Genomic DNA, 504,504 nt, shown 5'->3' on the forward strand with positions numbered 1-504,504 from the left:
AAAAGAATTAAGTTTAGTTACTTCATAAGAACTGTTCCAGTTGAGCATAATGATAATAACATTCGTCGTTTGGTAATAAAAATATAACAATTATCTATTAATATGAATTTATATTAAATAATATGAATAAAATTAACAAATATGTATACTGTATAATAAATATTATTTCTTATCAATGACTTGTGTTGTTCAAATCTTACACTTTCCCTGAAATTTTACTTAGCCTTTATCCCAAAATAAAATTAAAATGCAAAATTTTCTTTTTCGACCCTGGAAAAAAAGCAAATAATCATAATTATGCTCGGATCATAGAATCAAGGATGCCATTAGAAAGATCATGACGAGACGGTTTCAAAACACTGGCTGTCGACTGCATTTGGTAAGTAAAATCAAGAGATATTCCTGAAAAACTGCGATACATAGAAAATATGCATAACTTCTATGCTAATGATGCTACGGGGTTGATCGAGGGCTCATATGATAGATCTGGACCCAAGTAAAGAATTTGATCCCCCCTATAGGATATCCCCGTCAAAAATGCCGTATCTCGCTTAGTTTTCGAGTTATGAGCGTTTAAAGGTTTTTCTATGCTTTATTGTAGCATAGCTTTGTTTTCTGCAAATAACTCACGATCCACGAGGCTTATATAGGTTATGAGCATATCAATAGATTCCTGGAAGCAAGAGCTTTCCATCGATGAAGTTAAAATTATGATCCGAGCATAATTTATGCTAAAATTATAGCTATTTCTGGTTTCACCTTTATTTCCGTTTCTGCGGGCATTGGAATAAATTTTTATATAAGGTAATTGAATTTCAAATTTCTGTGCATTGAAACGTACAGAATATTCCTCGATTATCAAAATTGGAGCATTTTTACTTCTAACCTCAAAAATAGCAATAAATCGTAATTATGCCCAGATCATAAAATCAAGGATGCCATTAGAAAGATCATGACGAGACGGTTTCAAAAAACTGGCTATCGACTGTATTTGGTAAGTAAAATCAAGAGATATTCCTGAAAAACTGCGATACATAGAAAATATGCATAACTTCTATGCTAATGATGCTACGGGGTTGATCGAGGGCTCATATGATAGATCTGGACCCAAGTAAAGAATTTGATCCCCCCTATAGGATATCCCCGTCAAAAATGCCGTATCTCGCTTAGTTTTCGAGTTATGAGCGTTTAAAGGTTTTTCTATGCTTTATTGTAGCATAGCTTTGTTTTCTGCAAATAACTCACGATCCACGAGGCTTATATAGGTTATGAGCATATCAATAGATTCCTGGAAGCAAGAGCTTTCCATCGATGAAGTTAAAATTATGATCCGAGCATAATTTATGCTAAAATTATAGCTATTTCTGGTTTCACCTTTATTTCCGTTTCTGCGGGCATTGGAATAAATTTTTATATAAGGTAATTGAATTTCAAATTTCTGTGCATTGAAACGTACAGAATATTCCTCGATTATCAAAATTGGAGCATTTTTACTTCTAACCTCAAAAATAGCAATAAATCGTAATTATGCCCAGATCATAAAATCAAGGATGCCATTAGAAAGATCATGACGAGACGGTTTCAAAAAACTGGCTATCGACTGTATTTGGTAAGTAAAATCAAGAGATATTCCTGAAAAACTGCGATACATAGAAAATATGCATAACTTCTATGCTAATGATGCTACGGGGTTGATCGAGGGCTCATATGATAGATCTGGATCTAAGTAAGAAATTTGATCCCCCCTATAGGATATCCCCGTCAAAAATGCCGTATCTCGCTTAGTTTTCGAGTTATGAGCGTTTAAAGGTTTTTCTATGCTTCATTGTAGCATAGCTTTGTTTTCTGCAAATAACTCACGATCCACGAGGCTTATATAGGTTATGAGCATATCAACGGATTCCTGGAAGCAAGAGCTTTCCATAGATATAGTCAAAATTATGATCCAACCATAATTTATGCTAAAATTATAGCCATATCCGGTTTCACTTCCATTTCCAGTTCGAAGGTCGTTGAAATAAATTGTTATTTAAGTTCGAACTTCAGAGCACCGGAACGTTTAGAATAACCCCCAATCATTAAAATCAGGGAATTTCTCTTTCTAACCTCAGAAAATGCAAAAAACCGTATTTATGCTCAGATCATAGAATCAAGGATGCTATTAGAAAGATCATGACGAGACAGTCTCAAAACACTGGCTGTCGACTGCATTTGGTAAGTAAAATCAAGAGATATTCCTGAAAAACTGCGATACATAGAAAATATGCATAACTTCTATGCTAATGATGCTACGGGGTTGATCGAGGGCTCATATGATAGATCTGGACCCAAGTAAAGAATTTGATCCCCCCTATAGGATATCCCCGTCAAAAATGCCGTATCTCGCTTAGTTTTCGAGTTATGAGCGTTTAAAGGTTTTTCTATGCTTTATTGTAGCATAGCTTTGTTTTCTGCAAATAACTCACGATCCACGAGGCTTATATAGGTTATGAGCATATCAATAGATTCCTGGAAGCAAGAGCTTTCCATCGATGAAGTTAAAATTATGATCCGAGCATAATTTATGCTAAAATTATAGCTATTTCTGGTTTCACCTTTATTTCCGTTTCTGCGGGCATTGGAATAAATTTTTATATAAGGTAATTGAATTTCAAATTTCTGTGCATTGAAACGTACAGAATATTCCTCGATTATCAAAATTGGAGCATTTTTACTTCTAACCTCAAAAATAGCAATAAATCGTAATTATGCCCAGATCATAAAATCAAGGATGCCATTAGAAAGATCATGACGAGACGGTTTCAAAAAACTGGCTATCGACTGTATTTGGTAAGTAAAATCAAGAGATATTCCTGAAAAACTGCGATACATAGAAAATATGCATAACTTCTATGCTAATGATGCTACGGGGTTGATCGAGGGCTCATATGATAGATCTGGACCCAAGTAAAGAATTTGATCCCCCCTATAGGATATCCCCGTCAAAAATGCCGTATCTCGCTTAGTTTTCGAGTTATGAGCGTTTAAAGGTTTTTCTATGCTTCATTGTAGCATAGCTTTGTTTTCTGTAAATAACTCACGATCTACGAGGCTTATATAGGTTATGAGCATATCAATAGATTCCTGGAAGCAAGAGCTTTCCATAGATATAGTCAAAATTATGATCCAACCATAATTTATGCTAAAATTATAGCCATTTCCGGTTTCACCTTCGTTTCTCTGGGTTTTCAAATGGCACGACTACGGTTTTCGTGGCACTACCATTTGAGGATGTCTTCAGATAGATCGACCAAAAATAAGTTGTAAATGAGGTATAAAATTCTTCGATATCTCGCTTTGTTTTCGAGATATCGAGGTTCAAAGTTTTTAATTTCGAATCACGTATTTTATAAGATATCTTAATAATTATTTATTATTAATCATTTGTAGCAATGGAAATAAAAGAATTTTCCCGTACTTTCTTATAAATATGAATACATTAAGTGTTAAAAACAATTTTTTTGACAGTGTTTTTTTTTAATTTTCTCCATATTTTCATATTGTGCAACAGATATCATAATCATTGATTGGAATAAGATTCTTACGCCATCTAACAGGAAAAATTAATACTTTGGACGACGTCACGAAATCTTTTGGCGGAAAAATTAATTAAAGAGTAGATAAAATTAATTAATTAAAGTAGATCTACTAACAATCTCTATCGGCGAAATAATTGCTTGATTATTTATTTGTATCAGTTTCAATTGTTCTTCGTTATCGTTTGTTTTGTCGATTTTCTTTCTGCTGTTTTTCTTTTCTACAAGTTTTTAAAATTTCAGGTATGCATTCAGAATTACATAGTAAATTAGAAAATTTTTCATTCTCTCATTCTTTTGGAGATCTTGTTACAACAAATGAATTACCAATTTCTTTTCTCGAAGAAATTGGCTTAATTCCGTCGCGTCAATCGACACCACTGACATGTTGTAATCTCCCAATGCTCGTTGAGGATTTTGGAGACAAAAAACTTAAATGGGTATGGAGGTGTTCTTCAAAAAGATCAAAGAAAAGAGGAGATAAATCGTGCCGAAGGATTATAAACCCAGCGTCTGATACGTTTTTCAAAGGAAATGCGTGTCGCATCGAAGTGCGCGATGTACTTGCAATCGTCATTTGTTTCGCGATTCAGATGCAAGTCACTGATGTGTACAATCATCTCAATGCTTGGCGTAATCATCGAGATTGTCCCGAGCTTAGTTGGAATACTGTAATTGATTACTTCAGCTATTCCCGAGAAATAGCTGAAGTAATCGCATCACACAGTGATTTGGTACTTGGTGGCGAAGGTAAAACGGTCCAAATTGATGAAACATTGTTGACTAAAAGATAATACAATCGGGGCCGTGTTACTGAGTAAATGACTACAACCGTTCTTGGTTTATATTGCAAGGAAGACAAAGTTGGGTTATTTTTTAAAGTGAATGGAAAAAGGAAGAAGGAATTGTGGCCGTATATATAAAAGTATGTAGATTCACCAACATCCCGAATATGTACAGACAGCGCAAAACAGTATGAAGGAGTTGAACGAGTTCGCTCATAGTACTGTATTAAATAGCAGCATATAATAAACTCTCAAAATATACTGCGGTTAAATTATAAGCTACTCAATAAAATCCATCTCATTATTGTCCTAATATGCAAGCTATCAAAAATGGATATTGTTGCTTTATTTTGATTTAATTACATTAAATTAAAGTCCTTTTTTTCAAGTTAAGTATTATATATTTCTTACGTAATAAGTCTTAATTTATTTTATATCTACAATTTACGACTTACTTATGTCTATCAAATACCAAATTAATTAAGTTCGAAGAGAATTGAACCTCCAATGTTATTACTAGATAGCCGATAATGACACTACAAAAGTATCAATACGTGAGTAAAATTATTACACATATATAATTGTTCTTTTTGAAATTTGTCAGTACATTAAAAACAACATGGCCCAGTATTGCACTACACAATGATCTCTTGATTTAAAAATTATTTCTCTAAAAACAAATTCTTCTTATGAGCACAGTACTTAGTCATGTTATTTTCTATGCATTTTTTCTGTGCCTCTAAGTATCAATGACATTGATTTACACATTAAAAAATGGTTAATACAATATAAGATAGTTGTCTTCTAATATAACTAATTCAAAATATTATAGTAATCGTCTTTAAGAGAATCAAAGTATCAAATTTGAGCAACATTAGATTCACAAATTATTACATAAACTTTGACTCTTTCATCTTTCATGTCAAATAAAAAATTTTACATGTAATTCATCATAAAAATACAAATTGATTCTATTTTTCGATTAAATACACGTCTTTTTTTTTACATTCATTCCATCCATTCTTAACAATATTATTTATACTAAAATCTAAATAATCATTAATAACTATTCTAGTCGACAGTATTGCTTAAAAGTTTACACATTGGAATGGATAACAAAAAATTAATATAGAAAAGTTATTTTATTTCTTCATTAACTGTTTGATTGCGGTAGAATACTACGATGTATTTTATTATTTATTGCAAATAAAATGACATTCGCGTTCAAACAATTAATTTTATTAACTATTTTGAATGTTGATGTTGATTGAATATGATCAGTTTCTTGTCAATTAATTGATTATTAGTTTATTGTACAGTCTTCCTTCAATAGTTATACGGTCCATATTGAGAGCCATGATAATAAGGTCCTGGATAGGCTGCAGGAGCAGGATATCCGGCATAAGCGTACTGCTGTTTCTGAGGATACACTGTAATCATATTTTTATTTTATCTGTTAATCATATATCATTAAATATAAATTTTTTGCAATAATAAAAAATAAAATAAAAATTATATTATAGAAAATAAGATGTATCAAAACGGGATGGGCAATATTTATTCGTGTTCAACTATTTTATTCATCATAAATGATTAAGTATTTTTCAACGATTCAGAATCACGATAAATAAATCTATTTTTTTTTTTTTTTAGACGAGAAAATGGAATTTAGTACAAACTCAAATTATAAAGTAATACGTAAATTGTTCCGATTTTTTTAACAAGAGATTTTATTTTAATTGTTAAAAAAAAAATTCAATTAAAAATATAATATCAGTATTTTGAGCTAAATAATTTTTTAATGATAATTACTTATAGTTGAGTTATTTCAATGGTAAAAAATAATGTTTTATAAAATAATTTTCTGCTACAAGATGCATTTAATAACTATTATGCTACTTAGTAATTCAATTCCTCGTATGCATACTGTCGGAGAAAGAAAATAAGAAAAAATAATTCGCAAGTATACGAATATGCATTCCATTACTTATACATTTTATCATTCATATATATATATATATATATATATATATATATATATATAAGTATATATTTATTCTTATTTAGGCAAGTATGCCACTTTCCATTTGCCTCGCAGCAGTGTCTGATGTTATTTTATTGACTGAGAGAGTTGATTTCTGACTACTAGAAGGGGTGTTGTACTACAAGTTTTCCGCAACAAATTGATAAATCGATCGATTGCGCACAGAAAGATGACATAGAAAGTTTGGTGCAACCTTCTTCTTATACAGTTAGAGCGTGACAAAATTATACTAATCCACGAGGCAAACAGAGCGTGTGACTGTAGAAAAAAAAAAGTAAAAGTATCTGTAAGGAAGAATATTGAGCTCTCATATTTTTTATACCTTTTAAAATGATTAAGTTAATAATGATGATAATGATACGTTATATATTTATGTACACGATATTATTTTCTATTTTGTTAAAAAAAAAAATATTTGTTAATAGTACAATGAGATTAATTGCTAATTACGTTTTGATGTCTAAGTAAACTGTACAATGTGATTTTTTTAAAATAAAAACACTGCTTATTTAAGAACCGTAAATTGATGAGGTAAACTTGGCGGAAGTGTCGACACGGAACCGGAATGTTTCACTGCAAATTACATGCTATATAGAAGTAGTAATGCATTATATCCACTAATAAATTTATATTTCTATATTATTGCTTGATAAAATTACCAATTAAATATTTGGTTGATTGTTTTAAGGGATTGCCCATTCCTTTTTTCTTATCTACAATTATTAATCTTGTTTGATACATTGAGAAAGATTATTTTCAAATAAAATATATATTTTTGAAAAATAATTAATTTAAAATAAATTGTCATATCCTTGACGACAATATTTAAACAATAATAGCTGTTATAAAATGGAAAAATGGAAAAATGGATTGAAAAAAGTTGATATCCTCATTGTAAAAATTAGATTTGGTTCTCAATGTATTGATATTAAAGTTAGTAGAAGCAAAAGTGTTACGTATGTACCAGGCATGAGGTACTGCATGTTCATCGCCTCGTCGCGCATTCTCTCGCCCCTCAAGCAAATCGCAGCAGCGCTAAATAGTATAGCGCTGACGAGCGACCAACCGACGCCGACCCAAGCGACCACGTACGACCAGTCGTACGAGATTAGCGAGCTTTCCTTGAGGATCTACAGTCCCAGGTCGTGAGAGGACATCCCGAAAAAAAACAACAAAAAACGACATCGATTAGCCATCATTATATAAAATATTCTTCACCTGGCATGATATATTGAATATTTGCTGCTTGTTCACGTGCTCGTTCTTTTCTAAGGCATGATGCAGCTATTAGGAAAAGTGTCATCGTTGCGAGACAAGTTGCAACTCCAAGCCAAGCTAAATAAAATGACCAGTCGTACCACTGTGATACGTTATTCTTCAACACCTGTAGAATTAAAGTTTACAATAAAATATTAAATTATTATTCAGTCAACAGTAATTTGATGGTATAACTGTTGCTCAGATTCCACCTGAAAGTAGCACATGAAAAGTGCATCGAGTACGAAAGTTCGTTTGTATCAAGATGAAATCAGAGAAAATATCCGGGATGACGTGCAATGAATCGTGAGAAACTTCAATATTCATATTGTTTTTCATGCTGACTTGAATTAGAATTCACAAATGATGTGTTCACAAGTTTTTTCTTTTCACTATTTAACTTCCCGGATAATTTCTCTCTCAACTGTTACCTATTAGCAGATTATTCAAATAAATCACATATAGGTCATGGTGACTCACATTGCTCCATTGTTGATAATATTCTTCGCCTACGATTTTTTCCTTTTCATAATATTCGACTCCATGCCAAAGTCCCATTCCACCAGCACTCAACAGACCTATTAAAGAAAATTTCATTTTAATTATATACAATTGTTTCCTAACATGTAATAAAATCATTTCGAAAGATATATAGAATAATATTTACAGGCAAAAAGCATAAGAATGGCTGTAGCAGTGATATTGCCTGGTGATCTTCTCCAACATCCTACGACTCCTGTCCAAAATGCTGAGAAAATGGCTAAAAAACCAACCATGAAGAGTGCTATCATTGATCTTCCCATATCTATAAAAAAGATCAACATATTCAATTTTATTCATCAATCAAGTTACGTCATATAAAATAATTAAATAGTTTTCAATACTTACGAAGTCGTGCCATGGCGTCTTCAGAAAATCCTCTTGTTTCATTGTCCTCATCTGGGATGAAGTAATCGATGTTCATACAATGCGTTTCCACCGGACTGAGATAAGTCACAACTAAAAATAGTAAACAGTAATTGGTTATTTAAACGTTTTTTTTTTCTTTTTAAAAATTTTTAATATAAATTAAAACTACCTGAATTTATTTATAAACAAATTATTAAAAAAAAGTAAACAATTGATCAAGAATTTTTTATGCTGTTAAATTGAAATAAATTAAAGGGATTAAAAATTCTTGAAAGGAATTTAGTTTTTAAAATGATTTCTTCATTGAGTTCAAACCTAACAAATAAGGAAAGATAAAGAAAAGTTGTGGTTTATCATTACGTATAGGAAAACGCGAGTCTCACAACAGAGAACTTTATAAGGAGATGTTGGAAATCTCTCTCTTGTTTCAATGACAAGTAGGCTTGGCAATTGATCAAGTGTGAGCGGACTATCTGAAAGGCTAATTTCAATAAACAAAAAGTCTTACAGTAATAAATTTGACTATTTGTAAAATTGAAACAAAGGAAAAATCATAATGATATAACATACAGTTTACTGTTAGACTAATTATTTATTCCAAACTGTTTATGGATTGATTATTAATAATCTTACGTGATTGAAATAATAAAAAGTTTGAAGTTATTTAGTATTCTAGCTGGTATATTTATGATAAATGAATGAACTTAGGTATTGAGTTTCCATCCTAACAAAATGCCTTAAAAATTCTTCAAGATCATGTCTAGAAGGAGGATCGTTAAGGCTAGATGAACGAGCTTATACAGTTACATGTGTCTTGTTGAAGTAAAACTGGATTTTAGTTGGGTCAAATCATTTGTTTCCAATAATTCTGTAAACTTTTTACTAATTCTTGGAATTATTGAAATTCTTATCAATGATATTTTAATGGAAGGTAGCTGAGTAATATAAAAAATATGAACATTCAAAGTCTCTTCATCAGTAATCACGTTCTATGAATAAAAATTGTCGGTAAAAGAATCGGAAGGCCTGCGCCGGAAGTTATAAAGGAATGTCGAAACCCGATAAGGTACTCTCGGTCACAGAAAACGGTACATACATCGACGATGACCCAAGTGTTGAGGCCATCGTAGTCATACCTGACTCCAGTTATATGTCATGAGAATGATTTGTCTGTGCTTTCTTATCCCGATTACTAATAGCTATATGTATTATTTAAAAGCTAACTAAAATCATTTCTCAATTCAATGGCTACTGTTAATTTTAAAAAAAATGTTTTTCATAGAAATCCTTCAAAAAGACTTTCAAATCATTGGAGTATCAAAGTTTGAACCTTTTTTTTCTTTTTACCTCATGATTCCAAAGATTGAACTATCAATGTTGTTGAATCATGAGAACATGTTTTGGATATTAAACGTACCATTACAACTCATTTTTTTTCTAGTAAGAAGCTTATAAAAAAATGTATATATGATAATTAAAGTATTAGAAAGTACTAAAAGAAGTATTATATAATAATATAGAGAAAAGAAATACTGTTAATATTTTTTGATAGAAAAAAATTATTTTCTAAGCTAATTTAGATAAAAATCTGTATTGTCATAAATGAAATAATGATGAGAAAAAATAAAATTTCGTTAGTTAACGAAATAACAAAAAAAAAAAACAATAGAATTTAAAAAGATACAATTTTAACAACTCATTATTAGTTAGATGTTAATGTTAATTGTAGTAATTAATTACAATGTAAATTGTCTACATTAATTGTTAAATGTATAATTTAATGAAATTTTGAAAACTTTGATAATGAAATTCGTTATCAATAATACTTTTCATAATATATAATTATTTTCTTCCAAAAAATAATATTTCAAAGCACGTGCCATAACCATGAACTCAATTAAGTTATTAAGATTTGTGCTAACGGTAGCAATCTAGGTGCACATTTCGAGCGAAAAAAATTAACGGAATTCTCTTTTTCGCCTGACGAACATCCTACCGGAAATTATAGACTATTTGTTTCTATTTTATTTTATTTAGCATGTTATCATTGATACCGTTGGATTAATTATATTCAAAGCACAATTTTATTATTAATAAAAAAAATTATTGAAACAAAAGCAAAGCTTTATATTTAAAAAAAAAATGTTCATAAATTAATTGTTGAGATATTATTAAATGGATAAAACATTTCTAACATAGTTGAAATAAATATAATCATAGCAATTGAAGGTATTCTACTTAACAACAATAAAATTAGAATTGTCAAGTATACTATGTCTTTAATGTTGCCTACTTTCATCAGGGGTCTACACAATTTCACTCGATATCTCAACCAACAGTTCATTTAACTCTTCACCTATTACGTGGTCGAGATAAACCTGCATTTCATTATAAACATACCACAGTGGAAAGTAGTTAAAATGTCTTGATTAACATATTGACACATTAAAATAAGCTTACCAGTTGGTGGACGTTCTTTAGGGTAACATATCCTGAATAGTCCCTGAGTCCTTGTATAATAATAATATTTTGTGTTCATTTTCTCTATCAAGTCACTTTGTTCTGGATTCTTTGAAGTATATTGCTGCAAAAAAAAAACAACATTTAAATTAACTACCATTCTGTTGGATTATATTTTTATGCAGTAGATAAAAAATTGGATATTGAACAAGCAAATAATCACATAGAATATTCATCTAGCGGAAAAAGAATGTTACAAGTTGGATGTCCTTCAAAGCTGCAAATTAAATCTTGCATCATAACTTCATTCTTCCAGACTGTTGTCATTGTGAATCGATTGAATCAGTCAATAGATAGAAATGTATAGGTTTATATTTGACTTGTATATTCAAGGGAAATATTTATGAGTAGAAACTTCTTCCAAATTCATGCATACATTAACAAACACATCAAACATTACAGGAACTAGTAAGTTCGTCAGTAATCTTATCTACAAAGCGTAAATAATCTACTCGTTAACGAGCGTCCTGTATGTTATTTAGAACAGAGTTCCATCAGGTTAAAACCATTTCAACTGCTTTCACATTACCGTTCCGGCAGTGCAACGACGACGATTTCTTTAACTGCATGGAAAGGAAAATTCTGCCACATTTACCACGCCTGCATACATTAATTTAGGAGTCAATTTATTATTCAATACTATTTTTATGCCGATTTCTAAAATATTCTAATTTCCATTCTACTTATATATTATAGAAAAATGTCACAATTCATTGGAAGTACCTATTACTTTAAAGTCATTTGAATAGACTTCTTGATGAGATATTTATTTTTCATGGAATTACTCGAAATACCAAACATGAAACGAAATTCTTTGTACTTATGGTAAAATGAAAGTATATTCTGGTATATCTATGTTTAATGATTGCATTAAGACTGATTAATTAAAATAAAAAGAAAAAAAAAGACAGCAACTAAATTTGAATAAAGAATTGGAGCATTTATATTACTCATTCAAACATTAAGCAAAGTTTCATGTTTTTTATTCTGAATGTTTATATCTGAACATAAAGAAAAGGCAATTGACTTAAAATCGTTATAAATATTAATTTAAATTTTTAAGAAAAACATGCTAATAAAATCATTTTTGCTGTCATTTAAGACTGTAATTAATTGAACTTTGAGAAAATACTTATAGATAAGAGCATAAGTTTTGTCGTTGAAATAAAATACAAATTTTTTGTTGTTAAGTGACCAGATTTACATTAATAACTCACACACATGAATAATATAAAATAGTATAGTATGGAAATACATACTCTATATATCCTGACAGTTCAGGAATAAATTTACTTTATCAATTATCAACTGTCAGAGTTACATATCTCATATGTTTCGTATACCTCTAATGTGCTACAACCCGCAGGTGGACATACTTTTAGCATGATAATCAAATGGCAATTGAAGAACCTGAACTGATCAACTTTCTTTTATACAACCAGATCTAGTTTGTCTACCTAGAAGAGTTACTTATAAATTAAAAGAATCATTTTGAACGTTGAATAAAACAATTAGTTAGTTTTTAACACGTAATATAAATTACCTTAGGATAGGTAGTCATTAAAAAGGGCTGACAACTTTATACTACCATGCTACATTGTCATTATGAGGTTATTTTTTTCAAAAAGTGTATTCCATACAATTTAATCCTTATAACTTTCTCAGAAATACATATATCTCCAGTTTTAACGTGTTGGTAACATAACTGTACGATTTACGCATGCCACGCCGTCACTTGAGCCTTTCAACATCGACCAACATTTTTATTCAACTCTTGAAGTAACACAAGCATACCTTGGTTTAATCTTTAGCTCATATAGAGATGAACAAGTGTAATTCATAATATATGTGAGCATTTAGGTTGCATAAGTGTTTAACTTTTATAAGGAGTCATAAAATAAGGTTATGTTGATGACTCTGATAATTAGTTGAATGTTAAAAAATATGATTTTGTGATCAAGAGTATCAACTGTCATTAATGAAGCATTTCATTGTTGCATCAGAGTCTTTCATAGTATTAAACATACTCTAAACTCGAAACTTGTCGAGTCAACGCGCTAAAATGGGCGCGGCGAGGAATGCCGATCACTTGGAAAGGTTCTTAATCGTGGAACTAAATCTCATAAAATGTTTCAACACATTTTTAATAGCAATACTATGATTACATTAATGAGCATAATATATATATATATGCTGTTAACATTTTCCTGTGTTGTATGGCCGATGATGATCTGTTTTTATAGATCAATCAAGTTCATAGGGTTCAAGTTCATTGAATTGCTTGCATTTGAGTAAAAAAAAAAAGGAAAAAATGATGTGAAAATATTCATAACAAAGGTAGTAATTATAAAGGACTCATTGTTTGCAGATTGAAGAGTGAGGGATAAGAACAAGTGTAGACAAGAGAAGGAGCTTTAATATCGAGGGGAGCAGATTGTTAGCTCGTGAGCCCTGCGACCCAGGACGTTAACCCGTTGCAAGGACGCTTGTAGATCCCACCTTAATCCAGGAAGCCGGTAATTTTCTTTAAGATTCTTCAAGATTTTATTACTTGTTTCTTTTATTTTTCGAGCATGCTGAATATTATTTTTATAATAATAACAACAAAGTAACATACAATTCCAGGGAATTGTTTTTCTATTATCAACTAGATTGTTAAAAAGTATAAAAAATTCAACTAACTTGTATTTGGGCACGTTTGACCTCAGTGTAGAGCCAGTTATCCGTGGAAAAGGCAATTGAAAGAAGAGCTGTAGCAATGATGCCGGTTATAGTCGCCAGGGACAATGTCACCGCTGAGCAAGGCATTTTGAATTTTTTTTTCTATTTTTCAACTTAAACAATATAATCAAGAATAGCACCAAACTTTAGCACCTTCCACACTATTTCTTCCTGGCCCTGGTGACTCAACGATGTTGAAGAAATGAAATCGTAACGAGTGGAGCATCCGTAAACACTAGAACAGTTGCCAGATTGTGGCTACACGAGTTATATCACTAACGATTTATTTACCTTTGTTATGATTTATTTTTTGGTAAAATAAATTATAATTTAGGATAAATATAAATTAATTAAAGAGGTCGTCAATAAAATGGTATCTGACACAATTGTTGTAACACGCTGTAGCACATTATACCATTCTCTCAGCAACAACACTAACGGCACGACTAGTTAGAGAAAAGCAGAAACTCAACTTCGTCCATACGGGAGAAGCGAAGGAGAACTGAAGAAAGGCGAGGGAACTTGCAGGTGGGGATGAATAGTCCTCTGAAGCAGGTATATTGCCTGTGTTTTACCTATGCAGGTTCTCAACTTCTCTTGTTAACAATATTACTTTTAAATGCCACAATAAAATTATTATAAAACATTATTTCCATTAGAAATTCATCAAGTTGTAATTTTTCCAGCTCTCAGTTGTTTCAGCATTATTTCTTATAGTTTAACATATCAAAAAATGCTAATTAAACCTGTAACGGAGAAAGGAAAATATGATGAGATAATTAAAGAGCCTGAGAATGACAACAATCAAGATGAGTCTCAGTTACCTGCTCCATGAGACTTCACTCCCATGTCCCTCTTCAGCGAGTAACCATTACACTCAGATAAATTCATTGTACAAATGCTGAGGAAAAGCAGGGATTTCCATGTATTTGGAATGCCAATCTCTTACGTTCAACAGCTGCACTGACTGCATAGTAAGTGACAAAGAAGATGACAAGAACTTTTTAATTTCACTTTTTATCAAAAAAAACTAATAATTACAACAATATTGTACTTAAATCACAATAAATTTAAATTGATATCAATTTAATTCTGAAATACTACACCGTAACATGAATGAGAGAAATGCTTGAAGAGATTCAGAGTAGAGTTTCTGATGATTTCTCACGCATCTACTTCTGTTATATGTAGGCTGGTTCCTCCAAGTCATCAAGTGAATTATATCAGAATATTTTAACATTTTTATCTTTTGTTGAATATACATTCTATTCTTTTATGTTTTTTGAATTTTTTCTTTTCATAAAACAATAAAAAGTATTCAACTGAAACATAAGACTAATTTTGTAATTGAACATCACTGGCGATTCCTCAATCAACTGGACTTTCTTTCCTTTCTAATCGAGTATACTCAAGTATACCCAGAGTCTTTGTACGCATCAACTATCATTCTAGTTTATCATCAAGTTGATTGAAAAATGAAAAAGTGGAATGTCTAGATATTCTTAGATTAACGGTTTTAACTTTACGGATCAGATATTCACTTTTCTGTTGATTATAATACACACTTGATACATTTTTATCAAGGTATAACGTGTAATGAATTACCAAATGCCTGTATTTAGAATTCTTACGTAGGCAGTTTAATAAAATGAAATATAATCTTGCAGTTAATTGATAAAATCAATACCTAAGTAGTTGTTATTTTATAAATACACTGAGATAATTTATTTCATTCTTTCTTTTTAATAGCATTATTATAATTATTCAATTCAGAAAATTTTTTAACTTCTTTCCACATCATTTCTTGTAGTTTCATTTGTTCCTCTTCTCCAAGATCACTAAAATCTTTAGAACAATCCATTTTGTCTAATTGAATCTTTGGTTCACCTATAATTAAAGCTTCCCACCATCTCTCAGACACTTTCTCTAAATGAATCTATTTTTAAATGTACATAAAAAAATAAATAAATAATAAACACCTTGTAATTATAGAGAACATTGTAATTACATGTACAAATTTCCCAGGTAATAAACTCCAAAGAGACTCATGTAATTTGATAGGAAAGGTCAAATGACCTTCAAAGGTTACCGACCATTCGTCAGTATCAACATCTGCTTCAAGAAGATTTTTGCGAATCTCGACCTTGATTTTCTTTACTGATATTTGTACTTTGAGGTCACCAGGGCTCGTCAGACTGTCAGGAATGTTCACAAGCACGTCAAGGTCATTTATACTTTGGGACCAAGTGAAGTTATCATGGCTTGCACCGTTGTAGCTATCTGCCACTTGTAGAGGTGGTACATAGTCCATAGTAATTTTATTTACTCAATTCTAATTTCGGTTTTAACATGTCAAATATAACAGCCATATTAACGTCACTTATTTAACAAAAGAATGTTACAAAATAATATGACGAACACAATGGAATTTATAATATTTTCTTAAAAATAAAAACTCATTCTACCCAGTCAACATTTTTAATAATAAATATCGTTACATTTAACAATTACTTTCGACAAGATCTGCATTATTTGGATAATATAATAAATTTCATTATCGATAATATACAAGCGTTTAGTATATATATATATATATAAATATTTTGAGTAATCAAGTCAGAAAATGTTCTGTGCTAATTTATAGTAATATAAAGTTTGTATTGAGAGGAAAAATTGAGATTTTCATAACAAAGTACTTACATATAGGTTATAAGTAATAACTCGTTCTATTAAAGATAAGTAATTAGGTTATATTTCTTTTAATAAATTGTTTTATTAATTTGTGTTATTAATTTTTCCTCTCAGCATGATAAGACAAAGAATTATTTTTAAAATAATAAAATGACTAAATAAACTCATAATATAAAATGTATTTTACGTATTAACTAATTACTTATTTCCCAAAAAATGGTGGAAATTATTAACATACTGAGTGTAGAGGAGTGAAAAAAATATAAAAATTATTTTTCGAGCCATAGAGTTAAAACAGTTCTATTCATTATCAATGAACGAATGAATTTGCAAAATAACTTAATAAAAACATATCACATGTAAAGTTCGAAATTACATGAATTTTTTTCAATAGGACGCAAGTGATTTCTTAATTCTAATATTCATCATAGTGGCCTTGGGTTTTTGTTGTACTATAGGATTAAATTTATTACACTAGTTATTTGATCAATTAATTATACTCAGTAATGGAAGATTATTTTGTAATAAAATTCAATTATTCTTATTTCATTACATTTACTTTATCACGTAATTAATTTCTAAGTTTACGGAAAATACCCGAATTTTAGAGCGAGATCATTCAGTGACTTTTATTCATCTAATTCATGATAAATGACTTTACGAATAGTTATAACAATACAATTACAAATATTTGATTGATAAATACCGGAATAAATTGCATTAAATTTATCAGCTTGGACGTTTAATATAAGATATAAAAATGTTCATTCATACTACATTGGCGAGTTTGTTATTATCAACAAGAAAACAAAAATTTAGTCAGAGATTTTTTCATCATCAAAAATATTTTAAATGATAATTTTGATAATAGCTATTGTATTTAAATAACACATTGCAAAAAATATTTTTCTTTTCAAGAGATTAATTTTTATCATCATCATATTCGTGTTTTTAAACGTAATTGAAGTATTGTTTGTTTCTCTAAATGATAAAAACAAGTAGATAATTTTTGTTTTATTTTTAAAATAAAAATTTAATGTAATGTAGCGTTAATTGCACCTTAAAGCACTCCTGGTATAGATTCACAATCACTGATTAATATATTTTTGTTACCAATTATTAAATATCAATATAGATAAAATGATTTATCTATTGAAATTATGACTAAGAGTTTCATAAAGTGATTAAGCAGCTGACCAATGTTCCGATCGCCAAAGTAAAGTATACATATTATGTTTTAAATCCTCTGCCACTAAACAATCTAGTGGATAATCAGTATATCTTGAAATTAAGCTTCTATATCCTTGACCAACAGTTGCGAGTGCTAATTTCTTTTTGTCTGTCGATTTGAGAGCAATAATTTGGCACACTTTACCCTCAAATGGCCTAAAAACTGTAATTGGTCGTAATGAATTGCATTCTGCTACTGCTATACATCCCCATGTTGTTCCAATATATAGCTGATTCATGCACACTTCTAATGCAGTGACTTGGCATCTGTCTGTAGTCAAGTTTTCTTCAATAGAAATTGATTTAAGACTTTCTGAACATGGTACGAGCTTTGACATGTCTAGTTTATTTATTATTTGCCGAGTTTCTACATCCCATTGATAAACAATACAACCTGGATAAGTATATGAAAGTACTGAACTTTCAGCACTCAATAAATACGTTGCAAATAAATTTTTACTAGCTGTTTCATTTGTAAGATGAATTAACTCGCAAGTATCAACTAAATTACCATCTTTCAAAACATAAATTGTTACTTTTCCAAAACTTTGACCAGTCCATAATTCAATAATTCGTCTTCTTCGATAAACAACTGCCAAAGAATAAGTTCTAACATGATCTCGAATTTTAGTTTCTATTTCAGTTTTTTTCATTTGCGTAAAATTGTTTGATAAGAGATACAGTTTTCCACTATGTAAAGCAACAATAAATTGTTTTAGCTGTTCAAGATGCATCAAACTAACAACTTTAGACTCTCGATAATGGTCTGACTCTAGATTATAACTCCCCACACAACCAAAATTACTACCTAGATAAACATGTATTTGTCCTGCATTGTCTCCTATCCAGATATAGCCATCAACGCCACACATCGCGTAAGGAATAACGGGTGTCTCTATTCTTACATGTTGCAACCAGCCCTTTTCTGTTCCTAATAGCATGTCCACCTCGCCGTTATTATGTCCCAGCCATATCTCATCACCATTCACATTATCTTCTAAAGACCGTGATGTTGCAGTAATAGCTGTAACATGAGTTCTTTCAGTAAGAAGAGTAACATCAATCAAATGTGTGAATTCCGGAGCAGAAGCAATAGAAACTATTTGGCTAGCAGTTGGACGATCTTTTGGATTTTGTGCCCAACAAATCACCATTAAATCTAACAAATAACATGGATAAAGAGTTTCACGATAAGTCAGTGGTGGTCTGCCTCCTTCCAAAATACACTCTTTCACAGCTTCATGGCCTTCAAATGGCTGTCGCAAGGTAACAAGTTCATAGATAAACATTCCAAATGAAAAAGAATCAACCTTTTCAGTATATTCTTCTTCGCCGTTATATTTTATTATTTCTGGCGCCATAAATCCCTCAGTCCCTCCAAATCCTTTTGCTCCAGAAGGTAGAGTTAGCCTAGATATTCCATAGTCCGCTACTTTAACATGAACATTGTCAGGATAATCGCTGAAAGGCGCTGGCATTTGCCATACTAAAACATTTTCTGACTTTAAGTCTCTATAAATAACATGCTGTTGATGGAGATATTCTACTGCTTTTGCAACTTGAAGAATAATTGCTTGAAGAGTGTAAGGATCTAATTTAGCTCCAGAACGTCGATAATTCTTTAGAACATTATCTAATGCTCCTTCAGGTGCTAAATCTAATACAAGTGCTAATGGACTTATAACAATTCCAATTAGAGGTACAATATTGGCATGCCTCAAAGTTAATAAAATATTTAATTCCTGTCTTGCTGTGCAATACGCTTTGCAAGCATACTGAAGAGGATCACGATCCCATTTACTCTGAGCTGCTTTGTATGCTAAAACTGCTGATGGTTTCGAATTTGGTCCTGGTGGTACTGGTTGTAACATTTTCATTGCCACATCTATTTTAGTTGTATTTCCTGGTGCTTTACAAACTCCTTTGAAAACAAAACCAAAAGCTCCACGACCTAACATTCTGCCTCTTTTAATATCCTCTGACTTGATAAGATGTTTTGATCCTAAATCCATAAATATAATATCAGGTGCGACATGTGAGAGAGGAATATCCATATGTTTTGGACATGCAATTGTCTTGTTGCTATAAGCTGATAAAATACACTCTTCTACCATCCAAGAGTAAGCTAAAATTCCTTCAGGTTTCGAAAATTGTCGTATTACATCAGGATGACCTTCGAGAGATGGCATTCTGCTTGATGTTGAACTATCATACCCAACACCACTGTCACCATCAGATTTATAGCTATCTTGACTTTGTCTCTCATGATTCATATAATATTTAGGGTCATCTTCTGAATGATGCTCTTGATCACTTGTTTCACCTTCGAAATCTCCGTTATTTAAAAGACAACGTGGACATGGGATTAAACGAGTTACAAGTAATTTTCCTTCTGAAGTATGAACAAATCGAGTTCCTAATGTTGGATACCAATCCTCCAATAAAATATCAATATGATCGACAATAAGAGCTAATAGTTGAGGCATACTTTCTGGTCGAGGTTCGACGACTATTGCTTGATAACCAATTGGATCATCTGAAGTATCTGACATGATTGGCTGTTTAACAACTAATGTATCAATTGGAAACCATATTTCAAGTATTGCTGAATTTTTTAAATCAACTGTACACCATATTCCATCTTGTTTCAATTTGAATTTAAACTGTCTATAATCGTAAGGTGTATTTTTTAAATTATAATTGATTTCTTTTAATCTCAATAATGTTATTCCAGCATAACGAAGTTCAAGTCCTGTTTGCCATAGTACCCATTCAGCATTAGTTTCCATAAGATTAGCAAAAATATTATCATCAACAATATCTTTAAAGGGAGTTAAAAATGACATGACAATTTCAACAATTGTATCGTCTGCCAGAATCCTTGTTATTAATCGTGACCAAAATCCACTTGGAAAATAAGACATAAGTAATAATCTTGTTACTGAACAATCAGGTTGAGGTCTTGATGTTAAAGGATATTGTAGTTTTCCTTTATCACCTGCAACAGAAGGTGATTGAATAGGAGAAGTTATTTTTTTAGATCTAATATGCCACCCTCGATTTTTAACAGGAATTTTAACTAATAGATTATTACGTAAAATATCTTCTTCAGTTGGTAGCAAAGAAGGTATCAAAAGTGTTCGATAATCCCAAGTAAGAGCTACTTCAAATTTATTGAGTAAACTAACAATGTAACCTTGTGTATCAGTTGAAGAAATTGTAGATGATTTAAAAACATGTTGAATATCATCTAATTTCATAATTCCGCATCTTGCAAAAGGATTTATTTCTCGAATTGTCACTACATGAGCTAGCATATCACAAAGCCATTGAGGATCTAAAAAGTATAAATCCCGCAACGTTGCATCATCATAATGAAGGATTATTCCATTTTCATGAAGAAATAGGGTAGCTTGATGTAATTCTGCAGGATCACGGAATGATCTGTGAAGTTTTTGAAGCTCATTATTAACGGCTGCATAGTACTGATCAGCTTTAAGAACTGGATCAGCACCTGACAATTTTCTATCATGAGCTAATTGAACCACAACGTCCTCTAAAGCTAAATAACTAGCTGGTACACGTTGTTCTAATAATAACTCTTTACTTCCTGGTGACCTTAAACTAAATACTACGTCATAAATGAGATTACAAAGCATTTTAATATTATGTTTTGTTTTACAACTGATTTCTATAGTCTCCATTACTTTAGGAAGTCCACATTTTTCAGCATCAACGACATTAATGAATTTTTCACGAATGTATTGCTGAAGAGCTTCACTTTGTTCATAAGAAATGTCGTAATGAGTCCCAACAATAATTACTGGTGAATTGGGAGCTCGACTCTGAATGTTTACAAGCCATTGAAAAATTTCACTTACTCCTTTAAAGCCGTCAGTTATTCTCCATACAACAATATATAAACTTCGTTTAGAGAGAAAGTACTGGTGTGTTGCATAATATTCCTTTTGTCCACCAAAGTCCCATGTTCTAAAGTAAACAGGTCCATGCGATGATTGACCACGCACTTTTTTTTCATAAATCCAATCACCAATGTCTACTCCAACTGTTGAAATGGTCGTACCTCTAGCAGTCTTAGTATTAATATTTTTATTGCCCATTCGTTTGGCCCAATGTTCAGAGGCTTTCTTTTTATTTGGTACTTCACCCTCCTGTCGAAGTTGTTCAAGTAAACTCGTCTTTCCAATACCTTGAATGCCAACAATCATGAGTTTCATTCTTGCATAAGGTTTTGCATCTTCTAATACTGATTTTAAATAACCAACGACATCCATAGTTTTATATTTTTTTGATTCAATCATTGATTTAAGTGGTTCTTGTAGTTTACAACCTTGTGTGTTTAAATTCCATAATCGTGATAAAAGACCCATTTGTGGAGGTAGCTCGATAATCTCGCTATTTCCACTGATATTTAATACTGACAAATTACTTAACTCATAAATATTTTGTGGAATTTCTTTCAATTGGTTATTACTAACGTCTAACATACTGACATTAGGAAAAAGAAGATAAAGTTTGGAGCCAGAATAAGTAATTTTGGTATCTCTATCAATATTTTCTTCTTCAAAACTCGAAGATTCACCATCATCAACTGAAGTAAGTTGAATTCGAGTGAGTAAATTATTTGCTAATACTAAAGTTCGTAAATTTTCAAGCCTCAAATGTCTTCGATGAGTGCAGACCGACATAAGAACAACATCTCTCAATGAAGTAGCAGTCTGTCTATTGTTGGGTACCATAGAAGACTGAATATTAGTGGCAGGAGAATAACAAGCTGTTGTAGCTTGTTCCATTACATCGGCGCCGTCCACTTGTGGTAAACTAGGCCAGCAAGAAATTTGATTATTTGATAGATCAAGCTGTTTCAAACTAGTTGGGTATGAAGTTATATGACTCATTGAACGTAGAGAATTGTAAGCCATATTAAGTCGGACAAGATTTACAGCTAGGCAAGGTAAAGCTACAGGTATACTTGTGAATAAATTGTGTGCTAAGTTGAGTGAAGTCAATACAGAACGGGTTCCTGGTTCCGTATCATCGGATATTTTCTCAGTCACTTGAACAGATTCTGTCCAAACGTGCGGTCTTTCCAATTCAATGACCTGAGCATTGGCCAATTTTATGAAAGAATCAAATTCAACTGAATCATCATGAGGGATACCAATTTGTGAAGTTATACTTCGACTACTTGGACTACTACTGAGAACATCATCTCTTTGTAATTTTCTTGAAATGTTCTGTGATACTTGACTAGGCAAATCTTTTAAAAGATTAAATGAAGCATTCAATTCTTTTAATTTAGGAGCATGCCAAAGATTATCCGGTAGACATTGTAATTTGTTATTAGACACATCCATGATTTCCAATGCTGGTAGATTCATCAAAAAATTGGGCAGCTGTTCTAAACGATTGTCTTGTAAATAAATTTCTTCCAGAACAGGACATAATTTGTCTCGTGGACTGCTTGGTTCAGCTGTAAGAGTATCTATTTTATTCTGTGCCATATTAAGGTATTTTAAACTTTGAAGATAAAAAACCATTGAAGGAATAGTTGTTATTGAATTATGAGAAATATCTATCCTTGTAATAGCATAGAGTGCAAGATCATTATTTTTCACGCTAAGTTTTTTATTTACATGGAGTACAGCATCAATAAGCCATTGACCACGTATTTGAGACAATCGGCATTGTTGATTATGCCAATTGATCATCGTTGGAGTGTTAGGAAATAAAGAAGGATAAGTAACATTTCCAAAACTAGATAGTGCAGAAAAATGTGATGTTTGTGTACCTTCTGTCATTGCTTTTTTATTTATTTTATATTCAGGATCAGGATGAGCTTTGATTGAAAGCAATTTAGCTGTTAAAACTTCATCACGATTTTGAGCAGCAATTTTTAATGCCCTACATTCATTATCAATTGCACCATGTTTAAGTAATAAATCAGCTATCTTAATATCTCGATTATAAGAAGCTATTGTTAAAACGGTAGAAGTGCTTCCTTCACCATCAGAATTATCAATCACTTTGATAGGTAAATTAGGATTAGCTCCAGCTTGAAGTAATATAGCAACAACGTCAGTGTGGCCTGCTTTAACAGCAGCATGAAGTGCTGTCTCTGTATTATTATTACAATAAATATCTAAATTTAATGGACATATTGTATTTTCATCTTTTTTATCACCAGCTTTACTACGAAAATTGAGACTTGACATGAGTTTTTGAATCCCACTTGAAATTCTACGCTTGGACACGGCTACTGGTTGATTAGTTCCAACCTCTTCATTTTTTATTTTTCTTGATTTCACTCGATAATTCAACAAGGATTCTACTATTTTTATATTACCAAGCATACTCACAATGTATAAAACATTTTGGCCCGTTACATCCTGAGTATTAATGTCGAAAGGTAGTTCATATTCTAACTCACCGGACGGATCTTTGAAACGTTGATTAAGATGTGAAGGATATTCAAATTTGAGCAAGAAATCTACAATAGCAGAATGACCATTAATAGCCGCAGCATGTATTGGCAACCATCGTTCCACTGTTAATGATTGAACTTGTTTAGGAAAATGACGAAGTAATAGATCAACAATTTCTAGTTTTCCATTATAACAAGCAATGTATAAAGGACAGTATTTAGTAACAGGATGACTTCGACAATCAGCGCCATGATCTAATAGTAGCCTTACAATATCCTTATGGCCCATTTCACAAGCAATAAATAAAAGAGTATTAGCACCGTTTGGAGCCATATTAATAATATACTCTAAATGATCTAAAGTAGTTTGAATAATATTTCTAGCTGCCACAGTATCACCTTGCATGCAAGCAGCTCTTAAAGATGCATGAGTTGCTAGCTTTGCTAATTCATATTTTTCAGCTGCTTTTTGTAATAAATTTACACATTCACTATCATCATTTTTTTTGGCAATGTCTAACGGAGTTAATCCATTATCATCACTGATTTTTAAATCTACGTTAAATTCCAACATTTTTTGAATATTTCCACTATGTCCATGATCAGTACAAACGTGAAGAGGTGTTCTGTGTTGACCTCGAGGACCACATTGTATGTTAGCATTAGCTCCTGTTGCTAATAAGACTCCTAAGCACCTTGAATTCTCAGTTATTGCAGCTGCATGTAAAGGTGCTCGGCCCCAGGAATCTTGACTATTGATATATTGAGCATGCTCACCTCTTAAAAGATCTTCTAAAAGTTCTGCATTATCCCACAGTGCAGCTTGATGTAGTAAACGACCAGGAAAGTCTTCATCTACTGGAGTATAATCTTCCATAACGGTATTCTAAACAACCGACAATAACAATAAATACTGTCATTCTAAACCAGAACTATGATATAATAATTAACAATTGAAATTCATAAAACACTTACTGTTTAATTGTTTACTTGAAAATCAATGAAATTGTTGTTTATTTCATGATTTATTATTCAAAATTTCATGTAATATCTTGATAATTCGATTTATTTTTTATCAGTAATTCACAGAAGCAGTATAATCTCTTCTTATTATATTTATCAGTGAAAATCATTTCTATTTCAACACTCTCATTAGCTATTCAATGATTAAAATTTTTTTGAATACAATTATTTTACTGAAAGCTCCAATCTAACCTCAAATAATCCTAGAGAATGACTTGTCATTCATCCTTGGCTATAAAAATTAGTTAAAAAATTAAATAATTATTACATTTAATAAAAAAATTTAATTTATAATAAATCTATAATTACTTATGAATTGTTTTAATTATTTCGCGCGATATCAAGATTCCATTTTGTAAATGACACTTTTGACAGTAGTCCACAATTGTGCACAGAAGACTACAGTATCGACAATTCATGCGTACAGTAGCTATTACACTCCCATTACACATTGAGTAGTAAATAAAATCAATTCTATGAAAAATTGAAAACAGAATGAATGCACGTGATGATGTAATTTAATTTCCTCCCCATCATAGGGCACAGCTAGATCTAAATCATTAAATTACTGATATTTGTAGTGTTATCATTCCACTGAATCGTATTATAATTTTGTTAGTATATTAAAATATTATTCTATAAAACATTAATTATAAATATTTCTTATAGAAAAATTTCTGAATGTTTATTCATTAAATTAATCTCTTATACTAAACTCTATTTTGTTTTCAATGAATGATCACTCACTGAACTTGTCGATCAACCGGAAAATATATGGATTTGATTTCTCACATGTATCGTATTACGTTTTTCTATGATTACATAAAATTTTTATTCTTAGGTTTCAAGGAAAAGCTTTTTATATGAAATATGATGATTATTATTATCATTACAAAATTATTAATTTTATTATTAAAATGAAAAACGTAATTTTTAAATTACTTAATGATTTTACTTAATTGTACTTATTTTTCTGGTTGACCAGTTTCAATATTTAAAGCTCGTGCTAAATTACGTGCTGCTGATAGCCTGAATATTTCAGTTTTATCATGAAAAGCCGGATCATCACCGTGTTCTTCAACAGATCGCATCAACAAAAATGTATCTTTACTAGATAACAAAATATCTTCGGCTTCTAATAGAGGTATAGCGTCTGTCAATAAAATTGGCCAGAAACTAAAAAAAAAGTTCAACAGAAAATTGTATTCCATATGTATATAATCTTAAACTTTATAATTTTAATTTACTTACTATTTGGGAGTTAAATTAGATGTTATAAGAGATATTAATAACTGAGCAGCTTCACTGAATTCTTCCATAACATACATTTGATGAAATTCACAATATTTCCCCAAGAATGTAAGTCGATCACTAGTTAACATGTAAGCACCTAAATTCTCTAGAAGATCTTCGCATTGTAAAATACCTTCTTCTGCATATTGTTTGAGAAACTGATCGGCAATATAAGTTGCAAATGCACCATCTTGTGCTTTAATAGCCCAAGCTAATGCATTACCTAATCTACCTCTCCTTATACTCTTAATGCCTTGAATTTTACAAATGCTCGTTACTAAAAGAAAATATTTAATAAAAAATTATTATTATTATAACATAAATAAAATAATTGAAATATTTTTATGGTACCATCAACTCACCGACATTTGTTAAATTATTGTTACGAGCAATATCAATAATTTTATTAATTTTTGCTTCATTATTTAACGGTATCGATTGGAGTAAGATTTCTAATCGAGCTATACCTTGAGTAGGACATTGTTCCAAGTAGCTTGCACCACATTGCCAAAGAGATGAGTGTCCAAATAATGTACTTCCGTACTCTAAGAGAAGCGATTCATGAAGCTTATCAGTAACACTGAAATTAAAAAATATTCAGTAAATTTTTATCAAATAAAAAAATAATAAATTAATGAAATAAAATACTTTGTTTGATCTTCATCCATAATATTAAGTTTTTCACAATTATAAAGTAAGTCAGTAAGATGCGCAGCAAACCATCCACTATCATTCATGTGTTGTATTTGTTCAATAACTTTATACATTTCATTCTCCATTAAGGCAAGAATAATATGATCCAAGTGCCTTCCAGCTTGCCATCTTTCTGCGATATTATTTGCATGACGAGCAAGTTCTGCTTGTTTACAACACGGTGATGAATAAAGTAACTTAGCTGCTACAAGTTCATACCAAGCTTCAGTATATTTAGAAAAATCCCAGAGAATTCCTTCTTCACCAGCAAACAACTAAAATATCTTTTAATTTAATATGAGCTGAATAAAAAGTTATATTCTATTCAATTATAATTACCCGCATTAATTCCTCTAAATTATGATCAATCATAAATGTTTTATATTCCAAATTAGAAGCTAAATCCATTTGCCAATGTTTCCATCGCATTGTAAATTCATTAACGGAGTAACCACCATAAACATTATATACAGGCATTGTTTTAAGAATATTATCAGCAGTTACAAATGCTGGATGATCTGCTTTGGTATGATATGATAAAAGAGATCGAACTATTTCAAGTTTGCCATGTAATGCACATCCTATCACAGCTTCCCAATAATTCATATTTTCTAATTCCGCTCCAATTGACTTTTTTGCTAAAATTTTCATGGCCATTAATTCTCGTGATGGAAAATGAAATCGTACCCATTCTAATAATTGAGGAAGAACAACATCTCCTATAAAATTATCGTTTAAATAATTAATAAATTAATCATACATTTATTTAGTTCATAATGATAATCACTTATTTACCTGGAAGAGTATCAACATATAAAATTTCTGTTAAATGCCATATACACTCTATATTATAAAAAATAGTTAAAAAATTTTCCAAAGTTGTTTTTTCATCTTTTTCTGCTTTTTCTGCAGCATCTTGAATACTTTCAACACAAGCTCGTAAAATTGACCTGTATTGTTTACTATGCTTTATTAATTCAGGTCGTACTTCATCTGAATTGGATTTTTGAATTTTTCTAATCGAAAGAAAAACTCCATTGCTTTCATTTACTAATTTTCGAAGAATAGGAGAAAACAATATTATTTCTGGTCCAAGAAAATGTACTCGTGTATCACAAGGAAAGAAACTACTTTTTTTATCTACAAATAAAAAATTATATAAATACATCCTTAATAGATTGTAATAAATTTATACATCATCACAAACCTCCAGAATAGACATTAACATGTTTGTATGCAATTATTCCTAATTTATTGCCAGTTTTCCAAGTAGCAGAAATTCCTGCTCGCCTACAAAGATCATCAGGTATTCCCTATTGAAAAAATCAAGAAAATAATTTATAATTAACTTAATTAAAGAGTATACAATAAATAAATTATTATATCCATAAAATACCGGCTTAATTTAGAGGTTAAAAATAATAATTTACTAGAAAATTTTTTAAGACTTACGATTAACTGTGGATTATCTTCGTCACCCATTATTCTACAAAACAAAATTTCATAAATGTACGTAATTTATTCAATAAAGAATACTACTTATAATAAAAATCATAAAAAAAATCAACAAATACACAGTAAATCAATTTTCATTACCGCCAAAACGGTAAACTGTTTCTGATCTCAAACTTCAGATCTTCAATTTAGAACTCATGAAAACTCGCTCTTATACAGCTGGCTTGATCTTCCAAACAGAACAACAGCGTACGAAAAGTACGCAATTTCTTTAAAAATGCTGTCACCAGCTATCATTGCCCGTAAGGAATTAAACTATGTAGTATTTATTAATTAATAGTAAATGATCTTAATTACATATAAATATTTGAATATTAATTACGTGACATGTATCAAACATAATAATTAACCTCTTCCATGTCTTATGATACATATTTATTTTGATTGCAATTATATAACTGCTTAAAATATCAATTAATGCGCAAATTGGATTAAAAATTACACATAAAAATTTAATTTTTTTTTTCAGGTAATCTGGGGCATAGCTTCAAGAATGTTATTAAGAATGACACTTTGTTACCTGCATTAACACAGATTCGTGATGCATCCACTGAAACTTCTAAAGGACAAGCATCTAGTGTTGTAGCAAAAGAAAAACAACCTTACAGTCCTTTTACTCCAAGTAATAAAGCAGAATACGCACTAGCTCGTGTTGATGATTTGTTGAATTGGGGTCGAAAGGGGTCAATATGGCCTTTAACATTTGGATTAGCTTGTTGTGCTGTTGAGATGATGCACATTGCAGCACCTAGATATGATATGGATCGATATGGAGTAGTATTCAGAGCATCTCCACGACAAGCAGATGTAATTATTGTTGCTGGAACACTTACAAATAAAATGGCTCCTGCTTTAAGAAAAGTTTATGATCAAATGCCTGAACCTCGATGGGTGATTTCAATGGGAAGTTGCGCAAATGGTGGTGGATATTATCATTATAGTTACTCAGTAGTCAGAGGTTGTGATAGAGTAATACCCGTGGACATTTACGTACCTGGTAAATATTTCAAAAATAGTAGATTCTTAAAATAATTGATTAATTTTTGTTTATATAATAATAAAATAATTAAAAATGTACTTCACAGGTTGTCCTCCAACAGCAGAAGCTTTAATGTATGGAATTCTTCAGCTTCAGAAAAAAATAAAACGTATGCAAACAGCACAAGCATGGTATAGAACATAAAAAACTGTATGATAATAAATCTTATATTTGTAGTCAAAATATATGTGTAATTGCAACTTTAACATATTTTTTCCGATACGCAATTATAGATTTGTAATTATTTATTTCAATTTTTGAGAGACAAGTACTCAAAGATGTATAGAAGTTAATAAAAATACTTTAAGTTGATCATTGAAAACAATTTTCTATTCTAAGTTAAAGAATAAAAATTATATTCTCTTTCTTTTTTATTTTAAAAAATACATATATTTGTGATAAAACAGCCTGTACAAGATTAATAAATCAGGAACTACGAATTTCATAGAACATTCATACATTCAATTTAATTTTGAAATTAAAAAAAAATGAATTCCTTATATTAGACTAGCATTCATTAATCGCATTCTCACATCTAACTATTTTCACATTAAGGCCCCTTAGACGTAAAAATTGCGTCAGGCTATATAATTACGTTTTTACCCTCTTATTATATATTGTTATTAACTATTTTACTTCTATAACTTAAAATTATTATTTGCTTAAATTTGATTTACAGAGTATTCATTTCAGTATAGAGAGATCAGTACTAAAATTTAGTACTAAAATTATTCGTTCCGTCATTAGAATTTATTTTAAAAAATGACTTTACTGAAATGACTCATAATATACTCTGTTTATAATAAAAATTCATTTGAATCATATTCATCTTTCGATCGTCAGCACGTACATTCGACTATAATCAAATTTGTACCATTGAAATATAGTGAATCGTTTAATTTTATACATTTTGTACGTTCATTAAAATTTGAATTTTTTTTTTTAATAATAAATAATACAAAGAAACTGCCTGTTTACCTTTTTTCAACTAGAAAATTCAATACGAAATTTAAGTAGATCCACAGTTAAAGTATTTTTGCGAATTATAGAATAGCCCGCGAGGTAGAAGGCGGAGGATTGGCAGAAATCGGTGGTATAGGTCCTTGTATCCATTGTATTAAAGTATGTTCAGGCATTTGCGTGCTTTGAAAATGATCTTTCAAGAGTGTTTGAGAAAAGTTTAGATGCATTTGATAAAATTCCGTTTCATGATTATGATCACCATTTTTGCTGTACAAATCTATTAAAACAAAAATCAATTAATGTATCAATTATCAAATCTAATGGTTGTTTTTTTTTTAATATTGCAAATAAATAAAAAAAAGTACCTTTGAGTATCGCTGTAGCCCATAATTGCACATGAACGTCTGGAATCTTAGATGCTAATTGATTAGCTGGTGTGACCATATTCATAGACTCTCTTTCATTACCAAGAGATAGGAAAATATGACCTAAAAGAACTAAGCTACATGATGTGAGTCTGTTTAGATCTTCAGCATTTGCCATTTTCAACGTTTCTCTAAGATATCTTTTTGCCTCATTGTATCTTGCTCCAAAAAATGCTTGAAGTCCTTGTACATAATAAGCAGCTGCCTGTAATGAATGTGGTTGCAAGGAATCTGGATTAATTCGGTCCATAAGTTCACCAAGTTCTTTATCTCGTTTACTCCTTAAATACACTATCGCGAGATTAAGATTAGCGAAAGTACAAAGTTCCTTTTCTGACGAGGTTCGAAGTGTTGCGAGAAATTGAGCTTCAGCTGATTCCATACAATTCATAGACATTGCATAGAGTCCTAGTAGCGTATGAAGTTGTGCTTCATGACTTTTAAGAAGTTTTGGATATGGCCTACACAATTGGCACGCTTGTGCAATTTCTGCAAGAGCTGTAGTTTTATTTCCCATAACCAATCGACACATCACTATGTGTTCTAATAACATAAGTTGAAATATCGAAAGAATTGGTTTATTATCAGTACTTTTAAGCTTCTCAATTTGTGAGAGAGCTTTATCTGTATATTTTTGCGCTTTTTCCATATATCCAGCTTGCATTGAATGCATCACCGTAACAAGATAAACTAAAATATACAAATGTTCCTTTGGCATCCATATAAACATATCACCGCTATTTGATCCCGTAACTACTTCATCTGATGGCCAACTAGGTGACATTATCGTTTGTATACTTTGTTGTAATTGTTTTAAAACAGATTTTACGCTTTTTACTTGGCCCGCCATTAAAAAATAACACACTTGAAGAACCAATAAATATACTCTAAGATATTCCTTTTGAAAATGATTTCCTTCCCAGCTTTCAACATGACGGCTTGCTGTGTTAAACAGCGGATGTACTTCCGTGAATTTTTTTTCAATCAGCAACAACATACACCGACTTAATATAAATAATACTTTAGTATAGTTTGCATTGTTCACTTGTGCATAATCACTACCGATTTCTAATAAACTATTTGCAACACTAATATTTTTTTCCGATGCATGTATTTGCTGAAAATTAACACATTATTTATTTAGTTTGATTTTACGTCAAAAGTTTAATGCTCCATAATTTATATATATATATATTTTAAAACTTACTGCCAATTGAAAAATAAGTCTGCAATGCCAGTACACATGATGTTGAGATACTTCAATAGCTTTTATGAGTATTTTTTTACAAATGTTTGTATCATTTTGTTCATACAATTCAGCTACAACGCTAGCAGCCTCAAACTTAACATCATCAAAAGTTTGAATATTTTGACTTAACCCCCACTAAAAGAAAATGACAACATTAATTGACAGATAATAGTACTAAAAAGTTGATAAAATTAATTTGAAAATTTTTTGTAGGTTAGGATTATTTTGATTAATTAAAACAATAATATTATAAATAGGTTCAATAAAAATCAATAATAAGTCAATAATATGATAAGAAAAACATAAAAACTCACTGCTTGCTCCAGATGAGAACGTGCAAGATCAGTATTTTTTGTGTGCGTTAGAAGAATGTTACCAAGTTGAAGATGTGTTCTAGCTTCTACTTTTGGAGGCGGTTTAAAATGAAAAACTGCTTGGAGACATTGGATACAGGCTTTGATATTTGGTGGATTTGACGTTCGAAAATTTTCAGCTAATCCCAATAATGAAAGATACCAAGCGTCCTGTTGTGACGCCATTTTGACATTTCTCGTTTAGGTTCAGAACAAGACAATCACAGATATGCACTGTGTTGTAATACTCAAGAATTATCCAATTAAATTTAGTAAATCTAAAGACTTTCTTTGAAATATTATAACTTTGATTTATTATTTAAACAATTAACCACATTTGAAAATATTTTTTAACACTTATTTTTCCATGGAAACCGCGTTATTGCGTAATATTTACGATTTTATGAACAGATATTCAACAGGAATACCAATTCGATCAGAGTTTTGTTCAGCAGTTGGTATGCCTTACAGATTCGAATGCGCGGGAAATTCAAATCACTTTATCTAACTGCATCGAATTTTTCTTTTAGATTAAGTCATTCCCACTCTTTGGAAAAGTCACACTGATGGATCAGAAATTACTTCACCTACTAACCAGTAACTAGTTGCAATCACAAGTACTTCATAGACAGTTGAAGAAGTGATTTATCATGATTCTCTATGAGAACAAAATCATATTATTCTATTTATTAATCTCAGTGTTAAAATATTCTGTCAGTACAAATACTAGGGAAAAAGGAACAAATACTCTTGAAAAATTAGTTAAAATATTTTCTGAACCTGGAGCATTTAAACGTGTCAATGAAATTCTAGGAGAAAATACAATAGAAGGATCTTCATCATCATGTCCAACTGGAGAAGAGGGTCTTGATTGTAGAAGAAATGAAGCTCGGAGATCTGCTGATTGTCCTACTGGTAATACAATGCATAATATGTAAATATGATTTATTTCACAAGTGCAACATTGTATACTTCAATATAGCTATGGATACAAAAATGTTAGTGCTTCCTGTAATTAATAGAAGCGTGACTCTTCGTGTCATACAATGTTTTTTGTCCTTGACAGTAGCCACTCCCCCAGCAACTTTGTCAGTTAAATCCTGCTCTCATTAAAAATAAATAAATAAATAACAATGAATTATTATTCTCAATGTAATTCAATCTAGCTATTAATAAAGAATCTATGAAGGCGTACAGATGTAGTATTCTTTATATCAAATATTTATCTCCATTGCTAATTATGTCATTGATTTAACTTGCTATACTTAAATTTAAAATCATACTGTTCTACTGATGAATAATAATGATAACAATAAATTTTTTTCCAGGTGATTGCTATTGTTATAATTGTGCAGTAGCAGGTCCTGAATTATGGGCAGCTTGTTGTCGTGAAAGCTCCAAATGTTGCTCTCATCTAGCTGCTGCTTGTCGTAATTGTGATCATCCTACACTTTTCCCATTTTGTACAAAGCATTTTAAAAAATGCCTGAATGAGAATAATTAAAAAATATTATCTACAGAACGTATTCTATCTACAAAACTATGGACCAGTATTAAGAGAGAAATTTCATGAAAAAAAAAAGTCGTAAACTTCATGAAATAATGTCGAAAGCCCAATGTTGAATTAATGTCATTACGCAACAACGTATTCTGGATTTCTATATATGTTTGCACCATCTTGTTTGACTGGTACCCTGGAAATTTCACTTACTCGCATGACAACATATTTGCATTAATTAATATTTATGGAAAATGAAATTTTACATCTTAAGTACAATTATTGACAAGCTTTATTTTTTTTCCATGAATTTTTTCGTTTGTTTTGTAACATTCAATGATTCATCTGCTAATACTAGCAAATAAATAAATCAAGGGGGAGGCAAAAAAATTTTCACACTGATCATTCATGCTATTAAGATGTTTTTAAATAATGTAATTTTTAATTTATTCAAATGTAAATTAATTTTGTTTTTTGTTTTTGTCAGTGTTTACCAAAAATTATATGATAAAATATAATGTATATATTAAAGAATTAATAATTAAAATAATTATAATTTTGCTAAGTTTAATGCATTCGGATAAGTAATCTTATTCCGGTCGAGTTCTTCGTTAGGCTTAGCACCGTATAGATCCTATTTAATGTAAAGAGGAAATTTTTGAATACATAAATTACACTTAATTTAAGATCCATATAATTTTTAAATTGACAAACAAATGTTTAAAAATCATTTAAGAATATTTGTTTTTTTTAAGACGAATGTGTATGTGTATGCAAGGAGAATGAAAAATGTTTCTGCAATCCTGTATTTCTTATCTAAAATATTGAGAAAGTTATCTATTATTATTATTATCATTAATATTATGCGATTGCAGGACTTAATACAGCGTATTAAAATACGCGACACGTTTTTCGAGCTCAATTATCTATTGTGACGTACAAAGAGAGATGATATTATGCCTATGGTTTATTTTATTTATTTGTATTCTATATGAAATATCAAGATTATAATGTTATTAATATAATGATTATTGATTGATAGATTTATTCTTCGGTGATCAATAAATTAAAGACCTCCGGTTTCTTTTGTTATTAATTATTTCAATGAGGGTACATTCACAAATTTTACCTCCCCGCTATTTTGTAATGTTATAAAGAACAGAAATATAACGTTAACGTATTCTTCATATGAATACATATATTGGGGATTTATAAAACATGCCAAGCACCTTGCCTTTTAATATCATTCTTGGTCTTGTCCGTATAGTATCATGGAGACACTGAATGACTCCATTTGTGCGTGAATTAAGTCTTTGACCATGATAAAGCGTATTTACATACGCTATAACGCACATATGAAATGAAAAATGTGTTATCAAGAATCATTCACCTCTAAAATTAATGCATTCACACGTTAATTAATTGAAGGAAAAATCTTCACTGTAGGCAGTTGCCTGGACGTTAAAGGATTTTCCTTACCAATACTTACAGTTCAAAAAAGAGAAAATTTTAAGAAGAGAATATACACAAAATACAGGTACTACCATCGGACAAATAGACAATATAGACCGATAGCTATATATATAACTATATATATATATATATATATATATATATATATAAGGATCATCTTAAAGTGCCTCAAAAGATACTTTTAAAACGCCCATTGACTAATTCTCAACTACCAAGTTTGATAGGAGAATCATTTCGTATAAAAGTCAATGATATTTCTAAAGCTCGTTAAGGGCTTTAATTACTTAAAAACCAAATTTTAGTAACAGTAGATTTTCTTTAATGAAATTGTGAAGTCAGCATCAAATAAAACACTCACTGGCCTTCTTTTTTTTTAGTGCCATCTTCACCACATATGAAAACCAATACAAGTACACGAATCGTTCAATTATTGCGTGTCCTTTGGTTACACGATATTTTCTTGAGCAGAAGAGTACGACTTGGTGAGTTCTTTACAGTAATGTTTTCACTTATGCCTTCTAGCCCTTGAATCACGAGCCTCTTGCTATGCACTCGGTTACGTTTTCCAATTATGAGGATGTGCTCGAGATGGAGCTTGACTGCCTTGTCCCTGCGATGCTTGCGACGGAATCATGTCGAGCAGGTACTGACGTTGGAGATCAGCCGCCTGGCGTTGAAGCTCAACGAGGCCTTTGCCGCCGGCGGCCTGTGCCATCGCGAGTTGATAAGGATATAATATAGGATTAAATGGTGGCATCATATGTGCTGGAAGTGGCTGGTGTGGTGGTAATCCAGGCACTGGATTTTTTGCCAATTCTGCAGAATAATTTAATACTTAAAAATATAATTATTTCTTGAATCTTTATATTTATTCTAAGCTAGAAGCTTACCTCTTAATAATTGCTGTTGAATTGCAGCTGCAGCTGCTGCATGATGGGGAGAGAATTTTCCACTTTCAGCGAGTTTTACTAACGGATGCTCTTGAAGTTTAGGTGTTGGTGGTGTTGGAGCTGGTGGGGGAGCCTGTTGAACTGTTGGTGGAGGTGCTGGAGGTGTTGCTACTCTTCTGGTTGGCGTTACTGCTTTAGGTACGGGCTTTGGTGCCGGTGGATCTGGACTTGGACTTGCTGCCTGTGCCAATTTTTGTTCCATTTCATGTTCTTGTTGGAGGGCTTTTACAAAGGCAGTTTTTAATCTAAAATAATCAGAAAAAGTTTAGATAAATAGATAAATATCAATATTAATTTATTTTTTTTTTTTGTGTATAAAAAAATATTTACCGATTTGTGTGTTCAGCTTTAAGGGCCTTTTTAACATTCGTTGTAACACAGTGCTCACAAATGACCCGAGGATCACGACCAGCTGGTGGTCTAAGAAATGTAGCATGTTGTCCACGTGGTCCATCTTTTTTACCATTCGTTGCTGGTTTTTCCCATTTCCATACTGGAGTAAAGTCAGTCTTACACTGAGTACATTCAAAGGGTTCTGGTGGTGGCGGTACAGCCGGTTCTTTAGTAATGAAATCAACTACATGTTCAAGACCAACAAGATAAATGAATTCCGTATTTGATGGATTGGGAACAAAATGCATTTCTGGAGGTGGTGGTTTTGGTGGTGGTATTTGTAATAATGTTTTTTCCAGTTGATTTCTTAAAGCCAATTTAGCAGCTGCTTGACGTTGTGCCGGTCTTTGACTATCTTCTCTTGGCCGTTCCTTTGTAAAATAAGCATGAATGATAAATTAGTTTACATTTAAAAATAAACTTTTTCACGTAAGTTAATCGTGTTATAAATAAAATGAATTAAAGCTAGCTTCAGGTTATTGTTAATAATTAAATACCTGCTCGGGAATCACAGAAGTATTAATAACAGGAGTAGATTTACTTTCTTGAGGTCCGACAAGCTGCATTACAATTATATAATAATTTTGGCATAAATGTAATTTATAAATTTATCACTAAGACTGGTGTTAATATTTATTAAAAAATTATTGTAATGGCATATTTTATGTACCTGATGAGCAGGAACAGGTGTAGGATCTTTAGTTGATCGTTCAGTTCTATCAGCTGGAGCATGATAACCAGGTACGGTTGGTGTACTACTCGGGGGTCTACTACGTGGGTGTGGCGGTTGTGGTATTACCATATTAGGTGGTATTCCAGTACTTGATGTAGGACTTCTTCCTGCATTCGGTGGTAATAACATTCCTGGTGGTGGTGCATGAAGACTACTACTGCTACGACTTGGTGCAGGTTGACCTCGAAGTAACGGCGGTGGAGCTTTTGTCATTCTATGGCTGGAATTTTTTATTTAATAATTAATTATTTAAAAAAATTGATACCTTTTTTATACTATTATTGTTATCAATTGACAAAATAATTACCTGTGTGCTGTCTGTTGTACTGTTACCGGTGGTGGTAATTTATTAGAAATCTTCGGAACAGCAGCAATATTTTCTTTAAGTTGTTGTGACTGTCTTAATTTTTTTAACAATACTAATTTCATTTCTTCTGATCTCAATTCTTCACGCAACTTCCTTAATGTTCTTTCTCGCTCTGCTAATTCATCTGAAGATAATTCTTTAATTGGTAAAAGTGGTGGCATTTCACCTTCGTCACTATCTGAAGTATTTCCATTAACATAGCCATTGATTCTAGGTTCATCAGGACTTTCAGCATAACTTCGTTCTATCCTAGGTCTCAAATTTCGTCGTGGTCTTCTGTCATCACCACTCTTGGGAGCCAAAATTCCACGTGAAGAGTTTTGTATATTTCTCTGCTCGGGTAAATTATTCTCCACATTAGATACCGGATAATGTAGACCTAAATTTAATGGACCACCAGTATCTCCACTGAGGTTAGTTGGTAATGACGGAGACTCTCTTCTGACACTACTATAAATAAAAGTTAATTATTATAATTGGATATTTCGTGAGAGTGTTTGTGTTATTCGGATACAACTAGATAAAAAACTTGTTGTTTTATGTAACAACTTATCAGTTCTAACGGTCTTGTGTATACCGAAGTATGTAATGTTGTTACAAATGATAATTTCGAATATATACAAAGGAAATGAAAATAAGTAAAGTAGCTAATAAATATGTTTACCTGACGCTCAAATCAACCACTGAATCTCCGTCCAAATCCATGGCTTCCATTCTTCTAGATGTCACTGCCCTGTAATGAGAAAGAGAAATGTTGGTTATAATTAATTTAATATGTATGACTTGATATCCAATAATCCATAAATGTTCTTCAAATGTTTAGCGTTGATAAGAATAGAAATATTGAGTAATTTCCATTTCTGTTAAATATAACAAATCGAAAACTATCGTAAGTAGATTTGCTTCCACGTCTAGCATAGCCTGGAGGTCAATTGCATTAGGGATAACGTTCTAACCTCTTGAGTAAAGTTTCTCTAATTTATATCCCTTCGCGCCAATGTATTAGTTCACATTCCGAACGATTAAAAAAATACTTGGTAAAATGTTTAACTTTACTACAGACACATGTTGAATATTATCTAATGACAGTATGATGATGACGTACCTCTAGGATATTCGCGTCGAAGCCACTTCCAAACGGTATCGAGGAATTAAATTTGATGCTTCGGAAGTGGCGTCTCCGCACAATGGCAGCTAAGTGTAGAGAGCGGGACTGAAAAGCAAGGGGCGAAGAGGAGGGAGAGGGCTGCTCCAAAGCAACCAGAAGAAAGAAAAAGAACGAGAGACGAAGGGAGGGAGAGCGAGTGGAGCCGAGTCGAGGTAGAAGAGGGGACACTGTCGCACATTAATTACTTCTCCCCTCGTCCCTTGTCCTCGACTGCTTCAAACCATTGGGACCGCCATGCGTGCAGGCGGGGGCGCGTCAGAAAGTAATACCTCCATCTCTCGTCGTTGGTCTCTCCACCCCCAACTCGTTGATTTTCCCGAATTTCGCGTGTTTCCTCTCCCCTGCTGGACGTTTACATATATGCCTTGACTACATACGTGTATACATTGGAAAATCGATTTTTCGCTGGCGACCTCTCCAACCCATCCCGAACAGAATAAGTGAGATAGAAAAATAAATGAAAATTGGAAGATAGAAAAAGATAGTTAAGTTAGTAATAGATGTTTCACATCTCTACATGTCGATCTCGTATAATTACTGTCATTTCAGGCCGACAACCGTTCATGACCTCTCTCATTCCCTCCTTTTTCAGTTGCTTTGCCTACTACTGTCTCTCTTGTTACATACGTGGCTTTTCTTTATCTTTCGATCAGGGATTTACTATCATAGAGCCTTCATAAACTACGCTAGGTCAATCATTAGAATGATACCTTAAATGTTTTTCATTTATCATGGATATTAGTGATATTTTATGATATTAATAGAACAGTAATCATTAAGAGTATTAAATTAGATTATTGAAAAAATGCCAAACTTTTTATACCAACAAATATATATTCTTCTTAAGAAAAAAAAATATCATCATTATAAGAAAATATTTCCGGAAAATCAACTGACTTCATCAACAGACCTACGGATGAAGAATACGGTAAATAGGGGTTCATAAAAATCCTAAAACATACCTGGAAGATTTATTAGATCCGGAATATTGTCTTCAAAAACAATTGATTGGGCAAAACACCTTGGTATTTCTTGGAGAACTGATATTCAAAATTCATACAATGTAGATGCTTTTCATTGAAATATTATTCTATAGCTCATGCAGATTTGGAAGCACGTTGTCAATATGTACAATGTTGCTTTGCCGGATAAATTTTATTGTATTAGAATAATCACTATGTATTTTAGACAACTATTGAAACAGTTGAAGACGATGGCCAATAATTACAACGATATTAATTTTTTCATGGCTGATTACTTAATTATGCACAATTTTTATACACTCCCATTGAGTCTTTTTCTCTTTATACATGATGCTTGTCACCGCTATCAACCATAGAATCTTATTTTAAAGAAAGTTTGATTCACACCCACGCAAATAGTCGAATTTACTACTGTATAATGGGAGAGTAGAGATTGAAAATCAGTTAACACGAAAAAAAAACACGCGCCACCTTCGCGCAAAAATTAACGAGAGTAATTCAATATGGCGACGTACCGCAACACTTACTATCTTTTACTTTTAGGCCATGTAGCGTGTTTCTCTCCTTCCAATCAACTAAATTCATATGTTTACTCTCCTTGTCGAATCGTTGTCAAACATGTAGTATTTCGAGAGCCGGTAGTATACATTCGTCACCTTTTCGTGTGATACATACACGCGTGTATATTAATAACAAGACAATTGTCTTTATAAAAATTCTCTTTTCACTACACTTTCTGAGATTACTCTTTAAAAAGATTTTAAATGCTTACTCAGTTTATTTTAATCTAATAATAAATTCCATTTTACACAAACGTTTCAACTCGACCGAATGGTTACATCAACTGAAACCCAACTGCAATATTTTTTCATCTATTCGTTCCACTCAGCGCGGAAGATAATGTAGGAAGAATTATCGACCGAAACAATTAAATACATTTTAAAAGCTAACACGAGGTAGCAGTGAATGATAATAACCAGTAAGTTTTCAACTAGTTCGATAGATGTCACTTCAAGTAGAAAACCTAACCGTCAATAAAATTTTATAAACATTCCATAAGAAATAAGGATTTATCCATATTTATTAGTATTTTTCATGATATTTTAATTACTTCTTATTTTTTCTTTTTATTCAGACGTGTGAAGATGAATTACGAGATGAAAACCAAAATTACGGGCAAAGATTTATACGCTAAATTTCAAGAGTTGATGCCGGGTGGAGTACTAAAAAAAATTACTCCAGAAATTTTAAATGAAATATGTAATCATCCATCAACTCAGCCGTTTCTTAAATGGTTTTATGAATATGTAGGACCTGACAATATTTTAACTAGAGAAGAAATGCGATTGTAAGTGTAGTTTACAATTTTATTATTATTTCTAAAATAGTTGAGCATTATTTAATAAGAACACTTGACATATATTTAGACGTGAAAATCTCAAAACAAGTGGGCAATGGCACACTGGAAAAGAATTGGATGATGCTCTCGAAGAAGCTTTAAAAGATACTCCAGAACTAATGTCCTTAATTGAAGCCAATAAAAATTATGAAATGGAGCTTACCAAACAATATGAGCAAGAGAAAGAAGCTTATGAGGCAGATTTAAAAGATCTTAAAGCATTTGAAGAAGAATTAAGACGAATAAAGTTAGTATGTATCTTCAAATAAATTAATTACATAATTATAATGAAGTATTACATATTACGTTTTTTTTTTTTTTAGACAACTCAATACAAAATTATCCGAAGATTTAGAAAAAGAAGAAACTATGCTTCTGAAATTGCAAATTCAATCAGATGAAGCTTACGAAGATTGTTGCAAAGATGCTGAAAAGTTTGATACTGTACACCATGAGTTATACAATGCACTTCAAAGTTTACTAAAAGTTTACGGTGATGCTGCACAAATGGTAGGAATTTAGTTGTGAACAATCTAAATTTAAAATGTATTGATAATTATATTTATTATACTTCATAGTAATTGTATGATTAATTATTTTTAGAGAGGACCGCCTGTTACATGGACTCAAATGCCTCTAGAATCATTTGTTAATCAAATAGAAGCTCATTATAAATACATACAAATTCATATACAAAAAGAGCATAAAAATTTAATGATATCAGAAGAAACTTCAGTGATTCCGGAAAATGCTAGTGTAACAACAGATGAAAGTGAAAATGAGAGAACGGAAATGGAAAAAGCTCAAGAATTAATGAGATGTCAAAAAGAGTAAGCTAAAATTTAGTCAGTAATTTTTTATTGTCTCTATTTAATTAGTAGGCTTAAACAAATAAATATTTTTATCAATTTTTAGTTTAGAAGCTTCAACACTACATAAAATTGAAGCAGAAATGGACATGGCATCTAGTGAAGCAATACATTTAAAAGCAGCAGAAATATACAATGATGGAGACACGAAATTTCCAAAATCACAAGTTCAGAAAAAGTAATCTCTTCAGTTTTATTATATTATAATTAATGTTAGTGGACTGGAATAATGTATTTTTTTTTCATGTAAAAGCATGGAAATTGCACAGATGTTATCACAAAAAGATTTATTAGAAGAAGAAAATTTAATCTTAGAAAGCCAGTTAAAAGAAAGTGTAGAACGTTTTGCTAAGTTATCAATGACAAAGGTTTTAATTGAAGAAGCTGAAAATCGTCTTGAAAGAAAACAAAGGCGTTTGAAAAAATTTCAAAATTTTTTATATTTTGCAAGAGATTTGGGTCATTCATCTGCAGACTTGTTGATACTTTTAATGCAACTGGAGCTTCAAAAGTTTCAGAAAATAATTAATTTAACTACTTCAGCAAGATCATATTTACAAATGGAGTATACATGCTCTGCTAAAAGAACTGTAAGTAATTCAAGATTTAAGCTAAATAAGTTTCACTATAATATAGTATATTAATAAAAGATAATACCATTATCTAAAAGGAAATTATGAAAGAACTGCAAACTCAGTTTGATAAAATTACCTCATTGCCACTCAACGAGCAGAATATTTACAACAAAATTTGCACTGAAATTATAGTAAATAATGCAAATACTTCAGATGCTTTTAATTTAGCTGAAGAAAAATATAAAGATATTATAAAAGAAAATGACAAGTTGAAAAAAGAAATTGTCAAGACTGACTTGGATGATATTGTTCAAAAATTGAAATTACTGTAAGTAAATAATTATTATTATTAATGATTTATTGGTTATTAATTGCTTTATTTCTATAGAAAAGACAGTTTAATTATTGCTTATGACAAAGAAATGAGTGGAGCAACAAAAAGTTTTAGATATATGCCTGATGATTTAGCTCTTCAATTTGCAACAGTATTAAAGAAATCAGAAACTGTTCAGACCCTTTTTAATGAACAAAGAAAAAAATTTAAATACTTTACGGTAATTATTTTAAAAATTTATTTATGATCTTCTAATGCATTTGAATGTAAATTTAATGGTTATTTAATTATTCCAACCACTTAAGGATAAAATCAGTAAAGATCCAATTGAACGAGAAAAAGAAATTTTATGGCAGAAATTTTTAGCAAATCCAGATGGCTTAAAAGAAAGATATGAAAAATTACAAAGTATCGCAGAGCGATCACTTTTCGTTAATTCTCTTAATTGTGAGTAAATAAAATGTTCTTTTTTTTTTACTTTTCTATTATTCATATTTAATAAAAAAAATGATTTTCCTTGAATTATTGGACCACATTACTTAATCAGTGATGAAAATTTTTAAAAACACATTTACTTATTTCATGTAAATAAATTAAGGTATATAAATAATGATTTTGTCTGTATGTAAATAGAAAAAAAAAAAATATTCAATGTCATCAAAATAAAACACGTAACAAGAAAAATATCGGAATACCCAAGGAGGTTAACAGATTAGCAAAAATTGGCCTTCGCATTTAATAAAAAAAAAACCTCATATAGTCACATACAAATACAATGTATTTATAATCATTATTTTTTAATTTTACATACAATCATTAATCATATTACTCATTACTTCATGAGTGTAGTGTAGTATAATACTTAACACTAATACATACATAATATGAACCTATGCTAAATATGTTGTCCAGAAACAAAAAATTTTATTCATACAAAAACACACCAAGTAAGTTCTAGCATTCATCTCACTAATACTAGTCTTAGGCAGAATATACTTGTATATTTTAGAGTAATAACAAACACATGGAGAGTTGCACACGCGTACGATATACTTCCCGAACAATGACGTAGTGGCCATGCTCGAGAGTAACCTTGATCCAGGCATCCAGACTTTCCCCCACTTTCTTGCTATCCATCGGTGGATTCATCTGTCTTTGTTTTACTCATTGATCCCTTGGTCCCTGTTTTACTCTGGCAATACATCCACTACAATATTTGTCCATAATCTATGAAAAAAAAAGCAGTAATAAATAAACATAAAATTGCACTGTTACTTATTAGACCTATCAACTGGACGCCAAGTTATTTATTATGCACTGCGCTCAATTGTTTTATTTTATCATTGATTAGTTTGTTAGCGAGAAGAATCCTAGTATGTATCAGTTGTGGATTAGTTTCCGTGAGCGTAAAAAGTATTATCGATTCGTCAGGGTTGAGTTAACGGTTTGTTTACATGAACAGTGGCTTACTGCGCATGCGCTACACAACCAAAACAATAATATAACAACAGAGGAGTAAAAAAGTTCATGGCTGGCAGCAGCAGCAGCACTAGCAGAAGCAGAAGAGCAGACGGCCGATGGCTGGCTCCATTTTCGTAAGCTTCTCTCACCAAGTCGACCAAATTATAATCTAAAATATTACATGTTGTTCGGAGAATAGTTATTGTTAAAAATTATTTTTTTCAAAATCAATAACTACTGCAACGTAAACAATAATATTTACGAATTAAACGTAAAAGAAAACAAGTTGTAACCAGAAGTTAACGATTGTGTGTTTGGTGAAACGGAGCGTGAGAATCGACTCTCACGGAAATAACAAAAAAAAAAAGAAACCTCAAAATCTTCATTAAGGATATTTATAAACTAATCAAACAGTTGAAGTTGTGTAAACGTTATAAATAAAATATTGAAAGATTTGTTATTATTATGATTCAAGAAATTTTTATGCAAGTGAAGCCGGTGAATTTATACTGTGAAAGCTTTACTCAATATAATCGGCTTTAATTCATTGACACTAAAATTACGAAACAGTATCAATTACTGGTAAATAAATAAAGGAATTGTAAAATTCCTTGAAGTGTAATAATCAATAGAAAAATATTTTTAAAAAATTTACAATATCAATTGTTGTGAAGTGAGTTTTGAAATTGATACATGTTTGAGTACAAAAAATATTACAGTTTGTGATTAAAGTATCAAAGCTTACTTGGAATAAGAGAGTATCACGCGTTTTCGCCGGGTGAATCACGCGCACTTATAATTGATTACACATTCACAAGTGGAAATTATTTATTAGTATCATCATACATTGTTGACATATCAAGTCAGCGAGAAAACAGTATTGAGGTGAGTTCATCAGAGAAATTTCTATGTAATAAACGTGGATTAGTCATCATCTAGTGATTGTATATGTGTAGTTATTTTCGATGTGTAAGATACATCATATTTACTTTTCTCTCTCTGTTTTCATTCTCAGGGAACCCACTAGTCGGTCAGCGTCGTCTGTGTCGATATAATAACAATAACACAAGGAACTTGAGGCTACAAAATTACTGTTTACCTTGGATTCCTGGAATTGAGCTACAAAAATTTGTAGCTAAGACAGCAGGTATAATATTTTTATACCTGAGATATTAGTGAAAACGACTCAGGAGAAACGAAAGTTCTATTATTGAATACATAGTTCAAAATGCCTAGTGCTGGGGAGCAAAATTTCTTAACCCGAGACGTGGACGTCTTGGTTCATGGAATCAAACAAAGCCTAAAATTATCCAATTTTAAGGAGAAATCAAACCATAATCGTATCATCAGATCATCACCATATTATGACAGAAATTCAAAACCTTCGCGAAAAATTGCTCGTATTTACACAACAGATGTAAATAATAGCAAAAAATCGCCCAGTTATTTAGATCCATATTTGGAGTTAAAGCTGCTAATTCAACAAGGAAGATTAATTAGTGAAGCTGTAAGAAAATTGCAAACGATGAACTTGGTGGAACTATCGAATGAAGTAAAAGATGATGACCACGAAGAGGATGATGATGACGTGTAAAGAATGGCGTTACTGTGAAGAATGGCGTTATTTAAGCACGAAAATTGGCTCGGTTGCACGATAAGTTGCTGACGAAATCGTGTTTCTGTCGTTTACTCAGAGCGTTCTCTCTTTTACTCTGTCTCGCTCTTTCCTTTCTCCTCATCACTTCCACTCAGTCATTCTATCGCGCTCAGAGGATGTCTATTCACACACATTTGTCATCATCGTCGTGGTCGTGAATGCCTGGTACCATATGTATTCTGCAAACGCACACTTGTATATGTAATACGTTTACATACGCTCATACATTGATTTATTGGTACATATACGCTGGTAGAAGCATACAGTGTAGAGAATATATTGAGGCCATACAAAGGAACCCAAGTAGTCTTGGCAACACAATTAGCCACAAGAAACTTTCCTTAAATGGTCGTGTTTGTAAATATCTAATTGTTGTTATCCTCATATTACAATTTGTGAGATTCGTGAACTTTCATACGAGCTCAATTATTACATCGAATTCTAAAAAAATAATCACTTAAAAAAATATTCATTTTATTGATGTTGTCAAGAATTGTTCTTATTAATATAAACTGAAATCATACATATGTGTATTTTTTCTTCAAGTTAATAAGTTTTATACAAACAGAAAACAAATATGGTCCATGTTCTTTCTAGTTACAGAAAAATTAAATTTTGTTATAAAATGATAATTGTTGAATTATAAAAATACTCTATAACTGATAAAACACAAAAAAAAATTTCATTTTTTATATTTTTCAATATCAATTATTTCTTGTACTCCATAACAATTGTTTAAGTAAAAAGATTTACAACATCAAACTTAACTTTAACTTAATCTAATTCTATTTCACACGACACCATTTACGACATTCGTGTCACAGACGAATCTTTCTGGCAATCGTTTTGTCAACGCTTAATGTTACCGTCATCATTTTTATCTATAATCTAAACAAAATTTCTCTCGTAATTTTCTCCGATAATTTCTATCATGAAATCATGGAATTTAATGATGAGAATTATGAAGTTAAATATAGTTGTTCTATTCTTTGTATCATGCAATCAATATTTATTCCTAGCCAACTTCCTTATTCTTTCTCCGATCTGATAAACTATGCATGTATAGTTCTCAGAAATACTTTTGGCTTTGCAGTAATATAACTTTATTCCAGTTAAAGATATAGAGTTATAATCATAGGTACTTTGGCATATAGACGGCCACGAGATTGTTAAGCAATCGTTAATATACAAAACAAAAAAGAATGAGAATGTCAATCAATGATTGAGACAAGCGATATTTAAAGAGAGAATAAATAAACAGTAGCATCATATTTTGCTATGCATGTTTTAGTGCATAGGTTATTATGTATCATTTGTCGATCAGTTCAAAGGGCGTTGATGTAAAAAACATTATCACTATAAATGCTATTATTATCTGGCAAAAAGCGTATTCTAAAAAAAAATGAATATACTTATTATTCCAAATAATGATTTATTTGTGAAATTAAATGGCTGTTTAAATGATCTTACAGTAAAGATTATAATGATTATTAAAATTTTCTATCTAATTTCAAAATTAATAATATTCATAAAACATCAGCACCATAATAACTTGATCCAACATTTAATTCATTAATTGATGGATTAATGAATATGTAGTTTTCATTATTATTCAATAGCTCGGAAATTAAACGAATGAGCAAACGTGATTTTTGTAAGAGTGAAAAAACTGAAAAACCTTATTTTTTTTATGTATATAAGTTAAGTTAATAGTAAGTATGAGTGCTATGTTTGAATCAACTTTTTTTATGAGAAGAATGCTTTTTATTTTTTTTTTTCTAGTTTAAGTCGTTTTAGAATAATTATTACAATAACTTAGAAAAATAAAACAATGTCTCGTTGTGATCGTCAGACGTGTTCACGCCTGATATTTGTAATAATAGATGGAAAATACAATTCCATGTTCTAAACTGAATATAATGTATTTGTGTTTTATTTCTCTACATATTTTTTACCATTATTTTGTAACAATTCGTTCATTTTTAGAAATATTTATGCCCTTTATTATTAAATAATATTTCATCCTGGTTTATATACATATATATATATATATATCTTTGTAGACGTGTTTTGCGGCAGCTGGTTACCGATATCAAACAGTCGGTGGCTATCAGATATACCTTAAAGGCATTACTGGAACACAAAACCGTTGTATTGCGCCAGCAGACCTCATTTTACGAAGTAGAATTCGCATTACAGCAAGATACAATTTTATTGCATCAAACTAAACAACCTGTATAACTATGACTATACGATTCGACATTGTCTCAATGAAGATTGCAAAAATAGTCGAGTCATCTTGTAAGTGTTAAACGAGTATAGATCGTCATATATAATTCGAGGACATTTAAAGGTCTGAAAACAAAAATCAATTACTAGCTATTGCTATTCTTAAGGTTTAACTATTCAAACAAAAATCAATAAGATCAATTGAATTTTTTAAATACACTTTATACCATTAATTTTACATTTATTGACTTTTTTTTTTAACTACTTCATTGAAATAAAAATGTCAATGTTGATGTCTATCAATTGATAATTGATCTGTAAACAAATTAATTGTGATTTCCCCTTGATCCTACGCCCTTGCTCTAAAAGTACAGAACAAAGAAGGGAATCGTTTAATTTACCCAAGCTAGTATAGGGTTCCCAGATGATACTTGGTCCGTTAGCCATTGGGATCCTTGACTGTTAAAAATTCAAACATGTGTTCAGATTATGAATATTATTTACTCCAAAAATTATAAAAGTGAAAGAAAAAATATTTCATAAATAGAAATGAAGAAGAATGCTTTCATACTTTCTGAAAATAACTGTCAAATGTAAATAATACTATTTCCAATGCATGTATATAAACAAGTATAGAAGGACTTACGTAATCAAATGTATTCCATGATTCAGATGGTTACATTAATAAAACGTGACGTAGCATTGATATAGAAGATTCTAGAGTTATAATCGTTACTGAAAGTACCATATTGATAACTTTTATTCCATGTTCGTAAGTAAATATTCAATAGGATGAATCGTGAAAACTGGAACAGATATTAGTGTCTACAACGAACGATTAAGAGAATAAATTTATTTTCTTATATTTAAACATTGGAATCTATGCCTCTGGCAATAAGAAATTATGCATGAAGATTAATTATGTCGACCTGCACTTGCATGTCTGTCTCAACAGAAAGTCTACGGATAAACTGACCTTGTCTACCGTTAAATAAAATAAAAAAAAAACAACAACAATAGATCATTCAATTATCAAATAAACATAATTTATCTTTAGCTAATATAATAATGCAACACAGGTACATATTAAGAAATAATGAGTTCAAGTTCGAAAGAAATATTTATAATCAATGTACTTGGCATATTTTTTGAAATATGGTTTTTAAAGGATGGTTCAAATTATATATAGAATGAATAATCAGTAATTTGATGAGGTTATTGGTTTAATTAATATTAGATAAGAACGAGAAAAGAGTAACCATTATTGATAGAAGCCTGTTTTGGGTGTAATTGGATGACTAACAACATCAAGCTGCTTGTACATTTGTATATAAATTTTATCAGTATTTAACAGGAAACTGATAACTAAAATTGCAGACAAACACGTCGATCGCAATTTACTTTGTATTCATTTTTGTCTTAAGACGCTTAGTAATACGTTAGACCTGTGTGTCTCATTCTTTCACTGTGTGCTTCATTCTTTTCAGTACACATTACTTTATTTTTTTCTATATGTGAATGTAAACGTCTGACTACACAACAATCTACCGCCTGTTTCTACTTCCAATATGGCTACCGAGTCTACAAACAAGTAAGTGTATTTATGTGATATTTTCGTGTCGATGCCCCCAAAAAAGTAGGCCTCACCAACCGGACTGTCTTGTAAATTAAAACCGATGTCAATATAAAAATGTTTGTATAATTTTAAAATTATTCTAAACATTTAGTTTACATGAAATACTTTATTTACTATCAGTCATCTTACAGTTTACTTCTATCTTGACAGTGCAACTTTTATCATATTTTTTTCATATATTTACTCTTACAATACTACATTTTAACTTCTTAAAAACTGTAATTTCATGAAATATGAATATTTGAATATATAATAACTATTTTCTATAGTTAATTAGCACTCATTGACCAAATACTTTCTCTTGATTAACTTTTGAGGTTATGAAATTGACTGATGTTTTTTCATATTAAAAACAGTGCTTGTTTATGTATCTTTTTTTTTTTAGTCGAAGCTTTAAATAACATAGTTAATTTTATTATTAAAAAATATTTTATATCAATTTAATAATAGAATTGAATTTATATTTTATTTAAAAATGAATATACATACACTTGGTCTTTGAGAAGTAAATAAACATTAAAAATTGGAATTTTTTTATTTTAAAATTACATAGTTCTAAGCCTTTTTTTTTAAAAAAAGAAAATAGCCAATGATAATTTCGTAATGAATTTAGTAAAAATAGCAAAACTACAAAACTATTCATAGAATCAAGGGAATACTAGAGAATTGTGCTGGTTATACTTGAGAAGCGTGCAATGACACTACTTAAATATAACTCGAATACACCTGTCGAGTGAATCTAAGTGCTTCCGTTTTGAAAACATATGTATTTTGCACAATTTAACTATATACAATACAATTTACATAAACATCTTTCTTTTATAATGAAGTAACGGATCATAAATTCAACATTTTGACCAATAAATACAGCTTAACTGCTTGCATCAGTCAGATTTATTATTTATTATTCATGTTTTAATGATAATAATTATATCAATAATCGGTAATTACTTTAATTATCTTCAAGGTAACTAAATTTCTTCTGATAAACTTTCTTTATCACTTTTCGAACTGAAGTCATTATATAATTGATAAATATTCCGAATTAATCAAAAAATACAATTAGATTTTAGTGATAAATGAAAGAGATAACTTTCTTATTTCACAAATACTTTCAACTATTCTGTTATTATTTTTGGCATACATCAAGAATAATTCATTATTCAGAAAAAAAATATTTTTTTTTCATTACAGATTAGATGAAATAGTTATAAATAAATTTTAGTAATAAATCATTTATATTTTTGATCTCAATATTATATAAGTAAAAATGTAATAATAATATTTATTTAACTAAAAATTTAAAAACCTTAAGAAAATTATTGGAATTTAAATGATCTATTTTTATGAAAATATGATTAAAAAAAAGAGTTATAAACATATATAATAGTTATGGGAAGGAATTTTTCTAAATACAAATTACAAAATAATAAATGTCTTAGGTGTAAAATTTAAAGATACGTAAAATCAATCACCATATTTTATTTGAGTAATAATAATGGTATGATTCTTTATCAACTTTCTAAAACACTAAAACTGACGGATGTTGAATGAGAACCCACGCAATCTTTCTTGTGTCGTCGCATTCCTCAACAACTGTGAGTCTGCGGGAGCATTGTACGACGTATGACTGTATATTTATTACATAACACATTTTTTGTAAATAATATCTATATATATACTATTACACATTAACATATTAATACAGTAACATACTCCCAATGGCCTTCCATTTTCGTTCAAGTTTTTTTAAAAAATTAAAAAAATCATTACGATTAATTTCATCCTTCAAGTAAGATTATTAATCTTTTATCAAGAGTTTAAATACTTGAAACAATATTTGTTTTTAATTAATGAAAGATTGATATATCACTTTACCAGCTTCTTAATTTTTTGAACTGAAATGATTATTTTTGATTATATTTAACTTATTCCAGATGTCCAGAACAATCGTTTTTTGCAAGAGGGGAGCACACAATGTCTGTGCCAATGTCCCTCTTTGGTGACAATCGAGCACGTCTGGTAAATCGTTTGAAAATAACAACTGGAGTGCCAACTAAAGGAGCATTTGTTGTTCTTCAAGGTGGTGAAGATGTACCTTTTAATGATACTGATGTTAACTACGAGTTTAGGCAGGTGCGTAAGATTAAAATAACATCTTCACCTGTCTAATTTTACTTTACTCTTTCATCTCAACTCATCATCGGCGCTTTTGCATGAAATTCGACCTTTGATGTTGTACATTTGTTTTTGTTACTAAGAATATTCCTCCTAATTTCAAAACCATCGTAAAGTGAAATGGAAGTAAGATATGATGGACAGGTCGATTGTACAGGTTCTGGTTATATTAATGAAATCAGCTGCGTACTTCCGGCAAGCAACAACACAACTGATACATTACAGTACTTCGTCTATTATCAAGTATAAGTAAGTTTACTTGTGTGTAGGAAGAGCACGTTGACCTGATGGTTGATCGTTTATGTCAAGACAAAATCGCAGATTTAAACTCTGACCCCTCTAAAAACAGTTAAAGGAAATTGCTTTGAAAACTATCATTTAATCTGATTGATGTTATCAAATAATTACATTAAAATCTTTATTCTTGTGACAAGATCATTTGTTTTACATTTTCTGTTAGTAATGTTATTAATTTTAACGATTAAATCATTATTTTATTATATTATCATATAAATATTTTATTAGATAGATTTTAAACTAATGTATTGATAGATGACTTGATTAATTCATTGAATTTATTTCAGGAATCCTTTTTTCAATGGTGCTTTGGTGTTGAAGAGCCTGGATGTTTTGGAGCACTGGAGGTCGCATCAGGGATATCTATTTTATTTTTTCCAAGATTACCAGCAGAGTACGAAATTTGGTGTGGTAAATTGAGTACGTTAGCAGAATTTAAAAGTCGATATGGCGTAGATGAGGCTTATTATACTGATGAAATAGCTGATGTGTTGGAAAAAAAAAATGCTGAGCTTCTTTTAACTTTAGTAAGTTGATTAATTTAATAAATATCTACCTTGTAAGTTTGTTATAGTATTAATAGATTTTTTTATTAATATAATAATATTAATAAGAAACGGTGATATTTTCTGAAAATTATTTGTTGTTTAATGTAAATTTGTTCGATGTAGAAATTTTTCGGACAATGTCTCAAAAGGTTTATATTATAATCATGCGAAATGTAGGTCGCTCATTCCAAGGTTGTTAAGTCAAAAGAACAAGCCACCCGAATGAATACACAACAACCTATCGCTAGGTCGCCATTAGTAGCACCTTACTCTGCATGACCTCGATGATAATTACTACATTTATCTTATAACTTGTCAAAATAAAAACATAATTTTGCAAAGTATTATTATTGAAAACAAAAATTTGGTCATTCAAGATATGAAATGAATTTTTTGAATACATTGTTGATTTAAAAAATATTTTTGATTTAAGAATAGTTTTAGAAAAGAAATACTTGTATAATTAACGGAAATATCATACGTTTATTTAATTTTATTCCGATCAGATTGAGCAAATAATTTGTATTCATTTAATTCATATGAAAGTTATTTGTAGGCGATAGAAATGGATAAGGTCTTCCTAACATTGCATCAGCTATCAATGAAATTAATATTTAATTGATGAAAAAAAGAACGATCAGTTGATTGATAATTTTTTAAATTTATTTTTCATTAAAAGAATTGGAAATAAATCTCTTTGATATTATTTGCTATAATTTATTCGTAGACACAAATAAATATATGCGAGTATTTTAAATGTTGAATGACATTAGATTTTTAAAACACGTGGGTTTTTGAAGCTTAATTGATAATCTATACTTAATAATAAAAGTATTTTTGATTTTTATTATATGATTCGTATTTTAAAATAGATATATATTTAAAAATTTTTATAGTAACATAATAATGATAATCTTTTTTATTTATATCATACGTTTATTGGTTTATAGCATGGTCAAAATAGCGACAGTGGATTATTTTCAAGAGAAGCCAAGTTTGATGGAATTGAGAGGTAATAAACAAGTAATTTCTTTTCTAAATATATAAATCCTTTGATGGTTTCAGTCATTAATTAAGTTTTTTTCTGTTATCAGATTCAACGTCAATAACACAATCTTGTATCCGGAAATATGTGAATGGTAACAAAATTATGAGTAATTATTTTTTTATTATTATTTTACAGTATAAGTATAAAAAAACGATCAAGTTATGAGTGATTATTTCATTTTATAAAATATGAAAAAGAAACAAAAATGAATCGCAGATAATTTCATCATTTTACTATCGTAATAAAGTATATTTAATTATTTTGAATCAAACAGTTCAATGTGAATTACTCAAGAGATAAAATTATTTACCAAAAAAAAAAGTTAAAAATGATTTTATCAAACTTGAAATATTTATCATCATTGTTGAAATTAAATTTTCAATTTATCAACGGAAGATACTACAAAAGTCATGAACAAATTATCAATAATTCTGAACCATTCATAATGTCTACAGTGATTTATCATAAAAATAATATAATACAAGAATTACCTATCATCGTTCGTACAATTAAAAATATTGATGTTTTACTGGATAGGAATAAAGAAAAAAACTTCAAGCATATTTTTACCGACTATTTACGGGAAAAAATTAAAATTAAAAAAGGAAAAATTTTATGTACAACTATCAGTGATGAAAAATTAAATTCGATGAGTATTTTTCTACAAAAAAATTATAAAAAACGTCGTAGAAAGAATATCGATGAAGACATTGCTACAAATGATGATGAAGAAGAACAAGCAAAGATAGTTTCAATTTTTAATGAATTAGATTTCAATATATTTGAACTTTCATCAAATTCTCAAAAATTTCGAAACTATCTATCAAAATTCATTTTTAATAAAACTATTAAGCTTCTAGAAATCATAATTATTCAAGAAATAAATTCTCGTATTGCTTTGAAAGTTTTAAAACAGCTCGTTGATTATGAATATAATAATAGAAATAAAGATTTGAATTATTTATTCAATCAGTATTTTATATCAGATATAAATAGAAGAAATATTTTATTGAAAGAACTAATCGAAATGATAGTCAGCAGCAAAAGCAATGATTTAATAATAGAAGCTTTACATGTATTGATGAAAGATAAAAGAAGTTTACCAAAAAATTTTTACAAAGATCAACTGATTAATGAAATGTTGTTGAGAGCAAGTGACGGTGAATTATCTTTAAAATATTTAATCGATGTAATAAAATCACTATCATTTTCTGATGCAGCTTTTTATCAATCATCTTTGGATATTTTTTGGTTTGGAATACAAAATAATGAACACGAAATAAACGCTGAAAATTTGGTATTATTATTCCAACTGTTGCCATTGTTTGATAAAAGCAAGATCATTATTCAAAGTATATTAATACAAAAGTTATCAAATTACTGGAAAAAATTAAATGGATCACAGATAGCACAAATAATCATATCATTTAGAAGTAATTTAGATTTGAATAAAGAATGTCTTAATTATATAAGTAAATGGGCAATGGTGTACATAAAATCGGCTTCTGAAACGGAAATTTTAGACTTTGTAAAGAGTTTGAATACTTCTAATTTATTTAACTCTGAAATAGAAAAATCACTAGAGCAATTAATTCAAATTCAAAGCTATAATATCCAAAATCCTGAATTAATTTCAGATATAATGAATTACTGTAAAAAATTTCGAGTAAGAAATCTAATTATATGCGATCGATGTAGTGAATATTTACTTAAAAATGCTGATAAAATATCTGGCAAATTAATAGCATCAATATTCATCCCTTTTGGCTATTTAAATTATCAAATTCAGCACAAAAATTTTTGGCAAACATTTGAAGATATTCTCTGTACAAAGTTTTATCAATTAAATCTTAATGATTCACTTGATGTTGTACTTGCTTGTATTTATCTCGAAAACTATCCAACAAAACTTATTAACCACGTGTTTCAATTAATTTCAAAACATAAAATTAACCGTGAAAATAAAATACAAAACTTCAACGAAGAGATTACAAAGAAATTGTTGTTATTCAATAAAATAATGACTATTGAGTATGGTTATAAATATACCGGAAATATTTTCCCTGTTGATAAGATTAATAAAAATGTATCGACAAAACTTCGTCTGGGACAAATTGAAAAGCAAATTCATCAAGAATTGACGCAAGTTGCAGGTGGAGAAGATAAATTAAGCCGAGCCGTTATTCTCAGCCAGTTATCGGCACTTGATTTGTACGTCATTGATGCAGTTATACATCCGTTTCCAATGACCTCGTCTATTTTCTCTTTAAATTACAATACAAAAGAAGAAATAAAAACTGCAGTACTAATTCATTTACCTGAGCATTATTGTCAAAGTTCTATATCTTTAATTGGGCCACAAATTATGAAGTTACGACACTTGAAAAAATTAGGATTTCGTGTGATGACACTGAATTATATGACATTATTAAAACTCAAGAATGATAATAACAATTGGCTGCTAAAATATTTGAATGAAAGATTTCAAAATGCTGAAGAACCATTCAAAATCTTATAATACTCTCTAGTACATTAATATTATTCAAATATATCTTTTACATAGCTTTAAAATTTAATTCTTCAAAATCAATTTAAATTTATCAAATTTTCATTCAAGAATTATTGTTCAAAATAAGCATATTTATAAAAAATTTTTTTTTCTAGCCGTGTTATTAAATCACCATTGGAAATTCAAGTTCTTCGATATGTGATCAAACTCAGTTCAGATGCTCATAAAGTTGTAATGCAGAGTATTCGTCCAGGAATGACTGAATTTCAAGCTGAGTCAATTTTTAAACATCATATTTATTTTGTTGGTGGATGTAGACATGTTTCTTACACTTGCATTTGCGGAACTGGTCATAATGCATCAATTTTACATTATGGTCATGCTGGAGCACCAAATAATAGAGTTTTACAAGCTACTGATATGTGGTAAATATTTATTTTTTTAGTTTAAATAACTTTTTATCAAATTTAAAATAAATTAAAAAATTTTTTTTATTCATTTATGATATTTTTTTAGTCTCTTTGATATGGGAGGAAACTATTGCGGTTATGCTGCGGATATTACGTGTAGTTTTCCAGCCAATGGAAAATTTAGCAAAGCTCAAAAATTTATTTACAATGCTGTATTAAAAGCTCGCAATGCTGTAATTGAAGCTGCTAAACCAGGCATTAGTTGGACAGATATGCATCTTTTAGCCAATGAAGTAATGCTGACTTGTTTGAAAGAAGGTGGTCTATTGAAAGGAGATGTAAAAGAAATGATAGAAGTTGGTTTAAATGAAACATTTCAACCTCATGGTCTTGGACATTTACTTGGGTTAGATGTTCATGATGTTGGTGGTTATCTTGAAGGATGTCCAACTAGATCAAAGAAGCCAGGAATTAGAAAGTTACGAACTGCAAGAACTTTACAACCTGGAATGGTATTGACAGTAGAACCTGGATGTTATTTTATTGATTCAGTAAGTATTTGAAAAATTTATTACATTCTATCCATTCTTTTTATTTAACAATTATATTTAAATTTTATATGAATATTTGTATGTTATTGGTTTTTTTTAGAGTATTTTTTGAAATATAGATCAATTGAATTTGATAAGAGACATAATATATCAATTAATGACTGTTCCAGTTACTTGATTCAGCTTTAACTGATCCTGATAAAAGCAAATTCATCAATGCTGATGTATTATCATCATTTCGTGGATTTGGAGGCGTCAGAATTGAAGATGACGTTTTGATAACGGAAACAGGTGTTGAAAATTTGACTCAAGTACCACGCACGTAAGTTTACAATCAGAGGAATTGAATGATTATCTTTTCCTCGTACTTTTATTATCATTTTCCTTTTATTTCTATTCCAGTATTGAAGAAATTGAGACTTGGATGGCGGAAGGCAAAAAATAAGCTACACTATGATAAATAAAAAATTTATATTTACACTTTTATATATAATATTATATATTTTAGAGTTTTTACATTCATTACAATTGATATATTGTCTTTATGATCTATAAAATAAAGACAAAGAACTTCAAGCCGATAATTTATTAATGTTTATAATTAGAATTATTTCAATTACTATTAATGGTAATTAAGAGTTGATTTTATTAATAATACATAACTTTTAAAGGCATTAATATAGAGTTAAAAGTTATATTATTAGAATGCCTTCATTATTTTTTAATTAAGTTAATTTTTCTAATTATGATTATTTATTAACTGTTAGCAGTGGAATGAAACCTTCAATGCTATCTATAGACAGCTTAGTTAATATAAAATTAGAAATAGTTAATATACATTAGAAAATTAAATTTAACTATATCTATTAGAGTAAATTATCAGAGAAAAATGTTAAATTTAATTTTACAACAATTTATAATATATTAGTTAGGAATATTTTCCAGAAAATTTAAGTAATTGATTAATTTTCATCACTTAAAAATAATTTACTATTCATTTACAAATAAAAATGTAATTCTGATCATTTTTGGCTAACAGGAATGTCTTTGGTGCCAAATTTAGAATTATTTGTATTTCCGTATATTAAATATTTGTTGAAGTTGAATCAATCAGATAGATAAAATTAAATTTCAATGGATCAGGAATAGAGCATTTAGAATTATCGTGAAAGATATTAAACACATTAACGTTAATGGCACCAATGATATAGTTGTTATGCAAAATGTAGAGATATTAAAATTGACAATTGTAGTGGTAAATTACGTTAGTAAATTTTATCAACAATTGACGTCGGTTACAAGGGAAAGCTCCAATTGTCATGTGAGTATTTGAGTCATAATCATACCTTGGCATGGGTGTCTTAAGCAATATAGGTGCTATATTGCACCTCTGAATTCATTGGCTAAAAGTATATAGCACCCGTTATATTCGAACATTCACGAGTTTCATCGATCCACAGAGTAGAGAGACGCCGTGCGCCGCAACGCCAACTTTTTCAAGCCGCTTCTGCTTCACTGCTACTGCTCAGCTTCGAATTTGACGCCCGTCCTAATACAACTCGTCGACAGTAACACGAATTTAACTGATAAATTTTAAAGATTATAAATTTGTTAATTTAAAATAGTTTCAATAATTTTTTAACAATTTTTTAAAAATTCAAACAAGTATTTAGTTGATAAAATAGAACTAAAGACGGTCTTCGAAAACAAAAAATGATTTCCGAATAGTGTTGTAACAATTGTGATTGTGTTGTGAAAAGTTAATTTTTTATCAGAGAAAAAATAGTGACTAAAATAAGTATAAATCTATTCTGAAAGTAAGATTTTTTAAATGTGTCTAGTTTGAAATGTTATCATGAAATTGTCTGGGAAAAGTAGAGCTGACAACGAAAATGTGTAGACATTTTGCCCGGAGGGCTCGTAAAAAAATGAGACTCATTTGAGTTCGAAGATATTATAAATAGTTATATAAATATAATTAATAACTTGAAACGTAAAAAGAAAGAAAAAAAAAAATATTTGAGCTATTTTATTCTGCTGATTCTTCAAAAAAGTTTATCAACTCATCGCAATGACATTTAATAATTAACTCAAGTGCGTAAATTTCAAAGAACGCTCAGTGGTGTTAATGAGAAAGCTTAACAGGGCATTCCGGAAAGTCTATTCTTTGTCACCAGATTGTTTTTTCAGCATTTAACTTATCAGACGTTAAAAATTAAAATATTTATCATCAAACTACCATTCAAGGTTTATCCGATTTCGTGATCGTATTGAAGAGTCGCGATGTTTTGTTTCCAGAGTCCATTCACGCGCACGCCTCGCAGTTCGGTCACGACCCCAGCACTTCCCACGCAACAGACGACCAAGAGTGGTAACACACTGAAAACTAGAAGTGGATCAGAAACAAGACGGAGTTCAGAAGCTGTTAGTGAAGGATCAGGATCATCATCAATTCAATATATCGATAACGAAGTTTCAATATCTGCAAGTAGTAGTACTGATACACTTCCTGGAATTAAAGCAGATTATTTAGAAATTGATCCACTATCACCGGACTCAACACCACTGGATACTCTGGACATATCCGTAACAACGAATGATATAGAAGAAGCTTCTTTGCCAGAAGCTACCGGACGATGGAGAAGAAAATTACTGGGATCAGATTCATCAGCTTCTAATGAAGATGTCAACTCGTCTTCACCATTCTCCAACATCTCAACATCTTCTTCATCCTCGAAGAACTGCCAAAGGTCTTCGCGACTTTTATCAACTCCACTTATGACTAGAGAAGACGTTGACATCAAGAAGAAGATGGTGGGAGGCATCAAGGCTAGCTCCGCCAATGACATACCATCATTGGATGGATTCAGCGAAGAGGAGGTAGAGGAGGAGGAGGAAGAGGAAGACGAAAGTTGCTGTGAAGCTGAAACAGAAACTGAGGAAGGTTCTTCACTGCCGTCTAGTCCAGCCGCTGCGATTTCGGTCGGTCTTGCTCCCGTTCAAGTTCCATATTATTCTTTTCTATCTGTGAATGGCGGCGCGATGCGACAAGAAACCACGAGCACGAGTTCACCCCAATTGTCGTCTGGCGTCGCAACGAGGTCCAATGACTCTGAGCCCTCGGCGACGATCGAGACTAGTTCCGTGACTGGCAAGTGTACGCCTGTTGGTATGAGTCTTAAAAAAACTGATACCCTGGATCCACCAAGTTTACCAGCTGCACGCTCGTGTCCCAATCTTGAACAACAATCTGGATGTTTATCTACCAGTGGATCCTCTAGTCCAAGTCCAAGTCCTGGACCTGCTGGCCCAAGGTTCAAACCCGTTGAAGAAGGTGACATTCAGGTGTGCTATCTCAATCATACTAGAACACTAGTCAGCAAAATATTATCAAGTAAATTCCTTCGACGTTGGGAAACTCATCATCTGTACTTAAATGATGCTTGCTTATCATCTAAAACGGTAAGTCAAATCATCGTAAACTCTTTTGTTCCTCAATAATTGTATAACATTTCATTAATGAATTAATAATGGTTATAGTGATGATTAATATTTACATTTTATTTTTAAACTTGCTGCATGGTTGGCCAAGTATAGCCTGTCTCAATAAATATTGAAAATATTGTGTTAATTATTTCGTTCTTTAAATTGACGTAAAAGTATTTAAATTTCAATAGATTATAGAATAAATTTATCATGCTGATCATTAGAATATTATTATCACTGTTTACACTTGTTTTCTAATTGAATGGTTTATAGTTAATTTAGATCACCTAACCAGCTCATTGTTTTCTTGATACTAATGTAATTTATATTTAGCATCACTTGCTGTGTCTTAAAATAAATTTTGATCAGGCCAATGTGCTCAGTTAAAGTTTTTTAAAATTTCGTCTTTTGTTTCATTTTTTTTTTATTAAAGTTGTATTCTAGAATTTAAAATTACCATTATTTACTCATTAATTGATCAAAAAAATAAGAATACTTTTATTAATTTGATGACATTTTAATTCAGTGAAACTATTAAAAAATATTTATTGGAAAAGTATGAGGGAATAATGTTAATTAATCAGTTGGGTTAAATGACGTCTATGTACATTTTAAATTTGCCTTTCATTCGACAGTTCATAACGAATCAAGAAATACTACGTAAGAATATATACATACGTCGATGTAATAAATGATAAGAAAAAGAGAGAAAGAAGCAAAAAATAATTTAAGCATAATCAAATGGATAATAAATTATAGCAAAAATGTATTTAGATTATTTTGCATGATCATTTTGGCATTCCAACCTTATGGATCTATACTTGAACTGTATTATTAATCAATATGATCAATGATTTATCGGTGAATTGATTCATACCTCAATAAATAATCATTTCTCTATAATATTGAGTTTACTTTAATCATTAACGTCACTAATATAATTTTAAAAAAATATTACATTTAAAGTACACGTTCTAATATGTATTATTTTGTTTGATAAACATCTAATTTCTTCATTTATTTATCAATTAAAGACGTCAATGGCAGTTTTAATGACGTCATTATACTTATGATAAAACTATTTATTTTGATAACAATATATAATGTTAAAATTAATTTAAAAAAAAAAAGTATCAACTAATGCATTATTATGAGAAAATTCAATAAATTGGTAGAGTAGAAACATTTGTGTTATGAAACCAAACAGCTGTAGATGAAAAAATTGAATGTAATAAATATTGAAGATATGTGACGTCTTCGCATGTGTACAAGCATTTTTCTATGAAATAAAAAAGTCACTATGTACTTCAATGAAAGAAAAGAAAGATGATGATAATATCTTAGATCTATATATTATGTCTATGTCTAAGTGTACTAGAATTTAAAGAATTTAGAGTAAGATAATAAAATTGAAACTAAACCGTTGTATATCAATTTTTTTAATAAGTTTTATTTTATTTATTTATTATTGTTATTAATTAAATTTTTTTATCAATTGAAATAAATATGTTTGATAAGTGTCATTATGAAATGACAATTTTATGTTACTATTTATTCAAAGTAAAACTCATCTCAAGTTGACCACAAACTTCTTAATCAAATGAAATAAATTAGTCCTCTTTTACAGAGAAGCATACATATATTAGCATGAGTCTATCATAAAATTGAGTTCAAAAAGGGGCGTAAAAGTATCGTTGATAAAATTCTAACTTTTAATTTAATTTTAATTAAACATGAGTTTATAATGACATTTGTTACAATTCTCTCTAAGGGTGAAAAATTAAAGAAAATTAAAACAAATTAAAAAAAAAAACTTTTCTTAATTAATAAATGTAAGGTGTTATTTAATGAATTATAATATTATTTTTTTTTGGAATTTATCTATTTTCAATCACTACTTAAAAATAATTTACTTATTTAATTTCATTTAAAATAATATTTTTACAAACGTTATTAAGAAAACATTGTTATTAAAATATTTGTTGTTAAAATAAAATATTTAAATATTTATATAAAAACATTGTTGATAATACAAATATTTAATTTTTCAAAACAAATAATTAATTATAAATAATAATACAATTTTTTTTTTTTTTAAACAACAATATAGATTAATTTTTCTAAAAAGCACACTTTTTAAAATAAATCAGTGTAAACGAGTATATATTTAATGATTTATTTTTAGATAATATATATATATATAATAGTATAAATTGTTTACTATTTTTTTATTTAACTATATAGTGAGATAAAATTTTAGAAAATAATAAATCTTGTTAAAAAATAACATTTTTTTTTATTATTAAAGTAATAATAATAAATGTTCATCAATTCATTTATACGATGACTTTTATAAAAGATTTATTTTCGCACATAAATTGTGTAGAATAAATTTTTTGCTAGATCATTTGTCGTTTTCATCACAAAAACATTTAGATGCTAGTCATCTTAACTTTATGACTCTCTTAAATGTCAGTAAAGTTTCATGTACGTTCTTTTGAAAAGACAAAAGTAAATCTTTGATCTCATGAGACTGGATGAGTCAATGTGAGAGATAATATGATGCTGTACGTCAAGTTGACGTGTCGTATAGGGCGTATTAATGTATACATAGATGTAAGACGTAAGACCAGATAGAGCACGTGTATATGATGTCAAGTAGGGTTGAGATAAATGAATGTATATTATAAATATAAAATATCATATTTTTCGCGGTTATACCCTTGTCGAATATGTTCTTGGTTGAAAATAAGGAACCTACTTCCCGTGTAGTTTGTATCGAGGATATAACACTCATGAGTCTTGCGTGCTCAGGCTTGACGTCAAAGTTGACCCTGGATATGAGTTTCCGCAGACGAAGACCGCAGATTGTCTCTGATATAGTCTTAGTCTTCATATGGAAATTAAGTGGTTTATATGGTCACAAAATCAAACATTATCTTTATAGAATATATTGTATGGTTTATCATAAAACCAGTCTTTTATTTTAATCGATCAATTTAATGCTTCATTAGTTGATACTATTGCATTCGACTTACATCATTTATATCATTATGACAATACTTTTTGTCTTTTTATCATCATTACTTCACTTATCAATCTATGTCATAAGCAATAAATAACATTTTTATTGTAGATTAGAATAATGAAACCCTTGATAATTGATATTTTTTTTATCACTTACGTAAACGATAATCTATAATTTGATATATTTAATATTGAGTTTTATTTTTAGATATATTGTATATTTTCAAATAATTATCTTCATGCTATGTTTAAATGAACTTTAATCAATGATATTTCTAAGTATATTATAACTTAAAAAACTAACAAAAAAATTACAAATATTTTTTATTACTCTATACAGACGTATTTTGAATAATTATAAATATACTTATTTTTAGTTTATCGAATTTATCTAAATTTTATCGATTGTATTAAACGCTTTTTACAATGTTTTTTTTTTTTTTTTTCTTACCAATTTCCATTTTTTACTATCTATTATTACAATAATGGAGCATTGAAAAAAACAACTTTATCTTGAAACGTTCAAGTTTGACTAGTTAATAAAATTCAACTAAAAATCATCAGCTGATTAAACATATATTTTATATAGGCTTATATGAAAGAAATTTTTACTAACAATTACACAGACTTGCTTTTCTGCCTAGAATATATTTTACAATAATCTTAGCATGTTCTCTAATAGTTATGAATTAAACTGGATGAATAGAAATTTACTTATGATTTAGCATGAAAAAACGTTACAATTTTCTTTATACCATGATCTTTTTTTTGGATTTTCAAGTTCATTCATACTTTGAATAAAATTTAATTAAACAAAAATGACATTATATAATAAAATCCTATTTTACAAAGTTCATTAACAGTCAGTAAAAGGAAAAAGATGTTTATCAAATCGTCTATTTAGCAGAATTACTTTAGCATTCGTGTTATAAATTAAATGGTAGAGATCTGATAGATAAAAAATTTCTCTCATTATACATTTACCTAACACATAAACGGTATCATATTAATCATAAACATGCATTATTTGAAATAAGCTATCTCAGATGTCATTCAAGCAATTCTGACGGAAATTCCTGACAAGACGTAATAGCGTTGATGCGAACTTTATTCTAACAGATAATAAGCTAAGTTAATAACACACGTGATTGTGCTAATCATGACAGATTTTCTTTACACATCAATGACAGATATAAAAGAAAAATTACATTCATACAAGAGCACGTTTTTATATTGCTCAATTTTGTGACAAATAGCTTATTCAAGTAGTTGATAATTTATTCTTTATTGTAGGTGTGACTTGTGCGTTATTTAATAATTATTAATATTAATTATTCTTTTTATCAAAGAAGTGTTTTATAAATCATCTTTACAAGATAAATAATCTAAAGAAATTGAAAAAAAAAAAAAATTTACTCATAATTAATAAATCAGTTTAATACTATATTAATTGTGTTGATTGTATATCATTATTGTAATTAATTTGATGCAACTAAGTGGATAAAAGTCAATTCATTTTTTAATTTATGACAATAAGTTTTAAAAAATTTGAAAGAATTACAAAGTGTGAAAACAATGTCATAAATAAGAATGTTGTTTTTCTTAATAGAAATTTCTAAATTAAATTAAACCATTGTTATAATGATTATTATTCATTAACATAACTATAACAGTCATTAAAATTCTTGTAGCACTTCTATTCACGAAAATATCATGAATTATTAATTAAATCTGTTTTTCTTGGAGTATCATGCATAATACTCTGGGCTGAATCTATTCATACTCAAAAACTCTTTTGTGTTTCAATTAGATACTGAACATTTAACAATATATTTTTTTATATCTTATGTAAATGGTGATGATATTATCCATCCTATTACACGAGTAACATTTTAAATAATTTGAAATAAAATTTGTTAAATTTGAAAGTATACTTTTGTAATAAGTGTCATCACATATGGTTTGATATATTATAGAATTTTTTACCTCATTAAATTATGTATTAAAGATAATAGAAGTTCGTTCGTATGAGAGATTTGATAAAATTTGTTTATTTTATAATTGTTTTCAGAATAATTTACATTAAATCAATGTAAAAGCTTGAATATCGCAAATACGAAATAAATTATAATGAATTAAATTCAGCATTTGAATTAACATATTTTTTTTATCACTATAATATACACTTTAGATAAAAACGTAATTATTAATTAATTAAAAAAAAAAAAAAACAGAAAATGATTAATTCATTGACAAAAATTTTGTGATAATAAATTTTATATTCTAATAACTTAACATAACCTCATCAAACAATTGAGAGTGTACATGATGCGATAAAAAACTCATTATTTTTCTATGAATATTAAACTATGTAACATAAAATATAAATCAAATTATAACAAAAACTAACACTGATCAATATTATATCGACAGATTAAAAAAACATTTTGATGAATTTTTTGTTTTTTCCTAACCCCCTAATTTGTTTCACTAAACTCTTCAAAGTGGATACAAATAATGTATCAGACCTATCGATTAATCTTTTCATCGTTAAATTAGAGACAATCTATCAATAATTATGTGAATATTTATGTGTATTGACAATAAAAAAAAAAAAAAAGAAAGAAAAAATGAAGAAAAAGGGGGATAGAGAATTCCTGATGGTTAAACTAGAACTCAACTGTCTTTGCACCCTCATTACGCTAGTGATAGTGGTTGGCATTCATTGAGGGTGGATACAAGCCAACGGGAGATTAGGTTAAGCTCACTCGAACAGTCGTTCAACCCACGGCCTAGATTCATCTCTGACGTCATTCAATCTCTTCTCTATATGCAAACGTTTTCTATACTACCTTCCCTAGTGTTCTTTCATTTTTTTATGTAGTTGAGCTATGATAAAGTACTCGAAAAAGGGAGAAAAAAACTTAAAAGCACGCGAGCGTGTAATAATTCAAACATTTTTCATCTCTACATTCTTTATGTCTGATCATTGAGGTAGTTTCTACTTGAACGTTCCACTTTGCATTCGGGCATATGTGAGATAGGTATATTTCAAAACTTATTGAGTAAGTTTCAATAAAGCACATTACCCTCGTCACCTGTCCACCATTTATGCAACTAGGCCAATCAAATTCCGTTTTAATTTTTTTTTATTATTGCATATAGAACTAACGCTAAAGTTTATTCTTTCATCGTTTATGTACAACTATAATCACCAAGTAAATGTTTTCATTTTTTAATATCTCTCCAATAATTGTCAACTATATGTATTATTATTTAATATAAAATGTACTTTCAGGTGAAAAAAAATACTGTTGTGAATGCTTTTATATAAAACAAATAATTTAAACATACAACTTTGATGTTGTTACTTTCATTGTTCCACTTGAAAGCTTTTTCAGTAATCTAAATATAAAATTATTTTCAATTACTATTTTAAAAATTAAGTGAAATATATTTTTTTTATACTGACATTTATTAAATTCTTCTTTTTTTTTTATTTCAATAAAATAGATTTTATATCTGGACATTTTATTCTCTCGATAGACTACTTTAATTGGTCAGTTGAAAAAAATTTTAGTGCATTTTTAGAGGTTAGATTGTATTTGGTGCACTTTAGGAACATGAATGGAGTAGTCGATAAGACTTGGAATGTAAAAGGATGGAGAGAAAGGGGTTATTCATAATATACCGGACGTTGCCAGAAAATGCAACGACCTAGTGACATACTTGAGTCCATTTCATCTTTTGTGAATTGCTTTCAAAAAGTCTGTATGTAGGAAATAGAAAAAAATAGTATTTTGCTATTTTTAGAATAAGTTAATGTTGGATAAAATTCCTGATTTTCTTTTATTTCTTCATCAATAATTTCCAACGACTATTGTGTTTAACGATATCGATGTAATTTTGAAAAAGATTAGACCATGTAGATACTTTATGATTAATATAACTGAAAGAGAGAAACAGTTGATATGGTTTTAAACTAGTAATTCTCTTGATAAGAGAACCGTAATAATATTCAACACATTTTGCTGGAGTACTGTTTGCTAGTCACATGATCGTTTCAATATAATCACTTTTCAATGCAATTAAGTTTCACGATCTCTTCCAACCATATACTCGATTACATCGACACACTCAAGTTGTTCGGTAATAAACTATTTCAAATCTTCAAGATAGCAATTTAATGGTTCAATCATTAAAAGTGATTTTTTTTAAATGATAAAAACTTTTAAATTGAAAATATTTGAAGAAATAGATATTTTACCTTCTTTTTTTTTATTAATTTCAGCTCACAGGATTTCTTCAGCAGCCAGTTCCTTACAGTAATATGACAGAAGTATATGCTGTTGCTAGATGGGATCCAACATATAAATATTGTTTGCGAATTGTTTTACCAGATGGTTCACTGCTTCTTCAAGCAAGTAATGCTTATACTCGAAATCAATGGTACCATTCCATTCTTTGGAAGGTAAGAATAATTCTTTATTGATGCAAATAGTGATTATCTATTGTAGTGAAAATTGAAAAAAAAATTTTTCTATAGATTTAGAAATTATTATATCTGAAATCAATGCAAGGAAAAAATTCAATTTCATTTTTTCATTTTAGAATGGAAATAATAACGTTGGTCGATGGAATAAAATTTTTTTCACGCAAAGTGATTTTCAATTGATTCATTTTCTTGAATAAAAATCTCCGAACATTTTTATTCCATCAGGTGCACAAATTACTATTGAACAAATGTTCAACAATAATAAATAGTTTAAAATAAAATTTGTAAAAACTAAAACTAATAAATGAAAAGTAGAAATGTTTTTTTTTATTTATTTATTCGTTGAATAGAAAACAACTTTTTTTATTTGAGTTCGACATTTATTGTAAAATGAGCATAAAAGATATACTATGTACTAAAAATAGCATACGTAAATATTTATTTATTTATTCTTTCAATTTGCAGAAAAGTATTTTCAAGTATCAACATACAGTGTCTACGAAAACAAAAGAAGAAGTTATTCTGAAAGAATTAAAATCTATGGTAGACTTTGCTTTGTGGACTCCTTTACAAGATGAAAGAGTCAATGGTGCACCACTAGAAGCAGTAGCGAAGCTTTTAGAAGACCCAATTACACAAAAGATTCACGAGACTGATGAGAAAAAAATTTTAGAAGCTGAAGAAAATTTTGAATTAAGAAGAGATCAGAGAAGATGGGCAGAAACAGTTCTTTCAGTTGCTGCTCCGCTTTTAGAAAAAGCTGCTCCACCACCAATTCTCGCTCGTACTCTAGCCAATCTAACTCAAGAATATCCACGGTCATCTCTTGTTCCTGCTCTTGCACCAGCAATAACTCGATGTCTCAAGCATACTGTAGATTTTGGAAAATCTCCAGATATGAGAAAACTCATTCAAATGTTTATTGCAGCACTATATGAAAATGACGATGGAGGACAATCAATCAGAGAATATATCAGTTCAATTCATGGGCCTGGAAGTGATTGTCCTCATCCACGAATTTTGCCTAATTTAGTATCAATATGTGTTGCTGCAATATTTCATAGGTAATTAAAACATTTCAATAAATCAAGTTGAAAAAGCGAACAGTAATTTTAAAAATACTTGTCAATTAATTATTAGGTTTGAAATTCGCAATTGTGAATCTGGTGAAATCCCATCCTTACCACCTCTTCAGTGTTATCTTCTAGTATTAACAATAACGTAAGTTTTATTTGTATAATTAAAACAAGTACAAACTGAGAACAATATAGATTAACGAATCAATTAAATTAGATCTGAATATGGAGATTGGAGACCTGGTCTTAGTGCGTTATTACAACCGGTTCCATTCCCTGAAGGAGCATTAGCAAATAAAGAGGTTCAGGAAGCTGTTATGTTGGGTGTAATGCGAAGGCTTACTGCTGATTCTCGTTGTACGGTTCATAGAGTTCTTCTACCTGTTCGTGAACCAAGACCAGGTTGGATTCATATCACTGCTCCGTCTAGTCCAACTTGCCCTGATGACGGCACTTTATTTGGAGAAATGGTAAGTGTATTTCAATAAGTTGTTGATGCACACTTGTTTATTAATATCTCGTTCAAGTTTTAGAATACTTGCCAAAATACTCAAATATCTCAATAAGTATCAGATAAATATAAGGTTTCGAAACCCACGAATTATTATGTAATGTCGTCATCAATAATTCTTGAAAATTTTTAAACGATTACTAATATTTTATAAACTGTTTAACTCATTTAGTAAAAACAGATTACATTTGATAGAAAAGATCTATTTTTTCTTTTCTAATGAATAAATATAGTTTTTTAATAATATTCATATTTATGAATGGTAATAAAAATTAATTAACATCTTATTAAGCACTAGTGTGAGACTGATATATCTCGTAAATTATTTTTAATTCTTACCAAGTATATGATACAAATAAAGTTAATTTTTTTGTCCTAACAAAAAATATATTATTCATAATACGTAACAATAAAAAGTGGGGAAAGCCATTTTTTATAAAAGTTAAAGTACGTAATACAACAAAGAAATTATTCACTTATACATAAATATTCTTTGCTGATCAAGTATTTATAGTTTTTTATTGAAATAACAATTACCGTTTTTTTGTCTAATTAATGAAGTATTATTCATTTCAGTTAACAACTTCATTAGGATGTTGCTGTCGACGGAAAAAGTTCATCAGTTCATTACTAAAACAAACAGGAAGTGCGTGTATTCTTTTGGCCGTAAGAGGTTGTGCTGCAGCTCAAGAAGCTCTTTGCCTTATGCTTGAATGGCGTATTTTACCCAATGAGGAAGCTAGACTTCAAGTAGTATCTGCTCTTCAATCATCACCCTCTGGAAAAGAACGTTATGCTGCTTTGTGCCAACGACAAAGAAATTTACAAGAACTGGTAATATATTTTGTTCAATTATTTACAATAATTCAGGAATTTGAAAATTTTATTCTAAATAATAAGTAAAAAATTTTTTATATTATTATGATAGCAACAAAAAGGAGGTCCAAAAAAACTGACTCTTCCTGTTCGTGCTACGGATGCCGATGTTGCTCTCCTTCTCGGTGGTGGTGCATTAGGAAACTTGGAGTGTCTTAGCTTAGCATTCACTTCAGTAACATCTGCATGTGCTGAACAGCTTATTAAACTGCCTGCCTTACGATATCTAAACTTATGGGCGACCCAGTTTGGTGATGCTGGACTCCAAATGATAAGTGAGCATCTGCAGAAACTTCAGGTGCTAAATTTGTGTGAGACACCTGTATCTGATAAAGGAATCTCTACGTTAGCTTGTAAGTATACTATTTTATAAAATTTAATGAATGACTTTTAATATCTTTTATATCTTTATTGACTATTTCAATTCTGTTTTTTTCTTTATTTATTTGATATTAATTTATTTATTTTTATGTTAATAGCATTAACAAGTCTGAGGAAACTAAATTTAAATAGCACCAAATTATCAGCTCAAACGTTTGAATCACTTAAAAAGCGTTTGCCAGCTCTTCAAGAATTTGACGTACGTTATACAGAAGCTTGGTGACCCGAGCCAATACTCCGAGCAATTTCATCAAGTAAAAACAATAACAACAATAATAATTATTACAATAATAGCGTTAATGACATTTAAAAAAGACGAAATTTACTTGGTAAAATTTCAACTCTCAATAATCGTCTTTTAACTATCAAATTATACACAAAGCTCGGAGTATGTTAATAATTATAGTCTCTCATTAAATAATTTTATTATAAAATATTTATTATTTATTATATTATAAATTATTACATAGGGTCGATTGTTTTTTATCGTACGATTGTATTGTAGATGGGCCTTCTTGGACATATCACATATTATTACTATAAACTTTTATAGTTTTTAATCACATCATTATATTTAAATGAAATTAATAATATCATTATTCGTCTTTATATAAATGAAAAATTAGAAAGAATTCTTCATATAATGTCTAAGGGTGCCCAACTGCCTTAAAAATGTTTTTTGAATGACCACTGCCATATTAAAAATTAAATTGTATGTATGAAATATATTTAGTTAGAAAAAAAAGAAATTTTTTTAACAAATAATTAATTGGAAAAAAATTTTCAGACAAACGTTTACTGTTCGACCCTAGTATTTTGGATGTTTAGTACAAGAACTTCAAAGTATTCGGGTTAATTTTTGTTTGAATAGTGTATATAGATAAGCAGGATGTTACGATGATAATAATTTATTGTAGTTAAGGAATATTTATATGTTGAACAATTAAATTAATTAATAAATGAATTATTAATTAATGTAATTATAAATAACATGCAAGACGTATTTCAAGACAAAATGAGTTAGACAAGAAACTGAATTTTTTCGTGATACTATAATAATATCGTGCAATTTAAGTGAAATAATTGAATGGATTATACCAGTTTAGAAATTTAATCTGAATAATTCAGAAATTATTATCAATTATTATTATAATAATACCTAATTATAGGATGACTGATTCTGTATTTTATTTTAAATAATTGCAAGCTGCAAGGGAGCAAGCATTGTAAGAAGACTGCTTATGTCAATTTCATTGAGATCGTTACACACTTCATTAATTAATTAATTAATTATTATTATTATTATCATAATAAAAAATAAAATTATTATTAAATGGTCACAATAATAAAAATTGAATTTAATACTTTGTGTTATTGAATGAAATATTAAGAACCTCTTATTTTAGCCTTTTATACATAACTTAATTTTTAATTTATAAAACCTTTGGAAATTTATAATAATACAGTCATTTATGTTAAAAACAAATCTGATTAAAATTATTTAATTATAACAAAGGAAATTTTATATGTATATTTTCTTGAATTATTGCTATTAATTTTTAATAATTTTTTATTTAACCATAAGTAGGTCGCTCGAGTCTCATAACTCTTTGACTACTTGGGTCAACATTAATTTTAGTCTGCAAGTTTCCTGGCAGCTCACGCCAAACAGCTTCAGGTACGGATTCTGAAATTAAAAATTAAATTAAGACTTTAACAATTATTATGTCTAAAGTCACGTAAGTTAAAATTTTTATTTTAAAGTTGTAGAGATGAATTTTATACTTGATAGATCGAATGTTTTTTTTTATTTTAAAAAATATTTTCATACCAACCTTTACATTTGTAAAGTAAATCCGACCATATAATCATTTCTTGAGAGAAACAGAAAACTCCAAGCCGTCCACCTTTCAATACAGAGTTAAAAATATTTCCTGAGTCAGCTACTAAACGTGGCCCTTCATAAATCCACAATCTAATGAGCCCAATACGAGGACGGTGCATCAATTGCCATCTGTACGAAGTCTTCTCTTTCCATCCAACATTTCTTGGATCTTTCCATAATAATTTTACTTGATTTTCAGTGTCTCCAGTATGCCATAAACTATTTCTCATCATCTCTCCTGGACCCGTTTCAGAATCTATTAATTTCAGTTGAATTCCTGGTTCAGCAACTGCTCGGAAAGGTGTAGCACGCCAATAAGTTTGAGTGTCTTTTTTCCACATTACTGCATAAAATCTGTGGGTATTTTGATATGAAAAGACAAATCCAACATAGTCATCGTCTGTTTCTGTATTCACGTAAAAGGTTCCCTCGAAGTCTACTCCAGTGAAACTGTCAAATCCTTTGAACAAATTTTTTCAATTGAGGATTTTTAATTATTGCTATTATCATCTATGTATACAAAAATTGAAAAACGAATGATAATTATTATTAACTGATTATTATTAATTTAACTTACCAACGGCTATGCCCGGATCACTATTAATAGTTTGAACAATTTCTGCTCCACTGTGATGAATTTGCCAGTTAGGATCGATTTGAGCTTCACCCTCAGGATCTAATGCAATTATTTCATATTTCCTAAAGTCTGTCGTCCACACTTGACTATTATTGGGACAATTATCATGAGTATTCAATACTGTATCATTATCATAATCATTCCAACATGCATCTCCGAAAATTCCACCTGCAATGTTTTTTCCGTGAAATTTTATTATTTTTTATTTCTTATTAATTTAAAGCTTAAAACAACGTATTTACCTCTGGAATTTTCTTGAAGTGGATTATAAACATAAGGACAATTGTCAATACTATTCGGAACTCCGTCATTATCAGCATCATCATCACATTCATCACCAATATTATCATGATCTGAATCGGTTTGTTCAGAATTAGGAATGTCAGGACAATTATCTACATTATCCTGAATACCATCTTTATCTCTATCATGGCCATCATCACAAGCATCTCCTACTCTATCCCTATCCTCGTCTTCCTGGTTATGATTTGGAATCGATGGACAATTATCACAAGCATCCCCAATTCCATCACCGTCAGAGTCTCTTTGATCTTCATTTTGCTTTGAAGGACAGTTATCTAAGTGATTTAGTATTCCTGAAAATAAATGAGTTATCATCAATAATTATTTTGATAATAGTTAAAAATTCATTAAGCTCAAATAATAATTATACTCAAATAATTACCATCATTATCCATATCATTGTCACAAGCATCACCAATTCCATCACCGTCAATGTCTCTTTGATCTGGATTAAAAACATTAGGACAGTTGTCACAAGCATCTCCAAATCCATCACGACCATCACGATCTGTATCTTCTTGCTTAGGATTGTGATGAAGAGGACAATTATCAGAAGAGTTAAGCACATCATCATTGTCAGAATCATCATCACAAGAATCACCTAAACCATCATTGTCAGCATCCTCTTGACCACTATTAGGAACATATCGACAATTGTCTGCGGCAAATATCTCATGGCTTTCAAGTCTAATCTCTTCATCTGGATGTCCATCACTGTCAGAGTCTATTCCACATTTAATGCCATTTCCGGCCCATCCAATATGACACTGAAATGATCAATTCAATCAACTGTTTTATAAAAAAATAGACACGATTTGTCGATCAGAATGATGAATAATATTTGTTTTTTTTACCTGGCAAGTGTACTGGTTGACAGCTATACAAATGCAATCAGCATGTTTGTCACAAATAGTTACTCTATCAGGACAAATATTGTGCGCTGGATGACATCCTTGATTTTGATCACCAGTATAACCGAACTTGCAAGATCCACATTTAAAAGAGCCCTGAAGAAAGTATTGTTTTTGAATAAATGAATATACTATCAAATGTTGAAATAAAAAAAAATGTATTATAGATTTGTATTTACCTTTGTATTTATGCATTCAGAATTAGGTACACAGCCACCATTCCTTCCATCTTCGCATTCATTGATATCCTGACAGATCTGCTTGTTCCTGAGAGCGAATTCGACTCCAACACCTCCGGTCTCGTTCCCCGTAAATCCCACGGGGCATGGAAGACATCTATCGATGGGCAGTAGGCATTTACCGGATGGGAGGGTAAATATCTTCATCATTTACCCAATTTACTTATATTTTCCGTTTCACAACGTTTATTTATTTATCATATACTATTTATTTAATTGAATTTATGAATAATATTAAAAAATATTAATAAAATAAAGTGAAAAATTGAAAAAAAAGGGAAGAAAGGAACGTGAAAAGGAAGTTGAAGACGAATGTGATTAATGTAAATCTATTCGACCTTATTAAGTCTTTATATTATTATCGGTTTTTCCTTTTTTTTTGGCAATTAATCATTATTAATTATCATATCATACAGTATAATCAACATTTAAGTACAATAGAAAAAGATTCACGAGAACTAATTAATATAGTTTGTTGAGTAAATGAAAAAGAAATAGAAATTAAAATAAAAATAGCTTATAGATTATTGGATTAAAAATGACTAAAGCAAAAGTTGGTGAATGTGAAAAACAATCGCGATTTGGATAAAAAATTTATTATTTTCAATCCGTCCTACACGCGATTATTTTTTTTTAATTATTTTTTTTGTGTGTGTGTGTGATTAATCAGATAAATCCCAGTCAGTAGGCTCGCACCTGTATCCTGGCGAGGTGTTGATACATTGAGATCTTGGATCACAGGGTTGAGTTAGGTCACACTCATCAATGTCCTGGCAGTTGGTTCCATTTCCGGTGTATCCCTCAGGACAAGCGCCACATTTGTAGTAAGGATAATCTTGGGTTGGATGACAAGTAACACTCGAGTGACAAGGATTCAACTCACATCCTCGTACGCGTTGACATTGCTCTCCATTCCCCGTGTAACCCGAAGGACATGGACCACATCTGAATAATGTGAAAAAAATCGTTCGCGAATTCACGACGTTTGTTGAAAATTTGATTAGAATTTTTTCTTTAAATTAACAATTATTAAAAATAATTATAATCTTGAAGATAATATAAAATTAGATGAAGATGCTAAAAAATAATTAATTCTTCAAACTGATGTGCAATTTAATGATATTACTAAAACTCACCTGTATCCAGTCCTTGTGTTTTGACATCTTACCCCCTGGAAGCAAGGATTATCATTGCAAGTCTTGACTCTTTGACAGTGTCGTCCATCACCGATATGACCATAAGGACATCCTAAACACTCAGGACCTCCCTCAGTATCTCGACATGAAGCTCCAGGAAAACATGGACTTTGATGTCTACAAGAAGGTCTTGGAGGTGGTGCTGGTGTTGTAGCTAAACATCATTTATTATTACCAATCAATTATTTATATTCTGAGATCATTTTCTTATAATAGTTTTCAGTTATAATAAAAATAATTCAACTTGCCTACAACAAATCCTGGACGACATGCTGTACATTCTTCGACTAATTTTCTTATATATCGAGTCTCTTGAGTCTGTAAATTAATTATATAGTAATGATAGTATTTTATAGCAGTCTTAGGAATGAAAAAAACTTACATTTCGTTCTAATTCACTCCAAATTTTTCTTGTCACTTCTATAAGTTCATTCAAAGTTTTTATAAGTTGGCCTTCTCCAATGCAATCTAAAAACATTTAACTTGTTAATAATTAATTATTTAATTGATATTATATATTTTTTTATTCATTCAAAGTACTTAGATCATCAATAGTATGTATTCCAATGTCTCCTCGCCTTCGAACTCGTGACAAAGTAGTATTATGATTAAATTCATATTCAACATCATGGAGATTTGTGCGACAACCTTCTCTTTCCCATAACTCATCAATTTCAGAGCTCTTGTAGATTTTGGTTCGGTATCTTCTTTCTTTAAACTGTAAATGTCAATCAAACTTTTATTAATTATTTATAATTTTTTAGCAAATATTTAATATACTTTGATAATACGATAAATATATTCATGCAACCATATTCGGTGATACTTCAACCTACGGATTCATACTGGTACGAATAAACATGCGAATAAAATTGATATGCTTGAACGCATGTTTAAAACGATGGAAGTAACATGAAGAAGTAAATACTTGGAGAAATCTTCAAGTTGATTACGAAATTTATTTTTAAGTGAAATTATCGATTGTGTAGGTGGTAAAAAGCTAGTAAATATTCTCAATAAAGTATTTTATTCCATTTGAATATTCAGGAATATTTATAAAACACTTAAAAAGTTTTAAAAATTAATTACTTCAAGAATAGAATTTTTACTTTAATTATCGATTCATCAAAATTCTTTTTCAAGTGTTATAACATCATATCTAATAATAAAATTTCTTAGTCATCTCATTAGTAGTTAAACATCTCGATAGATCTACTTCATCACTCTCCAATTATATTAGCAATAACTACATCTTACCACTTGAAGTGTCGACTCATCTGATCCTCGTTCAACTACATTTTTGAACGTTTTCTTCATCGGAATAGTACCTTGCAGATTGCAGTCAACGTAAACATCAATTCTTGAATTAGGTTTATTTTGGTGTACCACAAAAATAATATTTTTCATTGGATGGGTAATATTTAGAGTACCAACTTCAAGATCTTCTCTTCCTTTTTTATGCTCTTCTACCGTTTCCAACATTACTGGGGAAAAAATCATTGAATGTTATTAAAAAAAGCAAAATTAATACCTCTATATGATGTATTGATAGAATAAATTATAACTTACCCCTATTGGATCGTCGGTCAATCATAAGTAATATTTTAGTCTTTGGATCTGGATACTTAGTAGCAAGAACTGTGTCTGTCCCAACATGATCTCCTTTTTTTAATTTAAAATGCTTTACACTGATAGCAAACTCATCATCATGCACTGCATTTTTTAATGACTTGCTTAGAGCTTGAAAAAAAAATTGTCAATTATCCAATAAAATATTAATTAAAGTTTATATATATGGAGGTAATAATTTAAGAAAAAACCTTAGTCATTTTGCTCTAGATTCTTGAAATAAATAAAAATTAAGAAGCAAAGAATCATAAAAGCGTAAAAACTATGCCGGTAGAGTAATTGAGAGTTGATAGAATGCATGAATTGCATCATGATGATTGAATTAAATCAGTAACGCTTGTTTGTCAACCCTACTATCATAGACTCTGACTATCCATGGTAATTAGAACGATGATAATGACAACGAATGTGTGTAGGTTGTCATGTTTCTTTAGCTCTTTGTTTTATTAATAACTCAACAACTTAACGAAAAAAATTCCTTATAATATACATGACGACCCCAATTCTCAAACTTTGACGCAATTACCTCACAAAAATTTTATGCCACTGAGAAACTGCTCTTTCCTTTTAGTGTTTGAATAAAAACTCTAGAGCTTACGGCTATTTTCCTATTGCGGATTGTCCGTTAGAATCTACCTAAGTATAAAGATATCAATGATTCAACTTGATTCAAATTTTATTTCCTTGGATAAATGAAACGTTCACTAACGTAGAAATAGATTAACTATTTTTATAATTATTTACTTATTGAAGTTATTTTTTATAAAGTTTTCATTCAACGAATATTAATTTCAATCCTTGACTTCAATTAATTGTTGACAATTAATTAATAAATACATTTTAGTAAAACAATTAAACAATATTTAAAAATTTCTAGCTTTTTTTCATTTTCAGATTAAATTTAGAAATATTTCCAATGATTCATTACACTCTCATGTCGTTATGAATTATTCTATAATTGATTGACATGTCAATGTAAATATTAATAGCAGGTAAAATAAGTGATTTTATGTAACGATAACTTTTTTTTTTAAGTATCGGAATAATAACAGGGTTGAGTGACCTTGCAACACCAGAAGTGGCTTTGGAAACTACCGGGTTTCTTGTTCACGTTCTTTCTGTTGAACTGGTTTGAAATGTTACAGCTAATGCTGTAATGTGTAAAAGGGTCGTCATCAATGCCACTAGATCACAAACTGTATGATGAATAAGACGTAAATAGTCTTTGATTTGTACATGAATACTCCATGGATAAATGAGGTATCGCCTTGTTGGTACATTGGGAAATTGTGAGCTTTTTTCAATTTTTTCATAACCTATATATTTAAAATAGCCTCTTGAACAGGAACTTTAGTAACTTGTGAACGTAATTTAATTTTTGTAAAATTATTTGTCTAGATGATGATGGGTTATCATTTTGACCCTGATAGATTATCATTATTTTTTTAAAAAATCATACATGTTTCATAAAACGCATCCTTGTTGATGATAGTAAACATCTGAATTAATAACTGGGTCAACGACTTGGATAATTTTTTGACAATTACTCCACAAATAATTGACTTCTTTTCTGACTAATTAACCAGTCATTAATTAGATTTTTCAATAATTTAAAAATATAACCTAAATAATATTTATTTTTCGTTAATTATACTCAATGAAGTTATTGAAACATAATTTAATAAAGTCAGTGAAGAGAAAAAATTGTTGATGGAAATTACCTTCATCGTAGGTGATAGCAACTGCAGAAAGCACTCCAAGTAAAACAAGTGTTAAAATTCCTCTAAATCCCGCCATCGGGTTGTCAATATTCCGAATGGGATTTGAGGGAGAAAAATTCAACAATGTTATTCACTATCTGAATGATGTAATAATGATTCACTGTCAATTATATAAAAAAAAATTATTTCACTTTATAAATTCAAAAAAAAAAAAAAAAATTATTGAAGAAAAAAAAATGTAACACACTGAAAATATAATCCTAAGTCTTTAAGAAAGAATTGTCACGTACGAAGAAATCGTGGTCCAGACTGAGCTGGGGAAACTCAACCAGCGGAGTTTTATAGAGCGCCCACGGACTCCTGCTTTTTTAAACCAACACCAGCGAGGGAGAGAGGCCTGACAAACATTCGATACGTTGAAAAGAGACGTTAACGCGGTCTTAATATATCCGTAATGGGGAAAAAAAATTAAATGAGTGCAATGGGATTCCGTGAGATGTTAAAAATGAATTTGAAAGAAAAAAAAATCATTTAGAAACACTTAAAATAATACAGTCCTATATTTAATAGATAAATAGTTCTTGAAAGTGGATAAAAATGAGTAGGAAGTAGTTCTTCCTACGAGATATCTGTCTGTTTAAATTTCACTTTAGATTAAAGCTTCATTATTATATTAACAATTATTTATTTCATTTATGAATCAATTTCTTCGCTCATCAATTTTTTTATTACTTCAATTATTTCAAAGAATAAATTTTTGAGCTTTTTTATTTATTCATACAAATTCTTCTTAATAACATCAATAGCTGCATCATTGTTTAATTGATTTCAAAATAATAAGATTTATTGATTAGATACATATGTTAATGTTCGATTCCAATTAATAGGAAAAATAAATCCATTAGGAAGTTTCTTCGGTCCAACTACTTCGAGTTGTTGACAAGTTGATTCCTGTGGACAGGATGGAGTACTTCCATTTCTATGTATTTTTGTATTAATCGATTTTATAATGTGCACATTGATTTTTTTATAATGCTAGAGGTGGAAAATATCACAATCAAAATTATAAATAAATAAATTTTAATATATTATTTAAATAAATATACAATAACAAAAATTGAAAATATTAAGTTCTTCTTAAGAATAAGAATTTTTGGTTTTGATTTTTCATAGATAATTATATATAAATTATATAAATAATAAAAATATATACTGATGCTGTGATGACTATTTATATTCGATGAGTTTCACTGATAAGGAGACCGGTGTAACTCGAGTTTCTAAAGTGGGTGCTCGTACGAATTTCTATAAAGAAATTGTACTATTGTAAAAAAAGAATTTAAAAATAAGTGCAAAAGTTTTATTAACGTGGCAAAGCGACTAAAAAAAAGAAAAAAAAATATACATAAATGAAAAAAAATTTTTTTGTGAATTTATAATAATTATAATATCAGTGATAATAATTAAATATCAAACTTACTCACTTTGTTGGTGCGTCTGATATTAAAGACTCCATAAACAATGGGATTCATGCAAGAATTTGTACAAGCGAAAAGGAAAAGAATCCTTTGAATTCTCAAATCAACTTTGCTTGCACTTTCTCTATCAACCCAATACCTACCAAATTGATTATGAAACATTATTGATTTATATTGAAAATATTTTGTATTATCAAATAATTACCAAACACTCATGATATGATAAGGAGTCCAACAAATAAAAAATACCAAGACAATAACAATCGTCATCTTCAAAGTTCTAATTCGTGCTCTACCAAGGAAGCCTAAAGATGATCTTCGTATCCTATCTGGACATTTGAATAAATATTTTTACTATAATTATATATATTTAAGGAATGTTATATAATTGAAAATCAATTCACCTGCAGCTGATTCTTTGGATTTTCTATAAATCTCTAGAAGTATACTGGAATAAGTGTAAATTATGACTATCAGTGGAAATAAATACATCATCGTCATGCAGAAAAATGAGTATGTCAATTCATGAGTGTCACTTGGAAATGCATTATAAGTGATACATTGTTTGTACCAAGTAAAATTTGGATGACTTTCTACATGAAAAATCAGCACCTGAAAATAGAAAACAATATTATTTCTACAATAAAATAATTAGATTAGAAAATTAGAAAAAATTACCTGTGGTGCTGAACAAAAAGCTGAACCTATCCATGCTGATAGAAGCATGATTTTTCCTCTTCTGTCAATATCTATTAACTGTAGAGGTTTTAGAACGGCGTAGTATCTTAATATAAACAAAAAATAAATTAGTGATAATTAATAAAAATCAGGAAAAATTGTAAATAAATATAGATTCTGTAGATTATTAATTACGTTTAATGAACTGAAAAGTAAAAATGTCAGTTTCAAGAATAAAAATATAGTTTATATATTATTCTCAAAATAAATTAATCTAATAAATTATGTTCACCCCATTATATGAAAAAAATAATGACGCCTAAAAATATTTGTTGTTAGAATTTTTTTCTTCCTTAAGTTATTTTAAGATATTTATTTGGTTTTTTAATACCATATGGATAATATTTCAAAAGATTATAGTTTATTTTTGGAAAAGAAAATATTTTTACTCTAAATGAAACATTTTTAGTAAATTTACCTGTCCATGCTGATACAGACTAAAATAAAAGATGATAAATAAATTCCAAAAACCCTAAAAAAAGCCATTATTCTGCACATACAATCTCCCGCCTTCCATTGAACGGTTATAGCCCAAGCAATTTCTAATGGCATCATTAATAGCGTAACCTATAAAATGAGTTTAAACATTAAATAATCATTATTTAAAATATTTAATGAGTTGACAAATTGTGTTACACAAAATATTTAAATAACTTACTAGTAAATCAGCCACAGCAAGATGTAATAACATGGTATTAATTCGAGATTGATTTATTCTTCGTCTTCGAAGTATTAATACAAAAACTGTAGTATTTCCAGTGATAGATATTGCCATTAAAACACTATAAGTTGCAATACTAATGATGTGTCCTTCATTAAATCTCATGTCAAGAGGAAGTTCTTCGGCAATTGAAGCATTTGTCTTCGTAATTATATTCATTGTTGAAGTCTCCATTACGTTTAGTTAAAATTAACTTATTGCACCTATTAGAAAAAGAATATTAACTCATGTGGTAATAAAATATTTATGATTCATAATAATAAATAAATTAATGAAAGAATGTAATATATGAGATATTTTATGATTTACGAAAGATCATTCGATAAATAGTAAAATTGAATTACCCTGTGATTGGTAATAGTAAATATTTATCACTAACTCGCAAGTTTATTCAAGAACTCACATGCCGATGTTCATCACTTCATGAGAATGTCTAACAAACTCACAAAATCCGGAAATATCAATTGAATTAAAGGGCTCGTTCATCAAAAATTCAAAACATTTTTTCAACAAATCTTGAAATGCATATTTTTAATTATGACAACATTATGAAACTTTATATTTTTCTAATTTCACGTTATTTTGAATATTTATTGTTCTTTCTAACATTTACAACCAATAACTTAATTAATAATTTCAATTTTTAACTAAATTCCTTTTTTACTATAACATAATAATTGTCAATAATTTCATTTATTTTAAATCTATTTTTCAATCCAATAAATATATAAAAATAAAGGTTAACTTTTTTTTTCATAATAAAAATTAAAAAAACAAAGTTGTTTATGTGAATGAGAAAGTTAAATTTTATAATTATAAAATTTTTATTAATTAATATTTATAAAGAAATTTAAATAATTTTTCATATTTATTAAATATCTCACCGGGGGTTGTTTTTGCAGATATCTTCGCCGATTGGTTTTTGCGTCAACACTGAAGAATAAAGTAAAGAGTCCCAGAGATGAATCAGTAACTGATGTTTCGCGCCCGCGCATATACTTTAATTTCTCTGAAACATACTTTTATTTCTTCTATTTTTCGTTACTGACAAAAAAATAATAGTATGAGACTAACTTCCATGACCATCTGATAACATTGTTCTCATAATAATATTTAACAATCCTACCTAACTAATGATAACTAAACTTTCACTTTGATATCTATGCTTCTGAAGTATTATGACCAACAAAAAAAGCAGTGCATCAAGCACAAAGCATAACATCGATTGTTTATTTTCTAACTGATTATCTGTTTAATCATGCGCTTGCATGTGATTACAACATGTTATGATGGAATTTAACTAAATTAGACTTTGATTTGATAATGATTGAAAACTGATATTTCATGTTAAAATTAAATACCTTGTTAATGTATTCTTCTTTTACTAAATGGTCATTATTTTTTTTTAATTTTATAATTTGCTACCCCTTTTATGTAGACGTCCGACAAACGCATCAGGGATCCAATAAGTCATCATTTATAGCCAAGGATGTCCATTCATGACATCACTCCTAGTATTACGATACTCTCGAATGATACGTAATTTTTTTATTAGAAATAATGATATATTTTAGCCAATTACTTCTCCTTTAACTGATAACAATTTTTTATGGTAAAATGATAATGTTAACTTTTATTCAGTTAAGATTAAATTAACAATAAATAAATGCTATTAGCATTGGATTTATATTATAAATTTAAAGACATAATAAGAAATAATGACGGTGAAGGATTATCATATCTTATGCTAATGTAATTTGTATAAAAGACAAAATACCTAGATAATATTTAGATTTTAGATTTCAAGCAACAATCATCAATGTCAGTTTAATGATAATGATAATGAGTGATAGTGTGTTATATTTTTTAGTTATTTTAATTGTTAAATAACCATAGCAAAAATCATCCTTTTCATTTTGACATAAAAAATAGCTCAAAAAAATGTTCACTTTGTCAAGATGAGATAATAATGTACGATTTGTAATGAGCTTGGGGACTGGGATTATTATACTCAGAGTCAATAACACATGGTTCTGTCTCACATTAATAATTCAAGGTGAAAGTTGACACTTTATTAGATTTGTTAACAAACGTATCTTTTTTTTTTGCTGTATGGCTATAAATCATGAATTATATTCCATAACAAGTGGTTTTGTATGCAATTTTTATAACAATATACATTGAAGAAAGCAATTCATTTAGAAAAAATTAATAATATAAATACGTACTATCTAGGTTCCATACCTAGGTTTGAAGATTAACATCAGAAACCCAGTTCCTGGCATATTATTTATTCAAACACACCAAAAGTGTATAATTCACCTTAAACAGATGACCGATTGGATGCTAGTAGAATTGAATAACAAGGACATGCGTTTGTCCTTCGATGATCCGTCAAGCCACCGATTATTGATATAATTTCAATTATTTTAATCTCCAACGTTACGATCTTGATTTTTATAGAATTTTCTTCGAAAATAATCACCATCAACTTTACTATGATTCAATACATAATAATAAAAGTGAAAGAAAGAATAACTAATGTGTCTAAAACTCAAAGCACAGTCAACACTTCTGAAGAGATCAATCAAAAGTCTGCGAACTTTTAGATCTGACATCGTAGGTCAAGTGTCGAACGACCACTGATAGCTTGAAACATCTTACATGAGTTTAAATACACCAGAGTATGCAATTGATGCTTAGAAAGTATAGAACAACAGGAAAGCATAAAAATTAAAAAAAAAAATGGATAAAAAGTAGATATTTATATTTTTGATATTAAATCAACATGTTAATTCACTTGGTCTAATATTCAAATCATTATATTAAATCGTTTTGATGTTTGAGACATTGATTGATGATACAAATGAAGATAATTATTCCTAAGATCCATGAGTAGGTACTGTCTGATCGCGATAACATCATCAATGTTTTTGTTTTTAGTCATAAATATAAATAAATGAAATGCTAGACAAAGAATTATACAATCATACTACGTATATATGATGTACTGATGTAGTAATTATTTTAATTATTGAAAAAAAAACTTAGCAGACATCGTTCTATTGTTCGGTTTTTTTTTTGTGAAATATTAGAACTTTGTCTCAGAATAATGTAGGTAGATGATACTTGGAAATATCATCTTCGTAATAAATCAATAACATGCTGTCAATCATCATGTTTGTTACTTTACTTATGAGGTCAATCATTTGACAAATCTTAGCTGAAAATTGAATATCATTATTTCATTTTAATGTAATTGTTATTGAAAATTATTTTTTCACTCCAAGAATTGACTAATGTATTGCGAAATTAATAAAATTATATAATTATTATACAAAGAGTTTAGTGGTGAGAAAAAATAATATTCATTTCAGGAAATCTTCCAACTAATAATTAAATATTTATTTACTGGTAATGCTTCTATGAAAAATAATTGACTTAGAAATAAAACATCTCTTGCTTCTTTCTTGTAATAATTCAACTTAAACCAATTTTAAGACTATTGACATCCTCTTGTGTATTGTCATCATACTTTGTATGCATTTTGTCAATGTATCTTGAGCTTGTATCTTAAGAATCTTCAGTTCTCTCAACTACACTATGTAAAGTAAATTCACCAGCTTATGCAGTCCAAACAAATATAAGAGAGCATGATTGCGCATTACTTTTATAACTAAACCAACTCTTTTACTTGAGATGCGAGAAAGAGAGTAAAAAAATTACAAGTGAATGTTCGTGGTATATAAAGAAGAGTTGCTCTCTAGGGATGCTGCAATACTCTTGAGTGTAATATAGAGGACAGAAGGTGTACTAATAAATTTTGTAAACGATCTTCCATTTATTTACTACTATGTTCAATTATCAGGTAAAAAAATCCAATTTCTATTCAATTATATATCTTTGTAAAACAAAATATGTTTAAACTAATAGTATATTTCACACCTAGGGAGGAAAAGTAGACTAGCTCAAACCACGTGTAAAATTACAACCCGAGCCGAAGACGAGGGGGGTAAACACGTGGTTTAAGCTTGTCTAATTGTCCTCCTTAGGGCTGAATATAATTTTTCGTCATACCTGAGTGGAAAGTTCAACCCCTCTCCAATGGAAAAGTGAACTTTCCGCGCAGGCATGACGAAAAAATATTTTTTATTATCATTTATTTATAAAAATTATTGTAATAATTACACCTTTAATTATATCAATTATTGCTAATATTACTATGCAATAATTATTTATTTACATTTAAGTGCATGTTAGTGTAATAACGTATAATCATGAAATGATATAACTTTACTATTAATTAATAATTGAAGTTGATTTTTTACGTGTTTCATGCTATTATTACTAAACTCAGTTTCAGATCATCACAATAATAGGATTTTTCTATTTTATTCAAGCTGATGTTCAACAAAGGTATAATTATTTCTGTTAAAAATGACAATTTAATATTTGATATCAGAAATAATATATCATATTGAAAAATTAAATAATATAATAATAATGAAATTAAAAAAATGATTGTAGTTATACAATATCACATGGGAATTATTTCCGTCCAAATATTCCATGTGAAGAATTACACTCTATGCGTTTAAATAATTTCGCTGCACCAATTGCATGTGGATTCAGACTTAAAATATCAAAAGCACTAGAAAATCAAGATCAAACAGCTCCAGTTTACGTCAGAGTATCAACACCAGCATCATATGTTCCACTACCAAAAACATCATCAATAGTTTATGTTGCACCGCCAATTATTAAATCTGCCGATCTTGTGAGAGATAATTTCAATGATAAAAATACTGAATATACAGTTAGTATAAAATAATATCATATATTACAGTAATAAATGATCCATTTTTAGTTCTATAAATACATTTTTTTGTTTACTGATGATTTAATTTATTATTAATGTAAAGCAATATCCCAAGTATTCATTCAATTATGGAGTAACTGATGGTTACACTGGAGACTCAAAATCTGCTTGGGAAGAACGTGACGGTGACACTGTTAAAGGAGAATATTCAGTAGTGGAGGCTGATGGATCTATCAGAACTGTAACTTATACTGCTGATGATCAAAATGGTTTTAATGCTGTTGTAACAAAAACACAACCTTCACTTTCACCCAGTTATGAAGGAGCAACATTTGTGCCTTCATTTATAAAAAATGGAATTCATAGATTACAAATTTAAACTAGTTCTGTAATCTACATAATTTTTTTATTTATTTATATTAAATATTTCCATTAAATATTTTTGTTTCTTTTTAATACACAAATCAAGAGTTAATTAGTCAGTCATACTGTAGATTAAATTGTTATAAAAAATATATAAAAAAAAAAATGAAAATTATTAAAGTATATTTATGTTAAATTAAACGAAAAAAAGTAAAATTAAATGATACGTATCCAATCAAAATAAATAGTAAATATAGTGATGTATTATAAAAGATATGATTATGATAAATGAACTAAGTTTCTAAGTATGAAATTTTTGACTTAATATTATTTTATCATTAATGATAAATATTTTTGTTATAAAATGATTTAAATATATATTCCGAAATTTAGTTATGTTTCATTGTCAATGTGTAATAGATGAAAGAATAAGAATGCAATTTATACATCAAAATTTGTACGTACGTATCAACTCTTGGAAAAAAGTAAGAAATAATATATAATGTTTCATGAATTTTTTTATCTATTTCTCGATCTTTTTGTGTTATTTTTTTTAGCACTATTAGATGACCTATTTTTATTAACTTCTTTACAATTATTGTTATGTCCATCTTTAGCGGGAGTAGATATGTGTTCTAAACTACCGTTTGACAAAGGACCGTTTGAAAACGATACATTGCTATCGGTGTTATTATTCAGAGTACCATTATTTTGTGAGTATCCAAATTGTACGGAAGTATGATTTTTTCCACTTGAATCTTTGCTACTACCTGATGTTACTGTACTAGAATTGTTATAGTTGCAATTATCTTCACTTCCACTGTTTCCAAGCTGCGACTCCGATTCACTGTATCGTTCAACTAAAATCAGGTAGCTCCAGTTAACCGTAAAAAAACGACAAGACAAATTTTTTTTGAAGATAATTTTGAGTATGTTTGATAACTATTATCTAAATAAAAAACTAGTGATAATGATTAATTGAAAAATCTAAAGATGAATGGTAAGTTTTTTGTGAATAATAAATCATGCAAAATAAATATAACAGATATTTAATTAAAAATATATTATTACCAAGCACTTTCTACCAGAGTAAAATAATGGAAGATATTACGTAGATAAAGTACTTCAGCAAGTAATAATTATAAAATACCATTCAATTGACTAGACTATACTTAAAAAATAATATGATCAAATACAATGATAAAAAGAAAAATCCATGAAAGATATATGAAAGCATCAGCTACAGTTTATATAAACAAAAATTAATTAATATCCATTCAAGTCCTTACTTTTTTCTTGCGTATTCTCCACCAAACCACTGACAGCCTAAAAAAATATCAATTATATTGATAATATATTACTTTTAGATTAGAGTAATCATCGAAAATTCTAAATAGAGAATATATTTTTTTATAAATAAAAAAAAAATATAATACATACAGCCATAGATGTAATAGATGATTTGGAGAATAATCTCTCAGCTTCTTTGAATTTCCTATTTCTTTTGTCCGCTTTACTATTTGTATTCTTATTACTTGCTAAATATCTATCCCATCCGCGAATTATATTACCATACAATTGGGTATCTTCAAGATAACTTCCTTCAAAAGCATAAATTTGCCGCTCCAAATTCGCTAGTGTATCCTGAAATATAAATAATATCAATATTAACTTAAGAATAGAATCCTCAATTAGTTATTGTTTGAATTTTTATATAATAATTGTTTTATTTATAAAATATAAACATCTTAAGAACTTTCAAAGTGTAAACCTAACCTTTAAAAATATAAAAACTAAAAGGTATTTTAATGGGATTTTAAAGTACAAATTATTTATAAAAAACTTGTTTATCATTATAGTATAATATTTAGAATATGTTCTTTTGTTTGTTTAACAATTAAACAATAGAATAATAGTAAGTTTATTTAACATGAAATGTCAAAGATTGATGAAAATTCTACTAACCGCAATTTCTGCTTTTCTTTTAACAAGCTCAGCTAGCTCAGCTCTTAAATCCAAGGACGATTTTGTTGTCATAATAATGAATTATTTTGTCAGCTAACAAAAAATATATTTTAAAAATATAAATGTTAAAATCTTCTCGATATTTTTAATAGTTATTTTTTCTTGTTTTTCACTCCAATTCCATCAGCTGTTTACTATTCCAACATTCATTCCTTTTCCGCCATTCTTACATTCAAAGTCTGTTCGCATGTATTTAAAAATTCAACAAATTCAAATGCTTAAATGAAAAAATTTAATTATTATTAAAATAAAATATTTAATCGAGAATATTAATGTTTAATTCGTAAAATACAGGTTTTTAGTCCATGGAAAATTTATTTGTTCTATGCAATATTCACTATCAGTCGAGATTCAGATAAATATTGTATCTTAAGAAATATCTAACACTGAATCAAGTATTATTTGTAAAATTAATTATTTTACGATATTTCAATAATATTAAGTTCGGTTTAATATATTTGGAAATGAATTAAAGAAAAATGGTTCAAAATATTAAAAGATTGCTTTCAAAATTTATTTAAATTTAAAATAAGAAACATCTGGAATTGGAACGTTATCTTTTGGCCTTCAGAAATTATCTGGAAAATTATTGAGATCTCACATGCTCTTTCAGCAGCAACTGAGCTTTAACGTAAAGGTTCGTTTGTAAGTTGGGTGGGAAAGTGAAGAAAGACTGAAGTTCAATAAATTTATTTATTACGACGTGACGGAGTGTTAAAAAAAATAAAATTATTTTAAATTACAAAATGCCGGTAGCAAATAGTGCAACGAGTTCAATAAGTGGTTCATTGCCAAAATGGCAACTTGCCTTGGCAGTTGGTGCACCAGTGGCACTTGGATTAGGATATATGTATTATAAAAATATAAATCAAGGAAAAAGTAAAGGATCAGATAAAACCAATGGTACAGCAACTGAAAAACAAATATCCATAGATGGAGATTCAGGAAAACATCTTACAAAACAACCTGAGGTTATATTTCAATGTCTAATTTATCGATAAATGTTTTACCACTTTTACACGTGGTATCTAATTCAATAATTTGTTTAGACTCTAGCTGCGAAGGCTGAAAGATACAAAAATTTAGGGAATCAAGCTTTTGGTGCTAAAAAATATGAAGAGGCTATTTCTTACTACAATAAAGCAATTGAAACTTGTCCTAGTGATCAAAATATAGAATTAGCTAAAAATTATCAAAATAGGGCTGCTGCTTATGAGGCTTTGGTTTGTATTCATTTAAAAATGGCTAACTGGAAGTTTTAAAAATTATGTTTATCTAATGATGTGCCCATCATTAATAGGAAAAATACGATGCTGTAATTGATGACTGTACAAAGGCATTGGAACTCAATCCAAAATATACAAAAGCATTGTTGAGAAGAGCACGAGTTTTGGAAAAAACTAATCAACTAGAATTAGCTTTAGAAGATGTTACTGCTGCTTGTATTTTAGAAAAATTTATGAGTCAATCAACACTTTCTATGGCTGATAGGGTCTTAAAGGAACTAGGTATTAATAAGAATTGAATTAGTTTATAGATTTAAAAATTAGAATATTTTAATCGTTAAAAAATGAATAATTTATAGGCAAACAACACGCTCAAGAACATATGAAGACTAGAAAGCTCATAATGCCTAGTAAATATTTTATTAAAGCATACTTTAGTTCCTTCAAAAGTGATCCTATATTTTCTGAGAATGTGGTGGACGATCAGAATGTCAATCAGTAAGTTTTTGATTATATTTACATCATTTATAACAATTTATATTTTTATATTAATTTTAAATTCATATCTTTAGAGGTTTACAAAAGGTTATTGAAGCCTTTAAAGAAGAGAAATATGATACTATGATGGATTTATGTACAGAGGAAATAGAAAAATGTACTGAAGAGCAAACTTCAGAGAAAATGAAATTAATGCTTCTTCGTGGTACGTTCTATCTTCTACTTGGAGAACATAATAAAGCTATCGAAGATATTGAAGCTATCATAAATAATGATAAAGCCAGCAATGGTGTAAAAGTAAATGCTCTTATAAAGAGAGCAACAATGAATATGCAATTAGAAAACCCTGACCAATGTTTTGCTGACTTTGATATGGCAACCAAAATTGATTCCGAGTGTGGAGATATTTATCATCATCGTGGACAAGTTAACTTACTTTTAGATAAAGTCGAAGAGGCTAAAAATGATTCTGAAAAAGCTTTAAAAATGAATCCAAACTCAGGAATCGCATTTGCTCAAAAATCTTACATGGATTATCGTTATGCTGCAATGACTAGGTCACTGTCAACGATAGATAATGTAATGAAAGAATTTGAAAAAGCGTTTGAATTGTTCCCTGACTGTTGCGAGTGTTATACATTATTTGCTCAGGTACATTTTTTAATTTATAATAAAATGTCGATATCAGTTTATGTAATTAAGTATTGACTAATTATTTATTTATTGTAGATGCTATGCGATTCACAATCTTACGATAAAGCTGACACATATTTTGCAAAAGCGATTGAAAAAGATCCAACAAATGCTAATATTCGTGTCCACCGAGGATTGCTACAACTTCAGTGGACTGGAAACGTAGAAAAAGCTGTCGAATATATTAATAAAGCACTTGAGTTAGATGATAAATGTGAATTTGGATATGAAACTCTTGGCACGATAGAAGTCCAAAGGTGAAAAAATTATATAGATATACAGAATACTTGATTTAGTTATTATAAAAATTTTTGCTCACATAAATTATTTAATTGTATAATTTATTGCAGAGGGAATCTTAAAAAAGCCATAGAACTTTTTGACACAGCATTAAAATTAGCTCGAACATCATTAGAATTTACTCACATATTCAGTTTACAAGATGCAGCAAAAGCTCAGTTGAAAGTCAGTGAAAGATTAGGATCCGAGTCACTTTTTGGTTTACCAGGAATGGCATAATGAATAATGAAAAATTACAAATGGAGCAGCTGTGAGTCTGGTCATGACTGATTTGAGAGCATGTAAAATAATTGCATTTATAATTGAAATTTTTGGATGACTTAAAATTCAACGTCTATAAGTGCCTATGCATTCTATTCTAGGCAACAAAAATTTCATGAAGGTAACGTTAAAATTGATTACATGTATTATAATCAATAAATTTTTTTTAGTAATTCACTATATCCTTTTGTGCTAAATGAAGTATGATATCTGTTAAATATCATAAATGTGAAATAATTTTTGTGAGATGTAAAGTCGAATAGTCTATGATAATTATAATGTTAAGTATTAATAATTAAATGCTTATATGATTATTGAGTTTTGTCGCCTTGTACAAATCGCGTTTGTATTTTTATTAATATATTGTTAGTTAAGTATTAATTATTGATTAATTAAATAAAAATATCATGAAATATTTTTCTATATTTTGTTTTTATTTCTATGATTTCATAAAAGAGCATTATTTGGTTTTTTTTTTTTTTTTTAATTATTTTAAAAAATCAACAGCCTTTAAGTATATAACTATTCTATCAAAACTATACATCGTAAAATAGTGAAGCAAAAGGATATCTTATTAAAAATGTTAAAATCGTACTGGCAACCTGAAAAAAAACAACTCCATTATATTGGAAAATTTGAATATTAAATTAAATTTTAAATTAAAAAAGCAAAAGATAAATTAGTGTGCTGACCTGAATCAATAATAACATTTTAGTTACTTTTACTTCCTTAGTAGGTCCAATAGAAATTAAAAGGAAATTAATTAACGTCAAATTATTACATGTTACAGTGCCATCTTTATCTTCTTCCCATTTGACTAGTTTTAGTGTCTTAAATAAATTCATAATCAGTCTTGCTGAAAAGTGAAATTAAAATTATTTGTGATTTGCATAAGTTACGTTATATTACATAAAAATAAATATATTAAATTAATACCTAGTTTATTGAGCTCGGATTTATTAAAAATTACAACACTCGGGTCTAATTTGCCGGTGTCTTTATTGAATCTAAAGGAAAGAAATTGCAATCAATAAACATTGAACACCAAATGAATGATTTATCCAAATTGATTATCTACCTTGGAAGTCGATGCCTTGGGCAAGGAATTAATCGGAATAGTTGAGGACCACTGTATAAAAAGTTGATAATTTGAGGAATAAAAAATAACAAAGTAGTTTTACTGAAGTGTCCAAAAATGCCTACGACCGCAAATGTCATTCCAGATAAATAACAAAAAGTATCTCCAACAAAAACCTGTGCAGGATACCTGTAATAGGAATAAAAATTTAATTAACTTGTCTTCAAATGTTATTTATTAAATTTTCAAATCCATTTGACAACAATATCTAATTGAATTCTATAAAATGTTATTCAGTAAATTTATTTAAAAATGTTCTAAAAGCACGCAAAAAATTATCCAATCTCCAGGTCAATACTTCTTTAACTACCACACCTGCTATCTTTTTGAATCATCTATTATATTAAGCTTATAGCAGATGGTTCCTTTTGAGATGAGATCAACAAAAAGAAGTCGAAGTAGAAGGGAAAAGGTTTCAATACTTCATATTGAAGGGGAATAGTCGTCATTCAGTGATCAAAATCTCAACATTAAAAACGTTACATCAAAAGCAGAAATTAAAAATTATTTTTATTTTAAAGATAAAAGAAAAGACAATTGCAAAATACGAATAGAAATAAAAAATATTCTTTAAATTGTTATGAGTCAGTTGAAATAATTGGATGAAATATTTAAAAAAGAGATCCATCCTTTCAACTTCAAGTTGACTGTCTGATTCATCAGTCTTCACCACGTGTCCGGTTAGATTATTTTATCCCATTTTTCAAGAGGATAGAGGAGTACACGATATTTTAAAGAAACGCATGCGCTTGATAAAAGGCTGTAAAAGCGCTAGTCGTCCTCGCGACATTCTGGTCGTGCTTCGACGCGACGAAAACACGCCAAGGCGGCTGCTCCGGGTGTGGTTTTAATTCTTCCATATCTGTTACTAGCCAAGAAGACGTGGAGCAGTGAAGACACAATCTCAAGTACATTGATTAGACAAATTAAAAGAATAAAAAAGGGAAATTATTTTTAAAAAAATTAATGAAGATTATTGTTACTATAGTGTTAATGTTGATTTTATGAGTAATCTACAAAATGAAATTAAAAGGGTTATATGAAACAGACACAACGATGTGTAGAAACTACAAATTCATGGGTGAGTAATAATATACAGTATTTATATACATGTCTATATAGCAGGGATTGAGGTCATTCGCACAGTCGGTGACTTGTGATCCGATGACGTCATAGGTTGCTTATAACAAATTTAGTTGATAATGAAATCTAACGACAGTGTCAAACTATGTATGAAAAATTTAAATTAATACTTAAATATATGTTAAAAAATTGGCTCATAAAATGAAGTATTTATAGATGAGATAATTTTTATCACTTCAACTTCAACTTCGGAGCATGGCAACTTCGTACTTTACTTCAAAATCGATAATTCTGTCTGTGAAGTCATTCACCTAAATACCTAAAAAAATTTTCTCAATATGAGGAAAAAAAAAATTAATAAATCAATTGATTAGAAATAGAAAATAATCTAATATAATTTTTCAATTGATATCATTTTGATAAATTAATTATTAAAATTTTAGGAAAATTCATCTGAATAATGGTGATGAAACTGAGAATCAGATAACATGTAAGAGAAAAAAATAATTATAAATAAAAAATAAAAAATTCAATGCCATGCAGAATCGTTTAGATGCAAAGCTTATTTTACTCTATACTCTTTTGGTTCTGCAAGTATTTATTGTAATGATCTATGTTGTCTCAACGCCACCGGCTGAATATGAAACATCAACTACAAAAAATCCGGTTAGTTTCGTTAACATGGAAACATCAAAAGTAAGTTATAATATGTTGTGATATTTATTTATAATTTAAATGGTTTAAAATGAATATTATTAAATGAATTGTAATTGTTTCAGGTTCATTCTCATGTTGAAGTAAATATTCAACCTACTTACAAAACAATTATAGAAGAATTTAGATTAAAAGATTTTAAAACACTGGATTTTTTTGTTCCTCAAAATAATACACTTTGTTGGAAAGAAGGAATGGACATGAAAAGTAAAGAAGCTTTTTCAGATTCTGATAAATGCATCTGTAAGCAAGGATGGCATGGATCAGATTGCGGTCAACCGGAAGTAGTTTGGCGAGCAATAATGGCATCTAAACAAAATATTAAATTGAAACGACGCAGGGCAACTCGAAGACTTATTTATATGTTCTCAGTACACGACTATAATTCAGCAATAGCTGAAGTGATAGTGGAGGAACTTTACCACGTGGTAGATCTTTTTGTAATATGTGATTTTAGCAACAGTGAAGATAATTTTAAACATAAATTAAGCAAAGGATTATTAAAATCACAGCAGAATAAAATTCTATACATTAATGCAGCTTTAAAAATAAAAAAACCTAAAAGAGTAATATCGAAATATATTTGGGATAAAATAGGTGAAACTGTTAAGAATATCAAAGAGGATGATATATATGTAACAACTAAAAGTGAACAGATTTTAAATTGGCGAGCTCTTATGTTTCTTAAAGTTTATGATGGATGGCCACAACCAATTGGATTTCGACTAAGGTGGTCAGTTTTTGGATTTTTTTGGCAACACCCTTCAAAAACAGCAATTAATATTGGTGCATGTACAGTAGGATTGATTTATAATGCATTTCGTACAAACTCTCAAATATTACAACAAGAATTGGATGGAGAATCAAGTGAAAGAGAAAATTTAGGCTTAGTTATTGGTGATTTGAATCATTACGGAGGATGGTATTGTCATTACTGTCAATCTCCTGCGCATGTTTTACATTTATTACAGCAGGAGAAAAAGACTGAAGTGCCCGGAAAAAATAAAATTATAGATGTTTTGTTCATAGAAGATCTTATTGGATCTGGAGTATGGATAGATGGCAAAACAAGTCTTCAAAGAGCTTATAAATCACGGGATACATATTTTGCACCAGAAACCGTATTTGCTAATGCATTTAAGTATGATTGGTTGGCAGAAAATTTTTATGCCAAACTTGATTACTATTAAAACATTAGCGATACCTTAAGATCTGTGATATTAATCTTCATACTCAAATTTTTCATGTAAATTGATTCTTATATATCAAATTTATATAACAGAATTCATATGTTTATTACGAAGTATCAATGTTGAATAATTTATACATATTTAGATTATAAAAGAAAGAAACATACAAACAGAAAAGACTAGTTATTATATAATCATTTAAAATTCTGATTTGAAGTAAGAGTCCGTTTAAAAAATCACTGATTATTTATAAATAATATCCTCAAGATATCATCAAACATAATTTAAATAATATTTATAATATTAAATAAATAAAATTTGAAACAGGTGCTGCAATATGAATGATTAATAGTTAGAAAGATAATTATTTTTGAATTTATACAGAAACTTTTTTTACTTCAATTCAGAATTTCTAATATTTTTATTGTGATTTCAATATTTTATTACTTACCAATTATATTTGATGAGTGCTAGCGATGTTGTTATGTATGGAAGTATGAAGTATAATGAAAACTGATGTGATTTCCACAAAGATCCGCTCAATTCAATGATATTAAATATCATTATACTAATGGCTATCACTAAACTTTGTCCAACTTCAAGGCCGTTAACGCCAGCTAGAATGTTAATCGCGTTTGTACAAAACACTGCCAACATTCCCATGTAAACGTAATAAAAAATTCCTAAATCGACTGATAATCCTAACCAGTCTCTTAACGGTCTTGGGACAATGATAATTGTTGAATTAAAATTAACGTAATAAACCATTAACAACGGTAATGAAGCTATTGTAGGCAACAAGAGTTTATGTCTCCATCGAAGATCAAGGACATCATCAGCAAAACCGAGTAGGAGCATACAACATATTGAAAGAAGAGCTGCCAGGTATTCGACAAACTATAAAAATTATATCACTTATTAATAAGTAGCAGATAAGTTAATATCGATAGTTAAAAATATCAAAAAGCAATAATTTCAAGTATTGCATTACCTCATGATGAGGAAAACTTGCATTATCGAAGATATAATTGGTAAATGGTATAGGAATAAAAAGAACGAGAGTAATAAGAAATATACACCCACTAACTACTCCAAGAGCTTCAGGTCTGAAAGAAAACAAACAATATTAACCATCAAACTTATTGATGCTATCAACAATTTTAATAAAGTAAAGGAATTACATAAATTAATTACAATAAAAATTAATACAGTGATATATTTTATTATTATTATTATTAATTTTTGAAGTTTTCTTTAAATTTAGTAACAAAAAAACAAAAGTAAAAATTTATAAATTTATTTATTTAAAATTTTTACGTACATTTTACCTCCATTTCTTTTGTTCATATCAATTCCGTATAGGTTAGCTTTTATAAAAGTTTCTTTGATATTTGGTATCAAATTAACAGTTAAAAAATATGATATTATAGATAGAATCATATTTACTATAATAGAAAAATTGAAATGTGATAAATTTATATCAATCATTTTAATGGAAAAATTTTTCGTATCAAAAAGCTCAGCTCGTTGCACACACAGGTATTTTATCGAGTAAGAAAAAAAATTGAAACTATTATTGATGTAAAAAACACACAGATAATAATGTCTGTTACTCCATTATTTATCGATAAATTATGTGAACAATTGTAAATAAAAGCCGAAACTGATCGACACGTTATTATGTTTGATTCGTCATTTTAAACCATATGATACTTGATGATAACAGAGTGAAAACTGAAAGCCGGCAGTACCGTACTCTTCAATAATATTCTATTCAGTGCTGTATCAATGTCGTACAGTTTCATAGCACTTACAAACAGCTGATGTACTCACATTTTTGTATTGACCTTGAAGTCAGATGTTTGAGATGTTTATAATTACTGTGCAATTAGTTATTCAACTTGATCGCATAAATTATTTTTATTAAACAAGATGTGTGACATAATAAAAATACTTTATAATTTAAAATGTGATAAGAAATTTATAAAAAAACGTTGAATTATTTTATAATAACAATAAATGAAATTTTTGAGGTTAAGTGAATTATATTTGATATAATGAATAATATTCTTTGTAAATAGAACAAAAAAGGCGATAAAAAATTATTTTAATGAAAAAGAGACGAAAACTATGGCTGAGAAACAAGCCAAAATAGAATTTGTGTCAGAACCATCGACAATAAAACCTCGCAAGTTTTCACCACAAAATATTGTGTTACGTTTGAGACGTCGAGAGCTTGTAGGTTGTCCATATCCAGGAACCCAAGTTTTAACAGTTCGACAATTTTATCAAAACGTTTTTCCTAATTTCACTGTAGTTAACGTTGAAAAACCACCATGTTTTCTTAGAAAATTTAGCCCTGATGGAAGATACTTGGTTGCATTCAGTGCTGATCAAACTTCCATCGAGGTTTATAAGTATGAAGGTGCATCTGCTGCAGCTAAATTATTGGCAGACTGTAAAGGTGAATATGTTGGGCACAGAAATGATGACAGAACATTTCATATAAGGAACAGAATTTTCGATCAATTCTTTAAGGTATTTCAAATTAAAAAATTATTTATTTATCATTTTTAGCAATTATAAAATTATTTATTCAAGAGAAATTATATTTTTTTTCAGCCGAAATGGATTATTAATGTGGTGGATAGCAATGAACAACTAAATAGAGAATGTAGTCTATTTACTGAGGATGGAAGATATGTTATAGTCGGTTCAGCTAGGCATATTCCTGATGACTTAAGGCCTCATTTTTATCAAGTAAGATTTTAATTGCTTAATTTATCAGTTTATAAGAGAATATGTTTGTTTAATATTTTTGTTTTAGATATATTCTAACAATGAAGCGCTTACACCAAATCCAAGATCTCCTCTTGAAGACTATTGTCTTCACTTGGTTGATTTAAAAGGTGGTAAACTCTGTGATACTAGACGATTTCATATTGATAAAATTTACTTATCTCACAACCAAGGTATGCATTTCATTAATAGTTTTAATAATTAACTCAAATGTTTTTCTTATTTTATCAGTGTTTTTGAAATTTTTCTTTAGGACTTTATTTATATAAAGATATTTTGGCAGTATTATCAGTGCAACATCAAACAATTCATATTTTTCAAATATTAGATGGAATGTTTATAAATATTAGAAATATTGGAAGGTAGGGAACGAAAATTCTTGTTCATTATTAAATATTTTATTCTCTAAATAATCGAAGAATATATATAGGTTTTGTTTAGAAGATGAGGCTTACTTGGTTTCTACACTTGGGTCTGGAGTAAATTCAAGACCTTTCAGGGATGTGATAATCAATACACTTAAACATAAATTATTAGTGCATTTGTACAAAAGAGCTGCATACATTAGTAAAACTACGAAAGATCCTTATGAATTAAGACGATTTTATCAGTATTTTGATCAAGTAATAAAAAAAATTTTATTCTATAGAAAAAGTTTATAAAACTAATTCATAAAAATTTTTATTTTATTTATATTTCAGTTGAACGCTTTAAGAATGTGGAAAATGCAATTGTTGGATACGAACCACATATTGGTGAGATATGCAAGTGAAGAAGTTGCAACGCTTCAAGCGAGTGATCCAAATGCTCATCCAGCTCTTTTAGTTGTTTATGACATGGTAGCAGCTAAAGTAATAGCTGTCTACGATAATGCATCTTCCCATTTATTGACACAGTTTGAAAACTTTAGTGATTTTTTTAGAAATGCAGACACTCAATATATTTGTTCTCCTTCAAATAATATTTATGCAAGACTAATGCAGCAGAGATTTAAACAGACAATAGTGAGTGCGAGATATGGTGGAGTTACTGAAGCAACTAAAAGATTGCTTTCACAATTGCCTATTTGTGCTCAATCTTACTCGAGTTCGCCTTATCTTGATCTTTCGTTATTTTGTTATGATGATAAATGGGTTTCGATGATGGAACGACCAAAGGCATGTGCCGAACATCCAATCCGGTTAGTATTTTTTAATTTTTTAAACTGTTATTACTTTTCAACTTTTGCAATATTTAATATTCGTATTTCAGATTTTATGCAAGAGATTCTGGATTATTGAAATTCAGAATGCATGCAGGCATGCTTGGTAGAACGACACCAGTTGTTGCAAGAAGACTAGTTGCTTTTACTTTTCATCCTACTGATCCTTTTGCAATTTCAGTTCAACGAACAAATGCAGAATATATTGTTAGTTTTCACGTTCGACATGTGTAAAATTATTAAAAATGCTTGATTTTTTAATTTTCTAAATAAAAAAACAAAAATAATCTAAAAAAAAATGAATTTTTGTTGTAATAAATAACAAAATCTGCACACACTGATTGAATATGCTGAAATCAACGCAATTATAAGTGAAGAAAAAATTTAATAAGTAAACCAGAAAATTTATGAATGTAAAAAATCGATATGATATGATTATTTTGGAATATGTTCTTTTTGACGTATCTGTAAAACAATGTAATTCTAGATCCATTTCTTCTATATTTTTTTCTTTAATTATTGTCTTTAACTCAAAAGCAGAATTTTGAAATTAAAACTGATCTTATTTCATTAAATTAGACCGCTATATCTTTCTATTTCTTAACATTGTTTTCAGATATTTTATCATTCTACTTTAATTTTTTATTCGAAAGATCTTGAAGGAATAATTTTGTTGCGAGTGTAATTGGAGCTACAAACCTTTCACAAAAATCATCGATAGACATGGCGACAATAATATATTCTGTAAGTATACAGGGATTATTTAACCTCTAAAGACGTAACTTTTTATAAAATACTGTTCTTACTGAAAATGTTTCTTCACTTTTATATTGAATAAAATTAAAAATTTTACAAAATAAATTACTTTTGTTATTGAATATGAGCTCTTTATAAACAAATTGTATTTTTTAGGTTATGAAATCATGTGTCATACACAAAACGATACCATAAAAACATGTAAGATCAGTCTATTTAGTTCAGAAATATTCTTTTCTTTTTATATCATCAATATTTAAATATATCAGTAATTATTCTATTATGGAAAGGTATAATACTCAGAATTCTAGATATTTATCTGCTATTACATCTCCAATAAATATTCTTTGTATGGTGGATAAAACATTCAAAGAGGATCCTGTACCGTTGCTCCATAAAATTGTCAGAAATTATAATGAAGAAATAATATCAAACTACAATGACTATGAAACGTTACATATATTCTACACGGTTTTATGTTATGAATATCAATTATTTATCAAATATCAACTCAGTAATTCATCACACGAAATTAATATTGGAGCACAGAATATTTCAGAAGCTATTTCTAATATCATAAAAATCTTAATAGAAAATAATGAAGATCTAAATGAAAAACATAAAAAACTTATTCTAGACATAATAGTTCTGCAGATAATTCTTTATGGGAATATTGAGAGTGTTAATATAATTTTGAAAGCTTTATTATCTTCTACAGAATCGATTAGCGACAAGAATCCCAATCATAATCTTTTTTCTGAACTTGTTGATTGTGTATTAGATTCACTATGTTTAAATCCGAATTTTAAAGATGAAGAAATAATGAAAAATACTTACACCTTACTTATAGAACAAATGAATATCTGGTTTTTTAAAACAGAATGTTTAAACTGGAAACATTTTGTTCAAATATTAAATAAATTAATGATTATATTTGATAGTGCATCAACATTAACACATATATGGGAAATGATTTTAGATTCCAAACATGATGATTGGGAAAAGCCATTAACACTTTTATGCACCATGATTGATAATATGCTATCTTTGCCATCTGATGCAATAATTCATTTAAATATTAGCTACTGTAATAACCAGAATAAACTTTGGCAGCTAATAAAATGGGGAATCACTTCTAAAAAAGAACAAAATTGTAAACAAGCATTATACATTTTTAAAATCATTCTTAATTTTATTGAGGAACATAGGATGATACCTTTTGAACCAAAAATTGTTCCTTTTGTTTACTGTCCTCAATATGACCAGCAATCATCACTCAAGAGATTGAGAGACAATTTTTTTTTAATACTAGAAAGTTTAGAAGAAAAGCAAGCTCATCTCATTACACCTATCTTGAAAAACCTTGAAGATCTTATTCAATTTAGCATTGATCATGTATCATGTAACAACTGTTTGGACAGTAAATGGATTGCTTGTATAATAAAACGACTTCTAGATCATAAAACAAGTTTAATAATCAAATCTGGAGTTTTGAGTTTGTTAAAAATAAACCCAAATTTTTTTACTGAAGAATTACTGATACTTCTCTTGAAAGGATTAAATAACACATTTTTATACAGTAATCCAACTCTGAACAGCCTACCAATTGTTGTAGAAGAATTATCTAAGTTATTTGTACTGTCAGAATATAATGGAATCGATCTAATTAATAGATTTATATTTACTGCATCAGAGATTTCGTGGACACCAATTCCTTTATACTACAATATTTTTTCATTGCAAAATGCAGCAAAACAAATAGAAGAAGTTAAATATAATATTTTTACTGATAAAGAATTGAATCTCTTCACTGATATAATCCAAAAATCCTTCAAAATTTTTAGTTATAACTTTAGACAATTACTGTTGGATAATGTTCTCACTATCTTTCTTACTTTTGCAAGGAAACCATTAAATTTAAAATCACTAGCTTCATTTTTTATGTTTTATACTGAAAATCCAAAGATTTATTCGAATGACGTTGTAAATTATTTCAGTAAAAACATAACGAAAGATCATGCTACCCAGTATTTATCTGAGCATTGTAAAAAAATATCATCAACTGAACTGGTAAATGAAGCAGACATTTGGCAAATTAGCACGATGTTGATTATTCTTCAAAATGCACAATTGATTTTCAATTCATACGAAACACGAAAAATGGTAAATGAAGTTTTTCAATTAATTATTGATGCTGATGTCAGACCATACATTGATAAAAATCAATGTTTAAACGTAACACAATTTATTAATGTTTTATTTAAAACAAACCAAAGAAATCTGGAAAATGATCCTCATAAGCTTTCTAGTTTGATAATACCATATTTTGAATTTATCAAAAAGTTAATTTCAAAAAATTTACGACATAGTGCTTATATACAATCTTTTACAGAAGTTAAAATATATGTTGAATGTTTCGACACCATATCAAAATTCTATAAATCAATGAAAACTGAATGTACTTTGTGTACAACAATTGGTCGTGAAGCTATTCAGTATCTTGATAGCTCGTATGACAAATTTGAAAATATGAAAAATATAAAATATTGGTTTCAATTAAAAATAGCAGTTCTCTATTTAGATATGAAAGAAAATATTGATTATGAATTTTCTTCAAAAAATTATCAAGAATTTTTAAAAAAGATGATCCATAGAAAACTAGACACTTCAGAGAAATCTAACAGTGATTGTGATAATGGTAAAATAATATCAGATTGTTACGAATTAACTGGTCAATTGTTTGAGCAACTTATGAATAAAATGATAGCATCCAATTATTTAGGGGTCGACAATGTATCAAGTTTACTAGAATGTGATCTAGAAAAATTCATCGAAATTGGTAAAGAATTCGTTATATCACCAATTATGAAAGCTTTACATCTTTTATTGAAAAAAAACTACTCCTTTATGTGTACGTTGATATTGAAATCAGATACGATAAATTCAATCATTGATACAGCTTTTAATTATTTATGGGATTTGAAACGAGATGAATTATACTGGTCAAGCCTTAACAGTCTTTTGCAATTAATTCTTGATGATAACTTCTTTAAAATTCCAGAATGTCAAATAATAACTCTGAAACACATGAAAATTGTCACATCGCAAAGTCAGAATGTTTTAAGAATAAAAGATTTATTGATAGAAAATTTAAAAAATAATCTAGACACATCAACTTATTTTCATGATATTTTAATTTCTAATTATCTTGATGCCAATTTAGGAGAGAATGACAATAAAATAAGAATGCAGATATACAATTATATTTTAAATCAACGTCAGTGTCTATTCCAGAATGATTATGTTGATTTACAATTCAGAGCAAAATCAATCACAATATATATGAAAATTTTACACAACATAACAAATTATAATGATATTAAGAACATTTTACTCTTTTTAATTTCAAAATTAAAAAAATATGAAAATAAAAGATATTTTGAAAATTCAAGTATTCATAAAATAAAACACAGAGTAATGCAATTATTATTATTATTACTTCGGTATCTACGACAAGAAGAAACTAAAATGTTGCACGATTTCATTGGCAATCTTATTATATCAGAAAGTAATCAACTAACTGTGCGAATGATGCAAGAGTGGTTACTTATTAAAATATATTTAAATAATTTTGAAATGCAACCATTAGTGTGGGAATTACTTGAAAGAAGTAAATGTGAAAGACCTGGAAGTATTGTTTCAATTGCTTCCATTATATATCACGTAAGTCGTGGCCTTTCTTTTGATAAACAAATTGTTTATATTGAAGTTGCAATTTCAACCCTCTTCTCCAGTTGTCTAAGCCAAAAGTTTGTCGTTCGATTGTACTGTCAGGTAATATATTCTCAAAAATATCATTTAGATTCATTTTAATTAATTATTTTCTTCTTTAGGTCATATTGGATAAAATTTTAGACATGATTCCTTCACATTTATTATCAAATGATTATAAACTTATCAAAAAAGGAATCAAAGATAGTATGCTTCATGGAAATTTAAAGAAAAATTCTTTAAAATTATCTGATGATTTCTATTTTACATCATTCGATCCAATAAAAAATTTTACGATCGAGGTAATCTACGATTATTATGAATTTATCAATTAATAAAACTTAATATTTGGTTATTTTACAGACAATCTTTTATGAAGTACCAAGATTACTACGTATGGCTACAGATGAATGCATTAAGCAAGAAATTTTGAGAAGCGTTGATTTAAAATATATTACAATACCCATGAGAAATGTTGATAATAAATTATCATCATTGGAACCTACAGTGTATTCATTGAAAAATCAAAATGAAGGATTCGAAGATTTAATCCAAAATGATACTATAGAGATTGATATTTGTGATACAACAACGATACAAAAGAAACCTATGCCGTGGAAATCAATAATTCCTATAGATGATGATTCATTTAGATTTTCAACCATGAGACAGGAAAAATTGGCAAATGACGATGGCATGATAGTAGTTGCCAGTTTAATTGATGGGATGCCCAATTTAGGAGGACTTGCAAGAACTGCAGAGATTTTTGGTATAAGAGAAATAATCATTGAAAGTCTCAACTATGTTGAAAATAAAGAATTTCAAACTTTAAGTGTATCCGCTGATAAATGGATTAAAATAACGGAGGTGAAAGTTCATAATTTAAAGAATTTTCTATCAGAAAAAAGCTCGATGGGCTGGGCCTTAGTTGGAGCTGAACAAACAAACAACAGTGTTAATCTTCATGAAATGGAATTCAAAAAAAAAACTATTCTTATCTTAGGGTGATTATTAAATTTTGATATTAATCAAATTTGAAAACAATGAAAGCTCAAATGTTTTTGTTTAATTTTAGCAATGAAAAAAAAGGGATACCTTCAGATCTGATTCCACTGTTAGACGTTTGTGTGGAAATTCCTCAAACTGGAGTCATTCGTTCTTTGAATGTACATATTACTGGAGCTATCTGCATGTGGCAATATGCTCAACAACATATATTTTGAATATTCTTTTAATATAAATACATTTGTTCTGTAACATTTTCCATACTAAAATAATTAAAATAACTATTTTTGGACGATTTGTATTTTTAATATAAGTCCTTGATTACTTTATCATTTTTTATTCCTTAGAATATTTTTACATTATTGAAGAATTATCTGATGAATTATGTATAATGTCTATTTAAATTCTAAATATTCTTAATATCCAATTATTTAAACTTTGTAACCAACAAGATGCCGTTTTCCAATGCACTCACCAATGAAGAACCAACACCAAATTTCAATACCAACAAGTGTATTAATCCAAGCTTCTCTAACAGTTAATTGTTTATAAGCTCCAGATTTGGCAGAATGAATGAGCTTGCCAAGTCCATGTCGGGCTGCTCCTATATCTCCTAGCGTAGGTGGTGTCAATTCGACTTTTGCATAACGTAATGCTGTAGTAACGTGTGGTTTGGAATAAACAACAAAACCTATGAATGTAAAAAAGCAAAAATTATATCATCAGTTATCTAATCCTATTTAACAATATCTAATAAACTATCAAAATGGTCATCATATTCAAGTATTATATTATAAGTATTATGTAAGAACTATCTAAATTATTTTACTAAAAACAATTTCCAATGAATAATTATAATTCTTTTTTAATTTTAATTTAATTTTAATAATTTATTTCACAAACCTTTGGCTAAGCCCATCATTTTGGGAACTAATTTAGACATTGTCGTTAATATTTTTATTCAAAAATTTTATCAATAATTCAAGACAATCAAAATTGAACCCCGATGTAAGAGGTTAAAGATTTAAGACAGTTCTCATGAAACCGGAGTAGTGACAAAAATACATAATCAATAATATCGTTTGTTGTAAAATTCGCCTAATTACACTATAGTTGTAACAATTGACTATACACAATTGAATTGCATCAACAGGCGTTGATTCGTTGAAATTAATTTAATTTTTTTTTGAAGCAATGCATTTGAGCACATAGGTTAGAGTAGTGTAAAGTGTATGATATTTTATTTGATGTGTTTAATGTAATTTAACGTGTAGTGTGATTAATTGTGCTATATTTTATCTTTTAAAATGGTAGATAAATTACGGAGATATGAAAAAATAGATTTTTTAGGAGAAGGACAGGTAATCATAGTATTATTTACTTTTTTAATCTTTGTTTACTACTTTACATCTTATTAATAATACTTTTTACATTTTTTAATTTAATATCATTAATTAAAAATATTTCAATATTTACAATGCAAATAACATTTATACTTATTTTACAGTTTGCAACGGTATATAAAGCCAGAGATACAGAATGTGATCAAATCGTTGCTGTTAAGAAGGTTTGTCATCTTATTATTCTGTACATCCCATGTTCAAAGACCTTACAAAAAATGCAGTGAAAAATTAATATAATTTTTTGATTTTTAGATCAAAGTTACAAGCAGAGATGAAGCAAAAGATGGCATCAATAGAACGGCACTTAGGGAAATAAAATTATTACAAGATTTGAAACATGAGAATATTATTGGCTTGCTCGGTATAATTAAATTATCCTTTTCGTATTATAATTATATATTAATTGTAAAATAATTATCTAATATTACTATGGTTTCTGTTATTAGATGTTTTTGGACACAAGTCGAATGTATCTTTAGTTTTTGACTTTATGGATACAGATTTAGAAGTCATCATAAAAGATAGTAATATTGTACTGACTTCTGCTAATATCAAAGCGTATATGATCCAGACTTTACAAGGATTGGACTATCTACATTATAATTGGATTCTACATCGAGATTTAAAGCCTAACAATTTGTTAGTTAATAATCAAGGAGTTTTAAAAATTGGTGATTTTGGTCTAGCTAAATTCTTTGGATCTCCCAATAGAATAAATACTCATCAAGTAGTCACTAGGTGGTATCGAGCTCCTGAATTGCTTTATGGAGCGAGATTATATGGAACTGGAATTGATATGTGGGCAATAGGCTGTATTTTAGCTGAATTACTACTTCGAGTTCCATTTTTACCAGGAGAATCAGATCTAGATCAATTAACTAAAATATTTCAGGTATTTTAAAATCAGCATCGATATTTTATCGAAATTATTCAGATAGCTAAAGTGATAATTAATTTTTATTACAGACATTAGGTACACCCACGGAAGAAACGTGGCCAGGAATGACTGAGTTGACGGATTTTATACAATTCAAACCTTTCCCTGGTACTCCTTTAAAACACATTTTCACGGCTGCTGGTGATGATCTGCTGGACTTGATAGCTTGTCTGTTGAATATTAATCCATTGGAAAGATGTACATGTAGTCAAGCTCTTCAAATGCCATATTTTAGTAATAAACCTCCGCCTACACCTGGATCCAAGCTGCCTCTTCCTTCATGTATTAAAAAGACTGCAGAACAAAGGCCGAGCCTTAAACGAAAATTATTAGAGTCTACAGATGGTGCATGTTTAGCTAAACGATTACAATTTTAAATAAATAAAGCTGAATATTTTTAGTTAAATTCCATAATTTTTTTTAGATTCTATGAACGATCATTAATAATTTAGTTCTAGCTCAATTTAAAGTTGAAGAAAAACATGACTGTATATTTTTTATACATAATGCTAACAATCAACGTTGTTATTCATAGTATACAAAATGAGTGTCAGGGAAATAAACAATTTATTTTGTTAATTATTATATTGATGTTTATATTAATATCCATCCCACAACTACCTTTGCTGTAATTATTACTTGAGAATTTTTTAGAATAAACTTTTTAAAAATACATCATTGTTGTACGTAAAATTAATCGATATCAACTTGTGTGAACGGAGCCTCATAATCTACATATATAACATAACCATGTTATGTGTGGGGGGATGACTTGATAGTAGAAATTGTTCCAGTTCATTTTATGTAAATAATATATAATTGTCTGTAATAAAAATTCTAACAGAATGAATGTCGTGACAGCTTTAAAGTTTTATATCACCCGGATGACTGAAGAAAGTGGTCCGGGTATGAAAGTGCTTTTGATGGACAAACAAACGGTAAGAAGAATATTTATAGGTTATATGTCAACTGTCAAAATATGTTTCATGTCAATTTAAAATCGCATATAATTTAATTTTTGTTTGTTTTAGACAAGTATTGTTAGTTTAATTTATAGTCATTCTGAAATTCTAATGAAAGAAGTTTATTTATTTGAAAAAATCGATACTCCAATACGAAGTGAAGCTCTGAAACATTTAAAATGCATTGTTTTTATAAGACCTACTAAAGAAAACGTTCATTTACTCTGTAATGAGTTAAGAAATCCCAAATATGGATCATATTATATTTGTGAGTTCATTTATTTATTCAATATTTATTCAATCATAAATATGGAATCAATATGATAACCATCTTTATTAGATTTTAGCAATATCATTGCCAAGGCTGAAATTAAATTATTAGCTGACAGTGATGAACAAGAAGTGGTCAAAGAAGTTCATGAATATTATGCTGATTATTTGGCAGTAAATCCACATTTATTTTCAGTAGGAATAAATGCATGTGCCGAAGGTATCTATTCTAATACTCGTAAACATCTGTTACATTTTTTGATCATAATCTTGGGTTCTAGGCTTAATGTGGAATCCTGAAGCTTTACATAGATCATGCGAAGCAATCATATCAGTTCTGCTTTCTCTGAAAAAATGCCCTTACATTCGATATCAAGGTAGTTCAGATATGGCAAAAAGGCTCGCAGAAAAAATTAGAGAAGTATTAATAAAGGAATCGAATTCATTTAAATTCAGACAAGAATCAGATCCGCTATTACTAATACTTGATCGGAGAGATGATCCCGTTACTCCGTTATTAAACCAATGGACTTATCAAGCTATGGTTCATGAACTGTTAACCATAAATAATAATCGTGTTGATTTATCTCATATAAAAGGCATTTCCAAAGAATTAAAAGAAGTAGTACTTAGTGCTGAACATGATGAATTTTATGCTGAAGTATGTTATGAAGATTTACTAATTTATTAATTAATTCTTTTATAAAATTTTGATCATTTTTTTTATTTGTTTCATACAGAATTTATATCTTAATTTTGGTGAAATCGGACAGACAATCAAAGAATTGATGGAGGAATTTCAAAAGAAAGCTAAAAAACACCAAAAAGTCGAGAGTATTGCTGATATGAAAAATTTTGTTGAAGCTTATCCGTTGTTTAAAAAAATGTCTGGAACTGTCTCTAAACATGTCACCGTTGTTGGTGAATTATCTAATTTAGTTGGGACCTATAATTTATTAGAAGTATCAGAAACAGAACAAGAATTGTGCTGTCAAAATGAACATTCCCATCAAGTAGAAATTATTTATTTATTTTATTAGTTAATATTTCGTAAAAGTGTAGTAGTTTCATTAAAAATTTGTTTCAGTTACAAAAAATAAAAAGACTCCTAAATAATCCAAAAGTTAGAGATGTTGATGCAACTCGCTTAGTGATGCTATATGCCTTACACTATGAAAAACATACGAATAATGAAATCAGTACTTTAGTGGAGATGCTGAAGAAACGAGATGTTCCTGAAAAATATACCAAAGTATAAAAAATTCATTTATTTAGTCTATTAATTTTTTTAACTATAATGATAATAATCTTATTAATAAATTTTAGCTTGTTCATAGCGTCCTAGCATATAGTGGAATAAATCAAAGGCAAAGTAATTTATTTGATAGAGAAGCTGTTGCCAAAATTACAAAAAAATTATTTAAAGGCTTAAGTGGTGTAGATAACATATATACTCAACATAATCCACTGTTATGTGAAACAATGGAGGATCTTCTTAAAGGAAAATTGAGCACTCAAAATTTTCCTTATTTAGGACAGATGGTTATGACAAAAAAGTAAGTACTGATTTTATATGAAATAATATTCTTTATTCTGTCTAACAATAATTATTTTTATAGAATTCAAGATGTTATAATATTTATTATCGGTGGTACAACCTACGAAGAAAGTTTAGCTGTTTATAATTTGAATAAACAAAACCCAAATGTAAAGATTATTTTGGGTGGAACAACAATACATAACTTTCAAAGTTTTTCCAAAGAAATAGAGTCCGCAACAAATGGAATTGTAACAAGTTATAAATCTAGAAATCATTAAAAACAAACCTATTTGTTGATAACTAAAATATTTATCATTATCAATTGGATACTTGAAATATTTATATGTTTGTATGTATATATAGTTATTAAATGCGGCACGAATAAAAAATATGATATATTAATATAATATCATCGAATATACTTTTGATATTTTATTTAATTAATCATCTAAATGAAACACATTTTTGGAAATCCGATTTTTAATCATCTTCTAATTCTGCTTCGGTATAATAGTCTTCTGGATCTTCAAAATCCTCATCCTCTCCGTCGCTGTTCACTGGGATCTTTAACAAATTATAAGTCCACATTAATTAACAAGTATTTTTATCATTAATGATAAGACGTATGGAGATTTATTAAATATCATCAAGAACAAAGAAGCAAAATTTTAGGGGTCTTCATTTTATTCTCCAGTATTTTAGTACTTACGTTTTTTTTTCTTTTTTTTAGAAACTCTAATAAACTTCTTTTGTCTTACAACATATATTAGAACCTATAAATAATATCTTTTGCTTCATTCAATTTATGTCACAAACTTGAACGAATTTGATAAGTTCCGCCTTTGTATTTATTTTACGTACAATTGATTTTAATATAGATGAATCATAGAAGCAGGTGGAACTATTCAAAAATATTATAAGCGATTGATAAAAATTACCTCTACAATCCCAGCGAGGAAGGCATATGAGATCATTGCTAACGTTGCAAAAATTCCTGCTAATATCTGATTTCTTCGTTTATTTGGAAATTCATTATCTTCTTTTTTCATTCGCTTTTCATTTTCTTTCGCTTGAATTTTTTCATATTCTTGATAATCATTTTCGAAATACCGTTGAGATATACGAGATACGAATTTAACTAAATTAGTACAGGCCTTCAGATGATTTTGTAATGCTGGATTTGGCAGTGGCGCCTTTAACAGAGGCGCAAGGTATGAATATATCATTGCATCCAATGACGTTGGATTTGCTCCAAAAAAGTAATCTGAATCTCCTAATCTTGTTGATAGCATTGTCATGCATTGTTGTGCTTCTGAATATATTTTGTTTTCTATCACAGTCATTGCTTCTTCATTAGGATAAAATGATTCCATCATTGATCTTGCTTGTTTTTCATATTTTGATGGATAATAAAAATTTAATGGAAAAGGAATTGCTTTAGCATACCATGGTCTTATTAAATTGGTAAAATTCCTTTGATCTAACCACCTGAAATAATTTATTTCTGAGTCATATGTTTATTTATAATGTGATTAAGAGAAATTTAATAATCATATACATTTACCATATAAATTGTAATGCTGGATAAAAACTCTCTTTCAGCATGTAGTTATATGATATGATTTCAGCAGATTGTCGGGGACTTAAATGACGATCTGGAGAATAATTCTCCTCTTGAAAAAAATTTAATATACCTTCAACTGAATTTAATATGTTTGTACCAGTGTGAAGAACTGGTAAAGAACCATTTGGTGTTCTGAAAGGATTGCATGTTGGGTTTATTCTCAATGGCACATTACAGAATCTTGCATAGGCCTGTACAAATAAGTAATAATTATTATCATGCAAAGTGTTAATTATAATTAATTAGAGATTTAATATGAGCTATAGATATGTATAATGATTTTATTAATTATTAAAGCAATTATAAGGAAAAATAATTTTTACCAAAATTTGTAAGCAGTGAATGTCAACTGACGGCAATCCCCAATCACCTTTCCACACATCTAATTGAAATCTTTTTTCAGTTGAATTCATACTAATTAACCATTTCAGGTGTATATTAAATGAATGTGTCAACTATTTTGATCACTTTTAATACAATTTTTTACGTATCCAAAAAGATAAAAATTATTATTATTGTGGAATAACCTAAAAGGAAACTTATATTTAGGTACATGTGCTGAGGTACTGACCAAGTGTATAGTAAAAAAGTTCAAAGTGAAAATCGGATAAAAAGCAGCATTAAATTGCGCTTGCGCGTAATTTTACTCATTCAAATGATCCTAGATGCACGTAAAAAAATTAATAAAAAGTCCAATAATTATTACATATATTACATAAAATACTATTTTTGCATTTCTTCAATTGGAACATTTGTTGCACTTATTTAATGTAAATGTTTTTGATGAATTTCCAAAGAAGAATGGTTTATAATATTGACGAAATTACTTTAGAAATTGCATTTTATATTTAGTAATGAACATTTTGTGTAAATTAAGAAGATCAAAGTATGTGAAATCTTCTGGTTTTTAAACTAATATTCATATTTTTCGTTCCATAATTTTAATCAGATACAGATTATTACAACATTTGCATACTTAGTGGTCATTATAATTCATTATTAAAGATCTGAGTGTGGTGAATTTTTTTTTATTTCTGAAGTTTCATGTTGCCTTTGCCATATTAAATGACATATGTTGTAATTTAACGCCTGAACTATTTTATGATGATAAAAATCTGAATCAAGAAGTGTGCCACTGGTAATGTTTACAAATATACTCAATTTTTTTTCAACTTTAATTCAACTGAAGATTCATTCAAAAATAAGGCTGCAAATATTTTTATATTATTTAAATATAACAGTTATTACCTTGAAAAAGAAAAAAAAGAAATAAGTTTTGTTGGCAAAAAGCTAAAAAATTAAAATAGCAGAAAAGTCAAGTGCTCTTTTAATGAAGGAAGGTTGTTCTTTAGATAGCTTTATCGTTCAAAAATAATCACTGAATATATTATTAGTATAATTCTCATATCAAATTAAAATTTATCTCGTGGTAATTAAAATAATTACTTATTTAATTTGTTTTGTATAAACGGTTTCAATGTGTACATGAAGGTTAGGTAGTTTTGAATGTGTATGTTGATTTTGAGTGACCATTGGTGCGACATCTTGAGTGATGCGCGCGATCCACGAGCCAACGGGACTTTACGGATTTACAATCAGAATTATTGAAAGAAGACGATTGGCGAAATTTCGGCGCAAACATTTGGCCCAAGCTTATCCACTTATTAACTTGTTATTTTTTATAATTTACTAGACTTAATGTACTTAATTAAATAATAAACCTTAAAGATGTCCGTATTCTTTGTTAATGCGTAAGTAACAATGTCAATTTAGCAAGCTTTTAGGTTATATTGTCAATTGATATTTTATTTCAGTTACTTTATTTTGCATCTGATCAAATGAAGAAGTGAAACTTGTATTATTCATTAGAATGTCTGAATATCAAGTTATTATGTACGTTCATTTGTTATGCTTTTCAGTTTTTTAATTGTCAGTGAAGATTATTTATTTTACACAACAAGTGAAAGAATCGTTTATATTGCAGAAATCAAGACAGTGAAGTTGAAGGTGATTCCAATGGAGATCTGCAAATCACATCACCAGGAAATTCTGAAGCTCAACAAGCTTTAACATCATTTTGGCCAAAAGTAACAGAAGAAATAAAAAAAATCACCAATGTAATATTTTTAAAATTTATTTAATTTAAAACAATTATTATAACAGTTGGGATTATTAAAAATAAAAAATTCTTATTATAGGTTGACTTGAAAACACAATCTTTGCCATTAGCAAGGATAAAAAAAATAATGAAATTAGATGGTGATGTAAAAATGATTAGTGCAGAAGCTCCGTTATTATTTTCAAAAGCTGCAGAAATTTTTATTCATGAGCTCACTTTGAGAGCTTGGATACACACGGAAGATAATAAAAGGCGAACGCTCCAAAGAAATGATATTGCAATGGCTATATCAAAATATGACCAATTTGATTTCCTTATAGATATAGTACCTAGAGATGAATTAAAACAAAGTAAAGCTCAAAGTGAAAATGTTGTCCGTACGTCGATGAATTCAGATCAAGTTCATTATTATTTCCAATTAGCACAACAACAAGCTTCTAATCAAACTGTTCAAAACAATGGAGCGACAGCACAACCAATACAAATAATTCAACCTTCTACGGGTCAAATACAAACAATTAATTTAGGAAGTCCTGTTGATCAAGTAATTATTCTTTATTTGTCACTATTTTTGTATTTATTTTTTATGTGTACTTTGTGGTATTTCTTATTTTAATTATTGAGTAGAATTCACCTAATTCTTCTACTGCTCAAACTGTAACTGTTCAGAATCCTCAACAATCGGCAGGACAACAAGTGATTCAACTACAGCAAACGCAATCACCTTCATCACAAAGTGGTGGAATTCAAATAGTACAACAAATTGTCACAGCTAATGGAGATATCCAACAAATACCTGTAAGTACATGAACTAATTAATAAATATAATTGGAATAATAAATAGAAAAGGTATTAAATGAATAGAAAATTTGATTTTTACAGATTCAACTAACTCCTCAACAACTGCAGATGATAAGGATGCAAGTGCAAGGTGGAAGTAATCAACCGATAATAATCCAAACGGCACCAATCGCTGCTCAACCACAGCTCATTCAAGTAACACCAAGCGGTCAAGCTCCTGTATACCTACAAACTAACGGTACTGAAAACGAATAACCTCTATTTTTAAAGCAATTATCTAATTATCAATTTTTAAATCTTAAAATATAATAATAAAAACTAACAAATAAATATAAACTTAATAAGGATTGTAAGAAATAAAAAGTTTTTTAAATTATTATCAAGACTGGAGAAGATAACTGGTAACTGTCCCAAGTTCTGAGAATTTGAAGAAATGTTGTCTTTTGAATGTCCAGAAATAATGGTTCTTCTCAAACTATTTTTCGATATTGTCGTACACATGAACATCATTCGAGCGAAATGAAGTGAATTGATGTGAGATGACGTAAAGAATAAAGATAAACAGGAGGCTCAAGATGTAATCTGATTCGTGCGTCACCTTCGCTGGTCGCTAGCTACTTCATATGGTTGATCGAACAAGGCCCTGAGACTGGTGCAACTTGTATTATGTTTCACGATGCTGCGGTCTTGTCTGGTTAGTCCCGTCCGGTCTATGGACTACCTTCGACCATTGCAAAACCACCAACATTCGTTTTAACAGTGTATGTATCGTATAAGTTTGTTGTTGAATCTTTGCAATGTTTTTGATGTTTATAACCAACATAAAAAAATTCCTCTAGACTGTTCTAAAGTCAGGAAGAAAAAAACACAATAACGCAGGTACTTACATGCGGTTTTTGAAAGCTTTTAAGAGTAACTTTATTATCAGAAGGGTAAAAAGTACACTCAACTCTACAACTAAAAGAGGGATGTTTTTAGTTGCTAGGGTAACGCTAGTACCTTCTGTTGTGTTTTTTGTATCATTGAAACATAGGGATGCAAGAGAATATTCCTGGAGAGCAGAGCTAAGTAGGGATGTACTTAACTGAGAGGGGTAAACTTCACATATTTGTTGAGATGTGTTTTCTTATATCCCTCATCCAACGTATCCTTATATTTTCTTCTCTTTTCTCTTACCACCCTACAGTCTACGCCACTGGCAAGGTACTCGGATTTCACGACATGTTTACAAAGATCCTAGAGATAAGTTGAGAATGGCCGCTCCAGCCCCATGCCTTCTCCATGGGTGTAAGGTGACAGCTGCCTGCGCCTGCGTGTGCATGTATAACATGATATAACGTAATGTATTCACAGATGTGTGAGTAACACACACCAAAATGTCAGCTTAGTATGGATATACACATACATTTCGTCAAAAATACATGTAAAAATTTAGTAGAAGTTGAAGAGGGTAGAGGTAGAGAAATACTTGTGTGAAACAGTACGAGGGAGCATGCCGCACACTAACACACACTTGATAAGCTTCCTAATAACTGTGTTGGCTCATATATTCTTCATTCTCTTTGCCCTTTGAGTAACTCACATACTTAGCACACAAGCTATAAAATTGTACGCGGGTGGGCGAAAATATATGTATACAGAGTCGTTCATCGTACTTGCACCCTTCTTAATTTTTGCGCTTAGCTACTCCACTCGGCAAAAAAGGATGCTGGTGAGCGTGAGTGAGTACATTATATGATCCTTGGTGGCATTATATCCTGAAACTACAACTTTTTTTTTGCTTATCCTCCCTCATCGTTTTTTTTAATGCTCTTTTCTTCTCACTGCTTTCGAAGTAGTGTGTCCACCTCGAGGTAGGTCTTCTGTTTGAGTAAATTAAGAGAGATCCTACGAGAAGGTTTGTTATTTGATTTTTTATTTATAGCCAGGTTGAAGGCTTTTTTGTATGCGTGGATGTATATATCCACATACACATCATCAAAATTTTCGTTAGTCTCATTCGATTTTACCGCATGAAATAATCCAAGTCCAATGTAGCGTAAAGGTGTATCCTGGATTAGTCCTACTTAGAAAAGATCCTTTTGTACTTATCCATCATTAGAGAATCGAAAGGGGCTACGTAATCCTGATATGAACAAGTCGAAAAATTCATTTTAATCTTCTAAAATCGACCAAAAAATTCAATCATTTATTCATCATCTCCATCAGCTGTCGTAGATCCTTTGTTGGAAAAATAATTGAGTTTTCATTTGAATTAAATTTTTATTTTAAAAATAAATGATAGAGTATACCTATATATATATATATATATATATATATATATATTGCTTTAAAAATCATCAAGATCTACAAGGATATTTAGTTGATTTTCCTTCGCTAATACATTACTGTTTTTTATTTCTTCTTTGAAAAACGAGTAATGGATGCATATCTTCCTGCTATCTATTTCTGTCTATGCTGTCTCTGCAAACCTTATCATTCGCAAAAATCTCACACTGTATTATCACAACCTAAGGCATACATGTACATTATTTGCTGTCATATTCGGCAATGTAACATTAGCATATTTGTTATTTATATATAAAACTTACCTTTATAAATATGAACAATTGATTAAGTAATTTTCAAAGAACTCCACACAGGGCCCACTTGAATTCTATAGCACATCATTTTTACGGTAATAAAAGAAAAAAAGGCACGCATTAGAATGACATAAGGGTAGTGAGCGGCATGTTATTCAACTAAATGAACGCTGACAGCTAGTGACAATTATTTCAACAAGGGGTTAATCCCCTCTTCGTTCTTCTCCAGTGTTCTCTTATGCATCATCCCTTTCATCTCTTGCTTTGCTTGTATTCCATCTCTATCAATTCTACTCCCACTCGGTTGCTTTTGTGAGTGTTCAACAGGCAAGAGGGAGAAAAAAAATAAAGAAGCACTGAAAACAGAGAGGGGAACCACGTGACTATTGGGCGGGGGTGGCTACCAACAATTCGCATGCTCAGAACTCCACAGGCTACAGCATCACACAACGAGCCGGGCTGATCAACGTTTCAGACCGATTTGTCGTTCCATCGTGTGCATGTATTTTCACTGGAAAAACATAGACAGTTGGTCAAAGTGATTATATGAATTAAAAGTACATGCTCTTGACATTATTTAGTGCACTACATATTTTGATATTGTTCATTGACAAAGCTAAAACATCATTCATAACTTATTATTCATTATTTTTTCATAAAACTTACATTTTTGAAGCAGATTGATTATTCCTGTCTTTCATCATCATCTTTTTTTATTGGGATTGTGGAATATTTTAGTGAATAAATCAATTAAAAAAACACTATTACATTGTTATTAAATATTTGTAAAATATTAACGTGGACTACATCATGTTTTACAAGCTGAGAAAAGTGAGAGAGAAGTGAAACAGAGACGAGTATCACACAAACTAAGTAAGTATTAAATAAATAAACAAACATGTAATTTAATGATTAAGATCAGTATGATAAACTTACATAAATTAGCATAACTCTATTGTTTTTTTAGAATTTAAGTCATAAAATCTATTTGCTTGTCTACAACTTTAAATTTACTTCGTAAATCCATAGTGTTTGCTTGTTTTTACTTTTTATTATTTTATTTCCTTCATTATTTCATGTGTTTTATTGTAATTACTTTAAACAAAGATCATTGCAATAATATAACAGTAATTTACAATAAAACTATTCACACTTTCTAACATAAACATTTTTTCAAAATATAACCTTACATCAACACTTCTTATTCCTTTTTATTTACTTTGATTTCAATTTTCAGAATTACGTATGCTCAGGTTAGATCATGTTGGAGATTTGTTATTATTTCTTGCCACTTCTTCTTTGTTTTCTTTTTAATAAAAGACATATTGACCATCAGTTGTAACTAAATGTCATCCACATCTGGTTCCCATGCACACACTTGGAAAGATATTTTGAATTTTCTTTTCTACTAAAATATTTATGAGTCAGTTTGTTTAGACAATGAATTATATTTATTAAATCTCAATTGATACGTAAGTATTCATTGATTAAAATTTATATAATTATTTAATTTAATACTTCATCACTTACATCGTAATTAATTATCGCTTTGTTTTTAGACAATTGACGTTTTACAATAGAGATAGTCGTTAATTATGATATTAATTATTATATATTTTCCGTACAACTGTCAACGCATTCCATTGTTCGCACAGGCGCGTCGACGCAAGATATTCGATGTCAAATACGACTGCAAACTTCTGAATCGATACTAACGTGTATATCTCCATATAGTTGATGATTATCGTTACTGATTAAACGCTAATAATCACAACCACCAACGTGTAATAAAAATTTTTCATACATTTATCAACATCAACTTTCTGCATCATATTACATAAATATTTTTGATTGATAGCATTTTTATTTTTCAGTTTGATTTGATGCCTGTAGGGTATGAATGTGAAGCAATACAAAGAAATACATTACATACTTGATATAATATTCGATTACGTTATGGCCAATTAGTAGATACGGAAGACTAGTAAATGGAATATTTTATGCAGAAATAATGCATCCGCTCTACCTTTTATTAGGCCATGCATCTAATTCGGCTCGTTAAAAGTCATGTGTTCTAATTGGCATTGGCGCGAGACTCGGGTCAAAGTGTAGGAGTTTACATTCTGAAGGTTTTTCTATATCTTTAACTAATTTGACGTATTTATATCTTTAATTGTAAATTTTTTTTTTGTTGTTTTTTATGTTTCTCAAGCCTTGAAAGTTTTTATTTCTCACACTCATTTTCTATCTTAAATATTCTTAAGTAGCCATACTCTCGTTGCTTTGCTAACGAAGCAACTTCCTTGCGATAACAAAAGCATCATAATTTTGATGAAGTTGATGAAAATAACATCCTTCGAAAAAATTTTTATGTTATTGCTGAGTTTTATACATTTTTTGAATAAGTTTGAAGAATAAGTATTAAAAAATATCAGCTATTTTTAAATAGAAAAAAATTAGGTTTATTAGAATTCAATCACTTCTCTGATATGACTTGGAAAGATATGATTTTTTTTCTTCAATTATTTATGACTGATAGACGAGTTTGTATAAAAATCTGATGCCAATTGAAGCTCTTACAATCACTATTATTCATTAATTTTAAATTCAACAAACTGAAATTTAGTTTTTGCTAAAAATCCTTTTTATTTACTCTAAATGACAAAGAAATTGTTTTATTAGCTCTAAAGAAATATGATTCAATTACTAAATTATTATATTATTTCACAATGTTTTAATTTCGTAAATATTTATTAACATATTCTTTTCATACAAAATTTTATTTCTCTGCAAATGTTAAACTACTTTTCGTTAATTTTATATCACTTTTACATCAAATTAACTTTTTTTATACATTTTAAACTATGCTCATCTAGAATGTAAAACCTCCATGTATTTAATCTCATTATAATTTAATTTGATTACTATTTATTCATGATTAATTTACCTATACAAATAGAGATGAAAATAATATTTCAAAATTAATTCAGCATATGACTTTTTGACGGATGATAAAATAATTTAATCAGCAAATTCAAATGGAAATTGAATTCAATAATTAGTACCAATGAAAATAACGTAGATTGCAATATAATCTAAATGTTGTTTAATTCAAAAGGATTGCTTTATAATTAAACTTGTTGATGCATGATATTTGCTAAAAAAAAAGTCTAGAACAAGCAACCGCGAAACTTGAGCTGTTGTTTTGATCAATCGATTTGCATTTGTAATTATAACGTATTTGTGAAAATTAAATAACCTTTTACTAGGAGTCATCAAAGATATCATTAACACCTTAAAGAGAGCATTATAGGTACGCTTTAAAAGGGCGGAGCGCGATGGTTACGATATGGACAGTGACTTGGTAACATAAAAAAGAATACTGTAGCGTGCGCTGTAGTTGGCAAGGGAGTCCGATTGGTTGCCGCCCCAAGAATCACGGTGCACGCCTACCCATCCTGAGACTTTGTACTCATTGTATCCATCCACATGTGGTCAAGAAATAATACAACCCTAATCAACACTTCATTTCCCTTCTGAACTATCTGATGTCATAACAATCCAACCAATTCTTAGACTGCTAATTCCTATCAACCTTCATAATCACTTGCAATTTCGCAGAATCATGCTTTCCAGTGAATTGATTAGTATTTATCAATTTTGCTTGATATCTAGAGACAAAGAATAAATACGTACATCATTCCTCTGGATTATTTCTAGGGATCTGCAACAATTTGTTGCTACGTCTCGGGTATCTCTAGAAGTTTCTACTTCGATGTAGACACCCATTCCAAGGACTGAGAATCCGGTTTTCAGTGACTCGAATTACCTTCTTACGTTGATGTACTTGCAGCAGAAAGAATTTAGAATACAATTTTTCTCTATGTTTTGCAACTGTACTTTGTATATTATAACTTAGGGTGATATATAATATCATGTGATGCTTGTTCTACAGGTTGAGTGATATGTTAACCGAGGATAATGACCCGACGAAACCAGGAGGGGTGTTAGATAATACTAGCAATGTTTCATCGTCGACGGAAACTTCAGTGCAACACCCTCAAAGTGTCAACACTGGTATACATTTTTTAACATCTTTATTAATAATAATTCATTGCTAGATCATTTTCACACTATTCTTATATATATACATATATATTTATATATTACTGGTTTCATGTAGAAACAGAGGTCAAGAACGAAGTGCAAGACTGCTCGGATACCGATAATGTGACCGGTGGTGAACTTTACGTTGATGAAAACATAAATGACAAAGGTCATGAATACCATGATTCAATGGAGAAAACGGATTACAGTACTTTTTATGGAGCCAATCAGTATTATAACAGGTAATAAATTTCGAAGATTTATGCATCGATTTCATCATCAAACTGTATTACATTCAAATAAAATCATAGACATTAAAACAAAATAGAATAAAAATGAATTAAATCGCATGGGATTCAACAAAAGTACGAATAGTTCTTTCAAAATGATGTTCCCTTGTCTTGCCCAGGTACTCCCTATTTTGCTTGATATTCTCTTCTGAATAGATGTAGTGATTTAGGGTCTAGTAAGAAATAGACATGATCAAAAAGAAAAATCAAATCAAGGCTGAAACTGGTACAATAGTTCAAATATCATCTAGAGTAGATTTGATAGAGCTCTTTGTTATATTATTATATTTATTCATATTTAGTTATATTCATTATTATTAGCTAAAAGATTATAGTTATTGCAGTCTTTACAATTCTCCCACATACGGATCAGTATCAAAAAATCCATCAAGTTTGCAAACATCCTACCTGAGTTCTTATACGACGCCAAGTCCCATGGCTCAATACGCTTCTTATCCTGCCTACAATACTGGTGGATCAACTTTTTCTCCTGTTAGCCAAAATATTACTTCAGCAACACAAAAACTAGATTATAGTGCATATGGTAGTACTTGTCTCTATGGCAATGATCGGATGCCTCTGCAATACTCTGGATACTACTCAATGCCAGGATATCATACCACTCCAACTTCATTTAACATTGGAAACCTCAATTTTACTGGTAAAGTAAAAAGTAATTTTAATTAAAGATAAATTCTATTCTTTATGAATGTTGTTTTTCATGGACTTTATTCTTTTATGATGTAGAAAGCACAAACAAAACCAGCCTTGCGTTAGATACGACGCCACGCGATGTGGCCAGTGATCTTTCAGCTCGAGAAACAGCAACAATAGAAGGTAAAAAGAGAAAGATATATAAAAAAAGTAAGTTTAAAGTTAAAAATAACAGGGATTGTTGATTGAACGAAACAAAAAAAAATTATTTTAGGTACGTCAGCGAAACCCTGCAGGCGCGGTAGACGTCAAAGCGGAAGTGGAAATAGTATTGGTTCAGCCGACACAACGGAAAGCGGTACAGATCGAATATTCATTTGGGATCTAGATGAAACCATAGTTGTGTTTCATTCCCTCATTACTGGACAGTTTGCAACGAAGCATGGCAAGGATCCTGCGCTGTTAGCACAGCTGGCCTACAGGATGGAAGAAATGATATTTAATTTAGCGGACACTCATTTCTTCTTCAATGACGTTGAGGTATATTCTATGTTTCATTGCATCACTTTCAACATTTCCTGATTCATAGTTTAACAAATTGGAATTCGGTTTTGATCAATTATAGGATTGTGATCAAGTACACATTGATGATGTATCGTCAGATGATAATGGTCAAGATTTATCATCTTACAATTTCGCAGCTGATGGATTTCAATGCGCTTCAGCTAATAATGGAATTTGTTTGGCTTCTGGTGTTCGTGGTGGTGTAGATTGGATGCGAAAGCTGGCCTTTCGCTACAGAAAAATCAAAGAAATTTACTGCAATTATAGGAACAATGTTGGTGGATTGTTGGGTGCCAAACGAGAGCAGTGGCTTCAATTGAGATCAGAAATTGAACTTTTAACTGATAATTGGCTTACATCTGCTGTTAAATGCCTAACTCTCATCAGTAATCGAACCCACTGTGTCAATATACTTGTTACGACTACTCAACTTGTGCCAGCACTTTCCAAAGTTTTACTCTTTGGTTTAGGAGGACTTTTTCCTATTGAAAATATTTATTCTGCAACTAAAATTGGTAAATAGACTACGTTTTTCAAATTATCATCTACGATGACTATTGAATTTATTCTTTTAAATTATTTTAGGCAAAGAAAGTTGCTTTGGACGTGTAGTAGCAAAATTTGGACGTCGTTGTACCTATGTCGTTATCGGCGACGGTTCTGATGAGGAAACAGCTGCACGGGCGCACAATTTTCCCTTTTGGAGAATAAATAGTCATTCAGATACTCAGGCTCTTTATAATGCCCTAGAAATGGGTTTTCTTTAACGTACAAATAACAATTATTGTACGTTAATAAAAATTCACCCCTTTATTCTTTTATCTTTCTTGCACTTCCTCTATTTTTCTTTTCTTGACAATTTGTTGATTGGAAAATTACAATAATGGAGAACTATCCAAACCTTTTTGCACTTGAATTAATCGTAATTATTATTTATTTACCTAGAAATTTTTATAAATTATTATATTGAAGAATGGAGTTGATGAAATTTTCTAGTGAATGATTGACTTATCCAGGGTCTATAAGTGATGAAAAGAGAATATTTGAAAGTAATTTAAAAATTTATCTACTGTGAAAAAAAGAAAAATCAAGTGAGATATAACGAGCTTTTATGTGTATAGAGAAATAATAAATTATATGACTTAAAAAATTATTTTCCGAATACTTAAAAAATTAAAACTTATCGAATTTTTTTATGACATTTTTATCATAACTTTTCATATATAAAAGATTTTTTTTAATTATATATATTTTTTTTAAACATCATAAAATTAGATTAAATAAATCGTACATTTAAATTGCAAAATTTAGAAAAAAATTATATTGTTAATTATGTTATAAGTATTTTATCAAGAAAGAATTTATCAATAAAATTTAAGTGCAAAATTAAATTTTAATTGTGGCTACAGTACAATTAAAAGAAGAAAATAATAATAAATCTTAAAAATTAATTTTATTCCAATTTTTATTATTATTCTTATACAGAGCTTGATTATTGACACTGTATCGTAAACAACGAGTTGTGTGTAGGCTAGAAAAGTATATTTAAATTAATCGTCGAATAAAAAAATTATTTTATAATTATTATCAACACTTATCTACATTTTTAAAAATATAGAGAGACGATTTATACTTTTTTATTCATCACAGTTTTTTAAGCAGCTATGACATATGTTGGTGTAGTCATAACACCACAATTATTGTTCTTCTGAGCCATTAGAATATAACCATCATTTCCCCAATAGTTTGACCATGAATTTTTAACTAGCCAGTAATCTTGACCATTTAATTTACCATATCCAACTGCTAAGACAGCATGATCTAGTTGATCTATCCTATTACCTGAAAATTGATACCATAAATTTAGTTGATCATCTGAAGATCTTTTTTACATTCTTTCTTGTTATATTTTTACTCTCGTAAAGACTTACCACATGAGGAATCATAATAAACGCCATTAGCGTAGAAGGAAAATGTTTTGTGGGACGCATCTATTGCGACAGAGACCGGTCCGTGTTTGGCAATAGCAACCTTCAGTGCATTGGGATCATTCGAAGTAACATTAACAAAGCCTGACATTTTTGCAGTTAGTGTCACATTGTCAGCATGACAATATCCATCTTGTCCAAGATAACCACCATAATCTTCTTCAGTGGGTAGTCCCCCATGTTTCATAATCCATTGATATGATCGGAAATCTTCTCCACCATCGCATCCGTTATTACCGTATCCCCAGGAGCAATCAATGAGCGCTTGCTGAGATAATCGAACCAGTGTATGATATTTCATAAAATAAGCACCCTCTACTGCTCCTGTTGTTCCAAAACTCCAACAAGATCCACAAACAGATTGATCTAAATAATTATATTTATTTTTTATTATTGTATTAGTGAATATTATTTATTGTATGAATTTTTTTTTGGAGCAGTAAATTACCTTTTACTGGAGTCACTGCTCCAAAAAGTCTCCAGTCCATACTATCTGGAACTTTTTTTACTTCTTCATCAGAATCATAAGGAAAAGCATCACCACCATTGTAAGATACATGCGAGTATTTTTTTCCACGGAGATATTGGAGTTCTTCGTCTTTACGATCAGCAAGGTGATTTACAGCTAGTGTATAACCACGATTTGCACGATTTGTCGAGTGAATGTACCTAACCATATCGTGAAAAATTGATTATTTGTAAAAACCATGAATAATCGTATTTCTCTCTTTGACTCTTACCTTAAATTCTGTCTAAATATTTCTTTTCGAGCATGTTCTTCTTTACCCACAGGATATTTTACATTGTGATTTTTTTTGAAGTGATCAAACTCTACTTCAACGTGTCTATCATCATTGTTGATAAATTCGCGCATTGGGTTAAAGGTGATAAGATGTTTAATACCAGGTCCAGGGAAACTAGTACATGTCATATCTGAAAAAATTTATTGTGTTAATATTTGTTAACATAATATTATTAATTCTTATACTTACTATCGACAACAGCGAAAACATCTGCACTTGGTTTTTCATCAGAATACCAGTCGTATTCTAGATAATAATGATCATAGTGAGATCCTAAAAGTGAGTTAAATCCTTTCATTTCATATCTTACTGGTATAGGCACTTTGGCATCTGAAACTGCAGATTTCTCATATCTAATCCATAAAGTGTATTTATTGGTTTTTTCTCCAATTTTATCAACAAGGCGCCATTTTTCACATAAGTTTCCATTTATCATTTCTTCTCCAATACACTATAAATATCATTAATGTCAATAAAAATTAAAAATATCATTTAAACTATAAAAAACAAAATATTGATCATAATAACAACCTCCATTTCATGTGTATCCGGGAGAATCGATTGAGGTTTTACTTGCATTTCCCCATCTCCATCAACTTTCAAACATGTGAGTTTATTTGTTTCAGATTCAGTTGTAATTGGAGCAATTTTTATACTAGAACCATATCTTCCATTAGAGCCAAGTTGAAAAGTCTTCACCATATCTAAAATAAATATTTTCCAATTATATTATCAATTTATCAGGTAAAATTCAATATAATAAATACCTCCGTAGTAATCAATTCGACTGGATCCAGCTTCTTCATCATAATAAACATAAAAAGGTTCTTTAATTTCAGCATAAGGAATAATCAAAGTTCCTTTGGCAACATAATGTTTACTGAATGTAGGAGCTTTAAGAGAAGGACCTCCAGAAATTCCTAAATAAAAATTCATAAAATTCACAGATATTGCATTTTTCCCATTGATCATAAAATTAAATATTAAAGAACTTTGAATACATACCCACGAATAAAACACTAAGTATTATTGCAGAGTAAAACATGATAGTTTTTTCTGTGGAAAATCACGTAGTATTATTAAATATTTATAGACTATCACAATGACAGATAATAATGTGCTTAACCGCGATATTCTGCATGCTTGACCGCTTGTTTATAGTTATAAGTTCTAGCCAGAAATGATTACACAGCTAAAAATATTTTAGATGTAAAATCTCAAATGTAAGACGTAGAATGTTTTATCTTCATTTTCTTTCTCAAGTTACTCACATGAATAATTACTTTTATTTATATTATATTATTTTTATACTCAACAAGTATCAACCAATAATAATAATTTTATATTGTTCATAAATTAATTATATTATTCAAAAATAACAAAAACAACATTTAAATACTTGAAACAAACATTATTAGACCATCATTGTATGATAAATTGTGGAGTATGTCAATAACTAAACTTATGTATACACTTCACAATTAAAAAAATTGCCAATTATTTATACTTTAAATGAAAAAATTCAATTTATTACGGCATTATTTAGTGTAATGTAATAAATATTAATGGGACTGTGAATGATGGACAACAACAAATAACTCACCTCACTGATCGTGAAGACTAACAAAGATCTTTAGGTACGTGCTATTTATTTAGAAATGTTGAATAGTGAATGTTTAACTTTCGTTGAAATACAAGCGATAATAATATTTACTGATAATGTACCAGCACTACATAATCACCGATTTTTTATTATCAATAATAACAACAATAAAAATTTATTGGTTTGGCAACATAAAAATTGATAATGATAACCCTGACAATGATCGATGAACAATGAACATCCACAAAACGCGTTTAGAACAGTGAACTATTCACTCGTGTTTGTCTATGATGATATTTCATGGTAGGGATATCCAGATGTCGCACCAAAACTATGTGCTTGGTGAACAAAGTAACTAAATGTATACATAGGTATGTATGTATGCGGGTGTATTGTTAGATAGATAAAGCATATCAGCTTATTCTAAGAAAAGAGAACGGAAATCTAATGACTAATTGAATTTAAAGTTTGATTTAAATGTTACATTAACAGGTAAAAAGGAATTCTAATGAATCGTTTTAATAAAAAATTATAAAGTAACAACATTTCGAATAATGATGATTTTATTCTAAAATCTTTAAAAAAAATTAGATTAAAACTTCAACTAATATAACTTTTCATGTTTATCAGCTGAATACACATATGAATATAAACATGTCAATTAATTCTCATTATTTTTTTTTAATAAACATTTCAAATAATGATAAAAAAAATATTTGGATTATACTAAAAAAAATTATACTTATTTTAAACATAAAGTTTACAACAATTCACACTAAAATATTCCCACATGCATCTTTCAAATTGTTATCGATATAATTATTGATAATCTTATTATTAAGGTATAAATTCTCTTATTAAAATACAATCTAATCAGAGTATGGTAAGCAAGATAATCCATGAAAATACAATTTACTTTGTTGAATTAATGTGACAAATGAATTAATATGACATTTGTTTAAATTTAATAAATAATTATAACAGATAAAAGTACTCTCAACGATCAAATGATTAAAATATATTTAATTAATCCTCCATCATGGAAAAACGTGGTGGAGTTTTCCATACAGCGCTTGATGTTCTTACTAGCCGTTTTTTTTCAATCCCAACAAATATTTCAGCTAAATTCGGTGTAGTTTTCTTGACACCGAAAAATTTCATTATAACATTGGATGGTATATAAGGTTGCATTTCCAATTGAGCTTTGCGACATTCCGCTATATCGAATAAATATTGAAACATTAATAATATCATAATAATGAAATAGAAACATTAATAAATAATGAACTTACCTTTTGCCCAAAATGGAATGGTATATTTCGGTCTACTTTCACTGTCTGATTCATCATCAGGTTCACTATCAATTTTATAAGATAATGGACCCTGCATTTCAGCCTCCTGTTGTTTCAATTGCATTTGTTTGACTTTAGCTTGGAATTGTAGTTTAAGCTTAGCTGCCTCAGCAGCAGCCAACTGTTGAGCTCGTGCTTCAGCTTGCCGACGCCGTTCCGTTTCTTGTTCTCGTCGTTTTTGTTCAGCCAATCTTCGTTCTAGCTCCTCTTGTTCTTGAATACGCTGTAATTTCAATTGTTCTTCTCGTTTCCTCCTTTCCTCTTTCTCCATAGCTCTTTGATTCTGAGCAATTTTCTTCTTTTCTACCTCCTCACGCATTTTCTCCTGCATAATCAGGGCCTGGCGAGCTTTCTCTTCCTTTTCTCTCTCTAGTTTGAGTCTTTTCTCTTGCTCCAATTTTTCTCTTGCCTCTCGAGCTAATTTTATTTTTTGTTCCTTTTCTTCTCGTTTTCGTCGTTTTTCTTCTGTTTGTGCTTTCAAGGCTTCTTCTTTTTTCCTTCGTGCATCTTCTTCCATTGAAACTTTATGGCGTTTTTCAACCAAAGAGTCCGTTGAACTTGATTTACTAATAGGTTTAGATGCACTCATCACTTCAGTGGATGAAATATTATTGTGAGTTCGGGATGTAGTAGCAGCTTTAGATGGTGGAAGTAAGTGATTGTTAGACGGCGTTTGAGGAATACGATTTACGGACATAGGTGTTTTAAGACGAGATTTACTTATTGGAGTAGTCCGCAGCTGTTGCTTTTGTGCTACTTTATCGTTCTTAAGAACTTTAAGTTTTTGTGCTGTATTCATTAAATTATTTTCTTTTTCGGCATCATGATCTCTTTGTTCCTTTTCTCTAATTATTTTTTTAGCTTTACTTAATGATTTTCTTGCTAATATGGTAGAAACACTAGGTGTTTTTGGTGCATCTGTATTATTTTTTGCCATTGCTCGAGTTTTGGTTCTTGTAAGTCGTACTGTTTCATTCTTATCATTTGGAGTATCAATTACAGCTTTCTCAAAAGCTTCAACTCGTTTTTTCACTGATTCTTTTGCATAAGGGCTAAATAATGCATTTTGTTTAGGCTTTAAATGTTTTGTGTATTTAAGTTGTAACTTCGAACGGGGTTCTTCAGGCGATGAAATTGCTTCATCATCTGTGTCACTAGTGAAGTTGTGTTTGGGTTTTTGATTTACTGGAGTTTTATCATGTGACGATTTTATTATTGATTGTTTCAATCTACCAAATTCATCAGTTGAGTCAGATGATTCATCATCTGTTATAAGTTCATTAAATTGTGGAGTAACCAAAGTTGTTTTCAAAGCCGACATTTTATGGTGTAGCTGTGCTTTAGATTGTAATACCGAGGGAATTGCTTCATTAGATAATTTCTTATGATTTTGAGATGAATTTCTACTTATCGTTACTGTTTCATTCATCTTACTTAATACTACCGTAGCATTCATTATTTTCTTATCAATTGTAACAGTTGTATTGGGAATCATTGTTGAATTCGCAATATTTGGTTTACCAAGTGCATCTTCATACATAGATGGTTCTGTGATCATAGTATCATTTTCAATAAGTGTTTCTTCAATTACATTCGACTCTTCTGGCGTATTTTTCTGATTAGATAATTGTTTAGACGATCTAAGACTTAATTGTCTTGGTAAACTTGTTTCTTTTGTTAAACTACTCTTTTTTGTAACAACTGGCTCCACTTCATCTTCGTGTTCTGTACATGACATTGGTTCTTCTTTTATAACCACTTTCGAAGTACGTATTAAACTCTCTCCTGTTTTATTTTGCTTTGCAGGTTTTCGACCAATATCCTCGTCTGATTCACTCGAAGACGTTTTAATTCGTTTCATTGGACGAGTTCGAGATGTCTGAGACTGTAAATTAATTATCAGAACAGTGAATAACTATCTCAATTATAAATTTATGAATATTTATATAAACATACTTACCGTTGCAATCTCTTCAGAATTTTTTGGCCTACGTAATTTTGAATTTAATGTTAAAGTCTGTTGACTTTTTATCTTTTGTGATGCTTTTATAGAAGCCCCTCGTTTAGATCGAGTAGGTAGTTCGTCCTCTGACTCTGCATCATTACTACTATTCTGTATATTTTTAACAATTGATTCAGTAACGATTTCATCTTCCGGAATAGTTTGAATACGCTTTCGTGTAACTTTTGGAGTTTTTGGCATCAAACATCCTGATTTGGGAGTATATATTTGTTGGAATAAATTTTTTAATATTTCAGTTTTTTTCTCATAACGTTCGTTTGCCAATTCAATTTCTTTTTTGTACAATTCTTCAAAACTTGTTAGATTTGTCAGAACCATATCTTTAACTGCTTTTTTAGTCGCAGAATCCATGATTAATATTTCTACAAAATTATACGAATTTATTAGATTAAGTTTTCAAAAAATTACTTAAATGCCTCCAAAATAACCAGCTTACAAGCAACTTTGAATAATTATGAAAAAAACTTACATTTACTAAAAAAATTAGATATTATTAGTTTATTAATATCAGTATTAAAGATTTATCGATAATAAAGCACTTTTGAAACAATTAATTATATACATTAGACGCTATACCACCATACACATTTTTAACCTCTCACTATGACTTTAAAAAGTATGTAAAATAATTAATAATTTTAAATACCTATTAACACTTACAAAGTTAGCACTTTTTCAGAATAAAAAAAACTTAATAATTAAACAAACGAGGTGGCTAAAGAAATTATTTAGTATAATGAAAAAAATAAAAAAAAATGCGCGCTGAACTTGTTGAGACCTGAAACTTAGATAAATACAACATCTGCACTTTAATGGCTGACAAGTAACGTCTTTCAAGTTCAAATTATGTTTGGCAGCACTGACAACATTTTAATCTAGAGGGCACTAGTGATATTTTCTGAATGTACAGGGTGTCCGGTAATTTATAGCGAAGCCGGATATATAGGGTGATTCTGAACTTATTCCCTGTCCGATTAACCAAGGTGTAGAATTAAATTCTAAGTATTTTGGATATAGGAACACAGGTGAATGAAATTCGCGATTAAGTAGAAATTGCAAATGAAAATTTATAAAAATGGATCAGTACACTCGTGTTCATTAATGCCTTGAATTCCACATCACATGGACTTGGATATTATCGACAAAACAATGTTGTTTATGAAGAGATAGGACTTTTAATAATTACATATTGTTTAAAGCAATGTCAATTTGTTATAAACAATTAATAATGGGAAGTTTATTTTGATTGAAAAATTGTTATTGTTAAGTTTGTTCTTAGATTTTTTTTCTCTCCCTATATGTCATCTTGCCAATTCCAATATTTATATATTAAATCATATTTTTTTTCTTGTTCAAAAAATTCATAAATTCTTTTATGATTTATGAGACTCTTAAGATAATGTCGTTCTTTAGAATTATAGGATTGCTGGTCTAATAATTTATCAGCCAGATAGAATTGATTTTCCTTGATAAAATCTTCCCAAATGTCTATTATTTGCTTTAATTTTTTTTCTCTTCGCTAGACATCTATATCTCCTTTATTACTTGATCGAGAAATTTATATTCATCATCTTTTATCGACTCATTGCATCTCATTTCGCTACATTTTATGTAATTATCTCTGACAGATGCAATTGCTGGATCATTTAATATTAATATAATGCTATCGATCAAACCGTGATTATTAAATTTTATAATCTTTTCAATTCCGTCTAAGCTTACAGTACCGGACATAAATGCTGTGTGATTTTCTATAAGACGGTATAGGAAAATCACATGTATAACCTTTAAAAAATTAAACAGCATTTATGACCGGTACTGTAGAAAATTCAAGATTGGAAACTTGATGTAAAAAAGAATCATTACCGCGGTCGGTAATTGCTCTTATGGTATAGGAAAGGCATATTAATGTAGCTGAGTGTACAGTAATGGTAAAAAATTTTGTCAATATAATAATTTAAAAATTCATATAACTAAAGTAACGTTATTTCGTGAGTTTATTTTGGTTTATGAGAGAAAAATTTTACTGATAAATTTCTTGTTTTTATGTGTGTTACAAACTGATAAGAGTAATATTCGAACCAATTACTCCAATTCAAGTGAATTTTAGCTTAAACTGTACAGATAAAGAAAGAAAGCCCTTCAAAACAAAGATAGAGAAACAAATGAATGCATGTAAATACCAGTAGCCTGTGTGTGGTCCATAACATATATTTTAGTGTTTGTTTGTCTATAGATATAGAAAGGGTGGCTTTTCTCTCTGATCTATGTATATAAAGAATAAATTAGATTGTAAGCATATATGTATGTGTGTTCAATTATTACATGCTACTCTGAATATTGTATAAAATGCATATCACAGATGCCAGTGAACGTTAAATACTAAATTTATGTGTTACTCTGTCTTTTCTTCTATTATTACTCCATAAATTAATTCTACGACTGAAGAAGTAGTTTGTTTTCTTATTCAGGTAACTGAAGAGCTTAAATTGGTCAGATGTTAGTAAAATTTGGAAATTAAATTAAACAAATTTAAAAATAATTTAAAACACAAATTTACAACATTAGAATTCTAATGTTGTTTTAATATTTTAATAATTTCAAGATTTTTTGTGATGTGCAATGATCATCGTATAATGTGTTACTGATTGTAATACGTCATATTAACGGCCTAATTTAGAAGAAGAATAGCAAAAACGTCCTTTAAAAACAATACTGTTAATTTTATTAATAGATTTTGGACAATGTAGTATACATTGATTGTCTCAAAAGATATTTTTATCTTCGATTGATTATCATATTTTGGATATGTCGTATTTGGTATGTATAAGTGATATTTTCAATTAAATCATCTAATTTATTTAAATTAAGTGTATTCCAAGTTCTTTAAACATGTTCCATTGTGTTTTTTCTCTTTTAGATTAAAGAAGAATGGGTTGCGTTAATAGTCGGGCAGATATTAATGATCTCCATCCAAATATATTCCAAGTAATGAATGTTGATGACTTGGGTAATCTTATTACCCCTGGTAGACTAGAAGTAACTGAGTCAGACATTGTACTTTATCCAAGAAGCAAGCAACCAGTCAAATGGCCACTTAGATGTTTAAGAAGATATGGATATGATTCTGAAATTTTTAGTTTCGAGTCAGGAAGAAGATGCTCCACTGGTCCAGGAATTTTTGCTTTTAAATGTCGAAGAGCTGACCAACTTTTCAATCTCGTGCAAACAAATATTCAAGTAATAGATTATTGTTATTTTATTCAACCTTGAAATAGATGATATAATGCGATATTGATTTATTCTGCTTTTTATTAGGAATGCAACAATAGTGGAGAAGATGCAATATCACGAGATCTTTCAATACCATCACATTCTGGTCCAACAATCACGCGATTAACAACAATACAGAGTGAACCGAATTACCTTGATCCAACACCACTTTGGGCTAATAGTCGAGTTAATGCTAGATTTTCTCATAGTCAGCAAAATGGAACCAGTAGATTAGGTAGTGTAGGTAGTAGCAGTGGACCTATATCACCACAAGGTACTATAAGTTCACCATCTCCACCACCTGTGATGCTGCCACCGCCACCACCCGCTCCACAGCCCCATCCGTCCGCATTATATGTCAACGAAGATATTTTGTCAACTATGGCTACAGAAATGGAGCACAATAATAACAAGAGCTTGCGGAGAACAATCCAAAGGTACTTTATTTGATTAATTATTCGCAAAATTTATTATTTATCATTTATGATTAAAATTAACTTGTTTATACTCAGATCTTATACAATAAGTAGTACAACATCGAGTAGTGGATTTGCATCTGAAACAATTGGTATGCTGAACAACCAAGACATCCACAATCACAATAAACCATCGCCTTTAACGATGACTCCATACATGAATGTGGATTTGAGTAATGATCCTAGTCCACTTTCGCCTTCCCATAGTATTTCTGTGTCTACACCATTAAAAGAAGATAAATATGAGACAGACAATTCAGGACATGCCTATGTGAACGTTAACCTCAGTCAAGAAAATTTATTAGAATGCTCAAATAATATACGCACACGAGTGTCGACATTACCAATTGTATCACCATCTCTTCCACCAGACTGGGATGATAGTTCTCGACATTGTTACGCTAACCTTGAACCAAAAGAACTTGATAATTTGCGTACGAAAATTGCAGCAACTTCCGCAAGTACTGAAAAGCCAGTAGTACTGCCAGTAGCTCTACCTGCAGAAGTTACAAGAGAAGTCAATTACGCTGTGCTGGATCTAGACAAAAATAACATTTCAGTGACGTTAACACCTGATAATGCTAATTCATTGCCGTCTCCTCCGGATTCACCTGATAAACCCCAAAAAGGTTATGCAACAATAGATTTTAATAAAACGGCTGCACTGTCTCATTCCGCCAATCCAAATGTCGTTAACGACAATGAAGGATCGAGAAAAACGAGACATAATTCAACTATCAACGATTTAAGTACCCCTTCGAGGCAGAGCTCTTCCATAAGTGAGTAATTTCATGTTTTATATACCATTTTTTTATATAATTAACGCACATTTTCTATAACATTATGTTTTTTATATACATCCATTCTTTCATGAGATTTATAAAATTTCAATGATAACATAATGATCTTATTGAGAGGTATTATTGTAAAACACATTATAATATTAAATAATGTAAAAAAGATCTCACTTTATGAAAGTTATGTTTCTAGTAAATGTGATAGAGATCACATAAGTAAATAAGAATCTCTGTACAAAAGCCTAGATCGAAAATCACGATGCTTTCTAATTTTGACTCTTCACTATATTCATTACATTTGTATGAAAAAATGCCAAAAAATAGATAGCTAGAAGTTAAATTTATTGGAATGGAATTCGTTGATGGGTATAATACTGATTATGTTCTTAGAGTTTAACTCAGTTATAAAAATATTTAAATATTTAATGATAGTTAAAAATTGATCTTATCATAAAAGAATATATTTTAAATTATATTTATTAATTAATGTGATTTGAAAATTTAATTTTCATGCTTATAAAGCAAACTTTTAACGATTATTTAATTTTTCTTTCAATTTTATGGGTCTTTTGAAGATATCTTGTACAAAATAAGTTGAAGAGATGTTATCAAAATAAAAATTTATGTTAATAAACACAAAAAACCAAAGATTATTAATATATCAATAGGTAAATGATTTTTAATGATACATTTATTTGCAAATAAGTAGAAATTTTGAAATAATGAAAACTGATGGCATTTTCTTCAACTTTCACAAAGTAAAGTGATAAAGTAGGTAGAATGAAAATAGAATTTTAAAATTGTTTATAAAACCTTACATAAAACTTGTTTATCTCATTGAGAATGGAAAAGTTACAATATATCCATAAGGCCTGTTTATGAAGTTTATAGTGTGTAATTAAAAATGACAAATTGAGTCACACTCTGGATTTAAATGAGTATTTATACCTACTCAATAATTGATAGCTTCTATATTAGATATGTTTGTAATCATGGAGAAATTAGAGAAATTCATTACAGTTTAATTGATATATTTAAGTAGATATTAGAATGAAGGTTGTAAGATTTTTAAGAATATGTAAAAAAATACACCTTTTTAAGAGCTTTATCGTGAATAGCATCAATCTTGATAATTCATTTGTTTTTGCTCTTAAGCTTGATGCTAAGCACATTAATATAACATTCGAACAAATAAATTAAAAAATAATAGAGTAAAACTTTTAGATTTGATATGCAAAGAATGCCAAATTTTGAACTGAAAATAAATGATTCCATATGAAATTTGATATGTCTTACACAGGAAATATTTATTGTTAATCAGAGAATGTGAAAAAAGTTTTCTCGTATAAAATTATATACTAGAGTTTAGCCTGTATTTCATATTACTATGGAATATATGTTACTTGAAACTTTTTATCATCTTAATTTAATATGTGAATTTTTTTTTAAGTGAATTCTAAATTTAGAAAATTGACATACAAATTCCAAATATTCTAATTTGGTAGAATATTTTTTATTTTGAAGTATTAAGATGATGAAAAGTAGAAAGCCTACAAATTGAGATTTATAATCAGCTGAAGATAATTAAGTCAAAACAATATTTACGAGCACAAATTTCCATGACATTACTGAATTCGAGTTACTATGTTATTTAAAACAATTATTTTTAATTTTCTTAAATTTTAATTAAATATTTAATGTATTGAAAAATTAATTATTTAAAATTCCAATGATATCATATATATGATATTGTATCATTTGGATTTATAAATTGTTATTCAAATCTCTTTTGGTTGAAATAATTAAAAATAATTCCATTGTGTCAAAAAAATAGGAAACGATGATTCAGCTACACTTAACAAATGATTTTGTTAATAAATGTGTCATCTGTCTCATACATCTAGAAGCCAAGTGTTGAAATAAATAATTAAATAAAAATGATATCGTAAATAATGAATTACTTCAAATTTAGATTGATATAAAAGCTAGAATACTATCAGGTTATAGAAACAAAAATTTTTATCAAAGTTTAAAAATAACACACAGGAAAGACATTTATATTAATCTATTATATTGATGAATCATACAAAAAAAAAAAAGAAAAAATAACACTTGAATGTGAAGCATTTCACAGGAATGGCAGTATTATTATGACATCATAATAAATACTAGTCTGGCTGCCTTTTGAATTGTAAGATTATGATATAGGTATGTAATAGATTTCAGTAATTAATTAGAAACAACTGAACTAACGACCTATTCAACTTAAAATTTTAAATGCACAATATGATTATAAATTGGATTAAAAGGACTTGTCTCTAAAGTGTTTTAGGAAGTAGAGTTACATACAATAGTCAGCTTTATTGGAAAAAAAGCGAAGATAATTGAATAAACAAAAAACTTAAAGAATAATAAAAATGACTTTGAGTACATTATCGTACAGTAATTTTAAGAATTTGTAAATATGTGTGGCGTAATATATTTTTTATTGAACAAATCTGCAGAATATGCAGTAACTGTATCCAATGGCTGTGAAATGTCATTTGCCACAAGTAATATAATAATAATGATAACAATAATACATCATTATTGTAAAAATATACGAGATATAGATGTATAAATGATATATTTAATTCTTTTTGCAGTTCAATGAACAAATTAATTAATAGTTGATTGTTTTAAATTTACAAATTTATATTATTCTCAAATTAATTATATTGATAATAAAAATATGTAAGTTTTTATTAAGTTGATTCATCAGAAAAAAATTGCAACGTTTATTCAAATTATCATTATAAATATTTTTACTTGAATTGAGGTTTTAATTGAATTATTGTTATTGTGAAATATATAATGCGTATTGTAAAAACACAAAAATGACAAAAAAAAAATATGACATCATCGATAAATTATAAAGATAAAAAAAAAAACAAATATGGATCAAATAACAGTGATTATGTAAAGAAAATTTCTATATATTTACATAGTTAGAATACGAAGGACAAGTTTTATTTTTCTATGAAAAGAAATTTTCTCACAGTTAATAGAAAAAATGCAAATAAAACAAAAATTATAATTCAATAGTTATTTGTCATACGTACTAATATTATATATAATGTAGTTAAGTAAGAAAACAATTATAAGCATTAAAAAACACAAAAATTATATGTATCAATTAGATGATACTATTATGCAACGATTATTCTGGAGAATATCATAGACAATGCCATATAATATTTTAATAATACAAATATCGTATAAAATTATTTTATACATAACTGTATATAATCAACTAAAAATATCACTTTGTTCATTTGTATATCCTTTCAACCCATGCATAATAAAATATATGGAAATGTTATATAAACTAAATATAATTAATGTTTTATTTATTAAAACTTTCATATTTTTTCTCCAAGTGCATATGTTTTATTATTTTTTATTCTTAATTACAAACGCACGCTCTTGAAATTTTAATATCACAATATAAAATTTTCTCTTAATTAAGTAAAATCTTATAAACAAATATTTTTTATTTATTGGAATTTAAAAAATTTATGAATTAAGTAATTAGCTCACGACGTTTCGTTAATTCATGGTTGATAAGTTCAGGAATATCTGGGTGACGACGAAGAGTAGTACAATTAGCAACAAGTATTGGATCAGCTCCAGCTTTGAGTAGCACTTTTACAGCATTTACGAAGCCACTCTCTGCTGCTACTTGAAGTGCCGTTAATCCTTGATGATTAACTTTCTCTAATTGCACTAAAGGTGAAGTAACTAACTGCGAAACTATTTGATGGAATCCTCGAGCTGATGCCAAGTGCAAACATGTATTGCCTTCCATATTTCGGACACTAGGATTTTCACCGTTCTCTAGTAACTTTCCGATTATATCAATGTAATTCTTCCTCGCAGCAATATGAAGTGGAGTCTCGCCATAACGAGAAGTTATTCCTGTTGGAGTATAACGTATCAAGCAGTTTGCAGTATTCAACGCACCGCATTCAAGTGATTCATGTAATGGTGTCTCGCCACGATCATTTTTCAAGGTTGTATCAGCTCCAGCGTCCAGAAATATTTTAACCACCGATTCTATTTCTGTTTTGTGATTATTATCTGAAAAAGATTTGTGATAATAACATTCTTCGGCTGAATTATTTATATTTACATCTTATCATCAATAAACTCATTATTATCTTACCAAAGGCTATAGAAGATGCCAGAATATGTAATGCACTGCGTCCTTGATGATCTTTGTCATTAATAGCACCTGCATTTGCAAGAAGAGCAAGTGATTCTAGCGCTTCATCTAAATTATTTTGAGTACTTTTAGAAAAATGCATATGAGATAATTGACGTGTAAGAATGTGCAAAGCTGTTAATCCACCACCAGCTTCTTTTACATTTGGTGAACATCCATATTCTAATAATTTTTGTATAAATGGCTTGATATTATTAAATCCTCCACTGAGAATTATTCGATGTAAAGCCGTTTCTCCTCGTGGTGAACGAACTCCAGGGTCACATCCGCTCGATAATAAAACACTAGAGAAGAAGATTAATGGGAATTGTATCAAGTGAATACTACAAAGTATTTTTTTTTCTAAGTAGATGATAATATTTACCTAAGTACCGGTAAACAGTGGTTGGTTGCAGCTACCAATAGTGGTGGATCTCCAGACACATTCCAATCAGGCTCATTTAAATTATTAACAAATCCAAAAGCTATTAATTCTTCAATTTTTTCAGCATCGCCCATTCTAACTGCTTTGTAAAACTTGGCAATGTCATCTGGATGAATTTCATTTTTAATATTTTGCACACTAGCTTTAGACTTTGAAGATGGTGATTCAAATACATTTAATGAAATTTCTTCATTCATTGAGTTCTCTATTTCATTCAAACTGTCTTTCAACAATGTAGAATCAAAGGAATTAGAAATATCAGAACCCCGTGGGGGAGCTACGCAATCTAATTCTCCAGAATTACTCCTACTAGAAGCTGAAAGCAAGTCTGAGTCAACTTTATTCTTTGTTGATCCATCAACACCTAATGAATTGTAACCAGATGAGTTCTCTTCGCTGATAAATTCATGACTCTCTAAACTACTGGAAGATGCTGATTCTCCAATACTTAAGTACTCATGTTCATCCCACGTCCGAATCCCACGAGATTCAAGGTATATTTCTAGTTGTCTGGAATATTTCTCCGAAATCGGAAGAGTTTCACCTCTTTCGTTACTTGATGATGAATCATTATCGATCGCAAGAGCTTCCAATACATCCTGTTGTTCTTCGTAAGACATTGAATTTGTATCAGAGCTTGTAAATACTTTTTGTTCACGTAAAAACACTTCGCCAGCACATGCAGCAGTCATTATTTATTGATATACTTAATTATTTATAAGTAAAAGCTCTCACTTCTGTGAAAAAACTTATCCAGCACTTGATCCTCTCGAATAGCCCAATGCCCTATTTCCTCCTCTCAACTTCACACCAAATTGCCACTTAATAAAACGGAGATTTGCACTTTTAGTAATTCACTTGAACCTTTATTTCCGATTTTAATCTTCACAACATTGACTTTTTACGTGTTAATATCATTACAAACTACAGATTGTAAACAATAATTCTAGAAATTTACAAGAAATCAATGGCCCCTTCGGAGTTTAACGAGTGTATGTAAACGGAGCAACAGGCGAACGTGCTTGAAAAGCGAATGAGGGCTCGCCTGCACTGCATTAGCTGGCTTTACTTCTTCTACTTCCTCTTCTTCTTCTCTTTCTTTCTCCAAGACTCACTCGACTTAGTTTTTTTTTTCTTCGTCATCTTGTCAATTCCCCTCCTCCACGACCATATCACCATGCAGAAAAAGCATTGGCGCCGCCAGCTTTGGAATGTCTACGTTTTCTACATACTGAGAACGAGTGCGAAAAAATATACTCACGAAAGTGAGAACTTCGTATGTATATGAAACTCCAAAACATTTATAAGTATTTATATTTTACATAATATACATATATGTAGAGATAGTGAACAGCTAAATTTTTGACGACCTTTCAAATGGTTGACTCATTACATTCCCATTGAAATAAAGCATTCTAAATTCAAAGATATCACACCAAGTTTTGATACGTTCACTCGGAATATGCCATGTTCTCACATCATTTGCTTTGGAATGAATATTTACTAAAGATTTCGTTCCAATTATCAGCATTGAATATTTTATGAATACTTTTAACTGAATGATAATTTTATTTTTTAAATTCTTGAAGTAAGACAAGAAAAAAAATTCTTTCTTAATCATTTGAATAAAAAAAAAATAACTTAATTTATTGATTTATAATAATGAAACACAGCATGAACTAAAAGATAAAGAAAGTAATTAAGTTGATGAAGAATTTAATGTTTATAAAAATTAAAACTAATGATCATTATTATACTTAGTCAGGATTGGTGTAAATAAATGGTATTAACCGTTGCAATTTATGGTAAAGTAAGGCTTTATTTATTATGTTAAATCATAAAACACATAAAAGTGATCAGCCAGTTTTTGTAAATGCTTGAGATCTTAGTGATACAAATCAGAATTACTTAAAACTTATCGTTATGATCATCGTTTACTGCCTTCCTGAAACAAGTATTTAGTATAAGCAATTAGTAGTCAATTAGTAAGATTGAATGGTTCTTGAATGATCGTAATAGCATTTAATGAACCATAAAGGAATATTTACCATTTTTACCTGCTGCGGGATCGGTTAGATGGAGATCTTGATCGTGATCGTTCTATCGGGCTGCGATCTTTGGAATCTGATCTAGTTTTGCTGCGTGACTTGCCACGTCTGTTGCTCCTGCTGCGAGAACGACTGTGAGATGATGATCGGGATCGAGAGCGTTTACTTCTTGATCGTGAACGCGATCGAGAGTAAGATCTAAAAGGAATGAAATATTAATAAATAAAAATGAAGATGATGATTGTAGACAGGTTTTTTTTTTCAGTAAGATCGAGATTATTATCTACTGTTTATTTTTTTTTCAAACTCTTCTGGTGGTAGTAGTAGACATTGCTCACCAATTAGAAGAGCAATGAAAATGTTTAGTAAAAAAAAAGTTATGATAGAAGAATCAACCCTCATTTTCCTCGTAAATTTGATTTCATATACCATTATTGATGGCAGCCTAATGGCAGGCAGCAGAAGTACACGCGATGGCAATGGCCAGAATGGGGAGATTGAAGACGAGCACTTATGCAGGTGAAATCACGCGAGGGTCAGATGAATGGAAGTAGAGTGGCTAGATGGAACGACGATGACGATGACAAGAAGAATATCTTTTTTTTCGGTTTCCTTTGGTTCGAGCAAAAGAGGAGGAATGCCGTGAGTAACTCGGAGGTGCCGATGTGCCGCGAACTCTCAGTCATTAGAGATGGTGTTCAGTGGTTCAGAGGAAGTACAGTGCGTTCGAAAAACACACTAATCACCCCCATCATGATTGTTTTTATTTTGGCCCTCTTTCAACCCTGGAGACATTCAGTAGTAAACCCCGAAGTAGATAGTTTTCTCTACGCTGTAACTACGCAGTGTCTGTGTGTCACAAAGTGAACCTGAAGGCGAATCTCGCGAGAATCTCGGTTGCGATCGTATAACACACATCCGTATGCCTGTTCAGCCGCATCTCCTATAAATAATTCGGAGGATTACATCGGCAATCATTACAGCAAATAATTTTTTCTTTTCTTCAAACTTTTATATACCACGATTACTACAATTTACATATTTATTGCAAATATTTTCAATCTTAAACTTACCGCCCAAAAGTAATAAACATAAAAAGTAATTAAAGATAAAACGCAAGAAAGAATGTTGGCTAACTAAAGTAAATTCACTGTGTTTACGAATTATCAAATATATTTTAATGCATATTCATACATACTTGCGCTTACGACCACCTCTGTGCTTATAACAGTCTCTGGCGTAATGGCCTCGTTCTCCACATTCGTAACATCGATCCTCAGGATGAAATTGTCTTCCACCACCACCACCTCCACCACGTCGTCCTCGATCTCTCAATCGTTTTCCATTGGAACGTTCAACTCTTGCTTTACGACCACAGATCGTGCGTCCATCTAAAGCTCTGACGGCATCATCAGCATCTCGAGCATCCTCGAATTCAACAAATGCAAATCCTGGAGGGTTTCTAGCTACCCAAACATTTTTTAGAGGCCCATAATATGAAAAAGCATTTTCTAAATCTTGTTTTGTCGCACTGTTGCCCAAGTCGCCCACGTATACTTTACAATCTGAAGGGTAGCGTGACATCTATAAAAAAAAAAGGAAAAAACATATGTTAATGTAAACGGTACAACAAGAAAATTAATTACATGCAGTTAGTTTGTACATGGCTCAATATTTCATTCTCCAAACCACTTACCTGACTCATCTTCGGTTAAATTAACTCAGTCACGTTTTAAAATTAAATAAATTGAATCATTAATTGAAAAATATTAATTAGAACTGCATCAATCACTTTTTTGACGCTTATTCAATGGTAGAATAAGTACGTTTGTACTCCAATTATTTCTCCCTGCTTTTTCACAAAATGGCGGCGAACCTTGAACTGTATTGAATGACGACACAATCAATTCAGAGTAGGTAGTAATAGTATTTCTTTTTTTTTTACTCTACTAGCCGGTTATTTTTTCACTAAACGTATAAATAAGTATTAATTGTAGAAAATAACTATCTTTTAAATATCAATTTTGGAGTAGCACAAAAAAAAAAATATTCAATATTTTTCAAGCGTTTTCAATACAATCTTCAAGCGAGGGGATTACTGAGGGTCACTGCCACTCACTAGAGATATTGGAGCTTATGCACAATACATGTTTATAGTCTCGAAAAGAGTATCGTCCGTCCGCCAATTTTACCAATATAAAGCCACTTTGGAGAGATCGTTGCTGAACTTTATGTAAAGTAACGATGAAATTGATTCACTAACGGAAATGGCGCTGCAGTCGCTTTGTTTAATAGCAACCGGCTTCTTTTATGAATGAAAGTAAAAAACTTATAAAGTATTTATCATTTAAATAATAAATATAATTTATAACTTATTTTAAAATTAATAATCATGAATAAATTTTCAGTTTTTAATGGATTTTATAGAGAAAATGTTAAAGCTTGGCTAAAGTTAGAAAGTTTCCCACGGTTGACTTTACGCCTTTACTTTGTGCGGCGGAAAGTAGAAGCTCATCAGTAGTAGGTAGAGAAGAATTGAATAGTTTCTAATGGTAACTTAACGTTACTTGGGGAAAAAAAAATAATTTACCTCAAAGACAAAGAAAGCAAGCGGTTTGTGACACTCACGTTGGCATTCATATCAAGGCAACTCCTCAGACCTTGCTTACCAGTGCCTTGACAACAAACACACAGTAGTCACAATTAGTCTGTTAGAAGATTCGCAGATTTTCGCGTTACTTACAAATTACAAAAATGCCGAACATCATCAATGACATTAAGTTAGACTTCAAAGATGTTTTATTAAGACCAAAAAGAAGTACCCTAAGGAGTCGATCTGATGTAAGTATTTTTGTATTGATTTATTTTAGAAGCTTTCATATTTTTGGATCTATTTTTATTTTTTAATGTACTGTCAACTTGATTAAAATTTTAAAATAAATATTAACATTTTAGTTTATTTATATTTATTTTTATTTAAAAGGATTTTGGTAGAAATAATTTCCCTTTAATTATAGTAACTTTTTTTATTCTCATAAAAGTAATGATACCGTTTCCTATGAAGAATATTTTTGAGTTTAGAAATAAAATAATTTGAGTGATAGATGTGCTTTTTTTAGGTGGACCTCTTTAGAGAAATAACGTTTCGTAATTCAAAACGTACATACCGAGGTATACCAGTAATGGCCTCGAATATGGATACTGTAGGAACTTTTGAAATGGCTAAAGCATTAGCCAAGGTAATTAAAATCTGATTATTAACGATATAATCTAATCTAGGAATAATAAATTTCAAACATTTGTATCGGGCTCTTCTACATGTATACATGTATTTTACTTTTTAGCATGGTGTTTTTACAGTAGTTCATAAGTATTATACTCCAGAAGAATGGAAAGCATTTGCTGCTGAAAATGTTGACTATCTTCAACACATGGCAGTATGCTCAGGAACGAGTGATAATGACTTTGAACGTTTGAAGAGTATTATTGCAGTTGTGCCAGGTATTTCTTTCATCTGTTTAGACGTTGCCAATGGATATTCACAACATTTTGTTGAGTATGTAAGAAAAGTCCGTACAGAATTCCCGAGCCATACAATAATTGTGAGTATGAGTTATTATTCTGAGAAAGCATTCTTTATCAACTTGAACGGTTTATTACTTTTATCGATTAAATAACGAATGAATACAGCATTAATGTTGATTAACGATCAATTTTTCATCTATTAAGGCAGGAAATGTTGTTACTGGTGAAATGGTTGAGGAATTGATCCTCTCAGGCGCAGATATTATTAAGGTTGGCATTGGACCTGGATCTGTTTGTACCACAAGAATGAAAACTGGGGTGGGTTACCCTCAATTAAGTGCTGTAATTGAATGCGCAGATGCAGCTCATGGATTAAAAGGTCACATTATTTCGGTAAGTATTTTTTAAACTTTGCAATTTTGTATTTAAAGGTCACAGTTATTAAGAACTATTTCACTGTAATTATTCTTTATTATTGATAGGACGGAGGATGTACGTGTCCTGGAGATTTAGCTAAGGCTTTTGGTGCAGGCGCAGATTTTGTCATGGCTGGTGGTATGTTTGCTGGCCATGATGAATGCGGTGGTGAAGTTATTGAAAAAAATGGAAAAAAAGTCAAGTTATTTTATGGAATGTCTTCCAATACTGCAATGGCAAAACATGCTGGAGGTGTTGCAGAATACAGGTTTTTGTGAAGATTATTTTTGTTCATTTATATTAGGAATATTTTTCTGTACATTCAATTTTAATTTTAGGTCTTCGGAAGGTAAGACTGTTGAAGTGCCTTACAGAGGACCTGTAGATACAACGGTTTTGGACATCCTGGGAGGTCTTAGATCAGCATGCACATATGTAGGAGCCTCTAAAATACGAGAACTTCCTCGACGTGCAACATTTATACGATGCACTCAACAGCTTAATAACATGTATGGATCATCAGAAATTTAATGTTGCGTAAAAAGTTTTTATATTTTACTAGACCAATTGATTTTAAACGATAAAAAAATTAATAGTTGCTTAAAGAAATATCAATAGTTATTCGACAATTATTTAAGTCGTTGAATCATGCAACAAAGCTTTTTAGTTATTGAAGTTTAATCAAAATATTTGAAATTCGCATTAACTATTGAATTACACACTGTCATGATAAATGAATAAGTCGTAATGCAATGACAATGTTGATAACAGCTTATAAATTATATTATTCATTGCAGTGTCAATATTTTTCTTCGAAAAAATCGTAAAACAAGACGGAACTGTTATTCGCTTACATTCATATCAAAGTTTCAATGTACTCGGTTTTATTTTAATTATTTTTATGTATGTGTTATCATTGGAAAGAAAAAATGATATTACAAAATTCGATTAACAGATAATTTTAATGATATGAAATAGTTTCTACGCACACTTAATTATTGGTCTAGACGTTTTACGGTAACAGTATTGATATAATTAAGATACTAAGTATTTAATATGAAAAGGAATTTGATCGAGTCATTAATAAAGCGTATTTTCTAAATAATTCTTATTCAAAAATTGATAATTATAAAAGATGATATCGAAATTAAGTTTATTGAATATAAGCTATGCTTTAAAATAGACCAAAAGACTGTAATATTTGTAATTTTCAATTCTGTTACGTATTTATAATTTGAGTAAATTAATTAATATATTGTTTTGATGTAATAGTATGGTGTGATAAATAATGTACGATTATATCCAAAGATTGCTGTTAACGATGAATTTATTTATTGTAAAAATGGTGAATTATAAATGAATATGTTGTCTCGTTATTAAAAAAAAAATGAATAAAATCAAAATGCGCCTACATAGTAGTTAATTTCATTTATCGAATAATAATTATCACATTTTACAATGAAAATTGATATTCGATGAAAAAGTATAAAAAAGAATATTCATCATGATAATTTTAAATAATTCCTAAGTCACTGATACGATTTTCTTTTTGTCGTAAAAAAGTAATTATAACAAATAGATGTAATGTTTAATAATGCATTCGAGTCCAATATTATATCAATTATTCACTTGGCAGTTTCCGCACAGACTCACTGTTTATAATACAAGGACGGTCAGAATTGTATTTACATAAAATGATTTCCCTTGCATATCATCGTATTATTGATTTCTTCTGGTTGACAATCCCCGACATGAAGTGCGCCCTGAAAAGGATATGCAACTTATAATTTGATATTTCAATAAAGAGGAATAATAGAAAAAAACATAATCAATGAAAATAATTATAAGAAATAATATTCGACACATACATATAGAGCAAATTTAACTAGACTTATAGAAATCGGTGCATGATATACATGTCTAAATAAAAGAGTGCTAAATGATTTTTAAACATATACCAATTTTATATGGTATTTCAATGTAATAAGTGGTTTATCTAACAAATTAAATTAAAAATAACTAAAATATGACATATATTATTGATATCGCGATCATAATGTGAACACTATTAGCAAACCTATGTGTGAATATGAAAATAAGATAATAGCAACACTTGGAGTAAATTATTTTTAGCATATTTAGTACCTTATTCTTATTCATTTATTTACCATTCTTTTTTAGTCTAAATGTAGTACTTGATGAAGATATCTTGAAGTTGTTTATAATCCATTTCTTCATATATTTTTCATAATTAATTAAAAAATTTTATCAGATACATTTACATTATTATGCACTTTCATTTCTTTATCAAAGATAGTTCATTACATAATTATCAATTTTCTCAGAAAAAAAACAGTTTTAGAAAAAAAAGAAACATCGTGTTTACATATTTAGTTCATTAATACGTACAATATTTCACAAATTATTTTTATATGTATTATAAATTCATGATAGAGAGCAGTATATGCAGTGAATACGAGAGTAACAGTTTTCGGATAATCGATATATAGAGTAAATAATAACAATAATAATGAACAATGATATTTCATCGATGATAATGATTCCTAAAATGACAAAACTATAAATGAAGCTATTGATAAACAAAAAAAAAATATATGACAAAATTATCATTAAGTTGAACATGGGAAGGTCCACTGATAATCACCTTATGTATTAGGCCTCCTATTTCCTGAGAACGCATTCATATGACAAGCGAACAAAAAATTACTCTGCTTAGCAATTTCTAAAATGATATCTAAATAATACGTTTTGTGTAGAGTAGATTCTAGTCAGCTGCTTCTGCATCTAAAAATGGAACTAGTGTAATAGGCATAGGGCTTAAATAACAAGTATAAAATGATGATATCTGTAAATATGAAGCGCTTTTTGATTGAACTGAGTATTAAATTACACAATATATATATGTAAACATATTTAAACTACTGATATTGCATCATACAAGGCTTAATCAAATGATGATCGATTAAACAATTTAATTGAAAAATGTATAATCATAAAAGCATAGAAATGATAATTTATTTTACGGAGCAGTATTAGATACGGGGTATGACATGTTTCAAATAGAAGCTGGATTTATAAATTAAAACGGGTATTAACGAGTTAATAAATTATATTTTACTGTAGTATTTGCCGTACAAATGAAGTCCAAAACGTCCGCTACTCTGCTGCATCACCTGCTAATATTCAAGCTTGTCTTACGTATCTATATTTTTTTATAACAAACAATTTTGATGGAACACATACAAATTTTGTGTTTAATTTGTTCTACATTATACTCCTCAATTTTTTCATTTCTTTTATCCTCATTATTTTTAGAATTAATATCATGAATATTCTACATTATTCATGTGATTATAAGTAATTATAACTATATATATATGAAGTTAATTCATTAATAATATGTGGAAAAAAATTTACGGAGGACATTATAATAATTAAAATTGATATAATTTGTTACTATCATTAAATTTGAAAAATGCTATTTATGGCTATTTATAACATGGCCAATTATAATGATTTTATTTTGTTCTTTCAATATTTTCTTTTATGTTAATATAATTAATTATATGAAGACAACAGCGCAGGCATTAACCGCATCCCATTGGAAAGCTATCTGAAAACTGTGGGAAATGATTGATTACAGTAGAAAAAATATTGCTAAATACATTGTTAAATTAATATTAACAAATTTTCAAAGGTGTAAATAACAATAATTAAACATGTTTAATCATAATTTCTTATCGTCATATATCCCTGAAAAATTTAACCAACACGAATGCAAAAAAAATAGATGTATATATATAATAAATAACAAATATGCAAATGCTGGTTTCATATTCTTACACCATTGATAAACTTATAATATTTATTTTTCATGTTCGAAATTGTAGTTTACAATTTCAAACTTATTAAAACAATATTACAATCTGATAAAGAAAACTACATAGCTAATTAATAGTTATTTGAAACAATTTTTTTTAGTTTCGTTAAGTTATAATATTTAATAATCAATTTAATCATTGATAGAAAAAAAAATTGAATGCAGTTTTCTTTGATTGTAATTCAAAAAATTGATAAAAATGATACTTACTTATTGTTGGTGAAGAAAAAATTTAATTTTCAGAGCTGGGCTGGGGGTATGAATAGTTCTGATAGCCACCGGCAAATGATGAATTTTGTTGTTGACCAGATTGGGCTTGCGGTGTTCCAGCAGTTGCAGCATAATAATTAGCCGGTGTAGCTCCTGCATTCATACCGGGATAAGCTCCATATGCTTGAGGGAACGCATTTGCTGCTGCTGGAGCAGGTCCTGTTGATTGATTCTGCATAGCTTGAGGTTGCATTTGTGGTTGAGCCATTTGATTGTTTTGTATTCCCAACTGAAATGTATTACAATAATTAATCAAATTATTCAATTAGACAGCTCTTGATTTAATAACAAGTAACTATACCTTTCCAGCTTTCATTTGTGCTTCAATGGCTTCTGCTTCTTTTATTTTACCGATACTTCTATAATATTCAGCCCATTGAGCACTGTAATCTGCTTGTCCTCCATTTTGAGCTGAGGCTTGTTGTTGACCCTGCTGAGGTGCCTGTGCTTGTTGTTGTGCAGCAGCGCCTGCAGCACCTGGCGTCGCTGCTTGCTGCTGATTATGATCTGATTTTGCTTGTTTTGATTGTTGTTCAATCATTTCTGCTTCCCTATGCATTCCAAGGGAACGATAATATTCCGCCCATTGAGCACTATAATCTGGTTGCCCCGTTTGCGGATTAACTTGAACTTGCTGAACATTATCTGTTGAAAAAAAAATTTATTCATTAATGTTATTAATAAGTTTCATGTTATTTTTATGTAAAAATCGAATACTTACTTGGATCAGCTGTCGGAGTTTGATTGGGCCATGATTGATATCCAGTACCTGTATTCCAAGTAGGATTATAACTGATTGCACCTTGACTGCTTGCGTAAGCATTATTGGCATTTCCTTGGAAGTCATGCATAGAATCATTCTGAAAAGACATCGAATTGTAAAATAATCCTTAAACTAATTTAAAGTCTACTTACCATTCCTAATTTTTCACTAAATATTCTCTTGGCATGCTCTACTTGTTCTGGTGTTCCACGAATAATAAAAATCTTTTCATTTTCGTTGCCTTGATTTCTACGATCAAGCTCACAATGTGCACCAGTTTGTTGGTTTATTTGTTTAATTGTTTCACCTCCTAGAAAGTATAATATAAATATGTATTAAACAAAAATGAATAATGCAACAAGATTTTTAATTGAATTTGAAAGTAGTAACCTTTTCCAATAATTATTCCACATTTGGTAGAAGGAACATTATAAGTAGTTTCCACTTTATCTTGCATCGAACCACCTCCTTGACGTCTATCCCAGCCACCATATTCATTTGGACGGCCTCCTCCGAATCCATTTCCTCGAGGATTGCCGCTTCTACCCACTGGAGTTCTATCGTCCCTTCTCTAAAATTGTCTTAGGTCAACACAAGGCACTCATGTGCAAGAGCAAAAAGTTTTATGATTAAGTTAAAGTCGTTACACTATCAATAAGTTCTTGAATCCTTTGTCGTGCTTGTTCTACAGCTTGAGGTTTCCCTGACAATAGACATTTCCGATCTCCAGGACCATCTTCTCTTCCTTGCTGAAATTGAACTCGTGCCCCTGTTTCTGATTGAATTTTTTTTATCATATCACCTCCTTTACCAATAACTACTCCGACTGCCGCTCTTGGTACAAGAACTTCTACTCCATCTGCATTTGGAGTAGTATTATTAAAACCATTATCACTAGGAAAACTTCTTTCATTGTTTCTTGGAACCCTATGGAACATTTGCATTTCTTTTTCTGCTATTAATTCATACACTAATTGTTTAGCATATTCTACTTTTTGAGGATCTCCAGTTATTCTGAAATAATTGAAAAAAATTTCAGAATTATTGCTTCAATTAATTAATTTTATAACCAAAAATTCACAATATATTTAACTATGAGAAACAATTGTTAAAAACAAATTACGATCTTTTTTTAAATAATATACCTTAGAGGTTTTTCTTGCTCTTGTGATGGTCCATCTTGAATAACAACCATTTTTGCTCCTGATTTCTCTTGAAGTTGTTTGATTGTCTCACCTCCTTTTCCAATAATTAATCCAACTTTTGGACCAGGGATCATAATTTCAACCGATCCTGGATGGCTTCCAACCATTGGTGGTCCCCCTCCACCTCCAGAATTAGTATTTGCATTACCACTCATACTTACTTCACCAATTCCTTCAGTCCTGCATCTCTGATTCACAATTGACAATACAAGCTCTTTTGCACGACTGTAACAGCAAAAAATGAAATATAAAATGAAATATTTGATATAAATTATACATAATAAAATTCAAAATTAAGCAATTTACGCGACAAATAATACAATTTTTGCAAAGCACAATCACATGGCTGTAATATTCCGAAAAAAATAAATTGATATGTCAAAAATTACAAATGGATTGTTTTATATCAAGCGAGTTCTAAGTGTGTATAATATAATCATTAAAGACAAAAAATTGTTGTCTCGTTGAGAATAATACGCCCCCATGCACAAGCCTATCTTCCATCCCTCCTCTCTCTTTCTCACTCTTCTCATTCCCTATAGGTAAAAGTAAAAAACTATTAGTAAATTTCAAAAACTATTAAAAATCAACAAAATTGATAACATTGCTTATTGCAATTTAGCATTAATATTAGTAAAGATATAAATGTTTAAGGAGCAAAAAAAGAAAGAGTCGAATCTATGTCCATGGTGGGTACCCAGGATCTACAATAAAATTCTGAAAAAGTGAATGATATCTATATGCATGTGCATGACATATCAATGAATAAAATCATCATGAAAAATATAACAATTTTAAAAATACATGAAACATGTATGAAAACATTGAAATTCAGGCGAATTATATAAAAAATCATTACATTATGTTATGTAAATATTATAATTCAAACGTATCTATGTTTTTTTATGATAATTACGGTTTCTTTGAATACATATAAGTAATTAACTTGCTTAATTAATTCAAATAGTATTATGGACTACGTTTATGAATTCATATAAATATACGTATATTTATATGTATTGCGTACGAAGAAATTAAAAATTATTAAAGTAAGAAAAAGGGAAAACAAGTTACTTGACAGCTTCTCTTGAGCCCGTTAGGGTGCAAACACGTTCTGAGAGACCGCCACTTTCGGGCGCCATTTGTATTTTACACCCCGTTTCACTTTGCAATCTCGTTATTTGTTCACCGCCTCGGCCAATTACTGGAAAAATACACATAAATTTAATTATGAAAAGAAGATGTTTATAATTTATAATAATATCCTCCAGGATATTGATTATTGTTACACATCAAAATATAAGAAGAAAATGTTGACCTTAATTACAATTCACGATTTCAAAATATATTAATCATCTTTTAAAACTAAATTTTACTACTTACTCAATCCGACCATTTTGTCAGGAACCCTGATATCTTCATTGCAAATACCTCCCAGACTTCCAACAGAAGTTGGCGATGATACTTGGGACGGTACTCCTCTACCTACTGAGTCACCAAGTCCTGGTAATGGACCGGTTCTAAGACCAATTAATGGATCGGGCGCCAGTTTTTTTGTTTCAGGTTCACCTACATATGGAAAAAATAATTTTATTAATAATTGTAATATTTTATTTCCTTATTTGATAAAGTTTTCTAATCATTCATACGAACCTGTGCTATCATCCAAAGATCTCTTTAAACTAGTGTCAGCACTATTTTGGCTGCCTCCAGGATTTATCTTTGCTGCAATCTATGAAAGAAAATTTTTCATTTAAGTTTATTGATTTGAAAAATAAATATCGCAAGGATGTTTATTGGGAGGGGAATGGGGAACGAATGAAAGTATTGTTCTTTCATGATCAATAGATTCATTCTTTTATATAAACATTCAATGAGATTCTGGTTGCACTGATTTCCATGCATGTATATATGAAGATATATACTATTTTTTATAAATCTTGGAAATAAGAAAATCGAAATGGAATGAATGAATTTCAAAAATTTAAAATAAGAGTAATTCTACTGATAGATAGATAGACTAGGAAGTATTGGAGTAACTGTATTATTAAAGAAAGGAAACTTTCTTTATGAGGTATTTATATGGAATTGTTCGAATTAATTCGAAATAAAAATATTTGACTATTTTCAGTCTATACATTGTTATAATTAGGAGGGAAGTATAAGAATAGAATGAAACATGAATCATATACCTGTTTTGCACGCTGTAAAGCTGCTGCGAAGGCAGAACTTTGGCTAAAATTTTGATGAGGCGGAGCTACCGCTGAATAATCACTCATTATTAACCATTAAAAGCTAAGACTCAACACTGATTTATAATTTTGGATTATGTTTAACCTAAAATTATACGCGTTGGTCCTGTAGCGACTTAACACCAAATTCTACCCAAAAATTTCACCGACACATTAAGTTTGGAGTATTAGAGCAATTTCTTGAACTTGCGTTTCGTGCAAAAAGAATGAGCTAGTAAATGCGGCCGATGAACACTAATGAAAACGGCGCAAGCGTCAGTTATAGTGTATCAAGTAATAAAGAAAACTAGATTCGAATAAACGCGTTGAGGGTGGTTTCCCCCTTACACTTAATAACTTTCTAAAATTTCACACAATAAATTCGAAATTTAGCTTAAAAAGCAAGAGAATGCTGAACTTTAGAAGATTGGCATTTTCTCCGGCTGTCCACAACGATCCTTCTTAGTTGAAATTTTCAGGAGCAGAGAGGTGTTTTCTCTCTGGAGTGAGAAAGAACTTACTGCATTCTCATGTACGGCGACATTCAAGCGAATTTCGATGAGTAGCTTCTCAATCGCCACTATAGAAACTAACCTTAAATATTGCCGGTAAACATAACCGTAATTCCATTCAAGATTTTGCTTTTTTTCAATTTGTAATTCGATTGAATTAAAATTGTTTTTAAATGAATATTTGTTTAATTGGTGTATTGTACAGCAGGTCATAATTTAATGTAAAATTAATTTCGCAAATTTAACATTATGTAACATTTGATTAAATATTTGATGACACTAATTAATTTCACAATTTTCAGTTTTATCTCTTGATCTTTGGTTTAATAAGGAAAATAATGATAAGTCTATTTATTCAAATATACTGTTAAAATAATACTATATTTATCAGTAAGATTTGAAATTCAACGATAAGTCTGGAAATTGGAAATAATAATTGACATTTGTTGTAATATCTTGTGAACATGTCTTAATGACAAGCTTACCGGATGAATATAATTTCTAATTAAACTCATCAAGAAAAATATGTATCATTATATATCACACACGTTGTTTGAGCATATTATCATTGTCAATCAAAGTGTACACCTGTTGATTGCTACAATCTTTGTAGATTATCTATGAGTTACATTGCATCATCTTCTAGTCATAACATTTTCCAAGTTAAAATCTCCAAAGTTTTATCAGTGCTCCAATATTAAATTTACTATTTGTTTCTAAAATTAGTTTGTTGTCATAATGGCTGTTACACAGTTGAAAAATTGTGTAGAGTTACCATTAAATAATGAGGATTTAAGTGAAATAATTGACAAGGCCAAGGATTACGCTTTAATGCATGGTATGATAAAATTATATTATATCTTTTAATAAATTCTGAAAAATAACTTCTAAATTATGTTTAGGAATGACGATGCATTCAAATAATCCATTTAATCGAAATTTCGTAAGAATTTCTCGTTTTACTTTGCTTCCTACAAGTTTTCCGGAAAAAGAATTTCTCAAAGCTAAAAACATTCAAATAACACTCAACAATCTTATACACAAAGTTGCATATGATCATGACTTTCTTACGAGCACTTTGCAAAGGTATAATTAATTTTAATAACAAGGTTTTTTTTTTCAAAAACACGACCTTAAAATTAATTCCAAGTTTTTTTAAACATTGTAAATTGTTATATTTCAGTACAATTAAAGCTGATGAATTTACCAGGAAGCTTTATAATATATACAAAACTGTACATAAAGAAGGATACACTCAGGTGAAGAATTAAGTTAGTTTGAAATTCTAATAAACATTCATGTTAGTAATTAATAATCATTTTTAATAGACCAACAGTGTAGGTCTAATGCGATCTGACTATCTCTTGAACGGTGATATGAAGATAAAACAAGTTGAGTTTAATACAATTTCTTCTAGTTTCGGTGGATTAGCTCCAATAACAGCTAAACTACATAAATATATTTTGACAGAATTAGGGCATTCAGACAAGACAATTAACGTAAGTGTATTTAGATAATTTAAGTTTTTTGAAATAACTATTTTATGACATTTTTAGATTCCAGAAAATAAATCTATTAATGGGCTTGCCAAGGGACTAATAGAAGCATGGAAATTATATAAAAATAAAGAGTTAGTTTTTATTTTATTTATCTTTACGGTACCAATTATTCTGCTCTTCAATGTTATCAATATTTTTAATTTTAGGGCTGTGATATTATTTATTGTTGAAGAAAATACCAGTAACATATGTGATCAACGAGCTTTCGACTACGTTATTCATGAAGTAAATCCACAGATTAAAATAATAAGAAGAACTTTTAAAGAGATTATCAAGCAGGCACAATTGAGACCAAATAAAGAATTAATCGTGTAAGTAGTTTTTTTTATAAGTATGTTTCTACATAAAGAAAAATTATTTTTTCAATTTAGTAAATATTATTTTTTAGGGGAAAATATTTAGTAGCTGTTGTTTATTATCGTACCGGATATGAAGCCGCAGCATATACCTCAGAAGATGTGTGGTCAGTTAGGCTGTTAATTGAACAATCAAAGGCATTAAAATGTCCTTCAATTCAATATCAGTTAGCAGGAACGAAAAAAGTTCAACAAGTGCTTGCTCAACCAGGTGTTTTGAGACGATTCCTAAATGAAGATGAAGCTACGAGAGTACGTGAAGTATTCACTGGTCTTTATTCTTTAGACTTTGTAAGTTGGTTTTCTCAATAAATATCCTTAATTAACTTCAATATATTAAATTGTGCTAAAAGTTTTATCTGATTATTAATAGGATGAATTAGGTGAGCAAGCGATAGAAATGGCAATAATGGAACCAAAAAAATTTGTAATGAAGCCACAGCGTGAAGGAGGAGGTAATAATATTTATGGTGATGAAATTAGATCTAAATTAGAAGCTATCAGGAATTCACGAGATCGAGATGCATATATTCTTATGGAATATATTGATGCACCACTTCAAGATAATTACTTACTTGGTCCTAATGATCAAGAACCTCAAATACAGAGTCTAATTTCTGAATTAGGAATTTATGGGATAATTATTGGGTAAGAAAATTGTATTTTATTCTTTTAAATAGTTCTAATGTCGGTTAAATCGACTTATTAATAATTGAAATTATTTTACAGTGATCAAAATCATGTAAGTGTTAATGAGCAAGTGGGTCACGTAATTCGATCTAAGCCATTTGGAGAAGATGAAGGTGGCATTATTGCAGGTGCAGGAGCTCTTGATAGCCCATATCTAGTTAAGTAGACTATGTCCTAAAAAGGATATTTATTTTTTTTAATCATTAAAAATATATGATTAATATTGAAATGTTTTCTTGGTTTTTTATAAATCAATTAACATTCAGTCAATTTATGTTTAATTGAAAGGAAATTTTCATATTTTTACCTTATTAAATGATAAATATATTTATAAAAATACATTGAAGAGTGAAATTTTATTCTTTTTTTATAGATTATAATTTTATTTAATTTAGTAACTAAAAATTAAGTCAATAATAAGTAGAAGATCATAGTTAGCATATTCTCCAAGTTAGAGTCTGATAGGATTAAATTTAAGAGGATCATCCCAAGTGTCTGCAGTGTTGTGCATTTAGGAAGTTACTAAAATTATTATGTCAAACTGTAATGATACATATTCGTCAGAACTCAGATCGATATTTACACATTTGACTATAAAATAGTGCCTTAGTATAATTAAAATAATAAAATTTTTTTAATCAAAAAAACATCAGAGAACTTTCTCAAAAATGTGATAGATACATATGGATTGAATTGAAAAGGACGTAAAAAATGACAAAAAGTTTCTATTACATTTCAAAAACTTTCCAGAAAATCAGAATTTTCATATTTCACTTCACTTCTTTTGAATAATATCATTTGTTGGCGTTAAAAAAATTAGATATGTTCTTTTTAATCTTCAAAGGTCTCATATAATGAAAATGGAATCTGAATGTAATCAAAGCTTGACTGTTTTTTTTTTCAAAAGTTTAAAAAATGTAAAAATCAAATGAAACAATATGTCAAAATGATTTGCAAAGAAGAAAGAATGTAAAATAAAAGTTACTCGTCTGTTACTTTTATTACAATGATTATATTTCTAAGATAAACTTAAAGAGTAAGCCAACTCTTTATTATGGGTATATTTTATGTTATAATAGTGTGTAAAAAAAAACCAGATTTTTAAACTGATTAACATTGTTACAATTAAAAACATTAAGAAGGTATGTTACCAACTGGAAAGTAGAAAAAAAAGACAATATCGTTCATATTCATAAGAATGGAAATTTTATTCATGAATTATTATTATAAACTCAGTTAAAAAGTTTCTTTCAAAGTAAACTCACCATATCGTCAATGCTTCTCACGCACGGGTGTATAATAAATGTGAAGCTTCCTAGCTATGGTGATAATTGAACGACTTGTACTTAAAGCACGTTCAAGTGTATTCAATTATAACTGGTAGTAAATAATCCTGTTTAAAACTAAGAATGAAAGCATCTAAATAGTCAGGTTTATTGATAATTTTTATGATAAAAATTTTGAGAAAATAATAGCATTTGATGAGAAGTGAACAGTTCAATGTCATATATTATGATAATTCATTTATACGTGATGATATTTATTTAATAAATTATATTATTAATCAAATTATTGAAATTGAGGATAATGTTAAAATTAATGTTCTAGATGTAGAGCCACAAAGAGAGTAATAATTTAATTTGCACCTTTACATAATTTAACTAAATTATTCGAATTTTATAAATTTAGTTATTTCTAATTGCTCTCGCAAGTGGCTTTTGATGAAGAGCAATTAGAAACGTAATGAAATATGTGTTAAATGAATTAATTTATCATCAGTTGAAATGTTAAAGTTCCATACTAGATCGTCAGAGCTTTCCATGAACCATCAAGCTTGTAAGCGAGATATTATAATTTTCTATCACTTTATGTAAATAAGAGATCTATTAACTTATATTTTCATAAGAAAGATAAATTCAGTAGGGGAAAATTATGATAGGATACAATCTCAAGCTAATGGATATTTAATGTTGGAAGAAGATATTTAAGAAAATAATATATTAAGGTTTTTAGCTTATCCAATCATTTTACTGATACAAATATGATATAAAATAAAAAATATTTTATTCATTATGGTAAATTTGTTATTTATTTTTGAATTAAACTCTTAAATATTTTGTATTCGTTTAATGATGAATGTATTTATTGAAAATTACTTCTGGATTATTATTTCTGTTCAAATTTAATCTCTCGAAATACATAAACTATCAACAAAATAGAAATCCGATAGACATTAAATGAAATAACTACCATAAACTGTCTATTGATGATTTTCGAATTTTTATAGACTGCTATAATTGAATTATTGAGTTATACGGTTTCTATAAATTCCAACTATAGATTTTCTCGACGAGAAGAATTTAATTTATATGAAAAAAAAAAAAACGTTAAGAATTTAATACCTTCCTACAATAATCATAATCTATAAAAGATTTTTATCTCTTTCATATGATTATTTTATGATATATTTTTCGTTGGCAAAATAATTTATCAAAACAAGTTTAGTTGATCCAACCAATTTATTAAAACAAAGTTGGGAAAAGAAGTTCTTGGGAATCATTCATCGATATACTCTCATAGGAATTGTTTTTCTTTGGACAGAAATCTTCTTGACAAAGGAATACTAGCCTCAAGAGGTTTCTTTGACAAAGTTGCTCACATTAATCCAAGAACAAATACAAACTTGAACGTTTATTTTTATGTCGATTCTAGAATCGCCTTTCTTGCTTGAGTAAACTTTCCATATGTTATATATAACATTTATCTTGGAATTTAAAATATCTATCATAGTTTTATTAAATAATGACTCATTTGAAATAACTAAAATAGTTTATTACCAGCAATGTAATGATCATAAAGCTTCATCAACACAATATTCATAATTATCATCTATGTTCTTCAAATCGCTGTTCCAGCTATTATAAAGCGAACATTTAGCTTAACTGGCAATGAATATTTATCTATAAACATTTGTAAAGTAATGAGAATAATTATTATAATAGTATTTGTTCTATTTCTTTAGCTATTATATTAATTCATCAAACTTGAAGCTATTAACAAGCTTTCAGATTCTAAAGAATAGCATGGTAATATAGAATTTAATAGTGAACTACATTGTAAAATTCTCTATTCATTTAGCTAGTGATTATTATTGAATAACTATTTGCACGATTGTTCTATATCTTTTTATGACAATTTCCGATTTGAACCAGTACGATATACTCATATTAAGCTTATGTGACAAAATCATTAACGATAAAACATAAAATTATTGGCAGTTACTTTGTTAGAGGTATTATTAGAATGCTTTTCAGCTGAATTAGCAGTACTTATGTTTGCATAATTTAGTCATACAGAGATCTGTTTATGTTGGAAGTATTAAAATAGTAAACATGGCGAAAACTGGCTGATGATAATTAGATAATATTAACTGAAATTTAAATGAATAGTTATTAAAGCATTGATGTTTTGATTTTTATATTTAAATATCAGAAACTATTGAATAAAATCAACTATTTTAGAAAAGCATAATAAACTAATGTAAAAAATCAACAATAATATTTTCTCAAACACATCAAGGTATGTGAATCATTTTTGATAAATACTGTGTATGTATGCTTTGATAATAATTTGTCAAGGTGTCATAAATATCAATTTTTTTTAAAAAAGATCTTTAAATAAAAAATATACCGTGTTCATTACGAATGCTTGCTAATTTTCTACGTAATTAACATTGAATAAATTATAAGAATTATGAACAATATCCCTGATGATTTGATTGAAGAACGTATTGTGTTATGTATATGGTCATAGCAGATTTAAAAACAAAACAAAAGACGTTCTGTCGTTTTCTCTTTTCATAGGACTCCAGTGGTTTTACTTCATCATACAACCGAGTCGTTCCGCAACTGGTTTCAATAATTATTGAAGTAAAAAAGTAGTACTTTTTATGGGTTTGATATTACTATGCCGTACTGTTTAATGAAATCTATAATAAGATGCCGACGAAATGATCGTTTTCATGCAGGTAAGCTTTTCCAATGAATTTATGACAATATGACAGGTTTCTCATTACCAGTAAGTATTGATATTAACTTTTAGGAGTGTTCAAAGTAGATCATAATTTACCATCAACATCTTCACAATCAACACCGAGTGTTCTGAAAAAAGAAAATAAATCTAAATCTATCAAAAGAAGTAATGTGGATCATAATTACTCACAGCTTTCCATCATGACACGATATAATTTCAGTAAAAACAACAGTCAGTACAGTGATATAATGTCTTCAAGATACGGTTTACACTTCATTAATGCCGAAACTGTTTATCATAACTCGCCATTAGACAATATGACGGCCACATGTAACAGCAAAAACTTTTATGAGCGTCATCAGGATTTACAGACTTGTAAAATTAATCCGGAACTAATTACATTGAATAAAGCATACCCTAATGACATTAATCATCCGCTCAATCTTGAAGTAAGCCCGGAAAAGAAAGATTTATTATATAGGAAAAACTCCAACCATGTTGATGAGGTAATTAATTGATTTAGTAAAAATATTAGTGTTGGAGATAATTTTATTTTTTCTGAAATTAATAGAACTGGAAGAAACATAAGGTTCTACATTACTGCCCTTACTGTCACAAAAGCTTTGATCGTCCATGGGTATTAAAAGGTCACCTTAGACTGCATACAGGAGAGAGACCTTTTGAATGTCCAGTATGCCATAAATCTTTTGCTGATAGGTAATTCTATTTTGACATATCTAAAAGTGTTCTGATTAAAGTAACATGTTGGAAGTAGAAAGGGTATACATGATTTAGTAATTAATTTATTCTATGATTGATTGTAGATCAAACTTAAGAGCTCATCAAAGAACTAGAAATCATCATGAATGGCAATGGAGATGTGAAGTTTGTTTTAAAGCTTTTTCACAAAGAAGATATCTAGAACGTCATTGTCCAGAAGCTTGTAGAAAATATCGAATGTCTCAAAAGAAGGAATGTGCATAGCATGTATATTGTCAAAAGTAAAGTTAATCAAACTATTTTGTATGGAAGTTTAATGAAGAAATATGATTGTTCTTTCAAACAATTGTCTATAATGTAATTTGGAAAATTGCCGTAATGTATGTTGAAATTCAAAATTAATTACAAATAGTTGGTATATTTTACTTAATTTCTAAAAATAGTTTAACAAAGGATGAAAAACTTGTAGTGATTCAAGTACCACGAAATCTATGGGAAAGAAATTGTTGTAAATCTAAAGAGAAATTTCCTAATTTTATATTACGGTATTTTTGTCTATTATTAGAAAATTTTTGTTGAATTTCTAGTTTCTAGATTGATTCTTTCTACTTTTTTCTGTGTAACTTTTACATTGTTTATCACTTGAGGGGAAATTCCATAAACGATAGGTCAGGTCAATTTGCCGGTTCTTTGAGGCATATGATTGGTTGTTGAAAATTTACCTCAAGTTTTGCACGCATGCGCAAAAAATAAATCTTGTGCGCCATCTTGCGTCATCTCAGATGCTCAGAAAAGCAGTTACTGTACGGATGTTTTTATTCTTTCATGAGATACATCGTGCTAATCGTGTGTGTTAAACAAGTATAAAATAATTATCGTCCGCATTTGACGCAGTGCGTTAGTTGCAGAATCATATAATTGTAATATTATTAATAGAAAAACGTTATTTACTCAGTGAGACTTTAATTAAACGCGTCTAGACGCTCAAAAACACTTGGGTGAAAGAGAGAGTGAATCGAAGAGAGCACTGTTTGTCGTCGCGTATACGGCATAGATCGAAACTTGACATTGGTAGTCGGCCATTTTGGCGTTTTGTGTTCACTGTTCAAGTGCTCTTCTCCAACATCGGTGTCCATCCTTTTCAAGGTAAATTATTCTTTTATTAGTTATATATATTTTTTTTTATTATAAATTAAACTAATTTATACTTTAAAACGTTATCGTCTTGATTTTAATATTATTTAGTTATTTTTATCTCATTTGAGGGGAGAGCAAAGTTCGCAGAATTCAGGTTGACGATACTGTTTTATTTCCAAGTCCCATTTTGCAATATTACCGGCTTGTTACTGACTCCAATGGAGTCTTAAAGAATGATTCAGTTATCTGAGATAAAACTGATCTCTTTTATTGAATATTCTTAACTTTTATTCTTTTTTTTTAAGTAAAATTCATTTTTTCAAACAGTACTTATTGTCTTTCTTTTGTGCAAACACCCAGCGTCTATATGAATTCAAGCATCAGCAGTTAACTCATTTATTTTATAACGTATGTCAACGATTAATTTTCTTTTATCAGCATTGAAAGTTTTATCTGATAAAAAAATACATTGTTTAACTTTTGAATTAAATACATTTATTTAAATTATAGTCATTAAAATGAAAGAATATTCAGTATAACTCTATAGCTATTAATATAGAGTATTATCATATTGAAATTGTTAATTAATCGGTGAATTTACAAGTTTTTCATATATAATTAAATATAAGAGATATTCAAAATATAGAAAAACTATTAGAATCAAATAATTAAGTATAATAGGTGAATAGTCTATTCAATTGATGACCTCAACTGTTTGTTTTCATTGCTTGATATTTCAACTCAGGTAACTAATACTTAATCCTCATTCTATTTTTGCTAATGCTGGGAAAATCGGATAAGAATCATACTGACTTATAGTGATGTTAGATAAAGGAATGATTTCTACAGATGAATAAATTAAATTTTTTTTTCAATTTTTATTTCTCAATAAATTATCAACAATTTGTTGTATCTATGATGTGGATGATTATTAAACAAATATTTAGAGTAGTTAATGTATTTTTTCAGATATTAGTCACACTGTGTCATTATCGAAATGATGACCGAAACGCATATAAACTCCAACCACATGTTAAATTCAGGTTTAGGCTCTAAGCCTGACCTCGAAAAAATGGATGATGTTGGTTGGAAAGCGAAACTCAAAATTCCTCCACAGGATAAACGAATTAAAACAAGTGTAAGTTTGTTGTCTATGATTTTTCTGATTTTTTTGAATTTATAGAAGAATATTTTTACAAAAATTATTTATTAATTGTATTTTTAAAGGATGTTACAAACACACGTGGTAATGAATTTGAAGAGTTTTGTTTAAAACGTGAACTTTTGATGGGTATCTTTGAAAAAGGATGGGAAAAACCATCGCCAATTCAGGAAGCCAGTATTCCTATTGCATTGTCAGGTAAAGACATTTTGGCACGTGCCAAAAATGGAACAGGCAAAACTGGAGCATATTCAATTCCTGTGTTAGAACAGGTAATTTTTATGAAATTAAAAAAATATCTGCTGATTTTCTTTATTTATATAATTTTACAATAATATGATCAAAATTGTCTTTAGGTTGATCCAAAAAAAGACGTTATTCAAGCTTTAGTAATAGTACCAACCAGAGAGTTGGCATTGCAGACATCACAAATCTGTATTGAACTAGCCAAACATATGGACATTAGGGTTATGGTCACCACTGGTGGTACAAACTTGCGCGAAGATATCATGAGGATTTATCAAAAAGGTTAGATTTTATTCACGTCATCGTAGAGTTTTATACGATATTTTGATTATTGATTATTTATGAATTCATTTGTGTATTTATCAATGATTAGTACAAGTAATCATCGCTACACCGGGAAGAATTCTTGACCTTATGGACAAAAATGTTGCCAATATGGATCACTGCAGAATTTTAGTTTTGGACGAAGCTGATAAGCTCCTTTCACAAGATTTCAAAGGAATGTTAGATCATGTAATTTCTAGGTAAAATTTTATTTTATTTTCATTGGGTATTTGAAAAACAATATTAAGGATAATTTTGTAACAAGCTTTATTTAATTTCTACTAGATTACCTCTAGAACGACAAATATTATTGTACTCAGCTACGTTTCCACTGACTGTAAAACAATTTATGGAAAAACATTTAAGAGACCCTTATGAGATTAATTTAATGGAAGAACTAACATTAAAAGGAGTAACACAATATTACGCTTTCGTCCAAGAACGGCAAAAAGTGCATTGTCTCAACACGTTATTTTCCAAGTTACAAATAAACCAGAGCATTATTTTCTGCAACTCTACGCAACGTGTCGAATTGTTGGCCAAAAAAATAACAGATTTGGGATATTGTTGTTACTATATTCATGCTAAAATGGCACAAGCACACAGAAATCGCGTGTTCCATGATTTCCGCGCCGGGCTATGCCGAAACTTGGTATGCTATAATTAAAATAAATTGTTAATAATATTATATCTTTTCTAATAACCATAAAATTACAAATAAATAAACATTTAATTGCAGGTAAGCAGTGATTTGTTTACACGTGGTATCGACGTTCAAGCAGTAAACGTCGTAATTAACTTTGATTTTCCAAAAATGGCTGAAACGTATTTGCATCGTATTGGTCGTTCCGGTAGATTCGGCCATTTAGGTATCGCTATCAATCTAATCACTTACGAAGATCGCTTTAATCTTCACCGTATCGAACAAGAGCTTGGAACAGAGATAAAGCCAATTCCCAAGGTGATAGATCCCAGTTTATACGTTGCTAGACCAGAAGATAATACCAGTATGGAAGAAGGTAATGTGTCGAAGTAGTTTTATCAATCATCAACAAAAATAAGTGATTTGTGACTCGTACATATGTGGCATATTGCCGGTTATACTTCGAACACATTGAAATTGAACGTAAAACATAGTGATAAATAAAATAATACATAAGTCTAATGAAGAATAAGATACTGCACGTATTAAGCAGTATATAATAAATGAACAGTAACAGTGCTAAATACAAAAATCAAGATTAATATTATTAAAGTTCAAGTAACGAAAGGGAGGAATATTTGGAAAACACATAGTTATTATGTCAGGAGAAAAAGTGTTACTTGTAGATAAGGTATACCGAGCATAAAAAAAAATCATTATACATCGCGGTCGGTTTAAAACTCATTGACTGAAGTGAGCGTCAGTGCCGGTGCGAGTCATCTCTTGTATATAGATACGTTTAAATGTAAATATATAATTATTATTAATAATAATCAGAGTCAAGCCATCATCAAGTGCACAACATGTAGAAGGAAAAACAAAAACATGCAAATACACCATCTCGTGATTAGTTCATCATTGCATTTTATCGTGAGTGTAAATATAGCATGAGAAAACAAAAATATCATTTTATTAGTAAATTTTGATACGAAAGGCCTCAATACTTTTCACGTTCCTTCTACTTTTTGTTATTTAAAAAAAAAAATATATTATAAAACATACAAAGAATTAAGCTGACTTCCAATGGAATAAAGCTTCTATAGAGAAAAACAGTCTTCGTTCATTTTGCGCGTTCGTAATTAACGAACACAAAGATGTTCCAAAAATATATTTATATATATATACATTATGCAAACTTTTTTTTTTTTTTTTTAAAAAAATATCGCGCAACATTTACGAACGTTTGCGAATAATGTATAGTTTGATTGTGGCTTGATTTTGCAATCTCAATTCTGTCATTAAACAACTCTGAAATTCAAATCACATTTTTCAAAAAAAAAAAAAAACAAAAAATAAAATAAACAAACGAGTAATTTAGGTATTATTGAGAATTTACCATTCAAAAAAAATTTTTTTTTTGTTTAATGAAATTTTTTCTTTTATTTTTCATCCAAAGAATTGTACCATTTTTTTTTTCTTATTTATCAAATGAATTTATTGATTAAATTGGTTTGTAGTACTGTGATTAAGAATCAGGGGTTGTAAAATTGACTAGTTTTATACAATTATTTTTATAACCACTTGGTTAATGAGTTTCGTGAGACTTGGGGATCTACACATTCGCGAACAATTTCACTAGACGAAAGAACAAAAAAAAAAACAAAAATACAAAGGTCAATGTTTTTTAAATAACACAAAAGTACTTAAAATTATAATGAAATATAATAACAAAAAAAAAAAACGAAGAACAATATGAACATTTAATATCTTTAATGAAAAAAAACGGTGCTAAGATTTACTAAGATTTAACAAAAGTTATATTAAACGTTTAAACATGGACTATAAAAATACTGTATCATTGACCGTCTGATATAGTTCGCTTTTTAAGTGATAAAAACATGATAGTTGGTTCATAATAATGTAACAAAAAAGATATTTTCATATACGATCCTACGTCATCACGAATCGCATTAACATCACGTATTTTTTTTGTATAATAAATCGCGAAACGCAGATGGAAAATCCGTTCCATTGTAAATTTAATGTGTATAAAGTCTGAAAGTTGGACAGACTTCAGCCATTATTTGTAATATAGCGGGCCAACAAAACGAATTAGCTTCGCGGTCGAAGCGTATGTGAGGTGTGTTACAGCCGTGATAAAAATATGAGAATGAAATTTATAAAGAAACGGTTTATCTTATGAGCAACGAATCTTTTAACTCAGATTTCATTTGATGAAATTGTTAATATTATCATGTGCACTTTGATTGAATATCTAATTACGTGAACCGTTGTCTCAGGAACATACGGATAAATAAATTAAAAATAAAACAAATATGATGTTATTTTTGCAAGTTAAGCGTGCCTTGCATTTGAAACATCATTATTGTGATGAAGTTTGCAATCATTTGTGCTTTATGAATGCAATTTAATTTTTGTAATATCTTAACTATATTGAAAAAAAAAATGAAAAAAAAAACAAACCGTTTCATGAATGATTTCATGGAATGATCTCAGTATGAATGTGTGATCATGCTGTAAAGTCATTGTATGAAAGAGTGATTGAAAAATTGTTGTGCAAAAATATTGTACATTCTATGGAAAGTATTCGTTGCTATTGCGAGAATAAAAAATAATAAATATAAATGTCAGCAATTCATTGTCTGTCCAGACGACGAATTGTATGTTTGACATTGTCTCGGTTTTATAGTGATAAATTTAACTTTAATCTATGTTCTTCAAAGAAAAAAGATTTTCAAGTACTACCATCTACTAATGTACGTCTCTCTCTCTCTTGTGTAGAGCATCAAGTGTTGTAACTATGAAAAATTTTAGCAGTGGAATTTCGTATGCGACTTTCAGTTGAGCTTACTCTGACAAAAGAGTCTAACAAAAAGAATAAAAAAAAAGCGTAGACTCGACTGACAATATTTTCCACTATAATGTACGACGAGAGAAGAAGATAGAGATAAAATGAAAAGTAGGGGAAGGAGAGGACTGTACAATTTATTCTACTGGCTAAAATTTAATTAGATAATACATTGATACGATATGAATATCTCATATTGAGAGTAGAACGTACAATGCGCAATAATAGCCGCGAACGAAAATAATAAGCTTATTGTTTCCATCATTAAACATGTATGTTTGTTTAGAGTGTATGTTGGTCTGATTAGTTACATTTTAAGTTGGTTTATATAATATTATTAAAAATATCTGCGATAACTGAAAATCAGTCGAGAAATTGACTCGACACATTCGTAGTATTTTTATGAAATGAAATGATATAAGAATTTCAAAAATGCCTTACTATACTGGCATTTAATTAATTTCGAAGAGATTGCAAGTGAGAATAGTCAAGATATAAAACTTTAAATCGCGATAAAATAGAGTGTATAAAACCAGGAATGTAAATCGTTTTCCAAGTTTTGACTTTCTCGTTTGTGTTCTCTTGAGTGCACTTGACGAAATAAAAGAGGTAATTATATGCAAGCTCGTAAGTGCACGATTAAAGAGTGTAAGATCGTAAAAGCTAAAGATTCAAGCGTAATGAATGACGCGAAAAGAAGAATGAGAAGTGAGTGAAAATCAGTGGAAGAGTAAAGAATTACTCAATTAATAACATCTAGATTAGGCCTGAAATATCATCCGCGCATGCTCTTTCGTTCACTGGTAAATGTAAACGATCGATTTGTAGAGTAGAAAATAGGAGAATGAACGAATGAACGAACGAACAAAACTACCAAGTATACTTTTCAATGAAGGCAGAAGTGAAAAGCCTGAAAATTTTTCTTCAGAGGTTTACCAAGCAAATGCTTCTTTATTTATTTATTCTTGTGTTTTTTTCTCCATTTTCTCCTGTCTCTACAACTCGTACCGTCCGGTGAACGAAGGCGGAAAACATTTAACCAGGATTAGTGGTTTTTTCGGGCTCGTTTCATGAAGCATATATTTTTTTCTATAATTTTTTTTTTTTTTCGTTTATTATAAAAGCAGAGATTGTAGCTCGCGAGGTGAGCTAACGTTCTATGGCGAGGAAGAATAAATTTATAACATCTGTTAGAGATTTAAAGAGTCTCAAAATAAACAATGTATGAGAGAATGACGATCGTTTGAGATGGAGGAATGATACGGGTCTTGATGAAAAATAGAAAAATCCTTACGAAAATATTACTGAAAATGTATGCGCTAATTGCTTCTCTTTTGTAACATTTTCGTGAAGATTTGCAAAAAAGGTATGATGGATATGATGAAGAAGATGATGATGATGGTTGAATGAACAAAAAAAAATGCCATTTAGGGCGTTGTCAACATTGCGTTGATCCTTCGTTCATCGTGGTACGTTTTATACATTCTTATATAACACCGTGTTACCAATATAAAAGTTTGATTCAGTGTCTGGGGCTTTTCCCCAATCTGGTTCCATCATTTGTCATGCAGAGCACGTACCACGGGGGTCACGGAATCATTATAATGATTGTTTTTTAAGATAAAAAAAAAAAGAAAAAAAACCGCAAAATGATAAAAAAAAAAAAACAAACAAAAAAATAGTCCATCGTAAATACCAGAAATTTTTGCGATTCTGTACGAAAAAACAAACTCTACAGTTTTGTACTTGTCGAGTCTATTTATTTTCTTTTTCTTTCGTCGAGATATGCGCAATTTTTGTTTCATAATGAGGTGTCTTCTGCAAAATAAATCATGTATATTAATATGACATTTGAAAATCGTGATTTGTGACTCTTGTGAGATGAAAAATTATCAATGTTACCGTTTCTCATCTTTTGTTTTAATTATATTAATAATAACAAATTTTGATTAATTGTCATTATGTGACTGGTTACAGTGACAAATGATAAATATATTCTATCTGAAATTGACTTAGAACTATTCAATTTTTGTGATAAATATTGTCATATTTTTTTGACATTACAGTTAATCGATTTCCTATTGAACTGAATAGCTTTGGATAAATTCAAAGAGTGAGAGAGAAAACTTTTAAAAAAAACAGCAGGACACCTATACTGAAATTTCGCAGACTCGACTTCAGCATATGTCTCACAAAAAAAAGAATGAAAAAAAAAAGTTAATAAATAAAAAAGTAAAATAATAATAATAATGATAATAATAATAATAATGAAATAAAAAAAAAATATCTGTATTCTGGTGATGAAAAAAAATTTTACTTCCGTTGATTTACAAACGAAATTCATTATAAAATTCGTAACAAATTGTCAAAAACTTGAGATTAATTTTTGATTCAATAACAAGATTTTTATTATATTAATGAAATTTAGAACATTTATTGTAAAGGTGGACTTGACTATTTAAAAAAAAAGAAGTATATTTTGTTTAATGTACCTCATAATAATTTTTCTTAAACATACCAAGTCCATCTATTATTCCATATTGTTAAAAAAAAAAACAAAACTTAATTTTTATTTTTTACCGAGCAATTAAACAAATTTTTTCTTCTGCAATAAAATTTCAATTCGATACGCATACAAGCGGAAATAATGATTTTTTAAATACCCCAACATTATTATATTTTAGAATCCCAATATCCAAGCGTTAAATTAATTCAATTATAAATATAGATAGACTGGGTAATGAATGTTATTAATTTGGTAATTTAAATTCAAAGCATCATCATTTATTGGACATTATTTAATATCAATTAAACAATATATCAAATTAAGACACATCAGATGTATAGATTCTCGTAATTCATTTTTATATACCTATTTAAACGATATTACCAACGTCAGAGTGCATTTATTTAACAGATTTTATCTGACAATAATCGCGTGTGTCACTACATTAGTTGTTACATATTGATACTATATTTACATTAGACAGTAATTTATACCTTTTAGATATCTTGTGATTAAATATACCTACATAGACATTTAATTGTATCTAAGATGAATCCCTCAAACAACTTAATATTAGTTGTCTGAAGAGTCTATCTTACAAGGTAATTAATGTGAATATGTCAACCGGACAAATAATAATTTAATCAGGAAGATCGTAAACTGATGTGAACCCGTAAATTCTCAGATACATTTCTCTCTGACGATGCAAGCTGTATCTCTCTAAGTTTCAACAGTGCTGCAAGCAAACAGAGTTTCTCCAACAACTCCGAGAATGCAATATACAGAGACAAACAGTGCACACCCGACTGCCCAATGCTGCGAAGGCATCAATCTCCCTGAGAAACACAATCCACGTAGGTAGCTAATTAATTGCATTTGATGAAGATCTCTGGGGGCTACTAATCATATTTGAACAATTATGTGAGTCTATATAACTATCAAGATACGTCAATCGAATTGCCATTGAATCAATTATTTATTCATCAGATTTTTTTTTTAATCGGATAAAAAAAAAGTTATGATTAATAATCGAATTATCAATAAAAAGATTGATTAAATGAAAATCTGAAGGGTCAGGAAGGGGAGTATTTGTTTGTTTATCAATGGTAGTTGTAATGATGGACTGATGATTCTCTAGAAGGGGAATACTTCATATTTTCATTTATAAATTGCTGATATGATAAATCGATAGCTTTCAATTTTGGAACCACAAGGTATATCCTCTCAATCAGTGCATAGCTCTCATCTCGATTGTTATTGGGTGCAAATGAAATACGATGGTGCTTTAAGCAATTGCCGAGTCATTCATGTCTGTCCATTTCTCTCTTTTCACATTAGGCTTGCGTATTGTCTTTGTCCATTCTATCCACTTGTTCATCCAGATCGTCTGCTCTCATAACTTGTCATCTCACTCATACTGCTGCTACATCAATATTCCTGTCGTTCAGTGCCCGCTGAGAGTAATATCGATTCAGACAGCCAATTAGGTCTAAAAGGCCCTTCAGCGAGAATTTGTGCACAGAGGCGCGCGTCAGTCTGCTGCTCTTTGTCTCTTTCTTCCCTTTACAACTATCGCAGGCTGCTTCTCTTGCTCTACTTGTTCTACTGTTTTCTCTATTTATCTTTTTTCTCGAATAATTTTCACAAGATGGCTGTCGTTTTCGAGGTTGTGTTTCCCTTGTGACAATGGCTCATTATGATGAAATGTAAAAATACATTTGCATGGAATAAAAAACATCTGCTAGGTAGTAATCATCTCCAATGTATTGTCGTTTGTTGGTACAATTTGATCAAGCAATACGATTACATCATTGTAATGTTCAAGGGGACGAAAAGTCAAAAGACATTGACATTGCGTTGTAATTTATTTAACAATACTTGACAAAATCCAGACTTCACAGATGTAATACGTAAACATAAAATATTCAAAATTTTTCGATAATTTAGCAAGCGTTTTGAGAAACGGTTGTTCATTTCCCTCCGCGACGCAGCATTCGATACGTTAGGACGGTTGGGGTGGTATTGTGTAGGGTGGTGTGGAATAAAGAAGGAAGGGGCGTTGCATGCGCATGCGCCGAGAATTGTAATGTCTATGTGGTTGCGTTCTAGCAAGGATCGTTGCTAGTAGTTGAAAAGGAGTAAGCGAGATGGATAGGGTAAAGTGTAAGGGGTGACGTCGAGGGAAAAGCTAGCAGTTAGGGGAGACTTGGGGGTTCCTAGCAGTCCCTAGCATAGAGAGTACATGAGAGGATACTATTGGGGATGGGTAATGGAATCACGGCGTGCAGAACCCGGGGTATATACGAGAGAGAAATGAACGAGAGAAGTTAGTCTAGTTGTCTATCCATCTATCTGTCTCCGTTGTATAATTTCTCCGTTCGCGCGCGCGCGGGAAAAAAAGGCAAGTCTTGGTGTTTAGCAAGCGGCAGCGCTTTCAAGCGTCTTTGGCAGTTTTCACGTATCATCAAAGTGCTAACGCAGTTGGAGAAGCTTGGTGGTGGCCTATAGATTATCGTGTGCGTTGAGTGATGGTGGAAAAGTAAACGAGACTAAATGAAGTAACAAGGAAGTAAGTGTAAATATGGGTGAGTTTAAAAAAAGTACTATTTGATTAAAAGTTATTTGGAGTAAAAGTAAATAAAAAAATAAAAGGTAAATTCAGTGACTTATTTGCAACATATAAATCAGTGTAAAACGAGCATGAATGCGGTTATTCAAACGTGATTTTGAGCACGCGAATAAGAGAAGGACTGAAGTAGATCGTGGAAAAGTAGGCGGTCCAGGGCCACCCTCTGTTCTCTCTTACTTCTTCCGACTGCTCTTCGTGGCGGCAGTGGCATCGAGTTTCGCCCCAGTGGACATGTTCAGTGATTACACCTCGCTCTCCATTTTGACAAGGAAAATAAGTGGTTTTTAAGTAACTTGTAAGTTATTTTATTTTTCAACGAAATGCGACGCTTGAAGATTTATTGAAGCAAGCTAACCTGAGTGTTCGTAATGCCTCGACGCGTTTCTCTAACGCCCCTTGGCGTTCTAGCGGTCATTATACTTGGTATCGTCGTTGGTGATAAGTGTGCGGAAGAGTGTACGTGTAAGTGGAAGGGTGGTAAACGTACAGTCGAGTGCGTTAATCGCTCGTTAACCAGTATACCGGATCAAATTGACCCGGAGACGCAGGTATTGGATGCTAGTGGCAATGACATAAGAGTCCTTCCGAGTAATATATTCATCCGGGTCAGCCTGACAAATCTACAACGCCTGTATCTCCGTGACTGTCGCATGCATCAAATCGATAAGGATGCTCTGGCAGGACTCACAAATCTTGTAGAATTAGACTTGAGCAACAACCGATTAACAGCCATTCCAAGTGCCAGTTTGGCCAAAGCACCGTTTCTTCGAGATCTCTCGTTGGCGTACAATCCACTCCAGAGAGTCGTTGCTCAAGCATTTCACACAACTCCAAATCTTGTGAAACTTGATCTATCTCATGCACAAATAACAGAACTCGAAGCAAATGGATTTCGCGGCCTTGAATCTCTTGAGACACTCAAGCTCAATGGAAATCAGATTGCTACGCTTCATCCAGGAACCTTCGAACCACTCAATAAGCTCACAAGCATTGAGTTACATGACAATCCATGGATATGTAATTGTGATCTCCGGGAAATGAAAGTGTGGTTGGTTAAACACAATTTGCCAACATTGATTGCACCAGTTTGTCAAGGTCCTGATCAACTCCGTAATAAAGCATTCACTGAACTGACCATTGATGATTTCGCATGTAGGCCAGTCCTTATGATTGCCAGCCGTTATGCTGAAGCAACAATAGGGGAAAATGCGAGTATTGTGTGTCGAGTATCCGCTGTACCACCAGCTAAAATAAAATGGTATTGGAATGGTAAATTATTGACTAATTATTCAGCATTTAGCAGTTATCAAAAGACATTTATTTATGAAGAAGGACAATTTAGTAAACGTAGTACATTAGTACTGACCAACGCCCAAGAATCAGATTCAAGTGATTTTTTTTGTGTTGCTGAAAATCGTGCTGGAAGTGTAGAGGCTAATTTTACACTTCATGTATCTGTAAGAACCGCAGGAATGTCAACACTTGGATCAGGTCAAATAGCAGGAATATCCGCAGCTCTAGTAGTTTTGATTCTTTTTATCTTACTTATAATCCTGGTTTTATTTGTACGTCTTCGACGGATGCCAGTAAAAGACGTCAAGAGTACAGCAACTTTGGAAGTTTTACCAACTGAATCCAACCAAGAAAATTTTGATGGATCTCCAGGTGCACGCAGAAAAGCTGAAGAAGCTGAAACTACATTTAGTGAAGGGAAACCTTTAACTTCATTGAGTTTGAGTTATGTTCAAAGACCTCCAGAAAGTAGAGAATACGTTTTGGAAGAATCACATCCAGTGATACATGGTCCATGCTTCTCATCCACAACTTCTCTAGTACCTATTGAAAATCCTGACTTGATTAGAGACACACGTACTTCTATTGAAGAACTTGGTACATACACTCCTAACAATTTAGGAAGTTTGATGATGGAAGATACAAGACTTCTCTATTCAAGTATTTGGGACTCGAGTGAGCGGCCAAGTGCGACGGCAAGTACGTATGTTGCCAAAGAAGTGATACAGTCGTCGATGCCGTCAATTGAACAATTTCCACCAGGAGCTAAACAATTAAGGGTCTGGCAGAAAGGTGTACCTGTCCTACCACCAGTTTCTGCACTTAAACGAGTACTTGGATCAACTCGTAGCTCACCAGATGAGGGATATCAAGAGGGCACGGGTACAGATGTCTAGGTACCGCTCCTTCATTACTGCGACCCACGGCACCGTTATCTCGAGCTCATGAGGAGGCATCAGGATGACATAAGGTCGTCGTGTCTCACAGACTAAGTGCACGTGCTTACCTGGTCGTGGTAGTGAATACGTGGCTAATAAAATATAGATACTTAACAATAAAAAAGATCTGTAAGTTTATTCCTTTATATGGCCCAGGTGATGTAACCTGAAAAGACGTGTTCCTGTTTATTGGGGGGTTCTATTATTTCCAAGAAGTTGTACATGTGACCACGGAACAAGGGAAATCAACTTTATACAGACAACATGACTTATTCATCAGTTTAATAAACTCATTCCCGTTTCTTTTGAATATAATATCAATACCAAGCCACAGTTAAATCATTAACAAGCAAGTTTATATATCATGTGTTTGTGGTTGGAAAACATTTACCAATTTCCTCGAGTAAAGACTGTACATGTTTCCGGATATCGTATAGATAGCAATGATGGAATTATTGAGATGCCGTTAAGTTGAGTATGATGAATATATATATATATATATACATATATATGAATATATTATATATATAAAAAAATAAATAAAACAAAGAAAAGAAAATTATATTATATTAAAACACATGAATTTTTTTAGTCAATTCAATAATTAGGCTAGAAAGGAATATAATGAGAGAGAGAGAAAGTGTGAGAGTATTGAATATTTATCCACGTTTTATGGAATAAAATGACGAAACGTGTTCTAAATAATTAAGATAAAAAAGTTTTAACGTTGTTCGTTGCCTGATTTGATCATAACGTGTGCATTCCATTGTCCTGCGGAATGGCATTTTTCAGTAATAACAGTCTGATAATAAATATGCGTAAGTGATATGAATGAATGAAATAATTGATATTAATAATATAGATGAATTGATGAAAGAGTTTTATTTGATATTATTATAAATGAAAAAGTCTTATTAATATATTCTCAATTACTATTATCAAAAGATGACTCTTTCATCTATTCAACTATATATGATCTATATTTAAGCTCATTCAGTATCAATTCAAAGTTGATTGCCAATTATTGAAATCTATTTATTTTTTTCTCATTTTTTTACTTTAGGATTTTTAAATAAGTTAACTTTACTTTTAGTATTTTCCATTAGTACTTGTACATGTGAATGTATTTTTAGATTAATCAATAGTGATCGATGCTCACATGCATTTTTCTTAAAAAGGAAAAAAAAAGAAAAAAAAATTACTCAACTATATCTTGTATATGAAAATTTTTACATTCAATCTTTTGAAATTTTTTAGTATATAAAAATGGAATTTTAGTCGCAAACAAAAGTTTAAAGTGTAGGAGAAACTCTCATGTGTAAAGAAATGACCTTTTTGTATTCAACATATCTAAGAGAATGGAAAAATCATATCGATAAAAATATCATACAGGAACAGAAGTAATATCACGAGTTATATATAAATGTCGTTCATTGAAAAGTAACTAAAAGAAAAAAACCAGAAAGAAAGAAGAAGAAGAAGAAAAAAATAAATTCATTTTTTATAAAAATATTTGTAATAATTGATTAAAAAGTTAAACAGTCAATCACAAGATAAAAGTGAAACCAAAGAGAAAGAATTAATTTACAAACAAAAAAAAAAAGAAAAAGGATAATAGATTATTTAAAAATGAAAATTGGTAATGATAATTACAGACATATCCACTTTATTTAGTTTAATAAAGCCAACAAAAACGACGAGTAAGAAAGAAGTTATCCCTTGTCTGAGCAAAATGTCTCTTTACTACTCAGATGTTTTATGCCTTTACTAACGGGAGATATTTTATCGCTCGGTAGGGTGGTGAGAGAATGGGCCAACGTGGAATAAGTTACATCGTTCCATCACGATAACGACGTCAGTATACAGTTGAGTCGATGCCAACCTCTATATGTAGTAACTTCATTTCCTATAAAGTTATTTAATCAAATTATAATTACATTACAATACAAAAACATTTTATTTTTATCACAATCTCACTGTAAAAAAAAGAAATAAAAAAGTCTCTCGTGACTAAAGTCATTTTAAATTGTCGACATATTGAGTGTTTAATAAATGCTAAAATATCTATTTATTCATAAATATCATTAGAAGTAATAAAATTTTGTTGTTTTTGTTTTTCGTGTCAATTTATTGTTGGTGATTGCGAGACTAAGAGAAACAAAATTGAGTAATAATTTGTTGAATGAAGAAAATGAAATAGATTTTTCTATTATACCTTGTATGTAACTGATTGTTATAAGGTCATGAAACGAATCGTTGGTACATTATAAGCATTGGCGCCATAGAGTCGAATTATTCTCGTGATCGGTTTGCAGACTAAAGCCCTATACTTATGTTTTATACAATCGATTTACGTTGGCCTAAATATTCCTAGTAAGTACACCGAGCGACCAATGAACTGGTTGAGGAGGGAGAATCATCAGAGAAAGTAGAGTCGACGTTTCTATCGACAAAAGTTTGACGTATACAATCATGCATATAAGTGGTTATTTCTTCAACATCATGTTGAATAAACGATTTTTATTCATATGATACTTTTTAAAATGATACTAATCGTTGCTCAATTATAAATATTATGATGATGATGATCGATTTTCAAATTCTATTTTCCTATTGAAACTTGTCGAGTTATCTTTTCTCAAATAAATTCAATAGCTCTCAGTTTTCTCTTCATTTGTCCCATCTGAAATAATGTGGCTTCAAAGCAAGAGTTGGCAAAATATCACGAATAATGTAAACAATAGGAAAAGAACTCATTGAAACTCGTTGAAACTTGAAACCTACCTGAGTGGTAGAGTCACTATATGCGTTCATTAATTTCCCTGACATACTGGGTATACATAGTCACCCTTCTCTTGAAGGGTGCAAAAAATGTCAGAATATTTTACTTGTAGTAAAATGTACGTTGACAACTGTACTTTTAACTCAAATGAAGACATCTGTTTCTATAACCTACGAGTACATAGAAGTTTATTGATCATTGTAAAACAACGAATGGTTTATAGATTTAGAGAATAAGAGCAATAAGAAATCATTATTATTATAATAAATTTTAATTATTACTTTTACGTAATTTATCATTTATTATTTTTTTAAAAAGATCTTTAGAGATTGCACTTTGCTGAATTGATTAACTTGATATCTAATAAGGTTAACGAATATTATCTGACAAAAAATATCTCTTACGTAACGGTGAATAATGATGATAATTACACTGATTTACAAGGCATCATATCAAACTTTCAAATTAATTCTATAACTTTAAAGATTAATTGTTTGAATTTTAAGGTTTTTCAAACTTATCAGAATTTAATAGATTCTCACTTCAAGAATTTATAAGTCAAGTTATGGATAAATTTTCAATTTTAATTAATTAAAATTGTAACCTGTAATTAGGTTTCATTACTTTCAAGTTATTTTCAAAATTCATCTGAATATTAACTTTTATTACATCTGATAAATGTTATTGGTTTATCAATATCTTGTCAATTGGACTTTTAAATAATAATTAACTTTAAATATTATTTGGTGTTATTTCGTGATGAGAGTATTGAAATGTTTTTTGTACAATACTCAATAGGTTGTTGAAACAGTGATCATTTTTGTTAATAATTTTCAAATATTTTTGAGGTCAATGAACTTTTATAAATTAATATTACAGTCTGTTATAAATAATAATTTTTTTTTATTCATTTAAAACATTCACTTTGAGTATATATTTACATTTATAATAAAAATAATCCGGTTCAATAAAAATATTTTTATTTAAATAATTGATGTGACTTTCTATTTTTCATGACAAATGAAAATAAATAATTTTATCAATTTTTCTACAGTTTTTTCTAAAAAGTCTGAATTATTCGAAATAAATTGAATCAACATTTTGTTAGTATTTGAAAACAAAAAAAAAAAAATAATAATTTTAAAATCCAGACATTTTTATTTCAATGACTGTTTCAATCATTTTTAAAAAACAATCTTCACACTTGATGGTATTTTTAACAATAAACATAATCATTATTTAATATTGTACTCGTAATATTTATTGCTAAAAAAAATATTTAAAATAGAATAAATGAAATGTTGTCAACGTCAAATAAGCCCAATAAAGCAGGGAAATTAAATTTTATTCTATGTCTGCCATGTATCGACCATTTCTACTTGACCTGTGGTCTATAAATATTTCTCAGAAGGCGAATAAAATTCCGACAATTAACATTTATTTATTTTGCAGTCTATCAGTTCCAAATTACTCCACCAAATTGCTTCATTGTCTCAATGACACTATCTGACTCTCGAGTGGAAGAATTTAGTCGATAAAAAACCCAACAAAAAGAAAAGAAAAAAAAGAGCCAAAGCTCGTAAATGAATTCATTCTCTCAATGCCAAAAATTTAAATAACGTAAGAAAAGTAAAGATGAGTAGAGGTAGGGAAAGAACAAAAGGTTTTAGGAGCTGATAGACAGCATAAAGACGAGGTTTGTCAATGCTAAACAATGTTCTCTATATTCGTGAGCTTACAAGCGGAAAATGTCGTCACAGTGTGTAGGAGAACGAGCGAAAGCTTGTTACAATACAGTTACAAACATGGTGCTGGACACCCAGAACGGAAATTCCAATCGGACATGAGACGAGAAATACAAAGACTTATTAGACACTCGTTTGCACTAGATTCCACTTTACATTGTCGCGTGTTTCTATTCACAGTGGCTTTGTGAATCTTGTTGATTTTTCTTTGTCATCGTGTACATTGAAAATCTAGAACAAATTTAACCGCGAGTATTTGCGTCGCGTGCAAACTAATAGATTATTTTTTTTTCGTAACTTCAACATCACGCTTTTTATTATTCTCTTCTTCTTCTTTTACTGCTTCTTCTTCGACTTTTTCTTCCTTCTTGCTCGTCGATGTACACTCCAAAGTGAAATAAATCGTCGCCCTACCTACACACGACGTATATCCTCGGGTGCGATATATATTTGAAACCTTGCCAAAAGCGATTAGGAAACGGAGACCGTGCAAGTATGTGACCAAGTAAATGTACTTGTGAGAGTGGAGAGAAGTAAAAAAAAAAAAATACTTGGAAAAGAGGAAAATGCTTTGTCGACGTTGGAGCTATAATTCATAGTCTCTTGTTCATTTTTTTTTTTTTTTGTTTTTAAATTTATATATTATATGTATGTATTAATATTTATGAAAGTGTATAATTGGCTAGTGGAAATGTCAATTTAACGGAAATACCAGTAATTGGCCGCTTGAGCTCAATGTTTAGGCTATTTTATAATTAGTTTTATTATATTTTATTTTCTATGCTTATATTAATTATAATTAATTAATCAATACGAAGCCAGTTTAATTAATTTAATTACTTTTAGTCTTATCCAAGCATTGAGATAGATATATATCCAATTATAAATTAATTTTCTAATTAAACAAAATTCATTATCTAAATATCAAATCTTTTGGTGATAAATTTTTAAATCATATCTCGTAAGATGATAAAAAAAAAAAAAATATTCAAAAATTTTTTTCTATTTATTTATTTTCCTAGCTAAAGATTTATTTATACTGAATATTTTGTATTTATTTTGGATACTTTGTGAGAATATGTGTATTGTACAGTGTGTGTTATATGGGAGAGATAAAATGTAATTATTGATAATTTTAAAAAAGTGCGATATGTGAAGACTGTAAAGAAATATCACTCAAATCGTGTAATAAAAAACCATTACAAAATGATCAAATATTACGTTTGAATTATTCTTTACCTTCTGATAATATTTATAAATAATCATTTATTACATATTTATTCAACATAATCACATTGAAAATATAATTAAAGTATTTTTTTTTATCCATTTTTTTTCTTTGACAGAGAGAATGAAAAGCACATTTATGTAAATTATTTAATGTTGGATATTTTTATAATAATAATAATATTATTATAACAAAAATATTAGTCAATCGTTAGTTAATTTATTTTCAATGATTAACAAATATTTTCATACAAATGAATAGTTATTAAATTCTTGACAAAATAACTAACGATTGCTAATTATAAATCATCACATTCCATAAATATTAAGTATAATATAAAATAATTTGCAACATAACACAAATTGCAGAGGATGTTTTATTAAAAAATAGAGCCTTTAATAAAATAAATCAAATGTTTAAAATTGTTTAATTAACTTGCAGAGAAATGGATGAATATTTTGTTTAATCATTAATTTATTAACTTACCAGTAATAAAATAACATGTAAATCATCCACTTATCTTATTATTCGAAATGAAATTTTAAACTAATAGTTAATTAAATAATAATTCAGATTATCCGTTCGTTACTGTAATTAATTTTTTAATATACTACATCATACCTTCCACTTAATCATATTAATAATAAAATGCACAAAAGTTTGAATAAATTTAAACAAACTTTTTATTAATATTTCAAAATGAATGATTTATTTTCAATTTGATCATTGTTTCATTTCAAGACATCTTCATAAATAGATAATGAATCAAATAATATTTATTTAGTTTAATAACAGTTTTCTTCATTAATTTATCTTTTTCATCTCAATTTTTTTTCCCGCTGCCACAGATTAAGACTCTAGTGATAAAAAGAGTGAAAGAAGGAGGAAAGTAGAGCAATGTATACTCTCTCGTTAACGAAGCTCAACAAAACCTTTTACACCCAGATTTTTCCATTTTTTTCTTCTTTATTTTAACTCACCACTATTTATTATTATTTTCTTTGTGAAGGTAAAGAGGGGGAAACGATATTGTCTCGGAATTTATTCTACACAACAGAAACGGAGAAAGAAATTGGAGTGTCAAGAAAAAAAAGAGTCAAAGTTAAACATAATCAGTTGAACTTTGATGTTTCTCATTTGGGATTAAAAGTAGATTCTTTACCTATTCAAAGTATGCATGCTGTGAAACTCTCACCACGAGTGCTTTATATAGTTCTCAAATTTACACCTGAGAAATCCTTTTGACTAATGTACATGTTAATTTCCGCTACCCGAGTTTATAAATGTGTAGATTTACTATTTACTTCAGCAACTAAACAGATGATATTATTATTATTTCTCAAGTGCATAGAAAAGTAAAAGTATTTTGTATACTACAATTCTAATGACTTTTTCGATATTTGATCAACACTATATATACTCATCCAATAACCTTCAGTTTATTTTACTTTTCTAATAAACAGTTCAACTAGTTTTGGGTACAATACTCAACTTATTCTCTGGTAGAATTTTTTTAATTAAAATTATTATCAGAGCTGAGATAGAATTCACTGCGATAAGGATTTAAATTACGAAAGAAAAACTTATGATTGTTTCACTTCATTCTCAAATATCATTTTTTATCGTTAACTAATTTTAAATTTAAAAATTCAGGTAATAATTATTGGACTTCAAATTTCTTTAATACAAAAAATTAATTTTTAATCAATTTTTTTTTTTTTTTTGTTCAAAGTTTCCTTTCTTTAATTAAGTACAACTAATTAACTTCAATTCTCTTACATGAATCTCATCATAATAGAAGCTGTTTATATAATACAAAAAAAAAAAAATATCAAATGATTGTCAGCTCCTTAATAAGCTACTTAAACAACTCTTTTATTTCTTTAAATCTTAGATAATTAATTTTTCGTCATTGAAAGATTTATTTTTAAATTTAAATACCTATTTGAATACTTGATACTTTTAGTTGAAAAAAAAATTAATTAGAGTAACTTTTATTTAATTTGTTTTACTTAAATGTACAATTTTTTTCTTCGTCTTTGATAAAAAGTAATTCATTTATTTTCATTTTATTGAAAACAATTGTTTATAATTTGTGGAAAGAATATTTTATTCATTACAAAATCCATAAAAAATGTCATTTTACATATCGCCTTGGGTCTAATACTTTTTCGACTTTAGCGTCACGTGAGATTAAAAATGAGAGCTTCAAGCACGTCAGTTAATCGCCTGGAACTAAATTCACCAACTCACGAGATTTTCATTCGAGCTTAAAACTAATCCTCCCTACATAAAAAGGTTTTTCCTATCCTCTTTTGTTACTAATCACATTACTCATTTAATCAATCAAATTTCACTATTTCATCGAAATCAAAAGATACAGAAAAAAAACATCGAAATACGATAAATCCATGGTTATAACATAAATAATCCATGAGAATAGAATAAATAATCCTTTTATATTTATTTACTTGGGTGTTTTTTTATTTTTTTCATGGTGTTCATGATGATATCAAACAAATCAGTATCCACGAAATCAAATTTTTTTCGTTTAACTAAAAAGTTGATATTAAAAGACAATGATAGAAAAGAAATTGAACAAGGTTAGTTTCCGTATCATCACGAGAGTCTTGATTCACTTTATCATGGAAAGTTAACAAGGTTTAAGAATTTGTTTGAAATAGACTATTGTTCTTGAACAAAAAAATACAATTAAAGTTACGTAATAAAAAGAAGCTCTATTTTACTTAGAAATTTTATATCTAATGGAAATTTGCTGGAGAATACAAACACGTTATTACTATTACTATAAAATAATAAAGTGCGTCATATATTTTCATTTATTTTTTATTGTATAAACAGAAACAATATACATATTTTTTTAAAATACTATGAACATTATTAAAAAAGACGAACATTCCTGTTTTATATGATTCACTTTATCCTTTTGTATGTAAACAGCTTCCGTTTGAGTTATTGCACTACACTCTTATATGTCAATAAACTCTAGATGAATGAAATGTTGTTATTACTTGCAAATAAAAAATATCTTCTCATTAAATATTACAGGTATATTTTTAATGAGGTAAACGTTCCAGTTTCTTATCTACACTGGACTACACTTTAACTTTTTTTTCCACTAGATATTATGAGACATGAAAAACAAATATTACATTTATAATTAACTAGATCTTTATAAAGTAAAATATAGTGAGAAAATATTAATCTTTAAAATGAATCTAAACATACAACATTATAATTTATATTTTTCAATTCACTTGAAGGATTAATTTTTGATGTAAATGATTTTTTAAAAATTTATTTAGTGTTATTTCTTAACGATATAAAAAGTCCATCAAAATTTTTACGTTTGCATGTTCAACTTAATTGTTATGGCGATAATAACTTAATCCAAAGTGGAATAATGCTTTCATCAGTTTGTCGAGTTACTATAAAATGTGTGGTAGAGTTAAAACAATGTAATTTTTTAAATAATTTATTTTTTAATAATTCTTTCCTGTTGAATAAATAAGTAGATCAATAGATGAACAATCGAGACCACTAAATAAATATTGAATTGATGAAATAAAGTAATAATAAAATTTACCTAGTTACAGTTGATTTTCATTAAAATACCTTCTGTTGGTGAAGCAATAAATTTTTATTTACAGTTAAATTTTTTTTTTTTTTTTCAATAAAAGTTAATTATTCTTTAACTTTGTTGATTTACAACTTCTTCATTGTTTTAAATTAATTTTTACTAAAATATTGTTAATGATAGCAATCATTTAATTAATGTATCTCAATAATGTTGTCTGATTTTAATTATTTGGAATGCTGCAAATCCATCAGAATAATCACATATGAATTTCAATCAAACGGTTGTATTACTGATGATAATACAATTTGTAATAAAATGATAATTGTATTAACGTGTTAATTTAATTATTATTCTTTTAGAAAAGTCTTAAAATTTTTTCGGTATTTAATAATTGATTTTTATCATTATTTTTTAATGTGATAATTGTCAAATAGTATTGATTATTAAAGTCATAAATTAAACTATAAAATAATAATTATCCTTAATTATTGACATTAGAAATTGTTTTTTATTAATCAATACTCATTTTATTTTAAGTAATATTTCACTCATCTCGATGAGATGTAAAGAAATGATTTATTTTCTTTTTTTTTCTTCTTTTAAATTGATATCTTTTAAGAGATCTATTAATTTTTTATTTCCTAGAGATGGTATTTATTGACAGAAATAATGTCATGAATAAATCAATATTAGATTTTATTTATAACAGATGTCAATAGGTTGGATTGATGACCTTTGTAAACTTATTCAAGTTTTTTTTCTCCAATGAAGATGAACACTTTTCACTACTTTCAATGGTCTGTTGAGTTAAAGAATATTTATTACTAATCAATATATGGGTAGAAGAATTTATACTGTAAATAAAAAAAAAAAAATATCTTCATCACTGAAATCAACTTATTACAGATTTATTAGAGAAATAATAATATATTTGCTAGAAAAAATTTAATTTTATCTAATATATCGGATTTTTTTTTTTTTTAATCAAACGTTAATATTAATCTAAATTTTTTTGTAAATAATTCTTAATTAAGAAGTTCTTTTGGTTAAAGAAATTTAGTCTGTTGATTAATATGGTGGAAATAAATCCAATTAATAAAAATAGAAGTTTAAAAAAAAAACAAAAAATTATATACATTACATTTTAATTTTTTTTATTATTTAAACTTTTATAGAAATATTATTTAAAAACATAAAATACTTTATTACAAAGTTAAAATTTTTTTCTATCAGTTTATTTCCGACTTTTTATGAAAAAAAAAAAAAAAGGAAAAAATATTTTCCAATAAATATTTTATTATTCCTCCTCTGAAAAGAGATAACAAGTTACAAACTCATTCCACTTCTCAATTACGATGATAAAAAAAAATCAAAAATCCAACAAAGCATGAGGAACTAGACCATCCAGGCCATTTCATAAATTTCGCTGTAACTTAAAAATATTTTTCAAAGACAAATAAATCGCAGAAATAGGTTGCCCTATTTTTGTATACCCATTACTTATCGGTATCGATAAAAGCGAGCATTTGCCACCATTCTACACAACATTGTACGACTTCAAAGGCTCATAAATCTGAAAAATTGAAGCGAAAAGTTAAACGTCTTTGGCGTTTAGTTGTGTCCAAGCTTATGTCCTTTCTGTTACATAAAGTATCTCCAAGTGAAGAAGGGGTAGTTTTGCCGGTCATATTTCCTCGGTGTTTCTAAAGTAAAGGAAAGGAGAATGGTAGCATATCGTGCACGTGTGTTCCATTAATTTTGCGAGACGTATAGGTTCGAGAAGAGGGTAAAAATGGGTAAAAATTGAAATGAGGAACACATGAAAAAAAAAAAAAGGGAAAAAGTATATTTTTATGGTGATGTGAAGATTGAGGATGTATCTCTATATCTATATATGAAGACTATAGATGAGTTGGGATAGGGTAGAATGTGCACATTTCTCAAAGAGTATACTTGGACTTGTCGATGGCAGAAGAGTGAGCAAATAAAGAAACGAAAGTAAAAGAAATGAAAAAAATTCTCAACGATCTATGGAGAACATCGAAATCGTCAGACACTTGAGTCTCTTCTTGTTTGCTTCCCCTTTTTGCCCCGCAAGAACACAACACTTTTAGTCTTTTTCGATACCCTTCCACGGCGCACATGTCGATGCTCAAAGTGGCCTGTGGACTCTTGTGAAATATTAAACGGGAGCAAAGACCCTTTCGTGCGAATAGAAGCCAGTTTCTCACAAACTTCTATGAGGTAGGGTGAGGCTTTGGAGTGAAGGTGAGAGGGGACAACTGTGAGCTTGAAATCGAACAAAATTCTACCCAGACGCCATCTTCAACGCTCTGCGCAGTGCCATCAACCCCAGGGCCGTAATAGTTATTTTCTCATCTATCCACATATACATGTCCTTAGATTAGATGCTAAACTAATGTTTGTCAAGATGATAAAGACGACTCTACTGTTAATCACTGTTAATACTCTGCTATTAAGGTAAATGTCTCAGTAGTTGATGATCATAAATTCACCCCTGAATATTGTATTCAAGAAGGTAAATAAAGTAGCTACTGTCTTGTTTATTCATTTTTATCATATTATTTCTGATTGATGGAGGAAAGAAACATTTGTTGTTTTTACTTTCCTAATTATTTATAGACTCACGTCATCTCTTTTAACCAAATACTTTTTGTTGGAGATCATTTGGCTTTAATTCAGTTGAAGGTTTATCTTTAAATTGTTTCAATAATTTAATTATCAACTTGTACTGAAATGTTGGTTCCGTCACAGATTGCAGTCGGTTTTAAGTTATGGGATCAATGATTTATTGATTAGAAATAAAATGAAGCTCTTGGAATAGAGTGATGGCTTCTAGAATTGATTGACGATGCTGAAGAAAAAAATTAACTCGTTTCTAGCTGATGTTTTATAAACGGTGATAAAAAATCAGTTTAGGATAATAAAAAAATATTTATTGATAGTTGATGTATTGTTTGATTGAAAGGATATCTTAATAAATATTTATCAATAATTAATAGAGTTTTTTTTTCGGTTAAGAAATGATAAAGTTGTGATAAGAAAAAGATGTATTTCTTCTTGCCTTCAAAGTAAAAACATGATTTATTCGGATGAAATAAAATTTTTTATAATAAAATTAATGGCTCTTATCATTTTGTCGTTTATGAGATTAAATAATGTTACATTTATGGGTTGGAATAATTTATTGCTACTGAATATTGGTTACTTGGCTGAAGATTTGTAAATTATTAATAAATCTTTATTTGTCAGGTTGGAATATTAAATTATATTTAATATATAAATTCATCCATTTTCATTCTATTTTATTGAAATTAATTGACATTTCAGTTAGTACTGTGGAATTTTGAATATATTTATGTGGTTAGTTATCCAGGTGGGATAGTCTTCAAAATAAATAATATGATTTTAGATTTTATCTGGAATCCATTATCCATAGCAATTTGAGAAGAATTTAGTAATTTAAAGTGTAAAATGTACGAATCATATTGATAATCTAAAAATAAATTAAAGATAAAGTTATTCATAATTTAAACTAGAAAATTTTTTAAAATTAATTTTAAACAAGTTTTTTTCAAATCTCAAACTTATAGAAAAATATTAAAAGAAAACTTTTTCAAGTTAAATTGGATAGAAATTAGTCATTAATTTCTTTTTTAATTTATCATAATTTTAGTTAAAATTCTCGTTCTTGAAAAAAAAAATGATCAGATTTTACTGCTCATATTAAATTTAATTTAAATTCTTTTAAAAAATAAATTTAAAAGAAAAATAGAAATGAATTCTCAAACTTAGTAAGGTAATCTTTTACTTTTCATTTTATGCACAATAATAATAATAATAATAATTTTAATTTTCTTTGAAATATAAAATGAAAGATATTATCACGTTTTGAAGTTACACAAAGCATAGAAAATATTTAAACAAAACAAAAATGATATTTTACTTTTCCAAATCAACAAATTTTCGTGACAATGTGGCCATTGGATCACAGTAGCATAGTTTTGTGTATCTTCCACCAACTTTCAGAGAGTACTGTATGTATATTGTTTTTAGCTGTACATGTTTACTTATACATGAACAAACTAGTATTATTCTGCTAGAGTTTTATTAGTCGAAAATAACTCACTCCTTTTTCACAAACTGAGGTTAAAAAAAAAAAAAAATTAATTAAATATGAATTTCTTGATAAAAAATGAAATCATCAATAAAATAAACCTAAAGTCATCTTGACTCTCATGAAAAATATAAATTTATAGCTAACTTGATTAATCAGGTTAATAGTTAATCCAATATTTAACTGTGAAATAAATATTTATTAAATAGATTCCTGGAAACTGGTTTATATCCTTTCAGAAGGACATTTATATCCCGCAGTAGTATTCTTTACGATTATTATCAGTGAAGTATTCTTGAATAATTCACTAAGTTAAAGTTGTAGTTAATGAAATAAGAGCTTATAACGTGATAAAACTAGGGCAGAAAATAAAATTTGACGTCACGTTAACAACATGCATGTTAATAAAACAATCAATTTGTCAGTAATGTTAACTTTTTAGCATACTTTAACAGTCTTCTTGGTAAATTCATCTTGGCAGCTTCGTTAATTCGAATTAGTTGACGTTAAGCTACCGTACGATCGACTCTTTATCCACTACCTCTCTGTAAAAATTCGTTTGCATTTTAAAAGCTGTGGAGGTAGAAATAAAAATGACAAAAAAAAAAAGGATAACCGAAAAGAATTGTGCGCTAACGAGCCGATGTTTCAAAGTGGTGAGCTCGTTTTCTACACCAACTTTTCTGTTGTATATATTTTCCCAAGCGAGGCCCAACAGCACTACGGGTTATTAGTGCTCGTTAGCAGACCTCTACGTAGAAATGCTGTTTTCTGTGCAGATGAAAATTATTGCGTCCATTTTATATTTTCATTTTCTTTTATCTTCCCAATTCCTCCTTCGCTATCAGACGATTTTCGAGCCAAGCATAAATTTTATTAAAAAACTGAGAGGCCCTCGGCAGGCTCTAAAAGTTTCTTCATGCAAAATATCCGGCTCTGCATCAACTCGACCTCTAGACACTCCTTATGCACCTAACAAGGAACAAACAACAATCCATGTACACCAGTATAAAAATGATTAAATAAATGTACTCACTGTTCTCTTGGCCTTTTCTTGAAAGACGTCAGTTTGCTGTAACTAAAAATTAAGGGTCTTGTATAGTTTCAAGTTTTCTTTTTTTTTGTATTGTTCTGCCTAGAGAGTGGAATATACTGTCTAGGTGAAACAAGACAATCAAGCGAGAAGTCTCAGACGAACTTACATGCTTGTGTATACAATTGTATGCTGGCCTTACACTCAAAATGCTGCGCTTCCTTGGCAACTTCTACATCAGTTCAATAGATTCACACGTACATATAAAGATGAATGAAAAGAATGAAAAAGCACTAGAATAGGATAAAAGGAAAAAGGTGATTTACCTCAGTCGTTTCATTTTGCAATGCTCGACACATTCTTTCGTTTGACTTGGAGACTTTTATGCTCTGGAATAAACAAGTCACACTAGCATTTCAAATTATGTGGAATGCAGCTAGATTATTAGTGTTAATTGATAGTAGGATGACTTTATACATCATTTTTTTTTTATTATAAAGAAATATTGACAAAAAGTTTTATCTCGGTTAATTAAACGTTCAATTCGTTATTATTGTATTCTATTGCACATGCTCCATGTACAGCCATTACGTAATATCACTCGAGTTTTCTCTAGTTTATGTCACATCAATCAGACGAGATAGTCTCCATTTTTTGACATGTTTAATTTTTTTATAAAGGTTGGTGAATAATGAATTAATTGATTCAAGTTTTTTTACAATATTGGAGTATTCTTCTATCTCAAAGTGATAAATCGATTAATAAGTTAGCCTATTAGCTCTTGGAGAATCTTCATCTTAAAAATTTAAAATTCATAATGTAATAGAAAATGTTTTAATTATTTCAAAAAATGATCAGAAACAGTAAAAGACAATTTAAATTAAAATTAATATTCATAAAATCATGAATATTTGTTTGTAAAATTTTTCACTGTGAAAACACTTGTACTATGATAAAATAACAATGAAATAAAAAAGAAAACTTTTACTATTGTACAATTACAATTTCAAAGCAGATTGATTTTATTTTTCTGAGTTGATTATTTTATTTTAACTGAAACAAAAGATTCTTAAAAGAATACTAAATTTGTTTTGTTATTGTTTTTTTTGTTTTATTTAATAGTATAGTAAAAATGCCACTTTGATGAAATTTTCAAATTGAATAATAATTAATTTATAAAATATGTAAATGTCATTCAATGAGACTGATCTTTATAAAAAAATCAAAGATGTTATATAAAGCTTCTGATCCAGACTATTTGTGCTTATAGAGAAAATTAAATAATTTTATTTTTGATTTATTCGACCCGAAAGACCCTCTATATTATGCAAGATAGCTTAAATAATAAATCATTACCAGAAGAGAATACATGAGAATAACAACAGCAAAAACGATAGTAATCATTGTAACAAATCCACAGTCATGGCTGATTCCAAAAAAAGCTCGAAGATCATTGTCTAGAACCATATATTTCCATATCTAAAACACACAAAAAAGAAACAAATTAGTTTCCAATCAATAACATAATTAACCTGTAATTTGTCCTAAGATTTTTACAATCCAATTGTAAGCAGGAGCTCGATAATATCTACGTAGATTAGGTTCCTCCATACTTATAATAATTTTTCAATTTATTTTACACGTTTTTTTGTGGTTGACACTTGATAATTTACAGTTCCAATGGATTTATTTATTTTAAAACATGAATTTTTAATGTCCAAAATGGTGATAAGCCGGAGGGAGGGGAATGAGATGACAGATTGGTGTTAAAATAAAATATTTGACAAGTGAATGCGTGATTGATGGGGGAAGATAATGATAGAGTTAAGTAGAGAATTAATAAATACTTCCATTACTAAAATTATCTGAAAATAGAATACCATAAATAGAAAAAATAATAATAAAAGCTTGAACATATTTTTTTGGTTCATGAACGATTGGAAAAAAAAAAACTGGAGTCGGTTTGGCAATTTTCAGAGGCTTTAGGGATTAGATGAATAAATAATTGAGACATTATGCCCATTAAATGTGTCAGAAAATTCCCTAGACGATCAAATTATTTACTTTACTTGGTTTAGAATTTTACGGATTTTATATTTTATTCAATCACTGGTCTCTCAATTTTTCATTATTTTGGTTCTCGCATCACTAGACTCCATACCTGTACAGTTAACAAAAATAGATTGAATTAAATTAAAAACGTAAAAGGCTCCAGTTTAGTGGATGAAAAGTATCGAGTATTTATATAAATTAAAGTGAAATAAGTTTTCACAGAAATTTTGACAGTCTAGATTAAAGATAGAACTATCTAACTATCTTTTAAAAGTTATGTTTGCGTGTTGTACAGCTAAACATACAAAACAAGTGCACACTCAGTAATTTTCTCATCGATCTAAATCATTTCCATCACTTCACTAAGAGATTTTATCTGGAAAAATTTTTTCCTTCAAGAAATAAGAGACGATGATATATTTATCTTTACTTTTTCATTTTCATCGTTTTTTTTTCATGAATAGCTCTTGAGAAGCTTTCAGGCTTGGTGGAAGGATAGCCCGGAAGTACTATACCCTTGTCGAATGGACAAACAGATCTGGAGGAGACTCTCAGACGAAAAATTTTACCTTTGAGATATTGATCGACTTCTAGATGACGACTGAAGGGCATTTGTGGTCTTTTAGAAAGGATATCTAACATTAACAATTGAATTGTACAAGATAACTGGTTAGTTCATGAACTTTTGAAATTTATTAAATATTTACCAAGTCTCTGATTGACTTTAATTAGAGCCGAATAATAAAAGAGATTGAAGTAAAAAGATAAAATGTGATAAAATATAAAAAAATTTGTGATTTTCTAAGAAGAAGTGACAAAGGTTTTTGTATGGAAAAAAATTTTTCTTCATTCAAAACACATTAATCAATGACATTTTTTGGATGTTTTTTGTCTTTTAGCACCTTTGTGATAAGACAGATACTGTTTCAAAAAATAACATCGAGTTGACGACGAAAAGTATCTTGGCCTGATTTTGTATAAAAAAAAAAAGGTCTTTTTTAAAAGTTTTTTAAATGAAAAAATATATTCTGACTCTTTTTGGCTCTTTTTCTAGAAGATTATTAGCAAATTCAAGCAGGTTTTTGTCAATAAAAAAATAAGTTATCAACACAAGTCTAAAATTAGTCGCAAGTGTTGAAAGCTAATTATGATTCCAGACAAAAAAGTATAATGTCGAGCTGGTTCTTCACAAGTCAAGTTTACTCTCTTTCTAGACGTAAGATACAGAAGTGAGTTGCTAATTGCCATGGCAAACTTTTTTATTTGCCGTTGGGATAAATTGAGTGTAGACACAATGAGAAACTGTTGTCCTTAATCTCTTAAGTAGATCGACTTCACAATCGTGTTCACAATGGCAATCCGAATAAAATCGTATTTTTATCGCTAACCAATAGACAGTAACATATTTATGACAAATTGTCCAAGTATGGCAGAAAATAGTATTGTGGTAAATTGATCCATCCTACAACTGCTATTTTTTTCTCGTCTACGTTCAAGCCATTGTTCTTCATCTTCATCTTCTTTTTTTTCTAAAAAATAAAGAAAGTACCACTGAAACATCTTTATTTAACAATAAAAACAGCATAAAAAATAGCTATTTGTATGATGATGATTGCACATCAGTTGAAAATAATGAGTCGTTTGAATTGCAAGTATCGAATTACATTTGCACTGTTTCCCGCTCTTTATAGATACCAGGTCAGAATAGATTTCCACTACTACTACTACTCTTACTACTGCTACTATTTCAACTATACGTATACCTTGAAAATGTTTCAGCGTCTCAGTTGATCATTTTTATATATCGAATTTCATTAGCAATTGTAATTAAATGTTAATTATAAATTGAAATAACAACAGCTCATCAGTATACCAAAGCCGTCTTCCGTTTAATAGAAAACATCATGACTTACTGCATAGATATTCATAGTGGTTGCTGTGAGTAAGACCCCCGGGACATTGTCCAGGGATTCCGTCGTCATAAAGATTTTGTGGTTTGGTACGATCAATAGGACCATAATTGCAAACGAGTACTTCAAGGCGTTGATGAGTTTGAGAGAAATGAATGTTATTAAAGGTCTTGTTTTCCCTGGACGTCTGTTGAAAATCCGTCATCTTTAAATGCCGCAAGTCTACTGAGTACATTGCACGACCACAACCCACATGGGTTATTTTACCAGCTGCTATGCCAATGTATGGACCTCTGTTGTCTCTGGCAAAGTCCACTAACCTGTGGATTAACATGAAGCCTGTCTTGTAGTTAAAAATACCATTTAATTATCATAATAATTTAGCCACTATTAAATGTCATATGGAGATACTTAAAATTTAGTTAAAAGCTCATGAATTATTCAAACATTCAATTGGAGCTTTGACACTACTCGGGAAATTGAAATTGAGGTGACGATTACATATATAATTCTATGAATGCTATTTATTTTTATGAGCTCGATAAAGGAAAGAGTAAAGAAGTCTTTTTGATGCATAAATAATTCTGTATGGAATGTATTCGCTAAACCATTTTAGGTTTCATTCATTTAAAGAGAAAATGTACTAGCAAATATACTCTATATATTGGCACGATATAGACAACATGCAATCCAATAAACTTAATCTTTACCCAACTTCGGCAGTATCGAAATTCTCAACGTCGTCCGACCACGATTGAACGTGGAGTGGAATGCGGTGGAGACCAGTTGTTCCTGCTTCGAGTGACTCAATGTATAAAATGTGGATGTTTTGCCACACCGCAAAACGACCTGAAGAAGTAAGATAAGTGAAATATATAATTGGAAAAGTATTGGATAATAAAAAGAACAATGAATAAAAGTAGTCCGATTATCAGTAGTATTTTTTAAATAAACGAATCATTCTCATGCTAAAACGTCCACAGAATAAACGACGTCGATGATACAATCGATATTCGATATTCCATAATATCACGAGAAAATGGCAATTTCCATTGAAAACAAATTTACTCTCGTAGTAGCATGAGGGACTATATCAAGAAGAATGGAATTGAGAGTTTAAAGTAAAATTGAACGTGAATATGGGATGATACTCACTTACATCACGACACTCATCTTTGCTTGGAACACATTGAAGTACCCATCGTTTTGCTAATTTTTCCAGTTCACTATCCCACATCTGTAAATTCGTTGAATTATAACAACATCCACTTTGCTCCAGGAAATAAAAATTTTTTTTAAGCAGGAAGTTAATTAAATGAACATCTGATATGAGAATGGTTAAAATTTAATCATTAAATATCACAGTTTTATTTTATTTTTTTTTTTATTATCAAAAAAACTGATCTGATAATTACTGTAGCCATCAGAGTGGTATAGTATGATAACAAAATAACTTTTTAAATATTTTTAAAATAAAATTCAAAAATTATTTGATTATTTGTTATTGAATATTTAAAAGATTGTTTTAAGAAAAAAGTGGTGAGTATACCAATTAATGAGCCAGCTTTTAATTACCAAGTACCAAAAACCAAGAGAATATTCCCATTAATGACCACAGAGTATTAAATACGGTGTCAATAATAGGGCTATAATCACACCATTATTTAGGTGCTACAAATAAGTTTAATAGCCTAAATAGCTAATAAGATACAGAGTTTCACTAAATCATTAATTGGTACACTTACCCTAATAAAATGGTTAAATGAACCGCACTAGTTCCATCATGTTTTTAGCAGGAGGTTGTGGTCCAGGATTGCCTCGTATTTCTTGTCCACTAGCCACGAAATTGCGATATAAATTATGTTGATGCAAAATAGACTTTACTTCTTCGGTGTCCAAATCACCACTTTTGATATCATTGCATTGTGGTCCTATATTGTCAAACTTTAAAGAACACAAATTTTTGAGGTTATATAAAATGCTAACCCTATTCAAACAAAGTACGGATTAAATGATTAACTAAAAAATATTTACAGGAAACAAACACATGGTGTGATATGTACATAATTGACAATAATGAGACTTTTCTTTGAGAGGTTGAGTTAAAATCAGATACCATGTGTTAACTAATAACAATAAATGATATAATTTTGTGAAGTCTCTCATGTCAGGTGTTTATCGGAATATCACAGGATGTTATCGCATAAAATTATACACAATAGTAAGACAAAGCTAATAAAAGTGAAGTTTGCTATTTATTTATTTAAAAATATTGTATGAGTATGTGAATAGTAAACTCAAGGTACCTAGTGTATATTTATCTAAGCTGTAGAAGAATCATTTGATAATTAAAGAGCATGAATGATGTTTGCTGTCTGTTAGTTTAACAAGCTAGTAAGTTTCTTTCAGTAGTTCTACAATTAGATAATTTTGAAACAAACGCAGTTATTTTCATCCTACAAGAGAAGACGTTTTGTAAGTTTCGACTTTTCCTTAGTGCATGAGCTATAGAATATGAAACTTTTGGTAAACTTTGTTACACGAAAATGTCGATCTAGGTCATATTCCACTCGCTCTCTTGATGTACGACCAAATTTGACATCACATACTATTTATCTTCACTATTCGAACATTTGAGACAGTCCAACTGAATCAGCTTTCAATAAAACAATCTTCATCAAGTGAAACACTAGGATTTTTGGTATCAATGCGTTGTGGAAAAATCAATATTAGAAATGGGGTATGTTTTTTTCAATTATTTGAGTGTATTTCAATGAAATGTGTCATTCAATTTGTGAATATGTTAAAAAACACAGTTAATTAAATGTCATTGTGTAATTTTTCAGCATTCTTTTTCTAACAATGAGTTTTAATTAATTAAAAGATAATATTATTCAGTACTAAATATTATGGGTAAAATAATTTGAGTGTATATATATTTACTCCAGATGATGGATTACTAAAGTTTATAATATCTAAGTCTCTCAGTGCCGTCATTGTGATAACAGTGCAATATTGCGCGTTTTGAAGGCAGAAAATTTGCAGAATTAATTTTGATTGAAGAGATATTCAAAGTTTGAAAGCATCGAATTTTATAAATTACTCTTGAATGTAATTTTCTCCGAGTTATGTACGTTCATTTTCATCTAACGATGGAGAACACTTGAGATAAAGTAAAAAAGTTTGAAAAATAATGATAAGTAAATAGAAATATGTATAAGCAAGACATCAAACTTGTACTCGTTTGGATGGACGATAGGTATAAAGTTAGACTTTTGCAAATGGCAATCATGGATAGAAAATATAATTTTAAGTTTCCACTTTTCATAAGTTTAAGCTATAGCTAGGCCATTAAGGATAGAGCCCTGCTGACGTAATTGAAAATCTATTCTGGAGTACTCTACTTCTTTTACCTCTACACTACCAGTCTTGCTCATGCTCTCTATTCTACGCACCATACCGGGGATTTATCCGGGATAAAGAAAATCCTCGTGGGCGATACTACAATTTTCTTGACGGTAAATATATCTTACATACACGTAACACATACAGTTACACATAAGAGAATCTTTTATATATTATGTTATTCAATATTGTAAGCTTTTATTTAAAATCAAATACTAAACTTATAAGCTATCTAGATCACTATCAACATATTCATTGGTTAAATATTCACTGTATTAATGTGTAAAGTAATGAGATCAATTAGGTCGTGAAAATTTGATTATGAAAGAGATGGTATCACATTATTGTAAAATGTGTATCGAATTTTGTAACAGTAAATTAAGGACTATCTAGTCCATTTTCTCGCCAGGCCAATATAGTATTCATGTCGCTGATACCACGAGTACTCCACGGCTCAAGGGGATCCGTTGGTGATGTTGGTGGTGAAATGATGTCATTCTTTTTCATCTGGATTTCATCGTTTTCATGAGCATTTACTTCTTTTGGTGTTACCCTGGGAAAAAAAACAAATAATCATTTTTTGGACTAGATTCTACTGCAATCTTTAAACGAAACGATATGAGATATAAAATTATGTTGCAAATTCAGACAAACGAGTCATGGCAAATTTGCTTGGCTGAGAGAAATTTTGTTTATGACGGTTAGCAGTTGCTTGCGGATTTTTTCACCCCTCATATTCTCTTTTACTTGACATTGTTTTCTTTTTAGCCGTTCACAAAATACGAGGCCACGACGCAGTGCTCTCGACCCAAAATGTTGTTTTTTCTTTTACTCATTTATTCTCTCTTTTTCTCTCAAGTACTCGTTGAGATCGCGTGCAATATTCGTCCGTGAAGGCCGGTAGGAAAGTCCTCGAGAGCAAAATTGCCGCGTTATCGTTGTTGCCTGTGGGATACGAGCGTTGGATTTTTGTACCTGTTTTTCGCTGTTTTCACTCGACGCTTGTGATTTTTATTGACGTGCTGCTGCTGTTTGTGTTGGTTCTTCTCAAGCTTCTCATTTTCAGACCTATCTTTAACTTCAAGCTTCACTCCCTCTGTTTTATTTTCTAGATTCCCTGGAGCTTCTAGCCTTGAAGATTCATTTACACCAACATGGTTGGAAACAATAAAATTTTGTGAATTTTCATCCGACGACGAGGTAGAATACTCAATGCCATTTTGTTTATTACAATAAAATTTTGAAGTAGAATATCTTATTGTAGCTGAACGAATTCGCCTCAATCGGGAATCAGTACCAAGAAGATTGTCTGCAATGAGAATGTGAAAATAAAATCAAACATCATGTTGAGATTTGTTTTCATAAAGTATCAAATATCCCAACACTTACTTCCACAAATATCATCACTAGACTCATCTAAAAATTTATCTTTCTCTTCTGAAATTGGACAATTTTCCAATTCTGCCGGTGCCACACCCAAGCCAAAGCTTTCCAAGATATGGGAGTCAAGTTTAACTTTTATTTCACCTGCCATTCTTGCTTCTTCAGCCAATTTAAGTAACGCCACATGTTGTGATTCTGGATTTTCTGATGCTATGATGAGACTTAGCAATGGGTCCATGTTCTCACCATCTTTCGAAGATAATCCAATTGATTGAGTCTGATCCCGTTGGTTTGCTCTATTAATAATATTTCCTAGAAGTAGATATAATACAATGCTTTGAATCGAGTTGAAAAGAATAAAGAAGCAAAAAGAGAACCAAAGAATATGTATAGTTGAAGATTCATAAATGAAAACTCAATTTCCGTAGTACCAATATGAGAATCTATACTTGTATGAGAAAAAGAAGTGATATATATATATATATCTATATAGATATATATTAGAGCACAATAAATTTAGAGAGAAAGCAAGCGTACTATTCTTTTCAATTGGCTTCGATTCCACTGCTTTTTGTTCAGTGGATTCAGCTATTTTGACATCTTCAGAATCTGGCCGATGAGTTTTTCCTTTTATGTCAATAACAGTTGGAGATTTAGATGATTGAACTGAAGATACTTGTGCCTGTTGGAGTACATTTGAGTTAGTTGTTGGTATTCCTTCAGTTGCTTGGTCCAGGTCAATGTCGTGTGTAAAGGCCATTACGTCCAAGGCTGCTGTTAAAGCCTCTCCAAAGCCGCCAGCTACGGCCGCTGATGCCGAGATTTCTGACTCTTTTATATGTGGGCTGCATATAAAACAATCAAGTGTAAACGGAGTGGAAGAGGAGAAAATAGAGGAAGAAAAAATACAACATAAATCGATATATTTACCTAGCACGAACGGGTGTAGAAATAGATGCTCGACCCCACATGATACATCTTAATTCTTCTCCAGTCATACCTCGCTTCTTTAATTCATTTATTGTTACTTTTCCAACCCTCTGAAAACCAAAAAAATCCATTTGATATCCCCAAAAATAATCTAGTCTCATTTTTCATCAAATGCTTTTGATAAAATTATTATATTTAAATAAATGTTTATTAATACTGACTTTCCAATTTGCTACTGCGCCTTTTCTTTGCCTTGCCCTTGTTTTGGATTTACTCTTAATCACCATGACACCTCGTTGCTCAGACGCAGGATTATTTGGGTCATCACCTGGTCCTAGCTTTATACTGTATTCTTGTAGATAATTGTGTGCGTCTTTTTGTGATACTGCTCGCTCCAGGGACACTACAATTTTCGCCCACTGAAATTTATACATTTAGGAAGTTATTTATCGATAATTAATACGGAAATTGACTCATTTATCTTTCAGGTGATTAATTAACTTGCTGAATTAATTAATTAAATAATAGTCGAATATCTATTGATAAATCTGATTGTTTTTTTTTTACCTGCTTCACAAACTCCTTCTCACTTTGTTCGATTACGTGGGCGTAAGTGTTGCCCATCATGGCTATCAACATGTTGAGTAGGAGGATGGGCACCAAAACCATGAAGATGGCAAATACTGTTTTACTTAGATTTGGATATGTTGTTTCACTGAGGTCAGAGTACTAGAAAAACAAAAAAAAATCTAATGTTAATGAAGATTTATTCGTATTTTTTCTAGAGATTTGATTTAGTTTAGGAAAGTTCTTCTATCAATAATGTTGGGATGAATAAAAATATTGAAACACTTGGCAATTCATTAATTTGTGAAATATAAAGTATTTAAGAGTAAGAAAGAATTATTCTGTAAGAAAAGAGTTAATTTTTTAGCATCTTATGCATAAATAAATTCATCCTTGCAAGTTACGGTAAATTATTTTTATCGTAAAACTTTACGATGGATGTGTGATCATTAAATATCCATTTTTATGCTTCAATAAAATAATTTTTATAATAATAACTGAAAATTTCCCAAATACAATTGATGGTCTTGTTTGTTTTAAATAAAATTATTAAAATTGACTTGAAGGAAAAATGAAGTCAATAATTGATGTATCAATTTTTCTATTATTTCTAATATTTTTGTTCAACGTCAACATCAACCTCCATAGTTTCTCACGGGAGCCTCAAATAAATCAACATTACGTTCGGATATTTAACAAAGTTTTCATTCTTACACCTACTAAAGCTTTGATTTTCTTTTATATTTATTTTTGACCTCTTTCTCTGTTTTTTCCCCTGTGCTCGTTTATAACTGTTTACAATACGTCAACTCGGAACATCGTATTTTTTCCGAGGTCCTTATTCTTAGTGTCATGTTGCCACGGTGTCGGTTAAACGGATCGCGGAACCGAGCAATATTTCGAGCAGACGGGCTATATTTCATCGCTCGCGTCGTCGACCCATGACTGGGCCGATCGTAATACCACGTTCACGTGGACTAATAAAATTTCTCTCCCTCACTAGGAAGTTTGGATGTAGCGTCACTTTCGTGTGCTAAATCTTGTGCTGGAAAAAAAGAGGTTTTTCATTAAATTAAAAAGAAAAAAGATTGAATTCATAATTTTTCACTGATTTATATAATAAAAAAAAAAAAGGAAAAAAAATAGATGGAAAAGTCTTCTTACACTGTAATCTCCCAAAGTGATCTGCAAAAGAGCCATCCATGTCGAGTGATAGGAGTGATAGAGTGATGAATTGACTTTAGGTGAGCCTTTGTAGAGAAAGTGGAATGATTGGGAAAATCCAAAGAGTACGACCATGTATATAATACCAAAGGTCAGCATGTCGCCTGTTATCATGCTGTAAACCATCGTGACGAACGGTCCAGTTAGTCGTACAGCACTGCAAAATAGATAAGGACATATTCCTCTTATTGTTGGAGTCATTGATGGTCATCGTAATGACCTGTCCTCGTTATTATCATTATCATAAGTAGCAATCGTTATCACGTCTACTGGGCTTCTACTAACTGTGCATGGATTGATCAGAAACCACGACATATACATTTCCTAATCTGCCGACAAGGCATTGTATGACGATACATACTCATATATATACATGGGATTTATAGATTGATACATACAGCAGAGAACAGGATTTGACTATCTTAATCTGTGTTGTCAATAGAAATAAATCGGTATTACGCGGATTAGCAAAAATGTCTTACTCATTAAGAGAATTATGCCTTTGAATACACTAATTTATCGATGTAATTAAGATTCTCTAGATGATCAGAATAGATGGTTTTGTCGATTCTATTGATTGTCAATAATTTTTAATTATTCATTAGTTTTAAAAAAAAGATTTTAAAAATCTGGCTTCATTTTTTTTGTCTTTTTTCATCCATTTTTCATCTTTTAATTGTAAATACAAATAATTGAGAATGATGTGCTAATCGAAAAGATATTAAAGTAGTTGTATCACGCAAAGCTGTCTTCTTTTAATGTTTAACACGACTACCTATTGTTTTATTTTTCACGTTTTCGAGATTCCCAAAAGGATCAATGAAAACAGTATACGATTATGAATAACAGTTTTTATAGATAATAAAAAATATTTTACATTGTTTAGCTATCGTTGAATAAACCAAGGATGAAACAAAAAATATACAAAGTTTTTTTTTTATACCAATGATACAAAAAATAGACATATAGAAATTGTTTATTAGTTTCATTCTATATATAGAACATAATAACAAAGAAAAAAAAAAGATTCAAGTAGTGAGTAATGAGAGAATTTTTTTTTAAGCTTCTCAAACTCAAGGGTTAAAATATCGTTGTATGAGAAAAGTAATTAAGCTGGAATTCAAATAATCTTCAAATTATATAATACATTTTATGCTGAATATTATGAGTCCTTTAAGTGATGAAAGAAAAGTTGATCAACTATTCAAAAAATTATATTCACTTTATTCATTAATATTATCAATAAACATTCATTAAAATCCAACAAAATATTTGCTGATTAATTGATTTTAAGTAAATGGTATAGTTATTTGGTTTCTTTACTAACATTAGTATTTACAGTGTAAATTAATTTTTTGAAATGAGAAAAATTAAATGTCAATATTCGTCTTTAATGTGTCAATCATAGTATAATTTTATCTATGAAAAAGACCAGGTGAAGAAGACAGTAAATTTATCACACCTTATGATATTAATTGGGAATTATAAATATATTCTGAAAGCTAGTTATTTTTATTCGACTGAATATTTAATATTTACCTTGAAAATAATTTACTTGATTATACGTTGTAATATTGATAATTTTTAAAACCCTCTTCACAATCCAATCTACTTAAAAAATCAATAAGTAAACTTGAAATTTATTTTATGAAGATTTTATGAAAATACTTGAGCTAAAAAATAATGAATGTCGTAGTCAACTATGTCTATGGTCGATGTGCCTATAATAAAGCCATAACCAAAGTAAATGATAACCTGTCTAAAGTGAAACTTCGATCTTTGTTCGTACATGATATTGATTAATTATATCCAACATCTACACCAATTTACTTAAAACCTGATATTCCATAGAGACTTTTTTTATATTTTATATCTAAAGAGAAAAAGAGAAACTTGAATATGTCAAAGAGGACTCTAGGTTTGAATGATCCATTATGTATAAACACTCAAAAGAATTCATGTCTTGAGAATATTCAGATAAAGAAGTCAATAAACCGATTTTAATTGAGTTCTATCATATCCAAAGCTTAATTAACTTTTGTGTACAAAAATAAATAATATACATGTCAAATACTGGTTGAATTAAGCTCACTTTTCTTGAAAATCCACAATTCAATTCACTTTGATTATTCCCACAATGCCTTGCATTGAATCAAATATTTTCCAACCTTTTATTTCTCTTGAGATTCTCCAAACAAACTATCTGAGAGTAATATCAGTGATTGCAACTCCTAAAAACTAATGTTTGGCAGTGAGCATATCAAAACACATAAAAGATGCATTACGAAGTAATACAAGCTCTATAAACATGACATAAAACTGGAGGCTTATCTAGGGCTGGTCCCGAATTTCACTTGCTGCCTGGTTATTTTTTGTTTCCACTTATTCACATCTGTACAATTTTCTATTCCTCTGTACATAGATTTGCGAGTATTCATCATATATGTTTATGCATGTAGAAACGTACATCTATCTATTCGTACATTTATGCGGATCCACTGAGATTGGGAGTATATATTCCAGCAAACAGCGTCGTTACGATTTATGTTAAACGTCCAAATGCTCAGTGAATTGATTAATAACTTGCGGCTTCTATGTAGTCTGATTTTATCTAGTAATTCAATGGATATCCGCTAACACTTTTGTGTATTTTATTGCATCCCCATTGATGTTTAACGATTACTATCTATTTATCAAAATACCAACATTCAAAGATAACATGAAATATTTACTGATTTTTTATTTCAATTTTTTCTGATCAATGAACATACTCCTTTTTCAGCTTTTATTATGCTTGAGCAAAGTTTTAAATTGAATTAGAAGAGTTTGAAAATTTCTTATCCTTTGAAAAACTTATGGATGTTAAATTTTTCTTTGATAGAAAGCAGTTGATATGCTGATCACGCGTTAGGTGTGTGTCGTTGCCGCGCGTGGTTTGTACGAGACATTCAAATACATATCCATGGAAATCATTCAACTGTCGTCTAGATTCTCTTACATCATCCAACGGTATTCTGTTTGCATGAAAAAGTCAAGTAATGGAGCGTAGGCATACAGATAATACGGATGCTTCGAGCTCCACAAGAAATAAAACCGTCAAGTGCGACTCTTCCACCTGAAAAACGTTCTGTGCAGGAACTGAACGATCAATCGTTGTTAAAAGCACATTTTTTTATGTATTATTTCTTCATTCCGTAATATTTTTTGCTCTTTCCAAGGGTTTTTAAAACACCCGCATTACATTAAGCTTAAGTAAAGAGAAAAAAAATTTTTAAATATTATTGATGTGAAAATTATGTTCAGAAGCTAAGAATTGTTGACGTTTTAGTTGAATTTAATTCATTTCTGATCCCAAACTGACCCAATTATGCTAAAAATTTTTCATTTGGATTGAGAATGATTAAAAGTTGGATCATTTTGTAAAAACATTTTCAAGATTAATTTATTCTATTTTTTTTTTTCTTTTTTTGTTATAATATAAAGGCATGAAACAAAATGTTGAAATTGAAAAATACCAAGAATAGGTGGTATTTTAATGACTATAGTGGTAACTTTATACGTTTATCACATTACGTCAGCTTTAATATTTCCAATTATTCTCTTCAAAAGCTTCGTTTTTCACCAAATGAGCACCTTCATACATTTCCATCATAATCAAAGTCCATGTCTCGCTTTAAATTTCAGCAATTCCAAGTAATTGGTTATTCAAAAACCACACGTGATAGAAAAATACATGAACCCTTTCATAAAATTGCAATAAGCATCCAAATCATGATGCGTGTCAAACTGAACTATTGTTATTATTTAACATTTACTCAACCAACTTCATAGAAAACAATTATTTTATTTTTATATAAATTCTGTGAATCATAAAGATTTAATATCATACTATAAAAATTATTGTTCATTGTTTAGTCCTTAGGAAACTCTATAAAGTCTTTTTCTTGAAAATTATATTGGCATTGAATGAATAAAAAATAATGACTAACTAATCATGTTGAAGGATGAAGAAACATGATATTAAAGTGACAAGTGGTTTTTTTCTTATAAAATGTTAAAAATAACAAAACCGGTTGATTGTTAAAGTTAGCGGACTAGTTATTATGCTTAGGTACTAGAGCATCGTGAATCATCATTAATCGATGATAGTTGAACGTTCTGTCGAGAACACAAAATCATCGCAGCATTAATCATCTCTCACGTAGCCGGATGTAATATGAGAGCTTCTCGCCGGACCGATCGGCGCCACATGGCTCGTTGGCAGAGTGAATTATTAATCGATGACGCTTTATTATGCCAGTGATGTTTGAGAGAGAAGAGGAAACTGCTTCAGCTACTCAAGAGGAGTCAACTTGCCTTGTTCATGACAGCAAACAACTCAAGAGTACAAGATACTCAACGTAACTTGTCTTTCTATTTCATGACCTAGCTTAATTCAACAAGCAGTAAGCTACAATTGTAAGCTACTGACCACCTCGTTCGCGTGACGAGCTTTCCTCTTCTCTCACAGTTTGTTACCTTAAGTATGCATTGAATTTAGCATGAAAGTTCTAACCCAGCAAAAAACATCAATAAAAACCAAGAACCAGGCACTGCGACGACCAAAATTGCATCTTCTAAGTGACGATCACCAGCCAGGCGACATGGAATGCAAGCCAAAATTAGTAGATTACTGATGACGAATATAAATTTAGCTGGTTCATGACTCTGTTGAAAAAAACATTATGTTAGCAATTGTTGGATTGTTTGAAATTTTATCAATTCATCAACTTCAATATTGAACCTTGATTTTTGGAATTGGAGCAATTAAATGTTTTTTTACATAAATAAAATGAATAATCACCTTTATGAAAATAATTTGGCATTGAAACTAATAATTGATTATAAATGACAAAATAATTAAAACTATTGAAATGCTTTTTATGTTTAATAAATAAAAAACTTATAATGATTTAGAATAAATAGAATTATAGTTCAATAAAAAAAACTTGAATAAATTGTAAGTTGATTTTAATGATTATGCTGGATAGTAAACAACTTTACAATCTCTTGTTATAATTTTATTCCGGTTATTTAATAGTAAACATCAGTAGTACAAGACAAATATGAAAAGAGTATATTTTTCTGGATATATAATTACAGATAAATGATAAGTGAGTTACCAACAACATGATGAAACACTACGTTCATGCAATCGACATAACAACTAGTCTTTCACCAGGATCGTTAATCCTAGTGAGTTTTTTTCTTTTATTTCTATCATTTTGTGGAACCTCGTGACTTCTCACTGAGCCAAAGCAATTGATCTTGCGACGTTCGTCTTGATTCGCTTCGATAGAAGAATTGATTGTATACAGTTTGTTATCATGACAGTTAAGATCCAGAAAGGAGTTTACTGATGTATTATGAGCCCGGGAAATTACAAGAGATTGTAAAAATAATGAAGTTAAAAAATTTTTGACTCATACCAATTGTTTGAGAAAAGATATCAGACCAATGTTGACCATTTCTCCACCTAGCTGGAATAATATATAGCACAGGACACCCAGGATTGTAACACATTCTGCGATAGTTCTACCAATATCAGATAGCTCTTCTGGCCATGCCATCAACTCAGCATCGATCTCGATTGGACGGAGATAAACCGCAAGTGAGAGAGATGTTAGATGAAACACGAGAATTATTAAACGTTTCAAAAACTGCAACTGTGTTAAAATCTATTTACATAAATTTATTTACCCATCAATAATTTATGCAATAATTAACGTACACGAGCAAAAGTTTTCCATTTTTCTTCCAGCAGACGTTGAATTATTCCACCGTCCAACATGTCCAAATGCTCCTCTTTGGTTCCATTTAGAATGATGAAAAGTGCTGAATTCCAGTCTGTAGAATGAAACATTAAATTCTTTAAGCTTCCATTATGTTTTTAATTAAGTAGTTAACTTAACTGACTAAATGATTAATGATTAGCATTAAGATGATTCAGTATTAAATAACTCTTATTGATATATTAAAAAAAAGTCCTTTTATTTAGATTAACTGATATATTTAACATTTTATTTCAATTCATTGTTGATTTTTAGCTCAATTGGAGATAAAATTTTAATCATCATTAACGGATTTTTGCTGATTATCAAAAGAAAAGTCTTTTTGTCTGAATCTTAAACAATTGTTTAAAGCTACGAATGAATTTATAGGAATTTATTTTTATTTCAAATATTCTAATAATAAATAAATAGTTTGAAATACTACACTGAAATGATTTAAATTTTCTTAATATAACTTTCAAACCACATTTCAAAGCTAAATATGTACATTATTTTTTAAAGAATTAATCGATAATTAAACTGGAATCCTAGATTGAATCATCTGGATTGACTTGTATTTAAAATATTAATATTAAGGTATGAGTTGATGCAGATACTTTATAATTGATATAAGATTAACGTAAAAATATTTAGTTCAAATTAATTGGACTTATTTTTTAATTTAAATCTGAGATGGTGATGAGAATGATAAAAATTGTTTCATATTTCCCAGTTGCTCAGTTTGAAAATGACAGAATTTAAGAATTCAAACAAAAGTTCTTCTCTAGGTATTCTTTTCCTGAATAAATATACATCTAGGAGAATTTTTTTCTTTGGAAAATAGAAGATTGATAAATATTTAATCTCTTCTTATTAAAGACTAATCATCTTCCTAACAATTAATTATAATTATCATTAATTTTAAATATTTCTGTAATTACACCTCTTTCCTGCTCAATTATCAGCTTCCTATTGATATTTATTCTTGGTATCTCTTATTATCTTTCAATATCTTACAATCGTTATTTCTAAAAAATTAATCCTATTTTATCAGTTTTTGTTTTATTTTTAAATAGAAATTTTAAATTTGAGTTAATTAAATAAAGTGAGTTCAATTAAATTCACCCGGAAATGGTGAAATGCAGATATCACATATTCGATTCAGCCGAATTAACTTCTAATTATCGTTTTATGCTTCAATGTATCAGCGGAATAATTGACGTTTCTAATTAACTAGCATTAACTTAAACTAAAGAAATTCATGAGAATGACAAGATGAATGTCGAGGAATGAGAAAGTAAATATATTGAGGAATTTAACTCCAAAGTTTGATTCATCACCATTGATTCAAGTGTAAAATTTCAGGATATACATATTTCATATGATAGTAGTTTTAAAAATAAGTAGAAACTTAAACTTTTTGACATCAACAATCATAACTCACTGAAAATTCTAGAATAATATTTTAATTGATTATAAATTGAACATTTTCTAAATTTTTGTTTCAATAACAGATGAATGCTGAATGATTACATTATTAACTGTTCTAAAAATTCAGTCTTTTGTGTTCATGATTTAGTGAGTATGTAAGTTTTATTGAAATAAAACAACTCAATATTTCCACTCTACTTATTTTTTAAAATAAAATCATTCAATTGGAATAAATGTGTAATTGAGAAGATGGATGATTTTTCATTTGATTATTCAACTAATATATTCCATAAAATTTTCACATTCTTTCAAATAATCTTCAATCGGTGAATTTTATTCATTCTAACACCACTGGTTTTTAAAAATACATTGAAACCAAGATTTTTATTACAAAAGTTTTAATAAAATATAAATTATAATATAAAGTCCGATATTTTATAAAATAGAATTGAATTGAATCAAGATGTTAAAATGAATGTTGTTTTAATAATTTAGATAGATGAGCAAACTGATTATCTATAATAAACATGAAGGATTAAATGTACATATGTAATCTGTAGAACAGTGTTGTATGTTGTTAATTGTCATAGTTAATTGAGTAACGTTACATACTGGTTCTGCCGTCAGGTAACAGAGTGTCTAAAGCATTAAGGGGATATGCGGAGCATGTGATGTTGCTGTATCTCCAGAACTCGCGTGCTGATAGTTCCAACATCTCGCGGAAAACTTCAGCACGTCCAAGTTGACAGGCAAGTGTTAACGGCGTGAATCCAGCATTGTTGGCGATCCCGTTGCGCGCCGGAAATTTTGGATGACGTAGGGCGTAGCCGAACATGTCCTGTCAACGTCAAGACCATCACCATCAACGTGATGTGGAGTAGAAAGAGAGATAGAGAGAACCGTTGGAAATTACAACTCACTAGCTTGTCACATACGACGACCATGTGGAGAATCATGTTCCCAAATGAGTCTTGATCATCTGGATCAGCTCCAGAGTCCAATAAAAGATTATAAACACTTTCATTTGCGCAACAGGCTGCCCAAGCAAGGGGATATTCCCCTAAGTAGGCCAATCCTTCATAGTCAGTATTTTTAGTTGGTCGCTGACGTTGCTGATCTCGAGGTAGAAAAAAACTGCCAACTGCTCGTTGTGATACAATAGCACCGACTTCAACTAAATCTTGAACTAATTCATTATTATTATAAGCAATGGCAAGGTGAAGTGCACTAGCACCAAGATATTCTTCACCCTCAACCACATCAATCGCCAGTCTGGGGAAACATTTGAGAAGGATTCGAGCTATTCTAGTGTGTGATCTTGTATCACAAATGATAAGGACATGAAGCAAAGTTTCTCCTAAAGATCCACGATACTGCATTTGCCAACAAGCTTCATGATCACTCCATTGAGCTAAAGGATCAAAGCGCGATAGTGATGCTTCAATGGGTAAGACAACTTGTTCTAAACCCCGAAATTTCCATCTCAGGTATTCTGCACGATTGATCACCTGTCCTTTACCATCTGCATACATTAGGATTCCAAACTGTTCTCTTATTACTTGCTCTACCGCTTGCTGACCTCCACGATTGTATGCTTCAATGAGTTCCCCTCCTTTCTTATAGTTTGCCAAACGATATAGTAAACACTGGTCTTCATTACTCGCTTGACTGATAACACGATCCAGAATAGAACCTGCATTGACTTGACTGTCGCAACTTCGACAGGCGCACGCGTTACCCATTCAGACATCCTCAATTCTGGTAACATTAATACTCAAGACTTGAGTTGAAGATACTGTTCCGGATCACTCGGTTACTTTACAAACTTGAAGAAAACAAAACCAGTAAATGTCATTCGTTTCAAACTTAACAGTAACTGAGTCGACAAAAGGATGCATTAGAACTGGTGTCTAGAGCCCTCGAGACGCCAAGTAAAGCCGTATGCAACTCTTAAAAGCTTTTCTGTGCTATAGCAACCAACAGCCTAATCTATAACTTGCGCTTGGTACCAACTGATACCAGAGGGTCATTGGGTAATGTTTGAATCCTCGTCTTACAATTATAAATTCACCAGGAACATCAAGCAATTTTTTTTCTGCTTTTTATTATCAAAAAACAAAAAATATTTGCCTTATTTGTTATTTTATGACATTGTTTTTAAATTTAAAAAACGACGACTTTGCAAATGTTTTTTTTAACGTTGATTGCATAATCAATGTAATTAAAACAAACATTAAAATTACCAATAATACTTGAAGTAACATCTGTTAATGAATCATTCGAATGAGTCACTGTTAAGCCGTTGAAGACAACGAATGTCTCCGTCTAGTAATTTCTAGACATTCATCTTTGTCATGAAACACGTAAACTGATAAGATATTTGAAAAACGGAATTTTTCATCATAATATATCTTCTCTCTCATTAGCATATCAATATCATCATTTCACTGAGTTCCATGAAAATAATTTAGCAAAATGCTCATACACTTATCTGATAAAGTATGCATTATTCTCTCACTGCAAATGACAAATTTTGATTTAGTATCAACTGTTGTATTTATTCCATTATTTATTACGTGGCTTTTTATTTCTGCTTTTATTCTTGACTTTTATCGTTTACTACTGTTTAAACAAAACATTTAAAACAAATACAATACCATATGTGTGTAAATTGCAATGGCATTGAAAGAAGCTTCGAGAATTTTTGAGTAGAATTTAATCATCTTCTCTAATAGCATTCTATATAATGTAATAAAAGAAAATCTAATGCGGAAAAATGTTGCATAATTATAAAGAAGTAGACAAAGTATCCAATAGATAAAAATAAATTTTGCTCAACGAACGTGTTGCATGAATATTCATGTAAATTATTCCAGTGAATAATTTAAATCACTCTGATATGCTGCAGTGCTCAAACGAAAGAAAAAATTATCTCTGTTGCTGTATATTTTCAACAAAATATATTATTAGAAGTCCATTTATCATATGGTGATGGTGATGGTGATGATGATGGTGATGATATGAGTGTCACTGGAATCATTTCCTTTTATTGATCTTTTGTTGTATTGTACAATTATTTTAAAACTTATACTTTTTCTTTGATTCCATTGTTGGACAATGTAAAAGTGTACGTCAGAAAGAGACTTGAATGTGAATAATAACAACAGCTAATTTTTTCAAGGGCTACAATTGCTTCTACTCGTAAATCTATTGAGGTAATAGCAGGTTACACGTAGCCGTTGATTAAGGCACTTTTTATTCTCTTTAAATTTTTTTTCCTGGCAATCACGTCGTAGGTAACAGTACATGCACCTGAGATGTCAGAACAGCACGTAATCTCATGTATACAGTTATAGTCCACAGGTTTTGAGGGATATGAGAAACATTGAATGTTGTAACAACTATTTAATTTTATGCAAAAAGAAATTGAGTGTTATAAATTTTCAAAAGATTACATATTTTTAAATATAACTCATGTTTAAGCTTCCAGTATCATTTCATATAACAGACTTAGACCTTGACCATATTCAAAAGGTCGTCAAGATATTTTTTTTTTTGTTTTGATTACACTGAACATGAAAAAAATAAACAAGCAAGTTTTCAACTTCAAAATAAATATCTAACCCATGGGTATTTCCTTGTATATATATTTATCATATAAAACTACTGATCAACATCAGTATTCTAGATGTTTCTAAAGAATTTCTGATAACCAATGTTGTTGTTTTTGCCACCTAAAGTGGAAACATATTGCAATGATTTCAACCCTACACACATTGCATCTGCATATTATATCAAATATTATAATTCAATTGGTTTTGTTTTTTCAATAACGTTATATAAAAAGTCTAGGGTCAGTAGAAGCTTCAACAGAATACCCAACAAATATAATATATACACACACGCGAATGATAGTAATAATTTATCTCAACGACTTTGTATTATTATTATTTAAGTGCTAGAAGCTTCTTCGAATATTCTACGTCGTTACACGGATGAGTCCCTGGCATGAAAATTCATGCGATTGTTCCAGAGAGCGAAAAGAGGAAGTGTAGTGAGGATGAAGTGGAGGGGAAAAGTTAAACATCAAATGCAGTTGGACAGTATATACATCACACATCTAAGACTGTGGTCAGATTTGTTATTGGTGAAAAGGGTATGTATATGTAGTGGTATTGATGTAGTCGAGTGACGTATGACATAGCTAGCATGTGATTGGTTACAGTCCAGCTTGGCTTTAGCATACATATAGGAGCCCTGGCTAAACCTGTCGGCAATACGTTATTGTGTTTTGTAAAAGAGTGAGTTCAGTGAGTGACCTTGGTAGTTTTTCCTACCCGAAGAACTACGTTTCAATTAATTTATCTTAAGAATAAGATATCTGAAGAAGAAAATTAAAAGAGTCTTTGGAAGCATTGTATTCAACGAGACGAGCTAGACAGAGAAAAAATGAAGAGCCTACTTGCGATTTTCGTCCTCGTCAGTTTGCTGGCGTTTGCGCACTGTTTCCCAGGTGAGTGTCAACTCTTGATAATCACATCCTCTTTTAAAGTTTATAAACCACATAAGTATCTTCCGCTACGTAGATGTTTATTTGAATTAATTTTTCCACGTTTTTATATTTTAAAAATTTATTTCGCATTTTTCTCATACTTTCTACCCTCTTGAATTTGATAAATTCCATTTATACTTGAAGAATAACCCGACTATTCCGATCATTGAAAACAATTCAATAGAAATCCAATCAACAACCTCGATGACAATACACCAAACGTGTGGCTTTCGTTATTTAATACATTACGAAGGAAAAAAAAATTGTACATATATATATATATCAAACTTGTCGAGATTCAATTATGCGACTAACAAGTTCGTGACTAATTGTTTCCGACTTTGTTTCATTTGAATAATTGCTTAATAGGATAATCAATGAGCCAATGTCTAATGAAACAGGAACAAAAGATTTCTACGACCTTCAGACACTTGGATTAAAAGTGTTCGCATTTTTATTTGTATTCATATTGATACTTTTTGCTTGCCGGTGATCAATGACGTTTTGAATAGATTGGAGAAAAAAAAACGATTCATTTTTTTTTCAGATACAATGTAGATATGAGTAAAGAGTTATGAATACCCGAGTAAAAATAAATAGGCCCAAAACACGCCCAAAATGAAAAATAAGCCCAATACAGGCTCGATTGAAGCCCAATCTTGACTTAGAGAAATTTTCAGTGCCTAAAACAAGCCCAGGACAGGCCTAAATTTTGAAGGAGCCCAATTGAAGCCCAAAAATATTTTGCAGGCCTTAAACGCGCCTAATCAAAGCCTAAAAATATTTTAAAAATCTAGAGAAGAAAAAAAAATTCTCATAAAAATCATGAAAGTAACTTTCGGTGCTACAAATTTACATTTGTAATAATTCATTGTCATCATTGTCGAATATGATCTTAGAAAATGGGCTTGAATTGGGCGCGTTTTAAGCCTGCAAAATAGTTTTAGGCCTAGAAAATATTTTTGGGCTTCAATTAAGCTCGTTGTGGGCCTGAAAAATCATTTGGGCTCGAATTGGGTCTCCTTTAGGCACGCCCAAAAACTGATCATTTTTACTCGGGATAGATCAACTTGATTTTAATTTCACAGAAAAATTTGAATGATAAAGTTCTAGGTATTGATATTTATTTCATGTATTCCGTTTCAATATCAAGTTAATTTTAAAATTTTAAAGCAAAGCTTAAGAGCTTTTTAGGCGAAGCTTTTAACACTCTGTCATTGTTATCTTTTTGCAAATTAATAATTCAATATTTTTTGTCAGAGGTTTCATTTATAACTCATTTTTTTCTTTTTTTTAATTTCATTATTATTCATTTGATCCATAATTAGATAGGATTATTTTATTTTTGAACTTTAGCATATCCTTGTTATATGATTAAATTATTATATTTAATATTAGATGTTATAGAAGCTATTGGATAATAGTATATTTTATTTGATTTTCAGTAAACAATAAATTTCATTCACCAATAAATTTATGTGTTCAAAAAGATTTGTTGTAAATATTGTATTTACTATTGCTAAAAATATTTAAATTGGTGCAGATAAAAAAAAATTCGATGTTGCCCAACGGAAATAAAAAGTACAGACAAAAAAAGATTGGAGTATAAAAATTGAATCGTAAAGAATAAAAATTTTTTTAGTTATTAAATAAGTAATAGTGTATGAAAAATTCATTTAAAACTTTAATTCGAATGCAAATCTAAGAAACATTTGGTTTAGAATGAATGGGAAATTATTTCAGATCAGAGTTTTTTCCTTGGAATATCTTTCTCTACATTATATCAAACTTCACTCAGTGTATCTCTAGTCATTAAATATTAATCGAAATAATCTTAGCTATTTTTTTCTTCACCATTAATAATCAAGAGCATTGAATTTTTTAGAAAACTTTTCTCTTGTAGAAGCTATTCTTAAGAGATCATCAAATATTTGTTTCAATTTTATTTTAAATCTTGATGGAAAAAAAAATCATAAATCAAAACAAATTCACAGTTTGGAGTAAAAAAAAAAAGTGGAATTTAAATATCAAGTTTCAAAAGAGGTCATATCGCAATCGATTTTAAATAATTTAAAATTAATATTTTATTCACGATTCATTAAAAAAATATTTAATAAATTTTTATGTCATTATTTCGCGAATGCTGTTTTAACAATATTTCGCTTCAATAATTTACCACCAACTTGCAATTTATACCATGATCATTTTTTTGTACTCCATTTTTGAAGTTTCAAATTGAACTGTCAATAAAGTAGCTGATCAATATTTTTCATTGATTGACAACTTGCTAAATAGCTTTAATACTGTTATCCTTGGCTTCATTCATTCTTACCAGAATTATATTCAATATCTAACTATTTTTAAATAATAGTAATAAACTATATTAACAATAACAATTCACAAATAAGTAGAATATACTTTTTCCTGAAGTCTAAAAATTAAAATAAAATAACTATTTTCTTTTGATTCTAGTCTAGAGATAAATCAGTCTCAATTATTAATATCTCAAATTCACAACGAACAAATGTATGAATAAAATCGAAGAACATCAATTCTATTAAAAATCTAAACCACAGCAAACAATAACAAAAGATAAGGGCAATAAATCAGTGTCGATAGATAATATCGTTACTCCAGAATTTCATATAAAAAAGTCTCTTAAAAATTTCAAGAAATTTTCATTGACAAATACTCATTCAAAATATCACATAAATAAACCTTCACAACTCTATAAATATTGCTCTTTTTTTTAAGTCATAATTTAAAAAAAATATTAAACAATTAATCATAAATGATGTCCAGTAAAATTGACTTTTGTCGCTTCCGACAAAACAACGAGAAGGGGTTTAATATTAGAGACCTTAATTATCACCATTTATTTGTTTCAATTCGTTTAAATGGTTTTAATTTAACGTATAACTTACACTAAATTACAACACACAGCAGTACAGTACATTTTTTAACTCTAAAATGCCATGGTAAATAATTTTGCGACAGATTCAATTTGTCAGTACATTTTAGTCACAACGAGAAAAGATTGTATAGGCTGTAGAATAAAAGTCTTTTCCAAAGTACATAGCAAAAGAGATTTCTAGAAAGTACAATACATTGAATAGTTACATCCGTATAATTTTTTCTTTCTCGAAAGTTGAAATAGAGAACATCTAACTGTACAAGAATGATACAAACGAAAAGTATAAGATGATTAGATATATCTGATATACAGTATAGAGTAAGATAAAGACTAAAAATGAATAAAAGCTTTTAACCATTTCTACTTTATTAGATAAAAACTGATTTTTTACCATCAGATCGTCAACTCTTTTGTATTTACTGCTTTTATTTAATCTCTTTCTCATATTTTAATCTTTTTTCAACATTATAAACCAGTCTATTTAGATAAAATACATTAACGTTTAACTATACTGATTATTTATCTTTTTAAATGATTCCTTTATTTACCAACAAATGACTTCTTTCAATTACCTTTCTTCAAATATTTCTTATTTCTCGAATTCTTTTTATTTTAACTGTTATAATCTTCATTATTAAATCAAAAAAAAAAATTTTAATGAGGAATTTGAATTAAAATATTTTTGAATTATCCAAGTAATTAATTAAATGTATAAAAGTATTATTTTATATTAAATGAATAGTTTTATAAAAACCAGTTTAAATAAATAATAAACATATATTATAATTGAAATTTTTTTGTGATCCATACTTTACATTATTAATTACATGTCCAACGTAACGTGAAATAATGAAACATATGAGAGCTTAATTAAATTGAATAATAAATTTAAATGTGGTTATGATTATGTTTTTTATTACCTGTTACTTGTCTTTTAGAATGACAAGATGAGAAATTATTTAAAAGAGTTACACAAGTGTTGAATATTAAAAAACTATAGTTGAATGAAAGAAATATAACAAAGATGAAATAATTAAAAATAAATATAAAAGTAATATGATTATTCTTTTACCTTTCTCGACTACTTCGACAATGCAATTATATCAGAGTGTTAGACTTGGAGGATTGGAATCTACTGGAAGCTAAACTCTTGAGAAGTGTGCAGAGAAGAGTATGGAACTTGATGAGTATCACAACGTAGAGTGAAATAGAGTGAGATGGTGGTATTGAAATAAGAGTAAAAGTGAGAAAGCATGTATTTTGAGAATTATCCTCCAAGCTCCTTGTTGTCGTTGTGGGCTTAAGAATTATGCGGAAGTGCGCGGTCGGTTGGAAGACAATCCAATTACGGTAGCTGGAGAAGCCATAAACCAACCCTCTCCTACTTCTTTCCAACGTTTTTTATTTTTCTTCATCGACTTTTCTTTTTTTTTTTTTGTAGTAGTAGCAAGTGAACATCAAACATCTGTGTTGTTAATGATGTACCTTAAACATCCGTTAGAATGGAGGAAATTTTTATTGAAGGATTTGATAGGAAAATAAAATTTCTTTCAAATCAATAGAAGGTAGATTTTTTTTTTTTTTTGTTAAAAAAGATTTTTAATTAATATTAATAATAATAGATAGAAAAATTTTGTGTTATAAAAGATAAAATTATTTCGTTGGTGATGAAATATATTTTTATATATTATTTATAAAACTGACTAAGTATCCATTTATAATTCACATTTAATCTCTCTTCGAGGGATTATAAAAGTTTGCTAAATTTAATCCTAATTTTTGAATGATGGATTAACAAAAACTTGATTCATATTTTGACAAAGGGTGTAAATCTATCATTTATGAAAAAAAAAAAAAATGTTTTTTATCCATCAAAAACAGAAAATTAAAACCACAATTTTGATTAATATTTTTTTGTTTTTTGTTATTTGCTCTTCAATAGTCTATCATCACCCTTGATTTTGATAATAAAAAAAACTTCAAATAATTTGATTATATATTCTCTAATTAAAAAGTAAAAAATTTAATTAAAGTAAAACGATTAAAAAAAAATTTTTTTTTTTATTCATTAAATCACAAGTCAACATTTAAGTTTGATTTAATTAATGACTATTGTGATATCTAATGTAATATGACTTTAATCAATGTATATAAAATGTAAGTACGTATATCAACATCATCCTTATATATACATTGATAAACAGACATTTAATTTATGTATATTCCTTCGTATCATTGTTTAATTAATATCTTTAACGAATATATTTAGTAATTGATTAATATCCATCTCTGAGTGGAAATGAGTAAATACCAACGCCAGAAATTTAATAATATAATTATTGAATTTATCCAATGAATGATTATGCAAAAGTCTCATAAAGTTAAATTTAGAATTCAATTTTTTTATTGTAGATAATTTATACACTTACTAAAATATTATGTATCTTCTGATTTTAATGGATACATTAATTACGATTTATCTGAAATTTATTGATATTTCGAGATATTTTTCTTAAAATTCTTTTTTTCAAATTATTAAAATAAATATAAAAATTATTAAAATAGAGTAAAGGGGTAAAATAGAGTAAGGGGTATAAATTATTATAATAGAGCTGAGGTTTTAAAATAACTACAAAATGAAATTTTTAAAAAAGTATTTTATACTATGAGTTATACATACACAGATAAAAATGATAGTATGTAAAAATAGTGGCAATTATTTAGAATTACAGCTTCAAACAAAAATTGCTCCGAAAATTTTTTATGCATTTGGGGTTATTTTTGAGGGAAGAAAAAATTAATTTGAGGTAGGGGAAGTGCGGGGTGAGTGTTTATAGTTATTAATACAAAGATCTATGCTTTTCTAACATCCCCTCCCCTGCCTCACCTTCCATCCTCCTCTAGAAAGTGTCTCCTTCACCTTTAAATATCTAATTTTACCTGACAAAATGGTTTTCAGATGGTGAAAAAAATTTTGGAGCAATTTTTGTCTGGAGCCCCAATTTTAAATAATTATAAAAATAGTTTTGTACATGTATTGTTTGAAAGTCATCCCTAAAAAATGAAATTATGTAGTTCAAAATGTATATTTCATCAACAAAATTGATTTTGTCTCGAATATTTTCCATAACTGGTGTAATAAAATAATCGCAAGCTCTTGATTACCTCTTTAAATTGATATGATTTATTGTGACAATCATACAAGTTTACCTCAGAGACTTAATAAAATAAACTACAATAATATTTCATTGAAACAATGTTAATTCCCTTGGACAATGATTTTTATTATTGAAAATATTAAATTAAATGTTTACATTTATTTCTTGATTTAAATAAATTATATCAATAATAAAACCATATCAGTCAAGTGAAATTATTTACCACTTAAAATTAAACAAGTTTGTTATTATTTTTATCATGCAAAAACTTAATCAAAAGAGTCATCTTTATGGATTTTAAAGTCATTTAAAATAAAATGCTATTTTTATGACAGTCTAAAAATAAATTTCATCTGCGCAAGATAATATAACTTTTAAAACAACTTGACTCATAAACAGTTGAAAAAAATCTTTAAAATATTTATCAAAAATAAGAAAGGAAAATCAACATTTCCTTTTTTTAAACAAATGAAAATTTCTGGTTTAATTTTATGTATTGAATTTTTACGCTTTATAAACCAAATATTTGATTGAACATGATTTTTTGTGATGTTAAAAATAAACTTTTCAGAGAAATCAAGCTTTATTCTCACTGCAGAGGTGAATAATTGTCATATGCAATACTAGAGTCGTTCAGTCAAGATTATTCGAAACACAGAATTGGTGTTTATGTTAGTATAGGGGCTTTCCACGTCACTCAGATCATTTGAAATGGGTCACTTTATCGATCTATAATTATTCAAAATAATTGTTTATTCAGTTTATATAGTAGTCATAGTAGTATTATTATTATTATTAAATAAAGCTCATTTCGTAGCAGCACTATATATTCTATTTGTAGGTGCAAATGAGCATAACACCTCCCTCATAATGACATTCTAGACATCATACGATATCGTCACTTAAATATGTGTTGCAAGCATATTTGACAATTATCGATTGTTCTGTTATCTGTGTTATTATATTCACGTTAAAATCGTTACCAAGTTGTGAAAATTTACAAAAACATTAAAAGTGATAAATTCTAAAAAAAAACCACACACACACACACTTGCTGCTGAATGTTTTTCATTGATTTATTCAATTAACGCAGTTTTTCATTCAAATATCTTTAATTAACTAAGAGGTGAATTGTTGGAGAATCTAAACTGATTATCCAATTATCGTGTAGGATTTTCGAGCTGGTGGCTAACCTGTTGTGCGTATAACAAGAACAAATTACTCTAGTAAATAAAAGGCCTTACGTTTTACATCGACAGAGCATTAAATACATGACCACTTGAAAAATAATTTTTATTCTAGCCTCGAAATGAGGGAAATGGTATATATATATGTTTAAGTGAATGTAGTCTTTATAAATGCTGAGAGGAAGTTCAACTGAACGTAATAATAATAATAATAACAAGTTGTTAGTTAGAGTTAAAATGACTGAAGGAGATTTGCACAGCCTACGTATGTTTAACTAACGTATACTTCCAAGATATTAAGCTTTTGATGTATGGTGTTGAATACTGTTGTTGTTCTACTGACATATGTATCTTCAACAGTATAAATTGGAACTGTATATTAAAATATTGCGAATGAGTTTCATGATAATAAATGTCAGCATGAGGAATAATAACTGTTTATGGTATTCGTTCATTTTATAATTAGTATAAATAAATTGTTTTTAATTTGTTTAAAGTATTTTGGTTTATTATCAAAATTAATTTGTTTGTAATGAGCTTAATTTTATGATAATAAATAATTATTATTGATATATTATATAGTATTAATAATATTAGAAAAATTGTATTATTTTATTTTTCATAAAATTCTAATTAAAATAACTTAATTATTTGAGGACTTTTTATTATTTTTTAATACAACTTTTATTTAAAAAATTAATAAAAAAAAAATTGTTTCCAACTAAAAGTATCATCAAAGTTTTATAAAAATTAATTCAAAATAAATATTTTGAAATTTGAATGAAAAAAAAAAATTATTTCTGAAAAATAAGTGAAATTTTTTATTTATTGAATGAATGTCGTTTTTTAATTAAAATCATATCCAAGATTAAAAGAATAAACAAAAAAAAATAATTTTTTTCGTTTAAAATATCTTTATGATACTATTTGTATTGTCGCTTAACAAGCACTGTAGGGATATAAAATTAAAACAATTATTATTAATTGGGAAAAATTTTCCCCTATGGATATATGATGTATTAGTTAGTAAAACAGATAATTGATCGGTGTTATTTTTTTTTTGTAAAAAAATCTACCTGATACTTTTAATTGTACTCATTAAAAAGATTCAAGTAAAGAGATTGTAATTATTTGAATAATTGAATACGTTAATTGTATCCTTCTAGAAATGAAAATAATATTAATTATATTGCAACGATTATATTTAACTTGAAATGAAGGCTACTGAATCATAAAGGTGTTTCTCGTCTTGAACTTGCACAGCAAAAACAAAGGTGAAAATAATTCAAATCAATATAATTACGTGTTTAAAGTGTATGAAAGTTTTTTTACTGCTCTGAATATGAATGATAAGGATAATTTAATTGAATCATTCTTCTTAAAGATAAAAATAATGTAAATTTATATAAAAAAAGATGTTAATTATTTATTAAGGCAGTTAATAATGCGGTTAAAGTAAAATATAGATCTAAAAAAAAAATTTCTTTAATGCAAATCTTTTAGTAAAAAAATGACAATTTTATCTCTAAAGAATCACATTCATGTGAAAATAAGTTAGAAATTATTTTTCAGTTGAGTTTTTTTAAGTCATGAAAGTGACACATAATAAACTGTCAATCCAAGGGCAGTGAAGTTGACAGATTTTTTAAAATTATATTCTAGTTAAAGATATATATATATATATATATATATGAGTGTATTTCAAAAATTTTAAAAGGAGAAAAAAAAATATTTATAATATCCTGAAAATTTCATTCCAAATTCTGAAAAAACTCTGACAACTTTACATTACTTTTATATTTTGACAAGAAAGTTGTGGAAAAAGATATTCATGTAAACGTCAAATAAATTGATTAATATATTTTAAATCAAATTGAGAGTTATAAATAACTATTTCAGAAATCTTATTATGTTGGATAAGACTTTTTAATAAAGTGATCTAAGTTGAAATATCAAAAATCAAGAATTTTATCTTTTCACCTATCACATTAGAGCTTCTTAAATCTTTCAAATCAACCTTAAACTAATTTTAAAACCACTAGTGTGTTTTTAACTTGATTAAAAATTATTTTAAATAATAAAATTTATAGATTAACTTTGATAACCGTACTTCTCAAAAGATTTTTTTTTATCAAGTTATAAAAACCCAAAAAATCATTTAAATAAAGAGATAAAATATTTTTTTTTTTGTTTGTATTAAATCCCAATCAATTCCAGCATTTAATAAAATCATTGAAACAATGAATATTCCATAGGAATCAGTCTGATGAAAGTCTTTCTGAATTTTTTCGATTACTTTAACGACTGTGAGTCTAGAGGCCACAAATTTCGCATTTTATATAGACAGATGAATAAAAAACTACCAAAACGTGGCTAGGAAAACGTATGTACATATGTGTAGTGATCTCTTGCAAATCGCTGAGAAATTAATAATGCAAGAACATCCGGTGAGTGTGGTATGGTGCAGACGCTGAATCGACAATATTGCAACGCAACAGAGGAGAGAATTCATGAAGTTCATTTTACCGTGTTACACAATTAACAATTATGAACTACAATACACTTTTTTTGTTTTTTATTCATCCTCTCTAACAGAACACTTGATATTTATTAACTCTTAATTCCTTTCCTCGATTAAACTTTCAATTGAGAGATAAAGTTCATTATTCATCTAGGATTATTCTCCTGGATAGAATAGTACGTAATCTTATTATTAAAGTGATGTTCGTATTGGACTTGGACCGAATAAGATAATGATAATAATCGTAATGGTAATAGTAACAATCAACGAGTTCAATCCAATAAATAGATGAATTCAGGTATCAACATTTGATCCAAACATGTTATAACGTACAACTAAATTTGAATAGACTCACCAATTCTCTGACCTAATTATTCAAATTACCTTGGACACCAAAGGAAGGTTAACCACAACTTCCTACCGCAAATCAGAGAGTGTAATTAATTAACTCAAGAAACTATGAACAATAAGTCAAATATAAAATATTGCTCATTGTGTCTGACATGAAGATAACTATTTATTATTCTAATTACACCAAGAAAGTCATTACGTCGTTGTGGAAAAATTATTTTTACCACCAATTAAGCTTTTTAAGACTTGGATCTTGGAAGATAGTTGTTGAGGATCATTAGATTTGGAATTGGATCTCATGTTGTATAATTCTGTAGTCAGAATTTTGATTTATTTGAAAGGAAAAATTGTGCAGAGTAAGTTGAGTATTTGTTGGTCATCTACTTTTATTTGGATCTAAAGGAATGTTGAGAATTACCAACAACTTTTGATGTCAATGAAGATATCAGATGATTATTTATAAAAACTCTCATGGAATGTTACAAGATTTTTGAGTGGATAAGTAGAGTAGAGTTGGTAGAATAGCATGAACCTAAGATGGATCTTTTAGGACTTGATATGAATTTTTGATCAATGTTGAAACTTCATGAAAGCCTGTTGTTTCAAGTCGATCGCTTATTGTGTCAAGTCAGAAGTTTAAAAATTAATAAAAAATTCATAATGAACTATAGAAAGTTCATTTTAGGTTTATTTTATTCCTCGTACTCTCTTTCATCAATATACCCTGTCTTTGTCTTTTTAATAACTTGATAGAAGTTGAAAAGAAAATATTGAAATTATTTTTCGAAGGTTTTAATAAAATAATTTCAAATTTGTTTCAATAGCTTTTTTAATTGTTGAGATTGGATTTATTTCGATTTATAAAATGTGTTATTGACAATTACTTGGACAATTTTTTAATTAAAGAATTTTTCCTCTTTAGAGAGAAAGAGAGAGAGAGAGAGAAAAAAAATTGCCACCAGTGAAGTAAATGAAAAAATAAATAAACAAATAGTTGACGTGATGAAAAATAAATTCTTCTATTTTAAATATATTTTAAATTGTAATTTTTATTGAACGCAATTCACTGGCTCTTTATCTCGTGTAATAGCCATTTGTGATTGGGACAAATTGATTTCAATTGCCTTTCTACGTGCATGCACCAATGAAAATTGACGAGAAACCTAGCAAATTGGATAATTGCCAGGAGTGCCGTTGGAGAGATCTAAAAGATCCACACCCGGTAGCAACCCTCTTAAATATATTTTCTATTTATATATATTTTATCTATTATATAATAATATCAAACATCCCAAGTTCCTGTTAAAAATTAAACATTATCATTTGTCTTTTTTATTTATCAAAACATCCCATTTATTTTCATTCGTAAAAAATATTAAATTGTTTATTCATTTTCAAATACATTTTATTTTAAAAACATGAATCGAATTTTTTTTTTTATCGAATGTACTATGTTATAAATACATAACATATTTCGATAAATGGAAATTTTACTAAAATATCGTTTATTGTGGGATTGATAACCTTTCTATTTCTCAGGATATATAGCACAATACATTTTACACAACATTTTGTAGCACGAGAACAGAAAGGTAGTATTAATTCTACAATGCATGAATTTTTTTATTTGAATAAAATAAAAAAAAAAAAATAGAGAAAACAATTAGTACAAACATGCTTGACTTTTTTTTTTTTTTTTTAATAGAGAAAATGATGGATACGGAAATACAGTTGATTCTATTGTATTCTATAATTGAAATAACAGTTAATATTAAAAATATTTATTCAACAATCAAATAATTGTTAAAAATAATAAATTATTATTTATATTCATTTTATTCTGATAATGATATTAAATGGTTATTTTAGACTATTTAATCACCACTTTTTTATTTATATTTCCTATGAATTGTTTATTTAACAATTTTTTTTATCCACTTAGAAATATTTTCATGTCGACTTTAACTCTTTAACCATTTTCATTTTCTCTCGCTTCGTTAGAGCCATAATATTTTTAATAATATTATTTTATCAATTTTTCATTAATCCTTGTTGTTCCTACTTTTATATTCTTCAAAAGTTGATGCGAAACTTTAGTTTCTCAAGATCGTGAATATTTTCCGAGCACTTGAGAATTCTCGAGAACGAGTATCCCTCGAGACGAGTTTGGGACTTTTGGAGAATAACAGAGGGACACAATTCTCATGAGAGTGACATCTAAAACTAGCCGTTTTACCAGAGAGATAAATAGCAAAAAAATTTCTTCCACATCCTCGAATAATCTAGTAATCATTGTTCCGAGTCATTTGTCAGACTATAATTTTTCGTGAATATGCATGGCATATTCTAAAGGCTCTATTATTTCGATTGTGTTTCCTTTTTATTCTTTTTTATCATCTTTATGGTTTGCTTAATCATGTGGAATAGTTACAAAAATTGGGACCTTGCAAATGAAAGTTACTCTTTTCTTTCCAATGATTTAGAGAGCTTGCAAATAAATGGCAGTTGAATTATTCAGTTCTTTAGCCGTGGAATTGGTTTTTAAAAATTATTTCTAAATTTCAATTATTCACTTTTGGATTTGGTTTAGCATTTATTGATGTCAAATAAGTGAAAAGTATTGAGTGTTATGTCATTTTTTGTTTAACTATTTAAACTCAATGAAGTTTCAATTGAAAATATATTAAATTTCAAATTATTATTAATATTTTCGATAATTATGTAAAGTTTGAAATAATCTATCTAATAATTCACAATCAAGATTCAATCAAAATTAAAAATAACTTGAACATTTTTATATGTAGTTATTCCAACAATTATAAATTCTATCGACCTAAAATAAGTTTTACATTAATTTTTTCTGATAAATTTCAAGTATTTAAACAATTTTACCTCATTCCAATTACAAACTTACTATCTCTAATCTCAATATAAAATCCAGTTGGTTTAATAAAAAAAAAAGCTAAACAATTTTGATTTATTTCAGGTCTTCCACGAGAAAACGTTGAAGATGAGGGAGATGGTAGACCAAGGACCCACCAAGTCGAGCTAATTTATCCAGAACCGAAAAATTTTGATAATGATCGTGATACCTTTGGCTTATTCCCCTTCAGTTTCAATTGGCGTCCAATTCGATTCGATTTTAGTCCACGATTCGGTAGTTTAAGGGGTAAGTTTGAAAAAACATCAGTTATCTAATCTATCACACCACATTTATTATTCAAATAATGTTGAAAAATGAATAATCAAAGTGACAAAGTTCCAATTTGATATAAAAAAATAACATTTCTATTTATAAATAAAAATGAGTCAATGAATATTCACTTGTTCTGATAATAATAGCACTAATTTAAACAATGATGGCTGTTTGATAACTGCTAATCAGTAAATATTAACTATTTCACAGTAATTTGCACTGATTCATTCTTAGAAAGTATCAAAATAATTCACATTAAGTGTGTTTAATAAAACTATAAAACTTTATATACAAACTATTGTATTTTTTATACACTTGAAGGTGTCTTTAATGATATTATTTGTTTATAAAAATTAAATATCTGAACACACTTCATATGAGTTATTTTAACACACTCTAAAAATCATTTATTGGAAGTGTAATGTAAATCCAAGATTTCATAAACGTGTTAAAATAACGCGCATCAAGTGTATTCACTGTAAAAGATCCTATAACATACTATTCATGATGTGTTTAAAATCTATAGTTTATTTATGAAATTTAACTTTAAAGAGGCTTAACGTGTTAAAAGTGTCTACAAGAATAACACACTTGGATTTGCAGTGATATTAAAAGTAAAAAACTATGTATTTGTCGATATGAAAAACACTGTAAACACAAAGTGTGTTATAGAAAAGATATCTACACGTGTTCAATGTTGAACCCCATAAACAAACTATAGATCTTAACACACCTTAGAGTGTGTTAAAAATGATAACAAGACTCTACAGTTTGTGTATAGCAATTTAACATTGAATACCGTCAAGGTGTGTTGTTTTAACACACTTCTGCTTTACAGTGATATGTGATCAATAAAATTGATAATCACTAAAGACTAGTCCTTTAATTGCATCGAAAAATACTCTCAGTATAAAATAATATGGAATAGAAGTGTAGGTGTAGGAAGTATTCAGCCAAACACTAGAGGTATTAGCATTTACGTGTGGTTGATAATCACATTGTAAGTGTGAAATGAATTTAGCTTGATACACCAGCATTTAAAAATTCAGAACAGGTGGATTAGTCGAATTTATATTTAACAAGGGCAAATAAAATATTAATGCAGATAGACCTACTTTGGGGAAATTAATGAGTAAATTAAACATAAACTTGAAGAGCCGTTCACTAGGCATTTTGGCTCGATTCCAATCTGTAGTACATACAATGTACATATGTAAAACCGAAACGCGTGTTTAAAGCCTTCGGAAGTGGCTAGTGTACATGGACACCAACTATTGTACACGCATGTACACGTGTTTAAGAGGGCAGCACAAACATTATAGTGGATTTTCCAGTGTTTTCTCTTCCAATCTAAAATATTCTTCCAACTCTGATGCACGCAAAAATGCATGATAAGTCCGCAATACCTCACGCTCTCCTCATTCACTGTCGATCGTGAGTGATCATATCTCATAGAATCATACGTCCGGCGTGATACAAAAATTGTAAATATATACGAGCATATATTTTATGTATATGCCACGTTTCTCTGCATAGACACATGCATATATACATATGATGATCGATAAACCAAACCATCCCCAGGACTTGCAGGATTCTTATAAATATGCAAGTTTCAACTTTGTTTCCTACTGTTCAATAATGTGGAAAATTCATTTATATCTTCTCCAATATTTTCCATCTCTTCAAAGCGATGACATCTTTTTTCTCACTAAAAAACATTTTTACACTTGATAAAGTATCTTTGAATTTATTGTTGAGTTAAATATTGCGAATTATTTTAACGTGATACACTAGAAGAGTTAATTAAAAAATTATAGGCTTGTTATATAAATTAAATGGATAACATAAATAAGATTTTTTGTATTATATATTATGTCGTTAGTTTTGTATCTGATAAAAATGTTCATGACTTCGAACGTTTGTGTCGACATTGAAATAAATATTTACTCACTCAGGGGTATGTGCATTTGAGCTATATATTTATGAGATAAGTTATTAATATTCAATTGTAATCATTTCTCTTCGATACTTTATATCTCATGTTTCGAAAAAAAATCGCCACAAAGTGATATTTGTAGCGTTAATTATTTTTTATTAATTTTCTTAGTCTCGACAGAAGCTTCTGTCAATAGTGAGGCTTCAGGAGCGAATAACTTTTTATCTATCATAGATATGAAAAAAAGTGTTCAGTATTTTTTTTATCAAAATTACATTCTGAACAACTTTTATTTAGAACTTTTTTTTATATCTACGTTAGTAATCGAGAAATTCGCGATTGGGGGGAGGAGGGGTTCGCAATTTACTCCCCCTCCCTATTCGTGCCAAACATTTTTTACCTACACCATCGTATTCTTCGTGAAATTTCCGATCTAGTGATCTATAAATCATTAGTTTGGCCATCGCAAACCAAAATGATCCCATTTCCCTCATTCGACTGGACTATTAAAAATTATTAAGAAGCTCTTTTTTTTTTTGTTTACAAAATAAATTGCATTTGTCTATTGCAGATTTATATATTTGAAAACAAAAAAATATCAGCTATTATGTATATTATGAAACTGAATTTTTTTTTTATTAAATTGTAGATTCATATTTCGAGTGTGGTTTGATAAAAACCAATGTTACTTGTTTTATCAAGATAGAAAAAAAATGTTTTGTAACCATCTCAATAAATAGTAGAGAATTGAATAGAATTGGTGATTTTATTAAAAATTGATACTATTAATAATTGATATGAAATTTCTGAAGTAATCGGATTGATATTTTATTTTGACAAAAATTAATAATTATAAATACCATTTATTGATTTCAATTTGATTTTATTTATTTATTTATTTTCAATAGATTTAATTTCACGAGATTATTGATCTCTTTTTCCATTTATTCATTCAAGTTTGTTTGAGATATTCGAATAAATTTAATTTATTTCAGTATTTTGATAGTGGACTTGTTTAGGATTTTTTGAAAGATGATTTATTGTGTCGTATTCTGTTTATTTAACCTCTTAGATTACTTCCTATTTATAAGATTCAGAAAAGCACTTCTTGAATTGACAAAGTTTTTTTTATCTCAGAGATATTTCTACCTTAGATATGATATGCATCTTCAGGTAATATACGAATGGAAAGAGAGTCTTGTCGAATAGCAGATATGTCTCTTAAATTTCGTGATATTCCAGAAAAAGAAGGGAATCTTGAAAAAGTTTCTCGCAGTCGATTTCTTTTGGGTTGTTATATCTATAGGAATAGATTATGAATCATTAAAACAGCAAAGTAAACACATATTCTTACATCTGATCTCATTTAAAAAAAAAAACAAATAGATAAAAGTAACTTTTAATCTTGTTGTGAAGTGAATATTGTTTTACAATCATTTTTTTTTTATTATCATAAACCACTTGGAACAGTCACTATCAACTTTCTAATAATATCTAACTAGCTGTTGTACAATCATTTCGTCATGAATTATGAGGGTTCAAAGTCAGAAGTCACATATTATGTTCAACAGTTAATAATGTGGTGCAAAATATTTTTAAACGTTAAAAAATATCAGTAAATATTAAAAATTAAAATGTTATTATCTTCTAAAATATAAGACACCATTTTTGTCTATTTCATCAATTTATGTTAAAATACATGAAATATTTTTAGTCCAGGTCAATGATAAATGTTTCATATATTTAATTTATTCTTCAGTTGCTATCATGGTAATAGAGTTTGATTAAGATTTTAGTGACTTAATTAACTATGTAAGTGTTTTAAGTAAATATTAATAATAAAGAAATGAAAAATAAATAATTGAATTTACGATAAATAATGAAATAAAACAAAAACTGTCTGATTGATGTAAATTGAAATATATTAAAAATCCTTAAGTACTAGAGTATTCTAAATTTGATAACAAACATCGTAACTGCATAGCATATTTATAATTATACTTAAGGCCGTAAGCAAACAATGAAGTTAAAGTGAACTTAAATATGTACAGCAACCACACTACTGCTTTAAGGTTGATAATTATTGAATAATTATCTTTAATCATGAAATTATCGCGAAAAGAGTATTAATTTATGATGCAATAAAAAGGTGAATGTAATGTCAACTTACATTGCGTGTATTAGATGGTGACATTTTCAATTTAAAAGGAAAAAAAATCATTTCCTGTTGGTATACAATATTTCGATGTTTTTCTTTGATCATATAAAATACACGTTACGAATGATTTGCAATAGGTAAAAAGAGAAAAAAATGATAGAGCTGACGTCAGCAGGCGGAAGTTCACGTATGAAAGCACAGGGTGGATGAGATGAGTCAACGTTAATGTTTATTGTTGCATATGTATACCTCTGACCGGATTTTATCGTCGCATGGCTCGTCAATTTTACCACGCGTCAGATGCAATCGCGCATTTATCCTAACCACATCGACAGTACAATAATCATCATGATTTCTAACCCGTGGAATCTTGGAAATTTTTCTTCTAAAAAAAAAAAACAACATCCCTCTCTCTCTCTTTCCCCCTTTCACCATTATTTAAAATTATTTTTTATTATTTATATTAACCATTTTGTGCATACCAAAGAGAGAGAGAGAGAGAGAGAGAGAGAGAGAAAAAAATATATTGAATTACATTATTCGAATAAACTCAATTGAATTTATTTTTATTTTATTGGAGTAAATTGTACAAGAGATTTCAGCGAATTTATGACATCGATAAGTGATGGAACGGAGATGGTTCTTTTGATAAGAAAAAATTCTAATCAGAATATCTTTGAGAAATGTTATTAAAAGCTTCTTTTTAATATTTATGATACTATTTTTTATACGATGCAATTAATTTTATGGAAATATGAATAACTTAAGATATTGAATTCTCTACTCAAGTTGATCGATAATAAATAAAATAGTTCTTCATGATATTAATTTATTCATTTGTTCAAATAAATTATTAAATATTCAAATCTTATTTATTTCTGCATTTTTAGATGAATTCATTTCAAACGTTATCGATATTAAAAATAAAAATATCACTTAGAAAGGTAGATTGAAAATATTAAACTTTATATTAATATTTATTCATGCCTGATAGTAATAAATGTTTAGTTATCAATATTACATTGAACTTGAAATAAAAAAAAATTAAAATAATACATCGCATATATATATATATGTTCATAAAACAATAAATTTCATGCATCAATAAAGAATAAAAAATTTTAATTCCAATGTTAGTAATAATAATATTTGTAATAAAATAATAGCAATGATAAATACATTGCTTAATACAAAAAAGAAAGTAGCTGAGGGCAAAATACACAAGTTTTCACCTGGAAATATCCATTTAAATGTATTTAATTAAAACTCGCAACAAATAATAAACTTTGAGAGTATGATAAAATATTAATCGATAGATTTTCTATAAAATTATTATTACGTAAACTTGGAATATAATTGATAATTTATAATATTTCCAAAAGATTTATATTAATTTATTAATAACATAAACGAATAAAATAATTATAATTATCAATATTAATACAAAAATAATAATAAATATAACATATTTTCATCTTCTTAACATGTAGTTCATACAGAAGAGATAATAAAATTCTTACATGTAAAATTTATTCAGCACCTTAAAATGCGCATATATGATTTCGTCAGTACATACAGTCTGTCATGAAGATTCTCATTTTCTTTAATTCATATTTCAAGATTCGTTATCACCAATTCGTTAAATAAATCAACATAATGTTGGGATTTTATATTGTATATTAGGTAAAAAAGGAAATGAAATAAAAAAATCCTAAAGTAAAATGGAGAATATCAAGTAATGTGTTGATTCGTTTATGACTATGATGTTCACGCTCTGTTCTGAAAGCCGATAAAATTTTGAAAATAATCCATTTTCTATCTCTTTCTCAAACCAAATGCTGATATAAAAGGTTAAGCGAGCCATGAAAATTCTGCTGCCGACAAGTCGCGTAATTGCCTTTATGTTTTTTTTTCATCTTTTTAAGCTTTTTAAGTTTTATTTCTCTATTAGCAGCAGGACTCTATTTCAAAGGAAAAAAAAATGCAATAAAGGGAGAGAAGAAAGGAACTCATCGTTTATCATAGAAATACTGAGAGTTATTCACGTATAAAAAATTGTTTTATTGAAAATGCAACAAGCTTTTTTAGATATCATCAATACTATTATAATACATTTTCCATGCTATTTGAAAAATAAGCATTGTTTTCTGCTTTTACAGATCTCATGAAAATGATGACTGATTTGTTCAATGATGTACCAAGCTTTGATGATATGAAACCATTTGGTGGTAAAATTCCAGAAGGTGCCAATACAACATCAATAACAAAGGTAATTATTTGTTTCATTCAAATATACACCTTTTTCTTTCCAACTATATCTCTATTTTATTTGCGTTATAATCTGCCGTTTTTAATAATAAAGGAATGTTCTCTTGGTACACGCCAATCATTCGCAATCTGATCCATTCTCTTTGCGTTATATTCGTTCTACTAGTCGAGTAAATGTAAATGAAAGACATGCATTCAAACGAGTAAATTCTCCAACAAAGCAATGATTTCCTTTTTTTTCTTGAAAAAAAAAATAAACGCAAATAAATGAAATAAAATAACATGAAATTATTTTTCTTCAGATAGTTGATGGCAATGTCGTAACAGTAAATGAAACAACATACACTGATAGCAACGATAATAGTGGAACCTTTATCCGAGTTCGAGTAGTTCATATCAAGCCTGAAAACGAAACAACACTTCCAAGTGGAGGTTACGATGGTAACGTTGATGTTGGTGGTGGTGAAGAAATTGAGGAAACTACAAACACCAGAACAACTGCATCATCTACTCAAGAAGAAACAACACCAGCAAGAAGTGTTGAAACAGTCGAGGAATTCGGAAATGAAATCCCTCGATCCCAAGCTGATGTTCTTCAGGCTTAAAAATGTATTGATATTATTTGTTTATATTTTTATTTTTTAATATGTAGAAGCTAGTATTGAAAATAAATATTATAAAAATTTTCATATACTGGAAAAAATTGTGATAATGAATCTACGTAATGGAGTTTTAAAATTGTACTGTTATTGTTAAGAAACCATAATAAATTTGAACAGTTTTTTATCTTGTTGTGTACAGGTATTTTATAATAAATATTTATTTACAACGAGACAGAGTTTTACTTACTAACTTTGTTACAAAGATGAGCAGATATAAAAGTACATAATTTTTTATATTATTTATTATTACATTGCTGATGTAAATATATTCATATATGTATTTATATGTATATTTATTTGCAGTATCAATTACTCATATGTATAAATATAAATTATTTTTAATAGATCATTAATATTAGTTAAAACAATAAATAATTTCAAGTCTTCTCATTCATTTATATACACAGTCAACTAATATTCATTCAAAGAATTATTTGTTACCTGGTCATCTTTGGTAATAAAAAGATAAATAAAATGAAAATAATGAGAAAATTTTTGTTGTTCTTTTTGTTCTTTGGTATAATTATAAATTTAAAAATTGATCAAAATAAGTTAAATAATTTACAATGTTTTAAGCGTTTTATCAATATGTCGAAGAGTCGTTTCAGGCACAGAATCCTTGAGTGCTTTTCTAAATCCTTCACAAGTTGATAATTTTTTAAACATCTTTTTAGCATGATTTCTAAAGAAAAAAAAAATTATTATTCCATTTAATTAATATGTTAAATTTTCATTTAAACTTGCAGAGTAATTAATGAATTACCTAGCATCTAAGTTTCCGTCCATCAAAAGTTTAGCTCCAGAATTAAATAATTTTTCTCTAACATCACGGGGAAGACTCATAGCCTGATTAGGTCCTATTCGATCAACAATCGAGTCCAGAAGTCGTGCAGTAGCAGCCCTCACAATGGCATTTTGATGACTAGCAAATTGGAAAATATTCGTGAGTAATAGTATGTAGAACGTTAACAAAACTAATTACCTGGCACCGCGATTAACGATAACCATGATTGTTCTCTGAGGTGGAAGATGTTCTATCATACGGTCAAGTGCTATATTACTATCAGCCCTAAGAAATCTGTTGGTGTCTGCTGTTCGATGTAGCAAAGGACTCGCAATATCATCAAGATCCTAGAATAAAGAATTATTTTAATTACGTTTTTTTTTGTTTTATTTTCATTGCATGTTAAAACAATCACCTGCTCTACAGAACGTGCTTGTGATTCAAACACGTCAGCAGCAGCTATACAAGCTGTTCTAGCCACCTGAGAACGCAAGTTTCTGATATGCCGACCTAATAATCGACCTACTATACTTGGTGGACAGGTGTCTAGTTGTTCAGGTTGCTGTCTAGCAATCGATGATAATGTTTTCAGTCCCTTCATTGTCACTTCCCTAAAAGAAAAAAAATAACATTAATTGAGCTTAAAATGACGTGAGAATGACAAAACTTATTTCATAATAATAGATATTTACCAGTCATTGCTTTCAAGCTGGATAAAACATTGAGATAAAATTGGTTTCGATTTTCCTAATGTTTTTTCGACATAGTTGGGTTGTAGTGGTGTAATTTTATTGAATCCCGTTTTTACTTTTACACGACTTCGTGGCAATTTTGATGGCTGTTTCTTTGGTGTTGCTATTCCATTAGCCTCAATCTGAAATTTGACTTGACGTTAATGGAGAATATAATATCACTTAAATTTTACGAAAAATTTGACAAAACGTACATGAGTTTCGGCAATTTCTACTTCTGCTTCATGTTTACTTGCACGGCTTGGAGCCCTAGATATTTGTTGGACTGTTACAACATGAATTTCAGTGTCTCCAAACTGTTTGTCATTCTGATGGATCTGTGAAAAATCCAATATCATTAAAGCTCAACTAACAACAACAGTAATAATTGTGATGATAATCATAATGATGATGACAACATACTTCAGAAACAATTTCACTCGTAAAGGATATATCTTCGTGGTCACTTGATCTTGCTGAAGGAGGATTTGGGTCATGAATAATCGCACAGGAGGCTGAAGTTTCCTCAGGGGACTGCCGGATGTCGAGAGGCTGAAAGGTGGCTTCGTGATACTCAGCCACAGCTCGAGAATGAGGTCGAGAATGAGCAGCAACGACTATCGACACAGTATTCATAGCTTCGTGGTTAGATTCCTCATTTTTTTCTTCATCCTGGAATTCTTCTTCCTGGTCTTCCAGGAATTCCGGTGGGTTGGAAAAAGTCTCAGATTCTGCATTAATGGAAGCTCTCGACTCAATATTGATCTTAAGCTCGGTCGAATAGTCTCGATCGAAAGCCTAAAATATTAATGATAATCAGAATGATAACATTAACCAAATCCCATCATATATTTTAATATTCGCTTAAAGTTATAATTATGATTATGATGATGATTATTATGTGATTTACCAAAGATATATCCGGTTCGTCTCGATCATCAAAAGCAATTGCTTGAATACCACCAGTTTGTCGAGGAGTTGCAACTTTGTTCAGAGCTTCATCGATCGAACCGCTCTCATTAGAAGCAGCTGAAGAGCCTGAGGGTGGATTATGAGTCCGAGAATCATCACTATCAATTTCTCTACTTGAAGGAACATCTTCAGAGCTCGTTTCTTTTTCCAAATCAGTTGAATTCGTCGCACTCGATAGTACATTCGCTGATATCTACAAATTAGAATCATTATCATCAGAGTTTGCTTTTATGACTTTCATTGATACTTATTTCATCATCTTCTTCAGATACCTGCTCAATGGAATTACTCCGTGATGGATTGGATTTATTAGTAATGACATCAAAAGATTTTTCAGCCGAAGAATCTTTTCTGCTTTCTTCGTTGACCTCTTGAACCCTCAGTTCGTTGTCTCTCTCGTTAGAGGAGTCACTTGAGACGTCATACGATTCCCGATCGCGACCTTAGTGTTAGAGGGAATTGAATTACATGAGAAATCGAATTACCAACAGAAGCGAAGGAGAAATTGAATCAATCTCCTTGGGCTTTGTCGCGAACCCCTTACTACATTCTCCTAACTTGTTTTATTACGTTTCACGACGGCTGTCTCGCCAAAGAATTTAATAACAAAAGAAAATAGAATGCTTAAAAACTTCTGAAAAAACTATTATCCCTAGGTTTAAGCAATTTTTTGTCATTTCAGCCCAATGAAATTCGAGTTCGTCGACTCGGTCGTTAGAGACTTGACCAGTAAATTATTGATTTTCTAGGACACGTAAGCCTACGATTGTCTCGACTATTTACGTGAATACATATATGATGCTATTTACCGGACCCAGAGGTTAAGAACCTCGTGCTCTGCTTTTATAGATACACTCTACTTCGATCATGAACTCCTCACCCTTTACTTTGCAGCCATTATTTTCTGTTAAAAAATTCATTAAGCTCCCAAATGAATTTTAAAACAAAAGCAAAGTAAAGTAAAGCTTTCAAATGAGTACTTTGTTTATCATAAAGTATTTTCATAAAAAAATTTTAATGCTTTTACCTATAAATGGCGATATTCGTTCTTCTAAATCATTGATCTGATTATTGAATTGTCCAGAGTTACGTTGATTTTGTTCATTCACTTGCTCTTCTTCTTCTTCTTCTTCAGTATTAATTTTGTCTCTGTAATAAAAACAATGATTAATTAATGAAGTTGAAATAGCATGTGATTAATTTATAAAATGATCATTTATCAATGATGATCCTACGTGGATTCTGTGCATGTGTTATTCGGCGTTATAGAAATGACAGGAGTGGTAACAAGAACTGGAAGCTCAGTTATAATGGAAACTTTGTCACTACTTTCTACGTCAATAGATTGTCTGCATCGGAAAACACAAGGGCAACAATAAAAAATAGTTTTTCTAATAACATCAGCGTCAGAATAAGTCTTCATTTCAGAGGAAGCTTCATCCTTAGGTAAACCAGGCCATATGCAATATTTAAAAATCATGATAATTAATAATTTTTTTTTTTTTCACATAATTGTAACAATTACTTCATTGTACAAAGAGAATCGATCCAATTGTCACCTGGCATAACGATTGAATTCGACCCATCACATATTCTCACATAATTGATTTTCTGTTTAGTAAAAAAAACTAGGAAGGCCTTAGTAAATAATTGGACTCAAAGACGCAATTGTACATATTTTATTGAATAATTTTTCTTTTTGCTATTGTCACTGATGCACATTGCGTTAATCATGATACCACACAACCGCGGAATTTTTCAATAAAACCCTTTCATTATTTTATTCACAATTAGATTAATGGTGAATGTATTACACCATTAATTTAGGCTGCAAGAGTTGGAATTCTCTAAGAGGAAAAACGAGTTAGACATAAACGGAGCAGTAAAACACGCACGACTGACCGCCTGTAAGCGTCGCGACGCTGACCACTGGGGTTCACCCCACGTCTCCTTCACCTTTCCACTTCGTCAGCTTCTCCCTCTTTCAGTTCTCTTTGTTCCACCTGTGCGCACTTGAGCATACAAGTCCAGTTTTACCCTCCACTTAGAGCTTGGGAATGACCACTGACTTACTACTTCAGTCATTCTTACCCTTTATTTTGCTCAAGTATCAACATTTAACATTGAGAATTCTTAACAAACATTAAAAGTCATTCTTGTTTTCTTTTCAACCATAAATTAATTTTATTATTCTGACCTTAATAAATAGTTGATGATTCTTTTGCTATATAAAAGCAATATAAGCTTCAATTAATGTATTTTATTCAGTTCAATTATTACCTTGATAGTTTTTTGATACAAATGGTGTTTGAATTTCTCGAACAATCGATATTACTACCAGCAGACACACGCGAATTTTCCCGGATGTGTTGAAATGGAAAATCGACCCTTACGATGAGACCAAAAGAGTTAGGTGAATTATTCAGTGAAGAGGAATGTACGATAAGGAGTTACGAATTCAATATAATGGCTCCCGCATGTGTGTATTTGCAAGGAAAATGTAATCGTTCAATAGCTCTGATGTATATTTGATAAATTTTTCAGCACCAATGATAACAAAACGCAAACCTTGACAACACTCTATAGACTATTTTCTAAACAACAGTTCTACAATGTACTAAACATCTAATTCAATAACTCAAACTTATCCTTGAATTTTATTCAATTATAATCAATGATTAATTAGGTCAAGGATCCATTTATTTTAATATCTGTCGCTTTGATGTGACAGCTAAGTATTCACTTATTAATTTCCAACCACAGGCCTATCATAATTAGGGTTATATGAAGTTTATCAGATTCGAATATCTTATAACTTATAACTTGATTCATACTGCTTGTCATGTTGGGTTATAATTCTAGATGATCTAATTACTTAATGGTGTGGAAACAAAAATTACAATCTAATTTTTCTCTAAAACTTGCTCTTCTAAATGCTAAAACTAGTGAAATAATAATTGATTATTTACGTACGGACTCATAAATTCTGCTCTAAATATCGTTGAAGAGTTGGAAATCGTTCGAGATCGTGAATCAGGCTTGAAAGAAAAATTGAAAAAATTATTTTCAGTTATTTTATCAAAGTGAAATGTAATTTTACAATCCTCAAAGACTTACCCTAGATGGAAAAAGTTCTTTTGGTTTAACAATGGTGGTTTGAATTATACTTTTTTTCCTGTAATTATGGTTTGGAGTGGACCTAAATTGATAGTGAGTTTTTTTTTTACAAATAAAAAGAAAGTTATACATTTTAATTATTAATTATACTCGAGAACTAACTTACAAGTTACGAAATGGAGAAATTGGCGACGGTAAGTTCTCATTCCATGAATTAGAACCTGGCCGAGATTCCTGTTTAATTCTATCACTCATGTATCTCCTGTTTATACTTTCATCGCGTGGTCCTGAAGCAGTTTGTGGAGCTGATGCTGATGTTTGATATTTCTCTTCATCATTAATAAGACGACGTCTCCTTTGATATGCTGTACTGTGTCTTACAACAATATTACGATCTCCAAACTGAGCTATAGGAATTCTTGATTCAATTCTAAATGTATTATGAGGTCTTTCTGCATAAATTTCATCCATCCTTCTATGAAAATTTTCTTCGGTCTTCCTTTGCTTCATTATGACGTCTTTGTCGTTTTGGAGCAAAGATAAATTTACAACATCTGAACCATAAGCATCTCCAAAGTTGTCAAGTGGATTTAAATAAGGCGTTAAATTATTTTTTAATCGTAGTTTAAAATCACTTTGTATTTCTGGAAGTTTTGAATAACTTTTAATACTTAAATCTCCATCGCTGAATGTTTTTCTATAAAATGACAGGTTACCGGTAGAAGTTGATAGACTATTTTGGTTATTCTCGTGAATTTTTGAGTCAGATGGATTAGTTTCATCCTAGAAAAACATAATCGTTATTTATAGTGTTGATAAATAATTATCTGTTTATTCAAATAACTAATTAAAAAGAGCTCATTTTAATTTACCTAACCTGTTACCTAATTGTTACGTATTTGTCACAGACTCGTGAATTATGACAATCGAATAATTAACAAAAGAAAAATCGTTCCACGAGCGAATGTATTGATTTAAATTTATTTCATTCTAAGAATTAATTAACGCCAATAAAGTTTATTGGAAAACAAAATAATTATTGAAAGAACTTACTTTGTATGGAGGTGAGAGTAATTGCCAAGCTGCAGTTGCAGCAACATTTATTTCTGAGCTTGAAATTTTTCTCGTTTCACTTCTGAAAGGATTTAATAAAATTATTGAAGTCGTTCATTTATCATCCAAGATGTTCACAAATTAAAAAGTTAATAAATTACTTTTTGTTCGCTGATTTATTTAATCTAGCTTGATATTGATTCATAGGAATTATTTGACCCCTTGGTCTACCAGTACCAGGTGAAACTGATCCACTTCCAGCAACAATCCAATCTACATCGGGTCCTATAAAACACAAATCAATTGGGTAATGCATTTAAGATATGGTGATTAGTTCTAGTAGAATAGAAACTTTACCTGCAGCGATTTGGATAGTTGGAGAAATTTGTAATCCATAAACAACAAGTCCATCAGCCGAAACTAAAGGCAGTGATTTTCTAGCCAATCTTGTCTTGATAGCAGCAACCATTTCTGGTCCTTCTTTCAATTCTTTAGCTGCCCGTTGACCAGCTTGAAGGACTTCCTGCGGTGAATTTACTTTGAGTTAAATATAAAGCAAGTAAACAAGTTGACGAACAATAACAATTCTTTGATGTTACCTCAGGCTCATAAATTTGTGCAAGTACTGCGAGAGTATCTAAAGCTGCTTGTCTGACTCGCCTTTTTCTATCCCCAACCATCAAAGCTACCTTATTCGCCACATTTTCTACTTTGAACTCAGTACTTGGGAAAGTAACCAAAGAAAAAATGAGCAATTGAAGAGCATTTTCTCGAGTCTATATAAAAAAAATATTCACCAAATGATTAATGCTAGTGAGTAATTAATTTCAAAAGTATATTTTAAGTATTAAAAAAATATTTGAAGATAATTATTTGAATATTTCACTTCATTCTAAAACAATCGTAAATGTAATTGATATTATTTTAGATTATTTCAAATAACAGAGAATACTCTGTTTCTATTCGACATAGTTTAAATAATTAACGAGCTTTATGAAATGAAAATCTATTTTATAGCTTTTAATTGACTAGTGAAACTTTATAATTCTAGAAGTATTTGAAGTACACAATATTAATAATTTAATTAAATATTAAGTACATTAATCTCGGAAATGATTTTGAACTTGTTCAAACCTAAAGTAGACAGTTGACGTAGTAATTCATTCATTGAATAATTCTGCGCTTTTTATCGATTTTATAGAGTGGAAATTTAAGTTGAATATGAACTTTATGTGAATATTCATAAATTATAACGTCTAATTTTATTTATTATGATGATAAAACCTTTGCCTTAGCATTTTCGGCGTTAATGCAGTAAGGTTGAAGCAGTTGCTCAAGGAAAAGAGCTGGTCTTAGTCGTAGCATAGCAATTCTTGCAAGTTGTGCAGCATTTGGACCACCTTGTCGAGCTAAGCCCCATGCAAGTTGAGGCAGTCGAAGTTTAAGGGCTTCCTCTGACACCCCTGCAACTACTACCTGCTCGCAAAGATCTATTATTTAATACACCATCAACGCCATCATTCATTTAACATAAATTTATAGTCAGTAAATTGAATATTATAATTTTATTTCTAAGTACTTTTTCTTCGATAGAAGTTAGTCATGATCAACTTTAAATGATGATAACTGCATTTTTCCAGCAAGAATATTTGGATTATTGAGCCAGTCTTCATCAAATGAATGATTAAATTGAACGTAGGCTTACCCTAGCAACAGCCATGCCTGCTGCAGCCACTCGACAGCTTCTTTCGCATCCCAAAACAGCATTCAATAGAGAACCAAGACGTGGTTCAATACGAATCAATGCTGATGAAGTCCTTAGAGCTGATGCTACTCTCTCAAGACCTCGAACCCTCGCTCTCCAATCTTCCTGTTGAATAAATAATACCTTCAATGTTGTTGCTATTCTACCTAGAAAGCTTAAATCTACGTGGAAAATATGGTGGTAATTTTCTTTATTTCTTGAGGGATAAATAAAAGATCAGATAAAAGGAAGTCTTATAGCCAACTGCTCTGCAGTTGAATTATTGTTATAATGTACTTGGATGAATTTGCATATTGCACTTGGTATAAGTACCACCAGTTCCTTCTTGCACGCAACATGTGCCTCATTATACTTTTGTTTTTTTTTATTAAACGGAAGCGCGAGGTTTATATTAAATTTTTTCATCTGAAAAATGAATATTTTTTGATAATAAAAAATGAAAACTTTCTTCAGTGACGAGAAGACTCTTTAAATGCATATGTTAATAGTTAGCTATTATCCGTGATTCATATTTATTACAGATAATTTAACTCTGAGTTTTTTTTATGATAAATTTTTAGTCATTATTATTGATCTTTAAACGCCCCCTAAAAGATTTAATCTCCACGCAAGTACAGACAGAAACCAGGTCACTCATAAGTGAAGAAAACGAAAAATTTAAATAAAGTGAAAAAAAGTTATATCCATATCCATTAAATGCTTTTACGAAATAATTGATTTTACGTAATTTTTTGAGTCGATTGAAATAACAAATTTAAACAGATGAACAGCTCAATTAGTATGCGAACAGATCATTGCTCCTTCAAGGTGAGCTGCTCATTGTTAGTCCAAACCAGTCGACTCATCCGGAAGGTTTTATTCTTAGCGACTTATAAACTACACGAATATTTCTCTTGAGCTCTTGTAATAACATTAAATATTAAACGAATTTAATTCGAGTTTGATTCTTTATTTAAATCAGTTTAAAGTGTAATTATCTTCAAGATGTTGAGAAGATGTCGAACAATGAATTGTCTTATTTTATTAATAATTTCCTTTATTTTGGTCTTCATTTTAATTAGTAAACCGTTGTCTGATAATCATCAAGAGAATAGGTTGGAAGTTGAAAAGTTGTTGTTGGTAAGATAATTTTTTGTAATTCTCTTGTGCATTTAACTAAATCACTAGGTAAATTACTGCTTTTTAACACTTAGCACAGGTGAAATTGGAGCAAAGAAATAGCCAAAGAATTTTAAAGATACAAACGACTTGTAAGAAATATAACTTGGGAATTTATCATGATGAAAAACGAAATCAAGAGTACAAATATCCTCCTGCACCTCAGTATGGAGTCTTTTATATTGATCAGTAAGTTGAGGGGTTTTTATGGTACTTTCTACTCAATTCCAATTCACTAAAGTAATTGTTTTTTTTTTAAGAGTTCATAAATTATCCTACTGTCCAATTTATAAAGCTGGTAGTACATCGTGGCTCTACAATATGTGTCTTTTGATGAATGTACCAGAGTTAGAATTAAATAGCGGTAGAGAACAATTATCCACAATAGCCCGGCGAGTTATGCCCCAGCTAGATTTTCCAGAAGTCGAGAATGTCAGTGAATTGTTTTATTTATTAGTTATTTATGAATAACATTTATTTACTTAACACAATACCAAAGGTTACGCAATTATTTATAATCTCCAGGCTATGTTGGGAGCGTTGAAGCTTCTTATTGTACGACATCCGTTTGAAAGATTGTTGAGCGCTTATCGAGACAAACTCGAAAACTCTGTTGCCGGAAGGGAGCATGGAACACTACACTTTTATCGTAAATATGGGGCGATGATTGTCAAGAAATATAGAGGTGAATTTTATTTACTTAATTGAGGACACAGTCGTTATCATTATTACACTTATTTCTAATCAATAACTCAAAAGTAGAATCATAAACAACCGGCATTTTTTTATTAATTGAAGCAGTTGGAAAATTTTTATTCACTTTTTAATTCAATAAGGGGAAAATGGAGATTTTGATAATAAATCAACGTTTATATAGCAGTAAATTTAAATGTTTGAAAATTATACTCGGTACTTATTTAACGTAAATAGGAGCATAAAAATAATATTTCGTGATAATAAAATAGAAATATCCACCTTTATAATTCAACACAAAGTTCAATCGTGAAAGAAAAGACGAGCTTTTAAGAATTTCCTTTACTTTGTTTCTACAATAATTTGAACTAATTTTAATAAATGCTAATTAAAGTCTACTTAACAAGTTAACTAATTGTTGATTCCTGTTAAAGCGAAAAACTTGACTTCACAAAAGACTAATGAATATATCAGAAAGGAAGGAGTACCAGCCCCTGCTGGAATTGAGCCTACTTGGCAAGAGTTTGTGGATTATTTGATAGACACTGACTTGGCAAATTATGGAGATGATCACTGGATGCCATATTATTTATACTGTACTCCTTGTTCGCTTAATTACTCTATCATAGCAAAGGTAAGCAAACTTTTAGAAGAATCTTATTATTAAGATGATAAGAAATTTATTTTAGGTCGAGACTTTGCAGCAAGATCAAATGTTTATAATTAAGAAACTTGGAGAGGAAGACCAGATTCAACCAAAATGGCGACATAGCGGAGGAGAAATGAATGCATCAAAGATTTACTTTCGACAATTAGACAGAGGAAGGATTGATAAATTATACAAGAAGTTCAAACTTGACTTTGAAATGTTTGACTACTCTCTTGAAGAATACTATTCGTATGCATCATCGTAAGTCTTTGACAAGTAACTGCTTGAGAAAGAGAATATCAAAGAAATTAAAGAAAGGAGAAAAATACACAATCTCTAAGACATATTGAAATGAATGAATGGACTGAAGAAAATAATGTTTAGAAAGTGTTCACAAACTGTCTGGTGCATGAATCGATCGACCCACTTTCAACCCCGGCTCTACATCAAAAGGATTTTAGCGGAACTGTGATTCAAATATTCTTGCGACGATCGTCATCATTGCATGCTTAACTAAGCTCTTAAGAATGTATGATTAATAATTACTGATTATAAGATTAGATATGGTTATATCACTTTCATTCTTTCCCTCTTTAGACTAATGTTTGAATATTTAAATGTAATATTTCTCTTTTTTTTTCAGGGAGTAAGTGACCTCCTAATTTTTCCTAACTTATACATGAATATTAATTGTAATGAAAAGCACATATCGATATCTTACCTTATTGTGAAGATCATTTAGAACTTCTTGATCAACTATACCTAATTCCTCCCAATTCGACTCTTGAAGTTTACTCTCAGTATCATTACTCCGATAAGTTTTCTCATTATTTTCGTAATTATCAGGATTATTTATTGTTTCAGTTAAATCTGTCTCATTAGATTCATCTTTAATACCTTTGCTAACTTCATCCTTTATTTCCAACGACGTTGACTGAATTTCTTGCACCGGTGCAATTTGTTTTATTTTCAATGTCTCATTAAGGAAGGATGGAACATTTAACTCTATAGATGAAGGATCAGACAAAGTCTTTAACTCTTGAGAATTTTCACGCGATTGAATACCCTCGGGAGAAACTTCACGACTCCTTGAATTGCTTTTAACAGGACTTGAAAGCTCCATAAGAATATAGTTTCGCTCTTGTCGAGGAAAAGTTTCAAAGACTTTACGTGGTGACCGGGTTTTATCTTCAAGTTTTCTTGAACTTTTATTTTCGACATTCAAACTTTTACCTTTTTCTCTCTCTACTTCGTCAGTTTTCGAGTAATCATTGTGTAATTTTTTTTCCAAATTTTTCACATTCTTTTCACTCTTTGCACTTTCCAGTCTTGAAGTATCAATATTTTTATCAGGATGTTTTTTCACATCATTTAACATGTCTGACGATTCGCCGTTGGAATTTGAGGGAGTATCCTTAATTTTAGGAGTTTTAGTAAAGTGAATTTCATTGAATTTCTCTTGAGACTCATCTAACTTATTACATTCACCTTGAGCTTGTACTTTCTCACGTTTATGGCCAAGCCCAGAAGAAGAATGAACTTTAGTAGACCTTTTAGTCTTCTTCTTCGATTTTTCTACAAACAGATTTTGTTCTTTTTTCAATAGATTCTCGTCAACTTCTTCAAAGACTTCAAATGCCCAGCTTCTATCATTCTCACTCATACCAAAAACATCATCAATATCATTCGGTGACTGATGAATAGTTTGATTCACAAATGTTGAACTAGTCTTCATTAGTATACCTTTCTTGGGATTCAAACTACCGTCGTATACATAAATCTCTCTCTTAGGACTATTAGAAACCGACCTAGACCTTTTGGGAATATGCCTTCGGGGAAGATTTGGACTGCATGGATGGGATTGCGATTTCCCAGGTCGATAAAGAGGCATTTTGGTAACTGGAGAAACGGGAAGAGGGATTTTCGTTTGTGGCACTTGCACTTGAATTATTTCTGAATCATCACTATCAGGAGTTCTTAGTTTAATAATTTCACCTCCAAAGTGAACTCTTCTAGGTGTTTTTCGTCTCTCTATCCAAACGTCTTGAGGTTCATTGTCTAATTCCATTATTCTATCCCTTTCTTCATCATTTAATTCTTTTACCTTTGCTAAATTTAATTCATCAGCACTATCCATTTCAGAATTTTCATCTTTCTCTTCTAAAATTGTCATTGTTATTGCAGTTTCTTGATTTAATTTAATTTCAGTTTCTAACACAATTCTTGAAGGTGGTATAGTTAAATTATCGTCATTTACCATCGCTACTTCACCCATATTTTGGCAACTTTGAGATTCCCCTTCATTCAAGTTCTCTTTCTTCAACTTCTTCTTACTACTCTTCTTAACTTTCTTAGTCTTCTTAGGAGTGAAACTGATGTTGTGAATTTTACATAAAGCTTCAAAATCTTGTTTTGCATTTGGATGGCACTCAGAAAGGTAAGAATCAAACTCCTTTATTCCGATAATATCACGAATTTTGATGAGTGACTTTAAGACTGCTTCTTGAAGTGAGGACTGTACTAAATGATTAGTTAAGACAATAAGTACCATCCTCAAGCTTTGTTTTGATGGTTGAAAACGGTTTGAAGATGATGGAAAGAGGAGTGAAGGAGCACTTAATATTACTCCAAGTGCAATATTTGATTGACATGAATTTGTAACATCTTCAGAATTCAACCCTCGAGCTAAAATCTTTAAAAATAAAAAGATATTTTTAATAAAAGTTGTTATAAATGATTGAAATTCTTCAATATGAAAAAAAATCTTACAGTTTGAATAATATTATCTCGGTTCTGACTGCAACTGAGATAGACTCTCAAAGTATCTAATGCTCCTTTCCTGACAGCAGGAGCGACGTGTCCGAGATTATTAATAAGCTCGATGACAACTGGATCCATGAGTTCATCCACATCCTCTACATCCAGTGTCGGTAGGACATCAACTAATACCCTCATGGCATGTTGACGTACTTCCCATTCAGGATCACGAAGCCTTGCCAATATCTCATTGAATACCAAACATGTGTCCACATCCGGGGGAAATTGTTGCGTGCGAACCTATTGATTTGTATTGTTACATAGTAGTCTTGATACTACAATTATCCATTAATTGACAGTCGATATTAAGCAAATAATTATTTAATCCTCTACTAATTCGATTTATCCGTTATTTCCTATTGTACATTTGATTACATGCAGCTTTTATTACAACAATCAAAATATTTTTAGGTTATTTATATTAACTTTATGTTTTTGAATAGTAATGAAACACTTGAGATTAGGTAGTTGATGAATAAACAATGACTTACCACGTGTTCCCAAAGTGGAGTTAATTGTATTGGTTGTTCTGCCTGTTGTGGAACAGGTGTCATTTTCTGTCGCATGCGATGCTCAGTTGACGATGATTTCTTATATACCGGCGATGCGTCTGGTTCCGACACCGGTTCCTCTTGATGGGGCTGGAGTGGCCCCGTTTTTGTCGATCCCGTCATTGAAGATACAAATTTGTGTTGTCCGATACACTCAGACATACCTTAGAGATCATCTTGATGTTTTGCTCTTCGTCACATGGCTGCATAGTCATTGATCTTCACTACTTTCAAATATTTATTGGTTAGTTATTTCATATTAATTAAATCAGCTTTTCGTAACTTGATAAGATTAGTTTTTTTAACTTTTATTGATTAATCTGATTATTTCAAAAATATATGTATATCACGTGGCGTGAATAAACATGTCAAATACAGTAATAATATAGTATGTTGATGATGTAGAGCATAATATATTATAACAAATATTTTATTGAACGACAGTATGTCTGTACTTCTATGAAAATATTATATTTTCATTGAAAAAAAGAAAACATGATAGGAACTTGAAGTTTTATGCAATGTTCAGTTAGTAATTAAGGTTCAAGGTAGATATTGACAACCCGGAAACTTGGATGTTTTGAAACTGGTAACGTCAACATAAGCAGTGGAAATCGACATTTGTATTGGCATAAAAAATCAAGCAACAACGAAGGAAATTTCAAAGTAATTATTCAAATTTTTTCTACATGATATTTTTACAATAACAGCAGAGTAGAGTTGGTAAATTTATCTTTCAATCTTTGTGACATGAAACGGGCTAATCAAAACAGTGTGCACGAAAAGGTTTCGTTTATGTAAAAAAATATCCTTGAGTGTATCACTTATTTGATATTTCCTTCAATTTTTTATTATAATTATTTACAATTCAATAACATTGCAAATTGGTAAATATTTTATCAAAGTTATGATGATGATGATGATGACAGTGATATAGATTATGATGAAAAGGACGTTGGAAATGGATAAAGTGTTACGTGATATGATTAAATAATAACACACGTACTTATGAAAAATTAGCCGAGACCGCGATGCTTCGATTTGGCGAGTAGAAGAGTAAACGCGAGCACGACTGGCATGTGACTAGTAGGTGATTCCTTTCACTTGGTCACAGCAAGTAGGTGCGCATGAATATCGACCACCCCATCCCCACTCAAAGTCAGGGCGATTCTTCGTCAGTAATCTAGTGGTTTACATAAAAGACCCCTGAAGAATCATTGCCGTCTTCACTCGTACGGATTGCGGGTCTCTTCAGTCTCATCACCAACCAAAGCCGTCCTCTATTAGTCTTCTTGACACCCTTATAAGTCTACTTACCAAGAGAAGACTATTGAGAGGATTTCCTTGAAAGCTTTTCTTTGTATCTATATCCATTTTTTGTTACTTCAAACTGTAATTATTATAAAATATTCAATCATGAAACAAAAAGGAGTTGCTTCTAGGTACATGCTATATACCCTTGGAGGATAAAACGATCAAAAAGTAATTAAAAGTTGATGCAAATTAGTTGTTGGAAAGTATTTGGATTTAATGGGTATTTGAGCAAGAACAAAAATTACTTCATCGGTAAATTTTTATTTTATAGAAGAAACAATATTGTAAAGTTTAAGAAAATTTTTATTTTATTTTTAACAAATTAAATATCATTATCAGTACGTTTAATATTCCAAGATAATTATTATCATGGATACTCTAATTAATACTATAATACAATAATACAATAATACAATAATAAGAAAATGAAAATAATCCTGTTTACTGGGTAATAAAAATAACAAAATTGTTCTTCTCAAGTTCTTTAAAACTAATAAAGTGATAATCCAGTAACAATAATAAAACTTTGATAATTAAAAATAAAAAATGAAATTGATAAAAAATTTGTCAACTACAACTTTCATTGTGTAAGGTCATATTAATCGAATTCTTAAAATAGTCTTTAATGATTGCTCATTTAATTATTCAATAAGTTCAAATGAGTTTCAGTTTATATTAGAAGAGCAACCTGTCTGTTCTTATAATGTGATAATACAACCGATAAATGTTTATTCCGAATACTGGCTATATCTATTTGGCGTTTACTGTTAATTTCTATAATGTCTATAAGTCTGATGAAAAAACTTTTAAGTATCTCAAGGCGACATTGATTATTTTCTAGGGAAATGTTATCAAGAAGTCGTGATGTTAATAGATTAAATAGTGAAATAAGTGGGTCAATCGCCGTCTACAAGTTTTAGGACACAATAATATAACCAGAGCACTCAACTTCCGGTCTGAGACAGTAGTCACACGCAAACATATACCATGGCACCAAACAAAATTGATAATATCAATTCATATTGTAATTCAAATTATTTCTGTAATTTGTTCTAGAAATTTGGTCATGACAGCAAGTTATTAATATTATGTAATAGCATTATCACTACTACTAATAGTATATTTATCGTACGATAAAAAAGAATCATAAAATACTGTAGCTACTCATATAAGTAAAATATTTGATATTTATTCAAATAATAGTAAAGCTCAGTTTGTACGATGTTTGATCGATTATAAATATTCTCTATGGCATATAAACTTTTACTTATCATTATTTTATTGATACTGTAAAGATACTGATCCTAAAATAATGAAAAAGTTTGTTCGTTAAACACAAGAAGTCTTATCTGACACGAGCTGTTCACTTTCCTCACAGTTATGATTTGTCTCTATCTTTGGAGTAACATTTTGTACTGGGTTTTGTGAGTATAAAAATACAGCATAGCATACCATACTTATTGCCAGGATTGTGTTCAGATAAATTGGAATACCAAATATAATCCAACATAATATTGCAGTGAACACTAATTCTAAGGCACTGGCAAATGTCTTTAAAATAGAATTTAAATTTCTTAAGAAAAAACTCGTTATTATTCCTATTGCTGCGTTGTTTATAATTATTAGTAGAACTTTTGGTTGTAATAAAATACTGGGACCTACATCCTCAAACACTTTCAGTGGATTACCTTGCAATATTAAAACTGCTATATTACAAATACTACTGTCGACATACATAAAAGCATTTTGTAAAAAAATGTTTATGTTAGCTCCTTGGCCTTTTAATAAATATTCATTATACACTCCAGCTAGGCAAGAACAAATTGTCTGAAAAAAGATAATTAATTAGCTAATAAACCTCGGTGAATTATTACAGTGATTACAAATAAAATATTGGTTTAACATACCTGAATTAATATAAATAAAACATTTATATTTAATGTGAATTTTGGTATCACAGTATTACCGTTGAAGTTGAAATTTAAATGTTTTATCATGCAGCCTAGAGTTAAGATGATTAAAGATATCCATTGTATAGTGGATAATTTTTTTTTAAAAATAATCTGTAGATAAATAAAATTATCATCATCATTTTTCAAATAAAATTATAGAATTGTAAATTTATAACAAGAAGACACTTACCTGGAAAATAATTCCAGTAATTACTACACGGAATTGTAATAATAAATAATAAGTTGTAGGGTCAAAAGCGGCTAGATTAACAAAAGCTAAATTGTTGTAAAAACAATACAAACATGATGGAACCATGTAAAGTAAGAATATCTGCCTATATTTTATGACTTCTTTAAAAAATACGGCTATATTATTGCTGTAGTAAAAAACATGAGATCATTAACAATAAATCTACTTTCTTGATAAGAATCAGAATATTCATATCAACTTACTTCCGACAGTATAATATTATTGACACAACTAGTTTTAAAATTTCAGTCAAAAGTACTACAGTCACAAAATTATAGTTGTAATTCCCTTTGATTTGAGACCATGTCACAATTATCCCTGTAATCAAAAAGCATATCTATCATATATTTACATATCAAAATAGACACAAGTAGGATATAACCTCTATGTAAATATTTCATACCATCTATTATGGATTAATCAAATAAATCTATAAAATTCTGTAGTCATTTTGATTGATCAATTTTGTATTAATGTAGATTTGAAAAAAAAACTATTACCTTGATTTATAAAAAGTGTCATATAAGACAAAAAAATTAATCCACTCCATCTTCCAGGAAATAGTTCAGCCCAATTGATAGCCATTTTATTTCAAAATCATGAAGCATGAATAAAAATTCATGGATTCTGTCAGGTTTTATAATACAATATAAAAATCATTTTGTCTGTCATCAGCAAATGACTTTTGCATCTACAAACTCACATGTATACTAATCGTATACACACATGTAAATGTTATTAAATTCCTTTATTGTGATTGTTCTTTAAAGCTCAACAGCGCATGTGCCAATTCAGACTGTTTGAAAACATCATCAATCATGAATATGTGAGTTTTTAATGTATTTATAGATAATTAATAATAATTCTGTTGAATTTAATAACAAAACTATTAACGAAAAAAATAAGTATTGTAATTTATAATTAGATAGAATATTTAAAATTTAAACTACTCGACATTAACAGTAATTTTTATGCTATCGTTTGAAGAACCTTGATAAACAATCATTAATGAGAGTAGGTTTCGATAAGATATTATACTTGAATCCTGGTAATACTTTTATTAAAACACAAAATTAAATTTTTCGTTGATTTATAAATATAATTTTCATCTTAATTAAAATAATATAAACGAAATAGTTAATTATCTTTAATATATTTCAACTTCTTTCTATCATATACAACCTTATAGATATTATATATTTAGATCGTGATAATATATATGTACATGAAAAAATATATTTATATATCGTCACTTCTATGATAATTTAATATTTTTATTAAATAAAATAATAATTTATATATATATATAGAAATTGCAGTTGTATTTTTGGCTTTGTTATGATTCTGTTATTTTAGTTCTACTCCAAATGTTCATATCAGTTACTATATAACTTGGTATGAGTAATTTTAAATTGCAGACTGCATAACTTAAAATACTGATTGAATAAATAATATATCGAATAAAAGCGACGGTATATGCATACATTTCTGACAAGGTCTTTTTTAATAATATTTTCAGTACTTTTGATGACAAACATCTTATAATGTATTATCTCGTAAATTTATGTATGTACACTGTTTTATAAAATTTTCTCAATTGTAAAACGTAAATATATTTTACAAGTTGTATAACATATTTTTAATTTGTAATTTTGTATTTTTATGTCATTTTTTAGATTTTGTTAATTTACTCATAACTAATTAATAAGTTTGATTTTGGAAGTTTTATTTTTGTATACATTTATATATGTATCATTTGTAAATGTATAAATTTGAACATATATTTTGTTATTCATATCAGTTTTATTTTTTTCATAAAATATTCTAAGATTGCTCATATCAGTTTTTTGACTTTAATTACTTTCAATTATTCTTTATATTTTGTTAATGATTATCAATAAAAACTATTTATGAAAAACTAAAAATAATTATCAATAATGGCATTATTGCATTTCTAGTGAAACAAATAACAATGGTAGATTGTCCTGAATATTAATATTGTATACGTAATGAAAGGAATGCTTTTAATTCAGAATAATGGCACTTGATAAATATAATTAATGGACGTATAAATATACTTTTTTTGTTTATTATTAGTCGATTAGTCGATAAGATAAGTACCAAAAAAATTGAGTAAATAAAGAAACAAAAATGGTTACGACTTTTACGTGTGACCTTGTCTACGTGCAATTATTCAAATATACAATATATATATATCACTCACATTATTTAGAATGATTCAATTCTTTTAGAATCTGTTGCGAAATAAGTTTTACAGCTTCACTACCATTTGGAATCAAAAGCCGGTCCATATCAGAAATGACTAGCATATCACTTTGTGTAGTGCCATATTTAAAAGTTATTAAATCTGGATGGTGTTTTCGAGAAGTTATCTTAACGATATTTAATAAAGGACGTTTTACTATAACATGTGCTGCATCTTTTGTACCAGGAACTTCTCGCAAGACAATCAAGTGACTATCCGTAACCAATAAATGACTAAAAAGTAAAAATAAAATGTTCAATTTTTCAAAATAAATAAATAAATATTTCTTTGATATGTAAAAATAATTACCTTTCATAAACATAGCCATTAACTTTAACTTCTTGGCATTTAAAGGAATGTAACAAAGCAGAATTTTTTAACCATTGTTGAATAGAAACAACTTCAACTGGTTGTTCATTTTCTGGATTACTTATAATCATATCTGGATCATGAACATCATCTATACTAAATACAGGCATCGTGTGTTTAGGCTGTTTATCAGATTCACCATCTTTTTTCTCAACACTGTTATTAACACTTGTTGATGGATTTACAATATAATCAAATAATTTCCCTTTAACTTCTTGTCCTTTAAGCTTCATTGCCATTCCAATTTTATTAAATAAATCAGAATTACTACTCTTCATCTTAACTGGACTCACATCTTTAGAATCATCTTCAGAACAATTCGCACTACAGATTAAACACCTTTGGAAATTATGATCTACTAAATTAGTGATTACTTCATCACCAAAGTATTCGTGGATTGCTTGGTAACCATTCTTTACCATGCTTACGTATTGAGTGTGTTTTTGAAGAAATGAAGCAACAACCATATGAGTGTAACGATCTTCTTCTTGTCGTCCACTGCCCAAGAAACAGAGGTGTTCACCACCAGCATTAGATCCAATTGCAAGAGCTTGTCTTTGAGATCTAAGTAATCCATCAACAGCTGTAGCAAATGCTGCAGGTTCTTGCAACATTAAATTACAGTCTAAATGAAATGCTGTAGGCAAATGTCCAGCATTGTATTGTTCAACAGGTCTGCAGTCAACAAGAAAAAATCTTACAGAATCTGAAGGTACATTAGAAGATATTGGAGCTTCCACTGTATTTTCTACAAGCTCCTCGGCTGATACAGGTAAACACAATGCATGTGATATGAATTTTTCATCGCCTCCTTCACCAAACATAATAGGATATAACTCTTGTTTGAAAGAAGTTGGTGTTGTCATTTTATAATATTGCGCCAGAGAACAAAAATCTGCTACATCTTCTACTTCTATAGCTCGAGGCATTGCCACTAACGTATCGATTATATTCTTCCTGTCATCATCTTTCATTCCCAATATTTTTTCTCTATCAAAAATATTTTTTGTTAATTTGATGGACAGTAGTTATTTATAAATCTACATGAATGAGTCAAAACTCAATTACCTGGCATTGACAACCATGACAAGTGATGAAAACAGCATGAAAAATGGATCTTCTTGCATAAAATAGAGATCCCATATATTGTAGATTACCGGAAGTGTACATACACCAGCAAACAATGTGTTGATCCATCCTTTGGTATACTGATCAGGAGATATGCGTTTTGTATCTAGAAAAGAGCATAATTCTGGGTCATGATAAAGGAGTAGAAGTCGTAAAATGGAACTGTGAGTGTCGCCTCGTGGAATATAAACATCTCTTATGGCCTCAAATAAATTATATGTAGCTGCTTTTGGCAGTTTCAATGATATCAGTGGACCTAATAGCTCAAGCCATCCATTTCCACTTTCGTAAGATTTTCCTCTACTTTTACAATAAAAAGTTATAATAGATTCTAGGTCAGAAACAACGGAAACTTTATCTGAGTCATCATTTCCAAGTTTATCTAAAACATAATATTTATATCATCTCATGCTTTATTTGAACTTATTTATATTGTTTGTTTTTCGTGAATAAACCAATTTACCAACTAGTTCTTGACAATCTTTCCTAATGATATTTTGCTCTGGAAGATCAAATATTTCGTTAAAGTGTATTAACTGATTGCCTCTGCTTGTAACATCTAGACATGCTTGCCAAACATCTGGCCTTAAATTAGCAGGAATTGGTTGGCCTCTCGTAATCGCATATATATCTGATGCAGACGGAGCTTCAGCATCTAGAAGAGCTGCTTCCAATTCCAGAGTCCTATCAAAAAGAAAATGAATTATTAATAATTTTATCTTATCAACTAAAGAAACCACTGCCTTCTTGTATATACAAGATAATCGCTTATGTATTAAATTCAATATTGTTCTATGTATTTGGAAAGATTATAGACATTAAGAAAGAAACGATTATCTGTTTTCACATGTTGTGATGAAACACTTGAATTAGAAAAAGACACGAATAGATTATGTGATTAATTCAAATAAATTTTAAATAGAATCACACATGAAAAATTAATAAAATAAAATAGTTCTTCAAAATTAAATGTGACTAAACTGATCACTTTTGTTGCAAACATATTTTGTTTTGGAGATCATAGTAGATGCAAATTAATAAACAAAATAAACTCAAGAAAATAAATATTCTAAATTATTTAATTTTTCAATGAGTCAATGAGATATTTAGGAAGTAATAGATGTAATTGAATGACATTTTAAAAGATGAAAAATTGATTCCTGAATAAGTGAATTACCAAGTATTTTCATCATCAGTTAAAGCCATTTTGCCAATGATAGGTGTCACAGCTAAGTCAGCAATTTGAATTTCATTAAAGTTTCAGGTACCACCGATCGAAAAAATTATTAAGACTTGTTAAACAGTTTTTCTAACACATTTTACAATTTCTTCGTTTCTCGCATTGTTTCGTATAATGTGCATCTTATCACACTTAATGAGATTAATAATAAGATCAATGGTTAGAAGATGTTGAAGATGAGAAAACTTATTCCGTTGGATATGTGTAGGAAACTTCACTGAGAAATATAGCAAGTCTTTGATACATAAAACGGAGCTGTCAAGAAATAAACGTGGAAAAGAATTTTTTTCAATGGACAGGTGCAGCCCAAACATTTGACGGTAACTGCCAACAGCGCTCATTCTTTGAGTTACGGAGCAGTGGAGAATCTTCTTCAATTCATCACCAACAGAGGTAAAAGAAGTTGTCTTTACAAGAAATTAAGTCGATAATTAGAACTGTGAAGATTAATGAAGTGAATGGCGGCGTAGCTTGAAAAATTTTACGTGCTGCGTTCAATAAGGCTGAGCTAAAGTCAGAAAGCTGTCTAATTTCCCCTAATACATAAAAATATGCATAACTTCTATGCTAGTGATGCTATAGGGTTGATCAAGGGCTCATATAAAAGATCTTGACATAAGGGAAAAATTGAAATACCCCTTAGTAATACCAGAGGAAAGAGACCAGTATAAAAGTTCAGTCCTTATGGGAGCTAAGAAATGCAGTCAGCATTCACAAAAATAACCGCAAAATATCAGGCCAACCCTGCATCTAACAATAGCTATGATTTTGGCATAAATTATGCTCGGATCATAATTTTGACTACATCAATGGAAAGCTTTTGCTCTCAGGAATCCATTGATATGCTTGTGGTCAATGTACCTCTCATAAATCGTTAGTTATGATCGAAAAACAAACCTATGCTGCAGTGAAGCATGAAAAAACCTTTAAACGCTCATAACTCGAAAACTAAGTGAGATACGGCATTTTTGACGGGGATATCCTATAGGGGGAATCCAATTTTTTACTTGGGTCCAGATCTTTCATATGAACCCTCGATCAACCCCGTAGCATCATTAGCATTGAAGTTATGCATATTTTCTATGTATCGCAGTTTTTCAGGAATATCTCTTGATTTTATTAACCAAATACAGTCGATAGCCAGTGTTTTGAAACCGTCTTGTCATGATCTTTCCAATGGCAGCCTCAATTTTATGATCCAAGCATAATTACGATTTTTTGCTATTTTCGAGGTTAGAAAAGAAAATTCTTCAATTTTGATGATTGGAGGTTATTCTGTACGTTTTGATGCTCTGAAATTTGACCTTAAATAATGATTCATTTTCAAACCCGTAGAAACGGAAATGCAGGTGAAACCGGAAATGGCTCTAATTTTGGCATAAATTATGCTCGGATCATAATTTTGACTATTGCATTGAAAAGCTCTTGCTCTTAGGAATCCATCAATATGCTTGTGGTCCACGTACCTCTCATAGGTCGTGAGTTATGGGCGGAAAACAAAACTATGCTCCAATAAGCCATAAAAAAAACCTTTAAACGCTCATAACTCGAAAACTATACGAGATACGGCATTTTTGACGAGGTTATCTTGTAGGGGGAATCTAATTTCTAACTTCCAGATCTTCAGTCGATATCAAGCTTTGACCTTCTACTGCATAACGCGAAGTCGTTACGTCGATTACGCAGTCGGTTATTGTTTCGCGGCTTTCATTTATCATATGAGGAATTACCAGTTGAGATACAACCCTAAAAATGGCAGTTAAAAATTCCTCTGATCCTAGGGCGCCACCCTAAACGTCAAGCACCGTGCGTCAAGTTATGTTTTGTATATCACAATGTATAATAATGAATTGTTTATTTGTTTAGAAAAGAAAGTACAAACCTTAACTTAAACATTTATACAAATTTTTAATAATTTATAGAGAATGGTGATGGAAAGTTTAAAAGAATTATTAAAAAAGAAATTGGAGTCGAACGGAGGTAACAACGAATTACTGTATATAACGTACAATTTATTAATGAATTTACTTAAACGATTTTCTATATAGGTAAAAAGGATCCAGCAGATATTGAAAAAGAAGAAGAAAAATATTTTCAATCTTTTTATAAAAAATGGAAGGGAACGAGTGCTGAAGATACTGATGCAACTTACAAAGTTATTCCAAAATTTTATTTTAAGGTATGTTAGGAAAACTTTCATAAAAATTAATGAATTATTTGTTTTAATTATCCATTTATTTATCGAATTAAGTTACCCAAAGAAGATGAAATATTACCTCAAAAACTAAGAGAAGAAACACGTGCCTTATTTCTTCAAAGAAGATCACGACAACTATTAGATAATAATGAATTAAAAGCTTTATGGGTGCTCTTAGACAAGCACCATAGTCCACCACTTTCTAACGATGAACAGCTCATCAATTATGAGGATTTTAAACAAGTAGGAAAATTAGCAGGAGCTAAATGTGCTCCATATTTTACAGCTGTAGTTTTTGCTAAATTACAACAAGGTGATCCTCATGGAAGAATAAGTATCATGGCTTTGTTCAATTATGTGATGAGAAAGGTTTGGTTGCATCAAACACGAATTGGTCTTTCATTATACGACGTTACTGGACAAGGGTATCTTCGTGAATCGGTGAGGAAAATATTTTTATCATAATTGATTTAAATATTTTTTTTATTCAGAGTTAAAATTTTTTTCTTAATTGTAGGATCTGGAAAACTATATTTTGGAATTAATTCCAACACTGCCACAACTTGAAGGACTGGAAAAATCATTTCACTCCTTTTATGTCTGTACAGCTGTTAGAAAATTTTTATTTTTCCTCGATCCCTTAAGAACAGGTCGAGTACGAATACAAGATATATTAGCATGTAGTTTTTTGGATGATCTTTTAGAATTACGAGATGAGGATCTTCCGAAGGATCTTCAAGAAGCTAACTGGTTTTCGGCTCCATCTGCTTTAAAAGTTTATGGTCAATATCTCAATTTAGATCGAGATCATAATGGAATGCTTAGTAAAGAAGAGTTATCCGGGTAAGCATTTTTAAATTATAATTATTATACACATTTTAAGATATAATTGGAAATTTATATGTTTCAATTGCAGTTATGGAACTGGAACATTGACTGGAGTTTTTTTAGAACGAGTTTTTCAAGAATGTTTGACTTATGAAGGAGAAATGGATTATAAAACATACTTAGATTTTGTATTAGCACTGGAAAATCGACATGAACCTCAGAGTCTTCATTATTTATTTCGTATTTTAGACATTAATAATCGTGGATATTTGGATACTTTTTGCTTAAATTATTTCTTTCGAGCCATTCAAAAACAAATGACTATTCATGGACAGGAACCTGTAAGCTTTGAAGATGTTAAAGATGAAATATTCGATATGGTCAAGCCTGCTGATCCTTATAAAATTACTTTACAAGACCTTCTTTCATGGTAATAATTCATTGTTTATATAAATATGAATTAAACATATTTTCCAACTACTAAATTCATACAAAAATTATTATTTATTCTTTTTAGTGGCCAAGGTGACACTATGATTAGTATTTTAATTGAATTTCACGAATTCTGGGCTTATGAAAATCGTGAAACAATGGCTGCTGATACTGGCGAAGAATCTTCAAATGTATAAATGTTAATTTTACTTTTTATTTCTTTTTTAAAATAAATATTGGTTGAATAAGTTTTAATTAGTTGTCTTACTTGCTTCTATTAAATATTTACATACACACATATTGACATGTATACTTTGTGTTCCATTCATGTAACCATAACCTTCTTTTTTCGTATTTCTTCATCTAAAACTCAATTTTCATAAACAAAATGATTGTATAAAATATTAAAATGTCAACAAAAGTGAAAATTCGTGATACAAGATTAACTTCTTCGGAAAATAATCCCTGTTTAAAGGTGATGAATTTATACTAATCATATAATTAAAAAGATTGAATTTATTATAGTCAATGTGTTAAATGATAATTTTGTTTACATCAGGAACACTATTTATCTCTAAAATGTTTAGATGATAATCAATATGATCATGATGCATGTCTGTGGTATTTTGAAAACTACAAAAATTGCAAGGGATTTTGGGTAATTATTGTTTTTTATTGAAATAATGTTATACATGTAATAAAATTGAGATGAAAGATTATTTAATTCTAGAATGATGTGATGCATGATCGTCGAAGTAAAGGAATAACGCCAATATTGCCACCAGTCGAAGAACGAGAAAAAATGAAAGAAGAATATATGAAAAATTTTAATGCTCCAAAAAAATAGTCGAATTTATAAATAAGGTAATAAACAAAGATTATAATGTTATCAATTTATCTTTTATTAGTCAGTGTATAATTTCACTTTTCATGATAATTTTTTTACAATTATGAAACATGTATATACTACTTAGATGTAATAAAAGATCTTAGACATAGCATGTTTTGTTCCTTATTAATGCTTTGGTACTTTTGATAGTATTTAGTTGACAGATCTGTTAACTTATAAATTACAACGATTGATTAAAATTAATATTCATAGTCAGAAGTGTACATCACTTTATAATTTATATTAGACAAAACTACATGCAATTCGTGATGCATATTTTATACATATACACAACTCTTTTTTGAGTTACTTGACAATACACCACTTAAAATTATTTTTTGGGACTAGTTTGTACATTATTTTTAATTAAAAATTAATTACAATGTTACAATCTCACTTTTCTCTATTCTTCGTGTCCCATATTTCAAAGCAATTCATAACAATTGTAAAAAAATTTTTATACTTCATTGTGAAATAAATATTGTTTTTGTTCAATATAATCAATAACATAATTTCAAATGCATAAAAAAATCACTTGAGTAGTACAATATTAATTACATTTCATATATATTATGTTTGGTAATAATTATCAATAAAAATTAATATAATAGTCATTTTTGGTAAATGAGGGAGTCAAACATATACGTTGAGTACGGATGAAAGAATACCGATATACATAGAATATATGTAGGCTTAAAAATTAAATTTACAATTTTTGAGTTTGTAATTTAATCAACTATGGCACGAGAGACCATAAAATAGATCCAATAAAAAATGATGTAACGTCCGAGGGACGATACACGATAAAAATGAAGTAACACATTGATAAACCTACACACGAACCAAAACCAAATAAAAAGTTTTAATAATAAAAAAAAAATGAGTAAAAATAATGAGTCAGAGTTTAAACTTTCATTGGATAATGAAAAAAATAATAGACAAATGATTTTGTTATTATTTATAATTTCATTTAATTTCTTTCGCAATAATTGGCGATGATAAACGTGTGTCAGATCTACCTATCCCTTGTCTAAAAGTGTTCTCCATTTTTAACATGTATCGTCGGCAAGTAGTCATTCTGAATGTTCTCTGATGCGGAATGTACTTATACGGAAATGATGGCACATTTGGCGTACAACACAAGTGCCATAATGTATATGAGCCACAAAAGCGAACATTGCCATCAAGTACATTACTTCTAATTCAAATTGAGGGAGTATATGCGAGATCAGTGCCGCTCCTGCGATAGGTAATATGATCAATGGGAAAATTTCACATCTTGTATTACTCATTTGTGATACTATGAGTCGACAACAAATGTTTGAGAATATTGTTCCTACAATAAAATAAACAACTCGAGGATCTGCCTCGACAATGTTACTAGAAGAGTTTAAAACCCAGACTGTTGCAATGGTAAATAATGCAATAAGAGGCACTAAAGGTCTGAGAGCTTCAGCAATTGTTCGATTTTTTCCAGTTTTATCTCTGTATGATTTATATATATTCCATACCACTACTGGTATGTTAGATACTAATGCTCCAGTATACAAGACTAATTCAAAAAACACTCCTCCTGTTATTCCAAAAGGTAGTTCAAATTTCCATAATTCAGGACCATTAATGCTGGTTAAAATAAATGCTAAAATTGTTCCTAACATGGAAGCATCATATCCCCATGGTAAAAATAGGATTCCTGTATTGTACTTCTCCCAGTGACTTAAATAAAAGTTTATACAAACGTACCAGAGAATAAAATACATTCTTACAGCCGACACACTATGATCAGTACGTCCAAATACAGAGTATATACAAATGACCATTACCCCTGCTGTCCAACTATCAAGCCCATGATCAAATAATTCACCTAGAGGTCCTGTAGTTTGTGTTCTTCGGGCTTGTTTTCCATCGATTCCGTCAAGAGTATATGCCATAAATACATTGAATGCAGCCAGTGCAAATACCCAGGATGGTATTGGTGGATATTCAGGATGATCTTTGCTCGATGCATAGAAATAATAATCATAATATGAAAATAATACAAAGTTTAGTACGGTGAATAAAAAACCTGAGAATGTTAAAAGATTTGGAGCAATCCATGTTGGGCATATCTAAAAAATATTGTCATTAGTAATGTTCTCATTTGTACTATTTATGATTATCGATGACACTTACTTTAATAACTTTCTCCCAAAATGGATGCATTACATAGATACTGAGTGGGCTGGTATCTAACGAACTATACTGTAACAAAAAAACATTTATTTATTCTATAATTAAAATAATTAATAATTATAATCAGATTTGAATATTTTTCTAGTAAAAATAACTGTTCTACTTTTAAACTAAATCTTATCGTATTTTTTTTATAAATCGTATAGTTACTAGAGTAAATGAGATCTGACATTAAAAAAATGATACATAATAATAATGAATATAATACCTGACATTAAATACATATTGGATTGTCAATGCCACTGCTTAATTACATGAGAATTATTATTAATGTATCATTATCTATATTTAAATCATTTTATTAAAAAACTGAGAAAACAAAAATGATATCATTACTAAAAACTTTAATAATAAAAAAAAAAAATTTAAACATTAAAGTTTTGTAGCTAATGACCTCATGACCTATGATTGAGGTGCAGCTGAATTCAATGCCGGATTTACAGCACCAAGTGATTATGAATTAACATTATAAATAAAGTGTATGAATGCAGAAATTATTTATTTACCTTATAATTCTCGAAGCCAGTCAGATGATCTTGATTTAAATATTTTACCGCAAGATTTATTCGTGTCATCGTGATCAAGGAAATTCAATCACTAAACTAGAGATTTATTAATTGACGACTAGTAAACTAACTGCGTTCAGAAAATAATTACATCGAGTGAGAAAGACAAAGATAAGAAGATATGTGTTTGATACACTCTTGAGTATATACTTCTCGATTATGTCCAATTTATTAATTGTTTATTATAAAAATTAACTACTATTCTACGTAGACTTTTTAACAAATGACCGTTTGTTCATCGCTGCTTCGCGAACTCGCGATTTTCCACACATTTTTCCATTAAATCATGTGCGCATGCGTCAACTAGACCGTTGTAAACTGACTGAAGTTTGACGTTATTACATATTCGATTCCAAGGTCGACTGATAATAATCGATCTAATGGTTTATCGATATTGTTCAATTGTTGATGAACAATTATAAGAACAATTGTATAAATTATTAAAACTGAGATGATTATTTATCATTTTTTTAGATAAAATTTTAATTGTTTGTTAATTTTAATATTATTTCATTAGAAATACCGAACTAAACAATACAATAACCGTTAGAAACAAAAATGTGTTGGAAAGGCAGAAATTTACAAATCTGACAGTTCTTGAAAAAAGTTGATGTGATTATTGCTCATAATTGCAATTTAAAAGCGTCTGTATCGAGATAAAATACTAATATTTTCTGTAAACAATGTTAGTTGGAAAAATTAATTGTAGAGTATGATGTAACTGGATTATATTTTTTTCTTTGAATCCAAGACTAAGTCATTTGAATCTATGTCTAACCTCGACAGTTTGCTAATGAAGTGTAAAAAAAATATTTACTTTTATTTTTAATTTATTTCTACATGAACTGATTCATGATATAATAAGTGTTATCTTGATTTAACAAATATGCCTGATACGATGGATGAGGATGAAAATATTGCTGCACAGCGTGCACTTAAAATTGCATTTCAAACCATGCAGGAAAGATGTCATCAGCTAGAGAACAGACTTGCTGCTGTAGAAGAGGAGAATATTCGATTGAGAGTGGAAAAGGGTAAAGAACAATGCGTAGACCTTATTCCCAAGAGTAATCATGAATTACCTACGATAGAAAGTCTTCAGGTACATAATGATTGAAATTTTTATGCTTAATCATGACAGATGGTTTTAGTACAATATATGCCTTAATAGAAAATGTTTTTTACAGGAAAGAATAGAAGAACTTACGAAGCAGAAGTCTCAACTAACACATCATGTTTTAATGGTTGCTGCTGAAAATAGACAGTTGTGGAATCGATTAACAAGATTGACTCGAACCAATAAGAGTCTTGGAAGTAAACTAATCAAAATATCTGATACTTTAAAAAAAAATACCAATACTCAACCTATAGATACTTTTGTCTATAATATTAAAGAAGTGCCTTCAAATATAGTGAATGAAAGTGTTGAGAATAATTCAATAGATTTAGATAATAAGGACGTAAGTTTAGAAGAGATTTCCTTGAGACTCATTAATAGCATCATGATGGAAAAATCAGAATTAGAACAACAGTATTCAAAGGTAATTGTATGAAAAAGAAAAACTTATTATCATCATTAACTTATTAACTTAATTATTATTTATTTAATTATTTATTTATCTTTTATAAAGATGGTGGAGTTGGAAAATGGTGGCGATATTAATTTACGGAATGTAGGATTCACTTATCCAGATGATTGTAATTCAGATTCTCTTCAGCAACTGAAAAACCATGAAGACCGATTATCGCAGACTAAAGATACTTTAGCAGCTCAACAAGAACAGTTGAAAAAAATCCTTCATAATTTGAAGAAAAATAAGAAAGGTAAGTAATAATATATAATGGAGAAAACTGTGAATAAATAGGTATCCTATTAAATATTCTAATGGAATGAATTATATTTTAGGTAAAAAGCTTTGTCAAGCAGGAACTCAATTTGATTCAGATGATAGTTTAAAGGAGCATGGTTCAACTCAAACAAGTCTTTCTCTTTCAACGAGCTCACAAGAAAAAATTATTGATGCTTTACCAAATAATAATTTAGATAATGAACAAATTTGTCCAATATGTGGTTTAAATTTTGAACAATGTGCTTTTCATACTTTTCATGAACATGTATTGAACCATTTTGCTACAGAAACGATCTCAGATTTTGACTTGTAATATTTGATGTATGTATTGACTTAATTATAAGTCACAAGTAATTAATTATTTATTATTTTAAGGTTTATTTAAGATAAATATTAGATATATATTTTCTATGATATCTATGAAATTTTATTTCATTGATTTATTTGTCAATATATATTTTGCATATACATTGTTGTATTTAAAACTTATAAAAATTATTTAATCTTTTATATGGCTGAAAAAAAGTTTCTGATTACCTGAAAACGATATCGATTAAATGATTAAGCTAATTCTGTTGGTTTTACATCAGTACTATCTGATGGTTCCTGTGTGGTAGGTTGAAGCAAATTAGAATGATACCAAGCAGGTCTTTTTTTAGGTAGTTCAATGATTCTTTGTCCTTTCCAAAACTCTGATGTTTTAGTTAATTTTTCATCTTCATAAAGAACTACAACTTCTTTTTCAACTGGTTCTAAACCAAGAGTTTTAATTACTGTATTTTGCATTTCTGTTGTCTCACTCTTGACTCTCAAGTAACAGTGATCTAAAAATTATTTCATTTTTTCTCAAGGTGTTTTTACTTAATCTGTTCTTTTATACAAGCACAAAAAACTTACTGCAAATACGACCAGCTTCATAATTATGTCCACAAGTAGGACAAACAAGAAGATCTTTTTTTGGTTCCAAAATTTTATAAACTAATCCTTTTATACCAAATTTTCTACACCATCGGTCTTCTACTGCTCTTCGTCGTTTAGGAACTGCCCATAAAATGCCATCTTTGAGAACGTCTTCAAGAGACTTGGAAGATGATGCATGGTATTTTGGCAAGCATTGATGACTTGTTAAATCAACTGTACATAGAGCTGCTAGAAGTTGATAGAAACATTAAGTTATTTTAATAAGTTAAAAATTTTATCCAAAATGATGGAATTGTTTAGGTTAGATTTGCCTGAAGATATTAGAATATGATTTTCGAATATAAATAAAAGAATTCATAATTACCAGGTGGAAATTTATTGTTAAAAAAATGTTCAATAACATTTTCAATTCTAGAAAAAAAAGAATCAATTCGATTTATAATATTTCTTGCCATAATAAAATTACGTTTGCTGATTTCTCAAATTAATAAAACCGGAATTGTTTTCTAGGTTGGTTCAACGTGTTTTAAGATGATAATGCTAGATGTCAGTATGTGTTCAAATCGTGCTGTGAAGACGATCAACTCAGTTGGATCCTGGCAGTTTATTGACAGGACTTGTGATACCTCGTGGAGGTATCCAGCATGAGGATGAGAAATGCCGATTGGGGGAGGGATTGGACGATTGAAACTAGCAGGGCAGTGAGTGCTATCGCAAACTTGTGCAACGTGTGTTTGGCTTAGGCATAAGAGCAAGACAAGAGAGTGACTGGTGTTTAAAAGTAAGGACAGGAAGGGACAGCCGGTGGGGGATTGATTTTGATGGTTCAAAGTGGGGAACCCGGGAATGGTACTCAAGAGCAACTCGAAAGTCTTGACGAGTCTCACTCCGTTTTTCGCTATGGCGTGTATAGGGTCGAGTCGGCTTTGTGCTCGGGTCGAGAAATTGTGCCAACAATCTGGACACTTTGCCCAGATTCGCAGGAGATTTACTACGACAGGTGTTAAATTGCACCAGGAAAGCCAACGCCCTGTCACGAGCTTAGTGCAACAATGCAGGGTGAGTTATATTCCTCTAATGTGCTTTCATAATAATGCATCATTTTTAAAATAGTTTATTTAATGACACTTTATTGAATTAATCCTTGACAAGGAATCCAACAGATTAACTGAAGTTTCATCAAATTCTATTGAAAAAAAGCAGTAATAAAATGTGAAAGTTTCAGTCAAATTTAAACCATTTTTGATCATCTTTTTCATGTTGGTTGACATAACCTAGTGTTTTGCTACTCGTGACTTGATGTTTCAAATGCTATATTAACTAATCGATGTTTATATTAATAACATTTGGGGTAATGAAATGTTTAAAAAGGCTTATATAATTAACAATAGGTTCAATGAAATCAAAGTAAACAAATGACAAAATAAATGGATTTATTTTACTTCTAAACATGTCTTTAAAATTACATAATAGATTTAGCAGTGCTGCAATTTTATTAACGTGCCCTATTGGCATCATAGAGAGATACAAGAAATTTAAATGACGCGGGCATTGGCATTGTATTTATTTTACACTTTAATGTGCATGATTCTTGAAACTCAGTAGCTACGCGAAATCATACTGCGTTTTCTAGCACGTGAAAGTCACATTTTTAGGAGAAAACTCGGTATTCAACATTACTTGAGATCATTTCTTTATACTAGTCAGCTGTTGTGATGAACATGCGCGTTTTAAACATGAGTTTATTGTTACACTAGTCATTTCACATCTTAAAACAATTGTAATTATTAATAAATATTAATTTAAAAAATTTTTTTCATTTAATACACTTTAGTTGTCAATGTAAAAATATTTTTTAGACCTCATTGTTGAAAATAAATGTTTATAAATCATCATTTGAACACATTTAGTCGCTTTTTTGACTAAAAGTGCGTCAAGAGCGCGCGAAAAATCTGCGCAAGTCCTGAATTTAAATATATTTTATGGGAAATACATAAAAAGAAGTACTTTCTGTGATGTCGCTTATAATAATTCAATATAAAAATGAAAGTCTTTTCAATCAAGTGTGTTCGAAAGTATGTTATTTTGAAATGACTTATCGAAAATACTAAAAGTCGTCTCTTTAATAAATTACAGTGAGGATGTAACGGCTCATAAGTTCATAATTGATTGTTATGTAAGAAAATATCGATGATCCTTTGTTCATAGAAATTGATAATTAAAAATATGAGTAAAGTATTAAAATAATTAGAATGTAAAATTAAATTAAGAGATAAAAAAAATATATACATACATTTATATTTTATATAAATAATATTGATAAAAAATTATCCTTTCATATCCATTCACTAGTAATTTGAAAAGATGTCGCGATTTCGATGAGATTTTGTCTGAAACAGTAAGTAGGCTAACTGGCGGATCCTTCAAGTTTCTGTCTCGTGCTCTTGACTTTCTCGTGGTCGGCCACGGTTCGTTCTTCTTCAGTCTTATTTGTTGCTTGTCAGCAGATTCTCAACATGAAAATATTCCTTACTCTTCCTCTCTTGTACTTGAATATTTTATACACTTTCCTCTATCTCACTCTCTTTATTTTCCGTGCATCAATTAACAGACTTACTCTCACTTAATGCACGTATTTATCTCTAAAGAATCACTTAGATATCTAATTTTATGTATTTATCGTAGACATCCATGCATCAAATCCATTTTTTTTCTTGTGTATATATCGAGAAAAAGTGTTGAAAGTCGAAATTTTCCAACTCCCTTAAACAAATATCTAAAATATTTGCGGCATGTCCTTTTGTCTTGGCATCAAAGTCTCCTGTTTCTCTCTTTGGTATGAAATTAAATTCAAATGCTATTCACTTTCGATCTTGACGAACCACTTGGAGACGATTGATTGACGCACTCAGTAGGCATTGCGATTCTGTACTCGTTTATTTAAAAACGCTTCGTTCAGTTGCGTCGCAGGAATGCGATGTGAATATATTTTTTTTTCACGCCTTGTACAGAATTTATTGACTAATTATTGTTTTCTATTAATTTTCCGCTTTTCTAGATATTTTTAAAAACCCATCAAAATGTATGGGAAATGTCTGAATGAGATACGAACCTTTTTCATGTTTCAAAATTCTGCTAAAGAGTCTTATATTTTCTATCAATTTATTTTAATAAAACAAATGATTATTCATATACGTGATTTCGTTGTGCATAGACAATGTTTCCCAATGACAGCTCTAAGCCATTGATATTTATGAAATATTTATTTGTTGAACGAGATTAATATTCTGCTCATCCTGGCTCGATTTCTTTGTTCTGTTTCTTCAGGTTTGTAAAAACAACGAGATATAAATAAATCATGTTTCATATTGAGAAACTAATAGATTAACTGTCTCTTACTTGTTTATAAATCAAAAGAATCATTAGTTTGATTATCAAAATACTTTATTTTTTAGTTAAATTACCTGCTGGGAATTGCCATTAAAAATGCAGTATTTTTTCTTTAAATGACTTCATCCTGACAAATCGACCTTCAGGTCAAATAATTTTTATTACCATACGAAGAGGAAGTTGGAAAATTTTTACTTATTTTAAAATAAAAAATAAAATCTATAAAGTTAAATTATAAATAGCTAAATAAATAATTTTTTTACTTGTAATTTGGACAAAATTATTCATCATTAAGTTATTAAATAATGAATTGAATTGATAAATTAATTTCTGAGTTAATTAAATAATTAAATAATATATTCCATTGATTTCAGTAGTTTTTAATTCTCAATGCATTTGTAAAGATGTCTAGATATTGACTTCTACATTAAATCATCCAGATCAAAGTGTTAATGAGTCCCTGAAATTTATTTTCGTCCATGAAATGATTTATTTGAAAATTCAAAATAAAATTTTTCAAATTATTCATTTGGTACATTTCTATTTAGATAAAAGTATCTCGTTGTTTAAATTTAAAAATTGATAAAAAATCAAATGGAAAGTAAACATGGTTTATACATGCACTTTAGAAGTATACTTTCAAAGTAGGTTAATTGAATTTTTATAAATGATGGGTTAGATATTTTTTATGACCTATGATAGAACTAAGTTTATAAAATCCTATTAAATTGTGTTCTTTTTAAGAATTTTTAATACTCACTATTAAAAAATGTTTAAATAAAAGACAAAAAGTATTAATATTAATAATGAATTTATCGTGAACTAAAAAAAAAAATATTTTTCATCTTAAAAACATTATTTGTTCCAAAACAAAGTTAATTTATTACTCGAAATAGATTTTGTTATTACGAAGTCTACCATAAATGATCATTAGAGTTTCTAATTAAGCTTCGAAAGTGTTGGAATAACTTCGCAATAATACTATTAATCAATTGAAACATTTTCAGCATTTAAACTATATTTAAAAATTGAACTGCAAGATGATATTCAATGTTATGATTCATCATTTAAGTTATAATATTGAATACTAGCTGATCTTGTATACAACATCTAATCCGATAGATAGTTGTAAATAATGTAGTCAAGTAAAACCAGTCTTTCTCTTTTTTTTTTTTTAAACTCGAGATATTTCTACACTTGCAATTTGTTTATATATAATATAAAATGAATATTCTGTCATGAATATTCAGGAAAAAAAATTAATAAAAATATTTCTATTTTCTTGAAAGATAAATAGCAGTTACAAGTGTAGAGAACTGAAAAAATCAGTCTGAAAATGAATATTCGATTACATACTTACAATGTCTTGACCAAAGATGATCGAAGGTGTCGTAAGTTGTGTATATTGATACAACGCAACATTGCGAGATCACGTAAATGACTTGAAATATCATGTTTCACGGTTGCATCGGATATATGGCGCATAGCCTGTCGCAAATCCAATCCAAGTGCAATGAACGCGAAAGCTTTCGCTTGGTCGAAAGCGAAACGTAAATCCTAACAAGTAAGGTCGAGTTTAACGTCAAAGAACTCTAGCATGACCTCATTAGTTCTAATGGACTCTTCAAAGCATCCTCGTTTTATTCAAGTTATCTTACATAAAAAATAACAAAGGACTTTCAACACAATGTAGAATAATCGTGACTTTATCAATTTTAAACAAGACTTTTCTCGTCCTTTACATTATCGTCATCAATCTAGTGATAATTCGGATTATGGATAAATATTTCTTCAATGTTTATGTTTCCTGTCATTTTTTCTTCCTTAATGAATGACATTTTATTTTTTTTTTTTTACGGAAGAAATGAGTGTTTTTGATAAACAAATTTCAACATCAAGAATGAGTTTTAAATTACTCGTTGCATTTTCTGGAAATAAATTCAAATAATTTCATTTCCTTAACAGTAAAAATTTCCTGTTATGATTTAACTTTTAAATAAATACACTATTCATTTACTACAAATTCAAGTGTTTAAAAATTAAACATTTAAAGTGTTTACAATGTTTAACGCTATAAACAAACTATAGTAATTTTGTCCATGAATTTTAAACACTTCTTGCCGTTTACCAAAATGCTATAGTTTGTTCAACATTTTAAACATTGAAATGTTTTATCGATACACACTTGAAATGTTTTATTATTAAACACTTGAATTTTTTTGGTGTGAAGTGTTGACTTGATAAAAAAAATTCTCCAAATGAATTTAAATAAATTTTTTGAAGAAGTGTTTAATTATTCATTTAAATCGTTAGAAATTTGAGTGTATTTTATGATAAAAATAACTAAATCAGGAAAAAAGTAATAAATGTTTAATGAATGTAAAGTTATTCGACTATTAAATGTGTTGTAAGATTAAATTTTCAGAGAAAATCTTTGAGTAATTAAAATCTTCATCAAAATGAGTTCGAGTGATCTGTTTTCCTTGACTCTTAAATGAAGGTAATTAGATACTGGGAAAAATGGAGTTGATTCTAATTTAGACATAACCTGATGACAATGCCCTGTTTATGGTTGTGCACCTGACGTTCTCCAGAGGTAGAGGGGCGTATCATGAACGTACCGATCAGAACTTGTGTCCTCGATACCCAAATGCGAGACTTACATTGCGCAGGGTAAAAGTCGAACGCCTAATACAATCACATACCTCTAGAATATCGATACATATATACGTCAATAAATAATCTAGGCACATGTGTAGATATTATATGTATTTACAAGTCCATAGAGAGTCTGTGGGCGATCACTTTTCCTCTAGATACCTGAATCAATCGTTATTTTACTATTCAATTCTTTCATTGTAATATAAATGCTTCTTCATGGGTATCAAGCTATTTTTTACCGTTGATAACTGCATATTATTCAACTCAATAGTGAAGATTTATAGAGATTTTTCCATGTTCATTTTATGGAGTTTGAGAAATTTATACAAAGAACTTTCCATTTTCAAACATTTTTTAAATTCTTCAAAAACTCCTGAAGGTCAGGCTGGTAATGAAAGTGAGTTGGAGGGTTCTCTGAAGAAGATGGATTTATTTTTAAAATTCATGTGTGAGATACTGCTTATCACATTGGTCAGGCAGGTGGCATGTTAACAAAAGCGTTATTCTACTTGAGAGAACAAAATTTTTTTTTCTCATTCATTGTTAAATTTACTCAAAAATATATTTATGTTTTAACACCTTTCAAGAAGTACCTTAGTTTTAGAATTTATCATTCATTCCTTGAAACTGTCAATGATAAACTGAAATGTTAGTGAGATTTATTTAGTTGAGTTATAAAACATTATTTATACAAAAATTTATTTTTTAAAAATATTTTCTTTGAACATTTTTAATTATTGGCATATTTATATTATCATTCACAAAATAAAAATATTAAAATAAAGTTAAAATAAAATTTATTCCTTTCAGTCTTTAAAATAAATCTAATAGTAATTATTTACAATAACAATCATTGTTTATTAGTAATCAATAGAATAATAAAAATTTAATTTCAATTTTATTTATTTTTAATGATCTTCATTGAACAGTTGAATTATTTAGCAACATTTTAGTGGCAATTTTTATCATCATCACACTGCAAATTTTAGTGTTTTATTTTAATACATTAAAAGTGTTTTATTATAACGTCATCCATTTAATTAACGTTGTCTCGTTTTTAATACGTTTCCAAGTGTTTTAAAAACGAGACAATGTTAATCAAATGGGTGACATCATATTAATACACTTAAAGTGTTTTAAAATAAAACATTTAGATTTGTATTGCAAGTCTTGAATAAAAACAATAAACACACTGATAGAAGAGACTTATTACTGTTAATAAACAATTTTTTAATTATTGAAATCAACGTTTTTTAACTATTAATAAATATTTTTTAGTAATAAAAAAGCCTTAGTTATGAACACATTGGTGGTTTTATAATTAATAAATCTAATTTTATCGTAAAAAAATATTTTTTAACAGTTAAAAAGTCTCTTTTATGACTACAAATCTCTTCTATCAGTGCATATAATTATGAAGGAGAAGGTAGAATTATGAATCACTTTTTGTTTTTACTCAATCACATTTTACTTTGTTAAATTATCATCAATTGTCACTTTTCGAAATTCCTCTTTATTGTCAAGAATTTATTTTTTAATGTATATGTGGATTAGCTGATAGAAGACACACTTTGTTCCTTAAATAAACATATGGACCATATTACTGACTGGTCCATAATTCTACCTTCACCTTTACCAATTCGAATGATCATACAGTACGGATCAAATAACTGTGGAAAATAATTTCTCAAAGACTATACAAAGTGAAAGACATTTAAATTTGAATACTACTTTAATTAATAACTCTTAAAGTCATTTAAAATTTTTATTTAATTTCTCAGTCCCTTTTCTTCTATCTAAACCACCTTAATAGAGGCATTTTATAAAATTAATGATGATAGATGAAAGCTTAGAAAAAGAGTAGAAAATTGGTCTAATAATAAGATGAACGCTTTTAACCTTTGTTATTTAAGCTAAATGTTGGAGGATAAATGTTAGACGCAATCCATCCTTTGTATTTTATTTAGATAAAAGTGTCAATCATAATTTCGAATTAGATACAAAGATAACATTTTGAATGACATAGAAAAGTATTGATGATTATTATTAAAATTAAATTTCATTACAAATCAGTTTAGTGAACTCCAAAAGAGATTTACATATGATACATTATCTTTAATAATATTATTTTTTTTAAATTTAAATATGTCAGTCTCCTAATATGAACTTGCCTTGTTCGAATGAAATTTAAATATCATTGATCCTCATTTAAAAATAATTCCTCATTACCAGCAATCAATAAAATTAATGAAACATCCATAATTCATTTAGTAAAAAAAGAAAAAAAATCAATTCTTTTGAATAATAGATATTCGATTAATCAAAATTGTTTTTTACAGTTAGCAAAAATATTTAGCAAATTGCTAAATGGATATCTACGTAAATGAAGTCTAAAAAATTAAAAAATAAAAGTGTAGAGATCGTGAGAGCGACCTTGATTCCCGTAAGGTATATCTTATGTCTCGGTAGAAGTTGTAGTGAATTGCGTACAGGTATATACAGAGTAATGTACATGAAACAGCATCCTTAAGGTACGGGTAGAGTGCGTGGCTCGATGACTCGGTATGTGGGTCGACACCAGCACGCTCGGACACTTGGAGAAAGTGTATATTTTCCCTTTCTTAAGAGTCAATATGATTACGATCAACTAGTGGGACAACTGATTTTTTGGCAAACACCATAATGAGGATGAAGGACGTCTGACGAGACGTAACGAATATTTTTTCGCTTCACCAATGAACCATTCGATTCTTAAATAAATTCAGTACTTCCGTTGTTGATTTTTTATCGTTTCTATTTTGACCCATTTTCTAACATTTCTAAGGTTCTCTTTGAATAATAAATATTTGTCATACCCGCATTCCAAAATTTTATCGTCACTGTGCATCATTATTGATATGGCAGCAAAAAGTCGTCAATTTTTTAGAAATTTTTTTATTTCATGATTTCTAAATTGTATTGTAGTAAGAAATAATTCTTTATTTATTTATTATCAAAGAATATATTTTAAATATTTTAAATAATTATTTATAAGTGAAATATTATTTCAATTGCAGTGCTAAAAATTATTAAACATTGATAAACAATTAATTTAATTAGTTATTTTAATTTATAATTAATTACCGAGTTTTTATAAAACATGTATTTAATCAAAAATTTCACTGTAAATCTCAGTTTTCCAAAATGCATTATTTTAATGCGAATAAGTGTGTTAAATATGACGTTACCTATTTATTGAAAATGGTGGCCACTTTTAACGCCGATCTAAGTATATTCAACACACTTATTCGTATTAAAATAATGCATTTTAGAAAACTGAGATTTACAGTGAAATTTTTGATTAAATACATGTTTTATAAAAACTCGGTAATTAATTATAAATTAAAATAACTAATTAAATTAATTGTTTATCAATGTTTAATAATTTTTAGCACTGCAATTGAAATAACATTTCACTTATAAATAATTGTTTAAAATATTTTAAATAAACTGAGATTTACAATGTATCCATTCTTAAAATAAAACAGTAAAAATAATTTAAAATGATTAAAATCAGTGAATATTTGATAATTTTAATTATTATATTTAATATATTTATATATAATTTATTATTCAAATAAATGATTACAAATGAAGAAAAAAAAAATTCCAACGTGTTAATTTGATTTAGCATGAAAAAATTTAATATAAATTAGGAAAGAATGATTAAGATAAATTTTTTTATTGAGAAAATTGCCCAGTTGCACAAATTAATTATAAAAGCTATTGTCTTACAGTGTGCAATCTTAATCAAGAATCGCATTTAAGTATCTTAAGTGCCATTAATACCATACCAAGTATAACGTTCCAAAGAAACTCCAATCCACCTTTCTACTCGTGAAAAGCCACACTGGAGAAATTCTATAGTATAGCTTGTGCATTCCATCGTACTAAAATGAACAGCAAGAGTGAACAAAACGTTTTCTCACTCTTTTTCATACTATTTAATGAAATATATATCCCACAACAACTTTATTACTCTGCAATTACATTTGAATAAATTAATCTACTTAAATATCATTAAATCCTTCGAGAAAATTAGTAATACTCTAATAATTATTGACATACATTTTTTATGACTTTGAATTGCCACAATATTTTAGTATGATATAAATTTTATTATGTATCAAGATAGACTGTCATCTTTTTTTTCTACTCTTACGTTTCTGTTGATTATTATGTAACTTACGTAAAGGTCGTTTCAGGATCCAACCACTCATCATCACAACAATCACCCTATTTGAATAAGATAAACTTTTTAATTATTTTTAAATCCATTACTGACATATTAGTGATAAATAAATCCTCAAATTAATTTTTTTTACAACAAATTTTCATTTAATTAATTAATTAACAATTATTTTCAACTGATAAACTTTATCTTTAAACAAAAATTGCCTGATGAGTAAATAGTTATGTAAACTTGTTAAAAAGAAATAATTACTTAATCATTTTTTAATGAATTATTGCGGTATCAGTAACATTTAAACCAACAATTAACTTCCATTATAATTACTGATCCATTATAATGGATACAAATCGATGAAATTAAAATATTTTAGTTATTAGGTATTTCCATGGGAGAAAGAGTTAGAAAATCGAATAAAAAAGTATTTGATTTATCGACGATATTATTTGTCTGAGAATGAGAAATGAACTAATAAGTAAATAATCATATAAACATTGTAAAAGATAAAATAAATAGCGATTTGATTTGTTGAAGTGGCTTGTAATTTCTTTCATTTAATTAGATGTCATTTTTTATTCAATAAATCGACTGATAAATAAATGATGATGTAAAATCAATGTGATTAAGTCTTTTAGCAACCACCAGTCTTTTATTCTGTTTTTTTTCTTACTTCATAAGTTACGAAATATCAACTTTGCTATGCAAAATATTTATATTACGAAATAAAGACGTTTTGTTAGATAATAGGTATTTTACTATCATTTATTTACTTATTATTTACTTATCTATTGTTGTGATAAAAATAATGAGTTTAATATTTAATTATATTTAACTGCTTGTCAAACTAATTTGAAGTAACAATTTTAATTATTTTTACCGTTGAATTGAAAGTATTATGAGTAGAACTAACTGTCATACCGCTGTTTATTACAAAATTATCGACTACATAAGAGAATTAATATTTATAAGATAAATTCTCTGAATCTCCAATTCACACATTTTTATTTTTTTTTTTTTCTTTCACTTCTTTTCATTACTTTTGAAAGATCCACGTGATTTTGATCGTAAACATAAATTGTTAGTCGACTCCTTCCCAAACTGGATAAATATAGTGGACGTCCACTGGTGGAGGTCCGAGTCTATTTTGGGATTTCCGGGTTTACATTTGAGTATTTTCAATAGATTCCTAACATGAAAAAATACTTCCTTCTAGACTATCACAATGTCTAATAATTATTTGACTAATAAAAACTTCCAATTTTAAATAGTCTTATTGCATAATATAATTTTAAAACATTTGTTACAGACTTTTATTTTTTATTTTTAAATAAAAAAATTTTTTTTTTTTTCTTTGAGATATAAAAATTTCCCTAACTGTATTCCATGGTTGTTAAGCAGAGTCCATAAACTGAATTCAATGAGATATGAAAGAAAATAAAATGAAAATTCTTGAAAAACTTAAATTCATGTTGAAGATTCAGAGATAAATTGACTACCTGTGCCTCCGGGTGGACCACTTTCACATTTTTTCACCTTACCAGTTAAACTTGTTACAGGCAGTTACAATATAATTTCTTCTGCTACGCTAATTTCGACTGAATATAGAAACAGTGACGTTAAAATATTTTTAAAAATGAAAATGAGGACTCACATTAAATATATCTACTCTCTTGAACGAATCAATGAATATATTCACTGATTATCAGTGCTTTTACTGATTCAGTTTGAGAAAGTATACATCTTATAAATTTACCCTTTTATAAAATAATAACACTTCTACATAAGATCTTACAATTTTTATATCATTTACAAAGTAACATTTAATATTTCTTTTGGGATTTCTTTAAGGGTGAATCAGTGGAAATTATTACTGGATTTTCACTGATTTGTAATTATAAAACCATCACTGTTTAAATTAGTTTTAATTGCAAGTAGTGAATATTAATGTAGCTGAAGTTTCGAACGTTCATAGGAACGGAAAAAAAAAAATTGAAAAATAAAAAAAAAATTAAACCAACGCACAGGGATCATATGAAGTACGTAAAAAGGGAAAATAAGTCAAATCCAACCCTTAAGATTTGAAAGAAAGCAGTGAATCCGAAAGAAAAGGGTTGCTTTTACCAAAAAAAAAAACAACTTCGGAACAACGATTTAGATCCAATCAAAAATTACTCCACTCAAGAATATTAACTCATTCATTTTCAGATAGTTTAATATGATTTAATTATTTTTTTAAACAATTTTATATTTATTTATTTGTATGTACACTGAGAAAAAAATTGCGTTAAATGAACAAATATTTTATTTAATTAATAAAAGGAACTTAGAGTATTTTTAAAATAATTATAATATACATAATGATATTGTTATTAAAAACACATTATGTCATTTGTTCCAATGTTACGAAAAGTTTGAAAACAAATGACATTTTATTCATTTGATTAAATAAAATAATTTTAATAAAATATTCATAATTTCGAAGAAATGTTTCATTGTGATTATTTGAAATTTCGATATTGATAATCGAATGAAATATTTTTACTTGTAAGAACTTCTCTTTTTTTATAAACATCAAATTCCAGAGATATATTTATAAAAAATTACCATATAATATTAATCATATAAAATGGAACCGATTTTTTAAAAACCACTTTTTCCTAAAGGTTCAGAAACTGTTTTTCAACTGAAAACTATCTCTCAATAATGATAATTTATATTAAAAAGACAAATTATCTAAATCAAATAATTTATGACTATTTACCTTATTTGTAAAAATAGGCTAACGATTAAATATCAAGTGAAGAGAGAAAAAAAAGCATATAATTAATATTGATTGCACTTGTCCTAAACCTCCTATCAATCTCGACCATATTTTTTTCATTTTTCCATGTCATGTCCTTGTGCATGGCACAGAATTCGATCGTGACTCAAGCAGTATCAAGTAAAAGTTCGCGAGCCAGTATTGAACTTGCTTTCACACAAGTACTAGCATTTAATAATAAATGACTTGTCTTAAACGATCGTAAAAAGAGTAATAAGACTGTTATAACTACGGCAAATATATAAAAATGTTTGTGTATCCCACGCAGTTGTAACAGTGTACCGATCTAATAGCAATCTGGTTCAATATAAACGTATTTTACTTTATGAAAATTATAAGTCATGCATGAGTACACATCTGACACGGTCATTGCTCAATTCACCATCGCGTCCTCTTATCATGTCCTTACAGATTTAATACTACTATTATTTATTTAATATTTTTGAATTAAAAAAATATTATTCATATTTTCCTTTAAGCAGTGCCATCTTTAAGAAATCACGCAAGAAAATTGAATGGGAAAGTTTTCACTTCTTTGTTCACTTTCATTCCATTCATTTTTTTTTTATCAAGACATTTCATTTTTATTTGAGAAATTGAATTAATGTTGGAGAAATATTTAAATAAATTATCACTTAAAATTCCAATAATGATTTTTAAAGTCAACTAAAAAATTATCATTTATGCTATTTATTTCTATAAAATAACGAGTTTTTATTTAGTTAAGTTAGAAAAATAATTCTAATTATTATAGTAGATATACATACAATTTACCTTAGCCTCATTTATTAAAGATACTGATAAGACAGTAGCCACAATAATTTTATGAAACATGTGTGTAATAATTAGCATAATTCTTTGTTGCATTATCATACAATATAAACTCCTAAAACAATGTCTGATGTAGATATATTTAATTACAAGGAAGCTAAAATAAAAAAAAGGAAAGAAAGGAAGAAAAAAAGAATATTTTAAAGTAACTATTTCTCAGAACAAATTGTTCCTATCTATTAAAACTCATGACTAACTGTCAGACATAGAAATACAATTACAAAAACCGTTCATGTAAATATAATAAAATATTTGTAATATTTTTTTTTATAAAATAATAGAGATTACAATTTAATAATAATAATAACAAGAATAAATTTTAAAATTACCGTAATAAATACCAAAAAACAATAATTAAAGAATACAAAATTAAATCGACCAATCAGATAAGCGTAACTATTTTATTCGTGCGCTGATTGGTTAGTTTTATTTTTGAATTTTCGAAATAAATAAAAATAAAAATTAAATAATTTTTTACGTTGTTGACTTGAGACAGCGCGCAGTGTATTTCTAGTCATATTTTAAGACACGTTCAAGTGTGGAGATTAAAAGTTAAATGAGTAAAAGATAAGTGATTATATTCACTTTGTCAGAGTAACCACACCTAACAGGTGTCCATTAATAAAATGAAAAGATCCGGTAGACACTAAAACATTTACTAATGATGATTTTTACTCCTTCACTTATTGGAAATCGTATAGAATGCATACAAGTCACTGCTTCTGAAAGAATTATTGCGATATACCCGCTCACGTCTCTCGCACACGACCGCATTTTATCATCCAACCGTCTCTCCTTTATAAGTGCATTACTTTGCTTCTTCTTTAGATACTTTGCTTTTTTATTCATTGACTTTTTCTCTCTTCGGTAACGCTTTTAATGGAATTCCATGACGGTCAAACAAGACTAGTATGACACAATTTACTAATGACTCTAACTCTTTCTGTAAGTTAAAACATCTTGGACGAAAGATTTTTTAAAGTTGGTCTGTTAAAAAATTAGTTTTACTTCATTTCTATATCTCCAATAACTTCATTGCTATTGTCAACACATTCTTTTTACTCATTTCCACTCAATTAATTCTCCAATGTTTTCGTTATCTCATCAATTTATTGGATGAATCGATTCATATATCAACTTTTTATCTTATTTGTGAGCCTTTTTATTCTGAAATTAAATGTGTTTAATCTCAATTTTTGTAAACAAATCACAGAGATACCGACTTTGTAGTTAACTCTTAGATTTGTGGTTTTATGTAATTTGTTTATGACATTTAACTTTAGTTTGCAGTGTTGTTAGTAAATGTATAAACGTCATAATTTATTTGTGCTCTAAGTATACTTGTAAATGAGAAATTTATTCAATTATTAGATTGTAACCTTTTCAACTTCCCAGCAAAAAGAAAAGTTGATTATTTTATAATTTCATAATTAATGTTTTTAAAATAGGAAAAATATTTTGTTTTAATCAAATGTATTTATTGAACAATATAGTGTGATATATATACCAATTTTATGTAAACATATTTAATATTGTAAATGCCATAAATAATCTACAGAAATTTACATAACTTCAAGTGTTACATTTAGACGTTACATTACATTTTAACACCTTTGGATTTTTAATACAATACACTGCAAACTAAAGTTCTATTAATATTCTAAGGTAAAATATGTAGTAATTAGCCTCTAAAGGTACTGCCTCACTTTATTAAAGTATAAAAAAATCCTAAGTATTATTATGAGATTTATTTTGTCTATCTGGATTACTTTTATGGATTGGTCTTTATTAGAAAGTAAAAGTGAGATTGAATAATAATAATTTATTTATAAAAAAATAATGAGTAATGTGTAAATAATTGTTATTAACTGACTTATGAAGTATGTTATTATATTTTGAAGATAACAAAACAATTATTTTTGACAACTAGATGAGTTAAAAAACATCAGTGATAGTTTTGTAATGATGGAATGAAAGAAGAATATTTTTTGTATTTATTAAATAAAAAATAACGTGGATAATAATGATATGTTTTATGCCACATACTGGAGACATTGGTGAATATAAACAAAGAAGAGAGGATTGGTTATTTTTACTATAAAGGAAATATTTAAATAAATTTTTAATTAGTCTTAAAAAAATGTCTGAAAGACACAGATGCACTTTTCAGCACAATCTGTTATCTTTAATTAAAGTATCCATACTTTTGGTGTAATGAAATAAATTCAGTCTATATTTAATTAATGTTCTTTCGCCATAATCCTGAATCTCCAACATTCTTTATAGAAATTAACACACTTAAAATGTGTAACAATTGATAACAAAGTATTTGTAATTTGTTTAAAATAGATTTTATTAAATATACATTAATATCTTGAAAAGATTTTGGAGTAATTGAGATTTTTATCGAAAAGAAATCTTGAAAAAAAACCAAATGACTTTTTAAATGGATTTAATCATTCAATTTAGGAATAATAAATGTAAAAAGTTGAACGTAGAGTTGTAGATTTTGTTCAAAATAAATTCAGACTGTCGCATTTTATTTGAAAAAAAGAATTGTTATCATTTATCTTGGACGTCAATTCTAACATGGGTTTTTCCAATACTTTATTATTATTCATACAAGAACCTTTTCAGATTTTAACATGACCATATTAGCATAATGTTTGACTAGACCTCTGATAGTCTATCATGTCTATGAAAGTCTTTTGAAAAAAGTTGTAATAATCGAAACCTTTGTTTACTATCTTATAAGTTATATCTTATAGCAACGTGGGAATGTGAATGACTATTAGATTGTAATATTATTGATGAAATAAAAACTGCAACAATGTTCACTGATTACTATAATTTAAAAATTATTTCTTGCAAATAGGACAGGATGTTGATATTATTCATTCAATAAATATTACAAAATTTTTCGCATAATTATTTTTTTATTAACATTTTTTATTACAGTTTTCTGTACAATGTATAGTAATCAATTTTTTCCTACTTTTCGGATTTCATAAAGCTGGAGATAAATTAATAAATAACAATTTACTCAGATTTTCATACACATTTATAAGAAAATTTTTTAATCTGTCATTATGTTTTTTTTTTTATCTTAACACAAGTAATCATTCATAACGTTTTAACCTTGTAATCCTTTAAGAACCACGTGCAGAAAGTGCAATCGAACTTTCTAGTATGCGTCGAATGATCTCGTAATTACACCTTTATGTGATTACTACCGTTTATACTCACAAGAAAAGAGATGAAGGGAAAAAATTGAATATGATTATCCATGCTCGCGCAATAGTTATTCCGTTTTCCCTATAATTTATGTGAGCTCTTAATCGTTTATTTTATCAATGAAAAAACCCCAAAGGTGGCTAAGCTCATGAGCAAGGAGAATAAACAGTCTTTAGTCAGACAGATAAATGAAGAAGTGAAATTTTATTATTAAATTATTTATTTATTTTTTCTTTATTCATAATTAATCTTTAAGTTTTAAGACTATTTTATGAATAACGTTTTGTTTTTTTCTCTTTTTGCAGCAACAAAATCAGACAACTCCTCGAGATCACACATTCAGTGCGACACGAGCGATGAGTTCGATGCAAACACAACAACCTGGATCATTACCAGATCTACATGTGGATCCTTACCGGCTGCTGGAAGATGATCTAAAGGATGTATATGATGACATACGTCGGGTAATACACTTTTTTTTTTTATAATAAATTCGCATTAAATATTTTTATTATTATTTTTTATAAATAAATGCATGTTAAGGACATTTTTTTTGCTCTTATTCATCTTAAAAGAAGTCATTAAAGTCCTGTGTTATGCAAAAAATAATTTTAAATCAATCGTCTCAATATTTATTATTAATAAACATTGCGTGATTTTGTTTATTAAAAACAGTGAGATATAATTTTTAATATAATTAATAAAATTAAACAATTTAAAAGATGCTAAAATATTTTTGAATACCACTGCAAATCGTAGTGTTTTATTTCAATGCACTTAAAGTGTTTTAAAATGACTTAACCCATTTGATTGACATCGTAGTCATTTTTTAAACACATTTAAGTACATTAAAAGAGACTACAATGCTAATCAAATGGGTGACGTTATTTTAAAACACTTCAAGTGCATTGGAATAAAACACTTTGCTTTATTTGTTTTCATTGATAATCATGTTGATAATAATAAATAGTGAAATAAAAATAATTAGACTTGTATAGATGTTTTTTTATAACATTCATCTTTTTATAGAGAGATTTTTATGTATTAATTAAAGAATAATTTATCAAAAAAAAAAAAAAACGTAATTTCACTAAGTGCAATTGTAACGCAATTTTCATATTGTTGATTCTCATTCCTAGCGAAAGTTGTTAGTGAGAATGTAGACCTACTGAGAATCATACAACGCGTGCAGATACGCTTGAACTTTTACTCACGGTCGTCTGATCGTTCACGCGTGAAGAATCGTTAGCGTAGAAAGCACCTGCTGTCTTGATGCCGAGACACGCAAAGAGTCACTGTCCGCCGGCCCTGACCTCCTCATTCACCACTCGACAATTCTTCTGTCGATCATTCTTCATTTTTTTCTCTCCCAATTATTTATCTATTAGTCATTATGTGATCATTATTCGTAATTATTATGACACACTGTTGTGAACATTCTTCGTTAGGAAAAAACGAATTCTTTGGAACCAAAATGGAGTTAATAATGTGAATGAACATATTTCTAATTATTATATGGATAAGAAGATTGGTCGAATGCCAGTGAAGACTTTCGCGACATAACGCACGCGGAATTCTAAGTGGCAAGGCTGGTTTTTTTTTTTCATGTGGAAGAGTATTACGACATTAAATATTTGACGAACAAAAAATGCTCTCGAAAATTGAAACAGTGAAAACTCAACGTTCGAAAGTAAAATTTGAGTGTTTTTAAAAATCAGCGAGCATATCGTTGTAAATTTAATGAGAAGAATTTAATTATTATAAATAGTAACGAATGAAATAGAATAAAGTGTAGGCAATTTCACTTCTTTATTTCGTAAAGTTTTTATTGATTAAAATGGAGAAAAATCTCTAAGAGCTTCTAGAAAATTTTATACTCGTACGGTTTTTTTTATTCACTCCATTCGATAAATAGTGTAGTAACTAAACATATTAGATTTACTTACATACAAAATAAATTCATTCCTTAATTGTCTTTAATTATAATTAATATTAATTTCAATTTTAATATTTTAAAAATAATTCACGCATTTAAATATAGAGGAAATCAAAACAATATGGGGTACCTAGAGTAAAATGGAGTATTCCAAAAGATAATCATTTATTCTAATTGAAATAATTTTTTTATTAATCTTCTTTTCTTTTTAATTCAATTATATTTGTTAATTAAATTTAATGAAAAACTTTTATTAAAAGAATTCAAGTAAACATAATTTTATAGTGTCTTTATATTGCCCCGTCTTCTCTAAATATAAAAAAATTTACATTGTGTATTAATTTTTATTGCCATGTATTAATTTTCCATTCAATGTTAAAAACATTAAAGTTCTACTTAACATATAATAGTTAAGTTTTTTACAACCATGAAGGACACAGTAATTAAATGCTAAATAGAATATCAATTTGTCATCGTAAATTCAACTGTTTTAATTCCTTTCAGTGCATAAACAAATAATTAACACATATTTTTTCAACGTTGGGGAATGTTGAGCAAGATGGGGCTTTAGAACTTTAGCAACTTAGTGGGGCAAAACAGACCCCATGGAAGTGTTGGAAAAAAGTTTGGATTGATATCAAAACATTGTCATAGTTTTAATGACATTATTTTGTGTATTAAAAAATTGTAAATCTGGAAACTCGTTTTGCCCTGGATTCTTCTATACTTTTTTATCCAAGTAAGATAACGATAGTAAGAACATTGGAAATTAAATATATTAAATAATTTAGTGTTTTCTCATACCTCTGCTGAAAGTTGAAGTTTTCTCCCTGCTTCCATTCCACTTGAAAAAATAAAAAATCATCTGTGCGCATGCGCAGACGGGTGTCGTCTCTATGAAAGAGAAAATGTCACTTTTCTAACCTCAAAACAGACACCAAAATTTTATTTTGGACAATAATTTGATGAAAAATAGTACTTTGGTCATGGAAGCTAAGTAAGATATCCTTCTCTGGATATTTGCCACCCTCACCTTTGGCTTGTAATGAACTTGTACACACAGTTCAGAATATCATTATTTCCTCCCTTGTTTAATAATCTACTATTTACCTGATCTGGAATACATATTGAAGTCTTTTTAATAATTAATTATTCCTAATATCCTTGTCAAGACCAGTTTGTCTATATTTACAAAATAAAATGATAAATATCTAAGAAAATCACTTTCACATTTGACTGTTTGAAGTGGCGAAAAACAAAAGGCATAGCAGCAAATAAATTATTGGAGTGATATAAGGAATAATGAGAGCACACGTGAGCACCTATGCATTGCTCCATAGCGTATTGAGAGCAAGTCTTTTTGCGCAACTTTTGATTTAAAAGGGTGTCGTTGAGCATCCGGCATTACTTCTTACGATTTAAATGCAACTTATATGACTTCGTGGAGCCTGAATAACTTCTGACAAGTCATTTCATAGAGAGCCAGACTGGAAAATCTCGTCCGGCTATTTTTTATTCTCAAAAACTCAGTCAAGGTTGTGTTGCATGCACAGTGTTCTGGAATAATCTTTTTTCATTGTTATAAATTTTTTTTTCTTTCTGTTTTAAAGGAGCTCATCATGAACACGACAGTAGACGAATTGAAAACGATTGCGACGTACTACTTTGATGGGCAGGGAAAGGCGTTGCGGCCAATGGTTGCGATCCTCATGGCGCGAGCCATCAATTATCACAAGGAAAGAAAGTAAGTTTACGCGACTTTTGCTTCAAATACTTATTTTTTATTATGACTGCACTAAATTTCTGTCCGTATCGAACGTAACAATCTATTACTTTTATTTATTCGCAATACTTGTCGAATGTTCTAGAAAACGTTAAAGAAATAATTACTATTTATTTTATGTAATAAAAAAATATTCATTAGACAGGAAATGTATTCTAAACATTATTGTTCAACATCGGAATTCCCAATATTTATATTTATTGTTAACTTTATTCAATATAATCCACATTTTTATCTATAAAATTTGTTAATATTTTTTATTATGTAGATTTAATTTATTATTTACTTTATTATTAATTATTAATTTATTTTTTTCTCAGTGTATTACTTAATTATTTAATTAATGCATCAAATAATTTAGTAATTAAACAATGAATAATTTTTTTCAAATTTTAAAACAAAAAAAATATTTAAATTCATTTATAATGTTATTGAATCAACAAAATATTTTTAAAAAAATCTTATTATATTTATTAAGTAAAATATTTTATTTATTAAATTAAATTATGATTTCAGTGAAGTCTAATTGATTTTATTTATTTTGCGATTACCTACGAGTGAATTAAAAAAAGATGCACTAAAGATGAAAAAAATGGCATTACTTTTGATTCAATTAATTGGAGTAATTTTATTTTTTTTTTTGTAGTGGTCTCTTGCCATCGCAACGACAAGTAGCGATGATAGCTGAGATGATTCACAGTGCATCATTAATTCACGACGATGTAATAGATCAATCTGATTTTCGTCGGGGAAAACCATCAGTCAATGTTCTCTGGAGTCAAAAGAAGGTAAATCTTTTCACTTTATGACTTTAATTATTAACTCGATTTCTATATAAAATAAATAAACTATCACTTGCATCCAAGAATGTCAATTCTGTAACTTCCGTTTCCGTAATAAAATAAGTATTTACGGTCAATACGGAAGGAGATCAAGCGAGCACGCGTCTCACGTATATAATTGAAACAAGTCGGCATGACAATCCATATGTAGATATTTAAACTTAACCTGTTGAATGGGTATGGCGATGAAAACTCTAACTCTCTCACCTGATCGGGAATGTGACAAGAAGGAGGCTAATGGGATTCACACACTAGACGGTTCCGAACGCACTTTCTTGACCAGAAGATATGGAAATGCAGAGTCAGACATGAAAAAATTTCAATAATGACTTCCATAAAAAATAATGATAGTTTTTAAATTCAATAACAGTAATTCATTTTTGAAATACCGTTCTTTATGGCTTTGATATTTGTTATTGATTTAATTTTTCTGTAATAACGATGAGGTTTCAATTCTTTAAACGTCTTATTGCAATTATTCGTCTTTAGAATAACAAAATTTTCATTCATTTCTTCATTCATTCAAATCCACCTGTCACTTAATCAGCACGCTAAATACATTCTACCCAAGGACTATCATTAACATTTCAAGGATAGAATCCGGAAGCATAGATCATTTTTTCGGGTTATTAACACTTGATTTATGTCAACCGACAATTTTGAAAAATAACTCAGATTTATTTAATTGATTAAATATTTAAATATTTAAATATGTTTAAAATAAATAAAATAACAGTAAGTCATTGAACTTATTATAAATGATGAGTTTTAGTTCATAAAAAATTACGAGAACAAATTTACTGAATCAGTTATGAGTAGAATAAAAAATAAATATCTGTCGTAAACAGATTTTCTACTTTCCCAATATGAGCATAATTCACCTTGGGAACATAACGAGGATGAACTTGCATCATCTCCGTTTCACGTCATGCTTGTGAGAGAGTTTCGGGCGGGGCAATTAAAGCCCTGAAGCGGCCACGTTTTTCAGCTGTCAAAAATGAAATTTAAAGGGAAAGTGTAACAATTTTTTAAATTGATTAGAAAGTTAATAATTATTTGCATTATTACTGATAATTGTTGTCAGGAAAATTGTGCAATTACAAGGCAATAAAAGTGACCGAAACAATAAATTTTCAAGTAAAATATCACTTGAATATTCGAGAAATTGGTGGAAAAAATGTCAAGAGTAATATAGGATCTAATAGATTATGCAATTGAAGTCATTAACAGGACGCTAAATGGGTAGTCTTGCTCAAGTATATAATACTTAACGGCTATTAGAAGATGTAATACTGTCGACATCAATATTGCCCGAAAAAAAACAACCCTGTTTTTTTTTCTTAATCGATGGATTGAACAAAAAAAAATTCAATTAAAGTGATGGGAACAAAATTAATCCTATAAATCTTGTATGAGAATTTTTGCCAGAATGAATCGGAAATTTTTGGCAATAAAACTAAATATATTACAACAGCAGTATTTGAATTGGTAAATAAAAACGGTACTGAAATCAAAAATATTTCATTTAAATACTCGTTTGACAACTAGCATGACACGTTTTTCTGTAATCCGCAAAAATTTCGCAAAATTATATAAATGAAAAAGAAGATACTACGAAGAGACGTCAATATATATTATTTTCTATTTTATTTCCAAGCAACGAAATCGGCTTTCTGGAATTTATGATAATTAACATTAATATAAGTTGAAAAGAATGATTTTCTAATGATGAAAAATATGTTTTAAAGGACTATTGCGAATATAGTCGATGAAATTGTGGTAAGACTTTTTATTTATGGCTCATTGTCTGTAATGTTTTTGTATGCAAACGATAAAGTTAAGAAAAATGATGAGTGAAAGATACTAGTGAAGCTTATTTACCAAGTACTCAATACTTTTAACAAAGACAAAAGACCAAACATCCATCAGGAATAATTTTTTAATAATACTCTTTAGTCAATAGTAAATTAAAATACTTCAGCACTTGGATATTTAATAGTAGAGAAAACATTCAGACTTTCCTTTCATTTGAAAATTAGCCGTGGGGTTATGATTTCTAGGTGACAACGTTGAAATAAAGATGTTTTATACAGTTTTAATAATAAATAATTTTATAGAAAAAATCTTTTTTATCAATAAATCATTCATTGGTTTACTTATTAAAATTTCCATATTCTTATGTCAGAGATAAATTAATTGATTACGGTAAAATATCTTCTTTTGAAGTCGAATATAAACACGTGGATTTAATTTAGTTAAAAATAGTACAGAAATATATATTTGGTGAAAGGAAACTATAAAATTGGAGTTAAAAGACAGTTCTAGAATGAACTGTTTATTTAATGGTCACTGGACACCGCAATGTCGTGGGTTAATTTTCTGTAATATAAGAAAATTTTATTTATGGTAAACAAGAGATAAATTATTTGTAAAACAGTTGAGAAAAAAATAAAACACATCATCTTGTGACAAAAATTTCATTCAAATTATGATGATGAAAGTTTAAACGTTTAAAAAATTACTTTTTGTTATTTTATTATTTGGTATTGTTATAGGTGACAATGACTGGTGATTTCATTCTTGCTGTGGCCTCAATGATGATAGCTAGATTGAAGAATGACGATGTTACGCTTACATTGAGCCAGGTATTTGTCAAATTTTTTACAGAATTACATCATAAATAAATGCTTTTATTATTGAATAATTACCCATAAAATCACTCTAACGACTGAATATTTGTGGAATAAGAACAACTGAAAAAAAATCAAAAGAGATCAGGTTCCACTCTAAAATCCTTGGATCTTATTTTACTTTTTTCTTAAAAGCACTTAATAAGATTATTCAGCATTCAACAGTTGTATTAATTGTTGTATGGATTCTAATGAAATCAATTATAAAACAATTTTCTCATGAGATTAATGGCTTAACAGGTTATTACGGATTTGGTTCAAGGAGAGTTCATGCAGCTAGGATCCAAGGAAACTGAAAATGAAAGATTCGCTCACTACCTCACTAAAACCTACAGGAAGACAGCGAGTCTTATTGCAAATTCTGCCAAAGCTGTAAGTTATTAATTGATGATTAAATCATCTTTACTCTATTTTAAAATAATATGCTATCAACTATGATCAATAATTATTAGCAGTTTCATTAAGTTATTAGAAATAATGATCTAAGAAAATTGAGATGTTAATCACTTTTTAATTGATTAATTAACACAGAATTTATACATAAAAATGTATAAATTATTAATGATAATTTTATTATTTTTATAACCTCTGTAAACTTTTAAAGATTCATTTAAAATTCAGTGAAATTATGAGATCTTTTTGATCGATTTATTGATTTTCCAATTTTAGGTAAATTTATAAATTCGTTTATAATTCGTCAATTTCTTTTAATTTATGGAATTTGTGTCTGGTGTAAAGAATGTCTGACATAATCAATTATTACGTTATAAATTTAAAAATATTACATTTTTTTTCTTATTAATGGAAGAGAAATTATTGATAAACTATTATTTTCTTGAACTATCTATTTTATTGTTAGGTTGCAATGCTGGGTGGAGCTGATGAAAGATTAGCAGACGTGGCTTTCCAATACGGAAGAAATATTGGTTTAGCTTTCCAGCTAGTTGACGACCTTTTAGACTTTGTATCTTCTTCATCAACCATGGGAAAGCCTACAGCGGCTGACTTAAAGTTAGGTCTTGCTACTGCGCCAGTACTTTTTGCATGTGAACGAGTAAGTACTAATTAGTAATTTCAATTTTTACTTAGATTTATTTTTTTTTTTTACTAACTCTTGTGTTATTTGTACAGTATCCTGAATTAAATCCAATGATTATGCGTCGCTTTCAAGAGCCAGGAGATGTAGCAAAGGCGTTTGAGTTGGTGCATAAATCACAAGGATTAGAACAAACACGATTTCTCGCCAAAAAACATTGCGTGGAAGCAGTACGTTTAGCACAATCTTTAGCAGAAAGTCCTTATCAAAAAGGATTGATAGTAGTGAGTGACTTGGTCATTAACCGTATGAAGTAGTCTTTGCTCAACTTGTCTCGACAAATACAATTGTTAAAAAATTGGGGGAAAAAAAAATATTTAATGTCGAGACTGTTAAATAGTTTAAATAATTAATTGTCATAATTGAGTATGAATGAAACCGGCAAGGATGTATAAATATACATGTAAATTTAGCAAAGAAAATTGTGTAAATGAGAGGAAATGTCTAACAGTAGGTAGTAACAAATGTATGTGTGTTTTTAGAGAATGTAAAAAATTAAAAATCGATTTATAATTAACGATATTATTAACGTGATGGGCCAATATCACGGAGATATTTTTTAGTAAAAAAAATTATTTGCTAAAAAAAAAAAATATGTGAGATAGAGTGAAACATAACTTAATCATATACTTTAAGAAAGAGAGATTGTATGAAAGCGGGAATTTTTTATAGATTCTTTAATGGAAGGTGGCCCGTGTACAATAGGTTTAAGAACCGGTTACCTTCGTGACTATAAACTAGTCGAATCACATGGGAATTTGACTAGGCTATTGAATCACATTAAATAAAATCCAAAGTATCCTTTTTTGAGGATCTTATCCTGATTATGTAATAAATTCAAATAATTAAGGATAAGCTAGAAATCGAATTGCCCAGTTGATTCGTATCAAAATTAGAAAAAATTTATGTTTGCGTAAGAATGTCAAAGTGTTCGTTAAAACATATTTTTATTGATAAATCGATTGCAATAATTATAACAATTGATATTTTAAATTGTTAAATTATCGATAAAACTGAAATTTATAAATGTTACAATTACTTAATATATTAAAACAAATATCAATTGTTAAATTGTTAATATAAATGGAATAATTCGTAAGAGTAGTATGAAATATATATTTACACACACCTACATATGTATAGTTAATAATCTTAGGCACACTTCATCCCGTTCACTTTAATGTTCTTATGATCGATTGCACATAATATCAGCCAAAGAAATTTTCAAACGAAATTTATGTTTCAACATGAAGTTGTAATTATCTAAATTACGTTCATGAATGCTCTGCACTGGTCAATTTACCATTTTTGTAGTAGCAGTATTTAACATTTTTTTTTTTTTTATTCCAGTTACCTTTAGTTTCAATTAGTAGCTTTTCTGAAAACCTTGAAGCGAAACACACAAAAATTTATTAATTAAAAAATGTAGAAAATATTCTGCTCAAAGTATATTTATAGTTTTGTTCATTAATTGAACTATTATATTAATTATTAATTAATTAATATCTTAATAACTTATATTCATGACATAAAACAATGTATATATACCTACATACATAATTTGTGCCGCCTGTTTGTCAATATTTCAATTTATTTATAAAAATGTTATTGCTATAGAAAATTTAAAAAATATCGAATTATGTACTGTAATGCTAAAAACTATTTTGTTCTGTAAAAAAATAACGATATTAATATTATAAAGTAGAGTATAAATTCAATTCATAGTGTCCGGTGCGATGAATTTTTAATTCATTACAAAAATTTTGTAGATAGCAATTCAAACAGATCTGTAAATATCATTATGTTTGATCGTTGAGGACAATCCCATCTAGGTTTGGTGTGGATAAATTCTTTCTTTTATTATGAATTCAATTTATACATTTGTTGTGTTGGGAATAACTTAATTAATGCTGTATGAATATTTTTATAATACAAATACTAAAACTAACAAGCTCTAATTTTTTAATTATTTCATGTTATTTCATTAAATCATTTTTTTTATTAAAAACAACAAATTTTAATGATAAATAATTATTTAATAAATATTTTAATAGACCCAATTACAAATTTTTATTCAAATATGTATATTATGCTCTTTAATAAATTTATTTTTATAAAATTTGTTTATTTTATTATCACCTTTCTTGCAAATCGAATTGAATTTCGCGCTTAAATAGAAAAAATGGCGCCATATTCGATTGAAGTGCTCCCTATCGAAAAAAATTTCAGATATTTAATGAATTCTTGTTAACCTTTTGTAAACTTAAAAATATGTAATTATTCTTATGAAAAGAATAAATTTATTCGATATATCAGTAGTGAACGATCAAGATTTTTATTCAAAATATGTCAATTTATTGGAGTGTAAATAATATTCCGTAATTTCATTAAATTATTTTTTAATAATAAAAATGTAAACGAATCTTTGAAAGAAATATCAACTGGATTAAACTCTATAAAACTAATAACAACTTTAATATTCGAATTAATTTTATTTTCAAAAAATTCACTAAAAAAATTACATCAATCCCTACAAGTTTCTATTTCAAGATATATTATTCTTTCATTCAAAGTAGTGGACAAAGAATCACAATAACTAAATGTATTGAAACTCGAAGAGTATATTTATATTAATCAAGAATATATTTTTAGGTTGTTTGTTGCCAAAACTCGAGACACGTGTGATTTGTGTGAACATACTTGACATCTGACTTTATTGCGCATGCACAATTGCACATCATTTGCCCTAACTCCAAATCATACCAAGAAGATATTTCTTCATTTATATCATCCGGAAGTTTATTTTAAAATCTTTAGCAATTGTTGGTTATAATGAATTAACATACACAAAATAAACTATTCAATTATCTCGTGACAATCCGACACCAATTATGCTTCATTAATTATATTCATGTGTTTAATAATCAACTCGAAGCTCCAAAGCATGAATTAACATGAAGCAACAACAATTATCTAAACCTTCAAAATTTGATTAAACAAATATTTAAAAATGCAGTAGACATCAGCTAATGTCTATTTTTCATTGTATGTATGAATTTGCACATGAACAGTGACTACAGTGTCGTTGGACACAGTCTCTACATAGTATACAGCATTATATAAATGTACAACATTGGCCAGGGATGGAGAGGTAGAAGAGGAGATCATCGACATGCTCGTAAGCGCGGTGTGCGCGTTAGATAAATGTTAACCGCGGTGAACAAATGATCGCGGGTTGACAGTTGCTCCACATTACAAAACACGAGTGTTTTTGTGCTTGTAATATTTTATTTACAACATTATAGACTAATTTGCATGAAAACATTGTGTATAATCAAGTGTTTTTAAGTTATTGGTTATATTCAGCAAAGTTGTGTTGACGAATTGAGTACGTACCTGCATAGTACTATCTGCACTGCAGAAAATTAACTTCTCGTAAGTAGTGACATTCTTCCTATCTTTATTCAGTACGTGATTCATCGCGTGTCACGTTGGTAATCATAGACTGTTATCTTTAATATTTTTTATGTCTTTTCGAAGGTCGTTTAAGAGTTGCTGGACATCTCGTTACTGACACGAAACAAACGCTATAAAACATGTCTACTCATTTACTTACGCATGTTGATCCTTTCAGTGAGACTCCATTAGAAACGGAATCGATTGAAGGTATAGTTAAATTATTATTATTGTTTATTATTAGTATGTAATTATGTTCGATTGTTGGTATATCCATCCAATTAATAAAAAAGACATCGAAGCTATGGTACTTTGATTACGTTTTGTTTCGTTTCAATAAATATGCTTCTAACAAAACTATTCATTAGATATAAACTCAATAAAATATCTATCATTATTATTATGTGTTTAAACATGATTGAGACAAGTCGTATCATTAATTTAAATCAATATAATTTCAAAATAAAAATAAATTTCAAACCATAGTGGGATTATTTTTCAACAATTAATTGGAGTATTAATTTTAACTGATATTTTTGTAGAATTAGCGTATCTGTTATAAAAATAGTTATGACAACATAACTACAATAGTTTTTCATGTGTGAAATTTGTAAGATAATTACAAGAAATGTATTTATTTAATTAGTTTAAAAAAGATTCGTATAGTTTATAGGAATTAAATATTTATTGACTTTAAATTACTCATAAAAGATGAGACCATTGTCCGATAATCGATCAGGGATATTTTATGAAGTCAATATTATTACAGACAGACTATGTTATTATTAACACTTTCAGAGAATTAATCTTATGTTATTTTATTAACTTGATGATCTTTAAACCTTTTACATAAATAAGCCAGACAATATGTGATTATTTATAATTATTTAATTAATTTATTTTTAAGATATACTAAAAGAAAATGGCATGGACATTACTGAAGAAATACTGGATCAAGAATATGCTCAACCTCTGACTCCGGAAGAAGTCAGATGGTTTTATAAAGACGGCGTTGATAAGAGATGGGTCGAGTTTTGTGGATACGATAGTTTAAGAATTGAAAATGCTTGGAGGCGAAGAGAAGCCCAGGAAATCAACCAGACGAATGAAAATTCAATGCTTTCCGAAAGAGTTGTAGTCAAAGGTGGAATGTATGACGTTGAATTAGATAAAATGAAATGTATGTCAATCTATTGGCCAGGTGAGTTAATTATAAGCTATTTTCAATTATTTTTCCCAAGCTTATGCAATGTAGGGATATGTTGATAGATGAATGATGAATTAAATCATTAATATCCTAAAAAATAAATCATCTTGTATCATACATTCTTTAAACTGTTAATTTTTCGAAGAAAAAAAAATGAATACATTTTTCTTTCAAGTGAATTAACATAATTTTCTGAATCCTAGTACTGATGTACTTAAATCTTCTATCCAACCTCAAGAGCTGAATTTTAGATTTTTTTGAATGTTAGTTCTGATAAAAGAAATTGCTGATAAGATAATATGTATTGTAGTTTTTTTAAGAAAACTCTCAAATAAAAGTCGAAATCTGCTTTAAAATAGATCCTTTGAAACATTTACCAATTCCAAGTGATTATAAAGTGAAAAGTTGTTCAGATAAGTCTATCAAATCATTCATTCTGCTATGATTAATATAATCATTTTTCCGCAACTAGTTATTCAATACAGATATAGTTTAATCTTTTATTTCAAATTGTATCAATGTATTTATCTAACGGATTATTATATTAAGATTAGCAAATTACTTTTTAATGTAAAACATTTATTTTATGATAAAGTTCGCTAATTTTTTCACTTGTAATCACAGTTGAGTTATATTTTTATGATTAATAAAATATGTGTTATGATCACACAATCTAGATGAGTTTATATTTTCTTAATGCTTTCAGTTTCTATCTAGTTACTACAAAAATTACTATGTCCTTGAATCTATTATCGTCAATTTCCTTTAGATGCATTCACTATAAGTAATATTCGAGTGAGCCAAGAATTGTATTCAAGTTACTTACTTGATTTTCATTCATATTAATTTTAAGTAAATTTTGAAAATTTTCAATATACTTTTTATACAGTCTTTATGTGAAGCTTTGATGTCATGATAACAACACTTTTCCATGTTATCTAATGATCATTAAACTATTTTAAAATTCGTATTTATTATCTAACAGCTTGAAGCAAATGGAAAAAAATTCAAATAATAATGACTCATGACCTTCATTTGTGTTTAAATGATGCATAATTATTTGAAAAATGTCAAAAAAGTATATTGATTATCAATTTTTCAGGAGAAGAATGGGAGATAATGCGGGCGACTTGGTATTATGAAGCGAGTTGGATCCCTCTTGAAATGGAACACTCAAGGGTGATCGAAGAAGCTCATCTCCGGCTTTTCGAACGACAAACAAATTCCTCAGAGTCAACGCCAGAGGAAACATCTACCTCACATTCTTATAAAGGTATTTCCATTAATCGTGTATTCATTTATGAATATTAATTAACATTTTGTCTCTTTGATAAATGATCTTTCGATATGACGTCATTTATTGTCTTTTTCAGTTTTACATACCGTACACTTTCCAGAATTTCACGTTGATTGGCATGCCATTAACGATGTCGCGCTTTATAGTGAATATACTCCAAGTAAATTAATGCGTAGCGTGACATCTAAATTAGGATTTACGAAAAGTATGTTGCATTAAAATTTTTGTCATACGATTAGTTAGCTCATATATTCACCAACAATCAAGTTATTCATTTTTCTAAGCAAGTGGTTATCGTCTGAAACGCGGCTACAAGTGTCTTGCGACGATGGATGATAAGCCTCATGATATTGACCACTTGGTTCTTGTTGTACATGGAATAGGTCAAAAACGTGATACGGGAAAGATTATTCGAAATACTGCATCGTGAGTAAAATAAACTATTTATTGCACTTGTTTTAAAGAAGGCTACATCAGTTATTGGTAATTTATAGTTCAATTTCAAGCATATAACACTTTTATTAAATAATAAAAATAACATTAAAAATATCAGCTTAGCGCTAAATTTTTTGCTGAATATGATTTATTCATCATATTTTTTCTAAGAAATAGATCTTACTACTTCTTGACAAATCAATTAATTATAATGACAAAATATTTATTCATAATGCACGTATTTATCAATTAGATGTAAAGAAAACTTTTGATAATAAATGATAATAATTTTATAATTTATATAGAATTAAACAATAAATTTCGCTTTCGCAAAATATTACATCAATATTATTCTGTTTCAATTGTAACATGAAGAACAAAAAAAAATACATGTTGCAAGTAGTTATAATTTAATCAATTCATGTTATATAATGCAATAAAGTTTATCATTTTTAAGGGAAACAGAGAGTTATTAAACGCTTGTGTTAGCTGATAACTGATGTAATCATTCAATTTTATTTATTTTTATACTGAATTTTAACACGGTTATTCAATTTTCAAAATTACAGATTTCGAGACTGTGTTGACTGGTGTAAACAAAAATATTTTCCAAGCTCACAATTCCGAGTGGAATTTTTCCCAGTTGAATGGAGATCTTCATTGAAGCTTGATGGAGATATTGTTGATGCTATTACTCCATATAGTGTGATGAGTATAAGACATCTTTTGAATACTTCAGCAATGGATATTCTTTATTATACAAGTCCATTATACGGGGGAGAAGTACGTGCAGGATTGCAACGAGAGCTCAACCGTCTATATTTTATGTTTACAACTCGTCATCCAGGGTGGAAAGGAAAAGTATCGATTCTCGCACATTCTTTAGGTTGTGTTATTGTTTATGATATTGTTACTGGATGGATGGGACCTGATACAAGACCTCCATCACCAGCAGCACCAGATATTTCTTTGACAGATGGCCTAAAATTCACCATTGAGAATCTATTTTGTTTAGGCTCGCCATTATCAGTATTTCTAGCGTTACGAACACGCACACCTTCTAATAAATTTGACATTATGCCTCCAGGCCTATGTAAAAGGTTTTTTAATATTTTTCATTGGTCTGACCCCGTGGCCTATCGCATGGAGCCTCTTTTAGTAAGAAATTATAGTAAAATAGAACCTGTTCTTATATTGCCCTATGGTGGAGTTGATGGTCAACAAATTGAACAACCTCCAGCATTGAATAATGGTGATCCAAATATTACTACACCAGGTAATGCTTTTTTATTTTACATTCAATATTAGTTTTATATAATATTTAAAACCTTTTTTTGTTTTTGGTTCTACAGAGAATGAAGAAAAAGAAGCTGAAAGTCCAACTGACACTGCTAACCGCAACGAAAAGGGTTGGAGTTTGTGGGGTTTAGTTAGAGGTGGTTGGAATACGAAAGAAGGACCATCATCGCCAACTCCTGATGCAAATATAATAAGACCGGATGAAGGTAATATATTTGTTTTAGAGTTAATTACTAATCAAAGTCGATATTGACCTTAGAAGGTAACTTAGCTGTTCTGATTCTTAATTAATGAGTAATAAATTAACAGATTTTTTTTTTTATTCTAGAACTGGAACAGCGATTGGATTATGTCTTACGACCTGGTGGATTAGGTCGTAATTATTTGTACACAGTAACGGCTCACACAGCATATTGGAATAATTATGATGTCGCCTACTTCGTGTTAACTAGATTATTTCCTAATTTAGAAATTTGATGTTGGAGCAAGCTTTAAGCATCTAAACGGTTAATTCTTATTGGATTGCCATGTGCGTTTACTAGTCTTAAAAATAATTCAATAAGTCTAATTGTATTTGGTGCTCTACAATTAGACCGTTTACCAAAAAAGAGCAAAAAATTTAGGAAAAATTATGTAGATTTATATATTTACTGAAAACCAACTGTGATATCAGCAAAATGATACAATAAGACAATTTACCATGTAAGTAAATGTTTTTTGCATAATTTTCATATTTAAGAAATTACATAGATCACGAAAAAAAAAAAATTGTATTCAATTTACAAATGTGCAATGCATTTTTATATTTCATATATCAAGAGGATATTTCCTCTATTATATTATTAATTACTGTTGAATTTACAAACAATAGCAATTAATCATTATAATAATTATAATTTTTGATCTGTATTATATTTATTTTGTGTTTCATTGAGTTACATGTATTTAGAATTTTTTATTCTTCAATTTTCAATATTCGTTGAAATCTTGAGATTATATTGAAACAATGATAAATTAATGAAAACGCAGCAATACAAATATTTTAAGAATTTATCCAAAAAACACACAATTAATTCTTATATATAAAATAATAAGATTAGTTAATTATTATTGTAACTAGAAATTTTAAGATATGATAAATCGAATTAATATATCATATGTTAAAAAGACGAACTAATGAAAGAAATACGTTATCGTATGTGGTTTATTAACGATAATAAATTAAATTCGTCCGCTTAAACAAATATTTAAATGATTTCTGGTAAGATTTAAATTGCGACTATATCACTAATAAAGATGTGAAAATGACTTTTTATAATTCATAGTTCGAGATATAAGAAAACATTACTTGCCATTAATTCGACCATTTTTATACGAACATAGAATTTTAAAAATACAATTCGATTTAATGATATAATAGAGATTTTAAGATTGACAAGAAAATAGACACAAGTTTCTAATGTTAGAAATTATTGTTATATTATAAATGATACTTATACTCGAGAATTAATACTGTACGACACGTTATCGTAAATTTTTTTCATATCAACAATGAGGCATACGAAAATCAAAAATTTTATTTTACTTATGTTTTCGATTTTCTTATTTATTATAGAATGTGTCAAACAAAGCACATAGCTGTTACACAAATTACACAATATCACATGCGCTTTTAATGATCTAAATATGTAATTTTTTTTATGGAATGAAAATGGAAATGTGATGATGAGATGGAACGAAGAGAAAGAGATTTGAAAATTAAAATAAATTATTGTTACTGTAAAAAATCAATGTCTCAATTTTACTATTTTTTATAATGCTTTCGTACGTGTTTTGGATTTGTTATTAATGTGATTATAAATAATTGATTATTTATACTTTTTCAAATGAAATTTTTTAAATAATTTATTATAAATATCAATTGATTTTAAATATAAAGATGAAGTAGATTAAAATTTATAAGATCTAATGTTTGACGTAATTTTTCATCTTGTTGAATATTATCAAACCATCTAGAGACGTTAACATACAGTGCTTTCTCCTGATAGGTCAACCCACTCTGAAATGAATAAGGGCCACATATGAGATTACATCGATCCAGGTACATTTGTAAAGATTCTAAGTATTTTTGAATGACATTTTGCTATTTTTTACAATGACTGTTATTACCATAATTGTATGAAGAGTGTAGTATAAAACTATATCCGCAATAGTTAAATTAGTTCCTGTGATGTATGTATTGCTAGCCAAGGCTTGATTTATTTCCTGTAAATAATGATGAAATTATTAATAAGAATGATTTTACTGATTTAAACAAAACTGACAGAAATATTATTAATAAGCTTAGATTACGGTAAACCATATAAATCCAACTAAAATTAGGTCACCTTATACGTAAATACTTGACTGAATATTATGCAACATTAAAAAAGTACTAGCTACCATTTGAATTATTTAAAAAATTGATTTTAATAACCTTGAGAATTCGTTTCGTATTTGTTGAAACATCGGCATAATTGACATAAAGGACTGCATATTCCAACCATTGCCTTGTTAGTGCTTTGGTAACAGGATCATTGCCAACAATACCAGGAATCTCTGAACGTTGTGCAAGTGCTTGTATAATAGTGCTAAATCCTTCAATCGTATGATTTTTTACCAATTCCGTTGATGCTACAACCTTGATAATATTATCAATTATAATTAATATGTATTTGATAATTTTATAATTGAAAGTAAATAAAATTAAAAATTCAAACATACGTTATTTTTAGAAAGGTGTAATTCTATTGGAGAAACTCCTAAATATTGAGATACTTGTTGAACACATTCAATACTGCACAAAACCATTTTTATAGAAGAATTTATTAATAAATTCTAGAAGTTAAATGTTTAAAAATAAATAAATAAATATTTTAAAAAGTGGACGCAGATGTAAAGATGTTTTAGGTTATAATTCACTGCAGCACGTGGAGTACACTGTAGTAAACAGAATGGATTGGAGCAAATGAAGGATAGTAGCGACAGACTTACAAAAATCTTTAGGTATATTAAAAAAATGGCATTCAGGTGTAATAATTGTTATTTTTAATTTTTTAAATTATTTATCATAGTTGGATAATATTTATAAATTTTTGTAATTTATCAAAAAATAGAGAAATAAAGTAAACTAATGCATTTAAAAAAATTGATTTTTATTTTCTGTTCGATTATTCAATTTAGTTACATTATTGAATGTACAATAATAAATATAAAGTAAAAAATATTGTATAATTAAATGAATTTTTATGTATAAAGGATAAAAACTATACATAAACAAAAAGACAAAAAATGCGATATTTCTTCGTGGAATACAAAAAAATAATATTCCATTACAAAATTTATATTATAAATTTTTCTTATCAAATTAATTTGTTTGAAATTTAACAATGTTTTTTACGTTACAATGATCCCTCAGTTTGGCATATCAGTTAGAATACATTAATATTTATCAACTTTCAGTTTAAGAGTCATCTAAAAGTAAATACTTAAAAATTTATATATTCATAAAGGAAATTAATTAATGATTATGGAGATTACAGGTAGATATCACATGATTTATAGATTCAGTGCTTACAATTGGAAGCAATTCTAATTTTCCAAAAATTATAACTAACCTTTGAATGCATCTGTAAATTATTTTTTTATTATTACCATTTACTTATGAAAATAAGTATGAAAATTTAATTATGTATCCGAATTTCGAATGGTCATTAAAATATTAAATCTAGTTTTAAAATACTAATCATTCGGAACCAAGTGCAGGTACTGATGGATTTTTAGTGACATCGTCAAATCAGTAGAGCCTTTTTTCATAAGAGAATAAACTATGAACGTTTCCTTCTAATTGGGCTGAGTGTGATCGTCTTTCGAATTTAAGTTCACCACTATACATTAATGATTTTAAAACTGATACTGATCTTGCTCCAATGTCTTGGCAACCATGTTTGATACCACATTGTAAATATGGTAAAAATTTCAAAATACTTCCTTTATCAACAATAGAGCCACTAACACCCTGAGCCACTTTCATTTTATCCATTTCATTATGAAAATATCGATCCATAGCAGAACCTTTGGCATCTTTTCGATTCATTGCTTCTAATGATCCCATTCCTCTATATTTTTTTAGACGAACACCATCACTAAAGAAATATTCACCAGGTGCTTCTGATGTTCCTGCTAAAAGTGATCCCATCATCACAGTACTGGCACCGAGACTAAGAGCTTTAATAATGTGTCCAACTGATTGAATTCCACCATCAGCAATAACAGGAACTCCAAACATTCTAGCATATTCAGCTACTTTATATACAGCAGTGGCTTGTGGACGACCGACAGCCATAACTTCTTGAGTAATACAAATTGAACCACTTCCCATACCAACTCGAAGTCCATCAGCTCCTGCTTCAATTAAATTTTTAGCTTGAGCTGTGGTAACTACGTTTCCAGCTATTACTTGAAGCTGAGGATATTCGTATTTAATGTATTTAATCATTTCGATTTGAAATATTGAATTTCCTTGAGATGAATCCAACACGACAACATCAACTCCTGCAGCTGCCAACAATTGTAATCGTTCTTTATCTGTATTTTTAGTTCCAATTGCTGCTCCAACAAGTAGCTGTTTGTTTTCATCTTTACTAGCATTAGGATAGCTACGATTTTTCTTCAAATCAGTTCTTGCCATTAAAGAAACTAATTCTCCTTTCTCATTGACTATTGGCAGTTTCCCCTTTTTCGATTTCTCAAGAATTGAATTGGCTTCTTGAAGGGTTACTCCGGACTTAGCGGTGATGAGATTTTCCAATTTTGTCATTACAGTTTCTAATTTAACATTCTGTTGATTAGCAGATTCCTCGAGAAAATCAATATCTCTCGATGTTACAATACCAACAAGTTTGCCTCCAATTTTTCCATTCTCTGTTATGGGTACTCCACAAAATCCATGCTCAGCTTTAACATTTAATACATCTCTAACAGTATGATTAGGAGAAAACACTACAGGATCTCTAATAAAACCGTGTTTATATTTTTTAACCTGCAACAAATAAGACTTACAATACTGCAAAAGCAAATAAAAAAAGTGTTAGCTTTACCTTATGAACTTCAGAAGCTTGATACTCTGGGGAACAATTATGATGAATGATTCCAATACCTCCAGAAAGAGCCATAGCAATAGCCATATCTGATTCAGTTACAGTATCCATTGGTGATGATACTAGAGGAACTTTTAGCATGATTTTACGAGTTAGTGGTGATACTAATTCAACATCATCAGCGACAAAATCAATATAACCAGGAAGAATTATGAAATCATTATAAGTTAATCCTTCTCCAGTTGAAAACAATTGCGCTGCAGAAAAGCCATCAGCTGGAAGTGGAATATCTGCTGTTTTTGTTGATTCACCAATAACATAATCAGCCATCCTGTCTGTAGAATTCTCTTTTTCCCTTTTATTATGTAAGAACGTAGTAGTGAATTCTATAAGCTTTTATGTATTGGAGTAATGATTTAAATTGATTTAAAAAAATTCAATAGATGTTAACACGTGGTACTATTAAACTTAGTCGGCCAATATTACACTCACAAAATGCTTGGTCGAAATGACCGAATAAACGGAACGTGGCTCGTTTTTATATACCTGGCTACCTTCCAGTATTCTGTACGAGAGGGCACTTTTGTCACGAAGCTTTTATGGGTTGCAAATTGTCTAATTTTGTTAGTAATTACAATTAGAAGACTGAGAGTAAAATATATGTTAAAGCGAATTGATTTGATTGGAAGTGTCGCTGTTATTTTTTACTTTTTTTGCAAACTACTGAACTCAGCTGCAATATCGGTATAACAGATGTAGAAAAAATTTGAAGAAGATTATTGTTGCGCCCTCTATGAACTAATCACCAAATATTTGCAGGTTATCCAACTTAAAATTTTGTTGTTTTCTCAACACCACGTGATAGAAAAGAGAAATGTTTTTCTATTTTCTAATCAGTGTTGTCACAGTAAATTTTAGTAATTCATGTTTATCGAAAATGAGTGAAGAAAAAATTGGATCTCTACCAGAGGAGGCTTTAAAAAGGAAGGAACGTCTTGCTGCATTAAAAAGAAAAAATGAAGAAGCTAAAGAACACAGCAGCGGAGCTCCTGCAAAAATACCTAAGTAAATATTATTTTTTTATTATTATTGTTTATACTCTTTTACTTGTGTTGAATATTAACAATATGTGACTATTGTTAATGTTATTTTCAGACCAAAGTTTAGGAGTTATAGACCACAAGATGAAAATTTAAGAGAAAACGTCATAGAAAATGCACAACCAGGTGATGTAGAAGCAGAAGTGAAAGATCTTTTAACTGCAGCAAAATCTAATGTGGTTATAGAAGAACTTGTAAGTATTGAGTAACATTTGTTACAGTTCATTAAATATTTTCTCTTTATCTTATTGTATTTTAATAATATTTTTTATACTCAGGATATTGGTAGTTTAGCACCAAGAAAATCAGATTGGGATTTGAAAAGAGATACAGCAAAAAAACTCGCAAAATTAGAAAGAAGAACGCAAAAGGCTGTGGCAGAATTGATTATAGAAAGGTTAAAAGCAGGAAATTCTCAAGATATTGCTACTGCTGTAAATATGGTTGGAGAAATAGAATCGCAAACTTCTAAATAATAGATGTAAGTAATTATATGAGTTTCTCGCAATCTTTTATTTGGTATAATTGATAACTATTGGTTAAAAAAAGATTTGATAGATTCATACAGAGATAATAATTTACATCAACATTCACGTTAAAATATTTACATAGCACTCGATAATAAATAGATTCACTGCAAATCGTAGTGTTTTAAAGTGACGTTATCCATTTGATTAACATTGTAGTCACTTTTAATGCTTTTGGAAGTGTTTAAAAAGTGACTATAATATTAATCAAACGGGTGACGTCACTTTAAAACACTTCCAAATTTGTGATTTGCAGTGTTAATTACTTACATTAATTTATTTTTTTCATCAAATTAATAAATAAAAGGTCAAGCACACAATGATTAAATAGCGCAGATTTTTAAAACTGATTATGTTAATTGATACCTATTTTATGTCATTTTTAAATACCAAGTATTCCAATCCACATGTCAGGTGAAATTGTGAAAGTTATCACGACAAAACCAAATGTTAAAAATGCTGTTGGTTTAGTTTGTTCACCATAATTGTTATGTTTAGTCTCAGGTACATTGTAGTATATTTGTCTATCTTCTAAAGGCTGAATAGGTCGAAAATTATGAGTTAATTTTTCGCCATCATTACTTTGTACATTTCTAAATTCTTCAAGCTGTAAAAATGTAGTTTAAGATAACAAGTTGTATAAATATTAGGAAATCATAATAATTTATAGACAAATCATTGATATTTTTTATACTTAAAACTTTTGTGAATAAATTGATAAAGAATCAAAAAATCTATTATTATTCCAAAGTTAATAAGTTATAGTTATCTCATTACTCACCTGCCTATGAGAAAGTGTAAGAGCATCTTTGAAGTCAATCCAAGTTACAACTTCAGAACATGGTGGAGTAGTGAGAGAGCCATTATACGTAAAATAGCTCTCAAGAGAATGACCTTCAGGTACTAATAAGTGTTGCAAAATCAAAGGATCAACCAACTTGGTCGTAGATCCAACATCTTCTATAGTCGGCAGTACATCAACAATTACATTGTAAATAGGATTGTCTTCTTCACTGACCTATGAACAAAGTGGAAGAAAATTGTGATGTGCTTGTGATGGTTTATAGACGATAAAATATGAAATATTTTTCGAAGAATGTTAAAGTGTGATTACTTCGAAGAAATAAGCAAGCACGGTTAAGCCATCGAAATAATCAACAGCCTTTGCCAACGAGCCGTAACTTTTCTTATAAAAGACAGCATGAAGTTCCATCGCAAATGAGTGATTGTTTATTAAATCTTCTGAACCTTCTGAATCATTTGCACCCCAATGAAAATGAAGTTGTTCAAAAACATAAGGATCCGGACCTAGAGGTCCTCCAGAAATTATTGCAGTTGATGAATCATTTACTCTAAGCATTACTGAAATTTGGAAATAAATTCTGACTTAATATTGACTTAAATTCACAAAAAAGCTATTTAACAATCTTTCTAACTATATCTAGATTGTGCTTATTATTAATACAAGACTACTTATAATTTAAAAATTAGAAAGTTAAAAATAATCATCCTTCAAAAAGCATGTTGAATCAGACATGCTAAGTGTATCAATTATCATAAGGAGATATAAACAGGTTCACATGATAATACGTAAATAAAATATCATACCTGTATGACCGTTGTTCATGAGGTAAGTATTTCGTGGTTTATCAAGACCAGATATTTGTAGAAATGGTAATGTAACGTTAATAACATCATGCTCTTCAATGTCAATAGGAGATTGATGTTTTCCCACGCAGCCACTGTAGTCATGACCCCAATTCATCGGTCCTATATGATCAAAAAAAATATTTTGGACATAATTTTTTATAAGCAATTATATAAACAATCATCTCTTAATTAATGTAGTTACTCTACCATGAATGCCTTTGTAACTAAAGTCATCACTGCCACTTGATGCACCTAAAGCGAATCGATTAGACTTTTAGTATTCAGGTTCTTTGATGATTTGGTAAAAAAACATAATTAATAGGAAAAATAACTACTCTATAAACACAACTAATGATCAATTTAGTTTTGTTGATAAATATTACGGCTTGAAAAAAACAACATCTTATCAATTAATTATACATATCAGCTTTCATGCAGGTAATAAGTAAGTTAAAAGGGAATCATTTACATATATATTAATTATTCAAATGAATAACTTTTTTATAAACATCATTTTATTGAGTGAATAGCATTGTATTATCTAGTTTATCCTTCGAAATTGTTACGAATCATATGAAATTATTAGACTCACTTTATTATTATGAATAATACGATACTGTCAGATGTACTTTACATGTTTTTGTCTATTGATTACATATATAGTAATTTCAATTAGTGGATCTACTTCAAGCTTTTGACCTTCAAATAAAATTACTTGTTAGAGATATTTTATGATATAAAATTTTTTTCGTTACTATGCACAAGTATTCACACAACAATTCACATAAGCACTAAAACTTTTTGTAGTTTTCTGATCGTGAGAATGCAATGCTGTAAGTTCCTGTTTTTCATTGTTATTTTAAATTAGTCAGTGTATGTACAGTCATTAGCTCCCATAAATTACCAATATCTGTTGACAACTCTAATTTCTGAATTATGTTTATTTCCGTTTTTATACCAACTTGAGTGCAATGATCAATGCTGTTGATGCAAAAATTTATAACAATCATATTATTTGGAGTCTTTCAATTTTGTCTGATAACAGTCTTTTGAATCATTAATATTAATAATTCAAAATTATCTTACTTTTATTGAGCATCATTTATTGTTCTTTCAGAACCAATCGATTCTTTTCAACGAAAATGATCAAGACATCAACAATTAAATATTTCTCTAGTTTATATCAGAATAAATTAAATAGTAAATAATTGTTTCGTTTCATAGCCTACATAGGAAACAAGTTTTTTGATAGAGTTACCAGTTTTCTAAAAAAAATAATTTCGAAATTTATGTAATTTTAATATTCAAGGCAAATTATCCTTAACCCACTTGGCAAATGATTCCAGAATCACGTGAAGTCAATGTAGTTCCCGGCAATCCCCTTACAATCAAGGATTATGATGAGACACGTGCCTTTCAATAAATTTTGTTAGTGTTGAAGAAAATAAAGCAGTTGGAGAGTGAATACCATAGAAATCAAACTTATTCAAATTTTTATTTTCTTTGGTCTTCATCATGCTATGACCTGCATATGGAATGAAATGATATGTTGCAGTTTTTATAGTTTTGCTATCTGATTTGGAGATTAATCTACCGTCCGTTTTTTTTTCTATATTTATAAAACCTTCGTTATTAATTTTAGATAACACAAATGATAAAATTGTTATACAATAAACTCGAAAGATTACTCTTATAAATGCTACTAGTACATAATAATAATAATTATTGTATGTAGTTTGAGAAATTTGAATCGAGACTTGCATAACAACTTCTACAACATACTCAAAAAATAATAGCAAAATTATTATATCAAAGTAATTTCACAATTTTCTTGTAAAAATAGTCCAGTAACAATAGACAAAAATAAACATAAAGTAATGATTAGTTACAAATATTTATTTTGCTTCAATATCTAAAGATGAATGGAAGTTATTTAAATTCAATAAAAGAAGAGTGTCTTAATTGGCAAGTCTTGATTACTGATTGCAAGGGTAATATTGATAATGTAATGATTACCATGAGACAATAGTGTATCAGTAACAGAAAAATAACGAGCAATCAGAGTATTATTACATAACTTATTTTGTAATAAAACTCCAACATATAATATTTTATTTAACAATAATGACATCATGAGAATAGTAAATTCAAAATTAACTAATAATAATGTATGGTTATAATTATATGTTGTAAGTTATAGTATTCAATTAATACTAGCATAAATTATTAGATGTTTTTTAATGTTTACTATTGCTTAACAATTTTTTAGTAATAAATAATATAATAACTATCATGTTAAAGATCAATATGGAGCTTAAACCTAATCTATTGATTGTCATTCTTTTTGTTTCAGAATTGTCACGAAAGCAACAGCAACATGATTCTCAGTTTTGATGAATTCAAAGGTCAAAGTCATGTTAAAACCCTAATGAATTCTTTTTTTCTTAATATCTTTATCGTTTGATTTATCGAGACTTTTATTAATCTTATGATAAGTTTGAGTTACACTTTTCTTGAAATACAAAAGAAAAAATCTTTTAGTTATTATTTTTCATCAGTTCTATAGTATTATAGTTATCAAAACAGTTTCAGTAGTATAATCTTAAGGATTGACTGAGATATCTTGACTAATGTTGAATGAAGTCATCATTATGACACGTGTGGATGTATTTTCTTTACTCTATAAATAGTTTTAAGAAAAGTAATCGTAACTTATATGCACTTTTTCTTAGTATAAGAGTTGTTTTTTTTTTAATATTATATTCATGAATTTATATGTTAGATGTTGAGTCAGATTGATTTTAGATATGCTAGATAAATGGACTGATTATAATAAAAATCTGAGAATAATCAAGAACCTATGCATGAGACATAATATTGATAGACATAATAACTCGTGCATTAAATGTAACTTTCTTTTCCGATAGAAAACCAATAGATGTTATAACGGTTTATTTTAGTATTGAGGCTTTTAAATTCAAGAATTAATTACATATTCGTCACAATAAATTATTTAATTCCGTTCATTTAGCTGTCAGCATACTTTTACACATCATTTCCATTCTTTAAATAATTAGACATAATTAATGTTGCACTTTGAAAAACACAGTGGAAAAATTTTATTCAATCAATGAGAAATTAATTAATTAATTGATAATGAAAAAAAAAATGATAATAGAAATTAATATTAAAGTTTAGCTTTGTTATTAAATATTAAAAAATAGCTTTTTTAAAGAAAATGTAGGTAGAAAAAATTATGAATTTAAATTGAAGAAATTTTTATTGCAATGATAAATAAATTAATTTTGTATTCTTGCAACAAATTTGATAGCAATTTTACAAGGGAAATAAAATATTTTATAGTTCTTCTTTAAAAATATTTTTTATGACAAAGATTAAACAGAAGTTCTATTTCCCTTGTGTTTTTTTTCAATGTTTGTTTACAAAGAATATTTGTCACTGCACTTTTTTATAATAAAAAATCAATTTATTAATTGAATATTTTCTAATTATTTAATAAAATGTTGTTTTCTGGTCAAATATTCAGAAATTTAGTACCTACGATTCAAAAAAAAAAAATATTTTTTTAGGGGAAAAATTTAGTTTGATACAAAACTAAGCACACAAAGAAAAAAAAATATTTTTTAATTTATCAATGATAAGTAATAGTATGAAAAATTGACTTACAAATGACTGATAGCCCAATAATTGCAAGTGAAACAGTAGTCAAAGACATTATGAATCGACGGTCAACGACGATATGTCATGCACTTCAGCATCGACAAACTGTTGAGTTAGCTATCGCAGGCTGTCTTGCGATAGTCCAGGCCAGAGAGGAAGAGAGTGGAAGAATAAGTAAGATAGAATGAACAAAAACTTATTTTATACCTGTAATAGGTTCACAAAAGTTTTGGTTATAGTTATAACAGGTTTGGAAAGGTATTATGCATTCTGTTACCTGTTAAATCTTCTGATGCAGATGTTTTAGCATCCAAGAAATGACTAGTGACTTTAATAGCTAATAAAAGTACATGGTAACTGTTTATTCAATAATAATGTTTACTATTTTCAAGAAAATAATGCTATTAAATTTTTCCCAGTTTATTGTATTTATCACTTTTCCTTGTTCATGTTTTTAATCCAGTTTATTAAAATAATATCAAGAACAAAAAAAAATCATCAGTCAACATACTGTCTTGAATTTTAATTTATTAAAATTATTTATTTAGAAAAATTCTTTCTAACATCCTTTAAAGTTTTCACGCTTCAAGAATATTATTTGAAAGAAGAGTATTAAAAAATTCAAATTCAAATAACAATAAACAATAATAATATTGTCGGTTGATAATGTAACAATTATTTACCAAAAATGGAGTAATTCCTTCATTACCGACATTTAAAGGTCCAAGAAAGTCGTTTTTTTTCATTATAGAAAAGTGTTGCATGGTAACTAACGCTACTAGTATAGCAGAGGGAGTATAAGTAGAGAATATACATTGCGTGTATATTGTTGAAGATAGAAAATAATTTAAAAGCTAACGAGAGCAAACAGCCATCAACCGTTCGCTCAACAACAACGCACACAAAGTATCACAGTTAGTACATAAAACGGCTTGGGGTGTGCGTTCCATGTGTTTTAAGTTTATCATATATATTCAATTAGAATCCAAACCAGTTATTTCCATGCATCGGTGATAGTAATATTTATTTGTCCTAATTTCGGGCGAAATAGTAAAAAAAAATCAAATATCTAATCTAACCCACGTAAGTCTTTGTTGTCATTATAGCAATATATATATTTTATCATGTATACATATACACATATACACACGTAGATAATATATACAATAGTGCATTTACTGTTTCATGATGAGAAAAGTTATGTTTTGGTACTAACAAAATGAAATAAAGGAAAATTATAGCAAATGAATGCTTAAAAGATGTTAATGGTTTGATTTTCCACGAACGAAATCACTGGTGAAACGAAAAAGAAAACGGAGTCATGATCAAGTAGAAGGGGAAGGTTGTTTCCGTGTAGAGAGAATTTTCTCGTCGACCGGGTGCGGTTTTTTTCGTGTTGGTGTATATTTTGTAGAAGCAAATACAGTTGAACGAAGAGGTGAGGAAGAAGGAGGCATATATTGAGGAAAAAATGAGTGCAAGTGAAACAAAGCGAGTGTTCTGGACTCTGTAGAAAAGAGTGGGAGCTGCATAGAAACTACTGTGAGAGAGATGAAAACATTAGGACATATGTCCAAAAGAGAGAAAGAGACAAGAATTGAGAAAACGCGCTTTAAAGTGGGATCGACGTCAAAATGTCGCTGAAAACGCCAACGCGAACAGAGTAATCGTTGTGTTGTTCTCCTGTTTCATATCTTGTACGCGGTATTTTTCTACTTATCTATTACAACTGTAATAAAAAAAAAATCGGTTCAGAAAGCGTGGAAAAACAAAGCCTTGTTCTTCATGATTTTATCATAGTTTTCACCACTTATTCATACACAATAATCATTGTTTACGGTATTTTATTTATTTTTCTCTTCGATTCCTTATTTAAATCATCAGTTCAACAGCTTTGCTTAATGCGTAGTATCTCTCTTGATGCAATTATCTCTGTAAGAGATAATTTAAATGACTAGATTACATTTAAACGTCTAATACTCAGAATAAACAAAAAATCCTAGAAATTCAAACTGGGGATTTTCGTGGCAGAGATGTTTTGAAGACCAACTTAATGGATTTTAGACTCATTATGTTTAGATATCTATGGGATCTGTTCGGAGTTTGCTAGACTCTCTATTAGCATTTAGAAGCGCGGGGGAATATAGAAAAAGAGGGAGAAAGATGGGAACTAAGAAAGAGAGAGAACAGTTTTTCTTTAGTCGTGCGAAAGGGAGCAAAAGCTCGTGAGTTGATTGCATTGGGACATGAGGGATCGATTCTATCTGTTTTTTTGTGCATTTTTGTCATTTTCTTCAGCTTTGTATTCACTTTGATGTGTTCAAATATTCGTAGACACAATTAAAGGATTTCTGTAATTGAATGAGGAAATTAAAGGGAAATTATTGTGGTATGTGGAATTTGCTGACGTCCATTAACCCCGAAACTAAATCATTTTATTTTACTTGTTTGAAAAAAATATTTCAATAAATAACCTTCAATTGTTAAACTGTGAAATTGAAGTGTTCTGTCAAAGTGAATAATAACATAGTTTTATAAAATTAATAAAGAACGATTTATTATTAAAAATTAAACAATAAAAGTATTACCAACTACTGCTCTTTGTTTCCACTCAATATGCGTTTTCTTTATTTTAGGACGACTCGTTATCAAAAAAGTTAGTCAAAATGGTGTCCACTCGGCAATCGAGCAACATGGGAAGTAATTCTGCAAGAGTTACTGAACCTGCTGAAGCAGGTTCATTACGTAGACATCATGCTCATGCACAAACATCTAATGTTCAATCAAATCCAGAACCTGCTACTACTCGGCAAGTTAATCTACTCGATTTGCCACCTGAAATTTTGGAAAAAGTAACCAGTTACTTGAATTATAATACAGTAGCTCATCTTCGTTCGGTTTGTAAACTTATATTTTCAATTTAAAAATAGAAAAGATAAAAGAAAATATTCCAATAATTGAATTTTATTTTAGGTATGCCATCAAATGAACTCAATGTGTGGAGCAATTCTAAACTCAACGTTTCAGAAGCTTCAAACACAAATGTTTAATCGTTTTCAAGCTATTAAAGCTCAAATGCCTAGACGTGAGTCTGCAAGACGTAATCATCCTTTAGCTTGTGAATCAGACATCATCGAAACTCTTCATATGCGTTTGACTCTATTACAAATGAGTTTTGGTAAACACATAGAACGAAAACACTGTTGCTTTTTTCCCGGAGAGGTATAATTCAATTCAATTGTTCTTTAATATTGATTATAATTTACTGAAATTTGTTTTTAATAGATTTTAGATGAAGTTTATCGTATTCTTCATTACATAAAAGTAACTCCGAAGCTAGCAAAACCCTATAAAGTCACTGATGAACTATTCGATCTTAGTACCATGGCAATGGAATACTTTAAAGAACGTATTGAACCAACTCTTCCTGAAATAGCATATTTTGGAGCTGATTTTCTCGATTTCGCTGGCACTTTTGCAAGTTTGTATTATTCTATAATAGTTATTAATTTGTGAGATAAGTATAAATTTTGATGAGTCATTTTATGCATTAAAGGTCCCAATACAGTAAGTAAACAATTTATTTGTTTGGATCCAACACCACTGAGTGGTGATACAAGCAAAAGTAGTAGTAGTAGTATAGAAGGCTCTTCTCGACTTTCATCTGATGAACAAGCAGAGCTGCTTGAAAATAGCGTACCTCCTCAATCCAACATGGTACTGCGAAAACGCATTCGCAAGATCAAACAAGGAATGAAAAGGTACAACAGCCAACTTACTTTGATGCGAAGGGATCTACGAAATTGTAAAGCTAAAATTGCCGAGCAACAAAAGCAGATTGTTGAATATGCTACTCGGCTTGATGATAATGATAAAAAGAATGAAGAAACTTCGAGAAAATTCAGCACTCTCCTACAGGTATTTACTAAGGTATAATTAGTACATTGTCAAGACATCAAACGATTCTTCAAGACTTTTTTAAATTACGAGTTTGCGAATTTTATATTAAAAAGTCATTTTTTATTATAGAATTTAAATACTTAAATAATACTATACACTCATATATTTATTATATGACTTAACCTTCATGTTTTTTTTTCTAAACGTCCATTTTATGTTTATCTTTCCATTAACATGATTCAAACATCAGAATTATTTATATAAGAAACATAATGAAAAATTTTAAATAATGAATTACATAAAAATATCGTTTATTTACGAATTTTTATATTACGTATTAGTAATCATTTCCGTATCTACGGATTCCATGAATAAAAATACACTGTGATCATTTATTCCTAACTTTCAACCTGAATTTCTTAAGTGAAAGTCATTTAGAAGCAATTTTTGTATATAAAGTCTTAGAAACTTGAATATTTTTTTTTAAATTATTTTAAACTAATCGCAGACTCGTGTTGTTAAATTAATCAAAATTATATTACCATTTTCTAAATTATTTTTTTGAATTTTCAGGAGTTAAATAAGTGTAAGACGGAACTGCAATACTGGCGATCAAAATCGCCAGCGATACCAGTGTGCAACGGATGTGGCCAATCAATTCCTATGCCAACAGAAGATTTTCAAGCTTTAGCAAATCAAGGAGTTCTTCCAGAATCCTTTGGTGAGCCACTTAATTTTATTCCTATCCCAGATTTAGATAGTCCTACAGAATCAACGTCGCAATCATCTCAGTCTCAATTACAACTACAATCAGTGCCTGTGTTATCAGAAATGGCACCACCTAAGGCACCTCTTTCTTCTGTTATATTAAATAAACGAAAATCTACTGAAGGTACACCTAGTTTAGACGTAACCAAAAAATCCCGACGTACTGCCAAGTCCCGCCAAGCTAAACGCTCAAAGATTTAAGCAACGCTGATCATGGTACAAAAAATTAAACACAAAATATCTGTTTGATATATATCTATATCTTTTTTTTTTGTTTTATATTTTATTCTTGAATTCTTCTTTGAGAAGATCAATAATTACCACTTTTAACACAAGTGAATCAAAGACAATTCATAAACAAAAGTACAAAACTTTTTCCCTAATGTATCCAAAGTCTACAGGGAAGTTCAAAAGTTCTCTTTATTGTTCCGTATATTTTTCATAACTGAAAACATAATAATTCTAAATGATAAGTCTTTATTTATTCACTTGTTGTTAACAAAAGTGGAAATTTTAGTATAATTATAACGCGTGGAATCCGTGTGTTTTTAAGTAAAGTTTATTTGTTAGATATTGATTCTTGTATTTATAGAATATTTCTCACAGAAAATAACCTCGGCGTTTTGTTTCCAATTAATTATTTTTTTTAAATCATTGGTCAAAAGATAAACAAATAATTGGAAAAATCACTCAGGACAATACCGGAGCAGAGACTTGCCGTAATAGATCAATTATAAAACAAAGAATTGTATATTAATTATTACAGATGATATTTATTAATAATCTGTGATAATTTCTATTACAAATCTATCTCCCCTTTTGTCGAATATCAATTCTCGTATCAGTGGGAACTCAGATAATTATTTGGCAACATTTATCGTATGGAGTTTAGTACCTGATACAAATAATTCAAAAAATAAAATAAATAATGACCAAAATTGGAATTAAGGAAACAAATATTTCTACAGGTATTCCAAATTAGTCTACCATGTAGAGTCATATCAATTTATATTTTTTATTTTTTACTTTTTTAAAATATAAATTACCAGTTGTTTTATTTCTTTTTAAAGATTTTTCATTGAAAATTTAATTACATAACAAAATACCCCAATGGGCGGCTGGAAAATTACCGTCAATTTTAATACTTTATTTATTATTTGTCTCACTGATTCGAAAGAATGAATTATAATCAATTTATATCGACCACTCCTTGATGTTAGACAGATTGCCATTAACTGCAATACGACAGCAAGAAAAGAGTGCGATTTATTAATAGAAATATCGTGAGTTATTCATGATTATTATTCATAATCATATACTTACGAATTAAAATATTAAAATAACAAATATACATAATACTAGTAATTGAATATAATACTTTATTATAAAAATATTCAATAATGAAAAAAAAAAAAAATTATATATATTTGGAAAAAGTGTAAACCGTGATTGCGCTTTGAAGCATTCTAGTTTGAATTTTGAACAATAAAAAGTATATGTAAATTATAAAAAATTACAATAATTATCATAATTACTAATACTAATAAATAATAATATTAATGATAATAACAATGCGAATATAACAGCAATTAATCACTATCGATCATAGATTTATTTTATAGAAATTACTGACATAAATATTGATGTATTCATCATTCGATTCATAAATATTTATGTGTATAATTTCATCTCTATTTTCAAACAGAAATCATATGATACATTTAAACAAACGTAAAAATTAATAAAAGTTTGAGTGAAAAAAATTTAATCAATACAGCTAGCTTTTTTGTATGAATGTGAATATTATAAATAAAAAATAATGATCAATAATAAAAATAATTAAAAAGAAAAGATATATTATATATTATTATATATTAAATACTATATATAATTTTGATTAATACGACGAAATTTCATTCGATGTGATGATTTATCGAAAGAAAATAACAAATCGTGAAAAGTGACCTTTATTGAAATAATTATCCATAGATTCTGGCTTTACAGTCAGATTAATGGATTGAAAAATACATTAATTTTGGCATAAAGTTATGTAACTTGAAAAAGGGGGCGGTCTTTATTTACATTGTCGGAAGCTTTGAGTCGTACATAAGTTGTAAAAAAAATATTTGATTTATTTTATCAAAAGAGGAAAGAAATTTTAAATAATAAAGAAAAGTAATATTTAATAAAAAAAAACAATGTTGGTGCCTGAAATTAATGCTTCTGATAACTTTAGTTGGCTTTTGGGCTTAATGATAAGTAAATCAACGAAATTTTTCCATAAATATATTGTTGATAAATAAAAGAAATCAGTTAGGACAAAATAGTAATTTGCAAAAGTAAGAAAATAATGAAAATATTTACTCTAATTCCGACGATCTCCGTCCCCTAGTGATATCACTTATGTAAGATGTGAAGTACCAGTAATCAGCGATGAAAATACAGTAAATTTAACAAAAAATTGAATTAATAATTATAATATAGTTAATAATTATAATGAAATAATATTCTTTAATAATGATTAATATGATAATTAATATTAGTTCTAGTAAAAATATTGATAAGAGGAACTAAAATAGATGAATATCATCATATAATTGCGCTTATTTTAATCGAGTCTAGAACAATAGTTGTATGTACAATCGACTATAAACAATGAATACACAATTAGGAGTTAATTAGTTAAATGTGATTTAGTCCTCTGTATCAGAGATTGTGAGAGCGTAAGGGGAATGTAAATTTCATAAGAGTTTGAGAATGAGCGTTGAAGAGAAAAATGAAAAAAAAAATGGATAAATAAATAGGAAAAAAGATGTTAAGATATAGAAAAAAAAATATAAAAATGAGGGTATATATATATATGCATATATATATTCACTTATGCAATTCAATGTTTAAATTTATTTTATTTACTCTAAAAATGTCAGTAAGAGAAAAATATATAATGTATTTCTTGTATTTACTTGAAAGTCCGCACAACTACAGAAAGAAATCTTAAAAAAAACTGTTATATTGATACGAAAAAAAAATGCTAATTAAAAAATACATAAATAATAAATATAAGATAAAATAATAATGAGATTTATAATGAAGTGATATTGTCAGCGCTCCTACTAATATTTTACGCCGAGGATTAACTTAATTACTTTACATCCTTGTTATTTTCTGTGTATTGGAGCGATTGTAAATACACCATATAAAATAAATATTATTTAACATATGGTTTTATAATTGAACAAATATTCGTTATTATAGTTTAATCATATTAGTTCAAATATGTATTTAATTAATAATTCTAATTAATTTTCAAGTGGTGCAGTGAATAAAAATAATATTAATATAAATATCTCGCAGTTTATATATTTATACGTCCAATTTAATTTAAAAAATTATTTTTAATTTAACAATTAATTGTACATTGTTTAGAATTATTTGTAGTATTTCAAAATTAAGTGATATGTAGAAAATTTAAGATACTTTTTTGCATTTCATGAGCATTGAAAAATATTTGTATTATTTAATTTTTGTTTTGAAATTTCTCTTTTTGTTTACAATTAAAATGCATATTAATGTTATCAATAATGATATTAACGAATGTATGAAATGTATGTATATGTTTTCTTCACAATGAGTCACATGTGCTTTTGTTTGACAGATATATTATGTTGTCCTTAGCAACGAACATTTTCCCGCGTATTTTTTACGTTGATTGCTCTATTTACCTTTCATTGCAATCAAATTCATGTTCATTGTACTTTTCACCGGTAGAGTGCGGCACTTAGTGCAGTGAAACACTTGCAATATGGTCGTCCAAAATGGCCGCTTGGTCGACGTATTGTTATTGCGAAACTTTCTTTATTCGAACCATTTTTACAAATATTACGTATGACATATGTTGCAATCAACATTGTTATGAGTGTATTTAATGTCCTTGAAGAGTACTTCGTATTTACTCGTGATTTGAACGAACACGATAACGAGCAAGTTCGAATGTTTCCATTAACCTCCGCGACAAGTTCGCGTTATTCAACTTAATTTTTTATTTAATTTCCATTGAGTTATCTGTGAATACTAATCAAATATTCACGACATGGCTGATGTGACCCATAAGGAAAGTTATGAGACACGTAAGTATTCATGTGTTAGTTAGATAACATTCATTTTTCTAGTCTCATAATGTTTTGTTTATATGCATTGTTGAACTGTATTAAAAATTTTTTATTATTAAAGTTTTTAATCCTATTGCTAATTATTCGATGTGTGATAAGATAAGACAATATATATTGCATGATTTTACAGAGAAAAAAATTTCCAGTAGTGGAAGTACAGGAAACGCTGGATCAGAAGGAGATATGAAACGTGAACCATCAAGTCCTACTGAAAGATTTGTTTTTTCCCGTTGTAATAGTACGGGATCAATTCATACTCCATCGTCTTCTGCCCATAATACTGGTAAAGTAATTTATTTTATTGATTTACTTAAACTTTTATTAAAATTTTATCTCTAGTATAAATCTTGAATATTTCTCAAGAGTATTCAATTAATACTGAAAGAATTATTTAAATGAATTTTATTTCAGAAGATGAAGACAGTGATAACAAAAATTCAACCATTAGCTATAAAGAACGTCGTAGAGAAGCACACACTCAAGCCGAACAGAAACGTAGAGATGCAATTAAAAAAGGATATGACTCTCTACAGGATCTTGTGCCTACATGTCAACATACTGATTCTTCAGGATATAAACTTTCAAAAGCAACTGTTTTGCAAAAATCTATAGATTATATACAATTTTTATTGCAACAAAAGAAAAAACAAGAAGAAGAACGAAATGCGCTTAGAAAAGAAGTTGTAGCTTTAAGAATCATGCAAGCTAATTATGAACAAATTGTTAAAGCCCATCAAACCCAACCCGGACACGCTGAAACACGTGTTTCGGATGAAACCAAATTCCAAGTAGTAAGTTTTAATATTTTTAGATTAACAGTTTTGATAGAAACAATTTAGTATCATCCTTTTTGTTAGTTTCAGGCAATTATGGATAGGTTATTTCAAACTTTCAGCAATATATCTGTAGCGAACTTTGCTGAATTATCTGCATGTGTTTTTAGCTGGCTAGAAGAACATTGTAAACCTCAGGTAATTACTAAAAAATACATTTTTTTTAAAATATACAGTTTTTAATAATGAAAAACATGTTTCAGACGATGCGAGAGGTAGTGATATCAGTTCTACAGCAACTTCACAATCGAATTAGCTAGTCTATAAAGTAATTCGATATTTTTTTTATAAATATTACAATTTCCATATTAATTATTGCCTGATTATTGTCTCGATCGTTCAGACATAAAGTTACCAACGTATTATTTTATAAAATATACAAATGAAAACTTAAATTAGTTAAGTAAACTTAAATGAAGTAATAAAAATATTATAAATATTTTTTTGAAATCAGGGTGAGGCTTATGTGCCTTTAGAGGTAAGAATGTTAAATAAGAAAATGCCTTTTATTGAAAAATGATATTGATTTGAATACTGAATCACAAATAATATTTAGATGGTAATACAAATAGAAATTTTTTTTATATACAAATACTAAATTGATGTTAATAAATTATTTTAGTAATTATTAATATAGAAAGATTGTTATCTATTTCTTTAATACAAGTTGCCATGTAAATATGAATAAACATTTATTATTCACGTTTATTTATTCTTTGTATTATTTATTTTCACTAGATGATTTTTTAGATTTTTTCGGACTCCGTTGGCATACTTTCACCCTGTGTAATATCGTTTAATTGTATGATATCATTTCTGGCACGAGTAGCATCTCCTGACCCACCTGGACTCCGTCTTCCTCTTCGTCTTTTTGCTCTATCAACTCTTTGACAACACAAGTCCCTGAAGATGCACGCGTAACATGTAAGTAACGCTGTTATCATTATTCCACCTATCACTAAAATAATCACTAATGATATCGATAATTCTTCATCCATTTTCAACTGATAAATTAGACCTGTAAACAAAAAGCAACACATTTATTACCACTTTAAACATTCAGTACTGTTTTTTCTTGATATAATAAATGCATTTACTTATTTTTATAATTGATATTTATCTAATTGAAACGAATGTATATAATCCTTTGAAAAAATTCTACAAAACTTGCATCAAACGTATAAAATTAAATCCATTAAGCAGATTAAAAAATTAAAAACTTGAAAAGGGTAATGTTATCATTTTCAGCATTTGCATAAACTTCAACAGTAGTCTATTTTAGTTCAATTAATCAAATAAAAAAAATACATTTAACAGACAAGTTGTTGACCTACATTGAGATATTATATAACTTTAAAATTCAGAATGAATAATAACCTTTCTTGTATAGCTAGTTTAATCAAATTCTCATTATTTGTGATATTTGTCTCAATTATTATTCAACAGCCAGATAATTATAGATTGAGCATTCTTTTCTTTTCTTTCCACATCATTTGTCTTATCTTACGATCAATATTAACGGAGTATTAAAGAATCTGGATTTTATCGAGCTTATAATCGGTCAACGAGGGTATTCATGGAATAGATTATATTAAGTGAACTGAGGGACGGATTTCATTCGTGAAAAATGAGATCTAATACTTCAATATACTTTAGAATTGTTCAATGATGTATATAATGATAAATGTCGATTTTAATATTAAAAAACACTATGTATACCCTTGTAACAAATTCATTATTTTATAGTAGAAAAGGTCAATATTCGATCAGACTTGCTGAATAAATTTCATGAATAAAATTTCAATTTATCTGCACAACTTGGAAATTAATAAATCAGTTCTATTTTCCAATTCAAAAGTTATCTGTCTTTCCTCTACCACTAGAAATAATAAAGTGATAGCTATGTTGGAAAAAAATTAGTAAGGGTGAAAAAAAAAACACTCTCTCCTGAAGTGTAAGATTGAATTTTTCGACAATAGAACACAATTTTCTCATCTTGTCAGTATTTTCCAAGTCGAAAAGGGGAAAAAATTACTCATAAATCGTACGATATATTTTTTCACGATTCCCTCGACATTCTGATACTTTCTTTTCCTTTTCTAAAAGAATTGTCTCTTTATTCATTTAAGATACAAAATTGTACACTACATCCTTTTTATCTACCCTTCAATTCTTTTCTTTACTTTATCTTTTTATTTCCCGTCTGTACCTTAAGGTATAGATATATAGATGTCATCAGATTATTTATCAAGTCTATTTCAGCCTCGGCAACTGTCTTTCTTCCTGCCTTTTTTCTTCCCCATTTTAGCAAATTGATAAAGTAAAATTTCAAAAACGTTGCAAATTTTTTTATGTTTTTTATTTTGTTTCCAGACTATTAATACGTATGCTGTTCCACTAATTTTTTAGCATTGTAAACTTTGAAAAGTTTTTTCTATCCAGAGATATCGCTTTGAAAAAAAACTCTGTATAGTTTTAAAACAATGGTATCTAGAACAACAAAGTAACGAATTCGAAACAAAAAAATTGTAATTGGGATTGAATGAAAATTTTTGTTAATAGATATGTTGACAATATTTAATCCAGTACAATCACTTTGTGGACCATAAAGGTTTCCATCATGCTTTTAGAGAAGGGAAAGGAAAATTATTTAGTCAAGCGTCAACTCCTACTATCAAAGTGGTGAATAATTTATTTTTAAACATCCTATCAAAGGTTTGTGAAGAAGAAGATTCAATTAGTATTGAGTGTTTTTTTCTTTTATCAGTGTTGAACTGTTGAACATAAAGACTAAATCCAACAGTTTGTAATAACTTTAATGACTATGAAACAAATCAATTGCAGTTTCGTATATCATGCTACTGGAAATCTCTATAATGTAATTCAATATGAATTCCTTTAGTTTGCAATATCAATAGAAATTGAAAATTCATATCCTTTATGGTATTTGATGGTAGAAATGTACCTACTGCAGTTTATGCTTATCAGTGCACGAGAAGATTAAATTTTAATCTTCTCTTGGTTCATGCAAATCTGTGAATGAATATCAAGTATTTACACCTGTTTTAAATTGTTTATAACATGACTTTTTAGTGAATTGTGAATTCTATTTAGTTTATAGTTTCTTATGGAAATTTATTTAAATTTTATTGGGTAGCAAAAGAATGATACATTCATAATTAGAGAATTCATTGCTGAATTAGATGAATAGCACATTCACGAATGATATTATTCATCCATCTATAATGGATTTCATTATATGAAATGATTATTCCATCACTTTGTATGCTAACTTATGAGCCTTTCAATTAAACACAAAGGACATAAAATAGATATTCGCAATTTAACTTTATTTAGACATCATTATTCATAATTGTGTGATATTAAAATTTTTAATGGCACTCATACTCTACTGATACTCATACTATATAAAATATATCATTCTGAATTTAATTATTCAAGATGCTTTTAATACTATTTTTTTTTATCTATAACGTCCAACTAATATTGCCTTTAAAAATAAAGTAATTAAAGTAAAAAATTGTACCTTTAAATTACATCAATATTTACTATGAATCATAATTTGTTGAAGCTTATCTAAATAAAATAAATCTTTAATGAATATTTTTATGAAATAATTACAATTAATCAATTTTAATAAAAGTAATAGTTCACTTACATTATTTAATAAATTACATTTACTTAAAATATTTTAAAATAATGTGTATTATTATTTATACTTTTTTTTATATGTTTTAAAAATTAATTTAAATAGACATATGAAAAACATTTTAGAGATCAATGGATTTATTTATTGTTAATTTTGTGTTCCTATGAATATTATTATTATTATAATTATTAATGTTAGTGAATAATACAATTTTCAGTTTTATATCATTTTCAATGAACGGATTAAATTGAATGGAATTTTGAAACATAATTTAGAGAACTATTTTCATGCATATAAAATAATAATAAATATTAAAAATATTTTTTAATTTTTTTTTTTTAATAAAACAATGTTTTATTTTAATATAAAATATTTCAAAAATTTATGATATATTTTTATCGAAATTTTTACCTGAAATATTTCCAATAGATCAGATAAATTGCAAGCAACTTGTTTGAATTTACGTTGTTAAAGAATGATCAAGCTCAAGAGAGCGTCGAAAAGCTCGTTGATAACCTTGTGAAGCACAGACCAATTCTAGTTGGTAGGATTGAAACTTTCCATTGAATATCCATGGGACTCGTAACATTTTATTTTCTTGGAGTATTTTTTCAACCTCTTGTCCCACTTCTCTAGTATTCGATTTTATTTATACACACATTTGTATTTTTTTTATATTCGTAATCACTCAAGCATCTCAAATACTTGGTCAGCGATGCTTTTTATATGTGTAGTTAAATTGAAAAATTCCGTATCCTCATAAGTTTTTTTATCGCTCATATTTGTAGAGAGACATTTTTTCCACTGTATATCGGTCCAATATAAATGCCAATCGAATTTATTGAAAGTATTAATAGAAATGAAAATTAAAAAACTTTACTCATAATTTTAAACTTCATTGTTTTAATGAATGAAAGTGAAATAATTAAGAAGTTTAAATAATTAATAGTAAATGAAGAAAGTATTTTTTATTAATGTTTATAAAGTTTAACAATGGGGTCAGTGAACACACAGATAGTTGTTACAGGTTGCGACTTATACAAGCGACTGTGGGATACCGAGGGTAGTTTCGCACTTCAACCCCTTCTTCGCTTACCAATCCTTGCGCGTCGGCCGGAAACTCGTCGCTTATATTCTCCCCTCAATTTTCTCCTCACAATTCTCGTCCCTTTTTCTACTCGTGTTACTCTACATTACCCTTTACTTCTTTAACTTTTATGTTGTATATTAGGAGAAAACTTTAGATATAATATTAAGCTTCAATTAAAATAACTTTCTTACGAGTTGTCTGTGAAATTTTTTCCATTAGATGGTAATTTTGTTATTAGGTAAAAAATAAAACACAACCAAATAGGTGTGTTATTCTGTGTCAATATGTAATTTATTTATTTTACTTCGACGATCTTCTGTAAAAATACAAGATAAAATAATATTTACCGGTAAATTTATTTTAAGTTATTTTATTTTTTATTTTGAAGTAATCTTTTAATTGTTAGTGTACAGAAGTCTCGATGTATCTTGTAGCCAATTTTAAATTTAAAATCAAATTGTAAAAATTTTTTTATTATATAATTTTTGATCTTGAAATTATTTATCGAGACTATATATTTTTTATTAAATTATCTTAACTTGATTGAAAAATTGCTGTCTCCGCTTCATGATTCAATTATTTGTCAATAAATTGGTCCTGACCAATTTTTTCAAAAGGAAATTGGAGTTTAGTGTGAAAGCTCTTGAACATCGAAAAAAAAAAAGAAAGAAAATTGGTTTGCATCAAGAAATTTTTTTTAAAACTTTTTTATTATTCCGGAGTATTTTTTTTTTAAAAAAGAGAATTGAACTTTTGAATTAACTAACTTTTAGAATTTTGTAATTTAAAATAACAATACTCACTCTTGAAGTTGAGATTGAGGTTCTGATGATGACTTAACATTACCTTGGAAAATTAATTAACTAATCCACACTTTTGGAACCCATATAATATGTCTCTTATTATCAGGAATAATGAACTATATTACGTAATTAAATTTTGAGTATTAATTATGTAATGATTTAGATTACAATTACCCCGTTGATATTCTTTTTATAATTCAGCATGACGTTGTGTAACTACATATTAAATATACCTATAATTATTGTGTAAATAAATTTTTTTACAATTTTTTAATGTTCTGTAGAACTTAATATTCAATCGCAATTTCTAAGTAAATTTCTTTAGATGCTCACTCAAATAAATCACTTTAAATCTGATTCTTTAATAATTTTGGCTACTGACAATTTTTCTTTAAAATTATATTAAACAAAATTTTAAAAAAAAAGCATTCATAATTCAAAGATTGAAATAAAAAAGACAAAATATTATAAATAAAATATTATGTTTAAAAGCTCACAGTAATCCTGTTTTACTTTTAAAAAAATTTTAATTTCTTTACACAGTTTATTTTTTATAAATATTAATACTTTTAAGTGACGTTAAATTTATTCATAAGTTTATTCTATCATGCAAGAAGATAAACATTGATTAAAGTTATCTGATAATTGTATGTTAATGTCTAAAATAATTAAGAACTTTAACCACTAGAATTTTAATAACTTTCGATTAAATTTTTAATTAATGTTTTCTATTTATTTATAGCTATAAGGCAACTCTTATTTGATGTTTACAAACAATCTCAGAAGATAAAAATAAACTTTTCAAATAAATTCAAGATCATCTGAAAAAAATTAATATTTATAGTAACAATTTTTAGGGAAGTATTAATTTTTTAATAGAGTGAACAAGGTATGACCTTACTTAGGCGTTAGAAAAGTAAAAAAAAAGTGTTTAAAATTGATCTTATCTTATGTTTTAATAACTTAAATACATACAAGTAATATCAACTTTAAAAAGACAAAATCGAATATGTCTGACAGAACGTATTGATATACTACTGAAACTTCAATTTCTATGTTACCACACATATGGATTACATTCAAGAAATATTATAGTTGAGATTTCTCTTCTTATACTTCTTCCTTAAGGTCTAAATATTCTGAAAGACTCGCCAAACATTGATCGGAAGCTTTAAATACTTATCGCAGTACCTATATATATATATATACTAGGAATAACTTTACTTTGGTAAATAAAATAAAGTTAAGAGTAAAAGTACCAAAGTATAGAAACTAGAGTTAGATTTAGTTAAAGAGTTATCTGGATAAATTGTAATTACATTCGATATGTTGAAAAGAAAATAATTTATTTCTATAAATAAAAAATTTGACGTAAAATCTCATGTTCATGTAACAAGAAATAAGTTTTTTATTTCCTCTTCACGTCATTCTGACCAACCTGCACGTAATCATTCTCTGGAGACTGATTCTTAGTAAATGGACCCTGATATACTACTAAGATTAGAATTTACGAGCTACGAGTTGAGAAAATGCTGGAAAACGATACTGAGGTCTTGCAAACTACCAACTTTATGATCTCCTTATCCAGTTACGTTATTTTCCGCGGTCTTATTCTCTTTCCGAAATGATCACATTACTTATTTTTCTAACAAAAGGACAAAAAGCAAGATTAGTTTATAAAAAAAATATTGAAAAATTACAGACATAAAATTGTCATTAAAATAAATCTAATTAGTGACTGTTTCTGTTGTTAAATAACTCAATAAAATAAATCCCTTCAGTAATTCTGCTCTAATTATCAACTGTATACATTTGAATGAAAAAAAAGAATACCAGCATATGACTTTGGTTGATTAAATTAAAAATAAACTACTATGAGATTTTATTTCATTAAAATTTTAATTAAATCGAATGCTTGTTATTGATGAGAATGAAAGTTAATATGTACTTATTTTGATTGAAAGATTCTTCTGTTCTTGTTATCTGTAAAAATAATGAAGCTTGTTATGAAACTCTTGTAAGGTTATTTTTCAATCATAAATATGATTTTAAAATAACAACTGTCTGACTAACTTTTATAAAAGCAGTTATAAGAATGATAAATAAATGTCATCTTTGGTTAAGTTTAACAGAATAAAATTTTTATTCATCTCTAGGGTTTACATAACATTAGCAGTAGAATAGGCTTTGTTCAAAATGACATAAAATGTTGAATTATTTTACTAGACTTTATACAAACCCACTTTTTCTTAAGGTATTATCTTTCAAACTTTACTCGAAGAGTTTTAAAACAGTTTTATTTAATAAGAAATTAAAAAGATGCTTATAATTAAATGATTTGTGTTTTGTAACTTTTCAAAGGATTATATTATTTTATCATAATTATTACATTCTTGCTATTGGGATTTTAATTATTAACTAATTAATCTTAAATAAAGGAATATTTTATAATAAATATATCAAAGTATTTAAACAATAGTGATTAATCAAGAACAAATTTTTTTTTTAACATCAAAATTTTAGTCTTTGATAAACAAAAGCATTTTTGTCATTCAACATTTTTTATTATCAAGGATATTATCCCGGACAAAAGTGCAGTTATTTTATATAAAATTGTTTATTATTTTTTTTTAGTGTTAAAAAAAGTATTTTTCAACAATGTTAACTACAATCCTTTCATAATTTTCAACGTAAAATCATATGATGTGATTGAAAAATGCTTTTTTTCCTGTTATCTCTTGATTTATATAAAAAAGAATGGAAATTTTAAAATGAATAAAATTGGTTATAAGAGAACTTTTATTTTTATAAACATAAACATAAAAAATATATATATGGTTTTAGATCTCTGCTTACATCTGAGATTGTCATGGGGCTTTAATGGGTTAAGTGCTTACAAAGTCAATACTAACGATGTTATACTACGACGTCAAGTATTTGATATAGCCATTTTAGCATGCCTTGATTAAACAGCAATTTACTACATTTTGCTCGGAGATGAAGCTTACATTCGATTCATGTTGACCTTCTCAGAGGAACAGAAACGTGTATGTTACATAAATTCCCTGTGTCTATAAAGGTATTACATTTTGATAAATATAATTATTTACTCAGATATATGTACATTAAACAGCTTTTTATTAAAAATAAAAAAGCCTAGTAAATATTATCCAACTTGAGGTGAAAATTACGTAATTGATAAAGTTTGTTCTTTTTAGAGTAACTTTTATCCCAAGTTGAAAATCACACTTTTGATTTATATTTAATTTATTCATTACTATAGTCATTATCCAAGTGTCATATCAAAATAATATACTTAAAGTGTTTTCAATATTGAATGATATAAAGAAAAGGTGGGTAAAGTGGGATGCGAGGGCAAAGTGAAATGCTTGAGACAATGTACTAATTTATGAAAATAAGTTTAAAAAGGCTTATTGCACCATTTTGTTTATCAATTTTTTAATTTATTAATCAATTAAAAAGCATTAACATTTGTTAATACAATGTTCAATTTGTTTATTTAAATTTGTTCGTGGTGTTCCACTTGACCCCCTCTTCCCCTAAGTCAATTACAGACTATTGACATCAATTTTTAACCCTCGAGGCAAAAAGAGTAAGTATAAGCTTGAAATCTATATCTGTCTGTGGTTTTGTAGCTACAAAATGGATGAACTCATTTCAACGTTTTTTTTTTTTTTCGAAAACTGGTTTGATTGGAATTGTTATATTATTTAATTCATTGTTTATTTTTAAATAGATATAATACGTCATTCAAACTATCCAAATATAATCATATATGAAATTCCTTTTAAAAATAATATTACTTGGAATACTATTCTAAAAATATTCTTATCTGATTGTTATAAGTATAAAGTTGTTTCTTATCATTTTGCTCCACATTTTTTGCATTTAAATGCATGATCTAAAGGTATTTTTTTACCTTAAGCAAAGGTACATGAAGTATGTTATATATTTCAACAACAGAACAATGTGAGATGATTTTTTACCCTTCCCATTTTTTCTGATATCCTACATTGCTTTCGATAATAATCAATATAATTATATATAAATTAATTATTAACATTTTTTGTGAATTTAATTTGTTTGATGTATATCATAATATGTAACTAAACTGACAATGAATCCAACATAAGTAGAAGATCCTGAATGTCATGGGGAATTTTTGTCGTGACGGAAACGATTCTTTCCGTAATTATACTACCTGTGATAAATATGACACAAATATTAGTCTCAAATATTTACAATAAATATATTTTTCATTTAAATGAAATTAAAAATTCTGAATCACATCATTATGCTCATTAGCATTTTGAAACATACAAGTTTTTTTGTTCATACAAATATGTTGAAAAATATTTTGCATATAAAAAGCAGCAAAAATGGTATTATGTTATGTAGGTCAACCTGTATGTAATCCCATTTTTATTAACAATTCAGAAACATTGATTTTATCTTAAGCAAATAATGTTAAGTCGTAGTTTGAGTCCAGGATTAGGTATATCTGATTTACATGTTAATGCCTCATGGAGTTAAAGACTCCTTAAATAGTTTTTGACTTGTGAACCTTTTCACGGAAAACCAGCTGGGCTTTTAGTTTTCATTTCATTTTTAACTAATAACCTATCATTAATTATGAGATAAATAGATTTTTCGGTATACATATATCCTCATCATCTGGTGCTATGTTACTAAACACCTGTTGAACATAAGGATGAGCTACAATTGTTTTCCTCTTGCATTAAGTAGTTAATACGTAATAGATAGTTTACCATAAAATTTACACAAATAAATATTCACACATTCTTATCTAGAATAAATTAGAAGAAGCGTCAAAGTTAAAAATTATCTTGTAATATATTTAATATTTATATACTGGAAAATTTTTTTTTCTTCAAAATTACAAGGATGGTAAATAGTTTTTAAATTATTTTAACAATGATATTATGAGAGTTTTAGATAAATTTTACAATAAGTTTAAAGAAAAATGTTGAAGCATTCTTTGAAAATGTCATAATTCTTACGGTGTGCACAATAATTTTAACTGTAGATGAGTTCCGGAACTGGTTAAAGTGTTGCTGAGTAATTTGTCTCAAATTTGGAAAGAATTCTTGAAGAAATATTGTACAGTGATTTTGTGGTGAGTTATAGAGGAAAATTTTTTAGGTGAAAATTTTTTTCCAGTGAAAAATAATTCATAAATAAACCTTAGAGAACATTGGAAGAGAAATCAGTCTACTCTATCTACGCAATACACTTTCTAAAAGATGATTTTATTATTTAAAAATCTTATTATACAAGAAATATTATATATTTCTTGAATTGGATTCTGTTCATTGTTGCTTCTATTTGATATTTTTATTTGTTATGCAAGTTTACTTAAACCCATTCGAGTTTATACAGCTGCATTATATTTACAAGTCTACAATCATTTTACCTTTTTACGTTGGATGATGCATTCCTTGAAATCTAAGTCTACATTCGTCCAAAAATTCATTTTAAATATTTCTAATTTTATCTCAACATTTCTTTATATTTTTTTTCAAAATAGAATAGTGTAATTGTCATTCTTATTTCATTAATTAAAAGGACGTCTATCAATTGATAAATTAATTAATTGAATTATTTATTTAAAAATCAAACAACAACTGATTGATTATTGATTGGCCATCAGTTCCAATAAAAATATCGATTCATCCAATGATAGACTTGACACTAATAATCAGCAAATAATTTTCAGTTATGTTCCTAATTTGTTGCAACCCAGAAGCTATAATGTTTTTAAATTAATGAATTAAATTAAAATTATTCATACTTTTCATTATTAATCATGAGTTTTTTGAATTAATTTTTGGGTTGACATTGGAGCATGTTATATGTGAAGAGTTAATCCAGGGAATCACTTCTTATTGTTTAAGATAGTGATTTAAAAAAAATATATTTATAATAAAAATCTTAAATACTTTTCTACAAATGCAATTTAAACTTTCTTAGTACTTCCAATTCTACGGATTTTATTTTTATTCTCTATCTCAAGTTTTAAATAATAAATTTCCACTGCTTCATTGTAAAAAAGCAGGAAAACTTGATCACAGATGACCACCACAGCAGAATAATTTTTTTATCAAGACCAACTTTCTTCATCAGCATCAGATGTTTATCCAATTGGTCTAATACAATATATTTATTACCTTCTTTTTAAATTAATTAAAACAGTTAATATTCATTGGTTGAATACTAAAATATTTCTTTGAATGATTGACTTGGTCCTGATAGTCAATGAGTATTTACTAATTCAATTCAAGAAATTCTAAACAAAACAGAAATTAAAACCTTTCTAGGAATACCTCATCGATCTGTCATAGCAACAGAATATTATTTTCCATCGACATAAATGCACCTGGAATCAGTTTCTGTAGAATCCATGCAATTCTCTTCGGAATGATACAGCTTTGTCGATCGAGTTCTATGTGGACAGCTGAAAGGCTTTTCGTATTGGGTCAGGCGAAATGTGACAGATGTACATAGGATTTGGAACACACCCGTATCGTGTTAGTTGGCTTTTGTCTAGGCTCAGAGGATATCGTTTCTTCCTTTTAAGTCTACAAATAATGGATAATTTAATATTTATTGTTAAACCATTCGATACCACCCAAACACTTATATCCTAACACATATTATTTTCATCACAATGTTGTTACAGTTACATAGACATGTGCTTTGAGAGCCAATGAAAGACAGGTTCTTTTATCAAAATTTAGTTCAATTTTTTCCAATAAAAAATGATTTTTTTTTTTAAATTAATATTATTATTCCCATCCAGTAGCACTGTAAATATTGATCTGGTCAGAATTGACCTCAAGGCAAATAGAAGAATAAATATTTTTACATGTCACCTATCAAAATATGAATAAATATATCCTGAATGAGTTGAATGAAATGAAAGTGCTATTGTATAGCAATAGTTAATTGTTGACCAGTCAATCAAACTCCAAAGGAATCAAATTAAAAAAGTGTTCACATTTATTGAACAACTTTTTTCCATGGATCCTAATAATGTTAATAAAAATGATTAATTTTATAATTATCCATAAATTACTTTAATATAGTAATTGAATGCAATTAATATCACTGATGGTTTAATTACTCCGAAAATGTCATATTGATGATAGAAGCATCAGTCAAAGTGGTTTTGGAGCAATCAAACTGACACCTCGTTATTGAAAATCATGTGCTGTCGATTATGATGAAATTCATGTCCTAAAAATAAATCTGTCGAAAATCAAGTTAATTAACACAAATATAAATTTGTAATTAAGGGATTGATGTCAATATTCTGTCTGGCAGTATAAAAAAAAAAAATAATATAGTGAAGTATCTAATTGGATATAATAATTTTATTGCTGCGTCACGTTTTGGAGTTATTACATAAAGAGTCAGGAGAGGTTTGAAATGATGTCAAAACAGATTTTGATGAGTAGGAGAAAAGATGCATCTGCCATTGATAGATTTTAAAAGCCCATTTAAACGCGTGCGCCTTATAAGAATTGAAAGGAGGAGAAAAAAACGAGTAGGGTCCTAGAGATAAAATGAATGTTGAAAGAGAGAAAGAGAAAAATGATGATTGAAGGATAGTATACTAAAGTTACGTGAAGGTGTGTAAGCATTTGTCGGTCCGACAAAGGTTGTCGCCAAGCCCATGTCTCCTCTCTGTTACCTCGTTTACCGCGACAATAGACGAAAAGCCAATGACAGAAGGCGAACATCAATGTGGGCAACGGAAACCCCCGTTGTGACCACATCGGTAGTTTATAGACCACTTAAAGAATCCTCGGAAAAGCCGCTCTTTTCAAATATCTGTCTTGACATAAAAGGATAGATTGAAAACAGCATCTTCAGTCGCACGTGTTGGATTGTATTTTTTGTCAGTCATTGACAAAATAGCATCTGGTTTTTTTTTGCTGTTGATTTTTTATTTTCCTTGAGTTAGTTTTTGATATAATATTGGAAATTGTATAATCAAATCGAGACTACGTATGTGTATGTAATTATTTGTTGGATTTATTGCGGTCACACGGCGGGTCATTTGAATAATTTTTGTTGTCGAGGCAGTTGAAACCATTGTCTTGTAATGTACGACTTGAATTTATGACCGGAGATATAAATGGCTTCTCATCGCTCTTTTCCTTACATTCTCAATTATGTAAGAAAAAGAAAAAATGAAAAAAAAAAACCGGAAGACACTGGATTAGAGTATGAATCTCTTTTTTTCCTCTTTCGACTACTACCAATAAAGATTTTAGATAGTTTTTCGACTTACTATTTATTTATGTCTTTTTATACTTGGATCGAATGTGAATGGCTCACATAAATCACTAATAAAAAATTACACCAGAAAGTTCGAGATATTTTCAATCGGGTTTATTGATGTGACAAGGCATTTCTTAGATCTGATGTTCATGCAACAAGTGGGATAGAAATATTTTCATTTTTTAGGTTTATTGATTTAATAATTGAGCTATAAATTATTTTTATGATTATGTTATATTAAGTAAATCAATCATTTGTATCTGATAAGTATTACAAACCACTTTTGTCAGATTATACTTGTAATTATCCCAAGCAGAAAAATTTCAGAACATGTTGAATTATCATCAAAGTTAGGTTAGATCTGATGGAGTGTGCTTTGTTGAACTATTTTATATTTAATATGAGACCTTGGTGAAAAACCTAAAGAATTTTTTTTATATTCAAGTAAATCATTTATATTACTATTGAAGTTTAAGTAGATACATGAAATAACCTTTCAACTCTGCATAAGCATCACCATTATCAGTTGGATAAAAAATAATAACAATAATGAAATCTATTAAATAATGTCAAAAATTTTATCAAAGTTTGTATATTTTGTAACAAAATTCATCAATATTTGACCAAGATTTGAAACCTTTGGTCATACTCCATCAGGTATCATGAACGTTTATTTTTATCAGCATTTGACAAAAGATCTGAAAATTCATCAGATTTAATCATTTTTCTATAGAATTTTCAAAAATTCTGTTTATCAAGCTTTGGCATATATTAAATTTAAACAATGTCTATATGTTCTGATGGATTTTGATAAATTTTGGTCGATTGGCGATTTCCATCAGAGATAGGATTGCCTGGTAAGGATATTATAGTCTAAGGCTTTACCTTTCTGATAATGGTCCTTCAAAATCTCTGACATTCCTGACATGGTCTTCAGCTCGATCTCGATGATTTTCTGGCCGGATTACTCCAAAAACATCAACCCTGTTTTAAAGCTCCAATAGCAGCCAGTTAATTTAATAAGATCTTTTTCTTTTGCTTTACAAAAAAATTAATATAAAGTTGTAGAATAATTAAGCTATTTCTGGAGTCTAAGTGATTTGAATAAAATATTACTTTAAAAATATAAATCTTTAGGTGATAATCATTTCAATTCCAGTACTTGAAACATTTTATTACATAAGAATGAATAGTTCTCTCATTTTATATTGATGTTATCAATTGATTCTTTACTTCAACAGCTAGTTTAGATGCATCAAGCAGATATTGCTGGAATAGTCGAGAAATAAAAAATAAAAGTTGAATACTTGTTGGCATAAAATTGTATGATCAATGAATTGATTATTGAATTACGAGAGATGCTCTGACAAGGATTGACAAGGAAATTGAAGGGTAAAAAAAATAAAATCTAAATAAGAAAGACCATAATTTGAATTTATAGCATAGTATCTACTTTTTCTTGCTTCAGTTTTTATATACATAATTTATAATTTGTTCGCTACGTACAAATAATATTAATTAATTAAAAATAGATAATTTGACAAATATAATAATTCAATATATAAAAGTATATGGTATTTCATATAACTTAAGCATTTTACAAATAATTCGTTATACTTAATTAATAATAAAATAAAAAAAAATAAGCGTTACAGCAATGAGGAGAAAAAAAAAAGGAAAAAATGAAGAAAGTCTTTTATCAATTATCATTAACAGTACGGCGAGGATAGAGCCATACACAATTAATTTAATTACATTTATTTTTATTTATAAACACAAATAAAATGTAATCAATTATATAGTACAGTTAATTACGCTCATAAATATGAAAGATTCTGGGGGCGTTCAAAGAAAATTGCTTACAAGTAATAATAATAATCGAATAGTTATTATTATAGTTATATTAAAAATAATTATAATAATATAAAATAATTAATTTTGTTTACAATTATAAAATTATTTACAAGGATGCCGCTCGAGTTACATTTTTTCTAATGATATTAGAAAATTTATTAAGCACGAGAATAATTAATTAATAATTAAGTAAATAAAGATAATAGCACTGGCCAACTTTGTCTACGACTTGAATCTACACGACTTTTTGTAGTTTAATTAAATATTAAAATATAATTATCTTATAATTTCGTTATCAATAAAACTCGTGAAAACACGAAGAGTCTTTTAAGTCATTTCATCGTCTTGGACGCAATCCATTAAATACCTGTTTTTATTTTTATTTATTATCTAATTTTAAATTATTATGATTATTATCATTAAGTAGTTAATTTATTTATTGTTTATTACAACTTGAACACTAAAACACTGTGTGTCATAACACTGGTATCAACACTTTGTTTATGATTTCAACAGAATTTTTGATGTTTCATTCCATTCATCAGTAGAGTAGTGATGACGGCAGGATGTTAGATGCGATTGAATAAAGGAATGACGCATACCAATGAACACCCAGAGGTTGATATGTTTTCTCTTGAACAACACCGTTAATTTCATTACTACTGATGAAATCTTCAGCTGTTTCTTGTGTTGTGTCTGACCAGAAAAATTTCTTAATGCTTTCAAAACCTGACTGAATACTCCAAACAATTCTGAATGGCATCCAAGCATAATGAGCCAAAGTTTGACTGTCAACAATAGCATAGCAGGAAGCAACAACATCATCAACCACAACTGTACCTTCCCTTGTAAGTGGCGCAAAAACTCCTTCTTCAAGGACCAATTTAGCTTCTATTACTTGATCCCATCTCAGTCTAAAGCTTTCAACATTTGTTGTGTCTGGATCTTGTACTAAAATTCTATCTCCAACTTTGACTCTTGCAGCAAAAGTTATTCTACTTGATTCTTGATCATCAGACTCTACAGGAACTAGATGAGCTGGTGTAAGTGTTAAATATTTTCCAGAAGCAGTGATGAGTTTAACAAACTGACGTCTTTCTTCAGGTGCTCTGTCCAAGAATGCAATGACCTCACTATAAACGACATTCCCATCAGAGTTTAATGCTGCAATACGTTCTCCAATGCGAAGATCTGACAAAGGTTTCTGATGTCCTTCTGATGTCCTGATCAAGCTTTTGCCTGGGAAACATCCTCCAGATTTACCGACTGAGGAAGATTCTGAAAAAAATGAAAATGATTTATTAATATTATTAAATAAGTGTATTTGTATTACAGAGATTTTTAGACGATAAAGATAAAAAAAAGGTGGAAGATGATCGTACAATATCAAGCTAACCGATCAGGTAATTGGATCCCCGTTATGGCTTATGTGTCGGATGAGGTTGAATCTCATCTGAAGAACAGGAGACAAGACTTCGTGGGGATTCTATGGTTATTAATATAATTTAAGGTTTAGGATGATTATCATGATAACAAAAAATAGTTTGTCCTAATCATTTTAACGCCGAAGAAAGCGATAGCCCGCGAACAAGAAGTTATTAATAGCAACTCAGGGCAATGCGTGGTTTGGATTCTTGCACCGTCATCAGGTCTTTCATCCTACAGCTTAGAAATTTCCATTCAAATCAATTTTTTCTCGCTTTTTTTTTATTATGAGAAAAGTTTAAAAATATAATTGAATGAATCATAAGAATGTTTAATTTATGAAATTTCAGACTTGGAAAATGGATTTCAATTTTAGCTGAGTTTTCAAGTTTTATTACTTTTTTATTGATTATTTTATTTTAAATTATATTTATAATAAATATGAATCAGCAAATAGGTATCTTTAGTATCCAAGTTAGTAAGGAACGATGCAAATTATAATTTTAAAAGAAATATTATAAACTTCAATCTAAAAAAAAAAATGACAACAGTGATGGCAGTGATGGCAATGATGATGATGATAATAATAATAATAATAATAATAATAATAATAATAATATGAGATCGCACGTGTGTATAATAGAAAGTGAGTGTAAAAAAAAAAGATCGACGCGTGTACTAAAATCGTATCAATTTCTCGTTTGGCGTGAGAAGAATATGTTGGATTAATTCAATGCGGCAGCTTTCGGAGACCCAAAACCATCACGTTCAACATATTTATTTTGAAATCGGAGCACTATAGAGACTTATTAATCGGCCTACTCTTGAACGTCACAAAAGGACCATTGACTATTTTTATTATTTTTTTTTTTTTTTCGTTAAATTATTAAAAAGAAATTCTTTTTCACATTCTCTCATATTCATTATAGTTAAATTTATTGAACGGAAATTTATTTGAAATTTGTATGGAATGAAAGGAATGATATTAAAATTTTTCTGGTGGAGTTAATGATATTTCAGACGATTAAACTTATCAGAAGAGTATCTAAAGTAGTTTCGATAATTTGTTACTGATAGTAATAGTGTATTTATATTTTTATGATTGCAGACAACTTTTTCGAGGGAATGTCGTTAAAGGAGAGAATACCTTGATCGTCATCAGAAAACATTTTGCTCAACAGACGATTGATTCGCGAATTCAGTGGTTCTCAAATCATCAAAGACACCGCCAAGTAAAGTTAACTTTGATAAGGACTCTTAAAGAAAGCAAAAAACTTCATTTTATTTTATATATTGCGTAGTTATTAGAACCAGTTGATATGATTGTATTTTATTTAATCATCAAACTGTTTTTATGTTAAATTCTTGATTCTACTGCTTCTTCTGACATTCATATCAATTAAAGTTTGAATATTATTTAAAAAATATCAATAATGATGATAAGATGATACTGGATATCGCAATGTGAAATAACTTGTCAGAAATTGGTTCCCACAAGAGTCTACAGGAAATTGAATAGTCCCTTTATCTCAAGTTCACTTTCTCTCTTGTTCTTCCCCTTTTGTGATTACTTATTGCAAAATATCAAAATCAATCAATGTCTTTACTCTACTTGATTTTTTTAAAACAAAATTTGTATTGCTGTATTGCTTATCTAAGCATTCCTATCAGTTAAATCGCAAAAAAATTTATTTGGAAGATCAATGGTGGTAATCAGATAAAGAAATTGAAAAGTAGACTAGTGTGATTTCTCACACGAGAACTCTCGTACAGGAAATTAAACTGTCTCCTTATCAATTTCACTTTTGCTATCACATTCTCTCTCTCTTTGATTTTGCTGATAAAAAAGATTTAACAATTTTATCGTAAACATGTTGAATAAATCAAATGCAAAATACTGAACAATTAAATGTTTGTAAGTAGTAAAAGAATTAACAAAAGATAGTCATGTAAATGAAATTGAGTAGAGAGATAAACGTTCTTTTAGTCACTCTAATGTTGTTACATGCCACGCTTCCAAGTATCACATTTTAAATTCATATTCGTAAACTATTGACAAATTAACAGGATATAATAAGACTTTGAGATTAATATGATGCCGAAGTGTTAGTAGTACCGAAAGACGTCTTTTATTTCATCAACACACCAAATTTATGTAATATTCTTTCTTTCAAATATTTTATGTCTCGTTTTTCTTTACATTTGAACCTTCCGCTTTCCACTAAATCAGGAATTTAATGTTCAGTGCCAAGCTTCTTCCTAAAACTTCTCACTCATTTCTTTTCTCACGATCAATTTTTAGTTGACAAAGTTTCCGCTTGCTTTGTCAGTGTAGATTTTGTGGTAAAATATTTATCCATTTTATTACTTAAAACCATTTTCGGAGCAATCTTGAGATATTTTAATAAAACTGTGACTCATGAAAGAATGTGAAAAAGTATGTAAATATTAAATGACAGTTGAAAAATGTATTTCTAGGACAAATATTTGACAGTTGAATACCCACCTGACTTAACTGAACAGTGAATATGAGATCGAGATTCGTAGTAGACCCAGTCGAAGCCAGCTTCAATAGCAAGTCTTGCAAGCATTCCATATTTAGAGCGATCACGATCACTCGTCGTAACATCAACAGCTCTTCCTTCGTAGTGAAGAGAGTCAAGAGCATGTTTTCCTTCCTCATCCCAGCCCTCAGTTACTCTTAGTTTTACACCTGGCCATTGGTTCATTACAGATATCGCCAAGGTATTCAGTCTCTCTTTGCACCTCTGCAAAACAAAGCAAACATAAAAATATTATAGGTTAGAAATCAGTTATTATTATGTACTGAAATAAATGATGATAAGATTATTTATCTTTTTAAGTGGAGATAAAACAGAATAATTTAGTGAAAAAAGACAGGTAAATTGTAAAGAGAACGAGAAAAATAAATGCTTGTTTTGACCGTTCTGACAGCATGAAAGGTCAAAAAAGACTCAGAGGCCCATAACGAATTGAGGGCAAACAAGAGTATAAATACAAGATGGAAGAAAGCCGGGCTTTTATATGTGTTGTGACTATCGTCCAAATATTTTTCCTTCTTGTCACTTTGAATCTTTGGATCTTTACCTGAAGAGTAAAAGAATACCGAAACAAGATCTTCCAAGCAATAGAAAACAGAAAAAAAGAGACTTATTCCGGTGACTTTCGCGTGGAGGGGACTCACTAATCTAGAGGCGCGAGAAGCCAACGGAAAAACCCCTTGACTCTTGCCGAAATCTTTTGTTCAATTGTTGTGCATTCTGCCTTCCTAACCTCACTCTCGGACGTTTACGCTACATAGATTATTGTCAATGCACTAATTTTTTTTCTATCTCATGACTCTGCGCTTTCCTTTTAACTTGATTTAATGTACAAAAACTGTCTATTACTTTTTTAGCAAAAAATGAAAGCAATTTTTTACACCTTTCTCTCTTAAAGTAAATTAGTTGAAATTTCACTTGTTATTTTAGTTATTCGGCAATTAACTCAAAAATTAGTGGATCGGAATTTGTTCACCATTTAATCGGTCAAGTTAATTAGTTCTTTTGGTCATTGACTGGTTTTGTGGCATTTTTTCTCAATAATAAAAGTGATACTTTTTTGCAATAAAGGTAAGAATGAATGTTATTTAATTGAAAAAATAAATTCTTTGTTTTGTTATGGAAAAATTCTTGAGTGGTTTTTTCTATGAAAAGTGTCAGCACATTTTTTCAAACAAAGTCTATTAAGTAATACCACATAGTATTGTATTTGAAAAAACATAAATCAGTAGCTACCTGTGTAGAAAAAAATTATTAACCAAAGGTTCATCTTATTTTCATCACAGTGAATGTTCATCTTATGAGACAATGATAAATTTATAGGTGAATACAAAGTGAAGATTTTCTCATAAAAAATTTCTATTCAAATGTTTATGAAGAAGTCATCAAACAGTTTCTATTTTCAATTTTACTTCTGTTCATGATACATTCTGTTTATGTTCTTTCATAATAATTTGAAGAATTGTGTATATTTCTATCTGAGGAATTCAACAACATTCCTTATCTATTATTAATTTATTGATTTCAAAATATTGAATAATTATTTAAACCAAAAGAAAAGTTTCATCTAATCTTTATTCCTACTAGAGTAATATAATACTTGAGCAGGTCTTTTGGCAGAATCAATATCAGTTTACTAGATTATATGTTGATGATGATGATGAAACATGACATTGATCTTTGGTGAGCAATTTTTTTACACAGACTTGGAAAAATTTTGAACCTCCTAGACCTAATCATCTAGAAGGTATCGTTTAACTTTGATGTCTTTTAATAAGGTGATAACATGTCATTATGATACAATCATAATTAAATATTAAATGGAGTCCAACAATAAGTGATTGTAAGTAAACCATAATTGAAAATAGTGTTTTTTTTAAATCATTCAAACTTTTATTAGATCTAAAGAGTATCTTCTCAAACGATACACAAATTTCTTGTAATTATTCAGTGAAATATCATATCATGAATCTGACTATTGAAGTTGCTAAGGTAGTTTTACAAGTCAATTAATTTCTGTAATTACTTCTTGTAACAAAACAAAGTAAAAGCTTCTGTAATTAAAGTAGGTGAACTACTGGAAAAGTAGGTCAGTTGGGAAAGTTGGGGATAGAGTTACAAGTGACTGACGAGTAAACATCCATCTCTCCCTGGGGGTTAGAACCAGGGATCAATGAATGGACAGCCCAGGGCGAAACGATTAGCCTCTGACAACCAGTGACATTGGTTTCTTCTTCAAGCAATCTTGAACTGTCACTCGTTTAATTTCATTTTCTTGATACCGACGTTAATTCCCCTGAGTGTGATTCGCTTCAAGAATATTTATAGACTTTTGCAGTAATACTACATATCACACAAATACATCATGGCCATACATGTCTTTGACTGCATCTACGTGGGCGCAGATGTCGGCCATATTCAACTCACAATGATGGTTATTAATTGCTACATCCTATCGTTTGCAATCTTTCCTCTTATGCTGGGCAAGCTTGGGTGTGATGTCAGAGAAAGGATTATATTGATAAGTATAGCATATATGGATTAATGCTAAATATTGCTACTGATTAACATAATCTTCAGTACTACTGCTCCTTTGATCAATCACTGTATTTAACGGTTTACATTTACTAGATAATTAATGTCCTGATTTCATAACTTTAGTCTATTATAAGCATCATTCAAATTGATTATTAAAATATGTTCTTATTAGAAATAATATCTTTTTCAGAGTCATGGAAATTCTATTGGAGGTCAAAGACTTTTCTCACCATAAAGAATGCAGAAATCCAACTTTTTGGAGTAAAAAAAATGCAAATACCATGAAAATTGAAATTTAAAAAAAAATATAGGAAGAAGACACGGTTAAATACTATTTTGGACTGGCTACAAAACACAACGGTGAACGGAGAGATAAAAGGTCGGAGTATTCGTAAAGAAAAGAAAGAATGGCACAAACCGACTGGATTCGTATTGCTCCCGATGGGGTTCCATGGTAACTCAGCGGGTGTCTACCAAGCCCCTCCCAAAACTTTACATCTATTTACAAACATTTTGTCTGAGAGTTGTACAATCTCTAACATTTACAGATGTACTGACAATGACTAAAAAAAATATCAGATGAAAGAGAAAAAATCATTGAACAATCGAAAGTGAAGTTAATTGAAATGATCAGCAGACAGAAGTAAAAAGGAAGGTAAGGATTAAAGATTAGTAGGTTAAAATGTTTAAAAAGACAAGTAAATATGTAAAAACATTATTATGATTATTGTCCAATTGTTTAGAGATCAAAGAGAGAATTAGAAGCAAGAAGAAGAAGAAGAAGAAGAAGATTCAACGCCATTGCAGAAGACAATGAAAACACGTAGTAAGTCCTTGTTCATCTTGTCCACCTCCTCGTAAGTCTCTTGACAAGAATAAGGGAATGGGAGGGTACAGCAAAAGTAAGATTATAGAAAAAGAGAAGGAAGATATATTCATGAGGAAAGATCCCAGAGGGAGTCCCGTCGCGCACTTTCGTATGTGGGAATGGCATTTTATATGTTGAGAAGATGAAACATCCTTTAGAATCGTCTTTCTTTCATCTTTCTTTTTCATTTATTTATTTTTATTTCAATTTTATTCTTTCCTCGTTGTGTTTTGAGAGAGTGAGAAAGGGGCAGCTATAAAGCCTACAGCTAATTACAACGTGTCAATCATGCACGTATCGCAAACGACGCCTACTCGAGCCATACAGTCTAACCATGCATTATCGTGGGCTTACATCGGACCGCCAACTATATAATGTACGTCGCGGAGGATGAAACCTGTATTACTTCCTTTCTCGCTTGCACGATCGCCATTTTTTTTTCTTTCACATCTCGTCCGGTACTCCAACGAGGGCTTATTATCTTCAACCATTCAATTTAGTCATTTAAACACTTCAAAAATAATTTGCTGTATTAATTCTATTAGTGTTTATAAATTTATTTTAGCTTGGATATTGTTCTTCAATCAGCTATCATTTAAATCCTTGCAATTATCATGATAATGATGATTAATTAACAAGGTAACGAATGACTTTGTTGTATAAAATAATTCATATTCATATAAGTTAGTGGTAGGATGTAGCTGCATGTGATAATAAATAAGATGGAAATATTTTACGGAAACGATTACTTTAAATGAATTTTTCGAACCCAATTACAGTTCGGTTACAAAATGATGTATACCAATTGGTGTATATATTTTTGAAGGGAACCGGCGTGAAGATGATCGCGTGGTAGTAAAGAAGATGATGTGAAATTGGAAGAAGGTGGGCCGGATCAGGCGTGCGAGGGGGTTGGGTCAAGACCATGATCCATGGTTATAGCGATGAAAGATGCTGAAGGAGAGAGGGTAAGATCTGTGCTCGCGGGGCATCTCAGAGCCCCGCCTTCATCTTTTCCCCGCTGCCCCTTCTCTAACCACCTTATTCCCTCTCTCTTCCGGCTTCTTTCTCACTTCTTCTCTATCCCTGAATCCTGAATTTACCATCCTGAGGACAGTTTGTTCCTTCCTCTTCTTCTTTTCCACTCTTTCTCTTCATTCACTCTTTCCAGCATCAGCTGATTCCTAAGATTCATTCAGAAACACACCAACAGGAGCCAACAAGAAAGCATTTATTTTTGCATGTACCTTCATTTTTAACCGAGACTATGTACAAGAATATTAATTCATTTTGTTGATTACGCAGGCGATGAGATTCTGGAGAACAAGAAGATGACGCAGCAACAATGGATGCGTTCAGTAGTTGTGAGTAGTCGACTATCAAGTGTTTGCCAAGCTCTTGGATACTTGGGTGAAGGTAAAAATAAAATAAAACAATCAAGGGTCTAAGTGAAGACCTAAAGGATGACCTATCTCACGAGTTGGTACTTTTATGCATACATACACTGAAACAAAAATCGTACCGTTGTGTAGCTGTCAAGATTTAAATTTGTGGTCTCTCCAGCTAAGAAATATGATTCGAAAAAAAATATACTATGATATTTATAGTTGGTGTTCAATATTTTATCATTTTCATAGTTTTAATATCAACTGAAACAAGGAGATATTTTTCTCATCCAATGTGAGTAAATATTTTTTCCAACTTATTAAATATACACTCATCATCATCAATATTTATATATTTATATCATTCCCAAAGTCTAGATATTCTTAATTCCCAATCTCAATCATCATTTCCATAAGCTTTCCGCGAGGCTGACGCCTCGTCGTGCCAATGAATCACGACGACTGGGACGATAAATCTCATGCGAGGGCGAGTATAATGTCATAAGATTTATTGTTGGACATTTAAGAGAAGCCTCTGTAGGACAAACGTCAGGATGTACAACGGGAGATAGCAAAAAAAAAAAAGGTTATCTTCGATTTTTCATTCAGCGTAGCGTCTCCTTCGCCAAATGTCTCGTGTCTCTGGCGATGACGAGCTTTCCTGGAAGACCAAGAAGGTGTCTCAGTGTCTCGGGTTACATCCTTATTACCTGGGAGGAGTGAGAGCGATGAGAAATATCAGACTCGACATGCCACGAATCCTCTTTTGTCTGTGGGAACGGATTAACGGCTATAAGAGACACATTCTTCTACCTCTCTCTCTACTCATCAAACTTCTATCAACTTTTATATATTTAACACATCTCTCAGATGTCCTTCTGAGGGCCCGTGTTGTTTTGCCTTCTCTCGCGTGCACCCGTCATGAACGCGAAACTGATGATGAGGACAAGTAGGGTGGACTTGGGTGATGACGTCCTGTCGACTCAAATCGAATGATGGCTCGTCGCCCTTGGCTCTTTCTCTTATCCAACTCTTCTCTCTTTCACTCTAGACTCTCTGTTCGCATGAATGTACACACCCGGCAGACCAGTTCTCTCACTCGAAGCGTGGTAAGTGCCGCAGGTGTGAGCGTGTAAGACTCGATTCGTCAAGGTCGATCGCGAAAGTCGATACACTTGACTGCACCTCGTCGATATCAATTTGATGTTTCACTTGACATTACTATTTTCACTACATCTATTTATGATTTAATCAATGCCATCACATAATCTTGTTTATTTTTATTCTTCAGGCATTACTGATTATCATGCTGATCAATCAATGTATGTATCGTTTATTATTATACATGATATTAGGATAGGAGAATGTAAAATGAAGGGAAGAAAATAAGCATAAGGGTATGGAAATGATAGATTTTAAATGAGAGTATAACTCGTTGAGTGCAGAGAATGTGAAGGGTTGCACGAGCGATGAGTATCGTGTTCCAAATCACGCTCCGGGATCCAAGGATCGGGTTATTAGGATCCAAAATGAATGTAAATCCCCTTAACACGATCCCTGGGCAAAACACGGCTACCCGGGTAGACTCGGACCCTCCAAAGTGGTCAGATTAGCTTGAATCTTCGCACACAATCCACCCACGCTCGCTCTTCTTCTCTTTCTCTTGTCTAACTTCTAGACCTTACTTCGTACCATCTTGCCAAACTCTTCTACCTTTCACGAGGCCGTTCAAGGATCAAAGATTTTATCTCTTTCCTCTACCTCCAAATCTTGCCGAAGAACTAAAGTGGAATGTATCCAGGGTGCAGACAACATGAATTTTTATCAATAACTTGAAACAAAAAATTATTCTCATCTATCCAGGTGCAGCACCAACAGCATAAGGATGAAATTTTTTTATTCAAATTTATCTGCTTTTAAATTACTATGTGTATGTAATTATTAATCTAGACTTTTTTGCTCACATATTTCAGGTGTATATATTCAGTAAATCAATCAGAAGTGCCAAAGATATATCCTTGTGATGCTAATTAACGCTAATTGATCAAGACTAGAAGATTAAAGGTGAGAAAAAGAACACTTGAAAAATCACAGAAGGTTAAAGATGCTTGTTATTAACTTTTTCACTTGTGATTTATACAATTTGGGATATTTTTGATGATTATTATATACATCATATCATATATTATCGATAAATGTATTTAAAAGCTGAGTCATTTGTCAAAAAAATTCGTTGACCTCGATTTTAAATGGTATGTCACAAAAAGTGTCATACATATAAATATATATCAATGTTATTGGTTTAGACTTTAAATAGTTGTACTGTGTGAATTCTGATATAATATTATAGTATTATTATGTCTCACTTTTATAGGGAGGCTTATCAAGTTTACTCTGGAACCACAAGACTTATCGAACTGCCTATAATACATTTGTAGATGTATGTATGTATAACTTACATGAATACATCAATCACCATGCTGCAATCGTTGTTTCGAGATCGCAAAAGTGAAATGGAGAGTTGAATGAAGGTGAGAAAGAACCAAACATCTTGTATAATATATAATGTATGAAATAAAAGAAACGACACAGAATTCTTATGTGTTATGAGTATGAACATGGCTATCGAATCATGATTATTGAAATATTGAGCGGATATTAAACAATCAATAAATGATTCTATTGAAATTTTATTCACTTTGTTTTTTAAACTTTAAACATTTATCGTTATAAAGAAACAAAACATGAATATTTTGCTTATATATCTGGAGTTTTTAAATTAGAAATATTATTGTAATTAGCTTTTTAGAAATAGTTTGTTTTTTTTTTATTGAAGTTTGGAATAATTTAAATTTATGATGATTAATAATCAGGTATTTTTATTAGATTTTTTTATAACTGTAATAATTTTTATCTAAATAACGGTGTTGGATTAAATTTTGAGTGTTACGTTGGATGATTAATTTGTATGGATGACTAAAAGACACAACACTGAAGTAGAATAAAGGTGGCCAAACAAGTTATATTGCCCACACGAGTTATCAAGAATGTCTGGTCAACTAAATGATGAAGAGTCCATACATTAAACCCTCGTAATCGACTCATAACTCGAGTCCAAGGCTTCCGCATCACCGGAAGGAGATCATCAAAGTCCCAGATTTGTCTGAAAGGATAAATTACCTACTGATGTTTTCGATACAATACTTGAAGAATTATTTAAAACCACTTGGAGCAAAACAGGAGGAGAAATAAGCAGATGATGATGATGGTGATCATCATCATCAGCATCATCGTGAAGAATAAAAAGAAGAGACAGAGGAAGAGATTTAGTTGATAACCTCTGGCTTCCTCTTGTTGTTTGTTCCCTGGGGTACCAGAACTTGAAGTAGATACCTGATTATTAATCTTCCCCGATATCGTGAATGAGAATAGTGTCCATAAGAAGAGGAAAAGGAAGAAAAGACAGCAGAATGCACACCGGTTGGATGTGAGTGGAAGCCACGGGTTTTGGGAGAAGCTGTCTTATCGTTCTTTGGTAGCACGTCCAAGCACAAACCACTAGAGTAGGATGAGGTAAAAGACAAGGACAAGAGTAAAGTTGCGTTGAATGTGAGCACAGATGAGAAAGAAAGATGGAAAGAGAAGTTGCGAAGAAGCATTGGCCGGGCAAAGTGTTTAAGAGCGTTATCTCCTTGGCTATTAGTCTTTCTTGGTGTGTGGCCCCTGGACTCACCGGTCCTTGTGAGCACGAAACACTCTCTCTTACTTGCTTTCTCGACCTCAAGATGCAAGGGTTAAGTTAAGTAGCTCCTATCACGAATCACCATCTACCCTCGCAACTCGTTCGACCCCCTCGACCTCAAGTCCATAAAAAAATTATCAAACACATGCAACTATTATATTTTATTTTATGACGAATTTACTTGTTTGTTTATCGTATCCAAGAAAAATAATGACTTCTTTGATAAATGCCAGGCAAACATGAAAAATATTTCAATTTTCTTGTCACAGTTGACGAATTCATTGGTCACATTTGATTGTCCCATGTGGGTTTAGCTGATCAACAGAGAATGGCTTGAATAATAGCTTGATTGTGATCAACGACATGGGAATACATTGATGGATGATGAGTGATTTTTTTTTTTCTATTGACATGAGTTTCTTCCTTCCTACTAAAAACCCAAGTAACTAGGATGAATTTATAAGCCAATTTGTTATATAGCATGATGATGATGGAGACTGCAAAAATAGATTTTGAAATAATGCAATAGCACAATGACGAGAAGAAAGAAACAAGGTATAATGTTGAAGAGTGAGACAACCTTATACATTTTTCGACAAGGATGCAACAATAATAAAGCTAGGGGACTTGGTTATATGACTGCTTGTAAAATCTTACGAGGATCGTAACACGATGATGACGAATACAACCTCGTCTCCATATTACTGAGACTCCTAATGTAAGTGTTTTTCGACCTGTTGACTGTTCAAATGCATTAATATAAAAATCTATTTATAAATTTTTTATTTTTTCCAAATAAATATTTTACATATTAATGCATTTGCGAGGCAGCTCCTTTCAATGGGTTTTGATGATGGACATATTCCACGGTTTTTTATTTATTCTCTTTGTGAAATTTTTCAGAAATCGAATTTGCCTGAATGGAATTTTTGGAAAAAATTTTTGGATTTATGTATCCATATGTGTATGTATATAAGGAATGACAATCCATTTATGTGATGCTGTTTAAAACCTCGAGCGTGAATAATCCAGTCAGTTCAGGCGCGTAACTAATCGCCAAGCACAAATATTTCGGGTGTTGGAAAGTTCTTGAGCGTGCAAGAATCGCGCAGCGGGACTTGGAAACTCGAGGAGAAGATCATGCTAAAGAAGAGAAAGAGAATAAAAATAAAATGATGATAAAAATAAAAGGAGAAAAAGGTGATGGAAAAAGAGAGGAGGTCAAGAGAGAAATAAGGGTCTCTGTTTGCCTACAAGCGTGTCGCACGGTAGTTAGGTCCACTCTTCTACGGGCAAACGGCGTGCATAATTGCGCGCGAGCGAGGAATCTTCGTATAGACACTCTGTTTTACTCAACGTTTAAATGAAAAAGTCAAGAAGAGAATGGATTTGAAAGTTAAGATCTCACGATTGTCTCGAAGAATTTTACTAGATACTCGATGTTTTTTTTTAAATTGGATTTTTTTGTTAGAGAACAAACCCTAACCAATAAATTTGATGATTCATAATTGACAAAAATCATTACATTTAAATTTCACTCCAAAGTTAAATTATTATAAGAATTCATGCTTTGAATCATTTTTTGCATTAGTATTTACAGTTGATTTGATGGAATAAAATGTAAACAAAATTTTTCAACGTTTTGAAAACATAAAATTAGTTCAACAAATGTCGCCACATAGATGGCGTCTAATTGGAGCCATAATGGACTCCAATAATGATAGTTGATAAAAGTCGTCAACGTATGAGATTAAATTGATGACAAATTAATTATTCCTAGCTATCAGGGTAATTATTTGAGTGTATTAATTAATATTCAAACTAATAAGCTAGATAGGAATTTGAATTTTAAATGCATCGAAGATTTTGCAACGAATTTAATCAAATAAATGAATTAAAATATCAGGTAAGATCATTAACTTCAGTATTAAAAAATATTTATTAGTAATGAATATTAATTTAATTATTTTCTAGATATGTTACGTGCTTTTTCTTTCAAGAGACATAATGGGTTTAAGTAGCGATCAACCGTTTTAATGTTATTTCAAATGTGTTTTCTTTTGATGTCAAGCGTAAAATGTATTCGTATAATGTAAGGTTAGTCGGATAGAAATGATTATAGTGGTAATTAGATAATGATAAAATTGATTATTTGTGTTTCGATGAAAGGTAAATATATTTCATGTGTCAACAAAAAATTTTTTGATGTTATCTGAAACCGTTTAAAAAAGAAGCACAACAATGAAAATCCTCATGAATCAACGAGAGAGAATAAAAGACGACAGTTGGTGATAAAAATCTAGGATTCTTTTAAAGTAGTTTCGATACATACATGTGTATAAAATATGTACATGTGGATATATAATCAATGAGAAAATCTTGACTTTAAAGTCGGATGCATATATTGGGAAATTCGAGCAAAATAGCTTTCAGTCTGGGCTTTAAATATTTGTGCTGTACGATTAGATATACCAACTGAAGATTATTCACGCCTGGATCTATCCCTAGAATGACCAGATTCTTTTTAAAATTATTTAGAATCCGCAGCAATATGCAAGTTGGTATGTGGAACATGTTGGAGACTTAGAAAAGACATTCAAAATATTAACAGAAGTGTCGATTAGTCGCGGGTTGGAGGTATTTCCTCTACAGCTTCCAAAAACTCTCAACGGGGTGCTACTGTTACCATAAACATCAAGTGTTGAAGTGAGTGAGAAAGTGACATGGCAAAGGAAAAATAAAGAAACGGAAGGAAGGACGAATTAAATAAAGGTATAGACCAGGTCAGTTGTCTGGTAATCTCATTGTGGCTCTTCTATTGCGTAGTAATATTTTGCTGTCAATTGTTTACTCCGTAGCTAATCGACACCTTTCAACTGCTTTTAGAACATACTCAGTGATTTATCATGTAACTATTTGGACAGATAACTTTTTCATTTTTTTTAATCATTTTTTTTTTCTTTTTTGTTAGGAATCATTCTTTTTTTCAGCTTTACAATGTAATATTTTTCTATTCAACCTCATAACAAGCATTTAAAAGAAATGATAATAAATTGAAATATGAACAAGGCAAAAAAGATTGATGAAGATGACGAAAAATTTTTTTTTATAACTCTGAAGGATATCTTTTTATTCTAGACAATATTTTTGATGCATTTATCAATTGAGTAAATATCAAGTAGATAAATAATTCGGAAGTATGTAAAATTATCAATAAGATATTGGATGTTTCCTAATCTCACTATTTCCGTTAGATATTTTTTTCCCCAAATCTATTTTGCAGCTTGACCACCTCCACAGTGTGAGAAACTATTGATTACTTGAAAGCTAATAAAAAGTATAAAATATTTATCAACACGATAGGTGGAGATATTAAATAAATTAAAATAAATACGATGGAATGGAGTTGATAGCATTGGATAAATACAAACAGCACATAATATTAAAAAGGAAAAAAAAAATAAGAGAACATCTGGTAAGCGAGTGTGCTATCTTGTTATCATTTACAAATTTATATAACACTTGTAATAATTTGAATTTTCAAGCTCCATGCAAATGTTAATAATTTTTATTGATCAATGATATCATCTCAATTACTGGAACTGCTGACAAAATGATTTTCTATCATCAGTAATACAGATAATTTGACGATGAGAGAAAATTGATCGTGAACAAGATCAGGAGCAAGGTGAAGGCATAAAAAAAAATCGAAAGATGCAAGCTTAACGTGAGATAGCTCAGAGATAGTTTCCGGCCAATCGGCTCGTTAGCATCTTCGTGTTTCTACTGACGGGAACGATAACCGCTCGTTAACGGCGATTAAACGGCAAGCTAAACATCGACCACGCGAGACGAAACAATCTCAGAGGCCGCTTGGAAGCGCGATTAAAATAAACAACTTGCCAGTTTACTTACAAACTACTCTACATCTTTTTCTCTTTTCTTTTCTCACTCATCCCTTATTTAATCACCTTTATTCCTTTCTTTTAATCTATATTTATTTCACATCATTTGATGATTTTTTTGTATGCCAATAGATAGAATGCCATTTTTAAAATCATTGAGATAAGAAAAAAGGATCCTTCATAAATTGACATTGAAAGTGGTAATTTGCTCAACTTCAAAGAGAGATCAGTGTCGGCATTTAAAAGGCATTCGGGTCGTTGCTCCAGTGTTGCGAGCGGCTTCTAAGTAAAGTCAAAACGGAGGCTTTAACTCGGAGACTTTAAATAAGAAGAGAAGCAACACGCAAAGAAGAATGAGAAGGTGTATAACATGAGATATTTAATAAAAGAGAAGAAGGAAGACTAAGAAGTTGGCACTTTGTATTGAAAAAAAATCAACTATATATTATTTTTTTATCTCTTTTATGTATTCATATTTATTTATTTCATCCACTTTTCTTCTTTCTCTTAAAAATTTTCTATATATATTTTTTTTTCTTTCTTTCAGATCGATATTTGTCTGGCTTGTTAACGCCCCACAGTCTGAACAACACCAACCGATTACGTTTGTACTCATCCGCACGCACTTTTCTCTCAAGCCGTCTTTAACATGTAAGCCGCAAGTATCTAATATGGGGTCTCATCAACACTCACATAAGTAATAATTTACAACAAATATTGCTATTATTAAGGTGGCAGATGAATTGAAAATGCTTAAATAATTTTTCTGTGATTTTTATTTTATAGAATAACTTGACAGAGAGAAATTATAAGATAAAAAGTATATAGGATCTTATCGCTAAATTGGTGGTCCGAAAGGCGACGAAAGACGTCAAAGGTACAAGAAAACCATTAGCAGCCGCCATAGTCGGGGCAAGAAGTTAAATTAATTACTATGGTGCTCGGTGGGCCCGGAGAACGCGCGGTACGTCGCGAGGATACCGATGGTTTAGCCTTCACGTCGTTCTCCTTCTTATTCTACATCTTCTGTATACACATTCAGTCTTCACTGCATTCCGTCGCGTCCACTTAACGTCGAAGTTTTAAATTAGGACGATAAATAACAAGGCCACGACGGAATCTTTACCAGCCAGGTTTTTTTACCCCGTGCAAATCGTAGCTCTTTAGTCAACAAGTCCTCTGATGCTGCAACTACCACCAACTCAGACCAAATTCCAAGGATCTTATGGGCATGTAAACTGACCACTTGTACTCCGAAAAGTACTCTTGGTTTTTAGAAAACGTTGAGAATTTTTGAAAACTATTTATCTTTTTTCCTTAACTTCATTAAATTTAACTCCACCAAAAGTCAGAACTTTATGACAAATTAGCTGGAATGTACAGCAATTACTTAATAGCATAATGATGATGAAACAAGATTTGGAAATGGACCAGATGTAAGTATAAATTAAAATTTTTGAAGAAAATTCGTCCTTTAAAATGAATTATTGACTATTATATAAAGAATAGAACATTTTACTTAACTTGATGAATTAAAAATTCCAGAACAGAAGAACTTTGAATGCTTGGCATTATAACAAATCATTTGGAATGCTCTGCAATTAGATAACAATAAAGTAATGCTGAAACAAGGCTAGAGAATGTATCCGATGAATGTATAGATTCTTCAAAGGTAACGAGGTTTTCTAAATTGGTATTTAATACATAGCTGATGTTGATGCTGAGTAAAAAGATTCAACAAGTATGAAGAGAAGAAATAAGCTGTCTGTATACGTACTGGAGCGAAAGAGTTACTACAGAAGAAACAATCTCAGGTTGCCGTGAAAGGGTTATATAGCGTCATATCTATAATACATCTGGCCCTCAAGAAGAGCTTCGAGTATATATATGTATACACATATATTTTTATATATATATATATATATACATATAACTACTTGCCCCCTTGAATAGCAGGTTTGCTCTCTCTTGTTTTCTCCTCTGCTTCTGCCGGCATGGCGCCCTGCCTCCATTGTACCTACGCCCCAACTGAGGATCGATCTTCACGGCAATACAACCGCCACGTAAGCCATTGTTCTCGTGCTATGGAAATTAATTGAATTTATTTGAATAAAAGTATCCTTGGAATATTCATTGCAAAATATACTATTTTCCTTGGATTTTTTTCAGACAGTCACCACGACTATAACGGAGCAATAATTTATTTCCGTATGAATCATACTCCATACTATTTCTATAATTATGAAAGATTGATATTTTTAATATATCTTACCAACTTGATCGTGATTTAGTTACTTTGCCAAAGAGAAACTGGGGTGCATTACTTTGAATGTGATGCATTAACGAGGCTTGCTCTGTACCTACACTCTGGCTACAGGACAATGCACAATGGAATGTCGCCACATGAATTATACAGTTATTTATTTATATCAACTTAGAATCTGCAGTTGTATTTAAGTAGCGAAGAAACAAATTTTTCATGCAAGTTATTTTTAATACAACTTGGAGTACTAAGTATTCTGATGGATATTGGAACAGGATATGTTCATATCTATGATTTTGAAGTAAGTTAACATTTTTGATAATTATTAATTTGTTTAAAAATTAATTTACAAAAGGAAACGGTTATAGTATTTGATGATAAAATTTTCTTTCTCTTTGACAGTTTAAATTCTATTCATTGACATTAGGCTCAGTGTAAAGAGATAATGTTTGTCATGACATATGTGCGTAAAAGACAACGGACTCTGAAGCAAACCTATAAATTCTTCAACGTGAGTTACTGTGTTTGGACAAGAGTCAGGACAAGAGAAGAAGAAAGTACAGAGCACAAGATAATATGAACCCTGAATAATAATAGAAGGGAGAAAATTATTGATACATAAGGGTAAAGGATAATATGTATAAGAGTGAGAGAAAAAATAGTACACAGTGAAAAAAGAAAAAAATTAAGAATCATCAGTGACGTTCCTTTCCCACGTCGGTCATTGTCGACCTCAAACTGGTCATTGGATCCCGTCGGCTATGGAGGAAGGAAGTGGTCGCGAAGATCACTTTACAACAAGAGACAGCAACCACTTGCTGAACCCTGTCGCCCTAGTTCATAGTGGTTATTTCTTTTTTTTCCAATTTTATTTATTCCTCATGATAAAGCAAACTCGTCGACTATTTTTAATCGATGAAATAAATAAAAAACTTATTAGCAAAAGTTGTATGTCTTCCCAAAAGCTGATCGTGGGAAATAAATGAGCGGAATATTTTGTTCAAAAATTCTCGCTATCTTTATGGAATAAATGAGGCTAAAGGACACAAGATGCGATAGCAGCTCGAAGATGAAATATAATATACTGTGAGCATCAGGAAGAAGAAGCAGAAGAAGAAGAAGAAGAAGAGAAAAGGTCGGCCATGACGTTCTTTTGACCTGTTTGACCTTATGCGCACTTCTCACCGTGCATTATGGCGGCGGCTATAGGGCCTTCGGCCCTTCCTTCATCCTTTTTCTCGATGAGTCTCAACCAACCAGATTACATTTCTCTTCTGCCTTCTTCTTCAGTTCTCGCATAATCGAAGCTTTGCAAGAGAGAAATGCCAAAGTAGATAGGGACCCCTGGCCTTGCGGTTTCCATCTTCATGCACGTATCACTGCGTGCACAGCCTCGGGAAATTTAGTATAACGTGGTGTAAGATATTTTTTTGATGATGGAGACAAAATGAAGAGGCAAAAAATTGTCTTAAGGGAAGGACAAAAAAGAACGCAAGTGAATAATAAAAAGAATAGAGAAAAGATAAAAGCAAGGAGAAGCGGAGAGAATGAAGGCGCAGATAACTAGTTTGGATCCTAACGCGGTGTAAAACCGTTTTCGCCCTAAAAACTCGAACGGCCATCCCTCTTGAGCGGCCTTAATTAGCGGCGGCATGGTGAAGAGAAATTCTATAGACAAAGGGAGGACGATCAACTATATTGCCACTCGTTTTAATATACCTGCTTCTTATGGACGTCACTCAAAAGGACTCCTTGAAAAATCATTAGCAGACCTCATTCCTCATCGTTCATTCAACCAATTTAAATCAATTCTCACAGGCGTGATCGAGTTATATTGTAAAAAAATAATCTAAGAATAAATGTGACAAGGTGGAGAACTGTGTAATGGAGTCAGAACATTGTAAAGGTATGACATGTGATGACTGATGAATTACCTACTGAATAACGGACGTATATGATTGTAAAACGTACAAGAGATAGAGAATACTCTGAAGAAGCAAAATACATGGACGATACTCCCTGGTGATCGTACGGGGGTTCAACATCTACTACAGAGGCCCAACAGCGTTAATCCCCCGCTCATTAGTAACACGCCACGGACAGCTGACCATAAGTAACTCTGACATTCGAGCTGTTTCTCTCTTTCTTTACCCTTCACAAGTGATTCGACTCACGTCTTCGGCCTCCAACGCCTTGGTTTTTGCACACTTTGCAAAGCACGCGATAGCTTCACCAAATTCCACTTAATTTTTTAAAAATTATACAACAATAGAAAACGTACAATTTTCATTCCAAGGTTCTGCATAATTTGCTCTATACATCATAAGTCGAGATATCCAGTATCATCCAGACAAAGAAGTCAACTATCGATATAGAAAGAGAACATTTTTATGGATGTAAAATTTTGAAATCAAATAAAAATAATCTTTAGCAAAATTATCTTATAAACTATCAGTATTTTCTTGATAAAAAATGAAAATAAATGAGAATATACTTATTGAGCTTATCGCTAAAGTGTTCATTATGATAATCAACGAGGAAATAATTGCAATAAGAATTCGTAAGTTTAAATTGGTTTTTCTTTATGGATACATGAAAGATAAGAACATCATTAAAATTATTAATGTGTTTCAGAAGTCTGTAAGTGATGTCAATATCTAAATAAGTGGAATAAATTGATCGAGTGACCAGCAATCGTCTTGCAAGTGACTTGGGTGTGCTGCACGCATCACGCAAGGAAACTCGATAGTCGCACGTGGCAACACGTAATACCGTGTGTGCGCTTACGACCTCGAGAAAGAACGAGGGAATAAGAATATCAGAGTAAAAGAAATAAGACAAAAGCACCAGTCGATGACACCAATCGCCATCTCGTTATCGTACCTTTGCTATATGGGATACAATTCATCTTGTCTCGACTTCTCTTCCATGTCTAGTCACTTATACTGTGTATTATAAGGTATAAGATATCCCTGTTATAAAAAAAGTCATCGATGGGGCATCGATCGGGACCCTCCTTCAAGACAAAGGAGTCACTGACGTCATTCTAGAGTCGTCGAGTCGTCAGGCGAGAACCTGATGCTTTATAGTCCTTGGAAAGATGAGTGGCTTCATCGTACTCTTCCCTTTTTTTTATTTCCCCTCTCAATATTTTCCACCTTATTTTCTTATTTTCACTTTTATTAAACGTAACTCATACGTATTACAGGAAGTGATGATATCACAGTCCATTTTTTAAACATCTGTTATTTACTAAAATGATTTTTTAAATTGACATGAGTACACTTTTAAATCATCCAAGTATACACAAGGAAAATATAGATGAATATTATAATTATTATTTCGAGAAGTCTACTTAACTTAAAATTACATGGAAAAGGAGAATGTATACACGTTGATATAGTCATTTTCTAGGAACATATATTTCCTAAAGATGAGACAGGTCGCCAAGAGATCCTGTAAATATTGTTTCTGGGTTTGTTTACCGAGAATATTACTCTAAAACGTGTCTGTCTCTTTACTTTATCCTCATAGACAATTTGACAAAGCATTAAGTTAAAATATTTTCTCAATCAAAATTTGCTGTTAAAACTACACATATTTGCTCAATAACACCATCAGGACGAATCTTTGATTTTATTTCCGATGAATGTTAATCAATTTGTCAACGATTTTAAAAGTCAACCTGATATATAAAAATAAAAAAGAGAGAGTCAAGTAGTACTCTAGAATGATTGACGTAAAAAGTGACGATGACAACTAATATATTCCAAGTATTCTTATGCATAAGTATGGGATCTTTCTAATGTTAATGTAAGTATAAAAAATGTTAAATTGAATACCTTAAATACATATAATTGTTTTGTTTACTATTTACATCTATTTTATTTATTTATTTTTTTTTCAGGAAAGTAATAAATTTAATCGATAAATTATTGAATTATTGAAAATAAGAACAAAGATGAAAAATTAAAGGAAATTACTTTCTATAGTAATGTGTCTGTTCACTGATTTTATTTCAAGCCGCACCTGTTTCTTAAGATCTTTATTGTACTGGTAAAGAAGATAGAAAAGCATATCTCGCGATTTAAAACGCCGTCGGCGACGAAAAAAGAGAAAATGTTGGAAATAAAATTTAAATTCCATAAGACAAGAGTAAGTAATAAGATAATCAAATCTAATAAATTTTACTTTTTTGTCTATGCTTTAAGATAAAAAAAAAATAGTTGATTTTTTGAAAAATAATTTCAAGATAATAAATAGAATTTAATAACAAAAAAAACTTAGAAATCATTTTGAGAAGATACATTTAATAGAGTAAAAAAGGTAATCTGTCAAAGATTATTTCTAAAAATGTATAAAAATCGTCTTATAAGGGAGCATAATGGAAAAGATAAATCATCAAAATTTTATTAGCTGTAATTGGTGCATTTTTAATGTGCCAAATTAAACACTAGTTATAGCTGTCATAAACCTACCCACAATCACTTAGAGCGTGTAAGTTTTTCTTCCAACTGTTTGTTGTTATGGTATCATATATATGATCTTATGAGTAATGTGTTTAATGTTTAATAAAAGTGTTTAGGTGATTGTGAAAGAAAGGAAATTAAATGTTAAGTGAAATAAGATTTAAAGGAGTGTTTGAATTTACAAACATACAAATGGTTAAAGTTCACGTTTTATATTATGTCTTTTGGAGTGATAAATTTTCCCTCCCATTAAATTCATGTTGTCATACTCTTATTGTGTCAATATCATTTAGAATATATAGTTGTAACGACGTGAAAAGACTTGAAGTGATTTAAAAAAATATTGATCAAATAATTCATTATAAAAGTAAACAAACGAAAATGAGATATTTGAATAATGAAAATATTTTTCACAGGATTGAAATGATTTTTTTTTTAATGATGGAATGAGTTGTAAAGTAATCTACACAAATTGGAATACAAAAGATTAGTAATTCAGTAGTCGAGCAAGGTGCAAAGTAACGTATAAACAGCAATAAATGCACTATGAATAAAATGCTAACGAGCGGCAGTATAAACAGATAAGCTTTAAACCCACGCATCTTGCTCATGATGTAGTCAAGTCAGTAAACACATAAGTTAACTAAAGTGTGTTTTAAAGAGTGAATCATTGAGTGAAATGGATTCATCACCTGGGTCATGAGTCTGTCGGCTCCGGTCCCTTCTTCATCTTTGAAGATAATGTCAGCATTGTAATTAGGTACCAGATTTCTGAACCTGGAATCGTGTCGTGACACACGACCCTCAGGGAGTCCACTAGCAGGTAAAGTATTTTCACTAACATTAGGCACGTGTTGTTTAAAAACAAGGGGTGTGAGCTTTCGTAAAATAGGCCGCCGTCCGCCACCCCTTCCAGGACCACAAGCTAAAACACCGGGAGTATCTAGCGCCGGCAGCCAAAGAGTTAGCAAGATAACAAGGAGTATTCTTGGTGGTGGCCTTTTTCGTTGATGATGTTGCCGCAGGTATGAGACCGGCCGCGCCGAGCCTCTTTGGTGCACCATAATCACGTGGGTGCGGTTACCACTTTCGGCCAACGACAAAGTTGACTCAATTGATATGAACTCCAAGGTGTCGAAAACGACAACCTTTTGCCTCTAGCCTCACTCACGACTAACCATAACCAGGGCATCACACCCCGATGTATCAAACATTCAACACTCTCTCTCGTATCTTCAACGACGAATAATAATACACTTCCGGTTAATAACACTTGTAATTGTAGTCACGAAAATTACCCCTCCTGACAACATCACCACATCACCCTTAAAACAATTAACTGTCACCCCACCAATCACTGTTTACGCGATTATTAGATAATAATTATGACGATAATAATTGACGTAGATATACCGGTCGAACACGACATATAAATACAATTGACGTTTTCCTCACGGACTGGTGGTGGGAAATGCACGCTTTGGCAGACAGCAATCACGTTTGGACAGCAAACTCAAAGCATAAGCTTAGACCGGGCCGAGCCAGGCTGGGCCTAGAATCCCCACCCGCGCTTCCTAGTGGTCCCCGCAACTGTGATCAGTCTCGCGGTCTCCCACCAGCTTCTAGGACCGGTGACGTCATGTTTGAGGGTGCTCGTGGATTGGTCGTAGGCGTGTCCGGTGGTCCAACTAAACGAGGACAGGTGCGAGGACCCTAGAGGAAAGCTCCACGAGCTGCTCTCTTTCACTCTGACACTCGCGAAATCACCCTTCTTTGCTTCCTTCAACTCCTCTCGCTCATTCCCTTCCTCTGGATCCTCTCGATCCCTACTCTTGAGTTGCTTTCGACCTCGCGTGTGCGTCGACTTGTTTCTTCTTGCTCACGCTCTGGTCCTTCCTTCACGTCCGGTCTTCCTATTCTTACTCGCACACTAAAGGTTCTTTCAATGCAACCTGATAGAAATGACTGCAGAGTTTCAATCACAAATACTCGCTTGTTATTGATCAAGTTGAATAATGAAAAACTTGGCCGATGAAGAACTTCCCTCGACTGGCCGTGAAGACATACGACTGACGACTGATATAAACTTACCATTTTCGCTTCTGTCACGCGCTCTTTTACTCCCAGTTAGTACATCAAGATAAGATACTCCCTTGTAGTATAGCAAGACTGTCAAAGTATTGTGCGGGTCGTTGACGCAAATTGGTGTTCCTACTTGGCTGATAATCAAGTCTTATCTTGGTGTTACAATTCCATTCTTATCCTGATCAGCTATATTTGTAATACTATACAATGTATGATAGTAGTAATATCTATGCGCGTATATGAAACTGTTATCGATTGAATTTTTATCAATTTCTCAAGTGATCTTGAATGGTAATAAGATGACTTTTCTGAATTGATTCTTGAATCATCCATAATCTCGTCATAAATGATGATGAGCTTATAACATAATATGCAAATCACCTTATATTCAATTATCCACTAAAAAAGTATATAAAATATATGAATACATATATTGATATTGTTACAAGGTAGAAAGCTCTTGTTATGAAATTTACTTGCAGACAATTTACCTTGACTAATAAGAATTTATTCATTCTAAAGGTATTATAAAAAGATCAATAGCCTGAAAATGAGCTTTTATAACTTGACTTTAAATGGCTCAAGATAACAAAACAAAAACAACAATATAAATGTAACGGAGATTGCTAAGGATCTTGAAGATTGCAGGTAACTCGATTCAAGTAGGGGGTTCAATCTCATCCACACACCCATATGATGATGACCAGTGACGGCGTCGAGAGACTGGTAACGCACGAAAGCATAATGGACGACTCAAATATTTATCATTGGCCACGTAATTTGAGGTGCGTTTAGCAAACGCGCGGATGTGAGGGAAAACAAACAAGGCGGCGGCATTGGAAGAGACGGCGGTAGAAGCGACTGAGAGACGAACATCGACGTACAACAGCAGCTCTGAGCGCACACACCAGCAGAAGTAGCGGCAAACCATGCTACGGGAGGAAAGAGGAAAGTCAAACTGGCGGAGAGAGGCGGAAAGAGTGGTCTCAAAGAGACCGACATGGGGGCCCAGAGGGGTCCTGTGAGAAGGCACAAACCCCAATAATAGCACCAGAATTTATATACCTGCACGAACACGGTGGAATGGGCCCGGGACTCTCTTCTGGGTTCTTCAGGTATGGCTCTTTAACGGGTACCAATTGGGTGCTTTCTTCCTTCTTCCTTCTATCTATCGTCTCCATTGATATCTAACTTTTTTAGACTTTTCCTTCATTCTTGATTCATTTATCATCTATATCACCAACTCTTTCACTCTATTTTCACATCAAAAATATTCCTCTTGGTTTCTTTATTTCATCTATTTTTAAACTTTCAGAAGTACACCGATCACGTTCCTGGTGTCGACGGTCCATGAAGAAATACACCAGCACCGTACGTGGAGCATATAGAGGCTACCTATCATCCATCACTGTGAAGATTCAAAGCCTTCGCCATCCAATCGGTAGAAGACCGACCACATCGTCGTCGGCGGCGGCGTCTGTTCTCGCAGGATGCCGAAGCCAAATATTGTGAAAGGTCTAGAAAAGGTTTGAAATATATGAAATAGATTTAGCGCTGCATGCCACCGTCAGATGAGATAGGTATATAGACAGCCGGTGTTTAAGAATGAGGTGGACAAAGATCGTTTTGAGATCTTTAGACCTCAATGGTTACACGAAAAGTGATATCCCTCCTTTTAGAAGAACATCAAATACTGAGTCATGAATTATTAATTTACATTTTAAACACTTTTGAGGTAAAACTTTTACTATTAAATATTGATATTATTAATTTAAAAAACAAAAAGAAAGGAGAAAAGAAGAAAATGCATCTTCTTTTTTTATTGTTTAATTTATTTTAATTTTCAATAAACATTTGCAATATACTTGAAGAGTATTTTATGTCCATTTAGAAATTTCTATATGTATGCGTGTATACATGAACTTGAAGAGAGTAAAAAAGAAAGAAGATCGTTCGAACGAGAGATCGAGTAGGCTCTTTAACAACTGGCGGCTCTTTGAACTTGGTTCTCTCTGCGGCACGAGGAGCCATTTACATTTTACATGCAAAAATACAGTTTATGGCCCGGGCCAATCATCGCGCAAACCTCATTCCGCGGTCTCACACATGCTCTTTTACTTATTATTGTTTTTTTCATGCACTTGATTTAAAAAAAAATTTTTTTTTTTCAATCTCCAGTGTGTATGAGCGAATATACGCAAATGAAGGATATATATTTCGCCTTGATGTGTAACTCGACACATACATCGTTGTCTGTAATCATGCAAATCGTAATTCCCGACACTCAGCTTATTAATCCGAGTACCCGACACATGCAGAAATAAAGAAGAGAAATGTAAGATAAGGGGTGAAGGGATCCATGACTCGTAAGTTAACACGTGGTCGTGGCAAGAGTACGAATGAGAGAATAAGATAGAGGAGAAAGAAAAAGAATGCGAAAGAAAGAACAACGTGGTAAAGAAGAAGAGCGAGTGAAGAAAAGAGGGTATAGTGAACGTGCGCGTAGCTGAGCAGGTCTCAGAAGCAGAGCTCAGAAGCAGAGCTCAGGAGCAGACCACACAGGACGCGGCACGCGCGCGCTCTACCGGGTGGTCAAGCACATGTCCCGTTCGGGAATACTCGGGTGTTTACGTAGATATTCGAGTATGATCGGTTCGTCCTGGTGGTCGATCTTAGCCGAGGCCACACAGATCGCGCACGCGCGAATGCTTCCTGGGTGGCATTCGCTTACCGGCCGGCCTGCCAGCAAGACTAAAATACTTCTCGTGGTAGCTTTGCTCGCGAGCCACTCTACAACCTGTTAGTGTCGGGGATCTTGGTATTATTCCCCACTACTGGCCACCTTGTACCTTGGTGAAAGAGAAAGAAAGTTGACTGCAGGTGAGTGAGAAACAGAGTGAGAGAAAGCGACAGGTCTCTCGCTTATACTTCTCCCTCCATTTCCGTCGCCTTGACACGAACCCGCCTGGACCTGTGAGCCCCTACAGCATCACGAGCTTCTAATAAGATTCCAATTTGTCAATTAAGGGGAGGACGGGCTCTCCCTACACCTAGTTCTCTCACTCGTCTCATTATAAGAGACTAGTGTGTTCGTCACTCTAATATGCTCATTCACTTTTCCACTATGACGCGTACCTTATCGAATACCTTTCATTTTTTTATCTTTATTCTTCTGTCGGCACGAGTGGCACGTATCATAAGTTTTGTTTTCTCCAATCAGGCCCCGGATCGAATTTCCGGTATTTCACGGTTGTAAAAATTTCGTGGCGCTTCTTTTTTTTCTCTTATCCTCTTCAGTCGGCAAGACTTATCGTCATTATCGTTTCTCTTCATTTTGCGGTTCTTTTTTTCAATTTCACTTTAACGCCGCATCAGACTTTATATACATTCTGTATCCATACATGTGTACTAATACCTCTACATATGCTTATTCTACTACTGATAGTAGTGCCATCACATAAGAGTTAATCGTTGCATATATAAAACACTACAGCTAACCACGACATTTTATTGCATGTCATATGCAACGTCATTACATACTTGAGATCAAATAATGAGCTTCCACCCAGCTGTTTTTAACTTTTTCCTACATAAAATACTCTCTTCCTTTTTTTTTTTACGCCAATCAACCGTTTATAATGTTTAAAATAGAAAATTTACTAGTCACCATGCATATCTTCAAACTTCTAACAAACGTTTTCTATTTCAGGAAAAAATTACTAGGATGTTTCTGGAAACAGATACCATACAGGAGGCAATCGATTCGTCAACAAAGTATAGAAAATCATCAAGAGAATAGAGACTATGCACAAAACGTCTCATGTTCAACGCGCTTTCTACGCGCTGCATCACACAGGTCCAGCGCGCACGTCGTTCGTTTCTCCTCGTTTTTTGTTTACTCACCAAGCGAACTGGTTTTGCGGTTATACGCTCTCCGCACACACTACATTCGACATTCTCTCTCCCGCACGCTCGCTCACATCGTTGTCCCTCTGGGAAACAGAACCAGCTATTTTCGGGTACGCAAATAACGAGACACTGAATCTTGTTTCGATGATGTTTGATGGCACTGTTACCATCAAATTCTAATGTTTATTCGGAATACAAAAAAAAAAATTAGCTACAACTTGGAAGAATTTATAGATGTTTTTATAAATCACAAAGTCAATCACAACTACACATAAACGGTTTAGTATGATCTATAAGTCCTTTACACGCAGAGACAAAGGAATGGTCTCTTCTTTCTCCACTTTGTATGATAGCTCCTTGTGCTCGATTCGCAACATCCACCTTGACTCCCGCGATCCTCCCTAGTCCATTCTCTCCACCATGTACCGCAAAGAGAGAGCCAGAGGGAGAAGAGAAAGGCACAGGAAAAGAGGAACAATATATGGTATATATATGAAGAAAAAGAACTATAAAGTTTTGGAGAGCTAAAGGAATAGGCCATTCCACTTATACGCTGCTCAGATTCAATTAACTCTCCACCTTCTTCACTCTGTGTTTCCCATCTTGAATTTACCTCTTCCTTCTCAGTTCTCACTGCCTCTTTCTCTTTCACTCATATTCTGTGTGTTGTCTGAAGGGACAAATTCATCAAAAAAGATAACTTACCGTTCTTTTAGTTTAAAAAAGAATTATTTTTTCATTTTTGCGATTCATCAATATAATCATCTGTTACAGATATATGTGATTATCGACCAAATAGTTTCATCGATATTTTTGAATCTAAAAAGTATATATTTGCTGAAAAAGCAACTTATAAAAGCCAATGCCGACGAATTCTCCAAGTTAAAATCAGGAGTCTCGATGGATGTAAAGATGCGGAGAGTCGAGAGGCCAAGGGGAAGAAGATCTCGGGTCTGATCACGTGAGAAAGCGGCTCTGCATGCGATAAGAGGGTAAGAATCCTCACGCCTGACGGTTTCGAGCTTGGGTTTTATACGTTGACACTCGAATTACACGCTGGGCTCGATGCATTGGATGTTAAGAAAAAGACAACATATCAAGAGTGTATATAAATAAAATTTAAAATTTGCAAAAAGCTCTTTTTAAAATTAAGAAAATTTTCTAACATATCCTAAGGTAACTTAACCAATAGAATAACATTATTTTAAAAATGAACAAATTGTTTAAACTATGAAAAAAAAAAACAATTAAATATTCTTTAGTTTTCAGATTCAACGTCAAGTTTGAAATTGATTGAATCACATTGAAAAAAATGTAAGGAAAATTATTTTTTGAATTAAAATAATAAAAGCAATGTTGGTGATGATGCTACATGATGCAATGGCAAATAATCTTTTTTATTATAAATATTAAAAGAAATATTTTAGTAATATCGTATGCTATGAGCAGATTTCTATAAAATGATAATAATCATATTACTAAAAAAAAAATATTTTTTAACATAAAAAGGAATATCACAAATAAATTACAATTCTTTTAGAAATGTATTAACAATAGATATTAGTAATATTACTACCAAAAGAATAGAAAAAGTATTTTTTCTAATCAGCTAAATGTTTAAACTTCTTCAGTGTCTTGAATTTTCAATGTAAATACTCATTTAGATACTGTTGTTAGCATGATAGTCTCCTTAAGTACATAGTGTAGAGATAAATTTAACCATCAACTACTAGTAGTAATTGATATTGTTTTAAAAAATATATAATATCATTAGGTAATGAATACTAGATAATAACTTGTCTAATAAGATTGAATTTTTGGAGTAACTTTAATGAATTCAACTCCATTTATTCTTGAATAATAAATTAAAGTCTTGATCAATTATGAAGCTTCTTTAACAGTAATATTCACACGCAAATTTATCAGAGTATATGTTATAGTATGAAATGAAAACCGGAATTACATCGTATTAAGTTTTATTTATCATTGACATAAGACTTTTTATTTATGAGAATGATAATGATTCATATATTGCTTGTTCGTCGTTGAAATAACGTATGGTAAAACGGTTGCTGGTAGAATCAAGTTTAAACACGCGAAATGCATTGAATCTTTGTAAAAGAGGAAGAATATAAAAGACATACTACGTATAGTCGTACGCACGAATGCGTCACACGTCCGGAACCGTAGCTAATAACGTGTCGGATTAATTGTGCGATCTTGGCGTGAAAGTCGTAAAGTCGAGACGATGCAGGGAATTTCATTGCTGCGCAGATTCTACTGGAGTTCTTGAGGTATATAGACTTTTTCTTTTATGTTTGACTAGTTGAGAATTATTTTAAGCGTATAATCTTTATTCAACATTCAAATTTAAACAATCATCATCTAATTTTATTTCACAGGTAATAGACATAAGCTTTTTAAAGGATGAAGGAAAAAAATTTGACATTCATTTGATAAGAATACTATTGGGAGATGCTAAGTATTCAACGACATAATATCTTGAAGTAGTCCAGATAATTTGGGATGTTGCAAACTATTAGAGAGTAGAAGCGAAATCACGAGCTAGAATTGCGGAGGAAGAACGAAGCTCGATACAAGAGGAGAGCCAGACTCTCAACAAGAGAGTGTTCGATCCTTCTTTACTCTCTCACTCTTTTGGTTTCCCACGAGAACCACCGCCGCCGCCTTCTGGAATGTCGCTCTCTCCTCTATCCCCTCGGACCCCTGAGTTACTCAGATGGAGTCCAATAGCTTTTATTCTCTTGCTCTCGTTTGTTTCACCTTATCCTTAACTCTCTCAGGCATTCACTCTCTTTACCCTTTGAGCTCTCACGATATTCTTCTTCTCCATCTTCGAGAGACTTAACGGGGTGTGCGGATTGCATCTTTACTGAGAAGAAGAATGAGGGTGCGAGGGCGGATTCATCATCAAAATGGTTAATAAGAATCGACGGTTAATTTAGAATATAAATAATCAATAAACTTATTATTTGGTGGTTTCGAGGAAAAGACATATTACAGCTTTTCATTTTCAATTGTATTTGGGTTAATATTTTTTCCCAACCTTATTCATCTATTTAAGTTTAAAGGTACCGCACGATGATGTGTCTCACATGTAGATGGAATTTTGTAGAAAAAGGGAAGTTTTAGAGGTGCGGTGATGAGGCGAGAGATTTATGACTCTCAAGGTGGTTATGAATGGGATTCTTTTATTAATGGACCTCGAATTTCACGTTTGGACTTGCCCACGGCCCGTGACTAATTTCTTTACTAATTGTTTAAGTCGCCTCCATTACAACTATAAGCATTTGTAGTTTCACACTCTTCATATGTGGTGAAAAAAAAAATATCATCTGTAAGATAAACAAAAAGAGAAATGCTAAAAAATAAAATTAGATTGTGTAGAACAAAGATTATGTATGTATTCATGTCTTAACATGTAAAAAACAAAGAAAGTGATGAGAACAGAGTGACCGAAACGTCCGGATTTTATTGGTTTCTCGAAGAATCGAGAGCGCACTGCATACACAGGGGAGTAGAATAAATTGCAGCGACGATCCTCACGACTCGATCTAATCGCTGTTTAAACGAGTCAGGGCAAAATATTGTTGCGACAAGCCGCTCCATTGTGTTGTGTTTTTGTATCTTTTTTTCATTTTTGTTTTATTTTACATTTACATTCTTTTTTTTTTTCTTTTTTCTCTCGTCAGTATATTTTTTCTCCTTCCTGCACCTTCTTGAATCTCCCATTACACTTCTGAGTTAATAATAATGACAGTTTACACATTGCTACCTAATGTTTACATTATACAATGGTAATAAGGTGATTACTATAAGCACGATTATTTATACAACGGGTGTTTTTATTAGCAATGTTTTCAGTAACTTTATAATAATCATCATGATGTTTTTTTTTTATATAACGAGATAATTGACAATGATTTTTTTTTATATATAAAATCGATAAAATTGTCTTCCAATGGTGGAAAAATTAAAATTAATAAGCAACAGGTGGTTATTATTCCAGACAAAATAATCATGAATTTTTGTACGTATCACCCGATGTGTAGTATGTTGTTTCTTGAGCCAGTCCAGACGTAACACGAGACTAGCTATACGAAGCAATTCGTTCGCTCTTAATGTGCTTGAAAATGCGTTCTACTATCGTCCGCAGACACCAACATTTTTTTCTGCATGAATGAATCATTAAACTTGGAAAAAAATATTATTCAGGAATTCCCAATGTGGTTGGGCTTTGTAATCAGTATCGTGCTATTAAATTGATTAAAAAAAATCCGAGTTTACAATTACTCCAAAAAGTATTATGCTTTTATTGACTTAATTGCGTCAATTAGCTGATTATAATGGTTCTTGTTTATTTATTGATAATAAAAAGTAGATAAATTTAATCTATATCTAAATATTTAATCGTGTCGATGGATATTTAAACTTGAATCGTTCAAGAATGAAAACCACTGGCGCTTGAAATAATTTATCGACTAGCAATTTTTTATCTTCCGGTGATAAAAGAGTAATTAGACTCAATTTTATCAACCAATATTTTTGATAAGTAATTTTAAAAGACTCCGTTGGTGATGCTATGTACTGGACGCTAAACTGAAGCATTTTGGCACTAACAGAAAATTAAAAATTATTTTTTATTTTTGTCGTATATTTACAGTGATTGACAGTTTGATTAATTATTTATCAATCCATTGATTATTCATTATGTGATTTTCAAGAATATAAATATATATTTTTTGAATAAAAAAGTACAAATGATCAAACATTCTAAATTACATCCTTGGTAATCATCATTTTGATTGTTATCACGGCTCCTCTAACGTGTAATAACAGTAACGTTTTTTTCTTAGAATTCAGTGATTTTATATCCCTGTTTTCAAATGCAAAAATAATTTATAGTATCACATAATTAACGAATAATTCCGAGTTAAACAAGAAATTTACTACTAGATATTACACAGAAAGCTGTCGTTGATCTTGTTGATAGTCTCCAAGTAATAAACATTAAATGTAACTTATGCAAAACAAACAACATTAATGTGTTTGTTTGTTGATGTTATTATTAAATTGTACAAGTGAAAATTGATTTATCTAATTCCTGTACAGATGATTATATAAATTTTAGTTTCAATAGAATTTTATTGGTGGCATTTCGTCAAGTTAACCTTAAACTGAACAAATTCATTCATTATTTTTCTATTCAAGAATAGTGTACAAGTAACGGGTTGTATTTGTGATATTATGATTTTTGTTTAAATAAAAAATTGAACAAAATGATTACACTAAAAGGGAAATTAAAGAAAAATGGAGAAGAACCTCATTCAACAAACCGAGAGTATAGAAGAGTTTCTATTCGAGATAAATTACTAGTAAAAGAGGTAAATATTAATATCTATTATTTCTTCAATTATTCAATGTTATTTCGACTGATATACTGATAAGATACAATTTTTTTAGGTCCAAGAAATGGAGCAAACACTTCCAAGTACTTGTCAAGTCCAATTTGATGATCCTCATCGTTTGCATGAATTTACACTAATTATTGTACCTGATGAAAGCTATTGGTTAGGAGGAAAATTTTACTTTAATATTCATATACCAGAAGAGTACAATATGACGGTATTAAATCTTTTTTTGTCAACACATTCAATTTAATATGTTATAGTCTAATTATTTACATATTCTTTAGCCACCCAAAGTAAAATGTTTGACAAAACTTTGGCATCCAAATATTAATTTAGATGGAGAAGTATGTTTATCCATTTTGAGACAGAGCAGTATTGATGGTATGGGATGGGCTCCAACACGAAAACTTAAAGATATTGTGTGGGGTTTGAATTCACTTTTTACTGTAAGTATGAAAAGATAATTCTGATATAAATAGTATGTTATTTCAAGTCAAAATTAAATGTATATTTTCATAACAGGATCTTTTGAATTTTGATGATCCTTTAAATAGAGACGCAGCTGAATTATTCTTGAAGGATAAAGAATTATTTAGAAGTAAAGTACACGAATATGTAACGCAGTATGCGAAAAGATGATTCAAGATAAAATTTTTTTGTGCTGTCTCTCAAGAATTGAACTGTACAATTAATTGTCGATCGATGCATTTTCATTACAATCGTACTTGAAAATTAAAAAATTACACTTTCTAAAAACCGCGCAAATTACTTTATTTTATATAGAATATTTTGCTACTAGTCTTCTTACACGTATCTACTTAAAATTATAACAATTAAATAAAATTTTTCTTCCTTTATTTTCTATTTTTCAATGCTCATGTTATGTATAACAAGAAAATATTCAAAACATTAAATATATACATTTGCTTTATTTTTTTTTCACAAATTCTGTAACTCCCAAAACATTTGTAAATAAAGAAAATATTTCAATAGTATATAGATTATATGTAGATTATATAAATCATCTCCATTTAATTTCACAGTCATTTTTTTTAATTGTTATTGTCATTATGATCTAACATCTGAGTGACAAATTTTTCAAATAATATTAAGTTAACAAAGTTCGGTTTTAAATAAATACGAAATAGACAATAACGTACATCATCTTAACTTAATACTTTGAAGAAATTAAAATTTTCAACAAATGAGTACATTAACAAAAAAAATATAAATTCGTGCATTTTCAATTCAATAACTGAATATATCTATCATTGATGCATATTGATGTTGTTGATAAATTGAAAAAATTATGCAATACGTAAAGATTTTCAATGACCAACTTATTTAAAGAAATTATTCTGCATTATCAATATTAGTGTCGATAGATGTAATTAATTCATCTTGAGTACTGTATGATCGATTAAGTTGTCGAATATTTCCAAATGCCTGCAATAAATTGTCATTCTTTGCAGCTAATTTAGCCTTTTCTTCATGATATTCTTGATTGTAAGCTTGTAATCTGCTACCAGGGAATGACGCTCTTTCCCGTTTTTTAATCATGAATTCTGTGGGTAGAAGCCATCTATGTTCATGACATTCTTCTGCTGTGGGTCGTTTGCTGAAAGAAAGAAACAATTATTCACTTATCATGTACAAATTAATTTTTTTCATTTTACTGAACATATTCTTACCTAGGTGTTCTCTTGAATAATAACATAAGGAATCTGGTAGCTTCATGGCTGATTTCTTTGTATAAATATTCAAACCTGTATCTTACAAATGATATATTTTGTCTCGTTTCATTGTCATCATTCCCTCTAAATGGTGACACACCAGAAAGAAGAACATACGTTAAAACAGCAAGACTCCAAATGTCTGTTTGGGGATATGACAATTCTTCATTTAGAACTTCTGGAGCTCTATATTCATGATGGCCAAGCTTTTGAGGTACTTCAGTACCTAATTTGGACACTTTGTGAGCTGAGCCAAAGTCTACTAATTTAACATGTGCTGATCGCAATGAAGCCATAACAACATTGTCTGGTTGAATATCTAAATGACAGTAGCCACGCCAGTGAAGATATTGTAATGCATCTAAGACTTCTGTGATTATTGTAGCTACACAGTTTTCAGTATATTCTGGTCGACTAGCTAGGTAAGTAAGTACATCTGAACCCTGAAGTTTTTCAAGAATAAAAACAGCCACAGGAGATCCAGAAGCCCAATAAGCTGCATCCAAAAGAGCTATTCTTTCATGTCTCAGTGATCGTAATGCTTGGAATTCTTGACCAACAAATTCTTGTCGTTCTGCACTAGCATCCAAAATTTTAGCTACAACTAATTTGTCTGTTTCTTTTTCAGCTCCTTTTACTACCATTGAAAACTGTCCTCTATAAACTTCTGATATGAAAGAGTACCTCGAAGTAAATTGAGAGTCAATTGTCCATTCAATTGGCTCGTCTTCAATATTGTACTTGAGTTTAGGTTTATCTTCATCAGGTATTATTTCGTGTCCTGATTCTGTAAGATGTTGAAGATGTCTCATCGCTCTGCTAATAGGTATTTTAGGTGTTCCTTCTGGTTTTGTTTGGATAAGATTTGTTTCAAAACCTTTATCACTCCAGCCTATTCTATTTCTTGCTGCTAAACGGAAGTGATAGCTTGTATTTGGTTGAAGATCTTTAACTAGATAAAATTCGTGATCGATATTACTCGCAGCATCAATCCAATCAATAGAATCACCAGCTTTATATTGTAAGTTGTAACAAAGAACTTCGGAATTTCCATCGTCTTTGGGTGGTTTCCATCGTAATAAAACTTCTGTATCGGAGATTCCGCAAACTTCAGGAGCTTGAGGAAGACCAGGAACAGTTGCCAAAACTACTCGTGTTCGAGCGACGGTCTGTCCAACCTTATTTCTAGCAACAACTTTGTAAATTCCAATATCATGCTCTCGTGCTGGATTAAAACTTACAATTGATCTACCTTCAGTATCTTCAATGATACTAATCCGTTTGCCTTCTTGAATTACTAAATCATTTTTAAACCATTGGAGTGTTGGTTTAGGATTACCAACAGCGTAACAAGAAAGTTGAGCACACTTTCCTGATTGGATTTGAAGAATTTGGGGTTTTTCTCGGAAGAAAGGTAAATGACCTCCTTTCTTTGTTTCCATTATTGCTTCAGCTTCAGCATACGAATCCAATCTAGTACCTAATTCATGACGGAGACGTCTAATAGTATGACAATCAGCTGCACCATAATTATTTATACGAGCTTTTCGCTCATCATCAATCTCTTCATCCATGACATCAGTAAATCGTCTTCTCTCACGAATTACTGGTGTTCCCCAGTCAAAGCCATCATCATCATACACTCTAGCGAAGCCTAAACCGCGATTATGAGCTACTTTCATATATTCTCGAAGTCTTACTGGAAAGTCTGTATCACGAAGTTGAAGAAGATAAGTATCAGGACCATTTTGATAGTGACTTTCACTTTTGATAATTCCAATTTCAGTATCAATTGGTTCGCGAGATGGAATTTTATTTTCCCATGATCTAGGCTCAGGTTTATCTCTTGAAGTGAAACTACGTTCAACTGAAGGTTCTGGAGTATATTTTTCTCCTGGAGGATAGACCATTTTTGAAGGATGATCAAAAGCACTACTTAACTTGCGTCGGCGATACCAATTGCGACAAGAAGCATTACCATACCAGTCTCTGTACAATTTATAATAGTTTTTCAAGTTCTCTGATGGGATTTTGAAAGGTTCTGTTGGTGGTTTATCAATTATATTGAACCAAGGATGACGAAGAGCAGTAGTAACGTCCATTCTATCATCAATAGTATATACCAAAAGTCGACGAATAAAATCTTTCGCTTCACTGGAAATATTAATCCACCATCTATCATCAAAGTCCCAGTTGCCATTTTTAACTTTTGATAAAGTCTCTCTATCATGAGCACCTCTGAATGGTGAAATTCCAGACAATAAAATGTGTGTGATAATACCAAGAGACCACATGTCTGCTGCATATGATACACCTTCGTGGTTGACTACTTCTGGTGCAACAAATTCTGGCATTCCATAAACCAATGTCATTAATTTTCCATAAGATATTCTTCTAGCAAGTCCAAAATCTCCAATCTTAAGATCGTCTCCTCCAGGATGTGATATCAATAAATCTCCAAGTGTTAAACTAAGATGTGCCCAGCTTTCGTTATGCATATGTTCCAATCCCAATAAAATTTGTCTAATATATCCTGCTATTTCTGACTCAGTATAGAAAGGCTGCTTAGTCAAACTATCAACCAACTCTCCACCTGCGGCTAACTCCATTACGAGACTTAAAGATCTATCAGTCTCATAAGCATCATGAACACGTAGTAATTTACGATGATTCAGATGATTCATTGCATTCAATTCATTAAGCATGAATGGTTTCAATTCTCCACGACCGTGCATTACCTTAGCAGCATAATTCTTTCCAGTTGCTCTTTCTACCGCATGGTAAGTAATTCCTTGAGTTCCACGTCCCAATTCATCACCGAGATCATAAAAGTCATCGAATGGTTTTGTTTTCGTCTTGACATCACTATTACGGGTGTAAGTTCTATATCCATATTCGTGTTCATTTTCTTCAACATGAATCATCACAGAACAGGAAATGGATCCCGCCACATTTCGTGCACTAATTGAATACAATCCTTCATCTTTTACTATAGCATCATTGATTGTCAAGATTGAAGTGTCAGGCTCGAAGAAATCAATCTTTATTCTAGTCGATGGTGCTAAAGGTTTCCAATCTTTGTACCATTTAAGTTCTGGATAAGGAACACCAATAACTCTCGCTTGAATGTGACCATTTCTTCTTAACATAATGAATGATTCTTCAGGTCTTTGAATAAACGTTGGATATTCAGCGATTTCAAGTCTGGCTCTTTGCCGTGCTTCTCCATGTTCATTTGATGCGACAGCCTCGTACATTCCAACATCACGTTCCAACATTTTATTTATAAAAAGCGTTGCTTGTCCATTACGAGTGTAACTCTGATCATAACGTCCTCCAGACTCGATTAGTTCATTATTGAAATAATAAGTCATCTTTGGTTTAGGATAACCATAGACAAACCAGAAAAGACTGCAATTGTGATTCTTCACACCATATTGAGTGTCATGCTCTTGTCGTAAGAATTTCGGAGCTTGAGCGTACCCGTCATGAGGTGGCCTTTCGATATCAAAATCTTTAGGGAAGTAAGGACTAGTCTCAGGACGAAAATCAATACCAGGAGGAAGATATGGATGGAATTTCGGAGGATCAGGCATAAGTTTAGATCTGTAGGTTTGGGCGAAAGGTGATGGGTCACTGATTCCGTATTTATTTTCCACACGAATGCGGAATTTATAGTCTCTGAATGGCTCAAGATTACGAATATCACAGACACAACTACGAATTCCAGATCTAGCAGTAAACCAATCGCCATCAGGAAGTTCACACATTTCTACCAAATATGTAACAGGAACACGAGGTCCAATTGGAATCGAAGGTTTCCAAGATAGAGTCAAATGTCGGTCCATCATGCGACTTATGATTGGTCTATCTGCTAGAGGTAAAGGAATTCCAGATTTTCGGTATTTGTCGAATTCTGAATATTGATCTGCCAACGGTTTCTTTGTTCGAGGTTCTAGAGCTGTAAAAGTAGAAACATTATAAATTAATTTGCGTTTCAAAGAGAACGAATTCTTTCTTAATCATATTGTTACTTACTGTCATAGCGCATTTCTGCATGACAAATATCTTCTCCATGTGGATTATAAATTCTCAAGCTATATTTTCCAACGTCATGCTCATCAACATTAAAAAGGATCAGTCTCAGCAAACCACTACCCTCTTCTTCCATTCGAATTCGATCTGTTGGCCAAAGTCGCTCGTCATTTCGGTACCATTCAAAAGTGGGATCAGGATATCCCGTAACACAAGCTGTGAATTTGGCTGTCATTCCTTTGTAGACTTCACAATCACCGATTCTCTTTAAGAATGATGGTGGTTCAACTTTCTGTTGTTTGTCACTGTTGGAAACATATGTTTAGAATTATAATTAATTTTATTATAACTGATTAAAAATTATTACTTACATTCTATCAGCAACTGTTAACTGAGCTTCACAAGAAGCTTCACCGTCTTTATTTACTGCTCTACATTTATATCTACCAGCATCTGCTGGAGAACAATCTTTGATATATAAGCAGCATACATCACCATCTCTTTTGATTTTAAATTTATCGTTGTCTTTAGAAATCGGTTTATCATTGAAGTACCAAGTAACATCAGGCCTTGGAAGTCCAGTAATTCTTGCAGCAAACTTAGCATCATTTCCAGGAACTTGTTGGAGATCAGTAAACTTCTGAGTGAAGTTAGGTCTCTGGAATACTTTTCTAACTGTCGCAACTGCTTTTGAAGAATCTTCTCCAGAAGGATTTACTAAACGACAGCAGTATACCCCAGCATCCTTTGCTGTGCTTGGGTTAATTTCCAAGCCAACTTTTTTACCATCACAGATAAACAGAATTCGATCTGATGCTTCAACTGGCTCGTCATCTTTTGTCCAGAAGATATCTGGCATCGGATTTCCAGCGAAAGAAGCTCCAAAGGTTAATGGTTCACCTTCTTCAACGCTTGTGTCTCGAATAGGTCCTACGAAAGATGGTTTTTCCTCTGGAGCATCAGTTTTATCTTTTCCAGTAACATTCAAAATTCCTTTGCAAGTTTCTTCTCCTTCTGTATTTAATGCAGTGACTGCATATTCACCCGCATCATGTAAAGTGACTTTATCAATAAGTAGAGCTTGAGTTCCATCTGGTTGTGAAATTATTTTAATATGTTTTCCATCAGGAACAATTTCAGTTCCATTGTAAGTCCATTGAATCAATGGAGGTGGTTTGCCAATTATTTTAACTTCCATTTTGGCTGGGAATCCTTCAACAACAGTCATTGGTTGTAATGTAGCTAAGAAGGTTGGTTTCTTTTCTTTTTCTTCTACATGTACGTTTGCAGTTCCAGTTATTTCGCCCAAGTTATTGGACACCACGAGAGAATAGACACCAGCATCTTCAGGTTTCACTTTTTCAATTGATAGTCCCATTAAACCATTCGGCTCATTAATAAATTCTACTTCTGGAGTTGTTCTCAATGGCAAACCATCCTTGAACCACTGAACTTCAGGGCTTGGAAAAGCTACAACTTGAGCTTCAAGTTTAAGAGGCTGACCTACAACAACTTCAACGTCGCCCAGAGGTTTAGAGAAGGATGGTTTTCTTGGATTAGCTGTAAATAAAATAAATTTTAGTCGATCTGAATCTTTTTATCACCATTCAACAGTTAGTTATCAAGTACTTACGTTTCACAGCAACAGCACATTGAGATACGTCTTCTCCATTATTATTTTTAGCAATAATTTTGTAAGCTCCACAGTCAGTTGGTGTACACTTTTCAATAGTAAGTTTGGTAGAACCATTTGGCTGTGTTTCAATTTTAATATGATCATTTGGTTCAATTTTTTCACCGTCTTTATACCAAGCAACTTTTGGGAAAGGACTTCCATCTACTTCAATGCTAAGTTGAAGTGGATCTCCTTCTTCAATCTGTTTCGATCTAGGTAATAATTCGCTGAAAGTTGGAGGCATACGAATCATCGATGATGTACATTTTGATTTTGCTTTGCCAGCACGATTCTCAGCAACACAAACAAGTTCACCTTCATCGGAATAATCAAAATGTTCAATTGAAAGAGTACTGAATACATGATCTTCAACAACTGTCTTGATAGTATGACGTTCATCATTTTTAATTTCATCGCCATTGAGAAGCCATTGTATTTTTGGTCTTGCGATTCCTTTTGCCTCAACTTTAAATGTGACACTAGCATCATGACGAACTGATACATTGAATAACTCTTCAAGAAACTCTGGAGGCTCAGCTATAAAATTAATTAATAGTTTAATTATAGACATTCATCTGATAATATATAAAAATTAATAAAATTGACATCTTACTGTAGGGAATTAATTCAGCTTCGCCACTATCTTCTCCTAAATAATTTTTAGCGGTCACTTTATAAATACCAGCATCTTCGTATTCTACACATTTCATCACTAGTCTGTATTTCATATTTCTGTAATCATCTTCAGAACCAAAACGATTTTCATCACTCAAAATTTCACCATCTTTTTCCCACGTCAATTCAGCTTTAGGATTTGACTTGATGATTATTTCCCATTGGCATGATTCTTCCACAGCTGCATTCAAATCTTTAAATTCAAGAATTTGAGGTGGAACCAACAGTTCTAACCGAGCCTAAATAATTATGCAAATAATAATGATTATTATTAAATAATTCATCAAACATTCCCGCAATATTTCTAATACTTACAGATGAGCTATCATCACCCCATTTATTTTCTGCTCTCAAAGTGTATTTTCCAACGTCTTCGAGCGTACAATCAGATATAGTCATGGTATAAGTACACTCTTGGAGACTGTCCTCAACTTTTTTCGTTGTTCTACCCATTTTAAACCTTTTATCATCAGGGGAAATGTCAACACCTTCGAAAGACCTAAAATATTCATTTATTTATTTAATAAAATTTATCTGTTACTATTACTTAAAAAAGAATTAATTAACATCATTTTACCATATGATATCTGGGATGGGGTCTGCAGTTAGAACTGCTTCAAAAGTACCAGCTCCATCTTTCTCAACGTCAATATCACCCAGCGGTTTCGTGAATGTCGGTTTTCTTAATTCTCCTTCTGGCGCAACTTCTAAAACGGCATCAATGCTTACTTCTCCAAGTTTGTTGGTAAGCGTCAATTGATATAATCCTGTATCAGTTTCTGAAGCTTTATTAAATGTAAGAGTCCATTTTTCTCCAGTATGTCCTGGTTTTGCTTTATCTGAAGGCTTTAGAGGTCTTCCATCCCTGAACCATTTAGCATCTGGTCGGGGTAAACCAGTAGCATGAATGGTAAATGTAGTGCTTTGGGTTGCGAATATTGTTCGATCTTGGAAATCAGAATCAACAATTGCTGGAGCAGCTAATGAACAAAAAATACTTACATTAATAATTGAAAATTACAGGGGTAGAAAAAAAAATTTTCAATTAATTTTAATTGGACTGTTTCCACTTATTAAAACTAAGAGAAATTTAAAGAACTCCTATTGAAATATTTATTGCTTACCTGGTTCTGAAGAACTTGGATCTTGGAAGTATTGATTTATAAGAATGTGTTTCATACAAGCCAAGCATTATTAAATTCAAGCAGGAAGGAAAAATAACTAATGAAAATGGAGTGAAAATAATTATGTTTTAACATATAACATAAAAAGTTATATCAAATAAACAGGTGATTGGATCATTAAAATTCAACAAAAAAATTTAATTCTAGATTGTGTGAGATTAAATGTATCAATAATTGTTGCAACTTGTTAATTGAATTTGTTAATACGATTAAGATGAGAATATTTTAAAATTTTATTGAGTGATAAAAGATTTTATAGAGATAGAATTTTCAACGAACCTTAATGACGAAGTATTAGATATTTCATCTTACCTTCGAAAGCTCCATTTTCAGCATCTAAATCTGCTTGTTTATCGAGAATTTCTTCTAGAACACTACGCTGTCGTTTAATCCTATCTAAAAGAGATTTTGTTTTCTCATCAATATCATCATCTTCATCATCATAACTATTATTATTATTGAGAACAGCCTGCTGAGAATTTCGTCTTGACGTATTATCAACTGACACTTTAGTAGAATCCATAGAACTTAGTCGACTCAATCGAGAGCTTTGTCTAGATAGGCTTCCATTATTTATTTCTGCATTTTGATTTATTGATTCATGATTACTTATTTGAGCTTTCTGTTCTTCAACTGATGGAGTTTTTTCTAGTCTAGAGCTTTGACGTGACCACTTAGGAGTTTGACGACCGTTTAGTTCTTCAACTTCAACTTTCTGTTCTTTAATTGACTCTGATCGATTGAATTTATATTTTCCAATAGAAATATCACCATTTTCAGCACTAGGAGATTGTGGTGAAACTTGAACATCCATCACAATAGCCTCAATCGAATTAATTCTCTCAAGTTTAGAAAACTCTCGAGTTATTTTGCTGTCTCCAATTGTAGCATTTTGAGCTTTTTCGTATCCATTCTGATGTACTGGAATTATTGGAGAATCATTGACTGAACACTCTTCAATAACAGTCTCAGTATATTTAAAAGCATGATTTGGCCCATAATCTTCAATGACTTTTTCTTCTACATGTCTATTACTTTTATTCAATTCATCCACAAATCCATTACATTTCATATCTGAGTTTTCAGCGTAAGGCACATCATCAGTACTAATTCCAGGTGATAGTACCTTCATCGTAGATTCATCATCTGATACCGAAACAATTGATACTCCTCTGTTCACTGATAGTCGAGCTTTATCATCGCTTTCAGAATATTCTTCAACTAAAACTCCATTTTGTGGAATATTTTCATTTTCTTCTTTAATTGTAAAAGTGTACGAAGCTATTTCTTCAACTTGAGGTTCATCAGTATGTATCTCCTGGCATTCGACCTTTGTTGTTGTCAGCTTGCTGATCGTGTGACGCTCATCAGGACCTGCACAGGGACTAACTATCACGATCCCATTTCACTGGGAGTCCCCAGAAGGTCTCAATCAAAGCAAAAATACTATCAAAAAGCTCAACATTCTGTTAAGTATAGCAGATATTTATTTAAATAGCGAATTTATTCAATTGATATTATTTTGTTATCGATGATGATATAAAGCAAAGTTGATAAAGATGGCATAGAGATATTAATTCGCTATTAATATATTGCATTGTCAGTGTTGTAAATTTGTTTTATGATTTTATTACTTATATCGTGTTGCACGATATTAGCTTGTGTTAAACAAATATAAAAAATAAAATATTATATGTTTATGTGTGGTAATTTTTAGTTGAATTTATTAAAATGATATTATATATTAAGTTTTATTGAAGTGTAAAGAGTGTTGTTTTTTGTATTTATAATACCTGATATAGTAGCTTCATGTTCTGTTACAGATGCCACTGATATAGTTATCGTATCTCCATCCTTGCCTTTGATTAACTCGATATTCTTTTTCTCCAGAATATTATGACCTGAATTTCAGTAATGAACACTACATCTAACTCTAAGCAAAGCTATTGGTTATCGGCCACAATTAAATATTCGTATATTTACAGAAAAAAGTAAATTTAAAAGAATTATGAAAAAATTGTGACATCTTTAAATTAATTACAGCAAATCCAATGAATAAAAAATTTATATTATTATTCCAAAATTTAATCAAATTCGTTTCGGCTCTATTATGAAACAATGACTTATTTACAAGCTTCTTTGATTTTATATAAAAAATTTTCAAGTAAAAATTATTTGTTAATATGATTAACATGATAATCAATTCATTTTTACCTTCCGGCCCTGATTCTACTTCTTCTTTTTCTTCAGACACTTCTTCTTCAACAACTTTCTCTTCTTTTTCTTCTTCTTCTTCTTCCTGCTCAGTAGTTTCTTCTGTTTTAGCTATTAACAATTAATTTTCAACAATATAATTGGGATAATAGGATTATTAATTACAAGCATTCATTATTAAAAACAACGACAAACTTTATGATTAGATATAAAAAAAATATGGCATGGAAAAATTAGTCATAAAAAATGAGGAAAATATTACCCTTGTAAAAAAAATATTGTTTACTAGGAGTAATAAGAATATTTTTGTACTTACTTTAGAGAAGCAAAAGCAGTGGGTTATCGCCTGTTTTAGCATACGCATTATTGTTCAGTTAAATTATGATATATGATAAAATTAACTATCTTAATTATTCATCACTACTTTTATTACAGTCTAATTAAAGCTTTCTTCAATATCGAAGTTAGTAATTAAAATAATTAATTTTAAGTTTCTTACTAAAATCGTTAAACTAATTTAATTGTAATATCTTACTTAGCACGATGACTTTATTCTTGCAAGTCACTTGACCCATTTCATTTTCAGCTCGAACTTCATAAGCACCACCATCAGATCCTTTCAGGAGGGTTACAGTAAGATCATAAGACTCTTTACGATTGCTATCTCTTGTAATTTTAATTCTGGCATCAGCTGATACCTCTTGACCATCTTTGAACCACCTTATAGTTGGATCTGGAGTTCCTGAGATTTGAACTTCAAGCTTCAATGTTTCTCCTTCCTTCAATTTCTGATCAGCAAACTTTTTAACGATTTTTGGTTTACAATAGACAATTAAATTGGAGCTACTAGAAGTGGTTCCATATTCATTCTTCAATTTGCAGGTGTAACGACCAGAATGTTCAACTTTGATATTATTAATCATTAATTTATGAACATCTCCTTCTTGAACCTTTGAATATTCTTTCTTCGACTCCGTAATTTCGACGTCATTAATGTACCATTGGAGAGTAGGTCTCGGGTAGCCAGCAACTTCGATGGAGAATTCTGCTTGAGTTTGACCATCTTTGGCAATAACATCGACCATCTCTTTTTTGAATCTTGGTGCAGATTTTACCTATGTTAATTAATAACATAATTAAGATTTTCATCACATTCAGAAAATTAGAACTCTATTGTTACGAATAAGACCGTAGTACGAATAATAAAATTCCCTAAAAGTGTGAAAATTTTTGAACATCAAGTCCATAAACTTAAAAAAATAAAAAAACTCCGAACAATGACGAAGATTATCGAAGAATCGCGAATTAATTATGGCGCGGAAATTTCGTAGAAACGCTTTGTTGAGTTAACATGGCGCGTATTAAAATTTCGTTCGATAAGTTTTGTATTATTTATTAAAAAATGTTACTTTTCTTTCGTGATATTGTTTTTTCTTGTAACGTATCTAACAATAAAATTATGTTATAAAAGTAATAAGTCAAATCAAATATGCAAATGCATTTAAAATGGAGCAAGTGAGTATAACCTAATATGTTTGCATGTAAATATTTTGGAAATGTTTAATTTTTTTTTACTTATGTCAGTATTCAATTGAAACAAAATTAAATATTAAATTAACTTAGAATTACCTCAATTCCGATTTGGTCAACTGTGGTACCATCCTTGTTCGATACTTGTGCTTTATAAGTAGCAGCGTCAGTGTCAATTGTTCCAGTAATTTTTAATATTTGCCTTGGTCCGTCACTAATAATTTCAATACGATGATCTTCTTTTATTACAATTTCATCTTTCATCCAAATAACAGTTGGCTCAGGAGGTGTTTCGACTTCAATTTGTAATGTCAGTGTATCTCCTTCATTAACAATCCTTGACTCTCCCAGCTTCTTTTTAATTTTTGGTGGACACTTAACATCAAAGCTCCAGAAATCTGATGTTTGATTAATTTCATTTTTCGCAATAATTGAATATGATCCAATATCTTCTAACCTACATTCTTTGATAGTTAAATGATATTGATCTCCTTCTTGGCTGATTTTAATACGATCAGAAGCTTCTATCACTTGTCCATCTTTATACCATTTTACTTCGGGAGCTGGAGAAGCTTGTATTTGAACAGTCATCGTGGCATCTGTTTCAATATAAGCAAAAGTATCAGTCATTTTTTTAATGATTTTTGGTGCTGATTTGACAATCAATTCAATGTATGTTGTATCTTCTCCAAGTTCATTTTTAGCTCTGACTACATAAGTTCCAGCATCATCAATAGTTACATTTTTAATGACAAGTGATAGAGATTCTTCATCTTCCCATAAATATTTTATTCTACCTCCAGCAACAATTTCTTTTCCATCTTTGGTCCAAGTAATATCTGGCTTGGGGAATCCTTTTACTTGAAGGTCTAACATTGCAGATCCACCAGCACTTACTTCAGATTGTTTAGATTCACTACCTAAAACTGGCTTAGCTGGTTCTTTAAGTAATTGTTTTACATTTCCTTGTACTGTCAATTCAGCGCTGCAACTGATGTTCCCGGTACTCGTTTGAGCAACACATGTGTACAGTCCTGCATCCTCAGGCTTTACATGTTGAAATACTAGTGCCAAAGTATCTTCATTATCTTGGAATAGAACTTTAAATCTATCTTCTGGATCAAATGGTTTTCCGTCACGAAGCCATTTAAATTGTGGCTCAGTTCCAGGTTCAAAAATTCCTTCCGGAAGACCCGCAAATAACGTTTTTTCATCTGTTATCGTCAGTGTCCCTTCACATGATGCTTCACCATATTGATTTGTAGCCGTACAAGAATATTTGCCTGCATCTGTCTTTTGAATATCAGGAATTAATAGCTCATAGAATCCTTTATCTGCTTTTTCATTTATAATCTTGATTCGTTCATGTTTTGAATCAATAGAAACTCCATCTTTGAAGCTGAAATAGACAATTGTTTAATAAACGATAAATTTAACTATAATCATTATTATTTAAACAATTAAATACATACAATTTCACATCAGGATTAGGATTTCCTCTGACTTTAATCATAAAGCGAAGATAAGTATTTTCCAGCAGTTCCGTATCTTTTAATTTTACTAAAAAGACTGGAGCTTTTGATTCATCTTTGGCCTTGCGTTCTTCAGCAGTGACTACATGATAATTGGAAATATTATTTAAAATAATTGATATTGATTTAAAAATAAAAAAAAAGTTTTCTAGAGTCTTACGATTTTCAACTACAAGTTGTGCTGTACATGTTGCATTTCCATCTCCATTAGCAGCACGAGCAGTGTAAATTCCAGAATCTTTTTCAGTTATGTTATTAATTTCTAACTTGAAGATATTATCAGTCGTCGAAATTTTTACTCTATCTGCATATGATTCATCTAGAGGCTTGTTGTCTTTCAGCCAATGCATTCGATAGGATCCACTTGATTCCAGTCTGCATTCAAATGTAGCACTTTCACCGGCTACATAATACACAAATAAATTATCATCATTTTTTCTTACAATCAATCAAAAAGAATGAAGAGTAGGAAAGAAAAATAATTTCAGCTTTAAAGAGTGATAGACGTTGATGAAATTGAAGCTACATCTGATGAAGTTGATCTGATAACTACACTTTAAAGATGTATGTACTGACTGTGATTATTACTACTAGTAATATGACAATGATAAATGATAGTAATAATTAATTTTTGAAAAGCCAATTGATGAATAATCTCAATGAATTTTATATGAAAATTTTAGTTTGCCAATTCCATGTTAAAAAAAAAAAATTCTTCTTGAAACATTAATATATGAAGTACAGTTTTCAAGCAGATACAGAAATTGATGACATAAAATACAACAAGCACTTTACTAAAGCTATTACTAGGTAAATGAAAAACAATGAATATTTTTCCAAGTCTAGAGCAACGTAGATGATATATCGAATGTGCTACGTTTTCTTCACTTTACCTATTACGTGAATCATTGCCTGTTTTGCTCGGATGGCTAGAACAGGAAAAGTTGATCAAATATGGTGCTACTGATGCACTTTTTTATGAGGGAGGAAACTTTTCTAATTTATCTACATTAAAACATGAATTAAATAAAGAATATTAACTATATCAGTGATATTTATTCACACTGATATTGAAGACATATTAATAAAAACATCAATAAAATAATCATTTCATTAATTCATTAAATAAATCAATCAATCTACCAGTTAATTCATTAAAGTTGGGTGGTAACAACTGATATTTATAAAATATTCACTTACGTTCAGCGCTAATGCCCTCAATAGTTTTAACAAATTTAGGCTTTCCGGTTTCAGTAGAAGTGACTGCTAATTTTGCAACCTTCGTATCTCCTGCAGTTGTTCCACTGGTAACTGTTTGATATGAGCTAGATTCTGCTAGTCTTTCTGTACCATGCAATGAAGATGATGCTCTTCTTTCAGTGCGAGATACTGCTGTTGCAGTTTCTGCATATGACGTAGCGCCATTACGACTGCTTGATATTGATGAATATTCTACATGCATTAGAGAAAAACAACGTTACAACAGTCATCCAAAGCATTGAAATTCTACTAAACACTGCTTACAATGAAGCTTTCATACAGATATACTAAAACACTGATTATGATATGATAGAATAGATTTGTGAAATTTACTGATAACTGTGTTCATATTAGCTACTTAAAATAGTCAAATAAGAGCTAATCTTCAAAAATAAATGTTCTACTTGATTAATAATAATAATTTTGAAATTAAATTGGCTTAATTTAATATCTGCAGCATGATGGAATGCTACATTACACATTTATATTATCTTACCCTCAACTATTTTCGTAGAAGCACTGTAGCGACTTGATGAATATCGTTCCGACATTTCTTGGCTTTCTTCAGCAGTCTTGGATTTCTTCGTCTCTAATTCTTCTACTTTTGTTAGACTTTCTTTTCTTTTTTCCGCAGCTTTAGCTTCCTGAACCCCACTCTTAGCAACCTCTTGTTGAGTCTCTTTAATTTGTGTTTTTGCTTGTATAGGTGTAGGCTTTGGCTGTTCAATCTTTGTCCCTTTGTTGTCGTCAGTAATTACTTTCTCTTCACTTACTTGAAGATCATCAGCAGCATGTTCAGCAAGTGCCAACAAGTCACTTGCGTGCTGTCGGATTTCTTTTAGCCAATATTCTTTAACGAGATCTTTGTGAGCTACTAGTGTTATTGGGTAGCCTGCTACTCCTGGCTGATGTAATTCAAATGATCGTTGATCGGTTGGAAAATCTTTGACTTCTACTTCTGGTAGCTAAAATAGAGTTAATCATTTCAATTTCTAGTCTTGTTGAAATATTTATGATTATTTATATTTTACTTACTCGAATTATATCTTTCAAGACAAAAACTGATCTATCCTCCGAAATGCGTCTTACTTTACAAACGAGTATTCGTGCTTTAAATAAAAATAAGTATCTTTCTTTACTTTTTCCGTCTTTATCGATCACAGTAAACCATTCCTATTGAAACAAAAATAATATTTAAAAAAACAGTTCCTTGAATTATTTAATAAAATTATTAAATTTTATTTATATTTACATGTGTTAGTAATCGTCCAAGTTTATGGATATTTCCTTTGTATCCCTCGATATTACTGATAAATTTATTATCGGTAGCACGATGAGGAATACCTAGCATCAACTCCAGAGCTTTCTGGAGGTCGTCGCAGTTTTCGCCAAGGCGAGTCGAATATTTAACCAGCTCCTATAAAATAACATCATTTATTTATATTCATCATTAAATTCAATATTCAAAATAGAGACAAAGTAAGATACGATTATTCTTTAATATAAATTATGATTCAGTTATGATTCACAAATATTTATGATTTAAGTAAAGATGTACCACAAGCATGACCTGTTTTTAGTGTGCTAAATTCGTAACAACGCCTACTCATTTTTATAAAGAGAAAAGTGAATTGAAATGTGTGTAATTAAAATGATGATGTTTTTTAAAAGATGTTGAATGGATTGAAGGAAAAATAAATAAATAAATCTATAAAACCAACAAGAAAAATTGACAAAGTAGAAGTATAATAAACAAATGTAAAAAACTTATGAAATAATATCAAATAAATGACTTCTCAACAAAATTTCCAAAACTCTAAATGACTGAAAACAAAATTTGATCAAGGGCATGTTATTTTTACCAACTGACTCCGGTTTTTAAATATAAATATAGAGGTCAGAGTCAGAGTTTTTTGGAACAATTTTTAATACATTTCAACTTCATCTAACGTAAGCAACAATAATAATATGTTCAAATGATTGATTTAAAGAGGTTTAAAAAATAATAATCCTTTTATTTAAATCAATTGTTTGGATTTTATTTAAATAATTGAATCGTTTTCATCAAATTGAATGAAGTTTAAATCTTTCTGTTCTAAAATACTTTTATTATATGAATTCACAATGAAAAAAATGAAGTTGAAAAAAAAATAAAAAATTTACCTTAAGTAAAAGCTGGTAGTCGTTGATGCGTTGTATCGGAAGTTTTAAATGTTCCGACACGCTTTTGTCGTCTCCGAGGGTCTGGCTTAGTTCCTAAATAAACAGAAGTGTTTAGCAATAATTTAATACTAATTGCTAATCACTAACTAATTTTTCGGTATCTTTATTTCAATTATAATAACATTATTCAGCACTTGAACTTATCGGAAAAGGGATGTCAGTTAAATTCAGAGATTCCCGCACGTCTGACCACATTTGGACATATGACACTGGGTGCACATTTTCGGTTCTACTAGGTTTAAAATGAATCTCTATAAAATTATTACTCCAGTCCTTATAAATTACTGTGATTTTGAAAAGTTCTTTAATAAAAAAGTAGTTTTGGGAATAAAGCTAGAGGATGATGAAACGTATTGTACACTCGTGTGGAGAAAATGTAAGAGAAATTAGAAGTTATTTGAAATAATCCACCACAATCCGTTGTAATACGAGACGTGAGAAGCGTGTTGGCGAAATACAGGCATTATTTTTGGCGCGAGTTGTGCTTAGTTGACACACAAGTAATGGTAGCGAGTATCCATGAGACAGATAAGTGGACAGAGCGTTGAAGAGGTCAACCAACAACGACGCACCATGCGGTTACGGTCATGTCACTCACAACTTCACTACACACCTTTTTTTTTTTTTAAATAAAATAAATCCAAGGTAATTCTAAAAGAAAAAATAACTTCAACTTTATGAAATGTTTTTAATCGTTAATTTAAAGAACTATGCTCGATGCTGTTCGTAGACTGGATCATCAGACTTGTCGGTGGTTCCCAAAATCACTACGACTACCGGAGCAGTCAAAAGACGTCCGGTGAGACCAATACGGCTACGTCTATACTTAGACGAAGACGCCAGAGACTGACCACGCACAAACAAATGCGAGAAAAAAAGATTGAGAGAATCTAGGCGCCAACTTATGTCTTCTAGAGCTCCAGTGATCCAAATTGACATTACTATTCAGTTCATTTAAATAATTACAACAGATTTCGAATTTCAAATCTCATGGATTAGGAAAGCTTATTCTTAGATTTATTAAGAACAAGATATCCAGTAACTCTTGAAGAAATAATTTTTTTAAAGAAGTTGATTGGAATATTTAAACATTGTTTAAACGTTGGAAATGATTATTGTCATGATTGAGGTCAATAACACTTGGTGATGATAATTGATGTGCTCAAAACAATAGGCAAAGACATGAATTGTACATTCATAATTATAATAAAAAGATTTTTACAATAAGATTAATTATAAATCTTTAACCTACTTTGTTCGGTGATTGATAAACGGCTGTTTTTCTTTTTCTTTTACTGTTGAATACGAAAAATGCCAGAGACATCGCAGGGAAAACAGAGATAGAAAATAATGCCCGAGTGTTAAAAATAAGCCATACTATTTTCAGCTCTGGATAGCCGCCCGCTTACTGGTGATATTATGTAATTGCAGGATTTTCATTTACTTTACAGTCCAGGCATTTTTTTAAATAAAAAAATATCATAAATATTTTCCACATTTTTTCGTCTCTTCGTACATTTAAATTTAATTTATGACTTGCTTAAATAACTTACATTGCAAAAATAATCTTAGATATTTTAACTTTTGAATTTTTAAATTTTATTCAATTTGAATATTTTAAATAAAAAATAATAGGTAGAAGACTTTCATTCTAATTAATAATTCAAAAGAAGGGAATAGTATAGAATTAAACATTCTTTAATTGAAGATAAAGAAGAGTTCTACTAGAAGACTTTTAAATAATCTAGTTTTCTAAGATAAAGCTTTGAATTCTTGTATCATCAGAAGAAACCGACAATTTGCTACAGGCAAAGTAGAAACTCCAGTTATGTAGTCAGACATACGTGGAATATCTCAAATTATATTTGAATAATTCATCACGAATCTTTAATAATTGCTTTCACATGATTCCTTGCGTATATTAAGTAACAAGAAGTGGAGAAATTACCTCAAAATAATCTCGAACTTCATTGTTAGCTTGCAAGAATTCTTGAGCAGCAGGTTCATCTCGACAATATGCCACATGTTTGTCGAAATCTCTCTCCTGCAAAAGAAGCATGCCAATAAATATAAATATTCATCAAAATGATAGATTTTGATGTGCTGATACTGAACTTACCAGTCTCAAAAATGTCTTTCCCAGCATCCGTGGTTGGTCCGCATAGTACTTGACACCCTCAATTAGTACCCTGCCAAACGATCTAAGTAAGGCCGGAATTAATATCATGCTAAATTCAAATCACGCCTAACAGCAGGGCTACGATTATCATAAATCGTATTCAGTCTGAATGATCGGTAGTAACATTATAGCATTTCCAGCAAATGAGTTTAATTTTGATTAATATTCATAAAAAAAATTCTTAATGGGGCTTAAGTATTGTCAATTTCAAGCAACCTTATTAATGTTGTTGGTGTGAAGAACAAAAAAGTGAAGAAATGTGACGAAAATGATTAAATAATTTTTTCTAGGTGCCATAGAAACCAAGTAGATTAAATTCAAATTAAGTAACGCGGGACTGAAATAATTATGAAAAACTGACACAAATCAGACACTGATAAAAACACAAACAAGAACACTGCACATTTTAACTTACGCAATATTCAATTTCATTGCTAAGAAGAAAGTAATATACTGATAGTATGTGAGTGTTTTGTAGTGTCATGTTGTTTGATAAAATCATCAAAAGAATATTGGAATAACAAAATGATTATTTGAAGTGAGGTATAGACTCTAATGTAGGTTGATTGAATTTGTTTGGTTGAGAGTGGTTGATTAACTGTTATCAAATTATCGTGTGTGTGTACCTACGTGTTATGGAAATCAGCTATTTGTTTGAAATTAGTAAAGATGATTTCTTTATTATCACGAACAGCTCGTGGTACTCCAGGATTATCTAGAGGCTTTAAATATCGATCAACCACCTGTTGAAGGTCTCTTCCAAATTCTTCCTCAGTTTCAACGAGTTCTTTCACAACAGCTCTATATAAATTGAGACAATAATCAATTAAATATGAAATAATTACAATGATAGCATTTAATTAAGTATATGATAATTAAAAAATGAACATACTCTCGTCGGTATTGAGAATCTTCTGGACGATGAGCAGTTAGGGTTGAACTGTCTTCGCTGAGAGCAGTCTGCATGAGAATTGACATAGGAACCCATCCTTCTTGTCCATCAATTTTTCTAACTCGTGCTCTAGAGAGAAAATAAAAATAAATATCAATTAATAAACCAATTAAAAATATTTTCATGACTATTTTTAATATAAAATTCAGCGCTAGATATATTTGCCCAAATAAATTAATTTAATAATATTCATAAGTTACTAATTAATTTCTTTATGTATTTGCCAAGACCCATTTACTTTTATATTTATTCTCTAAGGTCTTAATTTGACTACTAAATGACTAATAAAGATCCTATTTCGATCTTCATAAATTCTATAACATTTGAATTTTGACTTTATTGTCTTTGTTAAATGATTTGTAGTCCATTGAAGTGTGCTCACTGTCACTGCCAAAATCAAAGTAATGCATAATACGTTTCTCTACTATTTCTGCGTGGACAAAGTTACGTTCTTGAACCTCACCTCAACTTACATTTATTTCAAGAAACAGTCGATATTGGAATAGTTTCATTTTATCTTTTATTAGATGACATGTCTCAAGGTTTCACTCTAGTGACGAGCATCAAGCACGTGGATTCAACTGTTGAACGATGACAAATGCGATGACATTTTCTTCTTCACAATCATTTTACACTTTTGATTAAACAATAATATCCCTTTTCCTTGAGATGTACAATGCTAACTATATTTAAAGATGAGATTCTTTTAAGCAGAATATCCAACATCCGTTGAGAAAAAAATTTTATTAGTGGAAAATTCTTTCATCTTAAAATACTCGAAAAATGATGAGCTGAATGAATAACTTGAGAATTTTATAGCCATCTTAAATCGATCAGCTGTAATTCGATTTAAAAAATTGCATGGATAAAATGCAAAATATGTCATAAATATGTCCATTTTTATTTTCTCTCATGTTTTATAGGATTCATCAAATTCCTGGGCATTTTGCCGACAGCTGTTATTATTCCTCAAAGCCTGTAGTGAATTTATTTTCGAGGAAATGAATCATATAAGGTCGATGCCACTGTTTACATTATTTACTCCTTTTATAATTATTTGATTTATAGCCTTATAAATTCAATTTCATCAAACGAGAACTTTGGATCTCAATTCATCATACCCATTTGTTAGTCATGAAAAATTTTTATTCAAGTTTTTTGTTTACATACCTTTGGAGATCAGAATCTGAATTAGATCTTTTGATCACTCGATATCGAGGATCTGTATATCTTCTTTTAGGTCGAACCGATATTTTGTGTCTTGCTGCTGAGCTGTCTAAACATGCGCCAATTTCACCAACCTCTAAATCTGGATCCATTTTTGGTTTCCTAGAATTCCCCATGTTTATCAACTTGACAGCTTGAGATACTATCATCCATTGTTGTTAATTCATTTGTTAATTATTTCCAGTTGTTGCATTATTATTTCTGACTTTTTTGCGCTAATTAGCTTGGCATTGAGTACATTATTATTGTTAAATTATTATTGTGATTTATCTTTGAAGCTTAAATAATTCTAATGAATTTTATTTAGGTCCATGCAAGCTTAAATTCATGACTGCAAAACACAACAAATCTAATTTGAGCGTAATAATTGTCAACGTGTATTGAAAATAGTCATACGGAAAAGTTTTGAACAGTGGTGGTGATGCAAAGGTCGAAGAACTTCAAAACCTAACTGGAGTATCTTAAAATAGCTTGCATTTATTTATTACTATTTCAGGAGTAATATTAACAAGTCTATCAATATTTTTCATATATACTCTTAGTTTATGCGTTCATATTAAGTCAAGAAAATGTTTAATTTTCAACATCCTCGAGTAAAACTAGAATAAACAATATAGTAGTACGTTTAAAAATACACGAAGCAAAAATAAACAAAGAGTCTTCTCAACATAGTAATAATCATCTTAATTCTGATGATTTTTTAGAAATTTTTTAAGACAAACTTTTAACAATTTTTTTTGGTATTATTTTCTATGGAACTTGATGAACATAAGCACCTGTTTCAATTATCTCTTCTTTTTAAAATGATTTTCTTGTGACGACATGTTTAACTAATTCTCCAGGAATAACTCATGTAATTTCAGAACATATTCCGCGAAATGTCAGTTTCTCATTTAGGTTTTTTTTTGTAATACATCTGGGTTGAAAGCATCATTTAAACATCACACAAAATTACTATACAATTTTAGTATCTACCTATAAACGTTTCAAGTTTTTATGTTGATTGAAGCACAGAATTACATTTACTACATTTTCTAAAACAGTTCATCAAATGTTACAGTTTGTTAATTGCTATTTTTTATTCATTATTAGATGTGCATTCAAGGTTACTTTGTTTGGAATTATCTCTAGACAACATTAAAGACTACATTAGCTTGTATTTTTAGAAAGCTTAAAATAAATATCACGGAAATAGTCTTTATAGTATAGGTCTAGACGAGAAAAATAAATGGTCAAAAACGTAATGTGTCCTTCAGAAAATTCATTTAAAGTTTAAATCACTAAAAATGAGTTTCTCTTACTTGATTGAGTCTTCGGAATATTCAATAGCTTCTACAATATCTCCAACTTTGACTGAAAATGTTTTGTCTTCTGTTGATGCATAGTCTTTCACCACGATGTAGTTATCAATCACACTCTAGAAAAAAAAATTTTTTTTCAACATCTTTTGAATATATTAAAATATTATTTATTTATAAGTCAGGAAATATATATTAAATGTTATTTCGAATAGTGAATAATATATTAGAGATAGAATTCAATAATTTGAGTCGTAGTAATTTGATAAATATTCTTAGTTTTTTGATTCTTAGAAAATTGAAATAGAGAATAAATCTTAATCTCTGGAACTTTCCATTCTCTTGTACTTCATGGAAATACAATTATAACTAGACGTCGACTTGTTGACGAATGTGTTAAGATGACATTTCCAATCCTGGTGTGGTTGATCTATTTCAGCGAAGCTATTAATACTTGTGTTAACAAGTGGTTTCTTACTTCCTACTATCAAATAACAATTAATTATAAATCTACATAACAAATGGACGAAAAAACAAATAGCCATCTCATTCATCTAACTAAATCATAAATATTATATAAAGTAATAAAAATTACCTTCTCTGTTTCTAGATAAAGACTACTAAGTCTTCGGAAGCTCGGAGTATTTTCCCTACTAAAAGAATTTTCAATCGTTCTGTCAGACTTAGTGAGGGTAACACCGCAACTATCAAGCGATGAGTGATACCGTCCATTAACTAAACCATCAAGACTGTTAACGGAAGTTATCGACACGTATCTTGTCAATGTTGACGTCAAGTCACTCTCAAAGTCTTCTTCCCCAGCAACGGGGCAAGCATACATAGAAAATCGATGTGCTGTTGGTTTACTTAATCTTAAAGCATTAAACACATGTAGAGGTTCAAAATGTGTGATACCATCTTCATGCAGGACTGTGTAGGCAACTTGACCAGTGAGAACAGCTCGAGAAGCTTCCCTTGGTACAACAGCTTGTATGCCATGCTTCAAAATCATAAAAATAGTCGAGGGTTTATGATTTTTCCTTATCAAAAAATCTTCGATAGCAAGACTATTTTCTGCATGAAGAAGACTCATCGGAACATCAACAGAAGATTGGAGAGGAGCTTCTTCTGGGACTATCATTAAAGCAGCACTCTCTCGAACCAATGTCCTAAGGTGTGGATCACTTCGAGCCATTTCTGGATCACTGGTAAGTTCTCTTAAAGCTGTTATGAACGGAGGTTTTTCCTCAGCCAATTTTCGCATTACTGTTAGTCGTTTTAAAATATCCAATGTTACTTTATCTCCTGCCAAAGCTTGAGTGGACTTTTCATCACTTATTACAGCGAGTAAGCTAGATGCTGTTGATGACATTCCCAATGCTCTTGCTAATCCAATAGCTTGAAGAATAAGCTCTTTTACATGATTTCCTTCATCATTCAAAAGCTCTTTCACTTTGAGCTCACTAGATTCTCGTACGGCTTGTACGATTGCTTTGTGAACTGTCTCAGCAGCTTCTCTTTCAGTTGCCACTCCAGCTACTTCTTGTGAAACTTTCTCCAACACTCTGGACACTAATTCTGGATCATCTTTCGATACTGAACGAAATGCAGAACCTACTAAATCATTTCCATGCTCTTCTTCTAGAACTGCAGAGAGTCTGTCTAATACTATATCATTTTTTAATGACTGCCCAACAATTGTTGACTTTAAAATATCAATTTTATTATTACTCGATTCCAAAATATCTAAAATTGCTCCTTGGCATAGTGCACTACGTTTCTGTGGCACTAAGAGAATTTTTAGTACTTCATTTACTGCATCCTCAATAGATGTTGAACCTTGACGGAGAACAACATTAAAAGCTTCACTAATAGACGATAAAACGTAAGAACGATTGTTATCTTCATTTTCTTCAGTATTTTCATCATTATGATCTGTTATTGCTAGTACTGCAGCTGCTATTGCTGCTTTCACAGCTTCGTGGAACCAATAAACACCTTCATCATGACTATTTTGAGCATTCCCATTTGGTAAACCTGTATTCAAAGGATGTCCGTTAACTAGAGATCCAAAGTTTAATTTTTCTTCTTTAAGATGTTGTTTAACAATATTATCAGCTAGTTGTGCTACAGTTGCTACAATCTGAGCCATTTTTACAGCTGAATTTCCTTTAAGTCCAAGTTTTTCTGCTATAACTAAAGCATTTTCTAAAGCTACTGCAGTTGGATCTACATCGACATCTACTTTCGGAACAATCTCCGATACTTTTCTTCCAATTGATAATCCTGCTTCTGATAATTGTCTAAACATTCTCGCATCAATGCTCGTTTCACCAGAATGGTGAGATGCAGAATTATATTGCAAATGACCAGGTTGAAGTAAAGCTAATTCCTCAGGAGTTACTTCAAATCCTTGAACTGAGAATTGTATTTCTCCTTCAGGAGTATCCATCAAATCTGGAGCTACAAATCTCGGTCCTTCCTCAGTCTGAACTATTTGTCCCGGCACAAAAGTAATACCCAATTCCCCAGATTCAACGACTCTTCCTGGCACAAATCGAGGTCCATCTGGAGTATCTACTACTTGTCCTGGTACGAAACGTGATCCTTCATCATCTGTTGATATTATTTGTCCAGGAATAAATGTAGGACCCACTTTAGTCTGTACTATTTGACCTGGAACAAATCTCGGACCATCGGCTGTCTCTACTGTCTGTCCTGGAACAAACTTTTGACCTGTGCGAGTTTCTACCATTCTACCAGGTACGAATTTTGGTCCAGTACTAGTTTCTACTACTTGTCCTGGTACAAATTGTTCTCCATTTTCTGTCATAACCATTTGTCCTGGTAAAAATCCATCACTGGTCATCATTCCCGGGACAAATCGTGGTCCATCTTTTCCTCCTCTAACCAGTTGTCCTGGTACAATTCGTTTTCCTTCAGGAACTATTTTTATTGATTCTGGAATAAATTCCACTCCATGTTCTGTTTGCACCATGTAACCAAATATTTCTTGTTGTTGTGTCAAAGATACTGCATTTGCAGTTTTCGGATCCACTGGAATACCAATTGGTCCAGCATCGAGGAATGTAACATTTTTAATATCTTTTGCTGCAGCAAATTCAAAACCATCTGATCCAACTATTGTCATGCCTGGGATGAATTTTTTGCCTTCGTTAGTATCCATTATCATTCCTCTCACGAATTTAATACCATCTGGAGTCTCCAAAGTTGTCCCAGGAACAAATTCAAGTCCTTTTGGTGTTTCTATTGTTACTCCAGGTACGAATTGATTTTCTCCAGTTTTCGTAACGACGTCTTGTCCAGCAACAAAACGTAAACCTTCATTTGTTTGCATTGTTTTTCCAGGTACAAACATAGATTCTCCAATAGAGGATGTTAAACATTGACCAGGTACAAACTCCCAAGATTCATTAACTTTCATACTCTGTCCAGGAATAAATATATGCTCTCCATGCTCATTCGTAATAGTTTGTCCTGGCATAAATCTTGGTCCAGCTTCAGTAACAATTGTTTGGCCTGGGACAAACTGATCTTGTGTTACTACATGTCCGGCAACGAATTTAGGACTTTCATCAGTCAGCACAGTTTGTCCAGCTACAAATTTAGCTCCTTTATCTGTATGAATTGTTTGCCCCTGAACGAATTTAGTGCCACATTTTGTCTCGAGGGTTTGTCCAGCAACGAACACGGGAGTTTGTTGATTTCCTTCTTGAATATTCACTATTTGTCCTGGAATAAGAATAGGGCCATTCGGAGTGTGAACTGTGAAACCTGGAACGAAAGCAGGACCCTGAGGCGTTTCTAAGGTTTGTCCAGGTACAAAAACTGGACCACTAGGTGTTTGAATTGTTTTTCCTGTTACGAATCGTTGAGCAGATTCAATATCAATCTTCAAACCTTTAACCTTATTTATTTCATGTTTAGTTCCTTTTAAAACATTTTTCACGATATTAGGGATTTCTTCGACAATTGGTAGAGTATCTAATGCTTCTTTTCCAGCATGAATTAATCTTTCTTTAACATGTGCAGTTTCTTCAAGTTCAGCAGGTTTTAAATTAATCAATGCCTCTTGAATTAGAGGATCTGGTTCCACAGTCAAAGGAGTAAATGGTTTGATGACAGAAATAGCTTCAAGACCACCAGTTTCTTCTGATATCGGTGTTGTAACTGCTCCAATTTCTGTTGATTCAATATCAACAGTTTGAGGTTCTATTTGAATTCCTTTAGGAAGTGTATCAACAATTGGAGTTCCTTTTAATTTCGCTATGTCCCTTTCAAACGTTTTCCACTCACAAGAAGTAGCAATTGGATGTACAAGGTTGTTACAACTATCAGAAATCATTGCAAATTGTGCTCGACTAGTTTTTACTTGATTCAAATCAACATTTTTCCAATTGAGAACTTTTTCTTCTTTAACGTCTTCCTTAATACTTTTTAGCTTGATCTGCATCGATGTTCGCATCTCTTCTTCATCAGCAGCTCTTTCTTTTTCTTCGAATATTCGTTTAGCATAATTTAGACCATTAGCTTTCTTCTTTTTACGTTTTCTTGCTTCAGCTTCCAGTCTTTCTCGTTCTTTGAGTACATCTTCTCTAGGTCCAAGTCCATCATATAAATGATCAAAATCTTGGAGATCTTTAAAATCTACTGAAACATTTTTTCCTTGCTTCAATCTTAGCAAAACAGTATCACAGTCTCTTGATAACATCACGTCTTTTACATCACCATCTCTCACTGCAGCTTCTAAACGTGCTGGAAATACTAAACTGCAACGTCTTTCTTTTACAGTGTAAACAAAGTTTAGATTTTCTTCATCTTCAAATGGTTCTTTGGTGCTTAATAAATCTCTTAAAGCTTTTTGTTGTTCACCTTCTCCTTCAAGAACAGGGAATACATAACGATAGTCTTTTAAAATCACATGTTTACGTCTTTCTCCAAGAACCAAACCAGCATTGTAATGATGAGGACCCAATCCAGAAGCAGTTGTGATACGACATTTAGATTTATCGTGGCTGTGAACGCCAAGTAAAACAGGAATGTAATGATGAGTTGGAAGACCATAAGATTTTCCAGTAATACGACAAAATCTTTTTGCATCTGCAGGACTGATTGGCGGAAGTAACGGAAAGTAATTTGGCTTGGGGAGGCCTCTGCTCCTCCCCGTAATTCTGCAGAATGACATCTTTTTATAATTTATACCTTCCTATCTTATCACTTGGTCACTGCATTACATCACTGTTTCGATATCTTTATATAATGAATATTATTCACATCACTGAAATAATTTGGCAAAGTATAAAATTTTGTTTAAGAATTAATTGTTTTAGAATTTGTATTTAGTTATTTTTGAGCACCTTCGACTGTTTGAAAATTCTTCAAGCTTTACTGAACGATAACTGTTGGTACTTGGCCAATGAAGAGTATTTGAATGAACAAAAATAGGTAAAATAATTCTGATTGCTTTGAAAAGGTTCTTTGGATAAAGTTTTTGGTCTTGATACTTGAATATTCCAGCTATTTTCATTATCATTTTATCACAATAAATAAGAGATGCTGTCACACATGTTTAGTATTTAGTTATGAGAAATTTTCATGATTTAGAATTCATTCATTATCGCTTTGGAACAATGCCCATGAGACATAAATTGCAATAAACCTCGACCCACCAATTTATGCACAATTTAACCACAAAAACCTCGGCACCAATTCTCGGCTCTAATTCTCACTATGTTTATCTGTCCAGTTGACGTTCACATTCTTTATTCCACTACGAAGCTGTCTTATTTTATTCATTGTAATACACTTGAACTCCTTCTCTATTTAAGTTTAAATAATTTTACATAAAAAATACCAAGTCATTATTTTCAAAAAATTGGTATTTAAATAATGTCTTGACAAAATTTATCCAGGATAGTTCACTCAACTTTATGCATAATGTTCTACAAGGAAATCCGTTTATTTTTGGGTTTGCACGATTCTCCACATGTTTCTGGATCTCGTTGAACTATAAACAGAGTCTTTGGATAGTACATTTAATTGTAAGAAATAAATTCGGTGATTTACTTGTATATTTATTGTTTCAAATAACTTATCGATTTATTAATCACTATTTTTTTTCTTCATTACTATCTTTCCATCCACCAACTTAGTGTTCAATATCATCAGCAATAAAAAATCAGTCGTTTAAAACATTTCTTAAAAATCTTGTGATAAAATACTTGTCGTTATGAATAATGTTTTTAATTATTTCTAAATAATTTTTTTTTGTTTATTAATGTTTTTTTTTAAGAGTCTTTTCTTTGCACTTTTATCAAAAATGAACTGTTTGTTACACGGTGATCTTTTTCATCCATACCGGTATCACACAATCGCTCGCATATGGTTCGAAAAGTGTATGAGGATACGCGGCGAACGCCAGACTACTAGGAATACGAAGTGGCTAAGAGCCGTTTGCGTAGTGAGTCTCACTCCCCTCGACCAGAAATAGCTACCCTTACTTCCCCAATACATCTTTAGACTTTAGTAACAAACTCTTGTGGTAAACGCATTGCCTCCATCTTCATACTCTTTGTACAAAATTTTATCAGGTTTTTTTCCACTGCAAATTAACTGAGATTTAAGATCCAGATCAACGATAATAATAGTGAACATCTGTCTGACAAAACTCTTGCACGTGGCAAGCAAATGAAAAAAAATGAAAGAAAAAAAAATATTCATGAGTCATAATAAAAAATGATAGACCAAAAAATTATTTAATTTTTTGGCAAAATATCAATTTGTCAAAAATGACGAATCTTTTTTGCATGCATTGATACTATTTTCACTCCACCAAAAATGTTTTTAGGTAATAATATTTAATTTATGTCGAGTTAACTTACGTGAAGACATTAAATTTTTAATACGAATCTAATGGGATTATGGAATTTATATTTATGTTAATTTCATGTTAACGTTATAGCTATAAAATCTAACTAACCACTTCACTATAAATTCAACCATTATATTGTTGCAAATTTAATTGCTTTATTTATAAGTTTGTCATAAATTTTCGTAAAATTATAATTTATTTATTGACCGTTTTGTACTCAATAAATTAAAATGCTTAAGTGATTTTTTGGCATTATTTAGAAAACAAAAGTGTTAAGCCATGAAGTATCTCATATTTCATGTGATAAATATTTTAAATTGTTAAGAAAGTTTATTTAAAATTACCAGATCATGCAGTTTCTATTCAAATATTTATATTACTTAATTATTTGCTTATTTGATTCAATGTTTATTTCCCAAAGTTAATTCATCTCACTATTTATTTTCTTATTTCAATTCTCATTTTCCATTTAGCTACAATTTTCTTCCTCTATTCTTATCATAGAAGACACAAAAAATCTGCAATCTCTTGCAGAATATTTTTTTCATTGAAAATTGAAATTATAAAGCAAAAAACTAATCTCAAAAAATGTCTCTTGACATTCTTCTGAGATTAACATCAAAGCGACATTGGAAAAGTCAACGAAATAGGTCAGGAGATATATAAATATATCGCAATGTACATTCTATTGCTTTCTACCATTCAACCCAAAACAATCAGGTATTGAAGTGTATGTATCATAACAGTCAGTTAATGAAAATAATATATTTTTAGACTGCTAATCTGAAATGCTTTTTTCTTTGTTAATAAAATTAATTCAATGAGGTAATTCTTCCGTATGATTTTGACAAAATGCCAAAGAATAAGGCAAGACTGGATTTATTCTGATTGAAGATGAAGAAGCCTGATAGTCTTGTCTGATGCCTGACTCATTGTTCTATTACATTAGACATTTAGCAGTTATTAAAATAAATTTCAGATGAAAATGGCCAATTAAAATTTAATAAATCCCAAGCTTTCATTATTGCATTCTGATTCTTTGTAAAAATAGCTGATTTATTTATAAAAATATGAAAAGATAAGTTTTTTCTTTAAAAATAGGTATTAAGAGTAAAAATTTTAATTAATAGTTAACATCAAAGTTTCTTAGACAATTTTAAAAATATGTATGTGATTAAATGTGACAGGTTTTTTTTTTCTTCCACATATTGCAACATTATCTGCAGTCTTTTGATGTATTCTTATATTTTTCGTTACGTAAAATGTCTCTGATTTACAATGTTGTCTTTTCTTTTGTATTAACCGAATAAACAAATCATAAGTTTAATTTTTCTTGGCACTATTAATTCTTTTTGTTTTCTTTTCCAATGACACCACCAATAAGTCATAACATCAGAGGAAAACCATTTCAGTATTCAAATATCAGGAGCATATTTACTGACTTAAGTTCAGTCAAGGGAAAAATTTTGGCAATCACCGGATTGCTACCTAGTCAGTGATCGATGACTTTATGTCATCAATGTTGGAAATGCACTTCAATGTGTTTCAAAAGAGAAATGTTGATTTTTCACATTGGTATTATTTTTAGAAATTCACAGTACGACAAAAAAAAATCATTGCTTTAAAAATACATCAATGATTGTATGATATAAGGTATCTAAAAGAACGTCATTACGTTCATTAGTCACTAATAAGTATTTTCATCTTTCACGCTGTGATTACTCAGCTGTTGGCGAAGAGTCAAGGGTTCAAACAATAATGAATACACTTACCCCTATAGTAGATTCTCTCAATTGAGCTGTAAATGACTCTCGAATGGTGGTACTTCCGCTTGTTAGCACACGGCTAAGTTCTGATGTAATTTCTGAAATAGATTTTTTAAATTAATTATAATAATAAGTGATTTATTCCTCTTATATTCCTATAAATTAAGCAAACAAATTTTCGATTGGAAGGCTATTAATAACTAACCATCTTGATCATATTCATTGACTAATTTTATTCAACCCCTCAATAGCAATCTAGGGTTTGAATGATCTACTTTTTCTTCAGGTTGAGCACTAATTTCCAATGGTTTTTAAACTTTCCAAATGGTTAAATTAAGCAAAGCAAAGTGTTATTTTAATAAACTACTATTTTTTAAATCTATTCAATAATTTTTTTTAATTGAAAAACAAATAACTTACTAGTAATAAACATTCATGTAAGCATGTAAAACATGTCTAAAGTATGAAAAGCTTGAGTGTGCTGAAGATGTCAGGCTGGTTAAGTGTCTTTAAAAGAATGTTAAAGGTTTTATTTTTTCTCTATGGTATTAACAAAATTGAATGTTGCATATAGAATTTGATAATGGTGGTTATTAACATCAAAGTGCAGTCTAATTGATATTAAATAAAATTAGTCAATAAAAATAATCAGAATAACTTGTAATTAATCAATTTTTAATCATTAATATAAGATATATGAAGGTATTCTTACCTTTTTTTCGTTTATTAGAGTCAGTGATGAATTCCTTTGATGCCATGATGATACAGATACTACGTCATTATTCTGAAACAACTGATAATAATTTCACATTAATAATTCATTATTGATTTGGAAATTAAAATACAAGTTATTATAAATTGATTTAAATTTTTGATATTCCCTATATTGAATGTTTTAAGTCAAAAGAATAGCTCGTGCTGCCACCTCAGAGATTTGGCAGATGTTAGTTGATTTCATTCAGTTAGTGGTGGATGCTAAAGAGTATCTTCTCTCAAGTATTTCAGGAAGCTTTCCAAAGATTCATTAATCGTTTGTCGGTTTTATAATTTTCTAGTTACACATTTTCATTTTAATAATCGATCAAACAAAATTCTTTTCTTCTTTAAAACTTTTTTTTTATCTTATATTGTTGTTTAGTTTTCATTTCATGTAATATTGTTTGAGAATTTTGTAACAAAATAAATATTTAACAATGATCAATTGACAGCTGATTGAGTTCAGATTGATAAATTAGTTCTAAAGATGCTTTACATCAAATACTCGATCAAGTTCTATTTCCGATCATGAACGATAGCACTACTTAGTGGATTGGTTGGCTGCACGACCCGCGGGCTTGACCGCATTTTCATACAATTTCACTTTTAATTAGGTCACTTCTCCCTTCATATTTAATTAGACAAAAAATTACATTATAGCAATTTGTTCCTGTCTTGAAGAACTCTTCAATGTTCCATTAAAATGTCATCAGTAAGGTTCGAAATATAATTAAAAATCTATCACATCCCTTTTATTCATCATCTAAATTTATATGCTAACTCAAAACACATTGCCTGCCTGATGCAACGGATTAACTACTGATAAAAGTGTGTAGGTTGATAAATGATGTTATGACTTAGTTAAACAACTTGGAATACTTTAAAATGATCAAAAAATTTATTGAAAGTCCAATTGAAGACATATTTCATTTTTATTTCATCAAACACTGGTCAGAAAGAATGTTAATTGAAATTCCGACTGATTGTACATTATGTTAGACAACATATGTTTGATGCCAAGATTCAAATCACTTGATTAATGTTTCAGCATAGAGAAATTCTAGTTTTCAGGGTCAGACGGTAGTTTTGAATTGATTTATTGTAAAGTGACACTGAAAATTACATTGGTTGAGAGATTTGTTAACCAGATCATCATCCAACTCCACGAAAAGCTTCATTTCACGAACCCACGTTATTTCTAATATTAAATTGAATATCGATTGAACAAATTATCTACAAAATGATTATATATCTCTAGCAAGATAATTTAATCTTTGAAACATGGCAAAAAAAAAATCTTAAACATAATGGGGTTATTAAATCAGGAAGTAGGTTGCTCCAAATTCCCCTACTATTATATCAACACAGCTTGCAATGACATCACTATCATAAACACGAAGAAATTGCAGCATTTAGGATATTTGTGACTCCAAAAATTTGTTTTCTTACATTTATATGTTTTCTTTTACATGTCAGTGTCTTGAGTACAAGGGTTTTGCTTTTCTTATCATACCGGTTATTGATTAAATAAATAATTATTTACGATTGGATTGAAATTTAAAGTTGAATGAAAGAATCAATTATTTGATGGATTCAATTATTAATGAATACTTTCTTAATCGTTATTTTTTTTTTTAGAAAAATAAATTTTTAAAACATTTGCTATTAAATCAAATACATCATTTTTTAAAGATACTTGTCTCCATCATGATCACTAATGAAGGAAATATAATATTTTCAAACCTCGTGTCTTTGATGGGTCTTATAGACACAGAGGGAGAGTTGGATGGACCGTGAGGGCCACACGCTTTTCGAATGCCTCTTCAAATTCGTTCGACACTTGCACAACACTTGCACGTGAATAAAAATAGAAACGTTGACGAGCTGCTACTGTTGCTGGTGATGAAGAAAAAAGTCACTAACTTGCCTGGATGAGTACCTAATGTCTGTCGTACATCAACAAAGTCACTCATAAAAGTTTCAAATTCAAACTATAATCAGGATAATTGGATCAAAGATTTGAACTAGTTGATAAACAACACCGTATTTTATCAATATTGTTAAGGGTTTTGATACTTGGTTACTTTGAGGAGAAATACGCGAATAAATCGAGGTGGTTAGAAGCCAGCCGACGGCTATCTAGAGACTGCTACCAATGCCAGATTCGAAGCGTCGCGATGCCCTCCGTTTCTACTTCACTCTTTCGCTCTCACTCGCGCGTATTCAATTTAATCTACATCTCACAATCACCATTTAGTTTAATTGATTTATAATATAATCATTTATTTCACATCAGTCAAATCAACCATATTATCAAAAGTATCAATTATATTAATTCCACTATTGAAAATGAGTCTTCAAAAGGTCTCTAATTAAATTACTCGATTTTTATAGGATATTTTAATTATTTGATCATTAGCAATTTTTAGATTTCAAACCAACTCTTATACAGTGTGGAAAAATGTTCTTCAAAAAGAATGGTGATGATGATAGTAAAACGTTTTATAGCTCATAAACCTTCCCATGGGCTTTTTAAATAGAAAGTTTGACTAATAATAATCAATGACTACTCGAGAGTTTATTTTAGACTCTTAAGGAAAACTCTTCCTTTAACTGCGTCTGAGAGAGACATTTTTACATTCAGGGAAAATCGAACCAAGTTATAGCGAAATAATCGTGACAATTTCCGGATGACGACGGATGCCTCTAGGGCAACGAACTTTACCAGGTTCTTTGCCAAGTCGAAGATTCGATGTGACAGACGAACAATCGCGACATGTGGATACCATTTACAATCCACCATACCAGCCGTGAAAGCAAGTATTATCAATCATTCAGGACATTGATAATTTTAAAACCATAGACCTCTTCTAGATATATCAATTCTCGACATTTAGCTCTCTTTATTGATTATTGCTCCAGATTCAATCTGAAAACAAATCTATAGTGTATATTTTTGAATTTCCATTCAATTTAAAAAAATATATTTTGTTGACATTAATGGTTATGATTCATTACTTACCAATAAATGCAATGTTTTTCCTATTGAAACAAATGTATATGGTCTTGGCTTATTGCCCATTCGTTTATTTCAACTTTATTTGTCTTTACTTACTTGACTTATTGTGGTATTTACTAACTAAGCACCAAGTCTTGTCTGACATTACAGATTATAGACATGTGCTTTTACATCTGACACAGAACATGGAATAAGAATTTTTTAAATTTCCTTGTTTCTGTTCGTTATGAGAACAGAGGACAAGCAAAATCCATTGAAGCTTACAACTTCAGGTTTCTCATGCATGTCACAATTTGTCAAACTCAGCCTTTTTTATAACAAGACAGAGAGGTAGAAGTCTTCAAAGTATATCTTGTGATTGACTTAATAACAAAATCTTCAAACTCATGGCAGGAATCAGAAATGCAATCAAACATAATTAAGTTAGAATTCAAATTATTTCAATGAATTCATTAATTATAATTAATTCATTATTTTTTCATTGTTAGATCTATCATTATAATTTTGATAATTGTGGGTACCTTTGTATTAAATTGTCAAGGGAATAAATTTAATGGCCATAATGCTTCAAAAGTTAAGAAAAAAGAGGTAAAACAATATTCTATGGAAGGACAATCTGGAGTAAATCATTTTCCTATTCTTCCACACGATAAATCTAAACGTTCAATACCAAAAGCTCATCGAGGACAATCTAATCATGTTAACACAGTGGCACTAGATTTACCATTATCATCAAGACGAGCTTTAATGAAAAGAAGAGCACATGGAGCATTAAGATTACCAAAAATACAAAAGAAAAATAAAAAAAGGTTATCTAAAATTAGATCCGTACATCAAAGTCATCTTGTTTCTTCGCGTGGAATAAAGTCTGGAAAAAAGACCCACAAGACAAAATCAAAACACAATATTAGATATGAAAAAACTCATCAACTAGAAAAACGAAGTCGAATAAAAGTAAGCTTCTAATTTTAAATAATTTACAATTTTTTATTTGAATGATTTAATAATAATTTAATTATTATTAATAATTTTTGCAGTATGTTGAAAGAAAAAGTGAAAAGAATAGAAAGAAATTGGATCTCAAAGTGGATAAATGCTCCAATAAAAAATTATCAATTGTAAGGAAAGTAATGGTTGTAAATAAGAATAATGATGATCCAAAAATTATAATATCCTTTTTACAACTTTTCAGGAGGAAAAAGAAAAATGTAAAGCAAAACGACATGGATTGCATCATAGATAGATTGAGGATATTTAAATTTTTGGGAAATTATTTGCTAATACCTAATGAAGATTTTACATACCTGGAGTTAGGTCGATCTAGAGCAACTCGACAAGTTGATCACTTTAATAATACAGTACAGAATAAATTTTATAATAATTATAAAAATCTAAAAACAAATAAAAATTCACATTCACTATTTTCAACGTGCATAAAGAATTGTTAATTATTTTTTTTTTATATCTTACAAAATTTTATCAAAAAATATGGATCAAAAATATCAGTTAAAAAAGTAATTACTAAAAAAATATATCCAAAAAGTCTTGTTTGATATGCAATAGCCTATCTGTAGTTCATGATGATGAGCTATTGATTGATACATACTGGGCCAAATTTTCTCGAATAGCATCTAAACCAAGTAATGTCACCTATCGTAACAGATTTAGAGTTTTCAATCTCAGATTATCAATAATAAAGAATAAAATTATGTTGTAAAACTCACCTCTAAAGTACCAATTATCTCTTTATTATCAGAACTCATAGCTGGCAGTGAAATTCTATCTTTACTCTCAAACAATATTTGTTTCCTCAAATTTAAATCAGCATAGCTAATTAAAAGATATTATTGATTGAGATTGAAAAATTAAATTAATTCAATGAAAATAATTTAAATGAAGGAAATCAGGTTGTTGACTCACCCTACTTCAACACAGTCTTTAACATTCATTTCCTCTCTCAATGGTTCACTGATGATATTGAATCGAACAATTGAATTACCATTACCAGCTAAAATACTGCAAAGATGATTTCTCTGTGTTTTGTGTGTTTCTTCATCAAATAAGAATTCTGTAATACAAAATAAATTTATGAATTATTATATTGTAAGTCTTTAATTATTAATAATATTATATTTATACTAACTTCGGGCATAGTTAAAGTTTATTTCTTCTGTATGGTTCTGAGGTTTGGCAACAGAGATCGTTTCCAAATCCAAGCCAGAATATCCTAGAAATGAAAACTCAACATACAGTTGATGAACATCAGGATCTTTTAGAAGAGGACAGTTTTTTATCAATTTTAGTCGATCAATTTTTATTGTCATGGAATTATTATTGTTATTAGTTTTCAAATTCTGTAAAGGCTTAAGTAATTCTTTACATTCTTCACATAATTTTCGACACAATACAAAGTTTTTCTGACGAAGGGGGATCACTTCAATGAGTTTTGATTGTGGATTTTTGGAAATTGCAGGGCATATTATCTAAATAAAATAATTGTAAAAATAATTCAAAGTTCTACTCATAATTTCATGAAAGAATCTTACTTTTTTCAATCTTCGGGGGCAATCAACAGCACAGGAGTTTACTTTCTGATTTTTGGAAGTATTTGAAGGGATTCTAAATAATTCATAATCAATAATGAATAGATTATCTTAAATTAATTACAATTATTTCAATTGTATCAAATACATACTGTGGTATTAACTTATCTAAATGTTTGGTAACATATTTATCAATTTCATCAGTGCATATTAATGTTGAAAAATCTTTTTTAGGGCTTATTGGAATACATTTACATAAATCCATAGATGCATTATTATTTTTGTCTCGATGGAAATCAGTATTAACTCCAGCTGATGAGACTTTGTGTGTTTGCTTACAGTTGATTCGCCAGTAATCCTTCAATAACCCACAGACCGTGTCAATAAATTGACAATGGTCTAGAATATTTACTTTTGAAATAGAACTGTCTCGTGAAGAGCTGTAACATAATTAATTTCTTGGACGGATGGATTCCAAAGAATAAATAAAACCATCGTTAATTAATATTATTCTTATTATTATCATTAATTATTAAACATGATTAAAAATTCATTATTACATTTCCGTTAATTACAATTAATTATTATTGTATAATTATATAAAAACGATTTCGACGTGGCACTTTGATATAGACTTATCATTCTAATTAAATTATTTTTTAACATTCTAAACTATATAAACTCTTATGAAACTTGATTGCTTATTACATGACTTTAGAATTAATATTGTTATCAATAAAAATAACTATTTGCGTTATACTTTGTACCACTTTTATCAATAATCTTTAGTCTATAATTAATTAAACTTGGCAGAAACGAGTTTATTAAAATAGATCGAAGGCTTTCTCCTTCGTAAATACTTTGGTCTATCTATTTATTGAAAATAGTTGAATTTTTTTAAATGGAAGCGCTTCAAAGTGATCCATATTCCTATCAAGTCATTATATGAACACATTTACGCGCAATTAATAAATTGTCCTAATATTTTTTACAAAATAACCATTAATCAAAAGCAATCTGTATCGCTGAATAATAGTGTTTCGAGCGCAAGTACTTGCCTCTGTCTGCGAATTGGATTGCCATAACTTGTAGAACCTATGTCTTCGAGTCCTATTTTTGATACATTTTGACTAGATAATGGCGAATTTATTTGTGCATCATCTAGTAGTTTTAACATTTTTTCTGGAGTTAAAGTATTTTCATAAATTCTGTTTGAACTTCTCAATGGACTATCAACACATTCTTCTGTAGAGCAAGCTTTATCTTCTTTTTGATTACCATTTTTCCAATCGATCAATCTAAATTCTGTTTGCATACTCGATTCAGAATAATTATGAGCTTTTTTAACAGGAGATTGAGGTTTAGTTTTTTTCTTTCCATTATCTTTTTGTACTTTGGGTGAACTGTGAATAAGATGTACTTCACTTTCGTCTGTAGTACATTCACATATTAGTACTGGATGACTAGTTCTTTCAGCTGGCTTTGGTCTTGCAGGAGATTTAGGAATGTAATCACGTACAGTTTGTTTTTCAAATGCCTAAATAAATATTTTTAGATATTTAATAAGTTCAAGAATATTAATATATATATATAAATAAATTATTACTTACATTTAATTTAACTGTTAAGATATCTACACTTGTTTGTAAGTCTTGTAATTTTTCTCTCAACTGAGCATTAACAGACTGTAATGAAGCTATATTAGCTTGCTCAGTATTAAAAGCAGTTTTTAAACTAATGTTATCAGCCATTATATCTGATAATTTTTGTTTTAGTTGCCCATTTTCTAATTCCGTTGAACTATCTCTCTTACTTAATTCAACCATCTGATTTTTATGGTCTTGAAGAATCTTCAGTTCATTCGAGAGAATACGAATTTTTTCATCTTTTTCACGTAAATCTGCTTCAATACTTTGAGTCCGTGAAACTTGTTCTTTCAATTCAGATGTTAATTCTTTTTCTGCACGGAATTTTTCTGTAATTTCTCCATGATTCCTACGTCAATAATCATCAAATAGAAAGTATTATTTTTACTAGCATTGATAATTTGATAATAAACCTAAGACCAATAAATACACACCTTGAAGTTTCATCCAAAAGATTCCTTAATGTTTCATTTTCTTCAGTCAAAGCTTTATTTTTGGCTTCAGTCTCAACACATTTTTCATTCTGAAGTTTCATTTGGCGCCATACTCGTATGTATTCAACATTTTCTGCAATTTTTTCCTTTTGATTCCCGGCTTCATTTATTTCTATCTTATTTTCTAATTCAGTTATTCGATTCATCATTTTCTTCTTCTGAATCTCTAACTCCTGATAAAATATTAAATAAATTTATTAATTTAGTTAATTAATTAATACTTTTGTGCTATATTTACCTTAACTCTCGTAATGTAATGCTGGATTTCATTATTTTCAGCAATAAAATTCTGGCATGTACCAACTTTAATGGGCCCATCACTACGGTATGATCTAGAAATAATTGAATGTAAGTACAAATATATATATTTTAATTATTAAATATTGAACTACCTACGTTACTGCCGATGAGTGACAAACTTGTAACCTTTTATTATGAGAAGATGGTCTTGCTAACACTCTATGGCTTAGAATTTGATTCCTTAAGATATTTACTTTTTCCTTTAGCTGAAATATTGATTTTTATAAGTCAACATTGAACAGAATAGCTTTTAAATTATGTAGCAAAAGAGTAGACTATTTACCTTTGAATTTTCAAGTATCAAACTTGAAATTCTGTCCCTTTCGTTATTTCCATTATATGTACCGTAATTCATTAATCTTGGAGTTGTACATACTCTCATTAATTTAGTAGAAAGTCGTTTGATCTTATCTTCTTGAGAATTATACAATTTTTTAATTTCTTGATAATCTTCAAACAATCGTAAATACTTATCCTCTAAATCTCTTCGATTTAGCTTACCAACAATAAGCCGTTCTCGAGGATCTATGAAAAAAAAAATTAACAACATAATTATTAATAAATAATTAAGTTAATAATATATGCATAAGTTAATTACATACCGATAATACTCCCACGAAAACTTTCTACATATGAATTTTCTCTCACTGGTAAGAGATCTCGATGGAGATCATCTGCCATGATCAATAAATGTCCTTAAAAAAAACGTGTAATCATTATAATAAATATTACTTTTGTGTATTATTTAAATATTTGCAATAATTAATATTTGCATAATTCTTTCGATAATTCATGACATTGAAAGCTGATTATTTTTAAATGGGCAAATTTTTTGACCAATTTTTTAACATGAAACAATTTAGAAGAAAACTTTTTTAATGTGTTTAAATACTCCCACCGATATATATTTATGGAGCACCCGGTATAAAAGCACAGTGTCGGTACCTTGCGGAGCAACCTGCGGTCTTCGAACCTTTCGTTTTTGACACATCGGCTGAGCGTATGCGTGCAGTGAGTAGGTAAGATGGCGGATGATGAATTTGTCGTGGTTTCGGATCAAGAAAAAGTAAGAATAGTTTCGAATTTTATAGTGCATTCACCACCAGGTGAATTTAATGAAGTTTTTAATGACGTAAGAGTCCTATTGAACAACGATAATCTATTAAAAGAAGGCGCATCGGGAGCGTTTGCTGTATACAACAAGGACCAACTTACGCCTGTTAAGGTACATCTTCAATTACGATAAGATTTATGATTTTTATTTTGATATTATATCTATAAAACACTCATTGGCTCTTGAGAATTTGTTTGTTCAATTTTATTGTATATAGTTTTTTATTATTTATTTAACAATAAAATAACTTTTATTTATAAGCATGTTTATAAATGGGTTAGGTGACGTTTCTCAGCTCAAATGTAACTGGAGCAGAGAAATACTTATACGGTTATGCTACTCGATATCTTACTATTGCTTATGAATCTTTCAAAATATTTTATAAATCACTTTAATATTGGAATTACTTTTTATTAGTTTCTGAATTTTAAAAATACGTGAATAGTTACTCATCAGTACTCCATGTTTCTGAGAAATGTATGAATCATAATCTTTGATAACTGGAAATCAAGAGTCAATGAGATATCCATTAAGTACATTTATCTTTTATAAAACTTTTTCAAGTCTAGTGACTTTTAGAAAATATTTTTCCAATAATGAACAAAAGATAGTAGTAAATTGTTTAAATTTTCAGATAGAAGGAAGTGATTATCCTGCCCTCATTACAGAATACAATGACTTAGGAAATCAAAGATTTTACGATACTCGAAGTAAACAAAGTTTCAAATATGATCATCTTAGAAAAGAGGCTGTAGATTATGAACCCTATGAGCCAGATGCGACAGCAGAACCATGGAGATCTGTTCTTCAAGATGAAATGACGAATTATACTAAAAGTCATTATAGACATGGAGTTTGTGCAGTGTTTGGAACAAGCAAAGCAGGTTTGTTATTAAATGAAAAATTATGAGAATTTAATTGATCACATTTTTTCTATCAAAAATGATCAGAATTTATCATGGTTTAATCATTGTTGACTAAATGTGAATTTAAATGAAATCACTAATCAAATTTATTTAAATAGGGAATATAACGCTAGCTGCCTGCATAGAAGATCATCAATTTCAACCGAAAAATTTTTGGAATGGTCGTTGGCGTTCAGTTTGGTTAGTGAATTTTAGCCCGAGTTCCGGTAATGCAGAATTAAAAGGAAACCTCAAAGTACAAGTTCATTATTACGAAGATGGAAATGTGCAGCTTGTAAGCATTAAAGAGGTAAAAGAAAACTTGACAATATCGAACGAAAAACAAACAGCAAAGGAATTGATTCGTCTTGTTGAAGAATCAGAGAATGACTACCAAACGGCGATATCAGAAAATTATCAAACAATGTCTGATACAACCTTCAAAGCTCTTCGAAGGCAATTGCCTGTAATGCGAACTAAAATTGACTGGAATAAAATTGTGTCGTACAGTATTGGCAAAGAGCTTAAAAGTCAATAGAAATAGATTTTTTATAAATTAATAAGAGAATTAACTATAAAGAATAATAAAAAAAATAATTAAATAAAGTGCATTTTGCTGCAATTGAAAATGAAAAGAGAAGTCTGGAAGTGTGATGTGCCCGGAAGCAAATGTAAACAGTGCGTAAGAAGAAAATCATTAAGCATACGATCAAGCTTATGTGAATTGGTCATATAACTAATTAAACATTACTATTAAATGCATTTATTGTCGCAAAATCGACTCAAATGCTCAGTATATGTAAATGAAAATAATGTTAACTAATTTGAATTATCAAAAGAAACAAAATATCTGATTGTAATCATAAGTTTAATTAAGTTTTATGAAAATTTAGTTACTTGTGATTGTCATTTAGCTAGCACAATTCAATTTTTATACCTTATATAAATCACATCAGTTGTATAAAGTTTTTCCAGTGGATTATTCGATAAAAATTTTTCAACATTTTATTACACAAATACTGTGAGAGAGTTCAAATTTCCACTTGTAAACACTAAGACATTTCACTATTTTTATTATAAAAAATAAATATAAATTAATGTGGTTTATTGAGAATTTAAATGGTCTCAGTGACCAGATAAGTTTATAAAAAAATAATACGACTAATAAATCTTATTATTAATTAATAAATAAATTTTTATTGAAGCTAATGATTTTATAATAATATTATAGTTCATTTGTTGCAATTGAAAGCAATTAATAAATAAAAATAATTATATTCAATGTATTTTGCTTTATAAATTGATTAATTTTTTATATCATACCATAGAGAAATTATTTGTGCCAAGCAGACAGTGGTGAAATTTTTGGTGCTAACGCTTACCACACATTACACAGCCAGACACTACGTAATGATATTAAAAAAAAAAAAAAAATTAAAATTAAAAAAAGGTACATAATGTATTGTACATTGTAGATTATAGCCTATAGCCTGCTGGAGCCTTAATCTGTTCACATTTTTGCGTAAAAAATAATTGTGTACATATGTTATTTGGATGTATAAATGAATGCTGTAAAACACTCTAGCATTCAATATTTCACACACTTTAAATTTAAAATCGTGTGTGTTATATAATTTATGATTTGAAATTTATATCGTAATTTTATTTATCATTCTTTATAGTTGCGATAATCAGCATTTATTTTTTAACTAATATATTTTTTAAAGATATAATTAAAGAGAATTATCTATGATTACTTTGAAAAACATTATCAAATAAAAATAAAATAAAAAATTAATCGATTTATAAAAGTTTCATTCATAATAATTAAATAGTTAATTTACATGTGGTACAATCGCAACAAAAAAAAATACATGCGATTCAAGTAATGTATGTATTTTTTTCTAGGAAAATCGAATTACGGTTAAATTTCAAACATGATGTTAATGTTTTGAGTCTTATCAAACTCTACAGAGAATAGTTGCCTACAATGAAAGCATAATAGGGATGATAATGTACTGTCTTACAATCGATTATATCATAATATAAGTAACGCATGTCCTCATGTAAAAAATGAAAAATCACAATTATTGGTTGATTTATGTACTATTAAATGTTAATTATTGAGCGAATAAAGTGATATAACACTTTAACTGACTGCTTTGTACTTGAAATATTTTTATTAATTTAATCAACGATTTTCTTTTACTTCTTTATAGAAAATTAATAAAAATATTAATCAAAAAATGCTGTAAACACAAATGGTTTAATTATCTATAATATGAATTGTAATCATTTGTTAACAATTGATTCAAGGATTGTTTTATAATAAATTTTTTCTAATATTTTTTATTGTTGTTTATTTAAAATAAATATTTTTAAAAATTTCTGTCAATAAATACCCTAATTATTCATGAAAAATTTACTTAAATCCGATGAATCATCACCTTAAGATTGAGAATAAATGAGTAAAATCATAATAAAAAAAAGTACTTACTTTTGTAAATTTAGAATTTATTATCGCCGAGTATGAAAAATCAAATTTTTTATGTAAACTGGTGAAAAAAAAACTTAAAAAATTCCATACTACAAAAAAAGTGTAAAGTTTATGAATATTACGTGTTTGACGTTTACAGCCATATTTGTTTACGTTTTCAGACCGTTGCCATACGCGCGATTGCAGCGCCGATTAATTGGAGTTATTGTCACATGATCAGACTTATCGACACGAAAAAACCAATCAGCATTTAGTGATCCATTCTCTGCAACTATCGTAGCATACTGAAATCTTGATTCGCATTAATTGAGAAATGATAGTAAAATATTTCGGTGCCGGTTAATATTTTGTATGAAATTATATAATAAGTAATATATTAACTTATTTTCGTGTTGATTAAGATAAACTTGGTCAATATCCTTTGAAAACATGGTTCTTATGCCAAGAGAGTCAGGTAAATTAATAGCAAAATTGTCTAAAAATGTTTTTATTGAAGAAGAAGGCATCAAGAGCCTTGCATGTGAGGTAAGGATGTTTTTGATAAATATTTTAGTTTACTTTTTACCTTTTAATGTTATGCAATGACAAGTTGTCATGTATATTTGATCTTATTTACAAAGAAAGATTGAATCTTTTAAATTTCTTTTCTAATGTTGAATCCATTTTCAACAGGTCTTGGAAGGTCTAAAAGATCGAACGATATCAATAGACAATTTTTCGCAATCAGAATTTCATCCAAATCCAGGCCATGCCAAAGCTATAGACTGGATATTTGTGTTGGATACATTAAATTTCTGTTTCTGGAGTTCTAAAAGTAATAATAAATGGAAAGTTAATGGACATACTGGGTATTTTGCATTATGTGCAGCTATTAAGAGAGCAGTTGATGTAAGTATTCAATGAAATTGTTATTTACCATTTTTTTCTTTACTATTTATTGATGGTCCTCACACAACTCATTTTCAGGATTGTCACATTTACATTTGTCAGTCATTAAACATAAATCGTCTTTTGATGATCTTTCTTCCTTATTATGAACATTTTTTAATTTATTCAAGGCAGGCTTTTTTTTACTCTCCAGCCTTGCATTCCTTAATCTTTTTAAGGAGTTCTTTTCCACCTGAGATCTTTTTTTCTTACGCTTTGAAAATTTTCTCACTTTGATCTTAAATTCTCTGCTAACATTTTCTGCAAAGAATTTTTTTATTATGTAGAAACTTTGACTTATTTCTAGAATGTTATTATCAACTAAGAGCCATATTATTTCAGTTCAATTAACTTTTATGATTATCAATGGTCTAGTAAATGATGATGAATTAATTTTAATGATGATGAAACTATTTGTATTACCTATTCATTTTTGTTATGATGGAATAATTATTTAAACTTATCTATTATTATACTATTATTCTAATCTGTAATTTTAGTTCAAATAGCTCTTATACCTTTTTTACGATTTTTATTTTTGCTCATTTTTTTATTATATTTTTTAATTGCAATTTTTCGACGTTCTAAAGCATATTCCGATAGAAATTTTTCTGTTGCAATTTGCTGTCGCTGAAATTGTTGTTTCTTTTGCCATCTAAAAATAATACATAATAAAGATAATAATGTTGGAATATAATGACTTAAAATTTTTACTCATTATCAATTGATAAGCCATTATTACTTTTGCTCCAAGTTCCTTCTTTTTCGCTCGGCTTCTTGGAATTCTTTTTCTCGTATTGTTTTTTCACGAATTTTTTCTCGTTTTGCGCGTTTCAATAGATTAGTTATTAATTTATTTTGATACTTTCGGATCATCATCAATCGTTTTTTCTTTACATTTTCAGTATGTAGCTTTGATTTCAACTTCATTTGTTGCAAATGTTCTCTCTTATTTCTTTCAATTTTTTCCAATCGTTCCTTATCTTTTTTTGCTTTCATTTTTTGCTTTTTCAATTTTTCTTTCTCACTGAGCATTACATTTTGAAGTAGTTTTTCCCTCAGTAATTGCTTTTGCTCTTGAATTTTTATCCTAGCAATTAAGTCAAATTTTTAATTTATTCATCATAAGGGAAACTGATTGTACCTTTCAATATCTTTTTGGGCTTGCGACTCAGCATTTCTGAGTATTTTATTATCAATGAAAAAATCTCCTTGACGTTTAAATTCCTTTTTAATTTTATCACTAAACAATTTTTTTAAATATTTTCTATGCATGTTATATTCCTTCACAGTACAAATAGCATCCAAATTTTTGGTTACAAAACCACGTTGAATCAAATATTTTAATATATTTTTTTTAGAAAAATAGTTGACTAAATGTTTATCATGTAATGAATCATATGAAACATCAATTTCATAATTATACGGATCATCTAAATGAAATTGCGCATCTTTGAATTGAATAAATAGCTCTTGGCCAATTTTTCTTCGTGAAAAATGATAAGCATCCTTTGGTGCTGGAACTGAAGGAAGTTTTGCGTCTAATGACATAATTTGCCATCGCGGTAATCCAAAATTTGGTACTGCCCCTTCTGGTTTTGGCAATTTTTCCATCAATTTATCTAATTTCCTATTCAAAAATGCATAACCAATATTAACTATAACCACTCAAACATTTTTCTTAAATGAAATTAAAAAATTCTATTTATGAATCTCACGTTGGCATTTTAAGTGTTCGTAGAGAATCACCAAAAGATTTTTCAAAATATTTTCGACGAGCCATACTGAAATAATTTATTATCACGAGTTTAACTAGAAAGATTATACTATTATTAACATACAATCCTTGATTTCTTATTCACTTATTTTACAACGAAACATTAGCATAAAATAATAACTTCATATCATTGCTGCATTATGTGAATTTTTAAATTGATGCAGGAAGGCATTCCAATAATTGATCCGACTTATTATGTTAATATAAAAAAAGATGTGCTTGGAAGAATATTAAGAGCTGACTCTGGCGCAGAACCTGTTCCTTTATTAGATGAACGTGTTCAAAATCTTCAACAAGTGGGTAAAATTCTTGTCGATAAGTATAATGGTACATTCATGGAATGTGTTAAAGCAGCACAACATTCGGCTGACAAATTATTGAAGCTTATCGTCAATGAATTTGAATGTTTTCGAGACGAAGCAGACTTTTACGGTCACCGAGGTAATTGAATTAAATGGTTAATTAATTAATTAGTAATAAAATTAATATATATGGATATATATATATATATAGTAATTATTACCTTTTTATTATCTGGAAAAATTATTATTCAATTAAATGTTAATATTTTACTTTAGTATCATTTTACAAACGAGCTCAAATCTTGATTGGTGATATATGGGCTTGCTACAGAGGAAAAGATCTGGGAGAATTTAATGACATAGATTTAATTACAATGTTTGCTGATTATAGAGTACCGCAAGTGCTGATGCACTATGGTGCAATGAGATATAGTAATCCTCTTCTTAGCACACTTCAAACAGGTAATTAATTTCTACATGCTAATTATTTACTTTATAAAACATTTCAGATTAAAAAGAAAATATACTAAGTATTAACACTTAATGATTATAATGAATAAATTGATTTTTTATTTTTTTTTAAGATACTTTATATTAAAATAATTTTATTTCCACAGGTACCGAGTTGGCAGCAGGAAGTGTGGAAGAAATTGAAATTCGTGGTTGCTCAATAGAAGTTGTTGAACGAGTGGTTGATAGAGTGAGAAATTTGATCAAGCAATATCCCAATTTAAATATCAATCCATTTAGCTGTAATTCAATAATCGTTGACCACTTTCTGTGGGACTATAGACGAAAAAATGCAGAAAAACTGGAAAGTTTACCATTCCATAAAGTTCGAACAATTTACTATTGATTTATTATGATATTAATATCACTATAATTATACAAATTATTCGACTATTTTTATCTAAATACTCAATATGAATTTGATGGATTTTCTAATTCAACTTTGTACGAATTCGTACGAATTCAAATTCGTAAATTTCAAGGGGCCATATTCCTTTAAATATAATGATTGTTTAATACTTGTAACAAATTCAATTATAAAGATGTTTATAACAAATGTTATTATGTATGAATATATTAGAGAAATCTTTATTTGATATACAATTATCGTGTCACTACGTACACAACACAAAAAATAACAAATTATTCCAATAGTTTAACAAAGCTCATATAAGTTAGTTCAATTATAAATTATAATAAAAATTAATTTTATGATATTATAATGAAACATTCGAATAATTATAATGTATATAAAAATTAAAATTATTACACGATTTTTTGAACTTTATATGTCAATATTTGGAAATAAAAAATTTTACATAATTTATTGTATTTTATATTTCAAAAAAAGTTTTTTATTTAAAAATATTTTATTAATTTCTTTGGAAAATAACACATTTATGTCCTTTGGCACGACCTTTTTAAGTTATCATTGTTACCAATATTTTAACTTCGAATTTAATAAGAGGAATTTTTTATAATTTATTATTATATTTAATACTAGTTTATGGCAGTTTTCATTGTGTGCAATTTCTTATGAATCTTCTGCATCCATTTTTTTGTCATTCACCTAAATCTATCATAGATATCAAATCGATTTTAAAGCTTCTTTCTTGTAATAAAAATATACATTAATATAATGGCTGAGATAACTTTAAAATTAATTTGATATATTAACTGTGATTAATTTAATACAATAAAAAATCGAATATATTGGATTTAATTTAATAAAATAATATATAAGGCATTTGTTACACAGAACTATACAAAAGTTAAGTTTACTTAGATATTGAGCCAATCTTTTATTATTAATATTAGGATTGTTATTATCACTACTTATATCCACTAATGCTAATGATTTGTTTTTTAATGTTTCTTCTGAAGTTGTTCCCAGAATTGTATGTCATTCTTCAGCTTGCCCGGTGCAATTACCCCAATGTCACTTGGTTTTTCGCTATATATTGTATTTGATTCTATCGTACCAGCTGGTATTTTACTTTGTTCTATAATCGTACTCACTGGTGCACTAGGCTTATTAGAAATTTGTCGTAAACCTTCTCGAAATTCTTTAGAAAGTGATCTAGCTGTTAAACTATGCATTTGTCGTGGAGTTCTGATGATATGAACTTCTGGAGTTTTAGGTCGATCTTTATTGATATTTATCGTCTTAGAAACCTTAAAAATCAATTGACAAGTTAAACACATTAAAAAATTCCAATATTTTTACAACAGTCAATAAAGCATAACAAATAAGCTATCAATATTTTAAATTGAATAATAATGATAATTATTATTATTGACTCATGATTGTAACAATTTCTAATATGTTATTAGTGGAACTTACCCTTGGTGGAGATGCAGCTTTTGGTGTATTATTAAATGCTTGAGCTAATTTTCTGACTGAAGGCATCGGTAATTGTTTGTCAGCAAATTTATTGGGTTCTTCTGGTGTTTTTAGAGAGTATTTAAATTCTTTTGAAGATGAAAATTTTTTCGAGAACTCTTCAGACTCTGCTTTAGAACTTTGAGAATCTGACTCATAATTATTAACATTATTTGAAGAGTTATTTATTTCTTCATTAATTAATTCATTTACACATGACATTTTAGAATTTTTTTTATTGTATATTTCGTCATTATCTTGCTTTAGTTTGTTATCGCCTTCATCACTTGGTGGTGATAAAAGTTTCTTATCATTATCATAACAGTAGCCACCAATTTTTGAAATGTTTGGAACAGACTTGGCTGACGTAATTGGATTAAATTTGTCAAAAATATTTTTCTTTTCTTCACTTAAATTTTCTGTACTTTTATTCCAATTATAATCATCAACTTTTTCAAAGCGTTGCAATAAGTTTGACTTATCATCTATTTGTTCAATATTCGTTTTTACATTTACAAAACTATTATTTACTTTACTATCTAATTGATTATTTGATTGTGCTCTTCTTAGTCCAGAGTCATAGCCGAATAATCGTAAATCTAATTTATTAGGAATTCGCTGATGACTTTTTTTAAAATCTCTATTATTATTAAATTCATTCTCAAACACATAAGCCTTTAAGTCAATAGGTCTTATTTTACGTTGATTATCATCAGTAAGAGAATTTTTTGTCCCAATAATTGTAGATATATTATCAAAATTCCCTTGTTTATTGAGTTTAGCATTAATTTCATTTTTGCTATTTTTCCTTTCACGCTCCAGGAATTTATTATTCTGCATCAATTCCAGTGATTTCGTTGCTGCTTCGATAGGCTCGAAGGACTCCTATAACAGACAAAAAAAGATACTGAAATTAACTGTGTAAGTTCTAGTAATCATTTTCAGCCCATTGTTATTGAATTGAAGGCAATGAAATTAATAAGCCCTCACAGATAAAATCAATTGATATTATCTGAACCTAGTTTTTAAATTTAAAAAAATGATTAAAAATATATATTCCATAATAATGACAGATGACAAATTTATTTCTCTTTATAATAAAAAGCATTTAGTTAAATAAAAATATTCATGCGTGCTTAAAATACTATGTATATTGCGGTGGATCCCAAGAGTTGCTTCAATGATACCATCATTGAGTCATGAATGTTAGTAGGTGGTGAGGTTTAACCACTGTGGTTACAGTACTTACCAAACAAATACTTTGTGCGTCTCATGCATAAGTTGTAATAATAGAATTAAGGTCACTAAAATTTTTAACAGAATTATATTAACAAGTATTTATTAGGAAACTTTAAAAAGTGGTTTATTATGTACACGTTAGAATTTTTATAGATTCAAGAGCGAGATAGAAAATTTTTGGCGACAAATAATTAAAAGATATGCAATCATTTACTAATTGTATTCACTCACAACACTGAGGTAGTTTAAAATATCAATTAGTGCTATTTTTAATTATTATTTTTTATATTATCAATTATTATAAACTAATGACATTGTTAATTAGATTATAATAAATAGTATTTATAAATCACAATTAATATGAAAAAATTATTATGTTTATTTTTATAGTTTTGTGATTTATTAATACTATTTAATTAAATTTATTAAATGATATATAAATTAGTTCCCACTATCAATTATTTTAAATTTAATTAATATTTAAATAAGCTACAGTTATGAGATTCTTCTTGAAAATATACATTACTAAATGTTTTATACTTTAAATATAAACATTATTCCATTAACTACTATACTACTATATATTTACAAAATTATTTTTAACTATGTTCAAGAGATTTAGGAATTGTTAAGTTGGAATTAATTTTTCTCAAACTTCTTAAGCTCGTAAAATTTCTATCTATAATCTGTGGCACTATTGGAGGTTCAAGTTTTAAATTATCACCATCGAAAACAGCCTCTTTTAAAGTTGAGCTTTGGATTGGTCTAATACTCTGTTGCTTTGACTCAGATCTTGTTAAACAATTTGGAGAATTAAATAATTTGATTAATTTTCTAGGTGTATGAGTTTCATTGTTGCTAAAATTTTTCTTTTTGCTATGAGATTTTGATTTAATACCACCAAAGGTCATAAACTTCAACTTTGAAAAATCAGTATTCGTTCCTTCTGAATTAGTTTCATTAATTTGTTCATCACTTTCATAGTCATCTTCGACAACCAAACTGTGACTTTTTCTTCGTTTTATTCCTCCAAATGTATGGAATTTGTGAGCATTAAAAACCCAATATTTCTTACCATTGGAATTTAAATCAATCCAACTTTCTTCAGTTTGATTAGGATTGTAATCCCAATTTAATTTGAATAAATTTTTTTTTTTTGTAATACCTGGATGAGCATTATCAGATGTTGAATATTCATATTCAGTAGAATCAATTGAGTACATGCCAGAATCACGATCCTTTTGAGAATACTCTATAGATCGTTGCATAAATTTATTTTCCTCTTCATAAAGAGGATTAATTTTGTGAATATCAGATTGAGAACTTTCAAATGAATTTTCATGAAATGTTGGCTCATTAAAGTCATCAGTTTCATCAATGGAATCATTCCAATTGTGATCGGTGCAATCTTGGTCAATTTTTTCAACACTTTCATCACAAAGATCCAGGTGAATAAGAGGATTCGTAACGAAATGCGAGCTGGCATTTGTGCCACGATAGGTGCGCCTATGAAGACTACCACGAAGAGAAGATTCTTCAAATTTTTCTAGGCCATGACTCACCTGCTGTTCGAAATCACTGCTAGTCGAACTTGAACGATGAGACAAAGAACTGCTGGGTCTGCTTGAATTCGATGCGCCAGATCGGAGTTGCCTTTCACCATTCGATGATTTTGAATCGTTGATATAATAATCTCTTCCGAATCTAAACAATAAAACGAAAATTATCACCATCAATTACTTCATAATAATATTGTTTTTAATATAAATTCTGTACTTCTAAATAGAATCAATACATTTCTTAAATCTTAGATTATTTTCAAATCATTTAAATGCATATTTCAGTCTAGACACAGTCTCGTAAGTCAACTTTTGCTTTATTTTCCTGATAATTTTACCTTTTGATGTCTGGCCGATTAGCTCCTAGAACTATTTGCAATGGAGGACTGGGACTGGACGGTAGAACAGTCGGATTTCTATAAAAAATATATCAAATAATTGAATAAAGTTTTTAATTAATCTGATAATTAATTGCATACCATATTTAATAAAAAATATTTACCCAACATCAGCAGGTCTGCTGGCATATTGACGTTCTAGAAGTCTTTTTTGTATATTTTCTTGACTATAAGGATTATTTTGGATTGGAGGAGCATTTTCCCATTTTTTATGCTCACGTTCTGCAATGGTACCTATAAATCAATGCTACTCTTAATATATTTCATTCAGATGAGAGACTCAATGGCTCAAAGACTTCCGAAACTCATTATAATGGCTTTACATTCGAGAGAAAAAAAAAATAATAAAAATTTTCTTACCTGGTCGTGGCGGGGCTGACAGTCCAAGGTTATCGTCATGTGTATTTTTGTGGTTAAGCGATTTAGATATTCCTTCAGCAGCAGCAGCATGTGCATTAGCTGCTTTGCACCTTCTACATAAAACCATGACTTTTAGATACTGCTAAATTCACGTGAACAGCATGCAGTAATGAGTTTGTTCAATATTTAATTCAATACTTCAAAATAATGAGTAAAAGATTATCAAAAAGTGTTGTTGATGAATGATTAAAAATTAAAAAAACAAAACAAGATCGCATAGGAAAAATATATAAATAACAAATGAAAAATCACCTGTCATCAGGCATCATTGGTTTCATATTTTCTTCTGTCTCGTGTCTTTCATTGATTATAAACTTTTCTATGTCTATTTCCTTATTTTTAATCTTCTCTGACTGGTTCTCTGGTGCTGAGAAAAATTCTTCTTCAATATCAGACGTTTCTTCGTTTATATGAGTATCAATTGAACCAAGTTTTTTATTTAGTTTTTGAAAATCACAAGACGTTGATGATTGATCATTATCACATAATGAATTCCTCACTGGAGTTGGTGTTGGAGTTTTAGGTAATATTTCAGTTTTCATTGTTTCTTCAGCATCACGAGTCGGTTGATTTTCTGTTTTCATTGATTTTACATGATTATTTATTAATTTATGATCATCATTCACTTGCTTGTTACCTTCGGCATCAATTTCTTGTATGCTTTCTTTTTCATTTACACTTTTTGTGACTGAAAGACTTTCTTTACCATTCAAGTCTTTTTTAGTTTCATCAGAACTTGATTTTATTGGCAATGTTGCAGTATTGAAATCATCATTAATATTAACAGGTTCAGATTTGCTTTTCTGTTCAGAGAGAAAATCTTGATGGTCTTCTTTGGCATTCGATGACTCTGGTATAACTTGATTTATGGCTTGTATTAATTCATCATCCCCTTCTTCATCAGACTGAGCAGAAAATTCGGATAAATCTGATGTGTCTTCAGCATCCTTGTCACCAATCAATGCTCGATATTCTGCACTAGGGTTTGGTACAAGCATGGCAACTGGTTCAGATTTAATTGGAATTTTTTTCTTTTGGAAGAGCCAGTTTTCCTCCCAGGATTCAACAGGTGTGATGTGATCCACATGCGCCGCTTCATCCACCTCATCTTGGCTTTCTTCTGATGACTCTTGTGAAGCTAATAATTTAAAAAACTTTCTTCATTTTTTTGAATAACATTACTTTTTATCATTACTAATTAATTGAGTTATTTAATATATTTTAATTAATTTTAAAAAATACAATTTTTTCATTAAAAAATATTTCATCTTCACCTTGAGAATTTTTGTTTTTTTTTTAAATTAATAATTCATTTATTTCTGGAGGTTGATTAATGAACGATAATACTCACGGTCAACAATATCCATTCCAAACTCCGGAAATGGCACGCGCTTAGCATTCCGGAAATTAAGGAGATTTGTCTTTAGCGTTCCCGGATCTTCATCTGATGTATAAACTGTTGTGATTTCTTCAATTTGTTCTTCAATCTGCAATTCAATACAGCCATTATCATTATTACTTGTTACCTACATTCCATAGCTCTTAATACAAAGATTGAAGTTACGATAAAAACCTTAATACTAAAATATTTAAAATTCCAGAACATGGTCATCTTTTATAGTTTTTTTTTTTACGTTTTTTAGGTTATTAAAAAGCTGATAAATATCCGTAAATTAAATCCTTGAGTAATCTGTCAGCCAAACGTTAACTTTCCAATCGCGATACTGCCAAGACTGACAATCATTTAGTGCTTTTTAAAGCGTGAGTAAATATTTGTAAACGATGCACTTTCACAATAAATCGATTAAAGAATTTTTCCATTTGCATCATCAATGTTTTTGCTAGTTTGGAATTTTAAAAGTGCATATTTATGAATATTCATTTTATAAAACGCTTTCAAAGAGAAAATGTATGTTTTGCTAAACCATATTAAACTCTAAAAAAAATTTTTTATTATCAGAAAAACTGTGAAAATTTTAAATAAATACACACATGAACTTCTCTGCTATATAATCAAGTTAATTATATGATATGTATTATTTTAACGATCGCATCATAAAGCTTCCAAGGATCACTACTTTTTAAATCTTAATAGCAAGTACTCAGTACTCATTGAAGTTAAAAAATAATCTACCTATCAAGTTATTTCGTTTCCCCAACTCAATTCATAACCATGAATCTTTTTATAAATAAAGTACCATGATCGTGAGTATTGTTAATCGTTTCAATTCAGATGATAGAATGATTATAACTTAATACTGAATCCTTTTCATTACCGTATAAGATAAAGGGTCCTGAACACGTGTACGACGGTGTATTTTCATTTCACTTCCATCAAGACTGTCTTCTAGGGATGGTGGTTCAATACTACTGCTATCATCATCTACTTCATCATCCAAGTCCATTTTAGATTTATCTAAATTTATAATTCATTGTGAAATCACTAATTTCATCATCATCATTTACTAATGATTTTTAATTAAATTAATTGAAATTTAGTGTTTCCATATATTGAAAGTTTTAATTTTATCTTACCTTTGATGAACCTGCAAGATTTGTCATCAAGGACATTACCATTACCATCAATATTTTCTTTTTGGCATTTTTCAATAACCTGTGAATAAAATTAACTTTTAGTAGAAAGGTGAAGAAAAAAAAAGGAATAATTAGTGGAAATGAAATCTAAGACTTTTAAATTAATTTAATTTATGAATTATTTTAACTTTTTCTTTCAAAAACATTGTGTTCTTACTTTATTTATTATGGCGGCAGCAAGAAGATCCTCGTAGTTCTGTTCAGATATACTAGTATTTTCTTGTATTCGTGAAGATACTGTATCACCAAGTCCCGGTAGTTTGCGGGCTTCGTCAACTGCACGTTCAACAAGCTCCCGTAGTGCAGTGTGTGCCATACTTGGACTATCTGTAGCCGGTTTGTCTGCAAGTCGGAAAGTATTCCATTAGGAATCTATTGAGTGAGAGCTACCCTCACATTAGAAAGATCAATTTACAATCGATCAAGTTAGCACATTTACTTTCAAGGAAATACAGTTTCCTGTGGATTTTCTATAAACATCACAAACACCAGTTTTATTCTTTTCTGCTTAAATGCCTTAAGGTTCCAAGAATACAAGTTTCTTTCTGATAAAATTATTCATTTCTTAAAAAATACATTTCCATAATTATTGATAATTTTAGGGGAAAGTAACAACCTTGCTTAAAATTTGCAAATGAATGAATTTTAATGTTGGAATAAAAGAAAAAAGCAGAGAAAAAAAAGTCTACAATGACTGAAAATAACATGATAAACCATAGCAATGTCTTTCCAATTTTCAAATGGTAAAAATCCAAAGTTCAGTGAGCAAGAATTACACTTTCATGTGAACAAGTTTAAAGTCCTGCCCCGTTATGGGTCGGAGCTCGCTTAGTCGTTGGAGTAAATGGCAAAAATTATTCACAACCATTGACAGTATAAATGTAATTTCTCCTTGACGACCTTGTCGACTTTTTTCAGACAACACTGGAGAGATTGTGTGGAGGAGAAAAGCAACCTGTTGCACTGTTTCTATTGATATCTAGCTCTCAATAAATGGAGTTAGAACTCAAGTAACATTGATAAGTGAATTATTACTCATCAAATTACGTGGAAATAAAAGACTTATTGGACGATTTATCAATTGGATAAATAGTTCCAGTCACTTTTTCTAAAATTCATTCAACACATCATCTTTTCCAGTTTTCCAAGTGAAACTCAAACTTCCGTTTCATTAGTTGTCGTTCTGAAGGTTTTTCTTGACTCTAATGCACTTTCTAAGACTTACTGCGTATTGGAATAAATTAATAGGTAGATGTCATCCACCTACAAGTTGTTTGCCTTCTAATTAACTATCAAGGTGTGGATTTTCCTTAATCATTCCATGCCTCATTTCATAGAAAAAAATTTCTAAACGATTTTAATGAGCAGGAATTTTTTTTTTTAAGAGAAAGAACAGAAACTTTGTCATCACGTCTTTGATTAACTGTGCAATTTTCACCACACTGAGTATCGATTGTAACTGACCAATTCAATAGTCAACTTGCAGTAAAGCTACTACAAACTTTCTAGCCCTGGTCTCACAACAAATGAAGGTCGTTTCATCTTACATACATCACTTTCCTGTCCAGGTTTCAATATCTTGGTAGCCTCAATAAATCTTCTCTTCTATTTGCTTATGGTGAACAGTAGAACGATTATTGTCAACACTTATCGTTGCTTTACTTGCACATTCTTGTGCTAAAGTTATTCACAAGATTATCAACCGGAAGATTGTATTAAATACTTTGTACGTAACTGTGGATCTACCTCTTTACATACTTTGTCTTCCGGACTTTCATGAATTCCACATGTGTAATTATGTTCTTCAAGTATATTCCCATCATTAATTGAACGTTCAGAATAATTAGCCTCGTTTATCTCGTGAAATTTGTCAAATTATTAAAAGTCATCTGATCATTAAATGAAACATTTTTAATTGTTATACAAAAAAAATTGATACTTTTCCATTGGGTAGATGTCGAGACATTAAATGATTAATTACCAACATCAGCAAACTTTTAACTAAAGGGTAATGTTTTATAAATAATTATATATAATTGTTATTGTAAAAGAAATCAGTCATTGAACCTGTCTATTTATCGCTTATCAAAGTTTTAATTGTCAATAAATTATTGTAAACATTAATAAAAAAAATGTGTGGAAATATGTTTTGGAATCAGTAAAATAAGCCAGAATATATCTTCACCTTTTTTTTTTTGTTCAATAGTCGAAGATATAATTATTAAAAAAATAAGCTATCATTCGTTAATGAGCTAATCATACGAGTTGTAATCAATTTTGAAGAATTTAAAATCGATTCAAGAATCCTGGCTTCGTTTTATAGATTTCAAACTGTATTACTTAAATCTATTTGTTATATTATCATAAAATTATCATCAGTGCTTTCATTCTAAATATTTTAATAGCTTAAATGAGCTTTCTGACTGAACCTGTACAGATATGAAGAAATTTGTACTGATAGGAAAACCTTATTATGCCTAGAAGACCAATTTTTATAACAATTATTATTTTTATTTAATTTTCAATTATAGAATCAACTTTAATTTTAAAAAATTTGCTTACAACTCTGATGACTGGCTCATGATGGAGTCTTTTATGTAAGTTAGATAATCAATATATTGATATTCAGTTGTTAGTATTCTCAGAGTGTCTTCTTCATCAAAGTGTCATTCGAAATACAGAATTAGCATTGATTAAAGAAGATGTACTACACCTGTCATTTTATATGCTATAATAATAAAATATAATATATAAAAAATTACCATTTTTCTTGGTGAAAAATATGTAAATGAAATAGAAAAAAATAAGGCCGCCTATTAACTGCAGCATCTCCTTGAAAAATTGCATCAACATTGAGCCCACGTTATTTTACATCACTCACAGGACACTAATATTTATGCACTCTCGTTCTATTTCATAGAATAATATTTCAAGAACTGTCATTATCTTTACTTCACTTCATTCTGATTTGTTTTTATTTTATTTTCGATCATAACTTGATATGTACGTACATATATACCAAGGTATATTTAAAAACTAAAATATTTGATGATGTTGAACCACTTATATACGTTTTTATAATGATGTCACACTTCTGAAAAAGTTAATTAATTTTTTTACTATATTAACTACTATAATGTGTCTTCATTTGGACTGAAAAACTTAAGATAGTAGTCAAGACTATCACAATCCATATCTATTAAGATAAATTTTATCAATCTTTTTCTTATAAAAATCATTTCTTTCCAACTTTTGTATAATAGTAATTTATTAATATTGTGATTGGCGACAGAATGGAATTTGACCGGAATTACAAGAGTTAATTTTGCGGTTTATCGAATATACCAAGACTATTATCTTGGCGACGTAATAATTTTTTATTGCGTTTTCTTGAAAATTGAAGCCAAAGTAAAGATTATCGCGCGACCAAGATATTAATGCACTTTGTAGTAGAATTAAAAAAAAATATATATATAAATGTATATATTTAGGTATGATAGTTCATGTCACTTTACGTTCTCATTTCATAAATATTATATTCATATTAAATAAACATTACTTGAACTTTATTTCTATTTAACTTAATACCTTTAAAAAAAAAAAAAAAAATCAGTCAGCATAATTATTTTATAAAAACGTCTCGTCTGACGAAATAAATTGTTTGAACAGTTGCATGTAATGATAAAAATTATTAAAACGTTAAGTACAAAAAAAAAAAGATGAGAAAAAAAATATTAACAAAAAATAGAACTGAAAAACAATTGCATTAATCTAAATATTATTTCGTATATCAAGAGATTAATAAAGTATTATCTATTGATGTCATTATTTATTTGGATTTAATTGAAATAAATGATATAAAATGTTAAATAATTCTGATCAATATTCTAGAATTGAGTGATTTAAAAAATTATTGGATTATTATTTATTTTTGTCACGTGTTTTACTGGTAAAAATGAAACGACATAACGGAGTTTGGAAGATTCCACACGAGGTTCCCGTTCAATTAACGCTGTTGGGAGTTCAAGGTCCTGATTTTCAAGTTATCCAATATCTGAACCGTGAGAGTGCGGCAAGATAATTGAAGTAATGGTAATGGTATTCATATGTAAGTGATGCACTTTGATTTGCTACAGACTGACCTTTTTGCTGAATATCTACTTCTAATTATAAACTGAATAATAAACTGCTCGTTAATTATAAATATGTATTTTTTTTTACGAATTATTTTTAAATTAGTCTCTGCTATCAGTAATATTTATTAATGATTGGGAAATTTATTATTCACTGTACTCTAATTTTATCTAGGCTATTGATCAATAAAACTACTTTAAAACCAATTTTATGTTATGTGATTGATAAAAAAAAAATGATGTTAAATCAACTAATATTCCTCACTTTTTTTAATTAAAACAACAATTAAATCCAAGGCCGAATGTGGATAATTAAGAATGAATAGCCTGAGATTGTTACAGTTTTATGTTTTTTTTTTATCATTGTCATTTAAAATTTATTTTAAGCACATCTGTCATATGCTCATTGAGCAAAGTCTTTGATAATGTATGATAACCAGTAAGAAATAAAATAATTGACGGTAAAAAGTATTAATAAACAAAAAATAAAATTTTAAAAGATATATTGATATTTCATTAATTAAATAATCAGTCTCATGGCCATAGAATAATTTAATCAGTTGGAAAAAAATTATAATAATCTATTGTAATAATAAATGTAATTTGTAAATTTAAAAAAGCTGTCTGTACCTATCTACTTGTCTTTAACTGATCTATCGCAGTTTAAATATTTATCATTCTATGACACATTATATCACAAATAAATTTTTATCTCAACACCCGAAATGTATTTTTTTTATGTCGAATGGCGGGAATCCTGTAATTAATAGCTCGAAAAAAAAAAACAATCACGTTTTGAGTACTTGTTACATGATTAAAGATTAAATAGCAAGTAGATAAACAAAAGGAAATAATTGAAGATGAAAAAATGTATTGTGGTGTCACGAGCCAAACAGAATCGCACGTTGCACGTAATCGCAAGCGGTTCAGGTCTCGACTGAGCGTCGTAAAGGCAAGCTCAATATGCTAGTGACGTACCCCACATACTTTTCTACGGCTTCTCTTTAGTGGGGATACTTTTATGTGGACCTATATTTTCTAAATTCTTCGATGCACGAGAGTGTTTGGAAGGAAGTCTGCATCTCCTCCAGGATCACTTCTATGCAGTCATTATCAAATTTCCAGACGACCTCCAAAATGGAGATCAACGACACGAATCCATCAATGTCAAGTTCTGTAAGCCAATCTTTTATTTAAGATTATTATGTTTGCTTTTGTTGAAGTTTGTTTGCTTTTTAATTACATTAAGTATAATTTAATTGAAAAATAGAACATATTATTTGTTGTCTTTTTGGTCAATAATTTCTCATGAATGTAAGAGGATTCCAAGTTCTTACATAAATATTCAATTAACTTCAACGTAGATTTAAAATGATTTTATTGTAGCAAATTAAACGATAGCAATTTTTATAAAATTTGATACAAATCACGAACTTGACTTACTTAGGCTGAAGATCAATGGTCAACCGTGAGAATGGTTGACCTTTCGAGACGGCGTGGAGCCGAAAAAAAATTCCAGGCAACTTGAACTTTCAAGGTACAGGTATTTATATACGGATATAATAGTATTGCTCCATGCCGGTCGCTTTATGAGTACTTGAATGAGCCTAGCCCCTTCATGTACGACTTTTCTTTTTATGAGAATCGTCGTGTACATCACGTTTTATGCTTTTATGGAATTAAAACGAGAATAGAGAAAGAAGAAAACATGCAGACATGTTTTTTCTTAGCTTCAGGGTCATGAGGCAATGCAGTTTACGCAATTAGTTCATTGATAATATTGATGGTAAAATCGAATTTATATTTTGATAAGATGACCTACATGGATGTTTGTTCATCACTATTTCAGTACTTTGGTGTATACACAGAACATACTCAGGTAAAAATGACGACATTCTTCCTGTTGTCTCTATTAGATCATACTTCTCCCTTCCTGCGACTCAGATTTCGATTATTCTGATGCTGAGAATTTGATTACACTCATGGCCAAGGTTCTTTTTCTTGCAGAATGCACTATAAATATTTGAATCTCACGTGATAAAATGTTCAACTGATCTATCTAGATAGAACTGTTAGACTTAAGTGAACACAATAGGTGTAATCATGATTTCACGAAGGACTTATATGTTGATCCTTAGACATAACGTTCATTTCTAATAGTTTATTCGGTATTCATGTGTTAGAAATTATATATATGTATGTATTTACACATATAGGGAAAAACCATGAGGTATATTATTATGTGAAAATTATGCTTTCCTGCTATGCAACGAGGAACGCGATTTTTCATCTAGGTAATAGTAGGCAGCCTTGACCTTGTTCAACTACTTCTCATGATTAGATTACGTTTATGAATAAATGAATACTAGATACCTATCGGTATTTTGAATGAAATTGAATTCTATCTGATTCGATAGGTTTCATATTTCTTTTTTCTTATTTTTTTCAAAATGTCAATTTTTTCTTTCCATACCAATGAATATAAATTTTTTCATATTTTTATGATTTACATCACATCAATTTTAATTTTTTTTTTCCTTCAATGGAGTAGAGAAATAATGATGAATGCTGATGTAAAAATTGCATCTAGATAAGTAAAAAATCCTTGTCTTACGTCAATCTTCATTTGATCTTTGGAATATTTTTTTTCTTTTACACTTATTTTTATGAAACTAAAGTTCACAAATATCTTCAAGTTATGGATCAACTATTTACCTTTAATGGTAAATACATTTTTAAAAAAAAATATATAAATAAAAAGGTTTTGTTAAAAATGATGATATAAAATTGGTGTTGATTGAATTTTTCCAATTATCTTCTCGACATAAATAAATTGAAATCATCAGAATTTTTTAATACATTAATATAAAAATAATAAGTACATCAAATAGTACTTGTACATCTCCATTTGTTTAGTATACAGCTGGCAAACGACTAAATCTACACAAGACACGCTTACTCATCTACTCATCTGTATAAAGCAGAGAAAAGAATAGAAAAGGTTTTTCCGAATTTTTATAAATATTTATAGTAGTGATCGTCATCTAACTGTTTAGTAATCTTGACATGCAAACGTGGAACTTTCTTGGAAAATCAATTGAAAGCAAGAAATTCACTTCACGTACGAAATTCCGTTTCTTTCTAATTCGAAAATGAAAAAGGTGTTGATGGAGGAATGAGGAAGTTCGATGCTGCTCCAAGAGTATATGCCAAGTTCTTTAGAATCTTCATGTTAAAATATTTATCATTAATTCATCTATAGATTTCCATTTCACTTTCATTTTGTGTCATTAACTTTCCAATCAGTTGAATGAATTATTAGATAGAAATTTTAAATAAAGAATAAAAATATTACAACATTTGGATAATTAAGCTTGGTTTCAGATGAAACAAGTGTTATCAAAAAAATATGTTAAATCATCCATAAAATTAAAATACTGCATGCAATTATTTTTAATACGGCTTATCAGACTTGAACAATAGAGTTCAGGAAAATGTACAAGTACATTATTCAATTGATAAGAAAAGTTCCACAAGTTAAACAGGTTGAATAGATTCAAAATTCATTTTTAACTATTAATTAGCTTGGTATTGACTGTAAGCCAATGTATTGATTAAATAATTCCTGGTGACCTAGGTGAAATTAGTTCAGGATAGGATAGAAATAATATGGAAGAAGTCACAGAACTTATGAGGAATGATAAATAGAGATAATTAAACCTTCAAGTTTACTTACTTTTGTGTTCCATCTGGAAAGTCATAGCCAAATGTGCGATTGTTTTTGCCAAAAGTACACCATACTCCTCAAAAAGCTGATCATCTGTTAATTACGTATTCGTTAGTATCCACTGAAGTGTAAAATATATCAATTAAATTTATGTTAAAGTGTCAAGTGTAAGACTTTTGAATATCATTCAAGTTTAATAGGCTACATGCAAGTATGTATAAAATGATTTTCTATTTGTTCATTATTTGCACCTTAATTTATAGGATGATTATTATAATTAGTTTCATTATCAATGTTTCAATGTAATTTTATATTCCAAGCTACTGAATAATCAGTAATATAATTTTTATCAAAATGTATGGCTAGACATTAAAAAAATTTTGGAGTAATTTTATTTTATTCTTAAATGAATAATTGTTTTGTCACACTTTTAACTTGTTTTAGTTTATAAAGACTAAATTATAAACTAAATGTCAGACCACAGTATATTTTTTCTTGGTAATAATTTGTAAATACCTTGAAATATTGATTGCATTTGTAGTTAGTAACAACAGATATGAAAAATTATATAACCATTATTTAATAAAATATATACATTTTTTAAATTCAATTAGTAAATATTTACTAACTCTTTGTTTCAATTCTACCATTTGAAAATAAATTCACTAAAATTTAATTCAATTTTACTTCAAATGGTCAGGCTGGCACTAAAAGATCTTAAATATTCACTAATTCAATTAAAGAAAGTAATTAAAAATTTTTTTTGTTATAACAATAAATAATAATTTGTAAGTAATAATTACAAATGATTAATAACAAACATCAAGACGATGTTAGTGAGAATCTTTAAAGTCACACTGATTCACAATTTTTTTAATTCTACTTGTATGCCATTAATTACGAGAAGTTGCGAATTTTTTGTTTTATTTTAAATAATTTAATAATTTTTTTATAAATAAAATAAATTTTTTGTTTTCTCTGATCGATAATTGCGTGTTTCAAGTAATGTAAATTATCTTCGTATTACTTGAGTGTAATCATCTTAACAGAATGAATATATAGCAGACAGGTGGCAGTAGCTGCCAGCAAGAGGTTGTTTGTCACGTGCGAATATATGAGTGCACTTTCCTCCTCGAGCTCATCGTGAAGAATGCGTATAACCGCACTTAACTTATGTGATAACTGGTTCACTGAGAAAATTACTCCTATAATTTATTTCATGCTGAACAATCAAGCTTCGTCTATAATTTATTCGGTACTCACTTTAATTTAAATTTTTATCATTCATTTTTTACAGAATCATCTAAATTTAATGTTTTCTCAATTTCAATTAAAATTCACTCTTTTAGCGGAAATGAAGTCTAATTGTTTAATTTTCTTTCAAATTATCTAGAAAAATATATGGACTTTTTTTCTTGGTACTAAAACATTAGTAAGATTAATTTCTAGTCACACTTTTATTATTAATCAGAATAAAAAATGAGTTATATTTAAAAGCTCTTTAAAATAGATAAAAATAAATGGATAGACATTAATAAAAAAATCATTTCTATTTTTTATTAAACGTATTTATAATTTTAATGTACATTAGAGTCTATCTATTTTTAACTTCATCCACCTTCAACTGATTTAGTTAAATAATATTAAAATTATCAGCATTATTTATTCAATTATTAATATTATTATCATTACAATTGTTATTTATGATTACTTCGTTAATTGTAATTCAGCTAAAAATGGTTGTAATTAAAAATAAATGAGCCCTTTTAAGTGATTTAAAATATATGGATCCTACTGTATTAAAAATGAGAAAAAAATGCTACTTTGAAAAAAAAAATTCTTGATTTAAATTATAGTATTTAACTCAAACATGAAAATAGAGCAAAGCAGATATTGCAGTTCTGGTTAAAACAAGAAATAAATTACATTCTGATGTATTAAATACTTACAAGTAGCAACGCATCTATTAATTTCAAATTTTATACAAAGTCATTGTTTATTCAATAGCTATTTAATTTATCACTAAACAATTAAAGCTTTCATGTCTACTAGGGTTTTTTTCTCCTGTCTAAAATTTGCATCAATATTCACAATTTTTTATCGCAGATCATCCTTCTATTTTTATGTAAATAGAATGTTTTGAGTAAAATATTTTCTTCTTGGAAGCAACATTTTTTTTTTTGAGAATACTTCGAGTAATTAATTGAAGACCCCAAATAGGGCAAGAGGCACAATCATTGAACACATAACTATTATTGACCACCCTACTTTTACTTGATAAATATAATAAATTTTCTTCTTTATTCCTTCATAAAAGATGAAAAACATCAGCTCCATATTTCTAAAGGAATAAAATATAAGTTCTATTATATTTATTAAATAAAAGTAGGGTGATCAATCACTACTCTGCAAATCGTAGTATTTTAATTTAAAACACTTAAAGTGTAACTTAAAATAACGTTATCCCTTTGATTAACATTGTAGTAATTTTTAATGCACTTGAAAGTGTTTATAAAGTGACTAAAATATTAATCAAATAGGTGACGTCAGTTTAAAACACTTTAAGTACATTGAGATTAAACACTTTTAAAAATGAGATTTGCAGTGTATACTCATTCCCTTATCATCAATTTTAAGATTTGCAAAATAAAAATTCAAACTAATCATTTTGAAATGAAAAAAACATCGATATTAAAACTGTTAAATATCCATTTAATATTTATCGTGATAAAGTTTGAATGATTTTTCATAAAAAGCAGTTATAAAAAATGAATTTTTACTGTACTCACATGCCGGGTGAAGATAGAGCCGATCGATTGGAGTGTTATCGACATTTCCGACGAGATTCTCGACTATTTTTTCGATAATCTCACGTACATTTTCCATCGAGTTCGTGTCTTCATAACCACCGGTTGCCAGATCGAGTTCGGAATTAATAGCAACATGCTCGGCTCCTGCAATATATCATTTAATTTACATTAATTATCTACTCAAGCATCTCATTCCAACATTACTAATATCATTAGTATTTGTTCTACAGTAGATTAATTGTAATCCATATAAAAATGTCATTTGTTTACATTGTTTAAACATTAATAACATGAGAATATCTGTCGTGATATTCAGTTAGCTTCTAATCTTATCGTTTTATTTGAAATTTTACAAAGATTCTGTTATGCTGTCACATAAATCTATCACTCTTAACCACACCTCTATGTTTTATTCCATTGAATATTATTCATTGGTGGTAATAAAAAAATAAGAAAGACTAAAATTACTCACTCATTCAATTTAAACATTTATTTTTTAAGTGTTAATAATGAATAATTTTCATTCATTAATATTAATTATTAATTATTTTTATAATAATTATCATGAATGAATTGTAAAGACGTAATTGGTAATATGTGTTATCATTAATCAAATTGAAGGTGGGTTTAAAAAAATTTCCCGTTCACTTGTGAGAGAAACGATGAGTCGTAAAAATAAGGAATGTAAGATGGTCGATTGGTATATTGGGTCTCGATACCCAGATTCACGAATGATAGTGTAAGATCGTTTGAGATGCGAATAACGGAGCAGAAGAGTTAAATCACAGAAATGCCGGAGGGACAGCGATGTTACTCGAGAGAGTACTGGAGCAGAACTGAGGTTCACCACCTTTCAAAAGAAGACAATGAGCCAGAGAAAAATATACGCGAGTGTCGTGTCTCATAGTGTAAAGACCTCAACTGAAATTTCAAACTGTCATTCATTACGTCTACACTTATTTCCTTCAAGTTGTTTTGTATTTTTTTTATTTATTTATTATTCTCATTCTAAAAAATGGTTTCAATGTATTCTTATGAATACCAAAATTGTTGTAAAACTTTTTTTATTATTAAAAATGTTTGCAAAAAAAAATTGATTGCAAATTTGATAATTATATTTTATAATGTATTTAAATTTATTCAAGACTTTTTGACTATCACAAATTATAGTTCAAAATTATTAGTGTATTGTGTCTATTAACGTAATCAATGAAAAGTAATAATCAAGAAACATGATGTCAAATGATGTAGAATTTACATAAATGTTAAATAACAGTCTTTAAAGATAGTAATCAATCATTCATATATTCTTACAACTTGATTAATTATAATTGTAAAAGACATATTACGAAATTAGACATAATATATTTCTTCACAAAACAACTTGGTAGCTTTTTGGAGCAATGAATCTTCAGAGAAGACAAATAAAACTATCCAGTAGTAGTTAATCTATACAGCCTTGATAGATCAACGAGTGATTAAAATTATCTAATTGCGCAATGAATTTGTCTGAGAGTTCTCAGGATGAAGTAATTCGTATACGTGAATGTAAACTAGTCCCGTTAGCTAGAGCGAGTAATATTAAATTACCCGGACGAGAAGATGTAGAGAAAAAAAAAGATTGAAAGAGACATGAACCTAGACACGAATACGACTATAAAATGACTTTATTTTATTTCTAGCGTGCGTTTCTTACGTTCACGTAATAATCTTATGCTGCGGAAACCACTGATCCACGAAAGACTGTAAAAGAAAGTAAACCGCAACTTATTTTCCGTCATTATTCTCTTACAACCATTGAGATAATAATAATTATCAAAATATCATACAGATTCTGATTTCAGCGGTTTTTTTTGTTCTCCAATATTTTTTTAAGGATATAATAAAAAAATCTTTCACAAAAGCAATGGAAGTAAAAAAGAATTCAACTGAAAAGAAGTATAGAAATAAGTAACATGCGATTATGCTATGGATCAAAACTGTTACCCTGATGAAGCAAAGACTGGTATGGTCCATTTTTAGTCCAAGCAATGAAGTTATTTCTAGAATAAGAATCAGCCGATTTTTATTTCTATCAAGGTGCCATTATGCTAAATCAGTTACTGAACTTAGAACAAAGAACTTTGGAACAGTTGACAATGAGTTGATCTTGAACCTCAAAGTAGGATATATTGAATTTTTGATGGAGACTAATAATCCAATCTTTTGTTGTATACTTCAACAATTACTGGTAGACATTCATTGCTAGTATTATTTAAAAACACATCAAATATTTTTAGAAAGCTAAGATTTCACTTCTAGAAAAATCCTGATGAAAATAACCCTTTTCTTCAACTCCTTCAAAGCCAACCTCTTTCCCAACCTTGATTCTTTTTGAACAAAATCCAACTTTTCATTTCTTTTAGATTTGAATAGTAAGCTGATAAAGAGACTCTACCTATTTTTTGTAATAGTTTCGTTATCTGGTAAAGATTACACTTAGTTATTGAGTAAATATTAACTTAAACTTGAAACTCTTGCAATATTTGTTGAAATCCAACACTAATGATTCTTTTTTCTAATAATTTAATCAATCATTTCTTTATATTTCCTAATCCAATATTCAATAAAACTCATACGACACAATCAAGGTACATTCAGAAGCACCAAAGCAGTTGGATCCATTCTTAATTTTAGCATCAGTTGATTGATACTTGGAATTAATTTGTATGAATTACAATACATTACACATATATGGTGGGAAAGACTGTATCCATTGGAAAATATATTACACATTAAATATGAGGAACTTTCATATTCATAGGTCTTTTTAAATAACGTTGTATAATTATAAATGGCAGTTACTGGCATTACGATAGCTTTAATCACAAGACTTTCTTTGTATGTGAAAGCCGATTTACGGTGTTTGATACGGTTCATAGCACACGTGCGCATTAAAACAATGAACATATACAACGGTTAAAGTGAAAGATATCAAACATATTATAGATATTATGTTGATGTTTTGAATTGTTGGTATTATTTTTTCATGATCAGCCTAACGGTATTATGAAATCCGAATAGTATAAGCAGTATACGGTATATGTATATTATTTTATTCAGCCTATTCTAGATATTGTATGCACACATAACATGATTGCAATATATTCATACATATTTAGTATTTACCAAATAAATATTTAACCTTCAGAAGTTATTTTTGAGGTAAAATATTGATTGGTAACCGTTGAAAGTGTATTGTAATATCAGGTATTCATTTGACTGAATATTTATCAGCTTTTGTTATTTAATTGCTCAAATATCTGGAGGTTAGCTTCCTAAGGTTCAGCTTTTTAATGTAAATGTTGATGTAAACATCTGAATGCAAGATCAGTTAGGTTGAACAAATACTAAATGTCAAGGCAAAAGTCTACTCACCTGCAACATAAGTCTGATATTTCGCCGTATTGGAATTCGTATTCGATTCAGAATCAATTTCGTTAGTTTCTTCGTTAAATTTTTTACACCAATTTTGTCCTCTTTTTACATAAGTTCTAAAATTTATTAAGAAATTTCAATTAATAAATAAAGATTATCTGATAAAGTTTTAATTAATGTCTAGATAATTATGAAGTAATAATGAAAGGTTTATTAATAAATTTTCTTATTTAACATATGTAATATTGGAAATGGTATGTACGTAAGAAACGTAACTATTGTTTGTAGAAGAAGCAATGAGCAATAAATATATTATTATACCTACGTATCATTACGTTCAACAATTTAATTGTAAAAATATTCTAATGAGCCATTCACAATTGTGAGTAGGTTTAACAATGAATTGAAATTTTTAGCGAAATTAATATTAAATTACTGATAATAAGATAATTATTATTGTTATTAAATTCAATGATACATTGATAACTCGAGTGAAAATAAATATTTAAAAACCTTCGATGATGACACAAGAGACAAATCCAACAATTGTCTTCTGAACTCCAATGAGCACAACTTTTCCTACAGCTTCTTGCTTTACAATCGTTGCATTGCACACCTTGAGTAATAAAAAATGCCTTCAGACAACAAACACATCTATTTTCATTCACTGGAACTTTTTTGTCATTTGTGTTAACAGCTGGTGACTTTTTTCTGCAAAAAAAAAAATAACCCATCAATTTTATATTTCATCATTTTTCTTCTTTTAAAATTAAAATTAAAATTAAAATTAAAATAAACTTTTAAAAATAATCTACAAACTTACATTAATTAGATAAAAATAAAATAAATAATTAAGAATGAATAGAAATAAAAAAACCATGAATGGTTGAAAATTGTTTTATTCATTCATTATATCAAACATATTACAAACATTCATATATACAATTGTTGGAAAAATATTGAATATAAATCACATAAGAAATTTTATTTATCAAATTAATTCGTTGTAAAATGCTAGATTTTTTTTTACAAATTATACATTCCTTTTCATATACATCAATTATCTATCTAATTAGTCTTCTCGATCAAAGAACACTGAAGGTGAATGTATCGCATACTGATTGTCTTCATTGTGTTCCATTTCGAACATCACAACTTTAATCACAACAACTTCAATAGTAATTAACAAGAAGAGTATCATAATTGTGGCCATATTAAACTTATCAGCAGACTTATCAGCACCGTCCAACAGAAGGGTAGACATAAAATTGGATAAAATTATTATCATTTTTAATCAAACTAAAAGAACATATATATATATAAAAAAAAGGATCTAGGTTATTTAATAGGATATAATAACATTAGAAATATTATCTGCAGAATGTTCTGGTTGGGAAGAGATCGCGAATATTGTTGATATTTACAAGAAATCACCAAAACTGCCTTGGAATCGCAACTTCACTGACTGGTGAAACAACTTTCTCGTATTCCAATGATTACTTAATCCACTATGCGATTCGAATGTTTTATGCGCATAATGTCAATTCAAATATTTATTACACTTTCGATTATATCATTCTACCAAAGATCTATCAGTTATTTCAACAGTTATTCTGAAACTACCATCACAGTAACAACAAAACAATCCAAGCAAACAATAAAGTTTATCAACAATTACATGCATTAACAATCATTGTGACACGAAAAGCTATTATTTATGCACTATCACAAATTATTGACATTCTCCATAAATCTCACTGGCATCTGGTATGACTTCTTGAGCAAATGATTCGTGTAGAAAACTGGTCCTGCATGAACTAGGTCATGTTCCATATCCATTCCTTGATCAAAACTTGGTGCAGTTGGTGACGAAATGATGAAATGTATCTTTGATTATTTTCACATGGACTTGGTGTTGATGCCATTGATGGTATTCAAATGACCAGATGTCATTTTCATAGATCATATTACTAAGAATAATTGGAGCGACAAGTAATAAACTCAGTTGATACAGAGTAGTTCTAGTTGATTTATAAAAATTTTGTAAACACAACGTTTATTCACTCGTGCATATTTCCGGTCAGGTAATATCCACTTTCCGGTTCTTTAGTTCAGCAAAGGTCTCGATTACTCGTCGATAGAAAGGCACATGACAATCAAACCACGCTTAATGATAAACCAAATATTACTCTATTTTTATGAATAAAATCTCACATGGTGTTATAATGAATGATTTCAGTGGTTGTAAAAAAAATAAAAACAATTATAAATAAAACATGTTTTGGTAATGAATAATTGAGGAAATTAATTTGCGAGAATAAAACAATCGTTGTTTTATGTTGAGACGTCGGTTTGAAAGTGACAGTGCATGCGTTCGAGAGGGAAACTCCGGGAGACGGTCCCGATACCATGGTAGGAGTTGTTGAGTATATAGCTCGGATATATTAACCGAGGGGTCTTATATCACGGGCCAACTAATGGAGTTTGAGAGCCCCTGTTGGTCGGCCTGGACATGATACAAACTTTCACTGGTTTTTGGAGCGTCAACTGCGAGTATGTTTGAGGAAAATTTTGACTTACTGCTCTATTTAACAAAACTCAACAACATCTTTATTATATTTTATTACCTTAACTCGTTAATTATTCACAACAAAATAATGTTATGATAATTTTTTGCACATATTTATATCCATCACAATAGCTATTTAATGTATTTCAATCATGATTTTATTATTATTATTTAAAAGTCTAATTTTTTAACCAACATTTCGGTAGTGTACTTTAATTATGCAATAAGTTTTATATAACAAATCCATTTGACTAAATTAAATATTTCATTTTATATAAATTATTTAAACACTCAATTTTATTTTATTCCAATTAGGCCATCAGCTTTATTTTTTTTCTTACCAAGAGTTTCTGCCTTTCGACCTTCTAATGTACCAAATGGCCTCCCAGTAAATGTAATTTTTCATTATATAATTACATCATTTGATTTTTTATACTTTAATTATTTTATTTTTTTTTTCTTGCAACTTTATGTGTGTGTGTGTGATAATTAACTTGATGATAGTATTGTTTTAATTTTTAATTTTTGATATAACGAGAGCATGAAGAAATTATTACTTAGGCTATAAAGTATTAAAATGATAGAAGTAATAATACCTGAAACGTAGAAAGAACCAACAGTACTTTGAAACGATAACGGAGTGCCTGATGAACTGAACTAAATACACGAGACATTAACAACTCCACCGGTATCGCTGATAAGAGTTTCTTGTTTATTCATGAATAATATGCGGTTCATTTATCACGAAAGAGTGATAGAATAATAATTATTGTAGTTTTATTCTTTAAAATTCCAACAACTTTAAATTGCAACACCTATCTAATTTATCCTGCATGCTTTTTTTATTAGTATGACTGTTATTTTATTATTTATTACATATTTTAAATACTTTATTTGATAATTAAATAAGAACATGTATGAGAAATTATTATTTCTATTAATGATAAAAACAATTTTTCCGGATAAAAATAATTTTTAGCAACTAACTCACAAAATTATCACGTCTTGGTAAATACTTAACATGTTCTAACTACACTGATAAAAAGGTAAAGCTGAAAAAATAGACCTTCAAAATTAATCACTTGCCTTTTTTCTCGTTTTCTGCATAAAAGTGTTTGAAGGAAAAATATTTTTAATGCATTTCGCACTTCACTTGATTTCATGAATAAAATAGTCGACAAATTTCAATTAATTACTCTAAATAAATTGATTTATAATTTTATTAAAACCTCAGGATTATAAGCACATTGTTTTGATAGATAAAAAGATTATTTTAATTGAAAAAAAAATCACGAATGTCAGATAAAAAAAAATGTATATTTAATTATAATTTAGAAAAATATATAAGATAAATAAATGTCTGACTGCTGGTCAACTATCAACGATAGCAGTCACTTCAACAATAAAAGCTTGCGTGGGTGAATCCTCAATGGCACCTGTATTTCCGGTCCCCATCAGCTGTCTACCATCCTCCGGACACTATTGTTCAATATGGTTTGATGGAAATGATTGTGTAATGATACTTTAGCTATTAAAGGAACTCTTCGAGTATCGTAGTGCATCCTAATATTTCAAGATTGAGTTATTGAACCCTGAATCGCACTACGCATGACTAATTCAGTAGTTTCCGGTCTATCGAGTGGGATAACTCTATTAATCAAAGTTATTTAATACAATGTAAATGTACTCTGGGTAGATGTGATTTCATGTAGTCATCTGTGTTAATTGTTATCAGGAAGTAGATTAATTCTCAAAAGAGTGAAAAGAAGAAAACGATAAAAAATGAATGAAAAAGTCACACACGAAAAAATCAGTATGTCAATGTGTGAATATAGAGAGAAAAATTCCATTGTCGTGTCACTTGTTTCTCACTCATTAACTTTCGTCCGTTGTAACATTATCCTAATTTGCGAGAACTAGATGATTTTTTGTTGGCGCGTAAATTTCGATATAAGACTAAAAACAATGCTCAGAACTCATACTATCTATAATCTGTGGGTAGATACAAATCTGCACTGGCTTATGAACCCTCTGGATCTATGTTAATGATGTGAGCGTACTCTTGTTCTTAACACGAAAAAAATATACTGCTGGCGCAACAGATTAGAGATCAGGTCTTGCAATAGTCGTAATTTTTGTTGTGTCTACAGGAAAATCTATAGCTGTAACGAATTGAATCTGTAGCAACAGAAAAAATCGACTCCAGGTCGAGGCAGCAAGGATAACAATGGGGAACTGTTGTAGCAATAAACTAAATTTGTAAGAGAGAACAGTTGTTTTATCGAGAATCGATTTATGTGCACATTTGTTCATGAACCAACAAAAATTATGATGACAAATATACAATGCTAGTGAAATGGGTGCATCATACATGGAATATCTCATGCTTCTTACATGCTGGATGTTGTTTAATCAATTATTCTGTCCAACCAAAACCAATGTTTGTATCTAGGTACTCTAGTAGGAATCAAGACTGGTCCAAGTCTAAAGTAATCTGACCAGTCTTGGTCCAGTGTTAGACCAGGAATAGATCAGTGGCTTGTTTCCTATTAGGGTGTTGACTTCTGGGTGGAGTTTAGATGATTTCAGTCTAATCGAATACCATCACTTAAAGGAAGCTGTATCTTACAGAAAGTAATTATCATTTTGTGGATAGAACATGCTTCTTTATCTCTCATCAATTCTAGCATAATTTCAAATGACATGTTTGATAAATGATGAATCTTGTTAATTAATAATATTGTAAGTACATTGTCCAGTTGACTGGAACTTGATTCTCTAGTTTTGTCATTCATATAGAGAAAAAGTTTTGAAGAAATTGAGTGTTCATAGTTCTCAATTTAAAACTAAGCAGAATCTTTTGAACTTCACTCGAGTCAAGTAATTAATTCATGTTAGACTAACTTGAAGATATAAAAATAAAAGTGATTTGAATGAATATGAACAAATGATTAAATTCAAATTGGTCAAAAGGTTCAAATATTTTTAAATATAAATATATATATTTTTTAAAGCCTCGGAATAGTTTTATTTAATCTCAAAATCAATAATATAATATTTATATAACAGTAGGATTTCACCCCAACTTTGATGCTAAAAAATGTTTAAAATAGAAATTAGGGTGGAGTCCGAAGCATGCATAATTGCGCAGAACTTTTCATAATCAATTTATTCAGATCTCTATTGAGAAATTTTCAGACCTTTCTTTGGATGGATAGCTTATTTATTCGATTAAATAAGTGATAAATATAACAATCTGATAAAACCTGTCATTAATCCATTCCGCTGATACGTTTTCTTTATATTATATTTCATTAGACTTCAATGAATATTTATCATTTTATATAATTCTTTATTAACTTATAATTCCAATAATTATTAAAATCAATCAATTTTAATTCATCAGGTCTCTTATTTAAGATGTAAATTATCACACTGTCGTCAATAACTGGACTACTCATCAGAATCTTTTTGCACTTATCATAGAATTCACGTCAACCAATATCATCGTTTATCAATTATTAATCATCAGAGCTAAATAAAAAAAATTATATCAAAAAATTTCATTTATCTCTTCTAGTATTTTGTAATCAGCAAGATATAAATTTAATTAGACTGATGAGTGCATTTTTATACAGACTTCATGCTGAGTCTCATTGATTCAGTAATTTTATTCCTTTTGTAACCTATATTCCACCACCGTTTGTTTTTGTTTGGTTTGTTTTCCTGCTTTTTTTTATATTCAATCGTATTTAATCTGATAAGAAATTCAACAATGCATGACGAGGATAAGGTTAAAGTTTTTATCAAACGTAAAATATAGATTCAGTTTCTACTTTTATCTATATGTGAACATGATTAAAGAACAAAACTAATGCTTTTAATCTTTAAAACTAATGTTGATCGTTGCACGACGATTTATTATTCTAAAAATTGATATTTTCGCTCTGGTAATTAAGTGACAGTGGAAAGTTGAATTAAATTCCTCCGTCTCGAGATAAATAATTTTTTTGTTATATCAAGCACATACTCCAATTCTTTCATTATCACTGATTATTGATTATGATTTCTATTCATATTTATTTATATTTTAAACTGTCATTAAATTCACGTTGACCGAATTTGATGAGTTAATGTTCCAATTGAATTATCAATAAATTATATTTATTCAATTCTTAATAACTTAACTGATATTTAATATGAAAATATAAACAACTACACTTATAGATTATAATTAAAAATTGGAATAATTTATCAAAATGAATTGTTTTAATTAATATTGATATTTTTATTACAAACCATTTATTCCACACAATTATTAAATGTCGTCAATATCACTTAGTTATTGATATTGATATAAAATGGATATTTACCCTCTACTGTATGCCTTCAATAAAAGAAAACAAATGCCCGAAGCCGCAATTAATACTCCTGCTGTTGATGGTTTGATCAATTTCAAACACAACTCGTTTGGCTTCATGACAGATGTTGTTTCTGACGCCCAAAAAATATTCCAAACACGACAACTTTTATACAATAAAAATAACACGGTGTAACGATCATCTATATCTGGTACGTTTTTATTTTTTTAATTAAAATGCACAGTTATAAATGCTCAGGTGCTGCACATGCTTGCGTATTCACACAGAAACACTAGTGGAAACTGAATTCACATTAGATGCAAATGTCGTTCTGACCAGTTGAAGCTGGTCGAGGCTTCAACTTTTTACAACTGAGGACGTTTTCTTAGTTTGATGAAGGCAGCCTATGATTCCTTCAAGATATCAACTATTATCAATTAAGATAGCCGCCGGCAGAAATGATTAAATATCAAAAAGTGTCTTTGTTAATTATAGACTGTTTAATTTATTTTTAAGCTAGACATTGATTTTAATAACACAGTGATAAATACGCGCTCATGAAGTATGACTTCACTCAAGTTATTAATTTAGAAATCACAAGAATTTAATATAGCCAACATTATTATGATTCTTTAGAATTAATTATCAAAAAAAAAGTCCATATTTTACAAAGTAATGTTTGATTTTGTACTAGATATGATGATTACGACTTGATGACGTAAAATTTTTTGCACAATAACACAGAGTTGTAATGCTTGAAACCAACCAAGTGGCAAGGACTGGACTTTTGAACTATCAGATGAATGATTCTCTTTAAGTAATATTTTTCATTAAGTAAATAGTTAATGATTGAATAAACAACTGTTTACTACAGGTGGAGATCACAGTACTCAAGATGTGTGTCGTTACCACGATAAGATTCAACTGGAGTTTAAGTTAGACTTCACCAGGTTCATTCCAACACACTTTCATTCTGCTTGCAATTTACTGAGAGCCAAATTGCTGCATATCGTGGACATGAATTACTTCCCGGTACATTGTACATGCACGCAATTAATTATTTCTCTTAAAATCATAAGATGCTGCATTATCTTGTGAATAATATATTTATGATCCAACTTGACTTATGACATACATTTATGTCTCAAGACTTAACAAGAATGTTTGCTATGAAATATTTTCCTTGTTACCTTCTTCACAATATTTAAAAAAACTCTTAACGAAAACTGATTGAGAAGTGATTATTCAAAGCAATGATATGAGACACAAAGACTCAAGGATATACTTATTGACGTCTTTTATTATTTTATAATTGTTTAAGCTAAGAGATAAAAGTATACAATTTTTTTTAAAATGAAACTAGCAAGTGTAATACTCAGAGTTAGAGATGCACTGAGAGATCAGTCAACATTTCAGTTACACTATTAAATACTTTTGACATCAATCCAATCAAATTGATTGGAAACATGAGTCTTGGTGGTTGTAAGTCTTCATTCAGAAAGAATTTAATAAAGAAAGCTGTTAGCAGGCTCAATAAACACCTTACCTTATAAGTGGCATACTTTAATTCTTGAGATATGCCACTTTGCTTTCACCTTATCAAAACGGCACGAATAGAAGTGTGCGTATATCATAAGAGGACCATAAATAATGTACTATATCATGATAAATGGTAACCTGAATGATGACCTAAAGTTTTAATCCCTTGTAGATGATTATCAGTTGATTGTAAAACACTGAAATCAGCTTTACATGAATTTTATGCGATTCCCATTGAGCTTTATGGAAATTTTTACGGTGTTGAGGATCAAGGAAGAGGGTCAAGGACTTTCATTTTGATTTAGTGTTAAATTTATTATCGATTGAGTTGATAAGCTGTGTAAAGTTGAGATTTATTTTTTTAAATAAAACGATTTGTTGAAAATTCTTATCTAATCTTCTTTTTAAAAGGAAGATTATTTACCGGCATTCAGTAAGAACATTTTTATCTCCAATCCAATGGTAGTTCTTTCTGACTCGATAAATGGAATTTCTGAATTGATGCAGTAGATACTGATACATTCAACCTTGTGACTTCATATGAATATCAGTTAAATCTAAAAATCCTTTTCAATCGGATTATAAAAATGGAATTTTTGAACAAATATTAGCTTTCTTGAAAAATGCAAGCTTTTCGGTGTGATTTCTGGTCTGACCTTAAAGTGACCCTTCTACTAGTTTTCTATAGTTCGTAATCAACACACTACGATCTTTTTATAAATTTATTTCTCGTGATTCGAATTAAAATTACGACGGGGAATCTACTGAAATATGAAGATTAATTAATTTTTTTATTGTTATTTTCTATTGATGAATTTCTATTTTAAATTAATTTAGGGGATGTAATCTACAATAGGTCAGACCCTAATAAGCTTCTAGTTTAATTTCTTACGTTGTAAAATTATTGATCTACTTGAATTATCAAACTACCTTCTAATAAAATATTTTTCACATTCCATTCTTTTATAATTGGATAAGTAAGTAAATTATTTGCTTAATTGACGTATGTCGCCTTATCTACATTCTAAGAACGACGTTTTTTTCGATTGTTTTCATCCACGTATAAAAAAAAAAATATATATGTTCTAAGATTGCTATCAATAGTTGATTCATTTCTCTAATATCTTTCCAAAGATTTGTAATTAACTTTTATTCAGGAAAAATAATCTATTACTCACATTTTGGGGATTAAAAAATATTACAGACAGACGGCGTAGATTAAATAAATTTTTTTTACGACATTTTGAAAAGATTAATAAATAGTAAGAATTATTGTAAATAAAAGCTCATAAAAATTAATCCTAAAATTACTAGATAATTATCTTCTAGAAATACTTGGCACTTTCTTGAAGATGATTAAAGTTGTTATTTACTGTATTTAACATAATTGGTTTGGAATCTAAGAATTATGTAATACACTCGAAGCAGAAATAATGCATATCGTAATTCAAACGTAACTATGTAATCTAGATAAATAAAAAAAATTCCCTTCGATGTTATCAGATTTTCTAATTATTTTTTAATTTTTATTTTTTTTCTCCTTAACTACTGCCTACTTTAATCGATATAAAATAAAATTAAGCAGTCGAATAAAACTTTTAGATGATATTCTGTATTTGATTGTTTGCTTGCTTAAATTCAGTGAATATTCAATAACTAATTTAAAATGATATATCTTAATATAGTACTATAAGTAACTCGACAGCATTCGTTCTATACATCAAGGATGATAAATTTCATCCGGGTGACCTTAAAATAATCAGACAACGATCGTGTATATTACAATAGTATCATAAAGTTTAGTGCAGGTAATATACAGATAGTAGTTTAATAGATAATAATTGGAATTTTTAAATATCGAAAAAAGTTTGATCACGTGATTTTTCTAGAATTTTCTTCAACTAAATATTTGTGCTTGCTGCTGAAATATCTTATCATATTTTTAAGACTGTAATTTAATTGATAATTGTACGTACATTCTTACTTGTCTACCGAGTAAATATTTTATATTATTCTAAAAAAGGAATTATTATTTTTTTTTTGAATATTTCGAATGAATTACAGCAAAATTATCTTTGAGAAATCGCAATATTTGAAGATTTAATTAAACATGATTTAATCATTCAATATTTTTGTAATTATTCTTAATAAAAAAAATGTCACATATTCTTTTAAATATTTGTATAATTTTGAATTTACATAAGATTACAAGTATAAATATATTTTACACGAAATATTACTTCATCAATTACTGAATAATTAATTTTGATTGTTTGTGATGAATATGTTTAAATATATTTATATTTCTTATTAAATAAAAAAATTTATTTTATGCAATAAAAAATAGTAAAATTATGAATTTATTAAATTTTCTACTTAAATTTACTCCGATTTAAAAAGAGTGAATAACATTTGATCAGCATAGCCTTCAGACTTTAATATTATTAATATTATTATTATTATTTGCGTTTATTTATTTGTCCAAATTGCCATGGCCAGGGTATCTCAGGACTTTTTGTCATCATTAATACTATCAATATTATTGATTTTCCAATCATTGTTATTATTGTTTTGCCTTGATTATCAAAAAAAAATTTCCAAATTTGAACACATAATTTTCTTGAGTCTCTAGAGATGACTTCAGTCAACAACCTCACACGACAATGTTGCAAATTTATTTATTCAGATGTATCCGAAGCACCACAATGACTTAGTTAAATGATTAAGTGAAATGTGGTTTAAGTAATTTAAACCTGGAGTGTTTTATGGACAATATAAGGTCAAATGGACTCCAAAATGCCGGTGCAATACAACAAGTATAGAGAATGTAATGATCCATCGTATGATATCAGTGCGCACGTCTTCTTCTGTTATAAAACAGTGTAGTATGCGCAGAAGCAATACCAATGCTTACTAACGATGCTTAAACCATCTGATAATTTGCTGTTGACGAATCTCGGCTTCTCTTGTCGTTATTCCAGTTGATTTTTAACGCTCCGAGCATGCGGTTATGTGACGCTAGCACAACGTAATAAGGGAAATCCAAGTAATTTAACAGAGATAAACACACGAAGGAATAAATAAACAATAGAATATGGTTTAATACCAATACCAATATACATATATTGATATATCTCTGACAAATATACATACCGGAATATTATATTGTGATTCAACAGGCTGAAAATGCAATCACGAAATATTTTGATACACCAATAAAATTGTGATTTATTTATTTCGTCAATTTTTTATTTTACAAACAAATATTTTTATTGTAATATTTTACTTTTAATCTTCTTTATCTCCCTTGATTGTCATTATTTTTAAAGAGTTTAATAAATACTTCAAGTTTTTAGAAGTTTTAAACACATTTCAGCCACTTGTATTATTTCCCAAGTGATACATTCCCACATGTGGATACGCATGAGCAGAAGTTTATTCAAATTCAATTTATAGGTAGTTTTGATAATTTCAAACACACAGACTCATTGGTAAAATTGACAAATTTATTGACATAAAAATATTGAACTCAGAAATATTTTTATTACAACAAAGTGAACAAGACAAATAAATTATAAGTGTACCTGATAACCGTTTATAATTCGACAATAACAATGTGCATTAACAGACAAGACTATTGATACTTGTCCTTTTATCTCAAGATAAGTTTTTTTTTTTGTTTTTTTCTTTCTTTTATTAAAAAGTACAACAACGGACACTTGATTTTTTTTAATCTGATTATATGTTAATTAACCAAGTATTATGAAATTTGTGATTAAAACGATACAATCACTGGTAATTACAAGATACTTGACTCATTACTCAGAGGAAAAAATTTGATTAAAAAAAAAACAAATACGTCCTGAGGTAAGTCATTGATTTTATTGATTGATTAACATTGTAAATATTGAAGTTTTGATCATAGTTATTTTTCGATTTTTAAATTGACCTTTTCAACACTGACATTACAAGTTGGTCAGTAATTGATCCATCAAAATAGAAATCATAAGCCATCACATTAATTATTCAAAATAAATATTAGTCAAAATATAATCCACTATATATATCACTATTGGTAAATAGATTAAAGGAACTATAAATGAATTCAAATGAGCGTAATTTTATTTCAAATACAATTGAATACTTTTTAATTCAGTTAAATAGTTTTTATTCATTTGAATTGGCTACATTTTTGCTGCATTGACTTTATTTAGTTTATTTTAACTTTCAAAGAAATAAAAAAAGAATTATTGTTTGTGAGAAGTGAAATATTGTGTTTTTTATGTTTAAACATACAATCGTAAAAATAAAAAAATATCCACCTCATATTTTTTCCTGATGAAAAACAAAGTGTAGATAAATTTATTTTTATTAATAAATTTAGGTCAAAAATATTAATTTATTACTAACCCTTCGTCTTCTCTCGAGGGAAATAAAACTCTTGAATTTATTTCAATTTATTAATGAAATGGATCTCTCATATATTCATCTAAGATGCCTAAGAGAGGATCACTTTAATAATTAATTTCAGAAAATCTATATATTGTTATTTATATCAAAAAATAATTAATGCAAGTTCATAATCCTTATGAATATTAATTCAATCAAAAGCTTTCAATATTTAAAGCTTATAACAGCTCATGGCATATAGGATCTTACAATTAGTCTAATTCAAAGATGCCGTAAGGTACTTTTGTATTCTTCTAAAACTTGATGATAGTTCATGTCCTTCAGAACACTTGGCCTAAATTTTGAACCCTATTATTAGAAGCTTGGAAGAAAAAATATAAAATTAAAAAACACAGAAGCTGCAAGATTTTTAATAAGGTTTTTTTTTCTAGAAATCATATATCATATCGTTCATGGCATATTTGTCACTACTTCACTTATCATTAATATTTCATTAAGATTAATATTTCGTCATCATAAGATTTATTATCTTAGTTGATGTATAATTAAAAATCTTCTGTTTCTTTGTAGGGCCTAAGTGAGACGATATTGTTAGGTTTATCAAATTTAATGACTTGTCTGAATATTTAATATACAAACAAGATTTTACATCATTTTTTTTCTACATGCGAGTTAACTAAAAAAATGGGTAGATCATCAACAGATTGTGGTAAAGATGCAGAGAGTGCTGTTCAGTCAACACAGGTAATCCGGAATTCTAAAAGGATATTTACAAAGTCAGATGATTATAGTATTGAATCATTGTAAATAATATTTCATCATTTTTAGCAATTTTTCATATTAAAATATAATATTCATTCGCAGATGGAAAAGTTTTATTTTTTTTTACTGTGTTATTCATTGTATGCTCTTCCTTGGATTCTCCAGCATGATCAACATCAAAAGAAAGCTTTCCTTTTTCTTGATGAATATTTTTATTTTATTTTATTTTTAATTTATCAGTTGGATAAAACTTATTAAATGTTAGGTAATATTTACCTTTTCAGGTGGTTGAAACAAAGATTTATAAAATAAGATGGCTGATGCTAGCGATATTTGTAGTATACAGTGCATCAAATGCTATGCAATGGATTCAATACAGTATTATCACAAACATCGTCGACAAATATTACCATTGTGGAACATTTGCTGTCAATATGACGAGTATGATTTATATGATCACTTATATTCCATTTATATTTCCAGCTAGTTACGTTCTAGATAGATTTGTAAGTAGTATTTAATAATTGTATTAAATTATTTAATTCACTGAGAAAAAAAATGTTACGTTTTATCAATAAATATTTTTCATATTCTTCAAGAGAACATTGACTGTCATTGATAGAGTTAGAAAACGCCTATTTCTTATTCATGGATTACTGAAAATTATTACAAAACAATAAACACGAACGATTTGCCATAATAATTTATTTAAATATTGATAGGTATATCCTGACAAAATGTTACTACTGTTCCTCCAGCAAATCTTGCTATGCTGGAATTGTAAAAGTGAATATGTAATATTTGATCCATAATTTTATTTAACACCTTAAGTTAATCAGAATCAAAATATACAATAGTTTACCTGCTAATACTAAATCAATAGTCATCAACTAATCGATATAGTGTTCAGTATCCTACTGTCAATCAGTGGACAATCGCTAGAAATGTATCAAGCTTTTTAATTCATTGATACATCAGTGAAATGTTAATGTACTAGTACTACTAAACTTGTAGATCAATGAAATATTGTTGAATGACAAAATTACTAGCCTAACATTGGGCCAAAATCTTCAATCATGATCCCGTACTGGGCCAGAAATAAATCACTCTTGCTCATCCATTAAAGTTATATGTTTCCCAGAAAAATCAGCTAAATTTATATTCTTTTAATTAAAAAAAAATTAAGTTCTGGTACAGACATTTTTATTAATTTTTTCTTTCATATATAAATACAAATTAACAGATATTTACTATCTTTCAATGATTTTCACTGACTCATCTTTAGTCAATAAACCAATCAATTAAAACACTATGTTTAGAAGGAAAGGATTATCTTTAGTCCTAAGCATGAATAAATTATGTAGATGTTTTAAATTCATTATTCATATTCCAATTAATAATGACTTAATCGACATTTCATAGAGTTCATTTATCTATTAATAACCAATCAAATTATTTTTTTATATTTTATATTTCTAAAACTAAAACACTTTAATAAGAGAATGTCATCGTTGAAAGAATATTTTTTCTATTCGATAATAAAACATTTACTGTCACACCACAGTAATATATAACTTCTAAAACATTTTTTTGCTCAGTGTAAAAAATATCATCACCAAGTCACTTACTGGTTCTGATTATTATTTAATTGACTAATTGAAAATTTATCATAAAATGTTTCAAGGGTCTTCGATGGGCAGCGATAGCCGGTGGATTCGGTACAGCTCTAGGTACATGGGTCAAAGTATTCAGTGTTGCACCGGATAAATTTTGGCTGGCTTTTATTGGACATACAATAGTTGCTTCTAGTCAAACTTTCGTATTATCAGTTCCCGCGAGACTTGCCGCAGTATGGTTTGGACCGGATCAAGTGAGCAGTGCTTGTAGCATTGGGGTTTTTGGTAACCAAGTAAGTTAAATATCCATTAAATAATCATGAAGTTGAAACAAACGCTAACTAATTAATACTTACTCAAATAATTGTTCAATTAACTAGGATGAAATGATATAAAATAATGAAATTAATCGAGCTAGTACTTAAATAAATTATTTAGCTGAGTTAGGGGGCAGATTGCGGGCATGATTGTGAAATTAGTGGGAAGTTCTGTTATTATAAAAGGAGTGATCTTTATTGATATTAAGCCAGTCAGCTACGTAGGGTCGAACCCTTTTTAATATACGTCAGTGAAATTTATATCAACATTCCCACAGTGAATTATTCTCTTTGCTCAAGGTATGCTGTACAATCATTTATGCTATTGTCCACATAATAGCACCGGAAATAGCCATGGACATTTAAATAGCTTTTATGAAGACTGATTTACAGTTCATCCGTCAAATTAAACACCAGAGAAAAGTGAACAAAGTCAAAGAAAAAAAATAGGTCTGGGTGTACTTTGTGTTCACATGAAAAACTTCCCTCTAGAAAGTTTCAACAAAAAATAATCCTCACATATAACACTTATTCTTTAGAATGGAATCTTTAATCAACCTTTTAGAAATGATGTCATCAATTAAAAACCACTTAATATTATAATTTCTTAATCGATAAAAACTATTTTGAACTGTTTATAACAAAGTGCAATTGTTGTAATGTTTTTAACAAAATAACCTGGCATAATTTTAGAAATCTACTCTATGACAATAACTTCCTAATGGACAGTTATAAAGCACATGCATAATAATAGAAATATTATAATTTATTGAATTTAATTTTATGAAAGTAATTAATTATGTTAGAAACTTTCAGTTAATTTGTTTTTATCTAATTAAAACTTTTCTTTGATGCTCATCGATTTCTGATGTTATCACGAAAGCTTAAATCATTCGACCCAAGAGGATATTTATAGTATTGCTTCGTAATTTTGAAAGTTTTATTTCGATATGAATTATCAAGTTCTATAGTTGAGCAGAATGAAAATATTGGAAATATATTAGTTCTGTAGTTAATTAACAGAGTAATTTTAAAGTCTATTTAAAGTTTAAACTTGATAAAAAAAAATTATTTGATTATTATTAGCTCAACTGATTATTGAACAAATTCTGTATGCAACTTTCATGATATTATCTTATCATGAAATACTTCAAATTGTGAAGAATTTTATATAAATGAGTGTTAAATATAGCCATAAATGATGATAAAAGTCATGTGAGAGTATAAGTTAGAGCTCCTGTCCCTGCAGGAGTTATTTGCTTCAAGACCCTATCATAACTTATCATTTCCTGATGTCTAGACTGGCGTTAGTATAGATGGATATAATATTGTTATATTATATTTATACCACCTCAGCATAAATTGAGTATGATTGTACCTAACTATGTCTCTTTATATTTTAGTTGGGGATAGCTGTCGGCTTTTTGTTTCCTCCTATGCTGGTATCCAACAGCAATGACACTAGAATTATAGAACAAGGCTTCCGGGCTATGAATTATACCAATGCTGCAATCACTTCAATAGCCTTTCTATTAATTCTTATTTGTAAGTTAAATTGATGATATAATTTAGTTTGAGATTAAATTAATGTTAATAAAATATTAAATCTTTCAATTAGTTTTCAAAGCTAAACCACCTTTACCACCAAGTCCAGCTCAAGCTGCATTACATGACATTGATAAATCTGAAGACTTTTTTCAGTCATTAAAAAGACTAGTCCTTAACTTTGGATATATCATGCTGCTGCTAAGTTATGCAGTGAATGTGGGAATATTTTATGCCATTAGCACCCTTCTGAATCAGATAGTTCTTAAGTACTTTCCGGTATGTATAAAACATTATTCACTGCCAAAGTGAAACAATTGCTGGGGAGACGTTTGTTTTATTGATGAAATTCTGACACACAGGGTGCTGAAGTACATGCAGGCAGGATTGGACTTGCCATCATTTGTGCAGGGATGTTAGGATCTGTTGTATGTGGAGTAGTTTTAGATAAGACTCGAAGATTCAAGTAAGAAAAAGTCATCAATAATTGACAAATAATCAATATTTTACATTTTATTTACTTTTTCAGGGAAACGACTTTAGTTGTTTATCTTTTTTCATTAGTGGGATTAATTATATTTACATTTACCGTGAATTCAGGATATATAAGTGTGATCTACATAACATCTTCATTACTAGGGTACGTAATTTGATTCAATTATATGATACATTGTTTTTGTTTTAACGTTGGAAACAATTCTATCAAGCAAATAATTTTATTGTAACTACTCAATAGAAGATAAATTACTATTTTAATGAATCATTTAAAAATTTGAAATAAATAAGCCCTTATAATATTTTTATTTGATATTTTTTAATTGAATAAACATCTATTTAATATTGAATTAATAGCATATTTATTCGATTCAAAGAATTATTTATTTGATGTCCTCTATTTTTTTTTAATTTTATTGCTTTTGAATCATACTTCAGTCTTGTTGAAATGAAATTTTGATTATATTTTTATAAACACAATATTTTGGACAAAACTTTGAAAAACATCATCAATTTTTTATTAAATACACAATTCCTATAACGCAGTTTATTTATATGATCTAAATCTATATCAACAACAATAAAATATATGTATAATGTTCAATATTAATGTTATTTTTTTTAGGTTTTTCATGACTGGATACCTACCAGTAGGCTTTGAATTTGCAGCAGAGCTTACATATCCAGAACCTGAAGGTACATCAGCTGGACTTTTGAATGCCATGACTCAAGTTTTTGGGATAGCATTTACAATGTTGTATGGTTATTTATTTGAAGCATGGGATGACTTTTGGGCCAACATTGTTATGTGTAGTATGCTGGTACTCGGTGCAATAATAACAGCAATCATTCCAAACGATTTAAGGAGACAAAGTGCCAAAGTATAATACTCCAGTATCGATTAACAGTTAATTATTAACTAGAAAATATCAGATTTTAGAAAAAGTAAACTGACCTTTAGAAATGCCGTCTATTAAAATCTCCTATAAATAGATTTAAAAATGTAAAATGCATAGCAAGCTATATGCTTGAATCATTGTTTTGTGATTTATTTTGCCAAAAACTAGTTTAATCATTTACAAAACTGTAATTGTGAACAAGAGTTTTAGTAGTTTTTTGCGAAGCTTTGCAAAGAAAAAATATATATATATATATCAACAAAATTAATATCTACATATAGTTGATAAAAGACAAATTATAGCTGGAATAGTTTTTAAATATTTTAAAGATATATATTTTTAGGGACCATCGATTACAATAATGCAAATAAATCATAGAGGTCTCATTGTTATTCTTTACATAGCAGTAATGGAATATTTTTATAAAAGTATTGTAGCTCTTCAGAATACTAGTATTAATATAGTTCATCATTTTTTGGAGTGAAATTATCATTCACAGACAATAATAGAGAACAACTGAAAAATACATTTGGAACTATTCTATATACATTTACATGAAAGCTGGAAATATATTATATTATAATCAGCGATTCATATTTATTTATCAAATAATAGATATTTTATTTATGTACGATTGAAAAACAGTATTTTTAATAAGATATTTTAAGATATATATAATCTATTTCTTCTACATAAAAAAAAAAATTAACGAATCGTTATTATTAGATAAATGTAATACATATCTGTACAAATATGTGGATGGAATGTTAATTAATCTGAAAAGTAATTAGTAGTTTAGAATATAATAAGACAATAATAAAGTAATTTATTATTCCTAACTGTTTATTGTTAACGTGAAAGGATGTATATATATATGTATGTTATTTACAATAAGTTTAAAACATTACTGGATAAAATATTACATATCTTCATTTTTCTTAAGGAAAATCAACGAATTTTTGTTATTGTTATCAATTGTCGATGAATTTATAAATAAATATTGATGTTCAATACAATAGTCTTATTTTTTATGAAATTCGGTGTAATTTAGATTTTTTGATTAGATAAGACTGCATATGGTAATGACATAATTGTTGAACGTGGTTGGAAATTGTACGAAAGTACAATAGGACAAGAATTTACGAAGCTGATATGGTTTAAAATACACATTGGTATTCAACCACTGAAAATCGATAGGGTAATGTTCGTCCCAACAGAACTTTAGACCTTTGTATTTCAAGAAAGAACATTCATGATTTTTCATTACATTATCTAGAGTTATCTAATTCTGTTACACCATAATGAAATGATAATATTAATTTCAATAAGTGTTGTATAAAATATCACATTTTAAATTGAAAAAGAATTTAACACAAACGCTTTGATACGACAGTCAGTAATAATGTTGTGGGATTCCTATTTTTCCCTACTAGACGTAGATTCCTTTATGACCAGATGAAGCATTGATGTTGTTACAATAAATCAAACAATCATAGATAGGTAGGTTGAAACATGTAGAATCATTTTCAATGCATATTCTAAATTGATTGAATGAAAGCTTGATTTATACATCATGAAATTCTCGTACTGCATGCACCAATATATTTTTTTTTTTTTTTTTGTAATAAAACAACTTTTTTGTGATCCAGTTAGAGAGGTGAGTTGTCTATGGGATTTAAAGTAAAACATTGCTCATATTTCACAAGTGTAGGTCATTATATTTTTTCAATAAGATAATACTTATAAATTTAAAATAAATCTCTGACAAGATGTATCTTCTTGTTAAAAATGATAATATTTTTCTGTCGAGTATCAGATACTCGAAAGTGTACTATTAGCTTGAAAAAGAAATACTTTATGTTTTGCTAATAATACGTACCTCTACTGAAATAAATTTTTCTACAAGTCAAGAAGATCCCTATGGTAAAGAATGCAACAATGAATCAACAGAGATCAAATGGTGCCATTTATTTTCAGTGCTAAAAACGATTTGTTGAGATCTAGGTTTGGGTATTGGTGATATCAGAGATAATGAATACTAAACTACCTTCAACTAATGGATTAATAACAGAACAAACTCGAACAAGCTAAATAGTAATATTGATATTGACGATAGGTATATAAATTGAGTAATTATTAGATGATTAAAGAAATGTATACATGAATATTTAATATCTGAATAAACTTTGATTTATCGTGTTGCTTTTAACCTTTTTAATTCCAGTATGAAAGCGTTATAGAAGTATTATGATGTTGATCAAGTAAATTTATTAATTAATAAATATATTCGAAAAGTTTAAATGATTATTTGTCAAATTTAAACTGTTTTTTTTTCAATAAGTGATTTTAAAGTTGATTAATTACGTATTTTCGATAATCATTCATATTAATTGATATAAAATAAAAACTTGTAAATATTTTGATAAATCTATCAACGTTGAACAAATCTTATATTTGATACTGGCAGTAATCATTTAATAGAATAAATATCATTATTTTGTAACCAGATTCAATAAGTCCTAAATGGATCTGGACTAATATTATAATTCAACTGATTAAACTTAAATAAATTTTATTATCAGATCTAATTAAATCTCATAAGACTTTAAATGTCACAATGCTGGTCTAATTCGATTTGATCAAAGTTAAAAAATTGTTACTTGATGTCATTGGCATGTACTCCAAAAAACTTATCACTACCCCTAAACTTAGACACGAAATAACAAATCTCCATTCCTTCCCAAAAGTTTAAAAAAGCCTTAAGGTAAATAAATTCAAACTTATTATAAACAATTATGCTTGCTAGGAATTTATTAAAAGTTTGTCTTAAATAAAAAGAAAAATGCTGTTATCAATTAAAATTTATTTCTACATAAAGTAAAAAATAACTTATCTCAAGAAAAAAATTCCTTTTGTTGAATTAAACATTGTATTTTTGTTCAAAAGTAAAAAATTTCTCCTTCACTTGGTTTAAAAAAATGAAATAAAAAAATTGAGAAGTTTTAATACAATTAACGTCTGGTTAACAGAACGATTCATTCTGTTATCAAGTATCATTGATAAGAATTTGACGTTAATCTGTTAATCCGTTGAGTAATTCATTATAGAATAACAAAAAAATATATATATATTGATGATAACCATTTAATGTGACCTCTACAAGCTCTACAGTTGATGTTATTAGTAAATATGATCACCAGGAATAGTGTGGTTTGCAGTTATTAATGGCTATAACGTCTAGGAGTCGTATAGTCTAGAGTTATTGATAGATTTGACCTCCACGAATCATATGAACTGGAGTTATTGGAGGATATCAATTCTTTATCCATTTCTTTCTCATATATTAAACGGAAATGTAGACACTTCATTGTATGTTTGTCTCTTCAATTTTATGAAATAAAAAGTATAATGTAATCTAATTGAAATCACTCAAGCCACGAGTGATTTCACATTCAATTGAAGAATAAAATTGAATACTATCTAGTGATAAATGTTGAATGACAAATTGTTAATGTATTAATATAATTGGAAAACCATGCCAGTTTATGATTTCCTCATTTTTTTGGTATTATTCAGTATTGGCAATCGTTGATATCAATTCAATACTGTTAACAACAATTGAATATTACTTATCACCATTCAACATTACTGGACAGTTGATAATATAGACCTTTAGAATAATAGTTATATGTATGATAGTGTGTTTTTATAGTATCTATATGGATCAACCTTAAAATATGAATGCTAGAGATTCAGTTTACGTTTTTTAAATAATATATTAGAAATTTTATGCATCGTAATAATTTCAAATTGGATGTATACGTTATGCATAAGGGTATAAAATGATGCAGTCAATGCTCCTTAAAATGTTGAACATACACCATCTTGCCCTAGGTTTTGGTACATTATTTATATGTACGTTAGAAAATATATTAAAGAAAAATTCAAATGAACAAAAAATATAGCCGCATAAATTCTTAACGCTTATATTAATAATAATGTAATATAAGTTGAATCTAAAATGAATACAGGTAATATTAAAAATTTGATAATATGTTTTGATTATATTCAATATCATGTCTATTAAAAAACCTTCATGACTTATTAATATAAATTATTTAAGTGTAGTTAAAGATTACTTTGAAATAAATAATGACCCTGTCTAATCGACTGAAAGATGATAATGATTATTATTATAATTGTTATTTTGAATTCAGTTTTTGTATGAGATTCTCTGTCTACTTTGCTCCAGCATTAAGTACCAACATAAGATCATGTGGAAAATGAAGTACTGAAACTGTACTAATGATCACTGAGACATTGAAAGTGTTGTTCATATTTCTAAAAGACCATGACTTTTGGTGTGTTGCCTAAAAGAGAGGAAAAGAGAAAATTAGCATACGAACAAAAGAGAACCTCTTGAAGATAAGTGATTCCAATTTGAACTTTGATAGTAAAAGTACTTTATAAGGTCTTTCTTTGACTGGTTTAGAAATGTATTCATATATTTACTTTTTCTAAGACCAAAGCTAAAAACTGATCATTCTATGATCATTCTCTTCAGAATTAAGTCTACATGGACACATTCAAACACTTGGATAACACCATTCTAATAGTAATTAATGTTATTATATTATTTTAATTCTTAAATTTGAATTTCAAAATATCTTGATGAAGAAAACTTGTTGTTTATCCAGGAAAGAAGCTATGAATTACTAAGTAATTTTTTAAGGTGATACATTAAGAAAACTCTTTCATAAGACCTAACATAGGGTATAGCAGATAAACTGTTTTCTACTAGTAAACTATTTACTTAATGGAATGATTTATTTATCATAAGTGAAAACTCAATTATCACTGTTACCTTAGTGGATAGAATTTTGTCTTAGAACTGTTAGCTGACAATAGAATTGTTTTAATCTCCTATTAATATTACATTGAGGGATTAGCTTTTGCTAGATTACAGTCTTTTGTATAGAAATTGAAACTAGATATTGGTCAGCATTCGACTTTCCTATTTCTATTGAGGATCAAAGTTGGTAACCTGAATGGATCCTAGTTAAGATTATCAATGTTTAAAGGTTGAAATTTGCAGTTTTTTTCGTGTATTGACTCTGAGTAGAATAGGTAAAATCCGTTTACATTTATAATAGCCTTGAGCGAAATACTGGGTTGGTGTTATTATTCAATTATTTCAATCATGGGTCCATTGTATAATCTTGTTAAGGTAAATAAAAATGTATTATCTACATAATTGTTATGCTATTACTACACATTTCAGATCTTTTGAATGGACTCTACACATATAGAGAAAATTGTTGAATAAAATCCATTTTCCAAAACAGAACAAAAATGATTCTATAGTGGAGTAATTCTCTACCAACAGAAATTTTGACCCTGTCAGAAAAAACTTTTAATGAAGTTAAAAAGTAAAAATAATATTAACATCGGAATAAATCTTCCTCTGTCACGTACATCAGTAGTCTTGGATGATAAATCTAAATAAATTTGTCTTCTGACTTTTCGAAAAATTGTACCTACCATTGCTACTATGATTCTGAGAGTGGCACTTTAACCTGATCAGGTTTTCAAATAATTCAAGTATATGTGCAAAAAATATTTATGTGAATATAATTATGTGAAGAATACAATTAGACTTGATGAATCAGTACGTAGTAATGTTTTTCTATATATGTTTATAAAGTATTCATCAACATCATCAGAGTATGTTACACAAATTTTAGTGATGACTAGTCCATCTGGTATTCCAGGTGGTAATCTTCCAGGAGAAAATTTGGAGTTGACGAGAACATCCTCTGTGTTCTGCACATGAAATAAAAATATTATTATATTATCTTAAGACTTAGTTGGAGGGAATAATATTATTCCTGTAAGAATATCAAAGAGTGCTAGTATTTAACAAATAATCATAAGAAGGAAGTTTAAAAAAATATTAAAAAATTTATCTATACGTATAATATTCTAAAGTAAATAAGACAATTCCTTTTCTAATCCTATGTTTTATGGCAGACCTTGCATTCTCAGCAAAAAATAAATTATCCTAGAATTAAAATAAAAATGTGCTTACAGATGGTACCTGTTTAACATCTTATTGAAACGAAAATGTAATGTCTTGCATGAGTAGACTGATAGTAGAATATTGAGGGCTACTTGTGGCATTTGTTAAAATAAATCCAGCTAGATTATCTTCCTGTTGATGATTATTTATAAAAATGTGAATACCCTTAGCAAAACTATATTACTGTGTGCTTTGCAAATTTCAAATTGAGAAGGATTTAATTTCAATGCATTCAAGTGTTATAACATGACATCACGGAATTGATTAACATTGTAATCACTTTGAATACACTTGAACGTGGTAAAAATGACGATAATACTAATCAAATAAGTGGTGTTATATTAAAACACTTTAGGTTCATTGAAATGAAACACTACGATTTGCAGTGTGCATATTTTTTTTTTTACGTATAATAATCTTTGCATAAATAAAATAAAGTTTCCATAAACTTTGTTCATGAAGAATAAAAATAGCACGTTTTATGCCTAGGGAGAAATCGTAGAATGATTGAAATCACGAGTAAAAGTGTCACCTAAGCTGAAGGCAAGAAGGGTTAAAACATTCTTCGAGATGATCTAATTGTTCTACCTAGGGGTGAATACTATTTTCACCACACCTGTGCCCAAAACTTCATACGATCCAAATGGAAAAGTGAACTTTAGACGAGGGCATGGTGAAAAAATTATGTAAAACTTGCCGGAAAAATAGGACATTGTTTGGGAAATTTATCCTTGGGAACTCCACTTTCCAACACATCTGGAGCAAACATTTTATCGTCAAATAGATCACATAGATTTGAAGTTGTTTTCGGAATTTGTATATCATTTAAAATTAGGAAGATGTGCGGTTATTGATAGACAAATAACAAGTATGGGAATATTTTGTTCCCCAAAGGATCCCCAGTAAGGAAGTTCCTCGACGTTCCCTTCGTGGGACTATGGGGAACAAAATTGTTTTTTTTTTGCTGTAGCATAATTCAGTTTTCTGCTAATAACTCAGGATCTATGAGGCCTATATAGGAAATGCGCATACCAATATATTCGTGAGAATGAGATCTTTTTATTGCACTAGTTAAAATTATAATATTAATGATAATTTATGCAAAAATTGAAGCAAGTTCCCGTTTTACCCCATTTTAGGGGTGAAATAATTGATTTTTCATATGTTTGGCCCGATTCCGCATTTCTACGCATTGAGACGAAGAGAATGAGTGGTCGAACTTGAAAATCAGACAACTTTGATTTTTCGACCCCAAAAAATGGCAAGTGGTACCCCTTTCCATTTTTTTCAGCCAAAAAATAAAGGTACTCCGATTTTGATGATTGAGGGCTCATTCTCTTCCTCTTGATGCGTAGAAATGCGGAATCGGGGCACCGGTCAAGAAAATTCACTTTTACACCCTTAAAAACGAGTTACACTAAATACAAATTACGGATTATCATCCCCTTGACTTTAAACCCTTATAACTCATGAACGGATGGTCCAATAACTGATTTTAGGGACGTTTTTGAAAGCTAAAAGTCTAAGCTAAATATGCATATCCATGAAAAATGTTTAAAAAATTTCTTTCACCCTTAAAATCGCTAAAATATTTAAAAAAATCCTATTTTTTCGGAGTTTGCCACTATTTTGGCAATTTTGAGGGTGAAATAAATTTTTCACACGCTTTTTATGGATATGTATCTTTAGCTTAGATTTTGAAGTTTCTAAAGAGCCCTTAAAAATCATTATTTGATGCATTGTATAAGAGTTAAAGAGGTCCAAAGTCTAAGAGTAGATGATTTTTTGACCCTTACGCAACTTTGGACCCCTATAACTCTTATCCAATTGATCGAATTATGATTTTCAAGAGTTTTTCAAAAACTTCAGAATCTAAGCTAAAGATACATATCCATAAAAAGCGTGTGAAAAATTTATTTCACCCTCAAAATTGCCAAAATAGTTGGCAAACTCCGAAAAAATAGGATTTTTTTAAATATTTTAGCGATTTTAAGGGTAAAAGAAATTTTTTAAACATTTTTCATGGATATGCATATTTAGCTTAGACTTTTAGCTTTCAAAAACGTCCCTAAAATCAGTTATTGGACCATCCGTTCATGAGTTATAAGGGTTTAAAGTCAAGGGGATGATAATCCGTAATTTGTATTTAGTGTAACTCGTTTTTAAGGGTGTAAAAGTGAATTTTCTTGACCGGTGCCCCGATTCCGCATTTCTACGCATCAAGAGGAAGAGAATGAGCCCTCAATCATCAAAATCGGAGTACCTTTATTTTTTGGCTGAAAAAAATGGAAAGGGGTACCACTTGCCATTTTTTGGGGTCGAAAAATCAAAGTTGTCTGATTTTCAAGTTCGACCACTCATTCTCTTCGTCTCAATGCGTAGAAATGCGGAATCGGGCCAAACATATGAAAAATCAATTATTTCACCCCTAAAATGGGGTAAAACGGGAACTTGCTTCAATTTTTGCATAAATTATCATTAATATTATAATTTTAACTAGTGCAATAAAAAGATCTCATTCTCACGAATATATTGGTATGCGCATTTCCTATATAGGCCTCATAGATCCTGAGTTATTAGCAGAAAACTGAATTATGCTACATCATGAATATCATCTAGAACTTGTTCCAAAATGGAGGTTTTGAATGTCAACGTATCATTTCCCACTCATTTGTACTGTTACTGAGTTAATATATGGATTTGGTTTCACATCAACATTAATCGTTTCTGTTATAAAACGCTGATGTAGCTAAACATATACAAGGTGTAAATACCCTTTATGACAAAAATAACAAAAGATTAAATTCAGTGATAACATCACATGCTACATAAAATTGAGGATAAATGTTTCTAATTATAAAGACATTTGTTCTCAATTTACATCTATCCTACAGTTAAACTGCAAGCTAAAATTACTCCAACAAAGATTCAATTAAATTTCATTTTACCAACTTTTGTGATCACGACTTGAACAGTAATCAACGACGTCATTCATCAATATTGAAATCACATATTTCTTCATTCTTTCATACGTACTATCTTTATGTCATCATTCTTTCATTTATTTTAATTATTTTTAGATATAAAATTACTGCATTGTCCTTAAGAGAGCAGAAATCAAGATTGATAAGAAATTTCTCAAAGAGTACTATGATGATGAATTTCGCAAAAAAAAAACTTTTCTCTATAAATTATATTTTTTGATAAACATTCATTTTTTAAAACTAAATCCGTTGATTAATGTCATTTTCCTTTATTCCATTAATATTCTTTGTAATTTGGATAGAATCACTCAATAATTATTTATTTTTTTTTATCAAAAAGATAAATATTATACAATTAAAATTATATAAGTGATTACTTTGATTGATAATTATATTTTTTCTGAATTCTTTCTATTACAAATAAGATTATGTTCTAAAAAATCTGATTTATTCATGCGTCCTCTTCATTCAGATATTTTTACATCATTCACGTTTGGAGTTACTTATTACACCAGTATGTGTTGTTTGAAAAGAAACTCTTATTAAAAAAATTCTGTGTACTTGAAAAATATAAGCAGACTTACAAGGAAGCTGATCTTCATCACAATTTTAATTTTTGAAAAACCAAAACTGAGTTGGACTCATCAAAATAAACCATAGGTGAATATGAAAAAAGAAAAAATGAAACTAATAGATACAAGGATCGACTCTACTCATTCTTTATTTTACAAAAAAGAATGGAAAATTCTGAAGAAAAATTTAGTAAAAGTTATAATTGATATTACTGTAGAGGTAAGTCAATAATACCTTAAATGTAGTGATATCTTTTTAATTGAAAAAAAAAATTAAAACTCAGAACTAGACAGAGTTAACAATATGTTTATGCTTCATGGAATAATTAAGGATCAAACAATTTCCTGGTCGACAGATTCTTCTCAACTAAGAAAAAAATGCAAACTTGCCAAAAGCAGATGGGGTTGTATCATAACATCGCCTTCGAACAAGATGTTTTGTATAATTTTGATGAAATTTCGTCTGGTTTTAGTTAGTTCGTCAACTTGTAGATGAGCGAGATCATCAGCAGAACAAAAGTTGTAGTCTTGGGTTAAGATCCAGGTAGTATCTACAATCAATGTTGGAACATTGGAATATACCTTGCCATCAGAGATATTCAGGATATATCTAGAATCGATGTTGGTCACTTCTGCAAATAGACTAAATGACATAAATTTAGAATGTATCTCTAATGTATCTGGATATATGTGGGCTATATTCATGTTCTAAACCAGATACATCTCATGTATTTTCCTTATACCTACATCTCAATTCGGTGAGGATAACACTTGATTTAGCAAAAAGTTTCTTTAGGATAGTTGATAACTAAATTGGTCATTGGAGTTACTAATTAATTAACAACAAATTTTCATTTAAAAATAACATTGATTATCGTATAAATACCACACAGTTTGTATCCTAAAACTTTCGATAAAATAATCCTGTGGTTGAATTAATAATTGATTTCTAAAATTAGAGCGCATGAAAACGTGTAACATGTCAATTATTCCTTCTTTCAGTCAACTATTTAATTAACCTGGGATAATTGGATATTGAAATTAATAAATGAACAGCGAAACATGGATTTCATGAAAAATTGAAGCTTTTCGTCAATTAATGATTGATCTTGATGATACTCATAAGTAACATTGAAAAAATGTTTCATTTCTATGTTGAGTTATTAAATTAAAATATACTGTTTTTAACTCTTCATTTGTTATTTGCAAATTTTATTTTTAGTACGATTCTTTTTTTTATAGACAAAAGAATTCTATAGCTTTAAAAAAAACTTAAATCTAACAATTTCTCTATTCATGTGGTTGGTACGTAATTGCTTTTTTCACCTGTCAAAATGCGAACGTGCATGGTATTTAAACGACAATCAGAATCCGTGAAATTGTTCGTTCAATCGTTTTTTACACTTTTATTTTATATTTGTTTCTAACCAAAACAACTGTACACGTGGTTTCTGAGACTTTTTATTTGTACTGTTGAGCACACTTGAAGATAATAAAGAGTTGAATTTAACATGCGCTATGACTTTTTCAATTGAATGTTCAAGTCAAATTATATTTCAAACATTTAAAGTTCAATAATATGACGTTGCCTCATGCTATCCACATGATTTACGTGGAAAATAGCTGAATTGATGTTTTTCAGTTGGGGTAGTTGGAAATTTCTCATGTTTGTGGGTGTGATACATTGTTTGTGGAGAACGAGGGATAGAGTGAAACGTGAAAAAAAAGCCTAAATTAAAAAATCAGTTAATTTATTAACGCATAATAATCATTTTTAATGGATTAAAAATTTGAATAATTGATGAACAAGAAACGGAATAAGCGCTTTGAGCTTATTATAATCGTAATAATTTTAAATTAATAATTAATAATTTTAAAATTTAATAAATTTTATCAAATATTCCATTAAATCCTTCATACATACATTGAAATAAAAATATTTGATCATTTTTATTAATTGTAAAATAACAATAAAAACAATTCTACTAAATATTATGTAAGAAAAAAAGCTAATATGGAACACAAGAATGAAGTGTAACCATGAAAACAATATATTAATTTATCAAAATAATTAAGCTTATAAAAGCTTACGTGCTTTTGTATTCATTAATTTATTAAAATGTTCAATTAATTGAAATATTTTATTTATTCACTTCCCATTAGGAAGATATTGTAATCAGGTTGATTTTTAGAATTCTTATTTTTATTAATCTTTATGTTTCAAGACATTTAAAAAGAGTGTAAAATAAGTTGAGTAAAAAAGATATTTAAATAAATTCTACTCGTTAAGTGATTAATATTGTTGAAAACTCAGATCAACATCAATATACAATGTGTTTGATAATGATTTCACATGACTTTAAACAATTACGTGTTGTTTATCACAACTTCAATTTGTTATAAACAATTGGTTTTAATTTACTGAATTTATTTTATTTATAGAACGATAAGGTATTCTATAAAATACCTTGGACAATATTTTTATAAAAGATATTTCAGTAAATATTTGATAACATCGGATCTGATTTCGCAGTGGATATTTGCACTCTAGACACATCCAGTGTGGATCTTAATTACATTTTATTCTTTCCGGTGCATGCGAATGCCATGTTCAGAAATAAAAGATATGATCAATTAAAATTAATTATCAGATTCTATTATTAAATCTATATTTGATATTAATAAACATGAAAATGATTTGATTATGAAAAATCTTATCAATGCAACTTCGTGTAATTTCATTTCAATTTATTTTCATGGTCTGAAATTCTCAGAATTTTTGCTTAATTAGAAATGTAAGTAAAAAGAACGTAAATATATACGTAAATATTTTATGTCAATGGTATTTTAAAAAGAAGATGAATATACTAAAAAAATTGTTGGATAAAAATGACTTTGCATAAGAACTAAACTAAGGGCGAGCTAGAATTGTATTGAAAATCGTCCAACTTGAGATAAAAATTACTTCTAAAAGTAATAAAAGTTACTTTAAGCTAATTAAATTCTGTTCTTTTGAAGAATAATCTTTACCCAACAATTTTTTCAATGAAGAAACTCGATAAGAAAATAAAGTCTTACTTCTAGCGGTGGAGGTTGTGCATCTTTCGTTCAATAATTTGTCGTTAAATATCACCGATGTAGATGTCTCAATGTGGTGTACTGATAAAATGAGGTGTAACCAAAGTTTAAATATGTTTAAAACAATTTTAATCTGTTAAGTCGAAGCGAATTTACTCCAATCACCGTATGTACACACACTCAAGTACAAATACATGTCTACAAGCATACAATTTGTAAAATTTAATTACTAAAATACTCATCGTGAAACGTTTTTCATCTTACATATCTCTGAACATATCAAGGGCTAATTGAATTTTTATTAAATTAGATTCAATTCTTTTTAACCAAATGGTTTTAAAGACTAGCCTGGAACAGAATTAAAAATATTTTTTTAACTTTCAAGTCTTTAATTTATTTTTAAATTTTAATTCGAATTACTCGAAACAGAATTTAAAATACTTCTTTAACTTCAAAGTCTTGATTCACAACTTTGAAGTTGAAATCCGAATTACAAGTATGTCATCATACATATAATCTAAGCCCATGGGTAGAAAAGCTTTAAGAAAGTTGACGTTAAAAATGGATCTTATAAAATTTATTTGGAACCTCAGAAATGTATTAATGCCATACAAACAGAGCTATAAAAATTCATGATGACATTGATGACTAAAATAAGGTTCTTCAGATCAGTCTCTAAGACACTAGAATCTTCAATGAGGTTGATAATTTCCAAAATGGTTCTAAATTATAGGCAGTAATTGGAACATCAAAGGAATGGAAGATTTGGAAATTGAAACCGAACTTTAAATTTAGTTTCAAAAGCCTTTAGACCAAGTGACATCCAGCCTCTTTATTATAATTAAAAAAACAAACGAATTTAATATGATTAATACAAAATATACTATCAATGTTAACTAAAAAAACTTTAGAACTTGGAAAAAGCGTTCGGTTATTTCTGCAATGAGATCTTTGTTAAAAAAAGTGAATTTTTATTGTTTTTATTTCAGTGAGTATTTTCATTTAGAAGCCATTTAACACATTTGTGACCCCAAAAAATAAAAGCCTTGTAGTTCATGATAACAGAGTTTCATCACCTTGAATATTCGTTTCCACTCTCAATTTATGTTCTGGCTCAGTGATCCGAACATATACGCACTATACGTGACATTATCCGGAAAAGCTCCTTTCTATGAGAGACTTTGTTCTGAGCTTGAATTTCACAAAAACTTTTTCGTGATTGAAGTAAATAACAGCAAAAACGTTCGGAAATTGTTTCTGTCAGTCAACCATTCAAGTTACATGTGGATATAAGCTGCTAGAAAACTCAAGTAATCTTTACTTGAAGCTTGTGCTGGTAAAGTATTAACAAGTTTATCAAAATGGTTTTGAGCTACTCATCAATTCCTCAATAGTCTGGAACAACGGGTAGATTAGTTTCAAATTTGTGCATAGTAATCGACAGAAACTAAGGGAAATTTAGATGAGAAATTTCTTGAATTTGATTTCAATTGATTTTATTCAACTTCAAAGGTGTTTTAGAGTACCTAAAATTCATTAAAAAAAGAAAATTATTAAAAAGATTTTTGTTAAATTAATTAATTTGTTTTATTAAATTTGTTGTAAGCATAATCAAATTTTTAAAATATTAATTCGCTGGTAATTTAAATTAATTTTCTGATTTATTTAAAGATAATTAACTGCTAATATAAATAAATTAAATGAAAAATAAGAGACTGTTGATAAATGTAATGAAAAAATCATTTTGTTGTAAAACTCAGGTAAATTAATATCAAAACATGTCGTCCAATTGGTAACACTAAATTTCATTAACTTCAACAAAATTAATATTTATCAAAATTTTTGGTTTTATTATATCAACTTGTGATAAATTTATTTAAGGGAAATGATAAAATTTTTAAAATAAACCATTTTCCACAATTATTTAAAATATCCCTTGATCCAAGATCGTTCAATTATTCATTCAATATAAAGTGATAGAAAAAAATTCAATTGATTTTTCTGCAACTCTTATAAATTCGTTCATTATAATAATATCATTAAACTAACGCTTATTATCATTCCTTTCGAGATAAAAAAAACTTTTTGAAACTTTCGACATAAATTCGTCGATAAAAATAAGAAATAAAAATTAGGAAAAGACAAAAAAGCTATTGTTTAAAATTCATCTTTTATCCAGCAGTAATATAGAATGTATATTGTCTCAAAAAATTATCATTTTTATTAACACTTGAGTATTTTCATAATAACAAAATTTACATATTAATGAATTAATTATTATCATATCAATTGATAATCAATCAGCTTATAATGAAGTTGTTCAGTTGGAAAATATGATTTTTGTTGCTCATTAATAAATGAAAATGAGGATATTAGAAAGCGATATAATACTTGTTTTTAATATTTCTCTACATTGAAGAATTTCAGTGTTCCTAAACTTTGAATAGCATCAACTTTCAAATAGTACGATATACTTCAAAACAAGTAAAGCTCAGCGGTCAGACCGTACGTGATTTCTAACCACCACAAAGCAGTTGTTAAGCTCTCGGAATTTCGCCATTGATGTATTGTAACAGTTGAATGCACATATAAGATATGTATGTTATAATGATGAAGTGTTTGAAAGAATATTTAATGTTATTATTAAAATAACTTTGGTTATTAATTAAAGTTATTAATATATTATCAAATTCCATTTTCATTTCAACGTTCTCGTTTGAAATATAATTATTTACGAAATTCAATACATTTTAACATAAAACCACAGATATGTTTACAACTGTAATTTAAAGGACATTTTCAACGAATAAGCTTATTTTATTTTCATCTACATACAAGTAATAATACAAAGTTTTTTAATTGCTACATTCATTATGCATCAAAATTTTATTATTCATCGTTCATTTTATAAACATTTTATAATTTTAATCCATGATAAACTCAAAAAAAAAATCCGTTGTATTTTTTAATTAATAATAATTTTTTATAACTTTTTGATCAGAACTGATTACAGTATTATCAGTATAAAATTTATTTTCTCTTTCTTTTGGTTTATGTATGATTAAAAAAATATCAATATTATTTCTAATTCGAGCAACATTCATTTGTCATTAAATTAGGTTTATTTATTTAATTGTTTATGGTTGAAGATTATTTTTTAAAATTAACCTCGTCGATTTGGTAAATTCTTGTAAATATTTTCCTAAACCAGTTGATGTGAGCAGTATAAGATGGATGTGAGTAAATAAATTTTATTTATAATACTAACATGATTATACAAATATAGTGAATATAGTCATAATTCTAGAAAATTATTGCTGCAAATAGACTCGTAATAAGTTTTTGAATTTCTATTTATTATATTAATATATATAATAATATTTTAACGAACGTTAATTGGCTGCTAAAAGTGCTTCTAACTTTGTTATGACGTAATTTTTCTCTGGACTATAAGCTAAAGTTTTCAAGCTACTGCATTTCTCCATTAAAGTTTTTTTTATGATCAAATTTATTTTTAGAAAAAAAATTTTTTCCTTGGATGATGCTAATGTTATTCTCTTTCAAAGAAAATTATATATACGAAATATGAGTTCTATAAGTTACATCAAACTATCAACCTATATTTTTAACTCCAGAAATCTAGAACGTTGAATAATCTAACACACTTTAAGGCTGACAGACATTTTGACAGAAGCTCTCGATCGATTTCATGAAAAATATCTCTCTCTCTTGCCATTAACTTTTCATTATTTCCGTTTTCTTATATCACGTGACAGGTAGAAGACATTTTCTCTGATTTGTCGTCCAAAGTTCCATGTCTGCAATGTATTTTTCGCCCGGAATATGCACCGTATTTGAATACTGCTGGAACTATTCTCTTAGGATGGATGGTAGTTTGCTATTTATTAAATGTAAGTAGATATCCAATTAAATCCAAGTATTGGAATGCATTTTTTTTTTTTTTTAATAAAAAAAACTTGCAATTTCACAAGCAGTCTTGACTTTCTTATTAATTTTATTTATTTTAGCTTTTGTGGACATTTCTGATGCCATTAGTGGTCAGCATTCTTGGAGTAATCATTATTTGTCCGGCCACTGGTAAATGGATTCTTGGACAAATGGGTCCTGGTGCAGAAAATATATTTGAAGAAATTCTACAAAAAATTCAATCATTTTTACCTTAGATATTAACAAAACCTTATATAAAATCAATTAATTCATCTAATTAAATTGAAAAATAAAGAAGTTAACAAATCATTTATTATTAATAATTAGAACGAAATAAATTATTAAATGATGAATTCATAACAGTTTTTTAGCTTTTCTTTAGAAAAAATTTTTCTATGCTGTTGATTTTTATTTTAAAGCTGAAATGATGTTCGGTTGTATTTATTTATCTTCTCATAAAAACTGATATTTGAACTAAATGGCTGTGCCTACCTATAAATCTATTCATACATAAATTTGTATTGGTAAGTATACTGCTGCTAGTAAAGCAGAAAATAATGCAACAAGTTAATTTCAATATTTGGAAAATATGTTTCACGTTTTTGTATGTTATAAATTAAAATAAGTACATGTACGAACAAAGTAATAATTAGCATCACCAAACACTGATTTAACATTTTACCGTTCTTTATTGATAAATATTTATCAATACTTTTTCTCTTATTCCCATAGAAATTGTTTCGCATGTATAAGTAATAAATCGTAAATTATAGAATTTTTTAAAATTACTTATAGACAAATAATTCAATGAATAAAAATTAATACAAAATAAAATTCTTATGAAAAGCTTTGAGAAATAAATGTCATCTGAGGCTTTATTAATCGAATAATAATTTAATTAACTTCACAAGAAATGGATTATTTCAAATAAATTAGTACTTTGATTAATTCCAGTCTATTTAATAAAGTCAAATATTAATTTAAACTTTATTCATTAAATACTTACAACTACTAACTAAATGTTATTCAAAATGTAATCGATTAAATAAAATATGATAAAAATGCTTAAAGCATAAAACCCATGCCAATCGATTTCAGTAAATCCATACATTTTTATCTTCAACCTTTTCAAATGCACATTTTATGTTTTAAATTTTTTTACCTTCTTTTTTTTGAAATACTGTGTTGGAAAGTATGAATTTTACTATAAAAAATTCTATAACAATTTTCCCGAAAACATCAATAGTTTAAAAGTTATTTGAGATCGTAAATGCTTGGGGTGGATTCTACTTCATATGCAATTCTAGAGTGAAACTCGAAGAGTGCAGTATACAGGTTAAGATAATAAAGCAATTTTCAATCAATCACACGATTTTTCATTATTCATCAGTTCTGAAAAGAATAAACTCTGTTTTTCTAAACCAATTCTCTCCCCAACACACATTTACATAAATCAATGTTACAGTTTTTTTTATTATGATTTTTATTTTTATACCATGATATCATATTTCTTTTCATACCACTATAAAATTCAAAACAATCGCAAGCAATGCAAAAAAGGAACCATGTTTATTTTACTTTTAATATTTCAGCTGGAAAGGGAATAACTTTTTATATAAACCTATAGAATCATTCAGGATATTTATTTAACATAATTCATCTCAGAAATTATGACAAACAATGATACTATAATAAAATGTAAATATCATGTAAAATAAACTGTTTAAAAAAGTAATGAAGCTTCTGCAAAAAATATTCAGTAGTACAGACTTATTTTGGGTAGACGAACCAGTGAGTAGTCTAGACATATCATGATGAATGAGTGGAGTCTCTATCTATAAATATTACAATCAATATTTAATAAAAGTAATTTGAGAAATAATTCTAATACAATTTTACAAATAATGAATAAAGTGATTGATTACAAATAATGCATTTCTGGCATCCATTATTACCTCGATAGGTGATTAATCGACTAAGTACTCAATCGATTATCTAGAATCTCTTTACTACACACGAAAGCTCAATTGGCATTGCTTCTGGTAGTAAGCTTGTTCTCAATACAAATATATACAGTGTGAACACTAGACACTTGGAGAATTCGTTACACTTTAAGGTCCCCTAGAGAATTGTACTCTGAATGAATGTAAGTAAAGGTTACTTGTTACATGTCAGATAGAGACATTGAACTTGGTTAAGTAGATATAATACTCATTTTCTTTTTTAACAGAATAAATGATAAGAAGAAATAAACTTTATTCTTATTTGAATATTTCATTTTATTTTTTCCATAACGTCTTCATAAATTTTGTTTACCCATTCTTATTTGCATTTTATTATAAGAAATCTGGGATAATAGTTCAAAATTTCAGATTCAACCGTGGAATCGAGAGCAAAAAATCCTGAACGTACAGGGATAAATTGTTAGTGCTTTTGACGTTTCAACCCAAAGAAAAGAAAGATATATTCGTGCCAACTATTCCTCTTCACATGACTCCTCTCATCAATTTTCATCTTTTCTGAATTTCTTCACCATTATAGCAGTATGAATGGCTATCAAATTACATTAATTGAGATTAAATTGTTCAGATACTTGATGTTTAAGAAAGGAGTAGACTACAGAAAATAGTTGACACTTTTTATGAGGATTAAGCCATGAAAAGTAATTTTCATTCTTATCTTTTAATAACATTATTGAAAAAGTAGTCAGAGAGATCAAGGTAAGACGGTCTGCTGGTTTAATAAGTATAAAATTTTGAAGTTTTTAAACTACGTATAATATAATTCACAACTTCATATCTCTATAGATTAATAGAAATTTTAAAAAGACTATCTTTACTCGAAGTATAATTCTAGATTATGAATACAGTTTTGAAAAGATAGAGTAGATCTACAGTTATTATATGTACTTTCAAACGTGTAGTAATCTTAAAAGAAAGTGGAAATGAAAAAAGGAACATTCTTTTTAAGAATGACACTCGTGCTTTTATTAGTTTTATATAGCAGATGATATTATTTCTTCACTGCAAATTCAAGTATTTGAAAACTAAACACTCAAAGTGTTTACAATGTGAAATGCAAAGAACAAACTGTAGTAATTGCATGACTTCTATGGTGATGATGGTACAGGGTTGATCGAGGGCTCATATGGAAGATCTGGCCGGAAGGGAAAGAGTAGATATAGTGAAAATCATAAATAGATCATAATTTATGCAAAAATTAAAGCAAGTTCCCGTTTTACCCCATTTCAGGGCCGAAATAATTGATTTTTCGTATGTTTGATCTGATTCTGTATTTCTACGCATTGAGACGAAGAGAATGAGTGGTCAAACTTGAAAATCGGACAACTTTGATTTTTCACCCCCAAAAAATAAAGGTACTCCGATTTTCATGTTCGACCACTCATTCTCTTTGTCTTGATGCGTAGAAATACGGAATCGGGGCCCAGCTCAAGAAAATTCACTTTAATACCCTTAAAAACGGGTAAAACTGGATACAAATTACAAATAATCATCCCCTCGACTTTGAACCCCTATAACTCATGAACGGACGGTCCAATAATCGTTTTTAAGGACGTTTTAAAAATCTGAAAGTCTAAGCTAAATATGCAAATCCATGAAAACTGTTTAAAAAATTTATTTCACCCTTGAAATCGCCGAAATATAAAAAATAATCACATTTTTTTGGAAGTTTTCAATTATTTTGGCAATTTTAAGGGTGAAATAAATTTTTTAAACGTTTTTCAGGAACATATATCTTTAGCTCAGATTTTGAAGTTTCTAAATAATTCTTAAAAATCATTATTTGATGATTTGTATGAGAGTTATAGAGTTCTAAAGTCGAAGAAACGATGATTTTTTAACTCTACTCTGACTGAGTCAGGCAAGTACCACTTGCCATTTTTTGAGGGTGAAAAATCAAAGTTGTCCGATTTTCAAGTTTGACCACTCATTCTCTTCGTCTCAATGCGTAGAAATACAGAATCAGATCAAACATACGAAAAATCAATTATTTCGGCCCTGAAATGGGGTAAAACGGGAACTTGCTTTAATTTTTGCATAAATTATGATCTATTTATGATTTTCACGATATCTACTCTTTCCCTTTCGTCCAGATCTTCCATATGAGCCCTCGATCAACCCTGTACCATCATCACCATATGATAAAAGTTATACTTATTTTCATATTCTACAGGTTTTCGACAATTCATCAAAGTCCTAGGTAAATCTGTGGACCGGGACCTACGATGCATAAAGACCCAGATTAAAAATTGACATGTATAAGTCAGTAGTCTTTTTACACATATTTTCTAGACCTATATTTACATTCACACTTACATAGACTTAAAGAGAGTAGAAGTTCTTGTTTTCTTTCCAAATTCATAAAAGGTGTAATTATTAAATAAATTGTCTTCATGTTTCAATGAAGGAAGATTGTGTTTCAGTTATATTACTGTTATTTATCAGTAACCAGATCAAATTATAATCGCAGTACTTAATTCAAACTTGATATAATAGGCTCTTTTAATCTGGTACTGATCATTTAAGCTGTTAGACTCTTTGAGTATCAGAGCCTGATTAATTCTTCTAGCTGAACCTTTTCAGTATTATACAAAGCTAGAACCAGAGCTGCTTGTGATCTTCACAAATTACTATGCAAAAAGTTGATTGCTTCTTATTACGTCTAGAGTGTCACGAAGATTACAAGACCTAGAATTTGGAAGAGAAAAAGAAACCAGTGACAGATCAATGGGTGGATCATCAAAAAGCGTTGGTAAAAAGAGAGACATTTTTATTCATTTTTATCATTACATCGCTCTTTGAGTTTATAAACGATTCAGATCTCTTAAAATTTTTGTAAATTATAAAGTAATTTATGCATGCTGCATGAGACCGAATAATGTCATGTCCTCTCTTGTCATATCACAAAATCACGTGCACGTCGACTGTCTATCTAACTAAAAACTTCATTGTGAAATCAATAGTAATCATTTCTATTGATTATTAAAGTTGTTACAGTATAATATGTATACATAATACCATATACTCGGCAAAATACAGATTTTAATAATTTACAGACTGGGACTAAACTAAAAATAAATTAAAGGTGAGGTAAAAATTACTTAATTTGACAGCAAAATGCTGTGAAATTACTTAAAAGTAGGTTTAGTTGGCTCTTTTCAAAGTAACTCTTGCTTAAAGTTGGATAATTTTACACTGGTTTATTATTAGTTCACTCACAAAATTAAAGCAATTTTTATTAAAAATTTTTTTTAATATGAATTTAAATATTTATTTAAAAAAAAAAAAAGTATCTTACAATTGATACTTTATCCACTCTTACGTTTTGATTATACTCCATAAAAAAAAACTTTTAAAAAGGTAAAATAATATTCAAATGAATCTACATGCAATACTCTAAAGTACTTTTCTTTTTAAATCTTTTTTTCATGTTTTAGTATGATATTTTGAGTGGATTATCAGTTTTTCCAATAAAAAAAAGAGTCCATTCCATTTTTCAATTTGAGTAATTCTTGAATAAAAAATTATTGAATTCTTTTTTTGTTTTTTCATGGTAACAGGTTACTTCAAATCAATTTTTGAAACATTTTTTATTTTAATTTTCCATTAAAAGTTGTTAAAAATTCACTAAATATTCTTAAATGTGGATTCATGAAAGTTTATTCCGCCACTCTACCTAAATGTATTTTCATCAGGCATTTAATTCAAAGTTAAGAGTTCGTTTGTGAAAGTGCATCTGAAATGTGTACTCCAATCACTACTCTAAATTAATTATTCCAAAGTTTGACCATTACGTTATTTCCTAATTGTATGTATACATATATATTGTCCATCAGTCAAGTTATTATTTAAGATGAAATTATAGCACTTGAAATTTTTTGCAATGCACAAACGTTTCGTTGTCACACATTAATCTCCAGAACCCTCAACTGTGAGATCCTCTTAGAATAACTTAGAGAATTTAGTTTATTGTGTTTGCAAACAATATGTACAAACGTTTGAGTAATTCCATCTCCTTTTACTTGGCAAAGTGAATTAATAACTTGGAATTATCAAAGTTCTCTTAATCTCACGACTAAAAATTTACAAAAAAAAATTGATGAATAAATCCTAAATGTTGCAAAAAAAAGTCTTGCGCATTATTCAGTCCATTAAAAAAGATCAATCTATTTATGACTTACTTTTGATATATTGTGTTGTTGACGTTGATGCATATTCTATAAGATAAATGGAAAAGTTGAAATGAGGTAAAGAACCTGAGGAGATCGAACTCTAAAAGGTTAAAAGTAAAAAAAAATTCCAGGAGTTATTTATGAATTTTTTTTTCCACATTAAATGTTTAATTATATTAAATAAATCACTTTTCTTCTTTTACTGAATAGAAATTTCTTTGTTACCAAAGATTTACATTTTTCGTATAGATAAATAAATTTTTTTCGTCATGCCTGCGCGGAAAGTTCACTTTTCCATTGGAGAGGGGTTGAACTTTCCACTCAGGTATGACGAAAAATTATATTCAGCCCTAAGGAGGACAATTAGACAAGCTTAAACCACGTGTTTACCCCCCTCGCCTTCGGCTCGGGTTGTAATTTTACACGTGGTTTAAGCTAGTCTACTTTTCCTCCCTAGGTGTGAAATATACTATTTCGTCATGCCTGCGCGGAAAGTTCACTTTTCCATTGGAGAGGGGTTGAACTTTCCACTCAGGTATGACGAAAAATTATATTCAGCCCTAAGGAGGACAATTAGACAAGCTTAAACCACGTGTTTACCCCCCTCGCCTTCGGCTCGGGTTGTAATTTTACACGTGGTTTGAGCTAGTCTACTTTTCCTCCCTAGGTGTGAAATATACTATTCTCAACATGTTGGATTGATTAGCAAGATTTATTTCACTTTTGGAGTTCAATTTACCTTGATCTTATTCATATTGGTATTTAATGGCTTTCTGCTTATAACAAAATTTCACATAAACGTCTATACTCTTGACTTCATTAATCATAATTTATCTACAAGAGAATATTTAAAAGGAACATTGCATTCATGTCATGTGATAAATCTTCCCGATAAATCTCATCAAGTCATTTGGCTTCAGTCGTTTACCTGACATCCACTTTATAATGTTCTCCAGCTACTCTGTTCTCCTAAATTCCGTCTTTTAGTTTAATTTTCATCCATTCAACTGTCCTCTCAATAAATTAATAGAATAAAAAAAAACAAACTCTTAATGATAATTATTCATCTAATATGTAATTTAAAGTACTAGAAATGTTTGATTATTAATGACATACTTTTGATAAAATGAAACATTCATCTTTAGGACAGCATAATGAATTTTTTAACGAATGTAGTAAATCGTCTTTATGAGCACCTCAAGGGTGTTCGTAGAGGTACAAACGTGATACGATAGCAAGAAAGATCTAACAGCAGTGGGTATATGAAGATGGTCACGTTTCTGATACGCAGCTCCTGATGCGATTAATTGCTTGGGTCGGTGGAGATCTAACCAGATATCAAATGTGTACGTGACAAAACAAAAATTGTTTCCGCTATTTTGTACTTCTATTGATTAATCATTCATCTTCCAATTAGTTGAATTATCCATCTTAAACATCAATCAATTGATTTTCAGTAATAACTCACTTATAATTAGTCCATTGATGCCCATGGAGACACAAATTAGCTCATTCTTGATCCAACATCAGGCTAATGTATCCTACTCTCATTCATCATTGGGTTACATGAGTAGAACAATTCAAAAGCATTCCATAATACCATCAGGACTGTATCAGATTTGACAGGGTGTGTCATATTACAGTACTTTGTATCTTTGTAATTTAGCTCTTATGATACTTTGATATAAGATGCTTTTTGATCAATCTATTTTAGAACAAAAAGAATTCGTAAACTTTCTAATTCTATCCTAGCTTCATTAGATAATCTTATTAGCATCTCATATCTTGAGATATTAGAAATAAGTCAATCTTGGTTCTTGATGGTGTCTATTTATTTAAAATTATAAAAATATTCAGTTGGAAATTAAATGCCTTTAGGTTATCTAAGGTATACTGAAAATGAAACACCAAAGGAGAGGAGTTATTTATTATTAACAATAGTATATTGTGCAACTAGGGCGGTAACTAGCCGATTGCCCACGATGGCAGGGTTTGACGCACGAGCGAAGCGAGTGCGTTAGCTGTCATCATGGGCAATTAGCTAGGTATTGCCCTAGTTACACATTCTACTTTTCATTACGAGTGCGGCAGGGGGTTCGTTTGGGGGGTTTTGAAGGGGTGGTCGGGGGGAGGAAAACAGGGGGTTTGGAGGCGGAGCCCCCCGCAACAAAAAAAAAATTATTCAAATCTTTTTAATTTTATTTTTCAATTTATTCACTCATTCTTCGTGAATTAATGTTTATAATAAAGTTGGTACACTTTGGAAAAAGTAAATGTATAATTTGACCATCATCTAATTTAATCTTAACTCCACTCGACTAAATTCTTCAACGATTCTCAGAACAATGATATTTAAGGGCGAATGGTTTTTTAGAAAATTAAATAACGCACGCTTCAAGATGAGTGATAAGGGACAATGTTTATGATCGTCTATTATGAACAATATGGACGAAAGAAAATCATTTAAATAATCTTAAACTATCGTAACGACTGTTTGGCTCTTTATTTATACGCATCTAGCTTGAAAAATATTCTTGCTTACTTGAAAACTACTAGACAGATGTTGAACACGTGACATATCATAAAAAGAAAAATAGAAGGATTGATTTAGACAAAATAATCCTTAAAGTTTACTTTCATTTTAAGTATCCGTGCGTTATTCTTAAGTCTCCGTGCGGTTATTTCATAAAACCCGGGGTTTTATTGCTCCCAAGCCCATACAGTGGACAATCGGAGAGTTTGCGCCCGGAAATGCGTGCGGTATAGTAGTAGTTATCCCGCATGAGTGATGAAAATAGATATTTATTAAAGTGTACCATTGAAGTGAATATTTATTAACTATTAATCAAGGTTATTTGATTGGATTAAATATTTCCATTAGTAATCCATCAAAAACAACCATCAAATATGTGAATATACACACAACATTCATATTTAATTGATATTTTTTTTATACAATTCAATTTATTATTTGATAAAAAATTCAAAGCACACGTTCATCAAAGTGAATTATAAATTAAACACACATGCTTGTTGCATTTATAAACTCATAAAAAAGTACTCTAGTGATTTATTCTAGATGCCGAACATTGTGTTTACTTCAGGCACTTTTATTAAAACTAATAGTGCATGCAGTTATAGCCTTTGAATTTTCATTGAATATTCTCTTTTTTTTTAATTTAAATCAATCCACGTTGCAATTTAGTCTTTAGAAGTTTAAAAAATTTGTTTTTCAATTTTTGAACACCAGTTTTTTTTTACATTTTTATCAGAGAAATTAAAAAAAGATTGAAGTTTTATTTAAAACGTTATAAATATAGTATAATAAATACCTTCTTCGATCATGGATGGATTTTAAGAAGTCACGAAATTCCAATCATTTCAAAAGCTTAAATTAAATCTTCCGATGGAGGAAAACTTCAATTCATTCTTCAAGCAATTATACTTGGGTCTACCCCAGTAGTGAAGTATTTATGAAACACGTTATTTCCATTGGTGAGTAAACTAAGCAATTTGTCATTGTCTCTGAAAATTTAATACGAATAAATATTGAATTTAATACGATTTGCTTTTTTAAGTTTATAATAATTATGAGATCATTGTTATATATTGTTACAACATTGTTAGAGAAAAAAAGAAGAGAGACGATGTAAGGATTAGATATTGTATAAAAGTGGGTAAAGATGTCTCAGAGCTCACTTACCTTTACTTCAAAATCAATATACCGAGTGGAATCAACTCTGCATCGATAGGAAAGTGCAAAGCACGTATTGACGCACTTGATAAAAGTTCTACCCGTTGTCTTTCAACTAGTTGAAAGACCATTGTTCAACTTAGTGAGGTATTTTCGTCAGATACGTTAAATAATTCGACAAAAAAGTACAAAAAGTTGGCATAGACAGGCTCGATTTGTACACAATTTATTCCAAGCACGTGCCAAACTTAAAATGTTCTATCCCAAAAAGAAGTAAATTAGGTTAGTGAATGGTATTTCTTAATTTTATCAACTGTAATTATTACTGTTGTTGTTATTATCATCATTTTTTAACTTCTTTTATTCAGTTTAATGGGATACATTAAATTCAATTACTCTTGTAATTAAATTTAAATTTTCATATTTAGTTCATTATTTTTAATTACAACATCTTCATAATTTCAGATTTTTTCATTTGTAATTTTATTTAGAATTTTATTGTCATTCATTTTATTATTGATTTTAAATTTTATCCGTCTTTTAATTATAAATCATACTCACCAAAAATGGATTGGTATTTTTGCAGTATAATTTTTCACTCATTTATTTTTTAAGAGTTAAAATGTATAAATAATTTGTTTATTTTAATTAAAATAAATATTAATATCGATAAATGATGTAAAAATTTTAATTTATATTTATTACATGGAATATGAATACATTTGTAAAATTTTGTAAAATTACAAATAACTTTGAAATTAATAATTTATAATTGAACAAAGCTATATGAAAAATCTTGCAATAAAATTAAAAAAAAAGAAGTATTACAATTGTTAATAAAGAAACTATTTAATAACATACAAAACATTCTTTTAATTAATTATTTGAAATTAATTTGCATGAAACATGTGTTATTTGCACATCTGCTGTGTGTGTAAGTCTTGAGTATTTAATAATATAGGTGAAAAATACGCTAAACTCTCATCAAAAAAAATCATAAAACTTCATTTTTAATTCCCAGTTTTTTTATTAAACTATTGAACGATTTAAATTTTTGTTTGATTGAAATTTATTGATAACACTTTTAAGAATATCATATTTAAATTACATTTTTTGGAGTCTTTTTTAAGTGATAAAACTGCCTTAAATGGCAACAAGAATTAGAATGAATTAATCATGATAATAATAGTAGTCATTGATAGCATTGTGATTTGATTAATTACACAAAGTTATTGATAAAAGAAATTTCTCTTTTGAACTATCGTTACTATCGATTATTAGAAAGGGATGAAATGTACTTGTCAGTAACAAAATGGAAGTACTTCACAAATTTCGATTCACTTGAAATAAACAACTTGACGCAGTTATCCAAGAGATCAGCTTTTCCGACAGTTTTTCCTTGTGACTTTCAACAAACCGATGCATTTAAGAGTAGTTTTATAAGTCAGAAAAAGGTCGATGAAACATTGAAAAGAGAAACTCTGACATTTGCCATATCTATTCATCTTTTGTTCTACATTTCTAATTGTATTTGCAAAATTACACTACTTTTTATTTTTCACCAACTTCAAATAATTTACTTCCCGTTTCATTCATTCAAAGATTATTCATTGAATAGTTGTGAACTTTTGAACTGAATCTATTGAAACATTTTGCTCAACCAACTATTTATTTAGTAGTGAATTTCGTTTTTTATGCTTAGAAACAAATAACACGTTTTTGTTGGAGTTTCAATTGTATCAGAATAGATAGAAGAGGATTAATTCGAATAATCCTTACATCACAGGCAATAGAGTGTGCAGTACGTAAAACCAAAGGTAAATTGGCCAGTAGTTTTATAGGTTTGCAGTAGAATCGAAAGTACATGTCGTAAATCGTCTACAAAAGACAAATTGTTGATCGAGTCAGTTCTGGTTTCATAGCTACGATTCCCGTTGATTCTGTTATTTAATTAATTTCAACTAGTCAACTTAAATACTTTTCTGTTTTGCCTTCCAACTTGGACCTCCAATGAATTCACTTTCCAGAGTAAAAATTATTATTATTATCCACTTCTATTTATTTTTGTTACTTTTATTTTTACGACTATTCATAAAACTTTTAATTAAGTTTAAATAACAAAAATGTAAACCCTTTTTCCAGAATGTTGATTACTCTCACAATTAGAGACTGATAAAATCAACAAAAATGATTGTTTTCAATCTTTATTTTGCTTAATACTTAGCTTATTGTTTGATTAAAGTAATAAAAAGCAAAATAAGAGATGGAAATATTAGCAAAAAAACATTGTAAATAAAGATAAGAAGTTTTTTTTTAAGAGTCACGTACACGTCACATTTTTCGTAGGATTTTTTTTTTATCTCAAACAATGGAAGCTCGTGCAGGGAAAAAAAGTGTAACTCAGACTGCTGCAACACTACTCAAAAAAAAAATAAAAAACAATCTTACTCGCTTGCACTGAAATATCAATTACTAAGAGCAAAAAATACCTATTGGACTAGTTCATTAATTTTCGAACTACAAATTCTGAATTTTAGAAGTGTCACTTTTTTTGTCATTTTTATGTTTGAATTTTTTAGAATATTGATCTGAATATGCATCGATATTGACTTAAATAACTTTTATAAATATGCATGCCTTTTATTATTTTCTGAAAAAAAGAAAACAAGTAATAGAAATCCATTGTTTAACTGTGAAATATTAGTCATCATAATTATAAAATGTAGAATAACTGAACGAATGAAAGAACAAATTTTTAGAAATTATAAAAAACCAAAAACTTAAATGTAATAAAAATATTTTAAGCTCAACTGAACACACTTATAAATTAATTTTAAATAAATAATATTTGACAACATTAAATTATATCTTCGAAAACTTTTATCAAAATTATTTCAAAATATTTGTTTTATATATTTTCTTATTAATTAATATTCAAGTAAAGAAGTGTAAGAGTCCAAATACAAATAAGCTCAACTTTGTGTGGTTTAATAAATTGTCGGAAATCTTTTTGCTTATTTGCATCCAACTGTACATCCAATGGTGTATTTACCCTAGGAAAATTTTTAAATAAAACATTATTAAAGTTTTAAAAAAGTGGTTGGTATTTTATTAATGCATCACATTTTATAGCCTAATGATTCATAATGAAATCATGTTTCTGTTGATAGTTACAGTCGTAAAAGCAAATGAAAGCATTACCATTTAATGGACATTATGTGTTTAAACGTAGCCTTCAGTGTTTTCTCATATCTCTTAATAGCCTTTCTGTGAAACTATGGCAATAGATACAGGTATCTACAATCAATTTATTCAATGTATTAAACTCCGAGATGCATCGTCGCGGGATTATCTATCACACTAGAATGACATGTAAATTACAAATTATGATTGAATGCACCTCATGAGAATTTATTCATGTAATATAAATTACAACGACTAACTTTTGGTTATATTTTTACATAACTCATGTATACATCATTTAACATCAATAATTACATTGGTAATAATAATACTGCATATTAACTATTGTCTTTGAGAGCTGTGGCACCATACAGAAATTTAAATTAAGAAAAGTAAGAATTTTATAAAACATGGAACCTTGTACGAGATAAAATGATGAGAGTTGACAAAGAGCATTAGTGAAATTAATACTACGGTTTTTTTATTTGTTTTAAAATTTTAATTAATTTATAATTTAATTAATTTTAAATTAATAAAAATACGTCATGAAACTTTTGTAAGTAGTAAAGTATAATAATAAACTACTGCACCAGAATCAATCAAATGTGAAATATTCAATGCTAAATATTTTAGTAATATAACTCACTAGTTAGTTGAAGTTATAGATTAATTGGTTGGATCATAATTACATTAAGACTTGACATAACAGATGATCGGATTTAAAGTCAATATTAAAAGAGTTTTATTTTCATAAGAAAAAAAAAAATATAAAATTATAGAGGAAGTAAATAGTTGTGAAATATATTTATGTACTGATGAAAAAGGATAATAATTTTTTTTTAATTTAATTCAAAACTTTTATTAATTTTCAAGCAGAAAACTTTTGAAATTTTGTTGGTTTTAATTTAAAAACAAAATATTTTAATATTATAGTAAAATAATTGAAGGAGAATTTAAACTCTTTTCAAATATTTTATTTATTAAAATCTCGCTTATTTAGTTTTTCTCTTATTATTAATTCTAAGTAGCCTGACCTCAAGTCCTTTTTCTCGTTCATTGTTCAATTATTTTCAATGTAAAATAGTTGTTCCACATTTATATAATCAAAATACCTTTCCCATCATATTTTTCAATTTACCCAAAACAATATTAATAACTTTTTCATTGTATCTTGGTAATTAATTTCCCTGAATCTCATTAAAAAATAATTTAAATGGTTTTCACCAACATCCAAATGAGCTTCTTTGAATTTGCCACATAAGTTGTAGTAACAACTTGGTAGCCCAATTTACCTAAACCATTCAAAGCTTGAGTCGGTGAATCCCAAACTGAAAATAAGATTATATTGAAAGTGAGTTTATATGCTTATATACATTTGAATAATTGATTATTATAATATAAAATAATTAAACACAAATTTAAATTAATTGTTGTTATAATAATTGAATAAATTGATTACTCTTTTTTGTTGTCAGAAGATTCACTTATATTTTTGGTATAAAAATGATAACTAAAAATAAATAAAATACAATATACCATCTACTAATTCTTCATTAGATATGCAGCAGGATCCAAGTTCGTCGGAAACTGCTTTTAATTCTTCATCATTCAGTCCATGAAGTGTGAACAGTCTTGTAGGTGGTTCACCAATACCAATCATCATGATATGACGATATTGAGCTGTACTAGTCATAATTAAGAATACACTTTCAATTTTACTTTATTTCAAGATTGATTTTTTTTATTTTACAGTTTTGGAGCAACGTTATAGTGTAAATAAATGAACGACTTATGGAAGACTGATTTTGATACGAATGAAACGTAAACAAAAGAAGAACTAGTTATTCTAATTAATATGGGCGAGGAACTGAAATGAAAATGAAATAACGACATGTAGAGAAACTATAGTATATACACTATAATATATTTTCACTACCACTAAAATAAATTTCTATCAAATTATATAAAACTTCAGAGCAATTATACTGATAAATAATTTAACTATTTTTGTTTAAAGTATTTTCACAAGAATATCTGTTAATCCCAGTAGAAATGAAAATCAACTTGGTCCTGATTCAACATTGAACTACTGCATTAGACATTGGTCAAATCTTGAACAAGAAATGAATCAACATTTGTTCTACAAGAGTGAATCATTTATCATGACATCTTAATTATAATTCAATTGATTACAAACTTCGATTGATGATGAAATACGAAAGGTTTATTGATTTGATGTTGAATTTTCTTGAAGGACTCTTGAGATATTCCCAGTTAAAGTTTGTACACATATAGCTTAATTTTGACAACATCTTGAGAATGATCTTCAAAGTTTTATCAATTAAATGGTTCATCGATACGTTATGTAGATAGATACATATTGAAAGACACTAAAGCAAACATTTAAGCAACTTGAATAATTGTATGTGAGTCTAATCATTCTAGAACATATTGACAAGGCTTAATAAATCAGAGAATATTTCCCATCAAATCATTGAAAAAGAGTCAATAATTCAACATGAGTGATTGATTTCTCGAAGCGTATCATATTTCGACTGGACATCAATATTAATCTGGTAGCCATTGAAACCTTTGATGACCAGCAGTCACTGTTGATGCTTTTGAACAAAGAGAATTCCAGGACTACTAATCTGGCTTTACGGTCACAACTGAGTTACGTAAAGTAGATAGATGCTGGTAAAGACATCATCAGCTCACGGAATTGACATTATCTATTATCCTTATTGTTTATAATTGTAACCATCTTTTTCTGTGATAAATGTCCATAACCAAGCCTGAATTGATTGAATTCTATATTGAAAGATTGGAATCGTGTTAGGAAAGCTTCAGTGGAGACTTTTACTAAAAAAAAATCCTACTTAAGAGCAACTTAAAGTAAGACTTGAAGTAATTATTTATCTTGTTTCTTTTCTTTTTTTTTTGGTTTCACTATTTATATCTTGTTGAAATCATTCGTTGGACCTTGAATAAAGTTCCTTCATCAACTCAAAGTAGTTACAAGTCAACGTATTTAAATAGTCTAGTTGTGATACACGAAATAAGTTATTCAAACAATCTGAATCATTTAATAATGATAAATATGCTAATGGAAATATTTCAGGTATTTCTGTAGGTATTTTAGATTTTTTTTTGTTATCAAATCATACGTTGGATTGTCAACCACATTTCAGTATGACAAAATTATATATATATGTATTTATCTCTTCATACCATTTATGGAATGTAATCCAAGGTCCTATTGTACAGAAGTGTGCATTATTGTGTAGTTAATATGCATTGTATGATAATACGGTCTGAGTGAGTTAGCAGGTATCTTGCTACAATATAATACAATATATGGTACTCAAAATTTTACCTTTCTTTTGGAATAAGGCACAGAGAATGATATTACTGTGATCAACAATTGTACAGATTATAAATTTATTGTACCGTTCGTTAATGTTAAATACAAATCTTCGCTTTGTAGTCAATTTCTCTTTAGATCAAATAATGACATTAAAAAGAATTATTTTGTACTTTTTTGATGGTTAATAATAATGAAGAAAAAATCTTCTACTTTTTTATTTACGATGGATTTAACGATATTCTACTTGTTATTTTCTTGTAATTATTCTCTTGTAAATAAGGTTATATCTAGTAAAGCTTTGTTGAAAATAATCTTTATTCGCATAAAGTGATCTTTTAATAATGATCAATTAGTCTTTGTAATCAAGAAAGTCGATTTGATTGAAATTATAATTGAGTTAATGAACGGTATCTCACTTGATTGATTTCGATAGAAGTAAAATCAAAGCAATTATTGATAAAATTCCTTTCTACTTTTTTTTTTCCTTCATGATTTTTTCTTTATTCATTTAATTAGTTGAATGTAATACAATTTCATATTTTAATTTTCTTTAATTATTTATTTTTTTTGTTGATAATTATTGTATAACTTTTTTTAATAAGTCGTTTTTTTAATATTAATTAGACAAATTTTCAAATATTGTTTTGTTTAAACAAAATAACTAGTATCTAATTTGCTTACGGGAATAATTTTATGGTAAATTGTTTTTTGATTCAAAATAATTACTTATTTCACTTACCCAATAATGTATTGATTATAAATAGATAATAAATCGAATTTGAATCTTTATTTTTCGTGCTTATTACACGGAGAAAAAATTCCGTTAATTTTTATTTAAAAATCCATACAAAAATTACCGTGCTGCTCAAGAATGTGAGTTCAAACTTACTGAAAAGTAAAAAGTAATGATCAACATACAAAAATTATAAGTTACATAAGAAAATGTATCATTCAGTTTTTTGAAAATTACTTTGGCAGCACCAGAAAATTTAGTGTTCCACAGCACCTGAAAATTTAGTAACGTTAGCTGTGATAACTACGTAACCGACAAACAATTTTATTTAAGTTTAGTGATAATTTTTTTGGTTATATAAACAAATAAATAAATAAATTAGGTTCATTGATAATTAACTTTCTTAACTAATTAATTCGTTGGAATGAAATACGGCACACGTTTTACAATACTGCCCCCCCCCTATCCCTACGATCGGGATCTTACGCAGAAAACCTGTGTCGTCGATACAACCACCCGGCTCTCCGAAGAGATCTTCCTCTCCCGCTCACGGTGGCCCGAGAAAAATCATATAAATGACTTTTGTCTCGGCCGGGACTCGAACCCGCGACCCATCGTGTGTCAAGCTGACGCTTACCCATGAGTCCACCGCGTCAATCCGTTTAAGCTTATCATAAATTGTTAAGATATAACGTGTTGCCGCCAATATTGAATCGTAACGAAAAATATGAATGTCATCTTTGTTTACAATATGGAAAAAGTAACTATAGCACTGAGGGTGTTCACACAATCAAAAACAAAAGCCGTAAGATGTACGCATGCGTACAAACCAATTTTTAACTTATTATGATGTTAGTATGCACGCGTACGTCTTAAATTGTACGTTTTACGGCTTATATTTTTGATTGTGTGAACGGTCTTACAATACAAAGAAAGATTGTGTTGGACCGATAATTCGAAGATTCCCGACCCAGCACGGAAACTCTCGAGAATAGAAAAAATTATAGGAGAGCACCCGAATTTTTCCTACCACACGGATCATAATAAATTATATACAGATTCTCATTTTTTTCTAGTCACTTACTAATTTTTGTTTAAAGTTTGAATAAAAATTAATATTTATCGAATATTACCGTGCTGCATAAGAATTTTTACTTTTACTCTTCTTAATAAATATTGAATCTATAATAAAAATTTTAAAAGGATTACTAATTTTTCTTTGAAGGTTGTCTTAATTTTTTAGGGAATTGACATTTGCGCGTGGATTGTTGTGCTGAGCACGGTAATTTTTATTGGAATTTTTTCTCCGTGTAGATACGGTTCATTGCTAAAAAAGTATAAAATATTCTATACGATCATGATAGCATCCTGCCAGTTATCTTCTTCCGGAATAATTTAGATAAAATGAAGTCCGTGATGTTTCCTTCACCAGTTGCCTCAGGGCTATACTGCATTTTAATCTGGATCATCTATATACACTCATGATTTTAACTTTCTATAATTTTTTACAATTTTTAAATTGTTGAAATACCTTTTCAAAATATCTATGAAATACTTAAATTAATTATGATCATAAAATATGAAAACATATTTTTATTTTGATAAATAAATTCCGTTTATTATTTTGTATTAAAAAAGAAACCAACACTTCAAAAAAAAAATAACTTTAAAGACTGTTTCGTTTTTCGCATAAATTCAAGTGTTCGCACGAAAGCACTAGCCTTAAATCATGAAAATGAAAAAAATTTTTGTAGTTTTACATACAACACCACTTTCATAGAGAGAAAAACTTTAATATGTCTTATTGAAATATTCACTCTTGCATACTTTGGCTAGATTGTTCAATTTTTTCATTTACATCTGGGAACAATAGTTTAGTTATTTATCGGATTCACCTGACAAATTTTTTTTTATTTTTCTACGAAAAATACGGCCATCAGATAATTATAGTTGACACTGATTTGCAGTTTGATTGCACCAAAATGTTTGATGTGAATTTTGTCAGTTGTGTAAACTTTTCTTTATTGAGGATCTACACATATAACGTGAATAGAAAAAAAAAAAAATCAAAATTGATCGCGTTTCAGATTATCTAGAGAATAAATATCAAGTGGTGATTGCATGACAAAGTTACCTAGAATTTTATACTTTTAGTTTATCACACATTTTTTTTTTGTATTTTCAAATATGTAGCATTGATAGACTTATTGGATGGAAAATTGTAAAGTGAGAAAAAATACTAACGACATTGATGTCGCACTCACTTTACTATTGTATCGATTAGGTCAATTGCAAAATGTACGTAACTGGTTGTCACGTGCACAACGAAATGTCAAGTATTGTTGATGTAATCTGGAATATACGGTCTAAAGCATTGAGTGAATTTCTAAAAAAAAAAAAAATAATGAATTTTCAATAAATCATAATTTTATCAAAAGCTGCACAAAAATATTTCAACTAGAGTTACAATTACTCAAATAATAGACTCTCGACATTTCGGCTAGATTTTTAAAAAAACTTTTATGATAATTTCCTTGAAAGTTATTCAATACAGGAATTTCATCTGCATCCAAACGACATCTTTACGATACTTATGATTTAAAGGAGACGGAAAAATCAGAGAAAAATTTTTTATTGGAGAGACATTTCTTGAGTTCCTTTTAATTCACGGGCTTTGATCTTAGAAATGTTTTTTTCTTAAGCAGCTTCTGTACTTCAATTTTCTATAATTTGTTATATAATAACCAATAAAGTAAAATGATAGTTGTTAAAAATATCTCACGTTGTATATTACAGAGAAAAACAATAGAAATTACTAGGGTGTAAACTTTATTGAAACGTTATGTTCTATTATTTCGAAGATATATTAATAACAACTCTCGTAACATTACAAAATAGTATTGGAGAAAAAAATTTCTTTTACTTTTATGATCATCATTACGATTCCAAAATTGGCAGTAAATCTTCCTCTCGTTAAATCAACGTAATGTTTTGTTTTATCGTCCACAATTTAAGATTTGTAGCAAGAACCTAGTAATTCGTGTACAATAGATGATTTATCATTTTTCTATGACTGCTGGAATTCAATAGTGCTGTCATGCGTCCATGTGATAACGTATCGCTTGGCGAACACACCGTTGTATGGATAACTTCATGGATGAAATTCCTATAGTTTTACCTTTACTTATCTTTTTCAAGTGCATTGATTCATGTTAATATTTATTGCAGTTTTCATTGATTGACGTTCTACTGAATACTTTGAGCGATTATTAATCCCATTGAAATGATTATCGCAATATTAAAACACCAGACTATTATCAGAATCATATTGAATTTGGCAGGATATGACGTATTACGATATCTAATATAAATCCCTCATCAAAAAGCATCAACTTTTTTTGGTAGCAATTAAACTTTATCAAATTTTATCCGGATGCAGATAATTTTTTACCTTTTTTATTGAACTATATTTCTCTCAATTTACTATCGTTAATTATTCAATAAAAATAAAGAATTCCAAATATTACACATTTCTGTAGAATATAGAATTATTTGTAAATTAATAATTTTTATTGAAATAAAAAATCAGCATTTTATATTAAGTAGAAATTCTAGCTCGACGCATTTGTATGTAAAGCATTTGGAGAGACTAATGGAAGGTTAATAATGAGTTCAAGAAGTCTAATTATAGGACCGGGCTGAAATTTTCGTCTGAATGTTTAAGATGGTACATTCATAACAAATGAAAAAAAAAACATTGTGGTAAAAGTAAGCCAGGGTAATTTAGCGACAACTTGTAATTTGAGAGACATTTATCATTTATCACGGAATTTCTCATTTGAAATACCATGTAATACATTTTACACCTAAGGAGTGAACATAGACTGGTTGAAACCACAAATAACATTACGACTGGAACGGTCTAACCAAACCACTGAATGTATCTCTATTATAAACAATGTGGTAATATTTGCTGAAAATTTTCTCTCTATAGAATCTTTTCAAACTTTCCAGTATTTCTGATATGATTCTAATTTGAATTCTAATCATTTTCTACTCAGGAATATTAATTAAAATAAATCTATCAACTAAAACAATATTTCATTGTTTTAATACCGAAGTTGACCTTCGTCTGATAATTTAATTCCTATTGAATCGTGAATAGTATGTTCTACGTAGTCATTTCAATATTTTCTATTCAAAAGTTGATATTTATAACAGTCACATGAGATACTGCACATAAATAATAGTACATCCCGTTTCAAAGTACTTCCCTGCTGCATTTCTAGCGATTTACGGTCAATATATCAAGTCATAATAAATGTAATGTGGACGTAAGTACAAAAAACGCAGTTCTTTCTTCAAATAATATTTTACTTATTTCGATAATGCAAATACTTTCGTACAAATCGTTGTCAATCCTAAAAATCTCTTTTATGGTAAAATATACTTCTATGAAAATTCTAGTAGAATTGAGAACTTTAAAAATTAAAAAATAAAAATTGAATTATAAATTTTTTCTAAATGAAAAAACAGAAATGCATTTTTATTTTCATTTTTTTTTCATCGATTTACATTATTATTATTATTATTATTATTATTTATTATACATGAAATATTTTATAATAGTTTTTAATATATTATTACATTAAAATCACAATATTTTGACAATTTTATTATTGATTTATTCATTATACAGAAATACAGAAAATGACTTTATTCTGTAATCTATATCGTTCTCCATACTCCATGCTTTCACAGAATAGAATTTCGTGTCAAATATTCATGGAACAGTGAGTTACTTTAACACGTCAACCATAATACATCACAGCACTTGTGCTCCACATATCCATTAATTTAATAATAATTACTTAATTATTTATTTAATTAATACATTGAATATATTATTATATAATTAACGCCTTTTCACAATTTTTTTTTCTGGTTAAAAAAAAAATTTCAATTCAACTATTTATTATTAATATTATTATTTACAATAAAACTTAATATTTTACATAAATAACTATTATTATCAATCTTGATATGAATTCGACAATATCTCATAAAATTCAATATCAATATGAAATTTTGCAATCAATATTATAATTATTTATTATACTTTGTATTATTTCTCCATTAACTAAGCAAATAAATTTATCATACAACATAGAGCTGTAAAATTATTTACATTTGTCACTACTGTATTATGAGCAGCCGTTGAACGATTCATATCTACTGTAAATTTTCATACATTATTATTATTATTATTATTATTATTATTATTATTATTATTATTATTACCAGCTTAATTAGTAGACTATTCCATTTAGATATTACAGAAATTTCAATACCGAAAGACGTATTTTTTTTAAGTAGTTATTCGAGAACGATATTAACTGACATCATCTTCGATGCACAATCCTGCTGAGAATTTTCTCAAAAAATTAGTACGAAATTTGTATTACTTTTGAACAAGATTTTACTTTGAAAGCGAATTCTCTAATGATCAAGTTCTTTCACTAGCTTGCGTTCATTTATATTCAAATACACACTTAATTGTACGTTGAATTTTCGTGAAAGCTCGATAACAAGAAACATCGATTAATCAACATAACTATTTTAACATTCAATTGGAGTGGATAATTAAATTTAAAATTAATTAAGTTATCAATTCGTTCAACTAAAAACTAAAATAAATACAATTAATATCTATAATTTAATTCTATCGTATAGTCAAATTATCAAATAATACAGTTAGATATTTGTATACAATAAAAAATAATTTAAATTTATCCTAGATAGATATTTTAATATAATTACGAAAATATTGAAAATACAGTTGAATTAATTAGCGAAGATAGATTAGAAAAATAACTCAACATAAATAACGATGTGTATGATAGATAGAAAGCAACCATAAAGAATTCTTGATTGGGGCTCAATAATAAGAATCCTTAATGGTATTTTACGTATGTTATTAAAATTTTATTATAAATTTTTTATCATTTAATTTTAATTTCTATTTCTGACCATTGGCTTCGATTTGTTTAATTTTTATTCAGTTCAGTAAACAACTAAAATTGTTATTTAGAAAATAAATATACGTAATCGATCGAAAGTAGAACTAAGTTACACTAGGTCAGGCACTGCAAGCCAACAACTATTGTCTCAACTTCTGTACATACAAGCTGTTCATGTCTGGTCAAATGAAATTTACTTTTCCACCAGGATGGCTCTACTCTAGCATTTTATTTTCTTAAGCTTTCAGTAAATCTATGAGAAAGCCGACTAAAATTGTGAAAACTGCTCAAATCAATTGCATAGATAAAAGTTGTAAAATAGTTTATTGTATAAGATTTTCATTATTTTTAAGATTTTATAAAGACAATTTTCGTTTCTTTAACTTGTTTGGATTATACACAATTATTATATGTACATATATACAAAAAAGCATTCAATCTTTAGCAACTATTTTTCCTCTTAATAGAAATACTTTGTCTTTAACAAGTGATATTTTCATTTTATAGGACAATAATTATATTAATGTTGTCTGAATATCAATGTTTCGATTATCCAAATATTAAATTATCAATTACTACTGGTCTTTGATAAATTTTAAAACATGGTTGGTTCCATTATTTTATAATTCAAAATCGATTGATACTAA

The 504,504-nt window shown here is 29.4% G+C and overlaps 69 protein-coding genes and 7 long non-coding RNA genes across 137 annotated transcripts; 38 read left to right on the top strand and 38 right to left on the bottom strand.

Annotated features, from left to right (window-relative positions):
- Positions 1-4,738: 4,738 nt before the first annotated feature.
- On the bottom strand, positions 4,739-14,254 carry LOC118069028 (uncharacterized). 3 transcript variants are annotated; one of them, XR_004690569.1, is made up of 8 exons: positions 13,773-14,254; positions 11,031-11,154; positions 8,550-8,660; positions 8,329-8,466; positions 8,142-8,239; positions 7,623-7,788; positions 5,606-5,790; positions 4,739-5,517 (listed from the first exon to the last, which is right to left on the bottom strand). XR_004690569.1 is itself a non-coding variant. In XM_035086841.1 (7 exons), exons 1-7 carry the CDS (start codon positions 13,896-13,898, stop codon positions 5,687-5,689), a joined length of 867 nt encoding a protein of 288 aa, XP_034942732.1. In that variant the 5' UTR covers positions 13,899-14,254; the 3' UTR covers positions 4,739-5,686. The 3 variants fall into 3 exon arrangements, 2 of the variants coding, with proteins under 2 accessions (XP_034942732.1, XP_034942731.1); XM_035086841.1 differs by lacking the exon at positions 7,623-7,788 and adding an exon at positions 7,369-7,534 and having other exon boundaries at positions 4,739-5,790; XM_035086840.1 differs by having other exon boundaries at positions 4,739-5,790.
- On the bottom strand, positions 13,917-16,263 carry LOC118069030 (nudC domain-containing protein 3-like). The gene is made up of 4 exons (XM_035086842.1): positions 15,820-16,263; positions 14,918-15,747; positions 14,636-14,778; positions 13,917-14,557 (listed from the first exon to the last, which is right to left on the bottom strand). Exons 1-2 carry the CDS (start codon positions 16,120-16,122, stop codon positions 15,541-15,543), a joined length of 510 nt encoding a protein of 169 aa, XP_034942733.1. The 5' UTR covers positions 16,123-16,263; the 3' UTR covers positions 13,917-14,557; positions 14,636-14,778; positions 14,918-15,540.
- Positions 16,264-16,617: 354 nt separating this feature from the next.
- On the bottom strand, positions 16,618-26,141 carry Lrrk (Leucine-rich repeat kinase). Its single transcript, XM_035086950.1, has 3 exons — positions 25,510-26,141; positions 25,153-25,432; positions 16,618-25,063 (listed from the first exon to the last, which is right to left on the bottom strand). Exon 3 carries the CDS (start codon positions 25,052-25,054, stop codon positions 17,687-17,689), a length of 7,368 nt encoding a protein of 2,455 aa, XP_034942841.1. The 5' UTR covers positions 25,055-25,063; positions 25,153-25,432; positions 25,510-26,141; the 3' UTR covers positions 16,618-17,686.
- A 24-nt stretch (positions 26,142-26,165) lies between these two features.
- On the bottom strand, positions 26,166-28,668 carry Nup75 (nuclear pore complex protein Nup75). Its single transcript, XM_035086788.1, has 9 exons — positions 28,639-28,668; positions 28,394-28,499; positions 28,111-28,326; positions 27,982-28,029; positions 27,526-27,905; positions 27,142-27,461; positions 26,961-27,073; positions 26,452-26,770; positions 26,166-26,376 (listed from the first exon to the last, which is right to left on the bottom strand). Exons 1-9 carry the CDS (start codon positions 28,666-28,668, stop codon positions 26,166-26,168), a joined length of 1,743 nt encoding a protein of 580 aa, XP_034942679.1.
- A 116-nt stretch (positions 28,669-28,784) lies between these two features.
- On the top strand, positions 28,785-30,052 carry LOC118069079 (NADH-quinone oxidoreductase subunit B 2-like). The gene is made up of 3 exons (XM_035086952.1): positions 28,785-28,943; positions 29,171-29,698; positions 29,787-30,052. The coding sequence occupies exons 1-3, from the start codon at positions 28,919-28,921 to the stop codon at positions 29,882-29,884; spliced, it is 651 nt and encodes a 216-aa protein (XP_034942843.1). The 5' UTR covers positions 28,785-28,918; the 3' UTR covers positions 29,885-30,052.
- A 75-nt stretch (positions 30,053-30,127) lies between these two features.
- On the bottom strand, positions 30,128-33,167 carry Mau2 (Mau2 sister chromatid cohesion factor). The gene is made up of 4 exons (XM_035086951.1): positions 32,692-33,167; positions 32,336-32,512; positions 31,069-32,245; positions 30,128-30,980 (listed from the first exon to the last, which is right to left on the bottom strand). Exons 1-4 carry the CDS (start codon positions 32,914-32,916, stop codon positions 30,784-30,786), a joined length of 1,776 nt encoding a protein of 591 aa, XP_034942842.1. The 5' UTR covers positions 32,917-33,167; the 3' UTR covers positions 30,128-30,783.
- A 137-nt stretch (positions 33,168-33,304) lies between these two features.
- Positions 33,305-34,704, top strand: LOC118069014 (uncharacterized). The gene is made up of 2 exons (XM_035086822.1): positions 33,305-33,645; positions 34,059-34,704. The coding sequence occupies exons 1-2, from the start codon at positions 33,381-33,383 to the stop codon at positions 34,232-34,234; spliced, it is 441 nt and encodes a 146-aa protein (XP_034942713.1). The 5' UTR covers positions 33,305-33,380; the 3' UTR covers positions 34,235-34,704.
- A 39-nt stretch (positions 34,705-34,743) lies between these two features.
- On the bottom strand, positions 34,744-41,145 carry simj (simjang). 11 transcript variants are annotated; one of them, XM_035086940.1, is made up of 7 exons: positions 41,068-41,145; positions 38,809-38,877; positions 38,085-38,594; positions 37,715-37,997; positions 36,982-37,415; positions 36,592-36,896; positions 34,744-36,535 (listed from the first exon to the last, which is right to left on the bottom strand). In XM_035086940.1, exons 2-7 carry the CDS (start codon positions 38,856-38,858, stop codon positions 36,258-36,260), a joined length of 1,860 nt encoding a protein of 619 aa, XP_034942831.1. In that variant the 5' UTR covers positions 38,859-38,877; positions 41,068-41,145; the 3' UTR covers positions 34,744-36,257. The 11 variants fall into 11 exon arrangements, with proteins under 11 accessions (XP_034942831.1, XP_034942837.1, XP_034942832.1 ...); XM_035086946.1 differs by lacking the exon at positions 41,068-41,145 and adding an exon at positions 40,823-40,966 and having other exon boundaries at positions 34,744-36,517; positions 38,085-38,591; XM_035086941.1 differs by lacking the exon at positions 41,068-41,145 and adding an exon at positions 40,823-40,966 and having other exon boundaries at positions 38,085-38,591.
- On the top strand, positions 41,139-43,991 carry LOC118069074 (centromere-associated protein E-like). 2 transcript variants are annotated; one of them, XM_035086948.1, is made up of 10 exons: positions 41,139-41,274; positions 41,431-41,643; positions 41,723-41,941; positions 42,018-42,204; positions 42,298-42,524; positions 42,610-42,741; positions 42,817-43,153; positions 43,234-43,466; positions 43,527-43,692; positions 43,778-43,991. In XM_035086948.1, exons 2-10 carry the CDS (start codon positions 41,441-41,443, stop codon positions 43,925-43,927), a joined length of 1,854 nt encoding a protein of 617 aa, XP_034942839.1. In that variant the 5' UTR covers positions 41,139-41,274; positions 41,431-41,440; the 3' UTR covers positions 43,928-43,991. The 2 variants fall into 2 exon arrangements, with proteins under 2 accessions (XP_034942839.1, XP_034942838.1); XM_035086947.1 differs by lacking the exon at positions 41,139-41,274 and having other exon boundaries at positions 41,313-41,643.
- Positions 43,992-44,227: 236 nt separating this feature from the next.
- LOC118069075 (uncharacterized) lies at positions 44,228-45,812 on the bottom strand. The gene is made up of 2 exons (XR_004690574.1): positions 45,679-45,812; positions 44,228-44,699 (listed from the first exon to the last, which is right to left on the bottom strand). It is a non-coding gene; the product is annotated as an uncharacterized lncRNA (long non-coding RNA).
- Positions 45,813-48,211: 2,399 nt separating this feature from the next.
- LOC118069076 (uncharacterized) lies at positions 48,212-49,847 on the bottom strand. Its single transcript, XR_004690575.1, has 3 exons — positions 49,466-49,847; positions 49,221-49,278; positions 48,212-48,945 (listed from the first exon to the last, which is right to left on the bottom strand). It is a non-coding gene; the product is annotated as an uncharacterized lncRNA (long non-coding RNA).
- A 328-nt stretch (positions 49,848-50,175) lies between these two features.
- On the top strand, positions 50,176-58,577 carry Dip-C (dipeptidase C). Of its 3 annotated transcripts, none has more exons than XM_035086874.1 (9): positions 50,176-50,410; positions 52,393-52,591; positions 53,218-53,457; positions 54,429-54,490; positions 54,573-54,617; positions 57,191-57,460; positions 57,552-57,996; positions 58,167-58,318; positions 58,399-58,577. In XM_035086874.1, exons 1-9 carry the CDS (start codon positions 50,388-50,390, stop codon positions 58,439-58,441), a joined length of 1,479 nt encoding a protein of 492 aa, XP_034942765.1. In that variant the 5' UTR covers positions 50,176-50,387; the 3' UTR covers positions 58,442-58,577. The 3 variants fall into 3 exon arrangements, with proteins under 3 accessions (XP_034942765.1, XP_034942766.1, XP_034942764.1); XM_035086875.1 differs by having other exon boundaries at positions 50,404-50,511; XM_035086873.1 differs by lacking the exon at positions 50,176-50,410 and adding an exon at positions 51,923-52,079.
- Positions 58,578-58,961: 384 nt separating this feature from the next.
- Positions 58,962-72,225, top strand: LOC118069093 (C-Maf-inducing protein-like). 2 transcript variants are annotated; one of them, XM_035086968.1, is made up of 9 exons: positions 58,962-59,317; positions 59,457-61,458; positions 68,801-68,980; positions 69,470-70,068; positions 70,145-70,225; positions 70,298-70,550; positions 71,168-71,425; positions 71,520-71,820; positions 71,947-72,225. In XM_035086968.1, exons 2-9 carry the CDS (start codon positions 60,280-60,282, stop codon positions 72,069-72,071), a joined length of 2,976 nt encoding a protein of 991 aa, XP_034942859.1. In that variant the 5' UTR covers positions 58,962-59,317; positions 59,457-60,279; the 3' UTR covers positions 72,072-72,225. The 2 variants fall into 2 exon arrangements, with proteins under 2 accessions (XP_034942859.1, XP_034942858.1); XM_035086967.1 differs by having other exon boundaries at positions 58,962-61,458.
- Positions 72,226-72,325: 100 nt separating this feature from the next.
- Tsp (Thrombospondin) lies at positions 72,326-80,677 on the bottom strand. The gene is made up of 16 exons (XM_035086966.1): positions 80,617-80,677; positions 80,370-80,529; positions 78,589-78,759; positions 78,277-78,503; positions 77,560-77,737; positions 77,402-77,487; positions 77,268-77,337; positions 76,960-77,173; positions 76,520-76,768; positions 75,764-75,920; positions 75,528-75,680; positions 75,056-75,440; positions 74,613-74,966; positions 74,311-74,538; positions 73,684-74,193; positions 72,326-73,535 (listed from the first exon to the last, which is right to left on the bottom strand). The coding sequence occupies exons 2-16, from the start codon at positions 80,443-80,445 to the stop codon at positions 73,423-73,425; spliced, it is 3,171 nt and encodes a 1,056-aa protein (XP_034942857.1). The 5' UTR covers positions 80,446-80,529; positions 80,617-80,677; the 3' UTR covers positions 72,326-73,422.
- An 809-nt stretch (positions 80,678-81,486) lies between these two features.
- AkhR (Adipokinetic hormone receptor) lies at positions 81,487-84,970 on the bottom strand. Of its 2 annotated transcripts, none has more exons than XM_035086970.1 (8): positions 84,191-84,970; positions 83,244-83,509; positions 83,004-83,152; positions 82,526-82,631; positions 82,252-82,459; positions 82,053-82,176; positions 81,854-81,986; positions 81,487-81,674 (listed from the first exon to the last, which is right to left on the bottom strand). In XM_035086970.1, the coding sequence occupies exons 2-8, from the start codon at positions 83,478-83,480 to the stop codon at positions 81,597-81,599; spliced, it is 1,035 nt and encodes a 344-aa protein (XP_034942861.1). In that variant the 5' UTR covers positions 83,481-83,509; positions 84,191-84,970; the 3' UTR covers positions 81,487-81,596. The 2 variants fall into 2 exon arrangements, with proteins under 2 accessions (XP_034942861.1, XP_034942860.1); XM_035086969.1 differs by having other exon boundaries at positions 81,850-81,986.
- A 2,066-nt stretch (positions 84,971-87,036) lies between these two features.
- On the top strand, positions 87,037-88,588 carry LOC118069006 (cuticle protein 19-like). Its single transcript, XM_035086814.1, has 4 exons — positions 87,037-87,174; positions 87,664-87,722; positions 87,834-88,122; positions 88,229-88,588. Exons 1-4 carry the CDS (start codon positions 87,160-87,162, stop codon positions 88,502-88,504), a joined length of 639 nt encoding a protein of 212 aa, XP_034942705.1. The 5' UTR covers positions 87,037-87,159; the 3' UTR covers positions 88,505-88,588.
- Positions 88,589-88,771: 183 nt separating this feature from the next.
- Positions 88,772-90,636, bottom strand: LOC118069007 (chromatin modification-related protein EAF6/MEAF6). The gene is made up of 4 exons (XM_035086815.1): positions 90,454-90,636; positions 89,929-90,132; positions 89,778-89,814; positions 88,772-89,348 (listed from the first exon to the last, which is right to left on the bottom strand). Exons 1-4 carry the CDS (start codon positions 90,523-90,525, stop codon positions 89,008-89,010), a joined length of 654 nt encoding a protein of 217 aa, XP_034942706.1. The 5' UTR covers positions 90,526-90,636; the 3' UTR covers positions 88,772-89,007.
- Positions 90,637-91,259: 623 nt separating this feature from the next.
- On the top strand, positions 91,260-93,759 carry Tom70 (translocase of outer membrane 70). The gene is made up of 7 exons (XM_035086962.1): positions 91,260-91,484; positions 91,563-91,736; positions 91,814-92,021; positions 92,099-92,237; positions 92,312-92,888; positions 92,967-93,187; positions 93,281-93,759. Exons 1-7 carry the CDS (start codon positions 91,260-91,262, stop codon positions 93,447-93,449), a joined length of 1,713 nt encoding a protein of 570 aa, XP_034942853.1. The 3' UTR covers positions 93,450-93,759.
- Positions 93,760-93,976: 217 nt separating this feature from the next.
- On the bottom strand, positions 93,977-99,322 carry Alg7 (Alg7 dolichyl-phosphate N-acetylglucosaminephosphotransferase). Its single transcript, XM_035086965.1, has 7 exons — positions 98,938-99,322; positions 98,608-98,722; positions 98,068-98,513; positions 94,570-94,758; positions 94,428-94,498; positions 94,184-94,347; positions 93,977-94,093 (listed from the first exon to the last, which is right to left on the bottom strand). Exons 1-7 carry the CDS (start codon positions 99,102-99,104, stop codon positions 94,028-94,030), a joined length of 1,218 nt encoding a protein of 405 aa, XP_034942856.1. The 5' UTR covers positions 99,105-99,322; the 3' UTR covers positions 93,977-94,027.
- On the top strand, positions 95,207-97,774 carry Mgat3 (beta-1,4-mannosyl-glycoprotein 4-beta-N-acetylglucosaminyltransferase). Its single transcript, XM_035086964.1, has 4 exons — positions 95,207-95,537; positions 95,618-95,710; positions 96,156-96,408; positions 96,492-97,774. The coding sequence occupies exons 3-4, from the start codon at positions 96,250-96,252 to the stop codon at positions 97,614-97,616; spliced, it is 1,284 nt and encodes a 427-aa protein (XP_034942855.1). The 5' UTR covers positions 95,207-95,537; positions 95,618-95,710; positions 96,156-96,249; the 3' UTR covers positions 97,617-97,774.
- Positions 99,323-99,327: 5 nt separating the features above from the next.
- abo (de-etiolated protein 1 abo) lies at positions 99,328-102,121 on the top strand. The gene is made up of 7 exons (XM_035086963.1): positions 99,328-100,154; positions 100,239-100,376; positions 100,444-100,588; positions 100,669-100,777; positions 100,846-101,038; positions 101,117-101,595; positions 101,667-102,121. The coding sequence occupies exons 1-7, from the start codon at positions 99,747-99,749 to the stop codon at positions 101,848-101,850; spliced, it is 1,656 nt and encodes a 551-aa protein (XP_034942854.1). The 5' UTR covers positions 99,328-99,746; the 3' UTR covers positions 101,851-102,121.
- A 65-nt stretch (positions 102,122-102,186) lies between these two features.
- Positions 102,187-107,440, top strand: LOC118069086 (probable methyltransferase TARBP1). 2 transcript variants are annotated; one of them, XM_035086961.1, is made up of 6 exons: positions 102,189-102,360; positions 102,529-102,573; positions 103,352-106,206; positions 106,266-106,445; positions 106,507-107,147; positions 107,219-107,440. In XM_035086961.1, the coding sequence occupies exons 2-6, from the start codon at positions 102,540-102,542 to the stop codon at positions 107,364-107,366; spliced, it is 3,858 nt and encodes a 1,285-aa protein (XP_034942852.1). In that variant the 5' UTR covers positions 102,189-102,360; positions 102,529-102,539; the 3' UTR covers positions 107,367-107,440. The 2 variants fall into 2 exon arrangements, with proteins under 2 accessions (XP_034942851.1, XP_034942852.1); XM_035086960.1 differs by having other exon boundaries at positions 102,187-102,360; positions 102,529-106,206.
- Positions 107,441-107,469: 29 nt separating this feature from the next.
- ATPsynG (ATP synthase, subunit G) lies at positions 107,470-108,192 on the bottom strand. Its single transcript, XM_035086783.1, has 2 exons — positions 108,052-108,192; positions 107,470-107,839 (listed from the first exon to the last, which is right to left on the bottom strand). Exons 1-2 carry the CDS (start codon positions 108,089-108,091, stop codon positions 107,580-107,582), a joined length of 300 nt encoding a protein of 99 aa, XP_034942674.1. The 5' UTR covers positions 108,092-108,192; the 3' UTR covers positions 107,470-107,579.
- Positions 108,193-108,283: 91 nt separating this feature from the next.
- Cdk7 (Cyclin-dependent kinase 7) lies at positions 108,284-110,073 on the top strand. The gene is made up of 5 exons (XM_035086776.1): positions 108,284-108,509; positions 108,656-108,715; positions 108,804-108,912; positions 108,998-109,443; positions 109,518-110,073. Exons 1-5 carry the CDS (start codon positions 108,456-108,458, stop codon positions 109,863-109,865), a joined length of 1,017 nt encoding a protein of 338 aa, XP_034942667.1. The 5' UTR covers positions 108,284-108,455; the 3' UTR covers positions 109,866-110,073.
- Positions 109,491-110,210, bottom strand: LOC118068982 (uncharacterized). Its single transcript, XR_004690560.1, has 2 exons — positions 110,110-110,210; positions 109,491-109,802 (listed from the first exon to the last, which is right to left on the bottom strand). It is a non-coding gene; the product is annotated as an uncharacterized lncRNA (long non-coding RNA).
- Positions 110,211-110,286: 76 nt separating this feature from the next.
- Vps45 (vacuolar protein sorting 45) lies at positions 110,287-112,611 on the top strand. Its single transcript, XM_035086775.1, has 8 exons — positions 110,287-110,426; positions 110,520-110,718; positions 110,791-110,940; positions 111,002-111,381; positions 111,461-111,733; positions 111,808-111,972; positions 112,047-112,276; positions 112,340-112,611. Exons 1-8 carry the CDS (start codon positions 110,334-110,336, stop codon positions 112,536-112,538), a joined length of 1,689 nt encoding a protein of 562 aa, XP_034942666.1. The 5' UTR covers positions 110,287-110,333; the 3' UTR covers positions 112,539-112,611.
- Positions 112,612-112,672: 61 nt separating this feature from the next.
- On the bottom strand, positions 112,673-115,382 carry LOC118068978 (metaxin-1). 3 transcript variants are annotated; one of them, XM_035086778.1, is made up of 6 exons: positions 115,133-115,382; positions 114,208-114,411; positions 113,825-114,075; positions 113,199-113,748; positions 112,970-113,033; positions 112,673-112,824 (listed from the first exon to the last, which is right to left on the bottom strand). In XM_035086778.1, the coding sequence occupies exons 2-6, from the start codon at positions 114,295-114,297 to the stop codon at positions 112,796-112,798; spliced, it is 984 nt and encodes a 327-aa protein (XP_034942669.1). In that variant the 5' UTR covers positions 114,298-114,411; positions 115,133-115,382; the 3' UTR covers positions 112,673-112,795. The 3 variants fall into 3 exon arrangements, with proteins under 3 accessions (XP_034942669.1, XP_034942668.1, XP_034942670.1); XM_035086777.1 differs by having other exon boundaries at positions 114,208-114,545; positions 115,133-115,381; XM_035086779.1 differs by lacking the exons at positions 112,970-113,033; positions 115,133-115,382 and having other exon boundaries at positions 114,208-115,088.
- LOC118068979 (nuclear transcription factor Y subunit gamma-like) lies at positions 115,380-117,145 on the top strand. Of its 3 annotated transcripts, XM_035086781.1 has the most exons (6): positions 115,380-115,635; positions 115,699-115,777; positions 115,869-116,001; positions 116,083-116,547; positions 116,631-116,801; positions 116,886-117,145. In XM_035086781.1, exons 2-6 carry the CDS (start codon positions 115,755-115,757, stop codon positions 117,057-117,059), a joined length of 966 nt encoding a protein of 321 aa, XP_034942672.1. In that variant the 5' UTR covers positions 115,380-115,635; positions 115,699-115,754; the 3' UTR covers positions 117,060-117,145. The 3 variants fall into 3 exon arrangements, with proteins under 3 accessions (XP_034942672.1, XP_034942671.1, XP_034942673.1); XM_035086780.1 differs by lacking the exon at positions 115,699-115,777 and having other exon boundaries at positions 115,384-115,635; XM_035086782.1 differs by lacking the exon at positions 115,699-115,777 and having other exon boundaries at positions 115,391-115,635; positions 116,673-116,801.
- A 2,499-nt stretch (positions 117,146-119,644) lies between these two features.
- Positions 119,645-126,174, top strand: eya (eya transcriptional coactivator and phosphatase 2). 5 transcript variants are annotated; one of them, XM_035086876.1, is made up of 9 exons: positions 119,645-120,259; positions 120,624-120,639; positions 123,342-123,463; positions 123,570-123,735; positions 124,119-124,444; positions 124,531-124,620; positions 124,712-124,977; positions 125,063-125,516; positions 125,587-126,174. In XM_035086876.1, the coding sequence occupies exons 2-9, from the start codon at positions 120,632-120,634 to the stop codon at positions 125,766-125,768; spliced, it is 1,614 nt and encodes a 537-aa protein (XP_034942767.1). In that variant the 5' UTR covers positions 119,645-120,259; positions 120,624-120,631; the 3' UTR covers positions 125,769-126,174. The 5 variants fall into 5 exon arrangements, with proteins under 5 accessions (XP_034942767.1, XP_034942769.1, XP_034942768.1 ...); XM_035086877.1 differs by having other exon boundaries at positions 119,699-120,259; positions 124,128-124,444; XM_035086880.1 differs by lacking the exons at positions 119,645-120,259; positions 120,624-120,639 and adding exons at positions 121,032-121,170; positions 121,261-121,515.
- Positions 120,156-121,032, bottom strand: LOC118069046 (uncharacterized). The gene is made up of 2 exons (XR_004690571.1): positions 120,917-121,032; positions 120,156-120,794 (listed from the first exon to the last, which is right to left on the bottom strand). It is a non-coding gene; the product is annotated as an uncharacterized lncRNA (long non-coding RNA).
- Positions 126,175-126,435: 261 nt separating the features above from the next.
- Positions 126,436-129,694, bottom strand: 26-29-p (C1 family peptidase 26-29-p). Its single transcript, XM_035086821.1, has 9 exons — positions 129,396-129,694; positions 128,798-128,848; positions 128,560-128,712; positions 128,324-128,496; positions 127,982-128,243; positions 127,730-127,922; positions 127,438-127,658; positions 126,933-127,355; positions 126,436-126,843 (listed from the first exon to the last, which is right to left on the bottom strand). The coding sequence occupies exons 2-9, from the start codon at positions 128,835-128,837 to the stop codon at positions 126,656-126,658; spliced, it is 1,653 nt and encodes a 550-aa protein (XP_034942712.1). The 5' UTR covers positions 128,838-128,848; positions 129,396-129,694; the 3' UTR covers positions 126,436-126,655.
- A 457-nt stretch (positions 129,695-130,151) lies between these two features.
- Positions 130,152-133,607, bottom strand: LOC118069026 (reticulocyte-binding protein 2 homolog a-like). Its single transcript, XM_035086839.1, has 4 exons — positions 133,240-133,607; positions 132,708-133,132; positions 130,688-132,632; positions 130,152-130,612 (listed from the first exon to the last, which is right to left on the bottom strand). Exons 2-4 carry the CDS (start codon positions 133,119-133,121, stop codon positions 130,422-130,424), a joined length of 2,550 nt encoding a protein of 849 aa, XP_034942730.1. The 5' UTR covers positions 133,122-133,132; positions 133,240-133,607; the 3' UTR covers positions 130,152-130,421.
- Positions 133,608-134,152: 545 nt separating this feature from the next.
- On the top strand, positions 134,153-139,973 carry LOC118069040 (fibroblast growth factor receptor substrate 2). Of its 2 annotated transcripts, XM_035086868.1 has the most exons (5): positions 134,153-134,839; positions 135,242-135,590; positions 135,691-136,010; positions 136,089-136,480; positions 136,556-139,973. In XM_035086868.1, exons 3-5 carry the CDS (start codon positions 135,702-135,704, stop codon positions 137,304-137,306), a joined length of 1,452 nt encoding a protein of 483 aa, XP_034942759.1. In that variant the 5' UTR covers positions 134,153-134,839; positions 135,242-135,590; positions 135,691-135,701; the 3' UTR covers positions 137,307-139,973. The 2 variants fall into 2 exon arrangements, with proteins under 2 accessions (XP_034942759.1, XP_034942758.1); XM_035086867.1 differs by having other exon boundaries at positions 134,153-135,590.
- A 793-nt stretch (positions 139,974-140,766) lies between these two features.
- Positions 140,767-143,268, bottom strand: LOC118069041 (ankyrin-3-like). Its single transcript, XM_035086869.1, has 3 exons — positions 141,945-143,268; positions 141,521-141,864; positions 140,767-141,435 (listed from the first exon to the last, which is right to left on the bottom strand). The coding sequence occupies exons 1-3, from the start codon at positions 142,694-142,696 to the stop codon at positions 140,879-140,881; spliced, it is 1,653 nt and encodes a 550-aa protein (XP_034942760.1). The 5' UTR covers positions 142,697-143,268; the 3' UTR covers positions 140,767-140,878.
- A 535-nt stretch (positions 143,269-143,803) lies between these two features.
- Positions 143,804-146,326, bottom strand: LOC118069070 (serine/arginine-rich splicing factor 7-like). 4 transcript variants are annotated; one of them, XM_035086931.1, is made up of 4 exons: positions 145,749-146,326; positions 145,251-145,636; positions 144,062-144,250; positions 143,804-143,945 (listed from the first exon to the last, which is right to left on the bottom strand). In XM_035086931.1, exons 1-4 carry the CDS (start codon positions 145,755-145,757, stop codon positions 143,939-143,941), a joined length of 591 nt encoding a protein of 196 aa, XP_034942822.1. In that variant the 5' UTR covers positions 145,758-146,326; the 3' UTR covers positions 143,804-143,938. The 4 variants fall into 4 exon arrangements, with proteins under 4 accessions (XP_034942822.1, XP_034942821.1, XP_034942824.1 ...); XM_035086930.1 differs by having other exon boundaries at positions 143,804-143,949; XM_035086933.1 differs by having other exon boundaries at positions 144,053-144,250; positions 145,749-146,325.
- Positions 146,327-146,669: 343 nt separating this feature from the next.
- On the top strand, positions 146,670-149,405 carry LOC118069068 (GMP reductase 1-like). 2 transcript variants are annotated; one of them, XM_035086928.1, is made up of 6 exons: positions 146,670-146,893; positions 147,172-147,291; positions 147,397-147,654; positions 147,782-147,970; positions 148,060-148,262; positions 148,333-149,405. In XM_035086928.1, the coding sequence occupies exons 1-6, from the start codon at positions 146,807-146,809 to the stop codon at positions 148,523-148,525; spliced, it is 1,050 nt and encodes a 349-aa protein (XP_034942819.1). In that variant the 5' UTR covers positions 146,670-146,806; the 3' UTR covers positions 148,526-149,405. The 2 variants fall into 2 exon arrangements, with proteins under 2 accessions (XP_034942819.1, XP_034942820.1); XM_035086929.1 differs by having other exon boundaries at positions 146,753-146,893; positions 147,157-147,291.
- On the bottom strand, positions 149,400-156,849 carry Psi (P-element somatic inhibitor). 2 transcript variants are annotated; one of them, XM_035086922.1, is made up of 12 exons: positions 156,326-156,849; positions 155,787-155,865; positions 155,517-155,702; positions 155,208-155,337; positions 154,074-154,358; positions 153,576-153,942; positions 153,319-153,499; positions 153,081-153,238; positions 152,887-153,025; positions 152,467-152,810; positions 152,106-152,394; positions 149,400-149,757 (listed from the first exon to the last, which is right to left on the bottom strand). In XM_035086922.1, the coding sequence occupies exons 1-11, from the start codon at positions 156,410-156,412 to the stop codon at positions 152,128-152,130; spliced, it is 2,223 nt and encodes a 740-aa protein (XP_034942813.1). In that variant the 5' UTR covers positions 156,413-156,849; the 3' UTR covers positions 149,400-149,757; positions 152,106-152,127. The 2 variants fall into 2 exon arrangements, with proteins under 2 accessions (XP_034942813.1, XP_034942814.1); XM_035086923.1 differs by lacking the exon at positions 149,400-149,757 and adding an exon at positions 151,015-151,635.
- Positions 156,850-156,856: 7 nt separating this feature from the next.
- On the top strand, positions 156,857-160,096 carry LOC118069067 (glutathione synthetase-like). 4 transcript variants are annotated; one of them, XM_035086926.1, is made up of 10 exons: positions 156,857-156,972; positions 157,603-157,714; positions 157,779-157,962; positions 158,060-158,135; positions 158,205-158,375; positions 158,433-158,506; positions 158,582-158,746; positions 158,824-159,082; positions 159,165-159,439; positions 159,521-160,096. In XM_035086926.1, the coding sequence occupies exons 2-10, from the start codon at positions 157,615-157,617 to the stop codon at positions 159,645-159,647; spliced, it is 1,431 nt and encodes a 476-aa protein (XP_034942817.1). In that variant the 5' UTR covers positions 156,857-156,972; positions 157,603-157,614; the 3' UTR covers positions 159,648-160,096. The 4 variants fall into 4 exon arrangements, with proteins under 4 accessions (XP_034942817.1, XP_034942815.1, XP_034942816.1 ...); XM_035086924.1 differs by lacking the exon at positions 156,857-156,972 and adding an exon at positions 156,975-157,097 and having other exon boundaries at positions 157,179-157,714; XM_035086925.1 differs by lacking the exon at positions 156,857-156,972 and adding an exon at positions 156,982-157,084.
- A 2,544-nt stretch (positions 160,097-162,640) lies between these two features.
- On the top strand, positions 162,641-164,764 carry LOC118069039 (zinc finger protein 236-like). The gene is made up of 5 exons (XM_035086866.1): positions 162,641-163,060; positions 163,345-163,508; positions 163,583-164,019; positions 164,085-164,230; positions 164,338-164,764. Exons 2-5 carry the CDS (start codon positions 163,448-163,450, stop codon positions 164,495-164,497), a joined length of 804 nt encoding a protein of 267 aa, XP_034942757.1. The 5' UTR covers positions 162,641-163,060; positions 163,345-163,447; the 3' UTR covers positions 164,498-164,764.
- A 244-nt stretch (positions 164,765-165,008) lies between these two features.
- Positions 165,009-172,629, top strand: me31B (ATP-dependent RNA helicase me31b). Of its 2 annotated transcripts, XM_035086864.1 has the most exons (7): positions 165,009-165,379; positions 166,340-166,508; positions 166,598-166,804; positions 166,889-167,060; positions 167,152-167,302; positions 167,388-167,754; positions 167,842-168,138. In XM_035086864.1, the coding sequence occupies exons 2-7, from the start codon at positions 166,368-166,370 to the stop codon at positions 168,136-168,138; spliced, it is 1,335 nt and encodes a 444-aa protein (XP_034942755.1). In that variant the 5' UTR covers positions 165,009-165,379; positions 166,340-166,367. The 2 variants fall into 2 exon arrangements, with proteins under 2 accessions (XP_034942755.1, XP_034942756.1); XM_035086865.1 differs by lacking the exon at positions 165,009-165,379 and having other exon boundaries at positions 166,368-166,508; positions 167,842-172,629.
- A 1,993-nt stretch (positions 172,630-174,622) lies between these two features.
- kek1 (kekkon 1) lies at positions 174,623-178,666 on the top strand. Its single transcript, XM_035086862.1, has one exon. It carries the CDS (start codon positions 176,118-176,120, stop codon positions 177,936-177,938), a length of 1,821 nt encoding a protein of 606 aa, XP_034942753.1. The 5' UTR covers positions 174,623-176,117; the 3' UTR covers positions 177,939-178,666.
- A 12,974-nt stretch (positions 178,667-191,640) lies between these two features.
- Positions 191,641-194,606, bottom strand: LOC118069021 (uncharacterized). 2 transcript variants are annotated; one of them, XM_035086832.1, is made up of 9 exons: positions 194,577-194,606; positions 194,065-194,372; positions 193,864-193,986; positions 192,834-192,896; positions 192,677-192,739; positions 192,511-192,552; positions 192,091-192,446; positions 191,922-192,019; positions 191,641-191,830 (listed from the first exon to the last, which is right to left on the bottom strand). In XM_035086832.1, the coding sequence occupies exons 2-7, from the start codon at positions 194,116-194,118 to the stop codon at positions 192,351-192,353; spliced, it is 441 nt and encodes a 146-aa protein (XP_034942723.1). In that variant the 5' UTR covers positions 194,119-194,372; positions 194,577-194,606; the 3' UTR covers positions 191,641-191,830; positions 191,922-192,019; positions 192,091-192,350. The 2 variants fall into 2 exon arrangements, with proteins under 2 accessions (XP_034942723.1, XP_034942722.1); XM_035086831.1 differs by having other exon boundaries at positions 191,641-192,019.
- Positions 194,607-195,896: 1,290 nt separating this feature from the next.
- Positions 195,897-199,466, bottom strand: LOC118068987 (venom allergen 5.02-like). Its single transcript, XM_035086789.1, has 6 exons — positions 199,413-199,466; positions 198,243-198,413; positions 197,625-197,706; positions 197,180-197,318; positions 196,473-196,789; positions 195,897-196,088 (listed from the first exon to the last, which is right to left on the bottom strand). The coding sequence occupies exons 1-6, from the start codon at positions 199,464-199,466 to the stop codon at positions 195,943-195,945; spliced, it is 909 nt and encodes a 302-aa protein (XP_034942680.1). The 3' UTR covers positions 195,897-195,942.
- A 689-nt stretch (positions 199,467-200,155) lies between these two features.
- iav (transient receptor potential cation channel subfamily V iav) lies at positions 200,156-214,514 on the bottom strand. Its single transcript, XM_035086956.1, has 13 exons — positions 212,140-214,514; positions 211,832-212,057; positions 209,749-209,864; positions 209,447-209,683; positions 208,534-208,685; positions 203,919-204,135; positions 202,755-202,916; positions 202,409-202,606; positions 202,188-202,297; positions 201,795-202,102; positions 201,264-201,569; positions 200,850-201,183; positions 200,156-200,427 (listed from the first exon to the last, which is right to left on the bottom strand). Exons 1-13 carry the CDS (start codon positions 212,959-212,961, stop codon positions 200,253-200,255), a joined length of 3,363 nt encoding a protein of 1,120 aa, XP_034942847.1. The 5' UTR covers positions 212,962-214,514; the 3' UTR covers positions 200,156-200,252.
- A 940-nt stretch (positions 214,515-215,454) lies between these two features.
- Positions 215,455-236,297, top strand: vir-1 (virus-induced RNA 1). The gene is made up of 4 exons (XM_035086955.1): positions 215,455-215,732; positions 228,889-229,071; positions 235,355-235,464; positions 235,766-236,297. The coding sequence occupies exons 1-4, from the start codon at positions 215,669-215,671 to the stop codon at positions 236,066-236,068; spliced, it is 660 nt and encodes a 219-aa protein (XP_034942846.1). The 5' UTR covers positions 215,455-215,668; the 3' UTR covers positions 236,069-236,297.
- An 87-nt stretch (positions 236,298-236,384) lies between these two features.
- On the bottom strand, positions 236,385-251,490 carry LOC118068989 (uncharacterized). Its single transcript, XM_035086790.1, has 23 exons — positions 251,422-251,490; positions 250,356-250,639; positions 249,817-250,104; positions 247,769-249,739; positions 244,488-244,652; positions 244,067-244,258; positions 243,382-243,558; positions 243,140-243,305; positions 242,944-243,067; positions 242,783-242,864; positions 241,896-242,512; positions 241,730-241,811; positions 241,582-241,650; positions 239,640-239,754; positions 238,885-239,054; positions 238,551-238,805; positions 238,064-238,438; positions 237,856-237,978; positions 237,602-237,783; positions 237,325-237,520; positions 237,108-237,256; positions 236,889-237,047; positions 236,385-236,807 (listed from the first exon to the last, which is right to left on the bottom strand). The coding sequence occupies exons 2-23, from the start codon at positions 250,575-250,577 to the stop codon at positions 236,687-236,689; spliced, it is 6,000 nt and encodes a 1,999-aa protein (XP_034942681.1). The 5' UTR covers positions 250,578-250,639; positions 251,422-251,490; the 3' UTR covers positions 236,385-236,686.
- On the top strand, positions 245,515-247,498 carry LOC118069081 (carbohydrate sulfotransferase 11-like). The gene is made up of 6 exons (XM_035086954.1): positions 245,515-245,666; positions 245,746-245,894; positions 245,966-246,137; positions 246,231-246,390; positions 246,833-247,032; positions 247,088-247,498. Exons 1-6 carry the CDS (start codon positions 245,532-245,534, stop codon positions 247,310-247,312), a joined length of 1,041 nt encoding a protein of 346 aa, XP_034942845.1. The 5' UTR covers positions 245,515-245,531; the 3' UTR covers positions 247,313-247,498.
- A 698-nt stretch (positions 251,491-252,188) lies between the features above and the next one.
- senju (UDP-galactose transporter senju) lies at positions 252,189-254,631 on the bottom strand. The gene is made up of 5 exons (XM_035086953.1): positions 254,432-254,631; positions 254,135-254,249; positions 253,872-254,058; positions 253,637-253,792; positions 252,189-253,556 (listed from the first exon to the last, which is right to left on the bottom strand). Exons 1-5 carry the CDS (start codon positions 254,514-254,516, stop codon positions 253,059-253,061), a joined length of 1,041 nt encoding a protein of 346 aa, XP_034942844.1. The 5' UTR covers positions 254,517-254,631; the 3' UTR covers positions 252,189-253,058.
- Positions 254,632-255,750: 1,119 nt separating this feature from the next.
- LOC118069043 (TBC1 domain family member 23-like) lies at positions 255,751-259,218 on the bottom strand. Its single transcript, XM_035086871.1, has 5 exons — positions 258,872-259,218; positions 258,158-258,378; positions 257,635-258,076; positions 256,507-257,556; positions 255,751-256,430 (listed from the first exon to the last, which is right to left on the bottom strand). The coding sequence occupies exons 1-5, from the start codon at positions 258,898-258,900 to the stop codon at positions 256,157-256,159; spliced, it is 2,016 nt and encodes a 671-aa protein (XP_034942762.1). The 5' UTR covers positions 258,901-259,218; the 3' UTR covers positions 255,751-256,156.
- A 1,475-nt stretch (positions 259,219-260,693) lies between these two features.
- On the top strand, positions 260,694-262,646 carry LOC118069022 (serine/threonine-protein phosphatase 2A regulatory subunit B'' subunit gamma-like). Of its 2 annotated transcripts, none has more exons than XM_035086835.1 (7): positions 260,694-260,740; positions 260,857-260,914; positions 260,983-261,113; positions 261,186-261,572; positions 261,649-261,974; positions 262,048-262,389; positions 262,477-262,646. In XM_035086835.1, exons 2-7 carry the CDS (start codon positions 260,860-260,862, stop codon positions 262,586-262,588), a joined length of 1,353 nt encoding a protein of 450 aa, XP_034942726.1. In that variant the 5' UTR covers positions 260,694-260,740; positions 260,857-260,859; the 3' UTR covers positions 262,589-262,646. The 2 variants fall into 2 exon arrangements, with proteins under 2 accessions (XP_034942726.1, XP_034942724.1); XM_035086833.1 differs by having other exon boundaries at positions 260,696-260,771.
- A 38-nt stretch (positions 262,647-262,684) lies between these two features.
- On the top strand, positions 262,685-263,390 carry LOC118069024 (coiled-coil-helix-coiled-coil-helix domain-containing protein 7). The gene is made up of 3 exons (XM_035086837.1): positions 262,685-262,866; positions 262,951-263,049; positions 263,122-263,390. Exons 1-3 carry the CDS (start codon positions 262,801-262,803, stop codon positions 263,236-263,238), a joined length of 282 nt encoding a protein of 93 aa, XP_034942728.1. The 5' UTR covers positions 262,685-262,800; the 3' UTR covers positions 263,239-263,390.
- Positions 263,391-263,542: 152 nt separating this feature from the next.
- On the bottom strand, positions 263,543-266,365 carry LOC118069023 (ethanolaminephosphotransferase 1-like). The gene is made up of 3 exons (XM_035086836.1): positions 266,019-266,365; positions 265,453-265,521; positions 263,543-265,388 (listed from the first exon to the last, which is right to left on the bottom strand). The coding sequence occupies exons 1-3, from the start codon at positions 266,085-266,087 to the stop codon at positions 264,354-264,356; spliced, it is 1,173 nt and encodes a 390-aa protein (XP_034942727.1). The 5' UTR covers positions 266,088-266,365; the 3' UTR covers positions 263,543-264,353.
- Positions 266,366-266,495: 130 nt separating this feature from the next.
- On the top strand, positions 266,496-268,248 carry spn-F (Protein spindle-F). Its single transcript, XM_035086808.1, has 4 exons — positions 266,496-267,180; positions 267,266-267,619; positions 267,710-267,902; positions 267,985-268,248. The coding sequence occupies exons 1-4, from the start codon at positions 266,965-266,967 to the stop codon at positions 268,239-268,241; spliced, it is 1,020 nt and encodes a 339-aa protein (XP_034942699.1). The 5' UTR covers positions 266,496-266,964; the 3' UTR covers positions 268,242-268,248.
- A 135-nt stretch (positions 268,249-268,383) lies between these two features.
- mRpL32 (mitochondrial ribosomal protein L32) lies at positions 268,384-269,475 on the bottom strand. The gene is made up of 3 exons (XM_035086830.1): positions 269,214-269,475; positions 268,826-269,077; positions 268,384-268,752 (listed from the first exon to the last, which is right to left on the bottom strand). Exons 1-3 carry the CDS (start codon positions 269,302-269,304, stop codon positions 268,490-268,492), a joined length of 606 nt encoding a protein of 201 aa, XP_034942721.1. The 5' UTR covers positions 269,305-269,475; the 3' UTR covers positions 268,384-268,489.
- Positions 269,476-269,499: 24 nt separating this feature from the next.
- On the top strand, positions 269,500-296,309 carry qless (decaprenyl diphosphate synthase subunit 1 qless). The gene is made up of 8 exons (XM_035086829.1): positions 269,500-269,908; positions 286,320-286,478; positions 289,561-289,694; positions 290,380-290,521; positions 293,131-293,220; positions 293,506-293,637; positions 294,125-294,319; positions 294,397-296,309. Exons 1-8 carry the CDS (start codon positions 269,696-269,698, stop codon positions 294,616-294,618), a joined length of 1,287 nt encoding a protein of 428 aa, XP_034942720.1. The 5' UTR covers positions 269,500-269,695; the 3' UTR covers positions 294,619-296,309.
- Positions 296,310-296,617: 308 nt separating this feature from the next.
- LOC118069048 (phospholipase DDHD1-like) lies at positions 296,618-302,867 on the top strand. 2 transcript variants are annotated; one of them, XM_035086881.1, is made up of 10 exons: positions 296,618-296,739; positions 297,014-297,796; positions 297,902-298,027; positions 298,725-299,018; positions 300,127-300,297; positions 300,398-300,526; positions 300,606-300,747; positions 301,326-302,032; positions 302,109-302,261; positions 302,384-302,867. In XM_035086881.1, the coding sequence occupies exons 3-10, from the start codon at positions 297,958-297,960 to the stop codon at positions 302,530-302,532; spliced, it is 1,815 nt and encodes a 604-aa protein (XP_034942772.1). In that variant the 5' UTR covers positions 296,618-296,739; positions 297,014-297,796; positions 297,902-297,957; the 3' UTR covers positions 302,533-302,867. The 2 variants fall into 2 exon arrangements, with proteins under 2 accessions (XP_034942772.1, XP_034942773.1); XM_035086882.1 differs by having other exon boundaries at positions 296,643-296,725.
- A 397-nt stretch (positions 302,868-303,264) lies between these two features.
- On the bottom strand, positions 303,265-305,053 carry AIMP3 (aaRS-interacting multifunctional protein 3). The gene is made up of 4 exons (XM_035086807.1): positions 304,819-305,053; positions 304,532-304,735; positions 304,225-304,320; positions 303,265-304,114 (listed from the first exon to the last, which is right to left on the bottom strand). Exons 1-4 carry the CDS (start codon positions 304,903-304,905, stop codon positions 303,983-303,985), a joined length of 519 nt encoding a protein of 172 aa, XP_034942698.1. The 5' UTR covers positions 304,906-305,053; the 3' UTR covers positions 303,265-303,982.
- Positions 305,054-305,393: 340 nt separating this feature from the next.
- ras (Inosine-5'-monophosphate dehydrogenase ras) lies at positions 305,394-308,071 on the bottom strand. Its single transcript, XM_035086809.1, has 2 exons — positions 307,194-308,071; positions 305,394-307,135 (listed from the first exon to the last, which is right to left on the bottom strand). Exons 1-2 carry the CDS (start codon positions 307,521-307,523, stop codon positions 305,891-305,893), a joined length of 1,575 nt encoding a protein of 524 aa, XP_034942700.1. The 5' UTR covers positions 307,524-308,071; the 3' UTR covers positions 305,394-305,890.
- LOC118069002 (coiled-coil domain-containing protein 12) lies at positions 308,046-313,573 on the top strand. Its single transcript, XM_035086811.1, has 4 exons — positions 308,046-308,258; positions 308,349-308,487; positions 308,572-308,774; positions 312,824-313,573. The coding sequence occupies exons 1-3, from the start codon at positions 308,068-308,070 to the stop codon at positions 308,767-308,769; spliced, it is 528 nt and encodes a 175-aa protein (XP_034942702.1). The 5' UTR covers positions 308,046-308,067; the 3' UTR covers positions 308,770-308,774; positions 312,824-313,573.
- LOC118069000 (carbonic anhydrase 2-like) lies at positions 308,773-314,270 on the bottom strand. The gene is made up of 6 exons (XM_035086810.1): positions 314,158-314,270; positions 310,678-310,722; positions 310,429-310,590; positions 309,935-310,182; positions 309,602-309,838; positions 308,773-309,427 (listed from the first exon to the last, which is right to left on the bottom strand). The coding sequence occupies exons 1-6, from the start codon at positions 314,204-314,206 to the stop codon at positions 309,203-309,205; spliced, it is 966 nt and encodes a 321-aa protein (XP_034942701.1). The 5' UTR covers positions 314,207-314,270; the 3' UTR covers positions 308,773-309,202.
- Positions 314,271-314,994: 724 nt separating this feature from the next.
- Positions 314,995-320,964, top strand: dmpd (F-box protein dmpd). Of its 2 annotated transcripts, none has more exons than XM_035086805.1 (6): positions 314,995-315,234; positions 316,788-317,048; positions 317,125-317,373; positions 317,437-317,632; positions 317,708-318,081; positions 318,625-320,964. In XM_035086805.1, exons 2-6 carry the CDS (start codon positions 316,818-316,820, stop codon positions 319,018-319,020), a joined length of 1,446 nt encoding a protein of 481 aa, XP_034942696.1. In that variant the 5' UTR covers positions 314,995-315,234; positions 316,788-316,817; the 3' UTR covers positions 319,021-320,964. The 2 variants fall into 2 exon arrangements, with proteins under 2 accessions (XP_034942696.1, XP_034942697.1); XM_035086806.1 differs by having other exon boundaries at positions 314,996-315,234; positions 317,708-318,069.
- A 1,650-nt stretch (positions 320,965-322,614) lies between these two features.
- Positions 322,615-324,496, top strand: bigmax (helix-loop-helix-leucine zipper transcription factor bigmax). Of its 2 annotated transcripts, none has more exons than XM_035086917.1 (5): positions 322,615-322,946; positions 323,119-323,271; positions 323,403-323,779; positions 323,846-323,959; positions 324,025-324,496. In XM_035086917.1, the coding sequence occupies exons 1-5, from the start codon at positions 322,910-322,912 to the stop codon at positions 324,079-324,081; spliced, it is 738 nt and encodes a 245-aa protein (XP_034942808.1). In that variant the 5' UTR covers positions 322,615-322,909; the 3' UTR covers positions 324,082-324,496. The 2 variants fall into 2 exon arrangements, with proteins under 2 accessions (XP_034942808.1, XP_034942807.1); XM_035086916.1 differs by having other exon boundaries at positions 323,400-323,779; positions 324,025-324,486.
- Positions 324,497-339,537: 15,041 nt separating this feature from the next.
- hh (hedgehog signaling protein) lies at positions 339,538-364,776 on the bottom strand. Its single transcript, XM_035086812.1, has 3 exons — positions 363,415-364,776; positions 343,498-343,759; positions 339,538-340,844 (listed from the first exon to the last, which is right to left on the bottom strand). Exons 1-3 carry the CDS (start codon positions 363,784-363,786, stop codon positions 340,108-340,110), a joined length of 1,371 nt encoding a protein of 456 aa, XP_034942703.1. The 5' UTR covers positions 363,787-364,776; the 3' UTR covers positions 339,538-340,107.
- Positions 346,351-346,862, top strand: LOC118069005 (uncharacterized). Its single transcript, XR_004690565.1, has 3 exons — positions 346,351-346,544; positions 346,639-346,745; positions 346,834-346,862. It is a non-coding gene; the product is annotated as an uncharacterized lncRNA (long non-coding RNA).
- On the top strand, positions 353,779-369,248 carry LOC118069004 (uncharacterized). Of its 4 annotated transcripts, XR_004690564.1 has the most exons (13): positions 353,779-353,991; positions 354,060-354,857; positions 354,944-354,993; positions 355,076-355,282; positions 355,369-356,687; positions 356,777-357,426; positions 357,536-358,053; positions 358,160-358,554; positions 358,656-360,813; positions 360,888-362,066; positions 362,161-362,408; positions 363,139-363,545; positions 368,517-369,248. It is a non-coding gene; the product is annotated as an uncharacterized lncRNA (long non-coding RNA). The 4 variants fall into 4 exon arrangements; XR_004690563.1 differs by having other exon boundaries at positions 354,060-354,993; XR_004690562.1 differs by having other exon boundaries at positions 354,060-354,182; positions 354,255-355,282.
- A 4,093-nt stretch (positions 369,249-373,341) lies between these two features.
- Positions 373,342-375,041, top strand: LOC118069058 (NEDD8-conjugating enzyme UBE2F-like). The gene is made up of 4 exons (XM_035086911.1): positions 373,342-374,121; positions 374,201-374,362; positions 374,433-374,594; positions 374,671-375,041. Exons 1-4 carry the CDS (start codon positions 374,017-374,019, stop codon positions 374,785-374,787), a joined length of 546 nt encoding a protein of 181 aa, XP_034942802.1. The 5' UTR covers positions 373,342-374,016; the 3' UTR covers positions 374,788-375,041.
- Positions 375,042-375,084: 43 nt separating this feature from the next.
- Positions 375,085-404,319, bottom strand: Obsc (Obscurin). 5 transcript variants are annotated; one of them, XM_035086884.1, is made up of 28 exons: positions 398,461-404,319; positions 397,869-397,984; positions 396,511-396,669; positions 395,281-395,409; positions 395,019-395,189; positions 394,329-394,398; positions 394,158-394,253; positions 392,150-392,242; positions 391,239-391,403; positions 391,022-391,159; positions 390,483-390,951; positions 389,927-390,178; positions 389,620-389,655; positions 388,887-389,129; positions 388,667-388,808; positions 387,294-388,593; positions 386,200-386,779; positions 385,665-385,775; positions 385,244-385,351; positions 383,763-384,824; positions 382,844-383,246; positions 382,582-382,765; positions 382,205-382,505; positions 381,550-382,128; positions 380,288-381,476; positions 379,920-380,221; positions 375,840-379,842; positions 375,085-375,766 (listed from the first exon to the last, which is right to left on the bottom strand). In XM_035086884.1, exons 1-28 carry the CDS (start codon positions 403,069-403,071, stop codon positions 375,502-375,504), a joined length of 17,277 nt encoding a protein of 5,758 aa, XP_034942775.1. In that variant the 5' UTR covers positions 403,072-404,319; the 3' UTR covers positions 375,085-375,501. The 5 variants fall into 5 exon arrangements, with proteins under 5 accessions (XP_034942775.1, XP_034942774.1, XP_034942778.1 ...); XM_035086883.1 differs by having other exon boundaries at positions 394,329-394,410; XM_035086887.1 differs by lacking the exon at positions 396,511-396,669 and having other exon boundaries at positions 394,329-394,410.
- A 6,276-nt stretch (positions 404,320-410,595) lies between these two features.
- Positions 410,596-411,645, top strand: LOC118069057 (uncharacterized). 2 transcript variants are annotated; one of them, XM_035086909.1, is made up of 4 exons: positions 410,596-410,720; positions 410,787-411,252; positions 411,336-411,416; positions 411,491-411,645. In XM_035086909.1, the coding sequence occupies exons 1-4, from the start codon at positions 410,701-410,703 to the stop codon at positions 411,539-411,541; spliced, it is 618 nt and encodes a 205-aa protein (XP_034942800.1). In that variant the 5' UTR covers positions 410,596-410,700; the 3' UTR covers positions 411,542-411,645. The 2 variants fall into 2 exon arrangements, with proteins under 2 accessions (XP_034942800.1, XP_034942801.1); XM_035086910.1 differs by having other exon boundaries at positions 410,643-410,720; positions 410,840-411,252.
- A 198-nt stretch (positions 411,646-411,843) lies between these two features.
- LOC118069059 (uncharacterized) lies at positions 411,844-412,340 on the bottom strand. Its single transcript, XR_004690572.1, has 3 exons — positions 412,219-412,340; positions 412,023-412,128; positions 411,844-411,948 (listed from the first exon to the last, which is right to left on the bottom strand). It is a non-coding gene; the product is annotated as an uncharacterized lncRNA (long non-coding RNA).
- A 1,073-nt stretch (positions 412,341-413,413) lies between these two features.
- On the bottom strand, positions 413,414-420,063 carry LOC118069051 (protein fantom-like). 3 transcript variants are annotated; one of them, XM_035086894.1, is made up of 8 exons: positions 419,798-420,063; positions 415,884-415,976; positions 415,565-415,806; positions 415,378-415,487; positions 415,220-415,313; positions 414,922-415,154; positions 414,452-414,836; positions 413,414-414,378 (listed from the first exon to the last, which is right to left on the bottom strand). In XM_035086894.1, exons 2-8 carry the CDS (start codon positions 415,960-415,962, stop codon positions 413,848-413,850), a joined length of 1,674 nt encoding a protein of 557 aa, XP_034942785.1. In that variant the 5' UTR covers positions 415,963-415,976; positions 419,798-420,063; the 3' UTR covers positions 413,414-413,847. The 3 variants fall into 3 exon arrangements, with proteins under 3 accessions (XP_034942785.1, XP_034942787.1, XP_034942786.1); XM_035086896.1 differs by lacking the exon at positions 419,798-420,063 and adding an exon at positions 416,255-416,274; XM_035086895.1 differs by lacking the exon at positions 419,798-420,063 and adding an exon at positions 416,180-416,215.
- cpa (F-actin-capping protein subunit alpha) lies at positions 416,253-419,453 on the top strand. The gene is made up of 3 exons (XM_035086907.1): positions 416,253-416,506; positions 417,030-417,279; positions 417,420-419,453. The coding sequence occupies exons 1-3, from the start codon at positions 416,306-416,308 to the stop codon at positions 417,836-417,838; spliced, it is 870 nt and encodes a 289-aa protein (XP_034942798.1). The 5' UTR covers positions 416,253-416,305; the 3' UTR covers positions 417,839-419,453.
- On the top strand, positions 420,044-423,976 carry LOC118069055 (queuosine salvage protein). Its single transcript, XM_035086906.1, has 5 exons — positions 420,044-420,322; positions 420,470-420,685; positions 422,666-422,942; positions 423,080-423,265; positions 423,421-423,976. Exons 1-5 carry the CDS (start codon positions 420,227-420,229, stop codon positions 423,657-423,659), a joined length of 1,014 nt encoding a protein of 337 aa, XP_034942797.1. The 5' UTR covers positions 420,044-420,226; the 3' UTR covers positions 423,660-423,976.
- LOC118069054 (stress response protein NST1) lies at positions 420,470-422,555 on the bottom strand. Its single transcript, XM_035086905.1, has 6 exons — positions 422,443-422,555; positions 421,869-422,354; positions 421,467-421,814; positions 421,243-421,379; positions 420,714-420,985; positions 420,470-420,605 (listed from the first exon to the last, which is right to left on the bottom strand). The coding sequence occupies exons 1-5, from the start codon at positions 422,505-422,507 to the stop codon at positions 420,732-420,734; spliced, it is 1,290 nt and encodes a 429-aa protein (XP_034942796.1). The 5' UTR covers positions 422,508-422,555; the 3' UTR covers positions 420,470-420,605; positions 420,714-420,731.
- Positions 423,977-424,066: 90 nt separating the features above from the next.
- On the bottom strand, positions 424,067-453,093 carry LOC118069050 (uncharacterized). Of its 5 annotated transcripts, XM_035086889.1 has the most exons (16): positions 452,436-453,093; positions 446,007-446,204; positions 445,494-445,609; positions 442,056-442,220; positions 439,276-439,359; positions 431,564-431,748; positions 431,347-431,425; positions 431,088-431,227; positions 430,163-430,298; positions 429,064-429,949; positions 428,752-428,864; positions 428,496-428,625; positions 428,332-428,409; positions 427,997-428,138; positions 425,157-426,080; positions 424,067-424,987 (listed from the first exon to the last, which is right to left on the bottom strand). In XM_035086889.1, exons 1-16 carry the CDS (start codon positions 452,540-452,542, stop codon positions 424,679-424,681), a joined length of 3,792 nt encoding a protein of 1,263 aa, XP_034942780.1. In that variant the 5' UTR covers positions 452,543-453,093; the 3' UTR covers positions 424,067-424,678. The 5 variants fall into 5 exon arrangements, with proteins under 5 accessions (XP_034942780.1, XP_034942781.1, XP_034942782.1 ...); XM_035086890.1 differs by lacking the exon at positions 439,276-439,359 and having other exon boundaries at positions 452,436-453,092; XM_035086891.1 differs by lacking the exons at positions 445,494-445,609; positions 446,007-446,204; positions 452,436-453,093 and adding an exon at positions 442,549-442,893 and having other exon boundaries at positions 424,068-424,987.
- Positions 436,562-464,812, top strand: HisT (Histamine transporter). Of its 7 annotated transcripts, none has more exons than XM_035086903.1 (10): positions 436,562-436,715; positions 436,987-437,076; positions 458,943-459,116; positions 459,419-459,640; positions 460,819-461,043; positions 462,471-462,612; positions 462,686-462,891; positions 462,975-463,078; positions 463,142-463,252; positions 463,733-464,812. In XM_035086903.1, the coding sequence occupies exons 3-10, from the start codon at positions 459,057-459,059 to the stop codon at positions 463,992-463,994; spliced, it is 1,332 nt and encodes a 443-aa protein (XP_034942794.1). In that variant the 5' UTR covers positions 436,562-436,715; positions 436,987-437,076; positions 458,943-459,056; the 3' UTR covers positions 463,995-464,812. The 7 variants fall into 7 exon arrangements, with proteins under 7 accessions (XP_034942794.1, XP_034942788.1, XP_034942795.1 ...); XM_035086898.1 differs by lacking the exons at positions 436,562-436,715; positions 436,987-437,076 and adding exons at positions 456,875-457,185; positions 457,419-457,829; XM_035086900.1 differs by lacking the exons at positions 436,562-436,715; positions 436,987-437,076 and adding exons at positions 456,875-457,008; positions 457,419-457,829.
- Positions 464,813-479,437: 14,625 nt separating this feature from the next.
- Positions 479,438-480,910, top strand: LOC118069042 (uncharacterized). Its single transcript, XM_035086870.1, has 4 exons — positions 479,438-479,556; positions 479,869-479,955; positions 480,496-480,630; positions 480,748-480,910. Exons 2-4 carry the CDS (start codon positions 479,950-479,952, stop codon positions 480,901-480,903), a joined length of 297 nt encoding a protein of 98 aa, XP_034942761.1. The 5' UTR covers positions 479,438-479,556; positions 479,869-479,949; the 3' UTR covers positions 480,904-480,910.
- Positions 480,911-504,504: the final 23,594 nt, after the last annotated feature.

This window comes from Chelonus insularis, unplaced genomic scaffold (assembly GCF_013357705.1).
Source record: "Chelonus insularis isolate UGA/USDA-ARS -01 unplaced genomic scaffold, ASM1335770v1 contig_404_pilon, whole genome shotgun sequence".
In the NCBI taxonomy this organism is placed as follows: domain Eukaryota; kingdom Metazoa; phylum Arthropoda; class Insecta; order Hymenoptera; family Braconidae; genus Chelonus; species Chelonus insularis.

Bases quoted from the DNA above. Each gene is read 5' to 3' on its own strand.
- LOC118069028 (XM_035086841.1), bottom strand. From the start codon at position 13,898: ATGCCTTGCTCAGCGGTGACATTGTCCCTGGCGACTATAACCGGCATC. The intron at 8,661-11,030 runs GTAAGCTTATTT...TACTATTTTTAG, and splicing joins TAAAGAACGTCCACCAACTG to TTGTGACTTATCTCAGTCCG. The intron at 5,791-7,368 runs GTACATACGTAA...ATATGATTACAG, and splicing joins CATGCAGTACCTCATGCCTG to TGTATCCTCAGAAACAGCAG.
- LOC118069030 (XM_035086842.1), bottom strand. From the start codon at position 16,122: ATGGACTATGTACCACCTCTACAAGTGGCAGATAGCTACAACGGTGCA. The intron at 15,748-15,819 runs GTAATTACAATG...ATTTAAAAATAG, and splicing joins TACCTGGGAAATTTGTACAT to ATTCATTTAGAGAAAGTGTC.
- Lrrk (XM_035086950.1), bottom strand. From the start codon at position 25,054: ATGGAAGATTATACTCCAGTAGATGAAGACTTTCCTGGTCGTTTACTA.
- Nup75 (XM_035086788.1), bottom strand. From the start codon at position 28,668: ATGGGTGACGAAGATAATCCACAGTTAATC. The intron at 27,906-27,981 runs GTAAATAAGTGA...ATAATTTTATAG, and splicing joins ATATGTTGATACTCTTCCAG to GAGATGTTGTTCTTCCTCAA. The intron at 26,377-26,451 runs GTAAGTAAATTA...CTTTTTTTTTAG, and splicing joins TCTAATTTAACTCCCAAATA to TTTCTGGCCAATTTTATTGA.
- LOC118069079 (XM_035086952.1), top strand. From the start codon at position 28,919: ATGCTGTCACCAGCTATCATTGCCC. The intron at 28,944-29,170 runs GTAAGGAATTAA...TTTTTTTTTCAG, and splicing joins GTCACCAGCTATCATTGCCC to GTAATCTGGGGCATAGCTTC. The intron at 29,699-29,786 runs GTAAATATTTCA...TGTACTTCACAG, and splicing joins CGTGGACATTTACGTACCTG to GTTGTCCTCCAACAGCAGAA.
- Mau2 (XM_035086951.1), bottom strand. From the start codon at position 32,916: ATGGCGTCACAACAGGACGCTTGGTATCTTTCATTATTGGGATTAGCT. The intron at 32,513-32,691 runs GTGAGTTTTTAT...ATTTTCTTTTAG, and splicing joins GTTCTCATCTGGAGCAAGCA to TGGGGGTTAAGTCAAAATAT. The intron at 32,246-32,335 runs GTAAGTTTTAAA...GTTAATTTTCAG, and splicing joins GACTTATTTTTCAATTGGCA to CAAATACATGCATCGGAAAA.
- LOC118069014 (XM_035086822.1), top strand. From the start codon at position 33,381: ATGATTCTCTATGAGAACAAAATCATATTATTCTATTTATTAATCTCA. The intron at 33,646-34,058 runs GTAATACAATGC...ATTTTTTTCCAG, and splicing joins ATCTGCTGATTGTCCTACTG to GTGATTGCTATTGTTATAAT.
- simj (XM_035086940.1), bottom strand. From the start codon at position 38,858: ATGGAAGCCATGGATTTGGACGGAGATTCAGTGGTTGATTTGAGCGTC. The intron at 37,998-38,084 runs GTAATTATTTTG...AAAAAATTCCAG, and splicing joins GTACAACAGACAGCACACAG to CCATAGAATGACAAAAGCTC. The intron at 36,536-36,591 runs GTAAGCTTCTAG...TATATTTTTAAG, and splicing joins TCAACAGCAATTATTAAGAG to TATTAAATTATTCTGCAGAA.
- LOC118069074 (XM_035086948.1), top strand. From the start codon at position 41,441: ATGAATTACGAGATGAAAACCAAAATTACGGGCAAAGATTTATACGCT. The intron at 42,525-42,609 runs GTAAGCTAAAAT...ATCAATTTTTAG, and splicing joins TTAATGAGATGTCAAAAAGA to TTTAGAAGCTTCAACACTAC. The intron at 43,154-43,233 runs GTAAGTAATTCA...ATTATCTAAAAG, and splicing joins CATGCTCTGCTAAAAGAACT to GAAATTATGAAAGAACTGCA.
- Dip-C (XM_035086873.1), top strand. From the start codon at position 52,006: ATGAGAACCCACGCAATCTTTCTTGTGTCGTCGCATTCCTCAACAACT. The intron at 54,618-57,190 runs GTAACAAAATTA...TTTTTTTTCTAG, and splicing joins TATCCGGAAATATGTGAATG to CCGTGTTATTAAATCACCAT. The intron at 57,997-58,166 runs GTAAGTATTTGA...TGACTGTTCCAG, and splicing joins GATGTTATTTTATTGATTCA to TTACTTGATTCAGCTTTAAC.
- LOC118069093 (XM_035086967.1), top strand. From the start codon at position 60,280: ATGTTTTGTTTCCAGAGTCCATTCACGCGCACGCCTCGCAGTTCGGTC. The intron at 61,459-68,800 runs GTAAGTCAAATC...TATTAATTTCAG, and splicing joins CTTGCTTATCATCTAAAACG to CTCACAGGATTTCTTCAGCA. The intron at 71,821-71,946 runs GTAAGTATACTA...TTATGTTAATAG, and splicing joins AGGAATCTCTACGTTAGCTT to CATTAACAAGTCTGAGGAAA.
- Tsp (XM_035086966.1), bottom strand. From the start codon at position 80,445: ATGGCGGGATTTAGAGGAATTTTAACACTTGTTTTACTTGGAGTGCTT. The intron at 77,738-78,276 runs GTAAGATGTAGT...TGACATTTACAG, and splicing joins ATGAGTCGACACTTCAAGTG to TTTAAAGAAAGAAGATACCG. The intron at 76,769-76,959 runs GTGAGTTTTAGT...CACATTATTCAG, and splicing joins AACACAAGGACTGGATACAG to ATGTGGTCCATGTCCTTCGG.
- AkhR (XM_035086970.1), bottom strand. From the start codon at position 83,480: ATGGAGACTTCAACAATGAATATAATTACGAAGACAAATGCTTCAATT. The intron at 82,177-82,251 runs GTGAATTGATTT...TCAAATGTCCAG, and splicing joins ATCCAAAGAATCAGCTGCAG to ATAGGATACGAAGATCATCT. The intron at 81,675-81,853 runs GTGAGTAAGTTT...ATTTCTTTATAG, and splicing joins ATATCAGACGCACCAACAAA to AAATTCGTACGAGCACCCAC.
- LOC118069006 (XM_035086814.1), top strand. The intron at 87,723-87,833 runs GTATAATTATTT...AAATGATTGTAG, and splicing joins CAAGCTGATGTTCAACAAAG to TTATACAATATCACATGGGA. The intron at 88,123-88,228 runs GTTAGTATAAAA...ATTAATGTAAAG, and splicing joins ATAAAAATACTGAATATACA to CAATATCCCAAGTATTCATT.
- LOC118069007 (XM_035086815.1), bottom strand. From the start codon at position 90,525: ATGACAACAAAATCGTCCTTGGATTTAAGAGCTGAGCTAGCTGAGCTT. The intron at 90,133-90,453 runs GTTAGTAGAATT...TTTATATTTCAG, and splicing joins AAAGAAAAGCAGAAATTGCG to GATACACTAGCGAATTTGGA. The intron at 89,815-89,928 runs GTATGTATTATA...ATATTTTTTTAG, and splicing joins CATCTATTACATCTATGGCT to GCTGTCAGTGGTTTGGTGGA.
- Tom70 (XM_035086962.1), top strand. From the start codon at position 91,260: ATGCCGGTAGCAAATAGTGCAACGAGTTCAATAAGTGGTTCATTGCCA. The intron at 92,238-92,311 runs GTAAGTTTTTGA...TCATATCTTTAG, and splicing joins GACGATCAGAATGTCAATCA to AGGTTTACAAAAGGTTATTG. The intron at 93,188-93,280 runs GTGAAAAAATTA...AATTTATTGCAG, and splicing joins GGCACGATAGAAGTCCAAAG to AGGGAATCTTAAAAAAGCCA.
- Mgat3 (XM_035086964.1), top strand. From the start codon at position 96,250: ATGCAGAATCGTTTAGATGCAAAGCTTATTTTACTCTATACTCTTTTG. The intron at 96,409-96,491 runs GTAAGTTATAAT...TAATTGTTTCAG, and splicing joins TTAACATGGAAACATCAAAA to GTTCATTCTCATGTTGAAGT.
- Alg7 (XM_035086965.1), bottom strand. From the start codon at position 99,104: ATGATTGATATAAATTTATCACATTTCAATTTTTCTATTATAGTAAAT. The intron at 98,723-98,937 runs GTACGTAAAAAT...GTTTTCTTTCAG, and splicing joins AAAAGAAATGGAGGTAAAAT to ACCTGAAGCTCTTGGAGTAG. The intron at 94,348-94,427 runs GTATTAATTTAA...TTCACTTTTCAG, and splicing joins ATCCGAGCTCAATAAACTAG to CAAGACTGATTATGAATTTA.
- abo (XM_035086963.1), top strand. From the start codon at position 99,747: ATGGCTGAGAAACAAGCCAAAATAGAATTTGTGTCAGAACCATCGACA. The intron at 100,589-100,668 runs GTATGCATTTCA...ATTTTTCTTTAG, and splicing joins TTACTTATCTCACAACCAAG to GACTTTATTTATATAAAGAT. The intron at 101,596-101,666 runs GTTAGTATTTTT...TTCGTATTTCAG, and splicing joins TGTGCCGAACATCCAATCCG to ATTTTATGCAAGAGATTCTG.
- LOC118069086 (XM_035086960.1), top strand. From the start codon at position 102,655: ATGGAAAGGTATAATACTCAGAATTCTAGATATTTATCTGCTATTACA. The intron at 106,207-106,265 runs GTAATATATTCT...TTTCTTCTTTAG, and splicing joins TCGTTCGATTGTACTGTCAG to GTCATATTGGATAAAATTTT. The intron at 107,148-107,218 runs GTGATTATTAAA...GTTTAATTTTAG, and splicing joins AAAACTATTCTTATCTTAGG to CAATGAAAAAAAAGGGATAC.
- ATPsynG (XM_035086783.1), bottom strand. From the start codon at position 108,091: ATGTCTAAATTAGTTCCCAAAATGATGGGCTTAGCCAAAG. The intron at 107,840-108,051 runs GTTTGTGAAATA...TTACATTCATAG, and splicing joins AATGATGGGCTTAGCCAAAG to GTTTTGTTGTTTATTCCAAA.
- Cdk7 (XM_035086776.1), top strand. From the start codon at position 108,456: ATGGTAGATAAATTACGGAGATATGAAAAAATAGATTTTTTAGGAGAA. The intron at 108,913-108,997 runs GTATAATTAAAT...TTCTGTTATTAG, and splicing joins GAATATTATTGGCTTGCTCG to ATGTTTTTGGACACAAGTCG. The intron at 109,444-109,517 runs GTATTTTAAAAT...TTTTTATTACAG, and splicing joins AATTAACTAAAATATTTCAG to ACATTAGGTACACCCACGGA.
- Vps45 (XM_035086775.1), top strand. From the start codon at position 110,334: ATGAATGTCGTGACAGCTTTAAAGTTTTATATCACCCGGATGACTGAA. The intron at 110,427-110,519 runs GTAAGAAGAATA...TGTTTGTTTTAG, and splicing joins TTTTGATGGACAAACAAACG to ACAAGTATTGTTAGTTTAAT. The intron at 111,973-112,046 runs GTATAAAAAATT...AATAAATTTTAG, and splicing joins TTCCTGAAAAATATACCAAA to CTTGTTCATAGCGTCCTAGC.
- LOC118068978 (XM_035086778.1), bottom strand. From the start codon at position 114,297: ATGAATTCAACTGAAAAAAGATTTCAATTAGATGTGTGGAAAGGTGAT. The intron at 113,034-113,198 runs GTAATTTTTATC...TATTATTTATAG, and splicing joins TCCTCGCTGGGATTGTAGAG to GTTCTAATATATGTTGTAAG. The intron at 112,825-112,969 runs GTAAGTACTAAA...AATTTGTTAAAG, and splicing joins TAAAAAAAAGAAAAAAAAAC to ATCCCAGTGAACAGCGACGG.
- LOC118068979 (XM_035086781.1), top strand. From the start codon at position 115,755: ATGTCTGAATATCAAGTTATTAT. The intron at 116,002-116,082 runs GTAATATTTTTA...TTCTTATTATAG, and splicing joins AAATAAAAAAAATCACCAAT to GTTGACTTGAAAACACAATC. The intron at 116,548-116,630 runs GTAATTATTCTT...ATTATTGAGTAG, and splicing joins TAGGAAGTCCTGTTGATCAA to AATTCACCTAATTCTTCTAC.
- eya (XM_035086876.1), top strand. The intron at 124,621-124,711 runs GTAAAAAGAGAA...AAATTATTTTAG, and splicing joins AGAAACAGCAACAATAGAAG to GTACGTCAGCGAAACCCTGC. The intron at 125,517-125,586 runs GTAAATAGACTA...AAATTATTTTAG, and splicing joins TTATTCTGCAACTAAAATTG to GCAAAGAAAGTTGCTTTGGA.
- 26-29-p (XM_035086821.1), bottom strand. From the start codon at position 128,837: ATGTTTTACTCTGCAATAATACTTAGTGTTTTATTCGTGG. The intron at 128,497-128,559 runs GTATTTATTATA...TATTTATTTTAG, and splicing joins TCGAATTGATTACTACGGAG to ATATGGTGAAGACTTTTCAA. The intron at 127,659-127,729 runs GTAAGAGTCAAA...CGATATGGTTAG, and splicing joins ATATTTAGACAGAATTTAAG to GTACATTCACTCGACAAATC.
- LOC118069026 (XM_035086839.1), bottom strand. From the start codon at position 133,121: ATGGATTCTGCGACTAAAAAAGCAGTTAAAGATATGGTTCTGACAAAT. The intron at 132,633-132,707 runs GTAAGTATGTTT...ATTAATTTACAG, and splicing joins ATTCTGAAGAGATTGCAACG to TCTCAGACATCTCGAACTCG. The intron at 130,613-130,687 runs GTAAGTTCATTA...TATTCGATATAG, and splicing joins CATTCCATTTTGGGCAAAAG to CGGAATGTCGCAAAGCTCAA.
- LOC118069040 (XM_035086867.1), top strand. From the start codon at position 135,702: ATGGGTTGCGTTAATAGTCGGGCAGATATTAATGATCTCCATCCAAAT. The intron at 136,011-136,088 runs GTAATAGATTAT...GCTTTTTATTAG, and splicing joins TCGTGCAAACAAATATTCAA to GAATGCAACAATAGTGGAGA. The intron at 136,481-136,555 runs GTACTTTATTTG...GTTTATACTCAG, and splicing joins TTGCGGAGAACAATCCAAAG to ATCTTATACAATAAGTAGTA.
- LOC118069041 (XM_035086869.1), bottom strand. From the start codon at position 142,696: ATGACTGCTGCATGTGCTGGCGAAGTGTTTTTACGTGAACAAAAAGTA. The intron at 141,865-141,944 runs GTAAATATTATC...CTTCTTCTCTAG, and splicing joins CACTGTTTACCGGTACTTAG to TGTTTTATTATCGAGCGGAT. The intron at 141,436-141,520 runs GTAAGATAATAA...AATCTTTTTCAG, and splicing joins GGCATCTTCTATAGCCTTTG to ATAATAATCACAAAACAGAA.
- LOC118069070 (XM_035086930.1), bottom strand. The intron at 144,251-145,250 runs GTATGTATGAAT...CATTCCTTTTAG, and splicing joins AGAGGTGGTCGTAAGCGCAA to ATCTTACTCTCGATCGCGTT. The intron at 143,950-144,061 runs GTAAAAATGGTA...TACTTGTTTCAG, and splicing joins TCTAACCGATCCCGCAGCAG to GAAGGCAGTAAACGATGATC.
- LOC118069068 (XM_035086928.1), top strand. From the start codon at position 146,807: ATGCCGAACATCATCAATGACATTAAGTTAGACTTCAAAGATGTTTTA. The intron at 147,292-147,396 runs GTAATTAAAATC...TTTACTTTTTAG, and splicing joins TGGCTAAAGCATTAGCCAAG to CATGGTGTTTTTACAGTAGT. The intron at 147,655-147,781 runs GTGAGTATGAGT...TCATCTATTAAG, and splicing joins TCCCGAGCCATACAATAATT to GCAGGAAATGTTGTTACTGG.
- Psi (XM_035086922.1), bottom strand. From the start codon at position 156,412: ATGAGTGATTATTCAGCGGTAGCTCCGCCTCATCAAAATTTTAGCCAA. The intron at 155,703-155,786 runs GTTCGTATGAAT...TTCCATATGTAG, and splicing joins ATCTTTGGATGATAGCACAG to GTGAACCTGAAACAAAAAAA. The intron at 154,359-155,207 runs GTAACTTGTTTT...TTGCTGTTACAG, and splicing joins GGCTCAAGAGAAGCTGTCAA to TCGTGCAAAAGAGCTTGTAT.
- LOC118069067 (XM_035086926.1), top strand. From the start codon at position 157,615: ATGGCTGTTACACAGTTGAAAAATTGTGTAGAGTTACCATTAAATAAT. The intron at 158,747-158,823 runs GTAAGTAGTTTT...ATTATTTTTTAG, and splicing joins CCAAATAAAGAATTAATCGT to GGGAAAATATTTAGTAGCTG. The intron at 159,083-159,164 runs GTAAGTTGGTTT...GATTATTAATAG, and splicing joins GTCTTTATTCTTTAGACTTT to GATGAATTAGGTGAGCAAGC.
- LOC118069039 (XM_035086866.1), top strand. From the start codon at position 163,448: ATGCCGTACTGTTTAATGAAATCTATAATAAGATGCCGACGAAATGAT. The intron at 163,509-163,582 runs GTAAGCTTTTCC...ATTAACTTTTAG, and splicing joins AAATGATCGTTTTCATGCAG to GAGTGTTCAAAGTAGATCAT. The intron at 164,020-164,084 runs GTAATTAATTGA...TGAAATTAATAG, and splicing joins ACTCCAACCATGTTGATGAG to AACTGGAAGAAACATAAGGT.
- me31B (XM_035086864.1), top strand. From the start codon at position 166,368: ATGATGACCGAAACGCATATAAACTCCAACCACATGTTAAATTCAGGT. The intron at 167,061-167,151 runs GTTAGATTTTAT...ATCAATGATTAG, and splicing joins CATGAGGATTTATCAAAAAG to TACAAGTAATCATCGCTACA. The intron at 167,755-167,841 runs GTATGCTATAAT...ATTTAATTGCAG, and splicing joins CCGGGCTATGCCGAAACTTG to GTAAGCAGTGATTTGTTTAC.
- kek1 (XM_035086862.1), top strand. From the start codon at position 176,118: ATGCCTCGACGCGTTTCTCTAACGCCCCTTGGCGTTCTAGCGGTCATT.
- LOC118069021 (XM_035086832.1), bottom strand. From the start codon at position 194,118: ATGGAGGAACCTAATCTACGTAGATATTATCGAGCTCCTGCTTACAAT. The intron at 193,987-194,064 runs GTAAAAATCTTA...TGTGTGTTTTAG, and splicing joins CTCCTGCTTACAATTGGATT to ATATGGAAATATATGGTTCT. The intron at 192,740-192,833 runs GTAAATCACCTT...GAACTGATGTAG, and splicing joins TGCAAAATGAAACGACTGAG to AAGTTGCCAAGGAAGCGCAG.
- LOC118068987 (XM_035086789.1), bottom strand. From the start codon at position 199,466: ATGACGGCACTGAGAGACTTAGATATTATAAACTTTAGTAATCCATCA. The intron at 197,319-197,624 runs GTGAGTATCATC...TTACTTCTTCAG, and splicing joins AGATGAGTGTCGTGATGTAA to GTCGTTTTGCGGTGTGGCAA. The intron at 196,089-196,472 runs GTAAGTCATGAT...TTTATTTTTTAG, and splicing joins CCACTATGAATATCTATGCA to AAAAAAAAGAAGATGAAGAT.
- iav (XM_035086956.1), bottom strand. From the start codon at position 212,961: ATGGGTAACGCGTGCGCCTGTCGAAGTTGCGACAGTCAAGTCAATGCA. The intron at 212,058-212,139 runs GTGAGTTGTAAT...TGACGTTGACAG, and splicing joins TCGTCGTATGTGACAAGCTA to GACATGTTCGGCTACGCCCT. The intron at 200,428-200,849 runs GTACAAAAATCC...TTTTTTTCCCAG, and splicing joins GTGAAAACAGCGAAAAACAG to GGTAACACCAAAAGAAGTAA.
- vir-1 (XM_035086955.1), top strand. From the start codon at position 215,669: ATGAAGAGCCTACTTGCGATTTTCGTCCTCGTCAGTTTGCTGGCGTTT. The intron at 215,733-228,888 runs GTGAGTGTCAAC...GATTTATTTCAG, and splicing joins GTTTGCGCACTGTTTCCCAG to GTCTTCCACGAGAAAACGTT. The intron at 229,072-235,354 runs GTAAGTTTGAAA...CTGCTTTTACAG, and splicing joins ACGATTCGGTAGTTTAAGGG to ATCTCATGAAAATGATGACT.
- LOC118069081 (XM_035086954.1), top strand. From the start codon at position 245,532: ATGTTGAGAAGATGTCGAACAATGAATTGTCTTATTTTATTAATAATT. The intron at 245,895-245,965 runs GTAAGTTGAGGG...TTTTTTTTTAAG, and splicing joins GGAGTCTTTTATATTGATCA to AGTTCATAAATTATCCTACT. The intron at 247,033-247,087 runs GTAAGCAAACTT...AATTTATTTTAG, and splicing joins ATTACTCTATCATAGCAAAG to GTCGAGACTTTGCAGCAAGA.
- LOC118068989 (XM_035086790.1), bottom strand. From the start codon at position 250,577: ATGTCTGAGTGTATCGGACAACACAAATTTGTATCTTCAATGACGGGA. The intron at 249,740-249,816 runs GTAAGATTTTTT...TTATTTTTAAAG, and splicing joins GAGATAATATTATTCAAACT to ATTTTAGCTCGAGGGTTGAA. The intron at 242,513-242,782 runs GTAAGTTCTTTC...ATGTTTTTCTAG, and splicing joins TACTCTCACCTCCATACAAA to GATGAAACTAATCCATCTGA.
- senju (XM_035086953.1), bottom strand. From the start codon at position 254,516: ATGGCTATCAATTGGGCTGAACTATTTCCTGGAAGATGGAGTGGATTA. The intron at 254,250-254,431 runs GTAATAGTTTTT...TTTTGATTACAG, and splicing joins GACACTTTTTATAAATCAAG to GGATAATTGTGACATGGTCT. The intron at 253,793-253,871 runs GTAAGTGTCTTC...ATTTATCTACAG, and splicing joins TTACTGGAATTATTTTCCAG to ATTATTTTTAAAAAAAAATT.
- LOC118069043 (XM_035086871.1), bottom strand. From the start codon at position 258,900: ATGGCTTTAACTGATGATGAAAATACTTG. The intron at 258,379-258,871 runs GTAATTCACTTA...TCTTTTTGATAG, and splicing joins ACTGATGATGAAAATACTTG to GACTCTGGAATTGGAAGCAG. The intron at 258,077-258,157 runs GTAAATTGGTTT...ATTATGTTTTAG, and splicing joins AGATTGTCAAGAACTAGTTG to ATAAACTTGGAAATGATGAC.
- LOC118069022 (XM_035086835.1), top strand. From the start codon at position 260,860: ATGGTGATGGAAAGTTTAAAAGAATTATTAAAAAAGAAATTGGAGTCG. The intron at 260,915-260,982 runs GTAACAACGAAT...TTTTCTATATAG, and splicing joins GAAATTGGAGTCGAACGGAG to GTAAAAAGGATCCAGCAGAT. The intron at 261,975-262,047 runs GTAAGCATTTTT...TTTCAATTGCAG, and splicing joins AGTAAAGAAGAGTTATCCGG to TTATGGAACTGGAACATTGA.
- LOC118069024 (XM_035086837.1), top strand. From the start codon at position 262,801: ATGTCAACAAAAGTGAAAATTCGTGATACAAGATTAACTTCTTCGGAA. The intron at 262,867-262,950 runs GTGATGAATTTA...TGTTTACATCAG, and splicing joins AAAATAATCCCTGTTTAAAG to GAACACTATTTATCTCTAAA. The intron at 263,050-263,121 runs GTAATTATTGTT...ATTTAATTCTAG, and splicing joins AAAATTGCAAGGGATTTTGG to AATGATGTGATGCATGATCG.
- LOC118069023 (XM_035086836.1), bottom strand. From the start codon at position 266,087: ATGACACGAATAAATCTTGCGGTAAAATATTTAAATCAAGATCATCTG. The intron at 265,522-266,018 runs GTAAATAAATAA...TTTTTGTTACAG, and splicing joins CTGGCTTCGAGAATTATAAG to TATAGTTCGTTAGATACCAG. The intron at 265,389-265,452 runs GTAAGTGTCATC...AATATTTTTTAG, and splicing joins TTTGGGAGAAAGTTATTAAA to ATATGCCCAACATGGATTGC.
- spn-F (XM_035086808.1), top strand. From the start codon at position 266,965: ATGCCTGATACGATGGATGAGGATGAAAATATTGCTGCACAGCGTGCA. The intron at 267,181-267,265 runs GTACATAATGAT...TGTTTTTTACAG, and splicing joins CTACGATAGAAAGTCTTCAG to GAAAGAATAGAAGAACTTAC. The intron at 267,620-267,709 runs GTAATTGTATGA...TCTTTTATAAAG, and splicing joins TAGAACAACAGTATTCAAAG to ATGGTGGAGTTGGAAAATGG.
- mRpL32 (XM_035086830.1), bottom strand. From the start codon at position 269,304: ATGGCAAGAAATATTATAAATCGAATTGATTCTTTTTTTTCTAGAATT. The intron at 269,078-269,213 runs GTAATTATGAAT...ATCAACTTCTAG, and splicing joins TAACAATAAATTTCCACCTG to CAGCTCTATGTACAGTTGAT. The intron at 268,753-268,825 runs GTAAGTTTTTTG...AATAATTTTTAG, and splicing joins TGAAGCTGGTCGTATTTGCA to ATCACTGTTACTTGAGAGTC.
- qless (XM_035086829.1), top strand. From the start codon at position 269,696: ATGGTACTCAAGAGCAACTCGAAAGTCTTGACGAGTCTCACTCCGTTT. The intron at 289,695-290,379 runs GTAAGTTTACGC...TTTTTTTTGTAG, and splicing joins AATTATCACAAGGAAAGAAA to TGGTCTCTTGCCATCGCAAC. The intron at 290,522-293,130 runs GTAAATCTTTTC...GTATTGTTATAG, and splicing joins TTCTCTGGAGTCAAAAGAAG to GTGACAATGACTGGTGATTT.
- LOC118069048 (XM_035086881.1), top strand. From the start codon at position 297,958: ATGTCTACTCATTTACTTACGCATGTTGATCCTTTCAGTGAGACTCCA. The intron at 298,028-298,724 runs GTATAGTTAAAT...TTTATTTTTAAG, and splicing joins AGAAACGGAATCGATTGAAG to ATATACTAAAAGAAAATGGC. The intron at 299,019-300,126 runs GTGAGTTAATTA...TCAATTTTTCAG, and splicing joins TATGTCAATCTATTGGCCAG to GAGAAGAATGGGAGATAATG.
- AIMP3 (XM_035086807.1), bottom strand. From the start codon at position 304,905: ATGGTTTTGTGCAGTATTGAATGTGTTCAACAAGTATCTCAATATTTA. The intron at 304,736-304,818 runs GTATGTTTGAAT...AATATTATCAAG, and splicing joins TACACCTTTCTAAAAATAAC to GTTGTAGCATCAACGGAATT. The intron at 304,321-304,531 runs GTTATTAAAATC...CATTATTTACAG, and splicing joins ATACGAAACGAATTCTCAAG to GAAATAAATCAAGCCTTGGC.
- ras (XM_035086809.1), bottom strand. From the start codon at position 307,523: ATGGCTGATTATGTTATTGGTGAATCAACAAAAACAGCAGATATTCCA. The intron at 307,136-307,193 runs GTAAAGCTAACA...TATTTGTTGCAG, and splicing joins AAGCTTCTGAAGTTCATAAG to GTTAAAAAATATAAACACGG.
- LOC118069002 (XM_035086811.1), top strand. From the start codon at position 308,068: ATGTTTTTCTATTTTCTAATCAGTGTTGTCACAGTAAATTTTAGTAAT. The intron at 308,259-308,348 runs GTAAATATTATT...TGTTATTTTCAG, and splicing joins GCTCCTGCAAAAATACCTAA to ACCAAAGTTTAGGAGTTATA. The intron at 308,488-308,571 runs GTAAGTATTGAG...TTTTATACTCAG, and splicing joins ATGTGGTTATAGAAGAACTT to GATATTGGTAGTTTAGCACC.
- LOC118069000 (XM_035086810.1), bottom strand. From the start codon at position 314,206: ATGTCTTTGACTACTGTTTCACTTGCAATTATTGGGCTATCAGTCATT. The intron at 310,183-310,428 runs GTATGATATTTT...TCCAAATTTCAG, and splicing joins CATGAACAACGGTCATACAG to TAATGCTTAGAGTAAATGAT. The intron at 309,839-309,934 runs GTAATCACACTT...CTTTGTTCATAG, and splicing joins TGCTTGCTTATTTCTTCGAA to GTCAGTGAAGAAGACAATCC.
- dmpd (XM_035086805.1), top strand. From the start codon at position 316,818: ATGGTGTCCACTCGGCAATCGAGCAACATGGGAAGTAATTCTGCAAGA. The intron at 317,049-317,124 runs GTTTGTAAACTT...ATTTTATTTTAG, and splicing joins CAGTAGCTCATCTTCGTTCG to GTATGCCATCAAATGAACTC. The intron at 317,633-317,707 runs GTTTGTATTATT...TATGCATTAAAG, and splicing joins TTTCGCTGGCACTTTTGCAA to GTCCCAATACAGTAAGTAAA.
- bigmax (XM_035086916.1), top strand. From the start codon at position 322,910: ATGGCTGATGTGACCCATAAGGAAAGTTATGAGACAC. The intron at 322,947-323,118 runs GTAAGTATTCAT...ATGATTTTACAG, and splicing joins TAAGGAAAGTTATGAGACAC to AGAAAAAAATTTCCAGTAGT. The intron at 323,272-323,399 runs GTAAAGTAATTT...ATTTTATTTCAG, and splicing joins GTCTTCTGCCCATAATACTG to AAGATGAAGACAGTGATAAC.
- hh (XM_035086812.1), bottom strand. From the start codon at position 363,786: ATGGTGCACCAAAGAGGCTCGGCGCGGCCGGTCTCATACCTGCGGCAA. The intron at 343,760-363,414 runs GTGATGAATCCA...TTTGTTTTGCAG, and splicing joins CCGACAGACTCATGACCCAG to AGGTGCAAAGAGAGACTGAA. The intron at 340,845-343,497 runs GTGGGTATTCAA...CATTTTTTTCAG, and splicing joins TCACTGTTCAGTTAAGTCAG to AATCTTCCTCAGTCGGTAAA.
- LOC118069058 (XM_035086911.1), top strand. From the start codon at position 374,017: ATGATTACACTAAAAGGGAAATTAAAGAAAAATGGAGAAGAACCTCAT. The intron at 374,122-374,200 runs GTAAATATTAAT...CAATTTTTTTAG, and splicing joins ATAAATTACTAGTAAAAGAG to GTCCAAGAAATGGAGCAAAC. The intron at 374,595-374,670 runs GTAAGTATGAAA...TTTTCATAACAG, and splicing joins GTTTGAATTCACTTTTTACT to GATCTTTTGAATTTTGATGA.
- Obsc (XM_035086883.1), bottom strand. From the start codon at position 403,071: ATGTCATTCTGCAGAATTACGGGGAGGAGCAGAGGCCTCCCCAAGCCA. The intron at 390,179-390,482 runs GTAAGATAATAT...TAATGCATGTAG, and splicing joins TTCTACGAAAATAGTTGAGG to AATATTCATCAATATCAAGC. The intron at 384,825-385,243 runs GTATTATAAATA...GTCCCTGTGCAG, and splicing joins ACATGAAGCTACTATATCAG to GTCCTGATGAGCGTCACACG.
- LOC118069057 (XM_035086909.1), top strand. From the start codon at position 410,701: ATGCAATCAAACATAATTAA. The intron at 410,721-410,786 runs GTTAGAATTCAA...TTTCATTGTTAG, and splicing joins ATGCAATCAAACATAATTAA to ATCTATCATTATAATTTTGA. The intron at 411,417-411,490 runs GTAAGGAAAGTA...ACAACTTTTCAG, and splicing joins CCAATAAAAAATTATCAATT to GAGGAAAAAGAAAAATGTAA.
- LOC118069051 (XM_035086894.1), bottom strand. From the start codon at position 415,962: ATGGCAGATGATCTCCATCGAGATCTCTTACCAGTGAGAGAAAATTCA. The intron at 415,807-415,883 runs GTATGTAATTAA...TTTTTTTCATAG, and splicing joins TTTTCGTGGGAGTATTATCG to ATCCTCGAGAACGGCTTATT. The intron at 415,314-415,377 runs GTAGGTAGTTCA...AATTATTTCTAG, and splicing joins TGTCACTCATCGGCAGTAAC to ATCATACCGTAGTGATGGGC.
- cpa (XM_035086907.1), top strand. From the start codon at position 416,306: ATGGCGGATGATGAATTTGTCGTGGTTTCGGATCAAGAAAAAGTAAGA. The intron at 416,507-417,029 runs GTACATCTTCAA...TTAAATTTTCAG, and splicing joins ACCAACTTACGCCTGTTAAG to ATAGAAGGAAGTGATTATCC. The intron at 417,280-417,419 runs GTTTGTTATTAA...TTATTTAAATAG, and splicing joins GTTTGGAACAAGCAAAGCAG to GGAATATAACGCTAGCTGCC.
- LOC118069055 (XM_035086906.1), top strand. From the start codon at position 420,227: ATGGTTCTTATGCCAAGAGAGTCAGGTAAATTAATAGCAAAATTGTCT. The intron at 422,943-423,079 runs GTAATTGAATTA...ATTTTACTTTAG, and splicing joins AGACTTTTACGGTCACCGAG to TATCATTTTACAAACGAGCT. The intron at 423,266-423,420 runs GTAATTAATTTC...TTATTTCCACAG, and splicing joins TCTTAGCACACTTCAAACAG to GTACCGAGTTGGCAGCAGGA.
- LOC118069054 (XM_035086905.1), bottom strand. From the start codon at position 422,507: ATGGCTCGTCGAAAATATTTTGAAAAATCTTTTGGTGATTCTCTACGA. The intron at 421,815-421,868 runs GTACAATCAGTT...CTTAATTGCTAG, and splicing joins GCCCAAAAAGATATTGAAAG to GATAAAAATTCAAGAGCAAA. The intron at 420,986-421,242 runs GTATAAGAGCTA...AATTCTTTGCAG, and splicing joins AAATAAAAATCGTAAAAAAG to AAAATGTTAGCAGAGAATTT.
- HisT (XM_035086897.1), top strand. From the start codon at position 436,590: ATGCACGAGAGTGTTTGGAAGGAAGTCTGCATCTCCTCCAGGATCACT. The intron at 462,613-462,685 runs GTAAGTTAAATT...TCTTTCAATTAG, and splicing joins CTTTCTATTAATTCTTATTT to TTTTCAAAGCTAAACCACCT. The intron at 463,253-463,732 runs GTACGTAATTTG...TATTTTTTTTAG, and splicing joins ATAACATCTTCATTACTAGG to GTTTTTCATGACTGGATACC.
- LOC118069050 (XM_035086889.1), bottom strand. From the start codon at position 452,542: ATGAAGCCAAACGAGTTGTGTTTGAAATTGATCAAACCATCAACAGCA. The intron at 431,426-431,563 runs GTAAGAACACAA...TTTTATTCACAG, and splicing joins CTGCCGCCATAATAAATAAA to GTTATTGAAAAATGCCAAAA. The intron at 428,410-428,495 runs GTAAATATTTTT...TATTTTTTATAG, and splicing joins AGCAGACCTGCTGATGTTGG to AAATCCGACTGTTCTACCGT.
- LOC118069042 (XM_035086870.1), top strand. The intron at 480,631-480,747 runs GTAAGTAGATAT...TATTTATTTTAG, and splicing joins TAGTTTGCTATTTATTAAAT to CTTTTGTGGACATTTCTGAT.